Raw genomic sequence first — 576,716 nt, 5'->3', positions numbered from 1 at the left:
TGGAAAAAATTTGTGTCTTTTAAAGGGAATTAATGGTGAATTGTATTGCCATTTATTTTATGTATTAAATCCCAGATTCTAAGTGCTTGATTTGTGATCATCTGCATATTTAAATTCAACTTCCTATATTGTGCCGGTATCCATATGACTTTTCCTAAGTGAGTGCTACTCATAGTGGATTCTATTTTTACCCAACTCTTTTCGCTTTTTATTTTCCCCCATTTAATTACTCGTGAGAGTAGTGTTGCCTCATAATATTTTCTAAAATCTGTTACCGCTAAGCCCCCTTTATTTTTGCTCTTTATTAGTACTGTGTGTTGTATTCTAGGTTTGCTTTTTCTCCATATAAATTTAGAATTCAAAGATTTTAAGATTTTAAAGTATTCCTGGGGAATCGGGATAGGTAACATTTGAAATTTATAGATTATTTTTGGTAGAATTGCCATTTTTATTATATTTATTCTCCCTGTCCATGATAATAGTCTATATGATATCCTATTCAATTCTGTTTTAATTTCATTTTAGTAACGGGATATCATTTTCTTTATATAACCTTTCGAATTTTGTTAAGATAATTCCTAGGTATTTTAGCCCTGGGTTTTTCCATGTAAAGGGGAATTCCGATTTTAATTAATCTTCTTCTTCTTGTTTTTTTATAGTGATATTTAATATCTCTGATTTGGCAGGATTTGTTTTTAGGTTCGATAGTTCTCCATATTTTTTAAAACTTTCCATCACATTTGGGAGGGTTATTCTAGGTCTAGAGATGTATAGCAATACATCGTCCGCGAATGCGGCGATCTTGTGCTCCACATCCCCTACCTCTACTCCTCTTACATCTGGGTTTTCCCTGATTGTTGCCAAGAGAGGTTCCAATGAAAGGACGAACAGCAACGGGGACAGTGGGCATCCTTGCCTTGTTCCATTGGACATCCCAAATGGCTCAGAGTGGACCCCATTTACTCTCACCCTAGCAATGGGGTGGCTATACAATGTTTTTATCCATGCCATCATCTTTTCCCAATTCCCAGCTCCTCCAAAGTTCTTATCATGAAGTCCCAACTAACTCTGTTGAATGCTTTCTCAGCATCTATCGACCGTATTAAGCCATGTGATCCACTCTTACCCATTTGCTGCATTAGCAGTATTGTTCTTATCCCGTTATCTCTGCCCTGTCTCCCGGGTATAAAACCTACTTGGTCCTTGTGTACCCATTCCGTCATTAAATTTTTCATCCTGGTCGCTAACACTTTTGCGAAGAGTTTTTTGTATCCATAATCAAGAGTGAAATGGGTCTATAGCTTGTGCATACGGTCGTGTCTTTTCCTTCTTTCAGGATTACTGTAATTGATGCTAAAAGGGCCTCTCTACTCAAGCCATATTCTTGCCCTATACCATTAAAATAATCTTTTAACTTGGGTAAAAGTAGTTCTTTGTATCTTTTTATAATAGTTCACCGTAAACCCATCCGGTCTGGGGCTTTTCCCTGAGGATGTAGTTTTGAGAGCTATACCCATTTCTACCTCTGAGATTTGGGCTTCTAATTGATCTAATTTATCCTGTTGTATTTTGGGAAGTTTTGCCTCTCTCAAGTATTGTTTGATTTTCCCCGTTTTATCCAAGTCCCTCTCTCCTGCTGTTTTTTTTATATTATAGAGTGTCCCATAGTATTCCCGACAGACTTTTGTTATCTCGGTAGTTGAATATACCATTTCCCCTCTTTAATTTTTCATTTTCTCTATATAGCTTATTGCTTTCTTTTTTTTCCAAATCTTCACAAGTCTCTTCCCGATTTTATTATTCCAGTGGTAATTCTCTTTGGTGGTTCTCCTGACCCCCCCTATTTAATTTCTTGTTCTAATAGTTCTTTTAATTCTCTTTTTATTACTATTTGGTGTTGGATTTTGACTGTATGTCTATTTTTGTGTTTTTGTTCTAACTCGTAGATCTTTTATCAGTTTTTCTCTATATTCTACTCCTTGCCCCTTTCGAGATCAAGATCCCCCTCATGTAGGCTTTTTGTGTCTCCCAAAGTATATTTTTCGATGTTTCTTCATTTTCATTAGTGTGATAGTAAAATTCTAATTCTTTTCTAACTTTCTCCCCATTTTTTTTCTCTCAGTAATTCCTCGTTTAGCCTCCAGACATTTGTTTTAGTTTGTCCCCCTACTACTTTCAACTTTATTTTAACTGGTGCATGGTCCGACCATGTCTTAATCCCTATTTTGGCCTCTGTTACAGATTCAAACCCTCTGTGGTCTATCAGTATATAATCGATCCTCGAGTATGTCTTGTGTACAGGGGAGTAGAACGTGTAATCTCGCTCTTTCGGTTGTAATACCTGCCAAGTGTCTAATTGACATTGGAATAGCTTTTTTTTAATCATTTTCAAATGTGTTGCTCTTCCCCCCCCCCCCTCTGTACAGCCGACGTACTATCCATCTCTGGGTCTAGGCAAAAATTGAGGTCTCCCGCCAATATCACCCACCCTTTTATAAATTCTGTTTGTCTAGGATGTTCCCAAGATATTTCATGGGATTGTCATTTGGGCAATATACATTTGCCAGAGTTACCTCACTTGTAAATAGTTTCCCTTTCATAAAAAGGAACCTTCCCTCATGATCTGCCAACCTCTCTACCAAAACAAAGTGGCCCCTCTGGCAATCCCAATAGCCACCCCTTTTGATTTTTTTGTTGTGGAATTAGCATAGTACCAAATGGGGTGTTCTTTTGAATATAACCTAATATTAGAAGAATGTAGGATATGGGTTTCCTGTAGGAAAACTAAAGCCCCGTACACACGTACTGATCGTCGGCGGAACGATCGGCCATCTTTTGTCCGAGGGCTGTCTTGTCTGTTGAAAACTGCAAAAGACTGCACACGAATTTTGTCGGCCAACAACAGCCGACTGCAGAAGTGATGTCATGTGATGGTTAACTTTCCTTGTCTTTTTTTCTTTTCTGAGCATGCCCAGTCTTGCTAATCTGCTGTCTGTCGGCCGAAATCTGTACTGACTGGTGAACAATCGGCCGTTCTGGTGTTGGCCAACAAAAATTTTAATGCCTGCACAACAGATTCTGTTCGGCTGAAAAAGTCGGCTGTCGGAAGCATCATACTAACAAGCGGCCAATCGGCCGATCGGTCGTCGGCCGAATATTTACGGCCGACAATCGGTACGTGTGTACGGGGCTTTAGTCAGCTCCCATGTTTTTAATTCCTTTCAACATTTTCTGTCTTCTCTCCTAATCTATTCTAAAAATAACAGACAGAAATATACTGTATATACTATTAGAAGTTGAATCTGGTAAATATTAGACTCCCATTTAGAGTTTTTATTTGAAGAAAAAAAAATGAAACCGTGTTTTGCTGATTTTCAGACAGAGCTGCAATGTATTATGTATGACAGACTCCCTTGTCAGGTGGCTTGATAAAAGCTACTTGCGCCTGTTGTCACTTACGCTGCCTATACAAAAACAATGTCTTCCGTCAAAAAATGTTTTATTTTAAGATCGTTCGTTCGATTTTCTAATTGTTAGTGGAGTCAAATCGATGTTAGTTTTTCGACCACAGTGGTGGGAAAATTCAAAGGAGCAGAATAGAAAACTTCTTGGTCAAAGGAACTTTCAGACAGTGTATGTGGTTTTCGTTCAGAAATTACATTCTATTTAAAACTGAATGTTAAAAGCAAGTGAAATTTTTAAATGACATTCTTTCATTCAGCGAATGTACAAAGCTTTTTCGCATGAATTTTCTCGCCTGAAAATTGATACACGTATGGCCAGCATAAGACTCGGTTCACCCCCATGCAGTTTGCTTTTGATCCGTTTCTGCAGTGCTTTTAACTGTGCATTTTTGCACTCATGTATTTGCTGCGATTTGCATTTTTTATGATTTTTTTTGCCCAATTTGTTGGGCATATTAAAAACGCAAATCGCTGCAGAAACGCACTACAGGCGGTCCCCGGGTTACAAACATCCGACCTTCAAATGACTCCTACTTACAAGCGGAGGGAGACAACAGGAAGTGAGGAGAAATCTAGCCCTAGTAAGGGAAATTCACTCCTGTAAGAGTTCTCATGGGAAAAAGGTGTCTCTGCTGAAACTATCATCAATCCTTGTTTCCACAACAACCCAACATTTTCAAAATATACCTGCTCTGTGCAATGGTTTTGCACAGAGCAGCCCTGATTCTCCTCTTCTGGGTCCCCCACCAATGCTTCTGGCTCCTTTTTGCCTTCACAGTGCCCCAATAGCAAGCTGCAAAGTATAGTATAGAGTGCCCCTATAGCAAGGTAAGAACAACTTCCGCCTTTAGAACCACTCACTTCCTGCCCAGGACTACATGTCCCATGAGGCGTTGCTCCTCTCACATTCACAAGTTCTCAGGCACTTACTGACTTGTATGGAGGGTGTACTGAGCTGTATGTGTGCTGCACTGTGTATACTGACATGTATTGACAGTGTACTGAGCTGTATGTGTGCTTCACTGTATTTCCTGATATTTAAACAAATAATGCATTCTGTATGCAGGCCAACTAATCGGCTGACCAACTAATCAATTATGAAAATAGTTGAAAACTATTTTCATAATGGATTACTTGTTTCAGCCCTTAGTCAACAGTCACTCGTGTCTTGAGCATCTAGACATGGGCCCCATATTTTAGTAAACTTTTGAGGGCAGCCTCTTGCCTCAAATGTTAATTGCTAGAGTGGGAGTGCTTGATTAAACATTGTATTTACTAGCTGTGCTAGCTGAATGTCTAAACTGTTGGCTTTATCTTGCAAGGGGACAAGGTGGTGTTGAATCCCAAGACTTAATTTTTAGTTTCTACCTTTCACTTCCTCAAGGATGTTTTCCATCCTTCTGTTGGTTCCAGTTTATGCAAAGGATATTTCCCTTCATTGTCTGGATGTTTTAGCTATGAAAATCTCTCAGCTAATGCTTCTTTGAGGGACCATTTCTCTGTTATCCCGGATTGCACCCTAGAAAGGTTCTTTTGCGCCCTGTTATACCATCTCCAGAGACTGACGGACCATCGTACAATTTATGGTCTTAAGGATCACATTCCACCCTTTTTTTGTTAATGTGCACTCCTGCAGGCTGCAGTATAACCCAGAAGTCTTAGAATTCATATATTCATCAGTAGACACACAGAAAATTGTTTTTGGCGAATATTACGTTTTCCTTCGCTGCCTGAAGTTCTGGCAGTGCAGGTATTGTGCTGCACTGCTGGTACTGGGCAGCAAATCTTCTGTGTCTTCTGCTTCATCATAGGACCCAGTGCAGAGTGAGGACTTCCAAGGCTTATATCACATCATATGTGGCAGAGCGACAGTGAAGTTGGGATTGCTTTTGCGTTTATTATTTCAGGGAATGTGGTCTTTGAGTCCAGTACATTTTGCTACTTTCGCAAACCTTCACCAATGCATTGGAGTTAATTGGAGAGTGAATTTCACTGCTCCGACCCACTACTAATAAGGTCTGAGTATGCCCCTAGACTGGGAAAACACTGACTGCTTCCTGGTAGGATATAACTTATTTTGCTTTTGTTCATTGACGACACAGCTCCTGATTCTTCTTAACTATTGGGTTATACTGCCCCTACAGGAGTAGGACACTAGGACAGGAAAAAGCTTGACTACGCCTATAGGCAGTCCCACGGGGGGTACACCCACTCTCAGGTATAGGCACTCAGTTTTCTTTCTGCCTAGTCAGGAGTAGGGACCTAGTTCCTTGCTGGTCTCTGGTCCTGGTGATTTTTTTTTTTTTTTATGTAATTCTTTCCTCTGTTTTGTTACTGGGAGAATCTACAATCCTATGCCAGACTAGGTGACGGACTGGATAATCTAGATCCAGAGGGTCCCCCCAGTCTGGCCAGCAAGCGCATGCTGACTGCAGTTCCGCGCTAGATCAGCCGTGACATTGCCCCGCTAGACGGTGGCTGGCCTGCGGGTTAAACGTCTCATGAGGATGCACACGACCTGACCTCGGCTTAAGTGAGTCACAGCGTTTCCTGCTCCTGGCTGACAACACCTACATTACAATGGAGCAGTGGTCTGTACATAGCGGTTCCTGGTATGGTAAGCAGCTGCCCCTCCCTCTACTCCTGGAGGGTTTTGGAGTGGACGTGGGCCCCTCCTTGAGGTGGTAAGACCCCCTGGCTCCCCTCCTACCCTCTAGCCCCTCTAAAATTTCAGTGGTCACTGTGGGTCTTTCGGCCCCCTCCTAACACCCCTCTGGGTGAGGTTATGAGCTGGCTGTTGCCATATGCTCTTAAGGGGGGCTGGTTGGAGTTGCTGCTGTCTGGGTTTTTGAAACCACTGTCTCCCATTTGGGCATCCGCCCTCCCCTCACCTGTCCATAGGACATTTGAGTGGCCACAAAAATACAGGCCGCGACTTGCGTCCTACTAGGCCATGCAGCCTAGTCAGTTGCCTCCATTGGGGGGAGGCCACAGTGCATTTAGCTGAATCCCCCACTCTTCCTTTGGTCATCTGCCAGGCTAGGATCCCTGCACTTTCGGCTAGGCCTCCCCAAAAATTTAGACCTCGGCTTGAGGTCTGCTAGGCCCTTTGGTCAGCTTGGCGCCTCCCTTGGGTAGGGGTGGTGCTGCTTAATTTTTTTCTTTTAGGACAGCCTTGCTATCATTATTGTGTGGGGCACCTGCTCCTTTTAGCGCTGCGGGACCATCAGGCTACCCTGCCTGCGCGTCCACGTCACGGTGGGGGGCCCCCTTTAAAGGGGACTATTTCCTATTTTTCCCCTCTATGGGGGGCTCCCCTTATTTTTTTTGCGTGGTTCAGTAGGTCGTCCATTTGGGGGCCCTTGGTCAGCGTCTCCCTTGTGGGATCACAGTTGGCGGCCTTCCCGGTTTGTTTTCCGGGTGAGCTTAGTATATAGCGACCCTCTTGGGTCTGCATTCACGAATCCCTGAGTGCTCAGATAGTGCCCAGAATCTACTCCTCTAGCCGCCCATGAAAAGGCGCTGGTGGATGCACGGTTTGTGTCAGTGCTTGACGCTTTAAAAATGGAGGTTGCGGCTGATGCTGCAACAGAGGTGCTGGTCCCTTTTGGCACCCACAAGCGGCAAGGGTGTTCCCTTTTTCCACTTGCTTTGACAACATTGTCACAAAACAGTGGGGTTGTCCAAAACGCAGTGGTTCCTAAGCGCTTTTTGTTTGCGGTGTCCTTAAGAGGATTAACTGCGTTTAAAGGTGGATGGTCCCACCTGTAGTGGACTCGTCGGTTTCCAGGTTAAATAAAGCTACCTTCATTCTGGTTGAGGAGCCCCCCACCTTTAACTAGCCAGCTGATAGGAGGGCAGAGGCTCTGGCCCTCCATATGTTCACTGTGGCTGGTTCGGCACTTAGGCCGGTATTTACTATTGCCCTGATGTCGCAAGCTCTGACCGAGTGGGCTAAACTTTTACGCCGGGGACCTGTAGGGGAAACTGCTTCCCCCTGTCTTGCGGAGCTGGCAGATCAGTTGGTCAAGGGACTACAGTCCTATTTGTGATGCTTCTTTGGATGTGGCTCCTTTGTTTTCTAGATTGTGAGTCTCAGCAGTGGTCCTGCGGCATATTATCTGGCTGAAATTTTGGTCTGCGGATCAGGCTTCTAAGAAGGCCTTATCCGATCTTCCATTTGTGGGGGATCGCCTGTTTGGAGCTTCCTTGGATGACATCGTTAAGGGTCTCACGGGGGAAAGAGTACTCTCCTTTCACAGGCTACCAAAGGCATGGAGCCCCGTCTTAGAAGGGGGGGGCCATTCTCGGGTCATAGGAAGTTTTTTTGTACCTTAGGGTCTCAAGACAAGGGATCAAAGGTCAGGGCCTCCAGGCGGTAAACTGCTTTTGCTAGTGCTGAATTTCGGCATGGAGTCTATTGACATGGTAGTGGCATCCTTTATATCTGGGATTTTTTTTTTGCTTCTATCGACATCAAGGACGCACATTCTAATATGTGCCAGTCACCAACGTTTCCTCTGTTTTGCTGTGGTATAGGAGCATTATTGGTTTGTGGCGTGGACCTTTGGTCTCTCCTCCGCTCCTCGGGTCTTCACAAATGTTTTGGCCCCGTGCTGGCATTGTTTGTGTCAGCACGGGGACCTGGTCGATCTTCTTCTGTGAGCAGTGTCTCCAACTGTTCTGATGGATAACTAGAGTTTGCGCTGCAAACTCTCAGGGAGTTCAGTTGGATTTTGAACCTTCAGGAGTCTGCTTTGGTCTGTCCACCAGACTATCTGGGTCTGACTATAGATTCGACCTCAGCCAGTGTGTTTCTTCCTCTGGAAAAACTCCAGACATTGCAGGAGGCATTTCAGCTTCTGTTGTTCAGCAGACAGTCATCCCTCTGGGCTTGCATGTGGGTACTGGGCCTGATGGTGTCCACCCTCGAGGCATTCTGTTTGCACAGTTCCACACAGGATCTCTGCTAAAGAGATTCTGGTGAAATGGGACAAGGATCCCCGGTCTCTAGAGGTGGCTTCATTCTCTGGCACTTTGACAGGGAAAATCCATTCTCCCCCTGTACTGGACGGTTGTCACCACGGATGCCAGCCTGTCCGGGTGGGGAGGTGTCCTCAGCATAATGTGCTCAGGGGCCCGGACTGCCAATTTAATGTTCTGGAAATCTGAGCAATCAGCCTTTGTCTGGCTCATTGGACAATTCGTCTTCATTCGTTTTGAAATGCCACGACCATGGTCTGTCAATCACCAAGGGGGATTATCACCCAATAGTTAAGAAGAATCAGGAGCTGTGTCCGTCAATGAACATCAGAGGAATGAATTTTATGGTAAGTCAAAAATCCCATTTTATAGGTACCATGAGGATACAGGTTGGGCGGTAGAGTATCTTTTGGAATGTGTAATGAATATCTAGCATGTTCGGATGTTGCTTATGGAGTATTTTTTAGCTCAAAAGTAATATTTCTTGTTCAAAGAGGAATTGTGTTTTTTTCAGTAGTAGACTGAATTTCTTACTACAGTTTATCTACATTGTTCCTTCAGAAATCCCAGACAAGATGGAGAGACTTCATGCCTTGAAGGATATTTTACGGGCTTTCCCTCCTGTCAACTATGAGGTCTTAAAATATATTATATCTCATCTAAACAGGTGAGTGTATGACTTTCAGATTGATACAATTTAGATATCTGAATCAATTTGGATTCCAGGTTAAGTTTGATGCTTTTCATCTCCGATGTGGAAAATTTAACGAGGCATGTCGAGTTAAAAGTGGCACTGGCTATTATTCTAGTCAGTGGGGCCTGGACGGAACTCTGGAGCCAAATGATTGGCTAGCAGTTGTGGTACATTAGTCCCACTGAAAATTGTCTTTCCGCAAAAAAAAAAAAAAATTGTGTATTCAGGAGGTGGCAGTCTCCTCTTAAAGGACTGCCAGCGCCTGGTTAACTGCACTGTAAAAAGTGATCCACCATTAGGCAAGTGTGAAATTAGCTTTACCGCTGTGTCTTTGTTAGAAGAGATTCACACTCAATTTTTGCTTCTTTGGTAGTTGTCTCAGGAAAGGAATGTGAGGCAAATTCTCCCAGTGACAACAATCCAACATTAGATGTCCTTTTTTTGGGAAGATTTTCTCTGGAATCTGATCATCTGGATGGAAAATTAGAATAAATACATCCCAACCTTTCCTATTTTGTAATAAATGTTTTTGATAACTTGCCTTATCCTTAATTTAAGATATGCTTGGCAGCCTAAATGCTGCTTCCCAGCTGTGGTAATGCATACAGTGTACTTTCCAACATTTCCAGCAATGAATTAGTGGTAGACAATATTTCTAACATTTTCCAGTGGTGACCAGTCAGGTGAATTTTAGGAAAGTTATCCTCATCAATCCATACTCAAAAATGGCAACAGGTACCAAGGACTGTTCTGGTTTTTATTGGCTGACTTTTTGCCTGGCTAAAAGGGCACATTGCTTTAAATGTTAAGTGTGGTTTAAGTTAGAGGTGTTGCTTTGTATTTCTTAGAGGAGAAGTCTGGGGTATGTAAAAAATAAAAACCCTACATCTTCACCTTCATGCTGCAGCTCTCCCCCACCAGCTCTAATTCTGAAAAATGAGCGAGCACATGACCACTGATTGCTCAGTTCTCTGTTAGCTCTGAGCGGAGAGTGGTGACTATCAGTCACCGCTGTCTGCTCTGCCCCTTTAGGGCTCACTGGAGCACCTGGTTAGTGAGGGGGTGGGAGAGGCTTACTCCCCCTCTCAGCCACACACTGAGAGGCTGAGCCAGTTGCCAGTCAGGCACCTTGATGGATCCCAACAATATGGGATCCTTTTCTTTAGTTAAAGATGGCGTACAGATGATAAACACAGCTTCAATTCAATCCAGGGAGCCCTTCAACTTCTGTAAACATCAGACCCGGCGTCGACAATCTTTAAAAGTTCTAGGCACATTCATCAGTCTATCCTAGGCGAAGCCCTGAGTGGTTGTTTTTGTTCTGTTGTGTATATATGTGAAAGTTATCGAAGGGAGGCTGCAACTAGTTTTTACCAGTTCTACTAAATAATGGTTTTTAACGGTTTTGAGGTAATGCATGTGACCATGTTTGGTAAGGCCAGAAAGATCAGTTTCCAGAAAAGATGTAGGCTGTGTATGTATGTGTGTATGTGTGTATATGTGTATATATATATATATATATATATATATATATTATAGTGTGTGTTTGTATGTGTGTGTGTGTGTATATATATATATATATATATATATATATATATATATATATATATATATATATATATATATATATATATTTCTCTGTCGCTCATTGACAGACGTAGTCCTCGTTGATACTAACAACTCGGGTTATGCTGCCCTCTACAGGAGTAGGACTAGACAGGAAAGAAAACATTCTAGCCACACCCTAGGGGCAGTCCCAGAGGGTATATCCTCTCTCTCTCTGCTACAGCAAATCAGTTTTTCTCTTACGTCCTCCGACAGTCGCCGCCTCTTCATATTCGTCACATATGGGGTATTAGACTTTGCTCCGAAGGAGTAGCTAGGCAACAGAATATGTTAATAAAGCTTTTAACATATCCAACATATCCCACCCTCAAGGGGTGGTCCCCTCAGTCAATACCCTCCTACTTCCTGCAACCATATCTCAGTTTTAATGTCTAGCTTGTCAGGAGTGGCTGGCTCTCTCTGTGCTGGGACTTTATGTCCCAGACTCTTTCTTCTTTTTAATATTTTGTTTGAGTTTTTCTCTCTACCTTTACTTAGCTGTTGTTTTATCAGCGTTAGTTAGTTCTTCGGACGAAGAGGATCATGCGGACTGGGTCTCGGGCTGATCCCCCTGGTCGCAGGTCGTGGGTCAGTGGCTTCCCAGTCTGCCATCGAGCGTTCAGCCAGGTAACGCTCCTGGCATAGTGAACGACCCATCCCTGTTCGGTGCAGGGATGCTTGGTGAGGTGGCTACCTCACTGGACGCTGTGCGGTTTCTTAACCCACGTTCGGAGCGTCTTGTATGCGACTCTCCCTGCCTCATGTGTAGCGGCTTGTTCGCCTGTGCGGGTCCCCCACACCGTGGTGAGGTAAGTGTATTTATGTGGGGACCTGTCTGTCTGGAGGGGTGTCAGTCTGGGACTGTGTAACCTGCCTCTATTCACACTGTTTGTCTCCCTATCTCTCGGCTGCATGCTGTGGGCTGCAAGGGGGGGGGGGGGGGGGGAGTTGTGTGGCACTATGGGTGTCAGCATGATCAGTGTGGAAAGCTGTGTGCTGTGGGGCATGTTTTATGGCATGTTTGGGCACTTACAGCGATCGCTGCAGCGATCGGTTCTGTTTTTTTTTTACATACAGACATGTGTGCATTACTGCACTGTGGAGCGACGGTTTCGGCGCCAAAAGACGCCATTTTGCCTGCCCTCGCTCCGGCCGCATGTTTTACATGCATGGCGGCCATTTTCTTGTAGCCTCCATAGGTTTACATAGAGCGCCCTAGCAGCATCACTTCCTCTTCCCAGGAACACCGATCGAGGCAGCGGCGAGGGTCTCCTCAGGTTTTATCCTTCTGTTTCTTGCTATCCATTGCCTGTGTTCAGTTTACATATCCCTGTGGGGGTCTCATTGTGCTTAGTGTGACGCGGTGGGCTGCGCTTGCCGCGCTTGCTGAAAGGGGCAGTTAACCCTTGGTTGTCTGGCATTACAGGGGCAATGGATTCTCAGGAGGGCAAATTTCCTACAGTATTGGTGGAAAGCCAGGGGACCGCTGCTTCCCCCCCAGGGGGGGATTTAGCCACTATTGTGGCTGGCCTTGCTGCTCAGGTGCAAATGCTGGTGGCTGCTCAATCTACCAAAAGGCCCAGAGTTGTGCTCTCCTCTGATCTGAGGGTGAAGGTGATGGGGCTGTTCTAGCAGGGGCTTCCCTATCGGGGTCCCGCTCCTCTCTTGATCTAGTGGGGTCTGAGGTGGAGGCTGAAGTTGAGGGGGTTGATAATTCTCCCCCTGGCTCGCCTGAAGAGCTTGCAATCATGGATGAGTTGATTGCTTCTATTAAGCAAACGCTGCGTTTGCAGGACGAAGTGTGTCCCCCCGCTGCCTTGGCGGCTTATGGGACGCAGAGGAAACGCAGGACGCCACAGGTTTTCCCCTGCAATGCTGATTTTCAGCGCGCTGTTAAGGATCAATGGCGCGATCTGCGCAAACCTTTTGCGGTACCAAGTAGATTCAAGCTGCGTTATCCTTTTTCACCTGCCACTGATGAAAGGTGGTGCGTGCCTCCACCAGTGGATCATGCGATTGCGGTTTTGAACAAGGCCACTGCGATTCCTGCAGAGGGTTCACCCATTTTCCGTGATGCCACAGATAGGAGACTGGAGTCTCTGGCCCGTCATACGTATTCTGTTACGGGTTCTATGCTTAAAGCTCTGTTTGCTTCTCTCATGGCAGCCCAGGCGATCGCAAGTTGGACGCAGATGCTTAGGCGCGTCTTGGTGGCCGACTCGGCCTCGCCGGCGACCCTGGATATGGTGGATCAGATCCACCAGGGTGTCATGTATCTGTGTGATGCGGACCTGGACCTGATTCCGTTGGCTGCACGGGTGCACAGTGTGGCGGTGTTGTCTCGCCGCCTGGTTTGGTTAAAATGTTGGTCGGTGGACCAATCTTCGCGTAAGACCTTAGCCAATCTGCCTTATGATGGGTCTCGCCTTTTTGGGGAGTCCCTGGATGTGTTGCTTAAGGGAATCACCGGGGGTAAGAGCACTCTCTTGCCCCATTTCCCCAAGGCTAAGGGGGCTTCTGGGAAGAAGCATGCTAATTTTCGGCCCCCTCAGGGGTCCTTTCGTGCCTTTCGGCCGCACTACAAGGGCAAGCCGTTCAAAGGTCAAGGCTCTCAGAAGAAGCCCTGGTCTGGTAAGCAGAAGTCCGGCCAATCCGGACCTGCAGCCCATAACAGTTCGGCCTGAAGGGGCGCCCTCACCCAGTTTTGGGGTGGGGGGACGCTTGCTCGGTTTTCTTCAGCCCTGGTTGGCCCGTGTGCGGGACAGATGGGTTCAGGAAATCGTTCGGTCTGGTTACAAGATCGAGTTTCTCTCTCGGCCGGAGAGCAGATTTTTTCCTTCAAATCTTCAACTGTCTCCGGAGCGCCTGCGGGACCTACACCTGGCGGTGCAGGACCTGAGGGCTCAGGGAGTGGTGGTTCCGGTGCCTCATCGGGACAGATTTCGGGGGTTTTATTCAAACCTGTTCACCGTGCCCAGGAAGGAGGGCAAGGTTCGTCCGATTCTGGACTTGAAGGCTCTGAACTGCTCTGTGCGGGTTCGCAAGTTCCGCATGGAATCCCTGCGGTCGGTGGTGGCTGCCCTGGTTCCGGGGGAATTCATGGCCTCCATCGATTTGAAGGATGCGTATCTTCACATCCCCATCTTCGAGGGTCACCAGAGGTACCTTCGATTTGCCATTGCGGAGGATCACTACCAGTTCGTGGCGTTGCCTTTTGGCCTTGCCTCGGCTCCGCGGGTCTTCACCAAGGTGCTTGCACCGGTTCTGGCATTATTGAGGGCCCAGGGCATTTCTGTCCTGGGGTATCTGGACGACATTCTGGTTCGGTCTGCGACCAGCCAGGGTCTGGAGCAGGACCTGTCTGTCACGATGCAAACTCTGCAGGAGTTTGGTTGGACGATAAATTTTCCAAAGTCGGCACTGAGTCCGTCTGTTCGTCTCCCCTACCTGGGAATGATTTTGGACTCGGTGCAGGCGAAGGTCTTCCTGCCGGAAGACAAACTCAGAACTCTTCAGGAGGAAGTCAGGTCCCTCCGGGATGTTCCGCAATCGTCTCTACGGACGTGCATGAGATGTCTGGGATTGATGGTCTCGGCCTTCGAGGCGATTCCCTTCGCCCAGTTTCACACGCGGGGTCTCCAAGCGGAGATCCTGTCCAAGTGGGACGGGCGACCTCAATCTCTGGATCTTCAGATCTCGTGGAGTCATCGCACCAGGAAAGACCTTCTGTGGTGGCTCCAGTCCCCGATGGTGTCCGGGGGCAAGTCGTTTCGTCCTATCTCGTGGACGGTAATCACCACGGATGCCAGCCTGTCGGGCTGGGGTGGTGTTCTGGGCGTTCTGTCCGCCCAGGGAACTTGGTCGGAGGGGGAGTCCTCCCTTCCGATCAACATTCTGGAATTGCGTGCGATAAGTCTCTGTCTTCGTCGCTGGACGGACCGGCTGCAGGGCTGCCCGGTTCGGGTGCAGACGGACAATGCCACGGCGGTGGCCTACATCAACCACCAAGGGGGCACCAGGAGTGCCCGAGCGGCTCGGGAAGTGGCCGACATTCTATCTTGGGCCGAGACTCATGTCCCGGCGATAACGGCGGTTCACATTCCGGGGGTGGAGAACTGGCAGGCGGACTTTCTGAGTCGCCAGACCCTGGATCAGGGGGAATGGTCTCTCCACCCGGCTGTCTTCTAGATGTTGTGCGCGAAGTGGGGTCTTCCAGATGTGGACCTGTTCGCGTCTCGTCTCAACAACAAGGTGAGGAGGTTCGTGGCACGGACGCGCGACCCTCGGGCAGACGCGTCGGACGCGTTAGTGGCCCCGTGGCATCAGTACAGACTGATGTATGCGTTTCCACCGATCCAGTTGCTGTCCAGGTTCCTTCGCAGGTTTCAATCGGAACGCAACACGGTGATTCTTGTGGCACCGGACTGGCCTCGCCGGTCCTGGTACGCAGACCTCGTGAATCTGGCGGTCGACGCCCCGTGGCGTCTGCCTCTTCGAGACGATCTACTGTCTCAAGGACCGATATACCATCCTGCTTTACAGTCGCTGGCTTTGACGGCCTGGCTGTTGAAACCGAGGTCCTGAAGGAGAGGGGTCTCTCTCCGGAGGTCGTTCATACTTTAATCAACGCGAGGAAGTCTTCCTCTGGGAAGGTTTACTACCGTACTTGGAAGGCCTATTTTGCCTGGTGTGAGTCCAGGGGGTTTTCACCCCGCACGTACTCGGTGTCCCGTGTGCTGTCTTTCCTTCAAGCGGGTGTTGATCAGCGCTTGGCGCTGGCTACGATAAAGGGTCAGGTGTCTGCTCTGGCCGTTCTGTTTCAACGTCCCGTGGCATCCAACCTTTTGGTTGGCACCTTTATTCAGGGTGTGCGGCATCTGGTTCCTCCTAGGAGGGATCCTCTGCCCCCTTGGGACTTGAATCTCGTGCTATCTGTGTTACAACGTGCTCCTTTTGAACAGATCAGGGAGATCTCGTTGTCTATGTTATCCAAAAAGGTCGCCTTTTTGGTGGCGATCACTTCGGCTCGCAGAGTGTCGGAACTGGCGGCTTTGTCCTGCAAGTTTCCGTACTTGGTTATTCATTTGGATAAGGTGGTCTTGCGACCTAATCCTTCCTTTCTTCCGAAACGTGTTTCGGAATTCCATCTTACTGAGGACATTGTCTTGCCTTCGTTGTGCACGAAGCCTAAACATCCACAGGAGGTGAGATTGCACTCTTTGGATGTTGTTCGGGCGATCAGGGTTTACCTTCGATCGACTGCGTCTTTTCGTAAAACGGACTCCTTGTTTGTTCTTCCAGAGGGTCCTCGGAAGGGCATGGCGGCTTCGGCCTCTACCATCGCAAAATGGATCAGACAGGCCATTGAACAGGCCTATGCCTTGCAGGGGAAGGTTCCCCCTGTGCCTGTGAAGGCGCACTCTACTAGATCTCTGAGTACGTCTTGGGCCTGTCGTCATGGGGCTTCTGTAGCCCAGGTGTGTAAGGCGGCGACTTGGTCGACCGTGCTCACTTTCACAAAATTCTACAAAGTAGATGTTCGGGCATCGGCGGATGCTTCCTTTGGCCGCAAGGTTCTTAGTGCGGCTGTTCCCTAGGGTCCCTTGTTGGGGACTCCTGGCTGTTGGGATAAGTTTTGTATCCCCTGGTTTTTGCCTTTTCCTGGGTTGTTGCTCCTGTTGAGCACTTGTTTTTTTGCTGTTGCCCAGCTGGTTTCCTTCCTTTGGTAAGGTTCCTTTCTTGATGTGGAAACTGCGTTGCCTTTCGGCGCGGATGTGTTTCCCACCCCTCATGTTTGCACTGCTTTGGGACGTCCCCATATGTGACGAATATGAAGAGGCGGCGACTGTCGGAGGACGTAAGAGAAAACGGAATTTTTGTAAAATCTTACCTGTAAAATTCCTTTCTCTGAGTCCTCCGACAGTCGCCGCCCCCGCCCCTCTTTTGGGGTTTGGTTGTATACTCTACTGCTATTCCACTAAAACTGAGATATGGTTGCAGGAAGTAGGAGGGTATTGACTGAGGGGACCACCCCTTGAGGGTGGGATATGTTGGATATGTTAAAAGCTTTATTAACATATTCTGTTGCCTAGCTACTCCTTCAGAGCAAAGTCTAATACCCCATATGTGACGAATATGAAGAGGCGGCGACTGTCGGAGGACTCAGAGAAAGGAATTTTACAGGTAAGATTTTACAAAAATTCCGTTTTTTCTGTCTAGTTAGGAGTAAGGTCCTAGATGCCTTGCTAGGATCTTCGGTCCTGGCAGGATTTTTTTCTTAGATTTTTTAGACAGCTTTTTTCTCCAGTGTTCCTGTGAGATCTTCAAGCAAGAAAGCTGGAACTGGGCGACGGGCTGGATGTTGAGATCCAGTGGTCACCCCAGTTCAGCCTACGAGCGCGTGCAGGCCATAGCTCTGCGCTGGGTCGGCCGCGACATAGTCCCACTGGACGGGGACTGACCCTGCGAGTTAAACGTCTCGCTTAAACGCCAATGACCATGAGTCACGGCGTCCGTATTGGTCGACAGCCCTCCCACCCCGGTGGAGAGGGGTACTGTCAGGAGTTGGCGCCCGCCTGGTTCCGGTATGGTGAGTAGTATGTTCCCCCTTTTCCCCCTGACGGGTTTGTGGTGAACGCGGGCCCCTCTCTGAAATGGTAAGGATGGGTCTCCCCTCTATCCTAGAACATGTCACAGATCCCCCTATTTGAGTGTGATTTTTGTGAACAAGAAACCAGGAGGCTTGGTTTGGGAGCTGACAATCTAATGTAATTTCAAAACTGTAAAGATGACTGAAGTCAGTGTATACTGCAGTGTATACTGCAGTCCAGATCGCATTCCTCCAGCAAAGGCAGATGCATTCCGACGGCCCACGGACCGCATACGGCCCGCCAGGGTCCGGTACCGCCGGCCAGGCTGATCACCATTAGGGTGAAGGTTTGTGGGGCCGAGATTCTCCCGCAGGAGACACGCCGTTATCCTGTACAGACCGCCGCCATTGTCTGGCAGATCGCACGAGGCCGCCATATTGGCGTAGCCTCGTGTCTCCAGCATGGGGGCGGCCATGTTTGAGGTGACCCAAACACCTCGTGGAGCTAGGGGAGGCGCCGGAAGGCGTGCAGAGGGGCGGAGCCGCCTCCTTTTTACCCGGGAAGCCAGCCAAAAGACTTCCTGTCTGTTCTAGACAGTGCTGAAACAAGTTGCATTTGAAACTCTGAGCATCAAGTGGTGAGCCTTGGGGTCTATCTCTCTCTCTCGCTCTGTAGGGGTCCCTAAGCAGATAACACTGAGGGGCATTGTGGCGCTGGGGGTCTGCAAAAAAAAAAAAAAGTTTTTTTTCCGGGTAATATCTGGAATTATCATGGACCCTGCCACACAGGTACCCCCACCTGTTTCCCTCGAGGGGGCCGCGGGACCCGCCAGTTCACAGAGTATGGATGCATTTACAGCAGTTTTGGAGTCTTTGGTGGCTCGGGTGGAGATGGCCTGTCAGGAACGGGGGTCAAGAAAGCGACCCCCGCCTACCCCTATATCATCTGAGACTTCAGATTCAGATTCTGAGATGGTCATTGCAGCTGCAGGTCCCTCTGCAGGGGCTGTTGTCTCAGGTAAAGTTCCCTCAGACAGTGAGGAGGACGTTCATGCTTCCGTCATAGCACAAGAAGAAGCATTGGTGGACGCACTAGTTGTGGCGGTTCGGGAAACCTTAAGACTTGAGGTTTTACCGGCAGAGGCAACTGAAATGGAAATTCCCTTTGGTACTAGCAAACCCACCAAGACGGTGAAGGTTTTTCCTTTTACCCAAGTGTTTTGGTAATAAGATTAAAGAGGAATGGGATCATTCAAAGCGTACCTTTACTATTTCCAAGCGCATTGCTAGACGCTATCCGTTTTAGGAATCGCTCATTAAGAAATGGACGGTACCACCTATTTCCAGACTGAATAAAGCCACGGTTATTCCGGTGGAGGACGCTTCGTCCTTTAAGGATTCGGTGGATTGGAAGGTAGAAGCGGAGTCCCGCACTATCTTTTCCCTGATAGGGTCAGCCTTTAGACCAGTAATTGTCATTGGTCTAGTTTCTCAGACATTTACGGAATGGGCGAGATTGGTGCGCCAGGACCTGAAGGGGAAAGGTATCCCCAGGCAACATCTGATTTGATGGAACAGATTATACAAGGACTACAGTTTGTCTGTGACGCAGCCTTGGATGCCACCCCCCTATTAGGGCATGCATCTATGTCAGCGGTAATCCTCAGACGTGTGCTGTGGTTATAATGCTGGTCAGCGGACCTAGGTTCCAAAAAGACCTTGGCGAATCTCCCCTTTCAGGGGAATCGTCTATTTGGGGCCACCCTAGATGAGATCATTAAGGATGCCACTGGGGGCAAAAGCACTTTTTTGCCACAGGCTGCTAAAGCTAAAGGACCTCGTAACAAGCGTGGACCTTTCTTTGCCGCCCATAAAGGGTTCGTTCGCTCTGCTGGAGCAAGCGGGAAGGGCAAAACCCCTCTAGGAGGGTTCAAGAAGCGCTGGTCGGACAAACAAAAGACAGACTCAGCCAAACCTGAGGCTTACACAGCCTGAAGGTGCGCCCCACCCGGCTTGAGGGTGGGGGGACGTCTTCACCGGTATTCAGAGCACTAGATCGAGCATCGATCACTGCTACCGGTGCGATTCTTCCCTTCCAACATTTAAGTAATACAGGGAGCGGTAGTTACCGTTCCCTGAACAGATCATTTTCCTTACATTTTCCAAAGATTAGTCTCAGTTCCCCACAGGAATCGGATCCCGTTGAGCAGACAGACCAAGGAGCCTCTAGCCGGGTGGCTTCGGTCTCTAATGTTCAACCAGGAGAAATAATCACTCCTGATAGGAATCAGGTGTCTGATAAATGTGTGGGAACAGAGAACGATCAGACTTTGTCGGATTGCCTGGGCCAAGTAGCTCTAGGGCAGCCTGGTTCGGATCCAGTCAGGCAATATCAGGGTGATGACTTAAGTCAATCACCAAGGATTTTACCATCTGTGTCTTCTTCAGAGCATCCCGGAGGCGCGGAGATTGGTAACGCGCGCCCATGATCCTCCAGCGGACGCAGCAGACGCGCTGAACGGCCTGTAAAGGCAGTGTCCGCTATTAGAGGTATTCCCTCTTCTCAGATTGCTGCTGAGATTTCTCCGCAGGATGGAGATGGAGGGAACTCCAGTTATCCTGGAAATTCTAGGCTAGCCTCGTCAAGCCGGTCAGGCCGACTTGGACATGCTAGTCGCGAACGCTCCTTGGGAACTTCCTCTCAGGGAAGGTCTGCGGTCTCAAGGACCGATCTTCCATTGTGCTTTACAGTCGCTGGTTTTAATGGCCTGGCCATTGAGACCCAGGTACTGAAGGACAGAGGGTTGTCAGCTTCAGTTATTCCTACTCTAATTAAGGCAAGGAAAGCGACTTCCAGCAAGGTCTATTATCGCACATGGAAGACTTATATCGCGTGGTGCGAATGGGATTTCCTCCACGTACCTATTCGGTGACCCGAATATTGGCTTTTCTGCAAAAGGGGGTTGATCAGAAACTATCCTTGAGCACCATCAAGGGTCAGGTTTCAGCATTAGCAATCTTCTTTCAGAAGCCCTTGGCTACTCATTCCTTGGTGCGGAATTTCATTCAGGGGGTGCGGCACCTGGCTCCACCAGTCCGCGCGCCCTTACCGCCCTGGGATCTTAATTTGGTTTTGTCGGTTCTGCAGAAACCTCCCTTTGAAAACATCAGGGAGATTCCCTTGCTTACATTATCCCAGAAGGTGGCCTTCTTGGTGGCTATCACTTCTGCACGCAGGGTGTCAGAACTGGCTGCATTATCATGCCATTCCCCATATTTAGTGGTTCATAGGGATAAGGTAGTTCTTCATCCGAAGCCATCCTTTCTTCCAAAGGTGGTTTCAGACTTTCATCTGAATGAAGATATTGTGCTACCTTCCTTGTGTCCTCAGCCCAATCATCATCGGGAACATGCGTTGCATTCCTTGGATGTGGTTCGGGCAATCGGGGTATACCTGAAGGCTACGGAATCGTTCCGTAAGACGGATTCACTTTTTGTGATCACGGATGGCCCCAGAAAGGGGTTGCCTGCATCTGCCGCGACTATCTCCTAATGGATTAGACAGACGGTGGTACAGGCTTATTCTATTAGGGGTCGGAATCCTCCGTTCCCTGTTAAGGCGCACTCCACTCGAGCGCTCAGTACTTCCTGGGCCTTCCGCCATCAGGCGTCAGTGGTCCAGGTATGTAAGGCGGCCACTTAGTCGTCGGTACATACCTTTACAAAATTTTATAAAATTGATGTGATGGCATCGGCGGATGCCTCATTTGGCCGCAATGTTTTGCAGGCCGCAATTTGAGGAGACCGGTGGTCTACCTCGAGGGTTTTTTTCTGTTGGAATTTCTGTTGAGTCTCATCTTTGATCGATGAGCCTTGAGAACTTCTAGTTGGCACCGGTTGGGCCTTCTAGATTGGATTTTTGTTTTCCATTTTCCCACCCCTCATTTGTGGTACTGCTTTGGGACGTCCTGAGTTGTTAGTATCAACGAGGACTACGTCTGTCAATGAGCGACAGAGAAAAATGGATTTTTGTAAAATCTTACCGTAAAATCCTTTTCTATTAAGCTCATTGACAGACGTAGTACCCGCCCCTCTGTTTTGAGTTGGGTTGGGTTAAATTCTCTAAACACTGCTTTGTGACATAACTGATTTGCTGTAGCAGAGAGAGAGGATATACCCTCTGGGACTGCCCCTAGGGTGTGGCCAGAATGTTTTCTTTCCTGTCTAGTCCTACTCCTGTAGAGCTGTAGAGGGCAGCATAACCCGAGTTGTTAGTATCAACGAGGACTACGTCTGTCAATGAGCTTAAGAGAAAAGGATTTTACGGTAAGATTTTACAAAAATCCATATATATATATATATATATATATATATATATATATATATATATATATATATATATATATATATATATATATATAACTCAATAAAGTGATATAGAAATGTAAATCCCTTGCGCTAAGATATCAATATAGATATTAATGTGTGAATAATTAAATGAATGCTGCTGCTTATGATAAATCAAGATATATAACAATAGTGAATAACACCAAGGTATGTGAAAAACCACTAGCAGCACAAAAAACAGAATACATGAATAATAATTAAAAGAAAGTACTCCAAAACCGGAGTACTATAACAGAATCCAAAATTCAAAAATTAAATGAAAACGTCCAAAAAAGGATATTCGTGATCAGTGCACAGTCCCACAAAAATATTTTGACATCTACTACCGCTTTCATCAAATTGACACTCGCCACATATTTATGCCCCCCATTTATATGGTTGGGCATAAGCGCTGATGGACAAAACATTAATGGGATCCTCTAGATGGGCTTAATCCTCTCCTGTCCTTTTCTCTAATGGTCACTTCAAAGGTAACATGCAGGAAGAAAAAAAGCTCCACTAGTGTGATATTGTAACACATTCAAACGTTTATTTAAAATGAGTTCCAAAGCACTCGCATAGAATACACATCAACAGCGCTACAACAAATTAATAGTAAGATCTATGTGCTCCCCCGATTACTCACTACCTCCACGCTGGTATCTAATGACTCCGGGAACCGTCCTACGATCCTCTAACTCAGGGTTTCTCAACCTTTTTTCAGTCGAGGCACCCTTTAAACTTATGGACAGTCTCGAGGCACCCCATTCTAAAATGTAAAAACTACTTTAATAGTTTTACATAATGTAGCAACATCCACACATAGGACACCCAATGTTAGAGGTGATTTATTCTTCCAAAGCAAACACATTTTTGCAAACTGGTACTGACTAGTATTCCAATGTTTCTCTTCTCCCTCAGTTTTTCTCCATCACTCAGCTAATGTGACCCCACTGGAGACAAGAAGAAGGATGCTATGCAGGCGATTGACATCCTCCATATTAACTTATTCCATTGGTTGTGAGGATGCCGGCAGCAAGAAGGCTGTAATGGTGCAAAATGAAAACCTGTGGCTTTGTGCTGCTAATAGGCAGGCTTCATCCTCATGCTGGCTTGTATACAATTTTTGGGCAATTTTTAGGCATTTTGCCAAGGCACCCCTGAAGAAACCTCAAGGCACCTCAGTGTGCATGGGCACCCTGGTTGAAAAAGGCTGCTCTAACTGACAAATCGGATTGTCAGTCATAGGATGGTAGGACGGTTCCCGGAGTCATTAGAGCAGCGTGAAGGAAAGAACTAAGGCGTCTTGCCACATGAGCTCTCAAGCTGGGAAGCATAGCTAGTTCTAGGCAGATGCATTCCCCACCCCACAGCATGCCCCTTTTATGTGCAGGTTTGCTGTTGACTAGTTCAGGCTCTTGCAGCCCTGAGTGCAGAGCGCTGATCCCTGCCGTCCCTCCTCTCCTGTTTTTTTTAAAAGTGCACTGTGCCCTCCAGATCCCCCTGTGCTGTTCCCTCCAATGGTGCCCTCCTTTTTGATGCACATACAGAAACCTAGGGATGTCATTGTATTCTAACTTGAAAACTAGGAAACTCAAACATTCTACACTGCTTTTTAGAAAGCTATTGTGACACTTCTGCATATACATATTTACATGTATTGAATAGTGTTGATGGTCACTGTTTCTTTGTTGTTTTTTGCAGGGTCAGTCAACACAATAAAACCAACCTTATGACTGCTGACAACCTATCCATTTGCTTCTGGCCTACCCTTATGCGTCCAGATTTTGAAAACAAAGAGTTCTTCTCAACCACTAAGAACCACCAATCTGTCATAGAAACATTTATTCAGCAGTGCCAGTTTTTCTTTTATGATGGTGATGTGTTTGATTCTCCAAGCGTTACCAGTTCTCCATCAGCACAGCATGGCAGTCCAGGACAACTAGCAACACCTCTAGTCCCTCTGCAGTTACCTCCTCCACTTCAGCCTCAGCTACTACAGCCCACGCTGCAGGCTGACCCTTTGGGCATCATATAAATGGGCACGACTGTATTGTACTTTATTTAATAACCCCGGGTCCTTACTGACTGACCATAACACAGGAGAAAAACTGAAGACTGCTCACCTGTAGTAATATCTTAATGACACAGATTGATCCGATTTATTTTTAGTTCTTGTTATTTTTGTTTGTATTTTTTTAAACACTTCGGACCGTCTAGATAAAGATCGATCTGTGGCAGGCCTTGTTTGTGAAATTTTGCTGCTGCATGGAACTACAAATACTATACACTTCTCCAAGTGTCAAGAAGATACTTCTCAGAAGAGTGGATAACACACAGATTAAAGAAAATGGTTCTTTTCTATAGAAAAATCTAATTAAATTTACAGAAATAAAACATTTATCAAGCATTAGTGCTTTCCCAGCCCGTCTAAAGGCTGAGATTTATTTTGTTGTCAAAGCATCTGTGGTGTGCAGACGTGGGTATGTGTGGGTGCGTGTGGGAAGCCTGGCAGTGGGGTGGGTTATGGATTACTTGTTGGCGGTGCTTGGTTCAGAGCTTATCTTGTAAATGATACAAAGTAATAATTGTATGTACATATATAAATGTTTACATATTTCAGGAATAAACATCCATCCATTGAATCAATGTTTTGTTCTGCATGAAGAAATGGGTTAACAAGAAAATAGTCACTAATATCTACTATCATTTTCCACTTTAATTATTGAACAGCTGCTTTCACTATAAAAGTTGTTGAATCTTTAAATGTAACTATTGATCTTCATTGTTTTGGGTAATCCTGAAATACACTGAAATAATTCTTTGAAAAAAAAAAAATGAATATGTTGTAGGGTGTGGTAAAACCTAAGCATTCCTTATCAACATTGCCTTCATACAGCTGTGTCTGTATGTAACTGAAATATGCACTTTGACTTTTGCACATTGGCCTATGTATTGACTTTACACTCAGAGCAGAGGTGGCTTAAAAAAAACATATTTTATCATAAGATATGAACGTGTATGTATTCCCTAACGATTAACCTTTCGTTTTCTCCGTTTTTGGTCTGTTAAATTTACTATTGAATGCATTTTGTTATGTCTGTTCGTTGCAAAGAAATTGATGTTGCCTGAAATCCAGGAAGGTCCTGTGCACTCTGCAATGTTACCTAAAGGAAAGTTATCAGCACTGCCCTGTCCACTTCTGTAAACTACAGAAAACCTCCCCCATATTTTTAAAGATGACGAAAGGGGAAAGGTGTTCTGTATTTCAAACACACTTTCTGTCCCAGGGTGACAATGCTGCTCATCTAATACAGTGAATCAACTTCATCACCCTAGCATAAAAAGTGTGTTACTGGCAGTATTACCAAGTGAAAATAAAGGAAAAACCCATTACATACACTACATTGAAGTAATGAAAAAAAAAAAAAATATATATATATATATATATATATATATATATATATATATATATATATATATATATATATAGTGTATGTATGTTTCTCTTTCGTTAATTAACGGACACAGCTCCTCATCTTCTTGACAGCGTGGGTTATGCTGCCCCTTACAGGAGTAGGACATTAGGCAGGCAAAAACTTGACTACGCATATGGGCCAGTCCCAGGGGGTATACTCCCACTCCCTGCTATAGGTACTCTACTTTTTTTTTTTTTTTCCTGCCTAGTCAGTAATAAGGACCTAGTTCCTTGCTGGGATCTCTGGTCCTGGCATTTTTTTTTTCTTTTTAAATAGAATCTTTTTCCTCTCTATTTTGTTCCTGTGAGATCTACAATCAACTGCTGGACTGGGCGACAAACTGGATAATCTAGATCCAGACGGTCCCCTCAGTATAGCCAGCGAGCTTGTGCAGACCGCAGCTCTGCGCTAGGTTAGCCGAAACCTAGTCCCACTGGACGGGGAATGGCCTGCGAGTTAAATGTCTCACGAGGGCGCATAAGAACGGGCTACGGCCTGAGTAGCAGTGTTTCTTCCTGGCTGGCAGCACCCACATTACGGTGGTGCCCACCCTGTTCCTGGTGTAAGGAACTGTCCCCCCTCTACCCCTGGAGGGTTTTGGGGTGGACGTGGGCCCCTCCCTGGGATGGTTGGACCCCTGGTCCCCTCCCAGTCAGTGTTCTCCCCTTTCTCGATGGTCTTCTGCAGGCCCTCTGGCCCCCCCATCTGCCCAATCCCCCCCCCCCCCGGGTAGACATACCTTTTTAGGTGGTCTGGGGTGTTGAGCTGGCGCTGGGGGCGGCGGGGAGCGTGCCTTCTTTGGCAATATTGTCACAAAACAGCGGGGCTGCCCAAAACGCACCTTTGCATTCCCTAAGCGTTTTGCAATGCGATACCCCTGTGAGGATTCCCTCCTTAAAAAATGGACGGTTCCTCCTGTAGTTGACTCGCCTGTTTCCAGGTTGAATAAAGCCACCGTAATCCCAGTTGAAGTCCCCGGTCTTCTCAGATCCAGCTGATAGGTCGGAGGCCTTGACCCGCCATATGTTCACTGTGGCTGGTTCAGCACTTAGGCCGGTATTTACTATTGCCCTGGTGTCGCAAGCTATGACAGAGTGGGAAAAACTTCTATGCCGGGACCTGGAGGGGGGAACAGCTTCCCACTGCTCTGATCAGTTGGCCCCAAGGGCTACAGTTTGTCTGACTCCTTGTTTTCTAGACTGTCTGTCAACGGTGGTCCTGCGGCGCATTATCTGGTTGAAATGCTGGTCTGCCAGGCCTTCTAATAGGCCTTATCCAATTTTCCGTTTGTGGGCTATCGCCTGTTTGGAGCTTCCTTGGATGACATCATCAGAGGCCTCTCTGGGGAAAGAGTACTAGTCTTCCTCAGGCTTCCCAGGGTAAGGAGTCTCGTCGCAGATGGGGGCCTTTCTTTTTGGCTCACATGAGGTCTTTTCATCCCTCAGGGTTTCAAGACAAGGGATCTAAGCCCTTCAGAGCCTCAGCCCAGGGCTTATAAGAGGACCTGGTCCGACAAGCCGGTTCTGCCAGACCTGCGGACAAGGCTTCCCCTGCATGAAGTGGCACCCTCTACCGTATCTGGGATGGAGGGAAGTTTTTGCGGGTTTCCGGATCCGTGGACCTCCCTGATAAGACAAGTGGGTCCACAAAGTCATTACCTCCTGCTACAAGATCTAGTTTCAATCATGTCCTCTGGACAGGTTCTTCCCTTCCAACCTGCACTTGTCCCCAGATCAGGGGATCTCTTTGGGGCAGTGCAAGACCTGTTACTTCAAGGGGTGATTGTACCGGTTCCTACATGGAATGTACGTTTTGGATTCAGAATCTTCAGAAGTCTACTCTGGTTCTGTCCACAAGCCTGGACTATCTGGGTCCGACTCTGGATTTGGCCCCAGCCAGAGTGTTTCTTTGGAAAAACTTCAGAAATTGCAGGAGGCAATTCAGCTTCTGCTGTCCAGCAGATGGTCATCTCTTCGGTCTTGCATGCGGGTACTGGGCCCGATGGTGTGTACCTTCAAGGTGGTTCTGTTTGCAGTTCCACAAGTGATCTCTGCAAAAAGATTCTGGTGGAATGGAACAAGTATCCTCAGTCTCTAGACAATTGGTTCCTGTTGAGCCGGAGTATGAGGGGGTCCCTGGTTTGGTGGCTTCGTTCTCCGCCACGTTGTCTGCGCAAATCGTTTCTTCCCCATTTACTGGGCGGTTGTCACCACAGACCGCCTCCTTGGCACATTGTGCTCAGGGGGTCTGGACTCTGGAAAAGTCCAGGCTACTGATCCATGTACTGGCGATCAGACTTTGGATCATTGGACATGTCGTCTCCAGGGGTGTCCGGTACAGATTCAGTCGGACAATGCCGTGGCCTATGTCAATCACCAAGGGGGCGCGAGAAGTGTCCTGGCGGCTCAGGAAGTAGCCAGCATTCTAAGGTGGGCAGGACAGTTCGTTCCAGCCCTCTCTGCTGTGCACATTCCAGGGATGAAAAAAAAATTGGCAGGCATAATACCTCAGTCGACAGGCATTGGACCAGGGGAAACGGTCACTTCATCCGGAGGTGTTTCATCAGTTGTCTCAGATGAGGTTCTCCCGAGGTGGATCTGTTGGCCTCTCACCTCAACAGGAAAGTGCAGAGGTTTGTGGCACGGTCCCGGGATCCTCTAGCCAATGCCACAGACTAATTAGTGGCTCTTTGGAGTCTGTATCGTCTGATTTATGCTTTTTCTCCTCTCAAGCTTCTGCCGACACTTCTGTGCCTGATTGAGGCAGACGGTATTCCGGTCGTCCTAGTGGCTCTAGACCGGCCTCTCCAGTTTTGGTGCGCTGATCTGGTGTGGCTGGTCGCCGATTCCCCTTGGGGACTTCCTCTCAGGAAGATCTCTTGTCACAAGGGCCAATCTTCCATCCCGCTTTACAGTCGCTGGCTTTGACAGCCTTGCTGTTGAAAGCCAGGTGCTGAAGGATAGAGGTTAATCTGAGTCTGTGATTCCTACACTTAAAAGCTAGAAAATCTACTAATAGGAAGATTTACCATTGTATTTGGAAGACGTACATTGCATGGTGTGAATCCCTCAGGGTTCACCCTCGCTCCTTTTCGGTGACTCTGATCTTAGCCTTCCTCCGAGGGGTTGAGCAGCACCGGGCCTTGAGTACCATCAGGGGCAGGTTTCAGCTTTGGCGGTTTTCTTTCAACGTCTGTTGACCACACACTCCTTGGTGCATACCTTTCTCCAGAGAGAGAGACATTTGGTTCCTCCATCGCGGTCTCCATTGCCGCCGTGGGACCTCAATTTGGTGTGGTCAGTTCTCCAGAAGCCTCCCTTTGAAAACATTTGGGAGGTTCCCCTGCTTACATTGTCCCAGAAGGTCGCCTGGCGGCTCTGTCTTGTGCGCCTTGCCTGGTGGTTCGCAGGGATAAGGTGGTTCTTCGTCCATGTCCGTCGTTCCTTCCAAAGGTCGTCTCTGATTTTCATTTGAATGAAGACATTGTGTTGCCCTCCCTGTGTCCCAGGCGTAAGCATCCTTAGGAAATTGCCTTGGATGTGGTCTAGGCAATTAGGGTGTACCTGGCAGCTACAGAGTCTTTTAGAAAGTCAGACTCCCTATTTGTCCTCAGGGCTGGACCTTGCAAAGGATTGGCTGCTTCTGTTGCAACCATTTCCAGATGGATCAGACAGACTGTGGTTCAGGCTTATTCCATTAAGGGTAAGGTTCCTCCTTTTCCTGTAAAGGTGCACTCTACTCGGGCACTTGGTACCGCCTGGGCCTTCCACCATCAGGCGTCAGTGATGCAGGTTTGCAAGGCGGCTACCTGGTCATCTGTGCACACTTTCACAAAGTTTTATGTGTGTTGGCATCTGTGGTTTCTTCCTTTGGCCGCAAGCCATAGGACACTAGGCAGGGAAAAACTGGACTACGCCTATGGGCAGTCCCAGGGGGTATACTACCACTCTCTGCTATAGGTACTCGGTTTTGTTACAAGCAGTTGTCAGAAGGAAAAACCTATAGCAGAGTGTGGGAGTATACCTCCTGGGACTGCTCTATGGGCATAGTTAAGGTTTTTTTTTTTTTCCTTGTCTAGTGTCCTCCTCTAGGGGGCAGCATAACCCAAGTAGTCAATAAGATGAGGAGCTGTGTCTGTCAATGAACATCAGAGAAATTGATTTGATGGTAAGTCAAAAATCCAATTTTTTGAGTTTAGACACCCTTTTATAATCTGTGTATTTCTCTAAAATTGCACCAACAATTTTTTTTTTTCTTATTATAAAGGTAGCAGGGTACTTTTATAAAAAAAAAGAGGAGAAAAATACTTTCCCCAGGCCGGCCCTCACATCTGGCCAGTTTATTATGCTGGAACTTTTTTTGCCAGAACACTTGAAATTTATGGTACTGATTACATTTCATTTCCATTTCTTATAAGAAACAGTAGAATGAACCTGGAGGCTGTAAATCTGTTGAATTCCAAAGTCCAAGGCTTATTCCTGAACTTTCTGGATGGTATAGTTAAACTTGTTTAATGTAAATATCGTACACATCAAAGAAATGAAATGCCTGCTGTTGTCCAGAATCTCCTGAACAGGAAAGCTCCATAATCTGTAAAATAAATGTGCACATCTTATACTATTAACATTATAAATATTATTATACTTTGATAAGTAGCTGACAAATAGGTTTGATCCACATAAACCGGCATTAATCAGCCTGGACAATGAAGAGTTCTTGGTACATTATCTCTGAGTATCTCTTGACCATTTCTAAATAATTGTTTCTATTCATGTGGTCTACAGGTTATCTTTTGGCCCTTTCACACATGCGTTCAGTCTGGATCCCTCTGTCAGATTTTCAGACAGATTCAGACTGAACCAAAATTATGTGTATAGGTGGGCGGATGTAAATGGGGACAATCATCCTTTTACATCCATGTCCGTTCAGGTCTGTTTTTTTAAACAGGACAAGGCTCGGTCTAGAAAGATGGCAAAATGTAAACGTCTGTTTACATCAGTTACGTTTATGTCCGTTTTTAGGCAAGAAACATTTTTTTGTTTATACTTTTGATTCATTAGGATTGGTTTCTGCTACAACTAAAAAAAAAAGAAATCACTAATCCAAAAAAGGGATGTAGGCTGATGTAAACTTATTTAAACAGATGTGAAAACGGAGATAAACTTAATTTGGTTTTAATTAGCAAAAATGTGACTAAATAGATGACACCTGTGTGAAAGGAACTTTAGTCTTGGTTCACACTAGTGTGATGCGATTTGATGGTTTGGGTATACTACTGTTACTACCTTTGCAGGATCAAGGATTTGCCTGGGAAGTGAGCTTAGGGTAAAAAAATGAAATCTCTTCCAATCTCACATCAGAATTGCATGTTTATGCATTTTCTGTGCATTTGCATTGAGGTCTGGGGTCAAAATCGCCTTGGAATTGCACCAAAGTAGTGCAGAAACCTTTTCCAAAATCGCTTCATGCTGAGTCGCATTGATGTGTATGGCCACATTGAAAACCATGTGATTTCCATTGTCATGGGATTCTGTGTGACTCGAGTCACAACAAAAATCGCACCAGTGTAAACCAGGCCTCAAAATGGATTTGTTTTCACTATGTAAACAGTCATCACCAGCAGTGTAGACAGCAGCCATGTATTTGAATTAGGCCAAGTTTACACTATCCAGTTGCAGTAATGTAAAATACATGCTCTGCAGTGCTATTTTCTTCTTGTAAGGCAATCTAATTTTGCTATTTGTGTAGTCTTTGGGGATAATGGCATTTAACGGATTTGCGCTGCTTTAAAGTACACTGATGGCCAAAGTTCTGGACACTTATTTTATTCTACAAAGTTCTGAAATGTATTTTATTCCAAATGTAATGCTGAATACTGTTATATTGATATTACTAATATATTAAATATGTTAATATTTATTCAAACAGAAATGGAACATGCTTTTTTGTACAAAAAAAAAAAAAGTTTTGGATAACCTTTAGAAGCAATACCAGGTTTGCACCTTTCTGGTGTAAAATGCACTACATTTTTGATTTTTTCTGGTGTAGTAATAGGATACCATAATTTAAAAAATAAATAAATAATAAAATATATATATATATATATATATATATATATATATATATATATATATATATATAATTCTTATAGGTTCTATAATTTTTTATTTGTTTCTTGGTCTTTCTTTTCCAACACCATGCTTTCAGTAAAGTTGAGGCCCAGACGGTTTTCTGGGTGTTAAATAAGACTATGATGGAATGAAAACCAGTCCTTTTATACCAGCTTTTCTCAGCCAGGGTGTCATCTGTGTTTATTATGGGTGCCTACAAACTACGGCACTACAGACGACAACCTAACACATTATGCAACGTCTTCTGTTGTGCTACATATGGTACTGTGCAAACGTTTTAGGCGAATATTAGAAAAATGCTGTAAAACAAAAATGATTTCAAAAAAATTAATTTTAATTCTTTTTATTAATTTGCACTGAGAAAATTGAAAAAAAAAAAAAAAAATCTAAATCAGATCAATATTTGGTGTGACAACCCTTTGGCTTCAAACCAACAAATTCTTACACTTGCACACTTTGTACTCTTGCACAAAGTAAGGGATTTTGTAGAATGTCAGGTTTATGATTACCGATTATACCAAGCAGGTGCTAATGATCATCAATTTCATATGTAGGTTAAAACAGTTATTAACAGAGAAAGCTGTGTAGGAGGCTTAAAACTAGGTGAGGAACAGCCAAGCTCTGCTACTAAGGTTGGGTTGTGGATACTTAAAAAAGTACACAAGACTGAAGACCCATCATCGTTACTTCCCTTCAACATTAAAAGATTTCAGCAGTGCCATCGGCACAGACGTGGCAGAATTCAGTGGGACCCAGGTACACCCAACTACTGTCCAGGGAAATCTAGCCAGAAGTGGACTTCATGGAAGAATTGCGGCCAAAAAGCCATACCTCCAATGTGGAAACAACGTTAAGTGACTTAACTATGCATGGAAACATAGGAACTAAGATGCAGAAAAATGGCAGCAGGGGCTCTGGACTGATGAACCAAATTCTGAAATATTTGGCTGTAGCAGGAGGCAGTTTGTTTGCCGAAGGGCTAGAGACCACAGTGAAGCATGGTGGAGGTTCCTTACAAGTTTTAAACTGCATTTCTGCAAATGGAGTTGCAGAAGTGGAGTTGAAGATTTGGTCAGGATCAATGGTGTCCTCAATGCTGAGAAATACAGGCAGATGCTTACCCATCATGCCAGGCCATTAGCAAAGCGTGTGATTGGCCCCACGTTTATTCTGCAGCAGGACAATGACCCCAAACACAGCCACTGTCAAGACCTATCTTCAGCGTAAAGAACAAGGAGTCCTGGAAGTGATGGTTTGGTCCACACAAAGTCCTGATCTCAACATCAAGTCTGTCTGGGATTACATGAAGAGACAAAAGGATTTGAGGCATCCTACATCCACAGAAGATCTGTGGTTAGTTCTCCAAGATGTTTGGAACAAGCTACCTGCCGAGTTCCTTTAAAACCGCTGTGCAAGTGTACTTAGTAGAATGGAAGCAATGATGCTGTTTTGAAGGCAAAGGGTAGTCGCAGCAAATATTGATTTGGATTTCTCTTCTGTTCATTTATTCTTTTGTTAATAAAAGTATACTATTAACACATCCTATTTTTGAAAGCATCAGTCATTTACAGCATTTAATGTTTAAAAACATTTAAACAATGTATAATACGGCATGTGTTTGTGCAGGGAGCACGCAGTATTGTGCACCTCGCAAGGACAAGAGACTGAGCTGATGGAAGCGATTGGAAGTGGTTTCTGGTCACATGACCACTGTGATGGTCAATTGCTAGAGGAGAAGTCTTTTATTATAAAAAAAAAAAAAGCTAAAATAGATCAGGGCTTAATCTAGGTTAGTGTCTGTGTGTTTTAGGTACAAAAAAAATGTTTTAGATTGTAGTTTTAGTGTGTTTAGGTTGGAGGGGAACCTTTAATGTGCGCTATTGTTTCATGGTGCAACTACAGGTAGAAATAACCATTAATACACAGACGTATTGTTGCACATCAGGTGGCAGATCATGGCAATGGCATAAAATATATACAGTTAAAAAAAAAGAAAGTTTGTAGGGGGGGGGGGGGGTGTTACTATATTGGGCCACTATATTCTTTTTTTTTTTTTTTTAAACAAATAATCAGGAGAAATCCATTAAGAAGTACACTAAATGAAGGTGCAATTTATCCTGAAGAACAAGATCCTATTCACCTTAGGTACCTCCAAAAATTTTCATACTTTTAAAGGGTGCTGTGACTAAAAACAAAAAGGTTAAGAAGTGCAGCTTTATACATCCTTGAGCGGAGTTAGCCTGCACACTTCACGTGAATTTTGTTTCCATAATGCTTCTTGCCATACTGCCAGGGTTGTAAAGGACTTGTTTTCATTGCATCATATTAAAGTTTTCTGACTGTGCGGGAAACAGCCCAGACCTAAAAGAAAACCTTTGGGCAAAACTAAAGTGTGGTGTTGAGAGACCAAAAAAACAATCTCACAGAATATATAATGTGCTGGTATGAAAAAAAAAAAAAACTAAAAATGTGGTGCATTGTATGTCAGAAAGGTACAAACTTTTACTGCCTCTAAATGCTATAAAAACAAATAGACATTTTTGTACATAAAGTACGTATCATTCATGTTCTAATGAATTGGTTACTAGAATAAATCTGTATTCAGCATTGAATTTGAAATACAATGAATGTTAATTATGACAAATTGCAGTGTTTGAGTAAATATATTGCTCCAAATTTGACAAACCCTATATTATTCAAAAATGTCAATGTTTCAAGTGATGAGAAATTTCTCCAATGGGACGCAGCTAAGTCACACCCTGCCCAATACTAAAAAAATACATTTTTAGCTATAGATGTACATTAAAGTGCAAGCTGAACTTTTTGCAAAAATCTTCCTGATCTCCCCCCCCCCCCCCTCCCCCTCTCTCTAAACCCCTCAATACACTCCACTGTTCTTTTTTGATCTGCTTAAAGTAGAAGTCCAGTCAAAAGCTAACTAAACCTAAACCCACTCACACCCCCTTTCTAAGATGATGTGATCAGCTCCCAGCACTGGCTTCAGTGTAGAGGGGAACAGTGGACCATGAATGTCCTACAGTAAGTCTATGGGTAATGATACTACCCAGGTTTTGCAGCTGCTGGCGCTGCTTTCTCCTCTCCCCTAAAGACAGCCGCTGGGGAAATCAAGTGACCATACCAGAGCACCCTTAGATTGGGAAAGTGTGTACTTTTTCCTTTACAGGATTAGTTCACATACGACTCAGAATAGGGGGACTAGGTTTAAGCTTAGTTAGCTTTTGAATGGACTTCTACTTTAATGGATAAGTGAACTGTACCACCAAATGCAGATATCTATTTTGCCTTAACCTAACTTACTCTCCTGCCTTTACAGATGCACTCTTATCTCGATCTAATGGCCGCAGCCTCGTGTGATGGTTTACATTCTGGCTATGCTGCACATTATATCCCCATAGACTTCTATAGAGTTGGCTCCCTTTTGTCTCTGACCTCAAGAAACCGCTCCATAGAGATCTATAGGGCTGTAATGTGCAGGTGCAGCCAGAACAGCTAGACTTGCATTGCTGGATATACACAAATGTCAGAGGCTGTTTCCACAGGATCGAGGTAAGTAAGCAAATGTGGAGGGGGAGGGTTGGTTCAGTGTGGTCACGACAAAGGGATAAAAAGTGCACTTTATCTTAAATTTAGTGTACCTTATTCTTTAATAACTGGTGTAAACAAACTGCTTCTGGAAATTGTGTATAGTAAGTATGACACTATTAGACAATTTTGATGTTGTTACAACATCTGAAATATGTAAGATGAGCAGTCATGCCAGATAATCTTTTAAAACATATTTATTTCAGCATTTTAATCTCCCTGGCGGTCTGATTGTCAGTATTTTTGAATGTCAAAGCGGTACATTGTTTTGCATGAAAATCTGTTGTTTTATATTGTAGGCCTGTAAATCTTAAAAAAACAGTAAAAGTGAAAAAAGTTAATAATTTTTAATAAATAATTTAATTAATTTATTAATAAAAATAAAAGGAATAAAATATAAAATTCAGACAGGGCACTGGACAAAGCACTAGGGACAAAACTGAGGTGAAATGGTTTGATACAGTAATGTAATCCTAACAGGTTAAAATGTATGATGTCATGTTTTGTGTACTTTTTATTAATTTCCCACCGGGTTCTGACCCCCCCCCCCCGGAGGACACAGCGGAAGGACATCAGGTGATTGTAGGGAAGTAAGTTTAACTATAGGGTAACCCCGTGTGTGGCTCGGGGTTACCGCTTTTGGTACTGAAAATTAATCCCGAGCCCCACTCGGGATTACCGCCAGGGAGGTTAAATGCAATATAGTAAAAGTTGCAGAAAGACTTGTACAAGTACATGAAGAACAGGGATTTGGACAAGTGACAGATGATGGTATCCATTTTGATGTGTCGTTCTTCTGTTAAAAGGCAGATAAAATATATGCAGGTCTGTATACCATTGAAATGTCATTAAACAGTTCTTTCGCCTTTGTTCAAAAACTGGAGATATTGCCTCTTAAAGGATAAATTCAGCTTCGGGAACCCCTTCCATGTTCCAGCCATTTTTTAGGGTTGAACATGTACCATGTTCCCGCTCCTGCAGTGGCTTATCAATCTGTGTGACATCAGTATGGCAGAAATTCCCCGTACCAGCTGTCACTTTTTGAAAGGAGGACGGCTGTGCGGGGCTCCGCACACATATGGCCATGTCTGAATAAACTAGAAATACCAACAGCCGTTGCGGTTGTCGGCTTGTAGTTATGAATGAACTACCATGGTGCTGTTGAGCACTGCGATAGTTCATTGATTCTTTTTATCAGTGTGAAACTGCCTGCCTGTTCTGATCGCTGATGCAATGCTTTCCAGGCTCCTAAAAAAAAAAAAAAAAAAAAAAAAAAAAAGTAAATGCATATTTTTCTACTTGTGCTTTTTATTTATTTATTTTTTTAAAAGGTGAACGTATCCTTTAAATCATCTGCTAAACAGTTTCCATGGTATACAGTATGATTTGCAGTCCACCCTAATATGACAAATAGTCTGAAAGTAAGAGCTGAGACAGTTCTTTGGAAAATATGTCTAACGGCAGGCCAAAAATCACTGTAGAAAGTAGAAGGGCAGCTAGGAAGGACATCTTGAATAGTTCCATAAAAGTTTATATGTACAGGCCTTATGACATTACCCCACTCATGTACACAACAGTGTGTTGTTTTTGTACAAATCTTAGTGTATGTGTATTGGATTCCTTGGTGACTTGGAAGAATAAACCTGTAAAATGTGAATTGGGGTTCTTTAACAACCTGTATAGTATAAAAGGTATCCCCAATATATTCACATACATATTTAAAGAGAAAACCAAACATTTAATGTATTATGGTGGTTGCGTTCGTTTTTTTTTTTTTTTTTGGGGGGGGTTCCGATTTTTTTCCCCTCTGTTTTCACCTGGTAATCCGGCCAGTAACACAACTCTTGTCATAGGGTGCCTACACCCTGGATGAAGGAACAACAGAAGAATCTTTGGACAGCAGCATTTGTAGTTGTTTGCAACAGATTTAGGTCCACTAGTTGAAGCCAAACTACAGCTCACACTTTTTAAGCAGTTACAGTTGTTTTTTTTTTTTTTTCTTAATGCTTCAGCTTTGGGCCTGTTGATTTGTCAATAACACATTACTTATGATACCAAACAATGGTTTAAGAGTTCCTTTTTTTTTTTTTTAAGACAGATCAGCTTCCCCCCCCCAAATATAATCCTGAATTGTACATGTTGACATTGGAGGGCCCAGCCAATCTCTATGTAAAAATACATAAGTAATGAAAAATATACACCTTAATCTGAACAGTGATAGGGTTTCAAATATATTTATATAAGTGGTCCCATTTCCAAAAGCACAGCAGCTTCTGCTACAAAGCATGGAAAAGCAATTTACAAATTAAAGCCCAAGTTTTGTCAGAGTTAAACAAAAAAATGGGTCTCCCCACCAGATGAACAAAACAATGCTTGGTTTTGTAGAGTAGCAGATAAAACCGAGTATTACTTTGTTACAAAACCTACAACAGTAAAATCAGTGTGTATATGCACTAAAGCAGGCTTGTTATACTCACTGTGGATCTTAAGGGGTTAATCCTCTGCATTGTGTAAAAAGGCTGTTTGATGCTGTCTTCTCTGATCCTCCCCTCCTTCCACTGACCCTTGATAACAGAGTCTATAGAGTCAGGCTGCACATGCTCAATTTGGTGTGTATTGCTAGAGAGTTTTTTTTCTTGGGAGGGTACATGTGATCAGCACAGGGCCATTCAGTACTATGTAGACAGAGGGTCAGGGGTCTTGCAGTCTCATAGCACAGTCTGATAGAAGTCACAAGACTGCTCTAACTGCTGATGAGAAAAGGTATTTAGCAGTTTATATTTACTAAAACTAGTGCATTTCCATGTACTGTGGGAGACCAGATATAGTAAATGCAGGGTCCTGGGTTTAGTAACATTTTAATGCAGGGACTTGCAGTCTTCCTCACAAACTGTTCTGGTGGTGACATCCGGTTCCCCAGGACCGCACTTTTTCCTAGTATCCAACTTATTGCTGCCCCTCTTGCCAATGTACAATGCAGAATCAGCAACCATCCCTGGTCCTGCATTATACATGATGATATAAAAGAGCCCAGTACTGGAAAGGGAAGTACTGGACTGCCTGCTACTGTGGGATGATAAGGTAATACTTTGCTTATCTCCCAGAAAAATTAACATTTTATTCTTCATCAGCCGGCGGGGGACAAAATTGAATTTCTCTTTCGTTCATTGCTGGACACAGCTCCTGGTCTTCTTAACCATTGTGTTATATTGCCCCCCTGCAGGAGTAGGACACCAGGCAGAAAAAAAGTCTGGCTACGCCTATTGGCAGTCCCAGGGGGTATACTCCCTCTCTCTGCTATAGGAACTCAGTTTTCGCTTTCGTTCATTGACAGACACAGCTCCTTGTCTTCTTTACCATTAGGTTATACTGCCCCCTACAGGAGTGGGACACTAGGCAGGAAAAAGTTTGACTACGCCTATGGGACAGTCCCATAGTCCCACTCAGCTATAAGCACATTTTTCCTGTCTAGTCTGGAGTAAGGACCTAGTTCCTTGCTGGGATCTCTGGTCCTGGCAAATTTTTTCCTTTTTTATTCAACTTTTTCCTAACTTTATTTTGTTCCCGTGGGAATCTACAATCAACCGCCGGACTGGGCGACAAACTGGATAATCTAGATCCAGAGGGGTCCCCTCAGTCTGGCCAGTGAGCGCGCGCAGGCCTCAGCTCCACGCTAGGCTCTCAGCTCCACGCTAGGTGGGCCGCGACATAGCCCCAGTGGACGAGGGGCCGGCCTGAGAGTTAAACGTCTCGAGAGGGCGCATACGACCTGACCTTGGCCTGAGTCGCAGCGTGGCCGACAGCCCTCCCCATTCCGACAGAGCGGTGGTCTGTCAGAAGTGGTGCCCACCGTGTTCCTGCTATGGTTTTGGGGTGGACCCCCGGGTTCCCCTCCTTCCCATGCAGCGCCCCTCCCTTTTTTCTCGGTGGTCCTCTGCGGACTTGTTACCCTCCATCTGCCCACCCCCTCTTCACTAACTGAGTCCCTGGAGCACATTTCCCCACCTGATCCCCTTGCAGAGGCTGCCGGGCCCTCGGGTCCCAACAATCCCTGACTTTACTGGCGGCGGTCCTGGAGTCCTTCGTGTCCAAGGTGGATTTGGTCCTGGGAAAATGGGCTAGAAAAAAGCATCCCCCGCCTTCACCTGCTTTATCTGTCTCATCAGATCCTGGATCTGATGCGAGTTACCCTTCTGGGTCTCTGTCCACGCATCCTGTGTGCTCAGATAGTGAGGATAATTCCTCTGCTCCCCTAGCCACACATGAAAAGGCGCTGGTGGATGCGCTGATTGTGTCAGTGCGTGAAACTCTAAAGATGGAGGATGTGGCTGATGCTGCGTCAGAGGCGCCGGTCCCTTTTGGCATCCACAGGCCCTCCAAGGCAGCAAGGGTGTCCTCCTTTCCCGCTTACTTTGATAATATTGTCACAAAACAGTGAGGTTGCCCAAAAAGCATCGGTCCATGCGTTTTGCGATGCTGTGTCCTTATGAGGATTCCCTGCTTAAAAAGTGGACGGTCCCACCTGTAGTAGACTCGCTGGTGTCCAGGTTAAATAAAGCCCCCGTAATTCTGGTTGATGAGTCCCCGGCCTTTAAAGATCCGGCCAATAAGAGGTCGGAGGCTCTGGCCCGCCATATGTTCACTGTGGTTGGTTCGGCACTTAGGCCGGTATTTACTATTGCCCTGGTGTTGCAAACTCTGACAGAGTGGGCTAAACATTTACGCCAGAATCTGGAGGGGGAACAGCTTTCCCCTGCCTTTGCGGAGCTGGCAGATCAGTTGGTCCAGGGGCTACAGTTTATCTGTGATGCCTCTTTGAATTTGGGTCCTTTGAATTCTAGACTGTCTGTCTCAGCAGTGGTCCTTCGGCGTATTATCTGGCTGAAATGCTGGTCTGCGGATCGGACTTCTAAGAAGGCCTTATCCGATCTTCCATTAATGGGGGATCGCCTGTTTGGAGCTTCCTTGGATGACATAATGAAGGGCCTCACAGGGGGGAAGAGTACTCTCCTCCTGCAGTCTTCCAAGGGCAAGGAGCCCCATTCTTCTCATTCTTCTAGAAGGCGTTTTTGTCCCTCAGGGTCTCAAGACAAGGGATCTAAGCCCTTCAGGGCCTCCACCAGAGGTCCCAAGAGGAATGGGTCTGGCAAGCCACGAGCGGCCCCTTTAGACTTGCAGACAAGGCTTCCTCTGCATGAAGGGGCGGCCTCACCCGTATTTGGGGTGGGGGGGACATCTTCGCTGGTTTCTGGACCTGTAGGCCTCCCTGGTACAGGACAAATGGGTCCACAAAGTCATTCAGTCCATCTACAAGATCGAGTTTCGGTCTTATCCTCTGGAAAGGTTCTTCCCTTCCAACCTGCGCTTGTCCCCAGATAGCTTACGGGGTCTCTTTGGGGCAGTGCAAGATTTGTTACTTCAAGAGGTAATTGTCCCGGTTCTGACTTCGGAACATTTTCAGGGGTTTTACTCAAACCTGTTCACAGTTCCCAGGAAGGAAGACAAGATATGTCCAATTCTGGACCTCAAGGCACTAAACTGCTTTGTGCAGGTACAGAAGTTCTAAATGGAGTCCATTCGCACAGTAGTGGCGTCCCTACATCAGGGGGATTTTCTCGTTTCTATCGACATCAAGGACGCCTACCTTCACAGTCCAATATGTGCCGGTCCTTCACAGTCCAATATGTGCCTGTCACTAGCGCTTCCTCTGCTTTGCTGTTTGTGAGGAGCATTATCAGTTTGTGGCATTACCCTTTGGTCTCGCCTCCGCTCCTCGGGCCTTCACTAAAGTGTTGTCCCCGGTACTAGCATTGTTGCGTCAGCGGGTGATCGTGGTACTGGGGTAACTGGATGATCTTCTGCGAGCGGAGTCTCTGACTGCTCTGATGCACAACTTGGAGATTACTCTGCGAACTCTGAGGGAGTTCGGTTGAATTCTGAACCTTTGGAATTCTGCTCTGGTTCCATCCACACAACTGGGCTATCTGGGTCTGACTCTGAAGTGTTTTCTTCATCTGGAAAAAGACCAGAAATTGCAGGAGGCAATTCAGCTTGTTGTCCAGCAGACAGTCCTCTCTCCAGGCTTGCATGCGAGTTCTGGGCCTGATGATGTCTACCTTCGAGGTGATTCCATTTGCACAGTTCCACATGAGATCTCTGCAAAAAGAGATCCTGGTGAAATGGGACAAGAATCCCCAGTCTCTAGACAAACTGATCCTGTTGAGCCGGGGTACGAGAGGGTCCCTGATCTGATGGCTTCATTCACTTGCACTTTGACAGGGAAAATCCCTTCTCCCCCTGTACTGGACGGTTGTCAGCGCGGATGCCAGCCTGTCCGGGGTAGGGAGGCGTCCTCGGCACAGAATTGTGCTCAGGGGGTCTGAGTTCAGAATGCCGATCAATGTATTGGAACTCCAAGCAATCAGACTTTGTCTGGATCATTGGACAACTCGTCTTCAGGGGTGTCTGGTACGCATTCAATTGGACAATGCCACAGCCGTGGCCTATCTCAATTACCAAGGGGCACAAGAAGTGCCCTGGCGGCTAAGGAAGTAGCCAGTATTCTAAGGTGGGCAGAAAGATTCGTTCCAGCCCTCTCTGCTGTACACATCCCAGGGGTGGAAAATTGGCAAGCGTATTACATCAGTCGACAGGCGCTGGACAAGGGGAATGGTCACTTCACCCTGAGGGGTTTTATCAGTTGTGGACCTGTTGGTATCTTGTCTCAACAGGAAGGTACAGAGGTCTGTGGCAGAGTCTCGGGATCCTCTAGCCGACGCCACAGATGCCTTAGTGGCCCCTTGGAGTCCATATCGTCTGACTTATGCCTCCCCCCCCCCCCCCTCTCAAACATCTGCCAAGACTGTGCAGGATCGAGGCAGAAAGAATTCTGGTCGTCGCAGACTGGCCTCGCCAGTCTTGGTATGTCGATCTTGGTATGTTCATTGACAGACACAGCTCCTCATCTTCTTGACTACGTGGGGGAGGGGGGGTGTGGGCAGATGAGGTGGTAACAATCCAGGGGTCCGACTGACCACGAACAAGGTGGGTACCACTTCTGACAGACCACCGCTCCATCGGAATTGGGAGAGCTGTCTGCCAGGAGGAACGCTGCGACTCAGGCCGAGACCAGGTTGTATGTGCCCTCACGAGACTTTTAACTCTCAGGCCAGCCCCTCATCCAGTGGGGCTATGTCGCGGCCCACCTAGTGCAAAGCTAAGGCCTGCATGTGCTTGCTGTCCAGACTGGGGGGGACCCTCTGGATATTGATCATCCAGTTCGTCGCCCCATCCGGCAGTTGATTGTAGATTCTCACAGGAACAAAATAACAAAGATAGGAAAAAGTTCCATTTAAAAGGAAAAAAATTGCCAGGGCCAGAGATCCCAGCAAGGAACTAGGCAGATAAAAACTGAGTGCCTATAGAAGAGTATAGGACTGCCCCATAGGTGTAGTCAAGCTTTTTCCTGCCTGGTTTCCTACTCCTGTAGGGGGCAGTATAACCCAATGGTCAAGGAGCTGTGTCTGTCAAAGAACATCAGAGAAATGGATTTCACGGTAAGTCAAAAATCCAATTTTTTTCTGCCTAGTAAGGACCTAGTTCCTTGCTAGGATCTCTGGTCCTGGCAAATTGTTCTTTTTAGATAGATTTTTTTTCTCCTGGTTTTAACCTGTGCAATCTACAATTAACTGTCGGAGTGAGCGACGGGCTGGATAATCTAGATCCAGTGGTTTCCCTGGTCTGGCCAGCGAGCGCATGCAGACCTCATCTTCGTGCAGATCACCACAACATAGCCCCACCGGACAGGGGCTGGCCTGCAAGTTAAATGCCTCGCGAGGTCGCATATGACCGGGGCCATGGCAGTCGCAGTTCCTCCTGCCCGACAGTCCCCGATTTCGATGGCAAAGGGGTTCTGGCTGGAGCCGGTGCCTGCCTGGTTCCTGGTATGGTGAGTAGCTGTCCCCCCTGGAAGGTTTTGGGGTGGACGTGGGCCCCTTCTTGGGACAGTTGGACCCCCGGCTTCCCCTCCTTCCCGTCAGGCACCCCCCTCATCTGTCCCCCCATCCTACCCCCCCTGCTCCACGTATGCTGGGGCTGAGTGGTGGCCTGGTCCACCTCCTGGTGTGGGGGCAGGGCGCTATGCTGGTGATGGGTGTGGTGGGGGGGAAGTATTCCGCCGGTGACCAGAGGCTCGGCTGTGTGGGGGGCTGTACCTGGTGGGGGCTCCTGCCAGTCCCCCCCCCCCCCCCGTCCTGCCTGGGCCTGTCCTTGAGGCCTAGGGGATTCCCCCTGGATCCCTGGGAGCCTTGTGGTGCCCCGAGGGGCTGCCGTTTTTTTGTAGCCTTGTGCTGCAATGCACGGCAGCCATGTTTGTTTAGTCTGGTGGCCCTTTTGTGGTGGTTTGTCATAGAAAACCATGGCGGCCATGTCTGTGGAGCCTTCTGGGTTGTGTTTTCGGCAGTGGGAGCCCCTCCTCATCCCCTGGTGCTGAATCCTGGATCCTTTCATTTTCAGATCGCCGCTCATGTAGTTCAGATTCTCCTGGTGGCTGTGGTGCCTGGTTTCTGTGGGGTGGTGAGTCTGGTGGGGTCCTCTCCCTCTCTGCTGAGGATTGATTTGTGCTCTGTGACTGGCAACTGGGTGGGCTGCCAGAGTGGTGGGGGTTGTCCCTTAGCAGTGTTTTACATTTTTTTGTGGGGTCCTCCTGGTGACTTATGGAGTGTTTGGAGCACATCTGTCCACCTGATACCCTCTCTGAGGCTGCCTGCAGGCCCCTCCGGGTCCCATCCATCCATTGATGTACTGACGGCGGTCCTGGAGTCCTTTGTGTCCCAGGTGTAGTTGGCTTTTGGGGGGGACAGGCTGGCAAAAAGCACCCCCTGCCTTCCTCTGCCTCATCTGTCTTATCAGATCCTGAATCTTATTTGGCTGCCGCGGATGTGGGCCACCCTGCTGGGTCTGCGACCACGCACCCTGAATCCTCAGATAGTGCAGAGGATTTCTACACTTCTGCAACTGCGCACGAAAAGGCGCTGGTAGACGCACTGATTGTAGCTGTGCGTGAGACCTTAAAGATGGAGGACGCAGCGGCGATGGAGATGCAGGTTCCCTTTGGCACTCACAAGCCAGCCAGAGTGGAAAAGGTGTTCCCTTTCCCCTCCTATTTTGACAAAATTGTCACTAAAGAGTGGGGACGACCAAAGCGTCCCCTTAGGGTCCCTAAGTGATTTGCTAGGTGATACCCCTATGAGGAGTCCTATCTTAAGAAGTGGACTGTTCCACCGGTGATTAAACAAGGCAACCATGATTCTGTAAGAGTCCCCGGCCGCCAGGAAGGCGGAGGCTGTGGCCCGCAATATGTACACCCTGGCTGGTTTGGCACTGAGGATGATATTCACCATTGCCCTAGTGTCACAGACTCTGATTGAATGGGCTAGGCTTTTGTGCCGTGACCTGGAGGGGGAGCAGCATCCCCCATGAGTTTGCTGAGCTGGCCGACCAGCTGGTCCAGGGGCTGCAGTTTATCTGTGATGCTTCTCAGCTCTCTGTTTCAGCAGTGGTCCTTTGGCGTGTCTTTTGGCTCAAGTGCTGGTCTGCAGATCAGACTTCTAAAAAGGCCTTGACTGATCTTCCCTTTCAAGGAGATCATCTGTTTGGTGCTAGCCTGGATGACATCAATAAAGGTCACCTTTCTTCTGCAGGCTACTAAGGGCAAGGACCCTCGTCGTAGAGGTGGGCTCCCCTTCTCCGCTAACTATGGGTGACATCACTTCCCACTCATTGCACAGCAAATGTTAGCGGTGTCCTCTGCAGAACGTCTGCTGCTGAAGACCAGATCGGATTGGCTTCAAAAAAGGTATGTATACTGATTTCTTCTTTACAGGTTAGATAGGTTAGTACAAAGAGGGGGAAAAAGGTGCAGCACTATAATTAATATAGAAAACTGGGCCTACAACAGGTATGGAAATTCTGCAACAATCTCAGTTTAGTGTAAGTGAAATACACCATATGTGAAAATAAAATAAATGAAAATGAAATAAAATCGAAATACAATGCTCACTCCATCGTGAGTCAACAAGTGGAAATATGTGCATAATATAAAAATATGTCTAGTTAGGACAAAAGTGAAAAATAGACTACATTATGTGCTAACCAATAAAAGTGAATATACCTGCCCTAATTAGGGCAAATGAACAGAAAAACAGTAAAAAAAATGCATATAAATTATTGTATGTAGAAAAAGTCACTTGGGATAAGGCTCTGCAGGAAAAAGTGCTCAATATATTCCAAAAGTCTTCACATTTCATCTATGAAGATCACCCAATCATGTATAAACCACCACCAATGTTAGAGGGGGCTTACCAGATGTAGTAGGCACAAATAGGCATATGCCTAATGGGCCAACAAAAGCATATATTTAATGAGCGGTGACCGCTTCAACTTCCCCAATTAGAATATAGCCAGCCAAATGGCACTGCCTTCACTCCTCCAATATAGGTTTCTCTATCGCTCATTGACAGACGTAGTCTTCTTGATTCTCAAGAGCTGGGTTATGTTGTCTCCACAGGAGTAGGACTAGGCAGAATGACAAAACGTTCTGGCTCCACCCTAGGGGCAGTCCCTGAGGGTATATCCTCCCTCTCTCTGCTACAGGGAATCAGTTTTTTTCTGTCTAGTCAGGAGTAAGGACCTAAGTTCCTTGCTGGGATCTTTTGGTCCTGGCAAGACTTTTTTTCTTTAAGAAAAAGACATTTTTTAGGTAGTTTTCTCCAGTATTTTTTCCTGTGAGATCTTCAAGCAAAAATGCCGGACTGGGCGACACTTGTGGTCACCCCAGCCGGCCTACGAGCGCGCGCAGACCATGGCATTGCGCTTGGTCGGCCGCGACATATTCAAGTAAGTATGCGGGGCCGGGCGACGGGCTGGATGTTGAGATCCAGTGGTCACCCCGGTTTCTGCCTAAGAGCGCGTGCAGACCAGTGCGCTGAGTCGGCCGCGACGGAGTCCCAGTAAAGGGACTGACTTTGCGAGTTAAAAGCTCGCTTGGACGCCAGGTACCAGAGAGTCGAGGCGTCCACAAACCCCCACCCCGGTGGAGAGGGTATTGTGAAGAGAGGGTGCCTGTCGGTTCGGTATTATGGGCCCCTCCATATATGGTCAGTATATATCTGATACTTACAAGTCCCCCTTGTAATACAGCATGTGTTTGTGGGAAGTGGACTTGGTTCAAGAGCTAACACTCTACCCAGCAGACTGTAACATTACAGCAGACATAGGAGGTATAATCCTACCTTATGTGCAGTGTATCTCTGTAGATCCATATGTCACCTCTTAGCAGGGTCTAATTCTAGACACAGTCAAGACAAGAGTTTGTCTTCCGGTAGGGAAACTCCGAAAGATTCAATCAGCAGTCCAGTTGTTACTGTCCAACAGCTGGTCTTCCCTTCGGACTTGCATGAGGGTTCTGGGGCTGATGGTGGCTTCATTCGAAGCAGTCCCATTTGCCCAGTCCCATACCCGAATTCTTCAGCAAGAGATTCTTCTCAGATGGAATCGGAATCCGGAATCCCTGGACAATCAGATACGATTGAGCAAACAGACCAGAGAGTCTCTGGTTTGGTGGCTTCGGTCTCCAATGCTCAGCCAGGGAAAGTCATTTCTGCCAATATATTGGACGATAGTGACCACGGATGCCAGTCTATCCGGACGGGGAGGAATTCTTGGTCAGTTATCTGTCCAGGGACTTTGGTCCCCGGAAGAATCCAGGTTACCGATAAATGTATTGGAACTGAGAGCGATCAGACTTTGTCTGATTCACTGGACCGAGCAGCTCCAGGGCAGCCCGGTTCGGATCCAGTCGGACAATGCCACGGCCGTGGCTTATGTCAATCATCAGGGGGGCACCAAGAGTGTCCGAGCGGCCAAAGAAGTGGCTTGCATTCTTCGCTGGGCGGAACGATTTGTTCCAGCAATCTCTGCGGTGTTCATTCCGGGGGTGGAGAATTGGCAGGCAGATTATCTCAGCCGTCAGACCCTGGATCAGGGGGAATGGTCCCTCCATCCAGACGTTTTCCACCAGTTGTGCCTACGGTGGGGCACCCCGGATGTGGATCTGTTGGCATCACGATTCAACAGGAAAGTTCAGAGATTCGTGGCTCGCTCCCGCGATCCTCTAGCAGAAACCGCAGACGCACTGATCGCCCCGTGGGGGCAATACCAGCTAATATATGCCTTCCCTCCTCTCGCGTTACTGCCAAGACTTCTTCGCAGGGTAGAGGAGGAAGGAATCCCAGTAATCCTGGTAGCTCCGGACTGGCCTCGTCGAGCTTGGTACGCCGACATGGTCAGACTGGTGGCGGACGTCCCATGGAGACTTCCTCTCAGGGAAGATCTACTGTCTCAGGGACCGATCTTCCATCCTGCTTTACGATCGCTGGCTTTAACGGCCTGGCTATTGAGACCCAGGTGCTGAAGGACAAAGGTTTGTCAGCTTCAGTTATTCCTACTCTAGTTGAAGCAAGGAAAGCGACTTCCAGAAAGATTTATCATCGCACATGGAAGTCCTACATTGCATGGTGTGAACCTTTGGGGTTCCGTCCTCGGTCTTATTCGATTAGTCGAATATTGGCTTTTCTGCAACAAGGGGTTGAGCAGAAACTGGCCTTGAGTACTATCAAGGGTCAGGTCTCAGCATTAGCCATCTTCTTTCAGAAGCCTTTGGCTACTCATTCCTTGGTGCGGAATTTCATCCAGGGGGTGCGACATCTGGCTCCGCCAGTGCACGCGCCGTTACCCCCCTGGGATCTTAATTTAGTGTTGTCGGTTCTTCAGAAACCTCCCTTTGAAGATATTAGGGAGATTCCTCTACCCACGTTGTCCCAGAAGGTGGCCTTCTTGGTGGCTATTACTTCTGCACGCAGGGTGTCAGAACTGGCCGCATTATCTTGTCGTTCACCATATCTGGTGGTTCATAGAGATAAGGTGGTTCTTCGTCCGAATCCATCCTTCCTACCAAAAGTGGTTTCAGAATTTCATCTGAATGAAGAAATTGTATTACCTTCCCTGTGTCCTAAGCCCAGTCATCCTCGGGAATTTGCTTTGCACTCCTTGGATGTGGTCCGGGCGATCAGGGTATACTTGAAAACGACAGACTCGTTTCGCAAGACGGATTCACTTTTTGTGATCCCAGATGGACCCAAAAAGGGGTTGCCTGCATCTGCCGCGACCATTTCCAGATGGATCAGACAGACGGTAGTGCAGGCTTATTCTATTAAGGGTCGGGAGCCCCCGTTCCCTGTTAAGGCGCACTCCACTCGGGCACTTAGTGCGTCATGGGCCTTTCGCCATCAGGCGTCAGTGGTCCAGGTGTGCAAGGCGGCTACCTGGTCGTCGGTGCATACCTTCTCTAAACATTATAAAGTTGATGTAATGGCATCGTCTGATGCCTCGTTTGGCCGCAAGGTTTTGCAGGCCGCAATTTGAGGAGACCAGCGGTCTACCTCGAGGGTTTTTTTCCGTTGGAAAATTTTTCTTTAGTCTCATTCTTTGTTTATAATGAGCCTTTAAAACTTCTAGTTTGGCACCGGTTGGGCCTTCTAGATTGGATTTGATTTTGTCAATCCCACCCCTCATTTGTGGCACTGCTTCTGGATGTCCCAGCTCTTGAGAATCAAGAAGACTACGTCTGTCAATGAGCGATAGAGAAAAATGGATTTTTGTAAGAACTTACCGTAAAATCCTTTTCTCTTAAGCTCATTGACAGACGTAGTACCCGCCCCTCTATCATTGAGTTGGGTTGGGTTAAATTCTCTGTACTGCTTTAAACAGAACTGATTCCCTGTAGCAGAGAGAGGGAGGATATACCCTCAGGGACTGCCCCTAGGGTGGAGCCAGAACGTTTTGTCATTCTGCCTAGTCCTACTCCTGCGGAGACAACATAACCCAGCTCTTGAGAATCAAGAAGACTACGTCTGTCAATGAGCTTAAGAGAAAAGGATTTTACGGTAAGTTCTTACAAAAATCCATTTATGTGTGGATGGGATCAAGATGCGTAGGACATTCAATAAGACCGACAACAGAATCCTCTCTGGACCATCTCCATGTTAACTCAAAAAAAAGAGGAGCCCCACAGTGTAAAAAAAACTTCTTAATAAAATTGGATACAGTTACAGAATAGAAGAACAAGCGCTTGGATCAAAGAACATCAGAAGGTCATGGGTATCGCAGTGACATCAAGGTTACAACCCAAAGATTTTTTATTTACAGGGTTAGATAGGTTCGTTTTAGATCGTGGATATATGTAGATGCAGGGATTTTAGGGTTAGGGTGGACTTACACTTTAATTACAGCCTTTAGTCTGTTGGGATATGTCTCTACTAACTTTGCACATCTAGACTGCACTATTTGACCACTCTTCTTTGCAAAACTGCTCAAAATCAGATAAATCGGGTTTAGTTCAGCTTTAACACCTTAGTTGTTTAAGCCCCTGGTATTGAATCATACCTAATTTGGTTATCTATTCCTACACTTCTAAAAGCTGGGAAATCAACTTCTCACAAAGTCTACCATCGCACCTGAAGAGAAGTTTTCTGATGGTGAACGGGAAGAAAACCTCATCAGAGAAAGTACTCTGTGGGGTAACATCTCTTCTTGAAGACCACTTGCCTCTCACTCCTTAGTGAAAGTCTTGTACAGGGTGTTACTTACATTAAATATAGAAAACATAGTAAAGAAAAAAAAAATGTTATAGCATATACAACTGCGACACCACTCACATTGGACTCTATTCACGAAACAATATCTAACGCTTTAAGAGCAACAATAAGCACCCAGTCACACCGGTGCGACTTGTCATGGAAGCGTTCAAATTGGTTCCTGCACTACTTTTTGCAAGTTCAGATACAACTTACATAGATATCTGTGCATGAAGTCGCACAGATGTTTTCCATGTCGCACCTGAAATAGCACTGAAATGCTATTTTGAAAACGTACTAGAACTCGTGCTCAAGTCAAGTAGCACGATTTCAAAGCCACGATCGGTGTGACCGGGGTATTAAAAAGCTCATAGCGTTTGTCCAAACCTATTTTGCAATTCCTTAAAAAACATTACTAAAATACTGCATGTGCTATTTCTGGAAGTGATGCAAGATTTTAATAGTGAAAACGTGCAGTACTTTATCCACTTTACCACCGTAGGATTTTCCTGCTTTATGTCCAGGCCACTTTTTGCAACTTGGCACTGCGCGACTTTAACTGACAATTGCCCGGTCATGCAACCCTGTACCCAAACTAAATTTACCTCCTATTTTTCCCACAAACAGAGCTTCCTTTTGATTGGTATTTGATCACCTCTGCGCTTTTCATTTTTTGCGATATTAATAAAAAAAGCAAAAATTTTGCGAAAAAATTGACATTTTCTACTTTGACAGTTAAAAAATATCCAATATATTAAATTTTTGTCATATATATAGGCCAAAATGTATTTAGCTACATGTCTTTGACAAAAAAATCCTCAATGAGCGTATTTTTAACCGCTTTAAGACCGGAAGATTTTACCCCATTCCTGACCAGGCTACTTTAACGGACAATTGCGCGGTAATGCGACGCTGTACCCAAATTAAATTTTTGTTCTTTTTTCCCCCACAAATAGGGGAATTGGTAGTACTTGATCACCTGTGCGATTTTTAACCACTTAAGCATGGAAGATTTTACCCCCTTCCTGACCAGCCCCTATTTTGCGATTCGGCACTGTGTGACTTTAACGGACAATTGCGCGGTCGTGCGACGCTGTACCAAAATTAAATTGACGTCCTTTTTTTCCCACAAACAGCTTTCTTTTGGTGGTATTTGATCACCTGTTCGATTTTTTTTGATCATGCGCTATAAACAAAAACATAGCGCTAATTTTGCAAAAATAACAATATTTTTCAAATTTTTTTATATGAAATCCCCCCCCAAAAAATGTAAAAATCTAAATTTTTTAACATTTTAGGCCAATTTGTTTTCTGCTACATAGGTTTGGTAAAAAAAATCGCAATAAGCGTATTTTGATTGGTTTGCGCAAAAGTTATTGCGTTTACTAACTAAGAGAAAGATTTTTGTCATGGCGGCGATCTGCGATTTTTTTTTTGCGAGACTGCAACATTGCGGCGGACAGATTGGACCCCTAACTGACATTTTTGACACTTTTGGGGGTACCAGTGACATTACTACAGTAATCAGTGCTATAAATATGCACTGTTACTGTAATAATGACACTGACAGGGAAGGGGTTAACTTTATTGGTGATCAAGGGGTTAAATGTATGCCTCATGCTTACTGACGTGTGGGGGGAGGGGATTGTTTGACACAGACACAGATCGCAGGTTCAGCTATGCTGAATCCTGTAATCTGTGACTGTCTGTCACAGAGGAGATCCGCCCGCTTTGTTTGCACAAGTGGGCGGATTTCCTCACTCGAGCCTCTCCTCCCCTGGCCTGATTCTCGCTGTGTCTGAATACAGCGGGAGCGAGCCTCCGGTGGGGCGCGCGCGCCACCGAGAGGGGGCGTTGTCCATCGACGTAGGTCTACGTCGCTGGACGATAACGAGCCACTTTACTGCAGTACCAGCTCAGTGAGCGGTCGGCAAATGGTTAATGTCCACATCCACCGTGTCTCTAACAACCAGTGACTCATCTGCTATCAGTGTGATTCCCTGTTGACAGCAGAATGTAAACAAAACAAGAAATGGCAAAAAAAAAAAAAAGATAAAAAAATCTAGATAAAATAGATCTGGTATGGATTGGGTGGGACCCCATGCTGGTTTTTATTTTACATTTTTTTAATGCCGCCTCTTGTTTTGTTTTCATTCTGCTGTCAACAGGAAATCCCACTGACAGCAGATGAGTCAGGGTTGTTAAGGAAGTGGCGGGTGCTGGCTCCTAACAACCAGCTATTCATTGGTTGTTAAGGATGTGGTGGGTGCCAGCCCCTTACAACCAGCTGAAATTTCAAGCATTCCTTAAATAAGTAGTGGTCCAGGCATGCAATATTTAACACATGCATTTATTTACTTTAGTGAATTGATTTTAATGCTGTTTTATGTCATATTTGTTGAAAATGTTTTTTTTTTTTAGGTAAATCCTGCATAAAGGGATAGTAAATTATTTTCACTATCGCATGTGCTATCTGGGGAAAAAAGTGTCACATGAACCAAACACTGTATGCAATATGCTTTTGTGAATTGTGCCCATTGTTTCTGCACATTTTTAAAAATTACCTTTCCTTTTCAATCTGAAGCATTGTCATTTTCCTCTAAAATGCTATGCTATATGGCAACCTGGAGGCATTGTGTACACGGATGGTGTACAGAACACCCCCCAGAAATGTCATTTCCTGCTTGTGTGATTGGCTTACAGATTTTGGACATCCCCTGCAATAAAAAAAATAATAATAATTTTTGGTGAGATACTGCCAAAGGGAATTCACGTTCAAAGACATGCAGACCCTGCCATTTTTCTCATTTGGACCCTGGAAATGCAATAGCTGATCAATAACTCTGAAATAATTTTCATTCACCTTCGTTTTGCACATGGACACAGACAAACAGCTACAGTGCCTTGCGAAAGTATTCGGCACAAAAAATAATTTTTTGTAAAGAATCAACAACAAGTGAGACACAATCATGAAGTGGAACGAAATTTATTGGATATTTCAAACTTTGTTAACAAATAAAAAACTGAAAAATTGGGCGTGCAAAATTATTCAGCCCCTTTACTTTCAGTGCAGCAAACTCTCTCCAGAAGTTCAGTGAGGATCTCTGAATGATCCAATGTTGACCTAAATGACTAATGATGATAAATAGAATCCACCTGTAAAAGCAACACAGCTCATCACCCTGAACACACCATCCCCACTGTCAAAAATGGTGGTGGCAGCATCATGGTTTGGGCCTGCTTTTCTTCAGCAGGGACAGGCAAGGTGGTTAAAATTGATGGGAAGATGGATGGAGCCAAATACAGGACCATTCTGGAAGAAAACCTGATGGAGTCTGCAAAAGACCTGAGACTGAAACTGAGATTTGTCTTCCAACAAGACAATGATCCAAAACATAAAGCAAATATCCAGGTGTTAGAATGGTCAAGTCAAAGTCCAGACCTGAATCCAATCGAGAATCTGTGGAAAGAACTGAAAACTGCTGTTCACAAACGCTCTCCATCCAACCTCACTGAGCTCGAGCTGTTTTGCAAGGAGGAATGGGCAAAAATTTCAGTCTCTCGATGTGCAAAACTGATAGATTCAACAAAAGGGCAATGATCTGGTTCCCACCAAAACACTCCTCCATCCCAAATTATACATACAAACAAGAAAAATTGGCCCGCGGGACTTTGTGTGAGGTGTGCTTGGAGGCTGGAGAGAAATTAAGTACACAATTAGTAAAAGCAATATTTGTTTTATTGCAAGGTATGCACAGGTTGTAAAAATACAAATACATAACATGTGCTCCGTGGCACATGACGTAGCTCAAAGGCTATAGTTACAATATTGTACAACACAGGCAAAATTGAATCATATATTGGAAAACATCTTGATGTAACCACTCAATTACAGATAAGACATAAATAATGTGCTGAGTTGACATAACAGTAAAAATAGTATATAGCATCGTGATCTGACGCGTTTCGGGAGTAACATCTCCCTTCCTCAGAGATCAATAATTCGAAGTATATCTATAAAAGAACACTGTTGTTAAAATATGCCATAGCATTGTAGTTTAAATTGCAAAATTCAATCAAGTAGTGAGAACTTGACGGAGTATGGAATACTCACAACTCAATGGGACTTGAGTGGAAAAAATGGACTCCTGTGTTGCAGCGGTGTGCGTGTCTGGCCCGGGAGCTGAAGGGTCCCAATGTAGTGACAGCCAATGTAAGGGGTCCATGGTGGGTGAGTAATGAATGTGCAAATAACAAAAGCACCTTTCCATCTGTCATGTGTAAAAGTATAAATAGTAGTGAGACGGTAGCAAATTGCAACCGATAAATTGCTAAACATAATGTGTATGAGATGGAGAGGGCCGGTGTAAAAGGAATAGTGCTGCCAAGATAACCAAGAGTGAACAATAAAAGAGAAGACATGATGGAAAAGAAAGAGAAAGTGGGTGACAGTGTGTCAGGTAAGTGCCGAGGTGGGGTGAGGGAGAGAGGAGATCGTGAGTGGAGGGTATAGAAAAGCCACCCTGAGAAAAGTGGATGCAAGGAGAAAGTAGTGCGGACAAGATAGTGAGAACAAGGCAACTGACCTACCATTTGGACCCGAGACTAGGAGCACAGGTGGGACCCTAGCGTCATGCAGCGGGTGTGCAGAGATCAATCAGACTAGCAGCGTCTGTGATCTCGTGGAGGAGAGGAGCGCTGGGGGCGGACCTCTCCGACCCGTAGATGTGTAGGCACGCACACAGCGCGGTGACGTCAGTGAGAACACTGACGCACCACGCTGGGGGTGCAGCATGACGCCGATGTACAGGTGGACCCGCTCCTCCCATGGAAGGGGAGGAGTGGGGACAGCAAGGGAGACGGAGCCTCCCAATTCGTACATCGCAGCTCCCGGGACTAGAACTAGCAACATCCAGCACACAGGGAATCAACATAAAGCAAAGACATTGGATGTAATAACCGTAACAGAGTATAATCTCAATAAATGGTTGCATATGGCATATAAGGGAAATAGTTTGGATAAACCTATAAGAAACTGGAGGGGCACCAAGATGTGATTGTCCAGCCAAAGAGGGAGCCAGATCATTAAATGGGCACAGTGGGTGTCTTCCACCCTAATATAAATTCAACAAAAGGGCAATGATCTGGTTCCCACCAAAACACTCCTCCATCCCAAATTATACCCACTTTCTCTTTCTTTTCCATCATGTCTTCTCTTTTACTGTTCACTCTTGGTTATCTTGGCAGCACTATTCCTTTTTACACCGGCCCTCTCCATCTCATACACATTATGTTTAGCAATTTATCGGTTGCAATTTGCTACCGTCTCACTACTATTTATACTTTTACACATGACAGATGGAAAGGTGCTTTTGTTATTTGCACATTCATTACTCACCCACCATGGACCCCTTACATTGGCTGTCACTACATTGGGACCCTTCAGCTCCCGGGCCAGACACGCACACCGCTGCAACACAGGAGTCCATTTTTTCCACTCAAGTCCCATTGAGTTGTGAGTATTCCATACTCCGTCAAGTTCTCACTACTTGATTGAATTTTGCAATTTAAACTACAATGCTATGGCATATTTTAACAACAGTGTTCTTTTATAGATATACTTCGAATTATTGATCTCTGAGGAAGGGAGATGTTACTCCCGAAACGCGTCAGATCACGATGCTATATACTATTTTTACTGTTATGTCAACTCAGCACATTATTTATGTCTTATCTGTAATTGAGTGGTTACATCAAGATGTTTTCCAATATATGATTCAATTTTGCCTGTGTTGTACAATATTGTAACTATAGCCTTTGAGCTACGTCATGTGCCACGGAGCACATGTTATGTATTTGTATTTGTATTTTTACAACCTGTGCATACCTTGCAATAAAACAAATATTGCTTTTACTAATTGTGTACTTAATTTCTCTCCAGCCTCCAAGCACACCTCACACAAAGTCCCGCGGGCCAATTTTTCTTGTTTGTATGCAAAACTGATAGAGACATACCCCAAGCGACTTACAGCTGTAATCGCAGCAAAAGGTGGCGCTACAAAGTATTAACTTAAGGGGGCTGAATAATTTTGCATGCCCAATTTTTCACTTTTTTATTTGTTAAAAAAGTTTGAAACATCCAATAAATTTAGTTCCACTTCATGATTGTGTCCCACTTGTTGATTCTTCACAAAAAATTACAGTTTCATATTTTTATGTTTGAAGCCTGAAATGTGGCAAAAGGTTGAAAAGTTCAAGGGGGCCGAATACTTTCACAAGGCACTGTATTTCTTCAAAATAACATAATGTAGGAATCTGCAACAAAGTTTGCTAAAATATTTGCATACAGAAATGTTTTTTTCTCAACAAAGTAAAGTTCATTTTTAATGGTTCTATCTTAATCACACAATACAGGACACAGGCTGAGTATTCATAGACCCTGAGTTATAGGCTAGTACCTTCAGGTTATTGGACAATGGCAAGCTTTTAAGGACACACCCTCTATAACCTTACCCCCATTCCGTAATTCCTCAAATTTTTGCTACCTCCCGTGTGCAGTATCATCATCATATGATGCCGCCCCAGTGTCACCGATTTCACGCACCTGCAAAGGCCCTCGGTGATCGCGGGTACGCCGTGTTCTAGGGACATGGTGCGACCCTGTTCTCTGTAAAGAGCCGATAGTGCGGCTCTTTACGCATATGATCGGCTGTGTCCAATCATAGCCGATCACATGTAAACACTGAAGTGCCGTTTATCGGCTCTCCTCACCTAACATTGACAGAGTGTGAGGCGAGGAGAGCCGATCGGCGTCATCTCCTCGCAGGGGAGACTTGTACATGTAATGAGGGCATCAGTGCAGTTCCCATCAGTGATGCCAGTCAGTGCTCCCTTTCAGTGCCACCTATCAGTGCCCATCAGTGCAGCATATTAGTGCCTCCTCATCAGTGCCACCTCATAAGCGCACATCAGTGAAGGAGAAAATTAATTTTTTTACTAAATTTTCTGACAGAAACTAAGAAAAACTTTTTTCTACATTTTTGGTCTTTTTTCAGTCTTTTAGCAAAAAATAAAAACCCTACGGTGAATAAATACCACCAAAAGAAAGCTCTATTTGTGTGAAAAAAGTGGTTAAATTATCCATAGGTGATGCTTTAAAAGCCTTTGTGGGCTACCAGTTTAGATTTACACAGGAGGTCTGATGCTAGAATAATTGCTATCACTGTTTACATATATATGCATGTGGGACCAATGTGTGCGTTCGCCACTGCGTGTAAGCATGGGGTGATGGGGGTGCTTTCAAACATTTTTTTTATTACTTATTTATTTTTATTTTTTTATCTTTTTTATTGCAGTCAAAAGGAATGTAAACATCCCTTTTACAACAATACGAAAGACAAGTACTCTTTATGGAGAGATTGGGGGGTCTATTAGACGCCGATCTCTCCTTTGGGTTCCAATACTGCCAATCAGACAAAGAGCTGGAAGTGACTAAATAGTCGTTGTTTGCCGGTTCTGATGTCACACAGTGGGAGGAACAGCTTCAGCTCCTCTCACTGTGAAGCCAGACCTGGATGCCGCTGGCCCCATCGTTACTGGGCTTCCCGATTGCTCGGCAGAGCCTGGTATTGACGGGAGGGGAAGGGACCCCCTTCCACCACCTGTAAAAGTATTCCAGTGGCTGCCCAGCCACTCAGAGTAATTTGACATAGAAAGAGAATCGCCGGCTGTAAAAAATGAGCCTCAACCGTGATCCCAATATATCCCCTTCCCTACCGCGATGTATATATACTGTAGTCAGTAGGGAAGCGGTTAATGTTGGTTTGAGTACTGGATTATTCATGGGCACTCACCTCAGAACTTTGCTCAATGTGTTTAGTTAGCTGAAGAGTGCAATGGCCTTGGTTCATCCCTATGAAACCCAAAACCTGAAGTGCCCTTTCAGGCGTATGCTACTGTGATGGGGGAAGCCTGGATCCTATATAGGGACCAGCAGTGTGGACAGGTAAGACAGGGTTCCCCTTTATCTCTGACTGTTACTGTTAAAACCGGGACTATGTTTGGAATGTATTCACTCTAATGTGTAAACTTTTCAATCTTTGCACTAAAATTCAACCACTCAGAGCTTTGTCGCAGGTGGATGACCAGGTGTTACATCACACTACAGGTCGCAAACTTTACCCCCACTTCTGCATGAGCCCTTAAAAAGTACTTAGATGCTTTCTCCCGCCCTTTTGTTTCAAGGACTTCACTACAATACGTTCCCCTGGGTTGCTACATACTCTTTCCTGGACATGCTTACACTATATCCCACACCCAAATTTCATGATTCCCCCACAGTGAATTACCCTCACCATTAGCATTGGCAGAAACCAGGTGAAATCAAGCCATTATAAAAGCTCTGCAGAAGGCCCAAACAACACTTAGTTATGAGGCTTCCTTTGCAAATTGGGATGCAATTTTAACACTGGTATCTGGATCCATTTCATGCTTTATCTCAGGAACGCTTGACTGAAGCAGACTTTTCTGCAACTATGTCACAATCCCTCAAACAATCCATGGCTTAAATAAAGCCATTGCTGTCCAGGGCTCCTTCTCCAGCTCGACTTTTTCCACCTGAGATGGATCCTGATGTGCCTGTCCTAAAATAAGTGGACATAGAAGGACATAAAGAAAACCTGGAGGCAATGATAGAGGAGATTGCGGAAGATTTCTCACCCCCAGACTCCTACACACCTAATGTAGCAGCTTCACACAATATGCTTGTCAATCTTGATATACAGTACTACCTTCTTCTAATAGCAAAAGCCTTGACATTGTCGCACCTGACTCACCCCCATCTCACCAAGCCTCTTTTGGTACAAAGAAGCCTGCAAAACCTTAAAAAAAAAAAAATTGCCTTTCATGAACAAATAGAATGGGCACTTTATGATGATTGGGTCAATGCGGAAAAGATTTTCACCCCTCTAAAAATCAGAGACAGAGAAAAGAAAAGAGTTCACTAAAAAGTGGTCTGTCCTGTTAGTGGTCTCTGCTGTCCCAGCCTTACACAAACAGCTCACTATACTAGCTGAAGCTGTTTTTGCATTCAGAAATTATGCAGATAGGAAGTTTGAGACACTCCTAAAGGGCTCTCTTTACACTTGCAGGCCCAGTTTGCAACCAGCTTCTGCTGTGATTTCTGTCTGCCAAACTGCAGCTAACTGACTACTATCTCTCCTTCCCAAGACAAAAGCCCTGTAATGGTAAACCAACAAAATCCTGTATTTTAGGACTATGCTTTAACTGAGCAATTACAGCAGTTTCCTTCTGATCATTCTGATCATCATCAAAGAGCATTTTGTGCAGATGCTCTAGACAAGTAATGACAGAAATGTTCAGAATGGCTCTAATCTGCATTCATGTGCCCAGAATCTTGTGCCTCAAAGCCTGGTCAATTGAAGCTGCCTGTAAAAGATGTATGCCCATTGAAGGAGCATGTCTTTTTGGTGAGGCACTTGACAGATTTATCAAACATGTCACAGGATGAAAAGTTATTCTACAGTGGAAAAAGCACCTCAACGCTCTACCCAACCTTTCCTTTTGGCATATGACTTGGCCCACGAAGGCCCTTCTCATTGTGGGGGCGCCCTCACTCCTAAGATTAGGGGGACGTCTGTTAGTTTGCTTCTCACAAATATCCCAGACCTGAGTGTTCAGTCAGTGGTTTCAAAAGGGTTCAAAACTCTACTCCCTCACCGCTTTCTTCTCTCAAATCAACTAATATCTGGCAAGGGAGATTCGTATTTGCAAAACGTCCAGGGAGTATCCAGTACCCCTACAAGACAGGTTTAAAGGATTCTATTCAAACCTGTTCACAGCACTAAAGCCCAGTGGGGGGATACGTCCTATACAGAACCTAAAATCCCTCAACAAATACTTTCAAGTTAAGATTTTTTTGCATGGAATCCACATGGTCAGTTATTGCCTCTTTAAGACAAGGGGAAATACTAAGCATCTATAGACATCCAAGTTGCCTCTCTGCATATTCCCATTTATCCACCTCATCAGCACTTTCTATGCTTTGCAGTAGGAGACAATCACTTAAAGTTTGCTGCATTGCCATTTGGTCTATCTTCTGCTCCCAGAGTATTCACAAAAGACCTTTTACCTCTTCTTGCCCTGCTTAGAACTCAGGGCATCCAGGTCCTAGGTTATCTAGACATTTTTCTAAAGGACTCTCCCAGCTATCTAACATCTTTCAGAAATCTGCTCTCTACCTTCTCTTTCCCTGGGATACTTGGGTCTGATCCTGAACACATCCCAAGCAAGGAAGAATTCCAAAGAAGAAACTGCCTTTTCTCAGAGCTCAAGTTCCGGACTTGACGTTAAAGAGACATCCCTCTGTGAGTTTCTGCCTCATTTGAGGTTGTTGCATTTAAAATTAAACATAAAGCTGTAGTGTTGTGCTAAAAACTGCACCGAAGATTCTCCACTCTATATTTAGTCGACAAAGTCACTCTTAAATAGTAACAGTGGCTGGATGGCTCAAAGGTCTTGCAGCTTCCAAAAGCCCACGGGTAGTGGACAAACTGAAAACAAAAGAAAAAAAAGGGGAAGCGCAAATCCTTTTATTGTAACCCAAAATAGAAAACAAATCATCTATTTGCAGTAAAATGATTAACTGTACTAGAGGCTGTACCACTTACCCAATTTCATTGGAGACCTTTGAAACACAACATCTTGTTGACATGGAACAATCATGCTCCTTCTCTTGACCTACACATGCTCTTGTCCTGCCAAGCACATAATTCCCAAGCTTGATGGATTTCCAGCCCAGTCATAACAATGGGGAAATATTTTCTTCCTTACCACTGAAAAGTGATAATGACAGATGCCCGTCTTTCTGGCTGGAGAGGAATTTTCCAGTACACAAAGTGGTAACCGCCCCAACCTATACCTAGCCTTTGCAGTAAGGTTCACATGGAAGGGCAACACACATCACAAACAAACAAAAGATTTCCTAGTACACTTAGCAGCCAGCTTGCAAAACAACCAGATTGACCCTGTCTAACAATTTACGTTAAATTTACGAGGGTTTTGTTTGCACACGTTTGCAAATATATGCGTAAGCTGCAGTGCCCACTGCAAGGCTCTTCTGTACACTGCAGTCTTAACCCTATAATTTTCAGGCCCCCTAAATAGGAACACATATAGCAGTGGATAGAATAAGGGCAGATGTGCCTGGAGGGAGCTCACTGCTCCATAAAGGCACTGGGACGAAGTGATGCCCAGGAAGAGCACAATGGCAGCAAAGGCATCCAGTGCGCGTACACACCCAAAACAACCAAGAGTACAAAAAAGTAGAAACCACCCCAACCTCCAGCTAGCCTTTGCAGTAAGGTGCACATGGAAGAGCAATGCACATCACAAACAATAGATTTCCCAGCACACTTACCAGCCAGCGTTACGTGTTAGGGTCAATTTAATTGTTGTGCAGGCTGGCTTGCTGGAATCCATGGAAGCAAAGTTTCCTAAATACATCTTGGCATTGAAAGTCATAAAGATGCCTCTGCAACACTGGACTTCATTTCTGCAAGGACAGAATCTGCAATCAGACAATGCCACAGTTTGGCCTACATCAACCACCAAGGGGGCAATATTAGTCATGCAGCCTCGAGGAAAGCAAGCCAAATCCTCTCATGGACAGAGACATGATTTTTTTTTTTACAAACAAGGTTGCTCTTTATTGAAAAAAAACAAGGTAAAAACAGTATACAGTAAGTGTGTAGACAATGGCCACCATGAGAGCAAACGGGAAGTAGCAATCCCAAAACATCAGTACATTGAGAGTAGGCAACAACAAGGCACAGTGGGAGCACAATACAGTGATACGACAGCAAGATACAAGGAGGTCAAGTAAGATCCCTGAGAGAACCAGTAGATCAGTATGCAATACACAACCAGTGAATAGGAAATCAAGTTACATTATCTACCCATGGTTGCCAAATCTTATCATATTTGCGGGGGCAATTTCTAGCAATGTAGGTAAGTTTATACATGGGGAGGGCCCCGTTAACCAGGACCTTCCACGCCGACAGCGTGGGAGGGGAGGGGGAACCCCACCGCAGAATTATCTCTTTCCTGGCATAATACAGTACCAAAGATAGCATTAACCTTGAGTATTTAGAGCGCCTGACATGGTCCGGGATGTCCAGAAGCGCCAGCTCCGGGGTGCACACAACCCTAAGTTCTAGGCGGGTGTTCAGAACTTCAAACACCTCACCCCAGAACTCCGCCACGCGCGGGCAGTCCCAGAACATGTGCATGTAGGAGCCCTCAGACAGCAGACACTTAGGGCAGTCAGCCGAACGTGCAGGATACATTCTGTGCAGTCTCGAAGGAGTGAAGTAAACCCTATGCAGAAATTTAGTGTAGATGAGCTTGTCTCTGGCAGCTATAACTGAGCTCGAGCCCCGTCCCAAGCAGTCGTCCCAATCCTCCCTATCCAAGCCAGGTATATCCGCAGACCAACGCCGCCACAGGCGCTCCAGGGCCGGAGAGGCCTCAACAAGGAGGGTGGAATAAAGGACGGATAACGGTTTGGGAAGCTCAGCCTGCGCGAGGACATCCTCCAAGCGGTCAGTCTGGAGAACTGGAGTGGTCGGGAACTGGGCACGGATCGCATGGCGCAATTGAAGATAGCGGAACCCAATCCAACGGGGGAGGTCAAAGGAGCCACGCAAGTCCTGAAGCGTGCGCAACTCGCCAACTGGCATAATATCCCTTAGCCTGCGAATTCCACGGTCAGCCCAGACCTGCGGATCCGGAAGCGTCCGCAGATGAGGGAGGGAGGGATTGCCCCACAAAGGCTGATAGGGGGACCAAGTATTAGGTTGGAGAAGCCGCGCACGAGCCGCCGTCCAAACCCTGAGGGTAGATCCAGTAGGCAGTGGTAGAGACGGATATGCCCGCACTCCCCGATACGGCAGATTGCCGAGGCCCGCCAGGGAGCCCAAGCAAGCAGCCTCCAGGCACGTCGCTGCATTAGATCGGGAGCCTGCGAACCACCAATGGACAGTGACCAGGACTGCCGCCCAAAAGTAAAGCTTAAAATGAGGAAGAGCTAAACCCCCCGACGACACTGGCAGTTGTAATGTAGACCGCGCCAACCGGGGATGCGAACCAGCCCATAAAAAGGAGCCGACGCAAGCGTCGAGGTCACGAAAAAAGCCGGCCGGGATCCACACCGGGGACTGGCGAAATACATACAGGAATTTTGGCAAAAAAATCATCTTAACGATATTAATACGGCCCAGTAGGTTCAATGGTAGAGATCCCCAACCTGCGCAGCGGTCGCGAAGACGGTCCAATATAGGGGTAACGTTGCGGGAGAGATAGTCGCCACTGTTCTTGGTAATCCGGATCCCCAGATATTTAAATTCGTCCACCCACATCAAAGGAGAAGGGGCCGCCAAGGCCCGCACATCCGAATCGAGGGGGAACAGCACCGATTTGGACCAATTAATACATATCCCCGAAAACCTGCCAAATGTTTTGAAAATGGCCAGAGCGGCCTGCAGGGACGAGGACGCATCCGCCAGATACAGCAAGGTGTCATCGGCGTAGAGGGACACCTTCTCCTCTAGGGAGCCCAGCCTCCAACCGCGAACATCCTCCGAGGAGCGAACCAGGGCCGCCAGCGGCTCCAAAGCCAGGGCAAATAGCCCAGGGGAAAGCGGGCAGCCCTGCCTCGTCCCCCTGCCCAGAGGGAAAGACGCAGAGGCGACGCCATTCGTGCGGACCCGAGCCGACGGTCGTCGATAGAGCAGGCGCAACCAACCCAGAAAGCGAGGACCAAACCCGAAGCGACGGAGCACCGACCAGAGATACGGCCACTCGACCGAATCAAAAGCCTTCTCCGCATCCAGAGAGGCCACCACCCGCTGCCCAGGATTGAGATGGGGAGCAGAAAGGTTGAGGTGAAGACGACGGAGATTAATGTCCGTCCCCTTCCCCGGCATAAAACCAGTCTGATCCACATGCACAAGGTCCTCAATGACCGAGGACAAACGAATGGCCAAGACCTTGGCCAGAAGCTTGGCATCAGCGTTCAGTAAGGATATAGGGCGATACGAGGAGCAGTCCTCCGGGTCCTTACCAGGCTTAAGGATGAGCACTATGAGGGCCTCGGAGAAAGAGTCCGGCAAGGCACCCAGGTCCGCAAACTTAGTCAAGAGATCCACCAGGCGAGGCGCCAGGGGTTCCTGGAACGTAGAATAAAATTCTACTGGGATACCATCTGGGCCCGGAGCCTTGCCAGGCTGCATCCTCGACAACGCCATCTGAACCTCCTCCAAGGTGATGGGTTTATCCAAGCGTGCCCTAGTCTCCGCATCCAACTCCGGGAGGGAGACACCATCCAGATAACTCTCCAAATCATCATCAGCATAGTTCACCCTAGAGGTGTATAGCGTCCGATAATAATCTAGAAAACAAGAATTTACATCAGAAACATCAGATACCATGTCGCCCGAAGGGGATCGGATCCGACCTATATGCGTGACCGGAGTCTGTTCCCTCGACAACCAGGCCAACAGACGGCCATTTTTGTCCCCATGTTCAAAAATCCGTTGAGCTGTCGAGAGAAGGGACTTCTCCGTGGCAGCAGCCCTGTAAACCGAGAGCTCCCGCAACGCACGTTGGAAGGATGAATAACGGGCCGCATCAGGGGCCGCTACATATAATTCCTCCGCTGAGCGAAGGGATGCCTCCAGCTGCTCCAGAGACTGCACAGAATTCCTGCGAGCTGCCGCAATACGGGTAATATACACTCCTCTCAACCAGGCCTTGAAGGCATCCCAAAGGACCAGAGGGTCAGGGTGCTCGAGATTGCGCGACCAAAAAGTGGACAATTCAACCGGCATAACTTCCATAATAGAGGGCTCCGATATCCAATATCTAGACAGCCGCCACCCTCCACTCGGCCTCCCATCAGACAACCGGAGAGAAAGCAATAAGGGAGCATGGTCAGAGATGCCTCGGGGCAAAATAGAGGCAGCCGCAACCATTTTAACAACCTCCATAGAGGCCAGCGCCAAATCTATGCGGGAAAAAGTCCGATGAGAGGCCGAGTGGCACGTAAACGCCCGATCCGACGGGTGTAAGCTCCGCCAGACATCCACCAGAGAAAAGGTGGACATCCAACGGGCCAAGGCGTCAGACCAGACCGAGGGAGGGTGAAGGCGATCCAGATCCGGAGTGGGAGACATGTTAAAGTCACCCAGCAATAGCACATTAACCACATCATACGAGACAATCAATTGCATGAGAGTGTAGAGGAAGGCATGATCAACCGGAGGAGGCAAGTAAAGACCCACCAACAAAAAGGGCACAGAATGTATGATAGCATGTAGCAGCACATACCTCCCGGCCGGGTCAGTCCTAACCTCCAGCAGCCGAAAAGGCAGGGATCGATGCACGAGGACGCTAACCCCCCTGGCGTAGCATGAATACGTGGAGTGATAGTGGGCGCCCACCCAGGCCCGCCTAAGACCCCGAGTACGAGATCCCAACAGGTGGGTTTCCTGCAACACACAAATGTGCGGGGCATACCTGCGCAGAAAGGTAAAAACCAAGGAGCGTTTAACCGCAGAGTTCATACCCCGCACATTCCAGGAAATCACATCAACCTTCGCCATTATCACCCAAGGGGACCAGTAAGGAAGGATAGGCCCACACCACCACTCCACCGAAAGCCGGGGGGCCAGGCCACCCGCACACCATCCAGACCCCCTCAAGGGTCCCACAGAGGGCCGGAGCCACACCAGGCACAAAATAAAGAGCAACCAGAAAAACACAACCTTGTACATACAAACCCCTGAGCTCGCAGGTTATCCAAAAATGAACAACAAAAAAAAATGCAGCATGCGAGTCAGAACAAAACAACCCACGGTCCCCCCCCCCCACCCCGCCAGACCCAAAAACAAGGGCAGGCATGGATCCCCTAACACCCCACAACAAACAAGTCAAACAGGTGACGTGATACCAAGGGCCAACGGGCTCTCAGGTAAGGCAGGCACAACCGGTACCAGTCAAGTGCAGCTGCATGGTGCAGCCGAGAGCATCACAAACCGGATCCAAATCTGTAGGTCCAATGAGTTCAAGTCAGCCAGCCATTCATTCGACCGCAGGTGTAGACAGCAATCCTTGGGCGTCCAGGCGCAGGGCCGCAATCAATCCAACAAGGGTGGTGCAAGTCACCGCCAACATGGCAGCCAGGGCTCATGGAAAAAACCAGGAAGGGTAGAGCAAACAAGCCAGCGGTGACATATAGGTGATGTAAACAACGCTGGGCAACAGATACCCACTCAGCCACGGGGGGGAAGGCGCTCCAGCCAGTCCGATGCATCTCTAGGATCCGTGAAAAAACGTGTAGATTCACCATCAATCACTCGGAGTTTAGCCGGGAACAGCATATTATACTTGATGCCCCGAGACCGGAGCGCAGCCTTGACAGCATCAAAGGAACGGCGCTGCTTCTGTGTCTCCACAGTGTAATCTGGGAAGATCATGAGCTTGGCATTCTGGTAAGACAGAGACCCCGCCGCCCGAGCCGCCCGCAGGGTCTCATCCCGGTCCCTGAAATTCAGCAGTCTAAGGATCAGAGTGCGAGGGGGGGAGCCTTCCGGGCCCGGGCGAGGAGGGACCCGGTGAGCCCGCTCTACGGTGTAATGCTGGGAGTAGCGGGCCGCAGGCAGCAAGGACCGGAGCAGCTCCTCCACGAACAGCGTCGGGTCCCTACCTTCCGCCCCCTCCAGGAGTCCCACGATCCGGAGGTTGTTGCGCCGGTTGCGATTCTCGGCGTCCTCAGCGCGGAACTCCAGGGCCCTCACCTTGGTATGCAGGACCCGCAGGGAGGCCGTATGTTCAGCCACCACATCCTCCACCGGGCCAACACGCTGCTCCACCTCCGTGAGACGGGACCGGATCTTGTCAAAGTCCTGCCGCATCAGACAGACATCCAGTTGCACCGCCTCGATCTTCGTGGTGAGTGCCGTCTGGCAGGCCACTATGGCCGCCATGACCTCCGGGATGCCAGGCAGCGGGACCTCGGCAGCAGGGTGTTGCTCCATCTGAGAGGCCATTTTGCAGGAAGGGCAAGGCGGCTGCGGCCTAGTCTGCGCGGGAGCGGGCGCCTCGGGGGACTGCACCGGCTGCGGAAAACGGAGCTTCTTCGCCCGCTGCGGTCGGGCGGATGATCGGCTGGGCATGCAGAGGACCGAAACGGCCAAGGTAAGTAGGAAAAGGAGTCACGGAGTATAGTCAGGATAAATCGCTCTCGGAGCTCTCAGCAGGCACGTCTGCTCAAGTCGCCATCTTGGACACGCCCCCTGACAGAGACATGATTACTTCACCCTGACATCTTCAATCTGATATGTCAGATATGGGTACCCTGGGTGTGGCTATTCTGGCCTCCAGATTCAAGCTACCTATTTTTGTGGCCAGGGCTAAGGATTGTCTAGCACTGAATTTGGATGCCCCTCCTCTCAGTTCAGGCTAATTTATGAAATCCCTCCAGTGAAAACTCTATCTTTACTGCTCCACAAAATAGAGCAAAAGAATAAACAGGTGATTCTCATTGCACCACACTGGCCCTGAGGAACCTGGTACACACACATACTCAGGCTACTAAGAGATGACCCCTGGCCTCTTCCCAACAGGCCAAACCTACTATCTTGGGTACCTCTTTTCCATCCTGCTTCCCAGTTACTAGCTGGAATGGCATGGCCGCTGAAGCCAAGGTCTCTGAATCTATCTTTCCTACTGTTAAAAACAAGAAAAGCCATTTCCAGAGAGATCTTCTATCATACTTGGAGATCATCTGCCTGGTGTTAACACATGCACTTCAGTCCCAGACAGTTATCTGTGCCTCCTATTGTGGCTTTCCTACTATCAAGACTTGACCAGAACATGGCCTTGAGCACTCTAAAAGGACAGGTTTAGGTCTTGTCAATTCTGTTTTAAAAACCTCTGGACTCACTCTTCCTTGTCAAAACCTTTATTAAAAGTACAGTATATATTTGCAGGACCCTGTGCTCCCTTGGGACCTCAATCTAGTTCTCTCTGCCCTGCAGTAACCACCCTTTGAACCCATCAGGGAAATTGCTTTAGTTGATCTCTCCTGCAGAGTAACCTTCTTGGTTGTTGTCACATCTGTCAGATGTGTCTCTGAGCTAGCAGCTCTCTCTTGTTAAAAGCCATTCCTCATTCTACACAGACACAAGAGTGGTATCAGTCTTTCTCCTCAATAAAAACATAGTGCTTCTATCCCTGTGCCCTACTTCAAAGCCACCAAAAGAAAATGTTCTTCACTGCCTGGATGTAGTTAGAGCAATCAGAATCGACATCAAAATAAGAGCTTCTGTCAGACTTCCTCTTCATCGTACCCTTAGGACCTCACAAGGAACATGCTGCTTCAAAGTCCACCATTGCTAGATATATAAGACGACTCATTGCCAGTGCTTACACTCTAAAGGACAAAAGTATTGTGTTTTTGTGCACTCACAACACCAGGTTGGTGGGTATTTTCTGGGTATTCCACCACCAAGCCTATGTGGACCAGCTTTGCAGGGCCACCCCCTGGTCTTCTGTACATACCTTTTCAAAGTTCTACCAGGTGGATGTTCACTCATCTATGGATGCAGCTTTTGGCTGCAAGGTTTTTGTAGTGGAACTCTGATGTTGAGTCTGCCAACAAGTCCAACAACAAGGGTCAACACAGTTCTGTTTACCTAGTAGTTGCCCAGCCTTCTAATTCCATGCTTGGGGACGTCCCAGGGTCTATGAATGCTCAGCCTGTATTGTACGATTAAAATAAAAATAATTTTACCTTATCTGTACATTGAATATCTTGGAATACAGCACAGAGCACAGGACATCCTCCCTTCCCGTCCTGGTTTACTCTACATTGCTTGCTACAAAACTAAGGACTTACTGAGTGGGGTAGAGTTATAGGAGGGCCTCCAGGGGTTGTGTCCTCAAAGCTTGCCAGTGTTCAATCAACTTAAGGTACCACCCTATAACCCAGTGTCAATAAATACTGGATTTTAGGCCAAAATATATTCTGCTACATGTCTTTGGTAAAAAAATCCCAATAGGGATTTTCCCAAGTGTATATTGATTGGTTTGCATGAAAGTTATAGTGTTTACAAAGTGGTATATATACTGGAATTTTTATTTAGTTATTTATTTATTTACTTCTTTTTTTTTAATGCTAGTAATGGCGGTAATCTTATAGTGGGACTGTGATCTGGGCAATCTGACACTAAGACCAGCCATACATGGTTTGAACCTGCTGAACTGTCCCAGATATAAACTGTTAATGGGCAGGCTATATGTGCCAGCTTGATTGATCGATCAACTTATGTACAACCATCCTGCCGGATTCTCTTGCGATTATCGTTTGTGGCTGCTGTAGCCCGTAACGATAATCACTGTCTTCTCCCAGTGGGGACAGCTTCCCCCGCCCGCCCCCCTGCCTGGAGAAGACAACGGTCCAGCAGGAGTAATTACAGCTTCAACACTGTCTGTGTTCATGCGGGAATCAAATTTATGTTCTGCAACCCGTGGTTGCAGAAAAGAAACTTACTCTGTGTATGGCCAGCTTAACTGACACTGGCTGACACTGACATCACCAGTGACACTAATACAGTGTTTAGTGATAATACTATACACTGTCTGTCATTCTAGTAATGGCACTGGCTGGGAAGGGGTTACCATCTCTTGGGGTAAACAAGGGGTTAAGTGTGTGCCTAACGAGTGTAAGGTATGTATTATATGCTGCTTGTCAACACAGGGCTTTGTTCTCTGATTGGACACTGCCGATCAGCAGGTCCCAGCAATGAATCATTGGCTGGGACCTGCTGACAAAAAAGTCTAATCACAGAGAGAGTCGGCAGGGGAGGCGCGCACTATACAGTATATAGAAGAGGCCGGCGACGTACAGGTATGTCGCTGTGCCTGTATGAGCTGCCTGTGCGCAGTACAATGCAGGCAGGCAGTCCTGAAGAGGTTCATTTGTTTCTTGTTGGCCTGTTACCAAGCCCCTGTATGAGGGGCAAAACATATCAGGGGTAATGGCCGAAGTAGCGCTGGCTGAGGCCATACACTGCCATATCCACGTCTGCAGCACTGGGTCAGTTTTACGCAGCATCCTAACTCGCATATATAAGTAACTGTGCAACTATGTAAGATTGTAAGGTGAGTGACCAACTTTAGGGTTTTTTACACTGGAGGACACGGTGTGGAAAAAGAAGGTGGCTGAGCTGCGGTTTTACTGCCCCCCCAGCCAACCACCAAAGTTCTAAAATGACAGCCTGACAGAGCTGTACACATGCCACGGCAATGATGCTTTGCTTTGTGGCCATGACCATTTTAACTCGGGCTGTGCCATTTGACAGGCAGTATTACCTATCAAACTCGCAGATTGAGATCAATGGGTCCGTACTGCAACTGTGAGCCAAATACTTGGCTTGCAGCTCCAACATGGTCCCACAATGTAAAGTTGCCATTTGGCAATCAAAAAAAAAAGGATAAAAAAACAGGCAGCCGTAGAACCTCCTGAATGAATGTCGGCTGCTGCTATACTGCCCTCTGAATAATGATCCACTATGAATCACTTTTCAGAGGGAGGTAAGCATTACCACCTGTCTGAAAGACCTCTGAGCCCTTAGCCCTGGGTCTCACCGGTGCGGTTTTGAAGTTGTGCTACTTCTGCGCGACTTCAAAGCAATGCGATTTCATTTACAGCTTAATGCAGATTGCCCTGAAATTGCACAGAACTAGTGCAGGAACCTTTTTCAGAGTCGCAGTAATTTGAACGGTTCTATTGCTTCAAATAGTGTGCCACTTGTCGTGCGACTTTGAACTGTCAAGTCGCATGACAAGTCGCGCTGGTGTGAACCAGGGCTTAAAGGAGTAATACTACTAATTGAGCAATTGCTTCTCTCTGTGTTGTTTCTCAGCACCCAATCTATTTAAGGAACTGAGATACAAAGGACTGTTCCCTCCTCGATATATATTTTTAGTACTATTCACAAAAAGCCAGAAAACAAGCCTATTGAGACAAAGTGCTTTGCTGCCAATAGGGCCCTATCAGTTTTCATCTTCTATGATCTGTGAAAATGAAACAAGGAAGCTGTCACAATAGGAACTGAATCGAGGTTTTTTTTTTTTTTTTTTTTTATTTATTTTTTCTTCATAGGTAGACCCCATTGACTAAGTGTAAATATTTCTACTATGAGAGGATTTTCTTAAGATCTCATCTCCCTTGGCTGTGTCAGACAGGAATTTTTTAACCTATTTTTTAGAAACTAGGCCATGTCAGTTATAAAAAGCTCTATTCTTGTTACATGTCACTGTGAATGGACAGAGCTGGTCCCCTGACACTCCTGAGAGCTTTCAGTCTTTGCATTGAAAGGCACCCTTGTACCACACCCCTATATGTGAGATGCATCTCAATGTAATACACTGATATGCAGACAATACCGCTAATGAGCCATTATAATGGATTCTCGCTCATACGCATAGTCAATCCTTCATTTCATTTACATCTGGATATGATGCATTGAGTCACATTACAAGAAAGATACAAGTGTATTTTTAGTAAGTAACCATTTGTAGCTTTTATTAAGTAATTGTAATGGGTCATTTTTATGCAACTTTTACATTTTCTCGGCATGCTACATCATGTTTTTCATGTCAAATCCCTGATTTAGTTATCACTATGTCAGACAATACCATAAGTGTGCTTGTTGAAACACTGCTGCAAGAAAGTCAACCACACAACAATCCACCTATAGAGTATATAGATTTCATTAAGGACTCTTTCAGACAGGCAGTAATGCTTACCGCCCTCTGAAGAGCGATCCACAGTGGATTGCTTTTTAGAGGGTGGCATAGCAGCATCTGGCAAGTGTTCAGAAGGCGCTACTGCTGACTCCTGATGCCTGATTTTTTTTTTCCTTTTTTTTTCCTTTTTTTTTTGCACACTGCATCTCCAAGAAGCCACACCTACAGGCTTTTGAGCTTTTTTTTTAACTCTCATTCATTACTGCCTGGAAAGTCTCCTCTATGTTAGCCAATGTGTCTGTGCACACTATGGCCTTTTCCAGGAGTTTACAAGCATATGCTCTTACAGGCAGAAAAAACCCCACCAAACTCACGTTTTTTGAGTGGAGCTTTCGAGCAGAAAAGACGCCTAAGTGCCCAAAAACACGCGAAAAAGCGCAAAAAGCACAAAAACGTACAAAAAAAAAAGGAAGAACTAGCCGAGGGAGGGTTTGTGAAAAAAAAAATGCTTATGCTGAAAAAGCTCAATAAAAAACGCACAAAAAAGGACAAGCTTTTAGGCAGAGAAATGAAAGCTCAAATGCCTGTAAATGCAACTTCTTCTTCTAAAGCTGGATACACACTATACAATTTTCTTTAGAATTTTTTCCTTTAGATTTACCAAAACCATATAATGGACCTAAACACTTTCCATGTGTATGTGATCAGGCAGACCCTTGCACTACATAGTTGAAGGTAAATCTAAAGGAAATCTAACAACAAAAGTTGTATAGTGTGTATCCAGCTTAACTTTTGGCTCATGGTTGTGGTGTGGCCCTATTGGCCCCTATGGGCACATCTGAGAGGTGGTGCCACCTGTCAGACTGCAGCATGCATACAGCCCTTTCTGGCTCAGCAGCCTGTGTTTACCATCCCCTGGCAACCCTAAAAGTTGTTTGATCCTTGTGCATAGCCTTCTGTTCAGATGAGAAGAGCAGTAATTCGTAATCCCTGTTGCTGAGGAAGAAGCACAACCTGCAAATGTAATGAGCATACAGCATATGTAAAATCATATATTAATTTCCACATTGAACTTCAATTATTTCCACTCTATTCCTATTAATCTGAACAATTTTGAATTGATAAACATGCTTTGTGAAGATCCCCACGCATTTTCTTCTTTGAATTCTGTGACACATAGTCACTAAGCACTGGGAGTAGGTGCTGCTGTGTCACACATTGAACGGAGCCTGCCTTCTGAACTCCAGGAGTGAGAGAGAGACTTGCAGCATACATTCACAGAGGCCCACCTGGACCTTACCCATGTGAGTTCTGTGGACACAAAGATGCGTCAATTTCTGACGCTTGATGGAGGGGCTGCAAGCATCAGGGTACTTACCTACATATGTGGTGGGAGCGCACAAAGCTCCAATTATGGAGACGTCCATGATGGCAAGACATCAGAGCCCAGATCAAGGTGGTACTAGATATTGAGATGCCTGACTCTCCCTTAGAGTTCTTACTCCATGTGCCACCCAATCCTCTCAGCTATTATCATAAGTCGGTTTTGCCCCATCTTTTAAATGCAGCCAGGCATTTGTTCCCTGTCCATTGAAAAACGGCCCATATTCCTGGGCAAGCTAATCGGATCTGCCTGGCCAATAATATTATGGCAGCGAAGAAGTGGGTGGCGACATGTAAGGGTCGACATGAAAAGTTTTATGGTATTTGGGCCACTTGGATACATTATACCTCCACTGCTTTGCGGAGCCCCCAGCCCTCTGCCTCTGGGCCCTTTACACCTCCATAGCAACTGATTTGAAAAAAGCATATAGATCAGCTAAGAAAAATTCATGGGACCTATTTCTTTTCCAAGGTGAGGTATAACCTACCAATCCAAAGATAAGACCTATTACAAAATGTAATAACCAACATGGTCAAATTAAACGCATTCTAAATACACATTGGCACTTACTGGTGGACAACCCTAATATTCAAACTCATGTAGAGGACATGCCCCATATTACTTTTAGAAGAAATTGCTCCTTGAAAGACATTCTTGTATCTAGTCACTTTATGAGAAAGAAGGGATCTGACCCTTGTGGATCCCTCCCTCAAGATGCCTTTAAATGTGGTGCATGTAAATATTGTAATTATATTAAACCAGGAAGGGTTATCAATTTTCCCTATGGACGTGCTTGGGAGCAGAGGCACTTTGTGAATTGTGACGCCACGGGAATAGTATATCTTCTTACGTGCACTTGTGGTAAATTCTACATTGGTAAAACCAAACGCAATTTCTGGAAACGTATTCATGATCATGTAATAGACATATCCAGGGAAAACCTGGAGAAACCAGTAGCAAGACATTTTGCTAAACACCATAAATACAAATGGGGTGGTATGCTGCACTTTCAGGCACTGGCCAGAATACATGCCTCCCCACGAGGAGGGGATTTTGATATTAAGATCTTACAAGAAGAAGAAAAATGGATAGTGAAGTTACGAGCAGCATCAGGCTTAGGGCTTAATGATGATGTCAGTTATGCCTTTTTTTTAAAAGAGAATTCCAATTATTTTGAAAGCCTCTTTCGTTTTCCTTTCCAGTCCTGGTATATTTTCTTCTTCCCTTTCCTCCCCAAATCCCCCCCCCCCATCCCTCCTTCCTCCCTCCCCCCTGTTATTTATTTTCTCTTTTTATATGGATATATTCTTTTTTTGAGTTTTATATTCATTGTAAAAGATTTAGTTCTTATGTGAGTGGATTCATGTACCAAGTCAACAATTTGTTGTAATGTTAAATTTTACATAAATATATATTTAGGAGCAAAACATGTGTTTTCTTTCTCTTTGGTGCTTTGGTCCTTGTAGGTATCGTCCGTGTCCCCACCTCTTCAGTTTCCATCTGTTTGCACTGCCCCTTTCCTGCCTCTCAAACATGTTATTCCATCTTCTATTGTAAGAGCCGGCTGGTATTTTGTAAATACCAGAAGTTTGAGGTGATGCTAGACTGACCATCCAGCTTCCTGTTTATCTTTCCATCTGGACAGATACCGGATATGACGTGGCTCCGTCGCGTCACTTCCGGTACCACGTCACTTCTGGTTCGTGGATGCGACCAGAAGTGAACAGGCTGTTACATAGTTACATAGTGAGGTTGAAAAAAGACACCAGTCCATCCAGTTCAACCTATGATGAGTGTGTGTGTGTTTATGTCAATAGTACATTGCATACCCCCGTATGTTGTGTTCGTTAAGGTGCCCATCTAATAGATTTTTAAAACTATCAATGCTCCTCGCTGATACCACTGCTTGTGGAAGAGAATTCCACATCCTTACTGCTCTGACAGTAAAGAACCCCTTATGTATGTAGCTCGACCCCCACAAGGGCTGCTAAGTATGTTCACTTCCTTCACACTTCCTTGACCCCAAGGCACCTCCAACCCGCTGGACACTATTGGTTCTGAAATAGTAACTCAGAGAAACAACAATGACACTTAAATATCAGTGTATCAATTTACGGATGTAATAAAGGAATAGACAGATAAACCGATACAATTTTAACAGGAAATATTAGCAGGCAAATTTGAGATTCTGAAGCTCTGGGTCCCAGAACCACTGTGAAGCTCAAGACTCAGAATCTCACAGAATCTCATGCAACAATAATATAGCTATGAATAGATATAGCAATATCTAACTAAAGAGGCATGTAGATATAGCTGTAATGCAACGTCTTCTATGCACCTGTGAGAGTGACAATCAGACGTTTAAATCTATATTAACTATAGATAAATAGTCAGATCTAACTAACTCAGCTGAAAAATATATATATATATCAATAGAATAACTTTCAACCTTGCATATCAATTAAAAGAGTGCACTCTATCACCTATAGGGGGCCCCCTTTACTATGAATTACATGAGTCTCTCCCTAGCAAGGCCTTGCAAATCTTCGCTGGCAGCAGGAGCTCTAATCATTCACATTAATTACATTTGTAATCCAAATGGAAAAGGGGGTATTTGTAATCCAGTTTCTGTTTGAAGTGAAGTCAGTATAATTCACTGTATATGTGTATATGCGGCCTTTTGGTTCACCACGCACGGCCAAAGCTCAGGAGTGTCCTATGGCAACCGCTCCAATTATATCAGAGTTCTCGCTGTGTCTGTGCTGCGTCACAGGCTCTCTCCCTCTCTTGCTGTCAGTGAGCTACTGCCTCACTACAATTAGGTCTCTCTCACCCAATCCTCCGACACTCCTCTTGGGCAGGTCTCCACACCAGGTCAGTCACTTCCCCGTGACATCTGCTACCTCTCCAAGGTGCCTCCACACTAGGCCGCAGCCTCTTCTCGCTCTGCTCTCCGCAGCGGTCCTCCTGCTCTCTCAGACCCTCCGCACCTCAATCGGTCCCCGAAACAAGAGAGCGAACATCCGACCCCACCCCTTATTTGTAGACTCTCCCATAATCCTGTGCAGAATCCTTAGCTCCCAGGGAGTATAGTTCAATCCTTCCCGCTTTACACAGTCTTCATCCTTCTTCAGACTACATCTCCCACAATCCAACAATCCCCTCTCCCAGGAGAACCTGCAACAAGCACCAGACTTAAAGAAACAGTACATCAGCCTGGATTATACTAGATATAATTTCTTCACTTGGCCACACGTAGTTTAAGGTTAAACCGCATTTTTTCTAGTTTTAGTGAGTGGCCCTGTGTCTTATTGTATTTCCTTTCTCTGAAAAGATTGTTCCTTATGCTATGGTCACCAGTACAGTATTTGTACATTGATATCATATCCCCTCTCAAGCGTCTCTTCTCCAGAGAGAATAAGTTCAATGTTTGTTATAGCTGATGCCCTCCATTCCCCTAATTATTTGTGTTGCCCTTCTCTGGACTCTTTCCAGTGACAGCACATCCTTCCTGAGGACCGGTGCCCAGAACTGGACAGCATACTCCAGATGTGGCCGGACCAGAGTCTTGTAGAACGGGAGAATAATCTCTTTATTTCTGGAGTGAATCCCCTTTTTTATAAATCCCAGTATTCTGTTGGCTTTGCTTGCAGCGGCTTGGCATTGCATGCCACTGCCGAGCCTGTTGTCTACCAGGACCCCCAGGTCCTTTTCCATCCTAGACTCATCCAGAGGTTCCCCCCCTAGTGAGTAGCTTGCGTTTGTGTTTCTGATGCCCAAGTGCATTACTTTACATTTTTCAACATTAAACATCATCTGCCATGTAGTTGCCCATCCCATTATTTTGTTCAGGTCTGCTTGTAAGGTTACTATGTCCTGCATAGAAGTTATTGCCCTGCTTAGCTTAGTATCATCCGCAAATACTGAGATTGTGCTTTTTATCCCATCCTCTAGATCATTTATGAATAAATTAAACAGGATTGGTCCAAGGACAGATCCTTGGGGGACCCCACTTTCCACGCTGTTATTTTTTTTTAGAATGAGAAATAAACAAAAAACATTTTTTTTTTCTTTTTTCTTTCTTAGGAAAAAGAAGAAATTGACTGTGTTGCCCTCAAGCCCAAGACACAGTTTGATCCTAAAAGGGGTGTCTGGATGGGGTGGTCAATACCGTTAGAATAAGCTTAACATCTACCGTTTGAAGTTTATATGTAATTACAGCATTTTGGTTAATACTTGTTATATGTTACGATTGCAGCACCAAGCTTAACACTGTATGTGTACGATGATCATTGTATTTGCTTGTATTGTTTTATTTCCTGAAAAACTCACTAAAGACATTTTGGGAAAAAAAAAGAAAGCGTACAATGCCTTTAAAACGCAGCCTTTATGTACACAGGAGCTAGTCAGTCAAATCTATCATCCAGCACAAATTGTAAAGCCTCCAAAAGGCATTCAATAGTTGCAAGTTCTAGGTACTCCGGCTTCTGAGATTTCTTCCGCGAAATAGTTAAGGTATTGAAAAATGGGATGAGGCCTAGCTGGGTAGGGGAACTGATGAATATTACAAACTGCTCTGGCAGTGTACAAATCCCTGTTTATACCTCTAGCAGTATATAAAATTGTCATTATATTTTATAGTGAAGTACACAATGAATAATGATTTGCGATGTCTGACATTTTACAGGGTTCATAGTCCACTAGATTTTATAGTGCCATTTATCTAGACACATGTCTGTGGATGACTCCTGTAGTAAAGATAGGTCAGACAGCTCCCACTCATGGTCATGTATGGGAACGTATCAGGAAATCTAATATGTCATGATTACTAAACAAACAAGTAAAACTTTCTAAGAAATGACAGGGCATGGGTGAGTTTTCCCCTTGCCAGCTTCCTGTGAAATGTGAGTCAGGGCACGTTCCAGGCAGCGCCTGTCTGAGTCAGGCCTAACACAAAGCAGAAAAATCAGATCTAATAATTATGAGAGAGAACAGATAACCAGCTCAGCAGTGTTTTCCTGATGTGACAGCTTATAAAGCCTTATTAGATCATAAAAGCAGGAGTTTTCTTCAGAAATTAACCACTTCAGCCCTGGAAGATTTTACCCTGTTAATGACCAGGCCATTTTTTGCGATACCGCACTGCGGTATTTTAACTGACAATTGCGCGGTCATGCGGCGCTGTACCCAAATAAAATTGATGTCCTGTTTTACCCACCAATAGAACTTTTTTTTGGTGGTATTTGATCACCTCTGTGGTTTTTATTTTTTGCGCTTTAAACAAAAAAAGAGTGACAATTTAAAAAAACAAAAAAACAAAACAATGTTTTTTAACCACTTTAGGACCAGAGGATTTTCCTGCTTTACGTCCAGGCAGTGGCGGCCCGTGCATAGGGGGCGCCAGGGCGCCGCCCCCCTGCCCCTAAAAAAAAGAAAAAAAAGAAAAAAAAAATTACAAAAATAACAAATAAAGTTGGGGAAAAAAAATGGGTTCGCAGGCATACGCGGTGGCACTGTTGGCTATGGGGGGGGGGGGTTTACGTCCCAGAAGAGGCGCCGATTGGCTGCCTTCTGGGGGCGTAACCTGGGCGCAAGTCATTGCGATTGGTCACCCCCACTTTCCTGATATCCTGGCTGTGATTGGTCCAGGCTCCAGCCTGGACCAATCATCATCCAGGACATCCGATTGCGACGCCCCTGACGTCGCAATGGGGGCGGTGCCGGTGCGTGCATCAGTCACTCACCGTCACCGCCCGTCAGCTTCCCGCCGCCGAAGAGGAGTCCAGTCCTGAGAAGAAGCCGGCGCCGGTCACCCACTGCAGAAGAGGCCGAGAGGGAAAAGCGCCGCTCACCTTCCTGCTGCCGAACGAAGAAGAGGAGAGGAAGAAGCCGCCGTGACTCACAGGTAAGTGCACTGCTCTCAGTCGGGCACGCACGCATAGCTCTGCATTGGAGTACATGTATACTGGTGGTCACTGGAGGCACGCACGCATAGCTCTGCATTGGGGTACATGTATACTGGTGGTCACTGGAGGCACGCACGCATAGCTCTGCATTGGGGTACATGTATACTGGTGGTCACTGGAGGCACGCACGCATAGCTCTGCATTGGGGTACATGTATACTGGTGGTCACTGGAGGCACGCACGCATAGCTCTGCATTGGGGTACATGTATACTGGTGGTCACTGGAGGCACGCACGCATAGCTCTGCATTGGGGTACATGTATACTGGCTGCACTGGAGGCACGCACGCATAGCTCTGCATTGGGGTACATGTATACTGGTGGTCACTGGAGGCACGCACGCATAGCTCTGAATTGGGGTACATGTATACTGGTGGTCACTGGAGGCACGCACGCATAGCTCTGCATTGAGGTACATGTATACTGGTGGTCACTGGAGGCACGCATGCATAGCTCTGCATTGGGGTACATGTATACTGGCTGCACTGGAGGCACGCACGCATGGCTCTGCATTGGGGTACATGTATACTGGTGGTCACTGGAGGCACGCACGCATAGCTCTGCATTGGGGTACATGTATACTGGTGGTCACTGGAGGCACGCACGCATAGCTCTGCATTGGGGTACATGTATACTGACTGCACTGGCAGCACGCACGCATAGCTCTGCATTGGGGTACATGTATACTGGTGGTCACTGGAGGCACGCACGCATAGCTCTGCATTGGGGTACATGTATACTGGCTGCACTGGAGGCACGCATGCATAGCTCTGCATTGGGGTACATGTATACTGGTGGTCACTGGAGGCACGCACGCATAGCTCTGCATTGGGGGCATGTATACTGGCTGCACTGGAGGCACGCACGCATAGCTCTGCATTGGGGGCATGTATACTGGCTGCACTGGAGGCACGCACGCATAGCTCTGCATTGGGGGACATGTATACTGGCTGCACTGGAGGCACGCATGCATAGCTCTGCATTGGGGTACATGTATACTGGTGGTCACTGGAGGCACGCACGCATAGCTCTGCATTGGGGTACATGTATACTGGTGGTCACTGGAGGCACGCACGCATAGCTCTGCATTGGGGTACATGTATACTGGTGGTCACTGGAGGCACGCACGCATAGTTCTGCATTGGGGTACATGTATACTGGTGGTCACTGGAGGCACGCACGCATAGCTCTGCATTGGGGGGATGTATACTGGCTGCACTGGAGGCACGCACGCATAGCTCTGCATTGGGAAACATGTATACTGGTGGTCACTGGAGGCACGCACACATAGCTCTGCATTGGGGTACATGTATACTGGTGGTCACTGGCTGCACTGGAGGCACACACGCATAGCTCTGCATTGGGGTACATGTATACTGGTGGTCACTGGAGGCACGCATAGCTCTGCATTGGGGTACATGTATACTGGTGGTCACTGGAGGCACGCACGCATAGCTCTGCATTGGGGGCATGTATACTGGTGGTCACTGGATGCACGCACGCATAGCTCTGCATTGGGGTACATGTATACTGGTGGTCACTGGAGGCACGCATGCATAGCTCTGCATTGGGGGCATGTATACTGGCTGCACTGGAGGCACGCACGCATAGCTCTGCATTGGGGTACATGTATACTGGTGGTCACTGGAGGCATGCACGCATAGCTCTGCATTGGGGTACATGTATACTGGCTGCACTGGAAGCACGCACGCATAGCTCTGCATTGGGGTACATGTATACTGGTGGTCACTGGAGGCACGCACGCATAGCTCTGCATTGGGGTACATGTATATTGGTGGTCACTGGAGGCACGCACGCATAGCTCTGCAGTGGGGTACATGTATACTGGTGGTCACTGGAGGCACGCACGCATAGCTCTGCATTGGGGTACATGTATACTGGTGGTCACTGGAGGCACGCACGCATAGCTCTGCATTGGGGTACATGTATACTGGTGGTCACTGGAGGCACGCACGCATAGCTCTGCATTGGGGGGCATGTATACTGGTGGTCACTGGAGGCACGCACGCATAGCTCTGCATTGGGGGACATGTATACTGGCTGCACTGAAGGCACGCACGCATAGGTCTGCATTGGGGACATGTATACTGGAGGCACGCACGCATAGCTCTGCATTGGGGGCATGTATACTGGCTGCACTGGAGGCACGAACGCATAGCTCTGCATTGGGGGACATGTATACTGGTGGTCACTGGAGGCACGCACGCATAGCTCTGCATTGGGGGACATGTATACCGGCTGCACTAGAGGCACGCACGCATAGCTCTGCATTGGGAAACATGTATACTGGTGGTCACTGGAGGCACGCACACATAGCTCTGCATTGGGGTACATGTATACTGGTGGTCACTGGCTGCACTGGAGGCACGCACGCATAGCTCTGCATTGGGGTACATGTATACTGGTGGTCACTGGAGGCACGCATAGCTCTGCATTGGGGTACATGTATACTGGTGGTCACTGGAGGCACGCACGCATAGCTCTGCATTGGGGGCATGTATACTGGTGGTCACTGGATGCACGCACGCATAGCTCTGCATTGGGGTACATGTATACTGGTGGTCACTGGAGGCACGCATGCATAGCTCTGCATTGGGGGCATGTATACTGGCTGCACTGGAGGCACGCACGCATAGCTCTGCATTGGGGTACATGTATACTGGTGGTCACTGGAGGCATGCACGCATAGCTCTGCATTGGGGTACATGTATACTGGCTGCACTGGAAGCACGCACGCATAGCTCTGCATTGGGGTACATGTATACTGGTGGTCACTGGAGGCACGCACGCATAGCTCTGCATTGGGGTACATGTATACTGGTGGTCACTGGAGGCACGCACGCATAGCTCTGCAGTGGGGTACATGTATACTGGTGGTCACTGGAGGCACGCACGCATAGCTCTGCATTGGGGTACATGTATACTGGCTGCACTGGAGGCACGCACGCATAGCTCTGCATTGGGGTACATGTATACTGGTGGTCACTGGAGGCACGCACGCATAGCTCTGCATTGGGGTACATGTATACTGGTGGTCACTGGAGGCACGCACGCATAGCTCTGCATTGGGGTACATGTATACTGGTGGTCACTGGAGGCACGCACGCATAGCTCTGCATTGGGGTACATGTATACTGGCTGCACTGGAGGCACGCACGCATAGGTCTGCATTGGGGACATGTATACTGGAGGCACGCACGCATAGCTCTGCATTGGGGGCATGTATACTGGCTGCACTGGAGGCACGAACGCATAGCTCTGCATTGGGGTACATGTATACTGGTGGTCACTGGAGGCACGCACGCATAGCTCTGCATTGGGGGACATGTATACCGGCTGCACTAGAGGCACGCACGCATAGCTCTGCATTGGGGGACATGTATACTGGCTGCACTGGAGGCACACACGCATAGCTCTGCATTGGGGGACATGTATACTGGTGGTCACTGGCTGCACTGGAGGCACGCATGCATAGCTCTGCATTGGGGACATGTACGCTGGTGGTCACTGCATTGGAGGCACGCACGCATAGCTCTGCATTGGGGACATGTATACTGGTCACTGCATTGGGGACATGTATGCTGGTCACTACATTGAAAGGGGGCATTTATACTGGTCACTATATTGAAGGGGGCATGTACTGTGGGGTTTGTGCTAGTGGCCTGTGCTGTGGGGTTTATGCTAGAGGGCCTGTACTGTGGGGTTTGTGCTAGAGGGCCTGTACTGTGGGGTTTATGCTAGAGGGCCTGTACTGTGGGGTTTATGCTAGAGGGCCTGTACTGTGGGGTTTATGCTTGAGTTGTTTGTGCTTGAGGGGTTTGTACTGTGGGGTTTGTGCCACTCTCAGTCCATGTATCCCATAATAGGATGTCTCTCACAGTATATCCCATAATAGGGCCCCTGTTCCCTATTATGGGATATACTAGCACTGATGGACCCCTGAAAATGTGATATATTGGGAGAATTGGTTCACGCAAGCAAAATACAGGGGACAAAATGGGTGGTGTCTATAAGGGGTGGGGCTTCTGAGAAATGGGAGGGGTCAAAATGGAAGGGCGGGGTCTTGCGCCCCCCCATCTTAAAACTTCACAAGCCGCCACTTTTTGCGATTTGGCACTGCGCGACTTTAACTGACAATTGCGCGGTCATGTAACGCCGCCGTACCCAAACGAAATTTACGTCCTATTTTTCCCACAAACAGAGCTTTCTTTTGGTGGTATTTGATCACCTCTGCACTTTTCATTTTTTGTGATATTAATAAAAAAATGCGACAATTTTGAAAAAATAACAATATTTTTCTACTTTGACAGTTAAAAAATATCCAATATATTTAATTGTTGTCATATATTTAGGCCAAAATGTATTTAGCTACATGTCTTTGACAAAAAAATTCTCACTGAGCGTATTTTTAACCGCTTTAAGACCAGAAGATTTTACCCCATTCCTGACCAGGCCATATTTTGCGATTTGGCACTGCGTTACTTTAACGGACAATTGCGCGGTCGTGCGACGCTGTACCCAAATTAAACTTATGTTCTTGTTTTCCCCACAAATAGAGATTTCTTTTGGTGGTATTTGATCACCAAAAGATTTTTACTTTTTGCGCTATAAACAAAAAAAGTGCGACAATTTTGAAAAAATAACAAAATTTTCCACATTTTTTTTATATGAATTCCCCCCAAAAAAAATGTAAAAATCAAAATTTTTTAACATTTTAGGCCAATTTGTTTTCTGCTACATATTTTTGGTAAAAAAAAAATCGCAATAAAAGTATTTTGATTGGTTTGCGCAAAAGTTATCGCAGCTACTAACTACGTGAAATTTATGTCATTTTTATTGTTTTTTTTTTTTAACTAGTAATGGTGGCGATCTGCGATTTTTTTTGCGGGACTGTGACATTGCGGCGGACAGATCGGACCCCTAACTGACATTTTTGACACTTTTAGGGGTACTAGTGACATTACTACAGTAATCAGTGCTATAAATAGGCACTGTTACTGTAAAAATGACACTGGCAGGGAAGGGGTTAACTTTTATTGGTGATCAAGGGGTTAATGTGTGCCTGGTGCTTACTGACGTGTGTGGGGGGAGGGAACTGAGTGACACAGGCACAGATCGCAGGTTCATCTATGCTGAATCCTGTAATCTGTCCCTGCCTGTCACTTAGGAGATCCACCCGCTTTGTTTGCACAAGCAGGCGGGTCTCCACACTAGATCCCCCGACGATTGGGGAAGAGCGGCGGTGATCACCGCCTCTCCTCCCCTGGCCCGACTTCCGCTGTGTCTGAATACAGCGGGAGCGAGCCTCCGGCGGCGCGCACGCGGCCCACAAGGGGAGGAGTCCAGCGACGTAGGTCTACGTCGCTGGACGATAACGAGCCACTTTGCCGCAGTACCCTCAACGTTAGCGGTCGGCAAGTGGTTAATTTCGGCTGTAAAACACATCCAATAAAAAAAAAAAAAAAATGTAAACAATCAAATTTCTTCACCAATTTAGGCCAATTTGTATTCTGCTACATATTGTTGTTAAAAAAAAATCCCAATAAGCATTGATTGGTTTGCGAAATAGTTATCACGTCTACAAATTATGGGATATTTTTATGGCATTTTTTTTTCTACTAGTAATGGGGGCGATTAGCGATTTTTAGCTCATTATTTTTAGCACATTATTTTTAGCACATTAATACAGTGATCAGTGCTAAAAAAATATGCACTGTTACTATACTGACACTGGCAGGGAAGGGGTTAACATCAGGGGCGATCAAAGGGTTAAATGTGTCCCTAGGGGGTGCTTTCTAACTGTGTGGGGGATGGTCTTACTGGAGGAAGACAGAGATCGGTGTTCCTGTTCCTGTTCTGTGTTCCTGTTCCATAGCAGGAACACAAGATCTCTATCTTCTCCCCTGACAGAACGGTGATCTGCCTTGTTTAAATAGGCAGACTGACGATCTGCCTCTCTCGGGAAAGATCAGCGGGTCCCAGTGGACATTGCATCCGCCAGACCCACTGATTGGCTGCCGCTGTATCCAATACTAGCGGGAGCGGGTCGACGGAAGTGCGTGCGGGCCTCAGACCAGAAAGAAGATGCAACGTACAGGTACACGGGTTCACGCAGCCGGGCCGCCCTGCTGCAGTAAATGTGCAGTGGGTGGTCCGGAAGCAGATAAAGCAGAACTAAAAGCAATACATTTTTTTTTCATTTTCTTTAGAGTATGGAAGGGGTTATAGCCCCTGAAAGTTTTTGTTTTGCAATGTGTCCCATTGGGAAGGTTCCTTTTCAATTTCTGGCCAAAAGCCAAACAGCAGTGTTAATTTCGTCAACGAAAACGTTTTTGGCAAAATTTTCGTCAGCGGCATTTTTACAGTAACGAAATCGAAAAAAAAAGTACAGCACATTTTCGTCAACTGACGAAAACTATAACGAAAAATAAAATCAGTTTTCATTAACAAACAAAACCAAAACGAAAATGTAAGGCAGGGACGTTTACCAAACTCCTGGTTTTCACAGAGCTCTGCCTGCTTCTGCTCCCAGCAAGCAAGCGACTGTGTGCCCCTTGACGACTGCAAGAGACCAGAGAAGAACTGTGCATTACAGCCAGGCACCCAGAATCCCAACTCATGAGTTACGAGACGACCACCCAAATCCAAAGCAGAGAGCACACAGAGCACCCACTGTGAGTGTGTAGTTACAATTACAGCAGGCCTGAGGCCTCCCCTCAGACCACCATCTCTCCAGACCACTGTGTGTGCAATACAGGCCTCCTCTGACCACTGGCATCCAGGGCACTGTGCATTACAGGCCTTTACTCAGACCTGAGACCACCAACCAGCACTGTGCAGCATTACAACAGCTCTCCTCTGACCACCGCCATCAAGGGTACTGCGCATTACAGGCCATCCCTCAGACCTGAGACCACATCCAGCACTGTGCAGCATTACAGGCCTCCTCTGACCACTGGCATTTAGGGCACTGTGCATTACAGGCCATCCCTTAGACCTGAGACCACCATCCAACACTGTGCAGCATTACAACAGGCCTCCTCTGACCACCAGCATCCAGGGCACTGTGCATTACAAGCCATCCCTTAGACCTAAGACCAGCATCCAGCATTGTCCAACATTTCAACAGGCCTCCTCTGACCATTGGCATCAAGGGCACTGTGCATTACAGGCCATCCCTCAGAACTGAGACCACCATCCAGCACTGTGTGCAGCATTACAACAGGCCTCCTCTGACCACCGGCATCCAGGGCACTGTGCATTACAGGCCATCCCTCAGACCTGAGACCACATCCAGCACTGTGCAGCATTACAGGCCTCCTCTGACCACCGGCATCTAGGGAGCTGTGCATTACAGGCCATCCTTTAGACCCAAGACCACCATCCAGCACTTTGCAGAATTACAAAAGGCCTCCTCTGACCACCAGCATCCAGGGCACTGTGCATTACAGGCCATCCCTCAGACCTGAGGCCACCATCCAGCACTGTGCAGCATTACAGCCATCCTCTGACCACTGCCATCCAGAACACAGGGCAGCATTACAGGCCTCTCAGACCACCGTCCAGATCACTGTGCAGCATTACAAACCTCACTGTCTGCACACTGTCCAGAGCACTGTGCATTAAACACACACGCTCAGGTTGAACTGGATGGACTGGTGTCTTTATTCAACCTTACTAAGTATGACTATGACTAGCTGATGACAAGCAAATGATGAAGTGTTGGAGAAAAGTTTTTCCTCCATTTGTCTCTTTCATTAAAGGAGTTGTAAAGTCAGGAAGGTTTTTTATCGTTATACATTCTATGCATTATGATAAAAAACCTTCTCAGTGTAGCAGCCCCCCTCAGCCCCCCTAATACTTACCTGTGCCCCCTCTCTGTCCAGCGATGTTCAGGAGCCCCTCGGCCATCCCGGACTCTCACTCCTGATTGGCTGAGGTACAGCTGCGGTGCCGTTGGCTCCCACGGCTGTCAATCAATCAGTGAGCCAATCAGGAAAGAGAGGGGATGGGCCAAATGTCAGCTCCGTGTCTGAATGGACACTCGGAACTGCAGCTCAGCTCAGGTGCCCCCATAGCAAGCTGCTTGCTGTGAGGGCACTCGATAGGAGGGAGAGGCCAGGAGCAGGAACGAGGGACCCGAGAAGAGGAGGATCCGGGCTGCTCTGTACAAAACTAACTGCACAGAGGAGGTAAGTATAACATGTTTGTTATTTTAACTACTTGCCTTCTGTACACTTAAACCCCCTTCCCATCCAGACCAATTTTTAGCTTACAGCGCTCTCACACTTTGAATGACAAAAAAGTAAATTTTGAAAATAAATAAATTTTTCTCCTTCACTGATGTGCGCTGATGAGGCGGCACTGATGGGCACTGATAGGCTGCACTGATGGGCACTGATGAGGTGGCACTTATGAGCACTGATGAGGAGGTACTAATATGCCGCACTGATGACCACTGATAGGCGGCACTGATGAGCACTGATACGCGGCACTGCTGGGCACTGAGAGGTGGCACTGCTGGGCACAGAGAGGTGGCACTGCTGGGTACTGAGAGGTGGCACTGACGGGCACTGAGAGGTGGCACTGACGGGCGGCACTGATGGGCACTGACAGGCGGCACTGATGGGCACTAGTGGGCGGCACTGATGGGCACTGGCGGGCGGCACTGATGGGCACTGGCGGGTGGCACTGATGGGCACTGGCGGGTGGCACTGATGAGCACTGATGGGCGGCACTGATGAGCACTGATGGGCAGCACCATCAGTGCCCACACTCAGTGCCCATAGCTGCCAGTCAGTGCTCATCAGTGCCTAGATGAGCAGGCACTGATGGGCACTGACTGGCAGCACTATGGGCACTGATTGTGTGCACTGATGGGGGGCACTGATGGCGGGCACTGTGGGCATTGATGGTGTGTTTGGTGTACCTTTGTTGTAATCAGGGCACTGGTGATCAGTGCCCTGATTACTTTTTTCTGTGTCCCCGGCGCTGGGCAGCTCTCCCTCCTTCCTCACACTGCAGGCTCTGTGTGAGGAAGGAGCGCTGGCGATGAGAGATGATCTCATATGTTTACATATGAGATCATCTCTCATTGGACGGTCCGATCACGTGGTGAATGGCCGCTGTGATTGGCCATTCACCACGATCTGTGATCGGCTGTGTCCAAGGGACACGGCCAACACAGATTTTCCCCGATGCGCGCTCGCGGGAGCGCGCGGGGAGACTGTTTCTGGGAGGCCGTTTAAAAATAGCCTCCCGAAAATGTGAGTCCGCGCTGCAGCCGTATATAGGCTGTAGCGCGGATGGGAGAAGGTTAAAAAGAAAAAAAAAAGAAAACTAGACTTTACAATCACTTCAACATGTGAGCTTCTTTCTTCCCTTTCAGCTAAATTTCAAAAGATTTAGCTCATGCTTACTGTACTTTTCCTTTCCTGGTGCCTATTAAGGCTGTGCTAAAGTTTGGGCAAAAATCAGTTCAACTGAAAACTGCAGGAAACTGTCACATGACAACAGGTTTTTGTCCCAATCAGCTGCGGCCAAGGAATTCCCTGCCTCACAGCTACACATAAAAAGGGAAGGGGACGCTGGTGATGTTATTGACCTGTTATGTTTCTTGTGGGTTTGTGGGCTCTTCCTTAGGTGTTTATTTACTAAAGCTAGAGAGGGCAAAATTAGTCACAATTCTGTAGAGAAACCAATCAGCTTCCAGGTTTTATTGACAAAGCCTATTTAAACAAGCTGAGGTTAGAAGCTAATCGGTTTCTCTGCAGAATTGTGACTAATTTTGCCCTCTCTAGTTTAAGTAAATAAACCCCTTAGTGTATATTCACGGCAGCATAAAATCCCACAACTAGGGTTTGGCAAAACACCCCCAGGTTTTACATCAGAACTCCAGAACAGGGAAAAAGTTCTGACCAGAACCCTATTAAAGTCTATGAGACCAGAACTTGAAAAGGGGGCCCTTAGTCTGCCTGTAAAATTGTGTATCTGTACCATGTACAGAACCTGCTGCAGCAAAACTGACATATAAAGAAGAAAAAATGACAGGAATTGATTTTCCCTGCAAGCTTTCTTTATTTTGTAAACAACGGCTTGGGAGCCAGCCTGTATGATGAGGCCACATTTTAGTGCACTCGGAACAAGATTAGAGATTTTTTGGATAATATCTGGGGTGTCTTTGGCAGGCTTTGGATGGAAATAACAAAGTTTTGCACCACAGTGAGCAAGCCTTATGTGGAGAAGCCAAATTATAGTACACTCAGGCCGAAGTTCATGGGGGAACATGACTGCCAATTTGTTGTTTTTCAGTGTTATCACCTCTCTGTAGGCTCATGTTACTCCCTTCTTCAACATTATAACCAACATCAGAATCAAGGAATGTCTGTGTATCGAGGAGAAAGCACTGATGTATGTGGAATATGTAGGTGTCTCAGTCTCAAATGTGTACAGAAAAACAGAAGAAGTGGCCCATGGAACTTTTAAAGAGACACATACCAAATATTAGAAATATACAAGTTTATTGCACATCATAATATACATTTAAAATCCAATAATGAAACATGGTGAATTCATCAATAGAGACAACACAAAACAATAATAATGAAACACAAGTTCATAACATATACAGCTTCATATAAGGATAACAGTTTGTACTGTATTATAGGTCTTGTTATACACAATATCATGTACAAGCAACAATCTCGGCTACATAGATCTCAACGCGTTCCATGAAATTTTTGATTCGCTTCATCAGGAGAAGCATAGATGTATATCTAAAGGCAAAAAACATAGTAAAAAACCTAAACCCCATAAAAAATAAATAAAAAATAAAATAAAAAAGGGAGGAGAAGGGGGGGATATTATTCCACTCTTGTCCAAATATAACAACTTACAAATGATACAGCAATTCGAATTGTTGCAAATGACCAAACAAAGGTCTGTAGCATCAAAACGGTCATCTCATCGAAGAATGTATTGTCGACAAGGGTGACATGGAAATCCCCACAAAGAAATGGAGTTGCATAGATCTTTCCCCCCAGGAGTTGGGGAGAGGAGGAAAGTCTGATCACAGATAAGTTGCTAGCGTCCCCTTAAAAGAAAACCAATGTAGTAATAGGCCTGAATATAACATATGACAGTGTTATCACCTTTCCGTAGGCTCATGTTACTCCCTTCCTCAACATCAGAACCAACATCAGAATCAAGTAATATCTATGTATCCTCAAGAAGCAAGTGGCTGAAGCTGTGTTCAAATAATTCAGCTCACTCCTTGGTGCATTAAGGTGGGGCTATGGGAGGAGTAGCTGTGGACAAGGAGGCAGAATAGGCCACTCTGGACTGCGAACTAGTGTCACCTTGGGTGATAGAGGATAAGGATGAGGATTGTTTAGTAAGCCAGTCCACAACCTCCTCTGTATGCTGTGGCTGGATAGCACAGGCAACATCAGTAAAAAGAGACGGACCACCTTTGCCTGTGGACACTGACGCTGCTGGCCCCATTATAGTGGCATGGAAACGTCTGCCTCCCAGACATGATGAGAGGGCTTATTACACAAATTTATTAGATAATAGGGAATGGGTGATTGAATGCACTTTATTTATTGAAATGTGGTGCTTGGTGCACTATAAATTGTGTACAATTGAGAACTGCCACTGACACAAATTGAAAAACTATAAAAAAAATAAATAAAAAATATTAATAAAAAAGTGGGAGCAAAAGCGTGACAGTAAGACAAACTGCGGCTGACAATTTAAAAAATGGAAACAGGGGAACAAAAAAAAAAAAAAGTGTGTATACAGCACTGTATATAGCACTACATGTAATGCTGTTAAACACTGCACTACACTGACCAGTGGCGGCTGGTGAAGTTTTAAGATGGTGGGGCGCTAGACCCCACCCTTAAATTTGACCCCTCCCACTTCTCAGAAGCCCCACCCCTTACAGACTCCACCCATTTTATCCTCTGTATTTCGCTTGCGTGAACAAATTCTCGTAATATATTACATATTAAGGGGTCTCTCAGTACTAGTATATACCATAATAGGGAGCAAGGGCCCTATTATGGGATATACTGTGAGAGACACCCTATTATGGGATACACTGACTGAGAGTGAACCCCCACATATGGGATATATACTGAGAGACCCCTATTCTGGGATATACTGAGAGAACCCATGTAATAAAATAGAGGGTCTCCCAGTATATCCATAATAGGGGGTCTCCCACTCTCAGTACATCCCATATTAAGGTGTCTCTCAGTATATATCCCAATAATAGGGGGTTAGGGGCCTGGCCATAAATTAAGATTTTGATGTTGTCACTGTACACATACTACAGTAATACACATTTTACAGTTTTGTGATCACAAGAAGAAAATGTAAATCTGAATTTGAGCATTAATAACGAAATAAAACCTTAAACCAGTGATGGCGAACCTTTTCGAGCCAGAGTGCCCAAACTGCAACACAAAACCAACTTATCTGTTTCAAAGTGCCAAAGAGTTAATATATATGTTATATATCACCTCCCAGCCCCCTGCCAACTGCCATCTGAAAAATGATCCACTGTGGATTGCGTCTCAGAAGAGCAGCAAGGGATGCTGCATATGTAAATGCACCCCAACCCAGCTACTCACCTCTGCATCCCAAAGCCCCCCTCTTTGCTTACTTTTATAAGTCACTGCTCACTATTGCACCCCCACAAAGCTGCTGACCTTGTAAAGGTTAGCCGGTCAGTGGTGTGCACTCTGCTTCCTCGCGTGCCCACAGAGAGGGTTCTGCGTGCCACCTGTGGCACGCGTGCCATGGGTTCGCCATCACTGCCTTAAACAATCAGTTCAGATCATATCTCCATTCCCAAGCCTATGGATGTACAGTCCAAGCAGAATGGTAACAATTCAGAAACACTATGAAAATGTAAGCTACAGAGAGGTCTGCCGTCATTCCTGTTTACTTGTAATAGGCACAGAACGAGCATGCAAGGAAAGAGAAGAGACATAAAGGAGATTAGGGCTTCTAAATACATACAGGTCACACTAAGCCATAACTGCTAAAAACTTCTCAGATCACCAGGGAAAAACAGAGGGAAAAAGCCTAAAAAAGAAAATATAATACAGCCACCACATCTAATGATTGGTAAGATGGAATATATTACATATTGGGTTTAATTGTGCTTCAATCCTAGACACACACAATGAATATCAACACCGTATCAGTGACCAGATCAGTGATTATATCATAGAATGATGGAATGATGGCATGGAGTGTGTCATTCTGAATGGAATGGTGACAGTAGGTGTTATCTGTGGACACATACTTATTGCAGATCAGGTCGTGTGTGTAGGCCATGTGTATGCACAGCTCTGACATACTGCCAGATTACAGGGATAGAAACAAAGCATTTCTGACTTCTCATAAGGCATTACCTGATAATGATAACATCAAATATAAAGGAAGATGAAGATTGTCTGTCTTTATAAGGAGGGGGGCAGTTATAGTTATTATTATAGGGGAGGGGGGCTGATCAGCGTATTGGATATGTCCAGATCCTGTTTATAATCCTGAGACCTGCTGCCAGCACTACTCCGGGGATAACAGGACATGAGTCTCACTAGGGAGGGGGGCTCCGATCCATCATCACCCAGGATGACACACACTGTGCCCACACTACTTCTATCCCGGCCCCGCTCGGACATCTGCTCTTTACCTGCACAGCCGGATCGTCCTCCCCGGGTCCTATCAGTGTCACACGGGCTGACACCACTACTGGCAGGCGGGATCCGCTAGCAGACACGGCGGTCGCTGGGTTCGCTGTTATTGTCCTGTCAGTGCTGCCCAGACTGGACCTGTCCCCTCTACCGGCAGATACAGCCAGCTGACGGTGAAAGGCGGAGCCAATGGCTTGCCTTCTCCTTTAGCCAATCCGGAAACGGGTCTCAGAACCTGCTTCCTGATTGGCCAGGGGGAGGATCCGAGTGACAATAGCGAATTTTCATTCGCTATTGTCACACAACTGGGTGGGCTCGGGGAGCAGTGCTCTGCGCCCTGAGCCCATCCTTTTTTTTTTTAGCCTATTAGAGCCTCTGGCTCTAATCACACGGCTAAAACAAAAAAAAAAAAAGCCCCACTGAAGTCCGGCGCCCCGCGTGTAGATTAGGGGGTGGGACACATGGATGGGGGGGCGGCACCCCTGCACCCTCAATACACCAGCCGCCACTGACATTAAACTATACTAACACTACACTCAATCACAAAAACACTAACTAGCTATCACTGAGCCCTATCTATCTCCAACAACACACTGCAAAATGTTCCTTCCCAATGCTCAGCCCAAACAGCTCGCCCATCTCTACCCACTACTACTTGTTCCAACTATTAATGGCAATCACTGGCTATTGGTTTAAACACCTTTAAAATTTCATCCAGACCTGCTTTTTCAATGAAAAACAGAAGGTACATTCACAGTTAGAATTTCATTAAAGCGGTTGTAAACCCTGCTTTGTTATTTTTTCCTACAGGGAAACCTATAATATGGCTTACCTGTGGGTAAAATGAATATCTTCTAAACGTGCACTGTTCAGGATATATTCAACCTGCATGTAGCTTCTGACATCAGCAGCGCCAGCGTATGTGTTCTGAAGGTCTGGGATACCGCGCTGGACCTTCAAAACTTCTTGCCGGAACCGAGGTCTCCGGCACGTGACGTCATCGCGGTTTTGGCCACTCAGAGCACCGTAGCCCGCAATCTCTGGAAAAGAAGAACGGGAGAAGGTGGCAGACCTCTCAGCGGTGAGCGGGTGCCGCTGGATGGGCTTTTTGCGATGCATACTAGCACATGATGCCATTGTCTTGCAGGTTGTTTTTTTTTCAGCGGTTTACTACGACTTTAATTCACATAAGAAGCATCTAATTTTGGTGTCACTAAGATGAATAGAACACAAACACACGTGCTGCATTTTGCCAGCATTGCCGTGCGATTTGGATTGGAATCTGGGTGTGGCGGTGGGCGGAATCACAGGGATATTCTTCCCACAATCCCAAATTGCTACATGTGAACAGTCAGGGCCTAACAGCCTAACACAAAAGCAATTATAGAAGACTCAGCACCTCAATCAACAAACTTTGCCAGCAGTTCCCACAATTTCAGATACTTAGTTAAAGTATGAATCAATGACAGGAAGAAATTCTGCACTGCAGTTTTAGCCTGAGGAGCACACAAGGGAAAGAGGCACACACACACAAAAATCCAAATTTTAAATTGCGCTTGGAAAACATCATTATTAAAACCACAACTAATTGGTGATATAAGCAGCGACTCTGCTCTGCTATGAGATAATTAACACAGAATACATTCAAATATGTAACAAAAGAGCCGTGCAAAAATAAAGTGATAATAAAAATAATGTGATAATAATAATAGTAATAATGTATGCGATGCGTACTAGCACATTATGCCATTAACTTTCAGGGAGAAGAGTTTTTTTGGTTTACTACCACTTTAAGCTAAGACCAGTAGGTCTAGCATCGCATGGAAAGGGTCAACAACTTCCTCAGCAGGACTACAATGTAGCAGGCTAGCAGCCTACATTTAAATAGGGATTAATAACCTTCAGGGCAGCATTCAAATGTAGTAGCACAGCACTCCATACAGCTAAGGGTAAATCTCAGAATGTTCCCACTGTTATGTGAATGTGCAGATAGCACACACATGGGGAGAGAGAGCCTATTCATTTGTAGGTCTCCTTCCTTTTTTCAGAGCCAATCATAAAAGAGATAACACAAGAGCAAAAAAAATCCATCCTGCCCACTGTGCTTATATTCAAAATGGTAGGATTGGCCTTTGTAAGAGATCATCAACCTTATACCTATTTTACACTCTAATGTTGAGACTGAGGTATGCATTGCAAGCATGAAATAAGAGGAGGATAAGAAGAGATATTATGAAAGAGTTTATAAAAGAAGAAGAAAAAAAATGAACTCCAACTGTTCTAGAAGCCCTGAACTTGATCCATGGTTGAAGTTCAGATCTAGAACACAGCACAGAGAGAGAGACACACCTGGTGGTTGTTGGCGACCTGTCTTCCTGGAGTTAAGGTTAAGATCCAGACTTCAGCATAGCACAGCAGCACTTCAGAGAAAATTGAGATGATCCTTCCACCTGGTCTTGGCAAGCAGGCAGGCAGGCTCAGGCAGCTCCTTCCCCAAGCGACAGCCAAAGGCAGGAAGTGGCAGCTTGAAGAGAGGAGGAGCCAATCTTTTGTGTCAGTGGGCAGGATAGGTGCTATCCGCTCCCTCTTGCTCTGCTCTCAGTGCTGCTGTCCTCCTGGAAGCTTCTGTAACTGGCTGGACAAGTCAAGACATGTCTCTGGAGTCTCAGTCTGGAGTAGAGAGGAGGTGTGGAGGCGGAGCAGACAGACGAGAGCATTGTCAGCCAGAGCCTCCCTCATCCCAAGCCAACCCTACAGCCCGGGCGGTGCTCCAGGTGGTCAGGTGGAGTAACAGCAGGCAGCAGCATTAAAACAACAATGCATTAGTGCCTGGTGCGGAGCAAAAAAAAAAATTTAATTTTTTTCTTTTTATGTATATTGTATACTGATGCTCTGGGGAGGGTTTCAACCCCCCTAACCCCCCCCCCCCCTTATCTACGTCCCTGTGTACTGGGAGCAGTCTGTACTGCACGGGAGGGGGGTTAAGCTGGAAGCGGGGTGTCAGCTCTCAGGGTCTGTACTGAGGGGCTTGGAGGGGGAGCTGTACTGGGGAGGGCGAATCTGTACTAAGGGGTTAGGCTGAGAGGGGGGGTCTGCACTGAGATCGTGGGCTGGGTGGATGGATTCAGGGCTGTGGGGGAAGATCTGTACTGGAGGGAGATTTGGGCTGCTATTATTATTATTATTATTATTATACAGGATTTATTTAGCTGTTGGTTAAGATCTGTTCTGTGAGGAATACGAGCTTGACCGGGGGTGGATTTGTACTGGCGGGAGGGGGTACTTTTTGGTTACATTCTGTGTAGTGGCCTGTGTGTTACGTGCTCCTGACCCCTCCACTCTCTGTGTTATGCTCTTTTGAGCCCTGCTATTTGTGCATTACTCTCTCCTGGACCCTACATTCACTGTAATTTGCACCCCTGAGACCTGCACTCTGTTTTCCACACTCCTGACCCCTGCCCCTTTACCTGCTCCTGACCACTGCACTCTAAGTACATCATATACTCCTGAAATTCCTCTTTAGGGTAAGCTGTGTGTAGAAATGTGTGTGCTGAGGTTTGTATGTCTCTGCTGGATAATGTTGTTTTTAACAATACCCCTTAAGCCCCTCCCACTGCAATTTGGCCACACCCACAATCTGGTTTAAAAACAAATTGTGTGTGTGTGTGGGGCAAAGGAAAGTTAAAAAAATGATCAGCCTTGTGTGCCAGATATGCTTGGTTGGAAAGGAAAAAAGAAAATTCCCCTGGTGGTGGGACTTTGAAGGCACTTCAAAAATTGGAAAATCATAAATAATAATAATAGAACTTTATTAAATAGATATAAATATGACAATTATAAAATCAGCAAGCAGTACATATTACATATCATGCTTGGTTCGCCACTGTAGCCAACACTGCAGATACACTATATTACCAAAAGTATTGGGACGCCTGCCTTTACATGCACATGAACTTTAATGGCGTCTTAGTCTGTAGGGTTTAATATGGAGTTGGCCCACCCTATGAAGCTATAACAGCTTCAACTCTTCTGGGAAGGCTGTCCACAATGTTTAGGCATGTTTCTATGGGAATATTTGACCATTCTTCCAAAAGCGCATTTGTGAGGTCAGGCACTGATGTGGGTGAGAAGGCCTGACTCACTGTCTCCACTCTAATTCACACCAAAGGTGTTCTATCAGGTTGAGGTCAGGACTCTGTGCAGGTCAGTCAAGTTCCTCCACCCCAAACTCGCTCATCCATGTCTTTATGGACCTTGCTTTGTGCACTGGTGTGCAGTCATGTTGGAACAGGAAGGGGCAATCCCCAAACTGTTCTCACAAAGTTGAGGGTATGAAATTGTTAAAAATGTCTTAATCAAGCCCAACCCCATAAAAACAACCCCGTACTTTAACCCCCCCTCCACCAAATGATTTGGACCAGTGCACAAAGCAAGGTCCATAAAATACATGGATGAGCGAGTTTGCGGTGGAGGAACTTGACTGGCCTGCACAGAGTCCTGACCTCAACCCGATACATAGTTACATAGTTACATAGTTAATGAGGTTGAAAAAAGACATAAGTCCATCCAGTTCAACCTATGATGTGTGTGTGTGTTTGCTTTTAACCGTACATTGTATACCCCTGTATGTTGTGATCTTTAAGGTGTCCATCCAATAGTTTTTTGAAACTATCAATGCTCCCCGCTGATACGACTGCTTGTGGAAGAGAATTCCACATCCTTACCGCTCTTACAGTGAAGAACCCCTTACGCACTTTAAGGTTAAACCGCCTTTCCTCAAGTTTTAGTGAGTGGCCACGTGTCTTATTGTATCTCCTTTCTCTGAATAGTTTGTTCCTTATGCTAGGGTCGCCAGTACAGTATTTGAACATTAATATCATATCCCCCCTCAATCGTCTCTTCTCCAGAGAGAATAGGTTCAGTGCTTGTAGTCTTTCCTCATAGCTGATGTCCTCCATTCCCCTAATTATTTTTGTTGCCCTTCTCTGGACTTTCTCCAGTTGCAGCACATCCTTCCTGAGGACCGGTGCCCAGAACTGGACAGCATACTCCAGATGTGGCCGGACCAGAGTCTTGTAGAGTGGAAGAATAATCTCTTTATTTCTGGAGTGAATCCCCTTTTTTATACAACCCAGTATTCTGTTGGCTTTGCTTGCGGCAGCTTGGCATTGCATGCCACTGCCAAGCCTGTTGTCTACCAGTACCCCCAGGTCCCTTTCCATCCTAGACTCACCCAGAGGTTCCCCCCCTAGTGAGTAGCTTGCTTTCTGGTTTCTGGCCCCCAAGTGCATTACTTTACATTTTTCTACATTAAATCTCATCTGCCATGTAGTTGCCCACCCCGTTATTTTGTTCAGGTCTGCTTGCAAGATTTCCACATCCTGCATAGAAGATATTGGCATGCCTAATTTAGTATCATCTGCAAATACTGAGATTGTACTAGATATCCCCTCCTCTAGATCATTTATGAATAAATTAAACAGGATTGGTCCCAGGACAGAACCCTGGGGGACCCCACTTTCCACACCCGCCCAATCCGAGTACTCCCCATTAATCACTACCCTCTGTACTCTCCCCTGGAGCCAGTTCTCTATCCAGGTACTCACCTTATGGTTCATACCTACCTTCCTTAGTTTGTACAGTAAGCGTTTGTGGGGAACGGTGTCAAAGGCCTTTGCAAAGTCCAGATACACCACATCCACAGGCTTACCTTTATCTAGGTGGCAGCTCACTTCATCGTAAAAGGTTAATAGATTGGTTTGGCACGAACGATTTTTCATGAATCCATGCTGATTACTACTTATAATACCGTTTTCATTACTAAAGTCTTGTATGTGGTCCCTTATCATCCCCTCCAAAATTTTGCAGACTACTGATGTTAGGCTGACCGGCCTATAGTTACCCGGGATATATCTCGGCCCCTTTTTAAATATTGGTACCACGTTGGCTTTTTTCCAATCAGCTGGCACCATACCCATCTGTAAACTATCCTTAAAGATCAAGAATAATGGTCTGGCAATCACCTGGCTGAGCTCATTAAGAACCCTTGGGTGCAAGCCATCCGGTCCCGGGGATTTATTTATGTTAAGTTTCTCTAGTTTAGCTCTAAGTCTATCCTCTGTTAGCCATGGCGGCACTTCCTGAGGTGTATTATTTAGTTCGGCCTTACAAGCGGGGTTCGTGTAGCCCCCCCCGATTCCTTTGTGAAGACTGAAGAAAAGAAATTATTTAACACTTCCGCCTTTTCTCTGTCCTCTGTGGCCATTTTTCCTTTATCATCTTTTATGGGGCCAATGTGCTCTGACCTCGCTTTCTTACTGTTTATATACTTAAAGAACTTCTTGGGGTTCTTTTTACTCTCCTCTGCTATATGTCTATCGTGTTCTATTTTAGCCGCCCTGATTTCATCTTTACATTTCTTATTACACTCTTTGTAATGCTTAAATGCTGCCAATGACCCCTCAGTCTTGTATTTTTTGAAGGCCTTTTCTTTAGCTCTAATATACATTTTTATGTTGGAGTTTAGCCACCCAGGGTTTAGTTTTGCTCTTTTAAATTTATTTCCCTGTGGAATGCACTGGCCCACCCCCTTGTTAAGTATGCTCTTGAAGCACTCCCATTTTTCCTCCGTGTTCATTGTTCCCAGGGTTCTATCCCATTTGATATTTTCTAGCAGCGAGCGCAGTTTAGGGAAATTGGCTTTTGAAATTCAGTGTCCTTATATTACCCTTGTGTTTCCTATTACTGTAATTAATACTGAAACCAATTGACCTATGGTCACTGTTCCCTAAGTTGTCCCGTATTTCTATATCCGTGAGCAGGTCTGTATTGTTGGTAATCAGTAGGTCAAGTACCGCATTGTTTCTTGTCGGTGCATTCACCATCTGACCCATGAAATTGTCCTGCAAAACATTTAGGAACTGCCGAGCCTTGGCTGAATGCGCGGTTCCTTCTGCCCAGTCTATATCAGGATAATTAAAGTCCCCCATTATAATGACATTTCCCATCCTTGCTGCCAATCCTATCTGTAACATGAGGTCCGCCTCACCCTCCTCCCTCTGGTTGGGGGGCCTATAGCATACGCCCAATATTACCTTCCCCACCGTGCCTTTCCTTTGAAGCTCTACCCATAGGGATTTTACCTCGTCCATAGCTCCATTATTAATATCATCCCTCATATTTACCTGTATACTGTTCTTAATATACAAACATACCCCTCCCCCTTTTTTACCCTCTCTATCTCTGCGATAAAGGGAATACCCCTGAATGGTCGCCATCCAGTCATGAGAGCTGTTAAACCAAGTCTCAGTTATCCCCACAAAATCTAAGTCCTCCTCAAACATCAGCAGTTCCAGCTCTCCCATCTTGTTGGCCAGGCTTCTGGCATTGGTATACAAGCCTCGTAATTTTGATCGGTTACATTTATCCTCATTTGATGTTTTTAGGCTGCTCTCTTGATTTTTCCCCATACCCACCCTGGGTATAGGAGCTCCGAACACCCTAAAGCTAATGCCCCCATTTCTGCCCTCTGAAACTTGCTTTCCACTGGCTAATTCTACATCTGTACCCTCCCCCCCATTCCCTAGTTTAAAAGCCCCTCTAACTTTTTAGCCATCCTCTCACCCAGTACGGCTGCACCCACCCCATTTAGGTGCAATCCGTCCCTACCAAAGAGCCGGTGACCGACTGAGAAGTCGGCCCAGTTCTCCAGGAACCCGAAACCCTCCTTACTACACCAGCTCCTCAGCCACTCGTTAACTTCCCTAATCTCCCGCTGCCTCTCTGGTGTGGCTCGAGGTACAGGTAGTATTTCGGAAAATACTACCTTGGAGGTCCTAGTCCTCAACTTAGCGCCCAAGTCCCTGAAATCGTTTAGGACTCTCCGTCTTCCTCTGCCTATGTCATTGGTACCCACGTGTACCATGACAGCTGGGTCTTCCCCAGCCCCACCCAATAATCTGTTCACCCAATCCGCGATGTGCTGAACCCGAGCGCCCGGCAAACAACAGACTGTTCGGCGCACGCGGTCCTTGTCACAGATTACACTGTCTGTCCTTCTAATAATTGAGTCCCCTACCACCAGCACCTGTCTTTCCTTTCCCTTTCTCCCGGCCTCACTGGAGGAGTTCTTCCCCTGGCAGCTAGGGGCGTCCCTCTGCTCCAGCAATGCTGGTCCCTGACTGGTTTCCCCAACATCACACAACGGGGCGTATCTATTGGGGTGCTCCAGCCCAGGATCAGCCTCCTTGCCTTGTCCCCTTCTACCCCTCCTAACTGTCACCCCTCTAAACTGCTCTGATGCCTGCTCCTCCAATACTCCGCCCACCTCTGTGCAGACCCCTGCCTGCACCTGACTGGTACGATCCTGGCTCTCCTCCGGTATGGACATTCGTCTCAGTGTTGCCAGCTGCTTCCCTAGATTCAGGACCTGAGCTTCCAGGGAAGCAACGTGCTTACATTTTGCGCATTTGTATTCGCCCTCGAATCGCATCTCCACACCCTCCGGGCATTGTACCTACTATCTAATCTAATGGGGATTCAGCGATTTAAGTCTATCCTATGTGGCTATTTCCTGGCTTCCTAACGCTACCTTCTCACCCTCTGGTATTCCGCTCCACTCACTTGACACCGGTCAGTCACACAACACTCACAATCTCACAGCCCAGTCAGACGCACAACGCTGAGTCGCACAGCCCGGTCAGACGCACAACACTAAGTCGCACAGCCCGGTCAGATGTACAACACTAAGTCGCACAGCCCGGTCAGACGCACAACACTAAGTCGCACAGCCCGGTCAGACGCACAACACTGAGTCGCACAGCCCGGTCAAACGCACAACACTAAGTCGCACAGCCCGGTCAGACGCACAACACTAAGTCGCACAGCCCGGTCAGACGCACAACACTCAGTCGCACAGCCCGGTCAGACGCACAACACTCAGTCGCACAGCCCGGTCAGACGCACAACACTGAGTCGCACAGCCCGGTCAGACGCACAACACTGAGTCGCACAGCCTGGTCAGACGCACAACACTGAGTCGCACAGCCCGGTCAGACGCACAACACTGAGTCGCACAGCCCGGTCGAACACCTTTGAGTTAGAGCAGAGACTGCGAGCCAAGCCTTTTTGTCCACATCAGTGTCTGACCTCACAAATGTGCTTCTGGAAGAATGCTCAAACATTCCCATAGACACACTCCTAAACCTTGTGGACAGCCTTCCCAGAAGAGTTGAAGCTGTTATAGCTGCAAAGGGTGGGCCAACTCAATATTGAATCCTACAGACTAAGACTGGGATGCCATTAAAGTTCATGTGTGTGAAGGCAGGTGTCCCAATACTTTTGCTAATAGTGTATAGCATAGATGATTGAGTCTGTTCACTATTTTTTTTTTTTTTATTAAGCCTGAAATATCTATGAGTGTATGGCTAGCTTAATCTATCTACTTATATGTGAACTTCCCATAGACAATAGTGTCCCATATAATGGATTAGCCACCAGCAGTTTGAGTGTACTAAACACCGCCCTTCCCAGGCTAGGGTGGTCCTTCACTGTTCACTGTTACATAATATCAGATACAACCAGCCTTACATAGTAAAAAAAGTAAGTCAAATAGTATCTTTTTATATCCAAACAAATATTTATTTGTCTGAATGTTAAAAAAAAAAAAAAATGCAGTGTTTAGTTATCCGCTTGCCGACCGCCGCACGACTATTTACGTCGCTAGCCTGTGAGGCTCTAGGGAGCGAGCGTGCGCCGCCGGAAGCGCGCGGATACGGACCCCCCGCGCGTGTGCCCGGCGGACCCGATGTCCGCCGGGCACTCGCGATCGGCCGTTACACCGGAAGAAAGACAGGCTGCTAATGTAAACAAGCCGCCTGTCATTCTTCCCTGTGTAAGAATGGAGATCACACGGTTCTACTATGTAGGACCGTTGATCTCTGTTCTTACACCAGTAGCCACAGCCAATCACAGTTAGAAACACGCCCCTAGGGACACACTTAACCCCTCCCTCTCCAATAAAGTTAACTCCTTCAGTCAAGGGTCCGATCTGTCCGCCACAATGTTGCAGTCCCGCAAAAAAAAAAAAAAAATCGCAGATCGCCGCCATTACTTGTTAAAAAAAAAAAAAAACAACAAAAATGACAAAAATCTTTCCCTTAGTTAGTAAACGCAATAACTTTTGCGCAAACCAAAATACGCTTTTTGTGATTTTTTTTTGCCAAACATAGGTAGCATAAAACAAATTGGCCTAAAATGTTAATAAATTTTGATTTTTACATTTTTTTGGGGAATTTCATATAAAAATGTGAAAAATATTGTTATTTTTGCAAAATTTACGCTCTTTTTTTGTTTATAGCGCATGATCAAATTCGTTTAGGTACAGCGTCGCACGACCGCGCAATTGTCCATTAAAGTCACGCAGTGCCGAATTGCAAAATAGGCCCTGGTCAGGAAGGGGGTAAAATCTTCCGGGGCTTAAGTGGTTAAAAAGATCTCTATTTCCAATGAATAAAAAAAACAAAACAACGGAATCTCATTTACGTGACAGCAGCATGCATTTAAACATAGAGCCCTATTCTAATAAATATGGGTCCTGATCTGACAGCTGTTATATGGTATACCCATGATGTATTACTACTATACCTATGATGTGTTACACCTACTGCTCATTTTAGGCCACAGATTACAATATCATTTATTGACTGTTAAATCCCCACCCTCTCTGATAAAGGGTTAACCATCTGTCTCAAGGTACATCCCATCATTTCAGTAATAACCATCCTCCCACCCTCCCTCCATCACATCCCCAGTTACTACGGCAACTGCAACCCTAATGAGCAGCATCATCTGAGTTGATGTCACAGCATCATCCAGCAGGTCACGGTACCAGCCGCTCTCCGCCCAGAGCCTCAGACACAGCGTGCGCAGTCCAAGGGAAGGTGAGTGTTCCCCCAGACTCTTGCTTGGCCTTTCTGAGGATGCTGCTGGGGACAGCGGACACTTGGAGTGTGTGTGATGGAGCTCTGGGAGAAGTGGTACCCACCCTTATAGCCTGGGGAGGAGAGGAGAGGAGGGGAGGGATGGTGCAGAAACATAAGGCCATGCTATGCAGACTACTAGACAAAGGCCTCAGTCAAAATAAAAGACACATTTAAATAAAAACAACATATTCATTGCATGCACAGGCTTGGGAAATATATAGCTTTAGCCTATCAATGTGTGTGTTGAAAGACATAAATGGTTACTATCGACTGCAATGTTAGACGTATTCACAGCAGCATAAAAACAAATATTAGTAAAATTGTACAAATGCAGAGATGATTGTAAAATGATTGGTCTTATGTATTTATGTTATACCATATTGCTTTCAAATATTACAAAAAATATATGTTTTCATGAACATAATAGAGGATATACATTGTCATGTAGCAGCCTGGCTTTTGTGATCATTACGCCTATTGATTTATAAAGCATTCTCGTAGAATCAATCTATATTTCCTATATTGTTTATTGTGTAGAGTCTGCTGTATTATTGACGTTGGTTTATTTTATTCTGTTATATGATACAGTAATGCTGCACTTGCTGATTTATGGTTCCAGTAAAATCCCAGGCCTAGTAATGCAGGATGGTGAAGCTGGCCTGCTAGGGAATTGTGGTCCTGGTAGTCCGCTTGTCTTCAGGGCGTTCCCCTATGTTTGAAAGGACAGGCTTTTTTTTTTTTGGTTTATTGATCTTTTCATGCTGCACCCTCCCCAACCCGTGCCAGAGTATGGAAACCTTTCCTTCAAGAGATGAATGGGAAGAATAGGATCCATCCCCAGGGGTCTCCCTTCTCTAGTTTCCAGATGTGTTCTACACCTCCACAGCTTAGTAACCCTTAGCAGCCCCTCTGATACTACAAGAATCAACGTCAACTTGTGTCTGTAAGGAGCGGCCAGCTAGTGTCTCGTCATCTCATACTGGTGAACTACAAATCCCAGCCTATCATCCCAGGCACAGCTGAGTTCTTCTATATTGCCTGCTAGAAAATTCTTCATGATAAAACCTTCTGGCCCCAAGAGCAGGAAGGGTTATTCTGGACCTCCCACCTACATAGTTTAGATTACCCCTCCGTCCTGACTGGAGAGGCGGCAGGATATAGTTTAGTGACCTTGGGGACATTAATTGCTGCCAGACTTTGTGTTCTGCTCCAGGCCAGAAACATGCAAGTTGTTTATTTATAAGTGTGCGCATATTTCAGGCCTGCTACGGGCGGAAGTGAGGGGCCACAGATTGGATGAAACACCAGTGCTGACAAGTTCAGGTTTTCTTTTTAGTAATTCCAGACACCGAATTAGGTATTTTAGAACAATCACATGTTTTTTGTTAATAATTCACTAACATTGGTACTTAATAACATGGTGTTGGTATGTAGGTAATGATATAGTTATAAAAAATGAATGAGGAGGTAATAGAATTTTCATGCATTAATATTTATTTTAAAATGTCATTTCTACTTATGTAACAAACATCATTATTAACACAACTGTTATGTCAAATAACCATATGTGCTGTCAGCATAGGTATATATATATATATATATATACTCAGTGCTTTAAGTGGCCCAAAAGAGGTGCCGGTAATCTATTATATACTATAAATTTTGTCGCCCCCCCACCCCAGATCAGGGTCCCCACAGAGCACCCCCCCTGGCCTGGGCTGGGACTCCGGAGCAGGGGGACTCACTGGTGGTGACTGGTCTGGCTATGGAGTGGGAAATTTTCTTGGGGGGGCAATTGAGGGCGCAGATGTCCAAAATGAGTGTACTGGTACGCTAAGGTGCACGGAGAGGTGGCGGTATGCTCAAGAGCCATATTTGGAAGTGGCGGTACTAAGTACCAGTGCATACCGGCCCACTTAAAGCACTGTATATACTATATTGTCAAAAGTATTTGGACGCCTGCCTTTACATACACGTAAACTTTAATGGAATCCCAGTCTTAGTCCGCAGGGATGAATATTGAGTTGGCCCACCCTTTTCAGCTAAAACAGCTTTTCAACTCTTCTGGGAAGGCTGTCCAGGAGTGTGTCTATAGGAATGTTTGACCATTCTTCCAGAAGCACATTTGTGAGGTCAGGCACTGATGTTGGTTGCGAAGGCCTGGCTCGCAGTCTCCGCTCTAATTCATCTCAAAGGTTTTCTATCAAGTTGAGGTTACGACTCTGTGCAAGCAAGTCAAGTTCCTCCACCCCAAACTCGCTCATCCATGTCTTTATGGACCCCGCTTTTATGTTGGAACAGGAAGGGGCCATCCCCAAACCGTTCCCACAAAGTTGGGAGCATGAAATTGCTCAAAATGTCTTGGTATGCTGACACCTTAAGAGTTTCCTTCACTGGAACTAAGGGGCCAAGCCCAACCCCCTGAAAAGCATCCCCACACCATAATCGCCCTCCACTAAATGATTTGGACCAGTGCACAAAGCACCTCAATGCAGAAATGCAGCTTGAGGTAGTTTGTATGGCCCCACGTGCTTGTATGCATTCCTGACAACACTGGGGCATTCTCCTAATGGGACGACAGATGGGGCCCTGGGGCATTTCCTCCTAGATCTGGACCAGGGCATCACAGAGCTCCTGAACAGACTGAGGTGCAACCTCGTGGCATCAGATGGACCAAAACATAGTGTCCCAGAGGTGTTCTATTGGATTTTGGTTTAGGCGAACGTGGGGGACATTCAATATTATCAATTCCTTCATCCCCCAGGAACTGGCTGCATACTCTCACCACATGAAGCGGGGCATTGTCTTGCACCAGGAGGAACCCAGGACCCACTGCACCAGTGTAGGGTCTGACAATGGGTCCAAGAATTTCATCCCGATACCTAACAGCAGTCAGGGTGCCCATGTCTAGCCTGTAGAGGTCTGTGTATCCCTCCACGGATATGCCTCCCAAGTCCATCCCTGTCCCACCACATAACTGGTCATGCTGAATGATGTTACAGGCAGCATAACGTTCTCCACGACTTCTCCAGACCCTTTCACGTCTGTCACATGTGCTCAGGGTGAATCTGCTCTCATCTGTGAAAAGCACAGGGCGTCAGTGGCAGTACTGCCAATTCTGGCAAATGACAATCGAGCTCCACGGTGCCAGGCAGTGAGCACAGGGCCCACTAAAGGATTTCGGACCCTCAGGCCCCCCTCATAAAGTCTTTTTCTGATTGTTTGGTTGGAGACATTCACACCAATGGCCTGATGGAGGTCGTTTTGTAGAGCTCTGGCAGTGCTCATTCTGTTCCTCCTTGCACAAAGGAGCAGATACCGGTCCTGCTGATGGGTTAAGGACCTTCTACGGCCCTGTCCAGCTCTCCTAGAGTAACTGCCTGTCTCCTGGAATCTCCTCCCTGCTCTTGAGATTGTGCTGGGAGACACAGCAAACCTTCTGGCTAATGCCCCATACACACGTGCAGATTATCTACAGACATTTGTCTGCAGACTTACCTTTTCTATGTAGTGCCAGGGCCTGCCGGATTGCATACAAATTGAAAGTGTTTAGGTTTGACCTCATATTATATGGTTTTGGTAAGTCTGCAGACAAAAGTCTGCAGATAATCTGCACGTGTGTATGGGGCATAAGGCACGTATTGATGTGCCATCCTGGAGGAGTCGTTCTACCTGTGCAACATCTATAGGGTCCAGGTATCGCCTCATGCTACCAGTAAAGACACTGACCCTAGCCAAATGCAAAACTAGTGAAAAACAGCCAGAAAAGATGAGTGGGGTAAAAAGTCATTGGCCTCCACCTGTAATACCCCTCCTGTTTTGGAGGTCGACTCATTGTTGCCCATCTAGTGCAACTGTTGTTAATTTAATTAACATCAAAGCAGCTGAAACTGATTAACAACCCCCTCTGCTACTTAACTGACCAGATCAATATCCTGGGAGTTTAAATAACTTAATGCTATACTCTGATTAAAGAGTGTTCCTTTAATTTTCCTTAATTTTTTTTGAGCAGTGTATATTACAATATTACATTATAGGAAAGTTAAAGTCTTGCCTTACAGAGCAGTATTCAGAATTTTCAGGATATAGTCATTGGTTACCTCCACATTTCTCTCATGACATGATGTTTTTCTAGGTTGTTGATATGGCAGAAGGAGTTCCCAAGTCAGTTGGCATAATTTACCAGATTGGCGTTTCCATTCCAGCTAATGGATAGTTTCCCTTTACTTCACTTTCATAAAATCTAGAAAAAAAGAGGATGACAAGGAATAATCAGACGGACTAACATATGGAAGAATAATGGTTACACAAGCCAACAAATGTCTAACATGGAACACTGTGTTCTCCCTGCGGGGATGGCTCACCACCGACCCCCCAAACCCCCCCACACACACACCAGGAGGGTGAACACTAAGTTTTTGCAGGTGGGATTCAACCCACCAAGATTTGAAGCGTCTATGCCCAGCATTACACTGGTGGTTTTTTTTTTTTTTTAAATTGTAGTCTGAAGTATCGAGATCTTTTGTTTTGTTCAGTATTTGTAACCATTTGAGAATGCTTTGCAAAACTTTATGATGATGATGTTGTACAGTGTATTGGAGTCTTCTGCTCCAGGTATCTTTGATTCTTTGTTTCTTGTAATGGTAAGATCACTTTCAGGCTTTATGTCATTCAGTTGTAAAATGAAAAAGTTGGGAAGCCCTGATGATTTCCACATATAGGTGATCTTTCCAAGTGATGTAAGGAAGAAAGCTTCTGAGTTCTGTATAAATGGAACTGTGCAACACTGAGATCTTACACACCGCTGTGATAAAATATATGTTATCTAACATATGACATCACCAGTGTGACCTCACATGATTCATCAGCACTGTGACCTCTTTATTACACCAACACTGTGACTTTGCACATTATACCTTCCCTGTAAATGTACATATTACCCAGGGGAGGACTGGGCCAGGGGGCAGGGGGGTAATTGCCCCCTGGGCCGCTCTGATGTCCTGTAAAAAGGCTGCACCGCTTTTGCCACAGGCATGCCTAAAGGATTCCTGGTGGATGGAAGTAAAAAGTCTCTGCCAATGAGTGTGGGATGAAGACAAGGACAGAGTGCAGACCTCCCTCCCCAGCATGGATGGTGTAAACTGTGTCTGAGCAGAGGCCGGTTCCATGCCCCACTGGAGTCTCTCCTCCCCTGGCCAGCCCCAACCATGCTGTCCCAGCACCCCCAATCCAGATTCAGCTGGTGAGTAGAGAGTACATGGAGCAGGGCTTCAGCTTGGAATGGGGGTCAGGAGGACGACGGGAAGAGGGAGAGTGGGAGGGGGGCTGATTCACTGCACCATGGGCCTCTGGTTTGTACTTGTCCCCTGGGCTGAAAGTTGCCAGTCTGCCCCTGATATTACCCTACTACTGACATGCTATAAATTACACTTCATAACTTCATATGTTGCCCCAACACCATGACTTCACATATTACACCACAGACTTGCTGTACAATACACCAACACTGTGACTTCATGTGTTACCCCAACAACAATATTAAACCAGCACTAACATGCTGCACATTACACCAGCACTGATATTTCACATTACCCCAACACATTCACTGACATATTACACCAGCACTAAGACTCAGTGCCGGGACAAGGTCATCCAGCGCCCAGGGCAAGGATGCCAAACTGCGCCCCCCTTTCCCTTAGGTTTAGGGTCAAGGCGCCCCCCCATCCCTGAAATAAACCATTGCACCCAGGGCAACTTACCCTTCTGCCCACCCCTTGTCCTGGCCCTGCTGAGACTCCAGATGTCACTTCAGCACAGTGACTTCATTTATTGCACAACAGTGGTAGTCAGCTTTCTTTATATAGTGGTCTTAAGTGAGACCCCATGGCACCTCCAAAAAGACACATGTGACATTCTAATACTACAGAAAGCTGTCATAGACTGCACAAATGCAACAAGAGATGGAACAAAGACTTTGGACCTGCTACAAGACATAGTCAGAGACTGCAAATGTGCTACAGCAAATAGGAAACTCCAAACAGGACACTGGCATTGTTGGAAACTGGGATCTTGCTTCAGAGGACAGACTGGAGACACGTTACATGTCGTAGACTGGAGACAGGGGCAGACTGGCAACTTTCAGCCCAGGGGGCAAGTACAAACCAGAGGCCTATGGTGCAGTGACTTGGTCCCCCTGCCCACTCTCCCTCTTCCTGTCCTCCTCCTGACCCCCATTCCAGGCTGAAGCCCTGCTCCAGGTACTCTCTATTCACCAGCTGAATCCTGGTTCCCAACCTAGTCAGCAGGGGGTGGTTGGGGGGAGCTTGGACAGCTCGGTTGGGACTGGCCAGGGGAGGAGAATCTCAAGTGGGGCATGGAACTGGCCTCTGCTTAGACACAGTTTACACCATCCATGCTGGGGAGGAAGGCCTGCACTCTGTCCTTGTCCTCATCTCGCACTCAGTAGGTCAGTGGTGTGGCAGAGACTTTTTACTTCTCTTCACCAGGGATTCTTTAGGCATGTCTGTGGCATAAGTGGTGCAGCCTTTTTACAGGACATCAGAGCGGCCCAGGGGGCAGTTGTCCCCCTGCCCCCTGGCCCAGTCCTCCCCTGACTGGAGACACGTTACATGTCGTAGACTGGAGACACGTTACATGTCGTAGACTGGAGACACGTTACATGTCGTAGACTGGAGACACATTACGTGTCGTAGACTGGAGACACATTAGATGTCATAGACTGGAGACACATTTCATGCTAAAGATTGAAATCCGTTTACCAAGCAATGCTTTCAAATTTGTGCTCCCTACAGGCCCCTCTTAAAAATGATGTGTCACATTTAATATTTCTCTCAGCAGAATGCATTAGGTTAGGTTCACACTATTGTGGTTCCCCTATGGCCGTATTTGCTTGGGCTGCTTTACCTACAGGAAAAGCAGGGAAAAAATTCTGCACCTTTTCCAAAATTGCAGTTGCAGGGAAGTGCTTACTGCTATGTGGTTACCAATTACCAGCATGGGAAAAAGCTCTGTGGTTTTTCAGTGCATGGGGGTGCCATTAAGAATTAATGGCACCCCCCTGCAGCTACTAACAGAAGCTGTTGGTAGCTGCGAGTGCAGGAAAGCATGCGATTTACACTCAGTCCCACACCCGCATACATGTGAACCTAGCCTTACAATAAGAAAAATGAAATATTTTGCACAACACAGATCAACTTAAATGTGAAGGGAAAAAAAATTAACTAATAAAAGCCAGTCTAAATATTTTTCCTGCACTGACCCAAGTAAGCACATAGGTCTGTATGTGCACCAAAGGCTGCACAAAAAGTGTTAAATGGCCAGAGATTAGACACCTGATATATAAGATTACGGTACTGGTGTAATGTATGAGATCACACTACTGGTGTAAAATCCAAGATTACAATATTAGAGTATTGTATGAGATCACAGTGCTGATGTATAAGCAGAATAGGTGTGATGAATGAAATCACGATACTGTATGAGATCACAGTACGAGTGTCTGTTGTATGAGATCACAATACTGGCATGATATTGATATGATATATGAGCCAAATACAGTGCATCCGGAAAGTATTCACAGCTTTTTCTTCATTTTGCTATGTCACAGCCTTATTCCAAAATGGATTAAATACATTATTTTCCTCAAAACTCTACAAATAATACCCCATAATGACAACATGAAGAAAGTTTGTTTGAAATATTTGCAAATTTATTAAAAATAATAAATGAAAAAAAAAAATCACATGTAATGTACATAAGTATTCACAGCCTTTCGCTCAATACTTTGTTGAAGCACATTTGGCACCAATTACAGCCTCAAGTCTTTTTGAGTATTATGCTACAAGTTTGGCACACCTATTTTTGTGCAGTTTCTCTCAAGATCTATCAGGTTGGTGCACAGCCATTTTCAGATCTCTCCAGAGCTGTTCAATCGGGTTCAAGTTTGGACTCTAGATGGGCCACTCAAGGACATTCACAGAGTTGTCCCATAGCCACTCCTTTGTTATCTTGGCTGTGTTCTTCGGGTCGTTGTCCTGTTGGAAGATGAACCTTTGCCCCAGTCTGAGGTCCAGATTGCTCTGGAGCAGGATCTCATCAAGGATGTCTGTACATTGCTGCATTCATCTTTTCCTAGATCCTGACTAGTATCCCAGTTCCTGCCAGTAAAAAACATCCCCACAGCATGATGCTGCCACCACCATGCTTCACTGTAGGGATATTGGCCAGGTGATGAGCAGTGCCTGTTTTCCTCCAGACATGATGCTTGCCATTCAGGCAAATAGTTCAATCTTTGTTTCATCAGACCAGAACATTTTGTTTCTCATGGTCTGAGAGTCCTTCAGGTGCCTTTTGGCAAACTCCAGGTGGGCTGTCATGTGATTGGCTTCCGTCTGGCCACTCTACCATACAGGCCTGATTGGTGGAGTGCTGCAGAGATGGTTGTTCTTCTGTAAGGTTCTCTTCTCTGGAGCTCTGTCAGAGTGACCATCAGGTTCTTGGTCACCTCTCTGACTTAGGCCCTTGTTCCCTGATCGCTCAGTTTAGCCTGCCTGCCCGCTCTAGGAAGAGTCCTGGTGGTTTCAAACTTCTTCCATTTACAGATGATGGAGTCCACTGTGCTTATTGGGACCTTCAATGCTACAGAAATGTTTCTGTACCCTTCCCCAGATCTGTGCCTCGATACAATCCAGTCTCTGAGGATGTGCCTGAGCTTAATTTTGAGTGTCATATCAAAGTGTCATAATTTGCGCCCTAGGTGACTGCCTAGGTCGCCTTACAGGTAGCGCCGGGCCTGCTTGGAAGAGCAGTCGCTGTAGATCTGAGGGGAAGATCTGAAATGAGATGAAGCTCTGCTGATTTCTATCATCCAATCATGTGCAAGCAAAAATGCTGTTTTTTATTTTCCTTGCATGTCCCCCTTTAGATCTACAGCGGATCTACAGCAGATATAACGATCTGCTGTGATGCACGGAAAAGCTTGAAAAGTGTAATGTCCAGAAGAAAGTCCCCTCTTAATGGTTGTGACCAGTGGTACCATTTTCATCATGGGCGTGTTGCCCAACTGCTGGGATATCTCACCATTGGTCTTATACCAACAAGAAGAGTGGTGTGTTTCTTAGCACACAAGTGACAACCAGAAGCTGCAACATTACTTTTACATTTTTGGGTTTGTTTAGATGGCTAATTGGTAGGCCACAATGCTAGACAACGATGGAAAAGTAGCGGCTCAGGTGTGAATGATTAAACCCTCAAGGGTCGGGTGCATGTCCAGTCCGCGGTCTGAGCAAATCCAAACACAAGAGAAATGTAACTGCTTCCTTTTGTTTGTCTGTCTTGTTCATGATGTTTGCCATATTTGGATACGATTTTACTCAATAAAGTCCACTATTTGCCTTTCATGTCAGAGTGCGGTCAAAATTCCTCTTGTGTTTGCTAGGCCACAATGCCCTATCCTCATGGAGCCCACTCACCTTTTGCTAATAGGGTTCACTAATTCCTAGAACCAGTGACCCCACAGTGTGCCAAAGGGTGTGCCAATTTGTCAAGCCAAGTACAAGATATCCCAATAAGGCATGATCTGTGATACTTTACATTACACACAACAAATCAGACCAACACACAGCAGGATCGCTGCTTAAAGGGTTTAGTTATCCATAAAATCATCCCTAGGGGACAGATCCATCTCTACTGAGTGCAGCACATGTCAGGTGGAGTTTAGATAACAGGAGCCTGTTACATGCTGCCTACAGAACACTCACACTTTTACATTTGGTGGTATACCTATGGAAAGGTCGTAGCACATTAATACCTTGTCTTCTTTCCAGAGAGTTTCCAGAATATTGGAAGAAAATAAATCGTGGCACTCATATATGCTAAAATACACTGTGTAATTGTTTGTTTAACCCTATGTCTCTCAAGCTTTGCATCTTAAAGAGGAGGTAAACCCTCCTCTGCAAGTTGTACCTATAGGTAAGCTTACCTATAGGTACTGTAAATATCTCCTAAACATGTACCGTTTAGGAGATATTTACCTTACATGCAGCCAGTGACGTCACTGGTGCATGCGCTCTGAAGGAACGGCCGCTGGTGCCGTTTCTTCAGAGCCCCGTGCCGTGACCGTCGGCTCCTGCGCCCGTGCGCGGGAGTGACATCACCGCGGCTCCAGCCAATCAGATGGCCGGATGCCGCGATCCCGGAAGACGGGCGACTGAACATGTCGCCCGTCATAGAGGTAAGCGGGCGGCACGGCGGGGGCTTGTTCGATGCATACTAGCTCATTATGTGTTTCTCTTTCAAGGTGAAAAAAAATAAAAATAAATCGGGTTTACAACCTCTTTAAAGTGATTGTAAACGGTCACCTTGTAAAACAACTCATTCAGTTTAAAATAGAAATGAAAGGCAAAACATTTGTGTATGGATATAAAAAAAACATTATAAATATCTTCCCCCCTGCCTTTTTTTATAAGTGATCACATTCCCTCTGTTCCCATCCTCATAAGTGCTGGAGGGAGGAGAAGCAACAGCTCACTGAGCTTCTCAGTGAAAGGCTGTGCGGGGAGGCAGAGGCTTTCAGGACAAGTCTGGTCATTGGAGGAGAGTAGGCTGAGTTCCCAGTACAGCTAGAGAACTGACCATGCTGTGTTCTCATGCCTAGTGTGGTCAGTTTTTAATAGGAAAGCAGAGGGACTGGCAGGAACACCAGGGATTTCACAAAAAGGAAGCAATACAAAGAGAACAGGATACATTTCCATACACGTATATGGTACAGCAGGCACATATCAGGAATATGAATTGTTGGGGCAATAAACACTTTCAGTGCCGGTTCACACATATGCAATGTCAGACATTGCATGTGATTTGCAGTGCACTGAGATGTCTGTGCCTTGCGAATTCAGCCACACAGATTGTATGGCTGAATTTGCATTGCATATGGACCAAAATCACACAGGTTTTTTGGTCCGCACCAGAATCAGATTGCATGGGTGTTCACACCTATGCGATCCATTTCATGTCCGAATTGACAGTTCGCACTGCAATATGCAAACTTATCTGAGGGTGTCATTAACTTTTTTTGACACCCCAGTGATTTGCATATGGCAGTGTGAACTGCCTGTGAGTCGAGTGTGATGCGGGAACCCGCTGTGGATTCACAGGTTTCCCACATCATGTAAGGAATGCCAAAAATCAGGTACCCCATAAAAAAAAAAAAACTAATAAGTTTTACATTTCCAGCTTCAGCAGTCCAGGATTATAGTTCTGTTCATAGAGAAAGTTAAACTCATGGCAGTTCTATTAAAGCACTAGTAGAGGGCAGCATTGAGTTAATAGCCTGAATGACATTTTAATGGAACACTGCTAATATAGCAGAAGGTACCAAACGACCAACCTTTGTTTCTGGTGGAAACAGAATAGCAGTTGCTATCCTGTCCATCAGACTGAAGATCATGCTTTATGTCATTGCAGGTAAGAGGGAGCATATTTAGGGCTATAAACAGGACAAGATTGATTTAATTTACATCCCTGTAATCAGTTAAGGCTGCTGTCGCTACTATGTGGTTAAAAAACACACTGCACAAACATTAGTGCATCACACTGACGGCCATGGGGCCAGTGTACTGGGAATATGATTATCATAGTGTTATGTTCTTATATTATATTAGATTCTATTATTAGACCACAGTGGTGCAGAATGAGTAATAACACTACAGCACATGTTACATTTTTTATTATTTTCTATGAGGAGTGGACGTTGTTCCTGTATATGAGATTTTTATTATATATATATATATATATATATATATATATATATATATATATATAGATGTGTATTATTATGTATGAACAGAATAGCAGTTGCTATCCTGTCTATCAGACTGAAGGTCATGCTTTATGCCATTGCAGAAAATTTTCAATAAAAACACTTCTGGTTTCACCCGACCCGCTCCATTCGCACATTGGAGTTATTGACCAAACTTTTAACATATGTGCAACAATCGTATATTTTTGAACCGGCACTAAGTAACATCAGTGTTCTTGTTTTATCTAGCCATGCTCAAACACTTATTCAAGAGCTGTTATTTACTAAGAAAGTGATTATATTGTGTGGCCTTAAGAAGCGCCATCAAATGATCAGTGGCCTGGCGTGGTGAAGTCCTCTTTCCAAAATAAATGTACTCTCATTACTCTCATGCCCTACTAACTTCTTAACCACTTGCCGACTGCCTAACGACGATTTACGTCGGCAGTCAGCCCCTCATAGGCAAAGCGATGTAGGTCTACGTCGCTAGCCTGTGAGGCTCTAGGGAGCGAGCGCGCGCTGCGGGAGGCGCGCTCCCGCTCGCTCTCGGACCCCCCCACCCGATGTCCGCCGGATGTCGCGATTGTCCGTTACATCGGGAGAAAGGCAGGCGGCTAATGTAAACACAGCCACCTGTAATTCTCCCCTGTGTAAGAATGGAGATCATACGGTTCTGCTATGTAGGACCATTGATCTCTGTTCTTACACCTCAAGCCACATCCAATCACAGTTAGAAGCACGCCCCTAGGGACACACTTAACCCCTCCTTCACAAATAAAGTTAACTCCTTCCCTGCCAGTGTCATTTTTACAGTAACAGTGCATATGTATAGCACTGATTACTGTAGTAATGTAACTGGTAACCCCAAAAGTGTCAAAAATGTCAGTCAAGGGTCCGATCTGTCCGCCGCAATGTCGCAGTCCCACAAAAAAAAAAAATCGCAGATCGCTGCCATTACTCGTTAAAAAAAAAACAAACAACAAAAATGACAAACATCTTTCCCTTTGTTAGTAAACGCGATAACTTTTGCGCAAACCAATCAAAATACGCTTTTTGCGATTTTTTTTACCAAACATATGTAGCATAAAACAAATTGGCCTAAAATGTTAAAACATTTTGATTTTTACATTTTTTTGGGGGGAATTTCATATAAAAAATGTGAAAAATATTTTTATTTTTGCAAAATTGACGCTCTTTTTTTGTTTATAGCACATGATCAAAAAAATCGCACAGGTGATCAAATACCACCAAAAGAAAGCTCTGTTTGTGGGAAAAAAAGGATGTCAAATTCGTTTAGGTACAGTGTCGCACGACTGCGCAAATGTCCTTTAAAGTCACGCAGTGCCGAATCGCAAAATAGGCCCTGGTCAGGAAGGGGGTAAAATCTTCCGGGGCTTAAGTGGTTAAAAACTGGGACACCTGGCTTTGAATTACAACTTTAGCTGTATGTCTTAATAATTGCTTCTTGAGATTACCTCTGATGTGACAAGGATCTATATCAGCCTCCTCCTTCGTTCCCTATTAGTTTGTACAATACCTTCTAGAATTAAAAACAGAATTTGGTGCTTCCAGATGTTGAAATATATTCATTTTTCCCAATAAACCTAAACAGCAACCAGAAGTTAACTGTGCTTTGTGTACACAGGAACCAAGCAGCTACACGTGATTACAATCAGTCCAATATCCTGCTCCTCAGACACATCATAAAACCCACAAAAATGCATTTGACTATCAAACATTAAGGTCCAGGAAATATGCTTAATGCAGTTTTAATAATTTCTCTTTGTCATAATTCAATAATCCCCAGCTATACTTTACCAGGCCCCCCTCACAGCTCCTGCCTCTGCTGCAGCTAGCACTGAAATCCAAGGTGTCACCTGGGTTTGTGGGCTACAGCGGTTGCCAATAATCACATGCCAGAAATTCAACATGCTGATTGTACCCAAGTTGAACGATGGATTGACTTGAGTACAATCAGCCTGCCCATAGATGGTTCAAATCTCGTCTGGTCCCTGCTGAACCAAGCACGATTCAAACCATCTTTATCCTGCTAAATAGCTCTAAGTGACTCTAGTAATGGCAGCTTTTGGGTCTGCTAACCCACCATGGCCATTATGAAGCCAAGTGAAGGATCTCCCTGGTTCCTAGGCATTCCTGGTTCGTAGACCTCTGATAACGATGGAGGAGGGTGGCTGAATACAGGAAAAGAACTGGGCATATCCCAGAAGAATTTTGTTAAAAAATGTTTGTTTTAGGAATGTCAATTTGATTTTCTAATCTTTATTGGGGTCAAATGGATGTTCATTTTTGACCGTAGTGACAAGAAGATTCAAAAGAGCCTCTTATGGTCCCCTATTCACAGAGGCGTACCTAGGGTCTCCAGCGCCCTTGGCGAGGAGCTGTATCGGCGCCCCCCCTCCCTGAGAGAAAGAGGGGGGTGACAGAGAGAGAGAGGGAGAGGGTGACAGAGAGTGAAAGAGGGAGGGGGTGACAGAGTGAAAGAGGGGGTGACAGAGAGAGAGAGAGCTGGGGTGATGGAGAGAGAGTGAAAGAGAGAGAGAGAGAGGGGGGGTGACAGAGAGAGAGAGGAGGGTGACAGAGAGATAGGGAGGTGACAGAGAGGGAGGGGGTGACAGAGAGAGGGGGGTGACAGAGGGAGGGGAGGGGTGACAGAAAGGGAGGGGGGGTGATAGAGAAGGAGGGGGGTCCCCCGGTCAGCCTGTCCTTCAGGCTAGGGGTGGAGAGGAGGTTGAAGGTGCTGAGCGGTGGTACAGGCTCCTCTGACAGCTCAGTGCAGTCCTCATTCCCAGCTTGCTGCCGAGCTGGAGCTGATTAATGATGTCACGGTCATGTGACTGCTGACCACCCGTATGTGTGGGTGGAGACGGAGATCCGGAGAGTCCGCACTTCCGCTGTTCTGCCTGGAGTGGACATAGGGCTCTGGGCGCAGGCTGAGCGAAGGGCGCAAAAATAACTGCTAACACTGCCAAATTGTTTGCGCCCCCCCTCGGCCTGCGCCCCTGGCGGGCGCCAGTCTGGCCAGCCCCATGGGACCCCCCTGCCTATTCAGTCTCTACAGGAGAGGCTAAAAAGTGGGATGTAGAAGCAGTATAAAGAGCCAGTCAGGTGTGCATCATTGTAAGAAGTCATGGTGATAGGAAGACAACGCATGACACTGATGGTGTGACAGAGAGCTCTTCAGTGTGCTGCTTCTCTTTTCATAGTTCAGCTACAAGTCGGGGAGGGGAAGGACCTGTAAGTGAAAGTCAAATTGTAAAACTGTAGCAGAGAAAGATCAGGTCCCCTTCCCTGCTAGACAAGACATTGCTGCGGGGTAACGTTTTCTAAATGTCAGGACTGGATGGACAGAAATACAAATCCAAATACAAAGAAATACAAATCCTTTGGCAGGTAAAACAGATCCTATAGATGTATTTATTCTGTGTAATCAGCCTGGAGTTCAGGTTTAAAGTAGAACTTAATGGCAATTTTTTTTTCATTTTGGATAGAGTAAGGGAGGGTTATAACCCCTGTCAAATTTTTTCCCGCCATCTGTTTCCCATTGCTGAGATTTCCTTTCACTTCCTGTCCCATTGCCAAACAGGAAGTGAGAGGGAATCCCTACAAATTAAGGGAATTCCTTGGGGATCCCCAGAACTAGTGTCCCCACTTGAAGATTTCCCCTCTATTACTCTTCTGGGGACAACCCAAAATGTGGGATATTTCTTTTACTTTCACTTTCAATGATAAGGGTAAACAGGAGTGGGTGAATCTCCCCCCACGGTTATTGCCTTTTGTTTCACTTGACCCTCCCTTCTAGATTGTAAGCTCTAACGAGCAGGGCCCTCTAGTTCCTCCTGTTTTGAATTGTATTGTAACTGTATTGTCTTCCCTTACATTGTAAAGCGCTGCGCAAACTGTTGGCGCTATATAAATCCTGTATAATAATAATAATAATAATAATAATAATAATGGGGCACAGACAGCAATAAAAACCAACAAGCCACCTAATCCCCCTTCAATCTATCCAAAACTAAAAAACAAAAAAGTGGATGTGAGGGTGATTTTGTGTGACATCTGTCACCTCATTGATCGCTAGTGTTTGTATGGGCTGATCTGATTGGCTAGGCGGGTGTCCCCTTCCCCTCTCATCTGTATAGCTCTCTTGAAGCCCCTGCGCTCAGTGGTAGAGCAAGGCTGAATCCCTGTAGAGGAGTAGAAAAAAAAAGTTTTGCCTTTAGTTATACTTTAACTGGTTGCCAACCGCCCGCTACCTTTTTACTGTGGCTGTGAGGCCCTCCTTGGCAAACTGACGTAGGTCTACGTCGGTCGCGCGCCGGCAGCTAGGGGAGAGCATGCGCTGCCGGCGGCGTGCTCCCGCCCCCACTCGGCAGTGGGGAAGCCGATTCACGGGGCAGGTGGCTCCGATTGCTGCCAATCCCGCTGAGAGAGAAGGACGGCCGGCTGTTGTAAGCTCCATTGATCCTTCTATATAGAAACACAGGTCTCTATGGTCATTTCACAAGCCACACCCCCCACAGTTAGAATCACTCCCCATGGCTCACATTTAACCCCTTGATCACCCACAGTGTTAACCCCTTCCCTGCCAGTGTCATTATTACAGTAACAGTGCATATTTTTAGCACTGATTGCTGTAGTAATGTCACTGGTCCCCCCAAAAGTGTCAAACATTTCAGTTAGGGGTCCGATCTGTCCGCCGCAATGTCGCAGTCCCGCTAAAAATCACAGATCACTGCCATTACTAGTAAAAAACAAAAACAACAATAAACATGACATAAATCTTTCCCGTAGTTAGTAAACGCAATAACTTTTCCGCAATCCAATCAAAATCCGCTTATTGCGATTTTTTTTTTACCAAAAATATGTAGCAGAAAACAAATTGGCCTAGAATGTTAAAAAAATTAGATTTTACATTTTTTTTTCAGAATGCTATATAGCAGAATGTGAAAAATATTGTTTTTTTTTTCAGAATTGTCGCTCTTTTTTTGTTTATAGCGCAAAAAATAAAAATCGCACAGGTGATGAAATACCACCAAAAGAAAGCTCTACAGTATTTGTGGGGAAAAAAGGACATCAATTTTGTTTGGGTACAGCGTCGCACAACATTTTTTAAAATTAAAATAACAAACATGTCATACTTACCTGCTCAGTGTGGTTGGTTTTGCACAGGGCGACCTTCTCTTCTTGGGTCCCCTGTCGGCGCTCCAGCCTCCTCCTGTTCTCGGTGTTCCCCCATAGACAACCCTTTAATATCACTATGATGCAGGGAATGCATTTAGGTTAAACGAGTTGTAAAGGCAGAAGGTTTTTTTTTATCTTATCCACTTGCCGACCGCCGCACGACTATCTACGGCGGCGGTCAGCCCCTCACAGGCAAAGTGACGTAGGGCTACGTCACTAGCTTGTGAGGGTCTAGGACCCCCCCGTGGTCACGGACCCCCCCGTGCGTGTGACCGGCGGACCCGATGTCCGCCGGCCACTCTGCGATCGGCGGGGGAGAGGGAGAAAGTCAGGCAGCTTGTGTAAACAAGCTGCCTGTCATTCTCCCCTCTGTATGAGAGATGATCATATGGATCTACTATGTAGATCCGTTGATCACTCTGCATACAGCTGAAGCCACAGCCAATCACAGTTAGAATCACGCCCCTAGGGACACACACAGCCCCTCCCTCTCAAATAAAGTTAACCCCTTCACTACCAGTGTATTTTTACAGTAACAGTGCATATATATAGCACTGATTACTGTAGAAATGTCACTGGTAACCCCAAAAGTGTCAAAAATGTCAGTCAAGGGTCCGATCTGTCCGCCGCAATGTCGCAGTACCGCAAAAAAAATCGCAGATCGCCGCCATTACGTGTTAAAAAAAAAACAACAAAAATGACAAAAATCTTTCCCTTAGTTAGTAAACGCAATAACTTTTGCGCAAACCAATCAAAATACGCTTTTTGCAATTTTTTTTACCAAACATAGGTAGCATAAAACAATTTGGCCGAAAATGTTAAAAAATTTTGATTTTTACATTTTTTTTTGGGGGAATTTCATATAAAAAAAAAGGGAAAAATATTGCTATTTTTGCAAAATTTACGCTCTTTTTTTGTTTATAGCGCGTGATCAAAAAATCGCACAGGTGATCAAATACCGCCAAAAGAAAGCTCTGTTTGTGGGAAAAAAAGGACGCCAAATTCGTTTAGGTACACGACCGCGCAATTGTCCGTTAAAGTCACGCGGTGCCGAATCGCAAAATACCCCCTGGTCAGGAAGGGGGTAAAATCTTCCGGGGCTTAAGTGGTTAATGCATTCTATGTGTTCTATGTGTGTAGAAGCCACCCAGCACCCCCTAATACTTACCTAAACCCATCTCTATCCAGCGATGTCCACGAGTCCCTCGGCTGTCCGGGACTCTCCTTCCCGATTGGCTGGGACACAGCAGCAGCGCCATTGGCTCCCACGGCTGTCAGTCAAAGTCAGTCAATCAGGAGAGAGAGGGGGCGGGGACGAACGGCAGCTCCATGTCTGAATAGACACACGGAGCTGTGGCTCAGCTCAGGTGTCCCCATAGCAAGCTGCTTGCTGTAGGGGCACTCAAAAGAAGGGAGGGGCTAGAAGCAGGGAAGAAGGACCCAAGAAGAGGAGGATCGGGGCTGCTCTGTGCAAATCCAGTTCACAGGGCAGGTAAGTACAACATGTTTGTTATTTACAAAAAAAAAAGAGACTTTACAATCACTTTAACCACTTAAGGACCGGCCGCCACAGTTATACTGCAGCGGGCAGCCCCTCCTGCGCAAACCTAAGAAGGTATACGTTGGTCGCGCGCCTGCAGCTAGGGGGCGAGCGCGTGCGCCGCTGGCGCACTCCCGTCCCCATTTGGCAGCGGGGACTCGGATGCACGGGGCAGGCAGCTCCGATTGCCACCTGACACCCGCGATCGCTCCCCGCTGGGAGAGAAGAACGGACAACTGTTGTAAACACAGCCGACCGTTCTTCTCCCTGGAATGATCACAGAGTGCCTGTGATCCTTTTATGTAGGATTACATGTCTCTGTGTTAATTTCACAAGCCCCCCCCCCCCACAGTTAGAATCACTCCCCTAGGCTCACATTTAACCCCTTGATCATCCACAGTATTAACCCCTTCCCTGCCAGTGTAATTATTACAGTAACAGTGCATATTTTTAGCACTGATTACTGTAGTAATGTCACTGGTCCCCCCAAAAGTGTCAAAAATGTCAGTTAGGGGCAGTGGCGGCTGGGGAAGTTTTAAGATGGGGGGCGCAAGACCCCGCCCTTCCATTTTGACCACTCCCATTTCTCAGAAGCCCCACCCCTTATAGACTCCACCCATTTTGTCCCCTGTATTTTGCTTGCGTGAACCAATTCTCCCAATATATCACATATTAAGGGGTCCATCAGTACTAGTATATCCCATAATAGGGAACAGGGGCCCTATTATGGGATATACTGTGAGAGACATCCTATTATGGGATACATGGACTGAGAGTGGCACAAATCCCTCAGGCACAAACCCCGCACAAACAATTCAAGCACAAACCCCACAGTACAGGCCCTCTAGCATAAACCCCACAGTACAGGCCCCTAGCACAAACCCCACAGTACATGCCCCCTTCAATATAGTGACCAGTATAAATGCCCCCTTTCAATGTAGTGACCAGCATGCATGTCCCCAATGCAGTGACCAGTATACATGTCCCCAATGCAGAGCTATGCGTGCGTGCCTCCAATGCAGTGACCACCAGTGTACATGTCCCCAATGCAGAGATATGCGTGCGTGCCTCCAATGGAGTGACCACCAGCGTACATGTCCCCGATGCAGAGCTATGCGTGCGTGCCTCCAGTGCAGCCAGTGACCACCAGTATACATGTCCCCCAATGCAGAGCTATGCGTGCGTGCCTCCAGTGCAGCCAGTGACCACCAGTATACATGTCCCCCAATGCAGAGCTATGCGTGCGTGCCTCCAATGCAGCCAGTGACCACCAGTATACGTCCCTCAATGCAGAGCTATGCGTGCGTGCCTCCAGTGCAGCCAGTGACCACCAGTATACGTCCCTCAATGCAGAGCTATGCGTGCGTGCCTCCAGTGCAGCCAGTGACCAGTATACGTCCCTCAATGCAGAGCTATGCGTGCGTGCCTCCAGTGCAGCCAGTGACCACCAGTATACATCCCCAATGCAGAGCTATGCGTGCGTGCCTCCAGTGCAGCCAGTGACCACCAGTATACGTCCCCCAATGCAGAGCTATGCGTGCGTGCCTCCAATGCAGCCAATGACCACCAGTATACGTCCCCCAATGCCAAGCTATGCGTGCGTGCCTCCAATGCAGCCAGTGACCACCAGTATACGTCCCCCAATGCAGAGGTATGCGTGCCTCCAATGCAGCCAGTGACCACCAGTATGCGTCCCCCAATGCAGAGCTATGCGTGCGTGCCTCCAATGCAGCCAGTGACCACCAGTATACATCCCCCAATGCAGAGCTATGCGTGCGTGCCTCCAGTGCAGCCAGTGACCACCAGTATACATCCCCCAATGCAGAGCTATGCGTGCGTGCCTCCAGTGCAGCCAGTGACCACCAGTATACGTCCCCCAATGCAGAGCTATGCGTGCGTGCCTCCAGTGCAGCCAGTGACCACCAGTATACGTCCCCCAATGCAGAGCTATGCGTGCGTGCCTCCAATGCAGCCAGTGACCACCAGTATACGTCCCCCAATGCAGCGCTATGCGTGCGTGCCTCCAGTGCAGCCAGTGACCACCAGTATACGTCCACCAATGCAGAGCTATGTGTGCGTGCCTCCAGTGCAGCCAGTGACCACCAGTATACGTCCCCCAATGCAGAGCTATACGTGCGTGCCTCCAATGCAGCCAGTGACCACCAGTATACGTCCCCCAATGCAGAGCTATGCGTGCGTGCCTCCAATGCAGCCAGTGACCACCAGTATACATGTCCCCCAATGCAGAGCTATGCGTGCGTGCCTCCAGTGCAGCCAGTGACCACCAGTATACGTCCCCCAATGCAGAGCTATGCGTGCGTGCCTCCAGTGCAGCCAGTGACCACCAGTATACGTCCCCCAATGCAGAGCTATGTGTGCGTGCCTCCAGTGCAGCCAGTGACCACCAGTATACGTCCCCCAATGCAGAGCTATGCGTGCATGCCTCCAATGCAGCCAGTGACCACCAGTATACGTCCCCCAATGCAGAGCTATGCGTGCGTGCCTCCAATGCAGCCAGTGACCACCAGTATACATGTCCCCCAATGCAGAGCTATGCGTGCGTGCCTCCAGTGCAGCCAGTGACCACCAGTATACGTCCCCCAATGCAGAGCTATGCGTGCGTGCCTCCAGTGCAGCCAGTGACCACCAGTAAACGTCCCCCAATGCAGAGCTATGCGTGCGTGCCTCCAGTGCAGCCAGTGACCACCAGTATACGTCCCCAAATGCAGAGCTATGCGTGCGTGCCTCCAATGCAGCCAGTGACCACCAGTATACGTCCCCAATGCAGAGCTATGCGTGCGTGCCTCCAATGCAGCCAGTGACCACCAGTATACGTCCCCCAATGCAGAGCTATGCGTGCGTGCCTCCAGTGCAGCCAGTGACCACCAGTATACGTCCCCCAATGCAGAGCTATGCGTGCGTGCCTCCAGTGCAGCCAGTGACCACCAGTATACGTCCCCCAGTGCAGAGCTATGTGTTTGCGTGCCTCCAGTGCAGCCAGTGACCACCAGTATACGTCCCCCAATGCAGAGCTATGCGTGCGTGCCTCCAATGCAGCCAGTGACCACCAGTATATGTCCCCAATGCAGAGCTATGCGTGCGTGCCTCCAATGCAGCCAGTGACCACCAGTATACGTCCCCCAATGCAGAGCTATGCGTGCGTGCCTCCAATGCAGCCAGTGACCACCAGTATATGTCCCCCAATGCAGAGCTATGCATGTGTGCCTCCAGTGCAGCCAGTGACCACCAGTATACGTCCCCCAATGCAGAGCTATGCGTGCGTGCCTCCAGTGCAGCCAGTGACCACCAGTATACGTCCCCCAATGCAGAGCTATGCGTGCGTGCCTCCAGTGCAGCCAGTGACCACCAGTATACGTCCCCCAATGCAGAGCTATGCGTGCGTGCCTCCAATGCAGCCAGTGACCACCAGTATACGTCCCCCAATGCAGAGCTATGCGTGCGTGCCTCCAATGCAGCCAGTGACCACCAGTATATGTCCCCAATGCAGAGCTATGCGTGCGTGCCTCCAATGCAGCCAGTGACCACCAGTATACGTCCCCCAATGCAGAGCTATGCGTGTGTGCCTCCAATGCAGCCAGTGACCACCAGTATATGTCCCCCAATGCAGAGCTATGCATGTGTGCCTCCAGTGCAGCCAGTGACCACCAGTATACGTCCCCCAATGCAGAGCTATGCGTGCGTGCCTCCAGTGCAGCCAGTGACCACCAGTATACGTCCCCCAATGCAGAGCTATGCGTGCATGCCTCCAATGCAGCCAGTGACCACCAGTATACGTCCCCCAATGCAGAGCTATGCGTGCGTGCCTCCAGTGCAGCCAGTGACCACCAGTATACGTCCTCCACTACAGAGCTATGCGTGCGTGCCTCCAGTGCAGCCAGTGACCACCAGTATACGTCCCCCAATGCAGAGCTATGCGTGCGTGCCTCCAATGCAGCCAGTGACCACCAGTATACGTCCCCCAATGCAGAGCTATGCGTGCGTGCCTCCAGTGCAGCCGGTGACCACCAGTATACATGTCCCCCAATGCAGAGCTATGCGTGCGTGCCTCCAGTGCAGCCAGTGACCACCAGTATACATGTCCCCCAATGCAGAGCTATGCGTGCGTGCCTCCAATGCAGCCAGTGACCACCAGTATACGTCCCCCAATGCAGAGCTATGCGTGCGTGCCTCCAGTGCAGCCAGTGACCACCAGTATACATCCCCCAATGCAGAGCTATGCGTGCGGGCCCGACAGAGCAGTGCACTTACCTGGAGGCTGGAGCCTTGTGAGTCACGGCGGCTTCTCTGGTCTCCTCTCCGCTCCGCTCCGATCTCTGCAATGCCGGTCCACCGCGTCCAGTGTCCACTCCAGTCAGTGCGGGAGCGTGACTGACGCACGCGACGTCAGCGGGGTCAGCATGGGGCCATGGGATGTCCTGGATGATGATTGGTCCAGGCTGTAGACTGGACCAATCACAGCCAGGATATCAAGAAAGTGGGGGTGTCCAAGCGCAATGACTTGCGCCCAGGTTACGCCCCCAGAAGGTAGCCAATCGGCGCCTCTTCTGGGTCGTAAACTCCACCCCCCCATAGCCACCACATAGGCCGGTGTAGCGGCGAACACAATTTTTTTTTCAAAACTTTATTTGTTCGTTTGGAATTTTTTTTTCAAAACTTTATTTGTTCGTTGTGTCATTTTTTTTTCTTTTTTTAGGGGTAGGGGGGGTTGCGCCCTGGCGCCCCCTATGCACGGGCCGCCACTGGTTAGGGGTCCAATCTGTCCGCCGCAAGGTCGCAGTCCCGTTAAAAATTGCAGATCGCCGCCATTACTAGTAAAAAAAAAAAAAAACAATAAAAATGACATAAATCTTTTTATTTGGGTACAGCGTCGCACGACCACACAATTGTCCGTTAAACTAACGCAGTGCTGAATCGCAAAAAGATGGCCTGGTCATTAAGGAGTCAAATCCTTCCGGTCCAGAAGTGGTTAAAAAACACCCAGGTTTTAGAATCACTTTAAATCTAAGTTGTCCATTTTGATAGTTATCCTATGTTGCCATATGTATTATCATAATAGCAACAGTAATAATGATTTTAAGTGAAGAAAAACATATATTTTTTTCTAAAATAGCAAGCATGTTATACTTACAGTACCTGCTCTATGCAATGATATAGCACGGAGCGACCCTCACAGGATTTGATTGACAGCATCAGGACCCAATGGCTGAGTGCTGTGAGGAGTGGGAATAATAGCAGCGCCGCTGGACTCCGTCCCAGTGCTCAAGATAGGACTCAGATACGTGTAAAGGGAGAGAAGGAGGAGATACAATCAATTGGACATTTTTTACCTTAATGCAGAAAATGTTCTGCCCTTAAAATCACTTTAACTGTATCTGTTCAAAAAAAATATGGTAAAAGTAAAGTCCACCTGATATGTTCTCTGGGGTACCAATGGATATAGTGACAATCTGATATATTCTTTGTTGTAGTTAACTGTATCACTACTCCCAAGGGAGCTGCTGAAGACGGGTTCCCCTGGGTTACCATTAGCAACAGTAGAACATTCAGACATGTTTCCAAGTGATTTTACCTCAGACAAGGACCACTCCAGTTTCTTTGGTTTTTAGGTTTTATTAGGAACTTGGATAGGAGAAGGGATGAGTGGGATACTCCAACAGAACCAAACTATGCACGACAAGCAGAGATGATCTGATAAATGCTGATTTACACTTGTTAAATGTTGATTAACGCTGTTTGAGCTAGTCACGGCTAGGCCGCTTACTGTATTTCACCTTTGACTGTGAAAGAGTCCTATTAGCTTCCTAAGGTACTCCTTTCCTAAAGTAGCTGACTTTAAAAGCAGACTGCACTGTTGAGCAACTTCAGGGCCCTTCCTGGCGCCCCCTTTAACTCCTACTCTTCAGGGCTTCACAACTTGGCACCCCCCTTTACTATAACACACTGGGTAGCTGGCTCCTTGACCCCCTTGACCTCTCTGGAGTGGTCCCCTCTCTAGGCAGACCCCTGGGCAGGTGCTGATCTCTCTGGAGTGGTCCCCTCTCTTAGGCAGACCCCTGGGCAGGTGCTGACCTCTCTGGAGTGGTCCCCTCTCTTAGGCAGATCCCTAGGCAGGTGCTGCCCTCTCTGGAGTGGTCTCCTCTCTTAGGCAGACCCCTGGGCAGGGGCTGCCCTCTCTGGAGTGGTCTCCTCTCTTAGGCAGACCCCTGGGCAGGTGCTGACCTCTCTGGAGTGGTCCCCTCTCTTAGGCAGATCCCTAGGCAGGTGCTGCCCTCTCTGGAGTGGTCTCCTCTATTAGGCAGACCCCTGGGCAGGTGCTGACCTCTCTGGAGTGGTCCCCTCTCTTAGGCAGACCCCTGGGCAGGTGCTGACCTCTCTGGAGTGGTCCCCTCTCTTAGGCAGACCCCTGGGCAGGTGCTGACCTCTCTGGAGTGGTCCCCTCTCATAGGCAGATCCCTGGGCAGGTGCTGACCTCTCTGGAGTGGTCCCCTCTCTTAGGAAGACCCCTGGGCAGGTGCTGACCTCTCTGGAGTGGTCCCCTCTCTTAGGCAGACCTCTGGGCAGGTGCTGACCTCTCTGGAGTGGTCCCCTTTCTTAGGCAGACCCCTGGGCAGGTGCTGACCTCTCTGGAGTGGTCCCCTCTCTTAGGCAGACCCCTGGGCAGGTGCTGACCTCTCTGGAGTGGTCCCCTCTCATAGGCAGATCCCTAGGCAGGTGCTGCCCTCTCTGGAGTGGTCTCCTCTCTTAGGCAGACCTCTGGGCAGGTGCTGACCTCTCTGGAGTGGTCCCCTCTCTTAGGCAGACCCCTGGGCAGGTGCTGACCTCTCTGGAGTGGTCCCCTCTCTTAGGCAGACCCCTGGGCAGGTGCTGACCTCTCTGGAGTGGTCTCCTCTCTTAGGCAGACCTCTGGGCAGGTGCTGACCTCTCTGGAGTGGTCCCCTCTCTTAGGCAGACCCCTGGGCAGGTGCTGCCCTCTCTGGAGTGGTCCCCTCTCTTAGGCAGACCCCTGGGCAGGTGCTGCCCTCTCTGGAGTGGTCCCCTCTCCTAGGCAGACCCCTGGGCAGGTGCTGACCTCTCTGGAGTGGTCCCCTCTCTTAGCCAGACCCCTGGGCAGGTGCTTGAGTACTCACGATACTGTTTTTCCAGAAGAATCCTGCCCAGCAGTTCCACTTGGTCAGCACACACCAGATCCTCTGCAGCACAGCTTAAAGCAGAGTTCCAGCCTTTTCTGTGTTTATTAAAAGTCAGCAGCTACAAAAAGTGTAGCTGCTGACTTTTAATAAACACACACCCACCTGTCCCAAGTTCCAGCGATGCAGCCACCCGAAGCCTCGATCTTCTCCCTCTGGTCTCGGCGGTGCCGGCATCACTGGTGTGGGCACCCGACTGTGACAGCTTGCGGCTTCACAGCCGGGTACGCACTGTGCATGCGCGAGTTGCGCTGCGCGTCTTGATTGTCCGGCAATCTTCTGGAACCTCAGACTTGTCTGAGAAGTTTGTATAGAGGGAGGGGGAGAGGAGAACTTCCGCTCAGGGCGCAGCGGCGCTCCGAGTGGAACTGGGAGCGGGTACCTGTCAAAACTAGGTACCCGCTCCCCCCCCAAAAAAAATTACATGCCAAATGTGGCATGTCAGGGGGTTAGGACTACCAAATTCGGAAGTTCCACTTTTGGGTGGAACTCCGCTTTAACCCCTGGTCCCTAGGCCGTCTGCCTGGACCACCTTCCTCAGAAACAGGAGGAGAGACAGCCGTCACCCTCCTCCTGGGACCTGGCTTCCCACCCAAAGACACCCTTTCACATGCTCCCCTCCTATTTATGTGCCATCCCAGGATGCATTGCAGGAATCCCCTCCCACTGGAACTGACATAAAACAGAGCGTGCCACTGTCTAGGTTTCCTCCACTGTCTAATGAGCTCCCTCATTTGCTGCAGTGGAGAAACTCCCTCAGACCCAGTGAATCACACTTGGAAACATGTAACAGGCTAAACTAGTGGATCAGACCCTCCTGATAAGCAGAACAGGGTCACAGATATATTTTACCTAGCACCTACTTAGGAGGGTGCTACATAAGGTTATAGTGGCAATAACATAGTTAAGAATAAACAGGAATTTATTGAGAAAAATGAATGTTGAATGACACAGACAATATATTATTTTATCATTTTATATTACTTCTTTCATAGGTATGATTAACCCCTCGCCATGAGTTTATTGGTGACACCCTCCAGAGCCCAAGACAGAGATATCATGGAGTCTCATGCCTCTGGCATAGGTGAAATGGAGCCCCCTATTAACCAAGACTGTGTTCCGCGCTATGACAGGCCTCCTCCTGTCCACACTGGAGCTGATTGGAAGATTATCTTGCACCTTCCAGAAATCGATACCTGGATCCGAAGCACATCAGAAAGAGTGAGAGGCCTGACACAGTCAGTGCAAGAGGATCCCCAGAGCAAACATGTTGATGTGCATTTAATGCAGCTTAAGGTATGAACACTGCACTGTACAGCTCTCCTTACAACTGTGACCTGTTTTTACTAAGATGAAAAAAAAAAGTTTTTCTGCTAACTAAATGAAAACTTTAACGTGTAAACAAACTCTAACAATTACCTTTTATTTGCTCTCTTTTGGCCTGTTCGGTCTATTTTACACGATCAGACCGATCAGGTCCCCCTGTCAGTTTTTTCAGGCAGACCTGATCGGGCCGCCCATTCTACTCTATGGAGAGGCGGATGTCAGCAGAGATATGTCCGCTGACACCTGTCTGATCCGATCTGACAAGATCCGCTTAAAACAAACGGATGGCGACAGGGCCGTCTTTATTCTTGATTGGACCCTGGGCAAAAAAATTCTTGGGCCCTCTTGAATCCACTTATCAACTATTTGGGGGCTCAAGGGGCAGCTGCTTTGGGCCCCACAACAATGACTAGACCCGGGGCAGCTGCCCCCTTTGCCCTGTGTTAAAGATAGCCCTGGATGGTGATACATTCACCATCCGTCAAGCGGGTTGGATCCGATGGGATCGGATGAAAATGGACACGATGTCTGTTTTTATCCGATCTCCCCATAGAGGAGAGCGGGACTCTGACAGGTCAGTCTCTGCACAGTGAGCAGAGACGGACCTGTCATCCGCCTGCTCAGCGGGGGTCAATGAAGCGATCCCCGCTGAGCTAGCGGAGTCCAACGAGTAGATCCGTCCCCTGTGAAAGGGGCTTTAAATTTATAATTGAAAGTGTTTTGTTATTTCTGTTTGATAAGTAAAAAAAAAAAAAAAAAAACAGTTGATCCTGCCAGAAATCTTCTTTGGTGATAGCTTTTTTTATGCTGCTGTTATCAGTTAGAATTGTTCTCAGTTACCTCTCCCCTATGTGATGAAGCAAGGTAGAGGGGGAAGTATTTTATAGTCCTAGCCTAGGCTGACACCACTGCTCCTCCATAGATACAGTACAGTAAGTAAGCGTTTTCACCCAATTACAGCAACTGTGTTACTGGCAAAATCACACATATGGAGTATAATAATACTGAGAAATATCATTTAACCAGTCCTGAAGAAAAAGAGATGTTTTCAAATATACTATAAAGAACAAAAACTAGCAGAAAATACTTGAGATATCAAAATAAAGTGGTGAGTACACCTTGAAAACTGTGGAAGGGGTATACAGGGCGCAGTTTGCATTTTGTCCCACAAATGAAAGCTCGTCTCCAGCCAAAGTTTAGAATTTGGATAGAATGGGGAAGGACTAGAACCTCTGTCAGCTTTTATTGCTGTCTGCGTCTCCATTGCAGACATTTTATGTGACTTTTGGTCTCTGAAATGATCACACAGAAAGTTAGGGAGTCACCGCAAAGAGTACCCAGGCAGCAATATAAGTGCTAACCTTTCTACTAAAAAGAGGTGTTATATAATTGTTCTCTGTGTCCCCTTACTGCTTGTTCCAGTGGTGATAACACAAGAAGTGCAAGGAACCACTGGAGTTCCAAAATCAGTAAAAACATAACAGATGTTTTAACCCTTTCCCTGTTCTAACCAAAACTGAAAAGAAAAAAAAAACATTTTTGGCTTGAGTGTTAAGCACTGGATGGGATGTACAGTATCTCATAAGATGGTTAACATATTTCTGGGGTCTAAATGCATAGCATCCACCTGTCCCTGATTTTGAGGGATTGTCTCTTCGTCTCTCGTTCCTCCTCATTGGTCCCTCATTTTAAACTGATCTATAAAATTGTAAATAAAATGCACTATCATTTTTTAAAAAGGGTTTCCCAGGGCAGTGGCGGCTGGTGCTCGATCATTTTGAGGGGGGGGGGGACCAACAAAAACAACCCCCGGGGGTGCTGGATGGCTGAGCCGCTGTGGGTGAGCCATCCTTGGAGACAGTGGCATCTGGCGGGAAAGTCTGTGCTTCCAGTGCTTCTCCTCCGGCCGTGCGTCTCCTCCCTCCTTGACCAATAACATCGCTTCTCCTTTCTGCCAATCGAGAAAGGGGTCTCACGACCAGCTTCCTGATTGGCTGGGAGGAAAAATCAGTGTAGCAATAGCAAAAATTAATTTGCTACTGTCACTCAACTGGGTGGGCTCGGGACGCAGTGCTCTGCACCCTGGGCTCACCCTTTTTTAAGCCTAATCACGTGCTTCAAAAAAAAAAAAATCCCCCCTTTGGAATCAATGCGTCCGGTGCCCTGCATGTAGATTGGGGGGGGGGGGGGCGGATACATGGATGGGGGGGCGGCACCCCTGCACCCCTAATGGATGGGCCGCTACTGTCCCAGTGCTAAACCTTTCATCTATTTCTAAATTGCTGCATTTGTAAATTTCAAAAGCTTGTATAAAGGAATAGTAGTGGTAAAAAAAAGCACTTGTGCATTAAACAAATCTGTTTTTTTGTATAATTCTTCTTTAAGTGGTCATGGCAGGGGAGGTGTCCTATGGCTTTATACGTTTGCTAATAGGTGTCCCTCGTTCCCATCCTAAAAAGTTGTTTAGTATGTACAGGTGCATCTTAAAAAATTAGAATATCATCAAAAAGTAAATTTAGTGTGGTAGAAAAAGATGCATAAGCCACAGGAATAAACACAGCCATGAGAGGCTTGTGAAGCAAAGGCCATTCACAAGGAGTGGACTACGGCAAGTCAACCACCACACGCAGACATATCCAGGACATGGGCTACAACTATCGCACTCCTTGTGCCAAGCCATTTCTGAATCAGAGACAACGTCAGAAGCGCCTTACCTGGGCTAAGGAGAAAAAGCACTGGACTGTGCTCAGTGGTCCAAAGTCCTCATTATGGATAAAAGTAAATTTTGCATTTCATTTAGAAATCTAGGTCCCAGAGTCTGGAGGAAAAGTGGAGAGGCACAGAATCCAAGTTCCATGAGGTCCAGTGTGAAGTTTCCACAGTCAGTAAAGATTTGGGGAGCCATGTCATCTACTGGTGTTGGTCCACTGTGTTTTATGAAGTCCAAAGTCAGCGCAGCCTCTACCAGGAAATTCTAGAGCACTTCATGCTTCCCTCTGCTGACCAGCTTTATGGAGATACTGATTTAATTTCCAGCAAGACTTGGCACCTGCCAACACTGCTAAAAGTACCAATACCTGGTCACATGATCACGGTATACTCGCCGAACCTAAACCCCACAGAGAATCTGTGGGGTATTGTCAAGACGAATATGAGACCAAACAATGCAGACGAGCTGAAACCACTATCAAAGCAACCTGAGCTTCCATAACACTTCAGCAGTGCCACAGGCTGATCGCCTCCATGTTGCACTGCATTGATGCAGTAATTCATGCAAAAGGAGCCCCGACCAAGTATTAAGTGCATATTATACTGTACATGGGACATACTTTTCAGCAAGCCAACATTTCTGTATTAAAAATCCATTTTTTTTTGGTCTTATGTAATATTCTAATTTTCTGAGATACTGAATTTTGGGTTTTCACTAGCTGTAAGCCATAATCATCAAAATGAGAAGAAAGAAATGCTTGAAATATATCACTCTGTGTGTAATGAATCTATATAATATATGAGTTTCACTTTTTGAATTGAACTACTGAAATAAATTAAATTTTTGATGATATTCTAATTTTTGAGATATACAGTACCTGTATATGTTGCAACCTAAGGGAAAGTCTAATAAAGTAGAACTAAACTCTCCCTATCAACATTATGGTGTTACTAAACCCAAAATAGTAAAATCAGTCTGTATATGCAGTAAAGAATGCTTTTTATACTCACTGTGGATGAGGTGATCCTCCACATTGTGTAAAAAAGCTGTTTGATCCTGTTTTCTCTGATCCTCCTCTTCTTCCACAGTCCCCAATTGGTCTCCTGATTGACCCTTGGGGGTACTCTGCACATGCTCAGTTTGGTGTGTATTGCTAGATAATTGTTTTTCTTGGGAGGGTGCATGTGTTTGGCACAGGGCCAATCAGAACTGACCAGACAGGAGGGTCAGAGGTCATGCAGCCTCATAGGGCAGTCAAAGGAGAGTGAAACTCCTCCTACAAGCTTTAACCAGACACTGATAGATGTCATAGGATTGCTATATAGTGCTGATGAGAAAAGGTATTTAGCAGTTTATATTTACTAAAGCTATTGCATTTCTGTGTTCTGTGTACTGTGGGAGACCAGATTTAGTGAATGCAGGCTCCTGGGTTTAGTAACACTTTAATGACCAAGGTTTGGAAGATGTGCACAGTTCCTTCTCAATATTTATTTTTAAAATAGGACTCCAGAAAAAATGTTTTTTTTTTTTTTTTGCTTTAGAGTGGGATTAGAACCTCTGTAAGATTTTCATTTTCTGTCTCAATATAAAGGATTTAAGCCTTCCTCACTATATCCAAGAATAAAGTTTTGGCTGGAGTTTCCATTTACTACATAAAAATAGGCATAAATCAATCATTGAGGATCTGCCCAGAAACTGGCTGGTCAGAGGAGACAGACTGGTGACTTTGTAGAAAATGTCATCCCTTGAGAAAGTCCAGCCAGGAAGAGTGGTCAGGGATATGAAGGAGAATTCAAACATATAGCTTTTTACCAATATACAAAGCCTCTTCTACCCAAAAAAAAAAAAAATTGCACACTATAATTTTTGGGTTACACTTTTTTCACAGTTCTACTTTAACACTTGTCCAGTTCCAGTTTTTATTACACCCACCAAAAAATGTTGTCCTTGGTACATATTAACTGAGAATAGAGCGCCATCTAGAGATAATTATCTAGTATTGCTAAAAGTTTTTTTTAAGTTCGAAATCTTGCAATATTACTTTTACAAGTAGTAAAGTGGACTACCGGAATATACCTTCGTAATCAACCACATCAAGCAGGTTTGGGAAATCCTGGAGATGTTAAGATCTAAAACACAATTGTTCCTGTGGAGGGAGAAGCAAACGAGTGCTAAGAGAGGTTGTCTCTGGAAACCGCACTGTGTTGTCCTTCTGCAGAATGCAGCATCTGGGTATTGGCTCACTTGTTATCTTAATGTACTTCAAAAGCAACAATAGTTAAAAATATCCAGCCATACAACCATTTACGTGGGTCTTGGCTTGACAACATTTAAATGTTTTTAACTTTTGTTGCTTTTGAAATAAAATAAACATTGTGGTGCTGCAAGTGCCCTTGAAGTATCAACATGGAATAAATTTAAGACCCCAAGGAGTGCAAGTATACTGTTTTTAAGGATACAACCTATCCGGGCCTCATTAAAAATTAAGGAAGGGTTGAAGAAAACGTCTTTGAAAAACTTGGCACAGTAGTTCACAATGTGTTTCATGTCTGGAGAGTAATTTATCACCTCAAGTGTGATGCAGAGTGCAGGAATCAAGTGTGTGTTATGTACAAAGTGTAGAAGTCAGGGGTATGTAATGTACAAAGTAAAAGGGTCAGGAGTGTATTTTGTACAGGGTTCATGGGTCAGATCGTATTGAGTGTAGCAATCAGGTGTATTGTACAGAAGGCAGGGGTCAGGAGTGAGTAACAAACAAAGCGCAGGGGTTAGGTGTAAAAGTAATGTACAGCTCAGTGAACAAAGTGCAGAGGTCTGAAGTATGTAACGTACATAGTGCAGGAGTAAAGAGTATATACACCTTGGTGTACAGCAACCTCATTTATTCAATTTACCTCCATTATTCATAGCACAGTAGTTATCCCCTATGAGGCATATTTCATATACACACACATACACTCCTCCACATACATATATCCACACACTCATATACATGCACACACTCTCACTCACATACATACACTCACCTACATACACTATATTACCAAAAGTATTGGGACACCTGCCTTTACATGAACATGAACTGTAATGGCATCCCAGTCTTAGTCCGTAGGCTTAAATTTTGAGTTTGCTTACCCTTTGCAGCTATAACAGCTTCAACTCTTCTGGGAAGGCTATCCACAAGGTTTAGGAGTGTGTCTATGGGAATGTTTGACCATTCTTCTAGAAGAACATTTGTAAGGTTAGGCACTGATATGGACCAGAAGGCTTGGCTCGCAGTCTCCGCCAGACTCCTCTCTAACTCATCCCAAAGGTGTTCTGTTGGGTTGAGGTCAGGACTCTGTACAGCCAGTCAAGTTCATCCACCCCAAACTCACTCATCCATGTCTTTATGGACCTTGCTTTGTGCACTGCAAAGCAACAAAATGTGATTATTTTAAAGGGGGGAGATTATTTTCTATACCCACTGTACATACACACACCCACATATACACACTTATACACAAACCAGCTGTCATTTACATTTCTCTTTAAGTCCCTCTGCTGGCAAGGCTGCCTGTCCTTCCAGCCTCTTCAATTCCGTTATGTCCCTGCTCCTGATGATGTTTATGGTAACCGTTCTTGTGTATATCCAAAACGCTGGCCGCCCAGGTGCAGCATGTCGGGTAGCCGCACATTAGAGGACATGGGTGACAGCAACATTGCCACCCAGAGCACCGAGTGAGGGATGTGGGAGACCCTGGGTGGCCAATGATAGCAATAACAATGATGGGTTGCAATCTATTCATCACATGAGTCATGACTGTGATCCCAATGGATCTGTTGCCAACCCCTGACATATAGCATACCACCTAAAAGGTCAGACCATCCAGAAATAATTTTTCAGTTTTGGTAGATGCTGAAAAGTTAAACTGCTTTTAAGGTTTCCTAAAATTCTTGAGAACTCCTGTAATAAGATTGCTATGTTATAGTTTTCAAATGATGGGTTCGTTACAATAGGGTCCCACTCTCCCTCCGGGATTTTGATTGAATTTTTAATATAGAGAATGAACACCCTCAAAGTGGATGTGGACAGCTATTCTTCCAATATGATGAGAGGAATAGGTATTGGAATTATAGCAGGAAGATCTCACCACCGGAGATCTCACCACTATCTCCCAATAGATACAACAAGTGAAAAGGTGAGTAGGGATCCCAAGGAATGACTGCTCCTTACTCCCTCCTAGCCCTTTAGCAGCATAACAGAAACTGTTGAACTAGTACATTATAACTAAAGTATGTCAAAAACAAAAGAGTGTTTTTTGCTTTGTTTTGTTTTTTTAATTTTGGAAAAAGTAGGGAAGGGTTGCCAGATTTGGCTTTGCTATTGTGGAGATTTCTTTTCACTTTCTGTGAAGTGAGAGGAATACTCTTGGGAAATGTCCTCTTTAGACAGTTGATTAGATGTCCCCACTTGAAGATCCCCCTCTATCCCTGTTCCAGTTACAACTCAGATTTTTGCATTTTCTCTCACTTTAATTTCCAGTCATAGTGGTCAACAAGAGAAATAGTGAGGGTAAATTTCCCCAGCAGGAACAAAAACAGAGACTGCCTAGTCTAAAAACTAAAAAAAAAAAAGGTTTTGCCTTTAGATACAATTTGATGTTATTACATTACTTTCATATCAATACCTATCTTTAATATCCATGAAAATAAAATAGTTCTAGGAAGAAAAGATTGCCAAGTATGGTATATGTAAAAAAGAACACCACACGGCATATTTTCTAAAACTGAAAATTCAGTCCCCCTGCACAGAGCAGTCAACTGGTCTATGACATCTCACATAGTCTTTTAATGGCGACTCATGTGATGCCTTCCTTATCCAACTATAGAAAAAGGGTGGAACATCAGATCAGGAGAGGAACAAAACTGCATTTGGAACAGTGTTTAAACTTCCAACATCCTGGGGTGAGCTAACTTTAGGCTGCACTCCAATAAGTCTTTTAAAAGTTGTGTGTTAACATTTTTAAATATAGACATACCTCTTATTTTGGCTTGAGGCTGCCATAACTTTAACAGAAAACTCAAATAGTCATGTGACTTGCTATATATATATATATATATATATATATATATATATACACAGTATACTTAGGCTCTGGACTGTGAATTTTGCACTAAAATCATTCATCAATGGTGTCCTTGCTTTTAAAGTGAAATCTTGTATACTTTGTACATTTCTTGTTCTCAAAGTGACTCAGTAATGAACATAAATTACTTGCGTCCAATGAGCCACCATAGAGACTGTTTTTACTGGCCACTCGGTCACTTGAAAGGGATTTTCCATACTTTCTAGCTGTCTGGGAAGTGTATGGACTTTTAATTCCAATGAATAGAGACTATATTGACATTTGCAGTACATTATCCTTATCAGTAATTAGTACATATTATAATATAGTATTATACATGTGGTGTACCTAATGTATTTGAAACCCAGAGCAGATCATTTTACAGCACCCTCCACTTTATAACATAAAATACAAAATAAAATATTGGCACTGAAGTCAGTGCCCTTCCTCCCCCGTACTCAGTGGCGGTTCTACATTAAATTGCTCCCCGGGCAAGACTCCCTCCCGGCGCCCCCCCCCCCAAAAAAAAAAAATAACATAACATGACAACATAACAATAAATGCAGAGTGTCACAGCATTGTTGCCCCCAATAAATGCAGAGTGCCACAGCAATGCCCCCAATAAATGCAGAGTGCCACAGCATTGCCCCCAATAAATGCAGAGTGCCACAGCATTGCCCCCAATAAATGCAGAGCGCCACAGCAATGCCCCCTTTAATGCAGAGCGCCACAGCAATGCCCCCTTTAATGCAGAGCGCCACAGCAATGCCCCCTTTCAATGCAGAGCGCCACAGCAATGCCCCCTTTAATGCAGGGCGCCACAGCAATGCCCCCTTTAATGCAGAGCGCCACAGCAATGCCCCGTTTAATGCAGAGCGCCACAGCAATGCCCCCTTTAATGCAGAGCACCACAGCAATGCCCCCTTTCAATGCAGAGCGCCACAGCAATGCCCCCTTTAATGCAGAGCGCCACAGCAATGCCCCCTTTAATGCAGAGCACCACAGCAATGCCCCCTTTCAATGCAGAGCGCCACAGCAATGCCCCCTTTCAATGCAGAGCGCCACAGCAATGCCCCCTTTAATGCAGAGCACCACAGCAATGCCCCCTTTAATGCAGAGCGCCATAGCAATGCCCCCTTTAATGCAGAGCGCCACAGCAATGCCCCCTTTCAATGCAGAGCGCCACAGCAATGCCCCCTTTCAATGCAGAGCGCCACAGCAATGCCCCCTTTCAATGCAGAGCGCCACAGCAATGCCCCCTTTAATGCAGAGCGCCACAGCAATGCCCCCTTTCAATGCAGAGTGCCACAGCAATGCCCCCTTTAATGCAGAGCGCCACAGCAATGCCCCCTTTCAATGTAGAGATGCCACAGCAATGCCCCCTTTCACTGTATACATGCCATGCCAGAGTGCCACTTTACAATGCAGAGAGCCAGCGTCCCCCCCCCTCCCCCCGCCCCGCGAGACCCGTCCGTGCACAGCACTTACCTCACTTCTCTTCAGTCCTCCCGCGGCGCCTCCTCCTCGGCCAATGGCGTGAGGTTTGCCTTTCGGCCAATCAGGAAGCGGGAGGACCCGCTCCCTGATTGGCCAGGAGGAGGATCAGTGTGACAATAGCGAATTTTCATTCGCTATTGTCACACAATGGGCGGGCTCGGGGGGGAGCAATGCTCTGCTCCTCGGCTCGGTTCCGGCTCGGCTGCGGCAGTTTAAGGCATGGGCGAACGGGGCTCGGGCGGTCCGGTACCATTTGATCCACGGACCGGTACCGGTCCGCGGCCCGGGCATGCCGCCCCCCACGTGTTATTGAAAAAATGCTGCCCCGGGCGGCTGCCCCGTTCGCCCGTGCCTAAAACCGCCACTGCCTGTACTGCAGGGTTATATGCTCTATAAGTCTAAGGGTAGAGGAATAGGCAATAATATGTGCCTTATTCCTCACTCAGGCAGGCTTACACCACACTCTGACTCTTCTTTTCGACACTACAGCCAGCTGTGGCATTCTGACATAATTACATACAATGCAAGACCACTAGTCATGCATTGTGCGTAAAGACAGCTAGGGGTCACCCTCAACTGGGAGCTTCAGAGAGAAGAGGAAAGGTCCAGAAACCTGCAGGAGTGAGGAACGATGTATGTATTACAGTGTATTCCTCCCGACCCTAGACTTAACATGCAGAATACCCATACGGAGCAGAGGTGCCCACTGCAAGGGCATTTACTTACAATAATTCCAGAGCTCAGCTTTAATGACCAAAAAAGAAACTCAGACTGTGAAAATGACAGTGTTCCTCACATTAATGGTCAGTGTAGTAGTCCAGTACCATGATGTCCAGTGGGAGATGGACCCCCATATATTAAAGTGGTTGTAAACCTCAGACATGAAATGTAGACAAAGCATGTCCTTCCTTAGTGTGTACTTGTCTCAATTAAACGCACTAAGTGTCATTTCTGTCAGCTGCTTTGTTCCTCGGCTATCAGAATTAATCACTTCTGACAATTTTTCCTGACACCAAGAGAAAAATGGTGACAAAGGCAGAACCTCTAGCAGATTGAAAGCCTCAGCTCTGTTCCTGTGAGCTGTGTAGAGGGTGGTGTTTCCCTTCCCTTCAACAGCTCTCAGAGCTCTCCTCACCGAGCTGTACAGAGTGTAACTTCAGCTCTGCGCCCCCTTTTATCTGTACTCTCAGTCAAGCGTCTAAATTCTGTAGGGGATGTAGAGAGGAAAGGGCTACAAAATAGACAGATGCAACTTATGTAGGAGGATTTGTTTCATCTTTGTGTATTATTTGAGGCCAATAAGGTCGCTGGGTATATGTAAGGGTTTACAACCACTTTAATGGTCAGTGGGAGGACACTTCTACGTTGTCATCTTACAGACAGCTCTAAAGACCATTCACGCCAGTGGTAACTGAGAAATTTTTCATTGCTTGCCACCCTAGTTAAGAAAAACTTAACTAGAATGTACTGGAAATTTAATTTTTTTTCCAGTCTGTTTAATTCAGCAATTAGAAACACACCTTATGTAGCACCCTCCTAGGTAGTTTGTGCTCTGTCTGCTTCCCGGAAGAGCTGCAGGTGAGTCTGTGTTGTTCTCTGCCTGCCAGAGAGCAGGATCTGTTAGTGAGGTCTGCTCATTGTGCTCAGAGTGCAACTCATTCTGTCTAGAGTGTTTCACACTGGTCCACAGGGGAGGCATGTTGGACAGTGGGAGGAAACCTGATGAATGGGTGCATGTGCTTTTGATACAGTCCTGATGATTGGCAGAGGGAAAGTTGCCTCGGTGCATGTTGGGATACTGTATAAAAGCCAGGAGCACATGTGCTTGAGGTCTTTCGTTGGGAAGCAGAGTCCTGGAGGGAGGGGGTGGCTGCCTCCTCCTTTGTAGAGGTGCCATGCGGCCTCAGGGAGTTGTCCTGAGGGCCTGGAAGAGTAGCAGTGAGGAGCTGAACCCAAAGGTTCAGGGAAGCTGAACTGAAGGATCTGTCTCTGCAGTACAGTGAGTACAGAAACTCGTGTCAAGGGGTATCCTGATCATAAGATATCGTTCACCAAGTCGTTTTGTCAGAGAATAAAGAAAGCAAGAGACTTAACCCCCTCCACACTTGTGGCAGTGTGGATTGACAGCCTGGCTGTTCCTAAGTACTAAAGAAGTTCTGAAGATAGAAGTCCTCATCTATGTGAATAGTTCAGTTGGAGTATTCCACTATTCCCTTCTCCTATCCCAATTACCAAAAAACAACAAGAAAACCAACACCCCTAGACTGTTTATTTCTTTCAAGAGCCAACAGGAACAAGGAAGGATTCAGCAACTTTATCTAATTATAACCATGTGCTAGTAACCAGGGGAGCCCGCAGAGTCAATATTCAGCACTGCAGTCCCTGCGGGGCAGTGCTATACTTGTTTATGCTTTATTTATGTGTTTGGGTTACCTTTTTCACAAAGCATTTAACCCATCACTGCAGCCTTTTGAGTTTCAGAATGGGAATGTAAGTTTCTGCAAATGGAGTATACGTATCTCCAGGTAGTTTAGAGTCCAAGGATCTGTGGGGTGCAGAAGCCAAATTATAAAAGGGTAGTAGTGTACATGTCATAAATTTGTGGTATCTAAATTTAAAGGATGATTAACTCCATGTGAAGGGAATATGAAGGAGTGAGATGACTCTTGCATTAGGGGCCAGGTCAAGGGGTATGGATGACTGGGTAATTTTGGCATTTTTAGAACTACTTTATCACGTTGCACACAATGATGCACCACTGTGTGATGAAGGGCACAATGACAAAGCTTACTGTAACTATTAGCTGCTGACTCAACATTAATATTTAATGCTACACACACATTGTTTTGTAAGTCATCTAAAAGGTTGAAGTCAGCTCACAGCAATGGAAAATGCAGCATACAGACTGAGAATAATGTAAATCTGTAAGACATGATCTTAGATAATATTTTGTCAATGCAGAAGCTATACAGTGGGTGTAGAAAATAGTCACCCCCTTTAAAATAATCACATTATGTTGCTTTGCAGCCTGAACTGATGACAGACACAGTTTTTGTTTTATCCAGGTGTATTTACTCAGCACAACTTATAACATCCAAGTGAAAGATAAAACAACAACATGTCAGAAAAAATTTTAAATCAAAAACAGAATCACTGGTTTGGAAAAAGGATCACCCACCTCCTAAAAATGACATGTAAACTCAATCAGGTGTAGCTAATCACCTTCTCAATGGCACACAAAGTCATTTGACTTTCATCTGTGAGCAGCTGTGGTTATTTTGATTAGCCCAGCATGAAAATAGCTTTCCTGGAGCATTTCAGTCCCTGGTAGTGCAACTGAAGCAAACAATCAACTGTGGGTGGCAAGTCATTGTCAAAAGATCTCCGGGATAAAGTTGTGGGCAGGCACAAGTCAGGAGATGGATACAAGAAAATGTCAAAGACTTTATCAATGCCTAGAAGCACAGTGAAGTCTATTATTAAGAAGTGGAAGGTTTTTGGTGCAGTATGGACCATATGTCAGGGTTACCTGATCCGAGGCCGAGATGCTGAGAGGGCTCCCCTTGTGAAGCAATCCGAGAGCGTACTGGAACAGACTGGAACCACAGCAGGGTAGGAGTCTTCAAGGGCTCTGGAGCAGGCGGGCTACCTTGTGCCGAGGAATAGTCTCTGGTAGCAGAGACAGGAACTGGGCGAAGTCTGGGACTGGAGCAGGCAGCGGTAACCATGGTACAAGCCGAGGTCATGCACAGGAGACAAGCAAAATAGCCAAGGTCTTGAAGCAAGCCAGTGTCATACACGGTAGGTAACAGAAGCAAGGTCAGTGGAGGAAGCCAAGGGTCAAGCCAGGAGTAGGAGATCAAACGGAGTCATCAACAAGCCGAGGTCACAACAGGAAATCCAAGCAGAATACAGGAAGCACAGGAACACAGGGAAGTTGAGAGATAATCCAGCAATGATTCTGATCCTATGGCCACCTAGGCCAGCAGAGGGCTGTGACAGTTGCCCATTGCGCACCCGCGTTCACGCTAAGTTGTCTTCGCACATGCGCGTTCGCCATTCTCACGCCAAGGCGGCCATGCGTGCGTCGGATGCGCCAGGAGCGTCCATTGCTATTACTGGCAATGTTGCCAGTTCTCCTACGGCCATTTCCCTGACACCATTCCTGGATCAGGACATTGAGAGCAAGGAAGAGGAGGGTTTGATTATCTGCTTTGTTACAGCCACATCCCTAGAATATATGGAAGGTCAAGATTTCCCCCTCTATATGGGACTTTAAAGGCATAGAAGAACGTACCAAATAGTATAACATTTTTTTATCAAAGTTTAATTGTACATAATGAATTTACAAAAAAAAAAGGCATACATAAATTGTTCAAAAATAATACGACATAATAATATGAATGAGGTACATATTACCACACTATATCTTGTGCCTAAAGCACATAATATAACTGTATATTATGTTCTATAATATACATACCACAGTTCTATAGAAATTATATGGTATGAGGCAAGATGGTAAGTGTTGAGAGAATTGGACTGTCGTGTCCGGTATATTTAAAAAGCAAAACTTCTGTGCACAATTGCGCAAGAAACCCCAAAATGTAAATGTATTATAATTAGCAATATAGTCACGCTAATCACACATAGATAATCTATATTGTCGCAAATAGTATATTCAAAGATGCAGTAATATCACAGTCAGTACATTACATAAGCTACAATTATACTTACAAAATTCAACAAATATATTGCATATCATAGCTGAATTGAAAATACCCCTGCCGGGTTGGGTGTGCACGGATCAAGACCCCCTAATGGTGAAACGATAGCTTTCCAAGTGGAGACAGAGCTGCAATGATGAGAACCGAAAAAATGGGCAACAGCCCATGTATACACTAGCCAGATATATTGTGTAAGGACAAAAGTGAATTAAAAAGAAAGGTAGACTCGTGCATAGAAAAAAAAATGCATGTAAATGGACTAGATATTACAAAGGTAATCATAGTTGATGTAAAATGTTTACTAGATATGACTGCTGTAGAGGGGACAGCCCATAATAGTTGTAGGGGGGGGGGGGGGGGGAAAGAGAGGGATCCCCAACAGTGGGGGTAAGCATCCCCATGTAGTGTCTATAAGTACAATAGGGTGCAGCAAAGAAATGCAATTGGTATTCCAGACACATACTTGTCTTGTGTAAAAGCAGCACTATTCAGCAGGATTGACTCCCATCTACTCTATGCAGCATAGGCTGACCTGCTGGAGTGGTGGTTAAATACCTTGTGAAGGTGTGCAGGTACATCTAATTAGTTATTGAAGCCAGCTGGCTGGTGTTGTAGTGGACACCTTCATCGCTGAGGCAACAAGCGGTGTTCACATAGGATCCCCTGGCGAGCCAATGCGTGGCGCCAGCCCGCCCAATATGGGCGAAGTGGCGTCATGCTTCATCATGCCACCGACGCACAGTAGGCCGTCTGTCTGCGCTCCACAATGGAACGCAAATGGGAAGAGGAACACGGACCTCAAAAGGAAGCCCGCAAGCCCAATAGGCCTTAAAAACAGCCCACCTGTGTTCCACGAAGGGAACAGAGGGGGCCTTTGTGTGCTGGGTGATGCAGCTCCAGTCACATCTTGGGCCCCACCGTTCACTTCGGGGTATCGTCGTGTCCCTCCATTCTGCAGCTGCTATAACAAGAAGATATGAAAAATTATCATCTTGGAAATCTTTTTTTTATCATGTATGAATTTCTTATTTTGTATTGTGAAAATTTTTTTGAGATGATTTTTACGTTTATTTTCTGATTCTGCAAATAACGTATGCGTCTTTAGTTTGATCATTTGATTGTTCAAAATATAATTTTTTGTACTAAGATCAGAAATTATCTTGTTATTGTTATTCTTGTATTAAAAGTGTCATTAAGTCATTAGAGCATTGTTTTAGGATTTTTTTTTCCCCATGCTATTTTAAAGCTAGGTTCAATATTGTCAAATGACTGAAATATTTGAACTTTTAGGTCAAAAGGGTTAATGCCCTCTTTGAGATAGCCTCCAAAGGATTTGATATGCTAAAAGAGTAATGCTTTTTTCTCCACTGTTTGCTTCAAGTTTGTTATTTTCTGAGGACATTGCGTCAATGTATACAGACAATGCCACCGCATGGTACTGATACATTGACGATATTTTTATGTTATGGAATGGACCTGAAACGCTACTCATCGACTTCCTTAACTACATTAACCATTACAATACTTTCAATTTGAGGTTCACCATGTCCCACAGTAGATTTACCATACCATTCCTAGATGTATCTATACATAAACACTGAAATGGCCAACTTTTTAGTGAATTATTTAGAAAACCCGCATCTGGAAATACAATTTTAGAAGCTTCAAGTTTTCACCCCAAACCTCTTGTGGCATCTATTCCCTATGGACAATATATTCGAGCAAGACGTAATTGTTCCAATAATATCCTTTTTGAAAAAGAGGCAAACATGCTAAGATCTAGACTACTGGAACGTGGCTACCTAAAAACCCTTCTGAAAAAGGCCTTTAAAAAATCTAAAAGCAGATCACGTAATGATCTACTTTTTTACACAAAGGAAATCAAAAAATGAAAAGGTAACTAGAATTGTAACCCAATACTCCAAACAGCATGAACAAATTAAACATATCTATAGAAACTTCTGGCATATTTTGAGCATGGATCCGTCCATAGCTCCATTTGTACCTAAACAACCTATGATTACATATAGAAGGGCTACGTCCCTAAGAGATAAGCTGGTTCATAGTGAGTTCAAACTAGAGAGAAGGGACAGATGTAGGACCGTAGACACTTTTTATATGTGGTTACTGTAGTTATTATAAATACATGGTTACAAGGGCTCATATCATCTTGCCTGATGGCAATAATTTGAAACCCAAACATTATGTCAACTGCAGAACTCCCGGCATAGTGTACCTGCTCACAAGTGAGTGTGGGTGCTACTACATCGGGAAAACCAAACTTGAGTTCTGGAGAAGAATCTATCGACATTTGGTAAGCATCAACAAAAAGGACCCTGAGCTTCCCCCTTGGAAGACATAGTGCCCTAGTCCATAGGGACTCCATACCTAAGGTGGCATTTTTGGCAATGGATCACATCCATTCCAACCCAAGAGGTGGGGATTGAAACAAAACTCTATTACAAAGTGAGCTCAGATGGATTTTCCATCTTAAAGCAACATCACCTCCTGGCTTGAACAAAGCTTTCAATTTCAAACCCTATCTGCCTGGCTTCCAATTAGGGTCTTATGAATTGGATCTATAAGATTTATTATTTTTATTTTTTATTTTATTTTTATACTTTTTTACTTGGTCCTCTCCCTTTTTATCTATATGACAATGTTATATATATACTTTGATCTCTGTTTATATGTAATGCTCATGCTTCATATGACCAACTTTGTATCCAATTAAATATGGCTAATTACCAAAATAGCCTCCGTATTTTTGGTAGAAATATGTACACAAGTATACTCTGTATCAGTTTTTGTACTGCTTTGTAATTTTTCATATCTTCTTGTTATAGCCCCTGCGGAATGGAGGGACACGACGTTACCCCGAGGTGAACTGTGGGGCCCGATGTGTGACTGGAGATGCATCACTCGGCACACAAAGGCTCTCTCTGTTCCCACCGTGGAACACAGGTGGGCTGTTTTTAAGGCTTATTGGGCTCCCGTATGACGTTCGTGTTCCTCTTTCCGTTTGCGTTCCATTGTGGAGCCCAGACGGATGGCCTACTGTGCGTTGGTGGCGTGATGAGGTGTGACGCCACTCCACCCATATCAGACGGGCTGGCACTGCGTGCTGTCTTGCCAGGGGATCCTATGTGAACGCCAATCATTGGCTTAGCGATAGGGGTGTCCACTACAACCCCAGCCAGCTGACTTCAATAACTAATTAGATGTACCTGCACACCTTCACAAGGTATTTAACCACCACTCCAGCAGGTCAGCCTATGCTGCATGGAGTGGACTGTAGTCAATCCTGCTGAATAGTGCTGCTTTTACACAAGACAGGTATGTGTCTGGGATACCGATTGAATTTTTTGCTGCACCCTATTGTATTTATAGATACTACATGGGGATGCTTACCCCCACTGTTGGGGATCCCTCTCTTTTTTTCCCCCTACAACTATTATGGCTGTCCCCTCTATAGCAGTTTGTAACAATCCTACAGGCTCACCTGAGTCAGAGGACTGCTGGCCGGAGTTAGGAGTGGAGCCCAGTGGCAAAGACCGCAGGCAGGTAGTAGGTGCTGGATACCGGATGGACACCGCGTAGTACTCTGATGAGGACACGGGTTCACCTGAGGTGCGGAAACTAAGTGCTAGCTGGTTTTCACTAGAGCCCCTAATGGTGGGGATAGACTGCGCTGCAAGCTAACACCAGGACGCGGTCCTCAGGATCACCCAGCCAGGCAGAGTGCAGGTTCGGTCCAAAGGCAGAGGAGCAGACAAGGGAATACCCAGAGAGAAGTCAGACGAGCCAAAGGTCGGGGCGGGCAGCAGAAAGCGTGGTCAGACAATCCGGATCGGCAACAGAGGTAGCAGTTCAGTAGATGGGGACAAAGCAGAAGAGTAGTCGGTAGTCAATTCCTGGTCAGCGTTGGATTTGTGGTAGTAGATAAGAGCAGCAGGTGAGGAGTAGCTTGATCAAGGCTCAGGAGCTCAATAAATCAGCAAACTTGAGTGCACGGGGCTGGACTTATATAGGGAAGTACCAGGTGTCAGGAATCAAGGGTGATGAGCAAGGCTTGGCAAGACTAAGGTTGAAATAATAGGCTTCAGGGAGGAATGTTCAGGGAGGAAAGTCCAGAGAGGACGGTAGCCTAGTAAGCAGGGCTACCGCCTGGGATGTGGCTGGTCACGGGTTCGAATCCCGACACAGTTTTATCTAGTAAAAATTTTACAGTAACTTTGATTACCTTTGTAATACCTAGTCCATTCGCATGTGTAGCACCCTCCTAGGTAGGTGCTTGGAAACAGCATCTAATTGCTCCTTCTGTTTATAAGGGGAGCCTGATCTGTTAGTTTGCCTGTCACGTGTTTCCAGATGTGATTCACTGGGTCTGAGGGAGTTTCCCCACCGCATCCAATGAGGGAGCTTGTTGGACAGTGGAGGAAACCCAGCCAGTGACACATCAGGTTTTATGACAGTCCCAGTGGGAGGGCATTCCTGCAATGCATCCTGGGATTGATCATAAATACTGAGGGGACATGTGACAGGGCATCTTTGGGCGGGAAGCCAAGTCCCAGGAGGAGGTGGACGGCTTTCTCTCTTCCTGCAGGTGTGAGGAAGGTGGTTCAGGCGTTCGGCCTAGTGAACCAGGTGTGGAGCTGAGCTGCAGAGGAACCAGAGTGCTGACAGTGGAGCTGCTAGCAGAGACTTTTGCGAAAAACAGTGTCCGTGAGTACCAGGAGATTTGCCTAAGGGTCTGCCCAGGAAGGGGGGCCACTCCAATGAAGTCAGGGGGTCAAGGAGCTAGCTCACATAGGGAGTGCTACAGTAAAGGGGGTGCCATGTAGACAACCCTGAAGTCTAGGAACAAAGGGGGTTCCAGGAAGGGCCCTGAAGAGTGTTCTGCAGTACAGTCAAGTTTACCTCAATATTTCCTTAACTACTTCTTCACCACTACTGACAAGGTGAAGCAGCGGCTGTTCCGCAATATTCAGTCATCCCAGCAGATTGTGCCTAGTTTTACAAGTTGGGAGTATCCCACTCAGTCCCTTCTCCTATCCAAGTTCTCAATAAAAACACAAAAACCAAATCTACTGGACTGTTTTCCTGACTGAGCTAAAATACTTGGGAAAATGTTGAACTGTCATGCTGTTGCTAATGGTAACCCAGGGGAACCCATTACCAGCAGCTCCCAAGGGAGTAGCGCTACACATGCATTTTTTTCTATGCATGAGTCTACCTTTCTTTTTAATTCACTTTTGTCCTTAGACAATCTATCTGGCGGATGTATACATGGGCTGTTGCCCGTATTGGGTCTTCGTGATTGCAGCTCTGTCTCCACTTGGAAACCTATTGTTTCACCATTAGGCGGTCTAGGACCATGCAGACCCATCCGGCAGGGGATATTTTCAATCCAGCTATGATATGCAATATATTTGTTGAATTTTGGAAGTATACTTGTAGCTTATGTAATGTATTGACTGTGAGATTACTGCATATTTGAATATACTCTTTGCTCTATATAGATTATCTATGTGTGATTAGCATGACTATATTACTATCTATAATACATTTGCATTTTAGAAAATAATAGTACCCATCGCTACACCTCTGAAGAAGGACTTCACTACTAGTCTGAAACATATTAGGTGTCTACACAAAAGTTCATGGCAGCTAACCTGTTGCTTTACCACGGGTAGCCTTCTGTTTGCCACATCCTTGTGATACAACGGGTACTTATTTACATTATCTCACAAAAGTGAGTACACTCCTTACATTTTTGTAAATATTTTATTATATCTTTTCATGTGACAATACTGAAGAAATGACACTTTGCTACAATGTAAATGAGTGTACAGCTTGTATAACAGTGTAAATTTGCTGACCCCTCAAAATAACTCCACACACAGCCATTAATGTCTAAACCACTGGCAACAAAAGTGAGTACACCCCTAAGTGAAAATGTCCAAATTGGGCCCAAAGTGTCAATATTTTGTGTGGCCACAATTATTTTCCAGCACTGCCTTAACCCTCTTGGGCATGGAGTTTACCAGAGCTACACAGGTTGCCACTGGAGTCCTCTTCCAATCCTCCATGATGACATCACAGAGCTGGTGGATTTTAGAGACCTTGCACTCCTCTGCCTACCGTTTGAGGATGCCCCACAGATGCTCAATAGGGTTTAGGTCTGGAGCCATGCTTGGCCAGTCCATTACCTTTACCCTCAGCTTCTTTAGCAAAGCAGTGGTCGTCTTGGAGGTGTGTTTGGGGTTGTTTTCATGTTGGAATACTGCCCTGCAGACCAGTCTATGAAGGGAGGGGATCATGCTCTGCTTCACTATGTCACAGTACATGTTGGCATTCATAGTTCCCTCAATGAAAGGTAGCTCCCCAGTGCCGACAGCACTCATGCAGCCCCAGACCATGACACTCCCATCACCATGCTTGACTGTAGGCAAGACACACTTGTCTTTGTACTCCTCACCTGGTTGCCGCCACACATGCTTGACACCATCTCAACCAAATAAGTTTATCTTGGTCTCAACAGACCACAGGACATGGTTCCAGTAATCCATGTCCTTAGTCTGCTTGTCTTCAGCAAACTGTTTGCGGGCTTTCTTGTGCATCATCTTTAGAAGAGGCTTCCTTCTGGCATGACAGCCTTGCAGACCAATTTGATGCAGTGTGCGGTGTGTGGTCTGAGCACTGACAGGCTGACCCCCCGCTGCTTCAACCTCTGCAGCAATGCTGGCAGTACTCATATGTTTATTTCCCAATGGAAACCTCTGGATATGACGCTGAGCTTGTGCACTCAACTTCTTTGGTCGACCATGGCGAGGCCTGTTCTGAGTAGAACCTGTCCTGTTAAACCGCTGTATGGTCTTGGCCACTATGCTGCAGCTCAGTTTCAGAGTCTTGGCAATCTTCTTACAGCCTAGACCATCTTTATCTAGAGCAACGATTATTTTTTCTCAGATCTTCAGAGAGATCTTTGCCATGAGGTGCCATGTTGATCTTCCAGTGACCAGTATGAGAGTGTGAGAGTGATATCACCAAATTTTACACACCTGAGACCTTGTAACACCTAACGAGTCACATGACACCAGGAAGTGAAAATGGCTAATTGGGCCCAATTTGGACATTTTCACTTAGGGGTGTACTCACTTTTGTTGTCAGCAGTTTAGACAATAATGGCTGTGTGTTGAGTTATTTGGAGGGGACAGAAAATTTACACTGTTATACAAGCTGTACACTCACTAATTTACATTGTAGCAAAATGTAATTCAGTGTTGTCACATGAAAAGGTATTATAAAATATTTACAAAAATGTGAGGAGTGTACTCACTTTTGTGAGATACTGTGGGGCTGATTTACTAAAACTGGAGAGTGCAAAATCTGGTGCAGCTGTGCATGGTAGCCAATCAGCTTCTAACTTCAGCTTGTTCAGTTAGGCTTTGGCAATAAAATCTGGAAGCTGATTGGTTTCTATGCAGAGCTGCACCACATTTTGCTCTCTCCAGTTTTAGTAAATCAACCCGTGTATGTCGTTTATGTCCATTTTTGTATACTATTGTAACATTAGTATGTTTTTTTTTACGATTTTTGGTCTGTCAATATTAGTCCATGAGGAGTTTCTTGCGCAATTGTGCACAGAGTTTTTGCTTTTCGAATATACCAGACATGACAGACCATTTCTCTCAACACTTACCATCTTGCCTCATACATTATAGTTTCTATAGAACTGTGCTATGTACATTATAGCACAAGATATGGTGTGGTAATATGTACCTCATTCATATTATTATGTCGGAATATTTTTAAACAATTTATGTATGTCTTTTTTTTTTTTTTGTAAATTCATTATGTACAATTAAACTTTGATAAAAGTTTTTTATACTATTTGGTACGTCTATTTTTATATATTATTTGTAACGTTGTATGTTCTTTTTAATCATGTTAAACACAATAAAAATATATTTTTTTACGATTTTTGGTGTGTGTATAATAGTCCATGAGGGGTTTCTTGCGCAATTGTGCACAGAATTTCTGCTTATAGCACAGTTATTTTGGGACAGTTGCGCATTTTTTAGAGGTATGGTCTATAAAAATAAAAAATCATGTACTATACTATTTGGTTCATTCTTCTATGCCAGGGATCTCCAAACTACGGCCCTCGAGCTGTTGCGGAACTACAAGTCCAACGAGGCATTGTAAACATAGTTACATAGTTAGTCAGGTTGAAAAAAGACACAAGTCCATCTGGCTCAACCAATAAAAAAAAAAAAAAAAACAGCATTGAAAACCCAACCATATGATCCCATATACACAGTCCTATACCCACAGTTGATCCAGAGGAAGGTGGAAAAAACCCCAGCAAAGCATGATCCAATTTGCTACAGCAGGGGGAAAAAAATTCCTTCCTGATCCCCCGAGAGGCAATTGGATATTCCCTGGATCAAATTTACCTATAAATATTAGTACCCACTTATATTAAGTACACCCAGGAAAGAATCCAGGCCTTTTTTTCAAGCAATCTATTGAGCTGGCCAGAACCACCTCTGGAGGGAGTCTATTCCACATTTTCACAGCTCTTACGGTGAAGAAACCTTTCCGTATTTGGAGACTAAATCTGTTTTCCTCTAAATGTAAAGAGCGCCCCCTTGTCCTCTGTGTTGACCTTAAAGTGAACAACTCAACACCAAGTTCACTATATGGACCCCTTATGTATTTATACATGTTGATCATATCCCCCCTTAATCTCCTCTTTTCAAGAGAGAATAAATTCAGTTCCTCTAATCTTTTCTCATAACTGAGCTCCTCCATGCCTTTTATCTGTTTTGTTACCCTTCTGTGCACTTTCTCCAGTTCCCCGATATCCTTTTTAAGAACTGGTGCCCAAAACTGAACTGCATATTCCAGATGAGGTCTTAATAATGATCTTTACAGGGGCAAAATTATATTTCTCTCTCTGGAGTCCATGCCTCTGTTAATACAAGAAAGGACTTTGCTTCATTTGGAAACAGCAGCTTGGCATTGCATGCTATTATTAAGCTTATGATCTACCAGAACACCCAGATCCTTCCCTGCTATGGATTCCCCCAGTTCTACTCCACCTAGCATGTATGATGCATGCCTATTCTTAGCCCCAAAGGGCATAACTTTACATTTATCAACATTAAACCTCATTTGCCACATAGTTGCCCAATGAAACAGTGCATTGAGGTCAGCTTGTAAGTTGGAGACATCCTGTAAGGAAGTTATTCCACTGCAAAGCTTGGTGTCATCTGCAAAGACTGAAATGCTACTTTTAATCCCAGACCCTATATCATTTATAAAGATATTAAAAAGTAAGGGTCCCAACACTGAACCTTGGGGTACACCACTCATAACTTTAGACCTTTCAGAGTAAGAATCGTTAACCACTACTCTCAGAATTCTATCTTTTAGCCAATGTTCTATCCAATTACAAACCGATCTTTCCAAGTCTCTAGACTTTACCTTACACATTAGCCGTGTGTGGGGAACTGTGTCAAACGCTTTTGCAAAATCCAAGTATACTATGTCCACAGCCACCCCTCTGTCCAAGGTTTTACTTACCTCCTCATAAAAAGAAATCAGGCTTGTTTGACAACTTCTGTCTTTCATGAATCCATCCTGTCTGTTACTTGAAATATTTTTTTCTAGCAAGAACTCATCTATGTGGTCTTTTATTAAACTCTCCAATATCTTCCCGACTATAGAAGTTAAACTAACAGGTCTATAGTTACTTGGTAAAGACTTTGATCCCTTTTTAAATATAGGCACCACATTGGCCCTATGCCAATCCAGTGGTACTATTCCAGTCCTTAACGAGTCCCTAAAAATTAGAAACAAAGGCTTTGAAATTACAGAGCTCAATTCTTTTAGGATGCGTGAGTGGATGCCATCTGGTCCAGGCACTTTATCCACCCTTATTCTATCTAAATATTTCTGGACCATATCACTTTTGAGCCATTGTGGATCATTTGGGGCTGTGTCAATACCGTCCTCATTATGGTCATCAGCTCCCCCATGTTCCTTTGTATATACAGAGCTGAAGAAAGTATTTAATACATTTGCCTTTTCTTTGTCCCCAGTCACCCACTCCTGGTTATTTTGTAAAGGGCCTACATGCTCAGACCTAACTTTTTTACTAATAATATATTTGAAGACTTTTTTGGGGCTTGTCCTACTATCTTTGTCAATCCGTAAAATTTTCTGTAAAACTCTGACATTCACAGACATGACTAGGCATGATGGGATTTGGAGTACCTGAACAGCTGGAGGGCCATAGTTTGGAGACATCTGTTCTATGCCTTTAATGTCCCATATAGAGGGGGAAATCCTGTCCTTCTGAATCAGGACATTGCTCCAAATTGGATGAAAGAGCCAGGAGGAAACTGGTCAGAGAGGCTACCAAGAGGCATACAGCAACTCTGAAGCAATTGCAGGATTTAATGACAAAGGGTGGTCAATGTGTGCATGTGAGAACAATATCACAAATTCTCCACAAATGTGGCTTGTATGGGAGGGTTGCAAGAAAAAGACACTCCTCAAGAAAGGCCACATGCAGTCACGACTGAGCTTTGCCAAAACACACCTTGAAGATTCTGAGACCACATGGAAAAAGGTGTTATGGTCAGATGAGACTAAATAATTTGGCCTCAACACCAAATGATATGTCTGGCTGAAATCCAATACAGCTTACCACCCAAATAACATCATTCCCACAGTAAAGCATGGAGGTGCTGATATCCTGTTATGGTGGTATTTACTATATATGCAGCAGGAACTGGAGCACTTGTCAGGATAGAAGAAAAATGGATGGGGCAAAATACCGTCAAATTCTTGAGGAAAATCTGCTGCCCTCTGCAAGAAGGTTCCCAATAGGAAGAAGGTTTACCTTCCAAATGACAATAACCCAAAGCACACAGCACAAATGACCACACAGTGGTTGAAGGTGAAAAGGGTGAATTTCCTTGCATGACCAAGTCAGAGCCCAGACTTAAACCCCATTGAAAATCAGTGGAAAGACTTGATGACTGCAGTCCACAAACGGTCACCATCAAATTTAACTGAACTTGAGCAGTTCTGCAAAGAAGAAGGGTCAAATATTGCAAAGTCTAGATGTGTAAACTTAGTAGAGACATATGCCAACAGACAAAAGGCTTTAATTAAAGCAAATGAATAAAAACAAGACCTGTGCGCTAAAACGGGGTAAACGACACCCTAAATTACAAAGACAATCGTGGCCCACCACAGAGAAAGCTGCTGATTTGGCAGTGTCACCACATATCCAAGTATTATTCAAAACATAGAAATCAGCGCTCTCCTCTTAAAGTGAGCCACTCTAATTATTTAAATGACGGTAATACAACTGAAGGTGCTCAAAAAAACTACTGATGCATAAACAACGTAAATGAATCTAAAAACAATATCCTTGAAATCCAGCTCACTAATGGAGACAATAGAGATGAAATAATTCTTCTAATCTAATAAGTCACAAAGCGGTAATGCAGATACAGTGGGACGACATTCCCAAAAAATGATTATTTGAAAAAATGTGAAACTAAGTGAGTGAAGTGGATGAGAAAAAGTTGATGTAGAAAAGTGCATGAAAATAATTGACTGATATTAAATAAAATAACAAATTATATATGTATCCATAACCCTGTGGAACATAAATAAGTGGGCAAATCAGAATATAAATGTTCAAACAATCAATACAATTGTCCAATAAATATTAAGATCAATTCAAAGTGCAATAGTGCTAAATAAGGTGCATAATGTCCATCATTCCTTCTAAGAAAAACGTTTTCGTGATGAAAAGTGCAAAGTGCTCAAAAAATTCAAAACAAGAAGAAGAAATCCAAGTGAATAATCAAGGTGCATTCAAACTTCAAATTAAAGTAGGTAAATGTGCCTTCAGACTTCCAATTTAGGCCAGGTAAATGTGCACAGGTGAGCATGCAATCCGACACCGAATGCAATGGCCGCTCACCTCAAACACACTCGGAGCGAGCGTTTATACGATGTATTACTTAGACTCCTCTCCAGCCTCTTAATCTTCAGTATATAATTCGGTATATCTCCACTATTACAAATTCAGTATTGTAAACGACCAAAAAATGATCCCGGCTTGTCAATCACTCCATGCATCTGTCAGGTGCTCAAGGAATGGAAACTCACATAGTGTAGCATTTCAGGGTATAAATTTAATGGTAAATAAGTACTAAACACTTACTAGACAGTAGATAAAATGTCAGCGAGAAGTAAACAAAGTACAGCAGCCGCCGATGCGGCGAGTTCCGATGCTTCCGGTCTCGGCCGAAGACCGGAAGTGACGTAGGCACGGCTTGTCCCTTAGGCTTGTCCCTTAGGGACAAGCCGTGCCTACGTCACTTCCGGTCTTCGGCCGAGACCGGAAGCATCGGAACTCGCCGCATCGGCGGCTGCTGTACTTTGTTTACTTCTCGCTGACATTTTATCTACTGTCTAGTAAGTGTTTAGTACTTATTTACCATTAAATTTATACCCTGAAATGCTACACTATGTGAGTTTCCATTCCTTGAGCACCTGACAGATGCATGGAGTGATTGACAAGCCGGGATCATTTTTTGGTCGTTTACAATACTGAATTTGTAATAGTGGAGATATACCGAATTATATACTGAAGATTAAGAGGCTGGAGAGGAGTCTAAGTAATACATCGTATAAACGCTCGCTCCGAGTGTGTTTGAGGTGAGCGGCCATTGCATTCGGTGTCGGATTGCATGCTCACCTGTGCACATTTACCTGGCCTAAATTGGAAGTCTGAAGGCACATTTACCTACTTTAATTTGAAGTTTGAATGCACCTTGATTATTCACTTGGATTTCTTCTTCTTGTTTTGAATTTTTTGAGCACTTTGCACTTTTCATCACGAAAACGTTTTTCTTAGAAGGAATGATGGACATTATGCACCTTATTTAGCACTATTGCACTTTGAATTGATCTTAATATTTATTGGACAATTGTATTGATTGTTTGAACATTTATATTCTGATTTGCCCACTTATTTATGTTCCACAGGGTTATGGATACATATATAATTTGTTATTTTATTTAATATCAGTCAATTATTTTCATGCACTTTTCTACATCAACTTTTTCTCATCCACTTCACTCACTTAGTTTCACATTTTTTCAAATAATCATTTTTTGGGAATGTCGTCCCACTGTATCTGCATTACCGCTTTGTGACTTATTAGATTAGAAGAATTATTTCATCTCTATTGTCTCCATTAGTGAGCTGGATTTCAAGGATATTGTTTTTAGATTAATTTACGTTGTTTATGCATCAGTAGTTTTTTTGAGCACCTTCAGTTGTATTACCGTCATTTAAATAATTAGAGTGGCTCACTTTAAGAGGAGAGCGCTGATTTCTATGTTTTGAATAATTAAAGCAAATGGTAGTTCAACAAAATACTTACACAAGGGGTGATTTTTTTCCAACTCGGTGAGTCTGTTTTTTTTTTTTTATGTTATATCTTTTATTTGGATGTTGTGACGGTATCACTGTATCTCACCGCCTTGTAATTCCTTAATCCCCAATAGTTGAAGAATCCCCAATTCGCTAAATAAGAAATCGCTGGTATCGCTGAATAATTCCACACAGTAGCCAAAGCTGAAAGCTGGAATATCTCTATATGTCCAGAGTGGAGGAAGCCTTATACTGACGGAAGACCACAAGCACGGTGTGGGTCGACGGTTCCGTTACATTGGTGGCAAGTGGTGGGATGCTTCCTGCAGTCTGGAACATCCAAACCTCCACCGGGATCCAAGGTCCGGGGAGCAGAAGAGGAGAGGTACAGATATCAGCCGCCATGGAAGAGGAATTCGGAAGGAGGTTGCGAGAGATGCGGATACAGCACAGGGGACCGGTGTCAGAGAAGGTCCTGCTGGGATGGCACGATTCAATTCGATTGGAACTCTGGGAGGAAGCGCTAGCCTGTGAGCAGCGACACCAGGGAAAAATCCTCCCCTCCTTCCAGGAAAGGTACTGGTCGCAGTACGAAGTGCGAATGGTGTTTTTGGGGAGACAACCGCACAAGGAATGGAAAGCTGAGTTAAGCAGGCTGGTCCAGGTGGAGATGCGGTTGGATGAGAGCTATAGAGCCCTCCGCTGGTATGTAACCCAAGTGTGCCCATGGACAGCAGATGGCAGCCTAACAGAAGGCTTTTGCTACGGCGGCCTGGGGCTGTTATTAGAGAGGCTGTCTGAGGACCCCGACTTTGGGAGCGATTTGGAGTGGCGTTTGGAGGAAATCTTAGAATACAGAGAACAGATGCTGAATGTCTTGGACGTGCACTGGGTACTGGAAGATTTGGAATTTCTAGCCAATCAGGAATGGGAGCTGGAGATCGCCTACAGACAGCTGCTAGACTCTGCTCAGTGCCAGGCCTGGGCTCCCCTTGCCTGGGAATACCCAGAAGCACCAGCTGACAGTCCAGAAATCCTGACTGAAGAGTCGGCAATGTGGCACAGTAATAGTGTGCTTTGCACACCTGCACCCACGGTTTTGGATGCGGAGGTCTTATGGCGGATGCAGCAAGTGCTGACTCACCTGGACGAACGTGTTTCTGCACAGGACGAGCTTGGATGGGGGAATGCATCTGTTCAGCCGCTGGATAAAGGTATGGGAGAAGAGGAAGCCATCTTCATTCCCAAACCACGGATTACAAATTTAATGGACTTTCCATTGGAAGATGATTTGGATTATAAATCACCTACAAAAGTGTTGGCACTGGGCCCAAGTGCCACCAGTCCATGTCCTGGACTTTCAGCAATTCCAGAGACTGGAGATTTATTAGACTTTTCTGCTGAGGAGGAACATCCCAGTAAGCCTACAGCAGATGAGCAACCATCCAGGCCTAGCGCTGCTGACCTCTGGATGCAACAATTGGTGACCCAGCAAGATGTGTGCAAGGCCACTGACTTTTCAGTTTATCTTCCTGCAGAACAGCTGGCATCAGGGCCTAGCACTACTGAGCTCTGCCCAACACAAACAGCAGCTTCAGCCTCCCAGAGAGAAGAGGCAGCTGACCTTTCTGCTACATCACTGACAGGGACATGGGATTTCAGGCCAGCAGCATGTGTGGAGTTACAAGAAACTTCTACAGCAGAAGCGCTGACAACTGGACAGAGGGTCCAAGACCTCTGCCCCACACCTGCAGCAGTCCCAGAGGCCCAGGGTGAAAAGGTGGGGGGTCAGTCCCCAGCAGCAGATCAGGATCCAGGGGGAGAAGAGACAAGAGGTTGCCGGAGCAGATTACGTGGATTCCCCAGCAGAAGTGCTGGCAACAGAGCAGAGTGCTGCTGGCCTCTGCCCTCAACTCACAAGGGATGGATTTCCTGAGCAGGTGGATGAGACTACAATCCCCACCTGTATACCCCAGGGATGCTGGGCAGTCGGCCCAGATCCCCAACAGCATGAGGGAGTAAGCCCAGCCACCCTGTCTTCTCTCCAGCAGCTGAAAGGACTCCAGGGAGAAGGGCCTGTCCACGCTTCTTCCCTACAGCGGGTATGTTCTGCGAGAGAGGCAGAGGTTGGTTGGGTGAGTAATGCTCCCTTTGGGACAATTTGCTTGGGGTACTGTGTGGGTATAGACATTGGGGGGCTGGAACTACAGACTACCTTCAAAGTCAACCCATTTGGGGTCCCCTCCTGTGTTATTCTCCTTCCAGAAGTAGAGAGATGTGACGGTAGTCACTTTGGTTGGGGGGCCCTTGGAACACAGCTTACCTTAGAGAGGTTGGGAAATACCTCTCTCAACCCCCTAGGCACTTCTTATGTCTAAATCACCCTGTGTCTTTTAGGGACACAGGGTGACCAAAAAGCCCAGTCTGGCCTGCCCAAACCAGACTTCCACAGACTGATTGGCTACGAGAGCTCCATGCGCCCTGCCGGGACAAACATACAAGCTAAGTTCAGGCTAGTTTTTGTATGGGGGGCGGCTGGAATATCTCTATATGTCCAGAGTGGAGGAAGCCTTATACTGACGGAAGACCACAAGCACGGTGTGGGTCGACGTTTCCGTTACAGATGTTATAAGCTGCACTACAGTTGGATAAAACCAAAACTGTGTTTGTCTTCATTTCAGGCTGCAAAGCAACTATATGTGATTATTTTAAAGTGGGGTGACTCTTTTCTTTACCCACTGTATATTATGTTCTAAGTGAATGCCTGATTTCAGTGCTACTGTGGATCAAAACAGAAATGATCACCCCCTCTACCACTGATAAATTTGTGAGAAAATACAGTTACAGTGACATTCAAGCATGTAGTTAAACATCTGTAGCTTAAGCAGTAAAGAAAACTACATCCCAAGCTGGGGAGGCACATCAAGGAGGGGGTTTGCCCCTAGGGCTGGACGTCTAACTGTTGCCCCCCAGCCCCACACTAGCAGTCTAATTCAGTGTCCAGTTTTGACTCTATGCCTATAAAACTGATCTCTCCTTTTTGCTAAGTGTAGCAAGAGCACTGTCTGCAACTCCTGCAAGAATAAGAGCCCATTCAGACTGGCGCGATCCGACTTCGAGCGTGCACCGCGACTTCGGTGCGACTTGCAGGGACTTCACATAATGGAACTCAATGCAAGTCACTCTCAGGTCACCCCAAAGTAGTACAGGACCCTTTTTCTAAGTCAGAGCGACTTGTGTCGCTCCTTTTAGAACGGGTCCTGTGCTAATCAATGGCGAGCGACAGAGCGCGACTTGTCAGGCTGACAAGTCGCCTGACAAGTCGCGCTAGTCTGAATGGGGTCTAAATCCTGAAAACTGTGACTTCATTACTTAATACATAACAATTGTTTGTTACATTGAATTTTGGTTGGTGCTTATAAGCAAATACTCAGCTGCATCCCTTGATCTCCACATGATGTTTTTTATTGGTTGAACTAGATGAACTTGTGTTTTTTTTAAGCCTGACTATCTATGTATCTATATTGATTTTGATAATGTTAATTAAAACCTGGTTCTGGTCTACTATGCTTGTTATGACTACATTCCTCCGATTTCTTACACCTATTAAACTTTAGCTAAGCTACATGTTCAGCAACACCTTCTCCCTTGGACCAAACAATGATAACATCTTGTGATGGTCTGGCCATGATCCTACCATTCTTTGGCATCTTTAGTAAGTGGCACTTTCCTAAGCAAATTGTCTCTATTCATAAATGGGCTTATAAACAGAGTTATGAAAGACTTGTTACAAAAATTAAATGGCTCTTATAAATGGGAAAATAGTTATCTCAGAAGACTTTTCCACCTGTCTGATTACTATTCCCCCCAAGGGGAGGAGCACACTTTTGCCTTTTCTTTCACTTTATGCAAAAGGGAACCTTGTTCTGGCACTGATTGCATCAGCTTCTAGCACATTTAAGAAAAAAAGTACAGAAATACAATTGTGTCCTAATTAACCGCTTGCCGACTGCTCACAGTATATTTACTGCGGCAGTCAGCCCCTCACAGGCAGAGTGATGTAGGTCTACGTCGCTAGCCTGTGAGGCTCTGGGGAGCGAGCGCGCGCCCGCGGAGGCGTGCTCCCGCGCGGTCACGGACCCCCCCCGCGCGTGTGACTGGCGGACCCGATGTCCGCCGGTCACTCGGCAATCGTCGGGGAGAGGGAGAAAGTCAGGCGGCTAGTGTAAACAAGCTGCCTGTCATTCTCGGTGTAAAGACACTGATCACACGGATCTACTATGTAGATCCGTTGATCAGTGTCCTTACAGCTCAAGCCACAGCCAATCACAGTAGAAAGCACGCCCCTAGGGACACACACAGCCCCTCCCTCCCAAATAAAGTTAACCCCTTCACTACCAGTGTATTTTTACAGTAACAGTGCATATGTATAGCACTGATTACTGTAGAAATGTCACTGGTAACCCCAAAAGTGTCAAAAATGTCAGTCAAGGGTCCGATCTGTCCGCCCCAATGTCGCAGTACTGCAAAAAAAATCGCAGATTGCCGCCATTACGCGTTAAAAAAAAACAACAAAAATGACAAAAATCTTTCCCTTTGTTCGTAAACGCGATAACTTTTGCGCAAACCAATAAAAATACGCTTTTTGCGATTTTTTTTACCAAGCATATGTAGCATAAAACAAATTGGCCGAAAATGTTAAAAAATTTTGATTTTTACATTTTTTTTGGGGGGAATTTCATATAAAAAAATGTGAAAAATATTGTTATTTTTGCAAAATGTACGCTCTTTTTTTGTTTATAGCGCAAAAAGTAAAAAGCGCACAGGTGATCAAATACCACCAAAAGAAAGCTCTGTTTGTGGGAAAAAAAGGACGTCAAATTTGTTTAGGTACAGCATCGCACGACCGCGCAATTGTCCGTTAAAGTCACGCAGTGCCGAATCGCAAAATACCCTCTGGTCGTTTAGCAGGAAAATCCTCCGGGGCTTAAGTGGTTAAGTACATAGGGTTCAATGATTCTCTGAGACAGCAGTGTCCTTTTTTGGCAGTTACATTGCTCAGATACAGTGAACCAGTTTATGTGCTAAATTGTGTTGCAGAACCAGGTTCCACCAGCAGATGGCAGGTGATATTTTAAAAATCACAGTAAAACTGGACTGCTGAGTGCATGAGATGAGCATGCTGTATGCATTTTATTAGGTTTAACATAAATAGTATTATCCAATATTCCAGTTTATAGGATAACATATGAGAAAGGATAGATGTCCTTGCTGTTGTTAAAAAATCAATCCTTCCTGATGACATGCCTCATTCCAGTTAGGGTGATATTGCTTTGTTTACATGTACTACTGAAGAAGATGTTCCGTGGTTTTATTGGTATGATGAAGCTGTTACCTGTTATATTTTGTTTATAAACATCATTTGTTGAAATGTCCATTGTTGATATACAGTACAGTACATGAACATACTTCATCTGTTTCTTAAGCCCTATAGTTTTGTGAACATGTTGCATGTGATAGTCTGATCAGAGCAGGCAGAATGAAAAGTCTAGTCATTGGATGAACTGCATGCAGTTGAACATTGCGGTCTTATTTATAAAGGCGTATTTCCTAAGAATGTGAATGGTGGATAGTGTTGTATGTTATTAGTATTTGGAATTTTCTCCTTTCAGTAAGTGGAAGCCAGTGGCAGTAGTAGATATTGAGTAACTAAATGAGTTTGGCAGCAGCATTCATCATTGGGTGGGGCAGAATAGCCTGTGTAGAGGCAGGCCAATGAGGAGGGAGTTGCAATAGCCGAGGCGAGGGATGACAAGGGAGTAAATTAGTTAATAAAAATTATAATTCTTCAGTTTTCTGCTATGCAGATGTAAATCTTTGGTTGCTCTCAACCAAAACAGATATGTTTGTGAAAGGCACTTAGATGGGGGCCAGTATTACACAGTCACTGTGCTGAGCTGCACAATGATGGACTCAACCAACACTATCAAACAGTTGGCCTCTTAAGAGGATTTTGTTGATCCTTGTTAGAGATATGTAAGTATGTGCAGTCTGAAAATATCCGGTACTGTTATTTTTGTGTGTTTATCTGCCTGCTCTAAGAGTCAGATGCTGAGGCTCAACTAGACACTCAACAGCAATTCTCACATGAAAAATGTACACTTCATATAGCTCTGTTCATTAAGTAGGCCTATGCAGCTTATGTACAGAACCAAACCAAAAATGTTGCAGTTGTCTAATATTGTACTTAATCCATCTTAATGGTGGCCACACAAGCTATACCTAAATCCCACCAAGATGACCCTGGTTAGAAGCTAAAGAACGTCAATCAACAAAGTAAGTTCGGTGAAATAAGTCTTAATGTCTTGAAGTAAACATCTCCAACCAGTAGGTGTCCAGGCTGCTGAGTGAAGCCTCATTTCTGCTTACTGTGTGTTCATTGGGTTAAACTGCTTAAAGTGACTAGGAAATGGCAAAAGTTGGACAGAAGTGGATATAAGTAGAGTGAGCAGAGTGTTCATCTATGAGGTATATCCTTGGATCATTGCAGATGTTCACTTGTGTTACCAGAGCTACCCTGAACATCAGTGAGTGGGATGCTGTTCATTAGGATAATCACAAGTAGCTGTATTCTCAACTCTTTTACTGAAGTAGTGATATCCAGCCAGACTCTTTGTTGTTAGCGAATTTTATAGGGACTAAGCTATGTGGCCATGTTATCCTGACTGAGCCACAGGGACATTACTTGTTTGTGCAGTTTTCACAATCTGTTTTGGATTATTCTGCAGTGTAGGCATGTTCTTAGCCATACTGAACCTGTTTTGCAGTGGTGGAACTACCAGGGCCACAAAGGTCGCACATGCCCTGGCACATGTACCTGGGGTTACTGGCCACAGGGCTCTGAGCTGAGAGTGTCTCTCTCCATGCGAGGGAGGGGAAACTGTCAGTGGAAGCTCTGGGCTGTATGAGAGAGACGCTCTTAGCTCAGAGTCCTGCTGAGGAGGCACTAATAGGCGGCACTGATAGGCGGCACTGATGGGCGGCATTGATAAGCTCTGAGACATGGCACTAATAGTCGGCACTGATAGTGGACACTGATGGGCACTGATAGGCAGCATTGATGAGCACTGATCGGCAGCACTGATAGGCTGCAATGATGGGCACTGATAGGCGGCATTGATGATTACTGATTTGTGGCACTGATAGGCGACACTGATGGGCACAAATTGGTGGCACTGATAGGCAGCACTGATAGGCGGCACTGATAGGCAGCACTGGTAGGCTGCACTGGTGGGCACTGATGGGGCTGCACTGATAATCAGGACACTGATGATCAGTGCCCTGATTATCAGTGTAAACTATGTACTGACAGTCTTGCGGTTAACGGCTCTCCTTTCCTCACACAGACACAGCGTGGGAGGAAAGGACTGCCGAAAACCAGCAATTCTGTGTACATGTGACCAGCTGATCACATGGTAAATGGCTGCTGTGATTGGCCCTGTACCGTGATCTGTGATCAGCTGAATGCGCGCCCCAGGCGGCACGCGGGAGGCAGGATTCTGGGAGGATGTTCATGGACGCCTTCCCAGAACTGGAAGCCCGGTTGTCAAAGGGAGGGAGGTGGGGGGGGGGGGGTAAGGGACAACAGAGCCCTTCATGGTTTTTTGCACCTGGGCCCTGAAGGTTCTAGTTACGCTTCTGCTGTTTTGCATTATTGCTTTTAACCTTGAACCCTTTTGGCTGATTACCTATTTCACTAAACTTGGTGTCATGAATAGGATTGGCCATATCAGACAATAGTGATTGGAGCAATGTGACAGCAGTGTTCAGTAATGCTACTTCAAAGCGTAGAAGACAACCTACTTATCCTGCAATAATGTCGCCTTATCCATGGGAAGATTTCTGCTGCAACAATTATCCAAATACATAGAGCCATGTCAGCACTTGGGTGAGGTCGAGAAATTGTGTGATCTGATCTAATCATATGGGACCCTGTTGGTTTAGCAGCAGAACTGGCCATTAGCCCCTTAGAGGGGGAAGAAAGATGGTCAATTCTGCACTTTCGGGCAGAAGACCAGATTCCCTTGACAAGATAATTAACTGCTTAGAAGGAGTGCATGGCCAAGAGGTAACATTAGGGACCCCACGGCCCGATTAGTTGGCAGAAAGAAAAGAGTAGGAGAATCCATTCCTGCAATATGCACTGGAACTGTACGACATGGCAGAAGAGATATATATTATAAGGAAATGGGTGGAGTAAGACAACCCAGCTGGAGTAACGCAGACGGATGGCTAAAAGAACACTGAAAATGGACTACTGTAGAAACCTTGCAAGAGAAAGATAGATGCAACTCCAGTTTGAACTTCCACAAACTGTTAGAAGGGGCCATAGTGTGTGAGGAGGATAGATGTACAGGCTTGGAAGCACCCATTGCTGTCGTAGGTAGGAAATCGATAGACCCACCTGCAAAAGCAAAGACAGATCCATTGGAGGTGGCTATCTGGAGATTTACAAAGGGATGGCTTCATTGAAGAGAAGACAGGAATAGTCCTCTGAAGGCCAGTGAGGAGTGGAAACCCCCTTCTGGGAACAGCAAACATCACCTCGGCGGCAGCCTTTACTGGGGCTGCAAGATTGCCATTACCTGAGAGATTGCCCCAACTGTACTAAAGGAGAAGCCAATAAACTAGAATGTCCCAGGAGTCAAGCAGTGGGTCAGAAAAGTGGAAGAACTTTCCATCCAAGAACCAAATATGCCGTATTCAGCTGTCCATTTGTGTGTGGACTCTTCAAAGGCCATGTTACCCTTTTCGTTTGAAAGATGGTTTGGTGAATGAATCCCGCACTGCCCGCCGCTTTCTGATGCCCCTTATGGTGGTCATACATGTTACAAACTGATTGAACAGTCCTTCACATAATTGGACAATATGTTTGAATGATTGAAAAGACACATAATGTGTCATCGATCGATTAAACCAATCATTTTCACCAAGATTATTCTGATTGGTTTGGACAGAAATTCCAGTTACAGATAAGTAGATAGAATGTTGATCGTTAAGTGTATGGATCATATTCTTCTCCTGGACAGTAGACTGATCAACAATATGAATGTATATAAGATCGTTCTGTGTATGACCACGCCTTGCTTTTAACCATAAAACAGAAAATAAAATTACTGTGTGGCCGATTATTATAGTCCTTAGGGGACTTGCATGAAAATTGGATGAAAAGCATCTATTTTCCTGCACAATACAGACGTTTTCTTTTCCGCCCTGAGTTCAGAAGTTGATTATGATTTATTGTTTACCCCCTGTGTGATGCATTCTTCAGCTGTCACTCTGTTAGATAAAATGTGTTCCAGCAGAGGACAGGTTAAGTCTATATTTTAGCTGTAATGTGACGGTGAAGTCTGCCAGTCTGCTGCACAGCCCGGGGTTACAGGGTCTCCTCTCCCTTTTTCTCTCACATTCCCCTGGGTGAGAAATCAGCTCCTATTAATAACCCTGGGAGGGGCAGTGAGAGGATAGCCGCACACAAGACATGGCACAGACTGAGGGGCTCCTTCTACACGGGCAAGGCCTTAGCTCCTGGGCATGATTGACACACCAGGTGTGGAGGTATAGATGGTTGTCAGGTAGGAAATGCATGGTTTATTTTCAGGTTCAAATTGACTTGTGCTAGCATCCAGTAACCAAGCCGAAATGTCTGTAGTGTCTATAGTCTTCTACTGATCATGTGTGCCCTCTACTGTATAAATCGAGACAATATACACTGTGCATACCCCTGTACAGTATGAATGTGCCCTCTATTGTATGAATCGATACAATGTACACTGTGCGTACCCCTGTACAGTATGAATGTGCCCTCTATTGTATGAATCGATACAATGTACACTGTGCGTACCCCTATACTGTATGGATGTGCCCTCCATTGTATAAATTAAGACAATGTACACTGTGTGTACCTCTGTACTGTATGAATCAATGCAATGTACACTGTGCATACCCCTATACTGTATGGATGAGCCATTTATTGTATGAATTAAGACAATGTACACTGTGCGTCCCCCTGTACTGTATGAATGTGCCCTCTATTGTATGAATCGATACAATGTACACTGTGCGTACCCCTGTACCGCATGGATGTGCCCTCCATTGTATGAATTAAGACAATGTACACTGTGCGTCCCCCTGTACAGTATGAATGTGTCCTCTATCGTATGAATTAAGACTATGTACAATGTGCGTCCCCCTGTACTGTATGAATGTGCCCTCCATTGTATGAATTAAGACAATGTACACTGTGTGTACCCCTGTACAGTAGGAATGTGCCCTCTATTGTATGAATTAAGACAATGTACACTGTGCGTCCCCCTGTACAGTATGAATGTGCCCTCCATTGTATGAATTAGGACAATGTACACTGTGTGTACCCCTGTACAGTAGGAATGTGCCCTCTATTGTATGAATTAAGACAATGTACACTGTGCGTCCCCCTGTACAGTATGAATGTGCCCTCTATTGTATGAATTAGGACAATGTACACTGTGTGTACCCCTGTACTGTATGAATGTGCCCTCTATTGTATGAATTAAGACAGTGTACACTGTGCGTATCCCTGTAAAGTATGAATGTGTCCTCTATTGTATGAATTAAGACAATATACACTGTACGTCCCCCTGTACTGTATGAATGTGCCCTCTATTGTATAAATCGAGACAATGTACACTGTGCATACCTCTGTACCGCATGGATGTGCCCTCCATTGTATGAATTAAGACAATGTACACTGTGCGTACCCCTGTACAGTATGAATGTGCCCTCTATTGTATTAATTAAGACAATGTACACTGTGCGTCCCCCTGTACAGTTTGAATGTGCCCTCTATTGTACGAATCAAGACAATGTACACTGTGCATACACTTGTACAGTACGAATGTGCTCTCTGTTAAAAATCAAGACAATGTACACTGTGCGCACCTCTGTACTGTATGGAAGTGCCCTCTATTGTACGAATCAAGATAATGTCCACTTTGCGTACATTTGTACTGTATAGATGGACCGTAAGATGACAAGATAGGCCTGTATAGTTCATGTAGTTTGTGTTCTGTGTGTTACACAAAAAAACAATTTACAGTGTGTATACTCATGTATTGTACATGGGTAACCTCTGTTATACAATAAAATCAGTGTACAGTGTGTACACCTCTGTAAAGTACACAGTACCCTTTTGTATAAAATGCAAACAGTGTAGAATGTGTCTACCCTGTACAGAATACAGATATCCTTTGTTATACAGTAAAAACAGTGTACAGGGTGTATACTCATGTACTGTATGCGGGTACCCTCCAATATAAAATGAAAACAGTGTACAATGTGTATACCCCTGTACAGTACACAAGTACCCTGTGTTATACAATGAAATCTGTGTACAGTGTACTCCTGTATTGTATGTGGACATTCTCTGTTATAGAATCTAAATAGTGTACATTGTGTACACTCATGTACAGTACACGGTACCCTTTGTAATACAATGAAAACAGTGATCCATGTGTATGTTTCTGTACTGTACATAGGTACCCTCTATAATTAAATCAACACAGTCTACAGTGTTTACCTCTGTTCTTTACATGTGTGCCCTGCAGAACAGTGTGGATTGTGTATATGCATGTGCTGTACATATGTGTCCTCTATATTATTTTTCTGAACAGTGTGCAGTGTGTATATTCCTGTACTGTACATATGTGTCCTCTGTTGTAGATCAGTGTGCAGTGTGTATATTCCTGTACTATACATGTGTGTCCTCTGTTGTAGATCAGTGTGCAGTGTGTATATTCCTGTACTGTACATGTGTGTCCTCTGTTGTAGATCAGTGTGCAGTGTGTATATTCCTGTACTGTACATGTGTGTCCTCTATTGTAGATCAGTGTGCAGTGTGTATATTCCTGTACTGTACATGTGTGTCCTCTGTTGTAGATCAGTGTGCAGTGTGTATATTCCTGTACTGTACAGGTGTGTTCTCTGTTGTAGATCAGTGTGCAGTGTGTATATTCCTGTACTGTACATGTGTGTCCTCTGTTGTAGATCAGTGTGCAGTGTGTATATTTCTTTGCTGTACATGTGTGTTCTCTGTTGTAGATCAGTGTGCAGTGTGTATATTCCTGTACTGTACATGTGTGTCCTCTGTTGTAGATCAGTGTGCAGTGTGTATATTCCTGTACTGTACATGTGTGTCCTCTGTTGTAGATCAGTGTGCAGTGTGTATATTCCTGTACTATAGATGTGTGTCCTCAGTTGTAGATCAGTGTGCAGTGTTTATATTCCTGTACTGTACATGTGTGTCCTCTTTTGTAGATAAGTGTGCAGTGTGTATATTCCTGTACTGTACATGTGTGTCCTCTGTTGTAGATAAGTGTGCAGTGTGTATATTCCTGTACTGTACAGGTGTGTTCTCTGTTGTAGATCAGTGTGCAGTGTGTATATTCCTGTACTGTACATGTGTGTCCTCTGTTGTAGGTCAGTGTGCAGTGTTTATATTCCTGTACTGTACTATAGATGTGTGTCCTCTGTTGTAGATCAGTGTGCAGTGTGTATATTCCTGTACTGTACATGTGTGTCCTCTGTTGTAGATCAGTGTGCAGTGTGTATATTCCTGTACTGTACATGTGTGTCCTCTGTTGTAGATCAGGGTGCAGTGTGTATATTCCCGTACTCTACATGGGTGTCCTCTGTTGTAGATCAGTATGCAGTGTGTATATTCCTGTACTGTACATGTGTGTCCCCTGTTGTAGATCAGTGTGCAGGGTGTATATTCCTGTACTGTACATGCATGTCCTCTGTTGTAGATCAGTGTGCATATTCATGTACTGTACATGTGTGTCCTCTTTTGTAGATAAGTGTGCAGTGTGTATATTCCTGTACTGTACATGTGTGTCCTCTGTTGTAGATAAGTGTGCAGTGTGTATATTCCTGTACTGTACAGGTGTGTTCTCTGTTGTAGATCAGTGTGCAGTGTGTATATTCCTGTACTGTACATGTGTGTCCTCTGTTGTAGATCAGGGTGCAGTGTTTATATTCCTGTACTGTACTATAGATGTGTGTCCTCTGTTGTAGATCAGTGTGCAGTGTGTATATTCCTGTACAGTACATGTGTGTCCTCTGTTGTAGATCAGTGTGCAGTGTGTATATTCCTGTACTGTACATGTGTGTCCTCTGTTGTAGATCAGTGTGCAGTGTGTATATTCCTGTACTGTACATGTGTGTCCTCTGTTGTAGATCAGTGTGCAGTGTGTATATTCCTGTACTGTACATGTGTGTCCTCTGTTGTAGATCAGGGTGCAGTGTGTATATTCCCGTACTCTACATGTGTGTCCTCTGTTGTAGATCAGTATGCAGTGTGTATATTCCTGTACTGTACATGTGTGTCCCCTGTTGTAGATCAGTGTGCAGGGTGTATATTCCTGTACTGTACATGCATGTCCTCTGTTGTAGATCAGTGTGCATATTCATGTACAGTACATGTGTGTCCTCTGTTGTAGATCAGTGTGCAGTGTGTATATTCCTGTACTGTACATGTGTGTCCTCTGTTGTAGATCAGTGTGCAGTGTGTATATTCCTGTACTGTACATGTGTGTCCTCTGTTGTAGATCAGGGTGCAGTGTGTATATTCCCGTACTCTACATGTGTGTCCTCTGTTGTAGATCAGTATGCAGTGTGTATATTCCTGTACTGTACATGTGTGTCCCCTGTTGTAGATCAGTGTGCAGGGTGTATATTCCTGTACTGTAAATGCATGTCCTCTGTTGTAGATCAGTGTGCATATTCATGTACTGTACATGTGTGTCCTCTTTTGTAGATAAGTGTGCAGTGTGTATATTCCTGTACTGTACATGTGTGTCCTCTGTTGTAGATAAGTGTGCAGTGTGTATATTCCTGTACTGTACAGGTGTGTTCTCTGTTGTAGATCAGTGTGCAGTGTGTATATTGCTGTACTGTACATGTGTGTCCTCTGTTGTAGATCAGTGTGCAGTGTTTATATTCTTGTACTGTACTGTACATGTGTGTCCTCTGTTGTAGATCAGTGTGCAGTGTGTATATTCCTGTACTGTACATGTGTGTCCTCTGTTGTAGATCAGTGTGCAGGGTGTATATTCCTGTACTGTACATGCATGTCCTCTGTTGTAGATCAGTGTGCATATTCATGTACTGTACATGTGTGTCCTCTTTTGTAGATAAGTGTGCAGTGTGTATATTCCTGTACTGTACATGTGTGTCCTCTGTTGTAGATAAGTGTGCAGTGTGTATATTCCTGTACTGTACATGTGTGTCCTCTGTTGTAGATCAGTGTGCAGTGTTTATATTCTTGTACTGTACTATAGATGTGTGTCCTCTGTTGTAGATCAGTGTGCAGTGTGTATATTCCTGTACTGTACATGTGTGTCCTCTGTTGTAGATCAGTATGCAGTGTGTATATTCCTGTACTGTACTATAGATGTGTGTCCTCTGTTGTAGATCAGTGTGCAGTGTGTATATTCCCGTACTCTACATGTGTGTCCTCTGTTGTAGATCAGTATGCAGTGTGTATATTCCCGTACTCTACATGTGTGTCCTCTGTTGTAGATCAGTGTGCAGTGTGTATATTCCTGTACTGTACATGTGTGTCCCCTGTTGTAGATCAGTGTGCAGGGTGTATATTCCTGTACTGTACATGCATGTCCTCTGTTGTAGATCAGTGTGCATATTCATGTACTGTACATGTGTGTCCTCTGTTGTAGATCAGTGTGCAGTGTGTATATTCCTGTACTGTACATGTGTGTCCTCTGTTGTAGATCAGTGTGCAGTGTGTATATTCCTGTACTATACATGTGTGTCCTCTGTTGTAGATCAGTGTGCAGTGTGTATATTCCTGTACTGTACATGTGTGTCCTCTGTTGTAGATCAGTGTGCAGTGTGTATATTCCTGTACTGTACATGTGTGTCCTCTGTTGTAGATCAGTGTGCAGTGTGTATATTCCTGTACTGTACATGTGTGTCCTCTGTTGTAGATCAGTGTGCAGTGTGTATATTCCTGTACTGTACATGTGTGTCCTCTGTTGTAGATCAGGGTGCAGTGTGTATATTCCCGTACTCTACATGGGTGTCCTCTGTTGTAGATCAGTATGCAGTGTGTATATTCCTGTACTGTACATGTGTGTCCCCTGTTGTAGATCAGTGTGCAGGGTGTATATTCCTGTACTGTACATGCATGTCCTCTGTTGTAGATCAGTGTGCATATTCATGTACTGTACATGTGTGTCCTCTTTTGTAGATAAGTGTGCAGTGTGTATATTCCTGTACTGTACATGTGTGTCCTCTGTTGTAGATAAGTGTGCAGTGTGTATATTCCTGTACTGTACAGGTGTGTTCTCTGTTGTAGATCAGTGTGCAGTGTGTATATTCCTGTACTGTACATGTGTGTCCTCTGTTGTAGATCAGGGTGCAGTGTTTATATTCCTGTACTGTACTATAGATGTGTGTCCTCTGTTGTAGATCAGTGTGCAGTGTGTATATTCCTGTACAGTACATGTGTGTCCTCTGTTGTAGATCAGTGTGCAGTGTGTATATTCCTGTACTGTACATGTGTGTCCTCTGTTGTAGATCAGTGTGCAGTGTGTATATTCCTGTACTGTACATGTGTGTCCTCTGTTGTAGATCAGTGTGCAGTGTGTATATTCCTGTACTGTACATGTGTGTCCTCTGTTGTAGATCAGGGTGCAGTGTGTATATTCCCGTACTCTACATGTGTGTCCTCTGTTGTAGATCAGTATGCAGTGTGTATATTCCTGTACTGTACATGTGTGTCCCCTGTTGTAGATCAGTGTGCAGGGTGTATATTCCTGTACTGTAAATGCATGTCCTCTGTTGTAGATCAGTGTGCATATTCATGTACTGTACATGTGTGTCCTCTTTTGTAGATAAGTGTGCAGTGTGTATATTCCTGTACTGTACATGTGTGTCCTCTGTTGTAGATAAGTGTGCAGTGTGTATATTCCTGTACTGTACAGGTGTGTTCTCTGTTGTAGATCAGTGTGCAGTGTGTATATTGCTGTACTGTACATGTGTGTCCTCTGTTGTAGATCAGTGTGCAGTGTTTATATTCTTGTACTGTACTGTACATGTGTGTCCTCTGTTGTAGATCAGTGTGCAGTGTGTATATTCCTGTACTGTACATGTGTGTCCTCTGTTGTAGATCAGTGTGCAGGGTGTATATTCCTGTACTGTACATGCATGTCCTCTGTTGTAGATCAGTGTGCATATTCATGTACTGTACATGTGTGTCCTCTTTTGTAGATAAGTGTGCAGTGTGTATATTCCTGTACTGTACATGTGTGTCCTCTGTTGTAGATAAGTGTGCAGTGTGTATATTCCTGTACTGTACATGTGTGTCCTCTGTTGTAGATCAGTGTGCAGTGTTTATATTCTTGTACTGTACTATAGATGTGTGTCCTCTGTTGTAGATCAGTGTGCAGTGTGTATATTCCTGTACTGTACATGTGTGTCCTCTGTTGTAGATCAGTATGCAGTGTGTATATTCCTGTACTGTACTATAGATGTGTGTCCTCTGTTGTAGATCAGTGTGCAGTGTGTATATTCCCGTACTCTACATGTGTGTCCTCTGTTGTAGATCAGTATGCAGTGTGTATATTCCCGTACTCTACATGTGTGTCCTCTGTTGTAGATCAGTGTGCAGTGTGTATATTCCTGTACTGTACATGTGTGTCCCCTGTTGTAGATCAGTGTGCAGGGTGTATATTCCTGTACTGTACATGCATGTCCTCTGTTGTAGATCAGTGTGCATATTCATGTACTGTACATGTGTGTCCTCTGTTGTAGATCAGTGTGCAGTGTGTATATTCCTGTACTGTACATGTGTGTCCTCTGTTGTAGATCAGTGTGCAGTGTGTATATTCCTGTACTATACATGTGTGTCCTCTGTTGTAGATCAGTGTGCAGTGTGTATATTCCTGTACTGTACATGTGTGTCCTCTGTTGTAGATCAGTGTGCAGTGTGTATATTCCTGTACTGTACATGTGTGTCCTCTGTTGTAGATCAGTGTGCAGTGTGTATATTCCTGTACTGTACATGTGTGTCCTCTGTTGTAGATCAGTGTGCAGTGTGTATATTCCTGTACTATAGATGTGTGTCCTCTGTTGTAGTTCAGTGTGCAGTGTGTATATTCCTGTACTGTACATGTGTGTCCTCTGTTGTAGATCAGTGTGCAGTGTGTATATTCCTGTACTGTACATGTGCAGAGATGTATAGTAACGAAGTAGAACTACTTAAGTACTGTACTTAAGTACCGAAATGCGGTATCTGTACTTTCCTAGAGTATAATTTTTTTCTCCTACTTCTACTTTTACTTCACTACATTTTTTCGATGATTTCGATACTTCTACTCAAGTATTTTTTTTTTGTGCTGCATAGTTACTCGTTACTTTTAAAAAAATTACCACTGCCAGAACAGTAGATGGCAGGTTGCATAAAGCTCAAAAAAATGTGTATAATGTCATTTGTAAATCAGCGCATACGGAAATAAAGGCTGTGTATAATAAAAGCTGCTATACCAAATCTTTCCAATAAAAAGAAAATATGAAACAAACAAATAAATGGTGCTACAGCGCTTAAAGTGCATCAAGAAACTACTAACAAACACAGGTTAATCATTTGAATAAATCATTTGAAATAATAAAAAACAATATGATGTTCAAACTTTTGACTTCTTTCTTTAATAACTACATAACACAGTACTTCTACTTCTACTTTCAGTACTTGAGTAGAATTTTTTTTTCAAAACTACTGGTACTTTTTACTTTTAGTACTTAAGTAGCAAATTTTTTGAAAAAACTACTTGCAATACTTAAGTAAAAAAAATGTTGAATACTTTAGTACTTCTACTTAAGTAACTTTTTCTGCGAGCACTTCCACTTCTACTTAAGTAACTTTTTGATCGAGCACTTGTACTTTTACTCAAGTAGAAATTTCGAGTACTTTATACAAGTCTGTACATGTGTGTCCTCTGTTGTATATCAGTGTGCAGTGTGTATATTTCTTTGCTGTACATGCGTGTCCTCTGTTGTAGTCTCCATGTAAAACCACATAGGATAGTCACCTCTATTTTGGGATAGTGTATAGTAATATTTTTAGGAAATGAACACTCACTCACATGTACACATCCAAGGTTTGCACACATCCTGTGTAATAATTTGGCGTTTCTTGTGATTAGAAGTGTGAATGAAATGTGTTTTGTTGGGGGTTGAGGCTGGAAATAGAAGTGCGCTGTTTGTTGTGAGGTCCTCAGGAGCATATAATGCAGCTCAGTATGTTTGGGAAATTTAGGAGCAAATGTCCCGACAGCTGAGAGTATAATGACAGCTGTCCTCTTGTGTCATGGAGCCAGGGACACGCACAGACATAGCCAGGACTTGCCCAGAGCTGTGCTTTCCTATTCCAGCCTACGGCCCACATGGTCAGCCATGGACGCAACTTTATAGAATGCAAGCTCTTTGGGTCAGATATGGCTTTGTTACATACATTTCATATACAGTAATGTGCGCTGCGTGTTAGGAAATAACAAAGCGCATTAGTATGGATCAGCATTATTATTATGGTAATAGGATTGCTTTGTTCACACAACTCTGAATCAAAATATTTTTGGAGTCCGGGGACAAATGAGGTATAAAATTGCTCATTAATGTTTGTATTGCTCTTGTATTGTATTTGTTTTTATAATTTCATCTTAATTTATATATATTTAGGCTTTTTTAATATGTGTAGTTATAATAGAACAGTTATTATAATGCAACTGCTTTACAAAAAAAAGGAGAAGTCAGAATGCATCTTCCATTGATATGGCTACAGCAGGTTCAGTTCTGATTGGTTGCTGTGGGTTATTGTGTATTGAACACCATTGACCTCTGTTTAATAATAACAACAACACAGTGCAGTGAGCAGCAGTGTACAGTAACCCATGGCAAGCAATCACATCACACAACAACAGTGTCACGTTTCTTTTTTGGCCAGCTTATAAAAAATGAGATGCTCCATTGGGCATTTTTTATAATATAATGCATGTACCAATTGCAGGATGTAACCATTAGCAACTACTAAATGGTTTACTTTAATGAGATAATATAATGTGATTTCATGCTTAGATAAATGGATGGGATGGATATTTCTGATTCGCTGAAAGGGGGTTTTATTAGAGAAAAGCAAAATTATTGATATTTTATCTAAAAAGAAGTAAAAATTGTATTTGTATCTTTTTCTTACTTTTATCATTTTTGCATTACTTTGAAATTTTATTTTTATTTTTTATTTTTTCACGGGCTGTTGCTGTTGTCAGAGAACTAACATGAAAATTGTTATTGTGCCGAATACAATTTTCATAACGAGTCAGATGTACTGTAATCTCCAAATCTTCAAATAGATTAGACGTATGATGATTTGGCTAGTTTGTGTAGAATCACCAATATATACAGTCAGGTCCATAAATATTGGGACATCGACACAATTCTAATCATTTTGGCTCTATACACAACCACAATGGATTTGAAATTAAACAAACAAGATGTGCTTTAACTACAGACTTTCAGCTTTAATTTGAGGGTATTTACATCCAAATCAGGTGAACGGTGTAGGAATTACAACCGTTTGTATATGTGCCTCCCACTTTTTATGGGACCAAAAGTAATGGGACAGATTAACAATCCTAAATCAAACTTTCACTTTTTAATACTTGGTTGCAAATCCTTTGCAGTCCATTACAGCCTGAAGTCTGAAACGCATAGACATCACCAGACGCTGGGTTTCATCCCTGGTGATGCTCTGCCAGGCCTCTACTGCAACTGTCTTCAGTTCCTGCTTGTTCTTGGGGCATTTTCCCTTCAGTTTTGTCTTCAGCAAGTGAAATGCATGCTAAATCGGATTCAGGTCCGGTGATTGACTTGGCCATTGCATAACATTCCACTTCTTTCCCTTAACCACTTCAGCCCCGGAGGATATGGCTGCTAAAAGACCAGGGGTTTTTTTGCGATTTTTTACTGCGTGATTTTAACGGACAATTGCGCGGTCGTGCGACGCTGTACCTAAACGAATTTGACGTCCTTTTTTTCCCACAAACAGAGCTTTCTTTTGGTGGTATTTGATCACCTGTGCGATTTTTTGATCATGCGCTATAAACAAAAAAAGAGCGTCAATTTTGCAAAAATAACAATATTTTTCACATTTTTTTATATGAAATTCCCCAAAAAAAATGTAAAAATCAAAATTTTTTAACATTTTCAGCCAATTTATTTTATGCTACATATGTTTGGTAAAAAAAATCGCAAAAAGCGTATTTTGATTGGTTTGCGCAAAAGTTATCGCGTTTACTAACAAAGGGAAAGATTTTTGTCATTTTTGGTGTTTTTTTTTTAAACGCGTAATGGCGGCGATCTGTGATTTTTCTTTCGGTACTGCGACATTGCGGCGGACAGATCGGACCCTTGACTGACATTTTTTACACTTTTGGGGGTACCAGTGACATTACTGCAGTAATCAGTGCTATACATATGCACTGTTACTGCAAAAATGACACTGGCAGGGAAGGGGTTAACTGTATTGGAGAGGGAGGGGTTAAGTGTGTCCTAGGGGCGTGATTCTAACTGTATAGGGAAATGGCTATTGGTGTAAAAACAAAGATCAACGGTCCTACATAGTAGAACCGTCTGATCTTCATTTTTACACCAGGGAGAATGACGGGCGGCTTGTTTACATAAGCCGCTCCGCCTTTCTCCCTTCACTGGAGCGATCGTAGTGTGACCAGCGGACATCGGGTCTGCCGGTCACACGCACTGACTTGTCAGTGAACGAGCCGCGGCGGGCGCGCGCCTCCGCTTGTGCGCGCCCGCCCGCCCGCAATTGGCTCTCAAGTCAGTGACAGGCGAGTGACGTACCCATACGTCACTCTGCCTGGCTGGGGCTGACCGCCGCAGTATATAGTCGTGCGGAGGTCGGCAACCAGTTAAAAAACTCTTTGGTTGCTTTCGCAGTATGCTTCGGGTCATTGTACATCTGCACTGTGAAGCGTCGTCCAATGAGTTCTGAAGCATTTGGCTGAATATGAGCAGATAATATTGCCCAAAACACTTCAGAATTCATCCTGCTGCTTTTGTCAGCAGTCACATCATCAATAAATACAATAATGCTTCTTGTAAATGGGATAATGAGGGAATAACACACACCTGGTCATGGAACAGCTGAACAGCCAATTGTCCCATTACTTTTGGTCCCTTAAAAAGTGAGAGGCACATATACAAACTGTTGTAATTCCTACACCTTTCACCTGATTTGGATGTAAATACCCTCAAATTAAAGCTGAAAGTCTGCAGTTAAAGCTCATCTTGTTTGTTTCATTTCAAATCCATTGTGGTGGGGTATAGAGCCAAAAAGATTAGAATTGTGTTGATGTCCCAATATTTATGGACCTGACTGTAAGTCCTGGCAATTGGGATTTTTGACATTTTTTGACATGTATGATTCTTATTGGAAAGGACGAATCAGCATGCATATATTTATTTATTTATTTTTTATTAGTATTATTGTTATTATTATCATTATTATTTATTTATTATTTATTTATTTATTATATTATTATTTTATTTAGAATTTTAGAACTGCAATTCCCTAGAAAGGATCAGATTCCCCCAATCCAACCAATCCAGAGAACAGGTCACTTATCTTCATATAATACACATCACTGCTTTTTTCCATCATGCATGGTGATCGGTGTCCTCTGTCTTCTCTTGCTGGCCTAATTTATTTATTTATTTATTTATTTCCCAACAACCTAATTTATAATGTAACATTGATTTTTTTTTTTTTTTTCTGTTTATGGCAGGAGATCTGTGAGGACATCTCAGATCACGTGGAACAAATCCATGCTTTGCTGGACACAGAGTTCTCCCTGAAGCTACTATCTTATTCTGTCAATGTGATTGTGGATATACATACAGTGCAGCTCCTGTGGCATCAGCTCCGGGTGTCTGTGCTGGTCCTAAGAGAAAGGATCCTACAAGGGCTGCAGGACAGCAACGGCAACTACACACGACAGACCGACATCCTGCAAGCGTTCACCAAGGAGGACCAAGAGGCAAGAGACTCAAAAAAAGCTGATGGGAAGAATGTGGGGCTACATTTATTAGAGCTAGAAGAAAGGAGATTCCACCCATAGCTTCCAGGCATCATTTTTAGATTTTATTAAATAAGTAACATAGTTCTGGTACTGTAGTCAGCCCCTCCGTTTTTTTTTTTTTTTTTTTCCTTCAATTTTCGTAGATCTGTTTCAGTGGAATAGAAGGTGATGGGTATAAACAACAGGAGGGCGGGAGACTTTAAACTCAATTTTTTTGGAAAAAAAAAAGACCTGTACTTGCCCTCAAAATTGCGTAATAAAAGTTGTACTAAAGGGCAAAATTAAAAATAACATACTTACTACATACACATTATTATAACATACACCGACTCCCGCTGTGTTTAGACCACTAGGAGTCCAGCGACGTAGGTCTACGTCGCTGGACCCAGGGGGGGCCGCACTGCCGCCGTAGGATTACTGTCGGCAGCCGGCGAGTGGTTAACGCTTAAAAAGTGGTAAAGGAGTTGTAAAGTCAGAAAGTTTTTTATCTTAATGCATTAAAGAGGAAGTAAAGCTTCCTCTGTAACTTGTACCTATAGGTGATCCTATGATAAGGCTTACCTATAGGTACTGTATATATCTTCTAAACATGTACCGTTTAGGAGATATTTACTTTGCATGCAGCCAGTGACATCATGCCCGTGCCATTCCTTCAGAGCCCTGTGACCTCTTTGCGGCTCTGGCCAATCAGATGCCCGGAGGACACGAACCCGGAAGGAAGACGGGAGAACATGTCAGCTGTGTCAGCGGGGGGCAAGCGGCGCTGCGAGGGCGTCGTTCTAAGGTAAGTATTTCATAATGAGCTAGTGTGAGATGCATACTAGCTCTTTATGCCTTTGTCTTTCAGGTTTTTATTTTTTTACATTTTTTTCTTTTGGAGGTTTACAACCTCTTTAAGATAAAAAACCTTCTGGGTGTAGCAGCCTCATTCCCCAGCACCCCTTAATACTTACCTGTGCCCCCTCTCTATCCAGCGATGTCCATGAGTCCCTCGGCCGTCCGGGACTCTTCCTACTACCATTTCCTTCCGTAGCTGTCAGTCAAAGTCAATTAGCCAATCAGGAGAGAGAGAGGGCGGGGCCGAATGGCAGCTCTATGTCTGAGTGGACATATGGAGCTACAGCTCAGCTCGAGTGCCCCCATAGCAAGCTGCTTGCTGAGGGGGGCACTCAACGGAAGGGAGGTGCCAGGAGCAGCAACGAGGGACCCGAGAAGTGGAGGATTGGGGCTGCTCTGTGCAAAACCAACTGCACAGAGGAGGTAAGTATAACATGTTTGTTATTTAAAATAAAATAAAAAAAAAAACAAGACTTTACAATCACTTTAAGTGGATTTCAACTTTAACTTGTTAGTCACTTATGTAAAGTCTTATGAATCTACTAAATCATCTAACACTTTCCTCTGCAGATAGTGGTGCTGGCAAAGGGTGACTTTGTTGTTCCTCCATAGATAGAGGAGCCAACCTTGGACTACCAATGCAGCTATCCCATTACAGTAACCCCACTTTTGTTGAGAAAAAACATTCCCCTCTGGGTGATTTATGTACAATACAAGGATTTTTTAACAAACTTTGTTGCAGATTCCTACCTTTTGTTATTCTGAAGAAATTACTGCGTGCTTCTCTGTGCAAATGAGAAAATTTAACCTAATGGGAGTGGTTTCATAATTATTAATCAGCTGCTGCTCTTGCAGGGCTCTAATGAAGAAAATTGCAGGGTCTGCATCCCTTTAGACGTGATTTCCTATTGGATGTATCTCATCAAAAATGACATTTTTGTTGCAAGGGATGCCTGAAATCTGAATTATGTTTCTGGGGGGCATTCTGTATACATTCTGTGTACAGAAAACCTCCATATTGCATTTCATTTCACCGAAAAGTACAGAGCTGCAGATTAAAAAGGAAAAGTAGTTTTTAATAACATTCAATTACAATATGACTTGAGTCACAATTGTATATACTATAATGTTTTTTTTCTTATTTGCTATTTTTTTCCCTAGTAATGGCGGAGATCTGCGATTTTTTGCATGACTGTGTCATTGCGGGGACAGATTGGACCCCTAACTGACATTTTTGACACTTTTGTTGGTACCAGTGACATTACTACAGTAATCAGTGCTAAAAATATGCACTGTTACTTCAATAATGACACTGGCAGGGAAGGGGTTAACCGTATAGGTGATCAAGGGGTTAAATGTGACCCTAGGGGAGTGATTCTAACTGTGTGGGTGTTGTGATCACAGAGACATGTGATCCTATATAGAAGGATCACATGAGCTCTGTGATCATTGCAGGGAGAAGGACGGTCGGCTGTGTTTACAACTTCTCTCTTAGCTGAGAGTGGTCGCCGGTGTCAGGCGGCAATCTGAGTCGCCTGAGACCCACATCGGCTTCCCCGCTGATGATCGGGGGTGGGAGTGCGCCGCCGGTGGCGCGCACGTGCCCCCTAGCTGCCTTAATGCGATTGACAAAGACCTATGTCGCTTTGCCTGTAGGAGCCAGACTGCCACAGTAAATATACTGTAGGCAGTCAGCAAGCGGTTACATTTATTTGCTAGTACATTTAACAATACTCTCCCCCCAAAACGGACAATGGTGTTGTCTGCTATGCCCCTGTGCTCCTTCATCCAGAACAGAGGAACTCTAATATAGGAGGTGTGTTACTGGCCAGCTCACCAGGTGAAAGAAAACGCCACCACATCCAATGATTGATAAGCTGCAATATATTACAATTTAGGTTTTGGTTTTATTACCACTTTAAGGATTGGTAAGCTGCAATATATTCAATTCTGGGTTTATTGTCACTTTAACTCTGGCAGAATTGATCCACATGCTGAATAATTTTACATTTTTACCAATACACAGATACCTCTGATGTCCATTCTGCTTATTTCCCTGTCCTACCTCATTTCCCAGTCCACAATGTTATGTTAACCCTATTTAACATACAAATGACAGGGATTACTGCAAGCTGAACTGTAGAGCTTCTCAAATATAATGTATTTTCCATCTCTAAGTAACTATATAGTAAAAATGGCTGGCATTTGCAGTAGTGTACGGGGCGGCACTTCTAAAAATATATATATATTTTTTAGGACTTATTTAAATGTAGTTATTTAAAGTATACTTTTTTTTTTTTTTACAGGATAGGCTTGATGCCCTAACAGAAGTGGACGGCTCAGGTCAGCTGACCATTCGATGCCCCCCAGATTACCTCTCACTGGACTGTGGGATCACTGCCTACGAACTGTCAGACTACAGTCCCAGGGAGGAGGACACCCCACCTCCCCCTGCTAAACCCCTGGAAGACTGGACATACAGTGCTATGCAGCAGGAGTTTCCAGATTTAGTTAAAGGTCCCGGTCTGCTAAGCGTGGTTTCTGACAAGGAAGCCCCACTGAATTCTGCAATGGAGGAAGAGTCAGCACAACACCAGCCGGAGGAGACAGGGCAACAAACTCTCAAGTCTTTCCTTTCCAGTGAAAGCACCACACCAAAAAGACCTTTACAGGAGGGCAGTGATCATGGGGGAGATTCTCCCACTAGGCCTTCTCTTCCAAAACGGGGACTGTTTCTGAATGACATGACAGATTGGGGGAAATCAGACAGTCTAACTTCTGTAGATATGAACTTGTCTCATCCAGTTTGCTCTACATCTCCCAACAAGCACTTCAGTCTTAGCGTGACAGCCACATATTCTGCTAATATTCCATCATCTCCTAAAAGCCAAGTACCTGAAGAAGATGACGCAGCACAGAATATAGAGGAGCTGACCAGTCAGGTACATCAGTGCCTTGATGGTGGAGCATCCCCTATTGATTCTACTAACTCCCACTGCAGCACACCAAACGAAAGTCAGCGAGACCAGCAGAATAATAGACTGCTGGACTCACCACACCAGGAATCAGAGGAAGACCGCTGGTATGGGTCTGATGAATTCCTGGCTTTACCTTCGCACTTGCACCAAACAGACCTTCTTGCCTTGCGCCTTGGTAGCCTTTCACAGTTGGTATCTCCTACACCTGGAGAGCCCCAGCCATCATTCCGAGATGTGGAGGATTGGGAGATCAGTTCAGGATCAGAGGTTGGACCTAGTTCACCTCGATGTCTCTCTCCCAGTACCCCAAGTGACATAGCCTCATATACCAATGGCAGTGAACGATCAACTCCACACCTTAGTGGGTCAGCATGCACCGGAAGACAGAACAAAGCAGCACTTATACAGAGGTTGATGTGGGACATCCAGAGACAGGACAACGATCGACATGTATGGGACAGCATCCAGGTTAGTGACTCCCTAGAGAAAGGGATGTGAACCACAGATTTATGTGCTCTTTTTATATATGAACCTGATGAAATTGGATATTGTTAGCAATACTTTGTGACTATAGGTCTTTAATGTGGCTGTTTATCAAATATCATGAAGTCCTAACTTTTGGAAACTTAAAATGAAACTCCTGCCGAAACTTTTGTTTGTTTTGGATAGAGTAAGGAAAGGTTTTGTATTCTTGTCAGGTTGTCTGTGAACAGAGTTGTATGAAGTACTCTAAATCCATACTTGAGTAAAAGTAAAAGTGCTCGATCAAAAAGTGACTTGAGTAGAAGTGGAAGTGCTCAATCAAAAAGTGACTTGAGTAGAAGTACTAAAGTATTCAACATTTTTTGTACTTAAGTATTGCAAGTAGTTTTTTTTTTTTTAATTTTGCTACTCAAGTACTGAAAGTAAAAGTACAAGTACTGTGTTATGTAGTTATTAAAGGAAGAAGTCAAAAGTTTGAACATCATATTGTTTTTTATTATTTCAAATGCAGCTTTTATTTATACATACAGTAGCTTTTATTTTCGTATGCGCTGATAATACATATGTTTTGAGCTTCATGAAACCTGCCATCTACTGTTCTGGCAGTGGTAATTTTTATAATTGTAACGAGTAACTATGCAGCACAAAAAAAAAAAAAAAATATCGGAGTAGAAGTATTGAAATCATCGAAAAAATGTAGTGAAGTAAAAGTGGAAGTAGGAGAAAAAAATTCTACTCTAGGGAAGTACAGATACCGCCTTTCGGTACTTAAGTACAGTAGTGAAGTAGTTCTACTTAGTTACTATACATCTCTGGCTGTGACACTGTTGGGTGCTGTATCACTTTCTGTAATTATTATCACAGTGATATGAACTGTGATAGTAATTTCGGGGACTGTGAATGCATTGCAAGGGGAAATCTTTACAAAAAGGAAAGTATGAAAACAAATTTACCTAATAGAAACCAGTATTGATAGAAGTGCTGTAGCTTTTTACGGCTGTCCATGTCTCCATTGGGGAGATTTCCTTTTACCTTGTCTGAAAATACTAGTCTCCTGACTGTCTCCTACTTCCATACTTTGATTCACTTACCTGGAAAAAGTGTTCAGATCATACTTCCTCAAGGTTAGTGACTAAAATAAAATACTGGAGCCACTTATTCAGTCTGACAGCCAGGAAAATGTTTTATACTTACTCTAAAATCTATTCCATGGAATCTATTGAGGGATAGAGGCATTCTGATACAGTTGGGTTATACTGCAGCCTACGTGAGATTCAGTCACTGGCAAACAGAAACATTGTTAAACTTGCCCCTGTGTAACCCCTCTTCTACCCAGCATGCCCCACTTTTTTTGGAATAGCAGTTTTAGGGCAAGAACAAAAGAATAAAAACACACACAGAGGGGTAGGACCCGTGTCCCCCAGTGGAGTCCAAGAAATTGATTTTATAGTAAGTGCAAAAAAACGTATTCTCTTTCTCGCCCATTGGTGAGTCGGTGAGGCTCTCAGGGCAAGAGTAAAAATCTACCTTGCTCACTTAAAGAGACAGATGGGACATGCCAGGGTTTTCCTAGTCCATAGAGATGTCTCACTCAGAATCCAAACCCCTAGCACTAGAAAGCTGGGCTGAAAAGGACTGAGAACCAATGAGAAAAGGGGAGACCATCCTGAGTAGGGATTATCCCAACACCTCACACACCCCAGACTAATGGAAAGGGATTTATTTTTTTAGTGAGGGTTTAAGATGAAAATCCTCATCCACTGGTGGCAGGAAGCTACCAACGATAGCTACCATAAGGACCTATCTGGCTGGAACTTGCAGGAGTTAGACTCCTCATAAGGGAGTTGAGTGCAAGGGTTTAAATAACTGACTGTCTTCAGAGGAGGTCATCTAATAATGAAACAATGGTATGATCTGGAAAGGGCCCTAGGGTGAACACAAGGTCCAATGCTATGAGAAGTAGCAGATGCTGCCAAAGCTCAACCTTAAAGATTAGGAGAACCCTGTGCACAGGAGGGATGCTCATGAGTTTAACAGAACCTGAAGGCAGAGGATCCATCTGAGGAAAAGAATGAGTGCCCAGAGTGAACAACTCTAAAACTTATCTCCACTTGGTCATGAAAAAGGGGTCTCAGTACGTGGATAATGTGGGCTACAGGAGAGGAGTGCATTTTTGCAGAAGGCCTTTTAGAGGACTTGGCTGATCATTGGCTTTGATTCCAAAGGGCTGAACATAAGTCAGGCCCTTTGGACCTGCATGTACCTACAGCTAGTGTAGGTAAAGAAGAGGAGTGAGGTTCCTCTGACCCCTCCACAGACCTTCTCCATTGAGGCAGGAGAACACTCTGACCACCTGTAGCATTGCTGATCATGGTGTCAAGATCAAGGCCTAATCACATGACGGTTAGTCAATATAACAAGCACACATTGAAGACACCAATGTAGGTGCTTGCAAAAAGCCATCACAAATTAAGTGCAAGGCCCCAGATAGGCGCCTATTCTGGTGATGGAAAGATACCCATTCTGACATGGTTTGACAGAATAAAGTCACCGCCAATATGGAACAGAGGATAGAAATAGCTAATTCAATTTGGAATTTAAGGAGTGATTCTAGGCTAGCTGTTTGTGAGTGGAATCCCAAAAGGTAAGGGCGCCCTTAACCAATCTAGTGGTCTTCCTGTTAGGGTGGATTACTGGTATCCCTACAGTTGAAAAAGACCACAGGTTTAGAAAATCCCATTTAAAGGGGAAAAGTTCAGCCACACTCTTGGGTGGGGCCTTGGACCTTTCATGGTGCTTTCATACCATGGAGGATGTATAAAGAAGTTATTGGCTGTAGGAGCCTGAAAAGACCCAAGGCCTAGAACAGTAAATTGATCCCCAGATGCAGGATAGAAAACACTACAATAATAAGGTCTGACTGCTGGGACTTTGAATCTGAGCCAGAGATGGTGACAAGGACCACAGGGACAACCTGTAGGCAGGCAGTGGAAACAGACCTGAACTTCAGGAGCAGGAACAGCAAGGGGATGGTTCCTTCTCTAGGCTGAATGGTGTGCATGTGTTTCACTCCACTAGGCGGAAGACATCAGTACTCGTTCCCTCAGTCTTAAACATTACTGTGGTAAAACTTTCAGTGACAGGAAAGTTAAAGTAGTTCCCACTGCTTCAGCCCGAATGATCTTGCTCACAAAGTAAGTCTAAAGAAGCAAGGTCACACTTGGGGATGTGCTTTGGCCCTGTACCTGGAAAGTGTTCCACAGCTAACTAACAAAGTACACTCAGGTCTGGAAAGCACTACAATACACAGGTCCCATTCCAGCCTCCCCCTGCATTCTCACATGTCCAGCCCAGTGGGGTCCGAGTATGGCCTCCAAAGCTAGTGCTGAGGAAATGCCAATCTTAATAGCTGCCATATAGGGACTAGCTCGAGGAGTGGTGTAGGACGGAATCTTGTTTGGAGTCACTGAGGAAAAACTCCAGAAAGAAGAAATAAAGCTACCAAGAAAGAAAAATAGACTTTTTCTTCACAAAACTGAGGAAAAGGTGTCCAACCTCATAAGACACCAAGAAAAAGCTGAGGCATGCTGGATAGAGAAGGGCTTATGTGGGGATGGCTTATAGTTTTTTTTGTGTTAAAACATCCTGTGGGTATTAGCATAGCCCAGCTGTATCTGAATTATTGTGTCCTACAATGGATGAGAAAGAAGTAGTATTTTCAGCAGGTAAGGTGCGCATTGGCAGCCTCCATCATTTCTCTATTCAGATTTCCTTTAAGGGGCTATGCCTACATGTGAGGTAATTAAGGAATTATGGTCTAGCAGGAGTAATCTGAAAAAAGTCACCTGGGTTAATCAAGATGAACATAAAAATATGAAAGTAGTGAATAACATTAGTAGAGTGGACAATGTTTGATATGATACCATCATGAGAAATCTTTTATGAGGCATTGTAAAATGTAGTAACTCATCACAGCTATTCGCATATAAGAATATGCTCACTGTTCTGCTTATTTAATAATACATAATACTGCATATCCAGGATAATATCAAAGTAGTGTCCAGAAACCCGCAATCAGAATTCTTATAGCTGAATGTAAACTGATTTTTGAATTCTGAGCACTACTGATCATTACACTGGGGTATTTAAAAAAGCGTTTCTTCTTTAGTCTTCTTGATACCGGTATATTATATTATTATGATTCTTAGATCCCAAAAAATATCTCTATACTGCTTGTACTGGTCTGTTCGTTTTGAAAAGACAGAAGGATAATAACAGGAGAACAATTATGTGTCCGTATCAAATATGCTGTAACGGAACCGCGACCCACACTGTGTTTGTGGGCTTCCGTCAGAGTACCGCTTCCTTCATTCTTGAACATAGATATCAGATATTACAGCGCCCCATACAAAACTAGTCAAGAATAGCTTGTATAGATCTGAAACATTTATTGAACAAACTCACACAAAATATATACCACACATAGGTCAGGTGCCTGATTACATTATCGTATGCAGATGAAATTGTGTACAGAAATATAATTAACCTGAGCTATTTACCTAGACACCTGGACAGAAACAATAGGTGAGTTAATTAACAATTAACAATGAGACAGACATGCTTAACAGAAAACAAATCACACCTTACTACACAGACAATATCAGGAAACCACCAGTACAGGCTGTCCATCTCTTACATTGAAGGACATGGAACAGAGGCCAATGTGACCAGCCCTTTCAATGAACATGTTCAGAATCAAACAGGCCTGGAATAGTTTCCATATATTTCTTGAGATATATGCTTGGTAAATATTACTGTCCCATTTGAAGTAATCCAAACAATATTCTCAGTGTCCATTAAGTAGCTTTCCATCATTTCCTTGGTCACCCTGTGCCCCTAATACACACAGGGTGACTTACACATAAGAGGGGCCTAGGGAGCTTAGAGAAGGATTTCTCAACCTCTCTAAGATAAGCTGGGTTCCACAAGCCCCCACCCAACCAAAGTGACTCCCGTCACATATGCCTAGTAAATATTTTCCAAATGACCAAACTACATTTTTTTTAAAATATTCTTTTAGCAATTGCTAAAAACAGTGCTAGTCCTGGGACAGCATTATGCAGTGGTCTACCTGCTCCAGAACTAAGGCTACTTCCAGGAGTCAGGGGATGGCAGCCTTCAGCACTACTTAGGAGTCTTGGGATTACTGCTGCCTGACTTCCTTAGGCTGTGCTAGTTCTGGGACAGACATACTAGTGTTTATTTCAGTAAGTCTGCTCTCTTTCAGAACTAGTACTGTTACCAGGAGCATACAATGGCAGCCTTCAGTACTGGATGGGAGTCTCAGCTGTTACAGGCAACAACAATTGCATACAAATAGCAAAATCATTGCACAGGGTGTATTTCAGCAGATACATCAATATGTACTCAGCAAGGGCAGCATTTCCATGTAAAATTGTCAAATATAGTTAGGCATACATAAAGTATCTCACAAAAGTGAGTACACCCCTCATATTTTTGTAAATATTTTATTATATCTTTCCATGTGACAACACTGAAGAAATTACACTTTGCTACAATGTAAAGTAGTGAGTGTACAGCTTGTATAACAGTGCAAATTTGCTGTCCCCTCAAAATAACTCAACACACAGCCATTAATGTCTAAACCACTGGCAACAAAAAAGAGTACACCCCTAAGTGACAACGTCCAAATAGGGCCCAAAGTGTCAATATTTTGTGTGGCCACCATTATTTTACAGCACTGCCTTAACCTTCTTGGGCATGGAGTTCACCAGAGCTTCACAGGTTGCCACTGGAGTCCTCTTCCACTCCTCCATGATGACATCATGGAACTGGTGGATGTTAGACACCTTGCGCTCCTCCACCTTCTGTTTGAGGATGTCCCACAGACGCTCAATAGGGTTTAGGTCTGGAGACATGCTTGGCCACTCCATCACCTTTACCCTCAGCTTCTATAGCAAGGCAGTGGTCGTATTGGAGGTGTGTTTGGGGTCGTTATAATGTTTGATTACTGCCCTGTTGCCCAGTCTCCGAAGGGAGGGGATCATGCTCTGCTTCAGTATGTCACAGTACATGCTGGCATTCATAGTTTCCTCAATGAACTGTAGCACCCCAGTGCTGGCAACACTCATGCAGACCCAGACCAATACACTCCCACCACCATGCTTGACTGTAGGCAAGACACACTTGTCTTTGTACTCCTCATTTGGTTGATGCAACACACGCGTGACACCATCTGAACCAAATAAGTTTATCTTGGTCTCATCAGACCACAGGACATGGTTCCAGTAATCCATGTCCTTAGTCTTCTTGTCTTCAGCAAACTGTTTGTGGGCTTTCTTGTGCATCATCTTTAGAAGAAGCTTCCTTCTGGGATGACAGCCATGCAGACCAATTTGATGCAGTGTGTGGCGTATGGTCTGAGCACTGACAGGCTGACCCCCCATCCCTTCAACCTCTGCAGCAATGCTGGCAACACTCATATATCTATTTCCCAAAGACAACCTCTGGATATGGTGCTGAGCACGTGCACTCAACTTCTTTGGTCGATCATGGCGAGGCCTGTTCTGAGCGGAACCTGCCCTGTTAAACCACTGTATAGTCTTGGCCACTATGCTGCAGCTCAGTTTCAGGTTCTTGGCAATCTTCTTATAGCTTAGGCCAGTGGTTCTCAATTCCGTTCCTCGGGACCCACTAACAGGCCAGATTTTAAGTATTACCTTGGGGGATGCAGACTAGAATACTGCAATCACTGAGCAGCAAATGAGATCACCTGTGATGTAATTTAGTTATCTTGCAAACCTGGCCTGTTGGTGGGTCCCGAGGACCGGAATTGAGAACCACTGGCTTAGGCCGTCTTTATGAAGAGCAACAATTCTTTTTTTTTCCTTTTTTTCAGATCCTCAGAGAGTTATCTCAGAGTTATCTATCCCTATATTAAGTCTCTGTTGTCTCAGTACAAGAATTTTATGGATGTTACAGGTAGAATACATAACAAATATAAAATTACATTTCAAAAATTGAATGCAGAAAATGTAATCGTAAGGAATGTACATATAGTATATGTGTATATAATGAAATTATACATATATCATTTAAAATATAAAGTATATTTTAGAAAAAAAGAAAACCTATATATTAAATAAAAGTTTGGAGCATGATGGAATGCAAGTTTATTTGTAAATCCTTTGGATTCAAAGCAAAAAAACAAAACTGAAAATGTAAATCCAAGGATGGTTCCCTTCAAGCTTTCCCAATAACCTGGCATGCAGCAAGAAATATAAGGCTGGGTTCACAATTGTGCGATCACAGACATCACATATGATTCACGCCGCATTGCTGTGCAGATCACATGCGTTGTCTGTGCGATGCAAATTCAGCCATACAAACTATATGGTTGAAATTGCATCGCATTTGCACCAAAAAGGTGCAGGACCCTTTTATTGCTCCGCACTGGAATCGGATCTCATGACTGTTCACACCTATGCGATCCAATTCTTGCATCATTTACCAGTTCGCACTGTGATCTGCGAACGGAACTGGGGGTGTTAATGAATTTACTTTGACACCCCAGCGGTTCGCAGATGTGTGAACTGCTATTTAGGTGTGATGCAGGAATGGGCACTGAATTGCAGGGTTTCCCCCATCGCACAAGTGTGAAGTGGGACTAAGGGATATTAATTTCTAAAGTTTCTATTGTTCTACCAATTCAGTATATTGTATTGTTGAGATAGTCATCAGGTGAATACATATATGAGATGCTCCCAACACATTTTTAAATTTCTTCCTCAGGGGAGAAAGACTGTATTCACTGATTCAAAAATATAGCTGCACCGTGTTCAAAACACACTGGGTGTGCGATCTGCTACAGGTTTGAATGTATTCCTAACAACACCACCAATGCTGTCCCTTTTCCTGCACTGGATTGCATGGTATTGTGATTTGATGTAATGCATTTTTGAAAAGTAGTGCCTGCACTACTTTTGGTGTAATCCAGTGCAATTTCAGCTCATTCAAGTGAATGGGCTGAAAATCACACTGCAATAAATCGCACATGAATTGACAGCCAAGAAAACTCTGAGCTAATGAGAAGAGAGACATGGGAGAGCCACTGCTCTCATGCACATCGCTGGATTGAGATTGGGCTCAGGTAAGTATAAGGGGGGCTGGGGGGCGGAGCTGCTCCCAGAAGGTTTTTTACCTTGATGCAGATAATGCATTAGGGAAAAAAAATTCCTTCTACCTTTAGAACCTCTTTAACAACAGTCCCCATTAACCTACACCAGTGTTTCTCAACTCTGGTCCTCAGGGCACACTAACAGGCTAGGCTTGCAAGAAAATTGAAATACATCACAGGTGATATAATTTGCTGCTCAGTGATTGCAGTATTCTAGTCTGCATCTCCCTAAGGGAATACTTAAAATCTGGCCTGTTAGTGTGCCCTGAGGACCGGAGTTGAGAACCACTGACTTACATGCAGTATAGGTACAGTGTAAATATGGTATAGTCATGTGGTATAGGGTTGGTATAGGTGCAGTCTAGGTTTTGGAAAAAATGTATAGAGTGCAGCATGGGTGCGGTATGGATTGGGTACACATGGTGTCCTGCTCTCAGTGGCTCAGTCCCTGCTAGGAGTATCAGCAGTAACAATCTCTGACCTGTCCTAAGGATGCTGCGGTGACCTCTAGCTGTAAAAGAGTGACCCCCTTGGTCTCTCCTCGAAAGCCTCTATTGATCAGTGGTGGGAAGCAGAGGGTGAGTGGATGCTCCAATCTCCCTGCAGCAGCGGTGCCCCCAGGTGTCCCCACTCCCAGTCTTAGGCTTGGATCTGCTCTAGTAGGGTCTCCTTCTGGCAGGTAAATATCCAAATAAAGGTGCTCCTTCTGTCTCTCACTCAAGTGCCAAGAAGAACTTTCCTGGACAGTTTAATAAAAATAATCTCTCCACTCCAACTGCACAGTGCTTATTGGGATCTATAGTGTAAGAAGTCTATTCGTCCCAGTAGATTGGCTGCCATCTCAAAATACAACTCTCAGGATTCTCAACGCTCTGCATAGAAATCTATGGCTTTGCTTGGCTTTAGTTCTCCCCCTGCTGGCCAGAGGAGAATGGGCACAGCAAAACCTCAGTATCTCAAACAGGAGAAGTATGGCCAAAGCTATACCTTTCCTATGGGTCACAGATCTGCACTCCTGTAATCCGTTTGACGTCACAGAGCTGGTCCAGGCTCTGAAAAGATCCCGACCATATGGTCAGTATCCACCCAGAAGCCTGGATTGGCACCTGGCTCAGCCTCTCAGTGATCGGTTTCAGTGAGTGCTGGAGGGGAGAGCAGAAAGCCACTGACTTGACAGGCACAGCTCTCTGCTCAGAATGAAGGGGGAGAACCTAAGCGATCAGCGGTGTTTGATCGCTCAGTTCTCACTACAGAGTCGGTGGGGGACAGATGCAGCATGGGATTGATGCTGCATCCACCGTGGTACTGTAAGTATAGATGTTTATTTTATTTTTTTTTTAATCCTGAACTTCTCTTTTAAATTAAAAAAAGAAAATATTTTTGATAACACTTTTTTTTTTGTTAGATGTTGGATTATTTCTGATAACGTTTCTCCCTTACTGTCTCTGTTGGGGAGCCCAGATTCTGTACCAGTTTGCCAGCAGCCCTACTCTAGAACTAATTGTGTTAAAGCTGATCCCCTTGCAAGTAAGTAGGCATAACGGTTGATCTCTCAGGAATCAATGCAGAGCTTCTGTATTCCTTCTATTTAGGAACACAGGTCTCTGTGTTGATTTCACAAGCCCACCCCCCACAGTTATAAAACACCCCCTAGGCTCACATTTAACCCTTTGATCTCCCGTGGGTGACCCATTACCTGCCAGTGTCACTATTACAGTAACAGTTTATATTTTTAGCACTGATTACTGTAGCAATGTCACTGGTCCCTCAAAAAGTGTCAAAAATGTCAGTTAGGGGTCTGATCTGTCCATCGCAACGTCGCAGTCCAAAAATCGCCGATCGCCACCATTACTAGTAAACAAAAATTAAATAAATAAAAATGACAAATCTTCTACCTAGTTTGTAGACGCAATAACTTTTTCGCAAACCAATCAATGTACACTTTTTGGGATTTTTTTACCAAAAATATGAAGCAGAATTGGCCTAAAATTATGAAAAAAAAGATGATTTTTTAATTTTTTTGGGGAATGTTATATAGCAGAAAGTGAAAAATATTTTTTTTTTTTCAGAATTGTCACACTTCTTTATTTATAGCACAAAAAATAAAAATCGCACAGGTGATCAAATACCACCAAAAGAAAGCTCTATTAGTGGGGGAAAAGGGGCATCAATTTTTTTTTGGATACAGCGTGGCACGACCGCACAATTGTCAGTTAAAGTAATGCAGTGCCGAATCGCAAAAAATGGCCTGGTCATTAAGGGGGAAAATCCAACGGTACAGAACTGGTAATGAATACAAAGCTGCATTTCAAACAAGGACTGAGACTTCAGAGTGTTACCACAAATATATCCCAATCACCCTGCGCTTTAGGAAATATATACTCAATAATAAATATCGTTTACAAAGTAATGCATATACTGTGAAACAATGAAGCTACTGCCTCATGAATAAGTAAATAAATAAATGATATGTACAACTCCTCCTAAAGAAATCCCTGTAAGAGTCAGACACATAAGCAGCGCTATAATGACATATAACCCCCAATAGGGATATGCACAGGTGATTCCACAGTCTTATTAGCACAGTCCAAAGTATAGGATGGCCAATCACCACGAAGTGTAGTTGAAAAATATGCACCTTCACCGCACCACGTGACCCCACCTTAGGTAATGCTCACTCACCAGCTAATATCATGTATTGTGCCTTTAAGATATCCTTCCATACTCCGCTCGAGTTTATCCAGAAGTATATGCCAATCAGCCAGACAACTTCCTATGGTATACGGCAAATGGTCCACATACAGGCTCACAAAGGTATAAGGATCCACCGCATACCACAGAGGCATACAACTCAGGCAGGCAATGGAAAGGAGCATATGTGGAGAAAAAGGGCTCATAGAGTAGTATGTCCAAATGCTTTATTTAAACACCCCCTTTCCCCTCTCAATCCACTCACATAAAATCAAATAAAATAGCACAATCAAATCCAATGTAATGACAGGCAACTGCAGACGCGGGCTAAGCTGCCGGAATCTCACCGTTCTTCACTTGTCAGCGTCCGGAAGATCACGAAGCCGCTCGTAGCAGCCGATCTGGTTGCCGGGGTGTCTGCGTGCTCACGCTCTAACGCGTTTCGTCACCAACAGATTTCTACGGAGGGTGTGGGCACGGACACCACCATTTATCTCCCTCCTCTCATGACCGCTTAACCCTTTCAGCCGACTGTTCGCCACGCTCTAACAGCTGACCGGGGAAAGCCAATCTAGCTCATAGGAGATCATTGATGGGTTAGATGCATGAAACAAAAAACATACTGGAGACCTTCTCATGGACCTGACCGCCCTCCAACCAGCAACGGCCATGTATTGCAATCAGAGGGAAGGCCAATGCGTGCCATATGTGATTTATATACTCTTATGACTCCAGTGTAATAATGCACCCAACTTCCACTATCCATCTGCACCCAACTTCCACAATTTAAACAAATTACATGTATCAAATGCAGAGAGTTTACACCATATTACACACAGTATGCATTAAATAGAAATCATATACAATCTATATAAAAACTCTATAATAATCTCACTACAATGTGATAATGTCCACCAGAGCTTCTCAATATACCCAGATACCCCAAAATTCAAACATATTAACCATGAGGTAAAAAGGAGCCATTTACATACCCCAAAATTGGCTGTAAAGCATATATATGATTAAATGTATCCCTTCTTACCTCTAACTCAGAAGGAACACAAACATACATATTTTGGGAGAGAGACCACCTATGTGTCAAATCCATTTGTATGTTCATAAACTTGACCAACCACCTAAATGGTGGATAACTCTATGGCCAAAAAAATACCCGGAACACCTCAATGCCACTGGTCAGTAATTGCTAATATAGAATTAACATCCAGATCGATATTGAGATTGTTTGGATGTAAAGAATTAGTTAAATGTATCCAGTGTGTTTCGCGTTTAGAAAGTTCCCTAACCATGTTGGAGCCACACCACACTGGATCTAATTTTTCCACACTCCAGAATTTTAGACCTGACGGATCTCTATTGTGTTTCTGCCTGAAATGCAGCCACACGCTGTGGTCTTTAAAGCCTTTGATGATATTGGCTATATGTTCAGAAACTCTTTTGGCTAGTCTCCTTTTGGTGCGCTCAATATAAATTAGGCCACAAGGACACTCCAAACAATAGACCACATGTGTAGAATTGCATGAAATGAAATCCTTAATTTCAAAACTTCTTCCGTTGTCGCTGGAAACAAAAGAAGTTTTACCTCTCAGTTTCACATTTAGCTGTCTGCAGGATATGCACCTACGACAAGCATAGAAACCAACTCTATCCAAGAATAATGTGAGCCTACTTGGGGGGTCAAGCACTTTCTGTACAACACGATCTCCGAAGGACGGAGCCCTTCTGTATATGAACAAGGGGTCAACAGGCAAAAATTTTCCCAAAACCTTGTCCATACGCAGAACACCCCAATGCCTCCGGAAGATCTCCTCTACATCTTTGTGCTGCTCATTGTAATTGGTAATGAACCCCCATTCATGTTTATTTTTGTTTTGAAGGCACTCATCCTGAGATATCAAACTAACCTCATGGATGGTTCTATCCAAAATCAAGCTATTATAACCTTTTTCAGCAAAACGTTTCTTGATGGTTTGTGGTTGCATCAGGTAATCCGAATCATTGGTACAGTTTCTTCTAATCCGCATAAACTGGCCCTTTGGAATATTTCTGAGCCAATGCGGATGATGCCCACTCTGCATAGGGAGATAGCCATTGGGGTCAGTGGGCTTAAAATAAGCCCTGGTGACCAATTGACCACTCTGAATCATCAACTCCACGTCAAGATAGTTGACCCGTTCTTTGCTCCAGCTAAAATCATATTTGATATTATTAGTATTGGAGTTCAGCTGGTCCATGAAAGTTTTCAATGATGGTTCAGTACCCATCCAAATAAAGAACAAATCATCAATGTATCCCCTGTACATGATGAGTTCTTTTCTTTGTGCCGAGTAGATGTACCGATCCTCCCATTCCCCCATGAACAGGTTCGCTAGGCTGGGGGCGAACTTAGCGCCCATGGCTACGCCTCTTTTCTGAATATAGATGGAACAGACCTCAACAATGGCAAATGGATAGTGGAAGTTGGGTGCATTATTACACTGGAGTCATAAGAGTATATAAATCACATATGGCACGTTTTGGCCTTCCCTCTGATTGCAATACATGGCTGTTGCTGGTTGGAGGGCGGTTAGGTCCATGTGATGGTCTCCAGTATGTTTTTTGTTTCATGCATCTAACCCATCAATGATCTCCTATGAGCTAGATCGGCTTTCCCCGGTCGGCTTTTAGAGCGTCGGCTGAAAGGGTTAAGCGGTCATGGGAGGAGGGAGATAAATGGTGGTGTCCGTGCAGCGTGCCCACGCCCTCCATAGAAGTCTGTTGATGACGAAACGCATCAGTGCGTGAGCACGCGGTCTCCCCGGCAACCAGCCGCTGATCGGCTGCTACGAGTGGCTTTGTGATCTTCCGAATGCTGACGAGTAAAGAACGGTGAGATTCCGGCAGCTTAGCCGGCGTCTGCAGTTGCCTGTCATTACATTAGATTTGATTTTGATACTTTATTTGATTTTATGTGAGTGGATTGAGAGGGGAAAGGGGGTGTTTGAATAAAGCATTTGAACATACTACTCTATGAGCCCTTTTTCTCCACATATGCTCCTTTCCATTGCCTTCCTGAGTTGTATGCCTCTGTGGTATGCGGTGGATCCTTATACCTTTGTGAGCCTGTATGTGGACCAGTTGCTGTATACCATAGGAAGTTGTCTGGCGGATTGGCATATACTTCTGGATAAACTTGAGCGGAGTATGGAAGGATATCGTAAAGGCACAATACATGATATTAGCTGGTGAGTGAGCATTACCTAAGGTGGGGTCACGTGGTGAGGTGAAGGCGCATGGTTTTCAACTACACTTCGTGGTGATTGGCCATCCTATACTTTGGACTGTGCTAATAAGACTGTGGACTCACCTGTGCATGTCCCTATTGGGGGTTATATGTAATTTTAGCGCTTCTTATGTGTCTGACTCTTACAGGGATTTCTTTAGGAGGAGTTGTACACATCATTTATTTACAAAGCTGCATTTATTTGTGTATTTTATATGTATATACCTGGAGTTCAGGTTTCATTCTTAGATTCACTCAGGTAATTAACCTTCACAGCAATCTCACAGCAGAAGAAAATCCTTGTCTCTTATCATTCTTCTTCCTATTATTATACAGGATTTATTTAGCACCAACAGTTTGCGCAGCACTTTACAACATGAGGGCAGACAGTACAGTTACAGTACAATTCAATACTGTGTTTTACTGTTTCTTGTAAAATAAATCAGCAGAATACCATCCTTCCTTACTCTTAATAAAAAAAAGAAACCACAAAAAATAGATGGAATTTCTACAATCTAAAATATTTTAGTGAATAATATATGCAATAATTTTCCCCCTAAAATGGGAGACCATATTTTCATGACATATCATATCTGAAAACCCTTGTGAAATGGCAAATTCTTAAGAAAACCTGTACTGAATAAAGTGTGTAGTCTTTCATTGCTGAACTTCCTTTTCAAAATACAGGCTGGCTTGACTGTCATGCTGATTTGTGGCTTTGGTTTTATGTATTTCATTTGACAGAGTATTTCAATTGACAGCACACATCCGCAGGCTATTTCATTACATTGTGCTTTTCAGCTTTCTGACAGCATTCTATTTGTGAGATGATGATCAAGTTGTGAAATGCTCTGCCATCTTGTGGCTTGAAATAATATTACAAAGGGGAAAAATTGGACACGCCGTAAAAGAAAATACAAATTAGGTCAACTTTTTCACCCACGATTCACTCATTTTTCTAATTGAATCTTATGTGAAATATTTAAATATTAAAAGAGCGCAGCGCTAAAATCACTTGATTGCACATCTATTAATGAAAAATAGAATAATAAATTAATATACACGTGAAAATAAATGTGATCCACTCCCACCGCAATCAAATTGTGCAAATGATACTAATATGAAAATAATATGTGAAATAAATAAATAAATCCCAATGAAGAACCCAAGGAAAAGGTGACCTTTGCAAAAAATAGCAGAGAGACAAATGTGGGTCAAAAAAGCCTTTAGATTGTGGAAAGGAGAGCACCGCACACCACCCTAGTGCAACAGGCGGGGGGGGCTTACCAGATTGGAATGACCCCCAATCAAGAGTGGTGACACAGCGCTTGATATATTCCACACAGAATGATCACTGTGGTAGTAATCCAGCTTGAAAACACCGACTGCGTTGTCTCCACAAACTGTCATTTTCGGAATGAATACAACCAGATTTCAATGAACCAACATCATAGAAGAAAAGAAAGAATACCCAAAGGGAAGATCAGAAGGGTACACCTTACAAATGATTTATCTGGTATATGCACTTACATTTAGTAAGAGGTAAACCAGTGCTCCATGTATTCAGGTTTCATTCTGGAAAAAAAAAAAACTGTAAGCAGGATAGAATAGAGAGAACTTTTTAGGGCTCATTCACATGGATCGGCTGAGCCTGTTCAGTGTAATGCCCAATGTATATCCTCTGCCCAGTGCCCAGGCAGCCTAGTTGCAGTGCACAACCTGTCAGTGACATGAATGACTGTATGCTGCTGTACTCATGCATATGGCAGTCCTATAATAAGCATGAGTACAGTGAACAAGCTTGTGCAAAAGTAAAAAAAAAAAATGACTTTTTGCATAATCCCTTACAATGTACTCATGTTTGTGATAGCACTGCTGTATGTAAATGTACAGTACAGCGATGCACAGTGCTTCATGGGGGGGGGGGGGGGGGGGCATTGATGTAAGAGGGCGTTCTAAAGAGGACAACTGATGTAAAAGGAAAACTCTGATCGGGCAGTTGATGTAAGGAGAAGCTCTGAGAGTGAAAATTGATTCAGGGACACTCTGATGCAGACAATTGATGTAAGGGGGCACTCTGATGCAGACAATTGATGTAAGGGGGCACTCTGATGCAGACAATTGATGTAAGGGGCACTCTGATGCAGACAATTGAGGTAAGGGGGCACCCTGATGCAGACAATTGATGTAAGGGGGCACTCTGATGCAGACAATTGAGGTAAGGGGGCACCCTGATGCAGACAATTGATGTAAGGGGGCACTCTGATGCAGACAATTGAGGTAAGGGGGCACCCTGATGCAGACAATTGATGTAAGGGGGCACTCTGATGCAGACAATTGAGGTAAGGGGGCACTCTGATGCAGACAATTGATGTAAGGGGGCACTCTGATGCAGACAATTGAGGTAAGGGGGCACTCTGATGCAGACAATTGATGTAAGGGGACACTCTGATGCAGACAAATGATGTGAGGGGGCACTCTGATGCAGACAATTGATGCAGACAATTGACGTAAGGGGGCACTCTGATGCAAACAATTGAGGTAAGGGGACACTCTGATGCAGACAATTGATGTAAGGGGACACTCTGATGAGGACAGCTGATGTAAGGGGGCACTCTGAAGGGGACAACTGATGTTAAGGGGAACTCTGATGAGAACTCCTGATAGAAGAGGTGACTGACAGGCAGTGGTGTATTTAGGCTTTGTGCTGCCCTAGGCTGGACTAAACTTGTGCACCCCCTAATTTAACTACGACCCACCCCTTCCTGTCAAGGCCACCCCATTTCCTGTTTTTTTTCAGAACTGTCGCTCTTTTTTTGTTTATAGCGCAATAAATAAAAATCGCACAGGTGATCAAATGCCACCAAAAGAAAGCTCTATTTGTGGGAAAAAAAGGAAAAAGGACATCAAATTTATTTGGGTACAGCGTTGCACGACATCGCAATTGTCTGTTAAAGTAACGCAGTGCCGAATTGCAAAATATGGCCTGGTCATTAAGGGGGAAAACCTTCCAGTCCAGAACTGGTTAAAGTTGGAGCACTTTGCAGTACATGAACTTTCACTGCATGTGAACTGTTTAATGAGTTTGCATTAATTTCAGCATGTATGGAGCAGGTTGCACATGCTGACATCAATGCAAACTCATTTAACAGTTTACATGCAGTGAAAGTTGATGTACTGCAAAGTGCTCCATGCATGCTGAAATCAATTCAAAGGCATTAAACAGTCCATATTTGTAGAAAATATATTTACTGAAAGTTTAAATGTGATGTGTAATAGTAGCGAATCGTGATTCCTACCTGCGTCCTGCTGTCCTGGCCTGGGCCCTGGCTGGGGGTTCCCTTGTCCTCCACCTCAACATAGACAGACCCTGACCGCCCCGGGGAGAAGCTAGTGTGTAAGGAGGAATGGGGGTGCCGTGCGGAGGAGGGTAGGCGGAGCATTAGGCAGTGCAGGCGGTCTGGCCAGTCACACTCTATGGGGGCGGCGGGCGCCAGTGACCAGTCCCTCCCTCCCCGGCAACGGCAAAGTAGGTACGCCCTGAATGAATGAATGCCGATAAGTGCCACAAGCTGCTGGGAAATGTGTGGGAGGCGGGAGGCAGACTCAGACGGGACTAAGAGCGTGGATTGGGGTTTTTTCTTTCATGCGTGGGGGGGGGTGGGGCGACTTTTCTGACACCACTTCTTTTTTTTGGCACTTCTATTCCTTTATACTGGCTTTTGAAATTTACAAATGCAGCAATTTAGATATTGGATGAAAGGTCTAGCACTGAGAAACACTTTTTGAAAGGTAAATAGTGCATTTTATATACAACTATATAGATCAGACCAAAATGAGGGTCAAATGAGGAGGAAAGAGGGGCAGAGGGACTTTGTTCCAAATAAGGGACAGTCCACTGAAATCAGGGACAGTTGGGAGCTATGCTAGTAACCAGCCTAATACAAACTGCTGTTCACTCCTGCACCGCCTCTGCACTACCTGTCAGACCTTACCTCTGGGTCAGGAATTGTGGTACAGAAGCATGCTTGGTAAACAGGTTCCCCGCATTACCGTCCATTGATGGGTGGTAATGTGTAATGGTTCCTTAGAAAAATCTCTCCAAATAGTCTAACTACAAAATTACAGTTAGCCTACCTGTAAAAAAGCTCTACAGCTTTGGCACCGAAAAGCTGTTAAAAATAACAGGGAAGGGCCGATTATATAAGGTCAGATAACCTGTGCAGCAGGCGGGAGATGCATATCAGATTGCAGGGAATGTGACAAAGAGGGCACAATTTATTTGTGCCCACTTGTCATAGGTTTGCCTTTACCCCCCCCCCTCTTTTATGAGTTAGTGATATGGGCTGATAGTGTGTTAAATGAGTTCACTCCCCCTTTATTCATTTTGGCACACCATTTACTATATTCGAACAATCCTCATCACTCAATCAGTCAGCTTGCAAAAATGTCTTTGCTTTATATACATATCAGAGTGGGTGCTTGCTTAGATTACAATAGGGACCATGCTGTGCAGAAGTACTTTGATGTCTGAATTATGTTTTCCATTTGCAACTGTGTGCAAATGGAGATCCTGTTTTGGAGACAAGATCTTTAGATTTATTTTTATGAGCTATTGTGGTTAGGTGCTAGTGAATGTTGCATTGTTTATGCCACCAAAGACATAAAACCACTACCGCAAATGGCCAAATCAGGTGGCTGTAATCTCACATCAATGACCTATCATGATTATTTCTTAAAACTACTGGAAACCTGAAAATTCCCCATTGTAAGTAGGACTGAGTCTACATTTCAAAGATTAAATGATAAGTTCATCTTTTACAAGTTAAAAAAGTTATTTTGGCAAGTGCTATGTGGGACTCCTGCAGACCTTTCAGTGTATCTGTCTGCACGTACCTCGTATGGGCAGACAGATACACACTGACAGGAAGAGACAATGCATTTCCAAAGTGATCAACAGCACCATGGTAGTTCACTGAGAACTACAATCTGACAACCGCAAAGGCTGTCGGGAAAGTAGTTTTCTATTCACAGAACTCTGTGAATGAATGATGCAGCCGGGCGAGTGGGCGTTATTTTCAAACAGTTACAGTGAGCGCCCAAATAAGTTGCCCGTTTGCTGTCACTGGGAGGGCGAGGAGTTGCAGGTTCATGTTCCACCCTAAATACGGGTAGGCTATGTAGCATGTTCCAAAAGGTGAACCTATACTTTAACTTCTTATTATCTAGAGAGTGGTAAAAGCAATTTTACTTAGTTGATCCTCCTCTCCCCCATAACATGGCAATCCCCCAGACTCCAGCACTAGACTGTCCCTTGACATCCTTATGTCCAAAGCAGAGATATGGTCCTTGCATGATGTCAGGACCTTAGACCACTGAAATATAGGGAGAAAGAGGCTGCAGGAACCGGTCTAGTAGTGCAGAGGAGTTTGCAGGAGTGGAGGATTGGGTAAGTAAAGCAACTTTTTCATGCTCCATATATTATAATACGGAGAATACAACAGTGAAGATGGAGCTTGCAAAGGTAATTGTAAACACCCTAAATTCCAAAATGCGCAGAAACAAGGTCAGGAACTGTGAACGGAGATCTTGTGACTGGAGCCCCAAGAAATATGGGAAGCCAGCAAAATTCACCTATATGTGAAATATTAGTCTTAGATGGTCTGATCCTAATGGCCCATTGATATCTGTGCAACTTTCTGCTTTCCTATTGAGTTTTTAGAGCATCGTTGGGTTCCCTTTGTTGGGCACCGGTGTTCCAGAGAAATGTTCAAACAGGCTTGGAACAGTGATATCTTTCTACATGGCATGTACATAAGTTAGCCATTAGTTTAACCACTTCTGGACTGGAAGGATTTGCTCCTTAATCACCGTGCCATTTTTTGCGATTCGGCACTGCGTTATTTTAACGGAAAATTGGGCAGTCTTGCAACACTGTACCCAAATAAAATTGATGTCCTTGTTTACCCACAAATAGAGCTTTCTTTTGGTGGTATTTAATCACCTGTGCGATTTTTTGCACTATAAACAAAAACAGAGCGACAATTATGGAAAAAAAAAAATATATTTTTCACATTCTGCTACCGGTATATATCATGCCCCCCCCCCCCCGCAAAAAAAAAATGTTAAAACTCTAAATTTTTCATCCTTTTAGGCCAATTTGTATTCTGCTACATATTAACCACTTGCCGACCGCTCACTGAGCTGGTACTGCAGCAAAGTGGTTCGTTATAATCCAGCGACGTACACCTACGTCGCTGTACTCCTCCCCTTCTCGGCGGCGCGTATTCAGTCACAGCGGGAGCCGGGCCAGGGGAGGAGCAGCGGCGATCGCCGCTGCTCTTCCCCGATCGCCGGGGATCGAGTGAGGAAATCCGCCCACTTGTGTAAACAAAGCGGGCGGATCTCCAATGTGACAGGCAGGGACAGATTACAGGATTCAGCATAGCTGAACCTGCGATCTGTGCCTGTGTCACACAACCCCCTCCTCCCACACACGTCAGTAAGCACCAGGCATACATTTAACCCCTTAATCAGCAATAAAGTTAATCCCTTCCCTGCCAGTGTCATTATTACAGTAACAGGGCATATTTATAGCACTGATTACTGTAGTAATGTCACTGGTCCCCCCAAAAGTGTCAAAAATTTCAGTTATCTTTCCCGTAGTTAGTAGCTGCGATAACTTTTGCGCAAACCAATCAAAATACGCTTATTGTGATTTTTTTTTTACCAAAAATATGTAGCAGAAAACAAATTGGCCTAAAATGTTAAAAAATTTAGATTTTTAAATTTTTTTTTGGGGGGGGGGGGAATTTCATATAAAAAAAATGTGAAAAATATTGTTATTTTTTCAAAATTGTCGCTCTTTTTTTGTTTATAGCGAATAAAGTAAAAATCGCACAGGGGATCAAATACCACCACAAGAAAGCTCTGTTTGTGGGGAAAAAAAGAACATAAATTTAATTTGGGTACAGCGTCGCACGACCTCGCAATTGTCCGTTAAAGTAACGCAGTGCCGAATCGCAAAATATGGCCTGGTCAGGAATGGGGTAAAATCTTTCGGTCTTAAAGCGGTTAAATACACTCATTGAGAATTATTTTGTCAAAGACATGTAGCTAAATACATTTTGGCCTAAATATATGACAAAAATTGAATATATTGGATATTTTTTAACTGTCAAAGTAGAAAATGTCAATTTTTTCGCAAAATTTTCACACTTTTTTTATTAATATCGCAAAAAATGAAAAGCGCAGAGGTGATCAAATACCACCAAAAGAAAGCTCTGTTTGTGGGAAAAAAAAGGACATAAATTTCGTTTGGGTACGGCGTTGCATGACCGCGCAATTGTCAGTTAAATTTGCACAGTGCCAAGTTGGAAAAAGTGGCCAGGATGTAAAGCAGGAAAATCCTCCGGTGGTAAAGTGGTTAATATAATAAGCCTATTTTGATTGGTTTGCGCAAATGTTATCGTGTCTACAACTAGGGGAAAGATTTATGTTGTTTTTATTTATTTTTTACTAGTAATGGAGGTGATCTGCGATTTTTTGCAGGACTGTGACATTGTGGCGGACAGATCGGACCCCTAACTGACATTTTTTACACTTTTGGGGGTACCAGTGACATTACTACATGTAATCAGTGCTAAAAATATCCACTGTTACTGTAATAATGACATTGGCGGGGAAGGGGTTAACCTAGTGGGTGATCAAAGGGTTAAATGTAAGCCTAGGGAGTGTTTACTAACTGTGGGGGGGATGGGCTTGTGAAATGACCATAGAGACCTGTGATCCTATATAGAAGGATCACAGGTGCTCTGTGATCATTACAGAGAGAACTACGGTTAGCTGTGTTTACAACCGCTGCCCGACCTTCTCTCTCAGTGGGGAGCGATCGCGGGTGCCCAGTGGCAATCAAGGCCGCTGGTCCTGTGGATCAGCATCCCTGCTGCCTAGTGGGGGCAGGAGCATACCGCGGGTGGCGTGCGCTCGCTCCCCAGCACCAAGTGTGCGACCGACGTAGGGCTACATTGGTTCACGTGGGAGGTTCAGCCTGCCACAGTAAATGTGCGGTGGACGGTCCGGAAACTGTTAATTGTACTATTTCATATATGTGAGATGCATTAATGTGTATAGTTAATTTTTTGAGAATGGCAGCACATGCATTATTTCTTATAATACATGTAAAACTGCATAAAATCACACACAGAAGAAGGGTATGCTAATGACCTTTACCCTAGGTTCCCACCTATGTGCTTTTTAGTCCATTTTGCCGTTTTTGCCGTTTTCAGAAATGTACTACAGTCCATTCAACATGGTGGCCTATGGTATACGTTCACATCTATGTGTTTTTTAGTCAACGCGTTTTTAGAAAGGATCAGGAAATCTTTTTTCCACAACAGATTGCGCTTTGCATGTAATAGACTTCAATGGACCTGCACCAAAAATGCAAGTGTTGCATTTTTGATGCGTTTTTACATGCGTTTTGCATTTTTCTTTTTCTTTTTTTTCTCTCCATAGCACACTGTGTATAGCTGGCTGTTAAGGAGCGGGCCAGAAAGCCAGTTGCCGCATCCATAAGTTATCAGCTGTCAGCGGGGAAATGTAAAAACAAGCATTGCCAGCAATTAAAAAAATCGGCAAAAAAAGCGACATGGGGTTCCCCACAATTCATACCAGGCCTTCGGGTCTTCGGGCACCCACTCGTCCTCTCCTTTTCCTGACCTGCCGGGCTGCATGCTCTGCTCTGGTATGGGGTTTGGGGGTACCCCCAAGCCAATTTTTTTTTATTTTGGCATGGGGTTCCCCTCCAAATACTTTCCAGACCCAAAGGGCCTGGTATGTTTTTTTTTTTTTTTTTTGGGGGGGGGGGGTACCTTAGGCCGTTTTATTTTCAGACATTTTTTTTTCTTACAATTCTTTTTTACATTTGACTGTCACCTGATGACAGCTGATGACTCATCGGTTGTTAAGGTTGTGGCAGCCGGCTTCCCAGCCTGCTCCTTAGCAACCAGCTATATACAGTGTCTTTAAAGTGGAAAAAAACACAAAACGCATAAAAGTTGCAACACTTGCGTTTCTGTTGCAACTCTATTGAAGTCTATTGCACGCATTTTAGGGTAAAACCGCATCAACTGCAACCGCATAGATGTGAACCTAGGGTTAATGATTTTCATTTTCTTAGCATTTTGGTTTGTTTGTATGAAGGAGAAAATTTAAACTAAACTCATTAGACTGGATCTGTCTCTGGTTTATGATGTGCGTAATCGCACTCGGTGTTCATGTGTGCTTAAAAAATAATTATTTTTATCTACATAGGTTTTAAATGCAGTCTGCTACAATGTGTCTCCCATTGCAATTATGAGAGAAATATATTTATGTTGTTGCTTCGATCATAAATGCCACCTTGTGTGAATATGCATATTTTTTGATTAGGTGTTTGATTGATACTTTGGCGGGATGAAGTGTAAAATCCACCCATTTCTCTTCATTAGCCTGAGTACTTAGATCTATAGCCCACTGGGTTTCATAAGCCCTTTAGGAGTTCCCTTTAAGCCAGAGTAGCGTGAATCAGACTAGTAATTAAACCCTTGCGTATGTTTTAATGCTTACACAGTGCTTCGTACTGTCTCAGATTTCTAAAACAAGCATTTTTTTCCCCTTGATTGGACTTTTACATGTTTTTGACTATGCAGATTGAACAAATATTTAGTTATATTCATATATCACATTGGAATAATTTTGTTTTATTAAAAACACAGATTTAATTAGGAAAATACCCATATCATGAAATGAGTTTAAGTCGACCTCAATCTTCATGGATTTTGTATATTAACAGGACATCACATACTATTATCAATCAACCTCATGCAAGGAAATTGTTTCTATTTTGGGTGGAATGTAGCACATTTTTTGTTCAATGCATTTTTTTTTTAAAGTTTACAATGCAAAACTGGAACTGTAAACCATCACGTCTACATATCATGTGTAAACGGTATTACATAGCTAGAAGGGATATATCCCAAAAGGTAGAATCCAATGAGCAATTGGCTCAATAACTAAAACTAGAATGTAAACATTAATGAATATAAATCAAGAAGCCTCATTACTAGGGAGTCAAGATACTACTAAACAGGAAAATGTTATTAGCATGTTCAGCTGTATAGGCATTGCTGTGCGCAGCCTAGTGCATTAGAGTGTGTACCCCAAAGATCAAACACACATGCATGTGTGTGTGTACTGTATATATATATATACACAGTATATATACCTAAACTCACACAGACACACTCTTATAAAAATGTTGACAAACATTATACAATGTATTAAGACATGGACGGTGTCAGTAGAGCAGTGGATAGTGTCAGTAGAGCAGTGGACACATCAGTAGGACAGAGGTTGGTGTCAGTAGGACAGTGGATGGTGTCAGTCAGTAGAACAGTGGAAGGTGTCAGTAGGGCAGTGGACTTTGTCAGTAGGGTAGTGGACAGTGGTGGGGGGCTATGGCGAAATGTCAGGAGTATAAAGAGACTCCTGATGTCTCACTTTTGAAACAGAAAAATGAACGGAGAACAAAGATTCCCTATTCCCTTTCTCTGCAGCCGAGCTGCACTGAACAGTGAATGAATAGGAAGTGTTCTTTGTTGAGCAGCTTTCTGTTCATTCACAAACTAAAGCATAGTAAACACTTTTGAGTGATCAGTGGAATCTGTGCCGCCATGGGCATCTGCAAGAGAGGGGGGGCAAGTGTCCCCCCCCCCCCTGGAAATTTGCCCTGCTCTGAGGGGAAACTATGGGAACCCTGCTCTAAAGGGGGATCTATAGGGGACCCTGGCCTGGCCTTCTCTAAAGGGGATCTATGGATACCCTGAACTGCCCTAAAGGGGATCTATGGGGTTCCTGGCCTGCTCTAAAGGGGGTCATATTGGCTATATATATATATATATATATATTCTTTGCAGGGAGTGCCTGGAGTACCCGGTGGTGCAGGAAAACCTGGTAGCACGGGGAATATAGGTGAAAAGGTAAGATTAAAGAGGGATCTATGGGGACCCTGGCCAGCTCTAAAGGGGGATCTATGGGGACCCTGCTCTAAAGGGGATCTATGGGGGACCCTGGCCTGGCATGCTCTAAAGGGGGATCTATGGGGGTGAAAAGGGACGGAGCATGGGTGACCTTGAAATGCCCACCCCTGAAAAAAGTTCTGCGGACGCTCATGTGTGCCGCACAAGGTGATTAGGGTGTCAGCACAACCCATGTGCATGCCTCTGTGTATAGGAGAGGTCTAAAGAGGATTCACTATGGGCTATACCATAACTTCATGTAATGTATTTTATGTTTGCTACATTTTTCCTGTAGAAAGGAAACAAATGGGCCTTAAACTGAGGAATAAAGTCGTGGGGTAAAAGAGTAACAGCGAGAAAAAAGGGGGAGAAGAGATGGAGAAGTAAAGGAGATCAGGTTGAGAATAATTTATCCATGGGGTCCCTATTTTTTTTTTAGAAATAAGTCATGTTTGCACTTCAAGATGGCGGGCAATTTTTCATTGATCATTGTACTTTTTCAGGCAGGTTTTAACCTCCTGGAAATTCATCGATGGGTATCTCCAGAAGCAAGTAATAGTTTGTTTAGTGGCATTGAAAATTAGGCCAATCAATTTCAATATTTTTCAGCATGTAGTCTAAGGCCGACCATAGATAGTTCAAATCTCGGCCGGTTCAGCAGGAACCAGCCGAGATTCAAACTGTGTATGTGCAAGTAAATGTATCAAGTTGATCGATCAATCAACTTGGGTACAACCAGCCTGCAGGATTTTGCATGCAAGTATTGCTAGTGGTTTGTGCTTCCCTGCCCTCCCCTGCTGAGAGAAGATGACATCTGGGCAGGAGGGATTCTCCTGTCAACACCGCCTGTGTTGATTTGGGAATTGTGCAAATTTGCATCATCTCTGGCTTGGTGGTTTATTTAACAAGGCCTCAACTTGATCCTTATGCAGATTACAATTGAGAATTGTATTTATTAGGGAGTATACTCTGAGTCTGATCCCAAGCCTCTGTGCCTGAGGGCACGTCCACCATATAGGTAACATAGTCCCCTCCTCTCAACATCCCTGGAAGCAAACTGGGAAGTACCCAAGAACGTACAGTAAAACCTTGGATTGAGAGTAACTTGGTCTGAGAGTGTTTTTGTAAGACAAGCAACATTTATTTTTTAAATTTTGACTTGATAAACAAGCGATGTCTTGATATACAAGTACAGTAAAACCTTGGTTTGAGAGTAACTTGGTTTAAGAGCGCTTTGCAAGACAAGCAAAATTTTCAAATAAATTTTGACTTGATATACAAGCGATGTCTTGATATACAAGTAGCCTCAAGTCACAGCTGAGTATAAAGGAGAAGAGAGGCGCCTTTAAGTGTAGCAATATGGTTAAATTTAATGAAGGTTCAACATTTAGCAACTCACATGGTTGATGATTGGAACAGGCACATCTAAGGATGCAGGCATCAGGGGTAAAGCTGTCCACATAGACCATCTTCCGCACCGTCATCTACGTCATCCTTTCCATACTGCCCCTCGCTTACAGATCCCTTTACTGCAGGGTGGTCTTCTCGGTCAGGATTACAGACTGGCAGCCGGCGGTGAAGATGATAGTCTATGTGGACAGCTTTACCTCGGATGCCTGCATACTTAGATGTGCCTGTTTTATTCATCAACCATGTGAGTTGCTAAATGTTGTACCTTCATTAAATGGAACCATATTGCTACACTTAGAGGCGCCTCTCTTCTCTTTCATACCCTGTAGCTCCTGCTGGAATTTGCTTCTAATCCCCTTGTGGAAGCGGCTATTTCTGGATGGACATTTTATGGTTACACAACCTATCACAATGCTATAATATTTTTATATGGACTATAAATTGAAGGATTTATGAATAAATGGTTGTGGAACTAATCATCTGAGTTTCCATTATTTCTTATGGGGAAATTCGCTTTGATATAAGAGTGCTTTGGATTACAAGCATGCTTTCGGAACGAATTATGCTCGCAATCCAAGGTTTTACTGTAGTGTCATGTCACAACTGAGTATAAAAGAGAAAAGAGGTGCCACTAAGTGTAGCAATATGGTTACATTTAATGAAGGTGCAACATTTAACAACTCACATGGTTGATGATTAAAAGAGACACTTCTACAGTGGATATAAAACGTCTACACATCCCTGCTAAAATGTCAGGTTTCTTTGTTGAAAAAAAGAGATAAAGATAAATAATTTCAGAACTTTTTCCACCTTTATTGTGACCTATAAACTGTACAACTCAGTCTAACAACAAACTGAAATGTTTTAAGTGGAGGAAAGAAAAAAAAAAATTAAATAAATAATATGGTTGCACACCACCCTTAAACTAATTTCTTTCATGAAGCACCTTTTGATTTTACTACAGCACTCTTTTTGGGTCCATCAGCATGGCACATCTTGACTTGCCAATATTTGTCCACTCTTCTTTGTAAAAACACTCCATAGCTGTCAGATTGTGAGGGCATCTCCTGTGCACAGCCCTCTTCAGATCACCCCATAGATTTTCATTCGGATTCAGGTCTGGGCTCTGGCTGGGCCAATCCAAAACTTGAATTTTTTTTCTGGTGAAGTCATTCCTTTGTTGATTTGGATGTATGCTTTGGGTTGTTGTTTGTTGAAAGATGTTTTCATGTTCATGATGATTTATGTTCAGCTTTCTAGCAGAAGCCTGAAGGTTTTGTTTCAATATTAACTGGTATTTGGAACTGTTCATAATTCCCTCTACCTTGACTAAGGCCCCTGTCCCAGCTGAAGAGAAACATTCCCAAAGCACGATGCTGCCACCACCATGCTTCACGGTTGGTATGGTGTTCTTTTGGTGATGTGCAGTGTTGTTTTTGCACCAAACATATCTTTTGGATTCATGGCCAAAAAGTTCAACCTTGGTTTTATCAAACCATAACACATTTTCCCACATGCTTTTCAGAGACTTCAGATGTGGTTTTGCAAAAATTAGCCGGGCTTGGACTTTTTTTTTGTAATAAAAGGTTTCTGTCTTGCCACTCTACCCCATAGCCCAGACATAGGAAGAATACAGGTGATTGTTGTTACATGTACCACACAGCCAGTACTTGCCTGATATTCCTGCAGCTCCTTTAAAGTTGCTGTAGGCCCCTTGGCAGCCTGACCAGTTTTCTTCTCGTTCCTTCATCAATTTTGGGATGTCCAGTTCTTGGTGATGTCACTGTTGTGCCATATTTTCTCCACTTGATGATGACTGTCTTCACTGTGTTCCATGGTATATCCAATTCCTTGGAAATTATTTTGTACCCTTCTCCTGACTGATAACTTTTAACAATGAGAACAATGAGATCCCTCTGATGCTTTGGATACTCTCTGCGGACCATGGCTTTTGCTGTAGGATGCGCCTAAGAACATGTCAGGAAAGACCTACTAGAAAAGCTGAACTTTATTTGGGGTTAATCAGAGGCACTTTAAATGATGGCTGGTGTGTACTGACTCCTATTTAACATGAGTTTGAATGTGATTGCTTAATTCTGAACACCGCTACATCCCCAGTTATAAGAAGGTGTGCATACTTTTGCAACCACATTATTTTATTTTTTTTAATTTTTACTTCCCCCTAAAAGATTTCAGTTTTTTTCAATTGAGTTGTACAGTTTAAAGGTCACATTAAAGGTGGAAAAAGTTTTACATTGCAGAAACCTGACATTTTAACAAGGGTGTGTAGACTTTATCTGTAAGTATGCAGGCATCTGGGGTAAACCTGTCCATATAGACCATCCTCCACACCGCCATCGACGTCATCCCTTCCATGCTGCGCTCCATGAGTGCTTCAAGCCTCGCTTTCCAGATCACTCTACTGCAGGGTAGTCTTCCTGGTAACGATTGCAGACTGACAGCGGTGAGAGCCAGTGGTGCGGAGGATGGTCTATGTGGACAGCTTTACCCCGGATGCTTGCATACTTAGATGCGCCCCTTTTAATCATCAACCATGTAAGTTGCTAAATGTTGAACCTTCATTAAAGGTAACCATATTGCTTCAGTTAGAGGTGCCTCTCTTCTCTTTTATACTCTATAGCTTCTGCTGGATTTTGCTTTTAATCCCCTTGTTGAGGCTGCCATTTGTGGATGGACATTTTATGGTTGCACAACCTATCGCATTGCTATAATCTTTTTATATGGACTATAATCTTAAGGATTTATGAATAAATGGTTGTGGAACAAATCATCAGAGTTTCCATTATTTCTTATGGGGAAATTCACTTTGATATACGGTACAAGTGCTTTGGATTACAAGCATGTTATGCTTGCAATCCAAGGTTTTACTGTATTTGGAAATCCGAGAGTATAAGACGTTATACGCATTTTCCAAAGCCAAAATATTTGGAGACCTTGTAGCTGTTGAGGAGCAGATATCTGTCTAGTCATCCTCCGGAATAATGGCATTTAACTCCACTTCCCAGCTAAGCATATATTTTACTATAAAGATAGTTTTGGAGGAATTTGAAGAGGATTGTATGAGGAAAAAAAAAAAGCTTCAGTGATGAGGGTCAGAGCAGCATTTTCTTTCGAATCATGTAAGAACCAATGGGGTTGTTGTATGCGACAAGAGACAGTTGACATAATGCTGTATTTGTAGATAGTGAAAGAGTTCCTGTGTGGGCGCCTCATTGTTCTCTCTGAGGTAGTCAAATAGTTTGATACTGTTCGAAGTGAGCGGCTCTAGCCAAGCGGCTCTAGCAACCAGTGCTGTGTGTGTGGGCTCCTGCCTGCCTCCGCAGCAGAGAGAGAGAGCGGCCACAAGCAGAGCCAGCGGGGTCGGATCGAATGTGGTCCGGATGCATTCCAGTCCAGATGGTGCAATAACGGCCCGGGACTCTGAATAGTAAGTGAAGTCTAGACAGCAACGCGCCCCTAGGCGGCAGTGCGCCCTAGACGGCTGCCTCGTTCACCTAGTGGGAGCACCGGCCCTGTCCCAACCTCAAAATGTCCATTACAAGTTCAAAGGAATAAAAGCAAAGCAAAGGAACCTGCCACTCAGGGATGCCCCCTAAGAATATGCAGAGAATGAGAACTCAAACAAATTATAATGGTGGCTTTATTTTTAGCCAAACTGTTTTTACTGCTTTGTTGGTGGTGGTGATGGGAGATGATAGGTCCCTGGACAGCTGTGACTACCACACCACAGCAGAGAAAGCTGTTTGTGTGAATTTCTACATTAATTGTGTCTCTGGTAAGGGCATGGACCTTAAACTATATTAAATTTGCTTATCAAGCATGACAATACTTCTCAAAGAAAGCTCTTCTTGATTCTAAACCATGCAGTCACTGACAAGTAATTCAATCTGAAATTTCACAGCTACAGCAACTTGCTCTCAGGTTTCTCCATCTGCCTGACCTGCTAACCCTGGTCAATCCCCCTCCCATCCTGATGCTGCAGTCTTTCCATTTTAATAATTTTGTAATCTCCAGCAAAGTGTATCTGACAAACTGTGACATGTCACTGGAACATGCTGATCTACCCTGGCTGTGTGTTTACATGACAAAGTGGGGGTTACTTACAAAACTGGGGAGTGCAAAATCCGGTGCAGCTCTGCATAGAAACCAATCAGCCTCCAGATTTTATTGCCATAGCCTAATTGAACAAGCTGAAGTTAGAAACTGATTGGCTACCATGCAAAGCTGCACCAGATTCTGAGTGTACCAGTTTTAGTAACAACAAAGTGTCCCAAGCCCTGTGCCCTATATGGGATCTCACTGTCCACTGCCCAGGGGCCAATCCGATGCAGCCATTAGAATTGGTGCACACAGTGATTAGAATTGCAAACCGAAAATAAGACAGCGCTATCTGGATATAAGTGGTTGACATGAAATCCCCAGATTGTATAATGACAAGCCAATGGTGAAGGCTAAAAGATGATGATTTATTGTTCACAATAAAGTTTAAAACCATAACAGGTAATACGATACCAAGCCGGTGTAGATGGATGTTGGGTCCAGAGGGTTGGGAGATGGAAAATGTCCAGCCCGATGTGCAAATCTCCCCCAGTGTTCCAACCTGTTAATGCACTCTCAAGTTCTGCAGGAAGACCACATTACTGTAGGAGTAGGGGGTAAAAACATAGACACCAAGTCTAGAAAGAGTGGGCAGCAATTGATAGTCCATTACTCTCCAAAGAACAATCAGCCTAAGGTACCACAAGGCCTTTGTTTTTTGACACAGGAAAATAGGCCCTAGACATGGGGTCCCTTGTGTTATCCTTTATTCAGGCAAGACTAAGGGGACAATTGTTTCTACTCTGGAACCCAAGAAACTTGCACCCCTCTTCTGCTACTGCTTAGCTCTTTTCCCCCTCCAACCCTCTTTGAAGTCTGCACCCCTATTCTACCATTTCTTTCCTAAAGTGTTAAGGCAATAAATCCGCTCTTCACCCATCCTCAAAGACAGACACAGACACAAAATAAAAAAAGCTCCCTGCAGGGGCTGTGGTGCTGGATTGTGAGTGTAAGAAGTGGGTGATCCTTACACTCGCAAATAATCCAGGGCAGCAGCACCCTATAAACTTCAATTAAACAGCTACTCCTCATAGTGACTCAAAAACATTGAAGGTGCTTGCACGGCACAAGCAGGTTGGTGTAGTTAAATGCTGAGCTTGTTGGAATACATGCAGCTGCAGGAGTGCTAGGGTGGAACAAAATGATACTGCAATGGATTCATCCTGTGTCCACCACTAACCACATGTCAGTGCAGGCTGTGGGGGCTGCATTGCACACAAGTAATATAGCAGGCTGGCAGTCAGGTGTCTACCCATCCGGAACATGGTCACATCCAATTAGAAATGTTGATCTAACTGAATCATAACCACAAACCTGCAGTCGTAAAAATGTAACAACAACTTTGACCAAGAAATACAACACATGGATTTTGTAAAAATGTTATATCTACTTGTCCACTATGAGATCCACAATGTGTGGCCAACTACCCTGTACTTCTGTGCATGGACAGACAAAATCCTAATCCTATTCCTATCAGAATAATAGGTGGCCTTTCTATAAAAAAAATGATAAATGATAATGATGTTTTAGTATTAAGAGATAGGTAATTGTTAGGGGTTTGTGACGGAAGTCACTTTGGTCGGGGGGCTAGTGGAACACAGCTTACCTTAGAGAGGTTGGGAAATCCCTCTCTCTCAGCCCCCTAGGCCCCTCTTATGTGTAAGTCACCCTCTGTCTATTAGGGACACAGGGTGACCAAGAAAATGATGGACTTAATGGACACTGAGAATATGGTTTGGATTACTTCAAATGGGACAGTAGAATTTATCAGCCATATATCTCAAGAAATATATGAAGACTATTAGTGGTCTGTTTGATTCTGAACATGTTCATTGAAAGAGCTAATCACATTGCCCTCTGTTCCATGTCACAGGCGTAGCTGCCTATTGCCAATAAGAGACTGCTTCACATAGTCAGACTCATATCAGATGCTAATATCATCAGCTCAACCACCTGTCTTCCACACATTGTTGAATATGCTGATTTACTCACCTGTTATCTACTGTGAGCTCTGTGTTTTCACTTATGATAATATGTATTGTACTTCAGGAGCTCGGGGGCCGGCAGTCTGCTAGTTAATTGGCTCAGATTGATTGAATCACTGTCATCTGTTAGTTACTGGTGGAAAAGTAGAATACTGTTTGTGTTGGTGATTCCTTAGATAATTAGTTCAGATTAAATATATTTCATCTGCATATGATAATGTAATCAGGCACCTGACCTGGTGGGGTAATCTGATCAGGAGGGGGGATGTCCATCCTGTATATATTCCATGTGAGTTGTTCAATAAAGGTTCCAGTTCTATACAAGCTAAGTTTCGTCTAGTTTTGTATGGGAGCGCTGTAATATCTGATATCTATGTTCAGACTGGAGGAAGCTGTACGGAAGCCCAGAAACCCAGTGTGGGTCGTGGTTTCGTTACAGGGTTTATTAAGGTAATTTATTGGGTGACTAGAAGTGTTAGGGATAGTTGATACTTGAGGGGACCTTGGGTGCTAAGAAGGGAGTTTAGGTATACTCAGGGCACTAAAAACTCTGAACCTGGGCGAACATCCATTTTGTAAAAGTAAAAAAGTCTCTAAAGCCTTTTTGTTCTTCTGATTGCAGATAAAAAAAAAATACTCAGCAGGTGAGAACCACTCATATGTTCAGAGTAGTTTCTGTTATAATGTTTCTGCTATAGTGTTTCTGCCTAGATTTCTCAACTCCCCTCAAAAATAAGATTTAGTGGGAAAATTATTCCCACTGGGTCTTAACTTAAGAAATTAAAAAACAATTAGAAAAAAGTTACAGGTTTTAACAGATTTTTTTCTTGCTTTTTCAAATTACATAGTAGTAGAATTTTTTTTCTAGTGTACTGTGTTATAATACAGTACATTTGAACAATATATCTCGAGAAGCATATATTGTGAAAGGAAAAAAGCATTGTTAACCACTTAAGCCCCGGAGGATTTGGCTGCTAAAAGACCAGGGGGTTTTTTGCGATTTTTTACTGCGTGACTTTAACGGACAATTGCGCGGTCGTGCGACGCTGTACCTAAACGAATTTGACGTCCTTTCTTTCCCACAAACAGAGCTTTCTTTTGGTGGTATTTGATCACCTGTGCGATTTTTTGATCATGCGCTATAAACAAAAAAAGAGCGTCAATTTTGCAAAAATAACAATATTTTTCACATTTTTTTATATGAAATTCCCCAAAAAAAAAATGTAAAAATCTAAATTTTTTAACATTTTCGGCCAATTTGTTTTATGCTACATATGTTTGGTAAAAAAAATCGCAAAAAGCGTATTTTGATTGGTTTGCGCAAAAGTTATCGCGTTTACTAACAAAGGGAAAGATTTTTGTCATTTTTGGTGTTTTTTTTTTTAACGCGTAATGGCGGCGATCTGCGATTTTTTTTCCGGTACTGCGACATTGCGGCGGACAGATCGGACCCTTAACTGACATTTTTGACACTTTTGGGGGTACCAGTGACATTACTGCAGTAATCAGTGCTATATATATGCACTGTTACTGCAAAAATGACACTGGCAGGGAAGGGGTTAACTTTATTGGACAGGGAGGGGTTAAGTGTGTCCTAGGGGCGTGCTTCTAACTGTGCAGGGACATTGCTATTGGTGTAAAAACAAAGATCAACGGTTCTACTTGGTAGAACCGTCTGATCTTCATTTTTACACAGGGAGAATGACGGGCGGCTTGTTTACATAAGCCGCTCCGCCTTTTTTACCTTCACAGGAGCGATCGTAGTGTGACCGACGGACATCGAGTCGGCCGGTCACACGCACTGACTTGTCTGTGGCTCGCAAGTCAGTGACAGGCGAGTGACGTATCCATACGTCACTCTGCCTGGCCGGGGCTGACCGCCGCAGTATATAGTCGTGCGGCGGTCGGCAACTGGTTAACCTCTACCATAGATATAGCAATAAGGGGAAGGCACATTGCTCTCCTTGAAAATTGGTTAGGAGGCAATGCTACTTCTTAATTTCTTCATGTATCACAGGAAGATTACAGGTGTCTTAACTTAAGACCCCTTCCAAACAAACCCATATATTTAACAACTACAATCCCTAGCTTAATAGCATTCATTACCCAGCCAACATTCATAATGAGACTCCAATAAGTAGTGTACGCTCTCCAATCATACTGACAGCAAACTGAATATTGAGAGTGTGGTCATCCTTATCTTCCCAGCAGAAACTGAAGCTATGCTAGAAGGCATTCCTTCCCTTGGCTTGATGACCCGTCATACCTCCTCTCAAAGATGTTTTAGCAAACTTTATTTTCTCACCTGTAATAGTGTCTTTTAATGTGTATTGATTCCTAATTAAGTGTCCCATTTTTTTTTTATATTGGTTATCTCTAAACAAAGTAAAAAACATTTTAACTTTATGATCTACTGCACTTCCAAATGTACTATTACATTTTAACATTTTGACTCAATAATCTCTACAAGATATTAGTAGTTAGACTATATATATATATATATATATATATATATATATATATATATATATATATATATATATTGCACCACTATAAAAATTGTGTGGTCTTTTTGATCCATAGGCAATCAGGAAATAACCCCAGGCATGCAACTGACCTGACTGTCATAATAGAATTATTCAAATTCTTGATACAGAAAAGTCTTAAGCTTGTAGAATTTCGAATGAAAATTTGTGTGCTGATTCTGTCGTTCAAAAATTATTCAAGATTTTGTTTGCTTTTAACATTCAATTTTAGAATGAATAGACTTTAAATAAAGAAAATGATATGTGCTGTTTTCATACAGTTGAGAAAAATTTCCCATCTTGCTCCCTCAAATTTTCTTGTCAGTGTGGTCAAGTGTGGACGAAGGTCGATTAGACCCCGATAATGATCAGAAAACCAAATTACCCTTCTTTCAACATTTTTGCAATGAAAAATGTTGATCAAACATCAACTAGTGTATATTCAGCTTTAAACAAGCTATGCTGGTGGCCTTTCTCTTATACAGTGAGAAGAAGCATGTTGGTCTCAATACCTTCTTAACATCCTTACAGTTCTTTCTCAGCCCCATCAGCTTTAGTTACATTTCTACAAGTGACTTTTCTTCTTTCCAGGATCCATGAAGGCACCAGTCAAGGCTGTCTGTTGCCACCTTTCTGGCTGGCACCGAAAAACACTTACCAAACAATTTAGTGATTTACGCAAATCCTTTTAAACTGTCCTGTTTTGAAACAATTTTCTGTTTACTTTATTACATCCCTTCATCTTAATACCCAATCTACACAAATGTATTAAGAGATTTTGTTTGTTACCAATGTGGCCAAATTTTATTTACTGCAGAATAACTTTGGCTTTGCTTGAAACGCAGATATAGCTGAAATCACCCCTCTTCGAAAGCCATTAAACATATTTAGAAGTCTTACCAGGTGGCTGTATCACTTGTATAAAAATGAAAATATTATCCAAGTTTCTTTATTTATTCAGGGCATTCAAATTTATCAGCAACTATAAAAGTCACAGATTACCCAGACCAGTGATATATGTTTCAAATCTCCCAGGAGTCTGCTGGCACTAAATATAGCCTGATTACCAACTTAGACAGCTTTTTATTATAGTCCACATTGTATTATTTTTCACTGGTGGATGGAAACTGCAAATTTATGCATGGCCCTTGTCCATCCAAACACCTTTTTTCCTAGAGCAATACAGCCCAAATTTATGACACAGCTCTACTTGTAACTAAGATTTTTATAAAATGTATCTTGAACTTAAAACCAGATTTAACCCATCTTTCTCTGATTTGTTTAAGATGTATTTTCTTTCTATCTCAGATAGATTCCAGATAGTTTCACCTCCTCCTTGTTTCACCCTTTGAAACTCTAAGGCTTCATGTAGACTAGCCTACACTGGCAGCTCCTAAACTTGAGTTTAGGAGTAGTGATGAGCCGAACAAGCTTTCACTATTAAAATACTGCATCACTTCATAAAATAGCATTTTTTAGTGAATTGCAAAAACATTTTTTAAAAATGTTAAGTGGTATTTTACTGCATTTCTAGATGCCTAATAAATAGAGCCCATTGTGCTATTTGTGGGTGACCCTGTGCTCTGGGGGATTGTAATGTGCACCCAAGGGCTTACAATACTTTTCTAAAGGGAGGAGGGGGGAAAGGTAAATTATGCTAGTGATATAATATGCTCTAGAAGGGTTATATCCTGGCATAATCATTTTTAAATGTACTTATAGTTACTGAAATTATTAAAAAATGTATGTTTTGATAGTGGTCTTTATATTGTTAAAGATTACATGGATTGATATAGGGCAAAAGTAAGTGGGGGCTTGCAGGCCATTGTGTTTATAGGGACCTAAAAATTGTGATGTTCACTCTAATATGAGATTAAAGTGAACTTTCCAAGACTTTATATTACTCTGTATTTTTGTAACCAAAATCTCCTAAGACTGAACCTCTGTTATAATAGACAGATTGTTAGTTCTTTAATCTCAAGGTACATTTGAAAAACAAGTTTGTTGAGCTGAAAGTATTATCCGAGGGGCTATTACCAGCAGCTTTTGGAATCAATCAAGCACGCATGGGAGTATATTAGCAAAGCTTCTTAACATGGGGGTAATTAGCCTTGTTCTGCCCACAATCTCTTTATATTTGTTGTAAGGTTCTCTAAGAAGCAGAGGCATTTCCCCAACAAATATACATATTCATTAGATTAATTTCATTAGTAAAATGAGTAGTGGTATTTGCAATTAAACTAGTTTACAATTTCTTATTTTAAATCCCAGTTACAAATGTCATGCAATAAAAAATGTTTGCTTTAAAGAGAATTTACAATTGCGATTATTTTGGATGGATTTGAAGTATTTAATATGCTCAGTTGGAAATGTTCACGTTTTCTTCTTTTAATTCGAGAACTGTAGGTAGATCAGTATATATGGGTTGCCAATTCTATATGCAACCATTTGAAAAGAACTTCACAGACACAGATCCATTCCATAAACACAACTACATTCCAAAGACACAGCTGCTCCCATTGTTCTCACCATCCAAAAACAAAGTGAATAGTTCAGTGGGCATCTATGACTGTGCAAACATAATAAACAATTCAACAAATACATCATTTAAATGGAATCAATTAATTTTAATGCTTTGTCTTAGGTTGGCCATACACATTTCAAATCTAGGCCGGTTCAGCAGGAACTGGCCAATATTTGAACCATCAATGGGCAGGCTGAATGTACCAAGTTGATCGATCAATCAACTTGGGTATAACCAGCCTGCAGGATTCTCTTGTGATTATTGCTAGCAGCTGCTATAGCTGCTAGCTATAATTACTGTCTTCTCCTGGCAGGGATAGCTTCCCGCGCCCAACTGCCAGGAGAAGACAATGGCCCAGCAGGAGGGATTCCTGCATCAACACTGTCTGTGTTAATGGGGGAATTGAGCGAATTCATGGGTTGCAGGAAGGAAATTCGCTCCGTGTATGGCCGGCCTTGGAGTATTACAGTTATCAGAAGCAGGGAGCATCGATAGTTTCAAAAAACTTTTAGATGGGCACCTTAAAGACCACAACATAGAGGGGTATACAATGTACGGTTAACAGCAAACACACACACACATCATAGGTTGAACTGGATGGACGGATGTCTTTTTTCAACCTCACTAACTATGTAACTATGTAAAAGATAGGGGTTTATTAGCTATAGGCACATAGACATAGACTGTATACTCTGCAAGTTCAAGTGCACTCATTTTCCCCAGAGCTTAGTAAATATGGTAAAGCTTCACTTTGTAAAGAATACCCAATCAAATGCAAGAAGAAAAAAAAAACAGCATTGATTGGGTAATGGAAATCAGCAAACTTCATCACATTCAATAAGCTCTGGGGAAAATGTGTGAAATTGCACTTGCAAAGTGCTTAGTCTATTTGCCATTAGAAAATGAAACCCAGCCTTTTTCAACCAGGGTGCCTTCAGGTTTCTTTAGGGGTGCCTTGACAAAATGCCTAAAAATCGCTCAAACATTTTATACAAGCTAGTGGGTGGATTAAGTCTGCTTTTAGTTACACAAAGCCACAGGTTTTCTTTGTGCACCATTACTACATTCCAGCCAACGGCATCCTGACAATCAATGACATCATCCGTTTATAACAAGGACATTGGGCACCTGAAAGGCATCCATGTTTGCCCTTCCCCTCCCCTTCCCTGTCAACATTGGGGTCATATTAACTGAATGAAGGAGATAAAACTGATGGAGAAGAATCACTAACTTTGGGTGTCCTACATGTGTGGATGTTGCTTCGTTATGTAAAACTATTAGCTTGGTTGTTTTACAATAAAGAATGGGGTGCCTCGGGATTGTGCATGATTTTAAAGGGCACCTTGACTGAAAAAAGATTGAAAACACTGAATCAACCCCATAGATTTATAAATGAAGAAAATCTTGCGCTACAAATGATCACACCCTTTTGAAAAGGAATCAAAAACGTAGTGTGCAAAAAAAAAAAATTATATATATATATATATATATATATATATACAGTGGGTACGGAAAGTATTCAGACCCCCTTAAATTTTTCACTCGTTGTTATATTGCAGCCATTTGCTAAAATCATTTAAGTTCATTCTTCTTCCTCATGAATGTACACATAGCACCCCATACTGACAGAAAAACACAGAATTGTTGACATTGTTGCAGATTTATTAAAAAAGAAAAACTGAAATATCACATGGTCCTAAGTATTCAGACCCTTTGTTCAGTATTTAGTAGAAGCCCCCTTTTGATCTAATACAGCCAGGAGTCTTTTTGGGAAAGATGCAACAAGTCTTTCACACCTGGATTTGGGGATCCTCTGCCATTCCTCCTTGCAGATCCTCTCCAGTTCTGTCAGGTTGGATGGTAAACGTTGGTGGACAGCCATTTTTAGGTCTCTCCAGAGATGCTCAATTGGGTTTAAGTCAGGGCTCTGGCTGGGCCATTCAAGAACAGTCACGGAGTTGTTGTGAAGCCACTCCTTCGTTATTTTAGCTGTGTGCTTAGGGTCATTGTCCTGTTGGAAGGTAAACCTTCGGCCCAGTCTGAGGTCCAGAACACTCTGGAGAAGGTTTTTGTCCAGGATATCCCTGTACTTGGCCGCATTCATCTTTCCCTCAATTGCAACTGTCCCTGCAGCTGAAAAACACCCCCACAGCATGATGCTGCCACCACCATGCTTCACTGTTGGGACTGTATTGGACAGGTGATGAGCAGTGCCTGGTTTTCTCCACACATACCGCTTAGAATTAGGGCCAAAAAGTTCTATTTTGGTCTCATCAGACCAGAGAATCTTATTTCTCACCATCTTGGAGTCCTTCAGGTGTTTTTTAGCAAACTCCATGCGGGCTTTCATGTGTCTTACACTGAGGAGAGGCTTCCGTCGGGCCACTCTGCCATAAAGCCCCGACTGGTGGAGGGCTGCAGTGATGGTTGACTTTCTACAACTTTCTCCCATCTCCTGACTGCATCTCTGGAGCTCAGCCACAGTGATCTTTGGGTTCTTCTTTACCTCTCTGACCAAGGCTCTTCTCCCCCGATAGCTCAGTTTTTCCGGACGGCCAGCTCTAGGAAGAGTTCTGGTCGTCCCAAACGTCTTCCATTTGAGGATTATAGAGGCCACTGTGCTCTTAGGAACCTTAAGTGCAGCAGAAATCTTTTTGTAACCTTGGCCAGATCTGTGCCTTGCCACAATTCTGTCTCTGAGCTCTTCAGGCAGTTCCTTTGAGCTCATGATTCTCATTTGTTCTGACATGCATTGTGATCTGGAAGGTCTTATATAGACAGGTGTGTGGCTTTCCTAATCAAGTCCAATCAGTATAATCAAACACAGCTGGACACAAATGAAGGTGTAGAACCATCTCAAGGATGATAAGAAGAAATGGAAAGCACCTGAGTTAAATATATGAGTGTCACAGCAAAGGGTCTGAATACTTAGGACCATGTGATATTTCAGTTTTTCTTTTTTAATAAATCTGCAACAATGTCAACAATTCTGTGTTTTTCTGTCAGTATGGGGTGCTATGTGTACATTCATGAGGAAGAAGAATGAACTTAAATGATTTTAGCAAATGGCTGCAATATAACAAAGAGTGAAAAATTTAAGGGGGTCTGAATACTTTCCGTACCCACTGTATATATGCCACAACTTACATAAACACAAATTGAAAGTTAGTGAAAGAACAAACATAACACTAGTTGAACACAACAGCCAGTGTAAAATAAATAAAATTAATATAAATAGTGGTGCATCAATAAACTGTGCCCAAAAAGTTCAAAATATAGTCCACAATAAATATGATGGATATAACAATCCAAAAAAAAACAAACAATAACTAATATAGGTGAAAAAGTGGAAAATGAGTCCAAAAACAACTTCTATGGTAGTGATAAGCCAATTGATCTTGTGAGATTCCGGTGCTAATGAAGTAAGGTGACACCCAAAAGAGATCCACCACCGATGTGCTCCACACCCCTCAAATTAGCAACTCACCCTCATTTGTGGCCTACCACTCTCATGGATAAGGCAAATCTCGCTGTATATAATATATGGTATTCCAACTTGGAAATGCAGACTGCGACCCTCATGCAGACCAAAAGGTTGGGAAATATTCCTCAGCTCCAAACCATGTGGAAAAAACATATAAAAAAGGGACCCCGCTGGTGCAATACCGTTAAATCACTTTATTAAATGAGCAAACAATACATAATGCCTGTACATGTATTTACCTTGCCAAGCGCATATATACATCAAATAGCCAAATGAGAGGGATAGGGGAGCTCACTCTAGTCCAGGATGCTGCAGCGTAAGATGCGTTGTGTCCACGGAGCCAGATGAACCACCCTGCTCACCTCGATCAATCCTTCAGTCTGTCGTGTAGCCACGTCTGACGCGTTTTGTCACTTCCTGACTTTGTCAAAGGTGGACAAATGAGGGTGAATTGCTAATTTGAGGGGTGTGGAGCACATCGGTGGTGGATCTCTTTTGGGTGTCACCTTACTTCATTAGCACCGGAATCTCACAAGATCAATTGGCTTATCACTACCATAGAAGTTGTTTTTGGACTTATTTTCCACTTTTTCACCTATATTATTTATTGGTTTTTTTTTTGTTTTTTTTGGATTGTTATATCCATCACATTTATTGTGGACTATATTTTGAACTTTTTGGGCACAGTTTATTGATGCACCACTATTTATATTTATTTTATTTATTTTACACTGGCTGTTGTGTGCAACTAGTGTTATGTTTGTTCTTTCACTAATTTTCAACCCCATAGATTTACATCCTAAATCATGCACAAACACTTCATGGGAACTGCAGCAAATATTTGCAAAAATGAAAAAAAAAAAAAAAAACTGTTTCCCAGAGCTCATTTGTATCATGTGTTATAGTGAGCTATTTTTTTTTTTTTTTTTAAACATACAACATTGTCAAAAGTATTGGGACACCTGCCTTTACATATGAACTTTAATGGCATCCCAGTCTTAGTCCGTAGGATTCAATATTGAGATGGCCCTTTGTAGCTATAACAGCTTCAACTCTTCTGGGAAGGCTGTCCACAAGGTTTAGGAGTGTGTCTATGAGAATATTTGACCATTGTTCCAGAAGCGCATTTGAGAAGTCAGGCACTGATGTTGGACAAGGCCTGGCTCGCAATCTCCACTCTAATTCATCCCAAAGGTGTTCTATCGAGGTCAGGACTCTGTGCAGGCCAGTCAAGTTCCTCCTCCCCAAACTCACTCATCCATGTCTTTATAGACTTTGCTTCGTGCACTGGTGCTCAGTCATGTTGAAACAGGAAGGGGCCATCCCCAAACTGTTCCAACAAAGCTGGTAGCATGAAATTATCCAAAATGTCTTGGTATGCTGACACGTTAAGAGTTCCTTTAAAAGAGAAGTATGGGGTTAGGGGTTATTGCCCATTTATACTTAATTAGGTGGATGCAGCATCTGTCTCCTGGCATCTCTGCACTGAGAACCGAGCGATCGAGCCGATCGCTCAGTTCTGGCAGCTCCCCGAGCAGAGCGCTGCTGACTGTCAGTCAGCAGCTCTCTGCTCTGCCTTCTCCTCGCTCATTGGAGCACTGAGCTGTGGAGGGGTCGCCTCAGACTCTCAGCGAATCACTGAGAGGCTGAGCCGGGTGTCGGGCCAGGCACCTGGCGTATCCCGACTCCGTGGTCGTAATGACGTGGTGCCTGAACTGACATCTGAGACATCAGCAGAGAGTGGACTTCAGACAGCTCTCTGCTGAAAACGCGTCTGCACTCATGTGATCCATAGGAAATGTACAGCCAATCGAGCTATGGCTGTACATCTCCTTTAACTGAAACTAAGGGGCCAAGCCCAACCCCTGAAAAACAACCCCACGCCATAATCCCCCCTCCAACAAATGATTTGGACCAGTGCATAAAGCTGGGTGGGCCAACTCAATATTGAACCCTACAGACTAAGACTGGGATGTCATTAAAGTTCCTGTGTATGTAAAGGCAGGCGTCCCAATACTTTTGACAATATAGTGTATGTTTTTTTCATTGGTTGTGATGCATTGGTAGTGCCGCACACACTGGCAGTGGAAAAAATTAATGCCATATATTTTTTATATTTTCTGAGTGTTCTTTTTTAAATTTTTTCACTCTCATATATTAATGAATAATTATTTCAGTTGAGCTGTTCACCTTCATATAACCTCATTATCTTCACTGATTTAACCTCCTCCAGTTAACTATTGTTGCATTTCAATTGAGTCAAGTCATATTTGAGATTATACAATATACAAGGTCTCCCCTTCATCATACTTTATTATTTATTTATACTTCATTATTTATTTATGCCAAATTTACTTTTATGCATAAGGCCTCATTCACACTGTGTGTACCTAAAAACGCAATTTTAGATTGCGCTAAAATTGTGGGAAAACACATGACATGCATTTGGGGGCCATTCATCCTTAATGGCACCCCAAACGAGGTGCACCTTTGGTGCAATTGTCGAAATTATGGCAAAACATGCATGAACAAATGCACAAAGCTCATCACCTAAAAAAAGTGCAGGAGCTTCTTTGGTGCTTTTGTTGCACATATTTTGTTTTTTTGAAAAATTCTTTTTATTGTTTTATAACAAGAAAAAAAATACAGACAGTGACAAACACCAGTCCCTAACATGGCGGGACGGCACAACAACCCTTCCCAACCCACCCTTCCCACCCTCCCAACCCTGGCAGCTTACCTATAGAACCGAGTAAAGCATAGGGGGCCGGGGGCGGCCGGGACAGCATAACCCGTCCAGACCGCCCCCCCCAGGCCCAGGGGTACAGGACAACAAAAAAAAAAAAAAACATACATGACAACTGGATCAGAACACAAAGTTACAGGTCAGAAATAGCAGAGGTTTCCTGACTGAAAGAAAAGAACCAGTGAGAGTGCGGGCCCAAATAAACCATAAGATACAGACACTTCCCATTCACAATTAGCCCGCCGTCTCGGTGGATTCCACCCATGCCTTCCACACCTTTTCGAACTTCCGGAGACAACCACGGGACTCGTAAGTGGCTTTATACAAAGGTAAAACAGCGTTCACCAGCCCCTTCCAGAAGGGTATCGAAGGGGGTGACACTTTTTTCCAGTGTAGTAGGATGGCCTTCTTGGCATAAAACAGTAGTATAATCAACAGCGTCCTATGAGCCACCGAGGGGACCACCTCCTCCACCAGGCCCAGGAGACAGACGCTCTGGGTCAGCGGAACCGGAGTCATAAGCACCCTTCCAAGGCAGGAGACGACCTCCGACCAGTAGCGCTGAACCAGAGCACAGTCCCAAAATACATGTCGGGCATCCGCTGGGGCAGCCGAACATCGCCAACACTCAGCGGACACCGACGGAAAGATCTTGGCCAGGCGGGCAGGCGTATAATACACTCTGTGGAGAAATTTAAATTGGATGAACTTATCTCTAGCCGCCACCAGGTGTTTAAAGGGATCTGTCCACAGGTCATCCCAGTCGTCCCCCTGCAAGTCAGGAATATCCTAAGTCCAGCGCTGCTTGCAGCGCACAATCCCCGGAGGGGTGAGGCGGAACAGTTCCTTGTAGACAGTAGACAGTGTTTTACTAAGGTCAGGGTTAGTCAACATCAATTCCAGGTCTGACGGCACTGGCTCGATCCGGAGATCTGCAAACTGACTCTGGAAAGCGTGCCGCAGCTGTAAGAAACGGAAGAAATAAGTCGTGGGTAAGTCATGTCGGGAACGTAAGGTGTCAAAGGGGACCAGTGCACCCTCGGTGGTAACGTCCCCCAACGTCTTTATACCAACAGCAGCCCATACCCCAGGGTCCGGGAGGTGGTAAAAATGGGGAAGTCTGGGATTCATCCACAAGGGGGCAGAAGGTGAGAAACCAAGGTAACTAGGGCACGCCAGCTTCACCGTCTGGCCCCACGCCTTGATCGTAGCCTTCATGGAGTCAGTCAACGGCAGATCGGTGCTCACCCCTCGAAATAATGCCAGGCGTAAACTCTCATAGGACCCCAGGTGTGCAGCCTCCAGAACCGTAGCCGAATCCTCCGCATCCGCCCTCAACCAACGTCTCGCAAATACCATCTGCCCAGCTAGGTAATATTTATGCCAATCAGGAAGAGCAAGCCCACCACTGGCCTTGGGCTCCTGGAGGGCCCGCAGGCCTATCCTAGGGGGCCCAGGAGACCACAAAAAGGATCCGATGATGCCATCCAACTTGCGAAAAAAGGCTCGAGGGACCCAGGTAGGGGAGTGCCTCAAAAAATACAATTGCACATATTTTGTTGCCCTATGCGCAACCCATGGCAAAATCGCGCACCAAAAAAACACGAATGGTAACGTGCATTACCGCTATGCGAAGTGTGAATGGGACCTAACCATCCTTCGTAAATAGCCTTAACAAGAAGTATTCATATTATGATGGCAATTAGCTATAAAGCCTAAAGCTGTCACTGTTGTGTAATATATTAGTTATATTGGTTTCATTGTTGTAAAACTTATATTATTTTTCCCTGTTTTTTTTATATTTTTTATGGCACTCTCTATACAATGAGTAATATCTTTTTCAGCCTGTTTTTTTTTATATGATTTTTTTTTTTGTTATTCTTCAATTTGTTTTATGATTCTCTTTAAGGCCCCTTTCACACTTGTGTGACCTAAAAGTCGCACGATTTTACTGTGAATCTGCTGCTATTTGTTTACGCGATTTTGACTGCACTTGAAGCAATGCCTGTGTAATCTTGAGGTCTATGGACCTCAAAACGCATCAAAGTTCCGGTATTCCTTATTATTAATATTGGGTCATTTTAACAATTATGTTGTCATTGTGTGCTATAACAGTTTGAGAATAATTTTTCGTATAGTTATTATAGAAAACACTCAATGTTTTAAAATACAGGTTTCTGATATCTTTTTTTTCTAGATCTTTTATAATATGAATTTTATATTCAATAGGAACTGTTATATCTTCCTTCTTGTAGTGTAGCCCTGATGAAGGGGGAGTGTCCTAACCCCCAAAACACATTGGTAACTTTGTAAAGGTTAATCAATAAAACATCCCTTTGACCACTGATGTGGTGCTTCTTCTGCTTCTTGTATAGTTGGACATTACAGCTTGTCTGTCAGGGATGCTGCTAGGGTTCCGGAATTTTCTTGTGCTCCGTGAGGCTTATTTACTAAAGGATATAAAAGTATTCATACAATAAATTGTATGAATATTCACTTAACTTACCCACTCGTGTGCAAACTAAATAAATAAATAAATAGGGATTTTCTTTTAACATGATTGGATAATTAAAGTGAATATGAACACATTTCACAGATTCTTTAGTAAATCAACCTATGTGCCATCCCCCTTCCCTCCCTTTGCCTTTGTCCTTGCTGTGTTTCCTGTCTTAGGCCTCTTTCATATTTACTGCTGTAGTCCCTTAGAAGTTACTTCTGGCCCTTTACTGACAGTAGCCCCAAGTCGGAAACTCAGGGCACTCAAAAAGATCTCTGAAAGTACATTGCAACTTTATTACCTTTGCTGCCCCTTACATGGCATATACCTACGTAGGCTATAAGAAACAAGCTGATACTTGTAAATACTTTTCACTTGTTTAAATAATACTCTTTTAGATTCAGTCAAAATCTAAGGCTAATTTTATCGTTTTTTTTTAACTGAAAAAGAACATTAACTGTAATTAAAACTCTCATTTTCTAAATGCACTTACATGGCTGAAATAACAAATCAAAGAGTGGATACAAGATATACCAAATAATCTCACAACCAAAGTTGAACCTGGGGACTCAGTATAAGACTCGGTCACCCTCACCAACAGAGTACTGGGTCTTAAATAAGGATTTGTATAACATGCGTCACACGTTTCTCAGGCTTGCCCGTTGATCATATAGGGTGCTGTAGTGAATTGGTGGATGGCACCATCATGCAATTTCATAGTTGCCAACATTTAAAAAAAAACAATAAAATGTTGACAGACTCAGCAAGCTTCAAGCTATGATCTCGGCATACAGAGTGGGACATATGCTTGGAGGTACAGGTAAACAAAAGTTGGTACAATCCTGGCAAATCAGTCAAGTATGCAATTATAAGTAATTAGAAATCTTTAACAGCACAACTCAGTATAGAACAGCCATCATAAGCCAATGTGTCTGGACCTCACAGGATCTCAAGTCAGACTGAAAGACTAGAACTAGACCAAGGTGTATGGGTGAAGATCCTTAGTTTCCCTTTGGGTCTTCACTGAGGTGCGCTTGCAAGTCTTCTGTGTAAGCCCTCCTTCATGGACAGGATACAATCTACACAACATTGTCATGTTATGTTCACATCCCTTTTCTTCTTATTGAGCTACTGTAAAGCCCACGGGACCCCTTTCTTACACTGGTTTAGGAACTGGATGGAACGATGTCTTTATTCAACCTTAAAGCGGTTGTATCCTCATAACAAAAAAAAAACAAACCCTGCAGGACAAAGTTATAATGAGCTAGTATTCATCGCATACTAGCTCATTATGAAATACTTACCTTAGAATGAAGCCCTGACACAGTCGCCTGGACACCGCTGAGGCAGCTGACATCTTCCCTCTGCATCTCTTTCAGGTTCGGCGGCTCCGGGGAGTGGCCAGAGCCGCGATGACGTCACTCCCGCGCATGCGCACTGGAGTTAACTTTCCGGCAAGGAGCTCTGCATGCAGGGCAAATATCTCTTAAACCATGCAGGTTTAGGAGATGTTAATTTTACCAACTGGTAAGCCTTATTATAGGCTTACAGATAGGTAAAAGTTAAAAAGCGGAGTATACTACCGCTTTATATAACTAAAGTCTGCCACTATGTAACTACTTTCACTAAGGCCTTGTTCACACAGGTGGTGGGGAGATGAGGGTACAGATCACTTGCAAAGTGAGCTGAATAAAAGAGGTAAGAAACAGTGGCAGAGATTCATTATGCAAGTTCTCAAAGGAATTAGACCCTTTAAAAGAAAAAAGGGCTGCTGGTTGGCAAAGTTCATAAATCTCTCCCGGTGAATGGTAGTAGCACTCATGTAAAAAAACTAGAAAGTGAAGGTGTTGCTCAATGCAGACAGTTAGAATTTTGTTTTAATTCTCCATTCGGTGCTCAAAAAGTGGCATCTGGAACTTGGTTTGCTACAAACATCAGTATTTGTATTTTCCTTTGACCCACACTTTTAGCAATCACATCATGAATTATGCATTTTCCAAATATAATTTCAAAGAGTGAGTATGTACACATTGCGCATCAACATGTACTGTATATTATTACATATTATAGCTGTAGCTAAATAGCAAAATAGGTGCATTTTCATGAAGTCAAGGGGATCACTTTGCAAAGGACATAATTGTTTTTTTGTAATGCATCATTTTTATATGCTTAGACTGTATTTAGTGATTGCAGCTAATATATTTGTATTGCCATTTTAAATCAAAGTTCAGGCTAAAAGTACTTTTCCGCATTCACTATATAGGACATGAAAGCCTGTGATATATTGATGATAGTTTTATAGTCAAGTAGCTCTTTGTTTCCGTCTGACATTTTTAAATTTAGGAAGTAGCAGAAATGAAATTTGGTTCAGTAATTCTGTTCTTTCCTTATAATTACTATACTGTAATTTTCCAACCTTTGTAGTAATTCAATTTAATCTAATATAAATATGATTGGATTGGTAAACCAGATAGCATGCTTCCAAGCCTCCATGCACACTGGGCTTAAAAAAAGACCTGGCAGAAACAAAAACACTCATCTAGAGTATTTTTTGTACAGAGTTTAGACGAGTTTAGGAGAGTTTTGCGTTTTTTTTCTACCAGTGAAACTTTTTTCTTTACCTCCCTCTAAACATTGCGCTTAAAATATGCCTCTAATGGTCCTAAATTCCTAATGTTCTACAGGCAGAACGCAAAACTCCTGTAGTAGTAGCGATTTTTTTTTTTTTTTAAACCAAACAAACGTTTATTGAGTTAAGCACTGCATATAAACATACAATAAAAGGTATCGTCAGAAAGTTGCATAAGTACAATATCACAAAGTCAAATATTTCAAAATTACACACTGCACAAAGAGCATGGTTGCAACAAGAAAAGAAAAATAGGGAAATAATATATCACCGCCGTGTCAGAACAGGATTAGGAACTCCAACAAGGTAAAACATAGCATAGGCCATGGGCGCGGGCTCTGCGGATCAGTCGCATCATAATGACACAGGTACAAGATACCCAACCTCTCCTACGACTCGCACGTGTCCGGAGCCTCCAGCCACCTATCCCATATCTTGTTGTACCTCTTGGGGCATCCCCTATTAACATACATGACCTTCTTAAAGGGCAGGGTGGCACCAACTGCCGCCTAGTAGTAGCGATTTTTAAGCCAGTGTGCATGGAGCCTAAAAGATTTGCCTTGGTCACAATCACAGCTTTGCTTCATCCAGTGGATTGGTCTGTGCCATAAGAAAAAAGGGTCTTGGAGCAGCAGTATTAAAGCGCAATTTCCAGCAACTGGTGAAGTAAAATTTTAGATTAGTCAGTGAATAATACAAATGTGCAGAAGTGGGAAAATTGGGAAAGATTTTTTTTACTTTATAGGGAACATCTAGAAGTGTTAATTACGCTTAAGCAGTTCTTTGTTTTCTATCAAACGCCCCCTAAAAAATAGCAGTACACGTCCTGTGCCTAGGCACTCTTGTGACTTAAATCTCCCCCTTCTTTTAGTAAATATGAATATACTAGTGGAATGTTTGTATTACAATCAAGAAAGTTATATGAAAGTACCAATTTCTTTCTTGTTCTCTGCTGCACATAAGATGTCTGTACTGGATCTTGCACATGCCCTGTATGCAATCTGGCACAGTTTGTTATTGTTTTTATTTCAGCATGGCTATAAGGCATATGAATGGCCTAACACAGGGGTCTTCAAACTATGACCCTCCAGTTGTTCAGAAACTACAATTCCCATCATGCTTAGTCATGTCTGGGCATGTCTGGGCGAGTTTTTACAATGGCCCAGTTCTTCCAGAGAGATGCATTTATTGAGACTTCACAACAGCTGGAGGGCCGTAGTTTGAGGATCCCTGGCCTAACACTACTTCGAAGTCATGGAGACTTATAAACAAAGACAAGGCAAGAAAAGGATTTTCCCAGAAAGCTTGCGCAATTTCCCCAAATTAGATCTGAGAGGCACTGGTGACATAGCCTTCCCAGGGGGCATCTATTAAGCCCTGGCTACATCACTACTGCCTCAATGGTCCAAAAAGTACAAACACATCAAATGTAAATAACAGCAAAGAAGTAAGATTTGATGATGTCACTACTGTGCTGCTCTGTGTTCTGTTGCTGAAAGGTAAACTGTACCTGAGGGCCTGAAGTGCAAGGAGCTCCATGCTTCTGCTTCACTCATTCTGTGGATTTGTGCTTCCCCCATTTTCTCCTATTGCCTGTTGATCATTACCCAACCATTACCCAGCCAATTATCATGGGATATTATATTTTCCAACATCACATATAAAGCAATAACATAATACATAATACTTCGTCCCCCTCTGCCTAAGCAGAGGTGACCTTACCACGTAATAATTTGGCCGTGACAAACCAAAGGGGAGGGAGGGGAACACCACAGTTTCTGATTTCTGAAAACGATTGAGCTCTGATGGCTGAGATAGCTCAATATATACCCCCAGAACTGGTTCTGGAATAAACTGGTGGGCATTCAGGCGGGAAGAAAGAGCGGGAAGTGGCTCATTCTGAACTAAAAATAGGGTTAAGCCTAAAACTCCTCAGATACACCACCTAGTCTCCCCAGATACCCACCTAAAGAGCGGGAAATTTGAGCGGGAAGGGGGCTGACTTGACCCTTACAGTAAAAAGGTCAACCTAACCTTTTACCTCAGAGTGACAGAGCTCTATTTTAACACCTATCATAAAACGAATTAATTAAGCCCAATTAATCTTTTCCCTACCACCATCCCATAAGGAAAAGAGGGGCAAAAAGCTCCCCTTTTCCCCCATTCACCGATTATTAGGGAGCAGCTCTGGCATGAAAAAGCAAAGACAAGCTCTAGACAGATTAAAAATACATCGAATAATGGAGCGTTTTATTCTTTAGGACATGATAAGTTTTTTTTTTTTTTTATTGTAAGCAGTGAAGGTACCCACATTTGACCTGGTATTAACCTCGCAGTCTCTGTATAATGGACCTCAGACTGGGAGATAGAGATGAGGGGCCAGTCAGCTGTTCTGCATTTCTGATTTTCAAATAAAGAGAAAGATGTGCTGACGTGTATTGTTGCTTCTTCTTCAGTGTCCACTTGAGCTGGGGTTGGGGGTTGGGGGGGGGGGGTTGGAAAAGACCTGTAGGTTTATTTACCTGCAGAACAGTAAAATCAGGTTTCCTGTCCTACCAGAAAGAGCCGTCTGTGTGGTAGAGCTGTGTACAAAATGAGCTGCGTAAAGTCGGTCATAGATGGATCAAATATTGGATGGTCTAGAAGGGACCGGGTGAGATTCGATCCATACATGGGCAGGCTGGTTGTACTGAAGTTGATCCATCGAGCGACTTCAGTACAACCAGCCCGTCTGATTTTTTTATGCAATTCCTGCCAGCAGCTATAGCCACCAGCAGTGACCATTGTGTTCTGCTGGCAGAACACAATAGCGCTGCAGGAGGGATTCAACACAGTCAGTGTTGATAGGGGAATTGAGCAATTTTCTTTCCTTCCACCACAGGTAATGTAATAATTTATGCGCTGCTTTAATCTCAGGATTAGATGTACAGAAATACAAATCCTTTGCCAAGTAAAACAGTTCCTGCATATATATTTCATCTATGCAGTTAGCTTTTTGCATGGAGTTCACCTTTAAAGCTGAATTATAGAATATTACCCTTGCAGTGACCCCCCACCCCTCCTTCTCTGTGCTGCAAGAATTAAATGGTCATTAAGTCTAGGGGTAAAATAATAAGAAATAATACTTTCCTTATCTCTTCTCCTCTTTTCTCTGAGACATAGGAATGGAGGTAGTCCCTCACCCTCTTCTCATATAATGCAGGACTGCTGGTCCTGCATTGTATGTGATGGTGTCAGAAGGCCTCTGATTGACAGAGCAGTGAAGGGAAGTGGCTTTGTGTGACTGGTCACAGTGTAGGTTTTCCTTTGTCTAGTTGGTGGCTGCCAGGAATCAGCAGCAAGGATGGCCAAATCTGCGTAGCTACACTAGAAAACTGGGACCACATATAAAGATATAAGTGGACCCAAAATCCCAGTGACAAAATACCTAACTACATGACCAGAATAACAGAAAACCTAACTATCGAACTAACTATATGTATCGCTGTCCCCGTAGGGCTTGCAGTGTGGTGACTTCTTGGGTCTCCTCTGATTACCTGCAGACAGTCACTTAGGGAAAGTTCACATATCCATCCTTACTCCCACCGGCTCGTTAATCAATAAACAGTCCAGGGTTTTTTTTATTTTATTTTTTTATTCATTGTGGAACTTGGATAGGAGAAGGGAAATAATGGGATACTCCAACTTGAACTATTTACAGTTGATAAGGACAACTCTCACTTGGCCTCACCAGATTACTCGTGTAAGCAATCACACTGCTTTACCCATACTGCCACTTGTATGGAAGAATTAAGTCTTCTTGCTCTCTCTCCAGCAACAGACTTGATGAACTACATTATCTTCAGGACACTCTTTAGCATCCTCTTTACTGACAACTGTCCACTGACTCTGAAGGGATGGCCCTCTCAGAACAGGCCCCATGACACAGATCTTTACTCAATGCATGCAAAAACAGATCCTCCTCAGTGTCCCCCCTCCAGTCTGCAGGTCTGCAGGACCTTCGGGTTCAGTTCCTCTCTAACTGACCACCTGAGACTGCATGGCAACTTCTACAGAAGAGGGGCAGCTGCCCCCTCCCTCCAGGACCCCACTGCCCAGCTGAAAGACTCCTAGCACATGTTCCCTTGACATTTATACAGTATCCCAGCATGCAACAAGGCACTTTCCTCCCACTGCCCAATATGCCTCCGTATTGGACCAGTGTGAAACACTTCAGAGAAACTGAGCTGCACCTGAGAACCTTAAGCAGACCTCACTAACAGATCCTGCTCTCTAGTAGGGAGAGAACAATATAGATTTACCTGGCAATCTTTCTGGTAAGCAGAAAAGATCCAAAACTGTACTCTCTCTCTCTAGCACCTACCTAGGAAGGTGCTACATCTATACAAATAGGGAACACAGAAAAGCAAGGTAAAACATGAGGTGCATTGAACATATCTACGTTTATACTGAGCATGCCTGTTACCTGTCCCAAAATACTCACACAAATCAGGAAAGTCACAGAAAAGTCAGAAATTGTTATCTGCGTTGTTGTTCCAAGCCAGGAATTTAAAGTATTGAAGTTAGAGTCAGCATGATGGCCAGGCATCCAGCATTTTCAAAGGTAGATCAGCAATGGCAGCCTACATAATTTCTCATGAAAGATTTTTTTTAAAGAATAGGAAGATCAGTTAGTAGAAAGTGTTAAAGTATGATAGAACACATTTGACAGTATCCCTTTATGTATTTTGCCAACACCCCTTTGTGTTGTTAGTAATACAGCGGATATAAAAAGTCTACACACCCCTTTTAAAATTTCAGGTTTCTGTGATGTAAAAAAATGAAACAAAAATAAATAATTGTGGCCCTTCTGTGTGAAATGACATACCTGTACGTCATTTAGTGCATTGGGTCTGGCCCACTTCTGCTGTTATTGGACACAGCGGGAGCCAATCAGTGGGTCTAGGAGACCTGATGTTCGCCTGCACCCGGCGATCGTTTGTAAGCGAGGCAGAACTAAAGTCTGACTGTAAACAAGGCAGACTGCCGTTCTGTGAAAGGGGAAGATGGAGATCTTGTGTTCCTGCTAAGCACTTCCCACACACAGTTAGCGAGCACTCCCAGGGAACACATTTAACCCTTTGATCGCCCCTGATGTTAACCCCTTCCCTGCCAATATCATTAGTACAGTGACAGTGAATCTTTTAGCAGTGATCACTGTATTAGTGTCACTGGTCCCCAAAAAGTGCCACTTAATGTCAGATTTGTCCGTAGTCATGTTGCAGTCCCGCTAAAAATTGCTGATCGCCACCATTACTAGTAAAAAAAAAAAATTCCATTAATCTATCCCATAGTTTGTAGGCGCTATAACTTTTGCGCAAACCAATCAATATACGCCAACTGGGATTTAATTTTTACCAGAAACATGTAGCAGAATACATATTGGCTTAAATTGATTAGGAAATTAGATTTTTTAAAATTTTTATTGGATATGTTTCGTAGTAAAAAGTAAAAAATATATATATATATATTTTTTCAAATTGTCAGTCTTTTTTTGTTTATAGCACAAAAAATAAAAACCGTAGCTGTGATCAAATACCATCAAAAGAAAACTCTATTTGTGGGAAAAAAAGCACATCAATTTTATTTGGGTACAGTGTTGCACGACCACCAAAAAATGGCCTGGTCATGAAGGCGGGTAAACCTTCCAGGGCTGAAGTGGTTAATCTGGCCTATAAACTGTACAACTCAGTTGAACAAGAAGTGTGCACACCCTTAAACTAATACTTTGTTGAAGCACCTTTTGATTTTATTACAGCAGTCTTTTTGGGTATGAGTCTATCAGCATGGCACATCTTGACTTGGCAATATTTGCTCACACTTCTTTGCAAAAAAACTCCATAGCTGTCAGATTGCGAGGGCATCTCCTGTGCCCAGTCCTCTTCAGATCACCCCACAGATTTTCAATCGGATTCAGGTCTGGGCCATTCCAAAACATTCTTCTTCTTCTAGTGAAGCCATTTCTTTGTTGATTTGGATGTATGCTTTGAGTCGTTGTCATGTGGAAATATGAAGTTCCTCTTCATGTTCAGCTTTCTAGCAGAGGCCTGAAGGTTTTGTGCCAATATTGACTGGTATTTGGAACTTTTCATAATTCCCTCTACCTTGACTAAGGCCCCTGTTCCAGCTGAATAAAAACAGCCGAAAGCATGATGCTGCCACCACCATGCTTCACTGTGGGTACAGTGTTCTTTGGTGATGTCCAGACCAGTGTTGTTTTTGCGCCAAACATATCTTTTGTAATTATGGCCAAAAAGTTCAACCTTGATTTCATCAGACCATAACACATTTTCCCACATGCTTATGGGAGACTTCAGATGCGTTTTTAAAAATTTTTAGCCAGGCTTGGATGTTTTTCTTTGTAAGAAAATGCTTCCGTCTTGCCACTCCCCATAGCCCAGACATATGAAGAACACAGGAGATTTTTGTCACATGTACCACACAGCCAGTACTTGCCTGATATTCCTGCAGCTCCTTTAATTGTTGCTGTAGGCCTCTTGGCAGCCTGACCAGTTTTCTTCTCGTCTTTTCATCAATTTTGGGATGTCCAGTTCTTGGTAATGTCACTGTTGTGCCATATTTTCTCCACTTGATGACTGTCTTCACTGTGTTCCATGGTTTTTCCAATGCCTTGAAAATTATTTTTTTTACCTTCTCCTGACTGATACCTTGTAAAAATGGGATCCCTCTGATTTTTTTGGAAGCTCTCTGCAGACCATGGCTTTTGCTGTAGGATGCAACTAAGAAAACGTCTGGAAAGATCTACTAGAACAGCTGAACTTTATTTGGGGTTAATCATAGGCACTTTAAATGATGGCTGGTGTGTACTGACTCCTATTTAACATGCGTTTGAATGTGATTGCTTAATTCTGAACACATCTACATTCCCAGTTATAGAAGGGTTTGAACTCTTATGCAACCACATTAGTTTTTTTATTCCCCCCCCCCCCCCAAAAAAAAAAATTCAGTTTGTTTTTCAATTGAGTTGTACAGTTTATAGGTCACATTAAAGATGGATAAAAATCTGAAATTATTTATTTTGTCTCATTTTTTTTTTTTACATCACAGAAATCTGACATTTTAACAGGGGTTGTATAGATTTTTTTATATCCACTGTAAAATTAATGATAAAATGCAAACAAACCAAAGCCAGGTAAAAATTTTTTTGTAGTTTTAAAATGTTGAGGAAGTTAGGATTGTTCTTAAGTCTGTCTCTGACAATGCTGATGATTTCGAATTTTTGTTTTCTAAAATCCAGCTCCCCTATATACCAATATACTTCTTTTGCACAAAAATACAAACTTTCTTTGATTTTGAAAACAAGGCCTTACCTTAGCACTTGCTATATTTCTTAGGAACTCCCTGGTATACAGACACAAACAGACAAGCCAATAAGACACAGGAAGGAGTTTACCAGCTGACCTCATTAGCACACCTTCACCCCTCAACTAAGTTTTCACAGCATCCCCCGCATTTCTGCATGCTTGCATTTGCCTGAATTCCCTAGTGCCCCTTCAGACAAGCTCAATGTGCATGTTAAATTCCCTGGGGCCATGTGCAGCCCACAGAATACCCCCTAATGTAGTACAAGAGCTTGCCTGATTGGATACAGAGTGATTGGATTGATTACAGTAAAACCTTGGATTGCGACCATAATTCGTTCTGGAAACATCCTTGTAATCCAAAGCACTCTTATATCAAAGTGAATTTTCCCATAAGAAATAATGGAAACTCAGATGATTTGTTCCACAACCATTTATTCATAAGTCTTTCAGTTTATAGTCTATATACAAAGATTATAGCAATGTGATAGGTTGCGTCATCATAAAATGTCCATCCACAAATGGCTCCTCCACAAGGGGATTAGAAGCAAAATCCAGCAGGAGCTACAGAGTATAAAAGAGAAGAGAGGCGCCTCTAAGTGTAGCAGTATGGGGACATTTAATGAAGGTACAACATTTAGCAACTTACATGGTTGATGATTAAACAGGCACATCTAAGTATGCTGGCATCCGGGGTAAAGCTGTCCACATAGACCATCTTCTGAACCACTGGCTCTCACAGATGTCAGTCTGCAATTGTGATTGGGAAGACTACTCTGCAGTAGAGTGATCTGAAAGCGAGAATTTGAATCGCTCGTGGAGCGCAGCGTGGAAGAGTGTGATAAAGATGGCAGTGCGGAGGATGGTCTTTGTGGACAGCTTTACCCCGGATGCCTGCATACTTAGATGTGCCTGTTTTAATCATCAACCATGTGAGCTGCTAAATATTGAACCTTCATTAAATGTAACCATATTGCTACACTTAGAGGGACCTCTCTTCTCTTTTATACCCAGTTGTGACATGACACTACTTGTATATCAAGACATCGCTTGTATATCAAGTCAAAATTTATTTAAAAAATTTGCTTGTCTTGCAAAGCGCTCTCAAACCAAGGTTTTACTGTACAGTAAAACTTTGGTTTGAGAGTAACTTGGTTTAAGAGCGCTTTGCAAGACAAGCAAAATTTTCAAATAAATTTTGACTTGATATACAAGCGATGTCTTGATATACAAGTAGCGTCAAGTCACAGCTGAGTATAAAAGAGAAGAGAGGCGCCTCTAAGTGTAGCAATATGGTTAAATTTAATGAAGGTACAATATTTAGCAACTCACATGGTTGATGATTGGAACAGGCACATCTAAGGATGCAGGCATCCAGGCTAAAGCTGTCCACATAGACCATCTTCCGCACCGCCATCTATGTCATCCCTTCCATGCTGCCCCTCGCTTTTCAGTTCGCTTTACTGCAGGGTGGTCTTCCCCGTCAGGATTACAGACTGGTAGCAGGCGGTGCAGAAGATAGTCTATGTGGACAGCTTTACCCCGGATGCCTGCATACTTAGATGTGCCTGTTTTATTCATCAACCATGTGAGTTGCTAAATGTTGTACCTTCATTAAATGGAACCATATTGCTACACTTAGAGGCGCCTCTCTTCTCTTTGATACTATGTAGCTCCTGCTGGATTTTGCTTCTAATCCCCTTGTGGAAGCGGCTATTTGTGGATGGACATTTTATGGTTATATAACCTATCGCAATGCTATAATCTTTTTATATGGACTATAAACTGAAGGACTTATGAATAAATGGTTTTGGAACGAATCATCTGAGTTTCCATTATTTCTTATGGGGAACTTCGCTTTGATATAAGAGTGCTTTGGATTACAAGTATGTTTCCGGAACGAATTATGCTCACAATCCAAGGTTTTACTGTATATAGTTTTGGTAAATCTAAAGGAGAGTGTACAATGATTGTACAATCAGATTGTATAGTGTATGGCCACATTTATACACCTAAAATGACCCAGTTGTGATTTCAGTGTCACAGTGGTGTAGTGGTTAGCACCTTCGCCTAGCAGCAGAAGGGTCGCTTGTTCAAATCCCAACCACAACACTTCCTGCCTGGAGTTTGCAAACAAAAATACAAGCTTTCTTTGATTTTGAAAACAAGGCCTTACCTTAGCACTTGCTATATTTCTCAGATCGCTGCAGAAACTCCCTGGTATACAGACACAGAAAGACAAGCCAGATACAGGAAGGAGATTACCAGCTGACCTCATTAGCACACCTACACCTATCAACTATGGGACACCAAGGGTTGCTGGTTCAAATGCCAACCATGACACTACCTGCCTGGAGTTTGCATGTTCTCCCTGTGCCTCTGTGGGTTTCCTCCGGGTGCTCTTGTTTCCTCCCACACTTCAAGGACATGCTTGAAGGTTTTTTGGATCCTTTCTAAATTGGCCCTTCTATGTATGTATGAATGTGAGTTAGGGACCTTGGATTGTAAGCTCCTTGAGGGCAGGGACTGATGTGAATGTACAATGTATATGTAAAGCGCTGCATAAATTGACAGCACTATATAAGTACCTGAAATAAATAAAATAAATGAATTGTTAACGGCACACAGAAGCAACTACGCATTTTGCCACATGAAAAAACAGGTAACAAATGCACTAAAAAAGGTGCAAACGTGTCCCACGGGTTACCTTGCCAGGTGTAGCACAACCCATTGAAATCAACCAGCTGCCCTATGTGTTTCACTGGAAAAACTAGCTAAAAAACATGCGCTCCCACTACTCTAGGTGTGAATAGGGCTTGAAAGTGAAATTGGTGCGTTTACACAAAAACAATGAGGCTCCATTCATATCTGTGGCATACCACACAGAAAATGTGCACTTTGCCATGTGTTTCAGAAATGCTGCAATGTGCATCGTGTTGTCATTACATGTTAAAGGCTCCCCAAGTGCGCCAAACACACCAAAAACTGCCATCAAGCACCATGCCCTGCTCCAAAAAAGTTCTGGGGTGATTGTTGCATGTTGGGCAGCCCATTCAAGTGAATGAGCTGCCCTATGCATGACGAGTGAAAACGCTCCAACGCACCCAAAACAAACAAATGCGTGAATGTGAGTTTTCTCTACATGGAGATGTGAACGAGGCCTAACAGAGTGTCCCCATTCACTCCCTCATCTGTACTTGTTTAAAGATGGCCATACACTGTGCAATCTGATCTCTATACAATTTTCTTTAGATTTACCAGAACTCTGGAATAGGTGGACACACCTGAACATTCCATTAAATTTGTATAAAATAAGGTAGGCCCTTTTACTATATAATATATCAAATAAATGTGAGTCACACTAATTTGTATCTTTAAAAAAATAAGACATTTATGTGAATTTGTGAGCCACCGTTTAAAAGACCCATTTTTGTGTGTGATGCATCTGTCCCCTAGCTTTCCCTGTAGGCCCTTGAACTACATAGCTGATGGGAGATCTAAAGGAGATTGTACAATCAAATTGTATTAGAAGTAGGTGGAAGGTGGTATTCTAATGAGGGAGGTGTGGTCCAGAGTAGTGAACACACCCTCTTCTGCAATGCAACAAGGAAGTGAAAGCTTCTGGGAGATGACCTAACAGGAAGTGAATGCTGAGGAAGTCCCGGTGTAACGTTAAAAAACCCTACCTCGTGAAAATTCCCTACCCTCGTCACTTCCTGTCATATACGTAATGGAACAGCTGAGCAGCTTAGCAGTGCGCATGCTCACAGCTCCGGATACGTAATTGAACAGCTGAGGAGCTTAGCATTGCGCATGCTCGGAGGGTAGGCAATTTTCACGGTAGTGTGTTGTAACGTTACACCACCTCAGCTGTTGCCGCGGTTACGTTAAAACATCTCCGCTGCAACATGAATCATCTCCGCTCCTACCCCTGTCACTTCCCTGATCTCGGCTCAGCCTCACTTCCCTGATCTCGGTCTCGGCTTCCTAAATGGCCAGGAGGAGGATCCGTGTAACAATAGCGAATATTAATTCGCTATCGTCACACAATGGGTGGGCCCGGGGCACACTGCTCTGCGCCCTGGATCCACCCTTTTCTGAAGCCTATTAGAGCCTTTGGCTCTAATCACGTGCTTCAGAAGAAAAAAAAACCCATTGAACTCCATGCGTCCGGCGCCCCGCATGCAGATTAGGGGGCCGGACGCATGGATAAGGGGGCGGTGCCCCTGTGCCCCCAACGCACCGGTCGCCACTGCACCCCTTGCAGCTAAGTGTGGCACACCCCTGAAGATGGGACAGGAGGTGTAGCGCCCAAAGAAGCACAGGTTGCCAACTACTGTACAGCTGGGCCGGTGATCACCTGGTGGATGCTGGAGAAGACAGGATACACAGCAAGGCAGATGTCTCCCGAGAAACTCCAGATGTACTTGGCAAACTTGTGCTCATAAGAAACAGGAGTAGAAGCCAGGCTGAGGGTCAAACACGGGTAATCTGTCAGGGGGCAAAGGCAGTTAGTGGAAAAAGGAACTTGGCCGAGGTCACAACAGGAAAGCAGGCAGGTAGTAATAGCAAAGTCCATAAAGCAAGCCAAGGTCATACACAGTTAGGCAGGCAGGTAGAAATAGCAAAGTCCTTAAAGCAAGCCGCGGTCATACACAGGAAGGCAGGCAGGTAGTAATAGCAAAGTCCGTAAAGCAAGCCGTGGTCATACACAGGTAGGCAGGCAGGTAGTAATAGCAAAGTCCGTAAAGCAAGCCGCGGTCATACACAGGTAGGCAAGTAGTAATAGCAAAGTCCGTAACGCAAGCCGCGGTCATACACAGGTAGGCTGGTAGGTAGTAATAGCAAAGTCCGTAAAGCAAGCCGCGGTCATACACAGGTAGGCAGGCAGGTAGTAATAGCAAAGTCCGTAAAGCAAGCCGAGGTCATACACAGGTGATCAAAGAGGAGCAAGTTTGGTAGAGCACCCCAGAGGGTCAACGGCAGGAGAAGGAGTTTAGACAGGTCAGGAACAAGTCGGGTCACAACAGGAAATCCAAGGTAAGGACACAGGAAGGCTGACAATAATCCAGCAATTTGAGGGAATAAGCAGCGGTTTTATATAGGCCAGCAAATGGCCTCATCTGTCATGTTACGCGTGCGCCATTGCGCACACGTGTTCGCTGATTTGCACCACCGCGCACCTGTGAGCGGCAATTCGCCATTCTTCTGCCAATGATGCGCCCACTTCTAGTATTGGCAGCAATGCCAGTTCTTCCACAGCCGTTTCCCTGACAGATTGACAACAGTGGGGGCCAATGGACCCCGTCGTGTGTCTCCAATCAGGAGGGAGAGTCACGGACAGCCGAGTCTTTCATGAAATATCGCTGGATCGAGCTGGGGATCAGATAAGTAAGTATTAAGGGGGCTGAGGGGGCCTACTGCACACAGAATGTTTTTTTTATCTTTATGCATAGAATGCATTAGGAGAAAAAAACTTCTGCCTTTAGAACCACTTTAAAGTGGTTGTAAATCTCGGACATGAAATATGAACAAAGCAGATCCCTCTATAGTGGGTACTTGTCTCAGTTAACAACACTAAGTATTATTTCTTTCTGCTGCTTCGTTCCTCTGCTATCAGCATGAATCACTTCTGACACGTTTTGCTGACACTAAAGATGGGTTCACACTGATGTGAATTGGATGTGGGTTTCTCCGCATCCAATTCGCATGACAGGAGAGTATGACCGGCTCTCAATGAAGTCGGTTCACACAGCTCCGGGGCAGCCGCGGTCCAATTGGAAAAGGGTCCTGTGCTTCTTTGGCTCAATTTCAGGTGCGAATTCAGGCAAAAATTCGAACCTGAACAGGGATGCACCGGACCTCCTGCTGTGACTCACAGCCACAGCCTAAGAGAAAAATGGTGACAGGGGAGGGAGCTCCAGCTGATTGACTGCTTTGGCTCTGTTTCTGTGTGCTGTGCTAAAGCACCCTCCAATCAGCTCTCAGAGCTCTCCTCACTGAGCCTTGTAGTGTGTAACTTCAACTCTCCACCCACTTTTTTCAGAACTCTCAGACAAGCTGTAAATTTAGCACATGAACGGATGTAGAGAAGAGTGATTGCAGAGAGACAGGTACAACTTTTGTAGGATTTGTTTCATCTCTGTGTATCACCTGAGGCCAGTCACTTTATTGGTTATATGGAAACGTTTTTCAAACCACTTTAACTACTTCTGGATCGGAGATTTCCCCCCCTAATGACCAGGCCATTTTTTGCAAAACGGCACTGCGTTACTTTAACTGACAATTGAGCGGTCGTGCAATGCTGTACCCAAATAAAATTAATGTCCTTTTTCCCCCACAAATAGAGCTTTCTTTTGGTGGTATTTGATCACCTGTGCATTTTTTTTATTTTTTGCGCTATAAACAAAAAAAAAAAAGAGCAATAATTCTGAAAAAAAAACCAAAGCATTATTTTTTACTTTCTGCTATGTAACATTCCCAATAAAAAAAATGTAAAAAATGTTTCGTAATTTTTGGCCAATTTGTATTCTGCTACATATTGATTGGTTTGTGCAAAAGTTATCACAACTAAAAAACTAGGGGAAAGATTTATGTAATTTTAATTTATTTATTTTCATTACTAGTAATGGCGGCAATCAGCGATTTTTGCAGGACTGCGACATTGCGACAGACAGACCGGACACCTAAGTGACATTTATGACACTTTTGGGGGGGACCAGCTACATTGCTACAGTAATCAATGCTTAAAAAATGCACTGTTACTGTACTAATAACACTGGGAGGGAAGGGGTTACCACCAGGGGCGATCAAAGGGTCAAATTTGTCCCTAGGGGGTGCTTTCTAACTGTGGGTGGGTGGGCTTGCTACGTAAACACAGAGACCTGTGTTGCTAAATTGCTAAATAGGAGGAACATAGGATACCTGTGTTCATAAATGACAGAACAGCGGTCTCCCGTGTTTACAACCGCAGACTGGCGTTCTGTCTCCACGGGGAGCGATCGTGGGCGCCTGGTGGCAATCGTGGCCCTTGGACCTGCAAACTGGCTTCCCCTGTGGCAAATGGGTGCACACGCCCCCGCTAGAGGTCCTGTGAAGCAACGTAAAGGAACGGCGGCTGGTCAGCAAGTGGTTAAGGAAATTTTTATTTTTTTTTAGTTTTCAAGTGGAGAGGGATTAGAACACCTGTCAGGTTTGTCCACCGTATTGTTATTGCGGAAAGGAAAAGTGAAAGACAATCCAAAATATGGGTTGGGAACAGGAATAGAAGGGATATCTTCCAAAAGGGACACTTGTTCTGGTGAACCTGGTGTAGGGTGACCAGACGTCCCCGGTTTCCAGGGACAGTCCCCAAACTGAGGACACTGTCCTCGGCCCAAGTCTGTCCCCGGATTCAGGGCCAGATTAATGTAGACAGGGCATCCCATGCTGGCTGAGAAACAGCCTGGTGGCTCAGATGTAGACGCCCTCTGCTGGACGATCTCACTGCGCCGGCGGCTCCTGCTGCTGTTCAGTGGAGGAGAGGCAAAACTAAAAATTGACTATATGGAGGGCTGAGAACGGGAGGTGAGCTGATGGGGGGGGGGGGGTCTGTTTGCACACAGGTGAGGGTAGTGGGGGAGCAGGGGTCAGAGCTGATGCAGCTGCATGGAGAGATGGAGAGTTTAGCTGTTGTGGGGGAAGGGCTAAGAGGTGGCTGAAGAGATAATCTGTGAAAGAAGGATGCATAGGTGAGCTATGGATGTGGGGGCTGAAGTGTCCTCTGTGCATAGCAAACCTTTGAACCCTGCACTTTATATCTAACACCCTCCTGTATATTATGTAGTCCTGTGCCCAGCGCTCTGTGTATTATGTAGTCCTGTGCCCAGCACTCTTGTATTGTGTAGTCCTGAGCCCAGCGCTCTGTGTATTATGCAGTCCTGTGCCCAGCGCTCTTTGTAATGTGCAGTCCTGTGCCCAGCGCTCTGTGTATTATGCAGTCCTGTGCCCAGCGCTCTGTATAATGTGTAGTCCTGTGCTCAGCGCTCTGTGTATTATAAAGTCCTGTGCCCAGTGCTCTGTATACTATGTAGTCCTGTGTCCAGCGCTCTGTGTATTATAAAGTCCTGTGCTCAGTGCTCTGTATACTATGTAGTCCTGAGTCCAGCACTCTGTGTATTGTGTAGTCCTGAGTCCAGCACTCTGTGTATTATGCAGTCCTGTGCCCAGCGCTCTGTGTAATGTGTAGTCCTGTGCCCAGCGCTCTGTGTATTACGCAGCCCTGTGCCCAGCGCTCTGTGTAATGTGGAGTCCTGTGCTCAGCGCTCTGTGTATTATGCAGTCCTGTGCCCAGTGCTCTGTATACTATGTAGTCCTGTGTCCAGTGCTCTGTGTATTATGCAGTCCTGTGCCCAGTGCTCTGTATGCTATGTAGTCCTGTGCCCAGCGCTCTGTGTATTATGCAGTCCTGTGCCCAGTGCTCTGTATACTATGTAGTCCTGTGCCCAGCGCTCTGTGTATTATGCAGTCCTGTGCCCAGTGCTCTGTATGCTATGTAGTCCTGTGCCCAGCACTCTGTGTATTATGCAGTCCTGTGTCCAGTGCTCTGTGTATTATGCAGTCCTGTGCTCAGCGCTCTGTGTATTATGCAGTCCTGTGCCCAGTGCCCTGTATACTATGTAGTCCTGTGTCCAGTGCTCTGTGTATTATGCAGTCCTGTGCCCAGTGCCCTGTATACTATGTAGTCCTGTGTCCAGTGCTCTGTGTATTATGCAGTCCTGTGCCCAGTGCTCTGTATACTATGTAGTCCTGTGTCCAGTGCTCTGTGTATTATGCAGTCCTGTGCCCAGTGCTCTGTATACTATGTAGTCCTGAGTCCAGCACTCTGTGTATTGTGTAGTCCTGAGTCCAGCACTCTGTGTATTATGCAGTCCTGTGCTCAGCGCTCTGTGTATTATGCAGTCCTGTGCCCAGTGCTCTGTATACTATGTAGTCCTGTGTCCAGTGCTCTGTGTATTATGCAGTCCTGTGCCCAGTGCTCTGTATACTATGTAGTCCTGTGTCCAGTGCTCTGTGTATTATGCAGTTCTGTACCAAGCGTTCTATTATGTAGCAGTGCTCTGTGTATTATTCAGTCCTGTGCCATTTGCCAATAAAAAAATAAATAAAAATATGTCCCTGGATTTCATTTTAAAAATCTGGTCACCTTACCCTGATGACAACAAGGGATTCTCTCACTTTAGAGGGATTTCTTCTCACTTCCTGTTTTGGCTATAAGACGAATGGGATAGGGAAATCCCCCCAATGTGACACAGATGGCAGGAGTTATTACCCTCTCTTACTCTATCCAAAATAAAAAGAATTTAAAAAAAAAGTTTGCCTTTAGTTCTATTTTAAAACTGTCAAAAGAGAGTAAGTAATGTTTATATCCTATAATGTATCCAATAACAACCAATCAGAAAGTCTTTCACTGACTGACCCCTCCGAACTATTCCAAGCTCAAATATTTTAATTTGCAATGGATACTTTATCACCAGGGATCTTTGTGCTGCCTCGTTACATGTATTTTTATATATCCATTGTTATCACCATAAAAGAACAGCAGATGGTGCTATTGTTTTATCTACAACTGACTTTCTTTTTTCCTCCCAGGGCTTTGTGTCCAAGCTTGACAGATTCATTCGATGGTTACAAGATGCAATGGAAGCTACGGAGAACTGGACCCCTCCTCAGCCTGAAACAGAGGCACTCCAGCTTTACCTCCATACACACCTGGTGAGATGATGGGGAGGAAACTCTACAAGTCTCTGGTCATTATAGTCACACACCTCGGAAAACTCTTTTTCTTCGCAAATAATTGCATTACTGTTTTATCTGACATATTTGATAGTTTTACTATAAACCATATTTATAGAAATTTTCATATAAACTCTTCATAGAGTGAGGACACATACGAGCTGTCATTCTTTTGCATATTTACAGTATTAGCACACCATCTCAACATTGACAAATCTAATCAAAATATTCCTTTTAAAAATTAATGCTGTTCTAGTACATTTGGTCCAGAAGAAGAGGATAAAACAAAACCTCAAATGAGAAAGCTGCCAATTTATCTTCACAGTGGGTGAGAACTATTCCTTCCTGACCCCAACATCTATAGCCCAAATCAATAACTGCACTGATGAGTGCAGCTGAGGATGTGAGCTCTTGCAAGAAATGTATGCAATCCAATTTTAAATTCACCCATGGCGTTTTCTGTTGTTGTCTGCCATGTCATAGGATTCCAGAGTTTCACCAACAGTACGGCAAAAACCACTTTGTATTCTGGGGATAAAAAGGTTTCTCATGGTAGCTAAATTAATTCCCCTTTATCACCATTTTAGTTCTAGAGATAATGTGTTTTTGAGGTGGAATCCTGTTTTTCTAATGTTTCTTGCTCAATTGGTTATTACTTTTAATTCATTAAATTGGCCAGGTTTGCATCCCTGCAAGTCCACTTTGCCGCAATGCACCATTTATAGTGGTATGGGTGGCCAGTGCATCTAGGCCTGGAAGGCTAAAAGACACATAACCACTGTTATAGTATTTAGATATATTTAGAGACCTCTATGCTTGTAGTGGCCTTTGGTGCCCATCGCTATGATTTAAAAAAAACAAAAGAAAAAAAAGCATAAGAACAAATCTTTTTTTGGTGGGCAGCCTAGGCTCTTACCCACCATGCAGTGTCAGATGGATAGAGGGAAGCCAGCACACCAACGTAGATTGCAGGTAAATCTAGGTTTCCTTGAATGGCATAACATCAGGGGCAGACTGGCAACTTTCGGCCTAGGGGGCAAGTACAAACCAGAGGCCCATGGTGCAGCAACTCGGCCCCCCTCCCACTTTCTCTCACCCCCGGACTCTTCAAATCCTCCTCCTGACCCCCATCCCAAGCGGAAGCCCTGCTCCAGATATTCCCTACTTACTGGCTGAATCTGGGTTCCCGACATGGCCAGCAGGGGGAGGCTGGGGGGAGCTGGGACAGCTTGGGTTGGGGGTGGCCGGGGCAGAAGAGTCTCCAGTGGGGAATAGAACCGGCCTCTGCTCAGACACAGTTTACACCATCCGTGCTGAAGGGGGGGGGGGGGAGCCTGGGCTTTGTCCTTGTCTTCAACCCGCACTCAGTAGGTCAGCAGCAGAGACTTTTTACTTCTCTTCACCAGAAATCCTTTAGGCATGTCTGTGGCAGAAGCGGTGCAGCCTTTTTACGGGGCATCAGAGCGGCCCAGGGGGTAATTGCCACCCTGACCCCTGGCCCAGTCCTCCCCTGCAAAACATTGACTTTTTAGGGCCATGTCGGACCTTAAAAAAGGCATCCTGTGTGTCTGCAAAATATCATTGTTTTTCCAGTGAAGTTTACCTAGTTTTTAGGTGCAATCTACATTGGTGTTCAATCTTCCGTTATACTTGGTCCTCCGGTCCATCTTTTTTTACTACCGGGCCCACAGGATGGGTGCTAGATGGATGTTGTTTGCCCCTCAGGTGGATGAAGACATCTAGAACACACATTCAACCCTCAGCCGTAACTTCTGTAATGGAAGGGAACAAAACATTATCACAGGCACCTGTCACCAAACTGGCATACCATCAGTTGGTACTTCCTGTATGAATGGTATTTATACAGTCCTATACTAAAGCATTTCTGCGCTACATCCCCTAATCTGTATTCTCATATTACCATGATTTTAACGAGGAATAATTTTTTTGTTAACAAAACCATGCATGACAGTTTTGCAGCTACATTGGCACTGTTTTATGTATTTGGCTTCCATTGAGAATACACTGGGGGAAATTTACTAAAAGTGAAGCAGACAGAAACTGGAGCAGCCGTGCAATACAACCAGTCAGCTTCTAATGTCAGCTTGTTTAGGTAGGCTTTGAAAATTAAAGCTTCAGGCTGATTGGTTGTCATGCACAGTTGCTCCAGATTCTGGCTTCTCCAATTTTAGTATTTTTCTTAGGAGATGCTCAAACAGGAGTATCGTGTGTAAGAGGCCTAATTATACTATAGACAATAAAAGGAGTATAACCCCGACTGGACGGTAAAGGATCTGTGGACTGATGAGGTCATCTCTGTGTTTTCTTCTCTTTGTGCATACAGGATACCTGATAGGTCAAAAGTGCTACCCACCTTATCCAATTCTGATGCTGCTTTACAGCAGTGGTCCTCAACCCTGGTCCTCAGGGCCCACTAACAGGCCAGGTTTGCAGGATAACTGAAATCCATCCCAGGTGATATAATTTGCTGCTCAGTGATTGCAGTACTCTAGTCTGCATCTCCCCAAGGTAATACTTAAAATCTGGCCTGTTAGTGGGCCCTGAGGACCGGAGTTGAGTCAAATATTGATGTTTTCATGAATACATAATTGAGTGAATTATCACTTTTTATATATGCCTTGAGTTCAGCTTACAATATTTGTCACCAGCATATAAAGAGCTTTTACTCCCAGTGTTGTGCAGTTCAGTTTAGTTCAGAAAACTTTATTAATCCCAAAGTGAAATTTTTGTGCAAATCATTTCTTTCCTTATGCTTTACACACATTTTACATATGAAAATGGTTATGTTTGGGGAAGGGGGTGCAGTCATGCGTCATAGAGTAGCTGGATTTGTGAGGTTCTTTGCTGGGTCTCGCAATGACCCTCACAGCACCTAGTTTTTCAAATGCAAAAGTAAAATTTTGTTATTTAAATTAGATTCTTGTGCTAGAGAGGGCACATTTATGGAGGCGTTGCCTAGTACACGGGTGGGTGCACAGTGTTTTTCTTTCGCCAAAGGACTAGATTTCTACACATCTTCAAAGGTAGCATGGATGGAGCTTTCAATAAGATTAATTTGCATATTGCATGGATACATTCACCAGTATCACAAAAACATTATAAGTATTTTAATGAACATATCCCCATTAATTTATGTAAGACATTTGCGGTCAAATAAAGACTAACTTAGCATTTTGACAAAATTATAAATGGGAGTGCATCTCACTTTAACTTTAATATTTCCAAAAAACACAGAAGCCATTTGGCACAATGTATTCCTTAAGTGTGTCTAAACCCAAATGCAAGAATTACATTTCTTAATAACCCATAAATGTGGTGGCTGAGTTAGTTTTCTTTCTTTTTTTTTTTAAGCCCTTTTCACTTCATTCTTACCTGTTGATCCAGCCAGTAAATCTGTTATTTTTCAACTTTCTTTAACAGATCAAGCTAGGCAGAGCTGATTTACTAAAATTGGAGAGTGCAAAAGCTGGTGCAGCTGTGCATAGAAAGCAATCAGTTTCCAGGTTTTTTTGTCAAGCAGTAACAACAGATCAAAATGTTATAGGAAAGTTTACTCTTAGGCCCCTTTCACACGGTCCGCATTCCGTAGCGGACTGTGCTCTGCTCAGCGGAGATCGATCCGCCGATCCCCGCTGAGCCGGTGGATGACTGCTCTGTCTCCGCACTGTGTGCAGAGAGGGAGGTGTCAGAGCCCCGCTGCTCTCTATGGGGAATCGGATGAGAGCGGACTGCCTGTCCGCTCTCATCCGATCCCCAGGACGGATGGAAAATAGGGTTTCCATCCGTCCGCATTTCACGGACAGGATCGGATGCGGATGGCAGCGGGTGTCAGCGGACATGTCACCGCTGACATCCGCTGCTCCATAGGGCTGAATGGGGCATCCGATCAGATCCGCCTAAAAAACTGACAGGCGGATCTGATCGGAATGCCCGTGTGAAAGACCCCTTAAAAAAAAAAAAAGGTGAATCCCCCAACATCATACTAATTGGCCAGTAGCAAATCAGTTTAATATTATAAATTATACAAACTAATACCCTAAATATTTTAAAGGATACCTTGCTGGCAATAACTAGATTCTAACTGAATGGAGGGTGCTTGCCATGCCTACCATAGGCCACTGGCAATAAAATATAATACTATTTGAATTTTATTAAACAGTTCTGGAATGTATATCTGTACAAAAAGGGAGGGTTTGGTTTATTGGTTGGCAGATAGTGTTAATGATGATTGGTGCACGCAATAGTAAATAATAAAGGCGGCAGAAAATAGAGAAAATCAAGAGAAAAAGAATGGGGAGGGAGGGAACAACCAACCCAACTGATGACCTGTATGGTGTTCCTTTAAATCAACCCTCAATTCTAACCAGAAATAAACAGACAAAGAACTCTTCTCTTTAATACTTACAGGTGCTGTCACCTGTGAGATATACCTGTGAGATATACTAGGTTGAGGTTCTAAATGACCCTCACATCAACAATGACTGGAGGGACTCACAAGTCTCTCTCGTAGGATCTCCTATAAAGCCTGCCTCAACAGTACAATGGTCTATTATGGTCTATGTTGCTTCAAAACATTAGTTAAGCTTACTCCTCTTGCTAATCAAGCCTACCTAGTAAAAAAATAATGGAAACTATTATACTCTATCTCTCTGACCGGTGTGTATGAGGATCCTGGATAACCTTCTGTAATAGTGTAACTTTCCACAAGAGCAGCTATCTGTGTTATGCACTGCTCCCTGGACTCGGTAGCTGGCTAGTACCTGAACTGACAAATTCTCATATGCCTAGTCTGACACTCTATCTGACCCTATATATAAACCTGCCTTGAAAGCTAGGAATACTGATCAAACCTGCTTTATAAATGAGCTAGGTACTAATTGCACTCAATTTGCCTGCCAAAACTCAAAAAACACCCTCCCTATAAACCATGCTGTACTCCAAATAATAAAAGTGCTACTAAAAACCTAAAACTCTTCATGTTTTGCTTAATTGATAGGCTTCATTAGGAGTGAAAAATAAATGCACCAAATTAAAGTGTCTGAAAATAAAGAAAAAAATGGAGGAGACAAAACTATCCCCACATAGTTAAAGTCAAAATGGCGGCCACCCCTTTCTTACCTCTATTTAAAGGGTTTTCCATGTAATTACTGCATTTGCGTCATTGTGCATGTCACGTTGTGACATCATGATGCAAATTTGTGTCATGATGTAATATGACGTCATGACGTTACCTGCGGAATCGCGTCATGGCGTAAAAAAACACGTCTAGATGCAATTTCCGTGAAAAGCATTACCATCTAGCGGGGGGGGGGGGGGAAGAAGACAGGCTCCTAAATCTTTAAAGTTATCACATAGAAAGGAAAACTTCATTAGAACAATTTTATTAGGAAATCTTTATAATCCAATATATATTTCTCCAAAACCTTCTTTGTGTTAATTGTCTTCTACAGCAATTTCTTACAGTCTAGAACAATATTTCAATATTATATTTATTTTAAAGGGGAACTATATCATAATTTGTGAGATACTTTTTTGCAGTGTCACACTGCATTATTAAAAAAGTTTATTAAAATGTTAAAATAGAGTGCACAAAACACTAATTCTACATTTCCCAAACCTTGTCTTATCCCTGTTTCCCCCATTATTCGAAAAATCCTCAAAATATAGAATTTGGGTATGTATTTGTTAGAAATTAATTTGAATCAATACAGTAAATGAGCACTTGAAAAGACAACAAATAGATAGGGCAGGTTTTATCTTGCAATAAAATGCAAAAATCTAGGAAAGGGCAGGCAGTGTTAAAAAGGGTGGAATCCTACAGCCGTAAGCTGCCCACATGTTCCCAAATTAGGACCATCCAAAAAAATTTACATGCAAGCCTGAAAGGAGAGGTAGAGATGCTGATGCATTGAGGTGGCAAGCATTACTAATGTGACCTCCTTCTCCTTCCCCTCTTCCACCTCCAGCTTCTCTACCTCCTATTCCTCTTCCTCCTCCATCTATGTGTTTATGGCACAAGGACAGACTCTGGGGACCTAGAAATTTTTCACTCCACTAGTGGCTTATCATCCAGGAAACCTGCATCATTTTGACCCAGTTAGAAGGGGCAACTTAAATAGTGAGCTGGGACAAGGCTGAGATTAGTGACACCGTGTGTCTGTTATGGGGTTGACATACCATTAAACACTAATTGGAGTGCTTACAATGGTCAGCTTTTTCTGGTTTAGTTAACAGCTTTATATATCAACAATGTCAATAGAAAGAGAGGTGCTTCTAAGTGCAGTACCCCCGTATTTATTAAACAAACGTGGTTAAAAACACTCACAGAAAGTTAGTGTGAAACCTCTTTGAGTGCTGCTCAAGTGCCCTCTCTGCATTTTCAGTTGTTGTTAGTCCCTGTTTGGATGGTAGCCCAGAGAACCAGGATATCCAGAGGTTCCATTTATACAGAAGCGCCCTATATACCTACATCATCCTTACAATGTCATTCCTATCATACACAATTTAACTAAAGCAGACCTGAGAGACAACCTTGCAGTACTTCTTTTAAACCTCCCATTCCCAAGTACCTTTACATAGTTACATAGTTAGTGAGGTCCAAAAAAGACATCAGTCCATCCACTTCAACCCAGGATGTTTAGATTTTGCTTCCTGATAAGGGAGGAGTTGTTGCAGTGAGCCATTCAGCTCTGTTTGTAAATTCCAGCTTCAGCTACTGAGCTTTGTAAAATAATAGGGCAGTCTCAAGAAGACAACTAAAAAGGAGAGGAAATATAAATATGCAGGATTTCATTGTTACTTGAATTAAAAAGAAAGTTTATGTTTAATTTATTTTTGTTATTCATGAACAGAAACCACTAGATAACCAGCTGTTTAAAACTATTATATAACTTTCTATCTTTGCACCAATGAAATTTGGGCCCCAGTACTAGACCCCCCAATTAGGTGTACTGCAGCCTCCTCAACTACGTGTTGATAATTAAAGGCCTAGCTCAGAACGAAAAGCATTGACCACCCCCACAGCAAGAGAAGATAAACTTTTTCAAATACCACCACATTTCCTGGCCGTTAGAGGCATGGTTGAAGGGAAATGGGTTTGTTTTACGGCCATGGGTTATTTATAAAGTAATTTTGGATACAAAAAATACAAGTTCTTGCATGTTCACAGTTTTGATTGGCTGATTTCCTTTTTGATTAAAAATTCATACTTGCCTAGGCATTTGGTCACCTTTTGACCAGCCATTATTAGATCTTTAAAAAAAATTCTAAAAATAATTTTATTTTAATTTTTTTACTTTAAAAACTCTTATTCATTTAAACAATGCCACGTACATTTGTATCCCGCTTTGCTGGGAAAAAAAAACAGCCTCACCTTCCATAAACCTGCATGTGCCAAAGTCAACAAGAGTCGATAAACACTTTGTAATGTTTAGAAAAGGTAAATTTGTTCCAATAGTACCAAGACTTACTGAGCTTCTTCTAGAGGTCAAGCATGACCTTAAATCTAGCATTAAGGTCACCTCATACCTATAATTTTAACCCCCTGACCTTCCTCTCCTCTTCATATATTACATTTTGTCTTGCGATTTATTCCCACCTATTTATATCACTATCTCTTCGGGGGACCTCTAGAGTCGACCCTCTACACCCCACTCCATAAAAAGAAAAAGTGCCTAAACAAATAATGAATTTCCTCCTTGAAGTCCTTCTAAATCTACTAGTCCATCTGATAGCACCCTCTCCAGACAGTGCTGATGTTCAAGGGTGTTTCTGTTGCTCCTACACAGATAGCCACATTAAGACAAAAAGTGTGTTACTGGCCAGATCACCAGGTGAAAATAAAGGAAAAAAAACTAAAAATAGATGTCTAAGGCAGCCGCCACATCTAAGGATTGGTAAGCTAACATTTGATTTTTTGGGTTGAAGTACACTTTTAGAAACCTATTCTCATGTCATCACAGGTCTAGTATGTGTGAGTCCTTCTCTAGAATTATTCTACTAACTATAGTCTTCTACAGTTTACTAGAAATCAACAGAAATGATTTTGCTCAGCATATTTGTATACAGGCATACCCCGCTTTAAGTACACTCACTTTAAGTACACTCGCGAGTAAGGACACAGCTTGTTCAGCTTGGCATGACACTACTCCCGGTTTTTAACATTGGCGTCTATAGGAAATCTTGGTCAGCTTGACATGGCACTGCTCCCAAACCATAAGTGACAGGGATACCAAACTTATGGAGCACCGAGAGGGGACCCAGGACTACAACATATCCTGTTTGTGGCTGGCCAGCTTGCCTAGGTAATCTACTATGTCATAGTCCTGGATCCCCTTAACATGCTCCCCAAGCTTGGTGTCCTTGTTGCATGGTTTGGGAGCAATGCCACGTCAAGCTGACCAAGATTTCCTATGGAGCTTGTGTATTTACATGAATTGAGAAATGAAAAAGGGTATTGCTTCACTTTAAGTACATTTTCGTTTTACATACATGCTCTGGTCCCATTGTGTACTTAAAAGAGGGGTATGCCTGTAATTGTTTTGTCTGAAGATCATTCCCCTAAATATTACAAAATGAAGGTGATAACTGAAAGCTGTGTTTATTATCCTGACTCTTCCTTGATCTTTTGTAGAACTTCAAGCAGAGTGTGGACAGTCACTGTGCACTAAAAGATGCAGTTCTGGAAGAAGGTCAAAGACTGATGGAGGTGCTGGTATCTCACAGAGCAGGTAATGAGGAGAAGAAAAAGGAAAACACGCCCCATCTATGTTTGAAAAAAAATGATTGCATAGTGGACAGTAGGTTATTTAGTCTGTCCTGTGCCTTATACAAGTGCACACACAAATGTGCTATTAGGGCTCTTTCACACGGTCTGCCTCCGTCGGCGGACTCCATGCTGCTCAGCGGTGTCAGAGCCCCGCTGCTCTCTATGGGGGAATCGGATGAGAGTGGAACGCCTGTCTGCTCCCATCCGATCCGGTCCCCTGGACAGATGGAAAGTAGGGTTTCCATCCATCCGGATTTCACGGACAGGATCTGATGCGGATGGCAGCGGGTGTCAGTGGACATATCATCACTGACATCCGCTGCCCCATAGGGATGCATGGAGGATCCGATCAGGTCCGCCTACAAAACTGACAGGCGGATCTGATCGTTCGCGTGAAAGGGGCCTTATACGAAAAGAAATAGGTAATATAAATATATAATTATACAGGATTTGAATGTTCTAATTATTCACTGCTCATGATTGTTCAGCCATACCTATAAACATAAAGTTACAGCTAAATGGGCATGTTCGGAAGAGTGTATGATGCATCTGCCTTGTTAAAGTGAAACTTAGTTAAAAAAAGATTTGCTGTGGTATATGGAACATCCATAAATGTCAATTGTGCCTAAGAAGTACTCTGAAAAAAGAATTCCTTCTGAAAAATAGCAGTGCACATCCTGGTGTCCTGTACCTACAGCCTTCACAGCTTATATCTGCAGTGTGAATCTAATTCACTACTATCTGACTGCAAGTCTTAACAGATTTGGTGATGTCACTACTGTTCTCATTACTGGAGGATCTGACATGAGGAAGCAAAACCCGGCCTCTACTAAAATGTTTGCCTTCATACAGAGACACAGTGCACAACAAGGCGTGGTAAGTCAGTAATGGGAAATAATCAGCTGCAGGGAGACCACATTTAATATGGTTGACCAGTTCTTTTCCCTTTGCCAAAAGGCAAACACATATACATTCTTTACAAAGGTCCACGATTTTTCAAATATAATAAGCATTCAGTTTACATAAAATGATTATGTTTACAGTCAAGAAGAAAATAAAAAAGACATGTTTTAGAAAATATCCTGTTACCCCACACAGGCTCAGACTGTAACAAGGGTTATGGAAACATATAATAGCTATAACAAAGATAACTAGAATGTGAAACAAAACTCTGTGTTTATCAATATTCAATAGTTGAGCGTTCCTTATTAATTTTAAAGTCTTTATTTAACAACTTCCTCTCCAGTGCCATTTACATAAAGGTCAGGAGCAGCGTTGATGTGAAAGAGTGTATATATATACATACTTGTATATATATATATGGCCTCCTTTATTGGCTGCTTATGCATGGCTTCTACAGCACGCAGTCCTGTATTGGTGCTGTACCATGTGATCACTGTAACCAATCACAGCAATCACACTTGTAAACAAAGGCTGCATTTTTGCTGTTTCCTCTCACAGCAATTAAATATGAGTCATCAGCACTGTAGTAAGCACTCAGAGTGTAAACAATATATATATATATATATATATATATATATATACAGTGACAAAAATAATCTTTTGATCTCCTGCAGATTTTGTAAGTTTGCCCACTTGCAAATAAAAGAAGGGTCTATGGTTTTTATTATAGGTGTATTTTAAATGATAGAGACAGGATATAAACAAAAAATCCAGAAAAAGCACATGATACAAAGGTTATAAATTGAGATGCAGTTCAGTGAGTAAAATAAGTATTTGATCTCCAAGCAAAACATGAAAACATGACTTTTTGTCTCTTTGGTGGAAAAACCCTTGTTGGCAAGCACAAAGGTAAGACATTTCTTGTAGTTGGTCACCAGGTTTGCAAACATTTCAGGAGGGATTTTGGTCCACTCTTCTTTACTGATCTTCTCTAAATCCCTAGGGTTTCTTGGCTGTTGCTTGGCAGGTTTCTTGGTTGTCACTTGGCAACTCGAAGTTTCAGCTCCCTCCATAACATTTCTATTGGATTCAGGTCTGGAGACTGGCTAGGCCACTCCATGACCTTAATGTGCTTATTCTTAAGCAAATCTTTTGTTATCTTGGTGATATGTTTTGGGTCATTGTCATGCTGGAAGACCCATCCACAATCCATCTTCAGTGTTCTCATCCAAGATTTTACAATGCATGCCTATGCCCATTGACTCCTCAAAGGGGCAAAGTCGGTCTGTACCTTTAGCAGAGAAACAGCCCCAAAAATAGTGTTTCCACCTCCGTGCTTGACTGTAGGGATAGTGTTTTTAGGATCATAGTCAGCATTTTTCTTCCTCCAAACACTGTGAGTCGAGTTAATGCTAAAGAACTCAATTTTGGTCTCATCTAACCACAGCACTTTCTCCTATTCCTTCTCTGAATCATTTAGATGTTCATTGGCAAACTTCAGACAGGCCTGTACATGTGCTTTCTTGAAGAGGGGGACCTTGCGGGCGCTGCAGGATTTCAATCCATGGCGGCGAATTGTGTTACCAATGGTTTTTTTGGTGACTGTGGTCCCAACTACCTTGAGATCATTCACAAGCTCCTCCTGTGTAGTTCTGGGCTGATCCCTCACTTTTCTCATGATCATCCTTACTCCATAAAGCAAAATATTACATGGAGCTCCAGACCGAAGGCAATTGATGATTATTTTTGTATTGCTTCTATTTGCGAATAATCGCTCCAAAAGTTATCTCCTTACCAAGCTTCTTGCTGATGGTCTTGTTGCCCATTCCAGCCTTGTGCAGGTCTACAATCTTGTCCCTGACGTCCTTTGACAGCTCTTTTGTCTTGCCCATGATGGTGAGGTTTGAATGGAAGAAAGGGGTTCTGTGGACAGGTGTCTTTTATACACATAATGAGTTGTTGTTAGGATTGCCTTCTTAAATTTACAGGACTAATTTGTGTACCACATGAGCACATACTGTAGCCAGTCTGTGAGAGACAGAATTATTGTTGGTTGGTAGGGGATCAAACACTTATTTTTACTCACTGAACTGCAACTCAGTTTGTAACATTTGTAGCGTGTGTTTTTTCTGGATTTTTGGTTGATATTCTGTTTCTATCATTTAAAATACACCTATGATAACAATTATATATTACAAAGTCTGCAGGGGATAGAATAATTATTTTTGACGCTGTATATATATATATGATTACCCATTCCCGAGCAGTACAGTATCACTATAGTAACATTGTAGTCCTCTGTTGTCTGGTGATCAGAGACACTGTCTGCTGCACGGATGACACCGTATGCCAGTGCAGCAGCCAGTGTCTCTAATCAATAGCCACAGCAGTACAATGTCACCACAGTGACACTACACTGTTCTGGTGACAGTATGTAAAGAACAAAAGTATATATATATATATATATATATATATATATATATATATATATATACACATATATACACACACACACACAGAATACTGAGCAAAAGTTTTAGGCAGGAAAAATGTTGTAAATAAGAATGCTTTCAGGAAAAGAATTGTTAGTAGTTTATTTTTATCCATGAACAAAAAAAAAAAAAAGATGGAAAATAAATGAACAGAAGAGAAATCCAGATTAAATTGATGTTTGGTGTGACTACCCTTTGCCTTACAAACAGCATCAATTCTTCAAGGTATACCTGCACACAGTTTTTGAAGAAACTTGGTAGGTAGATAACTCCAAAAATCTTGAAGAACTTACCACAGATCTATCGATGTAGCCTGTTTCAAATCCTTCTGTCTCTTCATGTAAACCCAGACAGACTCGATGATGTTGTGGGTTAAGTCCTTAGCACAGGACAGCATACCGGGTACACAGCAAGACATGACAGGAGTCTTCTAGGTGATAGTATGGCACAGAAAGGGTTAAGTGTCCAGGGATAAGAAATATGACACAGAGAAATGAGAAGCAGTCCACAGGGCCATAGGAAGGCACGACAAAGGGGGAAACAGATCCTTGGAGTGGTAGTATGCATGGGCGTCCGCAGAACTTTTTCAGGGGGGGGGGCATCATTTTAAGGTCACCCGTGCTCCACCCCTTTTTAACAATGTCATGAAGGGGAGGGGATATGTCATTCTACTTATTTTGAGTATTTATTTAAAGGGCAAATGGCAGCATTTATTTTTATTTTATTTTTCATTTAAAGTTTCCATATCCTGTCTACAGTCTGTTTAACCATCCTGTGCGCCCCTGTGTATGTTTTATAAAAACAAGCCATTCTTTACAAGTTTTCAGAGCGCCAATCGCAGCTCACGTGAGCTGACGGATCACGTGAGTGGTGCTTGGCGTTCAGAAAACTGGTAAAAATGCCTTATTTTTTTAAAACACAACACAGGGGCGCACAGGATTTTTCAACAGACCAGACAGGATGGTATAAAGTGGCTTAACCACTTTAAAGGGGAAATTGAGACTCCAGGGAGGGGGGGGCATTTGCCCCCCCTTGCCCCTACCTGCGGATGCCCATGGTAGTATGGCACAGCAAGGGTTAAGCGTTCAGGGAGAGGAAACATGGCACAGCAAAATGGGAAACATTCCACAGGGCAGCAATAAAGCACAGCAAGAAGAAATGGTCCTCCGGGTGGTTTTATGGCACAGCAATAGGAGATAAGGGGTGGAAGGGTTCAAAGGTTCACACTGCGGAAATCCGACTGTCCTGAGTGGTGGATGTGGTGGCACCATTGGCTCCATTGGCACCAGGGGATCCAGGCAGGGCACCCCCGGGGAAACTCTGGGCACACAGAAGAGTGGGCGTGCAGGGCAATCTGTGGAGCTCTCCAGGCGCACACCAGAGAGGGAAGGCAGGGCAATTCATGGAGAGCTCATCCGACAGCAACTTTAGCCAAAGGGTTCCAGGTAGGGTGGCAGGGAGAGGAGGTACAGAAGGTTGCAATCTGCTACTGGGTAGGTTTAGTCCCAAGTCACAGGGAAACAGTTCAGGCACAATCTGGTACAGCATGGACTTCTTCCAGGGTCACAGGGGAACAATCCTAGCACAGTGAGTAGCAGGCCGCAATCTGGTACAACAGGGGTTAAGTCCAAGGCCACAATCTAGGAACACCAGGGGCAGGCAACAATCTGGTACAGCAAAAACTTAAACCATGGTCACAAGGCAGTAATAAAGGCACAATGAGGGACAGGCAGCAGTAAGCACAGCAAAGGTTCAGGGACTCACCAGCCAACAGCAAACTCAGCTGAGGAAGTCCAGGCAAAGTGGCAGGGAAAAGAAGGTCCAGAGAGCAGAGGTATTTCAAAAATCTATCATTGGTCCTCAGAGGACTGTGTGTCCTGGCTGCAGCTTCAGGACCACACAGGCAACAGTTACAGGAAGAACAGAGGGTAGAGTCGCATCCAAGTGTCCAGCACTGAAGTAAATTCCAAACTGTTATTCTGACCCCTTTGTTTGAGCACAGGTCTGCTATATTGTACTTTGGGATCAGCAGAAACCTCAACCCAAATGGCCGGGGCTGAGGTGTTTGACCATCCTGGTACAAAATTTAGTAAATGCTGTACCCCCTGCTGAGAAAGTTTGCCTACCCCCAGACCCTCTGTTTGGTCACAAGAACTCAATATTCAATTATGCAGATCCCTTAACTTGTTTACAAGCTTCTCGTCATTTAGTTTTATGTAACATATGTGCCTTTAGAGGTTTTTTTCTCTTTCTCTATTGCTTAAAATCAAATTTTTCTGCTTCACACTGTCACCATGCTGTCACAAAAGCAAGTGCAGTGTCAATATGGTGACATTGCACTCCTGTGATGGTGATCATGTACAATGGCTGGCGGTTGTCATATCACTGTATGTCAGTGCAGCCAGACATTGTCTCTGATCATTGCCACAGCAGTACAATGTCACCAGACAAGTGCAGCTACTGTCCCCAATCACCACCGCACCAGTTCCAGTGTCATTATAAGGTCTCATTCACACGTGTGGTGCTTTCTGAGGAGTGATCCATGTTCGAATTGCTCTTGAGAGAGCATTTGACAGGTGGTGTTGTATTGCCTTCTCTCTGCCTGCTTTAACCCCTTGGACCCTGCATAAGCACCTCCATTCAAAGTAACAGGGTGTATATTTCTAAAGCAAAGCATCTTGGCTACAGCATGTATACACCCCTGCCTCTGCATCTACATTAGGCACCGATTGGATTCAGTTGTAAGGTTTTACCTCCTCCAACCTCATGTATAAATGAGCTCTAATAGTGCAGCCAGTCACAGTGTTCTCAAACACCACCAAACCAGTCAGTGTCCAAAAATGTGATAGGTAGTCAGGAATTTAGATGCATAATTTATGCCCCTAGAAGCCTGAAGGTACTCGTTTGATTTTTGAGGCTCCTTATGTGGCTAGGCTGTGAAAAAGTCTCACACTTGAGATATTACCATACTCAGGAGGAGTTGCGGAATGTGTTTTGCGGTGTAATTCTAAATATACGTGTGTTAGACATATCTTGTTAATAAAAATGGGGATATTGCTGCGCTAAAATGTAAAGATAAAAACATACATGAATAAAAAGTCAACAGACCAAATGAAAGCAGCCAGCACCTGATCTAGAATCAGAAATACCAGATCTAAATAGCAATATAGAATGGGATTGGTGCAGCGCTAACACAATTGAATCCACAGTCCATACAAATGTTCAAATGGATCAAATACAAAAGTGCAGTAAACAAAAGTTCATCAGAGAGTGCTCTAATAAAGAAGGGAAACTGTCCACCACTTCAAACTTGGAAAAAGCCCCGAGTGCAGGAACCGCCACCAAGATAATAAATGGCCTCTTACCAAATTGCAATGACCCCCATTACAAGGATCAAAGACAGCCTGTGTGATCAAATCAGTGCCCAGATCGACAGGTATCGATTCCCAGTGTTCCCTCAGCAGCTCCGACCGGAACAAGTGAACATAAGGAAAAGAGGGACAACTCCAATAGTGAAGTACGTTCACAGGTTTATTCAGTAAAAGCAGAGTGGCAACTCACGTTTGCATGAAGAAATCACAGCATGTCTCGGAGCTATACTCTCAGAACCTTTGTTTCCAACCAATAAAATGGCCGCCGTGTCTCCTTGCTGGCCTCAGCACGACGAACCGCAGGCTCCTCCTCCGACCGGTTTCATCAACACGTGACGAAGTACATGTAACATACAGAGAACTCTCAATCGTGTTTGACAAAAGCAGTTTGTAAGCAGTTAGGAAACTTTACAGAATTGCATATATGTGAGAGAACCCTAACTGTTATGAGAGGCAACAATCAAAAAAGACAACATGGAAAAAATGAGCTAATAACAAGCTTGGCAAATGAACATTATGCAGGAAGTGATGGCGGCCGGTACTTCCTGTGGACCTTGCCTTGGGCATTAAAGGGCTTATCCCAGCACTCTGCAAACATGATTCTCAGAGCAGCAGTATAATTACAAAATACATGGAGCTTAAAATGCCAGTCTGACTTGGGCATATCTCTACCCTCTCCATTGAACTATCTACAAAGGTACAGCAGGGTTTAGTGCGTTATACAGAAGACATGTATGTGTAGATCAAGTTATATATACAACGTAGGAAATAAAAATAGGCATTTAGAAAGAATACTGAATATGCCCCAAGAATTCTTTTCAGACATTCCTCAAAAATAGCACAAAGCAAGGGAATAGAAAAAAAAAAAAAAGACTCTGCCGCAAAACATTTGGGCAAAGGTTCATATATTTTTATTGCAGCAGGATCATTTGATTCCTGACAGAGATATCTAACTCTGGCAATATTTCTAAAGCTTCCTGTAATAGCTTTTTACAGCTTGATAGCATCATATTTTAAACCATAGAGAAAGCAACCTTGAGCTCAGCTGTTGCTGTGGTACTATAGATTCCAGAATATCTAATCGGATTTCCATTAATAGGGGTTCCATTTAGGTCCCATGGCTATGGTAAATGTCATTTGTTTTAGTATAATAGAAAATTACATTGCCCAATGCAAGACTCAAGCAGATTACTACCTTGGCAAATAATAAAGAGTAACTTCATCCAAAACATATATTAAATATTACATAGTCTAACAAAAACAGTGCCTTTGGGTCCAGCGCAGTGTCATGGATGGGATTTACGTGCTCCCTACACTGTGTGGCTAAGCATTTGCCATACCCTTTGTCCCATCTAGGGCATAACTGAAGTCTTCTGGATAAGCAGTGTGTGTTAAACAGAGAGAATGCATGCAGGCTTTGCTAGATCAGCCTGCCGACTAAATCTAGCCATAGATGGAAAGAATTTTAAATGAAAATTCTTCTAAAAAAAGTTATAAGAAAGCTAATTCCTTTGTCCAATCCTTAGTGGGTCAAAACGATGTTCATTTTTGACTGCAGTGACAAGAAAATTTGAAGGAGCAGGATAGAAACTTTTCCTCAAACAAAAAATTGAAAAACAGAATATCTGGTTTTTGTTCTGCAAGTCCATTTTATCCAAAATCAAATGTTAAAGCAAAAAATTATCTTTTAAACGACATTGGAATATTTTGAGAATGTTTTGAGGATTTTTGTACAAATTTTTCTAAGACTTTACCCAAGAATTTTTTTTTTGACCCAAAATGTTTCATAACTAGCCAGGAGACTAAACATTTTGTTACATACTGGATTGAGCTATGACAGACCCCCACAATGGAAACTTGTGGGGAGGTGCAGCGCGGTATGGTGGCAGTAAATACTCAGAGTCCAGTTGCAGAGAACAGAATAAGTATTAATGAAGAATCCAGCTATTCACAACAACCCGGCAGCAGGTCACCCGACCAGGAACACTCATTGTATATTACTGCAGTGGGTAGCAGAGCAGGTCTCAGATGTGCCAGCAGCGTCTGTCTTGAAAGGCGGAATGTGGCCTAGTCAGTCCATACCCAAATGGAGAGGTTTCCAAGAAGGATAGCTTGTCCCTATCCTTTCCCTACATGTCTGGAACCTCTCCCTTTCACTAATCACTGTCCCAGTTAGACAGGTGACCTGTCCCTATACTACCCATATGCGAAATGCATGCCAAGCTCGGGAACCAGGGTTCTAAATAGACTCTGGGGCTGTAGTGTACCACTCGCGCCCTGGGGTTTAATTTCCTTTTCAGAGACTGACCTGGGGGATAAGCAGCTGTTTCAAAAAAACCCATAAGCCCTGGTTCACATTTGTGCGATTGCGGAGATCGCATGTAATTCGGAGCGCACTGCTCCTAAATGACATGCGATCTCATGTGCGGTGCGAATTTCAGCCATACACTTTGTATGGCTGAATTCACACCACATCCACACTAAACTCGCACATGAGGCTTTTTTTTATTCGCAGCAGAATCGGATCGCATAGTGGTTCACATTAGTGCGATCTGATCCTGTGCGAACTTGCAGATTGCACTGCGATATGCGATCGCAACTGGGGGTGTCGTTAACTTTTAATTGACACCCCCTGCGTATCGCATATGGCAGTGTGAACTGCCAGAGGTGCGGATGTGATACGGGATCACGCTGCATATTCGCAGCGTTCCCACATCGCACAAATGTGAACCGGCACTAAAGGTAAATGTGAAGAAATGGATGAATGTAAACAGCGCTAAATCCTCTCACCAACTGTAAACATATCACTATAAATAAATAAATACTGACTGTGCAAATCGTTCAATATGTTAACTGTGCAAATTAGCTTAAAATCAACAGCACATCAAATATGTAATAAATAATTACTGTGCTATATAAGGTGCTTGTAAAAGGCCAATATATCGTGCTTGTTTAGTGCAATATACAAAGTGCAAAATATAGCAAATATACAAAGTGCATAAAATAGCAACAGATGGTGCCACAATAAAGTGCTTAAGTCCAAATCATATAAATAATAATAAAGTCCGTGGCAGCGAAGACACAAATTAGTGCATATATGAGTGAATGCTTAGTGCAAAATTGGATCAACTGGATCAGGTGACTGTGCATATGCATGAGCAGTAATGGTGGCACCCTCCACTTCACCGCCAGGATGTGGTAAGATTGCACACTTACCAGATGATGTTGATCCAAGCTGGCATACGTCGGCTAGAGATCAAACTAGGCTTAGGGGTCTCCTCTCACTGGCAGACCGGAATCTCAGAGAGTGGGTGGATGGATGTCCTTATGTTTCTCCTGTATGCGCTCTTGGAGGACAAAAAATTAAGAGGGCTACTCATAGTGCAGTATTGTAAAAAAACTCCATCTTTAAACTCTGCAAACACTATGTAAAATGTTTTTCTGCAAACACTGTTAAAAATCCAAAAGCTGGTGCCCTTACTATACTCCTGTGTGAGTCCGGTACCTTGCGGTAGTCCGTCACAGCTATCCTGGGAGCCGCGCCGTTCCCAGAAGTGGGGCAGTCGGCGTGCGGTTCACAGTAGGGCCCAGAGCGAGGCAGCGTGCGTTGCATCTTGACGCGTTTGGTCACTGGAATGATGTCATCGGAAGCTTGACAGACAATAAATATAAAAAAAAAGTTCAGCGCTGATAAGGCAATAGAAAATGTGAGAAAACCGTAATATAAATGAGTCCAAACAGGTAAGTGTAGCAAACAGTAATAGTCCTAAACTAATCAGTGAAGTCTTCCTCTAGACTTCATCTTACAGCTGTTCATAAATTATGACACAGCTTTGTGCCAGATAAACATGCTCACCAAAGCAAATGTACTCCTTCTAGTGAAGCAAAGAGTCAAAATGCGCTTGTCTCTCCAAATGGCTCCCATTTGGGACCTCCTCCTTCAGGTCCAATCACATCTTCATGGCAATCATCTTAAGCTTGTATTACTCAGCTTTAAAAGAGGAGAGAGCCGAAAGAGCCGCATAATATAAAACTGTAATCAAAGATTTATTCAAATGTACTAAACACTCACAATGTTAAAATAGAAAAGCACTTATCAGATAAAAACAGGTTCCAGGAGTTAGACAGGTCGCTTCCTGATATCCAAGTGCATGATGAACCTCGTTCATTGGCTCGATGCTATGTGTTTCTTCACATCTGATGTTGTTTGGGCCACTATATGGCTCTTTCGGCTCCCTCCTCATTTAATACACATAATACACGCTTAAGGTGACTGCCATAAAGGTGTGATTGGACCTGGAAGAGGAGGTGCACCCTATCCCAGACGGGGACCATTTGAGGACACAAGGGCATTTTGACTCTTTTTCTTTGCTAGAAGGAGTCTATTGACTTTGGTAAACGTGTTTTTTTTTTTGGCATATGGTGGTGGATCACAGTGGTGTCATAATTTATAAAGAGCTGTACGATGCAGTGTAGAGGAAGATATCAATGATCATTTTGGGACTGTCACTGTTTCCTACACTTCCCTGTTTGGACTCAATTATTTTATGGTTTTCTCAAATTTTCTATTGCCATATCAGCGCTGCACTTTTGTTTATATTTAGTAAGCAATTTGTATTGATTGATGTGTCAGCTGCTATATTTAGTTCTCTAAATGCAATTTCTTTTTTTTTTTTTTTTGTTTGTTGACTGTAAGGGCAGAAATGGACTGTTAGGATAGGAAATCTCTTTGCAGGGTACAAAGACAAAAAGGGTTAGATCGTCTAACAATGTTTTTATTTTTGTTTGTACCTTCTTGTCTTGATGACAACTGCACCGTAATTTCTTGCATAGGCGTCACAGGGATAGAAAATTAAGGAAAATCTCTCCAATGGGAATACAACTTTGACAGAAAACAGAGAGTGTCACCTACCCATTCAGGCAGCAGGGGAGCATGGGTAGATCTGGGGTGAGGGCTCTAAACCCCCGTACACACGCAACGAATTTCCGCCGACCGGTTGTCCGTCTTTTGTCCAGAGTGGCGTCTGTTGGTTGGAATGTGCTCTAGACTGCACACGAATTTTCCCGCACGACAGAATTCTACTTCAGAAGTGACGTCATGTGTTGGATTGCTTTGTATGTGTTCTTTCATCTCTGAGCATGCCTAGTCTTGCTCATAAGATTTTTCCCCATCGAAATCTGTACTGACTGCACGAAAATCGGACGTGTTTTGACAGAGGACAAAATTTTTTATAGCCTGCACAGCAGGATTTTTTCGGCCGAAAAGTCGGAGTCGGTTGTCGAGAGCACCATACAAACAAGCTGAAAATCGGAAGATCGATCGTCGGACGAAAATTCCCGGTCGAATTTCCACTTGTGTGTACGGGCCTTAAGTAGACACTGCTACTTTGCACTGAATGGGAAAAATGACAGTGGGGTTGATTTACTAAAATCAGAAAGTGCAAAATCTGGTGCAGCTGTGCGTGGTACCCAACCAGCTTCTAACTTCAGCTTGTTCAATTAGACTTTGACCAAAAAAAAAACTGGAAGCTGATTGGTTTCTATGCAGAGCTGCACCAGATTTTGCACTCTCTGGTTTTAGTAAATCAACCCCAGTGTGTCTTTAAATATATGGTCAGATAACCGTATTGTCTTCTTTCCCAGAAGTTACTGATGCTTTAATGCTATATGCGCTCCTTCTGTTTGCCCAGCAACTAAATAAATTATATTAATTAATTTTATCAGCAAAGTTAACGGAGTGCTGAATTAGATGATTTATAACCATTGCCTGTATACACATTAGTCTTCAAAAATAGGCAGCGATAGAATGTTTTCTTTGTTCTGTACATTTTACAGTATAAAAGATCTCAATATGGCCCATGGCCAGTTGACCTTGATGGTGGGGTAATGATGTAAGTTAATAAAATATAGCTAATTCTCTTTACAAATATTCATATATAACTTTTTGATATGTGTGTTCATGATAGAATATACAGTATGTATGTCAGTGCTAAATATACTGTTACTAGAGTTATAAAGTCTGAAAGAGGTATCCCAATAAGGAAAATAATTAAACCTCACCTGTCCTACTTTCCGCACCACTGATGTTTGTCTTGTTAAGGAGCTACCAGTGTCATTTCAAGCTTATCAGTGACTCCTGCTACCCTCTGTACAGCAAGTCGCTCCTATTAGACATTGTTAACGTCTGTCTGAATTGTATTGACACTGCATCCTGTTTCATCTGTTGTATTCCCTCTGTATTATGCTTCAATAAAATGTATGGAACGAAAAAAGAGCTACCAGGTACGAAGGATCCTGCTTGGTTCACCTTTGCACTGCTTTTGCTGGCCCCTGTGTCACCACAAGATACATTCATGATGTTGGGGCTGGTTGTAGAAATCACAGAGCAAAGCTGGGAACCAGGCATCTGACACACTTTGAAGTGTTTGAAAGTGGTAGTAAACCTCTGAAATGAAAAATCAATAAACCATAGCACTTATATAGTGTGTACTTGCCCTGATTCAAAACACCTAGTGGGGTTTCTGCCCCCTCACTCATTCCTCTATGTGCATGGGTCTCTTCTGACAATCTATGCCAACACTAGACAATCTCGGGAGACAGCTCCACCCCCCTAGCACATAGCAGGTAATTGACAGCCTCAGCTGTGCATGTTTTCCTATGAGACTGTGTGGAGGGGGTGTGTCCACCCCTCCACTCAGGTCTCAGATCACATTCACCTCTCTGCTTACTGCTGTGCAGTATATGATGTGGGATCCCAGCCCCCTTCCTTTGGGATTGCAGAAATGCTGTGTAAAATCTGCACTGTAGGAGGCTGTCAAGCCAAGATGGCTAAAGATAAACAGGTACAGCTTATGAAGAAGGATTTGTTTTATCACTGTGTGCTAAACACATCAGTGGGCATATGTAAGGACTTACCACAATGCTAAAGTACTATAGCAAATGTAGCACTTGAGTGGAATGGCATTCAACAGTGTGGGGCAGGCCCAAACTGGACATCGGGCACACCGGGCATTTTCCCGGCCGGTCGAGGCGGCCAGGCTGCATGTCCCGGGGCAAGAAGTCCCATACAGTATCTCACAAAAGTAAGTACAGGTGTGAGTGGGGAGGTGTGTTAAATTTGGTGTTATTGCTCTCACTCTCTCATACTGGTCACTAGAAGTTCAACATGGCACCTCATGGCAATGAACTCTCTGAGGATCTGAAAAAAAGAATTATTGCTCTACATAAAGATGCCCTAGGCTATAAGAAGATTGCCAAGACCCTGAAACTGAGCTGCAGTCCAGTGGCCAAGACCATAGGGTGGTTTAACAGGACAGGTTCCACTCAGAACAGGCCTCGCCATGGTCGACCAAAGAAGTTGCGTGTATGTGCTCAGTGTTATATCCAGAGGTTGTCTTTGAGAAATAGACATATGAGTGCGACTAGCATTGCTGCAGAGGTTGGGGGCAGCCTGTCAGTTCTCAGACCATACGCCGCACACTGCATCAAATTGGTCGTCCCAGAAGGAAGCCTCTTCTAAAGATGATGCGCAAGAAGCCCGCAAACAGTTTGCTGAAGACAAGCAGACTAAGGACATGGATTACTGGAACCAGGTCCTGTGGTCTGATGAGACCAAGATAAACGTATTTGGTTTAGATGGTGTCAAGCGTGTGTGGCGGCAACCAGGTGAGGAGTACAAAGACAAGTGTGTCTGGCCTACAGTCAAGCATGGTGGTGGGAGTGTCATGGTCTGGGGCTGCTTGAGTGCTGCTGGCACTTGGGAGCTACAGTTCATTGAGGGAACCATGAATGCCAACATGTACTGTGACATACTGAAGCAGAGCATGATCCCCTCCCTTTGGAGACTGGGCCGCAGGGAAGTTTTCCAACATGATAACGACCCAAAACACACCTCCAAGATGACCACTGCCTTGCTAAAGAAGCTGAGGGTAAAGGTGATGAACTGGCCAAGCATGTCTCCAGACCTAAACCCTATTGAGCACCTCTATAGGGCATCCTCAAAAGGAAGGCGCAGGAGCGCAAGGTCTCTATCATCCACCAGCTCCGTGATGTTGTCATGGAGAAGTCGAAGAAGACTCCAGTGGCAACCTATAAAGCTCTGGTGAACTCCATGCCCAAGAGGGTTAAGGCAGTGCTGGAAAATAATAGTGGCCACACAAAATATTGACACTTTGTGCCCAATTTGGACATTTTCACTTAGGGGTGTTCTCACTTTTGTTGCCAGCGGTTTAGACATGAATGGCTGTGTATTGAGCTACATTTCTTCAGTGTTGTCACATGAAAAGTTAGAATAAAATATTTACAAAAACGTAAGGTGTGTACTTACTTTTGTGAGATTATATATATATATATATATATATATATATATATATATAAGCTTCCTTATTGGATACAGTGGGGACACTCCCTCAGACCCAGTGAATCACACCTGGAATCATGCAACAGGCAACCTAATAGATCAGGCTCCCCTGATAAGCAGAAGGAGCATAAGATGCTTTTTCCTATACACACACACACACACATATATATATATATATATATATATATATATATATATATATAAATATATGACTTAAAAAAACCGGTAGTTGTCATTATTTGCAATTTGGTTTAAAAAAAATGGCCTACTCAGTCTAATTCCACCAATTTCTGCTATTGTGTTTGACACTCATGAGTGGCCATCTGTGGCCGCTGAGCCTATACACTTCAATGACAGGTTGCAGCACCTGCAGCCATTCATAGCTGTTTGCACAGCCAGTGAATACCTGCGGAGATCACCACTGGATGCGCTTTGTGTGCATCCAGCAGCAATCTGCGCAGGTAATCGCTTGGTGTGTGAACAGCCACAAATAGCTGCAGGCACTGCAACCTGTCATTGAAGTGTGTGGGCTTGGCAGCCGCAGCTAGCTGCTCAACACAGCAGAAGGAATCAGTAGATTCCGGCCGCAGGCATTCACAATGTGGCAAACTGGCCATGTGGATGTAGCCTAAGAGTTAAAGACATGGAACAAATTAAGCCAGATCTCCAGTGCATGCTTATTCTTGATCAGTGGATCAGAATGACAGCCATGCAACTAGCATTTTACAACGAGAGGTCAGTAATGGCAGGCTTCAGGTTTCTTTTTTTTTTCATATGGCAAAGAAATAATAAACTAAGAGTCCAAGAACAAAATTAAGAGGTATCCTTTGCATTATGACAAATTCAAGAGGAGAAATTATGCAGGCAAAACAACTTACTGAGCATGGCCTTGGCAATAAGGACGAGAAGGGAGCATACAATTACATCAATACTCTGAAAGATGAATCACAATTACTGTCAGCCATGCCTTCCAAACTTTAATAATAGAAGAAATCCATTCTGCTGATTTTTCCCTCCTTGTCTGTAATTTATGGTGAGTGTCCATTTTACTAAGAGCAACATCATATATACATATAAAGGTATCTGAACCTGAAAAGAGGGCATTGTGACCTGAAATATGGAAGGAAAGTGAATAACAACTCCAGTTTTACAGCCGATGTGACAGATTCCACCATCACTTGCAATAATCAAATAGTTTTGCGGTCCCCTTGCGAGTAATAATGAGCACTTGCAGAGGTCGAAAGTGTTCACTATCTCTTGGAAAACCTGTGTGACAGATGAGCAATCATTCCCTCTTCCCTAGGGAGTAGAGAACAATTCTTTTACCATTTGTGCTCCAATACCCAATATCAGCCAAGTTAAGGTGTCACTATCATTTACATAACAGTGGGAGTCACATGCTGGTTATCTAAGTATCTGAGCCAGTGTTTCTCAACCTTTATTCAGTCGTGTTATCCTTTAAATTTATAGACAATCTCAAGGCACCTTTTAACATTATGGATAGTCTTGAGGCCCCCATTCTAAAATGTAAAAAACTATTCTAATAGCATTTCATAATTCAGCAACATCCACACATAGGACACCCGGCGTTTTATTGGTTGAGCTGGATGGACTTCTGTCTTTTTTTCAACCTGTCTAACTATGTTACTATGTTAGAGGTGATTTATTCTTCCAAAGCAAATACACTTTTGCACACTGCTACTGGCTAGTATCCCAATGTTTCTCCTCAATTTCTTTCCATCAGTCAGCTAATCTCACCCCAGTGCTGAGGAAGAGGGTCACAGGAGGGTCAAACAAGGATGTAATGGAGGCAACAGACATCCTCCTTATTAACTGATGATTTCATTGGTTGTTAGAATGCCAGTGTCTAGAAAGTCATAATGGTGCATAATGAAAACACGTGGTTTTGTGTAACTAAATGGCAGGCTTCATCCACTTGTTCCCTTGTATACAATTTTTAGGCATTTTGCCAAGGCACCCAAGGGTGCTGGGCACCCTGGTTAAAAAAAGGCTGATCTAAGCTATATGAGTCTACTCACCTAGCTGCGTTCTGGCTTTACAACAGACATCATGTGGTCATCATCATGTGGTCATCATCATGTGGTCACAAAAAAAGACCAATTAAAGCTGCCCTGTGCAGAATAAAAGAGGTGCTCAATTAAAAATAAAAAAGTAGTGCAGAAAGAACAAATTTACCGTTTCACATGCCAACTAGATTTTATTATGCAAGTAAAAAAATCTAGACAGTGCCTTGAGAAATAGAAAATGCTTGCCTGATGAATCTCTCCTGTCTTACACTGATGAGGCAATCAGGATATGTTGAAATCCACAACCCTTAATTGATCTAAAGGGATCAGCAATCCAGGCTGCTTAATCAGTGGGTAGTATTGGGGTGCATTTACCTAGAACAAACTGGCTGGAGAATCGCATCAAATACATTTCTTTATAGTGTGTTACTTTTTGTAATCCTCTGGGAAATAATTTGCAGCACATGTCAACAAAAATGTTTGTAATGGCTTCAAGAATAAGAGCATTAATTATCTAAATATATTGTTTATAGAGATGTCAATGCAGGCGAGAGTCTGTGGATTGAACAAAATATTTGACTTTACCATCCAGTACTAACAAAATTGCAGCTGGGCATGTTACAATACATTATCCATTTGATGTACTTAAAAAAAAAAGCTTGCAATGTGGTACAATATAGATATTTCCTTATACAGTGGTCAAGCAGCATATGGTAATGAGAACCTAATAAACAATAACTTTAAAGCCTGTGCCCAGACTATGCACACTAAAGTATTTACATATTCTAAACAAGCCCCCATTCACATCTGAAGCTATTGGCATTGTGGAGAATTTGGACTTCAAACATCACAACACAGTCAGTGAAATCTTAGCTCTTTTTCTTTTGCTTAGCTAAGCCATCCATGGCTCAGCTAAATAACTGTGTGAAGCAGACACCTTTTTTGTTACTTCTTGTCTGCGGTTACAGTTCAAATGTTTACACTGTTGTGGTATAACTCTCAGAAAATAAATTTGTCTAGATGCTTTTTAGTGACTAAAGGGGAAAAGCCAACATTTCATCCCATTGCTATGATCAGATCTGAGTGAACTGTGCTTATATGGGGTAACTTGATATAGCCCTGTCCCCGTAGGGTTTGCTGTGTTTTGACTACTTGGGCCTCCTCTGATTACCTGCAGACAGTCACTTAGGGACAGTTGACTCATCCATCCTTACTCCTAGTTGGTCGTTACTCAAAAAACTGTCCAGGGGTTTTGGTTTTATATTTATTGTGGAACTTTGGTGGGAGAAGGGAATAGTGGGATACTCCAACTTGAACTATTCACAGTTCATAAGGACAACTACCACTTGCACTCACCAGGTTATTTGTGGAAGCAGACTCTCTGCTTTAACCATACTGCCACTTGTATAGAAGAATTAAGTCCTCTTGCTCTCTCTAGCAGCAGACTTGATGCAACTACAGTATCTTCAGGACACTCACTAGCATCCCCTTGGCTGACACCCGTCCACTGACTCTTCCAACAGAAGGGGTGGCTCTCTCAGAACAGGCCCCATGACACAATTCTGTACTCACAGTAGGCAGAACAAGATCCTCTCCAGTGTCTCTCTTACAGTCAGCCCTGCAAGACATCTGGGTTCAGCTCCTCTCTGACTCCAAGGTTCTCAGGTCGACCACCTGAGGCCGCATGGCAGCTTCTACAGAGGAGGGGCAACTGCCCCCTCCCTCCCGGACCCCGCTGTCCAGCTGAAAGACCCGAGCACATGTGCCCTTGGCATTTATACAGTATTCCAGCATGGACCGAGGCACTTTCCTCTGCCAATCACCAGGGCTGTACTAAATGCCTATGCACTCATTTGTCAGGTTTCCTCCCACTGTCCAATATGCTTCCCTATTGGACCAGTGTGAAAAACTTCAGACAAACTGATCTGCACCTAAGCACCTCAAGCAGGCCTAGCAGATCCTGCTCTCTGGTAGGCAGGGAGCAATATAAATGTATCTGGCAATCTCTCTTGTAAGCAGAAAAGATCAAAAACTATATTCTCTCTTATAGCACCTACCTAGGAGGGTGCTACATCAACTAAATCCAAGAACAAATATTTAATATATTGAAACTTACCAATCCTTAGATATGCATTAGTTTTCTATTTTTTTTTGTTAAGTTTTCATCTGGTGATCTTGCCACTATCACATTTCTTTCCCTTAGATGATATCGCTTATGTACAGTAGTGTATGTATGCAGGAGCAGCATTGTACCCCTAGGCTGCTTGATCCTGATTTGGACTACAGAACACCTTCTTCTCTCCCCACTTTCATAACATAGTAGTAGGTGACATGTTGTTCACAGAGGTAACCTGGGCAGGACTGTTAAGACTCCTTGATATTTCAATGCAGAACATGCATTGTGTTGTTGCAACTCACTATAGGAAGGTACAAGCTGCCTTTTTTTCTGTAAGGTTCAATTGGTATTTTTTGGTTTTATCAAACAGATATAACAAAACATTTTCAACTGTATATTTACCAGACCAACACAGAGCAAATAAGGGTGCACTCACATGGGGTGCATTCACAATGAGTGCGGGCACGGCTCACCCCGTTAGTGCTTATGAGTAGTGTGTGTGCTCTGAACCATGCCATGAGAATGATTAAGTACACCCTGCACAGGGTCAGTTTGAAGAGATGGTCCCAGGTGCAGTTCATATCAGTGTGAGTGCAAACCTTTCCTAAGAACAGAACTCTGTGCAAAGAAGCATAGATCATTGTATTCTGATTGTCAGAGGTTTTGGTGTGCCTGAGAACACTTATAGTCCAATATGAGTGTAGATCAGTGGGGAGGGGGGGATAATCGAACCCGGGTACAGTTCAGCTCATGCATGCCCAGTGTGAGTGTACCCTAAGTGGAGATCTTTTTTAGGGCTTACATACATTTGCAGTTGTGTCATGTTCAGGGTTGCCAACCTCCCACAACATTTTTTACTGACAAAACATGAAAAATATACTCCCAGAGCACATTTTTTACTGGCAGCATGAAAAAATGACAGAACTCCTATTAGAAACTAAAACGATTAGAACCCCTCCTAGCGACAATTAGGAAAAACCCTGATGTGAAAGGAGTAGAGGTGGGGGATGTAGAGCATAAGATTGCCGCATTTGCGGACGACTTATTGCTATACATCTGCAGACCCAGGATAACCTTACCAAATGTATTAGAAAGTTTGAAAAAATATGGAGAACTATCCAACTTAAAAATTAACCCCGCTAAATCAGAGATACTAAATATTAATGTAAAAAAACAAGAAGAAGACAAATTAAAACTGGAATTCCCCTTTACTTGGAAAAACTCAGGGATAAAATATTTAGGAATCACCCTGACAAAAAAACCTGAAAGACTTTATAAAGAAAATTATATCCCGCTATTAAATGAAATCAAAAAAGAGCTCAATAGGATATCACATAGACCGCCATCATGGATAGGGAGAATTAATATAATAAAAATGGCAATCCTACCAAAAATAACCTATAAATTCCAAATGTTACCTATTTCGATCCCTCAACTATACTTTAGAACTCATTCAGGTGGGAGAAAAAAAAATTCAGGAGGCAGCAGTATCACCTCCTGCAATAACAGTGGGAGTGTCTTAAAGAGGCATTAAATACCAGGAGTCTGTGTTATGTATAGAGTGCAGGGTTCAGGTGTGCGCTACGTACAGAGAACAGTTTTCAGGGGTGCGCTACATACAGAGTGCAGGGTCCAGGGGTGCAGTACATACAGAGTGCAGGGTTCAGGGGGTGAGCTGCAAACAGTGTGCCATTTTCAGTGGTGTGCTGCATATGGAGAGGTGCCCCCTTTTCCCCCAAATCGCCCCCTCTTCCAGTACAGTTCTCTACTCCCACCCCCAAATCCCTCTCCTTGACAGTACCGGATACAGACCTGCGACTGCAGAAGATCAGGACAGGTTACTCAGGAGGAGAGTGTAGTGTAGCTGTGGGGCATGTGGGGTCATGGGCACAGGCTTCTGGAGCTGTTGCCTCCAGACAAGCGCCGGTTTACAACTACTTAACTATGCAGAGAGGCGGCAGCAGAGAAAACACAGTTGAGATCACTCCACAGCCAGAACTAGAGGAGCAGGATTGGCAAATGTGTCCGTCTGCTCCTTCCTGGCTCCGGCCTGCTTCTATTTAAAAATAATCCCCACTGGCTCCAAACTCTGCCTAGATAAGTGGCTGCTGGTACTGCATCAAACTGTCAAGGGATTTTTTCTTACACTTGCCGAGCCAACACTAACCTGCCAGAAAAAAATGTCTAATGGACATCTACTGACAGCTGTAAAAAAAAAATCACAAATTTTTACAAACTGTCAGTAAATTTACTGATGGTTGGCAACCCTGTTATACTATAAATGTTGCTATGTACATTTGCCTCAATTGGGCACTTAAACATATAGATTGTCACATGATTTGACTGCTCCACTTTCAGTTAGGTGACTTCCTTCCATGAGCACTATACACACAGGGTAACAATGCTGCTGATCCATACATACAGTACAGTGAGCAGTGATGGGAATAACGGCGTTATAAGTAAACAACATTACTACCAGCTTTACTTTTTACAGTAACTAGTAATCAAATAAATTACTGTTTCCCCGGTAGTAACGCCGTTACTGACAATAAAAATGTGACGTTACTATAATTTCAGTGGCCAGCAGTGTAACAGGCCGGTACTGTAGCTTCAGCTAGTTACAGAACATCCCTATTAAATATTTTAGCCCGCTGGATGTGTATACAGTAAGCTTCGGCTACTTACAGAACTTCCCTGTGCTGTAATACTCTATGTACCATGCTGAGCCAATCACGGCAAGCGGTGTATTCTATTAATGAATACAAAGCATGCTTGGATTGGCTGAGTCAGAGAGGCAGGCTTATACAACCTTTGCCAATTCGAGCAGGCTTTGTATGCATTAATAAAATACACCACTTGCCGTGATTGGCTCAGAGCGGTACATAGAGTATTATAGCACAGGGACGTTCTGTAAGTAGCCCGAAGCTTACTATATACACATCCAGTGGGCTAACATAATAATACAGAAGTTCTGTATGTAGCAAAAGCTACAGTACATATTTGGGCACATCCAGCGGGCTAAAATATTTAATAGGGAGGTTATATAAGTACAGTACCCAAAGATACAGTTCTGACTGTATCACATCCAGCGGTAGCTGAACTTATGATGTCAGAGGATGAACATGATGAGGATTTTGAAGGATTTTAAGTACCGGTAAGTCATAACCATTTGAATTAAAATTATTAACGATAAATAAAAACTGATTTTATAAAATGGTGTTGCCTCAGAAGAGGGGGTAGTCTTATACGGCGAGTATATGGCAAAAATCTATGTTTTAACTGGAAAATTAGGGGGTTGTCTTATACGACCAGTCACCTTATACGCCGGGAAATACAGTACTCCAGCTGAATACGAAAGTTATTTTGGCTGTCTAGTCTGCTTGTGACCAGCCAAACAATTTCAGGACACTTATTTATGTTCCAACTAATGCCGCCATTGTTCCTGGCTCCTGTGTGCTGCTAATCAAGATTTGAAGATAAGTGTGCTATGTTTAACTAATTGGTGTCTTTGCAGTTTAACTAATTCCTGAACTTTGCACCCTGTACAACCAATTCCCGAACCTTGCACCCCAAACAACGCATTCCCGTACCTTGCACCCCGAACAACGCATTCCTGAACCTTGCACTCCGCACAACGCATTCCTGAACCTTGCACCCTGTACAACGCATTCCTGAACTTTGCACTCCGTACAACGCATTCCTGAACCTTGCACCCCGTACAACGCATTCCTGAACCTTGCACCCCGTACAACGCATTCCTGAACCTTGCATCCCATACAACGCATTCCTGAACCTTGCACCCTGTACAACGCATTCCTGAACCTTGCACTCCATACAACGCATTCCTGAACCTTGCACCCTGTACAATGCATTCCTGAACCTTGCACTCCGTACAATGCTTTCCTGGACCTTGCACCCAGTACAACACATTCCTGAACCTTGCATCCCGTACAACGCATTCCTGAACCTTGCACCCTGTACAAAGCATTCCTGAACCTTGCACCCCGTACAACGCATTCCTAACGCAATAGTTACTTTCCCGGGTAATTCGTTACTTTTTTAATGATGTAACTCAGTTACTTTTTGTGAGAAGTAACTAGTAACTATAACTAATTACTTTTTTAAGGGACATGCCCAACACTGACCGTGAGTGAGCATTGCCTCTTTAGGACAAGAAGTGTGTTAATGGCTGGATCATTAGAGGAAAAAAGCCTGAAAGAAAACAAATGCAGCTCGCACATCTAAAGATTGATAAGTTGCAATATATTACATATTTCTTCTCTGGTGTAGACAAAAAGAAAAATTGCAAATATGTAAACATCCTGGACTTTTATCAAATATGAGATAGTGCTGTTCTGACCATATAAAATAACTATTAGGACAGTAACTTCTCCTATGTGGGATGGATTATTCTATTAATAGTGAAAAGGGTTAATTGGTCCATGACCATCCTCTCTTATGTTTCCATCCGCCTTACTAGAGAGGGCAGTTTTTGTCATTGGCTATCTTACGGGGTTTAGATGGCACAGGCTGCCCTTTGTATGCAGTGAGACTCCCAGCTGTGACTTGTTACCAAAGCATGAAATTCTGCATGAAATAGTAATGAGGTACAGGGAAGGCACACAGTGACGATGAGTATCATACTGTGTGTCAGTAAATAACAAGCTGACTTTTGATGTATTATTAATATTTACATTAACACTGAGACCTTCGCTTACAGTGACAGAGATTGTTATATACACATATTGCTCCTTCTGTTATGCATAGCTCTATAGTCACCCACCTACTCTACCCTAAGGTCTTTATTTTAAATAACTGTGATTTTTCTTCTGGGTCCTGGTCACTCTTCCCTTTAGACCTTGGTGTAATCGCAATTCAAATCATGAATACCCAATACTTTTTTAAATTGTATCTTCTACATAAAAACTCCAGTCCCTTTTTAAAGGATACATACAATAATGGCAAAGTTAACATCCATTTGTTTGTATATAGAGCAACTTAATAATTATAATGTCTTATGTTTACTTTCAACCAAGCCATCTTATTCAGGACCTAGCCATATAGTGACATGCTAACGCTCCATAGCTGCTCACTTGTGCCTGCCTGTATTATTTTGCTGGGATACAGGAAGGTGGGCTCTGTGTCACGCTGCTCCTTGTACACTACAAAATAAAGCGGAACTAAACCCATCAATTTAATGCTCTTCCAAAATCGTTACAGTCGAGGCATGCCACAAATATTAATTATCACAGTTGCTTGTGCTTTCAGCTGAACTGTCAAGCCATCAAATAGCTGATGTCATAACTGATAACGTGTGCAGCGCCATGGCAACTGCAGATCAAACGGAGGTTAAGATGGCAGCTTCCTTGGCTGTAAAGAATAGGAGGTTTAGTTCTGCTTTAAGATAAATGCAGAGCTCCCCACGTTGCTGTAATTCAACTAAAGACAACAATTGGACATGTTTGAGCATAGGATCTTGCTCAGTAAAAGACTGGATGTGAAATTAAGTGATTTACAGTTGAGCTCTGGGCAAACTGCTAAATAAACTGTACAGCTGAAATACACATGAACTACTTTACTTTAGAAAGGTTTTGTAATTCTGTTCATAAAGGTCAGACCAGGCTATGAGCTTCCATGCAGTCTTTATTTTAATTGTAGTGTTCAGCTGGTTATGCATAGATTTTTCTTCATTCAGCCCGTGGACAGCCTGTCAACAGATTTCTCCATCCACACTAAACAGGGCAGATAGACAAATCTTCCGCTGTGGCTTTTGCATTCTGACAGCTGGCATTGCTGGCTGTCAAAATATCGAGCAGTGCTTGCAGGATGCCGGTGCTGTTCAATTCACAATATTCCATCCGGTTCCTTCAGTTTTTCAATTGAAGGATGTTGGGTCAGAGGCCGCTGACAGGGCCACCGAGGAGAACATTTTGTATGGCTCACCGGAAATTAGTTAAAATTCACTCAATGTATGGTCAGCTTAAGATCTTCCCCCAGCCTTTGATTGGATAAAAAAGCAGCACACTCACTGTCAGCTGTCTCCCAGTTGTATATGGACAGAACATAACAATACAATGAAACCTGATTGACTTACAGTGCTGTAAATCATTATTTACAAAACTCACCCCCTTTCCTCCAGCCTAAATCCAGTCATACATGTATGGAAATCTGGCTGGTTCAGCAGGGATCAGCCAAATTTAAATCCATGTATGGGCAGACTGATTGTGAGATACTGTGATGGGGAAGCATGCATTTACTGATTTTTTAAATTACTGTATTTCTCTATCATTCATTGACAGACAGAGCTCCATATTCTTCCTAACCATTGGGTTATGCTGCCCCCTACAGGAGTAGGACAATAGGCAGGAAAAATTTACCATGCCTATGGGGCAGTCCCTGGGGGTATACACCCAATCACTCTGCTATAGGCATTCAGTTTTTTTCTGCCTAGTCAGAAGTAGGGACCTAGTTCCCTGCTGGGATTTCAGTCCTAGCATGTTTTTTTATGTAAAAAGGGAACCTTTTGTCTAAATTTTATTTTTTTTAGCTAGTTATGTTCCTGAGAGAACTACAATCAACAGCTGGACTGGGCATCGGACTGGATATTCTAGATCCTTATGGTCTTCCAGTCTGGCCACCAAGCGTGTGCAGGTCGCAACTCCGCACTAGGCCTCGCCACGACATAGCCCCACTGGACAGAGGCTGGCTCGTGAGTGAAACAGCTTGCTGGGATGCACACAGCCTGGTTTGGCTTGAGTCACAACGTATACCTTGGCCATCAGCACCCCCAGGGATGGAGAGGTCGTCACTGATTTTTTTAATTACTTTCTTTTTAACTATTGCGTTATTGTATTAAATGGTGTTTTATGTGCCTGGAAATCAGATCTAAAGCTAAACTCCAGGCAAACACACAGGTGAAATATACAAATGGGAGTTGTTTTGGAGCTGTTCTGGACTATGTGCATTTTGTTTTGACCAAGAATTATGGAAATGAGAAGGATCTGGTGTTGCTTGTGAGAGGAATTCTGCAACCGAACAGAACAAGGAAATGTTGGCTTTTCTGGAATATCTAAGGCAGAGTGTCTTTGACAATGAATTTATAAACACTTACTTTCCATGGTTAAGAAGAGTTGTGAGGACAAATATTTGGAAGGAGTGAAGATTATTCCACATTATAAGGAAAAAAATTGTTGTGGTGGTAAAAATATACTCACTCACCCTATGTGCCAAGGGTTGTGCTTGAATGGAAGATACGTAGGAAAAATTCACATTAAGATATATGAACTGGTAAGCATTGATTTGTTGTAAAATATAAAGAAGTCCTCCCCCAGCTGGGTTCAAGTTGGAGAAGATCAATGAGGACATTTTCTTTGATAACATCTGTATTTTCTTCAGAAATTGCAAGAAGTATGGACATAAATAGAGGAATGCCAGGAAGTGGGGCATACTAATTGCAGCAAGGAAGGTCATATTTCCAGAGGATGCACCAAGAACACAACATGCAATTTATGCCAAGAATCAGGGAATTAATATGCACAGTGCCCCAAAAGGAAAGAAGAAAAACGCCAGAGACTAAACCCAAAGTTGAAGACCAGAAGGAGTGAAAAGAAGTCCTGGAGGAGAAAGTCCCTCCTTGAAGGGAAACTGGGAATCACAAGGCAGAAATTGAATAACCTGTGGTGTTTGAGAAAGAGGAAAATGAGGAAGAAGAACTGAGTACTGTACAAGCAAAAAGGCAAAGATGACACTGCCTGATCATGATAAGGAAGAATTCCTACAAACAGAAACAAAGGAAACAAAGCAATTGCTTAAGTAAGGTTGACTTACAATACGTGAATTGTGGTTTATGCAGTGCATCCGAAAAGTATTCACAGTGCTTCACTTTTTCCACATTTTGCTATGTTACAGACTTATTCCAAAATGGATTAAATTCATTATTTTCCTCAACATTCTACAAACAATACCCCATAATGACAACATGAAAAAAGGTTTGTTTGAATCCTTTGCAAATTTATTAAAAATTAAAAAAAAAATCACATGTACGTAAGTATTCACAGCCTTTGCATCCAATTCACAATAGTGTAAACCCAACCTTAAAGGAATAATTTGCATGGCTCTGTCCACTGTCCTGAAATGAGCACAAATCCTCTAATTTTTGGAATATGTGATAGAATGAGACATGTGAATAGCTTCTGTTCTAAGAATTATTTGCTATGATGTAATGATGAATTCAGAGCTGCAATAATCTGTGTCTCTTATATCTTATATCAGAGGAACCTCTAACTTTAAGAAATCTGATGTGAATACTGTGTTTAGTATTTATTACTTCTCTTGCTAAAAGGTTTCATATTTCAGCAAGGGAATTAAAATATTGACCCAGAATCAGCCGACGACGGCTATTGTCCGCTGTCGGCTGATGTCACAGAGTAACTCCAGGCTCTGGAAGGATCCTGACCATATTAGTAGGATCCATCCAGATACCTGACCGGCAGCTTTCTCATCCTCTCAGTGCGCCACTTCTGCCACCCTCCCCAGCCCGACACTCCAGTGAGTGCAGGAAGGGCAGAGCAGTGAGTGATGAATGACAGTCATTGCTGTCTGCTCAGAGCAGACCAAGAACTGAGCGATCATGATAGCTCAGTTTTCAGACTTAGAGCTCATGAGGGACAGCTCTACTTTAAGTGTGTTCCCTACTGGCTGGTCTTCAGGGTCACCTATCCAACATTTGTAATGAACAGCATTAATCATGGGGATAAACCCTCTTGTTCTTTTGAAGGTTGGAATTTCATTAAATCCGGACTTTCCTCAATCTTTTTACCCTGAAGAAACTCAGCCTAAATTAATTGTATCTACAGCTTAAAGCACATTAACATGATCAATAAGATTTTGGTATAATAATAAACATAAGAATGAGTAGAGTGGCATACCTAGAGTATTTGACACCCAAATGGATCATTATTTTAGCAACCTCATGCGCTGTATGACAATATTTTTTCAATAATATTCATGAAATTAAAGAAAAATCAATAATAATAATGGCCAGAAAAGAAATGAAGACAGACATACTTAGTGATTGTTGAAGTTGCATGCACCTTTTTCGTGCCGGTACGGTTCTATTTCTGCATGCACTAGTGTGAACCTAGGCTGAAGGAGAGTGGGAGGAATCCATCTCTTACAGACAGCTAAAAAGGACATTCCTGTTAGTGGTAACTTATCTGTTAAAAAAAAGGAGAGGCTGTAATGTTGCCGTGCAATTTGTTTTGCAAAGTGACATGACATTGGCCCCAACACAATGGAGGCATCATCATGCGAGAGGTCAATCCACCACTGCTCTAAGAACCACTGGAGGAACTCTAGTTGAGAATGACTGATCTAAGATTTTGATGTATCTCTGTAACAACTACCTTCAAGAAAGGTACGCAGCTCTGCCTCTCTATAGAGACCTACAGTGTATCAGCCAAGTGAATCCTGCTCTACACAGGACATTATTACAGTGATATAGCATATAGAACAGATTGAATCCCAGCCTGCAGGTGGACAATAAACACATGGAATGATTCTTAGAGATAGTTGTATTTTTGTCACCTGATGGGTGCTTTGAGGGAAGCCGGTCCTGACAGTTGGACAGCGGTACATAAACTCCATCTATTGCTGTAATAAAACTTGCTGTGACAATGGGCCCTATGATTTCGATGAGTGTTATTCCAGTCCATCAGTGATTAAATGTGCTGTCCACGAGTGATGGTGTGTGGAAAATTATATTGAAGTTTATTATCTTTTGGGGCAGTTAGTGTTGTGTCTTTTATTTTATAATCTAAGTGATTCAATAATCTTATTGATTAAATCAGTTTTCTCTTTATGTAGGATTTTCTAGGATTGTGTAGCACTGATTTCATCTGTTCATTGTTCTGACTGCTGAAGGTGAATTCTGATTGGTTTTCACATCATCTTTCCTCATTACACTGTATTCTTAAATGAGCCTCTACATAAATATCTATGACCGAAGAGGTCATTTATTTTTGGTTTACATTGAACATGACAGATGAGAACTACTGGAATTGTATGTAGTTCAGAGAATGCACAGTCCAGGTGGTCTTTATGGCACACTATCCCTGGTAATATGGCTGTGATTACACACAAGAAACTCTATATCCCCATTCATTAAAGAGTGGACAAGTTAATATAGCAGGAAAGAGAAGGAAGGTACTGGGTGCTGCCAAAGTAATAGAGTATAAATAAATAAATGTAAGGAAATTGATAAAAGGTGTAAATATCTCTCAGGGGAGTGATGTGAATAATATGATGCTAAAACTGAAGAATAAAAACGTGTCCTATAAGAAAATGTACAATAAATACATAGGTAAACAAATACACAATATCCCCCAAAATGATTGATAAAGTGCAAACGTGATAGGGTGCGAGTAATAAAAAGTGACTGAGTGCTAAAAATTCCTCAAATGAGGTAGAAAACCAGTGGCTAGGTGCTAAAGAACATAGCCAATGAATAAAGTGACGGTGCTCCTAAACGGAGAAAAGGGAGTGAAGACGTTCCCAAAAAATACCAAAAAAAGGGAGATAGTAGATTTGACAAATCACATAAAATGATAAAGTGAGAAATCAAAAAATAATATAAGTGAAATGTGTCCACAAAAATGAACAAAAAGTGAAAGTGAATACAAATATAATAATGGCCACAAATCAAGATATAAAGCACCAAAGTAATAATGATAAATGTAGCAGCAGTTTAAAAACAGGTGAAGTCCCGTGACACTTGTATAAATTAGTAGGTGTCACATAACAGAAAAGTGACTATATAGGTAAGTCCGTATAACAATAAGAGTTCGCAATAAATGAAGCGGGTGACCACCTTCCGGTCCTAAATAATTGTGAAGTAAGGTGACACTCTTCTGAAGGTAACACGTGCAGGTGAATCCTGTGTCCCCCCAATGAATTGCACACTCACCAGAAACTGGTACCCCTACAGGGGTAACATGCGTAGTAGATGTTAAAGGTAACTTTCCTCTGGTAACATCAATATGGAGTGTATATCATCTCCTTTGCTCCATTAACCCTCATGGAGTAGTGATCATACATGAAATGGAGATCCCGATCATATATGGGGAGGAAAGGCTCATATAGTGAAGTACTGTCTGGTAAATGCTTTATTAGAATTAAAATGGTACTCACAAATAAGCAGTGGAAAGTAAGCAGTTCGTATTGCAAGGATCGTGGGTCCGTTCCCGGGTTACTTCCGGAACGCCAAGCGTTCCAAACACCGGAAATGCGGTTCACATGTACATCAAGCGGAAGTGACGGAAGGACGCTCTACGCGTTTCGTCATATGACGTCATCAGGAGCAGCTTAAAAAAAAACTGTTCCTTTAATTAAATTGTCACTGTACTTCCAGTCTAACTTCTCACTTATAGTAATATAAGTACCCACCAACAGACTAGAGATAGACTTTACATAACAACAGCTAATTTCACCTAGGGAAATTCCACCGAAATACAGTGAAGTTAGGTGCTCATTCACATGGATGCTCAGCTCCATACAGAGTGAAAAGCCATTAGTTTACTTTTCTGTCTAAACGCTGAGCTGCATGTATGCATGCATGCATGCATAAACTCATCTGCACAGTTTAGTTTGACAGGTATGCAGGAATGAGTGCATGGCCGAGATGCATAAGTTCTGTGTCAGGACCCATGCACTTGTCCCTGCATACCTGTCAAATTTGGCTTATCTGTATAAATAGCTTTTCATGCTGTATGGGGCTGAACACCCATGAATGCGCTTTAAGCTGAATACACACTATACAACTTTTGTTGTTTGATTTCCTATAGATTTACCTTCAACTATGTCGTGCAAGAGCCTGCCTGATTGCATACAAATTGAAAGTACAGTATTTAGCTTTGACCTCATATTATATGATTTGGTAAATCTAAAGGAAAAAATCTAAAGAAAATTGTATAGTGTGAATTCAACTTTAGAGCTTAGGGCCAAAGATCTGCAAGATTTCACTGCTAGCCACTGTGCATCTTTGCAATACCTACAATGATAATGATGGTTAATTTGTAAAAATATCTGAAGAAATAATTGTGTACTGCCAACAAAAGCCAATGACATTGGATGTATGGAAGATCATAAATAACAAGTATTTTTGCTTCAGGGATCCTGAAAGATAATTAGACAGCCCTTATTAAACCCCCTTATGACTGTGTGATTCATTCCACTGCAGCCAGCACCAAACAGAAGTGGCACTGGTCTTCAGCCTCCTGCTAGTATCTAAATGATACATACCTATTGCCATTTACCTTCAAGCGTCCAGAGGGCACTCTTTTTCTTTCCTGTGGCGGAGTTGGCAGGAAGCGATGCGGTTCTGGCTTCCTATATAAGCCGACACGTTTTGTCACAGGTAGTTATTTACAACTGATTTACAACATTCTTAATGGAGTGTGTCAGGGAAAGAGCGCCAGCTGTATGCCTCGCTAGAGGTTAAAGTGTCCTCCACCTTTGTGATGGTGCTAACAATTTTGGCGTTGCTGCAGATGCTCACTAAGTGGTCACAGCTGTTTGCAGTAAATAGCCATTCAAGGTAAACACCACTTTTTAATTGCATTTACCTTACTAAATATCCCCCATATGATCATGATATTTAGAACCTATGAGCCTTGCAGAATGCAGCACAAGACACCAACACAAAGCTTGCATATTGTATATGACAGCAAAGCAGCTCATTGCTTCAAGCAGGACCAAAGACATGTACACTGTGTCCTTTCTCATGTACACACATTTAGTGCTTTGCTGATTTATCCTGAGTATTTTTCTTGCTCTCAGCATGTTGTATCACTTTGAAACAGGTTTCCAGGAGATGGTGCAGATGATTACTGCTCAATGGAAGGAGCTACAGAAGCAGATACGAAGGCAGCACGGCTGGATCCTAAGTGCTCTTGATACTATCAAGGCAGACATACTGCAGACAGATGAGGCGCCAGAGATAATGAGTGAACCACAGGTGAGACAGAGTGCAAGAGAAGGACTTAAACTGATGAGTAGTTAGGCAGGATCAAATTATTCATATAAAGTGATCAGTCAGAGTAGATGTGATCTACTAGCCCTATTTGGGAGTATGCATTTAATGTCAATATTATATCCAAGCCCACTCAATATAGTGTTTTCTTCTATTGCCTAATCTTATATATGTTCACTAAAAGGCTTTAACAATAGACAATGCATTAACTAAAATTAGGATTGCTGACTCTATTCATCTCTTGCTCTATTACATGAGAAAATGCAATCTTAGTGCCCCTATTCAGTGTACACAAGCCAACATCCCTTTGCTGCTAACATGGAAAGCAGATGATACAACACATTTAGCATTGAGCCCCTAAAAATATAAATGATGCCATAATCATCAGCAGGGTATATTTTTACATTAGAACACAAAGGTGGATATGGTAAGTAAAAATGTCTGGGACATAGCAAAACTATCCCAGAAAATAAAAAGGGAATATTGCATTCCATCAGAGAGCTACCCCAACTCCCACAGGTTAGCCCACTGTAGTCTGCTACATCTTCCTAGATTTAATAGGACTGGTAGGTGTCAAGATGGCTAAAAGCATCAGACTGGGAAACTCATTGGATGTAATGCTTTTCTATCAATAAACTGAATTAGACACTGCACTTCACGGTAGGGTCTTTTTCTTTTTTTATTTGAAGTTATTAAGAACTCATGTTAAAAGCATACTCATCAAACAGGCAGTTTTTTCTTGTATATTTATGTATATCTTGGTCCATCCGATTGACAAACATTATGAGAATATTTATATGTTACTTTTAAATGAAAGCCACTGGTATTATGTTTAGACTAGCTATTCTCAACCAGAGTTCTTTGGAACACTAGGGTCCCTCCAGAGTTTACTGGGGTTTCTTGAGTTGCTGGTTGACCTCTCCTTTATTGGTGCCTGCAGAGTTCCAGGTCCAATGTCACCTAGCAAAGCCAGCAATATGACACAGATTATGTTTTTAGCTTTTTGTATGAGTGGCCATCTGACCATCACTGTGAGCATTGCCTTCTTCCTACTGACCAGCAAGGTAAGGGTTTTTTTTGCTGTTGACCCACAATTGACTGGTTTTAGTAAAGGTTATCTGAGACACAAAAATTATTTTTGGGGTAAAAAAGTTGACAAAGGCTGGTTTAGACTGTATGGACTTTATTATATATGTATGTTTTATAGATTTCCAGAGTTAAAGAGGTTGTAAACTCATACAATTATTTATTTTTTTTTCCCAACCTGAAAGAGAAACACATAATGAGCTAGTACGCATCGCATGCTAGCTCATTATGAAATACTTACCTTAGAACGAGCCCCCGCCGTGCCCCCCGCTTACCTGTATGACGGGCGATATGTTCAGTCGCCCGTCTTCCAGGATCACGGCATCCGGCCATCTGATTGGCTGGAACCACGATAACTTCACTCCCGCGCGTGCGCGCGGGAGCCGCCGATCACGGCATAGGGCTCTGAAGGAACGGCACGGGTGACCGTTCCTTCAGAGCGCATGAGCCGATGACGTCATCGGCTGCATGCAATGTAAATATCTCCTAAACGGTACAAGTTTAGGAGATATTTACAGTACCTATAGGTAAGCCTTATCATAGGCTTACCTATAGGTAAAAGTTGCAGAGGAGGGTTTACTTCCTCTTTAAAGGACAAAATACTTAGAATTGCAATTTTAGATTGTTAAAGTGATTTAAATGATCACCTTTTTTAAATGGAAATGAAAAGCAAAATATTTGTGTATAGATCATAAAAAAAACATTAGAAATACACCTTTTTCCCTTTTTTTAAGTAGTCACATTCCCTCTGTTCTCAGCTGCAAAAGAGCTGGGGGAGCAGAAGCAGCAGCACATCAAGCTTCCCAGTGAATGGCTGTGCAGAGGGGGGTGTCAGAACAAAACCAATCATTAGAATGGAGCAGACAGAGATCCCAGCGCAGCTAGAGAACTGACCACAGTGTGCTCTCCTGCCTAATGTGGTCAGTTGCTAATAGAAAAGCAAGGTGACTAACAGGAACAGCAGGGATTTCACACAAAGAAAACAATACAAAGAGAACAGGATACATTTTAATACGAGTACATAGTTCAGCAGGCACATACCAGGAATATGAAATGTTGGGGTAACATACCTTTAAGTACAATATTTTCCCATTTGCACAGTTTATGAAGCTTGGAGGGCTGCAAATACCCAAAGGAGCTGGTGTCCTACCCTGTTTCTCTGAAAATAAGCCCTACCCCAAAAATAAGACCTAGCATGATTTTCAGGGATGGCTCCAATATAAGCCCTACCCTGAAAATAAGCCCTAGTAAAATCCTTAATATCAGCCCTTCCCTCTGCAGTATTCGGAGAGGGAAAGTAGAGCTCCGGAGGGTCACGTGAGCACCCAGCGGCGCTGTAAATAAGGTATTTTCCACAATAAAGTTACAAAAGGAGACACACTGCACATTACATAATCTTTTTACAAAATCGATTACATGTTTTTACAATGACTTTATCCAAGGTTTATTTTTGGGATTACAGAATGTCATAATGCTGACTCCTGAGCTGACAAGGAGAGAGGGGGAGAGAACTTTTTTTTTAATTTTATTATTTTATTCCAGGTTTTTTAGAACATAAAGAGGGGTTAATGACACAACACACGCACTGTGCTGTCTACCATGCTTTAAAGGATCAGGATATTTATTTATTTTAGGGTTACAATCGCTTTAAGATAGTCTTTTTACATACCGTAAATAAATAAGACATCCCCTAAAATAAGCCCTAGTGTGTTTTTTGTAGCCAAAATTAATATAAGACCCGGTCTTATTTTCGGGGAAACACGGTATGTCAGAATATTTTGTTTTCTCAACCGTTTCTGTTGTAAGATTTGTAAGCCAGTGGGAGAAATGCTAAGAAAGAGGTCATACATAGTGCCTTATAATTTCTGGTTTGTATGTAGCTGTTAGAGGGTACCCTAATAAAATTTTATTTTTTTTACACAAAAATTATCCCATTTTTTTTTAAATGGCTTGGGATAAAACTAGTGCTTAACAGAGTTCTTCTTTAAGTCACACAATGTCTTATACACGTAGCAGTGAAGGGTTAATATTGTTTGTCCTTCAGGGACTTTGCCTGTATACAATTGTGTGTACACCTTTACCCAGTAGAACACAAATCGCTGTGTTCCGTTGATGTCACAGAGGGGCTATAAAATGTTTGTTGCCCTAATAAATCATAATAATGATTCTATTCTCTGACACATTTAGTCACATGACTGCTTCTAACGAGCAGCTTGACTAATTAAGAAAAAAGGAGGTGGGGGCAAAGGCAGTGCTCATTAGTCTGTTGCTGCGGGTGTGTTAGTGGAGAGTAGCTGTGCCAGTCTAGTTTTATTGTAGTTGGTGCAATGCAGCTCTTCTTACTGGCAAAGGGGTTAAACTTTTTACTATTTACTTACACAAACCCTTAGAGGACACCATTTTTCCTCCTTAGACATATAATATATCTCAAATATATGCTCACCGAACAGTACCGCGTCATTAAAGTTGTACAAACACACTCCGTTCTTCTCTCTCCCGACACCCATAAAGCCGTGTATCTTATTACCTTCAACATATGTTCTTGTTGTTGTTGACTGTGTGTGGTGTTTTCCCCTCATTCCTCCTCCCTTTCGTCCCTCCTAAATAATCCCCCTCAGAGCTGTAAAATATTTTGAATGCTGATTATTTTGTCCTCAGAATCATAATGCAGTAGAGTGAATGCTTTTCAAGATTTCTCTGACTGGTCCACAGATATGGATACACTGAGTCCTTCCCAGACAATTCACTGCAGTCAGCGACTGCATGAGGGCCATTTAAACTTCAGGTAGGCATCCACTAAAGAAGCGATGTCTAGTGCTGACCATTGTTACATCTCTGGGGTGAGAGCCAGCAAAGTACTCCACAAAATCTCAACAAAGCATCATTTGTACCAAGGCTGGTTCAAAAACCGTAGGAAAGAAAACTGAGGGTTTTATTCATAACAACCAATCAAAGTCCAGCACTGAGATTCTTTTTTTTCTGGACAGTAGAACATGGGAAAGGATGCTATGGCGGCAAACAGATCCTCTTTCTCCTTCCAACACATATAAATCAGCTTTAGTATACATTCTTATCTTTTTAACCACTTAAGCCCCAGAAGATTTTACCCCCTTCCTGACCAGGGCCTATTTTGCGATTCGGCACTACGTGACTTTAACGGACAATTGTGCAACCGTGCGACGTTGTACCCAAACGAAATTGACGTCCTTTTTTTCCCACAAACAGAGCTTTCTTTTGGTGGTATTTGATCACCTGTGCGATTTTTTGATCATGCGCTATAAACAAAAAAAGAGCGTCAATTTTGCAAAAATAACAATATTTTTCACATTTTTTTTATATGAAATTCCCTCAAAAAAATGAAAAAATCAAAATTTTTTAACATTTTCGGCCAATTTGTTTTATGCTACATATGTTTGGTTAAAAAAAATCGCAAAAAGCGTATTTTGATTGGTTTGCGCAAAAGTTATCGCGTTTACTAACAAAGGGAAAGATTTTTGTCATTTTTGTTGTTTTTTTTTTAACGCATAATGGCAGCGATCTGCGATCTTTTTTGCAGTACTGCGACATTGCGGCGGACAGATCGGACCCTTGACTGACATTTTTGACACTTTTGGGGTTACCAGTGACATTACTACAGTAATCAGTGCTATACATATGCACTGTTACTGTAAAATTACACTGTCAGTGAAGGGGTTAACTTTTTTTGAGAGGGAGGGGTTATGTGTGTCCCTAGGGGCGTGATTCTAACTGTAATTGGCTGTGGCTTGAGGTGTAGGAACAGTGATCAATGGTCCTACATAGTACAACCGTATGATCACTGTTTCTACACAGGGGAGAATGACAGGTGGCTTGTTTACATCAGCCGCCTGCCTTTCTCCCTCTCCACCGACGATCGCCGAGTGACCGGTGGACATCGGGTCCGCCGGTCACACGTGCGGGTGGTCCGTGACCACGCGGGAGCGTGCCTCCGGGGGCGCGCGCTCGCTCCCTAGATCTTCACAGGCTAGCGACGTAGTACTACGTCACTCTGCCTTTGAGGGGCTGACTGCCGACGTAAATAGTCGTGCGGCAGTCGGCAAGTGGTTAAAGCCCAACTAAAGCCAAAACATGTTTGATTTAGATACCCTGAGGAAAGATTAAAACCTTTGTCATGTACAGTGCATCCGGAAAGTATTCACAGCGCTTCACTTTTTGTTATGTTACAGCCTTATTCCAAAACAGATTTAAATCATTATTTCCTCCAAAATTCTACAAACAATACCCCATAATGACAACGTGAAAGAAGTTTGTTTTGAAATCTTTGCAAATTTATTAAAAATAAAAAACGAAAAAAAATCCCATGTACATAAATATTCAGAGCCTTTGCTCAATACTTTGTTGAAGCACCTTTGGCACCAATTACAGCCTCAAGTCTTTTTGAGTATGAGGCTGCAAGCTTGGCACACCTATTTTTTGGCAGGTTCTCCCATTCTTCTTTGCAGGACCTCTCAAGCTCCATTGGATTGGATGGGGAGCGTCGGTGCACAGTCATTTTCAGATCTCTCCAGAGATGTTCAATCGGGTTCAAGTTTGGACTCTGGATGGGCCACTCAAAGACATTCACAGAGTTGTCCTGTAGCCACTCCTTTGTTATCTTGGCTGTGTGCTTAGGGTCATTGTCCTGTTTGAAGAAGAACCTTCGCCCCAGTCTGAGATCCAGAGCGCTCTGGAGCAGGATTTCATCAAGGATGTCTGTACATTGCTTGCCACCACTATGCTTCACTCTAGGGATGGTATTTGCCAGGTGATGAGCTGGGCCTGGTTTCCTCCAGACATGACACTTGCCATTTAGGCCAAAGAGTTCAATCTTTATTTCATCAGACCAGAGAACTTTGTTTCTCATGGTCTGAGAGTCCTTCAGGTGCCTTATAGCAAATTCCAGGCGGGCTGTCGTGTGCCTTTTACTGAGAAGTGGCTTTCTCCTGGCCACTCTAGCATACAAGCCTCATTGGTGGAGTGCTGCAGAGATGGATGTTCTTCTGGAAGGTTCTCCTTTCTCCAAAGAGAAACACTGGAGCTCTGTCAGAGTGACCATTGGGTTCTTGGTCACCTCCCTGACTAAGACCCTTCTCCCCGGATCGCTCAGTTTGGCCGGACACGGCCCGCACTAGGAAGAGTCTGGGTGGTTCCAAACTTCTTCCATTTACAGATGATGGAGGCCACTTTGCTTATTTTGACCTTCAATGCTGTAGACATTTTTCTGTATTCTTTCCCAGATCTGTGCCTCGACACAATCCTGTCTCAGAGGTCTACGGACAATTCCTTGAACTTCATGGCTTGGTTTGTGCTCTGAGCTGCGCTGTTAACTGTGGGACCTTAAATAGACATGTGTATGCCTTTCCAAATCATGTCCAATCAAGTTGTAGAAACATCTTAAGGATGATCAGTGGAAACAGGATGCAGTGGAAACAGGAGCTCAATTTTGAGTGTCATAGTGTCACTTTCAGTTAGGGAGTCTTCAAACAAGACCTTCAAGATGAGATAGTGAGTCCAAATTGATGAAAGGTGCATTTATTCACTGCAGTGGAGAGACACAATATACAGAAGCTCAATACGTGTTGGCTGAGCAAAATAAGGAAGTATCTCTGATTAACATACATTAGGCTAACTAATTTATAGTAGTGAATATGCATAAGGCATAGGCATGTTACATAGTTACATACATAGTTTGTGAGTTTGAAAAAAGATATCAGTCCATCCAGTTCAACCTATGATGTGTGTGTATGTTTGCTGTTAACCGTACATTGTATACCCCCTTATGTTGTGGTCTTTAAGGTGCCCATCTAATGGTTTTTTTAAGCTATCGATGCTCCCTGCTGATACCACTGCTTGTGGAAGAGAATTTCACATCCTTACTGCTCTGACAGTAAAGAACCCCTTACGTATTTTTAGGTTAAACCGTTTTCCCTCTAGTTTTAGTGAGTGGCCACGTGTCTTATTGTATTCCCTTTCTCTGAAAAGTTTGTTCCTTATGCTAGGGTCATCACCAGTACAGTATTTGTACATTGATATCATATCCCCCCTCAAGCGTCTCTTCTCCAGAGAGAATAAGTTCAATGCTTGTAGTCTTTCCTCATAGCTGATGTTCTCCATTCATCTAATTATTTTTGTTGCCATTCTCTGGACTCTCTCCAGCTCCAGCACATCTTTCCTGAGGACCGGTGCCCAGAACTGGACTGAATACTCCAGATGTGGCCGGACCAGAGTCTTGTAGAGTGGGAGAATAATCTCTTTATTTCTGGAGTGAATCCCCTTTTTTATACAGCCAGTATTTTGTTGGCTTTGCTTGCAGCGGCTTGGCATTGCATGCCACTGCCAAGCCTGTTGTCCACTAGGACCCCCAGGTCCTTTTCCATCTTAGATTCACCCAGAGGTCCCCCCTGCTTTCTTGTTTCTGACGCCCAAGTGCATTACTTTTACATTTTTAAACATTAAACCTCATCTGCCATGTAGTTGCACACTCCATTATTTTGTTCAGGTCTGCTTGTAAGGTTTCCACATCCTGCATCGAAGATATTGGCATGCTTAGTTTGGTATCATCCGCAAATACCTATATTGTTCTAGATATCCCCTCCTCTTGGTTGTTTATGAATAAATTAAACAGGATTGGTCCCAGGACAGAACCTTGGGGGACCCCACTTTCCACAGCCGCCCAATCTGAGTACTCCCCATTTATCACCACCCTCTGGACTCTCCTGGAGCCAATTCTCTATCCAGGCACTCACCCTATGGTCCATACCTATGTACCCTAGTTTGTACAATAAGCGTTTGTGGGGAACTGTGTCAAATGCCTTTGCAAAGTCCAGATACACCACATCCACAGGCTTTCCTTTGTCTAGATGGCAACTCACCTCATCGTAGAAGGTTAATAGATTGGTCTGGCAAGAACGATTTTTCATGAATCAATGCTGATTACTACTAATAATACCATTCTCATTACTAAAGTCTTGTATGTAGTCTCTTAACATCCCCTCCACAATCTTGCAGACTACTGATGTTAGGCTGACCGGCCTATAGTTACCTGGGATATATCTCGGCCCTTTTTTAAATATTGGTACCACGTTGGCTTTTTTCCAATAAGCTGGCAACATACCCATCTGTAGAGTATCCTTAAAGAGCAAGAATAATGGTCTGCCTATCACCTGGCTGAGCTCTTTAAGAACCCTCAGGTGCAAGCCATCTGGTCCCGGTGATTTATTTATGTTAAGTTTCTCTAGTTTAGTTCTAAGTCTATCTTGGGGGTACTTCCTGAAGTGTATTATTTAATTTAGCATTACAAGCTGGGTTAGTGTAGCCCCCCAATTCATTTGTGAAGACTGGAGAGAAGAAATTATTTAACACTTTTGCCTTCTCTCTGTCCTCTGTGGCCAGATTCCCTTCGACGACTTTTATGGAGCCAATGTGTTCTGGCCTCGCTTTCTTACTGTTTATATACTTAAAGAATTTTTCTTGGGGTTTTTTTGCTCTCTTCCGCTATATGTCTCTCGTGTTCTATTTTAGCTTCCTTGATTTCACCTTTACATTTCTTATTACACTCTTTGTAATGCTTGAATGCTGCCAATGACCCCTCAGCCTTGTTTTTCTTGAAGGCCTTTTCTTTAGTATTAATATGCATTTTTATGTTGGAGTTTAGCCACCCAGGGTTTAGTTTTGATCTTTTAAATGTATTTCCCTTTGGAATGCACTGGCCAATCCCTTTGTTTAGTATGCTCTTGAAGCACTCCCATTTTTCCTCTGTGTTCTTTGTTCCCAGGGTTCTATCCCATTTGATATTTTCTAGCAAAGAGCGCAGTTTTAGGAAATTGGCTCTTTTGAAATTCAGTGTCCTTATATTTCCCTTGTGTTTCCTGTTACTATGATTAATACTGAAACTTATTGACCTATGGTCACTGTTTCCTAAGTTGTCCCGTATTTCTATATCCGTGAGCAGGTCTGTATTGTTGGTAATCAGTAGGTCTAGTACCGCATTGTTTCTTGTCACTGTGTTTACCATCTGACCCATAAAATTGTCTTGCAAAACATTTAGGAACTGCTGAGCCTTGAAACATAGAAACATAGAATGTGTCGGCAGATAAGAACCATTTGGCCCATCTAGTCTGCCCAATATATCTGAATCCTATGAATAGTCCCTGGTCCTATCTTATATGAAGGATAGCCTTATGCCTATCCCATGCATGCTTAAACTCCTTCACTGTATTTGCAGCTACCACTTCTGCAGGAAGGTTATTCCATGCATCCACTACTCTCTCAGTAAAGTAATACTTCCTCATATTACTTTTAAACCTATGCCCCTCTAATTTAAAACTGTGTCCTCTTGTGGTAGTTTTTCATCTTTTAAATATGCTCTCCTCCTTTACCGAGTTTATTCCCTTTATGTATTTAAAAGTTTCTATCATATCCCCTCTGTCTCTTCTTTCTTCCAAGCTATACATGTTAAGGTCCTTTAACCTTTCCTGGTAAGTTTTTTCCTGCAATCCATGTACTAGTTTAGTAGCTCTTCTCTGAACTCTCTCTAGAGTATCTATATCCTTCTGGAGATATGGCCTCCGGTACTGCGCACAATACTCCAAGTGAGGTCTCACCAGTGTTCTGTACAGCGGCATAAGCACTTCTCTCTTTCTACTGCTTATACCTCTCCCTATACATCCAAGCATTCTGCTGGCATTTCGTGCTGCTCTATTACATTGTCTTCCCACCTTTAAGTCTTCTGAAATAATTACTCCTAAATCCCTTTCCTCAGATACTGAGGTCAGGACTGTGTCAAATATTCTATATTCTGCCCTTGGGTTTTTACGCCCCAGGTGCATTATCTTGCACTTATCCACATTAAATTTCAGTTGCCAGAGTTCTGACCATTCTTCTAGTTTTCCTAAATCCTTTTCCATTTGGCGTTTCCCTCCAGGAACATCAACCCTGTTACATATCTTTGTGTCATCAGCAAAAAGACAAACCTTACCATCGAGGCCTTTTGCAATATCACTTATGTGCGGTTCCTTCTGCCCAGTCTATATCTGGATAATTAAATTCCCCCATTATAATGACATTTCTCATCCTTGCTGCCACTCCAGTCTGTGAAAAGAGGTCCGCTTCCCCCTCCTCCCACTGGTTGGGGGGCCTATAGCATACGCCCAATATTACTTTCCCCATAGTGCCTTCCCTTTGAAGTTCCACCCATAGCAATTCTACCTCATCCATAGCTCCATTATTAATATCATCCCTCATATTTACGTGTACACTGTTCTTAATATACAGACATACCCCTCCCCCTTTTTTATCTTCTCTATCTCTGCGATAAAGAGAATACCCCTGAATGGTCGCCAGCCAATCATAAGAGCTGTCGAACCAAGTCTCTGTAATCCCCACAAAATCGAAGTCCTCCTCATACATCTGCAGCGTCAACTCTCCCATCTTGTTGGCCAGGCTTCTAGCATTGATATACAAACCTCTTAATTGTGACCGGATGCAAACTATATCCTCATTTGATATTGTTTTTAGGCTGCTCTTGTGATCTTTCCCCATACCCACCTTGGATTTAGGAACTCTGAACAGTCTACCGCTAATGTCCCCATTTGTGCCCGCTGAACCTTGCTCCCCACTGGCTAATTCTACATCTGTACCCTCCCCCCATCACCTAGTTTAAAAGCCACTCTAACTTGTTGGCCATCTTCTCACCCAGTACGGTTGCACCCTCCCCATTTAGGTGCAATCTGTGCCTACTAAAGAGCCTGTAGCCGACTGAGAAGTAAGAAAATGGGGGAGGGGTGATTGCACAAATAATACAGACATTTATAAATAATATCAATAATATTAATCCATGTCCACTTCTCACCATTCTTTTTAGGGGTAGCAATGAAACCCACAACACCCACTGTAGGCGAAAAAGATTTTATTGCAAAATAATTTAAACAGCTTTCCCACAGATAAGAGAATACATAAATTACAATATTTGAGAGGTATAAACGCTACAGACCCATATTAACAGCAACACTCAATGCATGCTAATAATACAGCCCCTGCATCTAAGAAGACAAATACCTTTTAAACTCACAACAATATTCATCAACGGAAGCTCTAAATAGCAAGCACATCCAATAGTACACTCTTCAGTCAGATCTGCCCTTTAAGTCTGCAGTCAAGGTCCCTCTCAGCACCCTTCTCCCCAGTCCAGCTTCTTTATCCAGGTACCAGTCTTTCACTCTTCTTACACAAATTCCCTCCATTCACCCTTATTGAGCAAACTTTGATTGGTCTAAAGTTAAAATCAAATATTTCTCAAGAACGTGACTGGCTGGAACTCAAGTCTACTTTGCTATCATAATTATCACACCATAATTAGGATCTCTGGTGACCCAATGTCTATAAAATGTTTACTTTCGTTAAGTCTGCCATTACCCTAGACTTTAGGATAAACAGTCTCCAAATTGGCAGGTCCTATACCCAAATGGAGACACAATGTCTGGTCAGCAGCCCTAAAGACAAAAGGGGCAATCTTAATTACAATGCCTAACATTTGGCTTTAAAGGCACCAAGCCAAAGCTTTTGAGAGACAGTAGACAGTCTTGTAAGTACAAACCAGACCCATGTCTCATCATAATACCAAAAAATATATTAGGTACATCATTTTCCTGTAAATATACAGTATCTCACAAAAGTGAGTACACCCCTCACATTTTGTGTGACAACACTGAAGAAATTACAATTTGCTACAATGTAAAGTAGTGAGTGTACAGCTTGTATAACAGTGTAAATTTGCTGCCCCCTCAAAATAACTCAACACACGGCCATAAATGTCTAACAAAAATACTGAGCTGACATGTATGGAATCCAAGTGTGTCTCAGTCCCCAATGAAGTACACAAAGACAGGAAATGGAGGCCCATGGGACTTTACCGTGACACACATCAAATATAAAAATGCAAAAGTTTATTACATATTAAATGTATAAAAATTAAAATACAAAATACATACAAACAGTTACTTCATCTATTAAGACAAGTCAGAAGTACTGATCAATCTGTGCTGAGTGGATCTCGACGCGTTTCGCACAAGCACTAGGTTGCTTCATAAGAAGAAAACACAGATATACATAATTTCAGCCAAAGTCAGAGTCTACTAGTGTGATCACTACCATTATTCTACATCCAAACCAATAAATAAAACCGCGACAGAAGAAAAAGCGTTCCTCCTCAAGGGAAATTATTATACTGCTTATTTCCAATGGGAGTTGCAGAGAGAAGGGACACCGGGCCAGAGAGACACAGAGGCACGGCCTCCAGATAAAAAGGCCAGAAGATGATGAAATCCTAAACCTCAAAGGTCTAGAGAAAAATGAATCTGGCAGCCAGGCTTGAGATGGTAAGAACTCAACACACAGCCATTAATGTCTAAACCGCTGGCAACAAAAGTGAGTACACCCTTAAGTGAAAATGACCAAATTGGGCCCAAAGTGTCAATATTTTGTGTGGCCACCATTATTTTCCAGCACTGCCTTAACCCTCTTGGGCATGGAGTTCACCAGAGCTTCACAGATTGCCACTGGATTCCTCTTCCACTCCTCCATGATGACATCACGGAGCTGGTGGATGATAAGAGACCTTGCGCTCCTCCACCTTCCATTTGAGGATGCCCCACAGATGCTCAATAGGGTTTAGGTCCTGGAGACATGCTTGGCCCGTCCATCACCTTTACCCTCAGCTTCTTTAGCAAGGCAATGGTCATCTTGGTGGTGTATTTAGAGACGTTGTTGGAATAATGCAGCCCAGTATCCGAAGGGAGGGGATCATGCTCTGCTTCAGTATGTCACAGTACATGTTGGTATTCATGGTTCCCTTAAAGAACTGTAGCTCCCCAGTGCTGGCAGCACTCATGCAGCCCCAGCCCATGACACTCCCACCACCATGCTTGACTGTAGGCAACATACACTTGTCTTTGTACTCCTCACCTGGTTGCCACCATAGACGCTTGACACCATCTGAGTGTGTCTATGGGCATGTTTGACCATTCTTCCAGAAGCGCATTTGTGAGGTCAGGCACTGATTTTGGATGAGAAGTCCCGGCTCGCAGTCTCCGCTCTGATTCATTCCTATTCTATCGGGTTGAGGTCAGGACTCAACTGCAGGCCAGTCAAGTTATTCCACCCCAAACTCGCTCATCCATGTCTTTTTGGAATTTGCTTTGTGCACTGGTCCAAATCATTTGGTGGAGGGGAGATTATGGTGTGGGGTTGTTTTTCAGGGGTTGGGCTTAACCCATTAGAACCAGTGAAGGGAACACTTAAGGCGTCAGCATACCAAGACATTTTGGACAATTTCATGCTCCCAACTTTGTGGGAACAGTTTGGGGATGGTCCCTTCCTGTTTCAACATGACTGAGCACCAGTGAACAAAGCTAGGTCCATAACCTGTGGCAGTTTTACCAAGACAGCACAGCCACCTTATCTATTCAAGGGGATAGAATAATGCATATGCTGCCTACAGCAGAGGGGACTCAGCAGGGAGGCAATGTCACTGTAGTTGCCCATTCATCATTTCTTTTAGCCCCCATAACTGAAGGTTTATTGGTCCATACCTCTGTAAGGATCCGGGGCTTGGAGTAAACAATGCAAGAGCCTGAATGCAAAGTTCTGCAGACCTGAATGTAAATTTTAATAAATGCACATTTTTTTAAATATTTTTTAGTGCATTTATTAATTTTTTTTCAATAGGTGACTAATGCCTTTAATAAGCTGGCAGATTATTCCTAAAAACATCGAAAGATCTTTTTATAAAATATTTGTTGCAGAGATTTCACAAGAATTCATGCAAGTTGAATTAAATATTCCATATTTTATGTAAGAGAATTAATGCCTGTATTGTCAGCTCCATGTAATGGCCAAAATGCCTTAAGGTTTCCTCAGTTGGGTATTTCAGAAAATAATACTGTATTTTAGCCAATAGTTTGAGCTGAGCCATTAAACTCTGGCAAAAAATACAGCACATTTCGTTCAACTTGCACAAATGCTTCTAATATTTGTGAAATAACTGTTTTATAAATGGACCCTCTACTGTTACTCCAGATCATGTTGAACAGGTTCAACGTTTAAAACAAACTGTCATATCTGCAGTACAGAGTTGAAATTTCAAAAAAAAGCTCCAGACTGGTTGCTATGCACTAAAAATGTTCTTTATGTGGCCAACAATTGTGCAGACGTAGTGGGGGGGGGGGGGGTTACTAAAACTGGCACACTGAATGTGGTGCAGCTGTGCATTTAACTTCTAACTTCAGCTTGTTCAATTAGGCTTTGGCAATAAAACCTGGAAGCTGATTGGTTTCTATGCAGAGTCGCACCAGTATTTGCACTCTCCAGTTTTAGTAAATAACCCTCAGTGTGTCTACCCTTGTTTTTGTTATGTATGCTTGCAAGAAAATTATTGTGAACCCCTTTGAATTATGTGGACTTCTGCACAAATGGCTTTAAAATGTGATCATTACAACAACATCTTATTTAAAGCGGATTTCCACCTAAAAAAAAAAAAAAAAATACATAAAAATACCCCCGGGACAGTCAGGGCTAGTGCATTCCACAATGGATAGCCTCTGAACTGTCCCGGGTCGCACTTACCTACAAGAAGAAATACTTACCTTAAAAATGTATTGTCCAGCGCTGCCATCTCAGGTGTGGGCAGCTTGAAGCCAGCGCGATCCTCTTCTGCTTCCTCTTCCGTCCTCTTCGGTCCCACGATGCACTGCACCGGCCCCGCCGTCACTTCCGGGGCTGCGGTGTCATCCCTGCACAGCTTCTTGGCATGCCCCAAGCTGTTTAGCAAGGTATGACGCGCCTGCACCGGAACTGACATCGGGGCCGGTGCAGGCGCATTGATTCCTGGGAGCGATGACGTTCAGCTCCCAGGAATCATTGCAAGCCAGGAAGTGACGACGGGCCGTGGCCGCAGAGGGAGGAAGAGGAAGTAAGGTGAGTATATGTTCTTCTAAAACAAGGTAAGTGAAAAAAAAAATAGCGAGTATCCATTTGTTTTACAGGTGACCTGGGGCAAGAAGATGGACCAAAGTAAAATTTTAGGGTGGAACTCTACTTTAACAAATAACAAATAACAAACACAAGAATTATGTTGTCCTTACTGAACAACTGAGATAAGCAATCAAGATGCGTTATAGAAAATGTATGTGAACTTTTATGTTGACCATAGGTTATGAGAGAGTAAAGAGATGAGATTTGAGGTGTAGTTAGAAGATTCTCTGCCCTTTGGAAAAAATGCAAAGAATCTGCTCTTCTTAACACAGATCTGGTCATTAGAGCTGCATTCAGACGACCTAAGAAGAATTGCAGGGATACCTAAAGCTAAAAAAAGTCTACAAAAATATTTCTAAAATCCTGGAAATTCAATAATCAACAATAAGACAAATTGTCTGCAAAGGCAGTAATGGTGCTACTCTTTCTTAGAAGCAGTCCTATAATTATTTGTTCAAGACTTCAGTGTGGAATGATGTTCACCTTGAAAAAGAACCCTAGGGTATCAGCAAAAGACCTGGAACAAGTTCTTGAACTTTAAAGCATGTAAAATACCAATGAAAAATGGTCTCAAGTTTGCAGATGAGAGAAAAGTTGTATTTTTGCCACACATACAAAACACTATGTTTGAAGGAAAACAGATGACACAGACAAGACCTCATGAGAACAGTGAAGTGTTGGCCTTCAGGGTTTATGGGCTGCATTGCTGCCCCAGACTGAATCTCAATATTTCACATGAGAAAGACAGGGCACTATTCCATCACCAGAAAATGTGGATAATGTAACAGGATGTTGACCCAACACAAAGAAAAAAATAAACAGCAAAATGGTGTAAAAGGAACCTACCATGTTAGGAATATGGGAGCTACCATTGGCCTTTGAATGTGCTGAGACTACAATGACTTACCCTTTCCTCAGTACTTGCTAAGTCACTGACCTTAAACTCGCATGTTCATATCAGCTGTCATGATGCATAATATGTGAAAGCTTGTTGAGGGTCAATATTTATTATGTAGAGAAGCAAAGATAAGGATGACAGCCAAGGAACATACTATATAAATAAAAAAAATACAAAGGACTTTCCATATAGCCTTATCAGGGTGGATATATATTAATAAAAAAGCAGAAAAATACCACCCACATACTGCACTGTAAGGCTCTCCCATCTTTCCTATTTATTTTTTTCAGTCAAACCCTTGGAACCCACTTCCTCCTTCTCTTTGCACAACTTTGAGATCCACCAATGAATACTTTAGACGAAAATGGATAAACCTCTTGGACTGCCCCAGTCAGACTAAGCCTAGGTTCAAACTAGTGTAGTGCAATTTTGATTGGGTTTTCAACACAATTTTGTAGTGCAGCTGCAGTGCAAGTTGGTGCAATTTGGATGCGCTTTTAATGTAAGTTTTTACTACTGCATGTTAAAAAGTCAGTGGCTCCTAACAACCAGCACAAATGGCACTGTAAAATAGCTCATTTGATGTGTATCCATTGAGTTCTATAGAACACAAAATTAAACTGCATTGTACCGAACCTGCACAGAACCTTTTTCAAAGTTGTATTGCAGTCTCACTACATGTAAGTGAATGGGCTCGAAAAAAAAAAAATGGATGTTCTTTCACTTGTCATGCAATTCAACTCGCATCAGTGTGAACCAGGGCTTAAGATTTCAACTTAATGTACAGTATTGATCGAAAGTTTGGGCACCCCAGGTAAAAATTTGTATTAATGTACATAAAGAAACCAAAGAAAGTTGGAAAAATATCCAAAAGGCATAAAATTACAGATTAGACATTCTTATAATATGGCAACAAAAGTTAAATTTTATTTCCATTATTGACACTTTCAAAATTACAGAAAACAAAAAATTGGCGTCTGCAAAAGTTTGGGCACCCTTCAGTATTTATAGCATGCACTGCCCCCTTTGCAAGGCTGAGACCTGCCAGTGTCATGGATTGTTCATCTCAATGACTCAATAATCCTCTGGGAAGACCAGGTGATGTCAATCTCAAAGGTTTTAAATGCCCAGACTCATCTGACCTTGCCCCAACAATCAGCACCATGGGATCTTCTAAGCAGTTGTCTAGAAAACTGAAACTGAAAATAGTTGACTCTCACAAAGCTGGAGAAGGCTATAAGAAGATAGCAAAGTGTTTTCAGATGTCAATATCCTCTGTTCGGAATGTAATTAAGAAATGGCAGTCATCAGGAACAGTGGAAGTTAAAGCAAGATCTGGAAGACCAAAAAAAATATCAGACAGCAGCTCGCAGGATTGAGTTTGTTGACATATTATAAGAATGTCTAATATGTAATTTGATGCCTTTTGGAGATTTTTCCATCTTTCCTTGGCTTCTTTATGCACATTAATACAAATTTTTACCTGGGGTGCCCAAGCTTTCGATCCCCACTGTAGCACACCCTCTAAGGAGCCGCAAGTGAAATTAAATCCCCCACCCTGCACAGCCAGGCACACTGAATTTTCACAGTCTTCCAGAGTCAGAAAACAGTCCAGTACTTTGTTTTTATGAGGGTGATAGAGTTATTATGTGATGCCCACTTGCCTTTAAACCACTTCAGGGACAACTTCACTGCTCTTTTCCTCTAGCACACTTGCTTGCAGAACTTCAGCTGGCACACTGATGGTTTATCCGACAAAAAGCATTCAGTCAGATAAAAATTGAAAGCCCTTTACAGGCAGTGACCCCGGGCCCCTTGGTGTGTATCAAAGTTCAGTGTTGAGCTTACATCCCTGTGGCTATTGATCCCAGTACCACTTCTTCAGACACTGTCAGCCTGCCTGGCTGCAGCTGGCCCTTTTACTAGCCCTCCTGGCTATTTATCCACAGTCCTTCTAGACTGACACCACAGTCCTTCCAGACTGCTCACTTACTAGCCAACCCGGCTGACCCCTGTGGAGACTCCTGGACATGCTGATCTGCTCTCGCTGTCCTCTCCTTGCTCCCGTGCCTCCAGGAGGGATTTCCTCCCTGTGTTGTAGAGGGTATTTCCAACACTTGAGCCCCAGGCCCCAGGTCACCCCTCCACCAGACTAGGGGGCACCCTCAAGGGCCGACGACAGCCTCCTCAGCACTCCTTCTCCATCTTCCATCCGACTGCCCCTGCTGGCATGACTCATAAGTATTTATGATGCTTACGGCCCCCTTCCAGTCCCCTTTGCTGGGGATTGGCCAGGGTCCTCATAAATATTCCAAACAGCCCCTCCTAGACTTCACCCTCTACTTCTGGAAGCTTCTCCAAGGTTCCAGAAAGCAGGGGGAGTCACCAGAGATGCTGCTTGGTAAGTCATCCAGCCTCCCTGCGTCACTCAGCCCTGACCCACATTCAGCCAGGCCTGGCTCTCAGCCAAGCCAAATTTTCCTATACTACAGCTAACTATATACACTTATTTTAGCACGTTAGAGGGTGCTACATCAATTTGAATGGAGCTGTTTACACAAGAAATATCAAACATATCACTGAACCAAAATAGTTTTGTAAGGAAGAATAGTTTCTCCAGCCTTCAACTTGAGGAAACATTTGATGAAGGAATTGACACTAAACAAGCTTCTACCAGTTATTAAATATAAATGCAAATGGTCACCTATTTTTCAGCCTGGACCGAATGTTTTAACAGCGCAGTTTATATAGGCACTTGATTGTGTGTTATTTCATTTAAGCAGAGCGTATTTATCTATTTTTATGGCTTGACGATCAGACCCGCATTTTGGAAATCCCCAAGTTTTACTTGCAGCTGGTTATGGAACCACAGCAACTCCATTTCTGTACCTGTGTTTTGAACAGATTAATAAAAATGAATGTGCCCTGTGGAAAATGTGTGAATAATGTTGCCAAGAAGGTAGTTTTGAGCTTTTCTGAGGTATCTTTAAAAGGCAGCAGTGTTAAAGATATACAGAAAATAATACAGAATACACGATCCCTCATCAAAGCATTCACTACATGGCATGTGGCTCTTGGTGGATGAGTGTGAGAAATGTCTCAGGCCGTAATTGCAAATCAACAATTTGACAACAATCACTGGACCAAATTGGACCATTGTTTGTTCTTTTGCCTTCCTGTAAATCAACTGAGGGTATAACATTGTGTATATGGAGGTTTTCAATATATTTATTTTTTTGTATTGGTTGAACAAGATAGACTTGTGTTTTTTCTCAATCATACTAACTACAGTATGTAACTTTGTAACAGTTCACATCAGAGATGAAACTATCAGATTCAACAACCAACTTTGAAACTCTGTGTGCCTATTGGTTGTACGAAATATTGGGACCCGATTAGCAGATATTACACAGGATAATCCTCCTATGCATTATAGTACACTAAACCATTCTCAGTGAACCAAGGAACACCAGGATTGGACTGTCAGTCACTATAAAATATATGTCTGTTCCAACTGTACCACCACAGGTGTAGGCTTGGTGTGTGGAATTGAATACATTAGCCATAGAGAACTGGATTCACCCATCCAGATAAGACTGCAGTGTATGTATAGTGTATGTATAGTATACAAAATGTATGATTTTTTTTTTTTTTACATGCTTACTTACTTGCAGTTAAAGATGTCCAAATGACAATAGGAGGGCTTGTGACACACTAAAACACTGACAGGCAAGTTTGAGTAATTGCAGCAACAGTTATTTCTTGGTGTATCTAAGAATAGCAAAAATGTAACATGTTACATGCTCAAGATTTGGACTGCAGAACACCGGGGCAAACTGTGCAGATTTATTAACACTGCTTGGCATTTTAATGCAGCAGAGGCAAAGTGCACAGAGAGTTAGTAGCTTTCTGAATTTATGGCAGCTCGCACCGCGACCTCGGAGTGGCCGGCACGGACTTCATAACATTGAAGTCGATGCAGGTCGCTCCAGGTCGCCCCAAAGAAGCTCCGGACCCTTTTTCTAAGTCGGAGCGACTTGTGTCGCTCCTATTAGAACGGGTCCACAGCTTCTCTATGGCAGGCGACCTACGGCGACCTGTCAGGCGACCAGGTCGCCTGACAGGTCGCCCCAGTGTGAACGGGGTCTTAACAGTTTGTTTGTACTTATTGGGCAGATGTGACAAAACACTTTTGATGCTACCGTATATTTAACATACCAAAAGGAAACAAATGAGTTAGATACCATTGCACATATCATTAGCAGTGTTGTCCCATTCTCTGTTTGCTCATTTCCATTTCTAGCTCTAAATAAATTCTAGTCTTCAAGTGGTTCCAAAGGCAAAAGTTTTTTTTTACCTTAATGCATTCTATGCATTAAGATAAAAAACATTCTGTGTGCAGCTCTTCCAGACACCCCAATACTCACCTGAGCCCTATCTGGATTCAGCAGGGTGCATGAGGGCCTCAGACTCTCCCTCCTCATTGATTGAGACATCAGTGGGTGCTATTGGCTTCTGCTACTGTCAATCACAGCCAGTCAGCCAATAAGGGGAATGGACATACTTGGCAGTGGCTTGGCTTGCACCTACTCGGGTGCCCCCAGAGCATGCTGCTTGCTTTGGGGGCACTTGGCAGGAGGGAGGAGCCATGAGCAGGGGATCTGAGAAGAGGAGGAGCGGGGATGCTCTGTGCAAAACCACTGCACAAGCAGGTAAGTATGACATGTTTTTTTATTTTATTTTTTTATACCCTATCTTGTCTGGTGACGGAACTTAAACATCTTTCTTGATCATTCCCACCGCTGTTGGATTTCACATTTCTTACATGTGGAGTGGGCTCACTAAGTCTATTTAACCTGTATGCTATAGGGCATTATAGGTTCACGAGATTTGGTAAGCGCATATATTATTCTTATACTCTCATCTGGTGACGGGACCTAAATATTGTTTTGAAGATTTACTGTATATTATAGTTGGATCCTATATTTCATCCATGAGGACTGTACCTACTTAGCTTTTTTAACCTGTATGCTGTATAGCATTATGGGTTTACACAATCTGGTAAACGCATATATTAATTACTTTACCTGGTGATGGGCTTTTTTACCACTTTTTCATCCCTACTGGGTCTGCATTTGTTTTGTAGAAATTTTTACACACCTGTCTGGTGTTTTGTTTATCTATGTGCATGCCTGCTGTTAATTACATTTTTTAGCAGTGTTGCACTATGTATTCCCTTTTTGGTTTTTTACATACCTTTGACGAATTTCCCCTTCTTCTGGGATTGTACATCCAAAGAACAAAGTCCGGTGACATCCACCTCAGAGAAATTTTATATCTGTCTTCACCAGCTCATTTGACCTACTTACCGTATGGTAGTGCAGGTCCATATGTTGTGTTAAGCGCATATACATCCCACTACAACTGGTGGCTAGATTTAATTATCATCATGACCTTCTACATATTGGTTGGACTTTATACTCCCTTCTTGAGGATTTTGTGTGCTATGTCTAGTTGACCTGTATGCTATATGGCAGTGGTCCTCAACCCTGGCCTACATGGCCCACTAACAGGCCAGGTTTGCAAGATAACTGAAATACTGTACATCCCAGGTGATATCATTTGCTGCTCAGTGATTGCAGTATTCTAGTCTGCATCTCCCCAAGGTAATACTTAAAACCTGGCCTGTTAGTGGGCCCTGTAGGCCAGGGTTGAGGACCACTGCTATATGGCATTATAGGTCCATATGGTCTGGTAAGCACACACTTTTGCTTTTTCCATTTATGGTGGAATTCCATTGGTCATTTTCAATATCTCGGGTTCTCACATTTCACATATGGACTTAATTCTTTCATATGGGACTCATTATATTTATTTTGTGATGTCTACTTGATTTGTATATATCACTAAGAGATTTTGTTCTTAAATTACTACTTTAACTTTATGCACATTTAATGTTAACATTCATTGTCCATTGTTTAATATTAGCGCTGCACTTTTTTACACTGAGTTATTAGGATACATTAGGGCCCTTTTCAGACAGGCGTTCCGATCAGATCCACAAGGCATGATCAGAAGGTTCATGCATTCCTTTAGACAGGCAGGTGTAAATGGACTTGTGTCCATTTACACCTGTCTATGTTCGGTTCATTTAGGTGGAGCAGATTGGAGGTAGCTGGGTGTAAAGGAACAGCAGAGTCCATATATCCCTGGCCGCCCACAGAGCAGAGCTCACAGATCCCCTGTTAATTGGAAAGGAATCTGCCTCGCGTGAAAGGGGGCAAAATATATGCAGTTTTATATTCTTAGACAGGGATTTTTTAAAGACAGGGATGCTTTAAAAAAGTATTACGTTAAATAGGTCACTTGAAGTGATTTTTGTTCTTTGTTAAACTCTGTTGTGCAATGTAAACAACAGTATGTGATGGTTGAAAAACCACCAAAATGTGTTGGCCTCCTTTTGCTCAATCCAAATAAAGAATAAAAAAAAAGCAAAATAATACTAAGCTGATCTTTTTTTTTATTCTCATTGTTAGTGACAGGAGATAAGACACATTATAACAAGTCAGAGGGTGCTTACAACTATTTTTCAACAGTTTTAAAATACAAAACAGTTTTTATTGGTTAGAGGACAATGGGGTATACATTATAATATTATTGATCTGGGAGAAGGTCACTTGAAACCTAGACAAGGCATCTGCCAATTTATCTTCATAATGTTGGTAAATTCTTTCCTGATCATGTTGAAGGTAGTTGTGTTAAGTCCCTGAATCAATAACTTTATTGGTGAACTCTATTAATAACCGGTATTACCATTTCCGATAATAATGTCATGTCAACCTTTTTTAAAGTTACTGATAGTGCTGACCATCAAAATCCAGCTTGACAAAAAATTTCACTCATTACCTCCATGTCACTTTCACTATCCTATTAAACTGTAATATGTGTAAACATACTAATATGTCACTGTGGTGCCTGTTTACATGAAAACAAGTCTAATTTGTCAGCTGTCCAACATAGCTTTACCGTACTTTTGATAAATAATGATTATGGCTTCCTAATTGTTTCACTAGCCTGAAAGCTACTCCATTTATTCAGTCTGTAAACCCATTAAGAGACAGTGACAGCATACACACCTTTGTAATATTACTCATGATTTTATTTGTCTTCAAATCAACAGCCTGGCATTGAGTACTGATATTCAGCTTTCTGCACGTTGGGCTTCCTAAATGTTTTTTTCTCACACATTTCTCCAAATATCCAATTTCTTGCATCCTTGCTACAAATTTGTATAGCTGTCTAGGTGCCCAATCTTTTTGTCTCCGCTTTAGGTGGTGTAAAATTTTGTTTGTTATTTTTAAAAAAAATGGTGCCCTGGGCAGGTTTAGGTCATAATGTAACTAGTGTGTTAGTAGTTAGTAGTTGGTCTTCGGCAGCTTTCATCTTTGCCTGGTCTTCCATCCAGGTTCCTTATTTGAAGCCGCTTGAATGGCCAGGAGTCATATCGCTCCGGCACAGAGAATGGGCCGTAAATGTGGTCTGAGCCATGCATGTTCAGCAAAGATTACATTACCCGCTGACAGACAGGGGGGACATTTATGATTGAAATACCCTTGCATGTCAGGGGATTTTGGATTTTAGGACTTTGCTACCACTTTAACTTTAGATACTGTTTTGTTTCGCAGATTTCCTATATTATATAATAAATCAATCTGCCTTTTTGTTTTTCTAGTCTAAAAAAAAACTCTTCTGCCTATATGAATATTCAATTCCAAGTCAGGGAAATTTAAACTAGCTTGCCAACAAACATTTCAGGGCCTTTTAAGTGTATTTCCACTTTTGCAGTCATATTTGAACACCCCCCCCCCCCTTCACTATATGTTTGTGTTCCCATTCTTATAGCATACCTACAGAAAAATATAAAAATAATATTTCTTACCATTAAATGCCTCTTGGGAGAAGTTGTCATGGCTTACTGCAAGCATTTCTCAAGAAATTCGCTGTGATCTGTCCCAGCTGAAAATTTGGGGACTGGCTAAACCCAGTTCTTTTTAACATACAAAGATTTTAAATGTTTAAAGTGGAATTTTACCTTAAAAGGGAAATTCCACTGATCCTCCTTCTCCCCCTGGTAGGTACTCGCCCCCACTCCTACTGGAATCTCTGAGGCAATCCCAGTGGAATTTCTCTCCCCCCTCTTTAATGAATACATCAATGCAGCGCTGATAAAACTATATGAAGTGCGAATCAATGCTTACATAAAAGCAAACCCAGTAAATTGTGCAAACAAATGCAAAAATTGTGCAAATACGCATGGGTGAAAATCAAACCAATATACTCTTTGCAATGATAAGCGAGTGTATATGCAAAACTATGTAAATAAAGTGCATCATGTGCATATATTTGAAAACATATACAAAATGTTTTTTTTGCGCAAACACCTGCAAAATTATGCATATAAAAATAGGAAAAATATATCAAAATTGTGCAAACATATGTGTAAAAATATGCATGTATAAAGTGCATATGTGTAAGAAATGATTAGTCCATGGAAAAGTTCATATACTATCCACCAAAAAGTGCAGAGTGCAGATGAATCCTCCTTAGATGATCCTAGAAATGTGACCACCACCAATATTATAAATGAATCGGAGGCTTACCAGATAATAGGGAACCAACAAAGCCTATACTTTTTGGGTCAATCAGGCTGACACAAAGGTAGATGTGCGCACAGGAGAATCAGCCACATACACACAGGGGTCGGCGGCTCCTCCACCACTCCTGTGTCCTGAGCCGCGCCGACTAATGACGTCACCGGATGTAAGCGGCCAGACCAGGGACACAGCAACAGAATGCAGATGGTATAAACAGCAAGGGTCCACACATGGAAGTATCAGTGAGACAAAGGGGGAAAGGTTATAAATGCCAAATGTGAGATTACATGTTTAGGGGACTTGCCCCTTCCTCAGATCTGAGGAGGAGGGTGCAGAAGGAGATCTGAGGAAGGAGCGAGCATAAATTACGCACATCATTTTTCTGACTACCTATCACACTTTTGAAGGCCCTAGAGTATCAAGAAAACGGAAATGCCCACAAAATTACCCCATTTTGGAAAGAAAACACCCCAATGTATATTCTATGAGGCATTATGAGTCTTTTGAACATGTCATTTTTTTTCCACAGGTTTTTGGAACTAAAAACATACATTCTGCTACTCCTCTTGAATATGGCAATATCACATGTGTAAGACTTTTCCACAGCCTAGCCACATAGAGGGGCCTAACATCCAAGGAGCACCATCATGCATTCTAGGGGCAGAAATAACACACATAAATTCCTGACAAGCTATCACATTGTTGAAGACCCTTCATATTTCTAACACATAGCATAATCCACACCAAAATACATTCTGCTGAGCAAATGGTAAGCAAAAGATTATCTGTGGTTTTAGCAGTGCAGTGGTCCACAGAGGAGAGCATTGGTCCAGGCAGCAGGCAGTAACATAGACAGCGACAGTGAAAGGATCATCCAGGAAGCAGGCAGGAATACTGTCCATAGTCAGTGCAGGCAGAGATATTGTCAGCACAGCCAAAGCATTGGTCCAGGTAGCAGGCAGGAATGTGGTCAGCAGCAGCGAAAGAATTGTCCATGCAGCAGGCAGGAATACTGTCCATAGTTAGTACAGGCAGCAGGCAGAGATATGGTCAGTACAGCCCAAGTATTGGTTCAGGCAACAGCCACATGTTCCATAAAAAACATGGGTCAGTGCAGGCATAGATATTATCAGCACAGCCAAAAGTTTTTTGTCCAGGCAGCAGGCAGGACCTTAGTGTCTCAGTCAGGAATGAGTGGGGACAGGGGTAGAGGCTTCTCCCACCGAATCACTTTGAAGCCTCTGGACTCCAGACACTGTTCTGGGAATTACAAAACCCAGAGAAAACCAAAAACAGTTTTTCTCAACTCAGAACACTATTCTGAAGCCAATCACAAAAGTGAGACCCCTGTGTTATTTTGAATCCCACTACTACAATAGCAGGGCAAAAGATCGGTCTAAGTGGCAGCCAAAAAACATGGTCATAACAGGTAAAAGGCAGAAATAGATGGTAGGCAAAGGCATAGTCAATAAACAGTCCAGGGTCAGTTCACGTGAAAGGCAGAAACATGGCGGATAAACAATGCAGATGGCAGGCAGAGGCATAGTCGATAAACAGGCCAGGGTCGGTTTACATGGAAGGCAGTGATATGGCTGGTTGAGGCAGCAGGAAAATATTCAGCACAGAACAGGGGACAATGAAAACTGATGTCTTTCCTAATTCTTCTTATGCTACGCACTACACATGGGGTCTTCATCTGGTTTCCGATGATGGGATATTGTCAGGGAAACGGCATTTATGAAGTCTGTGGACACAATCGTAATGAATGCTTTCTGGGGGGGATCCTTGTTGGTAGATCAGGGCATTGACAATATGACAATATCTTCAATAAACTTGAGGAAGGTGTTTGGTGTTTTCGTAGATTTTTGATAGGTGACGTATGAATTGTAAATGGCCAAATGAAAAAAGTAAATTGCGACTTTTTTTTACCAGAAGATGGACTTTTCTTGTTGATAGAGAGGGCTTCAGCATTTGATCAATTAAATCCACCCCCCCCCCCCCCATGAACGTTTCACTGAGGTGTCATCGTGGATGGTGAACATGATGTAAACATTTTTCCTATCCCTCCACTTCTTGGCCAACACTTCCTCATTCCTCAGGCTTGCGTATTCCCCCCTTCGTAGTTTTGTGGTGACTAGATGCTGTGGGAAGCCCTTACTGTTTTTTCTTGCTGTACCGCAGGCCAACGTTTTCTTAAGGTACAGGTGGTGGAAAAGGGGCAAACATGTATAATAATTATCCATGTAAATGTGATACCCCTTTTGCAACAGTGGGAATGCTAGATCCCAGACAATTTTACCACTTATTCCCATGTATATTGGCCACTCAGGGGGCTGGTGCTGGGAGTCTCTGCCTTCATACACACGGAAGGCGTACACATACCCAGTGGTGCTTTCACAGAGCTTGTTGAGCTTTAATCCATACCTGACCCTCTTACTGGGAATGTACTGCTTAAATCCCAGCCGGCCTGTGAAATGGACCAGGGATTCGTCCACAGAGATGTTCTGGTCAGGGACATACAGTTCTGGGAAACCTCTCAGGGAGGGCACTGCGAGTTATTGCTGAAATGCAGGAAACGCATTATCATATCATAGCGGGACCTGGACATGACAGCTGAAAAAATTGGCATGTGGTGGATGGGGTTGGTGGACCAATAAGGATGCAATTCATTTTTTTTAAGCCCCATATTGATGGTAAGGCCAAAAAAACAATCTAAGCTCTTCCACTGTTAGGCAAAAAGGTTTGTTTGGTCCACAATGCTTTGAAGTAACTCGTCAGGAAAAAATTGTTAATTACAGAAAAGTTTTCGGTGTTGACCTGCAAACCTGGCTGTGCTGTGAAAGGGGGGATTGTAGCTGACCCTGAGCTAGAAGGCAGCCACAATTGGTTTGCTAAAGCATCCGGAAGATGAGTTTGGGCTCTAATTCTTTGGGTCTGGCATGAAATTCCAGTGCTTGTACTGGGCCTTCCCTCCTAGGGTCTAGCACCGTTGGCGTTTGCCGATTGGGCATTGGGATGTATGGCGCTGCTGGTGTCTGCCTGGTTTTCACAGCGTCTTCTTTTAGGACGGACTGCTTCCTTCTCCAATTCGGTCGCCAATGTACTGCTTCCAAAGGGCTCAAATTCTGAACCGGAATCGAAACTGGAATCGGGCAGTGAGAGCTCCCCGCTGCTTTCATCTGTCAGGCTTAGAAATTGATATGCCTCTTTGGTAGTGAAAACTTTTTTGGACATGGTGGCAGTATGAAGGGTGACATTGATGGGCTGCACGACAGGTACTGCTGGACTGCACGACAGGTACTCAGGTACTTTGATGAGCTGGAGACAGGTACTCTGATGAGCAGTTGCCAAGTCCCTGGGTACTCTGATGGGCAGGTAACAGGCAGGTGACAGGTACTCGGGTACGCTGATGGGCAGGTGACAGGTACTTGGGTACTCCGATGAGCAGGTGGCAGATACTTGGGTACTTTGATAGGCAGGTGGCAGGTACTCAGGTACTTTGAAAGGCAGGTGGCAGGTAATCGGGTACTTTGATAGGCAGGTACTCCGGTACTTTGATAAGCTTTGATAGTGCTCGGGTACTCTGATGGGCTGGTGACAGGTACTCGGGTACTTTGATAGGCAGGTGACAGGTACTCGGGTACTCTGATAGGCAGATGACAGGCACTCGGGTACTCTGATGGGCAGGTGGCAGGTTTTCTGATGAGCAGGTGACAGGTACTTTGATGGGCTCACAGATAGGTACTTTGATGAGCTGGTGACAGGTCCTCTTTATTAGGTAAGGCAATCAGAGCACAGTAGTATGCACAGTAAAGTGGTAACTCCCTGTTTCCAGATCTCCTCCTTACACTGGATCGGTGTGTGAGGAGGAGAACTCGGTAACAGACCATTACCCCCTCTTTGTTGACATTTCATTGGCTCTTTACCCTCATCAGGGATGGGCTTTTTCCGAGGGACAAGCCTTGTGCCTGATCACCACGCTGCGTGCCCCACAAGCGGCGTGCACAGAAACATCTCATGTGACCAGCTGTGATCGGACACAGCCGGTCATGTAGTAAAGAGCCAGTTTCATTGGCTCTTTAGACTGATCGGGTATGGGCTGTGTCCGAGCAACGTGTCTCATCCCCGATCACCGCCATGTGCACCCCCAGGGGCGCACAGTAGTGGCGAGAACGGGCGGACCTCAGATGATGCCCGCCCGGAGGGACGGAGTGTTCCTGCCAGCGCTATGCGCCGGTAGGGAACTAGTTAATAGTGTCCACTGGTTACTGACTGTTGTTTTACTCCAACCTAATTTTTTAGAAATTCTCCATTTCAGAAAAATGTGTCCTTTTGGAAGCTAAATCTTTTGTTTTTGCATATGATTTTTCAGTTCTTGTTTTAATATCAAACCAAAGATATTGGTGATGGATAGAACCTACATGTTCTCCCAGATTAACATCAGATAGCCAATCCCCCATTTGTCAGTACTAGGTCTAGAATATGATCACCTTCGGTTGGACTTTTTACTGTACAGTGCTTCAATTTCTTCCCTGCTCCTGCTTGTAATACCTGCATGGAGTTTGCATGTTCTCCTTGTGCTTGCATGGGTTTCCTCTGGGCACTTTGGTTTCCCCTCCGTATGCCAAAGACATGCTGATAGGTTAATTGGCTCCTGTTTAAATTTGCCCTAGTATGTGTATGTATGCATGTGGATTAGGGTCCTTAGATTGTAAGCTCCTTGAGGACAGAGACTGACGTGAATGTACAATATGTAAAGCATTGCATAAATTGCCAGTGCTATTTGTAATAAATAAATAATCACAGAGCACAGGATTTATACTTCTTGTCCCTCTAGGCTAGCTGCCTTGTGCATCACAGTAATGACATAGGGTTCAACAGGAGGAACCACTGAGCACAGCAAGGGACCAGGAGATTGACACTTCTGGATGTGCGGGTTTCTGAAAAGACTTTCAGGGATGTTTCTCCTCATTGGAGTGGCATTCAGCAGTGAGAGCGATAGGAGAGGCAATCATCTACTTTTTTCTTTGCAGAGAGAACTGTTGGCATTTCTATTTTAAGGAAAGGGTAAATTTAAAGCGTACCCAGGCTAAAGGGTTCTGGGGCTGAAAGACACACTTTACCCCTCCGTGTCATTACATTTAGAACTAACTACCACTTTGGCAGGATTGCAGTGGTATGGTGGCAATCTGGAATTATTTATTATATATATATATAATGGGAAATGTATTACTGATAGTCAGCAACATTATTTGTGGGTGGGTGAGTGCAGCTCATGGTTGGGTCATAGCCTGTGAGCCGCCAGAACAACTGTAAATGATTTGCAGAACACACTGGCATAGTATAAGATCCTCAAAAATATTTTAATTTGTTAAAATGAATATAGTGTACTCACAAAACTGCTATAAAGACATACTCCCATAATTTCAATAGGGAACATCTTATCCACCCGTTAGTCCTTCATTCGAGACCAACCTCTAATAAACTAGCTAACACATTTCAAGCACCTCTTCATCAAGGCCAACTTCTAATGTAAACTATAACTTCAGCAGGATAGGAGTTGTATGGTGGCAATCTGCAATATTTTACTATACATTGGAATGTGTTAATGGTAGTCAGCTACTTTATTTGCGAGTGGGTGCACTCCCCTGGTAGCCATGCCACCTTGGGTCTTGGCCTCTGTGAGCTCTCAGAAAACCTGTAAGTGAAACAGAGAGCTCACTGGCATAGTGCAAGATCCTCTAAAAATCTTTTAATTGGGTAAAATAAATATATTATACTTACAAAAGTGGTATAAGGACAAGCTTTTGACATAAGTTCTATAAAGAACACGCCTTTCATTGGAGTTTCATTCAAAGACCGACCTCTAATACTATATACTGGCTACAAGGCAGCACCCCTTCATCAGAGCCAATTTTTAGGGGGGGGGGGTATTTCAGTAGTATGGTGGCATTCTGCAATCTTTGTAACCATTTGAGGTTTGCCAATAATTATAGTCTTTAAATTTATATTTGCATTAGTCACCACCATTCCCGAACTACTCTTAAAACAGCAGCTCAAATATTGCTCACACGTCTCTGAAATTCAGTAAGAATCAACAGCTGTGATGCAAACTAACTAAAATATTGTTTCCTTTTCCTACAGCAAGCAGCAAATTTCTCTTCCAGAAATAGTCAGTTTAATTACACTTAAAATAACATTTTTTTAATTAAACACTCAGGTAAGCATAAATTGATTTGAACTAGAAAAAAATAAAACAATTAGACATCAAAAACCATCCCAAACCGATTTGCAGTGAGGAATGACGAGAGTGGCGGGATGGGATAGAAATGGCAAGATGGTATCATGCTTTCTAACACACACACTCCCACCCCCTCTTGTCGGAAAGTCTCCCACATTCAGCACTCCATTTCCCTTTTTTATTATTCATCTTGGGGAATCTGGATGAGAAGACAGAGTCAATACTTCCAGCATTTTAATTAAAACCGTTAGCGGAATAAATCCATTTCATTATCAGTTAATGAAATACAAGGTCATTTTACCACGTGTGATGACTGGTGAGGGTGGAAGGGGGAATAACCCTTCGACTGCTGGACAGGGCTTGAAACACAACTTATCCCAAGCAAGGTGTTATACAGTGTTGCTGACCATCCCATTGGATAAGGCACGCCTAATCTGTGAACTCATATACAGATTCATTAACCAGATTGTATTCATATTTCTGTTCTCAGCTTTCACTGTACTGTACTTAATGAACACAGCAAAATTTAAAGACAAAATGGCTATAGGAAGTTAGTCAAGTGAAGTGAAGAGCAGTTGATAAATACTATATCATAATATGATTATCATCGGTACCACCCTTAAATCTTTTTTTTTTCATTCTAATTACTGTTGTTAGTATTGCTTTAAAAAAAGGATTGCCAAAAACACAAAAGTAGAAATGCAGGCCGCAGTCGTTGTTGGGGTTGCTGCTGAATGGTTTGTCTTCTTTTGGTTTGCTGGTTTGGAAAAAAAGGAATGGATATATATATATATATATATATATATATATATATATATATATATACAATATCTCACAAAAGTGAGTACACCCCTCACATTTTTGTGAAAATTTAAATATTTTATTATATCTTTTCATGTGACAACACTGAAGAATTTCACAGGCAGCGATCAATAGGTTTATTTATAAGGAGTGCAATGTGCTGAAGTTGCGTTGGAGAGTTTAAAACCACGTTAATATAAATAATACATTTTAGCCATGGTTAGTATATTTTGACATATCTACATAAAATGATGAAGTAAATGTGATTTATAAAACCTAGATAGACATTTTTAAGATTTTTCCCAATGTTCTCTGGTAGTAGGAAAATCCATTTTTTTCTAATGTTGTCTAATGCTTTGCTAATTAAAGTGTGCATGTTAATTAAAGCAGAGGCTAATGTTAATTACCTATATTAATGGGATCCTACTTTGCACCTGCCTAAAACACTGCCTTCATTTTTCAAAATATCTCAATTAAAGCATAATTTCTTTTTTTCTGTTCACATTTTCTTTGAATTTGAGATAAGACAGATAATAATTGATGGTAGATAGGACATATTAACCTTCCAATACCCACAGTTATAATCTGCTGAATAACAAGTTAACCATATACAGTTACTCAACTATGTCTTTAGAATACTATCCAGGTTTACGTGGAATAGAGAATATATACTGTATCTTTTCTATATATTGTCCTCTTATGTGGGCAGGCATAGCATGTAAATAAACTGCAGTATTTTAATTCCTACACATGATACTACCCTCACATCTTACCAAATGCCTAACCAAAATAAAAACTTACAAGTGCCAAAGTATTCCTATTTTGACCCATCACTTCTCGGAATAGAAAATACATATATATTCAAATCCATATTAGTAATAATAATACTGTAGTGAGCTGCATGGTTTAAGGAGTACAATGAAAGAAGTGAAGTTTCAGAAATAAAAACATAAAAGAAAAACTAAAGGCTAAAGGCCAAAAACAAAAAAGAAACGGAATCTTTAGGACATTGTTTATTTGGGGATTTTAACTGTGCTATCCACTTTCAATAGCAACAGAAAACCTAGCTTGGCTTACAGTTATAAATGGTCCTTGTGAATTGTGTCTCTGATTTCATAGTTTTCCTGATCTAATAGTTTAGTTTATTTATTTCAGGTAATTATATAGCGCCTTAAATTTACGCAGCACTTTACCTATATATTGTACATTCACATCAGCCCCTGCTCTCAAGGAGCTTACAATCTAAGGTCCCTAGCTCACATTCATACATACACATAATAGGGCCAGTTTAGACAGACAGGAGCCAATGAACCTACCAGCATGTCTGGAGGAAACCCACACAGGCACAGGGAGAACATGCATTCTGATTGCAATATGTCGGTTCAGTAATGTAAGGATATACATTCATTGTGTTGTTTACTATAAAAGGAGCATAAAAAACATCTATAACAAGTATGACTTTTGTGCCTTTGGACACTACCAGTAATTTCTTTTTTTTTTTTTTTTTTAATATAAATTTTATTGATTTTCAGTTCAGTATGAAGACAAGTACAAAAAATATTTTCCCCCTATATCCCAGAACCTATAAACCCTCCCTCCCCATTTCTTCTACCCTTCAATACCTTTATTGTGCCACTCCTCCTACCTCTCCATTTGCATTTACCTAACTCCTTAGTCACCTCCCTAATCTACCCATACTTCTATATATTTATTGGCCTTTTTGAAGTCTTCCCATTTTCTCCATTTATTTGAAAAACGCTCTACTGCCAAGGTACTCCATTATGTATATGTATTCGGTTCTGACTACCAGTATTTTTAATCTAACTTACTGTATAATTTACCTGCCTCTACCCACTGTTCTGAATTGAAGATGAATCCAATTACTTTGGGTATATGTAATAGAATGAGACGCACACATCTTCTGTTTCAAGAAGGCTTTACCATGCTATGCACTGTTTTGAGTTGAGGATGTTTTGATTCCCTTTTGTCTCTTCTCACCTTAACTTGTATGGTTTCATTGGGCCCCAAGCCCTACTCTGTAAATGCCTTTGTTTCCATACACTGCACTAATGATGGCCTAATAACCTCAACTACTTGTATGCAATTTGGAATAAATGGCTCTATAATAATAAGCTATATTTGCACTATACACCAATAGTTCCAGATGTGCACTTGGCAGTTTAGGGCATAAAGGGATGATTTGCATTACTTCGACACGGTCTTAAAAGTAGGCATAATCCTCTTTTTTTTTAAGATATGTGTTGGAATGAGACTTGTGAATACCTTCTGCCTCAAGAAGGCTTTACCCTAGGTTCACGTCTATGCAGTTGCCATTGATGCGGTTTCAGGCGCGTTTTGTAGTGTGTTTTGCGTTTTTAAACATTTGTTTTTTATGTGTTTTTCATGCGTTTTGCTGTTTTTTTCTCTTTACCAAACTGAATATAGCTGGTTGTTAAGGAGCGGGCTAGGAAGCGTTCTTAACAATCGATGACGTTCTAGGAATTTGGTGCCAAATTTTGTAAGTTATGTTGTGTTTGTATGCACCAATAATGATTTTAGTGGGTTTTTTTTGTGATATAACGGTTTGCTAAATATTTGCGCAAATATTGAAGGGCCTAAAAAATCAGTAGCACATTTTTTTTATCCCACAGGTCACGTGCTTTCAGAAAGTATATGGTTTGGGGGGGTTTTTTACTGAAAAATGATGACCAATTTAGATTAAATTGTTTTTATTTACAGTTTTGCGCATCATCCCTTTTCACCATTTCATAAAAAAGGCGCAACTTAAAATTTACAAATATTTGACATCTATTAACTCAATACAGTTTTAGCTTTTATATTTAGTAGGAATTTGGCAGTAATGTTGTAACTGTAGCACTACCCCCGCAGAAGCCGCTTAAGTAAAACGGGTCCTGCTCTCTTCCTTTCAACCCCAAGAACAAGTTCCGCCCTGCTGGTACACCTGGTAATTTGGGAGTGTATGCCTTTAAATGATACACTGACACAATATGAATGAGCTTTAACTTTACTCCGAAGAAGAACCTGCTAAATTATATTAGTTAACTAGACCCTGGATAAACCGCCAGGGTTCCGTTTAACTGACATCAAAAAGACAGTGTGAAAACAGGTGTTAATAACACACAGTACACACAATCTCTTGAAATACGCATGTGAATCTCTCAGAAAATATATGTATATTATTACTGTAAAGCCTTAAGGCTAATGGGAAACCTCAGACCGGCCTATACCACCTGTATCCTGATGAGATATAAGAGAGTAGTCTAGATACCAATAATGTGTCCCCTTTAAGAGCAACAGTACAATAATGTCAAACTTGCAAGGTCTTGCTAAAGTCTTCACCGGCAGTTGGAGCTCATGTAATAACGGTTTCCAGTATGACTTAGTGTATAGCAAGAAATGTAGGATAGCTGATTGTAATCCTAAGAGATTTGATAACTGATTCAGTTGCAAAGTGTCAGTTTTCAGTGTAAAAGAGAACTGGGACAAGTGTGGTTTGAACTGTCAATCTTCCACGCTCTGTGGCCTCCAGATGACTGCGCTCTGCTGTCTTAATGTGCCCCGCAGCCTTCACCCAATCTGCGATGCTGCAAGGATGCCTGTGCTGCTGCGATGAACATCTGTCCTGCCAGGGCTGAGTCTGCAGGCAGATAGGAGGTGTGCAGTAGGCCATAGCCTGCTATCTCTCTCTCTCTCTCTGCAGAGCAAAGAGATGTGCACATGATGGGTCCCAGGCAGCAAGAGGCCCCAGTCCTGTTTAGCAGATACCTTTTATAGCCTCTCCTAAGATACTCCACTGTTTCAGGCCTTGCTAAGAAAGATAGTTCTTAAGTAATCCAGCCACATAGTAATCACTTTACAGAAGACTACAGTCCCCACAATGCATTTCTTCCAGTCTCAGGAGTATGATGCATGAAACCTGAAACCACACCAGAGGTACACAGAGACAGTCTGAAGGAGCAGAAGGTAAATCTGCATTATCAAAGAATGGCAGTCTACTACATACGTTTTGCTATGTTTGTATCTGCTAATAATGATTTTAGTGTATCTTTAGCAATAATATTGCTTGGATAAACATTTTTGCGCAAATATCACAGGGGTCTTAAAATCAGCAGCAGCTTTTTTTTATTCTACTGGTCATGTGCTTTCAGTAAATATATGGTTTAGGGGATCTTTTACAAACCCTGAAAGCTGTAAGTGAAAATTTAAGACCTCCAGATCTTTAGAGAATTTTTGGGTGTGTTCAATTTTTGCCCTTTCACAAAAAGAAACAATTTAAAATTTACAAATATTTGTTATTTTTTAACTTTTCTTTATTTTTTAACAGGTTTAGCTTTTATATTTGGCAGAAATCTAGCAGCGAAAATATTGTTTTGATAAACATTTGTGCAAATAACGCAGGGTCTTAAAAATCAGTAGCACCTTCTATTTATTATACAGAAAAATATATGGTTTCGGGGGGGAGGGGGGGTCTTCTACAAACTCTGAAAGCTGTATGTGAAAAATAAAAACTTCCAAATTGTTTGAGAAGTTTGGATATTTACATTTTTATATACGTTCGTTGTTCACCATTTTGCAAAAAGGTGCAATTTAAAAGTGATAAATATTTATTATTTATTAACTCAACACAGGTTCAGCTTCTATATTAAGTAGGTATATAGGAGGTATTTAGTAAAATGTGCTGTGTTTTTATAATATATAATAATTATTTTAGTGTATTTTTAGTTACAATATTGTTTAATAAACATTTGCACAATTATCATGGGGCCTTACAAATCAGTAGCACCTTCTTTTTTTTCTACAGGTCATGTGCTTTCAGAAAATATATGGTTTGGATGTCTTTTATAAACCCTGAAGCTTTAAGTGAAAATGAAAACCTCCAGATTTTTTGAGAAATTTGGATGTTTACATTTTTGTGTACGTTGGATTTTCACCATTTTGCAAAAAAGTATATATACAGTGCCTTGCGAAAGTATTCGGCCCCCTTAAACTTTGCAACCTTTTTCCACATTTCAGGCTTCAAACATAAAGATATAAAACTGTAATTTTTTGTGAAGAATCAACAACAAGTAGGACACAATCATGAAGTGGAACAAAATTTATTGGATATTTTAAACTTTGTTAACAAATAAAAACTGAAAAATTGGGCGTGCAAAATTATTCAGCTCCTTTAATTTCAGTGCAGCAAACTCTCTCCAGAAGTTCAGTGAGGATCTCTGAATGATCCAATGTTGACCTAAATGACTAATGATGATAAATAGAATCCACCTGTGTGTAATCAAGTCTCTGTATAAATGCACCTGCACTGTGATAGTCTCAGAGGTCCGTTTAAAGCGCAGAGAGCATCATGAAGAACAAGGAACACACCAGGCAGGTCGGAGATACTGTTGTGGAGAAGTTTAAAGCTGGATTTGGATGCAAAAAGATTTCCCAAGCTTTAAACATCCCAAGGAGCACTGTGCAAGCGATAATATTAAAATGGAAGGAGTATCAGACCACTGCAAATCTACGAAGACCTGGCCGTCCCTCTAAACTTTCAGCTCATACAAGGAGAAGACTGATCAGAGATGCAGCCAAGAGGCCCATGATCACTCTGGATGAACTGCAGAGATCTACAGCTGAGGTGGGAGACTCTGTCCATAGGACAACAATCAGTCGCATACTGCACAAACTGGCCTTTATGGAAGAGTGGCAAGAAGAAAGCCATTTCTTAAAGATATCCATAAAAAGTGTCCTTTAAAGTTTGCCACAAGCCACCTGGGAGACACACCAAACATGTGGAACAAGGTGCTCTGGTCAGATGAAACCAAAATCGAACTTTTTGGCAACAATGCAAAACGTTATGTTTGGCGCAAAAGCAACACAGCTCATCACCCTGAACACACCACCCCCACTGTCAAACATGGTGGTGGCAGCATCATGGTTTGGGCCTGCTTTTCTTCAGCAGGGACAGGGAAGATGGTTAAAATTGATGGGAAGATGGATGGAGCCAAATACAGGACCATTCTGGAAGAAAACCTGTTGGAGTCTGCAAAAGACCTGAGACGGAGATTTGTCTTCCAACAAGACAATGATCCAAAACATAAAGCAAAATCTACAATGGAATGGTTCACAAATAAACATATCCAAGTCAAAGTCCAGACCTGAATCCAATCGAGAATCTGTGGAAAGAACTGAAAACTGCTGTTCACAAACGCTCTCCATCCAACCTCACTGAGCTCGAGCTGTTTCGCAAGGAGAAATAGGCAAAAACTCGATGTGCAAAACTGATAGAGACATACCCCAAGCGACTTACAGCTGTAATCGCAGCAAAAGGTGGCGCTAAAAAGTATTAACTTAAGGGGGCTGAAAAATTTTGCACGCCCAATTTTTCAGTTTTTTATTTGTTAAAAAAGTTTGAAATATCCAATAAATTTTGTTTTACTTCCTGATTGTGTCCCACTTGTTGATTCTTCACAAAAAATTACAGTTTTATATCTTTATGTTTGAAGCCTGAAATGTGGAAAAAGGTCGAAAAGTTCAAGGGGGCCGAATACTTTCGCAAGGCACTGTACATATAAAACTATATGAATAAAAATGGTATAAAAGATCCAATAAAAAAGTCCATGTATAAAATATAAATATGAAGACAGATCTTCTATAAAAAATTGCAGTGGAATTTCAATTTCATAGGTGGTATACAAGCGGATGAGGCTTCAAGGTAAGCTTAGTGGGTGAATCCCGAGGTGGTCCAGAATACGGGTGCCGGGTGAGGAAACCAGTGCTCCCCTCTCGATAATTCCCGCACTCACCAGAGCTAGGCACCCCTGCAGGGGTAACCAGCGTGAAATAGATAGGGTAGTTCCCTCGGTCAGGTAAATCCCGTATTCCAATCTCCTCAGGGGTTAATCATGGATCAGCTCTCCCATAGATATAGTAAATATGATATAGCCTCATACAAGTATCGCATCCAACCTGGAAAAATGTGTACTATCATGTTATGTCTATTCCCAAAATAGGCAAGTTTAAAGCAATTATAAATTCACATATGGCCCAATTCCATTATCCATGGCTGTGTTTTTTTAAATTAAAGTACAACTAAAGGCTCCTGTACGACTTGTATGACTGTCTAAAAAAGTTGTGTTAACAATTATTCACTTTGCTATGTCAACAACATTGAATCCTTTAGCAAATCACCTAAACGTATCAATATGTGAGGCTGTATGGGTTGCAGGTGACAGGGTTCCCCACTGCTGCACAGCCAGGCACATAATATTTTCAGCTTTCATCTGGACACAGTGAACAGTCCTTGAGCTTTGTTTTGTGTTTTTATTAGGGGTAATAACTTGGATGGGGATAGGAATTATGGGATGCCCAACATGATAGTGACAATACCAGGAACAACTTCCTACCTATATACAACTCTGATTAATTATTCTGTACAATCTAACAGTGTTTGTTAGATCAACAACAGCCCCTTACAAGCTAGTGACTCTCAGTCCCTTTAGAAGGTAGTACAATGTGTTGTGAACTGCATCCTGGAGTATTTCCAATTCCCCTGTAGACACTGGTCCCAGCATTACCAATGCAGAAAATGCTAGCCTACCTGTCTGCCTCTTCACCAGCCCACCTGCCTTCTTCTTCACCAGTCTACCTGACTGACTCTCTGCAGATCTCCCAGTGGAAGGTTTAAAGAAGCCTTAAGCTCACATCTGTTTTCAAGAAAGACCTGCTACATGTGGCAGTCTTTCACCTTGCAAGTCCCTGCACTGTGCTGTAGTACTCACACTGTCCTCCTTGCTTCTGCTGCCTCTCAAGAAGGACTCCCTCCAAGCTTCTCCTGTTGTCAGGATCCTCCCGGGCTAGCCCCCAAGCCCCTGCTTGAGGCAGAGCACCTGCCCTCAAGACTAAAGGGGTTTGCCTCAAGGGCTGCCGTCATCCTCTTAAGGGCTGCATCTCCATCTTCCACCCGACTCTCCTGCCAGGCCCACCACCTAGTGATTGGCTACGCTACCCTAAATATGCAGACCAGCCCTCCTAGCCTCCAGCTTCCAGAACATTCTCCAACATTCCAGAACCAGGGGGAGGCACCAGAGAGCTGTCTGTATGAGTCATGCTGCTCTGAACTTTAATAATCCTGACCCAGATGCAAAGACTCACAGGGTCTATACATGAGTGAGAATATATTTTACCTACTCTGACACTAGTAGTAAACTAGAGGGTACTATATGTACACAGTTCTAACAATATATGTTCACACTGCACTATATTACTACATCTATGCCGATGTATGTACGATAGGTGCAATTAAAGAATATCTAAATCCTAACTAGATGATGTTTCCTTTTTTTTTTAAAGCACTTTGTATTATATAATATTGCCATTTTTTAACTGAATGCTCTTTTCATTTTTTTTTTCTTTTATTCTTTTTCGCACCTCAGTGATGTGATTTTTTTCCAGTCTCTTGCAGCCACTTCCTTTGTACATGTATGTACCCTAGCCCTTGCCAGACTTCCTAATAGTGACAACAATAGACCATGCCTAAGCAATGTGTGTCAGCATGCCGCTTGCAGTCTTCAGCAGGGCAGCACCTGACAAAGTGACAATTCAACAATTCAGGGCCACAAATGAAAGACAGTTGTATCCCCATACCAGGAAGTGCCTGAACAAGGTTCTTTTATGGCAGCATCACCACACATTCTGCAGATTCAAAAATACTTAAAACAAATTTGAAATCCTATAACAATGTTAACGCTTTAATGAGATATTAGTAACTGGGCTTAGATTTAAATGGTGATCCATCTCTATACAGTTCACATTTTATAACTCAAAAAGTGATGACTGTATTGATTAAGATAGACTATGTACTATGAAGCATGCTGGGATTCATGAGGTGAATCCATTGACATAAACATTGGAGAGTCAAAGCATAAATACTAAATTGACTCCATATGAAGATTATAGCCTTGAACCTGAGGAATAAATGTGTGTGAAATAAGTGACCTGGATGCTCATCAATCACTCACCTTTGGCTATTTAGTCCTATGTGAAGCTAACTTGTAAAGAATAAATGCGGAAACATTTTGAAAATGTATGACCTATTGTAGCATACATCACTTTGGACAGGTGAGACAAGCTGTAATTAATATATGGGGACTGCGCCATCAAAGGGACATCCCAATTGGCCAATAATACAAACACTTTTGCACAACTTATTGGTTACCATTTTATTGCTATTATTCATCCTAGGGGAAGTTACAAATATTCTGTCTTTATCTTTTTTTTATAACTGTTGTGTGTTGCAATGTAGAAATTCCCCCAGTCACAAATATCAATTTAAGACATATCTAGATGGTATATTCTGGTGTCCTTAGGAGATTCTAAGAAGCACAGTGAGCGTTACAGTATATATTTATATGTACTGAAAATGTTACATTGCTGTTCTAATTGTGCATGTCTTTCGTATCTTCATCTTACACTTAAAATGAAACATTACCTAATATTGTATTCATCAGTTGAGTCTTTCCCAACCAAGGTTCCATTGAACCCTAGCCAATAGGTTGCAAGGGGTTCCTTGAGCAATAAGTAGTTTCCTCCTGCACTGATTATCAATAAAAGGGAAAAACGTTCCACTGACCGCTAATGTAAGGGGGCAACATTTTTACAGTCTGTGTTGTTTTGGCTATTACTTTTTTTAAGTAATTTCAAGATTAATATGGACAATAATTTTGATGTGTGAAAGGGATGTAACTGACAATTACAAAAGTGCGCTAATTACTGTATAATAAACAAACAACATTGTCCATATGTGAAAAAGAACGAGGACGAATCTATTCCATATGAAGAGGGGTGTTCCCAATATGCCAAATTAACTCTTGATAGGTGATGGGTGAAATAACCTCTTACCAAAACCAAAATCCAATAAAGCATAACTTAGTGCAACAGCTGTGAACTTAAAGTGACACCCAGTGATGTGAATGGACCCTTACCACATTGAAGAGAGAGTGGAGCATGTACTGTGGTACCAAGGAATCCAAGCCAACGGCCACACTTGATAAGAAAACCAAAGGGATGGATGGATGAATCTTCCCGGTATCTTTATGTAGGTCTATAGGCTTCCACGGGTAGAGTTTCCAACAGGAGGACCACAGTAAAAAAGAGGAAGGGACTGATGGTGCATTACCCACGATTTATTGTTTGAAAAGGTAAAAAAACACACTTACAAGCATCCTGTGTGAAGGTACAGCGATATGCTCAGGAAAAGTCACGGTCGCCTGCAGTGCGATCCGGGACCTGTAGCAGCACGGCTGGTTCCCCCGACGCGTTGCAATTACTAGCGGTCTTTCGTATCTTCATCTTACACTTAAAAAGAAACATTACCTAATATTGTATTCATCAGTTGAGTCTTTCCCAACCAAGGTTCCATTGAACCCTAGGCTTCTCCAATAGGTTGCAAGGGGTTCCTTGAGCAATATGTAGTTTCCTCCTGCACTGATTATCAATAAAAGGGAAAAACATTCCACTGACCGCTAATGTAAGGGGGCAACATTTTTACAGTCTTTGTTGTTTTGGCTATTATTTTTTTAAGTAATTTCAAGATTAATATGGACAATAATTTTGATGTATAGAGCCCTCAAGACTCAAATACTATAAGTACACCATATTCTTTCTGATAATGGTAATGTACCATGAGCTGTGGATGCATTCACTTTAGCAGAGGTTTCCTGAGACCTGACAGTTATTTTAAGGGTTCTCCCAAGGGAAAATGTTAAGAGAGGCTGTATTAGCTAGTTATTTTTTCATTTTCTTAGTGGAGTTCTCCTTTAACTATAAGAATTTAAAGACAAACAGTAAGTCTGTGCTTTCTTTATTCACCTCCATAATTGAATTTCTTCTGCCTCGCCCCCAGCTGTTCAGTGTGCAGAAATAAGAAATATTTCCTCCTGCATCGACCACAAATCTTATACTTCCCTTCTCCAGGAGGATGAGAAATTTAATATAACAAAAGGCATATTCCGTGCCGGCTCTGTTATGTGTTGGGCCTCAGTATCTAAGCAAATGTAAATAGCGTTTTATTTAAAACATCTGTCCGCAGTGGGATAGATGAATGCGCGTGTCTGCTGTCCAGCTGTTGACTTTTAATGCTCCGAATAATAATAAAATAAAAGCCCCACAGAAATCCTCAAATCCCCAGGACAGGAATGCAATGCTCAGGATCCAACCAGCGGGTGATCAAGTCTTGGATTTTATCTTTTCCAGTGCCGTAACTTTGTGTTTCTACTCCGGAAACGCCAGATTTTAGGTTTAAACGAGGCCAATAAACATCGACAAGTTCTTTTGTAAAATGCATCACTTTGTATAAGAACTATTAGTATGTTTGTTATCGCGTAACTTTGTTTGTCATAAAAAAAATATATATTTAAAGTGGATATAAACTCTAACTGAATGACATCTAACTTTCTCAGACACTGTATATCATAAACAATTGTATTTTTTAAAAAAAATTGAAACAGTCGTTTTTGCCTTCTTTCATTCTTGTTGCATGTCAGTGCTGCAGATCTCTTGCATACCTATGGTTGCCTACATGCATTCCAGTGATGCCAATGTGACAGGGGGACAACTTAGCAGCACAACTGGAAGACAGAGCATTGTCACCCTATAATAGGAAGTGCCTGATCAAGGACCTTCATAACAGGATTACCATGTACTATTTTAAAGGATAGGTTTGCCTTAAAAAACATGTTACATTTTCCACTTAGTTTTAGGGTGGAACATGTAACATATTCCCAGTGCTGCAGCCCGCTGCCCCTCTGCCCCCCGTGGCAGCAGTATGGGGAGAAGTTACCCATACTGGCTGTCACTGTTTGAAAACAGTGCGGCCATGCAAGGCTTCATCCATGTGGCAGCGTCATTCATACACACAGCTCTGTGTGTCCTTAGCGGCTGTGGGCTTGTAGTTACATAGTCGTTAAGGTTGAATAAAGAAAACAGTCCATTCAGTTCAACCTGTGCAGGTGTGTGTGTGTGAGTGATGATATTCATTTCCCATATCCCTGAATATTGTGTTTTTTGGATGCACATCCAAGATCTTTTAAAAGTATCGATACGCCCTGCTGATACCACCAGTTGTGAAAGAGAGTTCCACATTCTTACCGCCCTGACATTGAAAAACCCCCTACGCAGCTTAAGGTTACATTGCTTCTCCTCTAATCTCATTTTGTGGCCATGTGTCCTTTTACACTGTTATATGAATAAAGCCGGCACACAAAAAGTCTTCTTCCAAATAAAATGCTTTATTCCAACATGGATAGCGGTGACAACATGACAGATGCTGACGCGTTTCGGCTTTACGCCTTCCTCATAGCAGGCGTCTCTTCTCAAGGGAGAATAAATTAAGCGCTTGCAATCGCTTTTCGTAATTAGTCCTCCAATACCCTTATTAGTTTAGTTGCCCTTCTTTGGACTCTCTCCAGTTTCAGCACATCCCTTCTGAGGATTAGTGACCAGAACTGGACAGAATACTCCAGATGTGGCCGGACCATGGTTTTATAAAGTGGTAGGATTATAGATTTTTCTCTGGAATATGTCCCCTTCTCTATGCATGCTAATATTCTGCCGGCTTTGGCAGCTGCAGCTTGACATTGCATGCTATTGCTTAGTCTATCTTCCACTAGGATCCCCAGATCTTTCTCCATCCTTGATTCCCCCAGAAGTTCCCCCCTAATGAGCAGTTTGCGTTTATGTTTTTAGCCCCAAAGTGCATTACCTTACATTTCTCCACATTAAACCTCATTTGCATGTAGTTGCCCACTCTGTTATTTTGTTCAGGTCATTCTGTAAGATTTCTATATCCTGATGTGAAGTTATTGCCCTGCCCCTAGTTCTCAATGAACTACCATGATGCTGTGGAGCGCTGTGGTAGTTCATTGAGTCTTCCTGTCAGGGAGTATCGGCTTGTACAGGATGTATGGGCAAGTAGATACACTCACAGTATACAGAGGACCTGCATAGCATCAACGATCTGCTGCTCTTACTACAAAAATTAAAAAATGGACATTTTATCACCTACAAAAAAAATGTGCATTTATTTTTTTTTAAAGTGAACTTATCCTTTAAAGAAATCTATAGATTTAAAAATATTGGAAATTACTTTAAAATGTCATTACCATTTTAAAACATGTATAACATTTTATTGATTAGGTTTACATATACCTTTAATGTTATAATGCTGTTTGCTAACCTACAGTATAAGATTTTTTTTTATTTCTGCATGAATGGCTGTCTCAACTGATATCTTTATAATACAGGTAGCTTAACAACACACACCATGCTTTCTTTGTCATATTTTTAAAAGGCAAACCTCCATCAATAGCAAATGTAATTTATTGAGAAAGTATGTGAACCTCGATTACAGAAATTTTAAGAAGGATGAATTTAAATATTCTTATCAAGTGTTCCATTCAATTCCAAATATTTTCTTTAATTATGTATTCTGTTCGGGACAAAATTAATGAAATATATGAAAATATGTTTCTTACAAAGGTAAATATGAAATATTGCACATAAAAATATTATATTTGTTTCTTTCAGCCTATAGGTTGAGAGTGTTTCAAGTGTTCAAGAGTTTCTCAGAGTTGATTTTGTAAAATGCTGAATAACAGGATCTCAGATTGCGCACACACACAAATAAATGGGTCAATTTAATTTACTAAATGTTACTGTTGAGTGCAGTAATGTACGTGCATACATGTGTATACACGAGTACAGACTAGCATATATGCGTCAATTGCAACACTGGCAGCTAGAACAGGATGAAGGAGAATTTTACACATTCATACAAATACGCACGTTTGCGAGCATCTACGTACTGTATGTTACATAGTTAGTCAGGTTGAAAAAAGACACAAGTCCATCTGGCTCAACCAATAAAAAACAAAAAAAAAAAACAGTAAGAAAACCCAACCATACAATCCCATATACACAATCCTATACCCGCAGTTGATCCAAAGAAAGACGAAATGTATATGTAAGTATACGTAAGTTCTTTATAGAACATAACTTTCTGGCAGATCCTGCATATAAATATCAGGAAATTATTATTTCTGTGTGCAAGAGGCCATGGGTAAAACTCTTCTATATCCTCTTCTATCTGCCAGTGTTGCAATTTACAAGTACACACGCGTATAAAAAAAAAACAAAAATAAATACCTGTACATTTGTTTGTGTGTTCACTCCTTGAAAAAAAAAAACATTGAATAAAAAATGCTAATATTTGGCGTATCTTTTAAATACAATAAAAATGCTCAGACAACCCCCAGCAAAATTCTGATATCTTATTTGGAGGTTAGTAAATGGGTATTGATTAGGCCCCAGTGGGCAAGCCAAAATGCATCAGGGTGTGTAGTTTGGTGGAGACATGTAGGCTGAGGCTGCTTTTAATTGTTTATTCACCTGGGCTGGTCGGGAGTAGCAGGGATCCTTTCCTCTTTACATTTACTAACCCCCCTAGATTGGTATCAGCACAAGTCTGCACCCCATGTTTTGGGACACAGGGATATGTTTTCACCTCTAAGCAATCAAACAGATCTCATTCAAAGGACGCTATGCCCCCAAAGACACTTCCCTAATCAAGAACTCATAGATAAGTAGTCAAGCAGAACCTTAGACATGCTCTTCATTGCACCAGCAATTGTATCGTTATCTGGGAACTGTTATTATATACAGCTTCAATATAAAGCTATTTATTTTTTAAAAATATGGAACCCAATGATACAAAAAAAAAGAGCACAGGCTGATTACAGATGGCAAATCTATCTCCTATATGCAGTACAGTATATCTACAAATACATTTAGCTATTTATGAGCAATAATTGTAGATGCATTATAACAACAAACATTGAGGAATGAAAAAAAGGAGGGTCAGGAATACTCAGGCATGGAGGCACTTCTATGGAAAGAATTTGGAAACAAAAGGTGAACTTTGCAAATTTTGAAATTTTGAGATTTGAAATGGAAATTATTGCATTTGGGCACTAAATGGAGCTAAATATTTTTGGAAATTCTTATACACTCCTAAAAAAAGGAACACTTTGAAAGCACATCAGATCTCAATGGGGAAAAATATCATGCTGGATATCTATACTGATATGGACTGGGTGATGTGTTAGGAACGAAAGGATGCCACATTGTTTGATGGAAATTAAAACTTTCAACTTACAGAGGGCTGAATTCAGACACCCCGAAAATCAAAATGATAAAATGATGCAGCAGGCTAGTCCATTTTGCTGAAATTTCATTGCAGCAACTCAAAATGGTAGTTTGTATGGCCCCCACGGGCTTGTATGCATGCATGACAATGTCGGGGCATACTCCTAATGAAACGACAAATGGTGTCCTGGGGTATTTCCTACCAGATCTGGACCAGGGCATCACTGAGATCCTGAACAAACTGAGGTGCAACTTGACGGCGTTGGATGGACCGAAACATAATTTCCCAGAGGCGTTCTATGGGATATAGGTCAGGTGAGTGTGGGGGCCATTCAAATGTTTCAATTCCTTTATCCTTCAGGAACTGGCTGCATACTCTCACCACATGACGCTGGACATTGTCGTAGGCACTGGGCATTGGGAGGAACCCAGGACCCACTGCACCAGCATAGGATCTGACAACGGGTCGAAGGATTTCATCCCGATACCTAATGGCAGTTAGGGTGACATTGTCTAGCCTGTAGAGATTTGAGCATCCCTCCATGGATATTGCTCCCCAGACCATCACTGACCCACCACCAAACCGGTCATGCTGAACTATGTTACAGACAGCATAACATTTTCCATAGCTTCTCCAGACCCTTTCACATGTGACACACGTGCTCAGGGTGAACCTGCTCTCATCTGTGAAAAGCACAGGGCACCAGTGGCTTACCTGCCAATTCTGGTATTCAATGGCAAATGAAATTCGAGCTCCACAGTGCTGGGCAGTGAGCACAGGGTACACTAGGGGACGTCGGGCCCTCAGGCCACCCTCATGAAGTCTGTTTCTGATTGTGTGGTTAGAGACATTCACACCAGTGGCTTGCTGGAGGTCAATTTGTAGTGCTCTGGCAGGGCTCATCCTGTTACTCCTTGCACAAGGATACCGGTCCTGTTGATGGGTTAGGGACCTGCTATGGCCCAGACCAGCTCTCCTAGAATAACTGCCGGTCTCCTGGAACCTCCTGCATGATCTTGAGACTGTGCTGGGAGACACAGCAAACCTTCTGGTATTGGCAAATATTGGTGTGCCATCCTGGAAGAGTTGGACTGCCTGTGCAACCTCTATAGGGTTCAGGTATCACCTCGTGCCCCTAGTAGTGACACTTACCCTAACCAAATGCAAAACTAGTGAAAAACAGTGAGAAAGGATGAGTAGGGGAAAAAAATGTTGGTGGCCTTCACTTGTAAAACCATTCCTGTTTTGGAGGTTGTCTCATTGTTGCCCATCTAGTGCACCTGTTTTTAATTTCATTAACATCAAACCAGCTAAAACCGATTAACAACCCCCTCTGCTACTTAACTGATCGGATCAATATCCCAGGAGTTTAATTGACCTGATGCTGTACTCTGATTAAAAAGTGTTCCTTTTATTTTTTTGAGCAGTGTATTTAGCTCCATGTGTTGGCCAAATGCGGTATTTTCTGTTTAAAATCAATGATTTACAATCAAAAAGCTAAGGCTACAGTAATAACAATAGTTTTTTTCTCATTTGCACAGAACAAATGTGCATTTACATGCAGTTTCACTGGATTATTGGCTATGCAAATTCTTTAAAAAACTACCACTTAAACTGGCAGGTTTGTAGAATGCATGTGTTATGCTGACGTAATATAGCTCAAACATAGTTTGTGAAATATCTGCTTACTTTAAAAATGAAATGCTACAGTAAAAGCAGTAAGTACAATATCATTTGGTGTTTTGTCTTTGGAATACAAACATTTAAAAATGTTAATACAGTAAACCCCCTCCATCGCGGGGGTTACGTTCCAGACCCACCCGCAATAAGTGAAAATCCGTGAAATAGAAATACCCTATTTAAATACACCCTAGGCATGTTTTTATAACTTTCTCTGTACTTTTAAAAGCATTTTAAGGTCTTTAAACACACTTTTAAAAAAATAGAACACATTTAAACACATAAAAGATACTGAGAGACATAGTAAGAGCAATTGAAAACACAAAAATATTTAATTAACAATGATTTAATCAATAAAATAATATTAAATAGGTCTTAGGCCCCGTTCACATACAAGCAACAATACTTCGCACCGCGACCTCCGAGGTCGCGGTGCGAGCAGCGCGCCGCGACCTCGGAGCGGCCGCCACGGACTTCATAACATTGAAGTCTATGGCGGTCGCCTCCTGGTCGCCCCAAAGAAGCTCCGGACCCTTTTTCTAAGTCGGAGCGACTTGTGTCGCTCCTATTAGAACGGGTCCGCAGCTTCCCTATGGGAGGCGACCTACGGCGACCTGTGAGGCGACCAGGTCGCCTCACAGGTCACCTTAGTGTGAACGGGGACTTACAGAAATACCCTCAAAATACCGGGACCGCGAAAACTGAACTGCGATATAACGGGGGTTTACTGTATACCATTGAAAATAAGATGAAATAAAACTAGTGCTTTACAACTATCTACCAGCAAGGGGCGCTGTGCAAGATGTGATTGTTTCACATCTCTTTTATTGCAATACAGTATGTTTCCTTGTTTTCAGAATGGTTTTATTGTATCATGTTTATTTGCAGTTTATAATAAACAAACTTGCACTTTCATACTTCTTATGTTTGTGGATAAGAGAAGTAGTTTTGCTGATCGCAGATAAACAGATGATTACTATAGGTTTAATATGTAGCAAGAGCATATACATTCTATGGCTGTTCTGCTTACTTTGAACTTCCTGCTTTTTTTGGATCCCTCTGATGATCAATGCTCTTTCTCCCTCACTGTATGTTCTGTCTTTCCTCTGTACCCTTCAGGTAAATGGCGACTCTTCCCATTCTATACAAGCTCAGAGAGAAGCTTTAACTAAGATGTCATTGCAGCTGAGCAGCACAGAGTATTCGGAGATTACTCATCACACTGACCCGGTTCCTTTGAAAAGTAGCATGAGATGTGACAGGTGAGGACATTTCTATGTATTTTCAGTTCAGCTCATGCAAGGAAATGTTCCCGGAATATAGATGACCAGCACACGGCAATGTAGGAATAAGTTACCCATCTGAGATGAAGAAACTTTTCATTCTAGAAAAGTGTAATAAACTGTGCAGAAGACACAGTTTTAGTGCTGTTCATACAAAATATTTCTTTGTGTCTTAGGAGTCTTTGTAAGATTTTTATTGGCAAGTAGTACGCTTTGTCTATTAAGAAAGCTTTTTAAATTGGTGTGCAATTATTATAATCAGATTACATTACGTCCCTTTAAATAGTTGCAATATATATCATATAGCAGCTGTTCAATTCTCTGGAGTAAAATAAACAGAAGGGTTGATCCATCAAAGCATGGCACATGTATGTCCAAATATTTTTATCTTGCATCAGTTACTAATCTTTTCTGACAGACTCCATGGCCACATACCTTTGGGTAGCCCCTCCCTCACTCCTACCCCATAAGACCCCAATCCCATAAATTTTCAGGCTGAGCCAGAGGCCGCATTCCTTTTTTGTCCTCCTCACTCAAAGGACCGTTTTGTTTGAAGTTTCCTACCTTTTGGAATTATCGGTGGCCAGGTCTCATGCGGGACAGCTGTGCGGATATCAGAAGCATCCTCTGGTATCCAGAAGTCTTCCAGGATGGCTTGAGTGGCTACTGAGTCCCCAGCTATGGAGTGATGTTATGGAACACATATGCAAAGGATTGATGCCTGGAGAGTGGGCTTTGCCATTGATGAGCATTTGCATTGACCAGGAGCCCAACTAATAGCGGATGGCCGTTAAGTGTACCCAACTCAGATCTAGCAGCTGCGTTCCTGCTTCTGGGATCCGGATCATCCTGCGGCTACATCAGTTGCCCTATGGAAGAGATCTAGGTTACATGGGTATATTTGGCTTGAGGTCAGCAGAAGGGACCAGATGCCATGTGGACTGTTAGGGAGTATCTCCACAAAATAAATAAATAACCAAAATAAAAACATATGGCGATAACTATGCTTTGGGTAATTAATGTGCATTGCAGCATTTTATCAAAGTTTGGTGCAGTTTCCTACCTTTGTCTTTTTTACGTCCTGAGCAGATATCTGTTTGTTTAAGCAAGCCCGGCTTTCTGTTTGATTAAGCACCTGCTGGAGTCGGTGCTCAGATGTGAGTAGCTGCAGTGTCAGTATTCCTTTAGCAGCAGTTAACTCCTTAGTGGTTTTTCCCACCTAGCAAACAGAAACAACTGTTAAATTGTCTTTTTGGGCAGCTAAGGAATCTTCAACAGTTACAATTTGAATTGGGAAAGTTATTTAATATATTACTACATGGCTTAAGTAGCAATTGTACGTGTTATATTTCTTGTTTCTTAACAATGTGGAGTTCTCCCTTAGACTTGCAGGGGTTTATTCTTACTGCAACAGGTCCTTGTGCAGTTGCAGCCTAATCCCTATATGCTGTAGCTGCTTTATGCAGGTTTACAGCTGGAGGGGGCAATGTCTTCCTTACTGGTACTGTTTCCTGGATTCTCAGTTCTTCTGCAGGCCTGTTAGAGCCGGTGTATGGGAAGCTGACTAATGGACACTTGCTATTATGTCTCTCCAGATCTGCATGTATTATGCATACTATAAACTGGGCCTATGGTGCTTGTGCCTTGGCAGGCAAAACCCTGTATGAATTGTGCTGCTTTGTTCAGGCATCCAGGGAGGAAGATGAGAGCAACAAACAGGTTGCCAAAGGTAGTCAAGGCCCCTTTAAAGGAGTCATTTGCAACTCTCCCTGTGCGAGGATTCACTACTCTGACAATGTCAAGCTTTTCCTTGCAGGACCAGCAGACTGGCCATTTTAACCGTCTTAAAGCAATTCTTAAAAGGAGGATGCGGATGAGGATGATCTATAAGCAGGTTTTTGTACCTTCCTTTTGTAAGGCTGTTAGGATACCTAAAATGTAAGATCCTACAGTGGTACCTGCAATGCAAGTATTTTAGCACTTACAAAGGAGTGTGTTGCCTTTTTCCCTATGTTGTTTAAGCTAGAAGCTCGTTCTAGAAGAGAGGTGCAAATTAAACAGAAGGCCAGAGCAGCAGAATGTCTTAGTGGTCAACACCTTGCAGCACTGGGTTGATTAGCTGTATGCATGGAGTTGTCATTGGAGGATGCTGTGTCCCTCAGGGGTATACTCAATCATGATGATTGGGAGTGTCCTTGGGAGGTGTAGCGTCTTCGGGTGGTAACTTTTTGTGTTGGACTTGTCCTTAAGGGATATTTCTGTCTGCATTGCAGCCTGGGAACCTGTCTTAACCCTTGCCTCTCTCCCAATGCAATGTAAGCTGGGATGAAGAATATTAATTCTATCCTAAAGAATAATTTTGACAAGTGGAACAATCTGGTGTGCATTGCAAGAGTTAATCTGTCCCTTCAAGGGCTAGCTTTATTTGATCGCTAAGAGCTGCATTTAGCCTGGCCTGCCTCAGAGGTAAATGTCTGCCGAAAAAAAGAAGACTGCAGTTCTAGAGTTGGTGTCTAACTCCAAAGAGGTTTGCTCCCGCAGTTCCTGCTTGGAGTCCAGAAAGCATGAAAGAGAGTCCTCAATCAAATAGTCAGCAAAGAGCTCCACTTCTGGGGAGAGTTTGCTTTTTGGTCTTTTTCAGATTGTGCCACTCATACATATCTTATGAGTACCTGGTTGCTCCTCTTCTGATAGGAGGGTAAAGGTGTGGTCTCAGACGGTTGGACCGTCAGGACAAGCACTTCAGACCATGCTAAATATTTAGACACCTCTTAAGCAAACCTTTGCTCCAGCAACAATACACAAGTTCTGCTAGCAAACATCAACCTTACCCTCTCTAGGAGTAGGAACTGCAATTCTAATTTCATGAGATGGGATTTTAAGAGAAGTACTATGGTGGCTCAGAGGGATGTCTATTTCTAACTCCCAAAACTGTCTAGTCTGACATACCTCTGTTTCTACATGGGTCAAGACATTATGCAGCATACATGTCTGCTGGTTGGGTTCTCAATCCACTCCTCCACTAGACAGGGATCCCTGTCAAGAATACAGAGGGAGTTCTTAGAACCCTGCAAGAGATTGACTGACTAGTCTTTCAAAATGAGTCATCTGACTCCTATGAAAATCCTTGTGTTTCTGGGGGCTTAATTCATCATGTTTCAGGATACATTGTTTTTGCCACTAGAGCATACTGGTGGTAGAATGTTGAATAATCTTAACTTTCCTCTCTCTTTATCTGTCAGTATTTCCACGTTTCAATGCCTGATGATCAGGACCATGGTCTCTCCGATCCCTATATAGAGGCAGGCTCAATGGAGAAGGCTTCCTGTTCTAAATAGGTTTTTTTCTTTAATATTGATCATTCATCCAGCTATTCAGGACTCGCAAACAGGCAGATGAAGCCTTGGGTGCTGGAACAGTTATAAATCTTCTGTGCTGCAGAGCTATTGCCAGTGGATCTCCCCTGTCATGAACTTGTTTTGCCAGTAGAACTCCCCTGTCAGGAAGTTGTTTTGAACATTCTGGTATTCTGGCCAGCTCTTTCGTGCTCCCTTTGCCTTTTGTCACCTGACAGCAGGCTTTTTAGTCTCCAACGAGGCTGAACAACATCTCAGTTGTGTCCTACATCAGGGAGCAGGTCAGAACCTGCAGGGACAGTCCGCTGAGAAGAGGTAGAGATGACTGTGATCTGGGTGGAGTAGAATCTCTCTATCATGTCATTGAGTCTACATTCAGAACTTCTGGGAAAAATCCATATTCTGTGGCCCAATTGGGCAACAAGTGGTTCATACATCCAGGTTCCTCCAAATGGATTTCATTTCTGGACAAGATGTCAGAGTTAGATCTGCTAGCATCTCCTTACTATTACAAGCAGGAAAGCTTTCTACAGGTAGCCCTAGGTAGGTGTAGATGCTGTGACAGATCAGGAAAGGTCTCACAAGTTAATTGCTTTCCCTCCAGTCTGATCCATATACAGTTTCTTGGGGTCTGTTTCTAAAGATGGTGACAATTATTGCAGCAATGCCCTAATGGCCAAACAGGATTTGGTTCCTGCTTTTGATACTGGGTTATCGGATTGAAGTCCTTTCTCTAAGATGAGACCTTCTGAGCAGAGTGCAGATGAAGTTAGAAGAATACTCCACCTTTGTTTATCTCGTCCAGTTTCTCATGTTGAAAGAAAGAGACTGATCAGGTTTGGCTGTTGTTTCTCCAAGCTAATATCTATAAATCCTACAAAAGGATTTGAATAAAGTTTGTTTAATCTGTACTGCTTTGTTTTCTTTTGCTTCAGTCCTCTGGTCATGTACATTCTGGACTTCAACTGATCATAAAGCTCTCCTTAAAGGGCAGATCTCTGCAGTCCCTATCATATCCAATGTCTCATGGGTAGACTATCCCTTACTCATCCAATGTTTTGATAGGGGGCTGCATCTGAGACTCGAAAGAGAGCCACGACTCTCTATGCGTGGTTTACTACTTACTCTGGACTTTTTTGCCAGCTCCATATGAGATCTCTTTTCAGCCCTGCTTGGGTAAAGACTGAGCTATGAAGACATGCACTCTAAGGGCTATCTTTTAAGCCAGGAAGTTTGCCAAGTTTAAAGCTTTAGGCTAGAAAGGATCCTTTGGTGACTTACAGCTCCAGGTGGGATCATCTCCCATCCAGTTGGAGTAGCGATTGAGCCATGCTGTCATTCTCGCGAAGAGCTACATCATCAGCAGGAAGTTTGCCAGAATCAGGGCATTGTGCCATGAGGGATCCTTGTTGGCATTCTGCCTAGTATGGGTAGGGTTTATATCCATACTGGGCCGCAAGGTGGCTTCAGCATCCTATGAGAACAAAGATTTGTTCCTCCCATATGCGGGACCACCAAGGATAACTGGTTCCATGCCATGGATATTGGAATACTTCAAGCATGCTCTCAAGCTACAGCTTGAGATTTTGGACATATTATCACTCTCCCTAGCAGAACCAGCAGGACAACGATATCATCCAGAATCATCGCTGGGTGGGTCATTCCAGCTAGCCAATAGGCTTATAGCACTTAGGGCTTGATTTCCTATGGAAGCAGTGGGGTGGGGACCTATAGGGTAGGCGCGAGCACGGGACTACCCAAATGTATGCTGCCATGGAGTCCATCAGATAATGAAAATTACGGTATTTGTCTTCCTAGCAAAAATTATATTTTTGGTATATCACTTTATTTATTGTCCTCTAGCCAAAACAACCAGTTAAACATTGCAGTGCAGAGGGACACTCACTGCAGGGGTAAAGTTATTTTCATCCCCAATTAAACTTTAAAAATGAGTCTGGCACCCAGTTGATACAGTCTGGCCAGGTTTTTATTTCTGCTGCCTGTTGTTCTTTTTTTTTTTTTGTGGAATATTGTCCCCCATCCCACAGTACCCACACAGAGAGTGGGGGGGGGGGGGGGGTGTAACCGTTTTCCCCACTCCTCTAATCACATTGTGTGGCTATGAGGTCTTATCTTATTAGTGTTATTCGAAGGCAGGAAAGATTGATTGTCCTTATAATATAATTTTGCATTTTTTTGGTAACAATCAGTTCACAAAAATAAGTGCAATAATAATGAGGTTCTGTAAGATGTCTGTTAGGGGAGCAGAATACCAGAAATGAAATACAGGAGAAATAGCTGTTTCATGAGCAAAAATAAGAAGTTATTATTCTGGCCAATGAAATGAATTAATGTCCAAGTACTTGATGAGCCTAAACCCATCAAGACATGTTTACACGCATCAAACATTTTTTCTTCCAAAACACTGCTGCCTGGACGAAAGGCATTTAGGAGAGCTGGGCAACCACCCTGTGTGCATAAGGCCTAAATCACACATAGCATCAAAAGAATGCTGCAATTTATAGTTATTGTTACACAAAATCTTTCTTAAGACACTGCCGATGTAAGATTCTGCCATCTTATGTACAGTATAAACTACCATGTAGAAATTTATTACACTGAACTTTATAATTCTTTATTGCACATGTCATGATGGTAAATTCCAGTAGTAGCCAGTAAGAAGTTGTGCCCCTGCTGTATGCCAGTAAAGGGCTGTATACACTTCTGAGTTACTCAGGAGAGTATTATTACATAGTTACATAGCTAGTCAGGTTGAAAAAAGACACAAGTCCATCTGGCTCAACCAATGAAAAAAAAAAACATGAATGAAAACCCAATCATACAATCCCATATACACAATCCTATACCCGCAGTTGATCCAGAGGAAGGCGAAAAACCCCAGCAAAGCATGATCCAATTTGTTACACCAAAAACGATAAGTGCTATACAGCACCCCACTCCTGCGCTCAGAACCTGGTCTTCAGGCTGCCACAATCCCGGAACTCATGCTAATACTTGGCATCCGTTATGGCTAGGCCTTGCTGCCCCTTACGACCAGGGCGGTCAACCAAACACTGTAAATACAAAACAAAGAAAGGGCGCACCAGCCTAGCGCATTATCCTCAGCGAGTTTATTGAATCAAAGTAAATAAAAATCAACTACTCACAAACATCCTTGAAATTCAGGCACTTCAATTCCATAAAAACCGCCTCAGGCTCTGAGGAAGAGGCACAGCCTCGAAACGCGTCAGCCCTCTGCTTCCAATGAGATTTTGAACCTCTGCTATGAGGCGTTTTTTATGGAATTGATGTGCCTGAATTTCACGGATGTTTGTGAGTAGTTGATTTTTATTTACTTTGATTCAATAAACTCGCTGAGGATAATGCGCTAGGCTGGTGCGCCCTTTCTTTGTTTTGTATTTCCAATTTGTTACAGCAGGGGGAAAAAAAATTCCTTCCTGATCCCCCGAGAGGCAATCAGATATTCCCTGGATCAACTTTACCTAAAAAAAAAAAAACATTTTAGTACCCACTTACTGTATATTAAGTACATCCAGGAAAGAATCCAGGCCTTTTTTAAAGCAATCTTGTGAGCTGGCCAGAACCAGCTCTGGAGGGAGTCTATTCCACATTTTCACAGCTCTTAGGGTGAAGAAACCTTTCCGTATTTGGAGATGAAATCTTTTTTCTTCTAGATGTATAGAGTGCCCCCTTGTCCTCTGTGTTGACCTTAAAGTGAACAACTCAACACCAAGTTCACTATATGGACCCCTTATGTATTTATACATGTTGATCATATCCCCCCTTATCTCCTCTTCTCAAGAGAAAATAAATTCAGCTCCTCTAATCTTTTCTCATAGCTGAGCTACTCCATGCCTCTTATCAGTTTGGCTGCCCTTCTCTGCACTTTCTCCAGTTCCCCGATATCCTTTTTTAAGAACTGGTGCCCAAAACTGAACTGCATAATCCAGATGAGGTCTTACTAATGATTTGCACAGGGGGCAAAACATCTCTCTCTCTGGAGTCCATGCCTCTGTAATTACAAGAAATGACTTTGCTTGCTTTGGAAACTGCAGCTTGGCATTGCATGCTATTATTAAGCTTAGGATTTACCAGAACACCCAGTTGGAGACATCCTGTAAAGAAGTTATTCCACTGCAAAGACTGAAATGATACTTTTAATCCCAGACCCTATATCATTTATAAAGATATTAAAAAGTAAGGGTCCCAACACTGAACTTTGGGGTACACCACTTATAACCTTAGACCATTCAGAGTAAGAATCATTAACCACTACTCTCTGAATTCTATCTTTTAGCCAATTTTCTATCCATTTACAAGCTGATCTTTCAAAGCCTGTAGACTTTACCTTACACATTAGCCGTGTGTGGGGAACTGTGTCAAACGCTTTTGCAAAATCCAAGTATACTACGTCCACAGCCACGCCACTGTCCAAGGTTTTACTTACCTCCTCATAAAAATAAGTCAGGTTTGTTTGACAACTTCTGTCTTTCATGAATCCATGCTGTCTGTTGCTTAAAATATCTATTTGTAGAGTATATTGGAGGGTATATTGTACAGTATATTGTGAAGTATATTGGGAAGTTGAAGTATGTGACAGTGGACAATAAAAGGGTTTCCTGCTCACCATTTTGGATTTTTTTAATTGTTGTTTCATATTGTGGAAGATGCTAGAGTAGATGCTGGAACACACAAAATTAGTCAGAATTGCATGAACACACATAATGCAATCAGGAATTTATGGCAGGGACTCGGAGCTCTCACTACTGAAGTATCCAACCATGTCAGCAGCAAAGGACTGACTTCTATGGCATTGTCTAGATTAATTAAAACAGAACTAAATACTCTTATCCTTTTTAGCTAAGGAAGCTGCCATCTTAGCCTCTGTTGGATTTGCAACTGCCATGGTGCTGCACATGTGATCAGTTACGACAGCAACCATTTGATGGTTTGACAGTTTGGTTGAGGACACAAGCAAATGTAACAGTTAGCATTCTGGGCATGCCGGGAATGTAACTGTTTTTTGAAACCGTTAAATTGATGGGTTTACTGCCGCTTTAAGGACATCTTTATGCAAACGTTAAAAGAAAACTATTAACCTAATGGCCCTGTTAGAAAGATGGTGTGATAAGTAAGTGCTGTGCCTGTTTAGGCATAGCTTTTATATATTGTTGCATTTACATAACAAGTCTACATTGAAGAATAACTCTGTAAATGCATTTTAGTTAAATGTCCTCTTCATCCTACAGTGTCCAGGAAGTGGAATCAGAATGTATGGAGTTCTGGGATTGGCTGCTGGACATGGAAGCCACGGTGCAGAACAGCCTTGGGTTGCTGGCGTCTGAGGAGCAGCATCTGCAGATGTGCAAGGTTGATTCTTATTTACTTAACTTTCAGCCACGCTTGTAAACTATAATATTGGCCACCTGTGATGATATACTTGCCGGGGAAATAAAAGTTGCAGCATGTCCATTAAGCCCTTAAGCTATTATTCTGGCACAACTGATAGAATTCAGACTTTCATTGGGGCTGTTAAAGTGTAGCTTTATTTGCCTGGAACAGCAACAAGTGATGAGATCATCATCATGCTTTACTCTCGAGACCTGTCAGTAAGTTCACTTTCAGTACATATGCACTATAGCAAAATCTTACTGGCTCTCCCCATCTCAGTCAAAGTGCTACTGTGTAGGGAAACACAGGATTCTGGTATCATTAAAAAATATAAGTACACTAGTCACTTGGAAATATATTTGTGAATTTCTATGAGTACATAACTGTGTTAATGGATGTTATTATATCTGCTTGTAAACTTTATTGAATGACAGTTGTGTGTTTTGCTTAGACTGGTGCAGGGGCTGACTGGCAACTTTCAGCCCAGGGGGCAATTACAAACCATAGTCCCATGGTGCAGCCACTCGGCCCCCCTCCCACTCTCTCTCTTTCCGGCCGCCACCTGACCCCCATTCCAGGCTGAAGCTCCGCTTCAGGTACTCTCTACTCACCGGCCAAATCTTGTTTCCTGACCTGGCCAGCAGGGGCGGTTGGGGGGAGCTGGAACAGCTCGATCGGGGCTGGCCAGAGGAGAAGAGTCTCCAGTGGGGCATGACACCAGCCTCTGCTCAGACACAGCTTACACCACCCATGCTGTGGGGAGGACTGCGCTATGTCTTTGTCTTTATCCCGCACTCAGTAGGTCAGCGGTGGGGACTTTTTACTTCTTTTCACCAGGAATCCTTTAGGCATGTCTGTGATAGAAGCGGTGCAGCCTTTTTATGGGACATCAGAGTGGCCGGGGGGGGGGGGGGGGGCAATTGCCCCCCTGCCCCCTGACCCAGTCCTCCCCTGGACAGGTGTGATGGTAAAATATTTTTAATTTGTAACAGCCTAGATGAGAGTACTAATAATCATGATATAGGAGACAGAAGACTCCATTTGCATCTTTTAAAAACCTTCTATGATGCGGTTCACCTGCAGTTTTTAGAAGGTGCACCTTCAATAGAGATGAATAGTGCTGCATGACTATTCTGATGACAAATCCATCTAGAAGTAGATTTCTCTTCCTTTTGTATATTTAATTTGATGTGATGGTGAAAGCAGAATGAAGGGGGTGACTCCCCAACAAGATGAGGCAGGGACAGTGATATTGGTTCCCTCCTTGGAGCCTCAAAGCCATGAGAGTAATCATTGAAGCTAGAATTCACGCCCCCTGTGAGTCACAACTCTCCAATCAAAATAGCTCATGCTCCATGCTGATTGGAGAGCTTTACCTGGAATTCAGCAGGGGCATGTCCGATCTCAGCAGAGAGACCACTGTGTTAACAGGGAAAGCCTTTTTTACTTAAGATGTGACTGTTTTCTAAAGAACATAAACTGTACAAGTTTTTAAATCTTTTGTTTTGATGCACCTGGAATATATTTAGCTGATACAGAATGTTTAATTGAGCTGTAAACATTTACATTATTATTGTAACAGGTTAATTAAATAGTACCATGTCCAAAATTCCAAAGGACATCAAAACTTTACCCTAAAAAAAAGGTTTATTGCAACACTCCTTCAAATTTGGAATAAAACCTATACACCGATTTTTCTTATACACAAGTAGGTTTACAGTTACAACACACCATAGGGGATCTGAGAGTAGCCATATCTCACAAGCAGTTATATTTCAGTAAGGATAGCTTGGAATCTATTAAACCCCCCAGTAGTTCAGTGTAATACACAGCAAGCATTACTGCTGTGCCACACCGCTGGCGCATGAAAGTAGGCATATTTTAGAAGCAGTTATAGCTTGAAAACAGTAACAGCTGTGTAGGGAAATCTAAGAAGCGGCAATATCTCATAGGGTTGCTTTATCTTTGAAGCGGTAATATCTCAGTAGGGATACCTAACAAGCACTCATATCTGTGGCTTACTATCTTATAAACAGTGGAATGGTGTTCACTGTTTTGATATGAGGTTGCTTGATCAATGCAGGATGAATTTTGGAGTAGGGAGAAATATCTAAAATGAAAGTACAAGTAAAAGATGATGCAGGCCATAGCAACCAGCCCAATATTTTGCTTTTGAGTAAGGAAATTATTGAAATAAAGGTTTTGGCTATCACAATAATTATCTCATTAGAATGAGGGTAAAGTGCCTAAGGTAGGACAAAAAAAAGGGGAGGGGCTGCACTAAAGAATTGTTTTGAAGGGTCGCTTTTGCATAAAAGTTGTATAGCATTTAGTATATGAATTCCTTATTTTGCTATTATTTATATTTTTCTCTATAGTTACATGCAGACAAAGCTGGCCAAAATATCAGTAATAAGGGTTGATGAAAACTACCACACTGCCTGGGGTGCTTAAAGCAGAACTAAGTGACAAAAATTGGTAGTGTTTTTATTTTGGTAACGCAAGAACATGGAGGGCTCAAGGTAAAACGGAAAGTTTTTAATAAATAAAACAGCAATTCTTTACTTACAATTAGTTTAACATCTGTGAACAAGCAAAGGGTCTCAGCAGGGTAATGTATGAGTGGCACCCAGAGATTTCTTAGCAACCATCGAGCTGTACGCAGTAATCCTGGCACTGGAGCACTGGGCCCACTGAAAAGATAACACATGTTACGTATGGCTGCTAGAGTCCCTTCAGATGAGAGTGCTTCCTGGGCTTCCCAAGGCCTTGTTCATATAGGCGTACTTAAGTATACACCAGTACAAAGAGCTGTGTTTGTACAGAATGCACAGTTGTTCTGTTCATCCGTGTGCAGGCAGTCCCATTCAGGTTAGTTGGGATGCAGTGGCCACATGGACACAGCCGCTGCTCCCAATTTGACATCTGTGTAGGTGTGTATCCCAAAACACAGACAGTGTGGGTTTGGGGACATGCACCTACTTGAACCCACACCTGTACCTGCACCCACACAGATATCATGAATGCACCCTCTACGTTCCACTCTCATCACCAGTGAGGACCACCCTTACTCTACTAGAGAAGCTGCAGATTTTTTTTTTTTACCCTATACCTAATGGATGAATATTATGGTTAATATGGATTATATGGATTCCAGGACTGACTAGGCTATAATGGACACATGTACAGTGCGCTGACATAGGATATTTTTCAGAGTATTTTTTGTAGAAGAGACATTGTATGCTAGCAGTTTTTTTTGTGTTCAGTGCCTGAGGCACATGTATAGTGCAGGGTACACTCCTGGACCATTCCCACCATCTGTAAGACAGAGTGGAGCCAGAAAAGGCGATCATTTAAGTCCAGCATGCACACACAGGAGTTACATCATCAGTAGCTGCCCAATAGCCAGAGAGAAAACATACTGATTGGAGAGCGGTGAGGGGAAGGATAAAGCTGACAGTGCTGGAAGAGGACAAACTAGGCAAGTCTGCAATTATATGTTCAGCATACTTTCACATTGTGGCAAAAGCTCCTGCAGCACCCCCTATAGCAGGGGTAATGAATTAAAATTCAAGGAGGTCCGGTCACTAAACTTTTCTTTGGGCCGAGGTCCAAATCTGAAGTCTGTGCTATAACTCAGAAAGATGGGCAAAACAAAACGTGTCCATCAGCGTTGCTCTTAACATAAAATATGCCCATTAGAGTGCCCCTTAACATAAAATGTGTCCATCAGCGTGACCCTTAACATAAAATAAGGGGCACGCTGATGGGGACATTTTATGTTAGGGGGCACTTTGATGGGCACATTTTATGTTAGGGGGCACTCTGATGGGCATATTTTATGTTAAGGGGCACTCTGATGGGCACATTTTATGTTAGGGGGCACTCTGATGGGCAAAACAAAACGTGTCCATCAGCGTTGCTCTTAACATAAAATATACCCATTAGAGTGCCCCTAACATAAAATGTGCCAATCAGAGTGACTCCTAACATAAAATGTGCCCATCAGCGTGACCCTTAGCATAAAATTTGCCCATCAGTGTGCCCCTTAACATAAAATATGCCCACCAGCGTGTCCCTTAGCATAAAACGTGCCCATCAGGGTGACCCTTAACATAAAATAAGGGGCACGCTGATGGGCACATTTTATGTTAGGGGGCACTCTGATGGGCATATTTTATGATGGGGGCACTCTGATGGGCACATTTTATGTTAGGGGGCACTCTGATGGGCACATTTTATGTTAGAGAGGCACTCTGATGGGCATATTTTATGTTGAGGGGCACTCTGATGGGCAAAACAAAACGTGTAAATCAGTGTTGCTCTTAACATAAAATATGCCCATTAGAGTGCCCATTAACATAAAATATGCCCATTAGAGTGCCCCTTAACCTAAAATATGCCCATCAGCGTGACCCTTAACATAAAATAAGGGGCACGCTGATGGGCACATTTTATGTTAGGGGGCACTCTGATGGGCACATTTTTTTTATGGGGCACTCTAATGAGCACTACAAAATATGCCCATCACTTTCAAAACCTCTCATCAGCTTTAAGTACAGCTATGAAACTGGGGACCACATTGCTTTTTCCCCTTGTGCTCCACATACCTGGAGCCAGTAGCCAAGCCAGGAGCCGCGAGCAGCAGGGGGGCGGGGCGCGCACATAATGTCACGCCCCAACTCGCTGCCCGGCTGAATGGGAGCCGCAGTCAGGAGCAGGGGGCGGGGCACGCACGTGACGTCACACCCCTACTCGCAGCCCGACAGGACACCGGCTGGGAGTCAGCTGGTGTTCCGCAGTTAAGAGGGGGTGTGGCGCACACACAGCACGTCACTGGTTGCTGGGACACCTGCGGTCCCAGCAAACCAATGACTGATAACAGGAGGCGGCCTCACGGTCCGGGCAGAAGCATCGTGCGGGCCGTCAATGGTCCGCGGGCCAACATTTAGTGACGGCTGCCCTATAGTTTCACTTTAAAGCTGAACTTAGGGTAAAATTCAAAACTATCCTTGTAATTGGACTCTCCACCCCCCCCCCCCCCAACTGCAAGAGTTAAAAATTCATTCTAGGGTACCATTAATAAGCTTTTTAATAAGCTGCTTTTTTTTTGTTTTTTAATCGTTCAATAAGGGACATAGTGTTGGAAGGAAGCCTGGCGTGTGTAGTTTTGATTTTCACCTGTGTGGTTACTAGGGATGATCGAACGGTTCGGGTCGACCATCGGATCGACCCGCACATTGACTGTTCGAAATTCGGCCGAATTCCGAACTTTTTGAGGAAAACATTTCGGAATTCGGCAAGCAGAATCAACCAAAATGCAATGGGACAGGAACTGGGCTTTAAAAACCCGTGATTGGACCAGAAACATCAGTAAAAGCCAATTGAGGGGGCAGGAGGATGCTAGGAATGTGATTGGAGTGACTAGGGGGTCCAGAGGCCAATCTGTAGTGAATACGCCCCCCCAGTATATAACATAGCCCCGCCAAATCTCTAGCACTGTAATACAGGGGCTGTGAAAGAGAGTGGAAGCAGTTCTGTTACTCCTGCTTCAAAAGTGTCTGGCCAGGCCAGGGTCCCCCATATAGATCCCCCTTTACAGCAGGCCAGGGGAGGTCCCTCCTAGATCCCCGTTTAGAGCAGGCCAGGGCAAGTTCCCCATAGAGCCCCCTTTAGAGCAGGCCAGGGCAGGTCCCCCATATGGATCCCCCTTTAGAGCAGGCCAGGGCAGGTCCCCCATAGATCCTCCTTTAGAGCAGACCAGGCCAGAATCCCACATATAGTTCCCCCTTTAGAGCAGGCCAGGCCGGGGAAGGTTCCCCCATAGAATAGATCCCCCTTTACTTAGTCTTCTTACTTTTACCCTTTTTTCACCTGTATATAGAATAGACTCCCCAGGTTTTCCTGCAGAACCACACTCCAGGCTCTTCGGCCTCTCCCCCTGCAAAGAATATATTATATATCTTCTTCCCATCCGCGCTACAGCCTATATACGGCTGCAGCGCGGACTCGAATTTTCGGGAGGCCGTTTTTAAACGGCCTCCCAGTGACACGCCCCCAGCGCGCTCCCGCGAGCGCGCTGCGGGGAAAATCTGTGTCGGCCGTGTCCCTTGGACACGGCCGATCACAGATCGTGGTGAATGGCCAATCACAGCGGCCATTCACCACGTGATCGGGCCGTCCAATGAGCGATGATCTCATATGTAAACATATGAGATCATCTCTCATCGCCGGCGCTCCTTCCTCACACGGAGCCTGCAGTGTGAGGAAGGAGGGGGAGCCTCACAGCGCCGGGGACACAGGAGAATGTAATCAGGGCACCGATCACCAGTGCCCTGATTACTGAGGGTAAAAACACACACACAGTGCCCCCCCATCAGTGCCCACAGTGCCCGCCATCAGTGCCCCCCATCAATGCCCACAATCAGTGCCCATAGTGCTGCTAGTCAGTGCCCATCAGTGCCTGCTCATCTAGGCACTGATGAGCACTGACTGGCAGCACTATGAGCACTGAGTGTGGGCACTGATGGTGCTGCCCATCAGTGCCGCTCATCAGTGCCACCCATCAGTGTCCAGTGCCATCCGCCAGTGCCCATCAGTGCAGCCTATCAGTGCCCATCAGTGCCGCCCGTCAGTGCCGCCTCTCAGTGCCGCCTCTCAGTGCCCAGCAGTGCCACCTCTCAGTGCCCAGCAGTGCCGCCTATCAGTGCTCATCAGTGCCGCCTATCAGTGCTCATCAGTGCCGCCTCTCAGTGCTCATCAGTGCCGCCTCTCAGTGCCGCCTATCAATGCCGCCTATCAGTGCTCATCAGTGCGGCATATTAGTACCTCCTCATCAGTGCCCATAAGTGCCACCTCATCAGTGCCCATAAGTGCCACCTCATCAGTGCCCATCAGTGCAGCCTATCAGTGCCCATCAGTGCCGCCTCATCAGCGCACATCAGTGAAGGAGAAAAATTTATTTTCAAAATTTACTCGCAGAAAATAAGAAAAACTTTTTTTTTTCAAAATTTTCTGTCTTTATTCTTTTTTTTTGTAAAAAATAAAAATCCCAGAGGTGATTACATACCACCAAAAGAAAGCTCTATTTGTGTGAAAAAAATGATAAAAATTTCATATGGGTACAGTGTAGCATGACCGCGCAATTGTCAGTCAAAGTGTGACAGCGCTGAAAGCTGAAAATTGGCCTGGATGGGAAGGGTGTTTAAGTGCACAGTAGGCAAGTGGATATATACAGTACACATATATTTTTCACTCAACGAGTCCTCCTTGCTTCCTTCTCCTCCTCGGCTTAGGCTGCCTGCCTGTTCTCCAGTTCTCTCTCCCTTGCTGGGTGGCTGCTACACAGCACAGTCCCTCCCCCGCACAGTCCCACAGATCACTCCGCACGCAGGCAGGACTCCACCACCACTCCTCTTGAGTGGGCAGCGCAGGTCTGATCTACATCTCTCTCTACACAGTACACAGGAGGGACTGGAGTCGAGCTGCCGAGCAGAGGCCTGAGCCTTCACATCGGAGGGTGAGGGAGGAACAGTCTCAGTGATTCAGAGAGCAGCAGACTCAGAAAAAGTCAGCAGCAGCCCCAGTGGACCCTGCAAGGACCGCTCACGGAAACCAGTGTCCTTGTGCGGACAGCTTGCCAATCCCTGATTCCAGGGGAGGGCTTCTCCCCTCCCCTTGCGGACGCCCATGGGTATAGCTCTGCATAGAAGCCAATCCGCTCCAGGTTTTTTGTCAAAGGTTAATTGAACAAGCTGAAGTTAGAAGCTGATTTCAGTTAGAAGCTGAATTTTAGAAAACAAACCCCAATGCATCTGTTGCAAGCACTTTGGCAAACGTGACTGAGACACTTTTTAAAATGTGTGCCTGCACCCATACATTTTTTCCTCCACTTCTCCCAACCTTCGGCCTAAATGGAAGCACCACTGGCTCCTTGCTAGAGGCATTCTTCCTTATTGCTACCTACAGTGATTTGGTCACAGAAGGTCTATCCTGTCCTGCTCCTGCATCTGTGTTACATGAGTACCTTATTGGTTTAGCTCACTTCCATACTAGCAGTATGGTGGATCAGAAACACAAGGGCACTAGCCCTATGGGCCTGTCCTGTTCTTTCTTTCCAAGACAGAATGAAGTTATACTGATTGGTTGGCACCATCACATGGCTGCTTTGACTGCTCTGACAATCAAAATTACTTTGATCTGTACCAGGAGCCATACAGAAGGAAGAGGAAGAACAGTGGGGGTTTCAAACTAGCTGCATGAACACTGACAGCTCATCACCCACAGAGGTAAATACAGCAGGGATCAGAAGGGGATTAGAAGGGTGTAGGGCGTTCACACTTCATTTTTTTTCTGAGAAGGGGAGTTAACCCTTGAACTATACCATCATGGTCTTTATTGATGTGATACATACATGATCAGAAATGGAACCACCAGCATATGCATTCTCTGAGTTTACCAGTCTAGACTCTCTTTGAAGTGCCCAACCTATCAAAACCTTCCTAGTACACTTTTTATTACAGCCAGTTCAGTATGGTGACGTTACAAGTTTTTTACCCCCCCCCCCCCAAACAGTATCCTATCCTATAAGGAGGTATTTGTCAAGAAATGGTCCCTCACCTTTGGTAGATCTGGCCATTTCTTGCCCTAACTGTCCTTGTTGAGGACATTTCAGTATTTAACCACTTAAGCCCCGGAGGATTTGGCTGCTAAAGGACCAGGGTTTTTTTTGCGATTTTTTACTGCGTGATTTTAACGGACAATTGCGCGGTCGTGCGACGCTGTACCTAAACGAATTTGACGTCCTTTTTTTCCCACAAACAGAGCTTTCTTTTGGTGGTATTTCATCACCTGTGCGATTTTTTGATCACGCGCTATAAACAAAAAAAGAGCGTAAATTTTGCAAAAATAACAATATTTTTCACATTTTTTTATATGAAATTCCCCAAAAAAAAAAGTAAAAATCAAAATTTTTTAACATTTTTCGGCCAATTTGTTTTATGCTACATATGTTTGGTAAAAAAAATCGCAAAAAGCGTATTTTGATTGGTTTGCGCAAAAGTTATCGCGTTTACTAACAAAGAGAAAGATTTTTGTCATTTTTGGTGTTTTTTTTTTTAACGCGTAATGGCGGCGATCTGCGATTTTTTTTCGGTACTGCGACATTGCGGCGGACAGATCGGACCCTTGACTGACATTTTTGACACTTTTGGGGTTACCAGTGACATTACTACAGTAATCAGTGCTATACATATGCACTGTTACTGCAAAAATGACACTGGCAGGGAAGGGGTTAACTTTATTGGACAGGGAGGGGTTAAGTGTGTCCTAGGGGCGTGATTCTAACTGTGTAGGGACATTCCTATTGGTGTAAAAGCAAAGATCAACCGTTCTACATAGTAGAACGGACAGATCTTCACTTTTACACAGGAAGAACTGACAGGCAGCTTGTTTACACAAGCTGCTCTGTCTTTCTCCCTTCACAGGAGCGATCGCAGTGTGACTGGCGGACATCGAGTCCGCCGGTCACACGCACTGACTTGCCTGTGAACGAGCCGCGGCGGGCGCGCGCCTCGGCGGGCGCGCGCCTCGGCGGGCGCGCGCCCGCCCGCGATAGGCTCGCAAGTCAGTGACAGGCGAGTGACGTACCGATACGTCACTCTGCCTGGCCGGGGCTGACCGCCGCAGTGTATAGTCGTGCGGCGGTCGGCAACCGGTTAAAGCAGAACGTTACTCTATCAGTCAACATTGACAATTTTAATCCTCATGCTGCTAGCATTAGTAAATAGATAGGAAAGTATATCAGGAAAGTATATCTAATTTACTTGTTTTAAACTTTTTTTTTTTTTTTACATTTCTTTAGTTTGTGTAATACATCTCAGGAGCCTACAGGAGGGATAAGGGGTTTTATTAGCTAAGCACACCAGTGTAGACCTGTTTGATAAAAGACTGGAAATCCTGTCCAGTGATTTAATATTAAGTGGCCATGGGACTTTTTTGAGGAACATCTATGCAACAAAATACATTAAAAAACAAATGTAAAAAATTTGAATGTCAACATTAAAAAGTTAAAAGTTTATCTTTACAGAATCATAGAGAATGTTAGAATGATTTGCTGTTATCAGTCTATTTGACATAGCCATAATTTCACATATTATGACAAATTCTCATAATTCAATTCCAAAATGTTATAAAATTAGGTTTAATCTTTTTTTAATTGTAAACTTTCACAAGTACAAAAAAGAGAACACGTACAGTTAACAAAAGACAAATGTTGCAAAATTTAATGAAAAGATAGAATGCATCATAAATCTCAACTTGTTTTGTGAACATTATTTCACTTTATCAGGAGTAGATGCTACTGACAGGGTGGCTATAAGATAAAAAAATACAAGTTAGAATTCTATAATAATTTTACAGTCATAAATTCATCTGTGCCACTGGGTGTGTGTGCCATGACGTGTGATGTAACAGCTTTGTGACATTGCTCACACACACATTGCATGACGCCAACATGCCACCAAACGGTACATGGGCTAGTGCAATTTTTTTCTCTGTAATGACAGGTTCTTGGTGTCCTTATGGCACCTTTTTACATGGCATTAGGAGGAGTCCAAGGAGTAAAATGGAGATTACAGACAAGAGGTATCTCTCTCTGTGGTCATCAAAAATCACAGAGCCCCCACTTTTACATGTAAGAGTTTAGTGGTTTTGCATACATGCCTGGATTGTTTTTTTTTTTGGATTCTTGGGTGATGGGTGTTTCATGGTGATGTTGGTATCACGTCTATATCTATTTGTCTTGCACCTTTGTTGCAACTCTGTCAGAAACTATCTGTCTTGGTTACCGGTGCAGTTTATGGTAAAAATACTTGTCGCTTATTTTGCTATTTTTTTTTTACTTATATCATTTATATTACATTACACTATAGAATTTCTTTTAAGACTTTTCTGCACTCTTTTCTTTGGGTACGTTATAGAAATCCCACAGATTATTTATTTACTTACTTATTTACCCTTATATTTTTCATTTATTGATTATTATATATGTCTTTGTGGGTTTTATTGGCATCATTGTGGGCTTCAATGAATTGTAATGACATCTGTGCTTGTCTGTCATTCCATAGTTTTGCTGGGCCATATTTACCACAGCTCTTGGGACAGACGCCTTTAGTGATTACCATCCAAAAAGTGCTATAGCTTTTATTTTCATTCAGGTAGGATGATACATCCACCTGTTTTGGCTTTAGTTCCATTTTAGCAGATGAGATGTAGAAAATATATATTTAGCATTTTTAAAAAAGAACAATTACAGTGCATGTCTGAAATGTTGGTAACCATTTAAAAGAGTAACCAAAAATGGAAAAATACACATTTACTGCTTTCTACACATATAAAAAACCCAGGGCCATCTTGCACAAAACAGGGCACCTGGCAACTATGCATGGAACAGGGCTGTATCAGATGTTTGGTGAATGATAGGAGACATAGGACATTTGTTCACTGATGAGTGTGATATATAATAACAAATGATAGTTATTGATATTTTTTTAATTGCATGCTGATCCCTTTTATATTTTGTTTCTAAAGAATTTTGAAAGATCTGTTCATTCCCTTTTTATGGTACTGGTGGCCACTTCTGTGATGATAATGTAACATAAGTAAAAGGCACCTTTAAAGCAGTGGGCATGTACTGTACATGTGCCCAGTACAGAACAGACTCTAATATGGCCCTGATTAGTGCACTCCACATTATTCTACTTTATTACAGGAAAGAGAATCGTCTCATTTTAGCTTTTGAATACACAGATTTGCCTGTCTAATATGGTCACAAAAATGCAAAGTGTAAACTTGTTCCTTGCTTTTACCTTCTAACACAGTTCAAAATAGTTTTTTTGATAGACACTCTTTTTCACTTCGCTTTTACACTTTTTTGCCTTTGTGCAAACATTGCTCTTTTGTTTCCATACTTGTGAATCACTGTATCACAGACAACCATACCCACCAGTTCCTTTCCATTAAGAGTTTACTGTATAGTTAATTCTTCTGCTACAATCATGTACACCAGTTTTAGGCAGAAGCCATATAACCCAATAGTAACACAGTTTTGTTCTATGCAATCCAAAATACTTGGAGCAAACTAATGCAAGCATGCACATACTAAAGAGTCTTGGGCGTCTGCAGAACTTTTTTCAGGGGTGGGGCATCATTTCAAGGTAACCCATGCTCTGCCGCTTTTCGCCCCCATTGATCCCCTTTTAGAGCAGGCCAGGCCAGGGTCCCCCATAGATCCCCTTTAGAGCAGGGTCCCCATAGACCCCCCTTTAAAGCAGGCCAGGCCAGGATCCCCCATAGATCCCCCTTTAGAGCAGGCCAGGGTCCCCATAGATCCCCCTTTAGTCTTACCCTTTTCCCCTATATTCCCAGTGCTACCAGGTTTTCCTGCACCACCAGATACTCCAGGCTCTCCCTGCAAAGAATATATATATTTAGCCAACATGTCCCCCTTTATAGCACACCAGGGCACCTATAGATCCCCTTTTAGAGCAGGCCAGTGGCCCTAATAGATCGCCCTTTACAGCAGGCCACTCCAGGGTCCTCCATAGACTCCCTTTAGAGCAGGGTCCCTTTATATCCCCTTTAAAGCAGGCCAGGCCAGGGTCCCCCATATAGATCCCCCTTTAGAGCAGGCCAGGGTCCCCCATATAGATCCCCCTTAGAGCAGGCCAGGGCATGTCCCCCATAGATCACCCTTTAGAGCAGGCCAGGACAGGTTCCCCATAGATCCCCCTTTAGAGCAGGCCAGGGCAGGTCCCCCATATTGATCCCCTTTTAGAGCAGGCCAGGGCAGGTTCCCCATAGATCCCCCTTTGGAGCAGGCCAGGGTCCCCCCCCCCCCATATAGATCCCCTTTAAGAGCAGCTCAGGCCAGGGCAGGTCCCCCAAAGAATAGTTCCCTCTTTACTTACTTAGTCTTCTTACTCTTACCCTTTTTTCACCTGTATATAGAATAGACTCCCCAGGTTTTCCTGCAGAACCACACTCCAGGCTCTTCAGCCTCTCCCCCTGCAAAGAATATATTATATATATACAGTACACATATATTTTTCACTCAACGAGTCCTCCTTGCTTCCTTCTCCTCCTCGGCTCAGGCTGCCTGCCTGTTCTCTGGTTTTCTCTCCTGCACTGGGTGGATGCTGCACAGCACACTCCCTCTCCCAGACAGTCCCACAGATCACTCTGCACACAGGCAGAACTCCACCACCATAATATAAAATATAAATCAGCGCAACCAAAAGTATTCCAGTGATTAAAAAATTCCAGTGATTAAAAAAAATTAAAATCATTATATATGTGTAATTAATAATATATATAAAAACAGGCAGCTGCTGTAACTAAGTATGTTTTCAAAGCATACAATAGACCAATATAGAATCAAGAAAGTGCTGCGCCGCTTATAGCAAACTAAAGTGCATCAAGTAGTGAATAACTACAATATAATTATCAAAAATAAATAATGTGAAAGAATATGTAAATAATAAGAAAAGTCCCAAATAAAGTGAAAAAATTTGCAAAATATTGCTGATCCTGTGTAATCCAAAAAAGTGCCAGTGCAGTAATAATCACTCCAATAATAATCTCATATTGTGAAACAGTATGTCAATTTTTAGAAAAGTCCCAATAAAGTACAAAAAGAAAATGTGTATATATTGCATAATAAATACCGGAGTGAAGCAGATATAAAAAATATACCAAGGACATCATATTGCAATGTAGATTGACTCACTATCCAAGCACCCAGAGGGTCCTGAACCAGAGAACAACCTGGAACCTCCCAAATCGCCCCACCGCATTTGAAACATAGACTGATCTTCTAAACCTTCCGGTTCCCCAGGATCAAACTGTCTCTACCAAAATCCCCAGACCTCATCTCCCTATACATTCCCCTGGGGTAGGCTTCCATAACTAGTGAAATTATGCAGAGTGCAAAATCTGGTGCAGCTGTGCATGGTAGCCAATCAGCTTCTAACTTCAGCTTGTTTAATTAAGCTTTGACAAATAAACCTGGAAACTGATTGGCTTCTATGCAGAGCTGCACCTGATTTTGCACTCTCCAGTTTTAGTAAATCAACCCCGATGTCACTGATGCTTTCTGTTAAAACCCTATTGTTCCATAGCACCACATACAGCTTAACCACTTGCCGACCGCCGCACGACTATCTACGTCGGCGGTCAGCCCCTCACAGGCAAACTAACGTAGGGCTACGTTGCTTGCTTGTGAGGGTCTAGGGAGCGAGCGCGCGCCCCCGGGGGCGCGCTCCCGCTCCCGCGTGGTCACGGACCCCCCCGCGCGTGTGACCAGCGGACCCGATGTCCGCCGGTCACTCGGCGATCGTCGGGGGAGAGGGAGAATGTCAGGCAGCTTGTGTAAACAAACTGCCTGTCATTCTCCTCGCTGCAAAGACACTGATAAAACGGATCTGGTATGTAGATCCGTTGATCAGTGTCCTTACAGCTAGAGCCACAGCCAATCACAGTAGAAACCACGCCCCTAGGGACACACACAGCCCCTCCCTTCCAAATAAAGTTAACCCCTTCACTACCAGTGTATTTTTACAGTAACAGTGCATATGTATAGCACTGATTACTGTAGAAATGTCACTGGTAACCCCAAAAGTGTCAAAAATGTCAGTCAAGGGTCCGATCTGTCCGCCGCAATGTCGCAGTACCGCAAAAAAAATCGCAGATCGCCGCCATTACGCGTTAAAAAAAAAAACAACAAAAATGACAAAAATCTTTCCCTTTGTTAGTAAACGCGATAACTTTTGCGCAAACCAATCAAAATACGCTTTTTGCGATTTTTTTTACCAAACATAGGTAGCATAAAACAAATTGGCCGAAAATTTTTAAAAATTTTGATTTTTACATTTTTTTTGGGGGGAATTTCATATAAAAAAATGTGAAAAATATTGCTATTTTTGCAAAATTGACGCTCTTTTTTTGTTTATAGCGCATGATCAAAAAATCGCACAGGTGATCAAATACCACCAAAAGAAAGCTCTGTTTGTGGGAAAAAAAGGACGTCAAATTCGTTTAGGTACAGCGTCGCACGACCGCGCAATTGTGCGTTAAATTCACGCAGTGCCGAATCGCAAAATACCCCCTGGTCGGAATGGGGGTAAAATCTTCCGGGGCTTAAGTGGTTAAATGCATCTCCACTGTGTTCTGGCATCACATCACAGTTAACTTAAATATAGCAGCAGTTCCCCAATCTGATTTATTTTAAATTGGAAAAAAAAAAAATAAAACATTTTAAGGTAATTTTGGCTGAAACCCCTGATTTTTATTATCAAGCAGTAACAACAGATCTAAAGCTATAGGAAAGTTTACTCTTAAAAAATAAAGGTAACGCTCCCAACATCATACTAATTGGGCAGTAGCAAATCAGTTTAATATTATAGTTTGTGAGCTTCTTGTTTGCAGTACCACACTACATTATCATAAAAAGTTTATTAAAATTCCAAAACAGAGTACACAAAACATTTAAAACCCACAGCTCTGTATTTCCCAAACCCCCTTCATCCCTGTATCCCCATTATTCCAAAAATATTTAAAATATAAGACAATATGCAAGCACTTGAATATGCAACAAATAGAAAGAGACCAGGCAGATTTTAAATTGCAGTAAAAGGTGGAACGTCAACAACCATAGGAAGAAGGGCAGGCTGTATAAAAAAACATAGGGGATATTTACTAAAACTGGAGAGTGCAAAATCTGGTGCAGCTCTCAGCTTCCAGGTTTTATTGCTAGAGCTTAATTGAACAAGCTGACAATAGAAGCTGATTGGCTACCATGCACAGCTGTATCGGATTCTGAGTGCACCAGTTTTAGTAAATTCCCCCCTTAGTGTAGTATCCTGCCCCTAGGTCCCCAAATTATGAAAGCCTAAAACGGAGAGGTAGAGGTGCTGCTGCACTGAGGTAATAGAAGGCTAGCATTACTGATGTGACCTCCTACTCCTACCCCTCTTCCACATCCTATTCCTCTACCTCACCCTTCTATGGTTTGTGGCACAAAGACAGGCTCTGGAGATCTAGAGTTTTTTTTACCCGACTAGTCTAGGCTAGTCCTGGATGATAGACTAGGCTCATCATCCAGGATTCCTGCATTATTTTGGCCCAGTTAGAAAAGGGGACTAAAATGGTGAGCTGGGATGAGGCAGAGATCATGAGAGAGATACACAATCTCTCTTGTGACCTCATACATAGCTTGTGGTGCCGCTCCAAGTAGGAAAAGCCTTAGATCCTTAGGGTTCCTGGGGTGCTGGCAATATTCATCCATACTGATCCAAAAAGCAATCAATGTGTGGGGATCACCTTTCAACCCAAACAGCCCATGTAATCCAAAAGTGAAAGGCAGCTCATGACTAAGCCCCAGTGGGCACGGGCAAAACATGTCAGGGGGAGTGGCTTAACAGAGACCTGCAGACTGAGGCTGTGTTTAACTTTTGGATCACATGGGCTGTTTGGGTTGAGCAGCAATCCACACACATCTCTCTTTTGTTTCTGCTAGAGCACATACTGCAAGGTTTAATTGATGGGATTACTCACAAAAAATCACTCCAACTGCTCCCATATTAAACACAAAGTTTCTGGTCTAGATGGTCCCACGTAGACAGTCCCGCTCTCCATAATTTTCATAACTTTTTCATTATTTACATATTTTTTAAATTTTTTTAAAATCCACAACTTAAGGTTTGCAGAGAAATGTCATATCATAGGTAAACAAAGAGAATGGTGCCCTTGTATTATGTATGGTGAATAAAAAGCTCTGTGGCCTTGGTGGTCCCACAGTAACATGTATCTACATATCACAATTTTATAAAATGTATTTTCATTTTTGTCACACAGAGCAGCTGAGCGCAGTGTAGTCCATGAGTGGGAAACACTCTGCTTTAAGGGGAACAGATGATCGTGGGCTGAATTGAAACTGTATGTAGCATGGATTACCAAACAAGCTTAGATGTAAGTGTTGCCATGTTTTGTTAGTTTTGGATGCTAGAGATTAGCACTTTGGGCCCATTCACACCACATGCAGTGCAGTGCTTTTTTCTGCAGCAAAAATGCTTGGAAAGTAGGTTATATGGGTTCCAATGACATAATTCAAACTGGGGCAATGTGTTCCAGTGCGTTTCAGTTCAGGAAAAAAATAGTACAACGCGCTGCATTTTTTCCTGCACAGAACTGTACTAAAACACAGTAAAAAGCATCCAAATGCATCAAAATGCTCTGGACCCCAGTACAGTGAAAAATAAAGAAAAAAAAGCATCTGGAATGAATCCGGAAATGCAACAAAAATGCCCTGGAATGCATTAAAAATGCGCATTTAGAAAGTCATCCTGAACACGTTTTTGTGGTGGGAACAGGCACTTCAGAAAATACTGTATACAGTGAGCCATGTTGCCAAAGATACTGAAAAATAGATTTAGAGTTTACATGCACTTTAATTACTTTGTAATCTGTTTCTTTTTGTGTTCTTTGATGTCCATTTGTCCTATACACATAAAATTAAGACTATAAAGAAGGTAGGTCAGTTTAGAACTAATCTGGTGGTTTTCAGAACACATGTGATTCACACCAAACTTTCAATATCAGCAGATATGTGCTTGGAAATGGTGGCATGGTCAATGTGGTTATGATCCTTACATCTGTTTGTGTTTGCAGTCTTTACGTGTTCACTTCAACTGTCTACCACATAAAATGGAAATAGAAGATATCTGGATGATTAATATCTGGCCATCTCATGTGCAGCCTGCTCAGTTACAGATCTAAGTTCCTTAAATAGACATGGGTGACATTATCTGTAATAGTTTGGTCAGTCTATTTAGCAGGGGAGGACTGGGCCAGGGGGCAGGAGGGCAATTGCCCCCTGGGCCGCTCTGATGCCCCGTAAAAAGGCTGCACCCCTTCTGCCACAGACATGCCTAAAGGATTCCTGGTGAAGAAAAGTAAAAAGTCCCTCTCATTGACCTACTGAGTGCTGGTTGAAGACAAGGACATGGGTGGTGTAAACTGTGTCTGAGCAGGGGCATGTTCCTGGTCCCACTGGAGACTCTTCTACCTCCGGGCCAGCCCCAACCAAGCTGTCCCAGCTCCCCCCAAACACCCCCTGATGGCCAGGTCGGGAACCTGGATTCAGCCAGTAGGTAGAGAGTACCTGGAGCAAGACTTCAGCTTGGAATGGGGGTCAGGAAAAGGGCGGGAAGAGGGAAAGTGGGAGGGGGGGTTGAGTCATTGCACCATGGGCCTCTGGTTTGTACTTGCCCCCTGGGCCAAAAGTTGCCAGTCTGCCCCTGCTATTTAGCACCATACTGGTGGAAACAGATGAAGTGCTGCCTATGTTACCCACCATTGTGGCCACTCATGTTGCCACTGTGTTTTTGAAAGTGTCTAGTTATCAGTCCTGTAAGCCAAGCCAGCTACAATGATATGATGGTAGAAGAGTTTCCTAACTCCAGGAGTATTCGACCAATTTTATTCATTAAGAATGAAAAATAATAATATGTACACCCAAATATACTTTATAGACACAACGTCTGGTGTTGAAAGGGTGTGATGAGTTTGGACCAAAGCGGAGACAGATATGTTTTACCATGACAAGAACTGAGGGTGGGAACATAAGGAAGAGAGGGTGGGGGGTGTCTTCCATCCGAAATACCAACCCTCCATAAATCAAGCTCATTTAGGCAATTTTTATGGATGTAAATCTATAAACTGTCATGTCGGAATCACTGAGAACATATGGTGTATTTCACCGACCAGATTGCTACTCATAAAATCTAAAATTGATAACCAGTAAGAAAAAATAAAGAAGAAAAAAACACTTTTAATTCTGTCAAGTTTCCCTTGCTCTAATCTTTCCCTTCCCTGTCAGGTTTCTTTCCTCTTATTTATTAATATTTACAAGGTGACCATTCTCAAATCATGTTAGCGCTAGTTATTGTCACATAATATTACAGGGCTTACAACAATAACAAAGGTCTGATTACCTATGACCTAATGTGTTCAGGAAATTAATGTATAGTATTATCAGAAGTTATTTGGGGCAGCAATGTCCCAATAAAGACTGGATAAGGTTTATGGTAATATAATATGGGAACACTGTACATGCATGCTGTCTGCAAAAGTGTGTGTATAGGACAAACCTTTCAAAAAAAGATGATTAGCGACCCGAAACAAGCATGCAGATCGTGAATTTGTGACTTCGCTGGCTGCATGCTTATTCCATGTCAGTGGCTCCTAAAGTATTAAAGCCAGAAGACCAGTGTGACAGCCAGGCAACTACCATTTTATCAGGCGACCAGGAATGACAGCCTTTGTAAATCTCTCATAACAAATTTTCTTTAACCGCTTGCCGACCGCCGCACGACTATTTACTGCAGCGGTCAGCCCCTCACAGGCAAAGTGACGTAGGGCTACGTATCTAGCCTGTGAGGCTCTAGGGAGCGAGCGCGCGCCGCCGGGGGCGCTCTCCCGCTACCGCGCGGTCACGGACCCCCCCGCGCGTGTGCCCGGCGGACCCGATGTCCGCCGGGTACTCGCGATCGTCCATTACACCGGAAGAAAGGCAGGCGGCTGATGTAAACAAGCCGCCTGTTATTCTCCCCTGTGTAAGAATGGAGATCATACGGTTCTGCTATGTAGGACCGTTGATCTCTGTTCTTACACTAGTAGCCACAGCCAATCACAGTTAGAAACACGCCCCTAGGACACACTTACCCCCTCCCTCTCCAATACAGTTAACTCCTTCACTGCCAGTGTCATTTTTACAGTAACAGTGCATATATATAGCACTGATTACTGTAGTAATGTCACTGGTAACCCCAAAAGTGTCAAATATGTCAGTCAAGGGTCCGATCTGTCCGCCGCAATGTCGCAGTACCGCAAAAAAAATCGCAGATCACCGCCATTACTCGTTTAAAAAAAAACAACAAAAATGACAAAAATCTTTCCCTTTGTTAGTAAACGCGATAACTTTTGCGCAAACCAATCAAATTACGCCTTTTGCGATTTTTTTTTACCAAACATATGTAGCAGAAAACAAATTGGCCGAAAATGTTAAAAAATTTTGATTTTTACATTTTTTTTGGGGAATTTCATATAAAAAAATGTGAAAAATATTGTTATTTCTGCAAAATTTACGCTCTTTTTTTGTTTATAGCGCATGATCACATGATCAAAAAATCGCACAGGTGATCAAATACCCCCAAAAGAAAGCTCTGTTTGTGGGAAAAAAGGACGTCAAATTCGTTTAGGTACAGCGTCGCACGACCGCGCAATTGTCCGTTAAATGCAGTGCCAAATCGCAAAATAGGCCCTGGTCAGGAAGGGGGTAAAATTTTCCGGGGCTTAAGTGGTTAAAAAATGTTCAAAGCATATCTAAACTCAGAAGCGAAAATGGCTGAGTTTGTTTTCTTTTTTTCTCGCTATTTTCACCTGGTGAATCCGCCTGAAAAGCATTTCCGGTCCTAGGGTGACCACGCTCACACACTGTATTGTATCTGTGGAGTAGCAACTATTTTACCCTAGGCTGCTCTCCTGATTTGGACTACAAACATCACCCCTTCATCTTCAATATATAGTGGGAAGGTATTTTATAGTTCACAGATGATAGATGAGAAGGCAAATACCATTGTTTGAAATTTCAGTTCAGGGGAAGTTACTAGGACCATGGATTTTGTGCAGTATCAACAGGAATTTTTATGTACTTGCAGAAAATGTATGCAGACAGCACATCTAAGAACTGGTAAACTGCACTATATTACATTTTTTTTTCTTGGATTTATATATAACTTAAGATACCATTTTGGTGTTATGTACAAATACACTATTTTACCAAAAGTATTGGGTCGCCTGCCTTTACACACACATGAACTTTAATGGCATCCCAGTCTTAGTCCGAAGGGTTCAATATTGAGTTGGCCCACCCTTTGCAGCTATAACAGCTTCAACTCTTCTGGGAAGGCTGTCCACAAGGTTTAAGAGTCTCTATGGGATTATTTGACCATTCTTCCAGAAGCGCATTTGTGAGGTCAGGCACTGATGTTGGGCGGGAAAGCCTGGCTTGCAGTCTGTGCTCTAATTCATCCCAAAGGTGTTTTATTAGATTGAGGTCAGGACTTTGTGCAGGCCAGTCAAGTTCCTCCACCAATAACTCGCTCCCCAATGTCTTTATGGACCTTGCTTTGTGCACTGCTGCACAGTCATGTTGGAACAGTAAGAGGCCATCCCTAAACTGTTCTCACAAAGTTGGGAGCATGAATTAGTCCAAAATGTCTTGGTATGCTGACACCTTAAGAGTTCCCTTCACTGGAACTAAGGGACCAAGCCCAACCCCTGAAAAGCAACCCCACACCATAATCCAAATGATTTTGAGCAGTACACAAAGCAAGGTCCATAAAGACATGGATGAGCAAGTGAGGAATGGAGGAACTTGATTGGCCTGAACAGAGTCCTGACCTCAACCTGATTAATTACAGCGGAGACTGCGAGCTGGGCCTTCTCATCCACATCAGTGCCTGACCTCACAAATGCGCTTCTGGAAAAATGGTCAAACATCCCATAGACACACTCCTAAACCTTGTGGACAGCCTTTCCTGAAAAGTTGAAGCTGTTATAGCTGCAAAGGGTGGGTCAACTCAATACTGATCCCTACGGACTAAGACTAGGATGCCATTAAATTTCATGTGCGTGTAAAGGCAGGTGTCCCAATACTTTTGGTAATATAGTGTATTTTGCTACAAGCATCTGACATCATATCCATTAATTCCATTGGACAACTAATAACCAGTCATTCTGTAGCCTAGATTAGGGGATAAAATGCAATGTTATAGTGGTAGTAAACTCTGTTTTACCACTTATACCTACCTGTAGGTATTGTGAATATCTCCTAAACTTGCACTATTTAGGAGACATTCAGAGTGCATGCAGCTGGTGACGTCACTGCTGCATACCGTGCTGGACCTTCAGAGCCCATGCCGTAAACGGCGGCTCCCGTTCACATGTGCGGGAGTGATGTCATTGCGCCCCTAGCCACTCATGTAGCCGGAGGCCATGTACCTGGAAGGAAGACCAGGGGAAGATGGAAGCCCTCTCGGAGGTGACAGAGTGCCGCTGGAGGGTTTGATTTTAAGGTAAGTCTCTCATAATGTGCTAGTATGCGATGCTATTGCCTTGCAGGGGAATTTTTTCTTCAACTGCTGTTTATTATCCCTTTAATACAGCAAATGGAAACCCTATTTTTCACAAAGTAATGTAACTTTTGCATATACTATGAATATAAAACTATTATATAGTAGTAGCTTCTTTAGGCAAATCAAAATGTATTGGATTTTAGCATCCCTTTAAGAAAATGAACTGAATTGTAACGCCATTTAGGCAACCTTCCTGGTGAGCAAATTGATTATTTCCCTTAGAAATAACCTTTCATGTGAATGTGAGACTCTTATTCAGAGACTGTGAAAAATGCAGGTCAGAAGGACAGAAAGTACAGTATTTATCCTAGAATGTCCCGGTGCTGGAATGTGCACTTTTGGCAGTGGAGGATGAGCAGTGTATGGGTGAGAGTACCCACATGCTGGGCTGATTAGCATGGTTCTCAGACAGACTGCTCTGGCCTCTTGCCCGCAGGAAGTCTCTCCCCACTGTCACCTCTTTATTTTTGGCACAGATCATCCCTATCCTTCTATAGGGTCCGATGGCCGCAATACCAAATGCTTTGCAAGGTTAGCACCTGTATGCAATTCCTGATTTGTATCATGAACCTTTTACTAGGCTGCTAGGATCATTTTCCTCATCATTTCTGCCTCATTTGTACTTTATATATCAAGCAGGGGCAACTTTGTGCTTAAGGGAATGCAAGTTCCAGCTTGTCCTTACAGGCAGAGGTATGCAGGGACTTGAAGTTTATCAACATCTGAAAGCCTGCTGATTGACTACAACTGTCATATAATGAAAGAACATTATATGAGGGGGGTGAATATCTTTTTTGAGTTGGATTTTTTTATTTTTATTCTATTTTTATATTCTATTATTATTATTATAAATTATATTGTATTATAATATTATATATTATTATCATTATATATATGTTTTTATATTATTTATATATATATATATAGATAGATAGATAGATAGATAGATAGATAGATAGATAGATAGATAGATATATAGATAGATAGATAGATAGATAGATAGATAGATAGATAGATAGATAGATAGATAGATAGATAGATAGATAGATAGATAGATAGATAGATAGATAGATAGATAGATAGATAGATAGATAGATAGATTTTTATTATATTCAGACCCTCTGTAAAACAGCAAAGCTGATTTGTATCTGATAGTGAGAGAAATGAAAATTCTTTGCAAAGAGGGGACGCACTGCTGATTTCCGTCATCCAATCATGTGCAAGCAAAAATGCTGTTTTTTAATCACTTATACGGCGCCAGCTTCCCGCAAATTGATGTACCTGTATGGTGGTTCGCGGGAGCGATCCTGGGGGAGCGTGCGGCCACTCGCCAGCGGAGAAGCCAATGCACTGGGTCAGCGGCCGCAATTGCCACCGGGCACCCGCGATTGCCCCCGGGCACCTGCAATCGCTGCCTATGAACAGAGAACAGTGGTCTGCTGCTGTTCTCTCTGGAATCAATGCAGAGCTCCTGTGTTCCTCCTATTTAGGAACACATGTCTCTGTATTGATTTCACAAGCCTACCCCCTCACAGTTAGAAAACACCCCCTAGGCTCACATTTAACCCTTTGATCGCCCCTGGATTAACCCTTTCCCTGCCAGTGTCCTTATTACAGTAACAGTGCATATTTTTAGCACTGATTACTGTAGTAATGTCACTGGTCCCCCAAAAAGTGTCAAAAATGTCAGTTAGGGGTACGATCTGTCCACCACAATGTTGCAGTCCCATTAAAAATCGCAGATCGCCGCCATTACTAGTAAAAATAAATAAATAAAAATGACATAAATCTTTCACCTAGTTTGTAGACGCGATAACTTTTGCGCAAACCAATCAAAATACGCGTATTGGGATTTTTTTTACCAAAAATATGTAGCAGAATACAAATTGGCCTAAAATGATGAAAACATTAGATTTTTAAATGTTTTTCTTTTAGTGCCGGTTCACACTAACGCGGCACGACTTCGGGGCCACCTGTGAAGTCGCAAGCACCGCGACTTTGGCGCGACTTGCACGGACTTCATATAATGAATGTCTATGCAAGTCGCTCCGATGTCGCCCCGAAGTAGTACAGAAACCTTTTTCTAAGTTGGAGCGACTTGAGTCGCTCCTATTAGAACGGTTCCCGTAGCACAGAATGGAACGCGACTTGTCAGGCTGACCAGTCGCCTGACAAGTTGCGGTAGTGTGAATGGAGTCTTAGGAATATCCTATAGCAGAATGTGAAAAATATTGTTTTGTTTTCAGAATTGTTGCTCTTTTTTTGTTTATAGCGCAAAAAATAAAAATCGTACAGGTGATCAAATACCACCAAAGGAAAGCTCTATTTATGGGAAAAATAGGACATACATTTTATTTAGGTACAGCGTCGCACGACCGTGCAATTGTCCGTTAAAATAACGCAGTGCTTATCGCAACAAATGGCCTGGTCATTAAGGGGGGAAATCTTCCGGTCCAGAAGTGGTTACATTTTCCTTGCATGTGATTGGGTATTCTTTGTAACGTGAAGCTTTATTTCATTTTCAAAGATCTGGCGCAACTGCATTTGCAAAGTGCACAGACTATTTGCCTTTAGTAAATCAACTCTGTAGTGTTGCTGTACAGTGTTAAATTAGTAAGCAGAGTATATAAAGCCCCATATTTTAGTATGACACTCCCTGTAAGTATTACTATTCTATACTACTGCTAATATTCTGTAGCTTTTTATTTTAATTTCCTTTGTTTTGTCTAAAGCAGTGCTAAAAGCACCAGTATGCCCCGTTAGCTCCCATTTTCCGTCTCAGTTACTGTATAAGTGCCAGTGATATCATAATATTGGCTAATAAACGACGGCGAATTCTAGGGATTGTTTTTACTCAGTGAATTACCATGAGCTCCCAGTAAATATTGACATCACAGGCAAGAGATGATGTAATCCATTCAGAGTAATGCCAATTAGTGATGACACAGTGGCTGCAGAGGCCCCCTTATCTCTTGTGTGAATGAGAGGTTTGGAAGCATTTCCCAGTGTAGCTGCTCTGAATGGGACACAAGGGCACAAAAGGGACTCTGTGTACAGCAAGGAGACCCTCCCCAGCGTCACCACGACAACCAGAACGCACACAGAACTTCCTTCAAAAACTGCTTCCATCCATCATGGGCTCCGGAAGATGCAGAGACAATCCAAGGCAGTAAGCCTGAGCCTAGGGAGATACAGTCCATTATTACCCAGGGCCCTTCCAAAACGAACACTGAATAATTCCATTTACAACCTAATCCACTGCGTAGAACTGTGCTGCTAACTTCTGCCTTAATAATGTTCAGGGTGCAATACTCTTTATTTTAGATTTTTTTTCCCTATGTGTAGTGTATTACATTAATAGGAGATTACCTGAATTACTACAACCTAGAGGTAAACTCCACGAAAGCGAAAAGTCATTACTTACAGTGGGGCTATCCCCTAGTTTATGTCTAGGGGGAGGAGGTAAGAACTTTTATTTATCTGATCCTCTGCTTGCCCAGCAGATGGCGCTCCCATCCTGCTTTAGCAGTAGACTGTCTGTCTGCGTCCTGACATCCAGTGCAGAACTAAAGACCCTGCATTGGTCTTGATGACGTCAGGGGACTTTAGAGGGGAGAAGACTAGTCTAACAGCCCAGAGAAATCTCCAGGAGCTGCAGGAGGACGGGTGAGTATAACTGTTTGTCCCAGTCCTCCTAGGCATCAACAAACAGTTAATCACAGCAGTTTCAGTAGGTGTTCTGTGCAGAATGTGCAGGCGGCCTATTGAAATCAATGACAGACTGCATGCACCTCCATTCCATCCTGGAGTGCACATTTGTGCGGGTCTGATGCATGGATCATACATAATAATCAATTTCTGCAATGTTCACACACAAATTCCTTGTGCAAAAATAAACATAAAGTAATAAATGACATGTATAACAATAAAATAAGACAACCACTCTATATTGCCAGCTGCATGGTGCTTCTGAGCGATGTTGCTTCAATGTTGCTAATGCAGTGCAAGCATGTGTGTGCTTAATGACCAGTACAATAGGAGCAGGAAGAGGAGCACTGATCAACTTAAAAAAGAGTTCCACCCAAAAGTGGAACTTCCGCTCATTTGCTTCCTCCCCCCCCCCTCCGGTGCCACATTTGGCACCTTTCAGGGGGGACCGGTACCTGTTTTTGACAGGTACCCTTCCCCACTTCCAGGAGACAGCGCCGATGTCCCTCGGAAGTTTGGCCCCCTCCTCCTTCCCCCACCACCGAGCCAATCCGAATGCACAGTGCGCTTCGCACATGTGCAGTAGGGACCCGCCTGTGAATACGCAAGGCTTCACTGCCGGGTTCCCATATCGGAATGGAAACATAGGCTGCGGTGCCGACATCGCTGGACTCCAGGACAGGTAAGTGTCCTAATATTAAAAGTCAGCAGCTACAGTATGTGTAGCTGCTGACTTTTAATTTTTGGAGGGGGAGGCTGGAACACCACTTTAACACAAACAGGCTGGGCCCTGGTCCTTGGCAACCAGCATGCGTGCGATAGTAGAAAACTCTGATGACAGTGCACACTCCACAGCAATGCCCCTGTACTGGTGACATCACCTCCTGCCTATACGGACGTGTTTCTATTGGAGAACGCTAATCTTTCTCAAGAAGATCATCTGTGTTTTGATCAATGCATCAGAGCCATATGGATGTACACTCTGGGATGAGCGTGGAGGTCCGGAAGCTGGCCACTAGGGTTGCCACTTCATCCCTTTAAGCCAGGACACATATGAATTACACAGGTTGTGAGGCTAATATAATGCACATCAGGCACTTAGGCCCCTTTCACACGGGAGGTGCTCCCGACTGACTCAGCCGGGATCGATTCACCGATTCCCGCTGAGCAGGCAGATGACAGCTTTGTCTCTTGCTTTCTTTGCAGAGATGAAGCTGTAAGATCCCCGCTCTCCTCTATGGAAGATTGGCTGAAAACGGACCACCTGTCCGTTTTCATCTGATCCTATCCGATCCTCCAGACGGATGGAGAATAGGGTTTCCATCCGTCCTGATTTTACAGACAGGATCGGATAGCAGCAGAGATGTCTCCGCTGACATCCGCTGCTCCATAGAGCTGCATGGAGCATCTGATCAGGTCCACCTGAAAAACTGACTGGTGGACTGGATCGGAAAGCCCGTCTGAAAGGGGCCTAAGTGAGTTTAATTACCACCTTAATCAGCCACAGCACCTGTGTAATTATTGTGTGTCCTGGTTTAAAGGGATGAGGTTCACAACGCTACTGGCCACCTGCCTTGATTTCAAAACGTAGCCTGCACACCCTATGCCCAGAACACCGGCACATCCTGGGGGACTGAAGATGGCTCTTCACAGGGGCATAAGGTTTGGTATGCTCATGTGAATGAGGCTTTCATTTGCCTACATATAATTGTTGAATTTTTATCCTGCATTTCATCCAATGTTCCTGTCTGCCATCTTTCTAAATTCCTTTAGTATCTAATAATCTCATTTACTGAATGTCCTAGAATCGTAGCCAAAAAAATGCAGTGCAATGTGTTCAGTGGTTCAGGTACTGAATCCACTACAATCTCTGAGCTTTGCGGTAAAAAAAATGAGGTTGCAAACATAAAAATGTGTTATAAGCAGAGGTGGACCCAGCCAAAACCAGTGTGAGGATTCTACAGAATCTGGCTACTGGGTTCATATAAAGCTCAGATTAAATTTATTGCTACAACATATTGTATAATATATATATTACATAGTATAGACTTTCACTGTCTCTTGAGGAAGTCTAAATGAGGTTTTTATTTCATAGTGAGAGTCCCTACAGCAGCTTCAGTATTAATAAACCGACCTCCACCAGCAATTGCAGTATTAAACACGGGCAGTGAAAATACAAAATATAAAAATAAATCCTATTCCTGTGGCACTCACAAAGCTCAAATCCTTGTAAACCTTGTGTCCAGCCACAAAACATAAGCGTTATACTCACATTTCTGCCACCACTGTCTCTCCCTCTGTAGGCCAGCATAGTCTGATCCCTGCTGAAGGAATTGAGAGCTTCTAAGCAGTCCGGTTCCTGTAAAAATGATAACCACACCAGTAGCTTAGTTATACCTAATATATTGCACATCATGGGAATTAGTAAATGCGTAGAGAAAGAGTCACATAGAAGCAGGAATGTAATGTTTACCATACTTATGATATTGCCACATTACAGTCCACTGAACATACATTTTTGTAAGCTGTTATGTAAAATAAGTCCTAATAACTGATGTGGGTGATTAAATAAAACTTTTAGGATATGACATAAACTCAAACATATTTTAATTCAGAACTATGTCATGGGAAACAATACTTTTGAACACACAGCTAACACCTGTCATCCCATAGAGCAGGACTCAATTTTATCTCGGGTAACTTTAGCATTATGGTTGCGCTCAAAGGGCCAGTTGTATCTGTAAGACTAGATGTCCAGAGCACACCCCCTCACATCAGAAGTCAAGAGTCCCCACCCTCTCTGACATACAGTGCACCCCCCTTTCTATGTGCTGCTGGGAAGAAGCTGGAGGTGGTGCTGGGAGGTAGAAAGTGCAGGGCCTGCAGGAGGACTGGAGGAGGGCTGGAGTCAGCTGCTGGAGTATGCTGAATACTGAGACCAGGGAAGGTGGAGACATAAGGGCGCTGCGGCTGCACAGAGGTGCAGGATCTGTAGGAGGAATTCTGACCTCCCTGCTGACTGCTTAGACAGGGGCGTGGCAGAGACAAACATCTCCGCAGCTGCACAGAGAAGTGCAGGATCTGGCGGAGGAGTTCTCTCCTCCTCTCTGCTGCTGACTGCTGAGACAAGGTGGGGTGGAGATGAGGGGGGTGTCGCAGCTGCAGGAGAGGTGCGAGGGCCACATGAAATGGTCTGGGGGGCCAGATTTGGCTTGCTGGCTTTGTGTTTGACACATATGCCATAGAGGATTACAGCTGCTGGCATTTTTAGTGCCTCTACAACACTTAAAACAGAGTAATATGCTGAATAGCAGAGCAATTTTGAAATCTGGAGGTTTCCTTAAAATAATATGGCCATGAAGGGCATTATTCAGACACTTCCTAGTATAGGGTGTTTGCCCTCTGTCACTGCATTGCGCTCTGCCATTGTCACTAGTGCTTCCACTGGAGACTATAAGTGGCCATGTCAACACACATTACACAGGCTTGGTCCATTGCTGTCACTATCAGGAAAAATGTCATACAGATATCTCTAGATTGCACAGACATAAGAAGTGGCTGCAAAGAAGCTGCACTGAGATGCAACAAAGTATGGAAACATTTATTAAAATGTAATTGGCAATTATTTATGCTAAACAATGTTTTATTAAGTTAAATGTCATTGATTTTCGGTTCATATCTACTGTAATGGTACTCTTTGACCAAATGCATCCATATGTCTAATTGTATGCCTAAACTGGTCAATTAATTTGTTCTTACCTAATTACCTATATAAATTTCATATACATTTAAAAAATAGAAATATATTATTGCTCGTGCAACTCAAGAAAGGAACTTTTAAAATGCATAGAACATGTTGTCAAATGAGGATAGAGTGAACAAAAAGGGATAATGGTCTTTTGACGCGATAAAATGTATCTAAGTGTATATACTTAAACGATAATTCAATGTGTTCTAACACATTATGTATATTTATATCCTGCTGTGTAACAGAAGAAATAATAGAAGCACTTTCAAAACACATATAGCTTGTAATAAGCAAGATTTGCTAGATGCGTTAAAATATAGATCTCTTAGAGTTCATAATCTGAATGCTATTAATATCCATCATTTTTATAACCTTGACATAAGGCCATTTGGCCATCAGGTTGCTGTACCTGCATTTCTACAAACTCACACTAGGTGGTGTCATGAGCTATCATCCCTTTTCCAGTGCTGGAGATGATGTGTTTATATACAACATTCAGTTTCTCATCATCATGATTCCATTAATCTGTGTTTATGTGGTTATTGGTAACCAATTTAGATTTTATTGTTATACTAATTGACATTGCCAATCAAAAAGCCCAACGTTCCAAGGAAACTGTAGCTCTCCAAGCAGCAGAAGGGTTAATAAAAGAAAGATTTGTTTGCTGTGAGCTTAGTGTAAATGATGATTACCTACAATTAGGGGCAATACCAGAGCAGAAGCTTTGCCTCGGCTAACGAGCCCCCTCTATCCTAATTATCTGCTATTGGCTTTATCTGGCTTGTTATGTGTGCTGGTTTTGTAGCTAGGAGACTAGTGTGATCACCCATATATATTGTGATTATTAGAAGGTGGAGGGGTGATGGCTCTGGCACACGCCAGGAGAAGGGCACATATTGTAGCACAGCTTGACATTTTTTACTTTGTAAATCAAATATTGTGTCTCTGCAAACCGAAATGTGTGCAGTGTGGCAAAACAGATTTCTTTCCAGTTCTGTGCTACTTTAGTTATTTCGGCTGTAGTAATGTAAGTCTTTCTGTAAGGTGACAACTTCTATTTACTAGTTATACACCCCGGGGAGTTCATTATTATAGTTTTATATGTACTGTATATACAGTACTGTGCAAAAGTTCTAGGCAGGTGGGAAAAAATGCTGTACATTAGGAATGCTTCTAGAAATAGAAGTGTTATTGGTTATTTGTATCAATTAACAACATGGCAAGTAAGGCTCCTTTCACACATACGGTCCGTTTTCCATCCATCCGTTGACGGATGAAAAATGCACATCAATGCATCTCTATGTAAAAACGGATGGCAACGGATGATCATCCGTTAACATCCGTTTTCATCCGCTTCCGTCAATGTCCGTTTTTTGGAACGGATGAATGCCCTATTTTTCATCCGTCAAAAAAACGGATCAGACGAAAAACTAATGTAAATGCACAAACGGTCCGTTTTTGCATTAGTAGTGGATGTACAAAAAACGGATGAAAATGGATGAAAAACAGATGAAAAATGGATGAAAAATGGATGAAAAACAGATGAAAAACAGACAAAAAAACGGACGAAAAACGGATGAAAAATGGATGAAAAATGGATGAAAAATTGAAAAAAAAATGGATGAAAAATTGAAAATGAAAGAAAAAAAAAACAATAAAAATGACATAAATCTTTCCCGTAGTTAGTAGACGCAATAACTTTTTAGCAAACTAATCGAAATACGCTTATTGCAATTTTTTTTTCGACCAAAAATATGTAGCACAAAACAAATTGGCCTAAAATGTTAAAAAGTTTTGATTTTTACATTTTTTTTTGGGAATGTTATATAGCAGAAAGTGAAAAATATTGTTTTGTTTCTTTTCAAAATTGTCGCTATTTTTTTGTCTATAATGCAAAAAATAAAAATTGCATGGGTGATCAAATGCCACCAAAAGAAAGCTCTATTTCTAGGGAAAAAAAGACGTAAATTTTGTTTGGGTACAGCGTCGCACGACCGCGCAATTGTCCGTTAAATTAACGCAGTGCCTTATCGCAAAATAGGGCCTGGTCATTAAGGGGGCAAATCCTTCTGGTTTTATTAATTCCTTTAATCAGATCAAACAACTATCACCATATACCAAAAAAATACATTAAATGAAAACACAATAATAAACATAATATTGGCATTTTTGCTATTTACAGCCATAGAAATCCTGATATTTATTAATGTTATACAGGATTTATATAGTGCCAACAGTTTGCGCATCACGTTAGAAAATAGAGGGAGACAGTGGAGTTACAATAAAGGTGGGATCAGAGGTTCGTGCTTGTTAGGGCTTACCATCTTCATTTTAAGGTCCAGTGGTACAAAAGTTTAACAAAACTTATTGAAAACATGGCTGACACTGCAGTTCTCAGTGAAGTGTCTATGAGTATAGACTTCCGCATCCACGTAGAACAATAGTTCCCAACCCCAGTACTCAAGTAAGCAGGTCATGTTTTCAGGATTTCCTTCACCTTGCACAGGTGCTTTAAATCAATGTCAATGGATTGATGTTTATGACAGCTATTTTATCTAAGGGTAGTTCCAATAACACGGCCTGTTTGGGTTAAATAAGGCTGACAAACACTGAATTAGGAGATTATTTTCTCTATGGTGGGCTGTTTTACACATCTAGGAGTAGTAAAAGCAAGAATTTTAAGTGATTATACATCTACAGGCCTAGAGTGGAACTACACTGCATCTGAGCACCACAAATCAAAAACGCTAATTCATTCATTTTTTACTATTCATGCAAACCCACCTTCTCATCCATGTCTGCATGCTTTATTTTGCTGAGAAATCACTTTGAAAACCACCCTCTAGCATTTCTGGCCATTGTCACTTTGAGTAAGGGCAAATGATTCATGTAGTATTTATGTCCTGGAATCCATCTGCTCTTAGCTTAGGCAAGGTGTGCTTAGCTGAGAAAATCCTTCCTCCCCTGAAGACTCCTGGTATGTATGACATCATTTGCCTAGCTATGGAACCCAGGAAGTTGCTGAAAAAATGTAAAAAAAAAGTTTAACCACTTAAGCCCCGGAGGATTTGGCTGCTAAAAGACCAGGGGTTTTTTTGCGATTTTTTACTGCGTGACTTTAACAGACAATTGCGCGGTCGTACGACGCTGTACCTAAACAAATTTGACGTCCTTTTTTTCTCACAAACAGAGCTTTCTTTTGGTGGTATTTGATCACCTGTGTGATTTTTTGATCATGCGCTATAAACAAAAAAAGAGCGTCAATTTTGCAAAAATAATATTTTTCACATTTTTTTTTATATGAAATTCTCCAAAAAAAAATGTAAAAATCAAAATTTTTTAACATTTTCGGCCAATTTGTTTTATGCTACATATGTTTGGCAAAAAAAATCGCAAAAAGCTTATTTTGATTGGTTTGCGCAAAAGTTATCGTGTTTATTAACAAAGGGAAAGATTTTTGTCATTTTTGGTGTTTTTTTTTTTAACGCGTAATGGCGGCGATCTGCGATTTTTTTTCGGTACTTTGACATTGCGGCGGACAGATCGGACCCTTGACTGACATTTTTGACACTTTTGGGGTTACCAGTGACATTACTGCAGTAATCAGTGCTATACATATGCACTGTTACTGCAAAAATGACACCGGCAGGGAAGGGGTTAACTGTATTGGAGAGGGAGGGGTTAAGTGTGTCCTAGGGGCGTGATTCATAGTAGAACCGTCTGATCTTCATTTTTACACCAGGGAGAATGACGGGCGGCTTGTTTACATAAGCCGCTCCGCCTTTCTCCCTTCACCGGAGCGATCGTAGTGTGACCGGCGGACATCGGGTCCGCCGGTCACACGCACTGACTTGTCAGTGAACGAGCCACGGCGGGTGCGCGCCCGCCCGCAATTGGCTCTCAAGTCAGTGACAGGCGAGTGACGTACCCATACGTCACTCTGCCTGGCCGGGGCTGACCGCCGCAGTATATAGTCGTGCGGCAGTCGGCAACCGGTTAAAACAAGTAAATATAATATACCTTCCTATCTATTTACACCTGCAAGCAGCTTAAGGATTACAAATAGTCAATGTTGACTGAGAAAGTGAAGTTCCACATTAATGTTTAAAAAAGAAAGAGATTGACCCTGCTCTCATCTATAACTGGCCTTCACAGCAAGGAGCACATGGAAGGGCAAACGCATGAAAGACAAAACCAGAGAAAATTCCCAGCTCAACTCACCAACCAGTCTGCTTATCAACCATATTACCCTGTCCACCAGCATGCGTTAAAAACAAGGGTTTAGTTAGCACATGTTTGCAAATGCATGCGTAAGCTGAAAGGCTCCTTAATGGCACCCTGTATTACCTGCAGTACTAACCCTTCTAAATTTATGAGAGTCTCCACAGTGGGAGCACATGCGGCAGGTGGGCCTGGAGGTAGCACAATCCTCCTTAACCACTTTGCCGCTGCTCACTAGAGCTCTACTGCGGCAAAGTGGCTCTTGTAGGTCTGACGACACTCCCCCATCTCAGGCTCGCTCCCGCTGTATTCAGTCACATCGGGAGTCGGGCCAGGGGAGGAGCAGCAGAATCGAGTCTGGAGATCCGCCCGCTTGTGTAAACACAAGCGGGCAGATCTCCTAAGTGACAGATTGCAGGGTTCAGCATAGCTGAACCTGCGATCTGTCCCTGTGTCACATAGTCACCTCCCCCCACACACGTTAGTAAGCACCAGGCATACATTAACCCCTCTCTCTCCAATAAAATTAACCCTTTCCCTGCCAGTGTCATTTTTACAGTAACAGTGCATATGTATAGCACTGATTACTGTAGTAATATCACTGGTAACCCCAAAAGTGTCAAAAATGTCAGTCATGGGACCGATCTGTCCGCCGCAATGTCGCAGTCCCGCAAAAAAAATCGCAGATCGCCGCCATTACTCGTTTAAAAAAAACACCAAAAATGACAGAAATCTTTCCCTTATGCCCCATACACACGTGCAGATTATCTGCAGACTTTTGTCTGCAGACTTACCAAAACCATATAATATGAGGTCAAACCTAAACACTTTCAATTTGTATGCAATCCGGCAGGCCCTTGCACTACATAGAAAAGGTAACTTTTGTCTGCAGATAATCTGCACGTGTGTATGGGGCATTAGTTAGTAAACGCAATAACTTTTGCGCAAACCAATCAAAATACGCTTATTGCGATTTTTTTTTTACCAAAAATTTGTAAACAAATTAGCCTAAAATGATAAAAAATTTAGATTTTTACATTTTTTGGGGGGGGGGGGGGAATTTCATATAAAAAAATGTGAAAAATATTGTTATTTTTTCAAAATTGTCGCTCTTTTTTTGTTTATAGTGCAAAAAGTAAAAATCGCACAGGTGATCAAATACCACCAAAAGAAAGCTCTGTTTGTGAGAAAAAAAGGACGTAAATTTCGTTTGGGTATGGCGTTGCATGACCGCGCAATTGTCAGTTAAAGTCGCACAGTGCCAAATCGCAAAAAGTGGCCCAGACGTAAGACAGCAAAATCCTCTGGTGGTAAAGTGGTTAAGGCACCTTTCACACTTGTGTGATCTACTCTGCAACTTGGGACTGCAAATTCACATGACAAGTCATACTTTATGATTTCCAATGAGTACTGTTCATATCTGTGCGACTTTAAGTTGCAGCGACTTCAAAGTAGCCCCTGCACTACTTTACTCCAACTTTGCTGTGTATTGAGGTTCATAGCCCTCAAGATTACACAATCATTGCTTCAAGTCCTGTCAAAATCATGTGACTTTTAGGTTGCACAAGTGAGAAAGGGACCTAAAGGCTGCAGGGGCACCCTGGACACCCAGCACATAGCACAATGGCAGCAAAGATGTCTAGTGTGTCCCCTTACCAATATTTACACCAGTAACAAAGAGATGGCCCCTGCCCCCCATCTATAACTGGCCTTCACAGCAAGGAGCGCACGGAAGGGCAAATGCATGAAAGACAAAACCAGAGAAAATTCCCAGCTCAACTCACCAACCAGTCTGCTTATCAACCATATTAACCTGTCCAACAGTATGCGTTAAAAACAGGGGTTTAGTTTGCACACATTTGCTTTATGGTTTGTATTCTTTGCATTAAGGTAAAAAACCTTCCAGTATCAGCTCCTCCAGTCCCCCCCCCTTAATTACTTACCTGGCTCCTTTTACGATCCAGTACTACGCCCCAGAGCTGCATCACTGCTCTCTCTCCTCACAGGCACAGGGGCAGCAGCTCCTGCTGCTGTCAATCAAATAATGTGAGGAGGGGGCAGGGCCAAGCTATGTTGTGTGTGTCTATGGACACACATAGCCTGGCTTGGGAGTTAGCCTGCACATCTGCCTCCATACAAGCAGCTTGCTATGGGGGCAAATACAGAAGAAGAGGAGCCAAAAGCACTAACGGGGGACCCCAGAAGAAGAGGTTTGGGGCTGCTCTGTGCTATTTTTTTATTATTGTATAACATGTTTATTATTTTAATAAAAAATGATTTGCCTTTAATATCGCCTTAACCTTTGGCCTGGATATACATGTGAATAAATGACTTTTTTTAAATCTAAACGGTTCCTGCAACAATCAATTCCCATGCCCTAGTGTGATTAAGGAACTGTTACCTACATTCACACACCTGCTTTTATCTGCCTGTGCTAGGCTGTGGTTTTTAGCAATGACCCCCCCCCCCCTCCTCCCCCCTTTTTCCCAGTAGAACTTTTCTTTTTGTTTTAAATGTTGGAGATGTTCATAGTAGTGAATAGAGAAGACCTTGTGGTATAGACTTTAGAAGAGTTTACAGATCTGGAGTGATGACAAGAGTCCCCTAATGATTTGAAGGGACAGGGAGTCACAGCAAAGGCCTTCTGTTCTCTGTTCTACAAAGACGATGACTGCAACACCTGCTCCTATTCAGGACCAGATTTCATTTATTTGCCCCCATAGGATACTTTTACTGTGCTACTGTTGTCACCAGAGATCTTTATGGGCACAGTCTCATGTACCTCCTATTAAAGAAACAGGTATCTCATGAAATAAAACATTTATTTCTTGCTTGATTAAGAGCCCATTCACATTAGGGCGACTTGTCAGGCGACTTGTCAGCCTGACAAGTCGCGGTCCATTGATTAGCACAGGACCCGTTCTAATAGGGGCGACACAAGTCGCTCCGGCTTAGAAAAAGGGTCCTGTACTACTTTGGGGCGACCTGGAGGCGACTTGCATAGACTTCCATTATGTCAAGTCTCTGCAAGTCGCGGTGCACAGCGGTGCACGCGACTTCACAGGAGGCCCCCCAAAGTCGTGTCGCGCTAGTCTGAATGGGCTCTTATCTGTGTAGGTTTGGAGAACATGGTGTCATTTTGTTGTCCTCAGAAGTGGCCACACCACAAACTCAGCCCCTGTCCTCTGTCCCTACAAACAAACTCAGCCCCTGTCCTCTGTCCCTACAACTAGAAAGGCAATCAGGACATACACTCAATAAAACTAGGCTAGCAAGCAAATAAGTTTTACTTACAGTCTGTTATTTGTAATGCAAACTACGCCTAACATTCTATTTAGAGTCTTTCACTTGCCGTAGTGTCTGGCTCACCATTAAATATCTATTTCTCTATTTCATTTTCTGTCACACTCATTTCTAGTGTCTTTCTTACTCCCTCTCCCTTCTTTCATTCTGTCCCACGGCAGGGGGCTTTAAAGACAACACAATTTTTTTTCTTTTTTGGCTGTGAGTTCCCCAGAAATGTAATTATGCTCTAAAATGTGGTTAGCATTGCAGTAAATATCGCACAGAGCTTCCAAATTACATTTGGGGTGTAAAGGGGATTGAATTTCATCGCAAGTTGACACTCAATTACAATTTCCATATATCTTGCATGTGGGGGGGCCGGGAGAGTTAACCCTTTCGCTGCTCACCAGCTTTTAACGGCAGGGGATTTAATAGAAGCCTAGAAAACAGTTGTATATGATGTTCTATTAAAAGCGTAAGACAAATGCTATGTTTGGCCATTAAAACGAAAAAGAAAATCACATAGGAGATTACTTAATAAGGCAGGGCAGCAATGCTGCAGCCATCAGGGCAATGAAAGATGGTCGCTGATTGGTCCTTATCGGTCACTGCACTTTACATAATTACATAGTTAGGTTAAAAAAAGACCCAAGTTCATCTATTTCAACCAATAGAAAAATAATAAATAAACTGGATTATTAAATAGAAAACCTCCATATAAAGAATCCTATACCCACAGTTGATCCAGAAGAACAGTGGCGGCCCATCCATTAGGGGCGCCGCCCCCCCATCCATGCGCCCAGCCCCCTAATCTACATGCAGGGTGCCGGACGCATAGATTCCAATGGGGTTTTTTTTTTTTATGAAGCACGTGATTAGAGCCAGAGGCTCTAATAGGCTTCAAAAAAAGGTGGGCTAGGGGCGCAGAGCTCTGCGCCCTGAGCCCACCCAGTTGTGTGACAATAGCGAATGAATATTCGCTATTGTCACATGGATTCTCCTCCTGGCCAATCAGGAAGCGGGTTCTGAGACCTGTTTCCCGATCGGCCGAAAGGAGAAGCCATGCCATTGGCCGAGGAGGAGGAGGGAGGAGACGCAGGAGACTGAAGAGGAAGCCACGCCACCGCCGCCGCTGCTGACTGTCCTCCACATGTTAAGGGTGAGTGAGCCGGCGACCGGGGGGGGGGGGGTATGGTGCGCGGGCTGGTGTGGTCCTGGGGGGTATGGTGTGGTCCGTCTGACGCCCCCCCCGGCCAATGGAGCACCAGCGGGCACTGCAGAAGAATGCAAAAAAATGTTTTTTCTTTTTTTTTCTCCAGCTCCTAACCTTCTAGATCAGTGATGGTGAACTTTGGCATCCCAGATATTTTGGAACTACATTTCCCATGATGCTCCACTACACTGCAGAGTGCATAAGCATCATGGGAAAAGTAGTTCCAAAACATCTGGGGTGCCAAGGTTTGCCATCACTGCTCTAGATGCTAAAACCCTGAACACGCATTTTCTAAATGACTGCTTTATGTTTTGCTGTATGTAGATATTTTAGGTAACTAATGCACATCAGTTGAACATCTAGCTCATGCCTAAGGTCAGAAGGAGCCAGTGATAGAACTTTCATCTGTCTTCAAGGCTGTACATTAATAAATATGTATGCTACAACATCTTTCCCGAATACCCAGCATCCTTTTCTGTTTCGTTAAATGACAACAGTCTAAAAGAAACAAAAAATAGAAACAGCAAGACTTATTGAATAAGGCAGTGTAGAGGACAATGATGCTGTGCAAAGTGCGGTAAGCAATCAGATTGTCACTTTCATCAGTTTGTAAGTCAGAACAATGAAAGATGATTGCTTGCTATGGTTTGCTGCACTTTGCATATTGCTCTTAGTCTTGTTAAAAAAGCCCAAGTGACTTCAGTTATCTCAGCGCTTTAAAGACGTGTGTTATGTTTGCCTTTATGGTTTAAAATGTTGGCTCCATGTTTGCAGAACCTGAGTTTTTTTATTTTTTTTATCCCCTGTCCTCATCTACATTAATTGTAGTTTCAGCTATAATTTCTTACAAAACCCAACGTCACGTTTTGATTTCTTATCCACGCAGTATACTGTAGGTGACATTCGTAGGGGCATGAAATTTAGATTGCAGTGGTCTGCAACAGCGACGTCAGCACTGAACCTCAAGGGTTGCCAATAGTGCATGCTTTTTAGTTCTCGTCACAGATTTACAGGGACGATAATGAGTGCTGTTCTTTAACACACGTTGCTAATATATGTAGGGAACATGAGCACTGTTGTCAGCCTTTGAGGAATGAAGTTGGGCATGATTGGTCTACAGTTCTACACTCTGGTTCTAACATCAAGAACTGGAAAAAGAAGCACCAATTACATGCTACTGTGTAATAAACCGGCCAGTTCCACTGCTAAAAGGTGATGATCCGCTGCTAGATAAGGAACTCCAATATATCGCAAGTACACACTGTCAATGTAAACCACAATAACAAAAATTCACCAAAAAGCTTCAGCTCAGTCTCCTACTCATTAGACACCCAATCTAATGCTTTTCACCTGCTCAGGGCTCGTGAATTTAGGTCCTAAGCCGGTGACAGGGGTATGTCTGAAAGGTGGGAGACTGAGCTGAAGCCTTCAGGTGGATTTTGTTCACATTGACGGTGTGTGGTACTTGTGATTCATATTGGAGTTCTGATTCTAATGTGTATTATCTAAATCAGCCTTTCTCAACAATTGAAAATGGAGGAATCTTTGAAACATCTTTTCAGTTTCAGGGAACCTCTTCTAATAATGGCTATATCTACAGCTCATGGCACATTAGCATGGACAATAGGCTGTTTTATATAAGAATAAATAAAAGAATAAGCAATGTGCAATACCTAATGTATTTGATACCTAGAGCTGCTCTATACAACGTTATTTATAATAATATTAATGAAATGAAACAAACAAAAATATTAATGTCCAGAAAAGAATTACAGACAGAGAAAATGTTTCCTCACAATGGTGCTCAGTGAAGAAGTGTCCCCTTACATTGGGAATGCTCCATACATTGGTGATCAGTGGAGAAGGGCATTCTTACATCGGTGGTCAGAGGGAAAAATGCTCTTTACATTGGTGGTCAGTGAAGACGTGTGCCCTAACATTGATGGTCAGAGGGAAAAATGCTCTTTACATTGGTGGTCAGTGAAGACGTGTGCTCTAACATTGATAGTCAGAGGGAAAAATGCTCCTTACATTGGTGGTCAGTGAAGACGTGTGCCCTAACATTGATGGTCAGAGGGAAAAATGCTCCTTACATTGGTGGTCAGTGAAGATGTGTGCCCTAACATTGATAGTCAGAGGGAAAAATGCTCTTTACATTGGTGGTCAGTGAAGACGTGTGCCCTAACATTGATGGTCAGAGAGAAAAATGCTCTTTACATTGGTGGTCAGTGAAGACGTGTGCCCTAACATTGATGGTCAGAGGGAAAAATGCTCCTTACATTGGTGGTCAGTGAAGATGTGTGCCCTCACATTGATAGTCAGAGGGAAAAATGCTCTTTACATTGGTGGTCAGTGAAGACGTGTGCCCTAACATTGATGGTCAGAGAGAAAAATGCTCTTTACATTGGTGGTCAGTGAAGACGTGTGCCCTAACATTGATAGTCAGAGGGAAAAATGCTCTTTACATTGGTGGTCAGTGAAGACGTGTGCCCTAACATTGATAGTCAGAGGGAAAAATGCTCCTTACATTGGTGGTCAGTGAAGACGTGTGCCCTCACATTGATAGTCAGAGGGAAAAATGCTCCTTACATTTGTGGTCAGTGAAGACGTGTGCCCTAACATTGATGGTCAGAGAGAAAAATGCTCCTTACATTGGTGGTCAGTGAAGACGTGTGCCCTAACATTGATGGTCAGAGAGAAAAATGCTCTTTACATTGGTGGTCAGTGAAGACGTGTGCCCTAACATTGATAGTCAGAGGGAAAAATGCTCTTTACATTGGTGGTCAGTGAAGACGTGTGCCCTAACATTGATAGTCAGAGGGAAAAATGCTCTTTACATTGGTGGTCAGTGAAGACGTGTGCCCTAACATTGATGGTCAGAGGGAAAAATGCTCTTTACATTGGTGGTCAGTGAAGATGTGTGCCCTAACATTGATAGTCAGAGGGAAAAATGCTCTTTACATTGGTGGTCAGTGAAGATGTGTGCCCTAACATTGATAGTCAGAGGGAAAAATGCTCTTTACATTGGTGGTCAGTGAAGATGTGTGCCCTAACATTGATAGTCAGAGGGAAAAATGCTCTTTACATTGGTGGTCAGTGAAGATGTGTGCCCTAACATTGATAGTCAGAGGGAAAAATGCTCTTTACATTGGTGGTCAGTGAAGATGTGTGCCCTAACATTGATGGTCAGAGAGAAAAATGCTCTTTACATTGGTGGTCAGTGAAGACGTGTGCCCTAACATTGATAGTCAGAGGGAAAAATGCTCCTTACATTGGTGGTCAGTGAAGACGTGTGCCCTAACATTGATAGTCAGAGGGAAAAATGCTCCTTACATTGGTGGTCAGTGAAGACGTGTACCCTAACATTGATAGTCAGAGGGAAAAATGCTCTTTACATTGGTGGTCAGTGAAGATGTGTGCCCTAACATTGATGGTCAGAGGGAAAAATGCTCTTTACATTGGTGGTCAGTGAAGATGTGTGCCCTAACATTGATAGTCAGAGGGAAAAATGCTCCTTACATTGGTGGTCAGTGAAGACGTGTGCCCTAACATTGATAGTCAGAGGGAAAAATGCTCCTTACATTGGTGGTCAGTGAAGACGTGTGCCCTAACATTGATGGTCAGAGAGAAAAATGCTCTTTACATTGGTGGTCAGTGAAGACGTGTGCCCTAACATTGATAGTCAGAGGGAAAAATGCTCCTTACATTGGTGGTCAGTGAAGACGTGTGCCCTAACATTGATGGTCAGAGAGAAAAATGCTCTTTACATTGGTGGTCAGTGAAGACGTGTGCCCTAACATTGATAGTCAGAGGGAAAAATGCTCCTTACATTGGTGGTCAGTGAAGACGTGTACCCTAACATTGATAGTCAGAGGGAAAAATGCTCTTTACATTGGTGGTCAGTGAAGATGTGTGCCCTAACATTGATGGTCAGAGGGAAAAATGCTCTTTACATTGGTGGTCAGTGAAGATGTGTGCCCTAACATTGATAGTCAGAGGGAAAAATGCTCCTTACATTGGTGGTCAGTGAAGACGTGTGCCCTAACATTGATAGTCAGAGGGAAAAATGCTCCTTACATTGGTGGTCAGTGAAGACGTGTGCCCTAACATTGATGGTCAGAGAGAAAAATGCTCTTTACATTGGTGGTCAGTGAAGACGTGTGCCCTAACATTGATAGTCAGAGGGAAAAATGCTCCTTACATTGGTGGTCAGTGAAGACGTGTGCCCTAACATTGATGGTCAGAGAGAAAAATGCTCTTTACATTGGTGGTCAGTGAAGACGTGTGCCCTAACATTGATAGTCAGAGGGAAAAATGCTCTTTACATTGGTGGTCAGTGAAAACGTGTGCCCTAACATTGATGGTCAGAGGGAAAAATGCTCTTTACATTGGTGGTCAGTGAAGACGTGTGCCCTCACATTGATAGTCAGAGGGAAAAATGCTCTTTACATTGGTGGTCAGTGAAGACGTGTGCCCTCACATTGATGGTCAGAGGGAAAAATGCTCTTTACATTGGTGGTCAGTGAAGACGTGTGCCCTAACATTGATGGTCAGAGGGAAAAATGCTCTTTACATTGGTGGTCAGTGAAGACGTGTGCCCTAACATTGATGGTCAGAGGGAAAAATGCTCTTTACATTGGTGGTCAGTGAAGACGTGTGCCCTAACATTGATGGTCAGAGGGAAAAATGCTCCTTACATTGGTGGTTCATTTAATTGGCGGTCATTTGGAAAAAATGTTCCATTGGAAAGAATCCCCCCTTACAGACTGCATTAAAGATCATTCCTGTCAGTGGTTACATATCTAAAGGCAGAAATTACTAATTGCTCAAGGAACGAAACCTCTGGTGGAACCGCAGGGTTCCTTGGAACCTTGGATGGGGAAGGCTGATCTAGACAATTTGAATAGTTTGTTTAATCACAGATCTGTGAAGTCATCCCAATAAATAACTAAATTACCTACTTAATAGACTGGAATTAAACTCTTCTGGGAAGGCTGTCCACAAGGTTTAGGGGTGTGTCTGTGGGAAAGGTTGATCATTCTTTCAGAAACCCATTTTCTGATATTAGGCACTGATATTGGAGAGAAGGTGTTCTATTGGGTTGAGGTCAGGACTCTATGCAGGCCAGTCAAGTTTCTCTACCCCAAACTCACTTATCTTTGTTGACCTTGCTTTGTGCACTGGACCAAATATTGTGGTGGAGGGGGGATTATGGTGTGAAGTTGTTTTTCAGGGGTTGGGCTTGGCCCATTAGTTCTAGTGAAGGGAACTCTTAAGGCGTCAGTATACCAAGGCATTTTGGACAACTATATGCTCCCAACTTGGCAACAGTTTGGTGATCGCCTCTTCCTGTTCCTACATCACTGCACACCAGTGCACAAAGCAAGGGCCATAAAGACATGATTGAGCAAGTTTGGGGTGGAGGAACTTGACTAGCCTGCACAGAGTCCTGACCAACCTGATAGAACACCTTCTCTTCAACATCAGTGCCTGATATCACAAATGTGCTTCTGAAAGAATGGTCAACCATTCCCATAGACGTACTCTTAAACCTTCCCAGAACAGTTGAAGCTGTTATAGCTGCAAAGGGTGGGCCAACTCAATACTGAACCCTATGGACTAAGACTGGGGTGCCAATAAAGTTCATGTGCGTGTAAAGGCAGGCGTCCAAATACTTTTGGTAATATAGTGTATAATAAAAAATAATTTGCAACATTTGTACCCAGCAGCTTTCATTAAAATAACCCCTGGTCATCCAGCCATGAAGGCCATTAATTAGGCACTTCCTGTTATGGGGTGACAGCGCCTATTCCCTAGCTCCAAATTGCTCTCCTTAATTATCACCTTGTAGGGGGGGGGGGGGGGGTTATTGGATATATTTCTTAGAATGGTGAAGTAATATAAAAATCCATAACCTCAAACCAAATTTAGAAAGTGAGTTTTTTTTTTTTTTTTTTAGGAAAGCAAACCTGGTAGACAAATTCTTTCTTGTGTAGTACATCCACATGAATGTTTTCTCATATACAGCACACTTTGCCCCGTCACACAATATAATATTGTTTTCTTATTTTGGAGCCTTGTGGGAGATAATGAAGGATATGTGCATAGAGTTGGTCTCCTCTCCCAAAGTTTAAATGGATTTTTTATTCACACCCTCGGAGGGAATAGAAAGAGCATTTCATCTATTTATAGTCTCTCAGACATGAGAACAATCCTGCCCCTTTTCCCCAGCCGCCCCCTCCCTCGGTCCAGGCTGCCGGAGGGATTCTGGGGTTAAGTTCGCTGCCCACTGCGGTGATGTAACTCCAGCTTTGTGTCATTTATATTCAGCCCAAAGAAAACAATTTTCCTGAATAGACAGGCGGACAATAATATTGTTCAGGGTTGATTTTACTTTGGACGTGATCCAAACTGCTCCCAGGCAGCTCAGACTGAGCTGGTTCTCTCAGCAGCACATATCAGGGCTGTGGCTCACATCACCTCTGGCCTGTCACTGTTCTCACTCACCCTCTCTGTGTGCACTCATCCATCTGCCCTCCATCCACTTATTACTCATTTCCCCTACTCCCTGCCTCTATGTATTCTATCAATCATAGTGTGCCTCTGCATTCTTCTACAATCTGCTCATTCAACAATCTCACGTTTATTTTCTTTCATCTACTCTCCTTTGCTTTATTATTTGCCCTTTTCATCCTTTCTTTCTGTTTCATTGTCCCCAGCCTTTCAGTCTCTTTATAACATTCACTTCTGTGTACATAGTAAATAGAAATCGTAAACTTCCCAAAGTTTACTTAGTTTAGTATTGCTTCGTATATTGCTTTTCCCCTTCCAAAAGTTATTTAACCACCTCTGGACCGGAAGATTTTCCTGCTTAATGACCAGGCCATATTTTGCGATTCGGCACTGCGTTAATTTAACGGACAATTGCGCGGTCGTGCAACGCTGTACCCCAATAAATTTGATGTCCTTTTTTTTCCACAAATAGAGCTTTCTTTTGGTGGTATTTGATCACCTCTGTAATTTTTTATTTTTTGCGCTATAAACATAAAAAGAACGACAATTCTGAAAAAAAAATATATATTTTTTACATTCTGCTATTTAACATTCCCCCCCAAAAAAATCTAAAAATCTAAATTTAACATTTTAGGCCAATTTGTATTCTACTACATATTTTTGGTAAAAAAAAATAGCAATAAGCGTATTTTGATTGGTTTGCGCAAAAGTTATTGCGTCTACTAACTACGGGAAAGATTTATGTCATTTTTATTGTTTTTTTTTTTTTTACTAGTAATGGTGGCGATCTGCGATTTTTTAGCGGGACTGCGACATTGCGGTGGACAAATCGGACCCCTGACTGACATTTTTGACACTTTTGGGGGGACCAGTGACATTACTACAGTAATCAGTGCTAAAAATATGCACTGTTACTGTAATAATGACACTGGAAGGGAAGGGGTTAACACTGTGGGTCATCAAAGGGGTTAAATGTGAGCCTAGGGGAGTGATTCTAACCTGTCCATTTTCATCCGATCCTATCCAATCTGATCCTCCAGACAGATGGAAAATAGGGTTTCCATCTGTCTGGATTTCACGAACAGGATCGGATCGGATAGCAGCGGGTGTCAGCAGAGATGTCACCGCTGACATCTGCTACTCCATAGGGCTGCAAGTCTACCTAAAAAAACTGACAGGCATTGACTGTACTGCGGCAAAGTGGTTCGTTATCGTCTGGCGACGTAGACCTACGTCACCAGACATTCCCCTCTCTCGGCGCCACGCGCGCGCCGCCGGAGGCTCGCCCCCGCTGTATTCAGTTACAGCGGGAGTCGGGCCAGGGGAGGAGCGGCGGTGATCATCGCCGCTCTTCCCCGATCGTCGGGGAATCGAGTGTGGAGATCCACCCGCTTGTGTAAACACAAGCGGGCGGATCTCCTAAGTGACAGACAGGGTCAGATTGCAGGGTTCAGCATAGCTGAACCTGCGATCTGTCCCTGTGTCACTCAGTCACCTCCCCCCACACACGTCAGTAAGCACCAGGCATGCATTAACCCCTCCCTCTCCAAAAAAATTAACCCCTTCCCTGCCAGTGTCATTTTTACAGTGACAGTGCATATTTATAACACTGATTACTGTAGTAATGTCACTGGTACCCCGAAAAGTGTCAAAAATGTCAGTCAAGGGTCCGATCTGTCCGCCGCAATGTTGCAGTCCAGCAAAAAAAACCGCAGATCGCCGCCATTAGTCGTTAAAAAAAAAATACCAAAAATTACAGAAATCTTTCCCTTAGTTAGTAAACGTAATAACCTTTGCGCAAACCAATCAAAATACGCTTTTTGCAATTTTTTTTTTACCAAAAATATGTAGCAGAAAAATATATTGGCCTAAAATGATAAAAAAATTAGATTTTTAAATTTTTTGGGGGGGGGGGATTTCATATAAAAAAATGTGAAAAATATTGTTATTTTTTCAAAATTGTCGCTCTTTTTTTGTTTATAGCGCAAAAAGTAAAAATCGCACAGGTGATCAAATACCACCAAAAGAAAGCTCTGTTTGTGGGAAAAAAAGGACGTAAAGTTCGTTTGGGTACAGCGTTGCATAACTGCGCAATTGTCAGTTAAAGTTGCACAGTGCCGAATCGCAAAAAGTGGCCTGGACGTAAGACAGCAAAATCCTCCGGTGGTAAAGTGGTTAAGCTGGATACACACTATACAACTTTTGTTGATAGATTTCCATTAGATTTACCTTCAACTATGTAGTATAAGGGCCTGCCTGATTTCATACTAATTTAAAGTGTTTAGGTCTGACCTCATATTATATGGTTTTGGTAAATCTAAAAGGAAAAAATCTAAAGAAAATTGTATAGTGTGTATCCAGCTTAAAGCGGAGTTCCACCCAAAAGTGGAACTTCCGCTTTAAATAGTCCTAACCCCCTGACATGCCACATTTGGCATGTCATTTTTTTTGGGGGGGGGGAGCGGGTACCTAGTTATGACATGTACCCGCTCCCACTTCCGCTCGGAGCGCCGCGGCACCCTGAGCGGAAGTTCTCCTCTCTCCCTTCCTCCCTGCAATCTTCTGGGACACTTCAGAGGTCCCAGAAGATTGCCGGCCAATCACGACGCATAGCGCAACTAGCGCATGCGCAGTGCGTACCCAGCTATGAAGCCTCAAACTGTCACAGCCGGGTGCCCACATCAGTGATGCTGGTGCCGCAGAACAGAGAGGGAGAAGACGGCGCATCGCTGGACCGTGGGACAGGTGAGTGTGCGGTTAGGCTGGAACTCCGCTTTAACAAAGAGGCCTCAGTCATACTCTAGCCCCCCCCCCCCTCCCCAGAGGAACTGTACAGTTGTATTCATAGCAAACATTCTGTGATCAGGTGTACCCTTCTCTACACTTCTTTTTCTGATTCAGTAATTTAAGGGAACCTTTTACCCGGGCCAATTCATTGACCTATTTTCTATTGGCTGGCAAATATTCTACAGGGGTGATGTCAAGGTTATAAAGAATTTCAGACTACAAAAAAAATGGTGCTTGTCAGTTTGTTGTCTATACCTGCTCAAACAAATATTATAGATGTGAGCAAGGGGTTAGGAATCCCAATTTATCCATATTCTAAGGCATCACAGACTGCTAAAATGTACGTATATTAGTTGTGTAGCAAAAAAAAAAAAGCAATATTATCCTTACAATTGTTTCTTTTACCAGAAACACTGTTTGTGACTGTGTAATTGTGTCCCAGGATTTGATATCTCTGAGAAATAAAACAGCTGTAACAAGAGGTTGTGTTCTTTAGCTGCATGATGACAGGGTCAGGGCAAATAGAAACATTTATATTGTTTTTTTTTTATTTTTATTGTGATTGACTCAGGAAGAGTGCAGAGACAACAGCAGGAGAGGAAACATGTCTTGGGAATAAGGAATAGCTGCTGGAGTATCACATTCCTACCAAAGAGAACAAACAGGATTTGTTTATTACTTGGACGTATATTCAGAATAAAATACATTAGCCAGTTAACATAAAAAAATATATAAACAAGACAGATTGCCATTCTGTCAGTATAGAAGGCATGGATCCTGTATTCCTACAAAGCAGGGACACCGATCAATGCCTTCCACTGGTAAAAGCACCTCCCCCACTAGACTAAAACACTGGCTAGGCACAATGTTAAATCTTTGATTGCCCCTGATGTTAACCACTTTCCAGCCAGTATAATTAGTGCAGTGAAAGTGCATATTTTTAGCACTGATCACTGTATTAGTGTCACTGGTTTCCAAAAAAGTGTCACTTAGTGTCCGATCTGTCCACCTCAATATCGCAGCCCCACTATAAGTCGCTGATCGCCACCATTACTAGTAAACAAAAAAAAAAAAAACTCCATAAATATACCCCAGAGTTAGTAGACGCTATAACTTTTTCGCAAACCAATCAATATACGCTTAATGGGATTTTTTTTTTACCAAAAATATGTAGCAGAAAACATATTGGCCTAAATTGATGAAGAAATTTGATTTTTTACATTTTTTTATTGGATATGTTTTTTAGCAGAAAGTAAAAAAATATTGTTTTTTTTTTTCAAATTTGTTTTTTTTTATAGCTCAAAAAATAAAAAAAGCAGAGGTGATTAAATACCACCAAAAGAAAGCTTGGGTACAGTGTCACACAACCTCGCAATTGACAGTTAACCACTTACCCACTGTGCACTTAAACTCCCTTCCTAACCAGGCCAATTTTCAGCTTTCAGTGCTTTCACATTTTGAATGACAATTACTCAGACATGTAACACACTGTACATATATGGAATACATTTTTTTCCTTTTTTTTCACACAAATAGAGCTTTCTTATGGTAGTATTTAATCCCCATTTTTTTTTTTTTTTTTTACACTATAAATAAAAAAAAGACTGACATTTTTGTAAACAAAATGCATTTTTCTTTGTTTTTGTTATATAATTTTTCAAATTAGTAGTTTTTCTTTATACAATTTGGCCAAAAGCTATACTGCTGCATATCTTTGGTAAAAATAACCCAAATAAGTGTATATTATTTTGTCTTTGTGAAGGTTATAGAGTCTACAAGATATGGTGCCAATCATTGAAAATTGATCACACCTGATGTACTGACCACCTGTCTTATTTCTTAAGACACTAACATGATAGGAAAGTACAAATACCCCTCAAATGACTACTTTTTGGAAAGTAGACATCCCAAGGTATTTAGTAAGAGTCATGGTGAGTTTTTTGAAGTTGTCAATTTTCCCCACAATTCTTTGCAAAATGAAGATTTTTTCACTAAATTGTCATATTAACAGGTTATTTCTTTCACATGGCATAATGCATACCACAAATTACACCCCAAAATACATTCTGCTACTCCTCCTGAGTATGGCAATACCACATGTGTGAGACTTTTACACTGCCTGGTCATATACAGAGGCCTGACATGCAAGTAGCACCTCCAGGCGTTGTAGGAGCATAAATTACACATATAATTTCCGGACAACCTATCACACTTTTGAAAGCCATGGAGCACCAGGACAATGGAAACGCCCACAAAATGACCCCATTTTGGAAAGCAAACACTCCAACGTATAATCTATAAAGCATAATGAGTCTTTTGATCATATCATTGTTTTCCATTTTTTGGAAAATGTGGAAAGAAAATTAATACTCTTTTTTTTTTTTTTACACAAAGTTGTCCATTTATGAAATATTTCTAAGACACAGCATGTGCATACCACAAATTGCACCCCAAAATTCATTCTGCTCCTCCTCCTGAGTAGTATGACAATACCACGTGTGTGACTTTTATACAACCTGGCCATACAGAGGCCCAACATGCAAGTAGCACCTTCAGGCGTACTAGGCATGTAATTTCCTGACAACCTATCACAATTTTGAAGACCCTGGAGCACCAGGGCAATGGAAACGCCCACAAAATGACCCCATTTTGGAAAGCAAACACCCAAATGTATATTCTATGAGGCATATTTAGTCTTTTGAACATGTCTTTTTTTTTTTTTTTTAAATGTGGAAAGAAAATGAAAATGCATTTTTTTACATAAAGTTGTCCATTTTTAAGATATTTCTAACACATAGCATGTACATACCAAAAATTACACCCCAAAATACATTCTGCTACTCCTCTTGAGTATAACAATACCACATTTGTAAGACTTTTACACTGCCTGGTCACATACAGAGGCTAGGCATGCAAGTAGCACCTCACATTGTTGAAGGCCCTTCATATTTCTAACATATAGCATGTACATTTCAAGAATTACACTCCAAAATACATTCTGCTGAGCAAAGGGTAAACAAAAGATTACCTGTGGTTTTAGTAGTGCAGTTGCCCACAGGAGAGCATTGGTCCAGGCAACAGGCAGGATCGTGGTCAGCCACAGCAAATTAAATTGCCCAGGCAGCCAGCAGGGATATTGTCCATAATCAGAACAGGCAGGGATACTGTCCATATACAGTCTAGGGTCAGTGCAGGTATAAATATTGCCTGCAGTGCCAAAATATTAGTCCTGGTAGTAGGCAGGAACATGGTCCATAGTACAGGTGGCAGACCAGGAAAGAATGGGGCCTTGGGTGAGGGTTCTCTCACCCAAATCTCTTTGAAGCTCTTGGTCTCCAGAACCTAATCCTGGAATGAGAAAACCGAAAAAGAAGTTTTCTTCATCCAGAAAAACAATTCTGAAGCCCCTCATAAAGGTGAGACCCTTGTGTTATAAATCCCACTACTCCAGTAGCAGGGTAAAAGATCAGTCCAAGAGGCATAAAACGTGGTCAAAATACAGTCCAGGGTCCGTTTCAGAGCAGGCAGAGGTATGTACAGTTTAGCGTTAGGCAGGAGTGTGGTCAAATAACAAGTCAGGGCCAGTTCCGTATACCATACTTTACTAATAATGTAGAGAAGTATGATAACGGCGGAAACAGTTACCTATACAGAGGCCTGGTTGGGAAGGACACGGAGGACAATAATACGTTGGGTCTCTTCTAACTCCTCCTCACCTCTTCTGACATTTTCAGCCTGTTTCATGGCGGGAAAGTCTCTCAGGAAAATGCCGCTTGTAGAGTATGCTCACTAAATCTGAGCGAATGCTTTCTGGTGGGCCTTCAGAGTACAAAAGTGGGGTGATAATTTCTTCTTGGTATTGAAGATAGGAAATGAGGGTCTCTGTACATTTATGGTAAATAATATAAGTATTATAAATGGCTAAACTGAGAAAATAAATGGAGACATTTTTATACAAATGGCGTGTTTTTCTTGTGGGAAGCTAGGGTTCGATCATTTGATCACTGAAGTCGACTCCCTCCATTTGCAAATTATAGTTGTGGACACATGCTGGTTTCTGGATTGGGTCGTTTCTTCTGGGGATTTCCACGTAGGTGTCATTATGAATGGATGAGAGCATGTAGACGTTTCTTCTGTCCCTCCACCTGATAGTCAATATCTCATTATTCCGCAAACTCGCCGTCTACCCTCGTCATAGTTTTTGATTAACAAGCTTTTGCGGGCATAATGGATGAGAAGATTGGCATGTGGTGGACAGGGTTGGTGGACCAGTAGGAGTATAATTCATTTTTTTTTGTGAGTCCCATATTGAAAGTGAGTCCCAAAAATATTTTAAATTCCTCCAGAGTTAGTTCTCTCCACTCATAGGGACGGGCGTAACTTGAACCTGGGTTGCTTGATATGAACTTTTGTGCATAGAGGTTGCACTGGGCCACGATGGAAGATAATAGGTCTTGGGTAAAAATTAAATTAAAAAAATCAATAGGGGCAAAATTCTCCTGGATTCTCCTGGTTCACCTGGACACCTGTCTGGGCGGTAAAAGGGGGGATTGAACTGCTCTTGAATAGAGCTGGGATGACACCCCATTATTGCTTTGCCTTTCTTGCAGTGGTACTCCATTTCTCATGGATAGCACTGCAGTACTAGTGGATGCCACTGCTCTAATCGTGGATGGCACTGAGCTGCTGGTTGATGCCACTGCTCTATCTGTGGTAGCCTGCTCCTCACCAGAATGCCTTAGTTTCATGGGCACCCTTTCCTCTTCCTCCGATTCTATAGAAGACCCACTGCTTAAAACGGGTTCAAATTCTGAATCAGAATTGGACTCAGAGAGCTCCCCGCTGCTCTCGTCAGTCAAGCTAAGAAGTTGGTATGCCTCCTCACTGGAAAAAATTTTATCCCCATACTGGTGACTGTGGGCTGTGGTGACAAACTGCTGCGATAGGGGAACTTGGACAGATGTGGCTGCACTGATGGGTGCTGATGAGACTGGTCTAATGAGGCTGCACTTCTGGGTGTTGAAAAGGCTGCGCTGCTGGGTTCTGATGAGGGTGCACTGATGGGTGCTGATGAGAGTGCACTTATGTGCACTGATGAGGTTGCACTGATGTGCACTAATAAACTGCACTGAGGCTGCACTGATTAGCTGGCACTGATGTGCACTGGTAAGGAGGCACTGACAGGTGCTGATGAGGATCCACTGATAGGGTGGCACTGATGAGCACTCACTTATGGGCACTGATGTGCACTATTGGGTACTGACGAGCACTGTAGTGGTACTGATGAGCACTGTTGTTGGCACTGATGGGCACTGCAGTGTCACGGATGATACTGTAGTGACACTGATGTGGTACTGATAAGCACTGTAGTGGCAGTGATGGCATTGTAGAGCACTGTGGTGGTGTAGATGAGCACTGATGAGCACTGTATTGTTACCGTAGTGGTGCAGATGAGCACTGTAGTGGCACTGGTGGGCACTGTAGTGGCACTGATGGCACTTTAGGGCACATATGAGCACTGTAGTGGCACTGATGGGCACTGTAGGGGAAAAGATGAGTACTGATGTGGCACTGATGGGCACTGTAGTGGCACAGGTGGCACTGATGTGGCACTGTGGGCACTGTAGTGGCACTGATGTGACACTAATGTGGCCCATATCAGCACTGATGTGGCACCAATGGGCACTGTAGTGGCACAGATGGCACTGGTGTGGCACTGATGGCACAGATAAGCACTTTAGTGGCACTAATGGCACTGTAGGGCATAGATGAGTACTGTAGTGGCACTGATGGACACTGTAGTGGTACAGGTGGCACTGTAGTAGCACTGGTGGCACTGTAGGACACAGATGAGCACTGTAGTGGCACAGATGTGGCACTGTAGGGCACTGCTGGGCACTAAAAAGCGCAGTAAAGCTCAAGGAAACTTACTGTGCTGTATCAGTGTGAGGAGAGGAGAGAGCTCAACCCCTGCATGACCCTGATTATTTACATTGTGATTGCTCCGTCATTGAAAGGCGCGATCACCTGGTAAAGGGCCGCTGTCATTTGCCCTTTACTGTGATCCATGATGCGCCTGGTCCTGTGAACCCCGCGAGCACGGACACTTCCGAGTTCTGGAGGACGTCCCTGTATGCCCTCCCAGAACTAGCCGACTGCGCTGTAGCTGTCATTCAGCTATGGCCCGGTCAGCAAGTGGTTAGAGTAACGCAGTGCCGTTTCGCAAAAAATGGCGTGGTCAAGGAGGGGGGGGGGTAATCTTCCAGAGCTGAAGTGGTTAATGCCAGTCATTTAAATAATAATATTAAAAACAATCACACTTATTATAATAAAAATGATAAACTCTAGATATCAATAGCAGTAATTTAAATAATAGTAGTAGTAATAATAACCATATATAATAAACACTAGAAATCAATAGCAGTCATTTAAATAGTAGTAGTATTAATAACAATAATAAACACTGGATATCAATAACAGTAATTTAAATAATAGCAGGAATAATCATAATAAACACTGGAATCAATAACAATCATTTTAATAATAGCAGCTGCAATAAAAAAAAGATGATGGCATTGATGATGAGGAATGTTGGATATCAATGTAAGGCAAAGTTCTATAGTATACACCAGGGATCTCCAAACTGCTGTCCACCGGGCTGAATGTGGCCCTTTTCTTGCCTTTATCCAGCCCTTGGAGAACTATTCCTTCCACTGACACCAAAGACGGAGTACTATTCCTCCCACTGATACCAACAATGGGCACTATTCCTGCCACTGACACAAAGATGGGGAACTAATTCTCCCACTGACACCAAAGATGTCATTTTTTTACCCCCATTAACCCCAAAGCCTATGGCTTTGTTTACTCCCACTGATGCTGGGCCTTTTTTTACTCTCACTGGCTACAGTCTAAAGTTACTAAACTAAAGTTTGAAGGACATTAAACTGGCCTTTGTTTGTAAAATTTGGAGACCCCTGGTATACACTATCCTTGACCAAAGAAGCTTGATTGTTATACTCACCTTGCTAGCGCTCCCTTGTGTCAATGCCTGATTCTTCTGGGTAGTGAGGAGCATGTGACCTCTTTCCCTGAGACAGTGCTCAAGTCTAGAAGCCAATAGCTAGGCCTGAGCACTGTCACTTGGAGGAGGGAGTCATTAGCCACTCTGATTGGTGTTCCATGTCACCTAACAATGTAGATTTTAGTGCTGTGACAGTGTCTCTTTAATAGTAGTAGTAATAGTAATAATAATGATAGTCATGAATATTGACTATCTATAACATGAGGTTTAACATAGAATGTAACAACTGTCCTGATAATATTAATACTGTTGTAGTAGTAATAATAGTTTAGAATGTGCCACATTTTAAACCTAATCTATGTAACCCTGTAAAGCAAAAATCATTGTACTTACCTATTCTACAGCCGCTCAGCTCCGGTCCCAGCATCAGCTGTCAGTGGCGGCTTCAGCTTGGAGGCGGGTGCAGGAGAAGCATCCGACAACAGAAGCCCCATAGTAAGTCCATAGGTGATGTCCCTTCCCAGCCATTTCACAGCCATTGTTGATCCTCTCCTGCACAGAGTTTCCAGTACTGGAGACCGGACCGGATCAGCTGCAGAATAGGTAAGTACAGCGATTTTTGCTTTACAGGGTTAGATAGATTGGCACAGAGCAAGTTTAGTGTTAGGTTTTGCCTGGACCCTTTTTGTGGGTTTTGAAATTAGTGGATGATTTCTATTTTTCCAAATGTCCTGGACTTGTCAAACAGAAGGAAGCATACATTGTAAACCACACTCATCTCTGATATCCCAACTCTATTTTATTTTGAATTATCTCCTTTTCCAGAAGCCTATATGGAAATTTCTGATGGCCGGGCTCAGTTTGCTGATGTTCACGTGTCCCTATTAGATAAGGAAGCATGTGGCTGCCCTTTATTAATTATAGCAGTGTTTCTCAACCTTTTTTTCAGTCAAGGCACCCTTAAAAACTTTGCACAACCTCAAGGCACCCCATTTGATCATTTAAAAAATGTAAATTAATAGTTGTACATATCGCAGCAGCAGCCACCCAACATTAGAGGTGATTTATTCCTCCACCTTTGCAAACTGGTACTGACTAGTTCTCCTTCTCAGTTTCTCTCTTTTTCTTTGCTGACATGACCATAGTACTGAAAGAAGGGGACAGAAAATGGACAAACAAGGATGCTGTGCAGGCGCCCGATGTCCCCTATTTAACCAATGATGTCACTGGTTGTTAGGATGTCAGGGGCTGGCCCACATGGTGCCCAAGGCTATAATGCTGCCCAACAAAAGGCTGTGGCTTTGAGAGACATTTACCAAAACTGGGGAACACAGAATCTGGTTCAGCTGTGCATAGTAACCAATCAGCATCTTACTTTAGCATGTTCAGTTAAGCTTGGACAATAAAACCTAGAAGCTGATTGGTTACTATGCACATCTGCACCTGATTCTGTGTGCACCAGTTTTAGTAAATCTCCCCCACTGCGTATTAGAAAGGCAGGCCTGCTCCACTCGCTGGCTTTTTGACAATTATTAGGCAATTTGAGGCAATTTTTTTACATTTTTCCAAGGCACCCCTGTAGGACCCAGTAGGCACCCTGGTTGAAAAAGGCTGAGGTAAAGGATCAATTATTGCCAACAAAGCATTTCTTATGAGTACAAGATAATACTGAACTCACTAATTGACTGCAATGCAGTATCGCCTATCCTTCCCAACCCCAGTTACTGGGCAGTAGGATTCTTGTCCAGTCTTGTCTAGTTCTGAATTATTTAGCTTCCAAACATATGGATTGCTACACCATCCTTGACAAAAGCAGCTTGATTTTCTGAAACATTGCTGTATGTGTTTCTGCACCATACATATACTGTAGGGTCATCAATGTAATCAAATGTAATGTTCTGAGCTAATTTTCTACTTATATTGCCTATTAGTGTTACCATAAGATGATCTCACACAGTGCTGAACAAGAGGCAGAGTAATCATGAATGTATTTTCTATCACACCTAATAATCATGCCATCACCTTTGTCAGAAAATGACTGTGCATAGTGGCCTTCTACAACAAATGTTTTACATTTGTTATTGGAAAGGTGTCTAATATTGACACCTGTCTGGGTATGTTCCAGGAAAATTAGGCCTTAAAAAGTTTATTTTACCCTAAAAAAAAAAAATTGGATCCTGTTCCTTTTTAAGCATGTTATACTGTAATTTGGCCCCCCTGTATCACCTGAAATACCTGTCTAACATTCCTGGTTCTGCCCTCTCCCCTGTAAACTGACCACGGTTTATCATGACTGCTGAGTCCTGACACCGTGGTCAGTTTATGTGCCTCCGTCATCCACTGCTCTCCTGTCTCTCCTCTGGCCACTCCTCCGTTCTCTCCCCTCCTCCCCTCCCTGCCTGTCAGTTTCCGATCCTCCCCTCCTGATGTAAAAATTACTGTATTTGCTTTCTATTGTTCCCTCTGTTAGATAACATTACGCTCCCAATGCATGTGATTTATAAAAATACGCTGCCTACTACCTTATCTCCGAGCAACGCTCGGTGCTCACGTGACTGCCCGCTGGTCTACTCCTCTCCTCGTCTTGGCTGACGTCAGTGGTGGATACTCAGCCCCTCCCCCTGCAGCTATCAGATCAGGAGAGGAGACCAGAGGGCAGTCACATGAGCGCCAAGAGGCACTCGGAAACAAGTTATTAGGCAACGTATTTTTAGAAACCAAATACACTGGGGAGCTTAATGTTATCAAACAGAGGGAACAGAAAAAAGAAAAAACGTGGCTTTATGAACACTTTAAAATTCTGAACTAGGTTTAAATCATAGTGAGAGAACTTATGAAAAGTACCTGAATGTAAATTATATTATATTGTACCGAATAATAGAAACACACAGGCTTACTACTAAAGTGTTTCATTGGCAAACTGTTTATTTATTTATTACAGATACTTATAAAGTGCCATCAATTTAAGCAGTGCTTTACGTATATACAGTATAATACATTCACATCAGGCCTTGCCCTTGAGGAGCTTACAATCTAAGGTCCCTAACTCACATTCATACATACACATACTAGGGCCAATTTGGAAAGCAGCTAATTAACCTGCCATGATGTCTTTGGAGTGTAAGAGGAAACCAGAGTACCCGGAGTAAACCCAGACAGGCACAGGGAGAGCATGCATACTCCAGGCAGCTATTGCCGTGGCTGGAATTTAAACCGATGACCCCGGTGCTGCTAGGTAGAAGTGTTGAGCCATTGTGCTTATGCCATATAATTCTAAGGACAGTGTGGGAAACTTTTGTTCAGCTGCTTCTTCATTATCCAATCAGCTGGGAGTGGGGAAGTGACAAATTAGGCAAAACTTTGGCTGACATTTTTGTACAGTCACCCATCAGGCATTAGATGAACTAGTTTTATTATCACATTTTTAGCAAGTTGAGAAAGGGGTGTTAAGTTGTACAAATGGAGGGTGCTTGCATTAAAACAGTATGATGGAAGCAGATTTATGTGGAACACAAAACAGAAACCCCAAAATTATGATTTTTGACTGAAGTTTCAAATTATGTACATCGTGACTAATTTGAGTTTAAAAATGAAGTACAGTAAACTACTTCAGACCTTGATGGTGTTTGCTTGCAATTACCAGCAGCAGGCTCTCTAATATGAGGTATTGAATTCAGGGTTTTGGAATAATATGGTGGGACAGGGTTAATCTTCTGAAGATTTGGCTCCTTCTGCTGTAGAAGCAACAGAGTGAATCTTTCCCTAGCTACGATAGAATGGAGCACCCAGCTTCGTTGTCTTGCCTAATTAATGAGGATAATGTGCTCGGCTGCTAATGAGTTTATTAGCAAACAATATGCCCGGAACCGACTTAAGCAGCTCAGAGTTTTAAAGGATGGCTTAACACCTCTTCCCTTCCTGATGAGTTGCACCGAACACTGTGAGACATGAGGATAGACAAGGGTATATGGGGATGAAAACAAAGGTGCAAGAAGGACGGCATGTACTAAATTCAACAGCTTGTAAGTGACAAAGTAAAAGATTTGGGAATGTTAAATGATTGTGGTGACAGTAATTGGATGTGAAAAACGAGATACTGGTATAAAATTAGAAGAAATTTCACTGAGGACAATGCAGTACTAAACAATGTATAATAACACCTGGATACTTAGTAAAGAAAAATTGTAACAAGTTAGTCCCTTTTCACACAGGGCAGATTCTGTTCTGATTGGCAGGGGATCAGCTCACAGATACAGTGCATCTGGAAAGTATTCGCTTTTTTCACATTTTGTTATGTTACAGCCTTATTCCAAAATGGATTAAGTTCATTTTCCTCAGAATTCTACAAACAATACCACATAATGACAACATGATAGAGGTTTGTTTGAAATCTTTGCAAATTTATTAAAAATAAAAAAAAACATAAAAAAGTATTCACCACCTTTGCTCAATACTTTGGTGAAGCACCTTTGGCACCAATTACAGCCTCAAGTCTTTTTTGAGTATGATGCTACAAGCTTGGCACACCTATTTTTGGGAAGTTTTTCCCATTCTTCTTTGCAGGACCTCTCAGGCTCCATGAGGTTGGATGGGGAGCATCGGTGCACAGCCATTTTCAGATCTCTCCCGAGATGTTTAATCGGGTTCAAGTCTGAGCCCTGGCTGAGCCACTCAAGGACATAAACGGAGTTGTCCCATAGCCACTCCTTTGTTATCTTGGCTGTTTGCTTAGGGTCGTTGTCCTGTTGGAAGATGAACCTTTGTCCCAGTCTGAGGTCCAGAGCGCTCAGGAGCAGGTTTTCATCAAGGATGTCTCTGTACATTGCTGCATTCATCTTTCCCTCTATCCTGACTAGTCTCCCAGTTTCTGCTGCTAAAAAGCATCCCCACAGCATGAAGCTGCCACCATGCTTTACTCTAGGAATGGTATTGGCCAGGTGATGAGCGGTGCCTGGTTTCCACCAGACATGACGCTTGCCATTCAGGCCAAAGAGTTCAATCTTTGTTTCATCAGACCAGATAATTTTTTTCTCATGGTCTGAGAGTCCTTCAGGTACTTGATGGCAATCTCCAGATGGGCTGTCATGTGCCATTTACTGAGAGGTGGGTTCTATCTAGCCACTCTACCATACAGGCCTGATTGGTGAAGTGCTGCAGAGATGGTTGTTCCTCTGGAAGGTTCTCCTCTCAGAGAAATGCTGGAGCTCTGTAAGAGTGAACATCAGGTTCTTGGTCACCTACTTGACTAAGGCCCTTCTCCCCCGATCGCTCAGTTTGGCCGGGTGGCCCGCTCTTGGAATCCTGGTTATTCCAAACTTCTTCCATTTACGGATGATGGAAGCCACTGTGCTCATTGGGACCTTCAATGCTGCAGGAATTTTTCTGTACCCTTCCCCAGATCTGTGCTTTATTACAATCCTGTCTCAGAGGTCTACAGGTAATTCCCTGGACTTCATGGCTTAGTTTGTGCTCTGACATGCACTGTTACTGTGGGACTCTAAATAGACAGATGTGTGCCTTTCCAAATAATGCCCAATCAACTGAATTTACCACAGGTGGACTCCAATCAAGTTGTAGAAACATCTCAAGGATGATCAGCGGAAACAGGAGTTCAATGTTGAGTGTCACGGCAAAGGCTGTAAATACTTATGTACATGTAATTTTTTCATTTTCTATTTTTAATAAATTTGCAAAGATTTTAAAAAGACTCCTTTCAAATGGTCAATTTAATGAATTCTAAACAGACTCTTTTGGAATTGTCAATTTATGAAATTAATCCACTTTGGAATAAGGCTGTAACATAACAAAATGTGGTAAAAGTGAAACACTGTGAATAATTTCTGGATGCAGTTTACATCCCTGTCCGCTCAATTTCTCCAAAGTGAACATGGACAGAGCCCACTCTGCTCTATGGACGTCCAGGAGTACACACGCACCGATTGTTGGCCGTAAATTTCCGATCGGCCAATTGTCTGCTTGTTAGTATGATGCTTCCGACAACTGACTGCGACTTTTCGGCCGAACAAAATCTGGTGTGCATGCTATAAAATTTTTGTTGGCCGTCAACAGAACGGCCAATTGTTTGTCAGTCAGTACAGATTTCGGCCGTCAAAAATCAGATGAGCAAGACTGGGCATGCTCAGAGAAGAAAAACCACACGGAAAGTAAACCATCCCGTGACATCACTTCTAAAGTTGGTTATTGTTGGCCGAAAAAATCCATGTGCAGTCTAGAGCACATTTCAACCAACACAACAACACTGGACAAAAGTCGGCTGATCGGTCGGCCAACAATCGGTGTGTGTGTACGAGGCTTAAACGAACTCCACTGTCTGGTTACACCCAACTACCCCTAATCCACTCTGCCTTACGGCAATTGACCAAACCAAATATAAAAAAACCTTCAAAAACAAAAATAATAAAAGAAAGCAATAAAAGCCATACATTATGCTACATATGATCCTGAGGTTAATAACTTGATTAAGTGAGGATCTAGCACTAGTACGAAAGAAAATGATGTGGGTAGCCCAAAAACGAATCTGCAATAATCTAACTATAAAGGGTGCTACCCTTGGACCAATTGCTCTCTTGATTCACTGTAAATTAAAAGGAAAGAAAAGAGCTCAAAACACCATAGCATAGTATACTCAACAGAAAGCATTTATTAAATGGATAAAATTGTACTCACAAAAAAAATGGCATGCGCTAGGCATAAGAGTTTGGGTCACCTGGAAGCGAGAATGATAAAGTGTGAACCAGGACCCCTGGCAAGGGTAAAAGAGCACACTTGTGATGGAATAAAACCCAGTGGCGGCTGGTGCTCCATGGGCTGGGGGGGCGGCAGATGAACCACACCCTACCCCCCCTGACCACACCAGCTCCAGCCTGCACTGTTCCCCCCCCCAGTCGCCGGTCCCCCACCAGCTCCAGCCCGCACTGTCCCCCACCAACTCCAGCCTGCACTGTCCCCCACCAACTCCAGCCTGTACTGTCCCCCCCTGGTCGCCGGCTCACTCACCCTGGGCAGGCAGCGGTGGCGGTGGCTTCCCCCTCAGTTTCCTCCCTCCTCCTCCTCCGCTCCTTGGCCAATAGCATTGCTTTTCCTTTAGGCCAATCGGAAAACGGGTCTCATTCGCTATTGTCACACAACTGGGTGGGCTCGGGGCGCATTGCTCTGCGCCTCGAGCCCACCTTTCTTTGAAGCCTATTAGAACCTCTGGCTCTAATCACGTGCTTCAAAATAAAAATAAAAACCCATTGGAATCCATGCGTCCGGCGCCCTGCATTTAGATTAGGGGGCCGATGCATGGATAGGGGGGGGCGGCGCCCCCGCATCACTAATGCATCAGCCGTCACTGATAAAACCACTGTCACTGAAGGAACACTGTCACTGATGCACATCCCCAGAAGTGGAGGCCATCCGATGTAGCCAATGTTCACATGCGCAGTGGGAAACAGGGACACGTGTCCAAGCTTCAAGATTCTTCCTCACAGTGTGTGCTCTTCCAGATTTAGGGCCCTATCTGTGTTATAAGCTTTCTCTGTCCATCACCATATTGTCTTCCCCATTTACAGTAAAGGAATTGAAAATGCACTCATTGAAGAACTTTATTCGACAGTCCCAAAGAATGTAAACCCAACATTTCATATTCCTGATATGTGCCTGCTGTACCATATATGAGAAAGTATCCCATTCTCTTTATATTGCTTCCTTTGTGTGAAATCCCCGGTGTTCCTGCCAGTCCCTCTGCTTTCCTATTAAAAACTGACCACACTAAGCAGGATAACACACCATGGTCAGTTCTCAAGCTATGCTAAAAATATATTATTTTTTTAGAGAAAAAAAAATGTACAGTATATTCTTTTTTATATCTATACACAAATGTTTTGCCTTTCATTTCTATTTTAAACTGAATGGGTTGTTTTACAAGGTGATCATTTACAATCACTTTAAAACAGAATTAAAGTATCTTTTTAATTTCAAACACCCTAAAACTGCAATTTAAAACAGTAAAACATTTTATTTTTTTTTAATTTAAAAAAGCAAACATTTATATTTCAGCTTAACAATTCTTAGATGTGACGGTAGCTTTATTTCGTTTCCTTTTTTAGTTTTTTTTCTACCCTTTTCTTCGCCGGGTTATCCTGCCAGTAAGTCTGTTTTTTCAACAGAACAACCTACCCTACAAATGTAGCCGTTACAGAGTTGAGATAAACCATTTACCCATGACAGGGGTGCTTACAATGATCAACTTTTATTTATGTAAAACCCTTATGCCCTAAAAAAAAAAAAAAAAAAATGCTGCTGTAACTGCTTAAAAAGTGTGAGCTGAATATGTGCCAAGTTGTCCGTGGTTTCTCTGTGCTCCTTTATCGAGAGTGAAGGCTCTCTAATAAAGAAGGGGTGTTACTAGCCAGAACACCAGGGGAAAACAGAGGGAATACAAGCCTAAAAAAAAAAAAAGAAAAATGAATGCCACAACATCCAACGATAGGTCAGCAGCAATATGTGGAATTTTAGGTTTTGGGTTTAATGCTGCTTTAAATGCATGCATGCATACTTGCAAATCCATGTTACCTTTCACAGTATCTACAATGTATATTATCCACACGCCATTGAGTCTAATCTGTTCTTCAGCATTAGCGGGAAGTAATGAAGGGGTGCTACCATCTGAGGGAAGTGATGTAATCATTTTCTATGTAGGTACACTTTTTATGGCATGGGTGTCTAATAGGGAAGAGCTATCCCTACCCTATCCTCCCTCTCCTGCTCTTTTTTTTTTAACACCATTTGTTACTTGCTGGAAAAAAATGCAGCTGCCAACAAATGAGAAGGGAAAACCCAGGACAAGAATGGGAAGATCCACAATGATTTGTGCAGTGATGGTCTCAGTCACTTATACCCATGTAGAAGCATGATGGCAAAGTAAGTGGGAGGGAGGTGTGGAAAACCTGCAGAGCTGAAGCAAACAGGTCATAGAGAATCCCGGGGAATTTTCCCTTAGCTAATGATTGAGGTAAAGCTGACTTCCATCATCCAATTATGTGCAAGCAAAAATCCGGTTTTTATATCTTCCTGGCCCAATATTGGGTATTCTTTGAAAATTTAAATTTCACCACATTCACTAAGCTTTGGGGAAAACTCTGTTGCAAGGTGCAAAGTCCCTTGGGAAGTGGGCAGCCTATTTATCTTTAAGTAATCGACCTTATTGCAGGAGAACATACACGCACTGTTTTCAATCTTAGAATTTCAGAGTTTTTGCGTAAAAAAAAGCAAAGTTAATTCTGTTTCAAATATGTAGTTGTTAATAAATTATTGTACCTGACAATGAATGCTGCAAATTTGCATTACGTTTAACTATACTGGAAGACATCCACCAGTATAAATTGTACTGGAACAATCCAATCTGATATATGCATTCAGAGCAGCTTCCTAAATCAGGTAGTACAAAGGGAGTTGTTCCCCAGTCTATTAATATTCCTATTGGTTGGCCAGGAGGGTGACCACTCTTGAATGACAAAGTGTCCCTGTTGAGACTATTTGCTTGTGCAATGTAAATGATAGTAAATTTGGTGTATCTGTGCTCACTCAAAAATTGGACATGTGTAAGGGTGATTAAAAAGTAGGATCTTTGCCAGCACATTGGCTGATTGAAGTGAGCACAGCTTTTTTTTTTTTTTTTTTTTTTACTGAGCTTAGTGATCATTCACTCTGCGAAATGCCTCTCCTCTATTGGATGTAGCATTTACTTACTGGAATTCACCTGCCCTTGACTCAGGCATGCAGAAAGAAGGTTTTGCTTAGCTAAACCCCCCCGCCTGAAGTCTCCTGGAATGTATAATATCTTTTACCTACCCCTGCAATCCAGGAAGTAGCTGAAGAAATGAAAAAAAAAAAAAAAACAATCCATTTACTAAGGCTAGCAGCATAAGGATTAAAAATTGTCAATGTTGATTAAGAGAGTGAAGTTCCGCTTTAAGGATGTAAAAAGGAATTTACTGAGATTCTCTCCTTTGTGTCAGTTATATATTTGCCCAGAGTTCATCTTTAAGGACAGTACATATATACTGTGTGTGTGTGCGTATATATATATATATATATATATATATATATATATATATATATATATATATATATAAAAAGTAAGTACATCTCTCACATTTTTGTAAATATTTTATTATATCTTTTCATGTGACAACACTGAAGAAATTACACTTTGCTACAATGTAAAGTAGTGAGTGTACAGCTTGTATAACAGTGTAAATTTACTGTCCCCTCAAAATAACTCAACACACAGCCATTAATGTCTAAACTGCTGGAAACAAAAGTGAGTACATCTATAAGTAAACATGTTCAAATTGGGCCCAATTAGCCATTTTCCCTCCTGGGTGTCATGTGACTCGTTAGTGTTACAAGGTCTCAGCTGTGAATGGGGAGCAGGTGTGTTAAATTTGGTGTTATCGCTCTCACTCTCTCATACTGGTCACTGAAATCTCAACATGGCACCTCATGGCAAAGAACTCTCTAAGGATCTGAAAAAAATAATTTTTGCTCAACATAAAGATGGCCTAGGCTATAAGAAGATTGCCAATACCCTGAAACTGAGCTGCAGTACGGTGGCCAAGACCATACAGCGGTTTAACAGGACAGGTTCCACTCAGAACAGGCCTCAACAGGTCAACCAAAGAAGTTGAGTGCACGTGCTCAGTGTCATATCCAGAGGTTGGTTTTGGGAAAAAAGATGTATGAGTGCTGTCAGCATTGCTGCAGAGGTTGAAGGGGTGGGGGGTCAGCCTGTCAGTGCTCAGACCATATGCCGCACACTGCATCAAATTGGTCTGCATGGCTGTCATCCCAGAAGGAAGACTCTTCTAAAGATGATGCACAAGAAAGCCTGCAAACAGTTTGCTGAAGACAAGAAGACTAAGGACATGGATTACTGGAACCATGTCCTGTGGTCTGATGAGACCAAGATAAACTTATTTGGTTCAGATGGTGTCAAGCATGTGTGGCAGCAACAAGGTGAGGAGTACAAAGACAAATGTGTCTTGCCTACAGTCAAGCATGGTGGTGGGAGTGTCATGGTCGGGGGCTGCATGAGTGCTGCTGACACTGGGGAGCTACAGTTCATTGAGGGAACCATGAATGCCAACATTTACTGTGACATTTACTGGGATGATAACGACCCCAAACACACTTTCAAGATGACCACTGCCTTGCTAAGGAAACTGAGGGTAAAGGTGATGGACTGGCCAAGCATGTCTCCAGACCTAAACCCTAATGAGCATCTGTGGGGCATCCCCAAATGGAAGGTGGAGGAGCGCAAATCTCTAACATCCACCAGCTCTGTGATGTCTTCAGGGAGGAGTGGAAGAGGACTCCAGTGGCAACCTGTGAAGCTCTCGTGAACTCCATGCCCAAGAGGGTTAAGGCAGTGCTGGAAAATAATGATGGCCACACAAAATATTGACACTTTGGGACTAATTTTGACATTTCCACTAAGGGGTGTACTTACGTTTGTTGCCAGTGGTTTAGACATTAATGGCTATGTGTTGAGTATTTTTGAGGGGACAGAAAATTGAAACTGCTATACAATCTGTACAATCACTACTTTACATTGTAGCAAAGTGTTGTCACATGAAAAGATATAATAAAATATTTTCAAAAATGTGAGGGGTGTACTCACCTTTGTGAGATACTGTATATATATATATATATATATATATATATATATATATATATATATATGTTGAGAAAGGGAGAAAACATAATAAAGCATTATTTTTTTTATTTTTTAGAGCAATCAGCAAAAGTTGCACTGCTACAAGCTGACATAAAATAAACATGTACTGGTGTTACGTTGAGTTTTCTAAGAAGGATTTCCATTGTTTTGGGGTTAGTTCCACTTCAAGGACTAATCCAGAAACATATTGATTTTTTCACTTTCTCTAAGGTGTCAAGGCATTCTAATCGGCCAAGGTAGAAGCTAAGTAAAAGTAGCATTTCTGGCTTGATCTTATATATTATGTGGTAGTCCTATTAGGGTGAGCTTATTAAAAAGAAACAGTACAATTTTATCAAAAATTCTTTAGATGGACATGTAAAAGAGATCAGCTTGGTGTAAATCCTATTAATGTAAGTTTGTGGTTTTAAATTTGTGTTTCTCTGTGTAATTCTTTAATATATATGTATGTGGGTACAGCCAAGTTTTGCGTAATAAATATGCAGGTTCTGCTTCCTGCTTTGCAATGCTACACAGTGGTTGTGCTTATCTGTTCCTTCTCACAGTTTAAAGCTGGCCATAGATGGATCAAAATGTGTCCGCTTCAGCAGAAAACTGCATAATGTATGGCCAGCCTAAATATAGGGGGTTTATTTACTAAAGGCAAATCCACTCTGCACTACAAGTGCACTGCAAGTGCACTTGGAAGTGCAGTCGCTGTTGATCTAAGGGGAAGATCTGAAATTAGGGAAAGCTCTGCTGATTTCTATCATCCAATTATGTGCATGCAAAAATGCTGTGTTTATTTTCCTTGCATGTCCTCCTTCGGGACTACCGTGGCTGCAATTCCAAGTGCACTTGCAGTACACTTGTAGTGCAGAGTGGCTTTGCCTTTAGTAAATAAACCCCTATATGTCAGCTAATTCATTGTAAACAATGCATTGCCTAAGTGTGACAGAGTAACTGCACTAAGCCACTGAAACCTCCCTCTAGTGGCCAGTTGAATTTGTTACATACTACAATTTATAGCTACAATATATTGCAATTTATGGATCATTATTCTGTTTTTAAAACCATGTTTTTATTTTTTGAAAGGCTGGGGAAGATGTCAATATTCAAAAAGAAACATTAGAAACATTTTAACGTTTTATACTTAAGAGTCTATTCACACTAATACGACTTGTCAGGCGACTTGTCAGCCTGACAAGTCGCGGACCGTCGCGGTCCATTGTGTGGTACAGGAACGGTTCTAATAGGAGCGACACAAGTCGCTCCGACTTAGAAAAAGGTTCCTGTACTACTTCGGGGCAACCTGGAGCGACTTGCATAGACATTAATTTTATGAAGTCCGTGCAAGTCGCGCCGAAGTCGCGCTGCACGCGACTTCACAGGTCGCCCCTGAAGTCGCGCCGCTTCAGTGTGAATGCGGTGTTAAGATTATATCAAATGTTCTTGAAAGGTGTACAAATAGGATTTCTTTAGAGCAGGGATCTTCAAACTACGGCCCTCCAGCTGTTGCGGAACTACACATCCCATGAGGCATTGTAAAACTCGGACATTCCCAGACATGACTAGGCATGATGAGAATTGTAGTTCCTTAACAACTTACTGGAGGGCCATAGTTTGAAGACCCCTTCTTCAAAGGTTTGTGACTTTAGGATTCAAGCAAAACAGCCTCAGTCTCCCATTAATTTTCTTTTTTTAGTGGCACTACAGCAATCATCCATTTTCCTCTTTCATAAAATATCTGGCGTCTGGAAAGATTTCATACACATAAACCCTCGAAGAAGTGGTTGTTAATTAAAATGACTGGATGTTGATAACCAAGCTTAGCCTATTGTTCATTAATGCCCATATCCCAGGCCTCACCAACAATGACTGGGCAGCATAGGGGTTAACAGACATGTTAAAAAAAAAAAAAAAAGTCTTCTTATGCGACAAACCCCTGCAGCAACCTTTGCAGGCAACCAGAGAGATGCTTGAAAATTTCTGTGACTGATTCAAGATTTTTCCCTCTCGCTTTGCATCAGTGAAAAAGATTGTGAAGGATTCAGTGCCACAAAGTACCAATGTGAGATTTGAGATTTATATGGGCAATCTAGGAAGGTAAGCAATAGAAGAAAGTGAAACTATAGGTAGAAATGGAGAAAAGAACAATAGGTTTTTCAGGGCGGGCAGACCAATGTATTGGTAAGAGAAGAGAAAGGGCTAAGATTCTAGAGTCATGATTGTGTCCCCTTTTAATCTAATCAGCCTGCCTGTGCTGGCATTATCCTGTGCAGATTCCTTTGCAGTGTGTGACTGTGTGTGTGCGCGCAGATGAGCTGTGGTGCGGAGATGCAGAGACATAAAGGCCCTTTGTTGCCTGTTGAATAGAATTAGACATGGGCTTTAAGAGAACCCACCACGGAGGGAGCACTGCAAACGCCATCATCAGCCACCATTATGAGCCCTAGAGACACAGCAGCCTATCCTGCAATGAATATGTTTGACTCTGCTATTTTGAAGAAAGCAATCTTTGTGAAAGAAAATAGAAGCTTTGATTGCAAGCTTTTAGACTTAGACATTCCCCATAATATGTCTATATGACTTTACCATACAGTAATAAATTAAATATATTGGCAAGGATTTATTATTATAATTATTATTATTTTTCCTTAAGTAAAAGATTATTATTAATATTAATAGTTATGCATATATGACACATTTTAGTAATTAACTATAGCTAATCCAATATTCATTCATATATTACATTATGGTCTCAATTTTTTGATTAATGCTGAATTTTTATCTGATTAAAATGCCCAAAGCTGTTGCATGATTGGTGATAACAACAATAATGTGCATAAACACATACGATGACAAACAAAAGATGAATTTGCTTTTATTTTTTTGAGAATGAACATAGTCAGTTGGGTGTGCTATAGAGTGTGGCAGAACACTGTGACACATGGGTATTACATGCACATGATAAACCCTTTATAATTCTATTCTTCAAAAGCTTCACCGGTACTTTCTATCACTGTCTCGCCAGGCATAGAAGAGGTTAAGTGCTTAGTTTCCTTTTCCAAAAGGATTACAATGAAGCACGGGGTGAGGGGTCTCAGTTGCTTTTCTCAGCTCTAACCCTACAGCCACCCCATGAAAAATAACTCATAATGAATGTCTTAATTCCTTCACCAGGCTCTCCTAGTGGCATTGGTCTCCCCCTTCTCTCTGCCTGGCTCTCCCACCCTCTCCTCCTGCCTACCCTCAGCTTTATGTAACTTTTCTCTTCTTTAACCCTCCTGCCATTGTAAGGAAGGACTCTGTATTGAAAATCTTTTGCAGAGAAAAGTTCCTTTTCTCTCTCTTTTGTATTGGTCAGAGGTTGATTTTCAGTTCCTCCACGAAGAAGACTTAGAAGATCACATACTGAGGAAAGGGAAGTCATTGTAAAAAAAAAAACCCAAGTTACATTTGTATGAAGGTATACACAATACTAATCCCCAAAGGGATGATGGAATGTAATTCAAGTTGGGGAATGTTACATAATACATAATGAATCAGGTTGAAAAAAGACACATGGCTAAGTTCAACCAAAATACAAAAATAAATTAATAAAATAAAAAGTCTAAGACTCCTTAAAACCTTAAATAGTTGTTACATAGGAAGAGAAAAAAAAACCCTTATAAAGCATGGCCCAATTTATTTGGACAGGGAAAATATTCCTTTTTAATCCCCTAAGGTCATCGGATACTCCCTTATTCAACAATCTGTGGTGTTATTTCTTCTAAATATTAGAAGGAATTTATATTCTGTGCATTTAGAAACACAGCCAGTCTTTTTTAAATCAATACACTGAGTTGGTTAGATTTCGCTCCGGTAAAAGGCTATTAGTCCATGTGTTTTTCTACCTATCCTCACACACCTGCATGTGCCTCCCTGGTTTCTCGGACAAGCGCGTGCCAACCAGTATCTTCCAGGAACCGCTAGAGCGCATCCCAAAAAGCTGTGCATGCGCCCGACCGGCCCTTCACAACTGAGGACATCATCGGTTGGCAGGACGCAGTCGGGAGGCCCGCACAGCCCATGGCAGTGAGACAGGAAACAGCAGACTGGCACCGCTGTAATAAAAAAAAGCTTGACCAGGTGGGAGAAGAATGTTTCACTAGAGATGCCTGCCTAAGATGGGTAATTTTTTGGTCATTTTGATGCAAAAACCCCTGGGGGCTCTTCGTGGCACCCTGGAACCCTGGTTGAGAAATGCTGGTATAGAGGCAGAATTGTGTCTCTCTATATCTTTTTCTTTCTCTCGCGTAGTTAAGGAAAGTCTTGCTAGCTCTGGAAGCTGCAGTTTGGCATTGCTTGCTAGTCTGCGATCACCCAGCTTTTCTTCGTCTCTCAGCCACAGTCAATTGTTAGAATAAAAATCTGTAGCAAATTGTATGGTGGCAAATATCATTCCACTAGATACAGTCACCATGTATTAATGGGCCCAGAAATCATTAAAAAAAAGTACATTTATAATTTAAAAAAAAGATTTAAAATAGCATTTGAACAAAGACATAAACATGAAAAAAATAAATAGATAATATTATATCAGTTTGCCATAACTGGACAGGAATTCAATTGTGTGTTGAAGAGTATTGCTCTATGCTATAATCTCATTTTTAGTAAATTTTAAACAAGTATCTATATTAGTAAATCTCTTTATATAACCATCTTGTTTTTATTTTCAGTGCCTTTTAAAGCAAGCTCTGTGCCTGTACCATCTTGTCTTTGTAAATACTGAGTACAATAGGGCAGAATGGGTGATTACAGTGCATCATGCCAATAGGTTTGGCATAAATGTTAATGATAATTTGAAAGACACCTGAGGCTATTGTTTGGTTGAGCAGCTTTCACTGACAATAAAAATACCCGCAGCCCAAAAAGATCTGACATTTGACTGCGATATAATTATCCATTGTAAAAGCCTACTGTAATGGTCCAAACATAGAAAACTGTCAGCAGATAAAAAAAGTAGTTCACTGAAAGAGTAAGACACAAGTAGTCACCTATCTGATCAATTGCTTGTGGGTAAGTTCAACTTTCAGAACCAAGTGTCCTGTGACCCCTCTGCGTGTGTGTGTTTGAAACATCCATCTATTTGATCTCTATTAAAATCAACAAAAAAATGTACCTCTGTGCGATACCCTTGTCAACCAATTTTGATAATTTTTTGAATAAGGTAATTAAGTTTAGTTAAATAAGTTGATTAAAAAAAATAGTAAACTTACAGGTCTTTACAACAAATTTTTGTTGGATTTTTTAAAAAGTACTTTTCAATTTACATAAAATTTATAGTTACATAGTTTGGTTGGAAAATGACACAAAGTCTATCTAGTTCAAACAATAAAAAGGGGAAAACCAAACAACTTTTTTTTTTTTTTTTTTTTAATCCCATAGACACAATCCCATACCCACAGTTGATCAGAGGAAGGCAAACCACCCCCCCCCCCCCCAGAAAAACATGACGCAATTTGCTGACGAAAGGGGAAAAAAATATTTTCTGATCTCCGAAGAGGCAATCGGATGATCCCTGGATAAACGTTACCTATAAATGTTATCCAGTTATGTACATTTGGGAAAGAATCCAGGCCTATTTTTTAAAGCAATCTACTGAGCTGGACAGAACCAGCTCTTGAGAAAGTCAATTCCACATCTTCACAGCTCTTACTGTGAAGAAGCCTTTCCGTATTTGGAGCTTAAATCTCCATTCGTCCAGATATAAAGAGTGTCCCCTTGTCCTCTGAGATGACCTTAAAGTGAATAACTCAACACAAACTTTACTATTTGGACCCCTTATGTATTTATACAAGTTGATCATTTAATCCCCCTTTAATGTAATAAAAACACAGGAATGCATGTGGCTAGCACTAGGACATAGCGCTTGTCATACTTCTTGCTGTATTTTCCAGCACAGGCAAAAATTCAGACATAGATAAAGTTATGCTGCAACATTGGATTGTTTACCTGTATTTTCCATTTTGTCACTTTAATGAAATCTTTCAGAAAGGAAACACAAGTATGAAAACACGTGGCAATATGTTTACACAAAGCATCTTTTAATGCATTTGCTTTTAGCCAATCTGGTATAAACAAGCCTTTACGTTTGCCAGTTTAAAGTTTAGCAGCCAACACTTCCTGAGCTGATTGTCCTCTTCTAGGTAGGCCTTGGCAGTAGAGTTGCCCATAGCTGCCATTGGATTTCTGTTACTGTGCAAGGAACCTGCAGGCACATATTCAGTACTGAGGGATATATTTATATCAGCACACACACATTCCATGAGAAGAGCACTCTTGAACAGCTTTCCATGTAAAAAAGATGTCTATACAAAATTGTTTTAATATCAAGTTTAAAGCTGGTCAGATCTCTCTAAGCCAACCATGCCACATTCCATGCATTGTCTGACTAAAGATACAATAAAAGAAACTGAACAGAAGAAAGGTTGAAGCTGAACTTTAGACAGATATAAAATTTATTAAATAAATGCAGCGCTGTAATTAATAGTACTTAATTAAATGTATTTATTTTATTTTTTATTGCAAGCAGTGTAAGTACCCATACCTTTTCAGCCCTTGTGTAGCAAAACTCAAAGTTTAAGTAGAAGAAGCACCCGATAGGTTCTTGTGCTGACAAGGATCATGCTGATAGAAGGACCAAGCAAAGTGACACAGAAATGAGCTCATCACAGTGCTGCTTTTTTCTTACTGTCCAGAAATAGGCTTTGGTGGGTATTCGACAGCCTAGGCTGAGAAGAAGTGATTTCAATTATGCCGTTTAACATTTTACTTGGAAAGCTGAATAAATGTAGTGGGGGGAAAAAAGTGTTGTGGGGGATACCTCTCAATTAAAGGTGAATATTGCAGTAAACACTATTTTTTTTTATTTTGCTTTTAAATGGGCTACTCATTTTTCTTTCATTTTTATTTTTGGCTGGTGTTTTGTTTTAAGAGGCATGCCCACCCATCTACAGATAGACATGGATTTTCAGGAGATACTTTTATGGTTACATAAAAAAGATTTATATTATCAATGACGTCTGATGACGAAACGCGTACAGCGCAGTCACATTAGTTCCGGTGCCGGAATTCTGGTGGAACGCATTGCGTTCCGGGACGCTACGATCACGCTTGTGTTCTTTGCTACATTGTGAGTACCTAGTATTTTATATATTGCATTCAATAAAAACCTTACGGTATTACACTATCGAGCCTTTTTCTTCCCCTGTATGACCTTACTGTCGAGTGGCCAGCTCTTACCTACGGACCACCGTACATATTACTGCCCCTATTGGAGAGGACCTTAAGATCCCGTGTTTCTCTGGTGACACCTTGGACCCCCAGGGACGATTTTCAACATCTCCCTGACACAGAAGGGAGCTAGGAGCCAAGGGAAGGAGTTCCATCTACACCTTAATACCCGCTCTATACCCCTGTGTGGGGAGGGTATATCTGGTTGGTAGGATATTTACTTGAGGGATCACCTTACACCTCGCCAATTGCCCACAGGGTCACCTTGAATTCTATTCACTAAGTCACTGATTTTTCTGATTTTGGACTAATTTACTATTTACCACCATTACTGGCTATTAGGACTACATTTCCCAGCCAGTCACCATACATTGTTTTATCACTATCTTTTTGCACATTACTGCACTATTGTTGCCAATTTTTCTATTTTTTATCAGTACGTTTGTTTTTTTACCATATTTCTAGTGCACAGTTCTAGCACTTTTTTGTCACTTGTCACTTTAAATTGATCATATTATTATTGGATTTATTCATTTGATATATTTTATCACTTGATTGCACTTATTTAGCACTTTATCACTGGGATATATCATCACCTTTGTTTTTATATGTTGGTCTTATATTTTTAATAGTGTATATTTATTAGTTGCACAGATATTTTTATTGTCTTCACATACACCACATTGTGATTACATTTATTTTCACATTGTATTACCCAATATAGGCAGCGCCAATTATCCATATATTTATTCTATAGTTTATACAGTCTTCAGACTGTAGTTTAGGGTAGGCTGCAGCCTAATCACCTTCTTACACCCGTTAGATATCTTTAGTGTGGAACTCATCTCTTTCTACAAATATAACATAACTCACATAATTCCTGCTAAATCTAAAAGAAAAACGATGTTAAATACAAAAGAAGATGAGATGAGAAAAATATACAGGCTGGGCAGTTGGAGCTCAGTGATCAGAGAGAGAGAAACAAAGTTACAATTTAAAAATAAACTCCTGAGCAGAGATAAGTGCTGGGAGGGGGGCCCACACAGGGAGGGGGATTAGTGAGGGACAACTGTCTCTTTCTCAACAGATAAAAGCTGATAGTGGGGAGAGGGACAGATCAGATTCAGGTGCTGGAGGAAGATTTCTGTATTTGTTGTCCATCACTAATCCCCCTCTCTGTGTGGGCCCCCCTGTGTGCTCGGGCCCCCTACAAGAGGGCTGGTGGTCCCCCCCTATCAGTGGCCCTGACTACAGCTACAGTGTACTACAACTACTATCGTTACTTATGTGCGGTGCTTTTTTCAGAGGCTTAATATGCTGTTTTGCCTAAGTGAGGGGTTGTGTACACCACATGTCATTGTTATCATGTTAGTAAGAAAATGTAAGTTCCATCTTTTGCAGTGTGATATAAATAAACTTGTACAAAATATCTAGGATATTTTCATCTGATAGCCCGTATTTTTACCATAATGTACAGTGTGGAAGTGTAAATAGCGGAATATTTCTTTATCAGTCAGCTTCGGCACCTGTTTCCTGGGCTCCAGAGAGTGAGAATGATGCTCAGAGTAGTGAGAATAATTTCATAAAGATAACTTCCACAACCCACAGAAATGGTGTGGAGTGTTTTCAGGCAATTTGTCTGAAGCATGAAGCTGAGAAGAATTTCTGGGTTTTTTTTTTAGATTTGTCCAGACAATGATTGTTTTTCTCACACAGACCTGTTTTACAAACACATGAAGGTACCATGTCAAAAGGCAAAAATAAATCGCAGTGAATACACTAAATACACTAAAATTAGTAGCCTAAATTAAAGGCTGGTTTTCACTTTTTCCAGAAAGTAGCTGTAGCACCCCTCTGACACCCCAAAGGCAGTATAGCACCTCCAGAGACAGGGGCAGGCTAGCATTTTACCCCAGGTTTATCAGCCCATGGTTAAATGTGAGGGCCGACAAAGGATATTGGGCGCCAGACACTTTTGTCTCTTTAAAGTTTTATTGCAGAACTGGTAAAGAGGTGAGGGTTTAAGGGTCCCAGATAACCTACAGACTCTCCAGATCCAGATCCAAGTCATGCTTCAGAGTTTAGGAACCTTTAACCACTTGCCGACCGCCGCACGACTATTTACTGTGGCGGTCAGCCCCTCACAGGCAAAGTGACGTAGGGGTATGTCGCTCACCTGTGAGGCTCTAGGGGGCGAGCGACGTCAATTTCGTTTAGGTACAGCGTTGCACGACCGCGCAATTGTCCGTTAAAGTCAAGCAGTGCCGAATCACAAAATAGGGCTTGGTCAGGAAGGGGGTAAAATCTTCCGGGGCTTAAGTGGTTAAGCCGGCCCGGCAATACTGTAAGCACATTCCCAAATTTCAGTGTGTTCTCCAAGTCACCAGGCTCTTCTGAAAGACCAGCTTTCTTCCCTGCTCTCTCCAGCAAGGGGCCTCCCCTGTGTCTCCTCCATGGCATAGCTTCCTCCTGACCAGGCAGGACAACTTGAGGACCACTTCAGCACACATTAGGTCCCAAACCTGGCAACAGCAAAGCTCTATCCAGCAGCAGTAAAATAATCTGTAAAGTCAGCACTATACAAATATAATACGTAGGTGCATTCAATAAGTGTGGATATAAAACACACAAGTAAAATATATACAGGTGATTGCAGCACTAAATTAAATTATATTAAGTGACATATTTAGTGTCCATAGAAAAAAATGTGTGACTCTTGAAAATTGTGACTCATATCTAAGTGTTACAACCACAAATGTAAGTGGTTCTCAGCACAAATAATATTATACAGTCAAAAAGTATGCCACTCCAGCCTTCATCCAATGACTGAGCAACACCCTCCGTGTCAGACCTCCACCATATGGTAAGATTTCAAACTCACCCCAAGGATGTGTTGTTTAGTTTTAGAACAGCAGTAAGCACTTGTTTTATCTATGGTATCCAGCCTGAGACTTCTCCCTCCACAAATGGTAGGATAGAACTGTTCTTTTCCACTCCACCAGGCACCAGGGGTTAGTAGCCGTGTAACCATCCACATGGAGTCAACAGCGATAAAAAATGCTCATAGTGGAGTAACTTCAAAAATATACATATAAAAACATCCACCATAAAAACAGTAAAATAAATGCTGATTTAACTTACATAAGGGGCCGCTAAACCTGCAAAGAATGGCAGCATGACCTCAAGCCCTTTACAGTAATGCCCAACGCCGTTTAACACAACCGCGTGTCCTCAGGAGCTCCTGTTTGTATTGTTTACAGCGGCCATTATTATGTAGACTATTCCTGGAGCTTCAGGACGTCATTTCCTGGTTCAGCGCCATTTTTTTGTGGACCAAACAACATTAAATGGTCGCCATTTTCTAATAGAACTGGAAGTTATCCAGTTACAGGAAGTAGAAAGTTCATATATTGGCACTTCCTGCTTAGGCCCCATTTTCATGTAGCCTACTGAAAAAAAGGAAACTATTCCTTTCTAATTCTTATAATAGACAACATATGAGTAAAAATAAGCATTCAACATAAATCGCTCTAATGGATAAGAACATTGACCAACATGACTATACTAAAAAAGATCAACATGCTTAGAATTTCTATAATAGAAATGTATAGAACTAAAAATGACTATTCATGTTGGAGTCTGGCAAGGCTACATATTACAATCAAAATAATTAGTTACCATTTCTCTACAACAAAATGGTACCGAAACCTTAAGTGACATCCAATACCTTCTGAGGCCCTTTGACTGCATAGACTATTTTCTGGAGAAAGTAAAATTTTGAAATTCTTTTACTAAGTACCAGGCAGTATATTAATATTTGTCTCATGCAGTGCTGTATTTGCCAAATTGTGCACAATGGCCATAGACCAGTACCTGGAGAAGCAGGGTTTATGGGGCGTGCAAATGAACTGTAGGGGTACAGGGGATGTTCAGTCCAAAGGCTCTTTCTATTTCAGGAAACATGAAATCACCTTTTATTTATTTTGTTTGACGGTGCAGTTGAAAAGTAGAGCTACATACACAGGACACAGCTGCTACTAAATATGGACTTTCCATTTGAAGGCCATCTGGCTGGATTCTCCCATCTCATGGGATGTAATGACAGTCACTCTATCAGGTGTTTCTGGATCAAGCCACATCATCTCATTTAGGCGCTTTGCACTATTGCCATATGACCAGTCATGGTGTAGGTTGAACAATGAGTGGGCAGTAAAGTGGAAAGTGAGCTGCTTGAAATTGTAGTGAGAAAGTGAACCTGCACTTTAAACACCCAGTCACGTAGAGGGGGATCGAGCTTCATCTTCATATGATTGGATAATTAAAATGAACACAGGTTCACTTCTCCTTACCCTTTAGTAGTGTGATTATGAGATCAACAGCTGAAGCTAAAGGAGACTGTGAAGTAATTGCTTCAAGATTAATATCACAAAATTAAAACTGCAGAGCTGCTGCAAAAAACAAAAATCTCCCAACAATCCCTTCAATTCATGATTGATTGCAGTGGCCTATTGAAGGCAGCATAAGTCATTAATCGTGGAAAGTTTCCATGATACAACTAAAATTGCAACATTGTATGAACTAAGAGATTCTACATTGCGATCAGAGTATCATTGTTGGAAAAGAAAACTATCATTTTTTTGCTACAACCAGAGTTGGTCCAAGCAGTTTGGTCTTTCTTTGTTACATAAAAGAATTTAAGCCATTTCTACATTTCTGTCAAAATCTAGACAGAAAACCACAAGGATCAACCTTAAAGATCCAAAATCAAGGATGTCCCGATAGTAATGCATGCATTTAGCTATTTATCCATGACTCCTTATTGTAATTGGTTTCTCTGACTAGACAACATGTCTATAGCTAGAGGTACTCCAGCAAAATTCTCCAAACTCTGTAATTTACTAAATATCATATTGATCCACCGATGTAATGTCTGTTCTATGTTTTAATATACATACAGATAATGTTTTTTGGACCTAATGTTATAACGACTGTACTGTACAGTAACATGATTGTTCACGGTGTAGTTTTTCTAACTGTCTCAAATGTTTATGTTTTTAATAGAAAATGGAGGTGGGTTGCATGTTTGATGGTTTTTGTAGCATAGGCGAATTGAAAGTGGTTTACTTTAGATTCATTTTTTTGTTGAAATCACAAAGCATTGGCAGACATAAAGTGGTGGTTTCAGTCAACTACCAGAAGATGGAATCAAAATTCAACGGGAAAGTAATTTAGCAAAATTATTGTAGACTTTTCTGGTTTCAGTTGATTGTATCAATATCCTGTCAAATTATAGTTTGAGTGACTGAATTTAAGTGCTCAATGTCAGTAGATTGCTTGGTTTTCGTTTGATTGAAAAATGGTTAAAATCGCCTGAAAATTACCACTTGCATGGCTTGCTTTAGGGTTTGTAGATATGTTGGTAAAAATAATGTTCTTTACCAAAAAACATACATTCCAGATTAATAAGTATGCTAAAAATATTAATGTGCTGTAAATGGCCTTCAGCGTTGTTTCTGTTTCTTCTTGCTGGAGGCTGCCATTTTGCCGAAGCCCAGAGACCTTTAACAGTAAAAAATCTTTAGGCTGTCAGCAGACCAGCCACTACAAATTCGGCACAGTGCCTAAATATAGAGATCAACTGGGCATGTGCAGAATGAGGTGAGACAGTGTATTACTGGATTTTAAAAAGTATAGGCACTTACTCTAGCTCTTAGCTCTACCTGCAAAAGGGACCAGTCTGAAGTCATCTAGCAAGACTTAATTTTCGGTCTAATGTTCTACTTTAGGTGATAAGAACACAAAATAGTCTAATAAAAATATTCATAATGTGGCTGTTTTAATTTTTTAAACTTTTAATCAAAAATGTGAAAACATTTGAAGGTGATAAAGCTTTGTTTTTAACACACATTGGCCTAAATGTATGGCCAAAATAAGCCAAAGGTATAGAATCAGACAGGATTAACACTCACAATTTTTATTCTATAATATAATGAAACCTTTTCTTTGAGCAAACAGGGTTTTAAATAATTTACCCAAATAATGTATCCGTTTTGGTAACTGGCAATACCATAATTAACTTGATAACTGGTTGTATTAAGGCTATGTTGTCCATATGGCCTTCAAGATTTTTAAATGGCTGTCAGTTTAAGGATGAGGGATTAGTAGAATCCCTTATCCCTCCCCCAGCACCACCCCCTTTGCTGTACTTTGCCTTATCCTTTCCAAAATTGAGTCTCTATAGCAACGATGAACTTCTTTTTCAATGTCCTTTGAGGTATTGTGCTGATGTTTTTTCTTTGGATGGGGCAAAGGAAGAATGGGGGATTTATCCCCAACCCCCAGCCAAACATTCCCATGTACACTTTTGTACAGAGACATGTCTGAGTCGGAATTTCAGATTAATACACCTCTAAAACAATTCATGAGTATTTCACCCCTGTGTGCAATACATAACGTGTATATAGCTCTGCTTATAGGCGATATGATTTATTCCTGCATGTCCTTCGTATTCTGGCACTGCACCACTCCACGGGGGGACAGCTTTTATGTTGCATGTTGGCATATTTGTATTTACACAGTGCCAACAGTGAATACAGCAGTTGTACAAAAGGATGGATAGGAACACACAGACAAATACTGAGGGAGGTGTAAAACAACATTAAACAGCCAGACTCTGCAGTTGTCTCTAAACAGAAATAAAAGATGTGTGGAATAAGCTTTTCATTCTATACAAAGCTAAGTTCCTGTTTCTGACTGCTCTCCATGTGATCCTCACCCAACAAAGTCCGGAAACAGTCCTTATAAAGTGATAAAAAATGCTTTGACGTTAAAGTGAAACTCCTGCAGATAGCTAAATACAAATGTAAAAGACAAATATGCTAACAGGTCTACCTGCTAAATAATTTGCAATTCTTTTTCTGCTATTCTTTTTATCCACGCACCTTTATACTGCATCAAAGGTAGAAATTATATTTTGTGCTGGTTCAGCAGTGCAGATCCTTGTGCCACCTCTCCACCTCCAGCCTATGAATTTATAGTAAATCAGAATAATCTGCTTTGTCAAGCAACCTGGGAGGTGACCCAAGAAACTCCAAGTCTGGACCAGGAATCACTAAATTCAACTGCCTATGCAATGTGATGGAGATGCATGACTACCCACATATTTTAAAAAACATTTTTTATTTTTTCAAAATATATTGGAAATATATTTGAAATGCTACAATCTTGGCCATATTCAATATATTTCTAAAAAAATGTCCCAAATATATTGGAAATATATTTGAAATGCTACAATTTTGGCCATATTCAATATACTTCTAAAATCTTTTTCCCTAAATATATTGGAAATATATTTTTCTTCCATATGGGTAACAACATGGTTAACTAAAATCGCAGGAAAAACTGCTGTTGACAAAATAAATTTTACAGTATGCTGGAATATTCCTATTCACATTGTACAAAGGAGCCTTTTGTAGCAATATATAATCATATCTTCATCTATTTATTCTACAGAGGTGCAGTGTGGAGATGTCACTAAGGGAAGACAGGATGCACTCTTTACTTCGTCAACTGGCGACCTTGAGGAAGGAAGGTGATGTGCTACCCAATAACATCCAAGACAAGGAAGAGATGATTCAGGAGAAGTGGGAAATGCTCAAGGTGAGCCTAATCTGGTTAAAGATGTCTAATTACAAGCATTTGAACCACAGTACTATGGGAACACACGCAGCATTCATTCTCTAACAATCTCCAGTCAAGCTAACAAATACTACATAGACTTATTTATTGGCAAAATTATGGCCGCGGCCTTTATTAATTGGTTTCAACTTACACTTTATTAAAACTTCAGCTTCATACGAAAACCTTATCACTTATAACTTTAACTTCACACCATTTTTCAACTCAGCTATTACAGTTCGAGCTGAATTACCACATTTCCTTTCCATTCAACTGTCCCCCTTTTCTTAAGAATAGGTGCCCACCACATTAAAAAGGCTGCGACAGGGGAGGGGGGGGGGGTTGGGTGAGCTCCGCAGCATGTCCTTCCGGCGACGACTGGCGCTAAAATCCAGTCAGAGCCCCTCTTTTATAAGCTCCCAAAGGGGTTCCAGAACATTCCAGACCTTTCCTTGTATCCCACCTATCAGGCAACAAAGCTCCCCAGAGACCACACCCTCACCTGAGAGGTGCCTTGACCACGCCCTCACCTGAGAGGTGCCTTGACCACGCCCTCACCTGAGGGGAGCCTTGAAACCTCTGGCTGCGGTGTTCCCATATGGAAAAGGGGGGCCTTGAAACTCATCCCCCTTTTCCTCACATTCTGACAGGATAATAGTAAAAGATAGATTGTACATGTCATAGATGTCAACTTGACATACATTTATTCTGCTTGCTATTTCACTATCAAATACTTTAAAAATATACTAATAAAACAACATTAGAAGTTTGGTGAAGTCTGAAGCAAATTCTAATACATAAATGTAGCAAATTATCTGGAAATAGTCAAGCAATTTCTAAGTGTTTCCAATACCCTACCCTACACTTCCCGGAGATACAACAGTAGGCTGTCCCTGTTGTTTAATTAAAACAAACCATTAGTAAAGACACAGGTGTAAAACATTTTGTTGTTTTAAAAAGTGACATTTCAGGTGTGACTGGGTTAATAGCTATCAGTTCATTACAAGAGGAAAACCTTAAGATATAACTCCTGGAAATATTCTTTTTGTAAAGAAAACCTCTCATGAAAGGAACACAAAGGCTTTCATTGCTGACATGCATTTGAAAACTCTAGTTACCTTGCTGCCAGGATGGCCTTCTTGCTTTAGTTCTATAAAGAAGAATTCCAAGTATGGATATTTTATATGTAGTTACATTGGCCAAGCTTGGCCCAATGTAACTATGTATGAACCATACCTGGCTGATGCCCCTGAAAGCTGGAGACCACTGAAGTAGACATCGCTATTCCAGTTATTCCCTTTTTCTTACGAGTCCCATGCTGAGCAGTCACACTCTCTATCTCATGTTTTAGAATGCTTTTCATTCATTCAGAAAATGCAGAGCATTCTCTGAATGGCGCCTGTGCGGAGCGACCGGGCTTCTTTGTTCAGAAATCAGCAGGCCAGCTGCTTGGCACGTCACCTTGAAGAAGTGGAGATCACTAGAGTAGCGCTGTCTTCTTCAGTGATTTCCAGTTTCCAGGGGTATTAGCCAGGTATAGTATATACATAGATCAAGCTGGACCAATGTAGCTATGTCTAAAATATTTATACCTGGAATTCCTTATTAAGTCACTGACGTGGAACAATTATGCAGTTATGGAGATGTGGCACTTCCTGATCAGTGTACGGAACTCCTCCCAGGTATTTAAATCAGAAAGTACTGAGGCCATTGGACCAATTATGACAGCCAAGTGACTTGTATTTTAGATAGGAGGATTTTCAAAGCATTTTACTAGATGAACCAGCTAAACTGGAAAATGTATTACTATAGTAAGACATATTATTGTTTCATTGTCTTGTAGTGCACATGTCATGTTAGAAAAACACTGCAAGACTTTTTTATGTGTTTTATTTTTAAAAAGAAACAAAAGATGCCCCCTCTTAAGGTGAGGATACCAAAAATATGCAGAAACACCATACCTGTGCAAGAAGGCAGTAGGTACTCACCTTCCGGGTACCCATGCTACTGAACACTGTTTTGTTTATAAGCGCTCGCCCTTGAAAACCGTCTCTTCCACACTTCCATGGGATGTGGATTTCCTGTGTTCCTTGCAACTCTCACTGGTTCCTCCCTCTGAACTCATGTCACCATTTTAACCTACAGTGATGTGAGGTCATAGGGAGAAACCAGGGGCTGGGTTAGGAACCCAGGAGATAGGCACTTGCAAAAGTGTCAGTTTTCCAGCGTACTTTGGGGAAAGATTTCCAAGCAGTGAACCAGTATTTGATGCTGCAGGAAACAGGAAAGGTCAGTCTTTACTTCCTTATTTTAAAGGTTTGGCATTTTTAGAAATTTTAGTAGTTGCATTACAAAAATTTCCACAAAACATTTCCTAAAAGTCAGGTGTTTAACCACTTGCCGACAAGTACATATACTGCGGCGGTCAGCCCCTCACAGGCAAAGTGACGTATGGGTAAGTCACTAGCCTGTGAGGCTCTGGGGAGCGGTCACGGACCCCCCCCCCCGCGCATGTGCCCGTCGGACCCGATGTCCGCCGGGCACTCGCGATCGTCCGTTAGAGCGGGAGAAAGGCAGGCGGCTGATGTAACCAAGCCGCCTGTCATTCTCCCCTGTGTAAGAACAGTGATCATACGGTTCTACTATGTAGGACTGTTGATCACTGTTCCTACACCTCAAGCCACAGCCAATCACAGTTAGAATCACGCCCCTAGGGACACACACAACCCCTCCCTCTCAAATAAAGTTAACCCCTTCACTGCCAGTGTCATTTTACAGTAACAGTGCATATGTAACAATCCTACAGGCTCACCTGAGTCAGAGGACTGCTGGCCGGAGGTAGGAGTGAAGCCCAGTGGCAAAGACCGCAGGCAGTTAGTAGGTGCTGGATACCGGATGGACACTGCGTAGTACTCTGATGAGGACACGGGTTCACCTGAGGTGCGGAAACTAAGTGCTAGCTGGTTTTCACTAGAGCCCCTGATGGTGGGGATAGACTGCGCTGCAAGCTAACACCAGGACGCGGTCCTCAGGATCACCCAGCCAGGCAGAGTGCAGGTTCGGTCTGAAGGCGGAGGAGCAGACAAGGGATTACCAGAGAGAAGTCAGACGAGCCAAAGGTCGGGGCGGGCAGCAGTAAGCGTGGTCAGACAATCCGGATCGGCAACAGAGGTAGCAGTTCAGTAGGTAGGTACAAAGCAGAAGAGTAGTCGGTAGTCAATGCCTGGTCAGCGTTGGATTTGTGGTAGTAGATAAGAGCAGCAGATGAGGAGTAGCTTGATCAAGGCTCAGGAGCTCAATAATCAGCAAGCTGGAGTGCAAGGGGCTGGACTTATATAGGGAAGTACCAGGTGTGGGGAATCAAGGGTGATGAGCAAGGCTTGGCAAGACTAAGGTTGAAATAATAGGCTTCAGGGAGGAATGTTCAGGGAGGAATGTCCAGAGAGGACGGTAGCCTAGTAATCAGGGCTACCACCTGGGATGTGGCTGGTCACAGGTTGGAATCCTGACAGCATATGTATAGCACTGATTACTGTAGTAATGTCACTGGTAACCCCAAAAATGTCAGTCAAGGGTCCGATCTGACCGCCCCAATGTCGCAGTCCCGCAAAAAAATCGCAGATCACTGCCATTAAGCGTTAAAAAAAAAATGACAAAAATCTTTTCCTTTGTTAGTAAACGCAATAACTTTTGAGCAAACCAATCAAAATACACTTTTTGCAATTTTTTTTTTACCAAAAATATGTAACATAAAACAAATTGGCCTAAAATGTTAAAACATTTTGATTTTTACATTTTTTTGGGGGGAATTTCATATAAAAAAAATGTGAAAAATATTGTTATTTTTGCAAAATTGACGCTCTTTTTTTGTTTATAGCGCATGATCAAAAAATCGCACAGGTGATCAAATACCACCAAAAGAAAGCTCTGTGTGTGGAAAAAAAAGGACGTCAAATTAGTTTAGGTACAGCGTCGTACGACTGCGCAATTGTCCGTTAAAGTCACGCAGTGCCGAATCGCAAAATACCCCCTGGTCAGGAAGGGGGTAAAATCTTCCGGGGCTTAAGTGGTTAAGCTTGCATTTAAATCGTAAAGTAAAGCACGGTAGTATGTTCAAATTAAGTAATCCACCAACATCCCCTGTATCGATAGCAATAAAAGAACAGATCCCCCCATGGGACTTTTTAGGCAGAATTAGACATACAAGTATATATTAAAAAAATTGCTGAAACACAGGTATGACAAATTGAAGCCTCAGACCTATGTTAACAAAGCAGTTAGCACTTGCATCTTGTGTTTTAGCACATCTACAGTATCTCACAGAAGTAAGCACACCCCTCATGTTTTTTTGTAAATATTTTATTATATCTTTTCATGTGACAACACTGAAGAAGTTACACTTTGCTACAATGTAAAGTAGTGAGTGTATAGCTTATATAACAGTGTAAATTTGCTGTCCCCTCAAAATAACTCAACACACAGCCAATAATGTCTAAACCGCTGGCAACAAAAGTGAGTACACCCCCTAAGTGGAAATGTCCAAACTGGGCCCACAGTGTCCATATTTTGTGTGGCCACCATTATTTTGTGGCAATGCCTTAACCCTATTGGGCATGGAGTTCACCAGAGCTTCACAGGTTGCTACTGGAGTCCTCTTCCATTCCTCCATGATGACATCACGGAGCTGGTGGATTTTAGAGAACTTGCGCTCCTCCACCTACCAATTGAGGATGCCCCACAGATGCTCAATAAGGTTTCAATAGGGTTTAGGCTTGGCTTGGCCAGTCCATCATCTTTACCCTCAGCTTCTTTAGCAAGGCAGTGGTTGTCTTGGAGGTGTGTTTGGGGTCATTATCATGTTGGAATACTGCGGCCCAGTATCCGAAGGGAAGGGATATGCTTAAGTATGTCACAGTAAATGTTGGCATTCATGGTTCCCTCAATGAACTGTAGCTCCCCAGTGCTGGCAGCACTCTTGCAGCCCCAGACCTTGACACTCCCACCACCATGTTTGACTGTAGGCAAGACACACTATCTTTGTACTTCTCACCTGGTTGCCATCACACACGCTTGACGCCATCTGAACCAAATAAGTTTATCTTGGTCTCATCAGCCCACAGGACATGGTTCCAGTAATCCATGTCCTTAGTCTACTTGTCTTCAGCAAACTGTTTGCGGGCTTTCTTGTGCATCATCTTTAGAAGAGGCTTCCTTCTGGGACAACAGTAATGCAGACCAATTTGATACAGTGTGCGGCGTATAGTCTGAGCACTGACAGGTTGTCCTGTTAAACCGCTGCATGGTCTTGGCCACTGTGCTGCAGGTCAGTTTCAGGGTCTTGGCAATCTTGTTATAGCCTAGGCCATCTTTATGTCGAGCAACTATTTTTTTTTTTCAGACCCTTAGAGAGTTCTTTGCCATGAGGTGCCATGTTGAACTTCCAGTGACCAGTATGAGGGAGTGAGAGCGATAACACCAAATTTAACACACCTACTCCCCATTCACACCTGAGACCTTGTACAGTGGTGATCGAAAGTTTGGGCACCCCAGGTAAAAAATAAGTATTAATGTGCATAAAGAAGCCAAGGAAAGATGGAAAAATCTTCAAAAGGCATCAAATTACAAATTAGACATTCTTATAATATGACAAAAGTTAGATTTTATTTCCATCATTTACACTTTCAAAATAACAGAAAACAAATACAATGGCGTCTGCAAAAGTTTGGACACCCTGCAGAGTTAATATCTTGTACTGCTCCTGATGGCAAGTATTACAGCTTGTAAACGCTTTTTGTAGCCAGCCAAGAGTCTTTCAATTCTTGTTTGAGGTATCTTTGCCCATTCTTCCTTACAAAAGTCTTCCAGTTCTTTGAGATTTCTGGGCTGTCTGTCACGCACTGCTCTTTTAAGGTCTATCCATAGATTTTCAATTATGTTGAAGTCAGGAGATTGTGAAGGCCATGGCAAAACCTTCAATTTACGCCTCTTGAAGTAATCTATTTGTAGAAGCCATCTTCTCTTTAACTTCAGCTTTTTCACAGATGGCATCAAGTTACCATCCAAAATTTGCTGAAATTTTATTGAATCCATTTTTCCTTCTACTCGTAAGATGTTCCCTGTGCCACTGGCTGCAATACAACCCCAAAGCATGATTGATCCACCCTCATGCTTAACAGTTGGACAGAGGTTCTTTTCATTAAAATTCTGTGCCCCTTCTTCTCCAAACGTACCTTTGCTCATTCTGGCCAAAAAGTTCAATTTTAACCTCATCTGTCCACAGAACTTGTTACCAAAATGCATCAGACTTGTCTATATGTTAATTTGCAAAGTTCAAACGCTGATTTTTGTGGTGAGGACGTAGAAGAGGTTTTCTTCTGATGACTCTTCCATGAAGACCATATTTGTACCTCTTTATAGTGGAATAGTGTACCACAACTCCAGTGTCTGCCAGATCTTTCTGGAGGGATCGTGCAATCCTGCGAGCTGTTCTGTCTGATATTTTTCTTGGTCTTCCAGATCTTGCTTTAACTTCCACTGTTCCTGATGACTGCCATTTCTTAATTACATTCCGAACAGAGGATATTGACATCTGAAAACGCTTTGCTATCTTCTTATAGCCCTCTCGGGCTTTGTGAGCGTCAACTATTTTCAGTTTCATTTTTCTAGACAACTGCTTAGAAGATCCCATGGTGCAGATTGTAGGGGCAAGGTCAGATGAGTCTGGGCATTTAAAACCTTTGAGATTGACATCACCTGGTCTGCCCAGACGATGATTGAGAACAATCCATGACATTGGCAGGTCTCAGCTTTGCAAAGGGGACAGTGCATGCTATAAATTCTGCAGGGTGCCCAAAATTTTGCAGACTCCATTTTTTTGTTTTCTGTAATTTTGAAAGTGTCAATGATGGAAATAAAATCTAACTTTTGTTGACATATTATAAGAATGTCTAATCTGTAATTTTATGCCCTTTGGAGATTTTTCCATCTTTCCTTGGCTTCTTTATGCACATTAATACAAATTTTTACCTGGGGTGCCCAAACTTTCGATCACCACTGTAGCACTAACGAGTCACATAACACCTGGGAGGAAAAATGGCTAATTGGGCCCAATGTTGACATGTTCACTTAGGGGTGTATTCACGTTTGTAGCCAGCGGTTTAGACATTAATGTTGAGTTATTTTGATGGGACAACAAATTGACACTGTTATACAAGCTGTACACTCACTACTTTACATTGTAGCAAAGTGTAATTTCTTCAGTGTTGTCACATGAAAAGATATAATAAAATATTTACAAAAATGTGAGGGGTGTACTCACTTTTGTGAGATACTGTACATCCCTTGTACCTATAAATTTACCACCACATCAAATAACCTGTTTGCTTTTTATATGAAATCGGTCCTAATTTTGTGGCGTTATTGTAGCTTAGGTCAGTGTTTCTCAACCAGGGTGGCACAGCACCGTGGAATGCTTTCTGGTTTCCCCAGGGTGCAGAAAGCACAGGTCTCAATTTGCCCTGCATTAGTGTTTTTGAATTGCCATGGTGCCTTCAGGCAAGCCACCAGCACCATACCAGCCAATGATGCTCTAGGGGCTAGGACGCATGCAGTCATTCATTGCCATGATGATGGTGACTGGCTTATTAGAACCATAGCATCACATGACTCTGATCCAGGTCAGGCGACATGCAGGTCTGCCCTCAGCATTCAGGAGAAGACTTAAGTCCACCCACTTCAGACCTCCTCCCGCCCTCTGCGACACTGCTGAAATAAAAATGTAGGGCTCTGATGTAAAGAGGGGAACTCTGTGATGGTGGGGCTGTGTGATTAGGGGGCTCTGTGATGAGGGTGCTGGTATGACTTGTATGATAAGGGGCTCTCATGTATTGGAGGGCCTCTGATGTGAAGAGAGGCTTTTGATTTAAAGTTCATTTCATCAAGGCAGTTGTGTGCATTCTCCCAGGCTCAGGTTACATAGTTACATAAATACATAGTTAGTCTGGTTGAAAAAAGAGACAAGTCCATCTAGTTCAACTAATAAAAAGGGGGGGGGGGGATTATACAACTCTATATACACAATGCTATACCCACAGTTGATCAAGAGGAAGGCAAAAAAAAAAAACAGAAAGCATGATCCAATTTGCTCCAGCAGGGGGAAAAAATCCTTCCTGATCCCCTGAGAGGCAATCGGATATTCCCTGGCTCAACCTTACCTATAAATGTTAGTATCCAGTTATATTATGTACATTTAGGAAATAATCCAGGCCTTTGTTAAAGCAATCTAATGAGCTGGACAGAGTCAGCTCTTGAGGGAGTATATTCCACATTTTCACAGCTCTTACTATGAAGAAACCTTTCTGTATTTGGACATTACATCTCTTTTCCTCCAGCTATAAAGAGCGCCCCCTTGTCCTCTGGATTATCATAAAGTGAATAACATTACACCAAGTTCACTATATGGACCCCTTATGTATTTATTCATGTTGATCATATCCCACTTTAATCTCCTCTTCTCAAGAGAGAATACATTCAGTTCCTCTAATCTTTCCTCATAGCTGAGCTCCTTCATGCCTCTTATCAGTTTGGTTTCTCCTCTCTGCAATTTCTCCAGTTTCCTGATATCCTATTAGTGAACTTTTGCCCACATCTGAACTGTATATTCCAGATGATATCTTACTAATGGTTTGCACAGGGCCAAAATGATATCTCTCTCTCTTGAGTCTATAGTTCCCCTAGTATGTATGATGCATGCATATTTTTAGCCCCCAAGTGCATAACTTTACATTTATCAACATTAAACCTCAATTGCCACATAGTTGCCCAATTAAACAGTGCATTGAAGTCGGCTTGTAAGATGGAGACATCCTGTAAGGAAGTTATTTGTGTCATCAGCAAAGACTGAAATTATTCTTTTAATCCCAGACCCTATATCATTTATAAATACAGTTTATTAAAAAGTAAGGGTCCCAACACTGAACCTTATAACCTTAGACCATTCTGAGTAAGAATCATTAAACACTACTCTTTGAATACGGTCTTTTAGCCAGCTTTCTATCCAATTACAAACTGATTTTTCCAAGTCTTTAGACTTTACCTTACACATTGGCTGTGTGTGGGGAACTGTGTCAAATGCTATTGCAAAATCCAAGTATAATACGTCCAAAGCCACCCCTCTGTCCAAGGTTTAACATCCTTCTCTTAAAAAGAAATCAGATTTTTCTGACAACTTCTGTCTTTCATAAATCCATGCTGTCTGTTGCTTAAAATATTATTTTCCAGCAAGAACTTATCAATGTAGTCCTTTATAAAACTCTCCAGTATCTTCCCAACTATAGAGGTTAAACGAGAAATTCTATAGTTACTTGGTAAAGACTTTGATCCCTTTTTAAAATACAGGCACCACATTGGCCCTATGTCAATCCAGTGGTACTATTCCAGTCATTAAAGAGTCCCTTAAAATTATAATCAAAGGTTCCCCATTGATAAGTTACATTTACGTCTAATAGGTTGAGATGTCTCTAGATTTTGCATACTTTTAAAGGGTGCTGAAACTGAAAAAAGGTTGAGAAACACTGGTTTAGGTCTCACTTGTCTGCTGCTCTTTTCAACAGAGGTCTCTTTCTGAAGCTCTAACATACTCTTCACCTCGTCCTGTGCTCTCTCCTGGGAGTGGAAGTCTAGTACAGCAACTTGATCAGCGAGTAAAGGAGCTAAAGTCTTGGTTGAGAGATACTGAACTAGCCTTGTATAACTCTAGTCTGAGGGTGGACAAAGAAGGCAATGGAGGCAGTAAAGAACATCTACAAAGAGAGCTTCAACAATTCCAGGTAGCCGTGGATTTTTATTTTGTTTTTTCTTCTGCTGCCTAACGATTAACATTTCTGTGTATGGCTAACCTTTATTTTCCATTGATTATGATATGAATCTTTTTTAGGTCAACATACTTTCTGTGGTACCTTCCTTTCCTCATAACACATCTAATCATTCATTGCTATAGTTATTAGTATAGTTATTAGTTGTATTTCTTCTTTGTACACCAAACTACAAGATAATGGGCTATTCAGACAAGGTGCCTAACTAAAAACCATTGTGGCAGCTTTGATTATTGCTTCCAAATATTTATCATGTCCTAAAAGCAAACCTTTTTTGTTTTCTACACTGAAAATACATAATGTCTCTGCTTAATGTGTTAGAAAGATTTTCACTTTCAAAAGGTTTACAGTATTTAAAAAAACTCACAGCTTTTGATTAGCAAAACTAAGATCCATAGTGGATCAAGCCAGTTTGCAAATGTTTAAATATTCCTGGATGAGCAAATGTCAAAAAAAATCTTTTGGATGGGTACAAATGAGCACATCAGGAATTTTTGACCCCTAAAGGTGCCACTGAGTTTTTGTTTAGGACCGCAAGAACATGGGTGCAAAGAAAACAAGTTACCTCTGTGTCAGGTGTTACAGCAAGATGCATCTGTACATTGAATTGTTTATCCTAGGTTCACACTTATGCATTTTGTGTGGGCCACGTTTGCGCGGGCATGGCAGCCCATTCAAATGAATAGACTGCATTGCCTGCATTTTTGCAAAAAGAGCAGCACTATTTGGCTGCGGGTGGTTGCAGCGGCGGGAATAGATGTAATTCCCGCACCCACAGCCACACACCAAAGTGTGAACCTAGCCTAGAGGATGTAGTTGCTGATCAGCTGACATCAGGTTACCTTTAAAAATGAGAAGTATTGAGGGAAGGTGAAAGCATCCATGTCATGTTTTCTTTTCTTAGTGTTTCTGAGCATAGTGGCAGTGTTTCTCACTAACGGATGTGACCACTGCCATTCGGCTGCCTTTTTGGGTTTCAGGTGCACACAATTCATCAAAGAGGTAACTGATCTGTCAGAAAAGAGTAAGGCTGGGTTAACACTTATGCAAATTCACATGACAAGAGAGTGTGACTGGCTCTCAAATGAGCTGGTTCACACAACCTTAGGGTGGCCGCAGTCTGCATTGGAAAAGGGTGCTGTGCATCTTTGACTACAATTCAGGTTCGAATTCTAGCAAAAATTAGGACCTGATTCGCACCTGAATCAGTGAACAGGGACGCAACGGACCCCCCTGCTGCGAGCAGCGGCCACCTGCTAGTGAGAACTCGGCCTAATGCAGTTTTGATAACTAAATCTGTGATCCTCAGTACTGCTATCTTGCCACTGCTTTGCTCTGGAGGTAAACCTGGATTTCCACTGGAAAGCTTTAATGTTGAGAAATAGTTTTAAGTGCTAAGATAAAGGTTGAACTGAATAGGAAAGTTTAAGAGTTAGGGTCAGGTTACATTTTAAGGGTTACATTTTAAGGGTTGCCTACAGCCACATCACTCTGAATGCTCCTGATCTCAGAAGCCAAGCAAGGTCATGCCTGGTTAGTATTTGGATGAGAGACCTCCTGGTAATACCTAGTGCTGTAGGGACCTTGACATGTGGCAGAGCCTCAAAACTCAAATATCTGCCCACTTTCTTTCCTGGCATTGGTAGTAGTACAGAGTGCTAGAGGGAGGCTGGTACAGATGCAGTCTGTGGCCTGGTTTTCTGACAGGTCTTGGTCCTGATCACCCGGTTCATCGATCCGTCTGTTGGTCTGTGTTGTGGATTATCACCCTCTACCTCAGAGCTGCTCTTCCTTTGCCTCAGTGTAAGTTTGTATATTATTTGTTTAATTAAATTTGACATCACCTTTTTTTTTTGGTGCCTTGGCAACTTTGTTTCTTTGCAAGTTTTAAGGTTTGGTTAGGCTGTGTTCACAGCTTTGTGTTTTTGCACCACGTGTTGGTCTGCATTATGATGTGCATTACCAGTCAATACAAAGTGCATTGCAATGCGCAATAAAATAATGCTACAGTGCAGTTTAAGACACACATGTGCATTGACAAGCATTTTGATTAGATTATTTATGAGAATAGAGTTTCCCATTCCCTCCTTGTTCCAATCAACCTAGGTAGTGTATGATAGTGAGGACTAAGCTGTTTCCAGTAGAAGAATCCCCAAATCAAGAACAGGCAGATGCAGAAAAATCCTCTTGAAGATGTTCAGTTTGTAAGGAATGGCATTCACTAATGACTCTGCGGGTCATTACTGAATCCTGCCTTCTCTTACTAAACACACCACTTGGAAAGTGGTATATTTACTCCCTACTAAGAGTGAAAGTGAACCTGTGCTTTGCCCATGTAGAGCACCCACATATTGCAAGCACAAACGTACAATTTCTTCACCCCTCACTGCATCATTCAGTGCCCAGGGCCAAAAGAAATAACTGTTACCAGGTATGAGGAGCACATACCTTATTCCATGTTACAGCCCTAGGCCGATCAGTGCTTTCAAACAAGGAATTCAGTGACTTACTTTCCAAAGTGATGGAGAGAAAGGAAGGTAAGTTGTTGAGAAGGGCTAAGTTAAAGTAACGTTTGTGTGCATATAACTGATTTATCTAAAGCCGAAATTAACAGTGGTCCAACTGTTACTGGGTTTTGTTGCTACATAGAGAGACTTATAAGCTGTATACCAGCAGATCACAGGGTGGTGGAAGTCTAATTAAGATATAACTGGCATAGAATAAGTCAATTTTTACCATAAACATGTGAACACCAGAAGCGTAATTCTTGCGTATTTCATGACTAGGGTACTAAAGACGTCTTGTCCTTCCGCTTTAACCTATACCATACCTTCCAATCTCTTCAATAATTACACTGACAACCAGGTGGAGTTAATGGCCAAAGCACCCTTTTATTAACGAAAGTAATAAATAACACATAAACAAAAAACATAACTTAAATACCAGGTAAATACAGTGTAACTGGAGCCTCAAGGTCCTGAGACCTAACACATGTCTCCAGCCGCAACACCACTGACTCAGAGACAACCAGTCAGATACCTCCATTAGCACAACTGGGAGCCGTACCTCAGGCGGGTCCCTACCAAGTACCTTTTTAGAAATAACTGTTACCAGGTATGAGGAGCACATACCTTATTCCATGTTACAGCCCTAGGCCGATCAGTGCTTTCAAACAAGGAATTCAGTGACTTACTTTCCAAAGTGATGGAGAGAAAGGAAGGTAAGTTGTTGAGAAGGGCTAAGTTAAAGTAACGTTTGTGTGCATATAACTGATTTATCTAAAGCCGAAATTAACAGTGGTCCAACTGTTACTGGGTTTTGTTGCTACATAGAGAGACTTATAAGCTGTATACCAGCAGATCACAGGGTGGTGGAAGTCTAATTAAGATATAACTGGCATAGAATAAGTCAATTTTTACGATAAACATGTGAACACCAGAAGCGTAATTCTTGCGTATTTCATGACTAGGGTACTAAAGACGTCTTGTCCTTCCGCTTTAACCTGTACCATACCTTCCAATCTCTTCAATAATTACACTGACAACCAGGTGGAGTTAATGGCCAAAGCACCCTTTTATTAACGAAAGTAATAAATAACACATAAACAAAAAACATAACTTAAATACCAGGTAAATACAGTGTAACTGGAGCCTCAAGGTCCTGAGACCTAACACATGTCTCCAGCCGCAACACCACTGACTCAGAGACAACCAGTCAGATACCTCCATTAGCACAACTGGGAGCCGTACCTCAGGCGGGTCCCTACCAAGTACCTTTTTTGGTGCCCACAGTAACCTACAAGGACCTTGCACCCCCCCCCCCCAGCTGCTTCACAAAATTGTCCCGAACAACCCCAAACTCAAAAATAATAATTTGTCTACCAGAAATAAAATTCCAGGTTGGGAGGGAGGGAAGATTTCCCATGCTGGTCCTTCTTCCGACTGGAGACCCTACCTCCCACTCAGCCCCACCACCCCCTGCAGCTCCACCCCTTCCCAAACTTGTACCCAATCACTATTTTTGTAACTTGATTCCCCCTATTTGTCTGTCTCATAGAGACCTAAAAACTCAGTTCCCTAGACCCTTTAACCCCTGTCATGCCGGCCCTCCATCCATGCTCTTTTTTTTTGAACTCTGGGCCACTCTTGACTAGGGTACTAAAGATGCCTTGTCCTTCTGCTTTGACCTGTACCATACCCTCCAACCCCTTCAATAATCACACTGACAACCAGGTGGAGTTAATGGCCAAAGCAGCCTTTTATTAACCAAAGTAATAAATAACATATAAACAAAAAACATAACTTAAATACCAGGTAAATACAGTGTAACTGGAGCCTCAAGGTCCTAGTGGGCATTACTCACAAGAAAATACCTGCGACCTACTTAACAGGCCTCCAGCCGCAACACCATCGATTCTGAGACAACCAGCCGCAGATACCACCATTAGCACAACTGGGAGCCGTACCTCAGATGGGGCCTTACTGAGTACCTTTTTTGGTGCCCACAGTAACCTACAAGGACCTTGCACCCCGCCACCACCACACAAACATGACACCTTATGTTTGTGCGGCCCCCAAACCCACAGGGCCCTTTAAATGCCCTCTTGCAGACCCAAACACCACAAGTCCATCCCAACCTCATTCAAATGCACACCATACCCCCTTAAGTAACGCCACATGTCCACCTCCAACTCGGGATGCCGAACAAATAAACCACCATTTCTCACCACAAATCTAGAAACTGCTATATTCACTTTTTTATGGGCCTTGTTCAAAGCCTCCACTGACCTGGCCAAATGCCTTTGCGTATTAGAAACCATCTCCAACTACATTAAGACCGTCTCTGGATATATCATCCGTAGGGGCAAAAAATCGAATTTTATGTCACGTATCAATTCCCACGAAGCCCTGTCCCCCAAGTTGTTCTGCCGGCATGGATAAGTAACACCTGCGGGGCCCTATCGAAAACAACATAACGTTCCACTTCAGGCATAACCCTACTCCACATTAACCCAGGCACTCCAATCCAGCGTAACACAGCCTCCTCCGGCGGGATACCCAGCTGCAGACCGTCCAGCCGAACATCCGCTCTCTGTGCACCCCAGTGCACACAGGAGTGCCCCAGGATCCACACGAGACACGATCCTCCATCTGTAAAAGAAACAAACAAGACCGACAAAAAAAAAAAAAAAAAACCCTTCAGTAGTTATCCATACCACCAATAAAAAAATTTAGCATGCTGACCTTGAACAAGCCCCACTTACAACAAATGCAGACAAACCGAGATTCCCAACAACCAATTAGCTTAACCACCCCTTCACTCAACCCCCACTTGGCCGTCTTAGTTGCCGCTCCAATGTGGAATGAATGCGACGCAAATTCAGTAGCGCACAGCCCCAAAGCTGACAAACCCTTCCGAAACACAAAAAAAAACTGATATCTGGACAGCGCATGGCCATCCCTATGTAACAAAAATGGTCCTGGCAACTGTGGATGCACTTGCAGAAACTGTAAAACTGCCCAATCCGGGCACACCTCCGAACCCTGTACCTCATACAACTCCACCCTCACCCCACCGCCCACCTGGTCCTATTTTGACTGCGGAATCCAAAAGGCAACTGACCGGACACCACATTCCATGTCATACGCTATAAGGCCACCCAAACCCTGTTTTAAAGAACTAACCAGTTCCCCCATATGCGCAAAGCCCAGAAAAAGGCCAATGCAAATGCCACCCTAAATAATACTACCTCATAAGAGGATGAACACACCCTAGGGAGAATATTGAACAAGGGAACCAGCAACCCAAACGACACAGGCCGACGTGCATCTGTTGGGCGCCTACCCTTCCGGTACCCGCACACCGCTTGCCTAACCAAAAAATGCTTAGTATAGTCAGTACCGCCCAAGAGTTTCAACAAAAAGGCTAAACCCAACAATTTACGGTTCAACACCGACACTGAAACCACTTCCTGATAATTTCTACAAACAAAATACAATATTCGCAACACAGCGTCCTGTTTCCACAACACCCTGCGCTCACCACCCACCAAGCTAAACCACTCCGTCCACACCTTGGAATAAGCTGACCACGTAGTCTCGCTCACCGAGTGGTGAATCAGCACAGCCGTTACTCCAAAGCAATCTTCCACAGCCATTCCGGACAAGGAACTCCCAGTTGCTCCGCCTCCGGTGCCAACTAACGAAACTTGTCCCACTGAAACCAAGAAAGAGCGTTGGCCAGTGAATTAGTACAGCCCAGAATATGCACAGCATACACAAAAGAGTTCAAACGTAAACAAGTCAAAACCAAATGCCGAAGCAAACAAACTACTGGGGGGGGGATGATGCAGATACCCTGTTGATCACTCCAACCACTCCCAAATTATCGCAATTAAAATGGACCTTCCTGTTCCACAAAAACTAGCCCCACAATTCCATTGTGACCACAATCGGAAACAATTTAAACAGCACCAAGTTTTTAGTAAGGCCCGCTGCCTTCCACTCCTCAGGCCAAGGCCCTGCACACCCCAACCGCCGAAATACGCACCGTATACCAGCTGATCCCACGGAGTCTGTGAAATCACAATTGCCCATTCCTTCCGACATCCACACTGACCTGTCATTATAAAACTCCAAAAAGGTCTCCCAAACTAGCAGGTCAGTCTTGAGATCCCTCGTAAGTCAGATGTGATGCCCGGGAGCCTTAACCCCTTCTGTAGACGCTGCCAACTGCCGGTTAAATATCCTGCCCATAGGCATGATACGACAAGCAAAGTTAAGCTTACCTAGAATGGATTGAAGTTGTCGTAACGTTACCTTATCACTCCTCCTTGTCAACGAAACTGTAGTCTTTAAATCCTCCAACTTGTCCTCTGGCAGGCGGCACTCCATGTACTGTGATTGACACACTCCACTGTGTCAATCACAGTACCCAAAAAAAGTAAAACCATCGCATGGCCCTGCATGTTATCCAGAGCCAAGAGAACACCGAAGAACCCCGCAATGAGAAGACGCAGGACCAATACACAGGAAGTCATCCAGGTAGTGAATGACCGAAGGAATCCCAGACACATCCCGTACCACCCTCTCAAAGAAAGAACAAAATGCCTCAAACAATGAGCAAGAGATGGAACACCCCATAGGCAGACAGCGGTCCACATAAAAACCGTCCAAACACCTACAACCTAATAGATGAAAACTGTCGGGATGAACGGGAAGGAGACGAAAGGCCGCCTCAATGTCAATTTATGCCAACAGAGTCCTCTGACCGTAGTGCCGAACCCAACAAACCGCTGCGTCAAAAGAGGCGTAGGATGAATGTAGGGATCTACTAGTCCTACTAGTACTATCAATGTACAAATACTGTACTGGCGGCCCTAGCATAAGGAACAAACTTTTCAGAGAAAGGGAATACAATAAGACATGTGGCCACTCACTAAAACTAGAGGAAAAACGGTTTAACCTTAAAATACGTAAGGGGTTCTTCACTGTCAGAGCAGTAAGGATGTGGAATTCTCTTCCACAAGCGGTCGTATCAGCAGGGAGCATCGATAGTTTCAAAAAACTATTAGATGGGCACCTTAAAGACCACAACATACAGGGGTATACAATGTACGGTTAACAGCAAACACACACACACCATAGGTTGAACTGGATGGACTGATGTCTTTTTTCAACCTCACAAACTATGTAACTATAAAAAACTGACAGGGGTTCAATGTTTTGCACACTTTATCCAAATTGAAAAAAATGACATACACATTAACCACATAATAGATTCTACTGTTCTGAAAATGATATAGTTTGTATAATGATTCAATGTGAACTAAATTGCCAAGTAGTATATAGCAATATCTTTAACAAAACATTAAAATAGAAGTCCACCCTAACATTAAAATCTGTAAATCTACAGGCATCCATGATCCAAGACTAACCTATCTATCCCTGTAAAGAAGAAATCGCAATACACACCTTTTTTGAATCCACTCTGGCCCAGTCCCACACTGAGCTGTTAGCGGAGGCAGGTGCAGAGGAGGCAGCCGACAACAGAAGCCCTATAGTAACTTCCCATTTGTTTCCCAGCCGGCTGTCTCTTCTGCAGAGCTTCCGCTGCTGGAGACCAGATGGGAGCGGCTTCAAAAAAGGTATGTATAGTGATTTCTTCTTTACAGGGCAAGAGAGGTTAAACTTAGATCGTGGATACCTGTAGATTTAGAGGTTTTAGTGTTAGGGTGGACTTCCACTTTATTTACTTTGCACAATATTTTGGAACAAAAAGAGAGTTGTAAAATGGTTTTAACATATTTTCAGATTTAAACGGTAGAGTTAATCAACATGGATAAAACAAATAATGTCCATTGTAAAAAACAACTGGGGAGAATGCCTTTTTGTTCTATCTTTTTATTTGTCTCTGAATCTGATTGCTGTTCCCCATCCACCTCCTACCAGCCCAAGTGTCAGGGTAAGTGATGTTGACAGGCACGATAGGAGATCAATATTCTCACTATAATTAGTAATAAAGCCTTGGTGGTGAGGTCAGGGGGGCACTGAGCCCCGCATTAGCCGAACACCCTGCCAGCTCCATGCATTGAGCAGTATGCCTATAGCATCAAAATGCTTGCTACAGATTTTTCTTCTTTACTCTTGTTCAGCAGTACCACTGTGTATAAGCAATGCAAAGGGACAGCATTGAATTTATGGCTTAAATTGAGTTACATCCACTGAGTTTACATTTATTTGATTTAAAATTAAGCAGTCAGATTTACTCACTGTAACAAATCATTTTCTTTTGATTTATTTGCCAGTAAAACAAAGTTTTTTCCTGTGTGCTGTATTTTAGGTCAGCCGTAGCTGACCTGCGGTTTGAAGCAGTTCGCCGTGTGGGGAAGTGCACTTCTTAAGATGCTTTTCACTCTGATAAATAGAATTTTAAAACACTGCAGTCAGACTATTTTCTTTCTTAAAGTGTATTTCCACTTTTGCAGCCAAACTGGAATAACATCTACTTTATATCTGTTACATGTTCTCACTCACGTAGCATACTGTAACTTAAAAAAAATAAAAAATAAAAAAATAAAAATTGCATCTTACTATTTTTAGATGCTCTTTTCTGAAAAAACCCAGCAGTGAAAAATCCTACTTAGTTGTCTTTGTTTATAAAGATACTGAGGAAATTGTGTTTCCCATAATCAACCCTGCCTGTACTGTGCTGGCAGAATCGTATTATCAGTTGTAAACTAGATTTGAACATTGTTTGTCCTAATACAGGGTTAGCTGAGCTTCTTTATTGTATGTTATTGACAGGGAGCTCAAACAGTCATAAGCCCTTTCTATTGCGACAGATCACACTGAACTTATTCAGAAATGTTTGCAGTGTTACCTACAACACCTTCTCCTAAGAAACATCCAAAAGTTGAGAATTTTTATTTTTTGGGTATTCTGCGTGAATGGAAACACATAATGGGGATTTCTCAAACTTGACTTTAAAAGTGTAAATACAATTCATGGGTATGTTCATGTACAATTCATAGGTATGTTCATGGATACAGAGGAGTTTCCTGTGCCTGTATTACTCCCCATTACTTCTGTACACTAGGGACTAGTGTAGTAGCTGGCATGTGTTGATGTGGGCATGTGTTTTCAAGAATAACAGCACTGCCTTCCATTACATGGACTGCAGATGTTCTGACTGGCACCTTTCAGAGAAGGCAGGAGCCTGAGTTGTGTGGGTTCTGTGTGCACTGTATATAACCCCCTTTTTATCTTCTTGCTATCAGCATGGCCAGACATCTCTGAAGAATGGGGGGTACGCTGTCCAACCACAATTCTCAGCAACCACTGCACAGATTTGAACAGAAACAAGTGCACAGGGTCTCATCTGGGATTCAGTAAGGGTTATAAGCTTCTGGCAATACTTATTTTTTAAGAGGAGGACACTCATATCAAGATAGGACTGGTCAAGAACCAGGGCACTGTCCCTAAAAGTGCATATTCCAAAGAAGGTTATAGACATATAAGTCTATTTGGGACTTTCGGGGTACCAAAGAATGTAAGTAAATAGTCTAAAGTAAAAAAATTGATTGTTTAATTTGTAGAAAACAAACTGTAAAAGGCACAACTTCACAATCTTCACAATTTTCTAACTTTAGACCATTTACTACGTTCTTTGGCACCCTGAAAGTCTCAATTAGACGTTTAGATCCATAACCTTCTTTGGAAAACGGAAGCTCGTAACTCATGTCCAATGACAACAGCCGCTGTTAGCACTCAAGTACAAATGGTACTGTTGTCTTTGCGTAATGTCTTTGTTGGTCATAGTCTTAAGTTGTTCTTGTAGGCAACTAATTATGGCCATAGACACAAGGGGCTTTTCACACATGCAGAGTTGATCCAACCACCCTCCAGGATTATTATGAACTACCCTATCCATAAACACAAATGTTTAGCTTAGTTGCATGTTTCTGTTTATGCAGACTGATAAAGGTGAAAAAGGTACCTAGTTACTGTGGGGGTCAGCTTATCGGGTGGTACAGTAAAGCTGGGAACAGCTTTTTGATCTTCTTCAGCAATTTGCTCCACTAAAAATGGGGCAGCGAGCATCCATCATAGGCATTGATACTCAATCTCATAAAAAAAAACAGTGGGAACTAGTGACTATCATTTTTAATGTCTATTATTATGATTATTATTATGTGTCTTCTGATGACCTCATGGATAGCATTTCTCCAAAATGTCCTGTCTTCTTTGTGGAAGTTAGGTCTTTGCAATGGGATGTTCATAATTTCTGCAACTATATCCATCCACTTTATTGCTGGTCGTACTTTCCCTTCAACTTTTCCAAGCACAATTGTCTTTGGGTGTTTTCGATGTTGGGCTTGATTTGTTGAATGATCTAATGTTGATGGAAATCTAATGTCATTGGATACCCTAATAAATGAATAACCATGCTGCATATGGCACCATTTATTCCCACCCAACTAGCATAATAGCACATGTAAGTGATAGTTTCCTCATGAGAATGTAATGAATGACATAGACTGTTGCAGATATTTTCTATCAAGTAGGAACTTACTCTTTTGACACCAAAATCCTTGACTACACATCTAATTTATTCAGCAGTCTAGTGTAGAGCTACCCACGTAGGAGCTGCTGGATAGGATCGGCCCTCTGTTCTTTTCCTCAACCTTCTGAAGAACCTTGCACTCTCTGACACACCAGGTTGAGTGTACAAACACACAATATCACAGAAATCACTGAAAGCAGGGGAGGACTGACCATTCAGGCACTGCCCAGGCCAGTAGGGGGCCCCAAGAGTGGATGGAGCGGGATGGATGGAGTAAGCGGACTGAAAGGAGAGAGACTGAGAGAGCCTCGGAAAAGGAGGACACTTCCTTGACTGGTGAGACAACTCAGGCTGTAACGTGGGAGGAGGGGGAGAGAGAGCTGTTAAAGGGGTGTGTGCTCATTATAATAGGGGGGGGCACCTGTGTGGGGGTGGGGACAGCACTGTAATTCAAATAATGGCTTGACAGGGGCCATAATTGTAAATAGCGGACATACTGATCACCATCTCTCTCTCTCTAACCCACCCTCTGTCTCTCTCACCCACTCCCCTCTCTCACCCTCCTCCTCTCTCACTCCCCCTCTCTCTTTTATCCCCTCTCTCTCTCATCCCCCTCTCTCATCCCACCTTACTCTTTCTCACCCCCTCCCTCACTCCCCCCTCTCTTTATCTCCCCCTCTTTTTCTCCCCCCTCTCTCTCCCTCTTCAAACCCCCCTCTCTTTCACCCCCTCTCCCTCTCTTTCTCCCTCTCTCTCTCTCGTAGTTTCTAATAGGAGTTTCTGTCATAATTCAGGTTCTCAGTAAAAAATGCATTCTGTGAAAAGCTTTTCCATGTTTTCTTAGTGTAAAAAAAAAAAAAGTTGAAGGGGGATTGCATCCATAAGTTGTCAGTCTGCCCCTGGCTAACAGTAGTGTTTAGTGCCCAATACTAGTGCTATATCAAAGAAAACTGGCAGGAGACCAGGTAGTAAATAGTAATAGTAGGGGTATGTGAGATGATTACAGCCACACACGCCTACACAGGTTGAACTGGATAGACTGTTGTCTATTCAACCTCACCTACTATGTCCCGTAACTATGTAAATAGTAGTAAATAGGCAAGCATAAAATGTATTAACAATGTAACAATTTAGCATGCAACATGATTAACAGTAAGGACTAGGCATAAGATGATATTTTGCATCCAGATCACCATAAACAGTAGCAGGGCCACCGCAAGTGCAACAGGGAGCAGTAGTAAAGAAATCTTGCGAATGCTGGAACTATACTGCCAGAGTACATGTATACGGCAATGCTTGTCCTGGACCAGGGGTCTACAAACATTTTAAACAAAGGGCCAGTTTACTGTCATTCAGACTTTACGGGTGTAGCACCCTCCAAGGTAGGTGCTAGGTAAATTATAGTGGGGCCTTGCCTGCTTAACAGCAGGGCCATATTGCTCATGTGCTTCCCAGGTGTGCCTGTTGTACTGGGGAGTCTCCCCACTGTATCCCAATGACGGCTCTCATTGGGCAGTGGAGGAAACCTGGCCAATAGCACACCAGGGCTTGTATCCATCCTAGAAGGGCAGATTCTGCCGCACAGCATTCTGGGAGGGGGTATAAGTCCATGGGGCATGCATGTCAGATTGTCTTTAGCGGGAAGCAGAATCCCAGGAGGAAGGTGATGGCTGTCTCTTCTCCTGTTAGGAAGAATCGGGTGTCCCAGGTGGCTGGCCTGAGTGGACACAGGGCTGAGCTGAGCTGCAGAGAAGGATCCAGGTGTGCTGAGGACCAGCAGAGCATTGGGGTCGAGTTTCAGGAAAGCATTCTAAGTCGTGAGTACTGCAAACTGCCCCTGGGAGTCTGCCTAGCAGAGGGGACCACTCCGGAGAAGGTCAGAGGGATTCAGGAGTTAGCTAGCCAGTACAGGAATATAGTAAAGGGGGTGCCAGAGATTCCCCTGAAGAGTAAAGGCGGTGCCAGCGGTTGAGCCCTGAAGTGTAAAGTGTTAAGTGTTGCAGCATCATTGCTAGTGGCTACCTCAGTCAGAGAAGACTACAGGGAGCAGTGCAAAGGACTTTTGAGCTGTGAGGAAGCATCAGAAGTCAAGTTTCAGTTCACAGACAGCAAGTCAGGTTTGCAAGCGCCAGTAAGCATTGGTCGGCATTCAGCTGGCACCAAGACAGCGCTAGGTGGCATTTTTCTCAAGTGTCCCAATTTTGTACCTAGTTGAGCCAGAGGAGTATTCCACTCATTCCCTTCTCCCATCCAAGTTCCTACAATAAAACTAAAAACCAAAGATGCCGGATTGTTCATTGTCTCAGATCTCACACTTGTGCAACAAGCTTGAATGTGCTGTTGGTGGTAACAGTAACCATGGCAGACCCACATCAGGCCCAATGCCTGGAAATATTGCTACACGGGGGCCAGACTGTAGCTATTGGGAGTAGAATAGGTCCCTACGCCAGTGGGAAAAAATGATGGCGCATTCTTTTAGTGGGAGTATTTGTGCCCATTGTTGGTGTAATTGGGATAAATTGTGCCCCATCGTGGGTGCCATTGGGAGGAATTGTGCCCTATCGTTGGTGTCATTGGGAGAAATTGTGCCCCATCGTTGGTGTCATTGGGAGGAATTGTGCACCATCGTTTGAGTCATTGGTAGAAATTGTGCCCCATCATTGGTGTCATCAGTAGGAATTGTGCCCCATCTGTGGTGTCATTGGGAGGAACTGTGCCCCATCGTTGGTGTCATTGGGAGGAATTGTGCCCCATCGTTGGGGGTCATTGGGAGGAATTGTGCCACATCGTTGGTGTCATTGATAGGAATTGTGCCCTATTGTTGGTGTCATTGGTAGTAATTGTGCCCCATTGTTGATGTCAGTGGATAAAATGGCGCCCCGAGGGCCGGATTTAAGCAAGCAGAGGGCCACATCTGGCCCCCAGGCTGCAATTTAAAGGCCACTGTCAAAACCGACTGGGTATGCACTGTCTAAAAGAAAAGAAGAATGGTAGTGGAGGAGGCAGGGTAACAAAGGATGCTTGCAGAATATATATTGTGGGAGGAGCAGTCCTTTGAGGTGTTCTTCTGCTGGCTATCATTGGGGCCTTTTAGGATCATGTTTGCATTTAACAACAGTCCCAGTTAACTTGCATGCTGTATATGGGTGCAGTCTAGAGTTGGAATGCTGTATAGAGTGTAGTATGGGTGTGGTATGGATTGGGAAAACTTGGTGTCCTGCTCTTAGTGGCTAAATCCCTGCTAGCAGTATCAGCAATAGACCTCTCACCAGTCCACGGGTTTCTGCTGTGACCTTTTGCTGTAAAAAGAGGGGGCCCTCGGTCTCTCCCCCAAAGCCACTTGTGGTCAGTGGTGGGAAGCAGAGGGTGAGTGGATGCTCAAGCTTCCCTACTGCAACAGTGCAGGTGCTGAGATGTGGGCAGTGCTGCGCTTCCCCCGGGTGTCCTCACTTCTAGTCTCTCCACTGGTATGGTCACCTGCTGGCAGGCAAATATCCAGACAGATGTCACGATCAAGGGCCAGGAATTATGACCAGTTGCTTTATCAGTGGATGAGTAGTGGGCTTCAACCCGAGCAGATTCAGGTACATAGAGGCAATGTCCTTGAGTCAAAAAGCCATTTTTGTACTCAAGTTTGATGTCCATAGGAGGATTATTGAAGAGTGGGTCATTCTCGTACCCTTCTTTAAGGAGACTCAATAATGCCTTAGAACTTGTGGCCCCTAGGACGTGTGGGCCCTATGAAGTTCTTTTGAGGCAGGATTGTGCATTCAGAGTTGTTTTCCTGGAAAGGCTCTGACAACATCCGTTTCTTGACCCAGATTGATACGAGGTAAAAAAAAGTAAACCTGGAAAAGAACAACGACCAACATGCTTGTCTAGAAGACAATCTTTTGGCAGAACAAATAAATTCTAAATGAGTTCTCAGTGAGAACGGTCACAGGATGCTTAGTACCTTCCAGCAGATGCCTCCATTCAGAAAAGGCTTTCTTAATTGCCAGTAACTTTTTATTTCCTATGTTGTAATTCCTCTCAGCTGAAGAATTTAAACGAGAGAAGTAAGCACAAGGATGAAGCAGCATCTTTTTACTGCTTCATTGAGAAAGGATAGCTCTCACAGCAGAGTCAGTAGCATCCACTTCCACTCCAAAAGGTAGTTCGGGATTGGGATATACCAATACTGGTGCAAAAGTGAAAAGAGTTTTAACTTTAGATATCACCTTAGAGAAGTTTCTTATAAACTTCCTGTAGAAGTTGGCAAACCCCAACAAATCATTACATTTTTTTAACGTTTCCAGGGACAGGCCAACCTATCACTGCTTTAATCTTCTCAGGATCCATGCTTAATCAATCTGGAGAAATAATATAGCCCAAAAACTGGACCTGGGTTTGTTCAAACTCAAATTTCTCCAGTTTGATGTAAAGTCGATTGTGCCTTAATCTTTCAAAGACAGTGCAAACATGCTTGTGGTGCTCCTCCAGGTTATCGAAAAAAATGAGAATATGATCCAGATAAGCAATTACAAACTGGTCCAACAGATCTCTAAAACATCGTCAATGAAGTGTTGAAAAGTTTCAGGGGCATTGCAAAGACCAAAAGGCATAACCAAGGACTCGAAATGTCCATATCTGGGTCTAAAAGTGGTTTTCCATTTGTCTCCTTGACGAATACGAACAAGGTTATATGCCCCCCATAAGTCAATTTTTGTAAATATTTTGGCAGAACAAAGTCTTTCCAACATTTCAGAGATCAAAGGGAGTCATTAATAGTTTTTAATAGTGATTTTATTCATGTGCCTGTAATGAATGCATGGACTTAAGGTGGAGTCTTTCTTTTCAATAAAGAATAGGGCTGCTCCTGCAGGAGATGTTGAATGTCTAATAAACCCCTTCTCTAAATTTTTATCAAACCACTCCCTGAGCACTTTTAATTCAGGTTCTGACAGATTGAAAAGGCGCCTGAAAGTATTTATGCCCCTGGGAGCAGCTCATTGGGGCAATCATATGGGTGATGAGGAGGTAACTGATCGGCATTCTTCTTATCACAGACATCACAAAACTCATGATATTATGGAAGCAGGTTGTCACATGACCGGCATTCTTCTTATCACAGACATCCCTAAACTCATGATATTGTGGAGGCAGGTTGTCATATGACACCGGTGACTCCTTGATCGGTGGAGAACTTGTTTGACAAGGCTCTCTACAGTATTCATCGCAATAGGGGGATGTAAAATTTATAATCCGTGCTTCCCAATTGATGGAGGGATTATGGATGGAAAACCAATGAATGCCCAAGATGATAGGAAATTTAGGTGACGTAATTAGCTGAAAACCAATGGTCTCACGATGGTCAGCCTCAAATTGGAGTACCAGAGGAACTGTTTCATGGGTAATAAGTCCTGAAGTTAAGGGTGAAGTCTTGAAATCGATAGGGGCAGATTCATTTCTTGTTTGAATATTATTGTTGTGGGCAAATTCTATGTCCATAAAGTTCCCCCCTGACCCAGAGTCCAGCATACCAGAGGAAGGAATTTCAATGCCCTCAGAGATAAGTTTAATAGGGAGGACAAAATGAGATAGTAAAGAATTTACTTTATTTTCTTCCTGAACCCATGGGAGATAGACTGGCTAATGGAGTTTATTTGTTCAGACACGATCACATCAGCCGATGCAATTTTTGTCAGTTAACTGCATAATGACCAGAATCCACACAGTAAAGACATAGGTTCTCATAACATGTTCTTTCTTTCTCCTGGAAATGGATCTCTTAAAAATATCTACCTGTATAGGTTTGGGAGTGTTAGAATCTGGAGAAACTTTGAAATCCTGCTGAACAAATGGAGTAGCAGAGAAACGCATGCCACCCTTACTTCCAAACTTTCCCAGCCTCTCCTTCCTCCTCTCTGTAAGTCTCTGAGCAATTTGGATACATAATTGATGAAGGCATCAAGATCATTAGGAGTCTCAACTCTAGCAAGCTCATCCTTTACCTGTTCAGAAAGCCATTGGCAGAACTGGCTTTTATGTGCGGCAGGGTTGCAAGTAGTATCTGTGAGCAACATCTGAATTTCGCTGTGAACTCAGCGACAGAGCGTTTACTCTTCCTCAGACTATGCAGCTTTTCTTCGACAGTAGCACAGCAGTTGGAATCGTCAAAAACTTGTGGTAAAAAAAAGTCTGCAGAATTTTAAAAGTGGCACTGTCTTGTTCTATATATTGGGAGGCCCAAGCTAGAGCTTCTCCAGTCAGAAGTTCAAGAATAAAGGTTACCTTCCTTTTCTCAGAAGGAAATGCAGCGGGCTGCGTTTGACAATATAAATGACACTGATTTAGGAAACCTCTGTAATAATGGCAGTCTCCATTAAACTTAGATGGTAGAGGCTGAGGCATATGTTTGTTAGTAGCACTTCAGTCCAGTATTTGTCTCTGCAGAGTATGAATCTCCTCCTGTTGCCTTTCCGCTATACTTTCTAGTTTAGCAACTCTTTCTTGGTAGGAAACACCAAATTCTTGCAGATCAGCAATTTGCTACCTAAGAGGATTCACAACGCTTGCTATAGCGACCTCCATGTTTGGGCCAGAATATTTTGTCATGATCAGGGGTCAGGCTTGAAGACCAGTTTCTATAGCAGTAGAAGCTCACACAGGAACCAGCAGGATAGGAACACAGGCAGGTCACCCTGGCATATGATGCAGGCTCATCTGAGGTGCGGAATCTAAGTACTACCCAGTGTTCACCAGAGCTCTTGATGGTGGAGATGGATTTTGCTGCATGATAGCACCAGGTCGCGGTCCTCAGGATCACCCAACCAGGAGGAGTGCAAGTCAGGGTCCAGTAGCAGATATAGCAGGTAGGGATCAAGCAAAAGCGTAGTGCAGGAACAAGCCAAAGGTTGGTAACGAATAGTTGGGTTTAAGCAGAAGCATAGTCCAGGAGCAAACCAAATGCCAGTAACGAATGGTAGCGAAGATATGGATGGCAGCAGGAGAGACAAAATCGAGATATTGGCTGCAGAAGGCGCAATATTTTTGTAACCAGGAAGTGCAGAGTCATGGCCTAAATCAGGAAGATCAGGGGAGGAGCAAAGAGTTCAAGGTTCAAGGCAAATAGGATTCACTGCAGAATCATTTAAAACATTGTCCAGGGATCTGTCCAGCAAACTGTCCAATATTCCAGGTGGCTCAGCAAGCAGAGATATTGCCAGACACCGCAGAGGTCCCAGATTCAAATCCAGGTCCTGACAACAGAGGTGCTCTCAAACTTTAACTTCCTCTGTGTCAAGAGGAATAGCTTTTCTGGCCTGGTTAATAAAAATCCTCTCTCCACTCCTCCGACTGCATAGAGCCTATTGAAATTTGTATTGTTCGTACCATTATATGGCTGCCATCTCAAACTACCACTCCCAAGATTCTCAACGCTCTTCATAGATGACTATGGGCTTGTTTGGCTTTAGCTCTTTCCCCCTGCAGGCTGCTGAGAATGATGGTGCAGTATAACATCAGTAAAAATCAAATAAAGTAAGGTGCTGTTAGAAATAATGTCCATTAGTGCAATGCGCATGTGCCACAAACGTGTATAGAATAATAACATATCACAAATCATCAATGTGTGACCATTGCAAACCAATGTGAAAAAAATATATTTAAACTGTAGATGAATGAATTTAGTTAACATATAACGTCCAAAGTACAATACATGTTATTGACAGCCCATTCTCATAACTGCCAATGATAAAAAATATCTTCAATCACTGTGACCACAACCATAAACTTGTGCTCCTCTTCTAAACATATAGTGCTCCACCACATGCAAAGCAAACTATTGCGCTCACCCAGGGGAGGACTGGGCCAGGGGGCAGGGGGGCAATTTCCCCCTGGGCCACTCTGATGCCCTGTAAAAAGGCTGCACCGCTTCTGCCACAGACATGCCAAAAGGATGCCTGGTGAAGAGAAGTAAAGTCTCCACTGAGGGCGGGATAAAGACAAGGACAGAGCGCAGGCCTCCCCCCCAGCATGGATGGTGTAAACTGTGACTGAGCAGAGGCCGGTTCCATGCACCACTGGAGACTCTCCTCCCTCAGCCAGCCCAGATCGAGCTGTCCCAGCCCCCCCCCCTTCAGCCTGGAATGGGGGTCAGGAGAAGGCCAGGAAGAGGAATAGTGGGAGTGGGACCGATTAGCTGCCTCATGGGCTTCTGGTTTGTACTTGCCCCCTGGGCCAAAGGTTGCCAGTCATCCCCTGCACTCACCAGAGTCCCCGGGCCCCCAGGGACCACAAGACTTATCAGTAAAACGAACGCCCAAAGCCACCAAAGATCCTTTCCTCCATTAGCCCAATTCCCTCTCAGTATAAAAAGGCAAGAGGACAGGATAATCGGGCAACACCGTTTCAACGGAGTGAGGGATGAGACCGTACCGGTGTAATTGAATGTGGGATGCAGTAGAGGTGTTTTTTGAGCTGGTGCCGGTCTAGGCACCTCTGATGTAAGCAGAATACGTGTATTAGAAGATTTTATGTTAGAAAGAAATTTTTAATAAATGGTGTTGCACGATTATCCTGTCCTTTTGCATTTTTATACATGTGACCGGCTATCTGAGAGGGGCCTGGGTATATCTACACAATTGAGCTAATTGAGTAAAAGATCTTTGGTGGCTTTGGGTGCTCATTTTCCTGATAAATCTTGTGGTCCCCGGGGGCCTGGGGACTCTGGTGAGCGCAATAGTTTGCTTTGCACATGGTGGAGCACTATATGTTTAGAAAAGGAGCACAAGTTTATGGTTGTTGTCACAGTGATTAAAGATTTTTTTTATCATTGGCACATATGAGAATGGACTGTCATTAACGTGCATTGTACTTTGGATGTTATATGTTAAATTAATTAATTCATCTACAGTTCTAATATATTTTTGCACATTGGTTTGCAATGGTCACGCATTGATGATTTGTGATATATGTTATTATTCTATACACGTTTGTGGCACGTGCGCATTGCACTAAGGGATATTACTTCTAACAGCGCCTTACTTTATTTTGATTTCTTATGTTTAATGTGTTTCACATTTAAAGGGGCGGCAGTTAGTGTATTCATTTTTACAGGTTGGCGCCTTCAATGGTTTACAAGTATAACATCAGTAGAGGGAAAAAGGATAAAAGGAAATGTTTCTATCTCCTTATTGCTGTAGCTCAGCACATGACTACACTAGAATTAATCACGTTGTTAGAAAACTCCCTAGTGCATAGCCATTAAATATGTTAAATTATGCCAGGGTAATGTTATACAAGCCGGGCGTTACCCAGCCTTTAAGAAGCCTATGGACAATGTTGCCATTTTAAAACATATTCACTACATGATGAGAAATAGCAGTACAGTATAGAAGCTTTTTACCAGTATTTACATCTCTCATATTTTTTACTTGCAAGTTTCATTGGCAATTATTTCATCCTCCCTCTGTGTGTTTATGACAATTCTGGATACGATTTTCAATAGTGCTATTGATATATTTCCATGTAATTGAATGATCTAGTGTGCCAATGTAAAGGAGCGGTAATCTGTTTCTAAACCTCCAGTTTATGGTACACATAACTGATCTATGAATCACTTCTTATAGTTGGAGGGGATCTCTATAGCTTACTTACTGTTTTGCCATAATACCTTTTTCTGCAGAATCATGCTTGGCACTAACACAGTGGCATTATGTGCTATCTATGCTGCTTCTGGATCCTTGCCCTTCCTTCATCCTCTCTGCTAGTTACCAGCCTGATGCATAGACTGATTTGGGTCCTTTTCCCCTGTGAGCTGTGATTAGGGCCTTGCCATGTGCTTCATTATCAGCGAACACTTAAATAGTGCCATTCAAAAGGCCATATTTCTGCCTTCCTCGTTGGGCCAGGGATGATACATGGCGATAATTGGCAGAGAGAGATGGCTCTCAGTGGCCTTTTAATCGCTCTATTTGTCAGACTCTGTGTCTGTGAGAGACGAATCATATTGATGGCCCCTCTCGGTTTTCTAGTCACTGACACTTAACCTGTTCATAACCACATTTCCCAGCCTACTTTCCTTAAAATTAGGGTTGTATTTATATCTAAGGATTTTCCAGAAGTTTCTAAATAGCAGTAAGAAAGCAGTAAGATAATGGAATCACATTTAAACTAGCTATTAACATTAATTAATAATTAACGACATTATGCACAGTCTCATCACTTTTAACTGTCCTTCTTTTGGAGGAACCAGTTTCGAAGTTCAAACCCTCTCTCTTTTTCCTCCATACTTTTCACTTTCTAGATAGATTGATAGATAGATAAATTGCACATTTTACACTCTAATATAAAGAAGTTGTTGTTATGTTGCCAACAGCTACTGGTTCAAACTTACTCTATTTATAAATATAATATAATCTGGTCAACGTGAATCTGATCAACCTTGACTATGTGAAATAATGAAAAAGTGACTGTATATTAGCAAGGACATTTTGGTGCTAAAAGTTGACCCTCCTTTCCATGCCAAAAAAATTGTAGCAATGCAAGATCACTTGGAAGCAAAACAAGTAGCAACTTATTTTCACAGATCAGCAAATTTGTCTGATCACAACTAAGTTCACAGTTCATGGACTGCGGTGCGAAATGGTATATCATTGCTGATATGTGCCTGCTGTACCATGTACTTGTATGACAAAGTGTCCTGTTCTCTTTCTATTACTTCTTTCATGTGAAATCCCTGGTGTTCCTGTAAGTCCCTCTGCTCTCCTATTAAAAACTGACCACATTAGGCATGCGAGCACAGCATGGTCAGTTCTCTAGCTATTCTAAGAACTCAGTCTCTAGGAACTCAATCTGCTCTCTTCCACTAATCAGACTTGTCCTGTCACCCCCCCCCCCCCACCCTTCCCGCACAGCCTTTCGCTGGGAAGATCAGCGTGCTGCTGCTGCTTCTCCTCCCCCCCCCCCCAACTCGTATGTAGCTGAGAACAGAGTTGGGGGGGGGGTAAAAAAAAAAGCTATTTATAATGATTTTTACATCTATACACAAATGTTTTGCCTTTTATTTCTATTTTAAACAGAATGGGTTGTTTTACAAGGTGAGGGTAAACAACCACTTTATTATTATATGTACAGTGCTCAGCATAAATAGGTACACCCCTTTTGAAAAGAAAGATTTTAATCAATATCTCAATAAACACAAGAACAATTTCCAAAATTTGGACAAAACCGAGTTTTATAGAAGGTTTGTTTACCTCATTACATGAAAGTAAGGTTAATATTATATTTTAGATTACAAAATATTCAGTTTTACTCAAATTAGTTGATGAAAAAAATGAATGTACCCCACAACAAAAACAACTACATCTAGTATTTTGTATGACCTCCATGATTCGTAAGGACATCACCAAGCCTTCTAGACATGAAATGAATAAATTGGTGAAATATTGCAACATTTATCTTTTTCCATTCTTCAAGAACAACCTCTTTTAGAGCCTGGATGTTGGATGGCGAGTGATGCTCAACTTGTCTCTTCATAATTTCCCATAGATGTTCAATTGGGTTCAGATCAGGAGACATACTTGGCCACTCAATCACTTTCACCCCAGTTTGGCTTTCTACTTTTCTTAGCTAACTGCAGTGAACTTGCATGGTGATTTGCTTTAACCCTTCTCATCCTCCTGTCGAGGTGTTAACTTCCGTGGATGGTCTAGATCAGCCTTTTTCAACCAGGGTGCCCAGGCACCCTGAGGTGCCTTGAGGTTTCTTCAGGGGTGCCTTGGCAAAATGCCTAAAAATTGCCCAAAGATTGTATACAAGCTGGTGGGTGGATGAAGCCTGACTTTTAGTTACATAAAGCCACAGGTTTTCATTGTGCGCCATTACAACCTTCTAGCTGCCAGCGTTCTAACAACCAAAGGCATCATCAGTTGATAAGGAGGATGTCAGTCCCCTGCACAGCATCCTTGTTTGTCTCTCCCCTGCCCTTCTCCAACAGCGCTTGGGTCACAAAACAGAGGGAGAAGAGAAACATTGGAATACTAGTCAGTAACAGTTTGCAAAATTATTTTTTGCTTTGGAAGAAGAAATCACCTCTAACGTTGGCTGTCCTATTTGGAATTGTGGATGTTGCTACATTATGTAAAACTATTAGAATAGTTTTTTTCATTTTAGAATGGGGAGCCTCTAGACTGTCCATAATTTTGGAGGGTGCCTCGAGACTGTCCATAATTTTTAAAGGGTGCCTTGACTGAAAAAAGGTTGAGAAACACTGCTCTAGATGTCTCTGTGAGATGGTTGCAGTTCCATCTTTGTTCAATTTTTGTATCACTTTTGCTACAGTACTCTGACTGTTAAGTAAAGCTTTGTTGATCTTTTTGTAGTCTACACCTTTCTTGTGTAAAGAAATGATTTTCTTTCTCAGGCCTTGTGACTTTTCTCTTCCATGTGGTGCCATTGCTGGCAGCATAAAATGGGAAGAGTTTTTCTTTAAGTAACTCCCTTTTATAATCAACTGTAAACAGACACCCGTTTAATGAATAATTAGACTCACCTGTAGTTGAATTCTTGTTAATTATGATTTAGTTGTCTAAAATGTAGCTTTGCTCCGAAGACATTCATTGGGGTGTATTCATTTTTGCAACATGGTTCTGAATGAATTTGTTAGGAAAAATACTTTTTTGAGTGCAAATTAACACATATTGATTGCAATGGCCCACATTTATGGAAGTATTTTGTAGTATAGTGTCCCATAGAAAATGTTGATTCTGAAAGAAAAGTAAAGGTTTTCTGACATCTGTTGTTGGGATGTACATATATATATATAAAACATCACCGTCTTAGTCCATAGGGTTCAACTCTTCTGGGAAGGCTGTCCACAAGGTTTAGGAGTGTGTCTATGGGAATGTTTGACCATTCTTCCAGAAGCACATATGTGAGGTCAGGCACTGATGTTGGATGAGAAAGCCTGGCTCATAGTCTGTGCTCTAATTCATCCCAAATTTGTTCTATTAGGTTGAGGTCAGGACATTTTGCAGGCCAGTCAAGTTCCTCCAAATTCACTCATCCATTTTTTCATGGACCTGCTTTGTGCACTGGTGCGCAGTCATGTTGGAACAGGAAGGGGCCATCCCCAAACTCTTCCTACAAAATTGGGAGCATGGAATTGTCCAAAATGTCTTGGTATGCTGAGACTTTAACCTCCCTGGCGGTATGATTCTGTCAGGAATTACATACCAAAAGCGGTACAATTCTTTTCATGGAAATTTGGCGTTATGTATTATAGGCCTACAATTCTTAGTAATTACTGACTTAAACCTGACCAAAACAAGAGTCTAGTAGACATCCCAGATGTGATAAATTTGAAACACAAACGCATGAATCATATTCAAATCAATAATATAATTTTATTATTTAATATATAATATAAAATTATATTATTGATTAGATTATAATTCATGCATTATATATTATTATATATATTTTTTATATATATAATATATAAAATGTGTTATGTGTTTGTGTTTTGTGCAACGTTTTTTTTTTTTTTATTAATTTCCCTCCCTAGTTCCGCTCCCATGCAGCATTGCTGCTGCAGGGAACGGAACTAGGAAGTCATCACACCGACAGAGGACAGAGGAGCGGCGGGACTCTCGGCTGGCGATCTCAGCAATGAGAGATCATCGCTGGATCGCCAGGAGAAGGTAAGAGACACCGCTGCGCTCTCTGCACATCCACCCCGAGCATGACTCGGGGATACCGATCCTGATAGAAAAAATCAACCCCGAGTCACGCTCGGGATCACCGCCAGGGAGGTTAAGAGCTCCCTTCACTGGAACTAAGTGGCCAGACCCAACCCCTGAAAAATAACCCTAACCCCCCCTCCACCAAATGATTTGGACCAGTGCACAAAGCAAGGTCCATAAAGGCATGGATGAACGGGTTTGGGGTGGAGGAACCTGACTGGCCTGCATGAAGTTCTGACCTTAACCAAATAGAACACCTTTGGTAGGAATTAGAGCATGGACTGCAAGTGAGGCCTTCTCATCCACATCAGTGCCTGACCTCACAAATGTTTTTCCTGGGCGGTTATAGCTGCAAGGGGTGGGCCAACTCAATATTGAACCCTACGGACCAAGACTGGTATGCCATTAAAGTTAATGTGCATGTAAAGGCAGGCGTCCCAATACTTTTGGTAATATAGTTTAATATATATATATATATATATATATATATATATATATATATATATATATATATATATATATATTTGCATTGTCTGATTGGGATTTTGACTCAAAGTAAAATATATATACCTATATTTATAAACCCATAGAAATATACCTATATTTTTGAGAATTTTACATCATGTTGCTTTTCAGGTCTGTTGAAATTACCATTTTCTAAATATGAGCAGAGATTTGCATAACCTTTCATATGCATTCAAATGCTTCTTTATAGCATTATTTTGAAGCGCCATTTTCTGCTATTAGCCCAAGTAATTGTCTATCTTTTCCCACAGAGTCTCTGCTCTGAGCTCAGGCTTCGTAGGCGTGGAGTGACATCTGTCCTGCGTTTGTGTCACCATCTTCTAAATGTCCAGGACCAGTCTCCACACCATGATCCTCCCAACCTGCAGCTCTTAAGTGTCAATCTGGAGAGGAGATGGGAGGCCATAGTGATGCAGAGTACACAGTGGCAAAAGCGTCTGCAGAGAGAACTGGGTGAAGAGCAGGTAAGAATTTCCTAATTTTCAGAAAGAGTTTTATTCATGCATATTTTGAGTGGTCAGGAAAATGTTCATCATTTGGGGTTTTGTTGAAGAAAACAAGAACTGGGTACCAACACAAGTAAATCTTTAGGTGTTTTCCTACTAAAGAAGATAGACTTGCGTGCAGTGAGACACTTGCCGTGAGCAATAGTCAGCGGTGAGATCGATACGCACTATCTGTGATTCTATGCTTTATTATTCAAGTGTTTGTGTAAGCACATTTTGCTGGGGGAGTTTTTTTGGGTACTTTTTAACAATAAATAATTACTGGAACACGCTATAAGTTATTCATTTTTTGTATGGGAACCTATTTGGTGAGGAGAGGAGTGTTGGTGAAGGAGCCTGCATGACCCTGCGGATGATCTAACAAGCGCTTGCTGATTTGAGCTTGGTGCTTATCTGGTGTGGAGAGGAGTGCTGGCGGAGACGAGGCTGCATGACCATTTGGATAATTACTAAAAACCTATTTTATGTGATCTCTGGTGAGTGTTCAATCCCTAGGGAAGAGGTCTCACTTGGTGTGGTGACGGGCCAGCAACTTTGCGTTTGGACTTCACTATAGAGTGTTCACCCTCACTGACACCCCCAGGAAACTTTTAAAGGACTTCTAAAGGCATAGGAGTGTTATTTTCTTCTATAAAAGTGCTGCTAATGGGGACATTATTTATTTTTATGGATGATGTAGGCATGATAATATTAATAATATGCATGTACAAAAATGTTACATTTACAACCTTGGTATTATAGGCAGAATGCCTACAGATAAGATGGAGATAACCTGCTGAGAACAGGTCAAATAGATTGAATTCTTCCTGTCATCTGGAAGCTTTGGACTTATAGAGGTGTAGAGAAGCATAGTGTAAAAAAGGATTATTGCACATATCTGGCAGGAATACACAAAGCAAACATAGATTTAAGTCGGAGTACACATACCTCTTGTATTTAGACACATTTACTAATTCTGGACTTCTGCTGTAATCATTATGAATGTGAAAAGCAATGCCAGATCTTGTCAATTTTAAATTAAAGGAGAACTTCACCTATTGTGGGTATACCATGTATTACAATTATTATCCCTTACTTCTGTTTTCCGTCAGAAGTCCCAAATCCTGTGCAAGATGCATGTTGAAAGATTTCTTTATGTGTAATGTACTGGCCAACGAACATCATGGACAAGATTGTTAGGGATGATCGAACGGTTCAGGTCGACCATCGGTTCGACCCGAACATTGACTGTCCGAAATTCGGCCGAATTTCGAACTTTTTGCTGAAAAAGTTCGGAATTCAGCAACCAGAACTGACCAAAATGCAATGGGACAGGAACTGGGCTTTAAAAGCCCGTGATTGGACCAGAACCATCAGTAAAAGCCAATTGAGGGGGCAGGAGGATGCTAGGAATGTGATTGGAGTGACTACGGGGTCCAGAGGCCAATCAGTAGTGAATACGCCCCCCAGTATATAAGATAGCCCTGCCAAATCTCTAGCATTGTAATACAGGGACGTGGAAGAGAGTGGAAGCAGTTCTGTTACTCCTGCTTCAAAGTGTCATTTAGCAATTATTAGTGGAAGGAAAGGGATATTTAGTGTAGTTAGGGTACTAATTTCCACTATAGTTAGATTTAATAATCTAGTTTCTGTAGGGAAAGTGTTAAGTGTCAGGGGACCATAGTGTAGGGTTAACTGACTCTGACTGCTATGGCAGGGTGACCAATTCCTTCCATGTCAGGGTGACCGCCATAGAAAGCAATAGAAAAAAGATTGTTTCTATTAGAATTGCAATAGAGCAGGATAGTGGCTTCGCCCCTGTCACACCTGGCTTTTTGTTGCAGGCGTTTTATTGGGCTTTTTTGTGGACGTGTTTGGAGGCAGGCATGACATCAGAACTTCTGTGTAGGGGTATATATATACACACACACATGTATGTATATATACACATACACATATATAGGTGTGATAGTAGCAGAACCCTATGCCTGCGCTAATGAAATATTTAACAGGCATAGGACTAGGCTCCTATCACACCTTTATGTGTGTATGTGTATAAATACATATAAGTGTGTGTGTATATATATACCCCTATACAGAAGTTCAGATGTCATGCCTGCCTCCAAAAACGCCCAAAAAAACGCCTGCTACAAAAACGCCCAGGTGTGTTGTTGCAGGCGTTTTTTTGGGGCATTTTTGGGCATCTTTGGAGGCAGGTATAACATCTGAACTTCTGTATAGGGGTATATATACACACACACTTATATGTATTTATACACATACACACATATAGGTGTGATAGGAGCGAAGTCCTATGCCTGTTAATTATTTCATTAGCGCAGGCATAGGGTTCTGCTACTTTCACACCTATAAAAGTGTATGTGTATATATACATACATGTGTGTGTGTGTATATATACCCCTACACAGAAGTTCAGATGCCTGCCTCCAAACACGTCCACAAAAAAGCCCTATAAACGCCTGCAACAAAAAGCCGGGTGTGAAAATAGCGAAGCCACTATCCTGCTCTACTGCAATTCTAATACAAACAAACTTTTTTTTTTCTGGTTCTGGACATGCTACAGAGCTGAAACTTCACAGGTACACTTTTTAGACCCCCCAGACACTAAATCCAAATAAATCTCTTTTTTTTTTCAATAATTTTTTCAATAATTGGCTCTCTATCAAATATTACAATTTTTAAGAACTTTTTTTTGTGTGATTAATAGTCCCTGGGGCATGACCCAGAACCCTAGGCACTTTTTAGGGGCATTTATTGGGTTTTAGGGCTTCAAAATGGTGTTTTTTGATTACCGAAGTTCAAGGTCCCATTGATTTCAATGGGGTTCTGAAATCCGGGCCGAACTTTCGGGAAGTTCGGGTGTTCTGGTCGAACCGAACTTTCCAAAGTTCGATCATCCCTAAAGATTGTAAGGAGGTAGAATTGTGAGGCACAGTCTTGGCAAAACATGATGCCTGAAGGTGTTTAGTATCAGACATTAAAGCTAGTTGTCTTTAAAAATGAAAATAAGTCGTATTTACACCTAGTTATCTAGCCTACTTTATGCCCGTGAAATGGCAACAAACGACAGTACCTAAAATTTATCATTGGTGACACTATGAAAGCATTTAAAAAAACATATCATTGTAAAGTTAACTATGAATTATGGACCTAGACCTAGAATTATTGCTCTCTCTCTGACATATGCCACTATACCTTACATGTGTGGTGCAATCACTGTTTACATGTGTGGGACTTACATGGTTATTTGCATTTACAAATCACACAAAAAATTCTAAAAGCTGCAGTGTTTTAACACTAAACAGTGTTCAAACTACCTCTTTACATATATACACACAGCACTCATGTGTAAACGATAACTAGTGTACATCAAATACTCTAAATGTAAATTCAAAGTAAATAAATAATTGTAACGTGTTATCATGCAATGCCACAATTGATATAACAAAGTGCTTCACACATAAAGTGCTTCAATAAATAAAGTGTCCAGTATTAAATGAATCAAGAAAGTGCTTTGTGCTGTGTCTCTTTAAATCCTCATACAGTACTTGTCCACACAGAATTCTCTCAGTGTTCCACTTCACCTCTGTGCCCCCGCCATCACTCTATAAAACTCACAGAATTTCCATGACCCCTCATACCCAGTGGGTCATATAGTGTTTTCCCCCACGCGGTGAATTAACCAGGACCAATGCCGCAGTTTTACTCCTTTGGTATCCTCACCACGTAACACAAAATACCGCAGGAAAAGAAAATCTTAGATAGCGTAAAATCTTTATTAAAACTTCAGCCAGTAAAAACCATATACAAATGCACTCACATTATAAAGTGCGATCTGCCATGCACCAGGGACCTAAGCCTTTACACATCTGGATACCGACTCCACCAACCACGGTGCGAGTTGGGCTATCACCCTTGGAACTCCCCGGTGAACCTCGCCACTTCTGGGCCTTCTCAGTGGGATGACATCATTACCTGTAGCTCCATCCTGATGCATTTCAACGTTATGACATCCTCAGGAGGCATTTTTTCATTTAACTGTATTGCTAAAAAAAGGGGCTAACATGTTATTTTCACTAGAGTAAAAGCAATGAGGTATCTGTAGAGCCAACCCAGATCTCTTTTTTTGAACTGCTAATTGCCTGCTACAAAAAATGACACCTTGCAGTCAGGAGGTTTTTGTACATTTAACGTTCAGCTGGTGGTTAAAATGGGCTTATAGTTTTGCATGAAAAATTTCCCTCTAACAATGCACCATACTGTAGATCAGATTTACAAAAGGGAAATGAACAAGAGCAGGCAAAAAGGCACCCTGGTAACAAAATATATTGTGCGAATACACATATATTTTCTAATTCTATTAATCAAATATTACATTAACGTTGAATCTGTAAAGGGTGGTCCCAGACTGTAGTGTGCATCAAAAATCCAAATAACAGTGCTCTTGTGCCTCCTGCACAAGGAATGGAATTCCAAGGAATGGAAGGACACATATTAGTACATTACCTTAAAGTAGTTTTAAACCCCCCAAAAATGTTAATTTATTACAGCTTACTAACTTACTAAATGCAGTGGTTGCTTTATTTTAATTTTTGCAGGTGTTTTATCTTTTGTTTCACCTGTTGATCCAGCCAGAAAGTATGTTCTTTTTCCCTGTCCCAAGACTGACAATGCTGCTGAACAAAGACACCTCCGTAACTCCTGCATCCAGAGTGAAGACACCCTAAGACAGGAAGTGTGCTACTGGCTGGATAGACCAGGGAAAAATAAAGAAAAAACAATTAGAAAAAGAAAACAAATGCTTCCACTGAATTTAAAGCGTTACTAAACCCAGGACCCTGCATTCACTATATCTCGTGTCCCATAGTACACAGAACATGGAAACGCAATTATTTTAGTAAATACGCTAAATACCTTTTCTCATCAGCAGTATATAGCAGTCTTGTGACTTCTATCAGTGTCTGGTTAAAGCTTGTAGAAGGAGTTTTAATTCTACTCTGACTATCCTATGAGGTTGCAGGACCCCTGACCCTCTGTCTGGACAGTGCTGATCGGTCCTGTGTCCATCACATGCACTCTCTCAAGAAAAAAAAAAAAACCTTCTCTAGCATGACACACCAAATTGAGCATGTGCAGAGTGCCCTCAAGACTCTGTACTGTCAAGAGATGGATTGAGGACAGTGGAAAAAGGGGAGGATCAGAGAAGGGAGGATCAAACCGCATGTTTACACAATGTAGAGGATTAACCCCTTAGGTTTCACAATTAGTATAACAAGCATTCTTTACTGCATATACAGACTGATTTTACTGTTGTGGGTTTAGTAACACTTTAAGGATTGGTAAGCAGCAAATAATATAAAGCACCAATATTGCTCACTTATCAATAACAATCAAATAAGCCAAACAAAGCAACAGATCTAAGAGACTTGGACGTAGTACTGTCACAGCCAAACAAGGCAACATATGCACAGGTATTTATTATGGAAACTCCCATTTCAAGCATCAGTGCGTGAAATCATGTATAAGCACATGCTGTGGCCATAGTGGGCATATCTGCATATGCATGCTATGATACCCCCTGTATACTGTGCATTAAGGCACTAAACAATTACTTTGTTGTTGTTTTTTTTTAAAGATGCTTTGAACAATATCAAAATGCACTTCATGCATTTTTGTTCTTACATGAGATGCACATGTAAATTGGTAACAGTGGTTAATTATATCCAAAAGCATTCTAGGAAAATATAATTTTAGTTTAGGCATATGTCCAGATACCAGAGATTACACTCCATAGCAAAACTGAGTTTTTGGTAGGTTTGTATACTGTACATATACTGTAACCTTTACACCCATATCCATGCACAATGCAAGCGCCTAGTAAATGTTGAAAGTATATGATTTGGCTGGCTGCACACAATCGATGCACTGGAATATATGCATAAACTTCAGAAACCATGCCTCCTTAAGAAGAGTGCAATGTGTAGTTACTGTCTCAAATACTTTCATGAATTATGTTAGCTGTAAAATGCTCACAAACAGGTAAACGCTATGATAAATTGTTGTGTTGATTGACTGTGAAACAAAATCAAGGATTGAAAAGCTATACCACATTGTTTGGATGGAGAAATTAAAATAATATTGATTATATGACCTTTAAATTGTGACCTTTTTACAGCTAGAATTTTCATGTTAAGTTTGATAGGGATTAGTAGTGTTTGTTATTATGTATAAATACGGCTGTATATAATGTATGAGGTTTGATTTACTCCATTTTATGTACATGTTTATATCTGAATAGATTATACTGTATGTTTTATGTAAGGTGAGCCTATTTGTTGACCATGTATTTTCTTGGTTTAGGAGATGGAGGAACTGGTAGACCCAGACTGGGCTGATTTGAACAATACTGGAGGGGAGGAAGCATTAGAATGGGATGAGACTGACATCACTACAGAGCCTGTTTGCGGCACCAAGGAGAAACAGCAGTTTATGGCAGACATGTTTGTTTCAGATGGAAGACGCTGCTCAGGACCAGCTGTTTCAGATGACACTCACCAGCACAGTCCTTGCCAGACTCCTGTATATCAAGTTTACAGTTTGCACAACATGGAACGCTTTGAAACAAGCATAGATTTGTCACCAAAAGAAACCAAGAAATTGGATTCTCTAGGACCCCTTCCATTTTCCCTTCTTCAAGGCTGTAACTTTTTATCTCTGCCAGATTTAGCTAATGGATCCCCACAAGCTCATCACCTTACAAAAATGCAAATGGATTCTTGTGGACACTCTGAGAGTGAGAGTGGCATTGCAAGTGGAGAAGGTGTAACTGCTGCCAATTCAGAAGGTTGTCTATCTCTGGATGGAGACGTGCCACAAGGGTGCCAGGATCAAAATGATGATGTATGTCAGAATGGCAGTAAAGGTTTTGGACTTGGACAAGTTCCTAGGTCTAAGCCCCAAAGTCCACTCATGTTTCAAAACACTAAACAAATGCAGTCTAACAGACCCAAAGCCATGACTCTGGAAAGAGCACAGAGGATGGTACCAAATTTATGTTTCCAAAGAACCCCAGGTCAGATTAATGCAAACAGGACTATGCTTCAAGCTAGCTCTGCAGACCATAGCCCTGAGGACAAGGTGGATTTTCAGGACCTGATTGAAGTCTTAAGTCCAGAAAATTCCCCGTCTAGCTCTTCATCCCTGGAATCACTCTCAGTCCCCGGTGAGGCTCTAGAGTCCTCAGTACTAAAACGTAGTGTGTCTTTGGAGAGCTGGCCAGCTTCATATAAGAGTAATGAAGATCTCTTCAGTCAGCAAGGTTCAGCTGATATTACCCCAGGAAGTGATCCAGGGGAAGAGTTAAGTAAACGTACCTTAGACTTGCTGAAGAGGCTGGAGGATATTGAGTGTCCATCTGAACAGAAAATGAAGCGCAGTTTCTCTGATGACATTACCCTTAGATGTAGTTCTCGAAAGCCATCTTTATCTGGTCTCAAATTATCACAAGACAAGGAGTCATCAGGGAATGAAGATATTGCTTCTGAGTTGACTGAACTGAGTAGCAGTGAAGAGCTATCACTCAGATCTGAAGATATGGTTGTACTAAAAGGGCGGTTAGGATTACTGAACTCTAATGCCAGTTTCCGCAAACATCTGAGTCGTTCATTAGGAGGAGAAGAAGGGGAAGCCAACTTAAGCATGATTGTTAATGTATCATGTACTTCTGCCTGCACTGATGAAGAAGATGATAGTGACTTATTATCAAGTTCCACCCTCACATTAACCGAAGAAGAAGAAGAAGAGGAAGAAGAAGAGGAAATTGAAGAACCAAATTCCAGCATGGGAAGTGCGGACGAGGCTGGAGATGGTCCAGAACTACCTTTAGGTTCAGATTTTATCAGAAGAGAGTTGCAGGCATGGATTAGACCTTCATTTCTGCTTCCCAGAGAAAGAAGAAAAATGAATAGGGTGCTACAGGATATGGCTGGTACTTCAAAGTCCGAAAAAGTATTGCACAATTCTGTACATAAACATAAGGAGAATAATGGAAATGATAAAGATTTAACCACGGTTCCAACAACATCAAGAGAGGGAAAAAGTCTAAATAATTCAGGTTTGCTGGTAGATGATGTTGAAAATGGAAATGTCCACAGTAGAGTAGACACAGTAAAGGACAATGTTGTTAAGAGAAATCTTCCTGAACGGAAGATAAAAACAGGGCCATACCCATCAATATCAATAACAAAAACAGAAAAACTACATCCTCCCTGCATGCCTGCCTTGGCATATCACAAGCCCCGTGAGCTAGGAGCATCCTCAAATGGTAAGAGCAACTTACGTGTTACATGTGATGCAGTGGCAGATGTGGAAATGATAGATAATAGTTTATTGGCACCAGAAAAAAAACAAGAAGCATCTTCCAGTACAGTTTTAGAATTAGCAAAGGAATCTTCATGTTCTTGTCATAGTTCAGCACATGAAACATCTAGTAGTCCAGATTGCACTGTACAGGAATTTGTAAAGGAAATTTTGGATATGACGTCTAATGCACTTCATAGATCATCACCACAGGATGGGCAGAGCCAAGGAACTGGAGCACAAATCCGAGAGAAGGTGCTAGAGTATTCTCGTAGACAGCTGGAAAGAGGGGACTTCTACTCTTACTTATCTCTTTCCTCTCATGACAGTGATTGTGGGGAGCTGAATGGATCTGCCACTATCACACAGGTGCCAACAGAAGGTTACACAGAGCAAGAAATTGAGGACATGTTTGAAGCTTGCACAGATGAAAAGAAAGAAGATTCAGTCAAAGAGCAGGTGTCTCAAGATGTAAGTTGGCCGTCCAAGTTGTCTTCTAGACAGCCTACAGTTATAGCATCATCAGTTAAATGCCTTCCTACTTCTACTGGCATCAAGAATCCTCATAATAAAGTTCCAACCTCAGGGCCACAAACAGCCTCTAGATTATCTTCCCAGAAACTTCAGGATTATACGACAGCCGCTGCAAATAGGTCAGGCAAAACCTCCAGCAAAAAGCTGCCCTTTACAAGGGAAACACATCCTGAACCAAAAGGAAAATGTTCTGTAAAGCCGACAGTCTCCAGCCTTCCTATCCTGCACAAAAGGGTCCGAGACCCAAGGCCATCAGCAGCAGGCAGTTCAAACCTGGGCACAGGGCAAAAGGTATGTGCATTGTATTAGTACCTTACCTACATTTTAAAGTAAACACAGTAAGTGTAATAAAAAGTACACAGAGGTGTAGAACATTTTATGTGTGGTTCAACATTATTAAAAAATAATTTTAGGCATCGGTCCAGTATGTTTTACATAGTTACCTTGGTCCACCTTGGACCAATGTAACTATGTATATACCATACCTGGCCAATGCCCCTGGAAGCTGAAAATCACTGCAGTAGACACCACTACTTCAGTGATCTCCACTTGCTTCTGGGTCCCATGCTGACTGGCTGCAACTCTGTTTACTGACTGCAAGCAGTCAGCTATTCAGCATAGAACACCTTTACATTGCAGCTTACAGTCACTGTGTCACCTTAGTCAGGTGTGATGTAGGATGTTTCAGTTCACACTTTGAGCATTTAGCACCTGTTTATTCCTTCATTAGACCCTCTAGTACAGCCTTGTATTTTACAGGAAAAGGATAAGCTTGATTATAAGGTTATCAGGTATTTATCCATACAGCTTTATGCTTTCAAATGGCTACATAACTTTTTATAGACTCTTGATATCTTAAAAAAATATTAGTTGTATTGTTGCTAATAATTTATTATATAATGTGTAAAAATAAACTAAACATGGTAAGTTACATACTGTACATGATACCAATGTTCTTGATTTCCTTTTTTAAAGTGTAACTTCAACCAGAACCTTACATTTGTGGAGAAAGTTGGAAAAGGGTTATTATCTCTGTGAGGTTCCTATCTCAGAGATCACAAAAGAAGGGTGGGGAATAGCCTAACAGGAGTGCTAAAATCCATAGAAATATGTGAAGGTGTTAATCCTTCCTTACTCTACTAAAAAGCGACCACCCAGGAAGTGAAAGTAAATTTCCCCAACAGCGACACAAACAGCAATCAAAAACCTTCTCCACTCTATTAAAACTAAAATAAATGGTATTCTTGGTGTTCAATATTAACCAGAGTCCTGGAGATAATACATTTTGTTCTTTTACAGAGACCATTAAGTGGCTCCAAGACCCACAAGGACCTGTGATTCTCCACCTCTTAACAAGGGTGCCTCCGCTGCTGGGGTGATGGTGGCAGTGTGCTATGCACTGATCTTCTGTCTATGCTTCCTCTCACATAGCTTATTGGGTTTGCATCAATTGGCTTTTTGTGAGAAAACTGAAGACCCTCTGACTTCTTCGGTGTAGAACAGGGTATAGATAATACGGTGCCCTAAAGCGATGTGTATCACCCTCAAAGACCAACTGTGCATTTTTTGGAAGTAAAATATTTACATTTTGCTATGTGAGCAAGTCTGTATTGCTCCAAGGTTGTGTAAAGATATGTGTGAGCCAATAGAAGATGTTCTGTTAACAATGGATACAGAAACAGGATTGTTGCGGTTCTACAGCTGCTCATTTGAGAAACTTGAGGAAGAATTTGATGGCATGTGTGGAACTACAAACGCTAGAATGATAAACAAGTCGGTAAGATAGAATAGGAGGCAAGATAATGGTTAGAGTTGAGAATGTAAGTTATGTTAAAGTTTTCGAAAGTGTAAAGGTTAATATGAAGGATGAACTGAAAATCTGTGAGGTTGTATACCGGTTTTACTCCTTTTTGTTAAAAATGTTAATTGGTCTTGCAGTATTAAGCTCTGTTTATCAGGAGGTACTTCTTATTCAGTAAAGATGATTACTATTGATAATAAGGGAAGATTTGCAACCTTGAGTTAAAGAATATAATCCATCAGACATGTCCGAAAGGGTCTGTTATAATATTACATTATGTGAGGGTCTTTGAATTAAAATAATGTAGACCTTAGTCAATAACGGTAGACCAAAAAGCATTGATAATATGCAAAGTGCTATGATACATAGGAACCAACCATAATTATTGGGCTGACTACAGAAAAAGTCTAGTTGGTTGCTATGAGTTATGCATGTTGTACATCCTCCTTGTTTTCTGAATCACCATATTGCATAGGCAAGATTTTTTGTTAAACAATTTAAATGCCAAATAAGTCAAAGCAAACCTCTCACATTCACATTTTTGTTATGCCAAAACCGTTCACATTTTTGTTATGTTTTCTTTAATGCTGCACATTTACAAGATTATCCCTTTTTTTATATTATAGCTACATTATTCATTCCCCATTGCTTAGTAAATGACTATGATTGTGAGAGGGACACAACTCTCCAAAATATTATTAAATAATATCTCAGCATCAGTGGACATTATGTGTCACAAATTCTCAACTTTCTCCTAAGGTACCACCAACAGGTCATGTTTCTCAGTCTTGTCTATACAGTCCTGTGTATAGGCATAAGGGAGTCAGGGACAACTGCTGATTGAATGACTTTTGTTACTTTACCTGACTTTACCTGAGTAGGGTGGTTCCTCTATCAATGGCTTTAGGTAAAAAAGGAGAGGAAGAAAAAAAAAACAAAAGTGTCTGTACAGATTAAAATAAAAAAAGCACTTTCCTAATTGTCATGTGTCCTTTCTTCCCCAGTCTATACATAAGGTCCAATAAGTTTGGCAGTGATTCATTCAGCTATAAATTCTACAATTCTACAGCAAAGGCATTTAAAATGAAAGTTGAGCTTTGTACAGTACAGAGGAAAGTGATCTTAAAAAGGTCCCTTAATTCGTTTTATTTGGGTTCCCAGATTGTACTTCATTCAGTCTGATTAGTTCTGTTAACATTCCTAACTTTATGGAGTCCGAGAAAACAATCTGAGTCCCGAAAAAAAATTAAGCTTGAGTATTTTCGCAGTAGATGTTTCATTGATAGCTTGTTCTATCAAGAGGCCCATTCTAAATTTAGGAGGTCAAGGTGAGCACTAATCCATCTCAGCAATGCTACCTATAGATACAATTTGGCAAGCTTCACAATATCAGCTTCCATTACTCCCTATCTATATATAATATTATGAATAATTTGATTATACCAGCAGGTAAAATTGTTTGCGTTGGTACGCACATTTCAAAGTAAAACATTTGGTTATTGATAAAACATAAAGGGAGGAATTAAAAAAAAAAAAGAAAAAACAAACTACCGCACCACTTTTCTGGTGTTAATGTATTGCACCAAATTCATGAAGCATTTGCGACAATTTTGGTTCTGCCAGTGGCTTGTCGCATTGAATGGGCTAGATGTAAAAGTGGAGCTATTAAGACCAGCTCTCTTTTGACGTGCAGAGAAAACTGCCTCAGACAGATTTTGCAAAAGTGTCTCTCGTGCATTCTCAAAGAGGCACAGCATGAGCCAAATTCAAGTACAAGTTCAAGAAGGGTATATAAATTTGGTGAATTCTTCACCACTTTTAGAGTGCATGAGAGACCCTTTTGCAAAATCTGAGCATATAACGCACAGCCCTCTAGTCATGCAACCAAAAAAATGTAAAGAGTTGTTCATCAATAAAACATCTTCCTACAAGCCTAGTCTCTTTTTTACTTTTTACAAGGGGTCAAGAAGCTATTGGGAGCTTTAGATTTTACATACAGTGAAATTTATGGTATAAAAGGTGACTTATGCATTTGTTAAATATGTTTACAGCTTCTTCCTGCCTACTAAAGTAACTTACTGAAGCCACTGGCTGCTTACACATGAGCATTTTACTAAACATTTAACACTCTGCTGCCTAGGTAGACTTTGGCACTCCACCATCACTAGCTACATATTAACTGAAGCTGTCCACAAGGGTATTCACATATCTTTACTTGCTGTTAAATGGTAATACGTGGCAAGTTTTAGATGATATGACTGAGGATACCTGTGCTGTAAGAGCTACCTGTGCTATCAGAGGAAGTCTTAGCACTTCATGTGGTCTCCTATAATATGTTGATGACACAATAAACACAATACAGAGACATCGCCAGTCATCACTAAACCTTAAGAATTGAAAATAAGCATTGTTAAAAATGGCTTTTGACAAATATTAACCTCTAGAATCTATATTTCCAAACTATGGGACTGTGGAAATTAGAGTGGGCAACATTAAGTATCTGGTTCACCAGCATCATCTGAATACTACCAAATTTAGCATAGATACATTTCCAGCAGAGACTACCATTCCTTTATTGGATAAGGCAGTTTGGATGTGCAAATTGCAGTAGCCCAGAACAACCAGTAAGAAATAATCTAAATCTTAATTCTTTAAAGTTAAATATTTGTTGGCTCTAGATGTCTGCATTTTGCACAGCTTTGGTGCTCTTTACAGTGCCTTACCAAATATGCCTGATCAACGTACAGTATACACCACACAGAGCAATCATATTGTAATTTTTTGCAGTGTATTTCATTCTCTGTAGCTTCATTTTATAGGCAAACTTGGGTTCACACTGAATTCAAACCAGGAATATGCTTGTGCAAGATCTAGTTACAGTTGACGATTTTGCTTCATTATTTCTTTCTGTAATGATTTGCACTATACTTCAGCTGCTGAAAATGTTTAATAGACGATGATGGCATAGTGACATCAGTTGGGTGCTATAGTGTGAAGGAGATGCCTTTTTTGAAAGGTTACAGTTACATTAACACCTGACAAATTCTTCTCATATTACTACAGTATAATTGACTACTTCTTGTAAAGAAGGTTTAGACTTTTTTACATTTAAATTTACACTTGGGTATTTATAGTGGCAGGAGTGATAGGACCATTCAGGCAAAATATGTAAGACTATGAGTACTCTGAAATCTGTCCTCTGCTACTTTGAGCCTAACAAGACCGTGCTTTTAGTACATTAGGTATTAAAGACACAGCCCACCAGTCTACAAAGCATGTGTGTGACATGGATTAGTGGGAGAACGAATCCTATACTGGAATCCTTACACCCCTGAACTCCATGGTACAGGTTTGCTACTAACACATAACTTATTTGTGCCAGTATACATAGTATATTGAGGTTTATATTGTCTAATTTTACCTTTTAACCTTATTTTCATAACATTGCATATATTTTCCATAATTGGACGCACCAAGCCAATAACAAGAAACTTTGAGGATAAGGGCATGTTGCAAAGCTTTTTGTTTCATCTTTGATCAAAGTTTGGATTTAGCCCTCTGTGCTTGTAGGCAGGGCTGACTATAGCTTTATGCACTGTAGATCTGCAGCATTGAGGGAAAGAGGGGGCTTTACATTTTTCCTTGCCATCAGCAATGCAAAATTCATTAAAATCAATTCATAAAGAAAATGTCACAGTGTGAGAATACAATCAGAGATGGAGAACACACTATATTAAATGGGATGTGACTAATGGCTAGAGTAGGTCTGCCGTAAGTATTGGGGGCTTGGGGCACCAACAGCTGCCTGACAACAATATGAAGCACTGTTATCTCTCACACAAATGATAGGCTTTTAATTATAAATAAGTCTCGCGGAAAAGCTTAAATAGCCTTTGCTGAATGTGAAATTATACTATCAGAAATATGATTGGTTCTAGGATTTCTATGTTGTTCAAAATTACTGTGGGCTGAAAAAGTAGGTTCTTACAAGTGGCATAACAAAAGACATGTTGAAACCATATTTGTGTCCAAACAAAAATATGGTTTTACTTTAAATGGGCCAGGGTACAGTTTTAGCCACGTGTTTCCCTTTCATGACTGTGCTGTTACAGTGGATAGAACAGTAACAGCACGTAGATGCTGTTCTGAAAATATTATTTTTTTCTGTATTAGTTCTGCCATTGGGTCCTTGCCTAAGTGTTCTTGGTTTTGCCAAATTATGACAAATGTTATTCTAATTTGTGAACTTTACTAGCATTTTCTAAATTATACTATGCACGTATGGCTTCTATCTTTTTACACTAAGGTTTCGTAGGACTCTTCTCATTACATGCGCTAATTTTAATTACCTTAAAAAATTACATTAGTCCAATAATCTAGTAGATATGAATGCACTTTCAGGTGGAGAAATGTTAAACTTTTGTCTTAAAAAATGTAAAACATTTTTTGTTGTATTTGGATATAATTAATGATTTAAATAATAAATAAATAATAAATTGTCAGAAATATTTTAATCCAACAATAGTAAATATTCCGACTAAATAGACTGCCCCTAATGCGTTCAATTGTAAAACAATTAAAAACAATATAGTTTAAAAAAAAAAACATATAACCTTGTATGATATTGCAATACATTTAGGGGCTAATTTAAAAATGCCAAATTGCTGCCATACTCATGCTTTAAAAAAGACAACAAATACTGCACATTTATAAGGCACAGCTATGTTCAGGAGTCTGAAGCTGCTGGAGCATTAATAAATGAAGGAAATGTGAGCAAATATATAGTGTGTCAAAGCAGAGAGAACACTGTGCAATACTGTAGGATCTACACTGTGGCCTGCATTTTGTGTGTAGCCAAGTAGAGTATGATAGCTATTAGCTAATAAATAAGTTGATATCAATTCTCCTTTATAAAGTAGTCCCTTTAGAGTTGATTTATAAAAGCACTCATTTATTGCCAGGTCAACCAACCTGCGTTCTCTTAAGGTGTCCAGTCAGGATTTTTTTGTAATCGATGAAATTATGCCTTTAACCACTTCAGCTCCGGAAAGTTTACCCCCCTTCATGTTCATGCCATTTTTTTGCGATCTGGCACTGTCTTAATTTAACTGAAAATTGCGTGGCTGAGCAACGCTGTAACCAAATAAAATGTATGTATTTGTTTTCCAACAAATAGAGCTTTCCTTTGGTGGTATTTGATCACCTCTGCGGTTTTTATTTTTTGTGCTATAAACAAAAACGTTTTGAAAAAAAAAAACAATATTTTTCACTTTCCGCTATAAAATATATTCAATAAAAAATTTAAAAAAAATCAAATGTATTTATCGATTTAGGCCAATGTGTATTCTGCTACATGTTTTTGGAAAAAAAAAAGCCCAATAAGCATATATTGATTGGTTTGCGCAAAAGTTATAGCGTCTACAAAGTTTGGGATATTTTTATGGAATTTTTATTTATTTATTTTTTTTACTCGTAATTGCGGTGATTAGTGACTTATAGCCAAGCTGCGACATTGCAGCAGACAAATTGGACACTTAACTGACACTTTTTTGGGGACCAGTGACACTAATAAAGTGATCAATGCTAAAAAAAAAAATATGCACTAATGTACTAATGACATTGGCAGGGAAGGGATTAACATCAGGGGCAATCAAAGGGTTAAATGTGTTCCTAGGGAGTGTTTACTGTGTGGGAGGTGCTTTACTTGTTGGAAGACAGAGATCCATGTTCCTGCTTAGCAGAAACACAAGATCTTTATCTTCCCTACCGACGGAAAGGCAATCTGCCTTGTTTACATAGGCAGACCACCGTGTTGCCTCTCTCAGGAACGATCGCCGGGTGTCGGTGGACATCTGGTCCGCTGGACCCGCTGATTGCCTCCCGCTGTGTCCAATCACAGCGGGAATGGGTCACCAGCGGCGCGTGCCCCAGACCCAGTGTGCACAATGACATACCTGTACGTGATTCTGCGCACAGGAGCCACTGCCCCGCAGTACATGTACGTGGGCCGGTCAGCAAGTGGTAAAGTAAAATGCCAGAAAGGCTGTAGTCAACAAATCAACATAACAAAAAAAATAGTTCTTTCTAAGATGATTTTCCTAGTCCACTAGTAGATGGACCTATGACAAGATCAGTATCTAGGTAATTTTTCCATTTGAATTTCGTTCCTTAAATAATTAGATTTCAGGTGCACTATGTAGAGGTAAAGTTATTTGCCTGCAGTCTTAAGAAATCACACATTCTTCTTGTTATGGATCTTAAAAAGAGACTCTTATTCCTTGACAACTCTCTCTAAAGTTAATTTCAGAGGACTTCATTGCTTTCTCTTTGGCTGTGTCAACTTTCAGGTAACTGAGATTGCCAACAATGTGCCAAGGCAACCAATAATTAATTAATAAAAATATATAACATAGAATCTATAGATTTGTATAAGTTTGTTATGTTCAGTACTATGAAATATTTGAATTTCTTTTTAATAAGGTAAATATAAAATACTGCATATTGATATGTTTAATATTTCCCATTTGACATAGTGCTCCAATTAAGTCTATAAAGCAGCCCAAGCCATAAAGTAGATGTTTTATGCTAAGTAGAATGAGAACACATCCCTCTACTTCTGCTAGCATGGACAGCATAGTCTGCATTGGTGGATTAATACGGTCTGCCAAAAAACAGTGCTAAGCTTTCAAGCATTCGAATGTTTGTATACACCCTTTGATATACCTTTGTTAAAACAAAAGTTGTGGACAAATAATTAAACAACACTATAACAATTCAAAAAATAAATCAAGATAAAATTGCCAAAACACATTAAAATTTCCCTTGAAGTGCGCCCTAAATATAGCTGAAAATGCACAAATAGCAGTGTAAAGAGACAGTTAATCCATAAGCAAAAGTAATGTGCAGCTGGTTGGAGTTAACATTTGCTCCCATGGGCCATGGTTCTGCAATGACAAACTTGTTTGATGAAGGCATAGTAAAAGTCTACAATGTTAATCCTGTAAGATGAAGCGTCTGGTGGTCTCCAATTATATAGGCAATATAAACCTCTGGGCTAGGATACAGAAACAGTTGAGAATTACATGTCTATTTAGTATTTGAGCCATACAGTTATTATTCTTTTATGATACACTTATTAGTTTGTATTAATCTTCTGATTTAGGTTATTTAAATAAAACACTTAGAGGTAAAATAACAGACACCTGAAAACTTCTAAGCGACAGATGAGCTATATTCAGAGGAAAATGGTGCCTTGCCATATGTCTTATTCATTAAAAAAGTTTGAAAAAGATCTTTAAATGGAAGTGGAGTATGAAGAGGAAATGTGGAGGAGAAATCAATAGATGATCCTGGGTGGAAGGTGGGGAATGTGTGAATATTCTCTGTACATACATGGATGTATTATATCAGTGGCAGAAGCTTAAATGTCTGTTGTGTGGTCATGTGGGGGATATTGGCCTTAAATGAATTAATATGCATGGGAACTTAAATAATAAATGCTAAGAAAATCACTTATTTTTGGTCTGTCTCATTTTTTATCTGGAATGTACCAGTGCTTATTTTTTTGTGTGTATTGGCAACAATCGTATTTGACAGCCAACAAATGATCCAACTAAAAAAGGTGTTCCCTTTATTCACATGTATATACAGTGAGCTTATCTAATACGATAAAACACAGTGCAATGACTGTGTGCACACATTGCAATCACTCTACAGTATTTAGATTAGTCAAACACTATTTATGAATGGGTGTTTACTGGTTTTGCACGTAGCTGTTGTTCTGTCCTACTGAATACGAATTTATTATGTTACATACAGGACTTTTGTTCTCTGAGAAAAAAATCCCTGGTTATATACAGTGAGAAAAATAATTGCTTGATCCCCTGCAGATTTTGTAAGTTTGCCCACTTACAAAGAAATAAAGAAATATTTTTTTCAAAGGTGTATTTTAAATGATTGAGACAGAATATCAATCAAAAATCCAGAAAACACACGACACAAATTTTATAAATTGTGTTGCAGTTCAGTGAGTAAAATAGGTATTTGATCCCCTACCAACCAACATACTTTCTGGCTCCCACAGACTGGCTAGAGTATGTGCTCATGTGGTACATAAATTAGTTCTGTCAATTAAGAAGGTGCTCCTAACGACAACTCGTTATGTGTAAAAGACACCTGTCCACAGACTCATTCTTCCATTCAAACCCACCATCATGGGCAAGACCAAAGAGCTGTCAAAGGAGGTCAGGGGCAAGATTGTAGACCTGCACAAAGCTGGAATGGGCTACAAGACAAGACCATCAAAAGGGAGCTTGGTGAGGAGGAGACAACTGTTGGAGCTATTATTCACAAATGGTAGAATAACAAAATAACCATCAATCACCCTCAGCCTGGAGCTCCATGCAAGATTTCACCTCGTGGGGTAAGTATGATCATGAGAAAAGTGAGGGATCAGCCCAGAACTACATGGGAGGAGCATGTGAATGATCTCAAGGCAGTTGGGATCACAGTCACGAAACAAACCATTGGTAACACAAAAAGCCACCATGGATTGAAATCCTGCAGTGCCCGCAAGGTCCCACTCCTCAAAAAGCACATGTACTGGCCTGTCTGAAGTTTGCCAATGAACATCTAAATGATTCAGAGAAGAATTGAGAGAAAGTGCTTGTAGTCAGATGAGACCAAAATGTAGCTCTCTGGGATTGACTCGACTCGCCGTGTTTGGAGGAAAAAAAATGCTGACTGTGACCTTAAGAACACCATCCCTACAGTCAAGCAAAGAGGTGTAAACATAATGCTTTGGGGCTGTTTCTCTGCTAAAGGTACAGGCCAAATTTGCTGCACTGAGGGGCCAATGGGTAGGGCCATGTATTGGAAAATTTTAGATGAGAACCTTCTTCCCTTAGCCAGAACACTGAAGATGGGTCATGGATGGGTCTTCTAGCAGGACAATAACCCATAACATACTGCAAAGGAAACAAAAAGAATGTCTCAAGAACACGCACATTAAAGTGTAACTCCACTTTTGTAGAGAAAAAACATTCCCCCGTGGGTGATATATGTACATTGCAAGGATTTTAACTAACTTTGTTGCAGATTCCTACCTTTTATAATTCTGAAGAAATCCATGTGTGTTTCTCTGTGCTCAGTTGGGAAAGTGAGTCTAATGGTAGTGGTTTCATAATTACCAAGCAGCTCTGCACCTGTAGAACACTGATGAGGGAAGCTGATTGGCCTGCATCCCTTTAGACTTGTTCCTATTTGGAGTATCTCACCAAAAATTACATTTTTATTGCAGGGGATGCCTGAAACCTGACTTGTATCTTAGTGGAGACTTCTGGGAAAATTGGTGAACTAATCACACAAGTGGGAAATTATGTTTCTGGAGCTGTTCCATACACATTCTGTGTACAGAACAGCTCCAGGTAGCCATATTGCATTGCATTTTTCAGAAAATGACAGCGGCTGCAGATTGAAAAGGAAAGGTAATTTTTAATAACAACATTTAATCACAATATGACTTGTGTCGCAATTGTATAAGTTATCCTATTTTTTACTATATTTGCTGTTTTTTTCCCCCCCGAAAGTGGAGTTACCCTTTAACCACTTAAGCCCCGGAAGATTTTACCCCCTTCCTGACCAGGGCCTATTTTGCGATTCGGCACTGTGTTGCTTCAATGGACAATTGCGCGGTCGTGCGACGCTGTACCTAAACGAATTTCACTTCCTTTTTTCCCCACAAACAGAACTTTCTTTTGGTGGTATTTGATCACCTGTGCGATTTTTTGATCATGCACTATAAACAAAAAAAGAGCGTAAATTTTGCAAAAATAACAATATTTTTCACATTTTTTATATGAAATTCCCCCCAAAAAAATGTAAAAATCAAAATTTTTTAACATTTTAGGCCAATTTGTTTTCTGCTACATATTTTTGGTTAAAAAAATTGCAAAAGGCGTATTTTGATTGGTTTGCGCAAAAGCTATTGCGTTTACTAACTAAGGGAAAGATTTTTGTCATTTTTGTTTGTTTTTTTTAACGAGTAATGGTGGCGATCTGCGTTTTTTTGTGCGGGACTGCGACATTGCGGCGGACAGATCGGACCCTTGACTGACATTTTTGACACTTTTGGGGCTACCAGTGACATTACTACAGTAATCAGTGCTATACATATGCACTGTTACTGTAAAAATGACACTGGGAGGGAAGGAGTTAACTTTATTGGAGAGGGAGTGGTTAAGTGTGTCCCTAGGGGCGTGATTCTAACTGTGATTGGATGTGGCTACTTGTGTAAGAACAGAGATCAACGGTCCTACATAGTAGAACCGTGTGATCTCCATTCTTACACAGGGGAGAATGACAGGCGGCTGTGTTTACATTAGCCGCCTGCCTTTCTCCCACTCTAGCGGACGATCGCGAGTGCCCGGCAGACATCGGGTCCGCCGGGCACGCGCGCAGGGGGGTCCGTGAGCGAGCAGGAGCGGGAGCGCGCCTCCGGTGGCGCGCGCTCGCTCCCCAGAGCCTCACAGGCTAGCGACGTAGATCTACGTTGCTTTGCCTGTGAGGGGCTGACTGCCGACGTAGATCTATGTTAGGCAGTCGGAAAGTGGTTAAGGTCATGGAGTGGCCTAGCCAGTCTCCAAACCTTAATCCTATAGAAAATGTATGGAGGGAACTGAAAGTTCGAGTTACCAAGCGACAGCCAAGAAACCTTAAGGATTTAGAGAAGATCTTTAAAGAAGAGTGGACCAAAATCGCTCCTGAGATGTGTGCCAACAAGGGTTTCTCCACTAAGCACTAAGTCATAAGAACCAAAGAAAATTTATTTTAACCCTTCAATAGAGTATTAATCCTCATAAGAGTGAAAAACAAAAGCAGCGCTTAATACAGTCTTAAAAATCCCAATAGGGATGTATTGTGAGTTAATGCACAGTCCCTTAACACAAACTCTTGATGTTATCCAAGGGATGGATGGCCATTCACCCCGAAGTGGAATAGTCAGGTAATACACCTTCACCTCACCTCGTGCACCCAACCCTTGATAGTGCTCACTCACCAGATTACTTCTTGTACTGTGCCTTTAAATGATCGGACTCTGCTCCATTTGAGTCTCCAACAGATATACCAGCTCGTCACACTCCTCTGTCTGTGTGACTCCTCCCGGTGATCGTTGCTCTCCCTCCGCCCGGTGTCCGGCTCTCTCCCCTTCCCTAAACAAGCAGCTGCATAAATATCCTAAATATCAAATTAAAACATATAACACTTAAAAAAACATTCACAGCAAGGTTCAAATGAATGCATAAAATCCTCACTATATGTAAATAAATTATATATCAAATCAATAAAACAATATATACACCACTGTGCAAAAGTTTAAGACCACTTTCACACGGGCGCCTTCGTGAAGCGGGATCCGCCTCCTTAGCAAGGGATCTCTTCGCTGATCTCGGCTGAGCAGGCAGATGACAGCCTGCTCTTGACTATGGGAAAATCAAATGTAAATGGACCGCCTGTCTATTTCCATCTGATGCCATTTAATCTGCCAGACCGATGGGGAATAGGAACCCCATCAGTCTGTTTTTGGCAAACAGAATCAGATCGGATAGCAGCGGGTGTCTGACATCCATTACTCCAAAGAAGAGACTAGAGGGTCCAATCAGGTCCATATAAAAAACTGATAGCCAGACCTGATAAGATTGTCTGTGTGAAAGGGACCTTAGGCAGGTGTGAAAAAATTAGGAGTGCTTTCAGGAATAAAATGATTAGTTTATTTGTATTAATTAAGAAAATAGAAAATACTGTAATTGAACAGAAGAGAAAACCAAATCAAATCAATATTTGGTGTGACCAACCTTTGCCTTCAAAACAACATCAATTCTTCTAGGTACATTTGCACACAGTTTTTGAAGGAACTTAGCAGCTAGGTTGTTCCAAACATCTTAGAGGACTAACCACAGATCTTCTGTGGATGTAGGCAGCCTCATCTTTGTGTAATTCCAGATTCAATAATCATCATCAATGAATCACTTCTTAAATGTCTTGCATGATACCTTTACATGTCAATTAGTGGATCCCCCGACTAGAAATAATGCTCTGCTTGATCTGCTAATTACAAATAACACTGATTTGTTCGCAGATGTGGAAATAATGGAAAACTTAGGAAATAGCAATCACAGGGTAAATACATTCAGTATAAATCACAGAAAAAGGAGGCACAAGGGTAGTACAAGAACAATGAATTTCAAAAGAGCCAACTTTTCCAAACTGCACACAATTCTACAAGTTATTATAAATTATCTTATTTAAGAAATATGGGATATTACAATTCAAGAAAACATATGAGAGGCATTTGCAATAAAGAATAGTAATATATGCAATGTTAAAATAAACACAACATGACTTATGAGTACACAAAAAAAAATGAAGTATTATAATAATATAAATATATTAAAATAACATTTCGTGAAAAAGGGAGGGGGTTTAGGGAAGAAAAAAAAATAAGGAAAGTCCAAGTTAGAAATTGGAACCCCTGATCCAACCAGGAAGAATAATTGTTACTAACAAATAAAGATATCATATAATGTCTAAGGATGTAAACCAATTTTTTCGTTAAGGGCTCTCTGAATAGGGCCAAGAGTTGGACAGAATTCAGATCTTTTCTTTAGAACAGAAGAATTCCTTCTAGTTTGACCATATATCATGAAATTTAATGGATGTACCTTTTATGAAAGTAGTAAGATTTTCCATATGTTCTATATCATGAATTCAATGGAACCATTGTCATATAGTGGGAGGCGAAGAGGATTTCCAAAGAGCTGGGATGCAGAATCGGACTGCATTAAGCAAATGAAAAATGATCACATTTTTGTATTTTTTTGAAAGGAATGTTATTATGGTGTAGAAGAAAAAAACTGGGGTTTTTAGGAACTGGATGATGAGTGAACCTTTTGGTAATGATATGAACTTGTCCAAAATTATCATGAAGGTATGGAGTCCAGAAAACATGTAATAAATCTGCCTGAGGATTCCCACATCACTAACAGGAATCCGAAATAGGAGGATAAATTAAATGTAATAATTAGGGGTACAATACCAGTAAGAAAGTAATTAATATCCAGATTCCTGGTAACGATTACTTATAGAGGAACGAGCTGATAATATCAATATTTTAGAACTATCAAAAATATGAAAAACGAAGTGCAGCGCTAATAAATGTGAAAAACAATCTATCAGTCCATTTGATATCACAATAAGTTCATACATGAACGCTGTATAGTAGTGTTTGGTAATAAAGGGGAAAGGGGTATCCAAAAGGAAGCCATCACCAATACCCGGTCACACTGCCTTTTACCCCTTACTGTGGACCCCACACATGGAAGGTCAATCGAGCACTGTCAAAACAGTATCTTTCCCAGTAGGTCAGGCGTTCATTCAGCAAATGCCTGACAGACTGGGAAAGATACTGAGGGCAGCTGATTAACATTCCATTAAGGAGAGGTTGGAGACCTAATCCAGTAATACCATTCCAGGATTGTTTTGACAGTGCTCGATTGACCCTTGGTGGGGGTCCACAGTAAGGGGTAAGAGGCAGTGTGAACAGGTGTTGGTGACAGCTTCCTTTTGGATACCCCTTTCCCCTTTCTTACCAAACACCACTATACAGTGTTCATGTGTGAACTTATTGTGATATGAAATGAAATGATGCATTGTTATCCACATTTATTAGTGATGCGCTTCGTTTGATATTTTTGTTGTTTCATATATTACCATTCCAACATATGTGTCAGCAGATAATTTTTAACATATATTTACAAAGCTGTTCTTAACTTAGCGCAGCCTATTTCATTGTATATTTTAGAACTATCCTGAGGTGTAAATTTAATATTCAGATCTTGTTCCCATTTATCTACAAATCCTGGAACTTATTGTATTGCGTCCAAAAGTAAGAGTTTATATGAGAATGAAAGGGTGTGAGGAAAAAGACCTGTATTCTGACATACTTGTTTAAATGTTGTAAGTGAACGTCCAAATGAGTTGGCAAGCAGTAAGGTAGACAGAAAGTTTGAGATATGAAGGATTTGTAATGGTCTAATCGAAAAGAAAGATGGGTCAGATGACATTTGTTGAGTAAATTGAAAAACAAAATATTTATCCATAGTTGTCAGTAAGCGTAAAGTTTGATCTTGTTTTCTTCGTAGAAATTTAGGATGGCCTTGAACTGGTAGGAGTGGAGAGCGGAACTGGGAGATTATTATTAAAAGTATGTTTACAATGTTTCAATGTGGATGCTATAGTAGGATGGGACCGTAAGATCGAATATGGAAACATCAGTCTCCAGAGAAGTGCAGGGAGGGGTATGGGAGAAAGGGATTGTTCTGTGGAGACCCATTGTTTAATATTAGAATATCAACTCCTGTCATTAGCTCTTAAGAGATGAATGGCCAAATAAAATTTTATATCAGGGAGACCTAGTCCACCTAAGTTTTTCAGCATACGGAGAATAATATGTTTAACCCTGACTAATTTGGAAGCCAAAACAAATTTATTTAATATAGATTGCAATGATTTAAAGTACGTTGCAGGTATATTTATCGGGATTGTTTGAAAGAGGTAAAGAATCCTGAGGAGGACATTCTGTTTTAAAACATTACAAATGCCTGTCCAGGGAAAATTGCAAGATGACCAAGATGACAGTTCAGAATGAAATTTAGATAACCTTCGAGAAAAATGAAGTGTGTATAATATAGATAGGTTCGCAGGTAGTAAAATACCCAGATATTTCAAATGAAATGAAGCCCATTCAAAATTTAATTCGACTGTATATTTCTTAACGCCTGTTTTGGGATAGTGAGATTTAGTGCTTTAGATTTTTGGTAATTAACGTGGAAGTTCGATAAGGTTCCATAATGTTTAAATTCTCAGAAGGATCTGTAAAGTAGTAAAAGGTTTACTAAGAAAGAAAAGAAGGTCATCTGCATATGCAGAAATTTAATGTTTTTGTTTCCCACAAAAAATTCCTGTAATACCAGGATTTGCATGAATGGTTTTTAGAAAGGGTTCTAATTTTAATATGAAAATAAGTGAAGAAAGTGGACATCCTTGACGAGTCCCATTTGTTGAGAGTACTTGCGCAGAAGTATTTTAATAGAGGGCTTCAATCCAGGATCGCATATGAGGGCCTAAGCCTTGATTTTCTAAAGTGAGACGTATAAAGGTCTAGTCTACTCTATCAAAGGCTTTTTCAGCATCTGTAGATAAAATAAAGGCTTGGTCATTCTTTGAAAGTGCCAACTGGATAATATTGATAACACAAATTGTCCCCTGCCTAGCTTCTCTAGTTGGCATAAATCCTACCTGATCTAGATAAATGAGTATCTGAAGGTGAGGTATAAGTCGTATTGCTTTTATCTTTGCAAATAATAGAATGTCTATATTAAGTAAAGAAATAGGTCTGAAACTTTGTATGGGATTCTTAAATTCTTTAGGTAGAACTGATATACATGCAGATAATGCAGTGGGGCAAGTAGAGGAGGAATAACTAAGAGAATTAAATGCTTTAAGAAAGTGTGGAGATAAGACCGGTAGAAATTGTTTATAATTGGAAAGTGTGAAACCATCAGGTCCTGATGCTTTTCCAGTTGATGTTTCTTTAATAGCCTAGGCTAATTCCAGGTCTGTGATTGGTGTATCCAAGAGGGAGGATGTGAAAGAATGAGAAAGATTGTTTTTGATGTGAATATGAGTCTGTGATTGTTGATCAGGACCTTGGGTATTTCAATTGTAGAGGGAAAAGTAAAAATCCCTAAAAGTATCAGCTATTTCTGTAGAATACATTTTCCTAGAACAATCACGAGAAAAAAGTTCATGCTGGGTCGATGACGTCACAAGGGGTGGTGCCACCACGTGACGTCGCTAGGTGGCCCGATCCTTACCTACATAAGAACTGTCAAACGGCAAGCAAGGTTTTTCGGCCGTTTGCCTTAGTTGATGGCAGAGCATGTTTTTTTGGGGTTTTACGGGTTCAGGGGTGGCGGCGACAGGATTACTGATAATGTATCTATATCGGGGGGCACTGTTTTTTTATTTTTAATAAAGGCATTTTCAAAAACTGCCTTTTGTCAGCGGATCTATGGTAGTGAGCTATTACTACCATAGATTACTGAAATAAAGTTATTTATTTCAGCAATTCTATTTAAAAAGTAAAAACTCATATATGTTATATAGATGCATTACACACAGAGTGATATATTTCAAGCATTTTTTTTTCTTGTAATTTTGATAATTATGGCTTACAGCTAGTGCAATCCCAAAATTTAGTATCTCAGAAAATTACAATATTAGACCAATAAAAAAATTGGATTTTTTTTATACAGAAATGTTCGCTTACTGAAAAGTATGTCCATATACATTATAGTATGCACTCAATACTTGATTGGGGCTCCTTTTACATGAATTACTGCATCAATGCGGTGTGGCATGGAGGTGATCATCCTTTGGAGCTGCTGAGGTGTTAAGGAAACCTAGGTTGCTTTGATAGTGGCTTTCAGCTCGTCTGCATTATTGGGTCTGGTGTCTCTCATCTTCCTCTTGACAATACCCCACAGATTCTCTATGGGGTTTTGGTCAGGTGAGTTTGCTGGCCAATCAAGCAAAGTGATACCATGATCATTAAACCAGGTATTGCTACTTTTGGCAGTGTGGACAGGTGCCAAGTGCTGGAAAATGAAATCAGCATCTCCATAAAGCTGGTAAGCAGAGGGAAGCATGAAGTACTCTAGAATTTCCTGCTGGAGGGCTGCGCTGACTTTAGACTTGATAAAGTGAGGGCTAGGTAGGAGTGCTACCCACTAAGCCATTGAGATGAGCACAATTATGCTTGGAATATACAGTAGTACCATGATTAATGAATAAACATAGATCAAGAGAATCTACAGTATATTCCCCTAAAATACAAATGCAAGATCATTGCTAAATTGTCAAAGATTAGTAGATCTGACTTGTTCTGCTTCTTTTGCTGATATTTATATTATTATTATTATTATTATCATTGATGTAAAAGTTATATCTCTATTCTATATATGTTAAACAGTTTTTATGTCTGTTTGTCTAATTCGTATTTTATGAAAATGTTGAGTTCTATTTTTATATGTTCATTCTGTAATCATGGTACTTCTTATATTCTAGGTATAATTGTACTCAGCCAAGTGGCTTGATCTTTAGCACTCTTATGCCCCATACACACATGCAGATTATCTGCAGACTTTTGTCTGCAGACTTACCAAAACCATATAATATGAGGTCAAACCTAAACATTTTCAATTTGTATGCAATCCGGCAGGCCCTTGTACTACATAGAAAAGGTAAGTCTGCAGACAAAAGTCTGCAGATAATCTGCACGTGTGTATGGGGCATTAGCTAGCAGCATTTAGTTCACCAGTTCAAGTCCCACCCATGCTACCACCTCCCTAGAATTGCGAGAGATAAATTGTATCATGCTGATGACAAATATGCTTTCACCTATGCACATAACCATTTGTCATTGAAACTTAAGGGAGATGAGAGGTAGTATTTGAACCCATGACCTGACTGCTGGTAGATTAGAGAACTAACCACTAGGCCACTGTGTCGATCAGATTTATACCTAGAATATATAGTAGTACCATGATAAAATCATAAACATACAGTAAATAACTAGAAGTCAACATTCTAATTAAAGTATATTTAGACATTAACAATTATTTATCATATAATAGAGACCTAAGAGCCTGGTTTGGATTGGGGGAACCCCAATACTGATGTTTTTTCCGATTCAATTTGTGTTGTTACACCCATTTGGGGCAGACAGCACAACTCCACTCCACTAAGCTACATAAAGTTCCCTGGACACAATTAAGAGCTACCCCTAACTTTCTAAATGTTACTGAAGCGGATTTGTATTTTGAAAATGTTGTTGCAAAGCAAACAAGGAAGGACCCTTTCGTGCGACTTGCCCCCCGATTTGTGACCGCAAAATCGCATGACAAGTCGTTTTCCATTATTTTCAATGAGCCCCATTCATATCAGTGCGTTTTGAAGTCGCACTGACTTCAAAGTAGTTACTGCACTACTTTGGCATGATTTTAATGCGTTTTAAAGTATATAGCCCTGAGCCATTGCTCAAAATCGCGGCAAAGTTGCGTCAAAATTGCGCCGCGATTCGCGCCAAAAGCGTTACATAAGTGTGAAAGGGGCCGAATAGAAGTAGTTAGCAACTAGTTCATTTTAGGTGGCTAAAGGTGGCCGTACACTATACAATCTCATTGTAAAAGCTCTGTAAAATCTCTTTTAGATTTACCAAAACTTTGTAACGGGAGGACACATCAGCTATCTGATCACTCTGTATCCAATCAGACAGGCCCTTGCCCTACATAATTGATGGCAGATATAAAGGAGATTGTACAATCAGATTGTATATAGTGTATGCTGAGCTTTTCAGAACTCAGGACATGCTTCTCCTGTTTTCAGAACTACAGCTCTATCCATACAGGCAGTTCTCTGATCTCTCATTTCCTGCACTCTCCAAATGAACAGATCTATGCAAGATGAATTTAAGACAAAACAAAAATGTCTGTATTTAGTGAGACCAGTGATCACTGATTAATTGTATTAGAAAAGTGTGCACCTCGCTGGGGATAGTTGGGATCTGCTGGAAGGAGGGAACGCAGCCACAGGTGTGTGCTAATGAGGTCAGGTGATGAATTCCTTCCTGTGTCTTATGGTGGCCATACACCATACGAAAAATCGGTCAAAATTCGGTCATTTGGACAGTTCGTTCGCATTTCGGGCAGTTGATGGGCACAAATTGTGACGTTTTTGAGCCAAAAAACTAAGGAAAAGTTTGGAAAATTTCTGCCAAATGAACAATAGATTGAAAGGTTAAAGCGGAATTCCGGGCACAAAAACAAAATTTCAATAAACATTGCCCCGGGACAGTCAGGGCTAGTACATTCCACAATGGCTATCCTCTGATCTGTCCCGGTTCGCACTTACCTGCAAGAAGAAATACTCACTTTTAAAATTTCTTCTCCAGCGTTGCCATCTCTGTTGTGGGCAGCTGAAGTTGGCGCGATCCTCTTCTGCGTCCTCTTCCGCGTCTTCTTCTCCCAGAATGCGCCTTCACCGGCTCCTCTCGTCACTTCCGGTGCGGCGCCGCATTCCTCCACAGCTTCTGGGCATGCCCAGAAGCTGTTTAGCAGGGAATGCGGTGCTGTCGCATTGATTCCTGGGAGCGATGACAGAGGAAGGAAGTGACGAAAGGTGAGTATTTCTTTCTACAATTACAAGGTAAGTAAAAAAAAAAAAAAAAAAACCTAACTATCCAATTTCTTTTCAGGTGAAGGAGACCAAGCGGATGGGCACAAAAAAAAAGGTCAAAACTCCGCTTTAATTTGTTTCTCGTCCATACTGTTTGCACTAGGTATATGTGAAAAAACGGATTAGTTTATGTCCATTGAACGATTTATCAGTCATTACATGATGGCACAATTATCTGCTCTCATGGCCAAGTGTTCATTTTTAGAAAATAAGTTCAGACAATTTTTCATATAGTGCATGGCCAGTATTACTGGCTTCTATGTCTATTATCTACATACCAGCAAGGGAGGAAGCGTTCTAAGGAAATATAGCAAAAACACAGGTAAAGCCTTCTCTCAATTAAAGAATTTGTGTATTGTTTTGCAACAGAGGTGCAATAATGGTATATTGTTACATAGAGGAGCTGGAATATAGCAAAATGAAAAGTGAACTTAGCCTTTAGGTGAGGTATATGCAGACACACTCAGCTGTCAGGGAAAACTGATAAAATGTGACCAGAGATTACTCATCTGTGGCATTTTCTGTGAATGGCAAACTTTTGATTGGGTGACATGAGAAAATCACTAGGATAAGACAACAAAAAACAAGACATGTATGTATGGGGTGGTGAAAATTTCTAGCTAAGTTACATGTGCGTAGAGTTCATGTTGACTATACAGGATTTGATTTTAGCCAACAGTTTGTGGAGCACTTACTAAAATGCATACACTGTATTTATATGTACAAATGCAAGAAGTCTACTGTGCATAGAATCAGGAAGTGATATGTGTTCTGAGGTTTACCAAACACAAAATTCCAACACTACATCCCCTTAAACCCTGGGAACACCAAGACATCTCCCACACTTACCTTGCAAATTAGCAACATCTCATGATAAAAAAAGTGATCTTACCATGTTAACCTGCTGACAATTCTGAGTAGCACTAACACTTGCAAGTGCATCGGAACGTCCTTCCACACACAAGGATGCATTTCCAGACAAGGAGCCGGCCCGGGCAACCAGTTGTGTGCCATTGCGAAAATGTGTTCAATATGCTTATTTCGCTAAATTAATATTTAAAAAATGGTTGATGAATAATGACAAGAGATTATAAAACATGTAGGCACATATGGAGAATCCAGTTTGTATCAACAGGGTGAGGAGAGGCTGAAGGCCAAAATTATTTTTATTATCGATTGTTAGTTTCTTACCTTGTTGTATTCTGTATCCAGAGATCCAAAGAGCTGTCACTATCAGTGAAGCAAGCCATCATTAGGCTGAAAAACAAAACAAACCCATCAGAGAGATAGCAAAAACATTAGGTGTGGGCAATTCAACTGTTTGGAACATCCTTAACCTCCCTGGCGGTATGATTCTGTCAGGAATTCTGTACCAAAAGCGGTACAATAGGCCTACAATTCTTAGTAATTACTGACTTAAACCTGACCAAAATAAGACTCTAGTAGACATCCCAGATGTGATAAATTTGAAACACAAACGCATGAATTATAATCAAATCAATAATATAATTTTATTATATAATATATAATATATATAATAAAATTATATTATTGATTCGATTATAATTCATGCGTTATATATTATGTGTGTGTGTGTGTATATATATATATATATATATATATATATATATATATAAAACGCATGAATTACAATCGAATCAATAATATAATTTTATATATATATATATATATATATATATATATATATACATATATATATATATATATATATATATATATATATGCATATATATATACATATATATATATATGCATATATATACAGTGGGTACGGAAAGTATTCAGACCCCCTTAAATTTTTCACTCTTTGTTATATTGCAGCCATTTGCTAAAGTCATTTAAGTTCATTCTTCTTCCTCATGAATGTACACATAGCACCCCATACTGACAGAAAAACACAGCATTGTTGACATTGTTGCAGATTTATTAAAAAAGAAAAACTGAAATATCACATGGTCCTAAGTATTCAGACCCTTTGCTCAGTATTTAGTAGAAGCCCCCTTTTGATCTAATACAGCCAGGAGTCTTTTTGGGAAAGATGCAACAAGTCTTTCACACCTGGATTTGGGGAACCTCTGCCATTCCTCCTTGCAGATCCTCTCCAGTTCTGTCAGGTTGGATGGTAAACGTTGGTGGACAGCCATTTTTAGGTCTCTCCAGAGATGCTCAATTGGGTTTAAGTCAGGGCTCTGGCTGGGCCATTCAAGAATAGTCACGGAGTTGTTGTGAAGCCACTCCTTCGTTATTTTAGCTGTGTGCTTAGGGTCATTGTCTTGTTGGAAGGTAAACCTTCGGCCCAGTCTGAGGTCCAGAGCACTCTGGAGAAGGTTTTTGTCCAGGATATCCCTGTACTTGGCCGCATTCATCTTTCCCTCGATTTCAACCAGTCGTCCTGTCCCTGCAGCTGAAAAACACCCCCACAGCATGATGCTGCCACCACCATGCTTCACTGTTGGGACTGTATTGGACAGGTGATGAGCAGTGCCTGGTTTTCTCTACACATACCGCTTAGAATTAGGGCCAAAAAGTTATATTTTGGTCTCATCAGACCAGAGAATCTTATTTCTCACCATCTTGGAGTCCTTCAGGTGTTTTTTTAGCAAACTCCATGCAGGCTTTCATGTGTCTTACACTGAGGAGAGGCTTCCGTCGGGCCACTCTGCCATAAAGCCCCTACTGGTGGAGGGCTGCAGTGATGGTTGACTTTCTACAACTTTCTCCCATCTCCTGACTGCATCTCTGGAGCTCAGCCACAGTGATCTTTGGGTTCTTCTTTACCTCTCTCACCAAGGCTCTTCTCCCCCGATAGCTCAGTTTGGCCGGACGGCCAGCTCTAGGAAGGGTTCTAGTCGTCCCAAACGTCTTCCATTTGAGGATTATGGAGGCCACTGTGCTCTTAGGAACCTTAAGTGCAGCAGAAATCTTTTTGTAACCTTGGCCAGATCTGTGCCTTGCCACAATTCTGTCTCTGAGCTCTTCAGGCAGTTCCTTTGACCTCATGATTCTCATTTGCTCTGACATGCATTGTGATCTGAAAGGTCTTATATAGACAGGTGTGTGGCTTTCCTAATTAAGTCCAATCAGTATAATCAAACACAGCTGGACTCAAATGAAGGTGTAGAACCATCTCAAGGATGATCAGAAGAAATGGAAAGCACCTGAGTTAAACATATGAGTGTCACAGCAAAGGGTCTGAATACTTAGGACCATGTGATATTTCAGTTTTTCTTTTTTAATAAATCTGCAACAATGTCAACAATTCTTTGTTTTTCTGTCAGTATGGGGTGCTATGTGTACATTCATGAGGAAGAAGAATGAACTTAAATGATTATAGCAAATGGCTGCAATATAAAAAAGAGTGAAAAATTTAAGGGGGTCTGAATACTTTCCGTACCCACTGTATATATATATATATATATATATATATATATATATATATATATGTATATATGCACATATATATATATATATATATATATATATATGTATATAATATAAAATGTGTTATGTGTTTGTGTTTTGTGCAACTTTTTTTTTTTTTTTTTAATTTCCCTCCCTAGTTCCGCTCCCATGCAGCATTGCTGCTGCAGGGAACGGAACTAGGAAGTCATCACACCGACGGAGGACGGAGGAGCGGCGGGACTCTCGGCTGGCGGTCACAGCAATGAGAGATCATCGCTGGATCGCCAGGAGAAGGTAAGAGAACACCGCTGCGCTCTCTGCACATCTACCCCGAGCGTGACTCGGGGATACCGATCCTGGACTGAAAAATCCACCCCGAGTCACGCTCGGGGTTACCGCCAGGGAGGTTAAAAAGAAAGAACGCACCGGTAAGCTCAACAACACCAAAAGACCCGGAAGACCATGGAAAACAACTGTGGTGGATGACCAAAGAATTCTTTCCCTGGTGAAGAAAACACCCTTCACAACAGTTGGCCAGATCAAGAACACTCTCCAGGAGGTAGGTGTAATTGTGTCAAAGTCAAAAATCAAGAGAAGACTTCACCAGAGTGAATACAGAGAGTTCACCACAATATGTAAACCATTAGTGAGCCTCAAAAACAGGAAGGCCAGATTAGAGTTTGCCAAACAACATCTATAAAAGCCTTCACAGTTCTGGAACAACATCCTATGGACAGATGAGACCAGAAGATCAACTTGTACCAGAGTGATGGGAAGAGAAGAGTATGGAGAAGGAAAGGAACTGCTCATGATCCAAAGCATACCACCTCATCAGTGAAGCATGGTGGTGGTAGTGCCATGGCATGGGCATGTATGGCTGCCAATGAAACAGGTTCTCTTGTATTTATTGATGATGTGACTGCTGACAAAAGCAGCAGGATGAATTCTGAAGTGTTTTGGGAAATATTATCTGCTCATATTCAGCCAAATGCTTCAGAACCCATTGGACGGCACTTCACAGTGCAGATGGACAATGACCCGAAGCATACTGCGAAAGCAACCAAAGAGTTTCTTAAGGGAAAGAAGTGGAATGTTATGCAATGGCCAAGTCAATCACCTGACCTGAATCTGATTGAGCATGCATTTCACTTGCTGAAGACAAAACTGAAGGGAAAATGCCCCAAGAACAAGCAGGAACTGAAGACAGTTGCAGTAGAGGCCTGGCAGAGCATCACCAGGAATGAAACCCAGCGTCTGGTGATGTCCATGCATTCCAGACTTCAGGCTGTAATTGACTGCAAAGGATTTGCAACCAAGTATTAAAAAGTGAAAGTTTGATTTTTTGATTGTTACTCTGTCCCATTACTTTTGGTCCCTTGAAAAGTGGGAGGCACATATACAAACTTTTTTAATTCCTACACCGTTCACCTGATTTGGATGTAAATACCCTCAAATTAAAGCTGAAAGTCTGCAGTTAAACAACATATTGTTTGTTTCATTTCAAATCCATTGTGGTGGTGTATAGAGCCAAAAAGATTAGAATTGTGTCGATGTCCCAATATTTATGGACCTGACTGTATATAAGCATATACAGTACTTCGCAAAAGTGAGTGCACCCCTCACATTTTTGGAAATATTTTATTGTATCTTTCATGTGACAACACTAAAGAAATTACACTTTGCTACAATGTAAATTAGTAAGTGTACAGCTTATATAACAGTGTAAATTTGCTGTCCCCTCAAAATAACTCAACACAAAGCCATTAATGTCTAAGCCACTGGAAACAAAAGTGAGTACACCCCTAAGTGAAAATGTCCAAATTGGGCTCAATTAGCCATTTTCCCTCCCCGGTGTCATGTGACTCGTTAGTGTTACTGGTGTTAGTGGTCACTGGAAGTTCAACATGGCACCTCATGGCAAAGAACTCTCTGAGGATCTGAAAAAAAGAATTGTTGCTCTACATAAAGATGGCCTAGGCTAGAAGAAGGTTGCCAAGATCTTGAAACTGAGCTCCAGCATGGTGGCAAAGACCATACAGCGGTTTAAATGGACAGGTTTCACTCAGATCAGGCCTCGCTATGGTCGACCAAATAGGTTGAGTGCACATGCTCAGCGTCATATCCAGAGGTTGTCTTTGGGATATAGACTTATGAGTGCTGCCAGCATTGCTGCAGAGGTTGAAGGGGCGGGGGGGGTCAGCCTGTCAGTGCTCAGACCATACGCCGCACACTGCATCAAATTGGTCGGCATGGCTGTTGTCCCAGAAGGAAGCCTCTTCTAAAGGTGATGCTCAAGAAAGCCCGCAGTTTGCTAAAGACAAGCAGACTAAGGACATGGATTACTGGAACCATGTCCTGTGGTCTGATGAGACCAAGATTAACTTATTTGGTTCGAATTGTGTCAAGCGTGTGTCGCGGCAACCAGGAGAGGAGTACAAAGACAAGTGTGTGGGTGGGGGTGGGAGTGTCATGGTCTGGGGCTGCATGAGTGCTGCCAGCACTGGGGAACTACAGTTCATTGAAGGAACCATGCATGCCAACATGAATTATGGAAATTAGAAATTGGACCCTTCTCCAATTAAAATTGGAGAAGGGTCCACACACCTCCACACTGCCCCACTTTCTTCACTTTGGAGTGCTTCAAGAATTCTGAGGGCTTCAATGTCCTTGGAGGTATCTAACCTCAAAGGCTGAGTGCATTTGCCCCCGTGTTCTTTTTAAGGGCCAATTTCCTCACAAATAAGTTGAAGTCCTGAAAGGGCACAAAAGATAGTCCTCTCTTCAGGACTGCATTGTGGTCAGCTGTCAATGTTATATCAGAAAGATTAAATCACTGTCCTGGGTGGTGGTTTAATCTGAGGAATCTTTGACTTTCGCTCATACCTGTATATCCCCATTGATTTTAATCTCTCAGATTTTGAGCGGGTGTTGCTAAAAAGTTCCCTGTTGACCTCTGAGGGGTCTGAAATTACCTCTTCTACCTCTACCTCTTTTTGGGGTATAGCTGACCTCCTTTCTGCCATCACTCTCACTCCCCTCTTCTGTCTCAGAACTCTCTGACTCCTTTGATGTATCAGAGTAAGCTGCAGAGACAGTCTTTGGGGTTAACCCTCTGTTCTTACGAGACCAATTGTGATTTCTGTCATTAGCAATGTCATCAAAATCTTGAATTAACTTTTAATGTTTTTTTACTTTAATGGTTTCTCATCCTTAAGGTGTTTTCCTGTTCTAAGTTTATCCCAACCTGACATAAAATCCATATTGTCAGTATGGGGATGTGGTCTGATCATAATCCTAAGTCCCCTCACTGTAATCATCTTTTTAATTCAAGACTTTCAAGACTTGCAACCTCCCACCAACCCCTTGTATATTTCTTGAAAATCCTGGATATACGTCTAAATGCCTCATGTATATTAGTCTCTTTAGATATAGTAGGTGCCTTGTTGGAAAACACCTGGTTAGCTTCTATAAAGAGAGAGAGTCAAAATCAAATCAAATCATTCGTTTGCAAATAAAGTAGCATAGGAAAAAAAAAAAAAAAACAATTTGGATTATTTTAATAATTCTATTAGGCAAAACAACAAGAGAGCAGAAACTGAAATGTTATTAATACAAGTCGTAAAGTCTTTAAGGTGCTGCACTTGAGGCTGGCGTAGTGATATTCCATCTGCTGTAGATGAAGAGGGTCCCAATGGTGGTGTGCCTATGCACGAGGAAATATTTCAGCACTTGCCACTAATTGTGACAAAACTGACCCAGCAGATGTCAGGTATATCATGATTGAAATGATGTAGAACAGAAGGCCATTGTGACGGAACTGACCCACACTCCGCTTGAGCGCTTCCATCAGTATACCGCTTCCTCCAGTCTGAACATAGATATCAGATATTATAGCCATATAACATACAAGACTAGTCAAAAAAAGGCTTGTATGACATTTGAACAATAATACAGGCTTTGTATACACTTGAAAAGTAGGTCTGTCACCAATATCTCAAATATTTACCCAAACCATCACACAATTGTTTAGATAATGAGGTAGAGCTGATTCATGGCTAATTCCATCAGAGGAACCTCCACTCCATGAGTTAGTCAAATTAGCCACCAGACAGAAGCAATAGGTGAATGGGATTTCACACCTAGACAATGCTTTGATTAATCAGGATCTCAGTCCAGGTCAGACTGCCTGCCCTCAAGGTCTCAAGGTCACAAGGTACATTGCACATTATCACAAGTAGAAACACACAACCCCTTCAGACAATAGAGGGGACCCCAGTAGCAGACAGGCCCGCTCCTACATTGGAGTACATAGAACAGAGGCCAATATGACCAGCTTTTTCAATTACATCTACTGTATAGTTCTGAATCAAACAAACCAGAAATATTCTTCAGTGCAAATAAAAGAAAACAGTTCCTCATAAATGTAATAGAAAGAGAAATATAGTAATAACAAAAAACAGGGTGAATGTGAACAGAAAAGGTCCCTGCAGCCAGTGTCTGTGACAGCCATCTTTATCATCAGGTTATCACTTTAAACCCTTTTTCTTGGGTTTTCGCATCTAGTGACAATTTATGAATTAAAATGAAATTCTTTACCATTCCCAAGGGGTAAAAGTCTGTTTGAGGTCCTTTTCCCAGCTTCGTGTAACCATTGGAGGTCTGGGTGAGCCAACGTAAGAGGAATAAAGTATAGTAAGAGATCATGTTTATTGGTGTATTCTGTAGTAACAGAGCTTCAAAGGTACTTCGTGTGACAAGAATGTCTTGGATTGAAGGAATAGATCGTATATAGGACAATGTCTGTTGACTCTGCAACCATTGCGTAGAATTATGCAGGGGTATTGAGGACGAGGAAGCCGCAATCAATGTCTGATCTGACTGGAGGATCCGAGATAGTCTTCTATGCTCCTGTTTGTGCCAAGAGTCAAACACAGTTGGTTAAAGAGCTGGTAAATAGGCCAGTGTTCCAAAAAGAAAAAAGTAATGGGGCCCAAAATTTTTTTATATACTAAAGGTGGGTATCGCACTGTCCCATATATTGAGTGTTTGGTGAGTAAGATCGACTAGAGTTGAGGGACCATTACGAGGAGCAGGTAAAATCCATGGAAAGCACAAATATCTATATGGTTCATGTGGCCCTCCAGTTGAGCCCATAGCTTAGACGGGGATTGATGGAACAAATCACAAATACGTGTAAATATTGCTGCTTTATGGTAAATCGCAGATACCCCTACTCCGCCACAATGCTTCGGGAGAGATAACATCCTAAAACAAATTCTAGAATGAGCTGAGTTCCAGATAAAGTTGTAAAACATCCGGTGCAATGTTTTAGAGAACAGGGCTGGGAGATGGATAGGGGTCATTTGGGATAGATATTAGAGAGGAGGAAGCAGAAAAAAAATTGTGAAGCAGAAGCTGGTATCTGGATCCCTAAATATTAGATAGAGGAGGGGTAGATCTTAAAGGGAAAGTTTGTTGAAAGTTGCATTATAATAGTTTGCGATAGAGAGATATTGAAGAGTTCCTTTTACTATAATTAACCTTGAAATTACTGTCTTCATCAAATATTTGGAATTCCAGAAGTATAGAAAGGAGGGAGGGAGGTATGTGCTTGTGTTACAAATAAGAGCAGAGCAAATAGAGCCATTTTTGCATGAAGAGGGCCCACCGAGACGCCCGTGATGTTTGGGTTCTGTCGCAGGGCAATTTCCAGGTGTTCCATTATAAGAACATATAAAAGGGGTGATGGCAGGCATCCCTGTCGTGTTCCATTGTGAATAGGGAATGCAGGGGATAAAGATTTATTCACCCTGATTCTAGCTGTGGGAGAGGAATAAAGAAACTTTATCCATGAAATCATATAGGGGCCTTGAACAATTTGCTGACGAGAGGATCATAAGAACTCCCAACTAACACGGTCGAACGCCTTTTCTGCGTCCACAGCTAAAAGACAAAGAGGGATATTTTGAGTCTGCTCTGCGCATAGTCGGCCAGCAAAAGGGCTTTAAGCATTAGCCTCTCATCCACTAACAAAGCCGACCTGGTCAAGATGAATAAATTGAGGGAGTAACGGTTGTAATTGACTTGCTAAGACTTTGGCAAACATTTTTTAGATCAACTCCTATTAAGAAGAAGAGTCTATAGTTCGTGCAGAGGGAGGGATCTTTTTCTGATTTCGGGATAAGCAAAATATGTGCCTCCAGAGTTTTCCTTGGAAAGGTGGAACCATTTGCTTTAGAGTTAGTTACCCTGGTCAGGAAAGGAAAAAGAATAGAGGCAAAAAGTTTAGAGAATTTAGGAATAAAGCCATCAGGACCCAGAATTTTGCCAGTTTTGATATTAATGATGGCTTTTGTGACATCTTCTTAAATAAATGGTGTTTCTAGATCATCAGATGTGTCAACGTCCAGGTAATGGGGTATCTGCGATATAAGATGTCATATTGCTTTCTCCAATAGCAGTCGAATTTATAAACTGTTAAGGAGGTATTTTACAGAGGGATTGGTAAAAGTCGCTAAACACTTTCATAATTGAAGAAAGTGATAATAATATCTCTCCATTCAATTCCTGAAGATGTAAAATAAAATTAGAAGTCTGTTGTGGGTGTAAGGAGCAAGCCAGTGACTTTCCACATTCATCACTAAACTTATATTGCTGTAGTTCAAGTTTATTTTCAAGCGAACGAGCAGAGGATTCATATAAGTCACGAAGATGCATTTGGGCAGAAATGACCTCCTAAAGTGTGTCAACCATATGTGAACACTTATTTGTTTAGTTTCCAGGGTCCTAAGATTTTGGACCTCGGATGCAATAGATACTGATCGCTCCTTTTTCAAACAAGCGTCAAATTGGATAAAGGTCCCTCTTAAAACTGCCTCCAGAGCTTCCCACTGGGTAAGTAGTGGAGTAGGATCTAGAGCAGGGGTATTGAATTAAAATTCATGAAGGTCCTGTTAGTAAAATTTTCTTCCAGCCGAGGTCCGAATTATATGTTTTACTCTCAGTGGCACCTCTGCACAATGACAAATGTGGCGCATTTTTGCAAGTGCCACGCCGCATGGTGCCACAGTACCATGCAGCTTGGTACAGCGCAAATAAATTTAAAAAAAGGGTCAGAGACTCCTTTTTCTGGGTTTCTGCTTATAAGGCAGCCCTCTAAAATAAATGGGCTGCCTACACGCAAAACGCAGTACGCAATAATGTGAATCTAGCCTCAGATCCTTCACATCACAATCCTTTTAATACATCAGTGTTCTCAGTCCCCAGCCCCCCCCCCCACATGCTTGTCTGCGGCCCCCCTTTATGTCACCCCCTTCTTCAAATTTCAGTTCCCGGCCCCCTTCATAGTACACAAGCAAAAAATTTGGGGGAGCATAACCATGTATTTCTAAAGCTGGTGCAGCTATGAACCAAAAGACATGTATATTAAAAAAGAATAGCGCACACATGCAAAAGAAATTATTACCAAATTTGAAGACAATCCATAAATAAATATGGGGATTTGGTCCCACCATATGGCCATATAGTGCTCAAGCCCACCACTACGTCAAAGTACCCCATTATCAGTGGGTCCTACACTATCCATGAAAAAGAGATGAATCCAGCCTTTCTAACCCTTGGAGACAACACTCCTTGCTGGGAAAGATGTGCAAATGCACTACAGGGGACTCCTCCTATATCCACTTGATAGTGGACACTGATAGAGTACAGGTGTGTGTGGGGGGTGGGGTGGGTTGCTCAACCTCGGTAGTCTGGTCAGACCGAATACATAATAAACAAGCAAAAAATTTGGGGGAGCATACCCATGTATTTCTAAAGCTGGTGCAGCTATGAACCAAAAGACATGTATATTAAAAAAGAATAGCGCACACATGCAAAAGAAATTATTACCAAATTTGAAGACAATCCATAAATAAATATGGGGATTTGGTCCCACCATATGGCCATAGTACCCCTCCTTCACATTGCAGTCTCCAGCCCCCTTCACGTTCCTGTCTTCACCCCCTTTATAGCACCCCCTTCACACTCCTGTCCTCACCCCCTTTATAGCACCCCCTTCACATAACTGTCCTCACCCCCTTTATAGCACCCCCGTTACATTTCTGTCCTCACCCCCTTTATAGCACCCCCTTCACATTCCTGTCCTCACCACCTTTATAGAACCCCCTTTTACATTCCTGTCCTCACCCCCTTTATAGCACCCCTCACCACATTCCTGTCCTCACCTCCTTTATAGCACCCCCCTTCACGTAACTGTCCTCACCCCCTTCACATAATTGTCCTTACCCTCTTTGTAGCACCCTCTTCGCATTGAAGTCCCCAGCCCCCCCCCCCTCCCTTAACATTCCTGTTCTCACTCCCTTTATGGCACCTCCTTTGACATTCCTGTGCTCACCCTCTTTTTTAGAACCCCCTTAACACCGCAGTCCCCGGCCCCCTTTCACATGTCTGTCCTCACTAACTTTGAAGAACTTCCTAATTACTGCCCTGCCTCCCTTTTTTTTATTTTTATTATTACCCCTCCACCTTCATATTACAGTTTCTGATCCCCCTTCCTCTGTTCTTCATAACAATAACAGTGCCATCTTCCCTGTCCTACCTTATACATGGTGGAGGGTAGGAGGCACAGCAGCTGACATTGGAAATGCAGCAAAGGGATGGACGGAGGGCGGGAACTGCCCCAGTTAACTGATTGGTTGCTAGAATTCAGGGCGGTTCTAGCAACCAATCAGTTAACTGGGCCAGCCGCTGTGCTTCTCTTCCGATGTCCGCTCTGTAAAGACAACAGAGGTTGCAGCAGCTGAGGGAAAAAAGCAGATCCTAAATGCTGCGACCGTAGAACAGACAGAACATTGACTGGGTCAGGACTTGGCCCGAGGTCCTCCATTTAGTGATGCCTGATCTAGAGCATGGTCAGCCAGGAAATTATAAATAGTTTCTGAATTACATGCAGAACATTCTTAGTTCAGTAACAACACATCATTTAGACACCAGGTCCATTCTTTTAGTGGAGCCGAGGGGATTTTAAATGCCAAGTAAATAGGTGAATGGTCTGACCAAACCATAGTCTTAATGTCACATACAGGCGACCAATCCAGACAATTATGGTCAACAAAAAAGTAGTCAATATGACTATAAGATTGATGAACCGAAGAGAAGTAAATATAGTTTTTGGATTTAGGATGAAGTATCCCTAAAACATTAATCAGATGGCAATAATATAAGGTGGGTTTCAACACATTCAATTTAGAGGACACTGAGGATCTAGATATAGAGGTATCCAGTTGAGGATCCATGGGAAGATTAAAATTGCCACCTATAATGAGTCTCCCCTTCATGAAACCAGACAATATTTTCAAATATCTTACAGCAGTTTGAATTTGGTTGACATTTGGCAAGTATAAATTGGCCGCTGTGAATTTAATTCCCCAAAGAGAGAATTTAACAAAAACATACTGTCCCTAGGAGTCAGCAACATGGTCAATCAAAACAAATGGCAGCACTTTATGAAAAGCAAAAGAGACTCCTTTGGCTTTCTAAACACGGTTTGTACTATGAAACCATTGGTTGAAATATCTGTTGGAGCAGGAAGGTAAAGAGTTAATCTAAAAGTGGGTTTGCAAAAAAAAGTACGGTATATTAAAGAGGAAGTAAACTTCCATGGATTGTTTGTATCTCTATTTAAGCCTATAATAAGGCTTACCTATAGATACAGTAAATATCTCCTAAACGTGCATAGTTTTGGAGATATTTACTGTATATGCCGCTGATGACATCATCGGCGCATGTGCTCTGAAGGAAAGGCCACCGGAAGGAAGACGGACGGACGGACGGGCGGGCCCGGAAGGAAGACAGGCGAAGATGGATGCGGCCTCCAGCGGTGACAATGAGGGTCTAATTTGCAGGTAAGTTTCACATAATGTGCTAGTATGCAATGCATACTAGCACAATATGCTTTTACTTTGCAGGTCAGGAAAAAGAAAAAAAAAGGAAGCAGCGTTTACTTCCTCTTTAACTTTATCTTTATGTATTTGGTAAAGAATTTGTCCTCTCTTAAAAGGGATATTTAGGCCCTAAACATTGTAAGCGCAAAGTTTTATTAATGGTTGTGTTACTGTCATGTGAGCCATGATGGAGGGAAAAAAAATGGAAGGGGTGGGGGGGCTCAAGGAAGAGTGTCACCAAAAAACTCTAATGTGCCTGCAGCAACGCGGAGCACTGTGTGATTCATTACACGGTAAGCACTAACTGTGCCTGGTCCAATGTAAGGGAAAAAGAGGAACACGAGATGTGTTCCCACTAACAAAGCAGACATAGCAAAATCAAATGGAGTATGCCCAGTTGCGGAAATATGTAGAGCAACAATATAACATATTTAACCAGTTCTGGAAGGATTTGCCCCCTTATTGACCAGGCCATTTTTTGCGATCCGGCACTGCGTTACTTTAACGGATAATTGCATGGTCATGCAATGCTGTACCTAAATAAAATTGATGTCATTTTTTCCCACAAATAGAGCTTTCTTTTTGTGGTATTTGATCACTTGTACGATTTCTTTTTTTTTTTTTTGTGCTATACTGTAAACAAAAAATATTAGCAACAATTCTGGAAAAAAAATATATATATATTTTTCACTTTCTGCTATATAACATTCCCAGAAAAAAAAATTTAAATCTATTTTTTCATCCTTTCAGGCCAATTTGTATTCTGCTACATATTTTTGGTAAAAATAATAAGCATATTTTGATTGGTTTACACAAAGGTTATCGCGTCTACAAACTAGGGGAAAGATTTATGTCATTTTTATTTATCTTTTACTAGTAATGGCGGCGATCTGCGATTTTTAGCGGGACTGCGACATTGCGGCGGACAGATCAGACCCCTAACTGACATTTTTGACACTTTTGGGGGGACCAGGCGCCACGGGTCCCGTGGATCAGCATTCCCACTGTCTAGTGGGGGCGAGAGCACGCCGGCGGCGGCGTGCGCTCGCCCCCAGGAGCGCTCCCGCGGATCGCCGTACAGGTACAGCCATTCGCGCAGCCGAGTCAGACTGCCGCAGTATGTATGCGGCGGGCGGTCGGCAAGTGGTTAATAAGGAAGCTCAATCCTCTAACTCAGTCAATTTAAATAGGTATTAGCACCCAGCATTGGGGGAAAAATTAGGAAGAAAAGGGGGGGGGGTTCAATGCAGTAGAGTGCAAATTACGGAATTGCCAGCATTGCTGAACCTGCAATGTGGCAGGCCAAAGCCCAGGACATTACAGATACAAAGGCTTGTCACATTAACCCAACAAGCAATGGTCAGTAGGAGGGGTCTGTTCAGAACCCAGATCCAAAAATATAAACCTCCCCCACAGTCCAAATGGGATGTCACATAATAAAAAAGAAAATACACCAAACAACAAATGTTACAGTAAAGAAGAACCCATGGGTAAGCCTGAACAGGGCTGCTGTTAGAAATCATGGGGCCCAGTACAGTCTACCTGATGGGGCCCCTGATCCTCACATACACCCCACCCACTACCCTGGGGTGCAGCAAAACAGCAGCACTGACTTTATCCTCCTACGTCCCGAAAATTAAAACAAAAATTCAAAACAAAAATTCCCTCCTCCTGGGCCCCTCTGTCGACCTGATAGGGCCCCGGGAAATGTAATTGAAGCCCTGGTGGGCAAGTAGGAGAGGGGGGTGTGGTCTCGTAAAATCTATTTATTAATTTAGGCAGAAACTAACAATAAAGTTGCCCTGGGCCCCCCTGTTTAGCTGATGAGGTCTGGGCCCAGTACAACAGGACCAGTTGTACTGAGCCTGAATATAGTATTAATTGAAAAGTCTTATCTAAAAATATAAAAAAATAAATGTGGGGATAATTTACAAATTATGGTGGTGGAAAAAAGTCTTTGTTCACGTTCCTGATAGTCCAAGATGGTGAGGTTGAGTTTCAGCCATCACAGTCTAGGATCGAAGACGTCTACGGTGTTAAGAAGAGATAGCTGACCTTGCTAGTTGGTGAAGATCCACAGGAGACTCAAGCCAACTTTAGAGGACAATAGGATCTTGTTCAAGAAGATGAAAAAAGCTGGAAGTTGCTTTGAATTAGAGAGGGCACACAAATCAGCTCCATACGTCACCTGAATGCTAAAAGGGTGTCCCCAGATGTACAGTATGTGGCAACCGCTTGACGGATCAAATCAAGTGGAGGGTGGACCACCTGACAAATGTAAAAAGTGTTCTGAGAAAGGTCTGGGAAGATGTGAATAATGGATCCGTCATAATCAATGGAGCCTAAATGCCAGACCTTATGCATAATCTCTTCTATTAATGTGTAGTAAAGTATGTACCCGGCAGAGTATATCCCTAGGATGGGTGGCCCGGTCACTACTGCCCCCTCCCCCCCCCCCCCCACACACACACACACAAAGGTTATCGCGTCTACAAACTAGGGGAAAGATTTATGTCATTTTTATTTATCTTTTACTAGTAATGGCGGCGATCTGCGATTTTTAGCGGGACTGCGACATTGCGGCGGACAGATCAGACCCCTAACTGACATTTTTGACACTTTTGGGGGGACCAGGCGCCACGGGTCCCGTGGATCAGCATTCCCGCTGTCTAGTCAGAGTGCACACTCTATGCACTCTGTCTTGTTCAATAGGGGAAGTAAACTCTCTGACCAAAACCTGGTTAAGGATGACAATCACTGTAGGTTTTAAATCATTACCTGGTATTGCCTCTGAAATAGCTTTCAGCCGAATATTATTCCTGCAACTCTGGTTTTCACTGCCTTTAATATGAAGTTGGTGCTGATGGAAGCAGACAAGATGCATAAAGGATGCAGAATCCAAAGCCAGAATGCATGTAGCATGGCCTTGCGTAAGGGCTAGTGTAGATACAGCGGTTTCAGAAGTCGTAACCAGTTTTCTTGTATGGAGGGAAGATTCCATCTTGATAGCCCATGATTCAAAGTCTGCCAGAAAGGCAGATATGAGGGCCACAGTTTCAGAGCCAGAGGATGCCCCCGAGGACCCCCCAGCTATATAGCAGTGCTGCAGCCAAGCCATCTTATCTCTGTAAAGGAGACAAGGATGCATCCGTGGCTGAAGAGGCTAAAGGGACAGGCAGCTCCAAGATATCTGCAGGGAGCATGCCAGCCCTGTCAGTAGAGAGCGGCCAGTCTTATCTGCTGGGGTCATGCCAGCTTTATCTGTGTGCACAGAGGCGGCAGTTAGGGTGGAGGTAGACTGAGTCTTGCTTGCCGCCATCTCATCCTTAACGTTTTGGGATTCCGTGCGGAGGAGATAAGACTGGATGGGTCCCTTCTGGAGCTCAGCAGTGTCAGCAACGTGGGAGCTCTGACCTGATATGTACACCTCAGTGGTCATGCAAATCACGCGGGAGGTCATAGGCATAGACAGGCACAGACCAGGAGCGCTGTATGGATCCCACCAGAGCCCAGCAGTGTCGGCAAGGAAGGGCAAAGCGAGGTGGTGTCAACACAATGAGAGCTTCAACCCGACTATAGATCACCATTAACAGTCAGCAATCAATCCACAGTCAGTCAGTTTGCTATTATCGAGGGAACACAGAGCTCGACAGCTCACGCCCTCAGCTATCCATCAGCTCCCAATGTTTAGGATAATGTGATCAAGCTCTTATCTGATTTTGTGTGGTATCAATTCTGGGTGAACCTACAATAAAATGTTCCAGTTTGCACCTAAACTAGTGTCATCTAGTTCTTGGGTGCAATTCTCAGCTATAACATCTGGTTCCAGGTTCCAGAGTGGAGGAAGCTGTATCTTGGCAGAGACACTCAGGCAGGGTGTTAGGCGGTCAGTCACAGTGACAGTGTCAAACATTATGACTTTTGTTAGGATGAACAGCTTAATTCACCTTTTAAATGGGAAGTAAAGCAAGTGATGTTTTTTTTTTTTTTTGTTTTTTGTTACCTGAAAAGTAAAGGCATAATGTGCTAGTATGCATTGCATATTAGCACATTATGTGACACTTAGCTCCAAACGAAGCCCTCGTTGTCCCGACTGGAGGCCGCATCCATCTTCACCCATCTTCCTTCTGGGTCTGTGGACTCCGGCTGTGCTACTGGCCAGAGCCGCGTGATGTCACTCGCGCACATGTGCGCAGTAGCTGCCGGTCATGGCACAGGGCTCTGAAGAAACGGTACGGGCCGCCGTTCCTTCAGAGCGCATACGCCAATGACATCATCGGCGCAGTATGCAGTAAATATCTCCTCAACAGTGCAAGTTTAGGAGATATTTACAACAGTACCTACAGGTAAGCCTTATTATAGGCTTACCTATAGATACAAGTTAGGGAAGGGGGGTTTACAACCACTTTAATAGACATCAGTATGTATAAACAGAATTTATCCTCATGAGTTAGTGTTGGCAGAGAAGTCTGCTTCCATCAGGAATGCATGCCTGAGCCGCAATCAACAGGTGTACAGTCAGAGACTGTTGGATATTACATTCAACTATTCAGCAATAAGCACTGTGTTCTAATGGCAGAGACGGCTCCCCACCCCACCCGGAGAACACAATGGCTCCACGGGAGGTATTCCCCCATCAACACTGACTGAACCGTGGTTGCAGGAAAGAAAATCGCTCCATCTATGGCAGGCATAACTTTCGTTCAAAACTGGTGTAGCAGGGGACATTGCCAGAAGATATGCCTGGTTTCTTGTTACATGACCAGCATTAAATCTGCCAAACCACGTAAGTGTTAGTGCATGCCATAGCCGAAGCTCTGATCTGATTTTTCTTAACAGGAGGCTAAAGTTAACCATGTACATTGTGGACAGGTTCAGGGTAAGTTTAGTGCCAAAACACCTTATGGTGGAAAGGGCCCATTGGAAAGGGTATGCTTGTTTTAAACGATCTAGAGAGAGGGTAATATTCAAGGCCTTGGATTCCGAATAATTGATAGAAACGTTTGAAAACTCCCCATACTGGCTCTCTGAGGAAAAATAAAAGATCGTCAGCATAAGCAGTGGTCTTGTGATCCATGTTCAAAAGCCAAAGCCCTTGAATAGATGGATCACTTTACATAAAAAGGGTTCAAGGGTCAAAATAAAAATTAAAGGGGACAGGGGACACTCCTGCTGGGTCTCATACAGCATAAATCACATCACACAGCTGTTGTGGGATGTGAATGAAGAGCTGAGATCCATGCTATCATATGTGGTCCAAGCCAATATGTGGCCAATATGTGATAGAATGGACCACAAGAATTGCCAGTCCACCCAATCGAAGGCCTCCCACTCCAGTAGACAGGAGCAAGAAAGGCTGAGCCATTGAGGGGGTGGAGTGAATCAGGTCAATAGTTTTTGTGGTGTTTTCCTAGATTCCCTCTGCAGGACAAAACCCACCTGATCAGCATGAATAACCCTGCATCCAGAGAGAGGACATACTCGACTCCGCAAAGGAGGCTGTCAAATCAGCTCCCTGGAAAGAGAGTGCAGGCCCAGGACTATGAAGATTGTATAGCCTGTGATAGAATCATTGGAAAACTTGGGCAAAAGATGCAGAGTCAATTATCCTGGTGCCATTATGAACAGTAACATGCATCACAAGTGATTTTGTTTGCGTACCCCATGAAGCCCACGCTAGAAGGTAATTTCCAAAATCATAAAAGGATCTTTTATATCTATGAATTTTATCCTAAACCTTGTACAGTAGTTGATTAAGCAGCATTTTCTGTGTAGATAGGGCTAGGGCTGATTATGAACTGTATATGGAGGCGGACTGGGTTACTCGCTTCTTTTTCAGCCTGGCTCCATGGCTAAGATATCCTCTATTGTCCATGTCTGGCCCACTTACCATGTTATAAGCCAATCTTTCCTTCACAATCGGTCTTCACTCAGAAGCCTTCTTGATTTAGGATAGATAATTTTGGCCACAAGTTCGCTACATCCTGGAAGCTGTCTCCTTGCTTTAATTTTCTAATATCAAAGCTGTACAGTGGGGCCTTTGGTTTCTGCTTCTTCAATTGCAAGGTTTTTACTGCTCCCTCATCCCAAAATCTGCAGTTTATCGCCTGCTTACTTTGTTTAAGCAACTGTGTATCACTTTCTCACCATCTGACCCTCACCAATGCCAAAGTATACTCCCACTTATTGAATCGGTTCTCTTCTGGCCTCCCTCCCTATACAATTAAATGGTCTTTAGAGCTTGGTTGTTCTCTGTCTGATTATGACTGGGAAAGGATCTTCGTCAATACTCACAAACTCTCCATGGCCTTTGCTACCCAAGAATGCAATTTCAAGTTACTCTCCTGCTGGTACCTTACCCCATCTAAACTTTGGGAGTTGGTGCTTAGCCTTTATAATTTGTACGCTCAAGCATCGATCTCTAAACTAGCCCTCCTTACTCTTCTGCCTCAGTCACTGTCTTGGGCCAAACATTCTCTCCTCCTGTTGTTTATTTTTGCAGTCATGCAACTAAAACCCAAATATTGGGAAACTTCCATCACACCTTTGTACTTGAGACTCTTAACCACATTATGAACATGGAGGAATGGGTAGCCGAAAACAACGACTCTTACGAGAAGTTTAAACAGGTTTGGCTGAAATGGATAATGTTCAAATATTCTCCTCAATGTCATACCATTTTGGCAGACCTTCACTACCTTCAGTTCTTATGGCCTGGTCCCTTTTAGGTCACCAGAAACTCTAGCTCCTGTTCGGTACTAGCTGTTCTCCTCAAGGGGTTTTTCCCCAACATATGATACAGAGTGTGAGACCCACTACTTTCTTAGGTTCTTTGCCCCTACCTCTACTGTTCTTTCCCTTTTCGCTCTATTTTCTTTTCTTTTTCCTTTCATATTGCTCATCCTCTGTTAGACCTATTTTTCTAGCTAGAGCAGATGCCACCATAGAGCTCTTTGGTTTGTACGTACCCTTTCCTGTACCTGGGTTCATAGAATGTATTTTCTACTGTTTTGTTATTTCTCACCGAACAACTCTGTAAGTGGTATTCTTGTTTAATACTTTTTATTGCAGGTATATCAGTAACAAATGGTAATATCAAAAGCACCTATTCTGCCCACGCAGGGGCTTTGACTGGCAGCATAAAGAATACAAAATAAACAGTACAAACACAGGAGGAAAGGCCTCCTAACTAGACAAACACAGAAATCTTAGAAGCAACATACATATAGCTTGGGGCTAACCCCATAGAGTGCAAAAATAGCCAGGACCCACATTCTAGTAACTCTTTTCCAACTAGTCCTGGGCAGCTATAGACAATTAAGGAGGGCTTAGAAACCCGACAAGAAAAAAAGGAGAACAAAGAGGTAAGAAAAAAAGAAGCTAAAGGTGAGATAAATGGGAAAATAAAAGAATGGGGGAATCTCGGATTGTTTAAGATACCAGTTAGAGCCGACCCACACTTGCCAGAGATCAGGGAAGGCCTACCTCAACCATGGTTTCCAGACTTTAAGAAGCTTAGCATGTGTGTTTTTAGGAATACTGGACATTTGTTCGTTGACCATCATGGCCGTCAAGTGATCTCTCACTCCCTGGAAGGGAACCGTAGGTTTCTTCCATGCCTGGGTGACCGTCCTTTTAGAATCAATAAGTAAGTAGGCTGCCAATTTCTGCTTATTTATAAATATATATATATAAAATTGTGCAAAAAATGGGTGCGCTAGATGTGAGCATTGTGTGTTAAACCAAAAGGGAAAACACAATGAACAAAATACCTAAAGAATAAATATACACAGATATTACAAATGGTGCACAATGTGAACAAAAACGTGCTATGGAAATATGAGCAGTCCAAAACAAGTCCAAAATGAAAAAAACGCTGAAATCTTCTTGATGGTGAATGAAGGTGAAGAAGAGGACGTGCCAACACCAAATCCCACTTGGGACCTACGTGTAAAGAAAAGAGAGATAATACCCTTACCAACTCAACATAATAAAACACTTGAGAAGATGACACCAGCCAGTGTAACAGATATGACGTCCCAACCTTTCACTCTTACACCCGATATGTGGTATATCAAAACTCTTACCAAAGGCAAGTATTTCTCCAAATCCTGAGGCAAACTATCCAGACTAGCAGGCAGTGAATTTTCTTGTAAATCTTGTTCTGACTCCTGTTGCTGTATGGGGGTTGGTCTCTCTCCTATACCCCTCACACTTAGTGACAGATAGTGCCCAAAAAAGAATTGAACAGGCAATAGTGCATTACCTCTTAAACGACTTTATTAAAAAAAAGGTAGAGCACTTACAGTTAAGTTGAATAAATAGGCAAATGCAAATTCAAACGTGGCCGCTCTGCAGCGCGGACCACGGGTGGTGATGGCGCAGGCTTCTCCCCCCCCCCCCCGACGCGTTTCCCCTGATGAGGCATCGATTGAATGGAGTGCCTTGTTTTGGACTGCTCACATTTCCATAGCACGTTTTTGTTCACATTGTGCACCATTTATAATATCTGTGTATATTTATTCATTAGGTATTTTGTTCATTGTGTTTTCCCTTTTGGTTCAACACACATTGCTCACATCTAGCGCACCCATTTTGTGCACATCACATCATTTACTTTATCGAGGTTAAAGTTTCGGTTGCTGCTGGAGATTAATTTTTTGTTTGCGCACCTCATTCTTCAACATCATATATATAAAACTGCAGTGCTGTTAATAAAAGTCTTAGCTGGGCAGTACTCACACCCTAGTGAGTACTAGGGAGGAGGTAGAGCTGGAATTTTTAGCACTAATAGGTAAAGCGGCAAAACTAGGATCAGTCATTATATTGGGGGACTTCAATTATCCCGACATTGACTGGGAAGAGGGGACTGCACACTCGCATAAGGCCCGGCTATTCACGGAAACCTTACAGGATAACTACATGTCGCAGTTGGTGGATTCCCCTACTAGAGAGAATGCTATCCTGGATCTATTGATCACTAATGACCCAGACATAATCTCGGAGGTAGGAGTCCAGGACAACCTGGGCTCTAGCGATCACAGGATGATCACATTTAGTATAAATAACAATATAAAAAGGCAAGTGGGGAACATAAGAACCCTAAACTTCAGAAGGGCAGACTTTCCAAAATTGTACTCATTGATGGAAAGGGTAAACTGGGACCAAACCCTGGGATCACTGACCACAGAGGAAAAATGGGAATGCTTTAGAACAATATTAAGCAAAGGCATCTTGCAGCGCATTCCTATGGGGAATAAATTTAGAAGAGACAAAGCCAAACCTGGCTGGCTAAACCGTAGCGTTAAAAAACTTATTAGGGGAAAAAAATTGGCCTTCAAGAAATATAAATCAGAGGGCACAGTATCGGCCTTCCAGCAATACAAGGAGGAAAATAAGAAGTGTAAACACGAAATCAAGATGGCTAAAATCAACTTTGAGAGACAAATAGCGGAGGATAGTAAAAAAAACCCAAAGAAATTCTTTAAATATATCAACAGCAAAAAAACTAGGGCAGAGCATATTGCACACATAATTAACGATGATGGGAGGATGGTTACAGAGGACACTGAAAAAGCAACCGTGCTGAATTCTTTTTTCTCGTCAGTCTTTACGCAGGAAAAGGAAGGGTACACTGACCATGACTGTATGGTTAGTAGTAATACACAGGACTTGCCACTATGGCTAACAGAGGGGGAAATCAGGGAAAGACTGGATAAACTTAACACAAACAAATCACCAGGCCCGGATGGCGTACATCCGAGAGTGCTCAAGGAACTCAGTATGGTTATATCTAGACCACTGTTCCTGATCTTTGCTGACAGTATTAGGACAGGAGATGTACCAGGGGATTGGAGGAAGGCTAACGTGATTCCGATATTCAAAAAGGGCCAGAGACATATCCCGGGAAATTATAGGCCTGTCAGTCTGACATCAATAATATGTAAACTTTTGGAGGGGATGATAAGGGACTATATCGTAGAGTATGCTAAAGACAACAACATCATCAGTAGTAACCAGCACGGGTTTTCAAATGGGCGTTCTTGTCAAACCAATCTCTTAACATTCTATGAGGAGGTGAGCTGTGAGCTAGATAGGGGGAGACCAGTGGATGTGGTGTACTTGGATTTCGCTAAGGCGTTTGATACAGTTCCCCACAAGCGCTTAATTTATAAAATAAGGTCTGCAGGTATCGACAGCAGGGTTTGCTCTTGGATACGGAATTGGCTAAAAGGCCGTGTCCAAAGGGTGGTAATAAACAGCGCATACTCAGACTGGTCTGAGGTAGTAAGCGGGGTGCCCCAGGGCTCAGTCCTGGGACCAACCTTGTTCAATTTATTCATAAACAGCATTGAGGAAGGGATCAGTAGTTCGTTATCAGTTTTTGCAGATGACACAAAATTGGCCAGGGCAATAACTGCACAGCATGAAGCAGATATCCTACAGAATGACCTGGACAAAATTACGGAGTGGGCAACGACATGGCAAATGAGGTTTAATGTGGAGAAGTGTAAGGTTTTGCACTTGGGGACCAAAAACATAAAAACACAATACACGTTAGGAGGGGAACCCTTGGGGGAATCAAAAATGGAGAAAGATCTGGGAGTCTTGGTTGATGATAAATTAGGCAACAGCATGCAATGCCAAGCGGCAGCTTCCAAAGCCAACAGAATATTAGCATGCATAAAGAAAGGGATGTATTCCAGAGATAAGACTATAATCCTTCCACTTTATAAAACTCTGGTCCGACCGCATCTGGAGTATTCTGTCCAGTTCTGGTCGCCAGTCCTCAGGAGGGATGTGTTGGAGCTGGAGAAAGTCCAGAGAAGGGCAACTAAACTGATTAGGGGGTTGGAGGACCTTACCTATGAAGAGCGGCTGCAATCGCTCGATTTATTTTCCCTGGAGAAGAGACGTCTGAGAGGGGACATGATAGCAATTTATAAATATCTTAATGGGGATCTCAGCTTAGAAGAAAAGCTGTTCATTCGAAGGAATTGGAAAAAAAAGAAAAGCGCCACTCTGAGTGCAGTAAACTCGGTACTTTATTAGCCATATACCATCATGGGTACTCACAAGATAAAAATTGTAAAAACATGATGCATTCTTCAGATGGTCGTTAGGTCCAAGGCCTCAGCGAGGGGGGGCTGTTGTGCTCCAGACAAATCCGTGGCTGACTGCAAGAGTCAGCGATATGCGGACCTAGGGGACACCAGCAGCGCCTTCGGCGGCGGACTTCCGGGTTGGGCGTGGAACGTGGGGCGTGATGACGTAGGCGACGCGTTGTCGGAGCATGCGCTCCTTCCTCAGGCCTCTGAAACCGCCATCTTAGAAAGGGGCATTATATAGGGAAGGGACAGTCTGCTGCCGCAGGGTCCTAAGTAGAGTCTATTACAACCAATACCTAGCTAAAGACACCTGAACGGCACAAAGACCTAATAACTAATCATGGATGATGTTAAGTATATGTACATCGATGTGGTCATATCTTACAATACAATTTCAATTACATACAAGTTTGATGGGGACCTACTATTGAAAAGGTACTGTTAAAAAGGAAAATGTCAGAAAAAATATATATCTATCTGGAACCGATCCTAATGATAGCAAAGAATAAAAATAAAAACAATACAAATAAAAACAATACTGCACGTTACCCTGGGAAAAATAAGAATAAAAAAGAATAATGTGAAATAAAATTAAATTAAAATTAAATAAAATTAAATTTTTTTTTTTCCAGCATCCTGCAAGCTTTTCTTCTACACTTGAGATTAAGCTGCCTTCAGGAGAGCACAGACCGGTTTCATGTATGGACTCCATGGACTCTTTTGTAACATCTTTCAGGTCCGTTTAGTTTTTCTTTGATCATTAGGAGCCCATTGAGGTTACTTTTCAGTCTGGTTGCGCCAGTCCTTTCATGTTCATTCGAAGGAATTGCATGAGGACTCGAGGACATACAATGCGATTAGAGGAGAAGCGTTTTAACCTCAGGCAACGTGGGGGGTTCTTTACTGTTAGGGCTACAAGATTGTGGAATTGTCTACCACAAGAGGTGGTTTCTGCGGGTAGTATGGTGACTTTCAAAAGACTCTTAGACTTACATCTCAAGGATCAGGAGATTGAGGGCTATGTTAGATGATTACAGTCACACACACCTACACAGGTTGAACTGGATGGACTATTGTCTTTATTCAACCTCACCTACTATGTAACTATGTAACCCTAATTCAAGGTCCGCACATAGTCCAAGGTATATACTTCCTGATTTAAGCCATGTCTCTGCACTTCCTGGTTGCCAGAATATTGTGCCTTCTTCAGCCAATATCTCGCTTTTTTCTCTCCTGCTGCCGTCCATATCGTCGCTACCATTCGTTAACGACTATGCTTCAGCTTAATCCCAACCTGCAACTATTCGTTAGTAACCTTTGGCTTGTTCCTTGACTATGCTTATTTATGTTCAATCCCTACCTTCTATATCTGCTACTGGACCCTGGCTTGCTCCCCTCCTGGTGGGGCGACCCTGAGGACCGTGACCTAGTGCTAACATGCAGAAAAATCCATCTCCACCATGAGGAACTCTGGTGAACACTGGTTAGTACTTTCTGCACCTTGGGTGAGCCTGCGTCATCTGAGAGAGTGACCTGCCTGTGTTCCTCTCCTGCTGGTTCCTGTGAGAGCTTCCACTGCTATAGTAACTGGTCTTCGAGCCTGACCCCCTGATCATGACAAAATATTCTGGCCCAAACATGGAGGTCGCTATAGCAAGCAAATTGCTGTACTGCAAGAATTTGGTGTTACCTACCAATAAAAAGTTGCTAGACTAGAAAGTATAATGGAAAGGCATCAGGAGGAGATTCCTACTCTGCAGACAACTACTGAACCGAGGTGATACCAACACACATATGCCTCTGGCTCTCCCATCTAAGTTTAATGGAGACTGCCATCATTATAGAGGTTTTCTAAATCAGTGTTGTTTATATTTCAAAACGCACCCTGCTGCATTTCCTTCTAAAAAAAGGAAGTTAACCTATATTGTTGAACTTCTGACTTGAGAAGCTCTAGCTTGGGCATCCCCATATATATAAAAAAATACAGTGGCACTTTGAATATTCTTCAGACTTTTTTGACCGCAATGAATCAGGTTTTTGATGATCCCAACCGCTGTGCTACTGCCGAAGCAAAGCTGCATAGTCTGAGGCAGGGTAAACGCTCTTTTGCTGAGTACACAGCAGAATTCAGATGTTGGGTCGCAGATATTACTTGGATCCCTGCAGCGCAAAAAAAGTCAGTTCCATCAAGGGCTTTCTGAACAGGTAAAGGATGAGCTTGCTAGAGTTGAGACTCCTAATGATCTTGATGCCTTCATCCAAATATGTATCGGAATTGATCAGAGACTTACAGAAAGGAGGAAGGAGAGGTGACATGCGTTTCTCTGCTAATCCATTTGTTCAGCAGGATTTCAAAGTTTCTCCGGATTCTAACATTCCTGAGCCAAAACAGGTAGATATTATTAAGAGATCCATTTCCATTCAGGAGAAAGGAAGAAGTTGTTCTGAGAACCTATGTCTTTACTGTGGGGATTCTGGTCATTACGCTGTTAACTGTCCTAACAAAGTTAGAAGAACAATTGTGTCGGTTGATGTGTTCATGCCTGAACAAATAAACTCTATTAGCCAGGTCTATCTCCCCCCCAAAAAAAGTAAATTCTTCACTATCTCATTTTGTCCTCCCTATTAAACTTATCCCTGAGGGCATTGAAATTCCTTGTTCTGCTATGCTGGGCTCTGGTGTAGGGGGGAACTTTATGGACATAGAATTTGCCAACAACATTAATATTCAAACAAGAAATATATCTGCCCCTATCGATATGGAGACAGTGGATTGTTCACCCTTAATTCAGGACCATGAAAGAGTCCCTCTCGTACTCCAATTTGAGGCTGACCATTGTGAGACCATTGTGAGACCATCTGTTTTCAGCTAATTACATCACCTACATTTTCTGTCATCCTGGGCATTCCTTGGTTTTCCACCCATAATCCCTCCATCAATTTGGAAGCACTGATTTTAAATTTTACATCCCCCCTATTGCGAGGAATACTGTAGAGACTAGAGAGCCTTGTCAAACAAGTTCTCTGCCAATCAAGGAGTCACAGGTAGATGTGGTTACCATTATACATAAACAGAGTTGCGCTAATAAGAAAAGTAGCATATATAACCTAATAAAAGAAAAGAAGCTCAAATAGTGCCATAAGTCCCAGTTCGTAGGATCTCAGTTCTCCAGGTCATGCACAGTAGGTTATCCAGTGTGACATCTACCACCATCCACCACCAAAGCAATGTGAAAAATCAATGGAAGCACTGCCACAAAACGCTTTTGACTCGGAGTTCAAACCGAGGCTTGGCTTAGAATGATATCCATATGATTACAAACTGTCCATGGTTTTGACTTTATTCCACCCACAACTCGAAGTTCAAATCGAGGCTTGGTTTGCGGTTCATATATATAAGGCGATGGCTTAGTGCATCGCCCGTACCCCAGGATGACGTCATTCATGACGAAACGCGTAGACAGGATGATGCGCTGATGTCATCACGATTATGATACTCGGAAGTGCGGGTGACTTGTTTGGATTTCAGCCGGCTTGTGATTTTTCAATGTGTGCTTACGTTTTTATGGAATGTAAGTGAAATTTTTTTTTATATTTTAATTAACATTACCAGATTTACACTATGTGGAGCACTATTATGTTTTTTGGGCCATCTCATGTATGAGCTACCATAGGACGAATTATCCAATACCTGACAGTCAGGACATCCGTAGGAACCCCTCCACAAGGCCTTGGCAAGGTAGTCAGCCACAAGTGCTACTGGCTTCCTATAACAAGAGGTCCAGTGCTGCTGGTAAGCAGGCATTTGCATTACTATGGAACTGTTATGTTATACTATGGAACATTATGGAACTGTTCAAGCTTCTTTTCTTTTATAAGGTCATATATACTACTTTTCTTATTAGCACAACTCTGTTTATGTATCATTGTGTTCTGTGATGATATCGCACAGTGGAGGTTGCTGCACTACTGATAAGGATAATTTTAATGTTTTTTTTTTTTTTTTTTTAAAGGTTGTGGTTACCACACTGTCATTAACAACCTGCCTCCACAATATTATGAGTTTTGGGATGTCTGTGATAGGAAGAATGCTGACCAGTTACCTCCCCATCGCCCATATCATTGCCCCATTGAGCTGCTACCAGGGTCAGAAATACCTTCCGACTGCCTTTTCAATCTGTCAGAACCAGAATTAAAGGTGCTCAGGGAGTGGCTTGATGAAAATTGAGAGAATTGGTATATTAGACACTCCACATCTCCTGCAGGAGCAACCCTGTTCTTTGTTGAAAAGAAAGACTCCACCTTGCGTCCATGCATTGAATACAGGCACATGAATAAAATCACTATTAAAAAACATTATGCTCTCCCTTTGATCTCTAAAATGTTGGAAAGACTTCAGTCTGCCAAAATGTTTAAAAAACTAGACTTACGTTGGGCATATAACCTTGTTCGTATTCGTCAAGGAGATGAATGGAAAACCGCCTTTACAACCAGATACAGGCATTGCGAGTCCTTGGTTATGCCTTTTGGTCTTTGCAACGCCCCTGCAACTTTTCAACACTTCATCAACAATGTTTTTCTCAATCTGTTTGACCAGTTTGTAATTGCTTTTCTGGTGACATTCTCATTTTTTCCAAAAACCTAGAAGAGCATCGCAAGCATGTTTGCACTATCTTTGAAAGGTTAAAGCAGAATCGACTTTACATCAAACTGGAGAAATATGAGTTTGAACAAACCCAGATCCAGTTTCCGGAGTATAATTTTTCTCCAGGTGGAGTAAGCATGGATCCCGAGAAGATTAAAGCAGTGGTAGATTGGCCTGTCCCTGGAAATGTTAAAGAAATTCAACGATTTGTCGGGTTTGCCAACGTCTACAGGAAGTTCATAAGAAACTTCTCTAAGGTGATAGTTCAAATTACACAGCTAACAAAGAAAGGGGTGCCCTTCATGTGGTCACCTGATGCACAGGCTGCTTTTGCTAAGTTTCACTTCTGCACCAGTATTGGTACATCCCAATCCTGAGCTACCTTTCTGTAGTGGAAGTGGATGCTCCTGACTCTGCTGTGGGAGCTATCCTTTCTCAACTAAGCGGTGAAAAAATGCAGCTTCACACTTGTTCTAACGTTTCTCGTTTAATGTCTTCAGCCGAGAGGAATTATGACATAAGGAATAAAGAGTTACTGGCAATTAAGAAAGCCTTTTCAATCAGAAAATAAAAAGAAGAATAACCCAGACAATCTGGGAGTGTCAGGGAACTCAACCCCGAGTAGGGGAGTTGACCCACACTCTCTTCTGGGGATTTGGACTTTTGAGGCTGTGAGGTTATCATAAACTGGAAAAGCACATAATGTTTAAAATAACATCTTTATTTAGATATCAAAAAAGTAAAAACAGTAATATGTACTAATGTTGTAATGTACGTCATGTCCTACCCTTTTCGCAGAGCGTTCTGCTCATTCAGTTGCTTCCTCAGGGACCGCATATAGTACTTAAAGACTGTTTCTACCGGCTTGTGAAGAAAAAAGAGAAAAAGAGAAAAGAAAATGCAATAATGATAATAAAGACTGATGTCTATATAAATCTCAAACAACATATATACATTATTGTACTATTTCAACTATGTTCCATGATCTAACGTACTCACCAATAATGAGAAGATCACTCGCCAAGCATGCCATACACTCCAAACAACCCATGTTCCAGGTAGTGGGTATACCTCCAATGGCTCAACACCACCCACACAAAGTCACGGTACCAAATATTGTAGCCAGGAAAAACGATCCAAATCTCACCGTCCCGTGGTAGCAGGGAGTGTCCGGCTTCCTCTGCCACTAGAGACCTTATATGGCTGGTCCCACCGGAAATGACAGGGCTATAAGCCAGCCCCTATACATCATATCTGGTGCGAGCGCCCTCTTGGTGTGTGTGGTACAAACCAGTGTGAACCGCAAACAGGAAGTGATGCGGATATCACGCTGGCTGCCCAACAACGCCAACTCCACCAGATCTGGATGATTGGGTGAGTCGAGACCACAGAGAAGAGCACCAATGCGCTCATTCCTTGTCCCGGCTTGGCACACGAGTGTCTATCAATCAATTGCCAAGCCACCAGACGAAAATCCCCCCCACCATGGTCGGTGTCAGTGTCTCGGCATCCTCAGCAAAAAGATCCAATTACATAATATAACTGTCAAGCAGTAATCAACATGTATATATATATATATATATATATATATATATATATATATATATGCATTAAAAATACACAATATTGGTTTTCTGTAACTGTATGACTTATATTGTATAAACACATGAAATGGATGTATTAATCTCTAACTTATATAGCTAGGTAAGTATGTTCATATTCACCTAGATTATGGTGGTATATTTGAAAATGTATTATGACTCATTGAGACCATGTTGAGTATTCCCTTATTATAGGAAAAGTTTAAATGATATTGCTGTGTTTAATCCCGGTGGCTGAGTGGCCTGTAAATTATAAATCTATTTTGCCTCTTGTTTGAGGATCTGATTATGGAAGTTACCTCCTCAAGGATTTTTTGGAATTGTTTTGAGTACTGAGGATGAAATTACATAAGGATCGTAACTGTGGTTAAGACCCACGTGTTTGCCAATCGGCGTATATAGTAGACCCACATCGATATAATAGAGGTGGTCTTGTATGCGTCATGCAAAAGTCCTTTTGGTCTTTCCCACATAGAACGATCCACATATACAGTTTGCCAAATACACCACTCCTTCTGTACGACAATCAGCATAAAATCGGGGTTTAACCTCTTGCCGACTGCTACTGTGCTGCTACTGCACAGTGGCTCCCCTGGGTCCAGCAACGTAGACCTACGTCGCTGGACTCCTAGCTGTCTCTGCAGTCGGGCCAGAGGAGGAGAGGCAGCGATCAACGTCTCTCTCCCCCGATCGTTGGGGGAAGTGTGAGAAGATCCGCCCGCTTGTGTAAACAAAGCAGGCAGATCTTCTCTGTGACAGACAGGGAGAAATCACAGGATTTAGCATAGCTGAACCTGCGATCTCTGTCTGTGTCACAGAACCCCACCCCTCCACCACACGTCAGTAAGCATGAGGCATACATTTAACCCTTAGATCACCAACAGTGTTAACCCCTTCCCTGCCAGTGTCATTATTACAGTAACTGTGCATATTTATAGCACTGATTACAGTAGTAATGTCACTAGTCCCCCCAAAAGTGTCAAAAATGTCAGTTAGGGGTCTGATCTGTCCGCCGCAATGTCACAGTCCCGCAAAAAATTGCAGATCGCCGATATTACTAGTAAAAAAAAAATAAATAAACATTACATAAATCTTTCCCGCAGTTAGTAAACGCGATAACTTTTGCGCAAACCAATCAAAATATGCTTATTGCGATTTTTTTACCAAAAATATGTAGCAGAAAACAAATTGGCCTAAAATGTTGAAACATTTTGATTTTTAAATAATTTTTGGGGGAATGTTACATATATATATCAGAATGTGAAAAATATTGTTTTTCTTTTAAAAATTAAAAATCGCACAGGTGATCAAATACCACCAAAAGAAAGCTCTATTTATGGGAAAAAAAAGGATGTAAACTTCATTTGGGTACAGCGTCACACGACCGCGCAATTGTCCGTTAAAATAACGCAGTGCCGAATCACAAAATATGGCCTGGTCAGGAAAGGGGTAAAATCTTCCAGTCTTAAAGTGGATAAAAATACACTCATTGAGTATTTTTTTGTCAAAGACATGTAGCTAAACACATTTTGGCATAAATATATGACAAAAAATTTAATATATTGGATATTTTTTAACAGTCAAAGTAGAAAATGTAAATTTTTTGCAAACTTTTCGCTCTCTTTTTATTAATATCGCAAAAAATAAAAAGCGCAAGGTGATCAAATACCATCAAAAGAAATCAGTTTGTGGGAAAAAAATGGACGTAAATTTTGTTTGGGTACAGCATTGCATGACCTCACAATTGTCAGTTAAAGTCGCGCAGTGCCAAGTTGAAAAAAGTGGCCTGGTCATTGAGCAGCAAAATCTTCCGGGGCTAAAGTGGTTAAGCATTCCCCCACTTGGGAAAGGGAGGGAATCGCCCTCCCTCACCCAAAGGCATTGATCACAGCCACCACAGCGGTAGGTGCCTGTACATCCCATTGCTCCCTCTGGATCAATATCCACCGGTAGGTAATGACTATGAACTAGTCGATCCCTTATAGACTGTGCTCTTGTCACCTGTCACCTCAGAGTCACCTGTAAGAAACTGCCAGTTCTGATTAAGAACTGTTTTGATCAATTGGTGATGAGCATTGTATTTCGTAACAATTGTCGTTGTTTCATTGGATCTACGAGTATTTGATTTGAAAATTAATTTCTCTCTTTGCTCTATTGTACGCCTTTTTGAGTAAATTTCTACTGTACCCCCAGGCCATCAGACGACTTTGTAGGGCTTTTGCCTCTAACTCAAAGTCGCTGTCTCTGTTGCAGTTCCTCCGTAACCTCTGTCCGACCAAAAAGAAAATTAAAAGTTTAGTCTGTTGTATCAGCATCAAAAGGTAGGTTAGGCATTGCTAATTCAATATTGGTTCATTTTAATGAAAGTGAGTACATCCAGACTGTCAGAGGACAGGTGGATATGCCTTTCCATAACAAAATCCCCTGCTGTACTGAAGGCCCTCTCAGACACTGGCTTGCCCTGCACACTGGTTGCAGGGCAGGCCAAAAGCTACCTCACATACTGATCAAGTTCAAGCCAGTGGTCTAGCCCTAACAACCCATTCATGGGGTTCTTCTTGTGTTCTACTTCTGAGAGTGTCCACATCAGTACTAGACCTAAACCAGAATGTGGTTCAAGGGATGCATGTGAGTGCTGCCTGCAGCCTGCCCTAACAACTGCGCTTTAAGCCTTTCACTGCCACTGATTTAAGGCATTCATGGGCAACAGCACTGACCCGCAAACCAACTATAGCAGCCAGGAGTTTTTTTACAATCTCACATTTACTTGTCAGCTTTCGAGTAGAAATGATTCACTTTTACATGCACAGTATCATGGCTTGATGCTTTTGGTATCTATTTATCACTAGTAACTATGTTGTTCATATTGTATCAAAAGATTGCATGATATATTGCCTTTGTGTGTACTAAAAGTCACTTGAATTTATTTTTTACTGAAAATATGGGTTTGATAAACAGCTGCATATTATATTATAATATAATATAATATTATAAGGCATAAAAAAATTGGAACTACCACCATTTTATTCTCCAGAGTCTATGATTTCAGCAACTATATTATGTTTTGTGGATTTAAACTAATCCTAAAAACAAAACTTTGAAAAGTGATGCTTCCACAACTGCTCCACCTTTTAGGGAACAGGACATGCGGCACAAAAGTGTTTACACAGCAGCTCCTCAAAGGGCCAGATTTTGTTGGTAAAAATTTTTTATTGAGTTTTCTACACAAGTATAGGGTAGAGCACATCCACTATGTACAGAAAAAGCAAGAAATATGGCAGTAGAGTAACAGATCATTAATAGTGTGCATGACAATACTAAATTCATACATATAGCCCATCATCCAGTGCAGATACCACCCAGGAGAGGGAGAGGGAGAGATAGATGGGACAAGGACAGAATAAGGGGGAAGAAACAAGGGGGAAAGGTGAGAAGGGGGAAGAGTGCGTGGGCAAGGTAGGTCGAAGGGAGGCCAGAAGAAGTGGAGTGGCATCACTACCCAGAGGTAAATCTACAGGGATACAGATAACAGGCAAGGCATCTCTGACAAAGAAGAAAGAATCAATAGTTTAAAATACAGTAAATTGCTCAGTTAGTTATATCTTCCGCATCTATCAAGTTAGCCCAAACCTTGTCAAACTTCCTTGGGCAGTTGTGACTGGCATAGGTCAGTTTATATATAGGAAGAACCGTGTTTATGGCTGTTTTCCACTCCTCCATGGAGGAGTGGAAAACAGCCATAAGGAGGCTGGAGGAGGCTGGAAAGACTTGCACTTCAACAGTATGGCCTATCTAGCATAGTATGCAGAATAGAATACCTTGACATAGCGGGTCACTCCCAAAATTATCAGTCATACCCAACAAAAAGACAAGAGGGTCTACATGAATCGTCAGGGTACCTACATTATTTATAGTGGACACAACCGTGCTCCAGTAGGTCTGCAATCGAGGGCAGGCTCACAGCATGTGGATGAGGGTGCCCACATTCGTAGCACATCTCCGACAGATATCTTGATTTGTTGGATAAATGCAATACAACCTCTGTGGAATGTAGTATACTCTATGCAAAGCTTGAGCTGAACAAATCTGTCTCTTTCTGAGATCATATCCATCAGAAAGTGGTCCAAGCATTTATCCCAGTCCTGAGTAAGGGAAGGGAGATCTAGGTCCATGATCAGTGTTGAGTAAGAAGTAAATAGTGGAGAGCAGCTTTTCCATATCCTCCATTGTGAGGAGTTTTTCTAGAGGGTGGGAGACCAGCGAGATACCATGCTGGAATTGTGCATATGCTGCTTGGCGGGGTTGTAAAAAGCAAAAAAATATGTGGTTTGGTTAAGTGAAAGGTAGCTCTCAAAGAGTCTAAATTAGGAAGGCAGCCCCGGGAAACTATATGACTAAGGAGTTTAAAGCCATATCTAGTCCAGATCTGGGGATTTAGTATTATTTGCAAATGTGGTAAATTTGGATTCCCCCACAGCGGGGTATGGGTAAAGTAAACACCAGACTCGATATACCTCAAGAAGGCTTGTTTCTAGACCATCAGAGTGGTTTACATGGGAGTGGTGATGGTTAGGTTGGTCTTTGACCCCAAAAGGGAAAGTTGCTCAATTCTGAATAGGATCCCAACAACCAAGCTTTCCATGTAACCGCTTTATTACCACAGTGATTGGTAAACCACCAGTAATCCATTAGTGCCCAGTAGTATTTAATTAGGGCCTCATTTTGAGCTCCTTCTGGGATAGTGACAGTAGATCATCCCTTTTATTCTTGTATGAGAAATTGAATAGTGGTCTCTCTCTTTGATGATCCAGATCATGGGGTCCTTTAACAGGGTTTGAATATAAAAGACCTCATTCATAAATTGCCTGCAGCAGAAGACCTCAAGTCTTCAGTGTCACGAAGGACAACACTGTTCTCAGCTCATCTATGTACAACTCCCAGAGTTGTCACAGTGACTGGTAAACCACCAGTAATCCATTAGTGCCCAGTAGTATTCTATTAGGGCCACATTTTGAGCTCCTTCTGGGATAGTGGCAGTAGATCATCCTGTTTACTCTTGTATGAGATATTCAATAGTGGTCCCTCTCTTTGATGACCCAGATCCTGGGGTCCTTGAACAGGGTTTGAATATAAAAAACTTCATTCACTATAAATTGCCTCAAGTCCTTAGTGTCACTAAGGACAACACTGTTCTCAACAATCTCAGCTCACCCATGTACAACTTCCAGAGTTTTGAGGGGTAAACCATCCCCCCTGAAGTCTAGCACCCCAACCCTTTTCCTCTCAATGCTTCTGTCTCATAGGGAGAAAGGCAATAGGCAAAGTATCCTACTGGCTCTGAGCTAGCAGCAAGTCCTCTCTTCCTCCTTTTGCTGTGCCTTCTGTGCCCAGTCTAAGAGGCCATGTAGCGTGTGCTCCAGCAGGAACATGAGGGGGATTGTAACACTAGTCTCCACCATGTTGCTGTTTAACATTTTGGTCAGCTCCCTAAAAGGTGCCAAAATTCTGTGTGCATCCTGAATGGTTAATCATTAACTCACTGATAAGAACCTCAGCTTTCCAGAGCCTTGTATCATAATTGCATAGGTACCCATTGATGGCACACTACATGGCTAATGTTGACTTTTATGGCATGTGGTTCTGCAGATGCGGTGGTTTGAAGGCTGCTGATGCTGGTCACTTAAAGTGATCAGAAACCTTTGTGGTCTGATGACTGACCTACAGGAAGTGATGAACCACTGCACCTCCAGATTTAGAATATGTGCCAGGTAAGATACAAGTGGTACTTTTCCCAGATGAAGGGCAGCAATGCTGTCTCGGCCTGCATTTATTGGCCGGGACCGCAAATGTCGCACGCACGCATTTCTCCTTAAGCTCATGGTAGCAGTGGACTAGAACCTTATCCCTAATCACAACTAGTGTTATCACTAATGCCAAGTTGGTATCAGTGAACTACCTCCTTATATGTTAGATGTAGATGTAGAGAGGAATGAGTTTTGTACTCCAAATTACCACTCCTCAAAAAATACAGAATCGTAAGTGAGCATTGTCACTATATGTTGCTTGCAGGATCACCAGGTGAAAATAAAAGAAAAAACAAATGTAGCCAAAACATTTAATGATAAATAAGTTGCAAAATGTTATGTTGTTCTTTTGCCACTGTTATTTCATTTAAGCAACATGTTTCTATTTGGTTTCCATGCCTGTGCTCAGATAACTTGTGGAGAAATGGATTGAGCGACTACCTATTTTTTAAGGATTCCCACACTGCACTAAAAGCACAGCTTCCCCAAAATTCTATGGACACCTTCAACACAGAATATGGTATCATGCAGAGATGCCCACTACCCCCAATTTTATTTTTACTGCAATTACAGCATTCGCTCATTTTCATTGAACAAATTAAAGATTTAAGTGGAGTGCAAATTATGCATATAGACTGTAGTGTTGCTATTTGCAATTAAAGCTTTTCTACGAAAAGAACATTGTTCATTGTAATATTGAAAAAAAAAAACATGCAGAAACTAGCAAGTCCAGCCTAAACTGTCATATTGATGGTATGTTGTTATCTGAGAGGACTTCACCACATTGTTCCCAGGGATAGCTGCCTATGCTGAAGATATCTCAGGGATGCTGCCAATAGTAATCACTAGATGTCTTCTCTGGTTGATGAAAGAGCCAGATAATTCCTAGTGAGCGAATTAGCAATCTGCTACAATTACAGCGAGTGCCAAACATTCTTGGACTAATTATCATACAGGTTCACTACACTTTATACCTGACTGTAAGTAAGTCATATATTGTATATTGGTTGCATTAATGTGACTTATGAAGGTATGAAGTTTTTATCTAAAGAGGGGCAAAGGGTCCAATAAATCATAATATATAATCAAGTGTGGTGCATATCAGTGTGACAAACTCACCATGACATACCGATTTATGAATATGAACCAACTAAACTGAATAAGTTTGAGATGAACAATGGATCTGCTTTAAACTGGGATTAAGGAGTAAAGTATCGGACTATTCATGTGTTAATACATGTCATGTTACTAAAGGGACAACAATGGAAATGTAAAAAAAGTATTCCTGTGAAAGCACAGGAACTAAAGATGGCTACAATGTTGACAAAATAATGACAAGAAAGTGAATTATAAATATATATGTTTTATTAGGTTACATTAATAAAATAGAATAAAAATTTTGGTACCGGTAGTAGCAAATAATTCACCATGTATATGCTTGTACCAATCTAATCCAAATGGATACGAATAGTGTGAATTTCACTAAAAGACAGAAAACGTAAGGGTCACCTTACCCAAGGAATATAGACACAGAACATAACATACACGAAAACAAAAAAGCAAAAAAACAAATTAACCGTGACGTCCGGATGCCTAAATGATTCCTCACAGGGGAACTCCTCACAGCAAAATAGCCGTATTGACCCAAAGGAATACAAATATGGAGTTGCCCTGTGTGGACCCCTGGAGAGCTTGAGCTTGGGGGCAGGGGAGTTGCGGGAGACTGAATAGGAGAAGGTGGAGCCTGCTCCGACCTAAATAACAACAATGTTTCTTCCTGAGAAGCTTAGTGTAAACTGGCCTTGATTCTGTACATGTACAATGATGGCAATGATATTGAAAATAGCCACCCTTTACTGGCAACTTGGTGCCTTCCAATGTCTGGATCAATGGACATCTAATAAGGTGCTGAATGCATGATGAATAAGGGCCAAAGTTCAGAATAAGGGCAGCCTGTACTATGTGTAGATTTGTTTTTTCTGATGGTATTAGATAAGGTGGACAAAATGTCAGTCGCCACTGTGTGGCTCAATAACTGGATAAATAAGTCTGTTTATACTTTGTACTGCTATCTTTATACCTAGGAACAAGGTACTTTACTGTTCCCAGTGAAGTCCGTCCTTGATGCGATACGAATGCTGTCCAGGACCAACACACTTTAGTGACATGAGACACAATCCACAGAAACCATCTGCTTGGCTTCAGCACAGTCCATGACACTGTGGTCGGATAAGCAGACACTTCTCCAGCTCCAAACACTGACAGCTGACTGCACGCTGCCTTCCAGGTCCCCACTCGCCTCTCCTCTGGGGATACTAGAAGCGGCGTCTCGGAAGATAATGACGTAAGCGTGTTTCGAAAACGGGAAGCATAGCTTTGTCTGGACATTGAAAGTAAAATGGATTTATGCGTTGAAGCTCCCCCCCCCCCCCCCAAGTAGAAGGGACCTGTAACGCTCCTGCGTTTTTATAGTAAGCTGGATTTGCAGCTGCAGAATCTCCACTCAGTAGTCATGTAGAGATGTGTTGAATTACCAGATCCAACTCTCCAGACTCATCACTGTGGACCCGCCTGCTTCAGCATACAGATATACACACACTCAATAAGATGTTCCTGGAGTGATAGGATGTATATGACAGTATAGAGGTGATGTGCTGAAGGGACAGGGGTGAGCAGTGATAGCAATGATAAGCACTTGATAGTAATGTTCAGGAAAGTAATAGACGGTAATAGGTAGGATGCAGATAGGTTAGTAATCATGTATGGTAATAGGTGGTAAGGACAGCAGATGATATACAGGAGAGACTAACCCAGTGCAAGGATAGATGGTAGTAGACTCAAGAGCTAGCAATCTATGTAACAGTGCAGATGATAGAATTAGTAATGCATAGATAGTAACAGTCCTTAATGTGCAGAAGTAGATAGTGTAAGGTTTTTATGGAGGAATCACCTGTGGGGTACTTATCACTAGTAAGGTTAGTAAGTAGAGGGGTCCGGTAGTGAGGGAGTGATCCGGTAGCGAGATACGGGATCAGTATCGAGGTTCCGGTCTGTTCCAGGTAAAGAGAATAGCTGGAGGCTCCGGCAGCATAAGACAAGGCTTGTAAGCATGCGGTCAGATCAGGTAGCGAGATACAAGATCAGAAAGTGAACCACAAGAACAGGTAGCGAGATACAAGTCCAGGTAGCGTCAGGCATAGCTGTATACTGGCGGCTTGAACGAACTACCTGAGAGAGAAAGCCGGCGATTGAAATAGCCGCTCAGAGCGGCGCTCAGTGATGATGTCATACGGCTTAAAGGTATATGCGTTCCATCTAACTAAAAAGGTGGGACGCAATATGAAAAGGAAAATGGGCAATAAGGGTACCAAAGGTACCAGAATCTTACAGTACCCCCCCCTTAAGGCCGGCTCCAGAAGGCCTATAGCACTGGTTTCTCCGGGTATTTAGAGTGAAACCTTCGTATAAGCCTAGGTGCGTGAACATCAGAAGTATCCAACCAGGTGTCGTCTTGGGGTCCATAGTTCTTCCATCTTATGAGATATTGGAGTCTTCCTCTGTGGATACGAGAATCCAAAATCTCCCTAATCTCAAACTCTTCTCCGCCTTCAACTTGTATTGGAGGTGGAGGCAAGATGGTAGGCCTTATTCCTTGGTTAGGAACATGTGGTTTCAGTAGCGACACATGAAAGATGGGATGTATTCTGAGATCTGCCGGTAAAGTGAGTTGTACTGCAGTTTTTCCAATGAGTTTCTTAATTGGGAAGGGTCCCAGAAATAAAGGTCCAAGCTTTTTGCTAGGGATCTTTAACCTTAAATTTTTCGTCGATAGCCAAACGAGGTCCCCAATAGCCTATTGAGGAGAAGGTCTTCTACGAAGGTCGTAGTACCTTTTTTGTTGACTGTGAGCGTGTGAGATGGTGGTATTAAGTAAACCCAGAGAGTCTTTTATTTGGGTAAGATAATCTGAGGCTACTGGGTTACTTGATGGTAGGATGCGTGGTGGAAGAAGTGTGGGATGAAACCCATAGTTTAAGTAGAACAGACTTTGCTTAGTAGTACTGTGGGTTGCGTTGTTATAAGCAAATTCCGCCAGAGGGAGGAGGTCCACCCAATCATCCTGTAGGTATGAGGTGTAGATATTGTTCAATGCACTGGTTGACTCTTTCAGTCTGTCCGTTGGTCTGAGGGTGGTAAGGAGAAGTGAGCTTTCGCTCAATCCGTAGTATGTGACATAGAGCTTGCCAAAACTTGGAGATGAACTGTGAACCACGGTCGGATAAAAGAGTCTTTGGAATTCCATGTAACTTGAACACATGTTTCATTAGTAATTCCGCTGTTTGCTTAGATGAAGGTAGTCTGCGAATAGAAATGAAATGTGCCATCTTTGTCAGATAGTCCACTGACACTAGAATGGTATTAAATCCTTTGGAAGATGGTAGTTCTACTATAAAGTCTAAGGACACAACTTCCCATGGAACCTGGGGTATTGGTAGACTGCAGAGTAGACCAGATGGTTTTGTAGTGTCAATTTTGGACCTTGCACAGATGTCACATGAAGAAACAAATTTTTGTACAGACGTCTTCATATCAGGCCACCAAAACTGCCTGGTAAGCAAATTAAGGGTCTTAGTCATACCCATATGTCCTGCCATAGGCACATCATGTGACAATTCCAAGATCTTGGTGCGCATAGTAGGGGGTATGTAGAGTTTGTCGTTGTAGTAGAGGAAGCCTTCTGCATCAGTAGTTAGTTGTGGTGGAGGTGAATCCAATCCTATACTGTGCAAAATCTCTTCCTTCAGGGAACGAACAACACCAATAATACGTTCATAGGGTATTATAGGAATAGAAGGAACTTCAGCGCAGTTATCTTTGGTTAATCGTGATAGCGCATCCGCTTTTTTGTTTTTGTCTGCAGGTGTGTAGGTCACTAGGAAGTTGAATCTTAGGAATAATAATGACCATCGTACCTGCCGGTGGGAAAGAGTTTTGTTAGTCTGAAGGTATTGAAGATTTTTATGATCTGTATATATGAGTATTGGTAATTGGGTACCTTCAAGTAAATGTCGCTAATTCTCTAGTGCCAGTTTTATGGCAAGCAACTCTTTTTCACCCACTGGGTAATTCACCTCTGGGCTGCTTAGTGATTTAGAGAAAAAAGCAACTGGGTGGAGTGGTGAAGTATTTGTTGGTCGTTGGGAGAGAACTGCTCCTACTGCCATGTTTGACGCATCTACCTCCAGAATATATTGGAGGGATGGGTCTGGATGGCATAGTATGGGAGCAGAAGTAAAGCTTGATTTTAACAAGCGGAAAGCTCCATTTGCTTCTTCTGACCATTTGAATGGTTTCTTTATACTTGTAAGTTGTGTGAGAGGTCTCACAATAGCAGAGAAGTTCTTGATGAACTTCCTATAGAAGTTTGAAAATCCGAGGAATCGCTGTAATGCCTTACGAGTTGTTGGTATAGGCCAATCCAGAATACACGATATCTTGCTCATATCCATCTTGATTCCGGTTTTAGATATGATGTATCCTAGGAATAGTATTTCTTCTTTATAAAATAGGCATTTTTTTAATTTCACGTATAGGTTGTGTGCGAGTAATCTGGATAACACAAGTCTTACATGTTTTATATGTTCAGACAAAGATCGAGAATAGATAAGTATATCGTCCAGATATACCACAACACAGACATCAAGTAAGTCTCTGAAGATGTCATTTATGAATCTTTGAAAAGCTGCGGGAGCATTACATAACCCGAAAGGCATCACAAGATATTCGAATAATCCGTATCTGGTTCTGAATGCTGTCTTCCACTCATCTCCGTCACGGATTCGGATTAGGTTGTATGCCCCTTTTAGGTCCAATTTAGAAAAGTAAGTAGCCCCACGCACTTGTTCAATGAGTTCAGGAATGAGCGGTAAAGGATAACGATCCTTTATCGTAATGGTATTTAGTTGCCTATAGTCAATAATAGTCCTAAGACTTGAATCCTTATTGCGGACAAAGAAAAGTCCTGCAGCTGTGGAAGAAGTAGAGGGTTTGATGAACCCTTTCGCCAAATTCTCATCCAAGTATTCCTTGAGATGAGAAAGTTCATCCTGTGAAAGAGGATAAACATGGGCGAAAGGCAATTTGCTATTAGGGAGTAGATCGATAGAACAATCATAGTCCCTATGGGGAGGCAACACTTGAGCATTTTTCTCAAGGAAGACTTCGGACAGATCCTGGTAGCATGGTGGTGTAATCTCATCTGACACCACAGACAGGATCTTTCCATAAGATGGGAGGTTACACGTGATCTCGCAATAGTGAGAAGGGAAGGTTAGAGTCCGTGTTTTCCAATCTATGGTTGGTTGATGTATGTGTAACCAGGGAAGTCCCAAAATAATGGGAAAATGTGGTGAAGATAGTACATCAAAAGTGGTGGTCTCCATATGAGACTCGTTAGCAGTGACAAGGAGTGCTTGTGTCTGATTGGTGATTGGACCAGAAGACAACGGAATACCGTTAATGAAACTAACAGAGACAGGTTTAGTTTTTGAAATAATAGGTATTTTATTTAAAGTAACAAAACGTGTATTGATATAGTTCCCACAAGATCCTGTGTCGATCATAGCCTTGGTGGTGATCCTAGTCTGGTCCCACTGCAATGTCAAATGAACAAAGAGGTAGGGATTAGAAAAGGAAGTCGTTAATCCCCCTAGTAAGACATGTGAACACTCACCCTCTTTTTTGCGGACAAGGGGACAGACGCTTATCAAATGATCCGGGGATGCGCAGTACATGCAGAGGTTTCTGGATCTTCTCCTGGCTCGTTCAGTGGTCGATAAAGGTTGGCGCATGGTTCCTACCTCCATAGGAGTAGGGTCAACGGCCGAAATCCGAGAAGGACTGGACAATGGCATTCCCATTTTCTCAGCCTTTCTTTCTCGCAGTCGCCTGTCAATGTTGATACTAAGTAGTATTAAGGCATCTAAAGTGCCAGGTAAATCCGCTCGGGCGAGCTCGTCTTTAACGGCTTCTGACAACCCGAGCCTGAACTGAGTTCGCAGAGATGTATCATTCCACCCTGAATCAAGAGTCCATCTTTTGAACTCTGCTACAAAGTCTTCAACAGGTCTCCTTCCTTGTTTTAAAGCCCTCAATTGGATATCAGCAGTACTCTGCCTATTGGGGTCTTCATATAAGCTAGCGAGTTCCGCTAGGAATAAGGGATAGGAGTTGAGAAGAGGATCATCTTTCTCAAAGAGAGAGTCTGCCCAGGCCCGTGGATCACCCGTTAAATATGAGATAGTGGTACAGACTTTAATTTGATCAGTAGGGTAAGTACGAGGTTTTAGCAAAAAAAAGCAACTGACATGCGTTTTTGAATTCACGAAATTTTTTCCGATCACCTGTAAACACTAGAGGAGGGTTTATTTTAGGTTCAGGGGGCTGAGCAGCAGTAAGCTGTGAGAGACGGGTTATCTGCTGTCTCAGAGTCTGATTTTCATCTTTTACTTCAGTAAGAGCAAGTATTAATGCATTTACTTTTTGTGTTAATTGTATCACTTGAGTGGGTAATTCTGCTGAATCCATTTTTTGTGTTCGTTCAATCTGTAACGCTCCTGCGTTTTTATAGTAAGCTGGATTTGCAGCTGCAGAATCTCCACTCAGTAGTCATGTAGAGATGTGTTGAATTACCAGATCCAACTCTCCAGACTCATCACTGTGGACATGCCTGCTTCAGCATACAGATATACACACACTCAATAAGATGTTCCTGGAGTGATAGGATGTATATGACAGTATAGAGGTGATGTGCTGAAGGGACAGGGGTGAGCAGTGATAGCAATGATAAGCACTTGATAGTAATGTTCAGGAGAGTAATAGACGGTAATAGGTAGGATGCAGATAGGTTAGTAATCATGTATGGTAATAGGTGGTAAGGACAGCAGATGATATACAGGAGAGACTAACCCAGTGCAAGGATAGATGGTAGTAGACTCAAGAGCTAGCAATCAATGTAACAGTGCAGATGATAGAATTAGTAATGCATAGATAGTAACAGTCCTTAATGTGCAGAAGTAGATAGTGTAAGGTTGTTATGGAGGAATCCCCTGTGGGGTACTTATCACTAGTAAGGTTAGTAAGTAGAGGGGTCCGGTAGTGAGGGAGTGATCCGGTAGCGAGATACGGGATCAGTATCGAGGTTCCGGTCTGTTCCAGGTAAAGAGAATAGCTGGAGGCTCCGGCAGCATAAGACAAGGCTTGTAAGCATGCGGTCAGATCAGGTAGCGAGATACAAGATCAGAAAGTGAAGCACAAGAACAGGTAGCGAGATACAAGTCCAGGTAGCGTCAGGCATAGCTGTATACTGGCGGCTTGAACAAACTACCTGAGAGAGAAAGCCGGTGATTGAAATAGCCGCTCAGAGCGGCGCTCAGTGATGATGTCATACGGCTTAAAGGTATATGCGTTCCATCTAACTAAAAAGGTGGGATGCAATATGAAAAGGAAAATGGGCAATAAGGGTACCAAAGGTACCAGAATCTTACAGGACCTTAACCTGATCCTGTTGCAGAAAGAAAAATAGTGGATATACAGGTTGAAGTCGCTTCTGCCTAACGGGCTAAATACAGAGCTTAATTTACAGGTTTATTTGTAGGCTTGGCTTCAGTAAAGTAAGGGCATAGTGACAGCACATATACCCCAAACCTTGTGTTGGGATGTGAATATAAATGCACCCCCCTGATCTATGTGCCCTTTATGTGTGTGCCTAATGTGGGTCAGGCTCTTTCCCTCACTCTTTGTCTCCCCCCCCCCTCCTCTGTGCAATCTGCCCTCCCTGGTATCTGTTTTGCAGGGTTTTTCTGTCTTCCTCTTCTTTTCCCCTCCCCCTCTTCTTTTTGTCCCTTCACAACATGTATACTCCCCTTCCTTCCTTTTTATTATATATATCTTTTTCCTTAAGTAGATATTATCATCCCTATATTGTATATGATCAATTTAATTTCTTTTTCCTTTTTTTCCCCTTCCCCCTCTATTCCGTGCTCTCTTCCGCCTTTTCCCACTCCCGGGTGCCCAATTCCTATGTACATAATGAACAAAATTCTTTTGAAAACTTTTTTGATTTCTTTAAAATTTAAAATGAATTATCTATACATATTTTGTATTATTTAATTTTGAGCTTTTCAATATTTTTTCCTCCCTTCCTTTAAATACATTAATTGCCCCTATTTTGTTTTCAATAAGGTTTAAGTATTTCCCCATATGTGGTTAGAAGTTTATGCATACAATTTAAATGAACAGGAATACAAACATTGACATGTCTATAATAAAATTACAGGGTGTTTTCACCTGTGAGTAACATGCATTTAAATAGAACTAACTGCAATCATTATGATGTCCAGACGAAGGTACGCATTCCCTTTGTGAAACGCGTTGACGTCATCATCTTCTGAGACGCCGCTTCAAGTATCCCCAGAGGATAGGCGAGCGGGGAACTGGAAGGCAGCATGCAGTCAGCTGTCAGTGTTTGGAGCTGGAGAAGTGTCTGCTTATCCGACCGCACTGTCATGGACTGTGCTAAAGCCAAGCGGATGGTTTGTGTGGATCGTGTCTCATGTCACTAAAGTGTGTTGGTCCTGGACAGCATTCTTATCGCATCAAGGATGGACTTCACTGGGAATGGTTAAGCACCTTGTTCCTGGGTATACGTCCTGTACTGGCTAAAGGTAGCAGTACAAAGTACAAACAGATTTGTCATATTTATCCAGTTATTGAGCCACACAGTGACGGCTGACATTTTGTCTACCTTATCTAATACCATCGGAAAAAACGAATCTACACATAGTACAGGCTGCACTTATTCTGAACTTTGGCCCTATTCATCATGCATTCAGCACCTTATTAGATGTCCACTGATCCAGACATTGGAAGGCACCAAGTTGCCAGTAAAGGGTGGCTATTTTCAATATCATTGCCATCCTGGTACATGTATAGAATCAAGGCCAGTTTACACTAAGCTTCTCAGGAAGAAACATTGTTGTTATTTAAGTCGGAGCAGGCTCCACCTTCTCCCATTCAGTCTCCCGCAGCTCTCCTGCCCCCAAGCTCCCCCGGGGTCCACACAGGGCAACTCCATATTTGTATTCCTTTGGGTCAATATGGCTATTTTGCTCTGAGGAGTTCCCCTGTGAGGAATCATTTAGGAGCTCAGACGTCATGGTTAATTTGTTTAGTTTTTTTGCTTTTTTGTTTTCGTGTATGTTATGTCCTGTGTCTATGTTCCTTGGGTAAGGTGACCCTTACGTTTTCTGTCTTTTAGTGAAATTCACACTATCCGGATCCATTTGGATTAGATTGTTACAAGCATATATACTGTGGTGAATTATTTGATACTACAAAGATTTTTATTCTATTTTAATAATGTAACCTATTAAAACATATATATTTATAATTCACTTTCCTGACATTATTTTGTCAACATTGTAGCCATCTTTAGATCCTGTGCTTTCACAGGAATACTTTTTTTGCTGCAGGTTTCAGGCTACGTTGACAGACACCTAAATGCTGATACACAGGTCTAAAATGACTGCATACATTGCCACCGTTTGACTTTATTTAACAGTGGAAATGTGACTGACAATGGTCAATACATAGGGATGTATAAATAGTGGAGAATTTTAACATATCAGGGTATACATGAACTCTGAATATTGATTGGTTGCTATGAGTAACAGGATTTAAAAATACAGTAAAACCTTGGATTGCGAGCATAATTCGTTCTGGAAACATGCTTGTAATCCAAAGCACTCTTATATCAAAGCGAATTTCCCCATAAGAAATAATGGAAACTCAGATGATTCGTTCCACAAGTCCTTCAGTTTATAGTCTATATACAAAAATTATAGCAATGTGATAGGTTGTGTAACCATAAAATGTCCATCCACAATATGCAGCCTTCCCAAGGGGATTAGAAGCAAAATCTAGCAGAGCTACACAATATATAAGAGAGATGAGAGGCGCATCTAAGCGTAGCAATATGGTTACATTTAATAAAGGTTCAACATTTAGCAACTCACATGGTTGATGATTAAAATAGGCACATCTAAGTATGCAGGCATCCGGAGTTAAAGCTGTCCACATAGACCATCTTCTGAACCACCGACTCTCACTACTGTCAGTCTGCAATCGTGACCGGGAAGAATAGCCTGCAGTAGAGTGATCTGAAAGTGAGGCTTTGAAACACTCGTGGAGTGCAGCGGGGAAGGGATGATGAAGATGGCAGTGAGGAGGATGGTCTATGTGGACAGCTTTACCCCAGATGCCTGCATTCTTAGATGTGCCTGTTTTAATCATCAACCATGTGAGTTGCTAAATATTGAACCTTCATTAAATGTAACCATATTGCTACACTTTAGAGGCTCCTCTCTTCTTTTTTATACATGACGCTACTTGTATATCAAGACATCACTTGTATATCAAGTCAAAATTTATTTAAAAACTGTGCTTGTCTTGCAAAGCGCTCTCAAACCAAGTTACTCTCAAAGCAAGGTTTTACTGTACAAGAAAAGGTGCACAGTGGTGGAACATAAATTATGATAGCAAATAAACAGCTTTTGGGAGAACCTACTTTTACTTTAAATAAGTGATATCAATCTCATATTGTATCTATAGTAACATGACCTCTATCTACATTTTAGTAGTTTTAAGTCCTTTAATAAAATTTGTTTTTAAATATACATTGAGTCATTTTCTGCGACAATAAAAAATGGAGACTTGTAGCTTCATCCAAGCCACATATGCAACGCAAGCATGCAAATCAGGCGTGTCTTAATGAAGTCAAAGGTCATACAATGCAAACTTGTTCTGGGTTAGTGACTCAGAAAGTACTGAAGCCATTGGCTCCACATAACAGCTAGCCAACTGATATTTTTAGAAGGTGAAGTCAACAAAAGTGTACACTTTCTCAATATAGGTTTATTTAAAGGTATGTTGTATATCAATCACAATGAAGGGCTTGTAACATATGTGTGCTCTCTGACACGTTAACAACTCTTCAACATAACTTGGCTTTTGAATGAGTCTCCAGCTTTCCTTACTGAGCAGGTCATCTTACACCTACTTATGAATCCCTTTACAAAGGAAACTACCTGCCACTCTTCCAGCATTTAGAGGGTCTCAAAACAGGCATACGGCATTTTTTAATTTTCTGGTTGGGGAAAATAAATGCTATACAAATGACATACTTTTTCAATCTTTTATTTTATTTTCTACTTCTCCCTATCCTTATACCAAGCCACATTATGTGTCGCAATCAAAAGAAAATGCTAAAATATATCTGAAGCCTCAACAGATCTAGAATAAATAGAACTACTACGTTTGGGAAAAAACAAAACTTTGGTTTTGGAGTACAAATACTATAGAGTTGCTGAAATAATATTACCTACTCTGCCTCTAAATACACAATAACACTATTTGTGAAATATTCTTAGTAGGATGGCCTGTCACCCAGTAAAAATCCTGACCCTGATTTTGCTCTCTACTACTGTAAAACCTATGCTGTTATCACTAATATCATCACATCTACAAGCATTTGGCATTACATTCATTACTCACAGAACTTGACATCCCCATTTAGTATATCAGTTACTCAGCACAGTATTGGACCACCAAATGTTTATGATAAATATACTACTCATAGTCCTTCCAATAATTACCTAGAGAAGGCATCTCCCAATACATTCAAATTAATATTATGTTATGTCTCTTATTTTTTAAATGGTCACATTTTGAACACACGTGTCTCAGTGATTCGCACACTCCCCCACCTTCACCTCTTTTTTTCTTGATCATAAGTGGCAAAGTACACTATAGTCTGAAAAGGTGAGGAATAGCTCCCCCTAAATTCCTTTCTCCTTTGCAGTTCTTATTCCTGGATTACCATGATGCTGTTATATGTTCTTTTATATTTTTCTTTGTGGCAAAATTGACACTTCTGTAAGTGTTGGATAGAGAGCCTTTCAGTCCATCCTCTACATTATCAGTGTGTTTTAACAGCATGAAGAAAATGCTCATAACACTCATAATGCATCGTTTTATGAGAGTTTTCTTTACGGTGCTGAAATGCACTCATGACATAGGTGTTGGAGGGGACAGATTTATGATTATCAGAGTCACATTGCTGCAGCAGACAGGGGTTCTGTAAGTATTCCTAATACAGATTCCATTCCTGCCTTAAAGCGGAGTTCCACCCTGGTTATACATTTTTTTACAAAAATACCCCCGGGACAGTCAGGGCTAGCACATTCCACAATGGCTAGCCTCTGATCTGTCCCGGGTTGCACTTACCTTTCAGGATAAATACTTACCTTGAAATTGTCTTCTCCAGCGCTGCCATCTCAGGTGTGGGCAGCTTGAAGCCAGCACGATCCTCTTCCGCGTCCTCTTCGGTCCTCTTCCTCCTTCTTCGGTCCCACGATGCACTGCACCGGCCCCGACGTCACTTCCGGGTCGCGCGCGTCATCCCTCCACAGCTTCTGGGCATGCCCAGAAGCTGTTTAGAAGGGAATGACGCGCGCGCCCCGGAACTGACGTCGGGGCCGGTGCAGGCGCAATGATTCCTGGGAGCGATGACGTTCAGCTCCCAGGAATCATTGCAAAATCCAGGAAGTGACGAATCGCCGTGGCCGCCGAGGGGAGGAAGAAGGAAGTAAGGTGAGTATATTTTCTCTAAAAGGTAAGTGAAAAAAAAAAAAAAATTGCGATTATCCATTTGTTTTTCAGGTGACCGGGAGCGAGAAGATGGAGGTAAGTATAAATTTCGGGTGGAACTCCGCTTTAAATTTGCTGAATACCAAGTAGAGACAGGCTCTCTTTAACCATAATTATCAACAATACTAAGCGAATATAAAAACTACTACCTCAAAACTTCTCTTGACTAATGTTAGAATTTCTGGGGGATCCTTAAGAAAAAAAAAGAAATGGAAAATAAAGAAGGGATAGCTATTTAATATCTGCCTGATACTTTTCCAGCAGTATCAAAATAGCTCAAGTTTTTAATGTTTACTTGTGTTGTAATTGTTCCCTTTTCAATTGCCTATGCTTGCATTTTTTAATGTTTTTCTGATTTTTTTCTTTTCTTTCTTTTTATTATTGAAAACAAAATCTTCATAAAACTACTTAAAACTGCAAACATTTTCATCAACTATTATAGGCAGCCTGTGGCAACAGATAATTATTTTCCCTTATTAGGGGATTCCTAAATTGTCAAAATGTACTTAACTTTGATGCTGAAGACTACATCCCAGGACTATAATTTTAAATGAATATGTTTATCTACTGCTTATATTGGAACAAAAATGACTCCAGGAATGATTATATACATAGTTACATAGTTACATAGTTAGTGAGGTTGAAAAAAGACATCAGTCCATCCAGTTCAACCTATGATGTGTGTGTGTGTTTGCTGTTAACCGTACATTGTATACCCCTATACGTTGTGGTCTTTAAGGTGCCCATCTAATAGCTTTTTGAAACTATCGATGCTCCTTGCTGATACAACTGTTTGCGGAAGAGAATTCCACATACTTACCGCTCTGACAGTGAAGAACCTCCTACGTACTTTAAGGTTAAACCGCCTTTCCTCTAGTTTTAGTGAGTGGCCACGTGTCTTATTGTATTCCCTTTCTCTGAATAGTTTGTTCCTTATGCTAGGGTCGCCAGTACAGTATTTGTACATTGATATCATAATCCCCCCTCAATCGTATCTTCTCCAGAGAGAATAAGTTCAATGCTTGTAGTCTTTCCTCATAGCTGAGGTCCTCCATTCCCCTAATTATTTTTGTTGCCCTGGACTCTTTCCATAAAATTAATATAAATTTCAAGTTCTTTATTGGTAGACTGTGTAGTAGACCTTGTACAACTTTTGGGTCCTACAATTAATGTATACATAAGCCCAAATTCTAGAACCTTCTATAGGCTTGCTGATGTAATTTTAAATACGCGGTGATTGTACCCAGCCTTTTCTGTTACATTCTGTTTTGGGTAACAACTCCCTCGACCTGTCTGCAACATTGCGCAGGTAGGATCCACTGCTGTCATCCTTTAGGAAAGTGTCATGCAGCCATCACTGGAGTGCATGTATGCAGTCAATAGTTAACTGCAGATGGGCTGCAAGAGATCAGCAGCACTGAGCTGCAAAAAGGATTGAAAAAGTTGAAAACAAGAATTAAAAAAATTGATTCTGCTGAGAAGTGCTAAGGTTTATCATTTTTTTAAAGGTAAGCTTGGGTATGGTTGCCTGGTTAAGTAGAACCTAGGTCCTAACAAACCCTATATGAAATGCTAAAAAGGTTAGAACAACAAATGGTGTCAGAACCTACATAATTTTCAGGAGCTTCTGAATTCTTCAAGAAAAGGGCTAATCAGCATGCACAAGAATTAAGATGGAGAATAGATCACTGGCTGGAGCAGCTGCATAATGAAACCATTTGTAGACCATGTGACTTAGAGCTGTCGAAGTCTGAAAGTCATAGCTCAACACGCACCCAATAAAGATTTCTCAAAATTCATAATGTTCGTAAATAATCAACTAATAAATGCATGTCAAATCACAAGCAAAGCATGTCTAATATTTCCACAAACTTATAATTTGCAACATAATTCTAGATGTCATGTAAATGTACCAAATTGAGAGACCTTGCATCCTGGGCCTCAGGGGTTAATGCATGCCGAAGTGCTTGGCAACACACTGCAAACTATTTCATGGCTCCCCCTCCCTCTATCCCTCTGGCAGTACCAGAGTTAAAAAAATGAACATCTTGCTCACCTCAGGGGTAAGAAAAATCTATTAAAAGAAAATAAAAACAGCTATTTCCAATCCCCCCCTCTCTCTCCCCGCATCCTCCTTACTATCTGAAACTTTGTGATTCCGCAGGGATTTTATCAGCAGGAATTGATCTGCTTGTGGATTCCTGGGGCTCTTTTGAGGTCTGAATTATACCAGTATTGACAAAGCCTGAAAAAGATAAATAATTTAAGACATACATCTTGTATCACATTCAGTGCACGCTTTGTCCGGGCTCTGTTCTATCAGTCTTAACCTTTACCTTCACTCTTTGGCTCTAAACAAATTAGGACACATTATTTAGCTGCAGAATTTAAAGGCAGACGTGTTTGCTACGGTTGTCTGGCTGCACTTCCTGGCCAAGTGCAAAGTGTCAGGTGTATTATGGGAAAGGCTAACATCATTTGCAGTCCCTATCAAGCCTTGTAAATATTTCCTCTTACTCAAATGTCACCTCAACTGGACATCATTAGAGTATTTCCTTCTACTCTTTCATTTCATGTTCCAAACTAGGCTTTCCGTGTTCCCTGGAATGACCTTATGCTTAGCATATTGCTTTACTATATGGACAGCAACTTAGCAAGGTACCCAGCAAAATCCTAGAGGAAAGTCATGTCACATGACACTAGATCTGTCCTGAATAAGATAATTTTTCCAGACAGAATGGTGTCATTTACCTGAGACTGGTGTGATGAAGTCACCTATTCTATACTGTTGTTTCCCTGAATGTGAGAAAGGCAACACCAGACACCAAAGTGGTAAAACAGGACCTAGTAAGTACATACAAAAGTCAAGTCAGGCCAGCAGAAATTACCATAGTACAGAGTCAGCATAGGGTAACATGTATATTTAGCAGGTCAGTCAGAGTCTATAGGGCAGTGATGGTGATCCTTGGCACCCCAGATGTTTTGGAACTACATGTCCCATGATGCTCAACTACACTGCGGAGTACATGGGCATCATGGGACATGTAGTTCCAAAACATCTGGGGTGCCAAGGTTCGCCATTACTGCTATAGGGTCTATAGGGTGAGTACATGTGAAGTAAAAAAAAAAAAAAAAAAAACAGCACATACAGGAACAGTAAGCAGAGGTGAGCAACAGGAAATGTAGACTATACCAGGTAAAAAATGGACTACAAGCATAGATCCACAAGCAACTGGAGTCAAAGTGAAGGTCTGCCTGGTTGAGTGTAGAATAAAGCCCACACTCTGTCCAGTGCATCTGAGTATTCCTTACTTAGCCATGACATTGCGTCTGCTTTCTTATTTACTAGTTCTTAAATTAAAACTTGGGTCTTAGGACTGTCATCATAAAAGATGCCATCAAAAAAAAAAAAAAAGAGTGTCCCCACATAGCATCAGATTTTTCACTCTTTTAAAATTGTGAGTAAGCACAAGCCTATATTGACGTAATAGCACCTTTAGACCAATGCCTAAAGCAGCAGCAATGTAGGGGGGCAGCATCGAACATCAAGATTTAAACCATTGTGATATGTTTTCCCTCATTTTGTTTCATTCTTCTGGATAGTTGTAGCTAAATTCAGCAAGAGAATTGTAGAAGGGTTACAAGATGGACTGAGAGGAGTCAGAAATTCTTTATAGATCCCATAAATACATAACTCTGTACCATTGAAAAATAGGTCTATATTTAGAGCAGATTGTATGTTGCAACCAATTGCACAATCAATTAGTTTTTACTATAAAAAAATGACAAAATGCCTTAAGCCTTTAGGTGAGCCTGGAATAGAGAGATGTCTAAATACAGCCCTGGGTATTTATATGAATGTTGGGACATGTAGTCTATTAGCACCAGCCTATGTCATGAAGCGGGTAATGTGGACATGCTATTTCGCTCTTCCTCATGCAGAAGATACTGCTAAGAATAGAAGTCAAGGGGTCACATGACAGCAGCTTCCAATTATTTACCAAGCTATTTTTAGTTTTTTCTCCTTAAAAAATTTGGCAAAGATCACTGTGTGGGAGGGGGTGAATATTGTTTAAGGTATCCTACTGTAGTAAAAAAATGACAGAGTTCAGACCACCCAGGACAAATATTTATTTTGTACTACCTCTGTGGAGATATCACATAAATTTGCCCATAAATAAAAGATGCTGGGCCTACAAAAAGTCCATGGTAGGAGCTTCTCATGTAGAAATTATAGCTATATATATAAATAACCAGTTACTTATTGAAGAAATGGAGCAATACTTTTGAGATGAATCATTTTATTTAAAAAAGGATTTGTACGAAGAATAGGTTGACAACCCTAAAAGAGTTAATATCATAGGCTGAATTTTTGTGAGAATTTCTTCTTATATACAGTATCTCACAAAAGTGAGTACATTCCTCATATTTTTGTAAATATTTTATTATATATTTTCATGTGACAACATTGAAGAAATGACACTTTGCTACAATGTAAAGTAGTGAGTGTACAGCTTGTATAACAGTGTAAATTTGCTGTCCCCTCAAAATACCTCAACACACAGCCATTAATCTCTCCCTCTCCCTCTCCCTCTCCCTCCCTCTCCCTCCCTCTCTCTCCCCCTCTCTCTCTCTCCCTCTCTCTCCCTCTCCCTCCCTCTCCCTCCCTCTCTCCCCCCCTCTCTCTCTCTCTCTCTCTCCCTCTCTCTCCCTCTCTCTCCCTCTCTCTCCCTCTCCCTCCCTCTCTCTCCCCCTCTCTCTCAGTGGCGGAGCCAGAGGGCTAGCTGGGGTGGCAATTGCTACCCCAGACAAAATCCTTGCCACCCCTGTTGCCACCCCGCTCACCAGTGGTGTCGGCAGGGGGGGTTTGGCCGGGAACTCGGGGCTACATATCAGCATTTTAATAGTAAAGGCAGCACATTAGCACAGCCAGTGATAAGTGGGCGATTCGGCGGGGGGGGGGGGGGGCAGCTGCAAGGAGAGTGATTGCAGCTGTCAAATTTAGGCATTGATGTCGGGTGTGGGCGGGGCCGTATGCGGGGGCCGGGGCTCTGCCCCCTTGCTCCGTGGAGAAACAGAAGCTGGCTGGGAAGGAAGGTGGCAGGGGGCGGGACCAATTGTAGCTGCTGTATGGGCACACAGAGCTTCCCATCCTCCCCCAGCATTCAGAGCCAGGAAGATTTTAATTTCATCCTCCGTGCCTGAAATTGGCTCCACCCACCTCCCTGCCATCATAGAGAGAAACTGACTGAAGCTGGATGGGGCAGGAAGGATTCAGGCGCGGGATGATGGATGGATGGTGTCAGCGCCGGTTCCTGGACTTGGTAAGTGTTACTGGCTCTGCCCCCTCCGCCCTCTCTCACTACTACCCCCCCCCCTCACTACCACCCCCTCCCCCCTCTCTCTCACTACTACCCCCCCTCACTACCACCCCCTCCCCCCTCTCTCTCACTACTACCCCCCCTCACTACCACCCCTCCCCCCTCTCTCTCACTACTACCCCCCCTCACTACCCCCCTCACTACCACCCCCTCCCCCCTCTCTCTCACTACTACCCCCCCTCACTACCACCCCCACCCCCCTCTCTCTCACTACTACCCCCCCCTCACTACCACCCCCTCCCCCCTCTCTCTCACTACCCCCCTCTCTCTCACTACCCCCCTCTCTCACCACTCCCCCCTCCCCCTCTCACTACTCCCCCCTCCCCCTCTCTCACCACTACCCCCTCCCCCTCTCTCACTACTCCCCCCTCCGACTCTCTCACCACTACTCCCCTCCCTCACTACCCCCTCTCTCACTACTCCCCCCTCCCCCTCTCTCACTACTTCCCCCCTCCCCCTCTCTCACCACTACCCTCCTCCCTCACTACCACCCCCTCCCCCTCTCTCACTACTCCCCCCCCTCCCTCACTACTTCCCCCTCCCTCTCTCACCACTACCCCCCTCCCTCTCACTACCCCCTCCCCCCTCCCTCTACTATCCCCCTTCTCCTCTCTCACTAGTAAAGAACAATGCTCACAAACCGCAAGACTCAAGGTAAGCAGCCCCAAGCGCTCAAACAAGGATATAAATAAATATAGGAATATATATGCTGCTGCTTAAACAAATAAAATATATATAACAGAAAATATAAACATAAATATTTCCAGCAGCGCAGGGATGGTGGAACCCTCTCACCACCAGGAATGCATACACATATGTATAAACTCACAGTCTATAGCATAATCTGCCCACATAAGTCTCTCATATGAACAAAGCTTGTCATTAAAATATCATATAATGAATTATAAAATAAATAAAATCCACCAAAACAGCAGAATTAGCTTAAAAGTCCATAACTGCTAAAGAGTCCTGGGATGATGACTAAACGTGCAGATGTAGTACTGGATCACCAATGCATGCCACCACCGTGCTCAGAGGGGGAGTAAAAGTGCAAACTCACCAACACTACTGGCTTAGCCACTCTCGTGACCAAGCAAACGAGCCAAAAAACAATCACATCCACCTGGACAGATGGCACGAGCGATCCCTGTATCTCTCTCCCTCCCTCTCTCTCCTTCTATCCCTGTATCTCTCTCTCCCTCTCTCTCCTTCTATCCCTCTCTCTCCTTCTATTCCTCTCTCTCTCTCCTTCTATTCCTCTCTCTCTCCCTCCTTCTATCCCTCTCTCTCCCTCCCTCTCTCTCCTTCTATCCCTGTATCTCTTGCTCCCTCTCTCTCCTTCTATCCCTCTCTATCTTTCTATCCCCCTCTCTCTCTCTCCTTCTATTCCTCTCTCTCTCTCTCCTTCTATCCCTCTCTCTCCCTCCCTCTCTCTCCTTCTATCCCTCTCTCTCGCTCCCTCTCTCTCCTTCTATCCCTGTATCTCTCTCTATCCCTCTCTCTCCCTCTATCCGTCTCTCTCCCTCTATCCCTCTCTCTCCCTCTCTATCCCTCTCTCCTTCTATTCATCTCTCTCTCTCCCTCCCTCTCCTTCTATCCCCCTCTCTCCCTCCCTCTCTATCCCCCTCTCTCTCTCCCTCTTTCCCGCTCTCTCCCTCTCTCTCTTTTTCCCTCTCTCTCTCTCTCTCTCTTTTTCCCTCTCTCCCTCCCTGACTATTCTGATTCTATTCTTCCAGAAGCACATTTGTGAGGTCAGGGCTTCTCATCCAACATCTGTGCCTGTTATAGCTGCGAAGGGTGAGTCATTTTATGGTGGGGCATTGGGCAGGGGTGAGGGGGCGGGTATTGGGTGGAGCTTGGGCGGGACTTGTGGGAGGGGTTATCAAATTTACCTTCGGGCTGCAGCCCCTGGTCTTTTTACCACCTAGCAACGCCCCTGCCGCTCACGCTCGCTTATGCTTATAACATTACATAGCATAGCTGAACCCGAACGAGAGGGCGCCTGTGTAGCTTGTTCTCTGTGACTCTGACTGAGCGCGGTGAGCTGAGCAGGAGCGGCGCCATGATTCGCTGCACAGCTAACCAATCACGCGTGCCTGCACACCTGATTGGTTCGCTGTGCCGCTACTCACGGTGAGTAGCGGCACAGCGAACCAATCAGGTGTGCAGGCACGCATGATTGGTTAGCTGTGCAGCGAATCACAGCGCCGCTCCTGCTCACTGCGCTCAGTCACAGACAGTCACAGAGAACAACCTACACAGGCGCCCTCTCGTTCACTTCTTCTACCTGTAAACTTAGGTAAGTCTCTCTCTGGTCTCTGCATGATTGAAGGGGACACGGCACGCTGGTCACTGCATTGATGGGTTGGCAATCACGCTGGTCACTACATTGATGGGTTGGCAATCACGCTGGTCACTACATTGATAGGTTGGCAATCACGCTGGTCACTACATTGATAGGTTGGCAATCATGCTGGTCACTACATTGATAGGTTGGCAATCATGCTGGTCACTACATTGATAGGTTGGCAATCATGCTGGTCACTACATTGATGGGTTGGTACGCTGGTGGTCACTACATTGATGGGTTGGTACGCTGGTGGTCACTACATTGATGGGTTGGTATGCTGGTGGTCACTACATTGATGGGTTGGTACGCTGGTCACTACATTGATGGGTTGGTACGCTGGTTACTACATTGTCAATTGATGGGGGGGCATGCTGGTCACTACATTGATGGGGGGCAATATTGTGCAGCCCTACTCATAGGCATGCGCACGGGGTGTGCCGGGTGTGCCTAGGCACACCCTAATCACCCTCATGCAGTGCTTCTGCCATGGCCGCCGCCGCTGTGTCTGCTGCTCTCTGCCCCTGGCTGCTCAGCTCCCGAACCCAATCCTGTCGGTGCGGAGACTGAGAGGAACTGTCTGGGGGAGGACCCTGGCCTGCTGTAAGGGGGCATCTATGGGGGACCTGCCCTAGCCTGCCCTAAAGGGGGATATATGGGGATCCTGCTCTAAAGGGGATCTATGCCATAGATCCCCCTTTAGAGCAGGGTCCCCATAGATCCCCTTTAGAGCAGAGCCCTGTGATCGGTGTGCGGCCTTAAAAGAATAATGTTTACTTTGATAATTGTTTATTTAATTAAAAATGTTTTAATACCGCTTAGGATGTTTGTTTACATTTATTTATAAAAGTGTGTGTATATGCATGTGTGTGTGTGTGTATATATATATATATATATATATATATATATATATATATACACACACACACACATGTATATTGACCCCCCAAAATAATACCTTGCCACCCCTTTGCCACCCCTGTTTTAAAAGTCTAGCTCCGCCACTGCTCTCTCTCTCTCTCTCTCCCTCTCTCTCCCTCTCTCTTCCCCTCTCTCTCCTCTCTCTCTCCCACATCCCACATCTTTCATTCATTTCCGTTCTCTCTTAATACACCCTGAGCTGTCTCTCATGCAAAGGCCTATTTATGGATATCAAGGCTCACTCATGAGAATGGCTACAGAACTTGCACATTACTTATCTTTTTAATCAACTAACTATTAATTGGTAGGAATAGAACTGTCTGTACTTGATACAATGTCAGTAGCAGTCATTTCTTTCTTCACAAACAGTGATGGATCTCACAAAAACGACTACTCTTTTAGTCTAACATAGAACACCTGACACCTTTGGACTTTACCTCCCATCTACAAACTCCTTATTGGCCTTGAAGAGTCTGCTAAATGTTTTCTCCCAGAGGCACCCACCAATTACTGGCAGATCAGAATGGATTCCACAACTTTTAATAAACATTATGCCTTTTATTGTAAAAGTATTGAAAAGAAAAAAGGCTTTTAAATAATAATAAAAATGCACTGTAATAGAAGGAATTGACAAGTTCCAGTGAAGTTCACATGTTACCGTTTCAGGGTATATTACAAATTTCCAGGCTATGCATTCTTAACCACTTAAGCCCCGGAAGATTTTACCCCCATTCCGACCAGGGGGTATTTTGCGATTCGGCACTGCATGACTTTAACGGACAATTGCGCGGTCGTGCGACACTGTACCTAAACGAATTTGGCGTCCCTTTTTTCCCACAAACAGAGCTTTCTTTTGGTGGTATTTGATCACCTGTGCGATTTTTTGATCACGCGCTATAAACAAAAAAAGAGCGTCAATTTTGCAAAAATAACGGAAAATTTATATCAATACTTACCGTAATTTTCCTTTCCTGATAGAACTCCATGGCAGCACACGTATGGGTAGGCTCCGCCTCCTCTCCTACCCTATAGGACCCCACTCCCATAAATTTTTGCTCCAAGCCAGGAGCCGTGTTCCATATATAGACTACTCCAGCAGATGGGAGGGAACTCCTGCTGCCATGGAGTTCTATCAGGAAAGGAAAATTACGGTAAGTATTGATATAAATTTTCCGTTTTCCTGACAGACTCCATGGCAGCACGCGTATGGGAAATAACTAGCCATACACACCCGGGTGGGCAACTGCTGGTCAAACAGAAATAGGTTTAATTTGCACCGTCAGCAGACAAAATCTTTAAACCAAAATCAACTGAGGATAAAGAAGCAGGTTCAACACAATAGTGTGACATGAAAGTGTTAATTGAGGACCATGAGGCCGCTCTGCAAATGACATCTGGTGCAACATGAAGGGAAGCCGCCCAAGACGTAGAAATCCCTCTGGTGGAATGAGCCGTCACCACTTCCGGAGGAGCCAGTCCCTTGGCTCTATATGCCCACTGGATGGTCTGAACTATCCAGCTAGAAATTGTTCTGGAAGAAGCCCTCTTGCCTCTGTTCTTTCCATAAAAGAGAACAAATAGATAGTCTGACTTGCGAAAGGAAGCTGTGAACTTCAAGTATGTTTGAAGGACTTCGCCCACATCCAACGGATGGGTACTCTGGTCATCTTGAGACTTGAATGTAGGTAAAACAATCTCTTGGTTGACATGAAAAACTGAATTTACCTTCGGATTGGACCCTAGCATAGGGACCAGGACAACCCGATCAGGAAAAAATGTCAGAAAAGGTTCTTTGCAACCTAGATCACTAATTTCAGAGACACGTTTAGCCGATGTGATGGCTACTAAAAAGGCCGTCTTCATAGACAGATTCTTAAGGAAAAAGGAATCTCCATGTTCCAAAACTGTTGTTGAGAGAAACTCAAGGACTAGTGGAAGGTCCCATTTGGGGAACCTGGGTTTCCTGGGAGGTCTCATTCTTGACGCACCTCTGAAAAACTGCCGGACCAGAGGATGTTTTGCCCATGAGGTCCCCGTGAAGGCAGAGATTGCTGAGATCTGTACTCTGAGAGAGCCAACAGCCAGAGATAGGTCTAAGCCTGTCTGGAGGAACCCCAGAATGTGATGGATCTTAGGATTAGTGATGAAATCGGACTCATTAGACATGTAATCCTCAAACTTAGACCAGATCCTCTCGTAGACTTTGTTGGTGCCCGGTCTCCTGGCACTCATCATTGTGGACATTGCCGCACTTGGACAGCCAAGAGCTTTTAGTCTTTCCCTCTCAAGGACCATGCCATGAGATGTAACTGCGCTGGGCATGGATGCAGCACTGGACCCTGAGATAGAAGGTCCGACCTGAATGGCAGGGGAACAGGATCCCGAAAGCTCAGTTGGAGCAGCAGAGGAAACCAGGGCCTCCTTGGCCAAAACGGAAGAATTGCTATGATTTCTACCCTCTCTCTCCTGAGTCTCTGCAGGAACTTGAATATCACTGGGACCGGGGGAAAAGCATATGCTTTGTGGAACTTCCAGTGGTCCGTCAGAGCATCTACCCCGTAGGCTTGGGGGTAACGCCATCTCGAGTAGAATTTCGTCAGTTTGGCATTGTTTGGAGAGGCAAACAGGTCTACTTCCGGAAGAATCCCCAGAGAGATGACCCACTTGAAGGTTTCTGGATGAAGAGACCATTCGTTGTTGTCTAGATTGGTTCTTGACAGAAAATCTGCCTGAACGTTCTGGACTCCTGGAAGATAAGCAGCTGATAGATTGGCAAGATTCCGTTGGGCCCATGCCATGATCGGTTTCACTACTTCCAGAAGGGAGGAACTGCGGGTGCCCCCTTGCCTCTTGATATATGCGACTGCCGTCGTATTGTCTAGCCGTAGAAGGACCGAGGACCCTTTCACCAAGTGACGGAAAGCCATGATGGCACGAAAAGCTGCCCGAAGCTCCAGGACATTTGAGACCAACCCGAGGGTGGGAAAGTCCCACCTGCCCTGGGCCACCTCTGACAGGCAGTGCGCACCCCAGCCCGTCTGGCTGACATCCGATGTCACAACGATCCAAGGAACGGGAACGATCGAATGACAATTCAGGAGATTTTCCCGTTGTAGCCACCAAGACAGACTCGCCCTCATAGAGGATGTTATCCGTACAGGAGTGTCTGGATTCCCAGAGCTCCATTGGCGGAGGAAACCGATTTGAAAGGGCCTCATCCTCCACTGTGCCCACTTGACCATGGGGGCCGTGGAGACCATGGTCCCTATTATTTTCAGACACTGTGAAGCCCGAAGATAAGGAGTTGACATTGCCGGTTGTATTCTGCTGCGGATCACCGGAATCTTCTCCACTGGAAGAGAGATGGTGCCTCTGGAGGTGTTGAAGAGTGCCCCCAGGAAGATCAAGGATTTTGACGGATCCAGATGGCTTTTCTCCAGATTCAAGAGCCACCCGAATTCTTGAAGGGTGGAGATTACCTGAGATCTGTGTTGCAGAATCTGTGCTTGGTCTTGAGAAAGAAGAAGCAGATCGTCTAAGTAGTGAAACAGTCGGATCCCTTTCGATCTGATCAGAGCTACAATAGCCAGTAAGACCTTTGAAAAGACTCGAGGTGAGGTGGTAAGCCCGAAAGGGAGACAGGTAAACTGGAGATGCACTTGACCCACGGCAAAGCGAAGAAACTTTTGTAGTTCTGCTGCCACTGGGACATGGAAATAGGCATCTTTTAGATCTATGGAGATCATCCAATCTTCTGGTTGTACCACTTGGCGGATAGTGAAGAGTGTCTCCATCCTGAACCTCTCTTTCTTTATGAAAGAGTTCAGATGAGTCAGGTCTATGACCGGTCTCCAAGAACCGTTTTTCTTTAGCACCATGAATAGAGGTGAATAAAGGCCTTGAAACCTTTCTTCGGCCGGAACTGGGATGACAGCACCTTGAGAGATCAGGGAATCTACGTATGACAGAAGAATTGACTTCTTTTCTTCCACGCGAGGTAGAGCCGTAGGGATGAACCGCAGAATTGGAGTTTCTTTGAAAGACCAAACGTGACCATGAGACACAGTCTTGACGGTCCACTGGTCCGTAATCGAGGCTGCCCAAACGTGCGCAAACTGACGTAGACGAGCGCCTACTCGCAACGCTTGAGCAGGCCTGATATCAAAAAGACTTTGTGGTCTCCCGACCACTAGAAGGTGTTCCCTTGTTGAACTTCTGACCTGTAGGTTGAGATCTTTTCCAATTCTTTCTGAACTCACGTCCAGGCCTGTAAGATCGAGCTTCTCTGGATCGATCCGAACTTGGTTTGTGCTGAAATCTTCTGCGGTCAAACAAACGGCGATCCTGAGGGAGGAAACCTGATTTACCACCAGTGGCACGGGTAATGGCACTGTCCAGCTTGTTGCCAAAAAGGGACGCACCCTCAAACGGAATCCTGCACCAGGCTTGTTTGGAAGCAGGATCGGCCAGCCAGGGACGTAACCATAAAGCACGTTTGGCCGTGACAGAAGAGAGCATGACCCGCGCCACCAGGCGAATGATATCAATGGAAGCCTCTCCCAAAAAGGCCGTTGCTAACCTTAGTTCATACACAGCCGAGCTTCTGGCTGCTTCTTCTGAGACACCTTTCAGTGTGGTCTCCACGTTATCTACCCAAGCCTCCATAGCTTTGGATGTGGCTGCAAGGGCTAGGGCTGGCTTGCAGGTCATACCAGCTAACAGATAGATCTTTTTGAGATCCGTATCAATTCGTCTATCCAGACCATCTTTAAATGAGACGGAATCTTCCAAAGGTAGGGTAACGTGTTTGACTAGCCTCATCAAGGCTGCGTCTATTGTAGGTGCAGAATCAAGATGCTTCACTTTGTCGGTCTTAAAAGGATATAACCTGGAAAATTTGGACGATAAGGAATTCTTTCTTTCAACTCCATGCCATTCGTCTGTAATGATTTCCCCCAGCTCATTCAGAAAAGGGAAATGATCCCGTTCTTTCTTGAGATGTTTAAAGTATTTCTTCTGTTTTGCTGGGGAGTCTGCTGGCTCTTCCCATTTTAACGCCTCTTTTACCGCTCTTACTAGCGGAGAGATCATGGCAAAATCAAAACCTGAACTTTGGTCTTCTAGGTCATCCTCACTTTCAGAGGAATCCGAGAAGCGACTCGGCTGGGAAGTGCCTGGCTCTACGTCTTCCCTCTGAGGGAGAACTGGAGTATCAGTTGTATGCCCAGACAGCCGGTTGGAATCCCAATCCCTTAAGGATTCTTGCACGATCCGCCTGACCAGGGTTTCCACTGGTGGATCTGGGACTTGTTTTTCCTTGATTGTCCGAGAATAGCAGGCATCACACAAGGATCTATCCTCAGGGACTACAGCCCTACAACCCCAGCAAGATTTGTGTGCGGGGCGGTCAGCATGTCGGGAAGACCGGGTTGGACAATCATCATGGCGCCTAGACCTAGATCTGGATCTATGGTGCCTGGATTTGGATGATGCATGGTGATGGCCTGAAGGTGATCTATCCTTTGATCCCGATGCAGGACGTTGGTCAGACCTAAAAGGGCTGAAAACAAAGGAAAGAAAAGCTCAGGCTACAGTAAGCCAGCTGGCAGACAAGCGAGAGTTAAAAGCTAAAGCTCACCTGTTGCGCAGGGACTGGCCACCGGGGGGCGGTGAGGCATCCATTGCAAATCACAGCGAGATAACCTGCAATAGGAAGGATGTAAGAACTCAATCTTACCTTCCCATAGCCGCCTTTCCCCTCCCCCATTCAAGCAGGACTGACCCAGCACAGGACTTACCAAACACAGGCAGAGACACAGCGTGGGGAGGCCGCCGCAAAAGCCCACAGACATCCCAAGAATGACAGCTCCATCAGCTGTTTAAATTTCCCGGGAGCCGTAAAGCCACGCCCCCCCCCGACGCCACCGCGTCATGGAGGACCGGAAGTGGCGTGCGCACAAGCGCAGACCACTTAGGAACCAAGCCTCGCAATGAACACCCAACTGGGAATCAGGAGGCAGGGGGAGGAGCCGAGAGCGACGGCCTGGAACGCAGGAGCGCTCCAGCCGCCATACTAACCAGGAAGCAAAACGATATAAAGTATAAAGTAAGCAATACATTACCACCAATACCGACAGAAGGACCTGGAACGCTCCTCAACCGGAGACTAGCGTGTGCGTCAGGGCATAAGGGCCTCCCGCTAGTAGCAAGGACGTTTGGCCAAGCGATGCAGCCCACCTCTCATTCAGGATTTATGGCATCTTCCGGCATCATTTCAAATTGCCCGGGTCCACCCAGTAGTACTGAGATTGCTGGACTAAGGTAGAAAGGCATCATCCAGGAAAGCCACACGCCACCAGGTATGTAAGAAAACGCATCCTATAAGGTAAGACTTCTCTTGCGGAAGGAGGACAAAAAAGGAACACGGCTCCTGGCTTGGAGCAAAAATTTATGGGAGTGGGGTCCTATAGGGTAGGAGAGGAGGCGGAGCCTACCCATACGTGTGCTGCCATGGAGTCTGTCAGGAAAGCAATATTTTTCACATTTTTTTATATGAAATTCCCCAAAAAAAAATTTAAAAATCAAAATTTTTTTACTTTTTCAGCCAATTTGTTTTATGCTACCTATGTTTGGTAAAAAAAATCGCAAAAAGCGTATTTTGATTGGTTTGCGCAAAAGTTATCGCGTTTACTAACAAAGGGAAAGATTTCTGTAATTTTTGTTGTTTTTTTTTTTAACGTGTAATGGCGGCGATCTGCGATTTTTTTTGCGGTACTGCGACATTGGGGCGGACAGATCTGACCCTTGACTGACATTTTTGACACTTTTGGGGTTACCAGTGACATTTCTACAGTAATCAGTGCTATATATATGCACTGTTACTGTAAAAATACACTGGTAGTGAAGGGGTTAACTTTATTTGGGAGGGAGGGGCTGTGTGTATCCCTAGGGGCGTGCTTTCTACTGTGATTGGCTGTGGCTTGAGCTGTATGGACACTGATCAACGGATCTACATACTAGATCCGAGTGATCAGTATCCTAACAGCAAGGAGAATGACAGGTGGCTTGTTTACACAAGCTGCCTGACATTCTCCCTCTCCCCCGCCGATCGCCGAGTGACCGGCGGACATCGGGTCCGCCGGTCACACGCGCGGGGGGGTCCGTGACCACGCGGGAGCGGGAGCGCGCCTCCGGGGGCGCGCGCTCGCTCCCTAGACCCTCACAAGCTAGTGACGTAGCCCTACGTCACTTTGCCTGTGAGGGGCTGACTGCCGACGTAGATCGGCGTTAGGCAGTCGGCAAGTGGTTAAGTTAAATAAAAGAGGTTATCCCTTTTGCAATGGAAGGACAGCTCAAATAATACAAATATGCATCTTCTGCAAATGCTCTCCTTGTATGTCAATAAGGCTATTCAAACCTGGAGGAACCCCCCCAACTCTGGTAACTTGGAAGACATACACTACATTGTCAAACAATTGTGACACCTGCCTTTACACGCACATGAACTTAAATGGCAACCCAATCTTGGTCTCCGTAGGGTTCAATATTGAGTTGGCCCACCCTTTGCAGCTATACATGCTTCAACTCTTCTGGGAAGGCTTTCAACAAGCTTTAGGAGTGTGTCTATGGAAATGTGTAACCATTCTTCCAAAAGAGCATTTGTGAGGTCAGGCACTGATGTTGGACAGAAGGCCTGGCTCGCAGTCATCGCATTAATAGATCCCAAAGGTGTTCTTTCGGGTTGAGGTCAGGACTCTATGCAGGCCAGTCAAGTTCCTCCACCCCAAACTCAAATATCCATGTCTTTACGGACCTTGCTTTGTGCACTGGTCCAAATCATTTGGTAGAGGGGGGATTATGGTGTGGGGCTATTTTTCAGTGGATGGGCTTGGCCCCTTAGTTCCAATGAAAGGAGCTCTTAAGGCATCAGCATACCAAGACATTTAGGACAATTTAATGCTCCCAACTTTGTGGGAACGGTTTGGGAATGGCCATTTGGCCCCTTCCTGTCCCAACATGATTGCGCACCAGTGCACAAAACAAGGTCCATAAAGACATGGATGAGCAATTTTGGGGTGGAGGAACTTGACTCGCGTGAACAGAATCCTGACGTCAACCTGATAGAACACCTTTGGGATGAATTAGAGAGGAGACTGTGAGCCAGGCCTTCTTGTCCATCATCAGTGCTTGGCCTCACAAATGTGCTTCTGGAAGACTGGTAAAACATTCCCATAGACACATTTCTAAACCTTGTGGACAGCCTTTCCAGAAGAGTTGAAGCTGGTATAGCTGCAAAGGGTGGGCCAACTCAACATTGAACCCTACTGACTAAAACTGGGATGCCATTAAAGTTCACGTTCGTGTAAAGTATTGTCAATATTTTTGAAAATATAGTGTAAATTGATCAAATCCTGTCCTTACATATGATCACCTAAAAGAGAGGTCGCCCACAAGTTTTTGAATGGATCTGGGGTCTCTGGTTGGCATCTACATCTGCAATCCCTTACCTGTAGTCTTCAGAATAATTATGCCTTCTGTGTCTTCTGATAGCATTGAATTGTTTTTTGTTCAACACTGTATTTGCAAACCTTTATGTGCAACATATTGCTATATAAAATTCCTTTCTGAAAAGTAATGAAATGCAATAAATGCAAAATGTAATAAAAAAGCATGAAAAATAATAAAAGATAAAGTGCAATAAATGACATGTTGTTAAATTACAGTTTTTCTATAATTCTGCACAATCCTTGCAAATGTAATATATGTTTGGACATTTTCCACATTCAGATATGTGGCATTGTTCTAACCAGGGCAATCTAATGTTGGTCACATGTCAGCTGACACTAATGTATTCACACAATACCAGCACCATCTTGTATGCTATTAATGACTGACTGTGTATTAATGACACTTTAACCACTTAAGCCCCGGAAGATTTTACCCCCTTCCTGACCAGGGGGTATTTTGCGATTCGGCACTGCGTGACTTTAACGGACAATTGCGCGGTCGTGCGATGCTGTACCTAAACGAATTTGACGTCCTTTTTTTCCCACAAACAGAGCTTTCTTTTGGTGGTATTTGATCACCTGTGTGATTTTTGATCACGCGCTATAAACAAAAAAAGAGCGTCAATTTTGCAAAAATAACAATATTTTTCACATTTTTTTATATGAAATTCCCCCCAAAAAAAAAGTAAAAATCAAAATTTTTTAAAATTTTCGGCCAATTTGTTTTATGCTACATATGTTTGGTAAAAAAATTGCAAAAAGCGTATTTTGATTGGTTTGCGCAAAAGTTATCGCGTTTACTAACAAAGGGAAAGATTTTTGTCATTTTTGTTGTTTTTTTTTTTAACACGTAATGGCGGCGATCTGCGATTTTTTTTGCGGTACTGCGACATTGGGGCGGACAGATCGGACCCTTGACTGACATTTGTGACACTTTTGGGGTTACCAGTGACATTTCTACAGTAATCAGTGCTATACATATGCACTGTTACTGTAAAAATACACTGGTTGTGAAGGGGTTAACTTTATTTGGGAGGGAGGGGCTGTGTGTATCCCTAGGGGCGTGCTTTCTACTGTGATTGGCTGTGGCTTGAGCTGTAAGGACACTGATCAACGGATCTACATACTAGATCCGTTTGATCAGTGTCTTTACAGCGAGGAGAATGACAGGTGGCTTGTTTACACAAGCTGCCTGACATTCTCCCTCTCCCCCGCCAATCGCCGAGTGACCGGCGGACATTGGGTCCGCTGGTCACACGCGCGGGGGGGTCCGTGACCACGCGGGAGCGCGCCTCCGGGGGCGCGCGCTCGCTCCCTAGACCCTCACAAGCTAGTGACGTAGCCCTACGTCACTTTGCCTGTGAGGGGCTGACTGCCGACGTAGATCGGTGTTAGGCAGTCGGCAAGTGGTTAAAGTAAAGGGATTTCAAGGCACCACAGCACACATGCCTCAGTTTTGTAAGGTCAAAAGCAGATAATTATGTGATTCTCTCATGACAAATCTCAGGCAGCAATTGCTTAGAATATTCTCATGCAGCCTTTACACTCTCGCAGATCGCTCCCAGAGTTTAATCTCATAAAAGACACCATAAAAATGAAGGACTTAAGCTCACTTTTCTAAACAAAAAATTAGGAAGGAAAAAAATAAAATAACGCCTACTTGTTTATTTTCCAGCTAAATTTAAAAATGTGTTTAAAATAAGAACAAATGGCATTAAAACGAAAGATACATTTACTACAGAAACATGAAATTGCAAAACAGCCATTTTAAAATCCTAATGTATTTATTTAAAAGCAAATATTTTTTTTTTTTGTTTTGAATACATTTGAAAAAATCTTATTTTTTTTTCATTTCTATCTGTGACCCCATTGGGGAGAATTTCCCTATTTCCCTGTTACTGTTAAATCCTCAAGAAATGGAAGGAAAAGTACAGATAGCGAAAAAAAAAAAAACATTGTGGGAGGTTCTAAACGTTCCTAATTGTACAAAAAAATATATATTTTGTCCCTCCTTCAGTCAAAGTTTTGTCTCTATCTTAGGTTCCTTGTATTGGTAATAGAGGAGGGTGTTGGCAACTGGGTCCTCTGACAATACCCTTTTTCTTTTATTTTTATGTAGCACCCTACTAGTTAGGTCCTAGTCCTAGTATAGGTAGGTAAATTTAGTTGTTTTTTGGCTCTGCTGTAACCAGTGGAGCTGGTTTGATTATTTTGGTCTGCTCTGGGCTCTGCAGCTCCAGAGAGAGTCACACCCAAGACAGAAGACAGTCATATCCTGGAAGAAAGTTATATGCACATAGATACATCCAATCAAATAAGATTATAATTTAACTCTTATACTTAATGCCATGCCTACAAGGCATTTCCTGAAAATGTTTTGTAAGGGCTTCATAAGCTTAAAAAACTGAACCAATAAAGCAGAACTGATTTACTCTGACTTGGCTTGTCAGTGTTTAGCATTTCTCTGTGTGCATGCATTAGGCCAGGGACAGATATAACTCTATCGGTATTGATCCGATCCAAAACACCTGTGTTTCCAGATGTTTCTGGAACATAATGGGTGGAGAGTGTAGAGACTGGGGTGACCTGGTATACAGCCCCAGCCAATCCCTGGTTGGGAGATTGACCAGCAGAGGGCTGGGAGGGGTATATAGGAGTTGGAGCAGAGAGCAGCAAACCTTTGCCTGCTGGAGTGTGACCCAGCCAGAAAGTGCTGTTAAACCTTCCAAGGCTCTGAGAAGCTACAAGTAGTTCTGGATGATTCTAGCTCACCATGGAGCTACAGGGTCACTCCCAAGTCACAGGTACAGCCAGGCAATGTCCAAAGAGGATCTTATCAGTAGACTCAGGATGCAGTGTCAGCTAAAACTTGAAGGAGACATCCAGATAGCCAATGACAAAGTGAGTAGGCCTGAGAGAAAACCAGGGAGAGAGACTGTAGCCATTGTGTCCATTTTCTGCTAGAGGGACTAATCCAGATCTGCTAGCCAGAGTTGTTTCCACAGTGGGAGCCCCCTGTTCTGAGATATTTGCTATTTCCTGTATAAAAGACCTTTTATTTTTCCACAGTTTACTGTTTCCTCCTTCATGTTTGTTAGCTCTGGGTATCCCAATGCTTTTCTCAACCCCTATCCCAGTTCTACAAAACAAAATAAAAAAACGCAAAAAGACACTATCTGCCTGATCACTAAGTGAAACTTTGTGCACCTGGCTGAAAATAACCTGTGACTGGCTGTTTGTACAAAATTGGGATCAGAACCTGGGTTAAACAGCTGGACCAATCAGGAGGTCTGCACCACATTTATTTAAATGTTTTTTTACTTTTGTATGCTTTGCAAGTATGGTATGATAGTCAAGAATATACTCTTGATAATATCATAAAATTTCAGCCTAGTTTTACATTATGTTGACCAAGTATTAATTTGGCAAACAGTTCTAAGTCATAATGCATGTCTTTATTGCTTGGTTTTTTTATGAAACCTTCAATAAAAGTTGATTTAAAAAAAAACTGTGTACATTTCTATGAATCCACTAGAGAGATTTTGAATCATGTGTTATACTCACAGGAAATGTTTACTCTCTTAGCAGCAGAAGATAGCCCTTCAGGGCAATATTTGGCAGCTATGAAGGAGGTCCTGAAGGGAAAATTTTAACAAGAAACAGCAGCCTGAAGGTTTTGGGATACACATCATAATACTAAACATCAGCTTTAAGGTTGTTATCTTTTATAAGAACAAGATCTGAATCTGCCTTAAGAATGATAGTTATGGGCATTCAACTAATTACATATCCTTAAAAAACACTAAATAAGCCAGACTAAGCCTGGAAGGGTTAATTGCTTTTTGAGGGGTGATCCTCAGCTTAAGGCATCCAGGATGTGCTGCCTGGTCAAATAATGTTTTCCAGAAGAAGTGACATTGTTGGTGTGTTGCTCACTGTTTGTTATTAAGTAGTAAATAAGATTTAAAGAGATTCCCGACTGACCTCTGTAGCTGCAGACACGGTGGAACAATTCATCCTCATAATTAATAAGTGAAGTTGTATGTCAAGCCTTAGCACTCTGCTCCCTCCCATCCTACAGTGCATTTACTTTGGGTTTACATTAGAAATTAGAAGTCTAGCAGAGGGACTAGAACAACATTCTGATAAGAAGAAAAGGGGAAAGCAATTTTTCTCAGAGTTTTCTGGATGAATTACTCCATTGTGCCTGCAGCTACAGAGATGGGGACTTATTTCGAAGCAATGTTATTACTTAAGAATATCTATATAGCTAAAAGGACATAGCCCAGCTGCAAAAAAACACATTTGTTAGCTTTTAATATAATTGTAAAAAAGAAAAAAAAATCAACAGTATACATTTAAAGTCATAACTTTTTTTTTTTTTTTTAATATAGGAACATAACTATAAAAATTAATTGAATCATCAATAGATACTAATAAGTCAATAAAAAAAATGAAGCTCTAAAAAAGTAAAATATGTATAATAATAATGTTACTTAATGTTACTCAATGGTCAATATTCTTTAAGTAAAAAAGAAAGTGCTATAGACTCTTTAATTGGCTAAATGATCTGTGATTCTAAAGAACTGTTAGAGAAAAATCCATTTACATTTGGGGTATGGACTGGGTACAAAACATCTCCCTGCCAAAGCAGAGCAAATATTAAAATATGTTTTGTCATACTTGGAATAATGCCAACAATTACTGCAAAGAACAACTTGGGCACTCAGTGGAGAAATTGGGGCATGTGTCCTGATTGCCACTGGGGTCTAACAAAGCCCCTGACTTCACCTTTTAGAGCTACAGTAAAAATGTAAACAAAGCAATTTAGATGTATTCAATTACAAAAGTGTATAAAGGACCTATGAAAATTATCATATCTACTTTTTTACCAATTTAATGAATAACCCTACTTGTAGTTAACTAATGTTTTGTTAAAATTAGGCAATATTGCTTAAAACTGACATTTCCTCCATCACTAAATATCACGGCGGCATGCACCTCTACATGCTGATATGAAATCATCTTACATTTGTTAGTTAAAACAAACAGCTTTTTCTTACAATTACTGTGTTTTCCACTTCCATATCATGGCTGCATCCTGGGAAGGATACATCACTAGAATCATTTTCTGCACAGACTTCAGTAGCAGATTTTTTTATCCACAGAATGCTATTCAGTGAAAGGGAAAGGTATTTACTAGGGATCAACCGATTATCAGCAACACTGATATATCAGGGGCAGATATATCAGGGGCTTTCCCAAATATATCGGAATCGGCCCCTGAGGTTACCGATATTGCCGATATTTCGCATGTACCGGAGTGATGCCTGCAGCTAGAGGCATCACCCTGGTACCGGCGTCCATAGCCGACGGTCGGCTGTCTTGTAATGACAACCGATGCAGAGAAGCGCTTGGTTGTCATTAAAAGGAGCCCCTCTCCCGGCGCCTTCTGCGGCTCACCCAGGTCTCCCGTCCCACCGGGAGGCCCGGGCATCCTACCTGCACAGCCGCTGAGGACCCGAACAACACCACATTTGGCTCTGATCGGGTCTCCATGTAATAACCCAGAAGTGATGTCATGACATCACTTCCGGGTACACGGCACCAAATTAAAAAAAATTACAGCATTCAAAACAGCCAAACTTGGGTTTTTGAATGCTTTTAAGCGCAGAGGTGGGGTTTGGGGTCCAAATGTTTTTTTAATGTCCGAAAATATCAGCCAATATCGGCCGATACCGATATCCGATGACTAAAATATCGGTATCGGCATTAAAAAAACGATATCGGTCAATCGCTAGTATTTATCATTATTTTTAAAAGGGAAATCTTCTCACAGGGAGGAATCCATTCTCCATATCATATGTGTCTTTGCTTGCACCTTCAGAAGCAAACTTACATGGTAGACTGGGAGAGGGATCTAGACTGTGATATAGAACCGGAGTCTTGGTACACTCAGCTTCAAATCTCTTTTAAGGGGATCCCTAATGTGTCTTTGGTAAATGCCAATTTAAAGGTTTTAACTAGATGATACCTGGTCCCCTCCCACCATACAGGATGTATCTGAGTGCTACTCCAGATTAATTCAGAGGATGTTCTGAAAATAATGTGTTATTGGAATAGAGTGTTTTCCATGCTCCGCAAAGTGGCGGGCTTTTCTATCCGGCAGCTACCTCATGCCCGGCTTGCCTTGCCATGTGCGGCAATTGGTCTGTTTTATGCTCCTTGCGGCTAAAATTATCATTGTGGGCTCATGGAAGACACTCCCTGAACTTGGGGGCCCCCTTACCCCCGTTTTTTTCCCCCTTTCCCCCCCCCCCGGGTCCCCAGGACTAGCCCACACTCTTCTTGCGCCAATTTACCACTCAATCATGGAAGACACCCTCAGCCTCTACACATCGTTTGAAGTATAAGGTCTCCTGGATTATGATTCATGAAAAAGTTGCTAGCACTGACTGATGTTTGAGGGACCTTTTGGTTTCGTTTATTCTCTATGTCTGACATATGCAGGGGAGGACTGGGCCAGGGGGCAGAGGGGCAAATGCCCCCTGGGCCACTCTGATGTACTATAAAAAGGATGCGCCACTTCTGCCACAGACATGCCTAAATGATTCCTGGTGGAGAGAATTAAAAAGTCCCCGCTGCTGACCTACTGAGTGCGGGATTAAGACAAGGACAGAGTGCAGCCCCCCCAGCATGGATGGTGTAAACTGTGTCTGAGCAGAGGCCGGTTCCCCACTGGAGACTCTCCCCCAGCCAGCCCCACCTGAGCTGCCCCAGCTCCCCCCAACCGTCCTCTGCTGGCCAGGTCGGGAACCCAGATTTAGCCGGTGGGTAGAGAGTACCTGGAGTGGAGCTTTAGCCTGGAATGGGGGTCAGAAGGAGGCCGGGAAGAGGGAGAGTGGGAGGGTGGGCCGAGTTGCTGCACCATGGACCTCTGGATTTTACTTGCCCCCTGGGCCGAAAGTTGCCAGTCAGCCCCTGGACACATGTGACTGTACATTCTATTCTCTATATCTGACAGCTGCCTATTTGTATGCTGCATTTGTTTATTTTGCTACCTTTTTGAAAGATAAAAGAGAAATCCTTTGTGGGATATCCTTCTGCTAACAGGGTCACTTTAAAATGCCTTCATTGGAAAAATAAAATTATTTAAAAAGATTCCACTGCAAAAAAGAGGGTCAATTGTTTGTTCTCTCTCTGAGCTGTGATTCCTCCCGATGGCTCTTACATTACTACTGGAAAAAGTAGTTTCATAGGGGCCAGTGGATGGAACCACTGAGCGTAGATGTACAGCCTACTTCCTTTGACCTAAAGTAACCACCATTCTGACCTTAATCTTGGGCTGGTGCTGTTTACATTGTACATTCTAAATCCTTTAGAATCCTTTAGAATCCTGGTGGCTGCTATTCGTGAGGTTGAAGGTTAGTATTTTCAGGAAGTGCCGTCACTGGCCAGATCCCCAGAAAATACATTTTTTGCTACAGATTCCCCAAAAAATGGTTTATTTAAGACAACTGTATACATTGAGGTATGATGCCAAAACAGATTTAGGGTTTACATAAAATCTAACCCCTAAAGAAGATAACAGTGTGCACTTTGGGGGGGGGGGGGCGGGGGCCTCAGCTATACCAGTACTCCTGTTAAATTGGGATGAGTGGCTGACTCTGAGCAGTTGCTGCTTCTCCATACACTTACATGGACTATGGGCCTAACTCCCCTTCCCCCATCACACCACACACATCAAGACCCCACTCACATCAATGGATTCTGGGAATGTGTATAGAAATTAAAGTTTCACATTCCTGGAACATGATACTTGAAGTGCCTTTAATTGTTAAAGGCAACCTAATTGCGGCAAGCGGGTACGCATTTTGTTATGCATCAAAATGCATGCTTTTCAGGCTCACTGCCCAAAAAAGGCGCAGGAGTTTCTTTGGCATTTTTGTCACGTGTAGGGCAGCCCATTCTAGGGAATGGACTACCCGATGCTGTTGCTCAAATTATGTAAATAAAATTAAATAAAATAAAGAAGCATATAAATGTGAAATGTGCATTAGCATGATGTGCAGATGTGAAAAGGGCCTAATTCTTAACCCCTGTTCTGATACATAATGCTGCAAAGCGATGTTGCTTCCGCCGGCGTCTTTCTGGGGCGCACAGCTCTTCCGGGTACGGCAGCTTGCGTTCCACCGCCTGGCTGATGACGCGGGTGGAGATGACGTCATCGGAGTGGAACGCACGGTTGTCCCGGACATAGGCGGAGTGCGTTCCACCCTGCTCGCTCTTGGAAAAACTGTAGCAGCGTCATAAGAAATGCAGCACTAAGCAAAGCTTGAACACATTTAGGGATCAGCAAAGGTAAAAATCTTCAGTTTACTGTGGCTGGACTGATATTTACTGCCCATCATTCGCCCCAATTGCCCCATTTGTCTCCATCCCTATGGTCACAAAAAATCATTGCCCCTTTACATTGATGTTGCGTAAAATATATTTGGCTTTGGGTAGCCTCATGGAGGGATGAATCAACTGCTATGGGTCAGTAAGTAACTTCTGTACCTTCTGTCCCTTGGGATTGTGGATTGCATATGTGTGGATGGTTATATGGTCTGGTATGAACTTGTTAGCATTACTATTGTAACAACCTTTCTTATAAGATATGGGTAAACAGTTATTAAGGTGGGATCACAGTACCCATGTATATAGAGGTCTATTGTCTTGTGTAAAGATATGTCTGTATTATGGTTTAGTTATAATTGGTTGTGTAGCTACGCCTACAAGGGTCGTATCTCCTCCCCCAATCTCAAAGGTCATGTGGAGGTATTTTCCACTTTATATAAACCAAGGGTTCAGTCGTGGCCCGCAGGCTCTGAGGAAGAGGCACTGCCTCGATACACGTCAGCCTTTCGTCTTTACGAGACATTGGACTTTTACAACATGGACGTTGCAAATGGAATTGATATGCTGGTTTACATCACATGTTTGTGAGTAACTATTTTTTAATATTTCACTAATAAAAGCCTACTGAGGATAATGCGCTAGGCTGGTGCGCTCTTCTTTTTGTTTATGTCTACAGTGTTTTGTCGACCACCCCGGTCGTAGAGGGTAGCAAGGCTTAGCCATAGCAGATGCCAAGCGAGAGTTCCAGGATAGAGGCAGCTTGAGAACCCGATTCTGAGCGCAGGAGCAAGGTGCTTAGCATCGCAATTTTCTTTATGGATAGCGTGCTCTCTGAGCCAGACAGCACACAAAAAGCTTTACCAGACCGAGGTGACCACCAGACAATAGGGTGGCCAATATGCACATGGGGATTTTAAGGTCTCCCTCCAACCTGGCCCATCTGGATGATCCCAGTAGTGCTCAAACATGTATAAAAAAAAAAGAGTCCTTTCATAGTGCAGTACGGTTTTAATAGCAAGATAAAAGATGTGCACTTACAAAGTCACTGTAATGATACAAGCTTCAGATCAAGCAACAAGAGTATGCAGCATTCCTGCAGGCTCCACTCCGAGCATTTGTTCATCCAACTAATCAGAAAGAAGCAGCGTGATGACATCACTGTTGTAGGCCTCGCCTACACATTCCATCATAGATTACGTAATTTGGGGGCGGACCAAAGTGCATAGCTTATAGGTTCCATGCTGCAATTATCATGCAGCCCTTATTCCCTGTTCTAAAAGTGACTGCTATAGCCAGTGGTTTACCTGATTAAATAAACTGTAAAATAAGGTAAAATAAACCCGACTGAAATTCAAACAATCACATCCAGAAGAAAATCACTTGTTATCTACTTCAACTTATTGGATGTTTGACGTGAACGCATTATCAGTTTACCTCACTACATTTTAGAAAATCAAGTGGTGTGACATTTAAAAAGCCTGTTCGTCACACAATACCATGAAGCCAAAATAAAAATAAAGGATACTAGGAGTTAAAAATCTGCTGCAGTGTTGTCTCAATTCAAACTGAGTGGACAGCAGTTAATGATCAATCTTACTGCCTTTATGAATGCCTGGATAGTCCTGCAAAAATCACACTTGAGTCTCAAATTTTTTGTACCTTTTTGCTGTTCTAGTGGCCTTATGTATACATTACAGCTACTATCATATGCTCTAGAAATCTCTATACTGGTAATTTGGTTTTATAATCTGCAGTATTGAGAGCATTAACACTAATATGATATTCCCAGTTTGAAGCTTTTATTTTAAACTTTTTCCAAAACATTACCATTTTACCAAAAGACACGTACAAATTAAATACAAATGATGGACAAACAGTATTAGGGCCCTTTCACACGGGCGGTCTGCATGTCTGTATATCATCCTATTTTTTTGCGGATGATATACGGACATAATGTATGTCAATGGCATTGCGGATGTCAGCGGATGACCATCCACTGACATCCGATTTTCGTCCTTTCAGTTCTGTTCCGTTTTATGGAAGGGAACAGAAACCTATTTTTGTTCCGTTTAAAAACGGAACGGATGCAAAATCGGATGTCAGCTGCATCTGCAATGCCCATAGACATACATTATGTCCGTATATCATCCGCAAACGGATGGGATGATATGCGGACATTATGTATGTCTATGGGCATTGCGGATGTTTTAGTTGATTTTCCTCTGACATGTCAAAGATCATGGGAGTCATGCTGTGTCTATGAGCATAGCAGTGAATATGGTGGTTACCTAACTAAATATAATATTGTTCTTTTTAGTAAACCATGCTTACACACATATACATTTGGTTCTCTTTTAAGTAGTGTGTTATATACTGTATAATCAAATGTGTATATTATTTAAATTCTTTATTTATGTTGTCATATAACATCCAAAAATATACACTTGTACAGTACTTGTATGAATTTCCAGTGACACTTATCCATTTGTTCAAACAGTACCCAAGAAGGCAAACCCAATACAGTTTGGCTTAATAGAAAGCATTTTAACTTAAGGCAGAGAATGTTGAAGAATCAAACTAACAAGGTAATGTCTCAACATAAACCACTAACACGTCGCCACGTTTAAGAGAATGTAATTTCCTAATTTTGGGAGTATTTGGAGTATTTGTTCTGAATTTCTCTACTGTATTTTGCAGCAGCATGGAAGTTAAGTCCTCCATTAGGAAAATATCATCAATTTTTGAGTGCCATCAATATTTTGTGGACAGGAGATTCTGCTTCCACTAACAAGGAATGCAGGCTCTCGCTTTGTACTGCAGGTAGAAATTTAGGGATGCTTTGTATTTTGAGAGGTGTCTGTCCGTCACATGATCATATGCAAATATTATCATTTATACAATAAGTATAGTTTTCCTTATTCACTATAGGAAAAAATTCTTACAACTATACCATGAACTCTGACTTCACCTAGCACTGTTTTCCTTTGACCAATGCCCAACTAATCCCTTTCCTCAATGGAAACTTATGTGC

At 42.8% G+C, this 576,716-nt stretch overlaps 2 protein-coding genes across 3 annotated transcripts in view; both read left to right on the top strand.

The window, feature by feature from the left end:
* ARHGAP5 (Rho GTPase activating protein 5) overlaps positions 1-24,370 on the top strand; it is a 143,641-nt gene extending 119,271 nt beyond the window's left edge. The window contains exons 6-7 of the mRNA XM_082275189.1: positions 9,009-9,114; positions 23,426-24,370. Coding sequence (XP_082131315.1) covers positions 9,009-9,114; positions 23,426-23,759 — 440 coding nt within the window. The 3' untranslated portion in view covers positions 23,760-24,370. The remainder of the gene's footprint in view (positions 1-9,008; positions 9,115-23,425) is intronic.
* Positions 24,371-103,355: 78,985 nt separating this feature from the next.
* Positions 103,356-478,323, top strand: AKAP6 (A-kinase anchoring protein 6). Of its 2 annotated transcripts, XM_082275684.1 has the most exons (14): positions 103,356-103,477; positions 130,283-130,583; positions 180,050-180,301; positions 183,487-184,626; positions 250,780-250,902; positions 259,577-259,673; positions 291,837-291,991; positions 341,737-341,879; positions 350,527-350,647; positions 431,933-432,079; positions 441,709-441,924; positions 467,537-467,749; positions 474,152-476,974; positions 477,983-478,323. In XM_082275684.1, exons 2-14 carry the CDS (start codon positions 130,302-130,304, stop codon positions 478,019-478,021), a joined length of 5,751 nt encoding a protein of 1,916 aa, XP_082131810.1. In that variant the 5' UTR covers positions 103,356-103,477; positions 130,283-130,301; the 3' UTR covers positions 478,022-478,323. The 2 variants fall into 2 exon arrangements, with proteins under 2 accessions (XP_082131810.1, XP_082131811.1); XM_082275685.1 differs by lacking the exons at positions 103,356-103,477; positions 130,283-130,583 and adding an exon at positions 176,637-176,845.
* Positions 478,324-576,716: the final 98,393 nt, after the last annotated feature.

This window comes from Pelophylax lessonae (genome assembly GCF_965119305.1).
Source record: "Pelophylax lessonae genome assembly, chromosome: 13".
Classification (NCBI taxonomy): domain Eukaryota; kingdom Metazoa; phylum Chordata; class Amphibia; order Anura; family Ranidae; genus Pelophylax; species Pelophylax lessonae.
Note: the sequence above shows the minus strand (reverse complement) of the source record. Positions and strands in the feature narration are given on the sequence as shown.

Excerpts from the sequence above, each read along its gene's own strand:
- AKAP6 (XM_082275684.1), top strand. The coding sequence starts at position 130,302 with ATGAGTTTATTGGTGACACCCTCCAGAGCCCAAGACAGAGATATCATG. Across the intron at positions 259,674-291,836 it reads GCTGGTATCTCACAGAGCAG|GTTTCCAGGAGATGGTGCAG; the intron begins GTAATGAGGAGA and ends ACTTTGAAACAG. Across the intron at positions 350,648-431,932 it reads AGCATCTGCAGATGTGCAAG|AGGTGCAGTGTGGAGATGTC; the intron begins GTTGATTCTTAT and ends TTTATTCTACAG.